The sequence below is a fragment of the Tachyglossus aculeatus genome, chromosome 9 (genome assembly GCF_015852505.1).
Source record: "Tachyglossus aculeatus isolate mTacAcu1 chromosome 9, mTacAcu1.pri, whole genome shotgun sequence".
Lineage (NCBI taxonomy): Eukaryota > Metazoa > Chordata > Mammalia > Monotremata > Tachyglossidae > Tachyglossus > Tachyglossus aculeatus.
The window spans coordinates 48,869,994-49,431,507 of NC_052074.1; the positions used below are offsets into that span (position 1 = coordinate 48,869,994).

General features: G+C 41.9%; 6 protein-coding genes across 14 annotated transcripts; 2 read left to right on the plus strand and 4 right to left on the minus strand.

The window, feature by feature from the left end:
* The first annotated feature begins 14,679 nt into the window (after positions 1–14,679).
* TBR1 (T-box brain transcription factor 1) lies at positions 14,680–24,916 on the plus strand. The gene is made up of 6 exons (XM_038751922.1): positions 14,680–15,371; positions 15,970–16,124; positions 16,493–16,614; positions 17,231–17,389; positions 18,512–18,573; positions 23,838–24,916. Exons 1-6 carry the CDS (start codon positions 14,680–14,682, stop codon positions 24,826–24,828), a joined length of 2,181 nt encoding a protein of 726 aa, XP_038607850.1. The 3' UTR covers positions 24,829–24,916.
* Positions 24,917–106,562: 81,646 nt separating this feature from the next.
* SLC4A10 (solute carrier family 4 member 10) lies at positions 106,563–329,765 on the plus strand. Of its 5 annotated transcripts, none has more exons than XM_038750973.1 (28): positions 106,690–106,735; positions 164,309–164,463; positions 196,937–197,018; positions 214,958–215,104; positions 231,517–231,655; positions 240,866–241,026; positions 249,106–249,294; positions 261,379–261,470; positions 262,831–262,920; positions 266,321–266,478; positions 271,292–271,379; positions 272,241–272,387; positions 274,001–274,101; positions 277,843–278,017; positions 278,749–278,882; positions 279,590–279,835; positions 292,584–292,689; positions 297,135–297,296; positions 298,249–298,362; positions 301,767–301,928; positions 307,397–307,648; positions 308,554–308,622; positions 311,507–311,680; positions 313,871–313,993; positions 321,347–321,414; positions 323,663–323,779; positions 324,661–324,699; positions 327,579–329,765. In XM_038750973.1, exons 2-27 carry the CDS (start codon positions 164,431–164,433, stop codon positions 324,671–324,673), a joined length of 3,342 nt encoding a protein of 1,113 aa, XP_038606901.1. In that variant the 5' UTR covers positions 106,690–106,735; positions 164,309–164,430; the 3' UTR covers positions 324,674–324,699; positions 327,579–329,765. The 5 variants fall into 5 exon arrangements, with proteins under 5 accessions (XP_038606900.1, XP_038606901.1, XP_038606902.1 ...); XM_038750974.1 differs by having other exon boundaries at positions 106,696–106,735; positions 164,312–164,463; XM_038750972.1 differs by lacking the exon at positions 164,309–164,463 and having other exon boundaries at positions 106,563–106,735.
* A 3,660-nt stretch (positions 329,766–333,425) lies between these two features.
* DPP4 (dipeptidyl peptidase 4) lies at positions 333,426–401,937 on the minus strand. Of its 2 annotated transcripts, none has more exons than XM_038751637.1 (26): positions 401,882–401,937; positions 399,120–399,207; positions 379,491–379,586; positions 378,239–378,330; positions 378,066–378,146; positions 377,700–377,752; positions 377,529–377,601; positions 374,274–374,394; positions 371,964–372,124; positions 370,825–370,925; positions 368,675–368,810; positions 367,223–367,267; positions 364,720–364,833; positions 364,298–364,359; positions 363,639–363,692; positions 363,268–363,389; positions 362,524–362,571; positions 361,855–361,953; positions 355,859–355,928; positions 353,277–353,471; positions 350,212–350,266; positions 349,319–349,418; positions 346,667–346,731; positions 336,091–336,163; positions 335,752–335,825; positions 333,426–334,190 (listed from the first exon to the last, which is right to left on the minus strand). In XM_038751637.1, the coding sequence occupies exons 1-26, from the start codon at positions 401,885–401,887 to the stop codon at positions 334,071–334,073; spliced, it is 2,304 nt and encodes a 767-aa protein (XP_038607565.1). In that variant the 5' UTR covers positions 401,888–401,937; the 3' UTR covers positions 333,426–334,070. The 2 variants fall into 2 exon arrangements, with proteins under 2 accessions (XP_038607565.1, XP_038607566.1); XM_038751638.1 differs by having other exon boundaries at positions 334,097–334,597.
* An 18,784-nt stretch (positions 401,938–420,721) lies between these two features.
* Positions 420,722–433,894, minus strand: GCG (glucagon). Its single transcript, XM_038751651.1, has 6 exons — positions 433,816–433,894; positions 429,450–429,550; positions 427,898–428,059; positions 425,091–425,228; positions 422,631–422,774; positions 420,722–421,196 (listed from the first exon to the last, which is right to left on the minus strand). The coding sequence occupies exons 2-6, from the start codon at positions 429,539–429,541 to the stop codon at positions 421,190–421,192; spliced, it is 543 nt and encodes a 180-aa protein (XP_038607579.1). The 5' UTR covers positions 429,542–429,550; positions 433,816–433,894; the 3' UTR covers positions 420,722–421,189.
* A 7,951-nt stretch (positions 433,895–441,845) lies between these two features.
* Positions 441,846–501,455, minus strand: LOC119932399 (fibroblast activation protein alpha). 2 transcript variants are annotated; one of them, XM_038751552.1, is made up of 25 exons: positions 501,365–501,455; positions 491,289–491,384; positions 489,225–489,319; positions 489,055–489,129; positions 485,109–485,161; positions 484,543–484,615; positions 483,743–483,863; positions 481,470–481,624; positions 480,055–480,158; positions 478,438–478,573; positions 476,723–476,767; positions 471,168–471,272; positions 470,994–471,064; positions 470,578–470,631; positions 468,522–468,646; positions 466,478–466,525; positions 460,458–460,556; positions 459,946–460,015; positions 458,314–458,508; positions 451,163–451,217; positions 446,453–446,552; positions 445,587–445,651; positions 444,919–444,991; positions 444,561–444,634; positions 441,846–442,244 (listed from the first exon to the last, which is right to left on the minus strand). In XM_038751552.1, the coding sequence occupies exons 1-25, from the start codon at positions 501,453–501,455 to the stop codon at positions 442,140–442,142; spliced, it is 2,283 nt and encodes a 760-aa protein (XP_038607480.1). In that variant the 3' UTR covers positions 441,846–442,139. The 2 variants fall into 2 exon arrangements, with proteins under 2 accessions (XP_038607480.1, XP_038607481.1); XM_038751553.1 differs by lacking the exon at positions 489,055–489,129.
* A 10,341-nt stretch (positions 501,456–511,796) lies between these two features.
* On the minus strand, positions 511,797–560,647 carry IFIH1 (interferon induced with helicase C domain 1). Of its 3 annotated transcripts, none has more exons than XM_038751411.1 (16): positions 560,059–560,647; positions 544,355–544,526; positions 543,275–543,433; positions 532,405–532,488; positions 524,624–524,844; positions 523,624–523,828; positions 521,909–522,126; positions 521,341–521,457; positions 519,571–519,694; positions 518,304–518,534; positions 517,787–518,049; positions 516,596–516,745; positions 515,847–516,008; positions 514,205–514,395; positions 513,110–513,200; positions 511,797–513,003 (listed from the first exon to the last, which is right to left on the minus strand). In XM_038751411.1, exons 1-16 carry the CDS (start codon positions 560,509–560,511, stop codon positions 512,824–512,826), a joined length of 3,021 nt encoding a protein of 1,006 aa, XP_038607339.1. In that variant the 5' UTR covers positions 560,512–560,647; the 3' UTR covers positions 511,797–512,823. The 3 variants fall into 3 exon arrangements, with proteins under 3 accessions (XP_038607339.1, XP_038607337.1, XP_038607336.1); XM_038751409.1 differs by having other exon boundaries at positions 543,275–543,436; XM_038751408.1 differs by having other exon boundaries at positions 543,275–543,439.
* Between the last annotated feature and the right edge of the window lie 867 nt (positions 560,648–561,514).

Below are 561,514 nucleotides of genomic sequence, written 5' to 3' on the forward strand. Positions count from 1 at the left end.
GGAAAACAATTGGCATTAACCTAGCTCTTCCTAGATAGGGTGGCTTTCTGGAAAGATTCTTCAAAACATTGATAAAAGGCCAAAGATAATTTCCCCACCACCTCAATGTTGTCACAGGAGAAACGGTAATGTTTCATGAGGTACCACTGCCAAAGAAACTGCTGGGCAGAAAAAAAGACAACCAACCAACAATTTTGATTAGAACGATGTCAAGACTGGCAAAGGGTGATTTATCTGCCTACCTAGAGAAAGTTAAGGAAAAGCTACTCTGTGAAACTATAGCCTTCCTTTAAAGGAAAGTCATGGGGGAAAGGAGAAGAGGACATTTCAAGTCAGAGACAACCTTCGCTAATCAATCAATCAATCGTATTTATTGAGCGCTTACTGTGTGCAGAGCACTGTACTAAACGCTTGGGAAGTACAAGTTGGCAACATATAGAGACAGTCCCTACCCAACAGTGGGCTCACAGTCTAGAAGGGGGAGACAGAACAAAAGCAAACATACTAACAAAATAAAATAAATAGAATAGATATGTACAAGTAAAATAAATAGAGTAATAAATATGTACAAACATGGCTGAAATGCATGAGTTTTTCACCAGCAATTGGGAAAAAACATATTATTCAAGTAAGGTGCCAAGATGCAGCTCTCGAGATAGAGGGTAGGGACAAGTGGGTTTGTGGCCCTAAGAGCTCCTTAGCAGACTTATCCCTCACCCCCATTCGGTAGAAATCTGGAAGTGTGAACAAAAGAAGGGATAGCCACTCCCTCAAAAGTTTTCTGTGTTTCTCTTGGCCGGGTGAAAGTTTTCTACCTAAAGCTGGCGAGTGCTATGGTTAGGCCCTTGATGCCCTCCATTCTAGTGCAGAATTAGGTTTTCTACCTTTGAATGGGAAAAAGGCCGGGACCGTTTCACGCCCGGCGGTTTGACCACTGCTCTTGCTCCTCCTCCAGTCAGTGAAATGTCTCCTAAGTGGGCTAGCGACTCGGGCCACCGCTCCATTTCGCCCAGTCAGGGTTGGAGCAGATCTGCCGACCGCTGCCAATGGCCCTGGCGTGTGGCAGGGCCCAGGGCTCCTCCCCTCCACTGACCCCCGGCCTCCAGCTTGCTCGCCACACCGGGAGCCAGAGGGAATCGGTGGCATGTGAAGGCCTACAAGAAGGCGAGTCCAGGCCTTCTGTTGCCCCTGAAGACAACTGCTGTTTGCAACGGCGGTCCAGCGAGTAAAGATGTATCTCCGCCTTGCCGGGTAGTGCTCCTGCGACTTTATTCATCACACAGCACAGTAAGCACCCTCAGGCATGGGACCATTAGGGGGTCTGGTAGCCGGCCCCGTCCCCTTCCCAGGGCACCGATGAAGCACCGGCCCTTCTCAAAGTCTCGCAAATCCGGCCCAGAGTTGTCATTTAGGGGTCCCCACCCTTCTCCCTGCCCAACCAACGTGGCCCTCCTAAACTCTGGGGGGCCATCTTAGTTGGAGAGTGGGGGCTTCAACCATTTGCCTGAGGAAAAAAGCCCCCCAAACCCCACCTTCCCCTCTTGTTCTTTGGGACACCGGTGCAGTCTAGGCTGCCCTACACACCTGTGCCCCCATGCTTGGAGCGGGGCTGGGTGTAAGCACGGGGCTAACAGGTGCAGCAATCAATATCAATCGTATTTATTGAGCACTTACTGTGTGCAGAGCACTGTAGTAAGCGCTTGGGAAGTACAAGTTGGCAACATATAGAGACAGTCCCTACCCAACAGTGGGCTCATAGTCTAAAAGGACTGTGCAGCAGGGATATTGCGAGTCTGTTACCTCCTCCAGTAAAACTTCAGTCCTGCCCCAGGCAACGCTGGGCCCCAAGGCCGGCGACTGGGCTCTGAGGGTACCGGCTTGGCCCTAAAAATAAATGATGGCATTTGTTAATTGCTTACTATATGCGAAGCACTGTTCTAAGCGCTGGGGGGAATACAAGGTGATCAGGTTGTCCCATGTGGGATTCACAGTCTTAATCCCCATTTTACAGATGGGGTAACAGGCTCAGAGAAGTTAAGTGACTCGCCCAAAGTCACACAACTGACAAGTGGTGGAGTCAGTATTAGAACCCATGACCTCTGACTCCCACGCCCGGGATTTTCCCACTGAGCCACGCTGCTTCTCAAGCCCTAAAGGATACAGGCTGGCTCCTAAGGATATCAACTGGGTTGAAAATCTCCAGTGGCTGCCTATAAACCTTCGTATCAAACAAAAACTCCTCACTGTTGGTTTCAAAGCTCTCCATCATCTTGCCCCCTCCTACCTCACCTCCCTTCTCTCCTTCTCCAGCCCAGCCCTCACACTCTGCTCCTCTGGGGCTGCTAACGTTTTCACTGGGCCTCGTTCTCACCTGTCTCGCCGTCGACACCTGGCCCACGTTCTACCCCTGGCCTGAAACGCCCTCCCTCCTCAAATCCTCCAATCACTCTCCCCTGCTTCAAAGCCTTAGTGAAGGCTCACCTCCTCCAAGAAGCCTTCCCAGACTTAGCCCCCCTTTTCCTCAGCTCCTCCTCCCTTCCACGTTACCTCGACTCTCTCCCTTTGCTCCTCCCCCATTCCCTGCCCCACAGCACTTATGTATATATGTATATATCTATAATTCTATTTATATAGATGCCTGTTTACTTGTTTAGATGTGTATATATCTATAATTCTATGTATTTATATTGATGCCGGTTTACTTGTTTTGATGTCTGTCTCTCCCTTCTAGACTGTAAACCCCGTGTGGGCGGGGACTGTCTCACTTTGTTGCTAAATTGTACTTTCCAAGTGCTTAGTACAGCGCTCTGCACACAGTAAGCGATCAGTAAACACGATTGAATGAATGAGTGAGTGAGTGCAAGTCGGGGTCCTATCCGGAGCTGTTTGGTGAGCCGGTGCTCGGCCAGATGGAGAAAGATAATAATAATAATTATAGTATCTGTTGAACTCGTACTGTGTCCAAGCACTGGGGTAGATACAAAGTACTCAGGTTGACCCACGTGGGGCTCACAGTCTTAATCCACATTTTACAGACGAGGTAACTGAGGCCCAGAGAAGTGAAGTAACTTGCCCAAGGTCACCCAGCGGACAGTTGGCGGAGGCACGATTAGAACCCACGTCCTCTGACTCCCAAGCCCGTGCTCTTGCCACGAGGCCATGCTCCTACCCAACTCGTCTTCCTCCTTCATCTCCTCTTCCTCCTTCATCTCCTCTTCCTTCCCTCCCTGCCAACTGGAGAAATGTTTCCACTTTGCACGATCAAGTTAGGCCCCACACAGGAGCACAGTTTGTGCGGGCAGGCTGGTGTGGGGTGGGGGGAGTCTCATAAGCTCTCATGGGGGGAGGCCTGGGGCCTCAGCGAACGGCCCTGCCCTGGCTCTGGCCCCTCTCTGCTAGCCTTCTCACTTAGAACAGGGTTTAGCACATAGTAAGCGATTAACAGTGTGGCTTAGTGCAAAGAGCCCGGGCTTGGGAGTCAGAGGTCATGGGTTTGAATCCCACTCCGCCACTTGTCTGCTATGCCACCTTGGGCAAGCCACTTAACTTCTCGGTGCCTCAATTCCCTCATCTGTAAAATGGGGATTAAGACTGTGAGCCCCCATGTGGGACAACATGATTACCTTGTATCTACCCCAGCGCTTAGAACAGTGCTTGGCACATAGCAAGTGCTTAACAAATACCACCATATTATTTTTATTATTGTTGTTATTATTATTCTCACTCTACCTCGAGCTCATCTATCTTGCCCCCGACCTCTCTCCCACATCCTCCCTCTGACCCGGAATGCCCCCTCTCCTCATATCAGACAGATCATTACTCTTCCCTACTTCAAAGCCTTATTGAAGGCACATCTCCTCCAAGAAGCCTTCCCTGACTAAGCCCTCTTCTCCTCCTACTCCTTTCCGCATCGCCCTGACTTGCTCCCTTCATTCATCCACCCTCCCATCCCCACAAGCACATACGTATATGTCTGTAATTTAATTATTTCTGTCTACTAATGTCTGTCTACCCACTCTAGATTGCGAGCTGGTTGTGGGAAGGGAATGTGTCTGTAGTTGTATTCTTTGACGCCCTGAGAAGCAGCGTAGCTTAGTGGAAAGAGCATGGGCTTTGGGAGTCACAGGACGTGGGTTCTAATCCCAGCTCCGCCTTTTGCCTGTTGTGTGCAAGCCACTTAATTTCTCTGTGCCTGTTAACCTCATCTGTAACATGGGGATCTATCAATCAATCGATCAATCGTATTTATTGAGTGCTTACTGTGTGCAGAGCACTGTACTAAGTGCTTGGGAAGTACAAGTTGGCAACATATAGAGACAGTCCCTACCCAACAGTGGGCTCACAGTCTAGAAACTGGATTAAGGATTAAGGATCCTTAAGGATTAAGGATTAAGACTGTGAGCCCCACGTGGGATTACCTTGTAGCTATCCCAGCATTTAGAATCAATCGATCAATCATATTTATTGAGCGCTTACTGTGTGCAGAGCACTGTACTAAGCGCTTGGGAAGTACAAGTTGGCAACATATAGAGACGGTCCCTACCCAACAGTGGGCTCACAGTCTAGAAGGGGGAGACAGAGAACAAAACCAAACATATTAACAAAATAAAATAAATAGAATAGATATGTACAAGTAAAATAAATAAAGAGTAATAAATATGTACAAACATATTTACATATATACAGACTGTGAGCCCACTCTTTTAGACTGTGAGCCCACTGTTGGGTAGGGACTGTCTCTATATGTTGCCAACTTGTACTTCCCAAGCGCTTAGTACAGTGCTCTGCACACAGTAAGCGCTCAATAAATACGATTGATGATGATATACAGGTGCTGTGGGGAAGGGAAGGAGGTAAGATGGGGGGATGGAGAGGGGGACGAGGGGGAGAGGAAGGAAGGGGCTCAATCTGGGAAGGCCTCGTGGAGGAGGTGAGCTCTCAGTAGGGCCTTGAAGGGAGGAAGAGAGCGCAGAGGGAGGGCATTCCAGGACCGGGGGATGACGTGGGCCGGGGGCCGATGGCGGGACAGGCACTGCTTGGCACATAGTAAGCGTTTAACAAATCCCGTAATCATTATTAATTATTATTACAGTGCTTTGCACACAATAAGCGCTTAATAAATACGGTTGAATGAATGAATGAATGGGAGGTTGCGGTGCCCGGGGGTGGCGGCGCTGGTGTGTCCGGAGGTGGGGTATCTAATGTGCCCGGGGGTGGGACCTGGGGTGGGACCGGGGGTGCTGGTGTGACTGGGGATGGAGGCGCTGGTGTAACTGGGGATGGAGGAGCTGCTGTGCCCAGGGGTGACGGTGCTGGTGTACCCGGGGGTGGGGCTTCTGGTGTAACCAGGGGCGGGAGCTTTTGTGTGCCCGGGGATGGGGTCTCTGATGTAACCAAGGGCAGGGCTTCGGGTGTAACCAGGGGCGGGGCCCCGGTGTGCCCGGGGATGGGGCATCTGGTGTCATTCATTCATTCATTCTATCGTATTTATTGAGCGCTTACTTTGTGCAGAGCACTGTCCTAAGCGCTTGGAAACTGGGTAACAGGTAGAGACAGTCCCTACCCAACAACGGGCTAATATTTAATGCGGCTTAATCAATCAAATCCTGGAAGATTGGCAATCAAATTTAAAAAATGCTATGTTACCAGCACCCCAAATGGTAAGACTGGAATCAGTCGATTGAATCCTATTAAAAACAAATAAAATCAAGTTTCAGACAAATGGCATTTCCAACAACGTAAAAAGCTACCTCTCTCGGTTTTAGTCCAAAGCCTGATTATGGTCTCTTAATCTATCCCTTTCTCTTTAGAGTTAATCCACAACTGGGATCAGGGGTGGAAGGCTATGGTGTGCCCAGTGGTGGGGCTTCTGGTGTTACCAGGGGCCTTGGGCTCTGGTGTAACCAAAGGCAGGGCTTCGGGTGTAACTAGGGGCGGGGCCCCGGTGTGCCCGGGGATGGGGCATCTGGTGTCATTCATTCATTCATTCTATCGTATTTATTGAGCGCTTACTTTGTGCAGAGCACTGTCCTAAGCGCTTGGAAACTGGGTAACAGATAGAGACAGTCCCTACCCAACAACGGGCTAATATGTAATGAGGCGTAATCAATCAAATCCTGGAAGATTGGCAATCAAATTTAAAAAATGCTATATTACCAGCACCCCAAATGGTAAGACTGGAATCAGTCAATTGAATCTTATTAAAAACAAATAAAATCAAGTTTCAGACAAATGGCATTTCCAACAACGTAAAAAGCTACCTCTCTCGGTTTTAGTACAAAGCCTGATTATAGTCTCTTAATCTATCCCTTTCTCTTTAGAGTTAATCCATAACTGGGATCAGGGGCGGAAGGCTATGGTGTGCCCAGTGGTGGGGCTCCTGGTGTTACCAGGGGCCTTGGGCTCTGGTGTAACCAAGGGCAGGGCTTCGGGTGTAACTAGGGGCGGGGCCCCGGTGTGCCCGGGGATGGGGCATCTGGTGTAATTCATTCATTCATTCTATCGTATTTATTGAGCGCTTACTTTGTGCAGAGCACTGTCCTAAGCGCTTGGAAACTGGGTAACAGATAGAGACAGTCCTACCCAACAACGGGCTAATATGTAATGAGGCGTAATCAATCAAATCCTGGAAGATTGGCAATCAAATTTAAAAAATGCTATATTACCAGCACCCCAAATGGTAAGACTGGAATCAGTCAATTGAATCCTATTAAAAACAAATAAAATCAAGTTTCAAACAAATGGCATTTCCAACAACGTAAAAAGCTACCTCTCTCGGTTTTAGTACAAAGCCTGATTATAGTCTCTTAATCTATCCCTTTCTCTTTAGAGTTAATCCGCAACTGGGATCAGGCTATGGTGTGCCCAGTGGTGGGGCTTCTGGTGTTACCAGGGGCCTTGGGCTCTGGTGTAACCAAGGGCAGGGCTTCGGGTGTAACTAGGGGCGGGGCCCCGGTGTGCCCGGGGATGGGGCATCTGGTGTAATTCATTCATTCATTCTATCGTATTTATTGAGCGCTTACTTTGTGCAGAGCACTGTCCTAAGCGCTTGGAAACTGGGTAACAGATAGAGACAGTCCTACCCAACAACGGGCTAATATGTAATGAGGCGTAATCAATCAAATCCTGGAAGATTGGCAATCAAATTTAAAAAATGCTATATTACCAGCACCCCAAATGGTAAGACTGGAATCAGTCAATTGAATCCTATTAAAAACAAATAAAATCAAGTTTCAGACAAATGGCATTTCCAACAACGTAAAAAGCTACCTCTCTCGGTTTTAGTACAAAGCCTGATTATAGTCTCTTAATCTATCCCTTTCTCTTTAGAGTTAATCCATAACTGGGATCAGGGGCGGAAGGCTATGGTGTGCCCAGTGGTGGGGCTTCTGGTGTTACCAGGGGCCTTGGGCTCTGGTGTAACCAAAGGCAGGGCTTCGGGTGTAACTAGGGGCGGGGCCCCGGTGTGCCCGGGGATGGGGCATCTGGTGTCATTCATTCATTCATTCTATCGTATTTATTGGGCGCTTACTTTGTGCAGAGCACTGTCCTAAGCGCTTGGAAACTGGGTAACAGATAGAGACAGTCCCTACCCAACAACGGGCTAATATTTAATGCGGCTTAATCAATCAAATCCTGGAAGATTGGCAATCAAATTTAAAAAATGCCATATTACCAGCACCCCAAATGGTAAGACTGGAATCGGTCAATTGAATCCTATTAAAAACAAATAAAATCAAGTTTCAGACAAATGGCATTTCCAACAACGTAAAAAGCTACCTCTCTCGGTTTTAGTACAAAGCCTGATTATAGTCTCTTAATCTATCCCTTTCTCTTTAGAGTTAATCCATAACTGGGATCAGGGGCGGAAGGCTATGGTGTGCCCAGTGGTGGGGCTTCTGGTGTTACCAGGGGCCTTGGGCTCTGGTGTAACCAAAGGCAGGGCTTCGGGTGTAACTAGGGGCAGGGCCCCGGTGTGCCCGGGGATGGGGCATCTGGTGTCATTCATTCATTCATTCTATCGTATTTATTGAGCGCTTACTTTGTGCAGAGCACTGTCCTAAGCGCTTGGAAACTGGGTAACAGATAGAGACAGTCCCCACCCAACAACGGGCTAATATTTAATGAGGCTTAATCAATCAAATCCTGGAAGATTGGCAATCAAATTTAAAAAATGCTGTATTACCAAGACTGGAATCAGTCAATTGAATCCTATTAAAAACAAATAAAATCAAGTTTCAGACAAATGGCATTTCCAACAACGTAAAAAGCTACCTCTCTCGGTTTTAGTACAAAGCCTGATTATAGTCTCCTAATCTATCCCTTTCTCTTTCGAGTTAATCCACAACTGGGATCAGGCTCTGGTGTGCCCAGTGGTGGGGCTTCTGGTGTTACCAGGGGCCGGGGGTTCTGGTGTACCAGGGGCGGGGGCTGTGGTGTTCCCCGGGGGTGACCGGCGGTGGGGACACCGGGACTCGTCAGAGGTGAAGGGGGCAGAGATGGGCGCAGAGGCCGGGCCTGGCTGGGCCAACCTCAGGCCCCCTGCCCCGCGCCGGGCAAAGAACAGCACCAGGTGAAGCAGCCCATTCTGGCAACCTTCCGCCCATCCTACTTGCCCAGTCACAGTGAGGAGAAGAGGTGTGTCCAGCCGGCCTGAAACACCAGGGGGATTGTCATTCAATCGTATTTATTGAGCGCTTACTGTGTGCAGAGCACTGTACCGAGCGCTTGGGAAGTACAAGTCGGCAACACCTAGAGACGGCTCAGTGGAAAGAGGCCGGGCTTGGGAGTCAGAGGTCAGGGGCTCAAACCCCGGCTCCGCCGCTTGTCAGCTGTGTGACTTTGCGCAAGTCACTTAGCTTCTCTGTGCCTCAGTTACCTCATCTGTAAAATGGGGATGAAGACTGTGAGCCCCCCGTGGGACAACCTGATCACCTTGTAACCTCCCCAGCGCTTAGAACAGTGCCTTGCACATAGTAAGCGCTTAATAAATGCCATTATTATTGTTGTTATTATTATTATTATTCTCTGTGCCTCAGTTACCTCATCTGTAAAATGGGGATTAAGACTGTGAACCCCCCATGGGACAACCTGATCACCTTGTAACCTCCCCAGCGCTTAGAACAGTACCTTGCACATAGTAAGCGCTTAATAAATGCCGTCATTATTATTATTATTATTCTCTGTGCCTCAGTTACCTCATCTGTAAAATGGGGATTAAGACTGTGAACCCCCCATGGGACAACCTGATCACTTTGTAACCTCCCCAGCGCTTAGAACAGTGCCTTGCACATAGTAAGCGCTTAATAAATGCCGTCATTATTATTATTATTATTATTCTCTGTGCCTCAGTTACCTCATCTGTAAAATGGGGGTTAAGACTGTGAGCCCCCCATGGGACAGCCTGATCACCTTGTAACCTCCCCAGCGCTTAGAACAGTGCTTTACACGTAGTAAGAGCTTAATAAATGCTATTATTATTATTATTATTATTCTCTGTGCCTCAGTTACCTCATCTGTAAAATGGGGATTAAGACTGTGAGCCCCCCATGGGACAACCTGATCACCTTGTAACCTCCCCAGCGCTTAGAACAGTGCCTTGCACGTAGTAAGCGCTTAATAAATGCCATTATTATTATTATTCTCTGTGCCTCAGTTACCTCATCTGTAAAATGGAGATTAAGACTGTGAACCCCCCATGGGACAACCTGATCACCTTGTAACCTCCCCAGCGCTTAGAACAGTGCCTTGCACATAGTAAGCGCTTAATAAATGCCGTCATTATTATTATTATTATTATTCTCTGTGCCTCAGTTACCTCATCTGTAAAATGGGGGTTAAGACTGTGAGCCCCCCATGGGACAGCCTGATCACCTTGTAACCTCCCCAGCGCTTAGAACAGTGTTTTGCACGTAGTAAGCACTTAATAAATGTCATTATTATTATTATTATTATTATTATTCTCTGGGCCTCAGTTACCTCATCTGTAAAATGGGGATTAAGACTGTGAGCCCCCCATGGACAACGTGATCACCTTGTAACCTCCCCAGCGCTTAGAACAGTGCTTTGCACGTAGTAAGTGCTTAATAAATGCCATTATTATTTATTATTATTATTCTCTGTGCCTCAGTTACCTCATCTGTAAAATGGGGATTAAGACTGTGAGCCCCCCATGGGACAACCTGATCACCTTGTAACCTCCCCAGCGCTTAGAACAGTGCTTTGCACGTAGTAAGCGCTTAATAAATGCCATTATTATTATTATTATTTTCTCTGTGCCTCAGTTACCTCATCTGTAAAATGGGGATTAAGACTGTGAGCCCCCCATGGGACAACCTGATCACCTTGTAACCTCCCCAGCGCTTAGAACAGTGCTTTGCACGTAGTAAGTGCTTAATAAATGCCATTATTATTTATTATTATTATTCTCTGTGCCTCAGTTACCTCATCTGTAAAATGGGGATTAAGACTGTGAGCCCCCCCATGGGACAACCTGATCACCTTGTAACCTCCCCAGCGCTTAGAACAGTGCTTTGCACGTAGTAAGTGCTTAATAAATGCCATTATTATTTATTATTATTATTCTCTGTGCCTCAGTTACCTCATCTGTAAAATGGGGATTAAGACTGTGAGCCCCCCATGGGACAACCTGATCACCTTGTAACCTCCCCAGCGCTTAGAACAGTGCCTTGCACGTAGTAAGCGCTTAATAAATGCCATTATTATTATTATTCTCTGTGCCTCAGTTACCTCATCTGTAAAATGGAGATTAAGACTGTGAACCCCCCATGGGACAACCTGATCACCTTGTAACCTCCCCAGCGCTTAGAACAGTGCCTTGCACATAGTAAGCGCTTAATAAATGCCGTCATTATTATTATTATTATTATTCTCTGTGCCTCAGTTACCTCATCTGTAAAATGGGGGTTAAGACTGTGAGCCCCCCATGGGACAGCCTGATCACCTTCTAACCTCCCCAGCGCTTAGAACAGTGCTTTGCACGTAGTAAGCACTTAATAAATGTCATTATTATTATTATTATTATTATTATTCTCTGGGCCTCAGTTACCTCATCTGTAAAATGGGGATTAAGACTGTGAGCCCCCCATGGACAACGTGATCACCTTGTAACCTCCCCAGCGCTTAGAACAGTGCTTTGCACGTAGTAAGTGCTTAATAAATGCCATTATTATTTATTATTATTATTCTCTGTGCCTCAGTTACCTCATCTGTAAAATGGGGATTAAGACTGTGAGCCCCCCATGGGACAACCTGATCACCTTGTAACCTCCCCAGCGCTTAGAACAGTGCTTTGCACGTAGTAAGCGCTTAATAAATGCCATTATTATTTATTATTATTATTCTCTGTGCCTCAGTTACCTCATCTGTAAAATGGGGATTAAGACTGTGAGCCCCCCCATGGGACAACCTGATCACCTTGTAACCTCCCCAGCGCTTAGAACAGTGCTTTGCACGTAGTAAGCGCTTAATAAATGCTATTATTATTATTATTATTCTCTGTGCCTCAGTTACCTCATCTGTAAAATGGGGGTTAAGACTGTGAGCCCCCCATGGGACAGCCTGATCACCTTGTAACCTCCCCAGCGCTTAGAACAGTGCTTTGCACGTAGTAAGCGCTTAATAAATGCTATTATTATTATTATTATTCTCTGTGCCTCAGTTACCTCATCTGTAAAATGGGGATTAAGACTGTGAGCCCCCCATGGGACAACCTGATCACCTTGTAGCCTCCCCAGCGCTTAGAACAGTGCTTTGCACGTAGTAAGCGCTTAATAAATGCCATTATTATTATTATTATTTTCCCTGTGCATCAGTTACGTCATCTGTAAAATGGGGATTAAGACTGTGAGCCCCCCATGGGACAACCTGATCACCTTGTAACCTCCCCAGCGCTTAGAACAGTGCCTTGCACATAGTAAGCGCTTAATAAATGCCGTCATTATTATTATTATTATTATTCTCTGTGCCTCAGTTACCTCATCTGTAAAATGGAGATTAAGACTGTGAACCCCCCATGGGACAACCTGATCACCTTGTAACCTCCCCAGCGCTTAGAACAGTGTTTTGCACGTAGTAAGCGCTTAATAAATGCCATTATTATTATTATTATTATTATTCCCTGAGAATCGGAGTCTCTTGGACTTCGTGCCGACTGTCTGGGCCAAGAACATCCTCGTTCGGGGAGTGGGGGGAATAAAGTCGGGACTTGGAGGTGAGCCATGTGGGTTCATTTATTCCCTCGCGGTTTGGCATTACCCCCTTGGACTGAGAAGCAGCGTGGCTTAGTTGATAGAGCACAAGCCTGGGAGTCGGAAGGTCATGGGTTCTAATCCCACTCTGCCACTTGTCTGCCCTAGGACCTTGACCAAGTCCCTTTACTTCTCTGTGCCTCAGTTACCTCATCTGTAAACTAGAGATTGAAACTGTGAGTCCAACGTGAAGCTGTGTCCAACCCGGTTGGCTTGTGTCCGCCCCAGCGTTCAGTACAGTGCCCGGCACACAGCCTCAGTTGCCTCATCTGTAAAATGGGGATGGAGACCGTGAGTCCAAAGCTGGACGGGGACCGTGTCCAACCCAATTTGCTTGTATCCGTCCCAGCGCTTAGTACAGAAGCAGCATGAGCCAGTGGAAGGAGCACGGGCTTGGGAGTCAGAGGTCATGGGTTCTAGTCCCGGCTCGGCCATTGCTGTGTGACACTGGGCAAGTCCCTTCATTTCTTTGAGCCGCCACTTATCAGCTGTGTGACTTTGGGGAAATAACTTCTCTGTGCCTCAGTTACCTCATCTGTAAAATGGGAATTAAGACTGTGAGCCCCACGTGGGACAACCTAATCATCTTGTATCTTCCCCCAAGCGCTTAGAACAGTGCTTCGCACATAGTAAAGGCTTAACAAATGTCATTATTATTATTATTATTATTGTTACAGTGCCTGGCACACGGTGAGTGCTTAACAAGTACCATACATTATTATCATTCTCTGTGCCTCAGTTACCCCGTCTGTCAAATGGAGATTAAGACTGTGAGCCCCACGTGGGACAACCTGATTACCTTGTAACTATCCCAGTGCTTAGAACGGTGTTTGGCACCCAGTGAGCGCTTTACAAATACCATAATTCAAATTATTATTCAGGATCCCTCCCGCTCCGTGCTCGGTGATGATGATGACATTTGTTAAGCTCCTACTCTGTGCAAAGCACTGTCTCCCAACCCCCGGCCAAGGTGTGCGGCAGGACCAACCCATTCCCGCGGGGCCCGGGATCCCGCCGGCGGAGGGAAGGAAGCGCAGGCAGACTGGAGCGGATAGATGCTCCAGATAATCTGCATCCAGGCGCACAGATTAAATATTTATTTACTAAAGAAGCCATAGACATCACTGCCGGTGCATTAAGACCCTGGAGCCCAACAGCCTATGATTATTTCCAAACTTTCCAAGGAGATGCTATATTGTCACGGTGAGTGGCTTCTACATAGAGAAGCAGCGTGGCTCAGTGGAAAGAGCCTGGGCTTTGGAGTCAGAGGTCATGGGTTCAAATCCCGGCTCTGCCGATTGTCAGCTGTGTGACTTGGGGCAAGTCACTTCACTTCTCTGGGCCTCAGTTACCTCATCTGTAAAATGGGGATTAAGACTGTGAGCCCCCCGTGGGGCAACCTGATCACCTTGTAACCTCCCCAGCGCTTAGAACAGTGCTTTGCACATGGTAAGCGCTTAATAAATGCTATCATTATTATTATTATTATTATTACCAGGAGACAAAACCTTCCCGAGGTGGGTGGGTTACTCTGCCTTTTTCCCCTCCCTCTTCTTCTCCTCTCCCCGCCCCCGGCCCTCACAACACTCGAGCCCCAGTCCTACCACCCGCCATGTGGAATGGTGATTTTTCGAGGGGAGAGAGGCGAGCAGGGGGGTGGGATCCATTCATAAGGGACTCGCCCAGGTAATGCGCGTTTTTGTATTAACTGGAAAAGACACATTCTGGAACTTTTTCCGGGTTAGACGAGGCCACCGGCTCGTGGTTTTGTGTGTGCTTTGCACCTTGCGATCGTTACATTCAACTGAATATTTGGCTCATTCAGAACCGAAGTCTCCCGACATCGAATCCCCTCCCCCGTACTCTCCCCGGAAAAGGCGAGGGGGTGGGGAGAGTTTAGAAAAATGTTTAGTAAATTGCACATCTTTTGCCTTTTCCTCTAGCAGTGGCCACAAAAGCTTAAAGGTGACACAACAACGATCACGCAGACCCAACACATCCTCTCTCGCCCCCCCCCCCCGCCTTCCATAACCCACAATAAAATCATCTCCTCCAATTTGCCATGGTCGGCGCGACCAGGAGCCAGGTGATTATCCTAATTAATGTCTATCTAATTAAATTACTGTCAGCAGTTAACCAATGGCAGGAGCCGTTTCATCCGCTCCACCAGGAGCAAGATCAAAAGTGAGCCTTTTCTGATTGCTGCATAGTGTCAATTGGCCAATCTCTTCTCCCTGGGAAAAAAAAAAAAGTAAATCAAACCTTTGAGAAGCATTTGCTGGTTGAAGTGCTTTCCGTCTAGTGAGGGGGGTCTGTGGATTTTCTAGTTTATGATCTATATAGCACTTTAAAAGCCAGGGCCGGGGGGTGGGGGTGGGGGGGGGGGGGCGATTATTCTGGTTCTAGAGCTATGCAGTTAGAGCACTGTCTCTCTCCCTCTATCATGCTGTCCAAGAAATTTCTCAATGTAAGCAGCAGCTACCCACATTCGGGCGGATCCGAGCTTGTCTTGCACGACCATCCCATTATCTCGACCGCTGACAACCTGGAGAGGAGTTCACCTTTGAAAAAACTCGCCAGGGGGATGACGAATCAGTCCGATGCGGACAATTTCGCCGACTCCAAGGACTCACCAGGGGACGTCCAGAGAAGTAAACTCTCTCCCGTCTTGGACGGGGTCTCCGAGCTTCGTCACAGTTTCGATGGATCTGCAGCAGATCGCTATCTGCTGTCTCAGTCCAGCCAGCCCCAGTCGGCCGCCACTGCTCCCGGCGCTATGTTCCCGTACCCGGGCCAGCACGGACCGGCTCACCCTGCCTTCTCCATCGGCAGCCCCGGCCGCTACATGGCCCACCACCCCGTCATCGCCAATGGAGCCTACAACAGCCTCCTGTCCAATTCTTCGCCTCAAGGCTACCCCGCGGCGGGCTACCCTTACCCCCAGCAGTACGGCCACTCCTACCAAAGCGCGCCTTTCTACCAGTTCTCCTCCAGCCAGTCCGGGCTGGTGCCCGGCAAGGCTCAGGTCTACCTGTGCAACAGGCCGCTCTGGCTGAAATTTCACCGCCATCAGACCGAGATGATCATCACCAAACAGGGAAGGTAAAAAAAAAAAAAAAAAAGAAGCAAAGGAAAGGCTCCTCCGCCGCCGTTCCTCTCCCGCTGCGGCTCCGGGGGATGGCGGGGTGGCCGTGCCAAGGGGCATCTCCCTCCCCAAGGCTCCCGGGGAGGCAGGGATGGCTCTGGGGAGGAGGCCGGGCCCGGGGCAGGGATGCACCGGCCCGAGGGGACCCCGGGATGGAGAACGGGTGAGCCCACTGTTGGACTGTCTCTATATGTTGCCAATTTGTACTTCCCAAGCGCTTAGTACGGTGCTCTGCACCCAGGAAGCGCTCAATAAATACGATTGATGATGATGATGAAGGGGCACGGGTACCGGGGGCTTGGAGATGGGAGAGGCCCGTCCTCCGACCCTCCCACCGCCCAGCCGGCCTCGCCCCAACGGGCCGCAGAGGGTAGATTTCCTCGCAGGCGACCCTCGCCTTCCCCGAGGACCGGGCACCCTCCCTGCCCCGTTGGCAAGGCCACTTCCAGCCCCGGGCTTTGGGTACCGAATCGTTCGCATTAACGGTCTTTCCCACATTTTCTCTCCCTCTCTTGGTGTTTTGTTTTTCGTTTTTTGTTTTTTCAATCTCAATAGGCGCATGTTTCCTTTTTTAAGTTTTAACATTTCTGGTCTCGATCCCACGGCTCATTACAATATTTTTGTGGATGTAATTTTGGCGGATCCCAATCACTGGAGATTTCAAGGCGGCAAATGGGTTCCTTGCGGCAAAGCGGACACCAATGTACAAGGCAAGTTCTTCCAATTAACACTTTTTCTGACACTTGCTTAGGTGAGAATGATTAATTAAAGCCTTTGTGGACGGGCTCGGGCGACTTTTAAAACGAGACTCGGCCAATGGATCTTAAAAAGAAAAGGAGAGAAGGGGGGAAAAGGGGGACAGAGAGAGGGGAGGGAAGAAGGGTGGGTGGGTTGGGCAGATGCTGTTTTCATCTTCCCCAGAAAAGCGTCGCCTGCAAAGCCCTGTCGCCTCTAATGGGATTCACTGAAGCCAGGTGTGTGTGTGTGCGCGTGTGTGTGTGTGTGTGTGTGTGCACAAGTGCGCGCGAAAACAGTGGCACCGCGTACAATGTGAGCAGTTACATATTTGTTTCTCCAGGAAACCGGGTTTACATGCACCCCGATTCCCCCAATACCGGGGCTCACTGGATGCGCCAGGAAATCTCTTTTGGAAAATTAAAACTTACAAACAACAAAGGAGCGTCAAACAACAACGGGCAGGTCAGTGGAACGCACACACCCACACCCATCCACCCGCTCACACGCATCAGGCCCTCCCCCCCGCAGACCACGAGAAACACCAACACCGCACCACCACCCGAGGCTCAGACATAGGGGTTTTTTCTCTTCCTTGAACATGTCCTTGAAAATCTTTTTAACTATTCAATTCGAATCTGCCAAAAAATGAAATCCAAACAAAACGGATTGATCCTCTTTCCTGCCTTCCCCGGCTTCTAGTTTCCCTTCCCTGGTCCTGCCCTCTCCGCTCCCAGCTTTCCCAGTGTCATGTTAACGGATCGATGTCTCGTTTCGGAAAGAGCCTGGAGTGATTTGCAGGTTGGGCCGATCTTTGACCCTCCTCCACAGGGGCGAGAGAGGTAGTCGTGGCCTGAGGAATGGTCTGGGGGTCCGGGGCGCCTTTTCCAAAACGTGATCGAGGCCGATGCCTTTTGACAGCTGTGAGACGGCCAGGTCTTCATCCTCAGTCACCAGCCTGGCATGGAGAAGCAGGCCCCTCCAAATCGCTCCCTCCCCGCCAGGCTGGGACACGACAGAGAGCCACGCATCGTGTTTTTAACTTGCTGCTCGGTCTCTCCCCCTTTTCTCCGCCCGACAGATGGTGGTTTTGCAGTCTTTGCACAAGTACCAGCCCCGCTTGCATGTGGTCGAAGTGAACGAGGACGGCACCGAGGATACCAACCAGCCAGGCAGAGTTCAGACTTTCACCTTCCCCGAGACCCAGTTCATTGCGGTCACCGCCTACCAAAACACCGATGTAAAAAGGGGGCTTGTTCGTTTCGCTCGCGGCAAGCATCACCCCCGGTCCGGTCACCAGCGGCGATAGCCCCCACCCCCCCGCCTGTAGACTTAAAAGTCGAGGCCGGATCTGCACACTCCTTGTGCACCCTCCAAAAAAAATGCAGTCAGGAGGGAATCGCTTCTGACTCCGGCTACCAGCACCTTTTGGTGGTCTCCGGGATTCCTGGGGGCTTTGCATTTTGGAGGTCAGAATTTGGTGCGAAAACTGAGACTGTCTGCTTCCCTCAGTTCTTCATCTTCCCTTTGCAATTCGAGCAGATTTCTCCCAGCCTATTTTTTCCCCATGGCCGAGTGCTGGCGTTATCGCAGAATATCAAAACGCTTCACTTTTGAAGCTAAATTTTTCCCAGGGGTTCGGGATTGATGACTGAAATGAACAAATATCAACATTCTTGAAGGCCTAAAGAACATCGACATTTACATTGTTCAAAACGATTATATAGATATTTATAATATATAAATAGGCCACTAACGGTTACGTTGTCCCGGGAATGAATTCCAGTAGCATTTGATCAATTCTAGCATTTTTTAAAACAAGCTTGCACAAAGCTGGTAATCGCTGCTGTTGTCTGTGTTGGGGGTGATGGTGCTTTAAAATTAGAGTAAAAATTACATACACATGAAACCTGTGTTTATCGTATATCAGCGGGTGTTCTGGTTGTGTAGCTGCTACATTAAACTCAAAGCAAGTGTAAAAATGCTGCGTTTAAACATTTGAAAGAATCAGGATTTAGCTTTCAACTCAATTTCACTGCACATAATTTTCACGGAATATATGATCTTGTGTCCAAAAAGCACCTGTAAAAATGCATTTAATTACTCGAAAAGATATAGAACGGCCCAATAGCCTTTCTTTTTTTATTTCATTTTACAAACGTTGTTTCTTATTAATAATCGAGGCTTCCTCCTACCTTCCCTTCTTACAGGCACCTCCAATTTTTTAACGGGAGGAAATTGTGCAGCTAATTAGTTTGGCACTAAAGAGCCGGTGCAGTGTGCGCAACCTATGAATTCTCAAACCTGCATCCTGCCGGTATGTGAGGGAAAAATTACATTGATTTTTTTTTCTTTCTCCCAGATTACCCAACTGAAAATAGATCACAACCCCTTCGCCAAAGGCTTTCGGGACAACTATGACACGTAAGTAAATCTGCTTCTCGGGGCGCGCCTGATCGCGTGGCCTTCACCTGAATTGCCCCTAGGGTTGGCCTTTCCTGAGCCGTGGCGAATTTAAATTTTCGCGGACGCGGTTGGACTGTAGGATTTTCCCACCCTTTCTGGTGCTCTGCGTTCCCCTCCCACCTCCAGTCTCTCTGTTTTTGGTCCCCCTCCTGTCGGTTGGGTTTCTTCGTGTGGTTCCAGGCAGGGGTAGGCCAAGTGTTTGAACTGGCAAAGGATGGCTCTTGTCTGAATCGGAAAGCTGTTCGGCATTGCGACCGGAATGGCTGGTTGGTTGGAGGGAGATAGCGGCGCTCTGGGTGTGCAGAAGTCCTGGGCTTTGGATGGCTGCAGATGCTCCTCTCAGATTGTCTCCGAAGCCCTGTCCGCGATTCTGCCTGAAACTGCATGGTGCCTTGGCAGTTGTGATTGTCAACTTGGCGTCGAAGGCTTTTATTTATCCATTTCTAAGTTTCCTGCAATAACATTTCCTGGGTGCACATGTAGAGTGGGCTAGATCAAAGCATGCGTCGTCTGAAAGAGGGCCCAGGGGCGGGCAGACCTGTGGACCACCGTCCGTCTCAGATCTGAGGAGATGACTGAATTGGCCACGGACTGTAGATGGAAGGTGGTGGAAGGGCACCATTTCCTCCGTCTTCATCGTCCCGGCTGGACCTCTTACATGTTGTGCTGTCTCTCCCTTCCCCAAACCCTCCTGGCTCATTTTTGCCCCCCTTTTCCCCTTCCTCTGGGAGAATCGGGTGTGGCAGCGGAATCCTTCCCTAGGAATATCCTCCAGGCTGAAGGACCGAGCGCCCTTTCTTCGAGCTTCTTAGGTGGAAAAGCTAGTTGTGGATTTCCAAGGAGTGTGGGGATTCCCGCGATTTGGTTTTTCCGGCCAAGTGTTCGTTGTGCGGGGAACTCGGATGCCCGGGATCGGGCCGTGTGGCCTCTCCCTGCTTAGGCACGAAAACCCAAAATCCAAGAGAAAACAGACAAGTAGGAAGCCGTTTCCCATCCTCCCTCCCGTAGGCCGGGAAGCCGCCGTGCCCTCCTCTTGGATCCAGACAGGCGGAGGGAAGCGGGGAGGTACTGCCCTGGTAGCAGGCCCGGCCCCCGGGCAAGAGAGCAGTCCAGACCACCCGATTTCCAGCTAGGGAAGGACGCCGGAATGGGAGGACAGCGGAGCTACGACCCCCGGCCCAGCCGCAGTGTGCCCGAAACGGGGAAGGGGCAGGGACAGCTCTGAGACCCCTTGGGGGCTCGGCCTTCGCGTTAGGACCCCAGAGAAAAAGGCCTCGTTTGGTAAACGGGAGCCCAATTCCCAAGGGAGTCCTGATCTGGGGGCGCTGTAACCTTATATGTTGCCGATTTGTACTTCCCAAGCGCTTAGTACAGTGCAGTGCACACAGTAAGCGCTCAATAAACACGATTAAATGAACGGAGGAGAGACAGGTGCTGCTTACTGACCCCCGGTTCCCCTCCCGCCCCTCCTCGTCCACTATTCGAAACGCGGGAACTGACTGTGGTCAGGCAGACTGAGTAAATGTAGTGTCCCTGGGAGTTGGGCTGAGTGTACAGTCGCTGGGAGTGGAGTTGGAGAACAGGCATTAGAGACTGGAGTGGGCAGTACAGTCTCTGGGAATGGAAAGAGGGTACAGTCTGGGAACAGTGTACAGTCAGCGGGAGCGGAGTCACTAGGAATGGAGTGAGAATACAGTCACTGGGAGTGGAGAGAGTGTGAAGTCTCCGGGAACAGAGTGAGTTTATAGTCACTAGGAATGGAGAGGGTGTGAAGTCTTTGGGAACAGAGTGTATAGTCACTGGGAGTGGAATCACTAGCAATGGAGTCAGTGCACAACCTCTGGGGGTGAGAGTGAGCGTGCGGCCCCTGGGAGCGGAGTCTACGATGATGTGAGTCTACAGCTAATAATGGGAGTAGAATTACTGTACAGTCACTGGGAGTTGAATGAAAGAACAGGCATTGGAGAGCGGAATGGGAATACAACCTCTGGGATTGTACAGAGTGAGTGTACAGTTTCTGGGAATGACGTGTGTGGACAGTCTCTGTGAATAGAGTGAATGTATAGTTTCTGGAAATGAAGTGAATGTACAGTTTCTGGGAATGAGATGTGCATATAGTCTCTAGGTGAGTGTACGGTCACTGGAATTGTAGACAATAGAGTGTAGGCAGTGTAGACTGTAAGCTCATTGTGGGTTCATTATGGGCAGGAAATGTTTCTGCTAATTCTGTTGTACTTTCCCACGTGCTTTTAACAGTGCTCTGCACATAGTAAGTGCTGAGTAAATACCATTGATTGATTGATTAAATGGAGTGAATGTACAGCCTTTGAGAATGGAGTGAGTGTACAGTCATTGGAAACAGAGTTTTTGGGATTGGAGTGAGTGTACAGTCTCTGGGAATGGAGAGAGTGTGCAGTTACTGAGAGCAGAGTTACTGGGAGAGGAGTGAGTAGTCATTGGGATTGTATTGAATGTACAGCCATTGGGAATGGAACGAGGAATGTACAGTCGTTGAGAATGAAGTGAGTGCAATTTCGGCATACAGACTGAGCATACTGAGAGCTGAATGAGTGTACAGTCACTGGAAGAGGAGTGAGTGTCATTTCTGGGAGCAGACTGAGTGTTCAGTTTCTGAGAGTGGAGTGAGTATACAATCATTGGGCTCTCAGTGAAAATACAGGCATTGGGGAGCAAAGTTTAAAGTACAGCAACACTTCCACTGTCGTCTTCTTCCAACTCGGCTCAATCTGCAGACCCGATTTCACAAAGAGTAGGCCTGCAATATTTCTGTACCACCCCATCCCCCCCAATCCAGATTTCAACTCTGGGCACATTTTCCAACACCACCAAACAGAAACCCCTTAAAAACTGTCTCTCTCCAACAACCCTCCCTGTTGAGATATTCATTCCTCACTGCTCTTGATTGCCGTGAATTTGAGGGCCAGGTCTGACCCTAAAAGTCGAGGTTTTAACTCTGGGAACTCTGTCATAGAAAGAGGTCCCCCTCCAGACTTCTTGCACCACCAGCTTCAAGTTCAGCTGATATTCGGGTGGGAGGTAGAGAGAAGGGCTGTGGCTTTTGCTCAGCCCCCTCGTAGAGGGTGGATGGATGTCATTTCAGGGATACTGTTGGTACATATACAGAAGAGGAAGGATTAATGGAGGTGTATAGGCATGCATGTGCTCCCTTGATTTATCATTTCCGCCAATCACATCCCCAAAATGATCTCTTTGACATCCTGGGCCTTGCCCCCTCCTGTTGCAAACTCCTGCCGATTGTAGAGGCAGGGGAAGAAGGTGTATCAGGTCCAGACCCAAAAAGCCTGGCAGTCCCAAGGTATTTGGACTGGGGGGTGGGTGGGGGGAGAATCCCTGGGCCTCAAGTTTTTGAGAGGCAAAGATTCAAGTCTTTAACTGCATGAGGTGTAACGTAGGATGAAGGCTGATGGGCATGTTTCCTGACAGTGGCACAACTTGTCCTCCTTGGAGGAGCCATGGGCTCTATGGCTATTAGGGCTAGTGGCAGTAGGAACAAGAAAGAAAGAGCAGGAGAGACTAGGTGCCCCAGCAGCCTCATAATCAATTCCACCTGCAGTGTTTCCCCAGGTTCTGGAGGATATATAGCCTCTCCCAGCACTGGAACGAATGAACACCCACACAAACCTTCTTCCCCTTCCTCCCCATCCTCCCCCTCCCCGCCTTGGAGATTTTTCACACTTGATCTTGAACCAGGAAGGCAGAGACTTCCCTGAGGCACACAGTTAATGGAGGGAATTTACATGGCAGTGCTGGAAAGAGTGGGGAGATGACAGAAAAAAAAATTAGGCCTTTTCCAAAAATGAGGCCTTCAGTGCTAAGCACCTCATGACCCAACCTGCCTTTGTGTATATGCACACTTATATACTTGTAGGGAAGGGTATGTTTTTCCTCAGACGCATATACTGTCCTGTTTTATCTTGTGGAAGCGTGTGCATAGATATCTGGGGCAGCAGGCGGGACCACGAACCAGCCATTCACTGCTGCATGTGGGTGTCTGGTGTCCCGAGGGAGGGACGGCGGGGGGTGAGGGGGGGCGGGGGACGGGACGGGGGTCAATGGTGCTTGGGTATACCCTGTGTGCACTGGGGGCTGGTGTGAGTGTGTTCATTCATTCATTCAATCGTATTTATTGAGCGCTTACTGTGTGCAGAGCGCTGTACTAAGCGCTTGGAAAGTACAAGTTGGCAACACATAGAGATGGTCCCTACCCAACAACAGGCTCACAGTCTAGAAGGGGGAACAGTCTAGAAGGAGGAGTGTGTGTGTGTGTGTGTGTAGAGGCCGGTTTTGCTGAGGAACCTTCCCTCCCAGGGTGGGTTGATTTTGGGGGGAGGGGGATGTGTGTGTGTGTGTGTGTAGTCCGGTTTTGCTGAGGAACCTTACCTCCCAAGGTGGGTTGATTTGGGGGGGGGGGGGCGGGTAGTGGTGATGTGTGTGTGTGTGTGTAGGCCTGTTTTGCTGAGGAACCTTCCCTCCCAGGGTGGGTTGATTTTTGGGGGGCGGGTAGTGGTGGTGTGTGTGTAGGCCGGTTTTGCTGAGGAACCTTCCCTCCCAGGGTGGGTTGATTTTTGGGGGACGGGTAGTGGTGGTGGGGTGTGCGTGTGTGTGTGTGTGTGTGTGTGTGTGTGTGTGTAGGCCGGTTTTGCTGAGGAACCTTCCCTCCCAGGGTGGGTTGATTTTTGGGGGGGCGGGTAGTGGTGGTGTGTGTGTAGGCCGGTTTTGCTGAGGAACCTTCCCTCCCAGGGTGGGTTGATTTTTGGGGGACGGGTAGTGGTGGTGGGGTGTGCGTGTGTGTGTGTGTGTGTGTGTGTGTGTGTGTGTGTGTGTGTGTAGGCCGGTTTTGCTGAGGAACCTTCCCTCCCAGGGTGGGTTGATTTTGGGGGGGGGCGGGTAGTGGTGGTGTGTGTGTAGGCCGGTTTTGCTGAGGAACCTTCCCTCCCAGGGTGGGTTGATTTTTGGGGGACGGGTAGTGGTGGGGGGGTGTGCGTGTGTGTGTGTGTGTGTGTGTGTGTGTGTGTGTAGGCCGGTTTTGCTGAGGAACCTTCCCTCCCAGGGTGGGTCGATTTTGGGGGGGGCGGGTAGTGGTGATGTGTGAGAGTGAGTGTGTGTGTGCGTGTGTGTGTGTGTGTGTGTGTGGCTTCCGACGGCGGCCCCCCCCGCCCCCCGCCCGCTTGTCTCGGCAGGATCTACACGGGCTGCGACATGGACCGGCTGACCCCGTCGCCCAACGACAGCCCGCGTTCGCAGATCGTTCCGGGCGCCCGCTACGCCATGGCCGGCTCCTTCCTGCAGGACCAGTTCGTCAGCAACTACGCCAAGGCGCGGTTCCACCCGGGCGCCGGCGCGGGGCCGGGCCCGGGCGGCGACCGCAGCGTCCCGCACACCAACGGGCTGCTGTCGCCGCAGCAGCAGGCGGCGGCGGCGGCGGCGGCGGCGGCGGCGGCGGGCGAGGAGCCCGGCGGCCCGGCGCCGCAGCGCTGGTTCGTCGCCCCGGCCAACAACCGGCTGGACTTCGCGGCCGCCGCCTCGGCCTACGACACGGCCACCGACTTCGCGGGCAACGCGGCCACGCTGCTGTCCTACGCGGCGGCCGGCGTCAAGGCCCTGCCGCTGCAGGCGGCCGGCTGCACCGCCAGGCCGCTCGGATACTACGCGGCCGCCGACCCGTCGGGCTGGGGGGCCCGCAGCCCCCCGCAGTACTGCGCCGCCAAGCCCGGCTCCGTGCTGTCCTGCTGGCCCAGCAGCGCCCGCATGGCCAGCGCCGGCGGGGCGGGAGCAACGGCGGCGGCGGCAGCGGGAGCGGGTGCAAGCGGAGGAGGGGCCGGAGGAGGGGCCGGAGGAGGAGGAGGAGGAGGGAGCCACGGCCACCCCTACCTGGGCGAGGAGGCCGAGAGCCTGGCCGCCCCCGAGCGCTCCCCGCTGCCCGGCCCCGACGACTCCAAGCCCAAGGACCTGTCCGACTCCAGCTGGATCGAGACCCCCTCGTCCATCAAGTCCATCGACTCCACCGACTCTGGGATTTACGAGCAGGCCAAGCGCCGGCGGATCTCGCCCTCGGACACGCCCGTGTCCGAGAGCTCCTCCCCCCTGAAGAGCGAGGGCTTGGCCCAGAGGGACTGCGACAAGACCTGCGCCAAGGACATAGGCTACTACGGCTTCTACTCGCACAGCTAGGCTCGCTGACCAGGCCGCCCAAGCCCTCCCGGCCCCCAGACCACCTATAAATACTCCTCCTCCTCCTCCTCCTCTCCCTCCCCTTCCCCTTCCCCTTCCCACGCTCCCCCCCCCTTCGTCCCTCTCCCTCCCCATCCTTCTTATTTGGTTCCTCGTCCTCTCACGACCTCTCTCCCCGGTCCCACCATCACCACCTCCCGTGAATAAACGCAGACAGGTCTCCGGATGTGTTTTTAACCTTTTGCACAGCAATCTCTGCAGTTAGCGCACTGATCTTCAGCTTCAGCCGTACGTTTTTATTTTATTTCCCTCCCCGGTAAAGAGTTTCCTCCCTAGGTGAATCTCTCCCATCTCTCTCTACTTTCCAGTCTCCGCTCTATCACTTTATATCTCTATTCCCGCTCTCTCTCTCCCCTCCATCCCTTTAGACTGTGAGCCCACTGTTGGGTAGGCACTGTCTCTATGTGTTGCCAATTTGTATTTCCCAAGCGCTTAGTACAGTGCTCTGCACGTAGTGAGCGCTCAATAAATACGATTGATGATGATCCCTTCTGACTCTCCCACTCGCTTCTTTCCGACTCTGACTTTTCTCTCCTTGTCACTCACACTCCTTCTCCTCTCCTCCCTCCTCTGTGAATCGTAATGAAATCCGTCACTTTCAGGAGATCTGGCCAGTCCTTAGTCCTGCCAGTCAAGGGCCGAGCAGAGCAGCAATTCCGATCCGATTTCCAGTCCCGTTTCTCTACCCTCCCCCTTGCCCTCAACCTCGACCCCCTCCCTCCCCCCCTCGGATAAGTAGGATGTCGACTCTCGAAACTGGGACCATTCAGCGCTTCCTTCCTTATCCATGAATGGATGGATGGATGGTAGGGATGTTAATAATGTTAGTGGAACAAAGCCTGTGAAATGCCTGTACATAGTGTTAATTTATTGTAACGAATGGGTAGTTTTTATTCTTATCGTGAAGACACAAAACCAGTTCCTGCTTAACTTTCTCAGTTCTTTTTCCCGAGAAACGGTTAACTATAACTTAAGAGGCTCCGGAAATGTGAAATGGCCAATAGCTCTATAGCAGTGAGTAATGGGTTTCTCACTTCTCTGCAATCCCTCGCATGGAATAATTACTCTGTGCCCTAGGTGCACACACAGCTAAGGCGACCCTACCCAAGCTCCCGGAAAGAATAGAAATCTGTTTTTATAGGGAAGTCGATTAAGTGGCACGACGCCTCCAAAAAAGCGAAGTTAACTGAATTTGAGGTTTTTTTTTTAATTTTTCTAAATCGAATATCTCGATATCAGCAATATTATTTTGCCTTATTTGTTTTTCCCAAAGTGCCAAATCCATTACTGGTCTGTGCAGGTGCCAAATATGCTGACAAACTGTTTCCAAATTTCTTTTCCGTCCCTCCCCCTTTATATGCTGTAAATCTTTGTAATGAATAATCTACAAACGATATAGATGATTGAATCGTTGGTAACTATAGTGTAGTCCAGTGAAGATGAATTGTGTGAGTTGTATATTTTACTGCATTTTAGTTTTGATAATGCCTTTTTCCCCCTCATGTAGAAAACAGCTGAAATCTGACTTCCTTGAGAAAACACTAGCATTGGTGAGAGTAAAACTATTCCCCCACCGCCCCCCCCCTTAAGTCTTGTTAAATTCGATAAGGAGCATAAAATCCCCCTCCCCCCTGGAAGTAGATTAGTAGGATTTCGAATGTTGTGTAGAAAAACTATACAATAACTTTTTTTGTATTTTAAATTACAACGTGAAATATGCATCAGACACAATATTCAATCTAGATTCCAGTCGAAGGTTGCGGGGGGGGGGCGGGGGGAGGGGACCGCGGGTGTGTGGCGGGGGAGGTTCCTTATAGAAATTCAGGGTCTCAACGTGTGTATATTTTTTGGCTCTTCTGTAAAGCTAATGTTGTGATTTTTATATTTGTTCTGTTTTGTCTGTGAACTGAATAATTTATACAAGTACACGCTCCATTGAAAAATGTTTTGTTTTTGCTCGTTTGTATCGTCTGTGTAAAACAAGTTAAATAAATCTGGTAAAACGTTAATATGGTGTTTCAAAGCAGTCTTCGGTTTAGAAAGAAATTAATTACACCAGGTGATCAGTTTGAAGCACTGGGGGCAAGCGGAGGTGGGAGTTTAGGTGGGAGGGTGGCGAGGGAGAATAGCATTCGTTTTTAGACACGCGGGCAGCTTTGTAAAAAAAAAAAATGACCCTGTAACAAATACCAATTATGATTCCCTTGCATTTCCCTTAGTCCATCTTTCTCGCAATTACTTTGTTTCTTATAGGTCAGATCTCATTGTGCTGCTCTGTCTGTTTTTCTTCAGGCTAGTGTATATACGGTTCCCCACCTTATCGAACAGACCATCTGTGAACTCGGGGGAAAAAATAACGGGGGCAGCAACAGGAAAGAGGCATACAAGGAAGATTTGACTTTAGGTTGTTTTTTTGTTTTGTTTTAATTCACAGAGCCGAGGTATCGGGGCAGAAGGGTAGATTTAAATGCATGCTGAGGGGAGACTGAGGCCGAAGCTGTAGGCAGTGGACAGGAACCCCAGTCTCTCGAACCTGGGGCCTTCGAGGTAAGAGTCACGGGCCACGCCAACCTAGAAACGCCCTTCTTCGATTTCCTTCAGGCCGTTGGCTTTCCCGTAAAGCAGCCCGAGAAACCGAGTCCTGGGATCTGAACGCGGGGCTTGCGGACCGTTTTCTAAGGCAGCGGGACCAAGTGAACGGGGCCCGAGAGCACCGACCTCTTCCCTAGGGTTGCCTGCCGGGCGGCCAGCCCGCTCGCTGGGCCGCCCTTCTCGCACCCTCGCACTCCAAGCCTTCTGGTGGTAGGGAAGATGTCCCGGGAAACAAGTCTGGAGATGGTAACAGCCGTCTCTCCTCGGCCCTCTGTCCAAACTAGGGGACCGAAGTCTCACTCTTTTCCCCGCAATTTTTCTCTCTTCCTCTGCCCCACTCTCTTTTTCTTCCTCTCTCTCTTCCTCTTCCCCATCTTCCTCTTCATCTCTCTTTTCCTCCCTCTCCCTCCCCCAGTTTTCTTCCTCTCCCTCTTCCCTACTCTTCCTCTCCCCATCTTCCTCTTCATCTCTCTTTTCCTCCCTCTCCCTCCCCCAGTTTTCTTCCTCTCTCCCTCTTCCCTACTCTTCCTCTCCCTTTCTCTCTCCCTCCCTCTCTCTCTTCCTCTCCCACTCCCTCCTCCCTCTCTTCCTCTTTCCCCACTCTCCCTCCCCCTTCTTCCTCCCTCTCTCACCAAGGTGTTTCTTGGACGGAAAAGAAATCTCAGGCAAGGAAGTTTTTTTCTTTCGAGCTCTCGAATACAAACCCCTCCACGTTTCCGATACCATGTTTAGCAATGGATGAAAGGTTTTCTCCCTCCTTGACGCTCCCGCTTTCCCCCTTAAGTCTCACAGATGCCAAGAGGACTCACACACGACAGACTAAGACGAAGGCAGGAGCCCAGCGTTGAGAACCGGTTTTCCTGCTCCGGACAGTATTTCTGGTGGCCACTAGGCGGCCCCTCGTGGAGTTGTGTTTTGTCTGACACGTAGAGCTGCTGGTACTGTTACAGGGACTGATTGTTTCTTTGTGTCCCCCTCCTCCCCCACCCCCCCCAAAACCCTTAAATATAAGCAAGAAGACAAAAAAAAAACAACAACAAATGACTTGTGACTGTGCTTTCCTCCCCCACGCCCCCACCCCTGTCCGTGGGATGGCACGGTGAGCTCCCACGCGTTTGCATGACCTTAACTCCGTTTTCTGTCTTCAAGCCTGCAAGGTGGATTTCGAGGCTCCACGTGCGGCCGTAAGTAACCAAACGGTACGCGAGGCGGGTGGCCACCCGACCCGGCCCAGTGAGGCTTTGTCCTGAGTGTGTCGCCCAGTGTGCTTGGCGCTCCGGACGTCTTGCAAGCACGTTTAGTGGCCCCTTCACCCACAAGAGGCGAAGTCACCAGGGCCTGAGCGGGCGAGGCTCTCAGAACCAGGGGTGGAGTAGTTTGCAGACAGGCACGAAGCTCCTGATTCGGATAGACGAGCTTTTCTGAGATTAGAAAGCATTGATTAAAAAAAAAAATTAGGGAGGTCGTTTCACTTGCAGCTCCACCACCATCTGCTGTGTGGACTGAGTCAGCGTGAGGTAAATTTGCAGCTACTTGCTCTTCTCTCGGCAGTATGGTTTTTCCTTTCCTTCAAGGGAATGATCATTTCTCAAAGCTTCCAGGAAGTGTTCGGTGTCTGGTGAAGTGACACTGTCAATGTGTCTGAAAAGCTGCCGCTGTGGAGAAGGAGCCTGGAGTTGGGAAGGAGGGGGTGCGCTACCCCAGGTTTGCTTCCCCACTTTTTCACGTGGGGAATAATCGTGCCAGGGGGGGCAAGGGATGGATAGCTCTCACCTCGTAAACGACGGACGAGGCTGGGCCCAGTACCTGGACTTGGGGGCATGGAGAATTCCTACGACGGAGTTGGTTTTCGGGTGGTTGGCAACGCGCGCAATCTCTCGTCCCTACAGGCCGTAGTCCAGTTGGGAGCACCGAGTGCAACGAGGGAGTAGGAGGACAGGGGTCCCAGAAGCAGCACCCTGGAATGATTCGACGCACAAAGCTCATTTTGGGTAGGGTCGGACACTAACGCGTCACCCTGAGGATTTATTCCCCTCCTGCAATTAATTCCCTGCCCTGGGAATGCTTCTGCTAGAAGGGCATAATAATGATGGCATTTGTTAATGCCATCTTTTAGACTGTGAGCCCACTGTTGGGTAGGGACTGTCTCTATGTGTTGCCTATGTGTACTTCCCAAGCGCTTAGTACAGTGCTCTGCACATAGTAAGCGCTCAATAAATACGATTTATTGATTGTTAAGTGCTTACTATGTGCAAAGCACTGTTCTGAGCGCTGCGGAGGATACAAGGTGATCAGTTTGTCCCACGTGGGGCTCACAGTCTTAATACAGATGAGGCCCAGAGAAGTTAAGTGACTTGCCCAAGGTCACACAGCTGACAATTGGCGGAGTCGGGATTTGAACCCATGACCTCTGACTCTCAAGCCCGGGCTCTTTCCATTGAGCCACGCTGCCTCTCTAATGAGACCTCCTCCCATCCTCTCTCCCCCCCTACCAGACACTACCCCCCTCCTGGAGGAGGGGCAACTACTTCCAGCTCCGGAGACGAGGCCGGACCGGGCCTGGGCTGGCAGGCCCACCCCTCGGGCAGCGCTTCCGACACGGGGTCAAGTTGCTGTCGGTTTTAGGAGTCGCCCCGTGCCCAGGGCACAACCCTCTGCCCCGGGCAAGGGAAGAGGGACAAGAGGTGGTCACCTGCACCGGCCATCCTGAGTCCCAGCAAGGACGGGGGGCGGGAAGGGACTTGAGTGAGCTGGAGGCCCCCGGCCAACAGAAGAGATAGTAATGATGACATTTATTAAGCGCTTACTATGCGCAAAGCACTGTTCTAAGCGCTGGGGGGGATACAAGGTGGCCTGGTTGTCCCACAGTGGGGCTCACAGGCTGAATCCCCATTTTACAGATGAGGTAACTGAGGCACAGAGAAGGGAAGTGATTTGCCCAAAGTCACACAGCTGACAGTCGGCGGAGCCGGGATTTGAACCCATGACCTCTGACTCCAAAGCCCGTGGTCTTTCCACTGAGCCACGTTAGGAGGCTTTTCCAGGGACGGCCGTTTGGGGTCTTGATTTTCCCGGAATATTTAAAAGGAAGCGAAGTGGAGGATGGGCCTCCTTCCCTTCCCCACAGCACCTGTATATATGTATATATGTTTGTACATATTTTTTACTCTATTTATTTATTTATTTTATTTGTACATATCTATTCTATTTATTTTATTTTGTTAGTATGTTTGGTTTTGTTCTCTGTCTCCCCCTTTTAGACTGTGAGCCCACTGTTGGGTAGGGACTGTCTCTATATGTTGCCAATTTGTACTTCCCAAGCGCTTAGTACAGTGCTCTGCACACAGTAAGCGCTCAATAAATACGATTGATGATGATGATGATGATGGGCTGCCACGGACCCACCCAAAGCATCGTGTTCAAAATACCTCCGGCCTCGCCCACTACGCAGAGGCGATCTACATTTAAAGGACGAGGTGAATGGAGACTCGGAACCAAAGCTGTTGGGAACAAGAGGACAATTTAAATAGAATCGGGCCGGGCCTCTAAAGGCGTTTGCCTCGTGTGTCCAATCAATCAATCAATCAATCAAGCAATCAATCGTATTTATTGAGCGCTTACTGTGTGCAGAGCACTGTACTAAGCGCTTGGGAAGTACAAGTTGGCAACATATAGAGACAGTCCCTACCCAACAGTGGGCTCACAGTCTAAAAGTGTCCAGCGACGGACACAGGGGAGTCCTATATAAGACCGGTAGTGACCCCCCAACTCTCCCTTAGTTCTGTCTGTACGGACTGGGGGCGAGGTGCGATGCCTTCCGAGAAGCGTGTGTACCTCGCAACTTGAGGCCTAGGATGCAGAACTCAGTGAGGTTGACGACCCAGGTAGTAGTCACTCCTATTGTGGGAAAGCAAAAGAACAGCCGGGAAAATGAGTCTGCCTCCCCCCACCCCCCCCCCCAAAAAAAATCATTCTTAATCCAACATTTTAAATTAGTTCCCTAAAAGCTTCCCCTAACCCGGCTCCCGATACTTAACAAATCAGGTTGTCATTATCGGCCAAATAGCTGCGAACGTGCATCTCGTATTAGACGTAACCGTAACCTGAGCGATGTTCAGCCTTTAAAAGCAGATTTGGGGGGTGAACTTTTCACCACCAGTCCGACAGGTCAAAAAGAGTAAGAAGAATTTGGGGTAACAGTCCCTCCCCACCGCCTCAAGCCCGAATTCACGGTACTAGAGCCTGCTTTTATTATGGTTGAAGTTGCAGTTCGGAAAGAGAGACGTTCCTCTTAGAGAATCCGGCTTTTTTTGTTTTTGTTTTGTTTTGTTTTGGTCAGCACAGCGGGAATTCCCGAGATCTCACACTTAGACGCCGCCTGGAAGCCACAGCTTCAAACTCGGGGGGATCGTTCTTCTTTTCCCAAGAGACCCACCCGTTAGGTAAGGTTTTTGTTTATGGCTCTATGGAGGTTAGTTTTTAGCGCTTTCGGGACTCCGTGCGTTGGTTCGTGACTTCCATCTTCAGCTTGTTTGTTAGGTTGCTACATATTTTCAAATATATTCACTTTGCCCTATGGTTTTCACAGTGAAGCAAACCCGATGCGGTACAAATCGTTGTCTCGTCTGTGCTGATTGTATCTGCTTTGCTTGTATTCGACACCCACGGTATGGTTTTCAGCAGTGTATGTGGCATGGCATGAAGGATTTGTTGTGAATAGTTGTGTTAAAGCGTTGGTTTTCAGTAGTCCTGCAAGCAATGGTTTGAGAGCGCTCTCCCCCCCGCCTTTTCTTTCATTTCTCCCTCCTATAATTTCACAATTCAGTACTGTGCAGGGAGCTAGGCATTTTCAAGAGATTCCTTATCAATATTTACTTTAATAAACCTCACCTGAATCATGATTAATGCTCCCATCCACATGATAGAGATATCCCAGCTGGTAGTTATCGTAGCCTGCTCCTTTTAGTTATTTGACTTTTTACTCTTGTCCTCGCAAATGTGATTTGCTATTTTTAACCTCTCATTTTATTTGTCTTGAGTTCCAGCTCACTGTTATGCTCATGTGCTAGGGAAGTGGATGGGTCTGCATTGCGCGGAAGAGGAGAGGCGTGGATGGGAAGATATGGGGAGGAGAGCAGAAGTGGGAGGTCAGAGTTTAAAACTACCCCACCCTACCCTATCTGACGCTCACAAATAGTGGGGCAAGAGGGATAAAAACGTGTAATTGATCAAAGGAAAGAGTGTAACAACATTCCAGTTGTTTCATTGTATTTACCTAAAGGTAAATTATATCAATCCCTATGGAAAAACTAGGGCCACACTAAAGCGGGAAGTGTCTCCTAAATTCCAGCCTGCTGGTATTTTGAGTACGTGTAACAACTTGGACCATAGGTATCTTCTTCCTTCTATAATTCAGATTTGGCCTTTGTTATGACTTACCAATGTGAAAGGAAAGGACTTTTAAAAATCTTTTAAAGTTTAAAAAAAAGCAGAATTTTTTTTTTTTTTGGGGGGGGGCTTAATTTGCCTCTATCTTAAAAGAGCAAATTTAGCAGAGCACATGTTCCTCTGTTTATTCCAAGTGTGGCCCAGTTGAGAAATACAGCCGTTACAAACCATTGGACTACTGTATCACACCCCAGGAGTGCTGAATTGCTTTCAAGGTGATGTGAATTCCTCCTGGATGGCACATTGGAGGAACATATATGACCGGATGAATAGACAGACATAGATGAATTGCTTTCATTTCAATGATTTTTCCATGTTGTATGTGTATAGTTCTTGAATGTGCGAACTATGGCTACTACGTTTGAGAATCCCAAATGCATACCCATCTACGCTCAGTGTGCAGCCAACCGACTTCCCTGAAATAAACACTCTGTTTTTAGATCTGGGTTTTTCGTTCTTTAACAGAGGCTTCTTCCCCATAACTAGCACTGCTACTTTGTAATATTGCATCTAAGATGTGCAGTTGTCAAAGCCCAACTTTCTCCAGCTGTGAATTGTGATTGTGTTGTAGGGTTTTTAGAAATGTGATCTTTTTTGGTCTTTTTTTTTTTTTGGAAGGCATGAAGTTTTAATTATATTATTTCATTAGTTTTCTGAGTTTACTTTCAAAAACCAAGTAAGACTGGCTGGACCAAGACTTGAGTGTAGGCCAGCAAAGCGTGATATTGTTTTTTTGTTTTTAATCTCTGCTTTTCTGGTTAACCTGAGTTGATCAGACCATTCAATGAAGATAATCTAATTGGAATAAACCATAGGACAAGATTTTCTTCATTTTATTTTTTGGTGGGGTGAGTACATAGAATTTTGAGGTATGATCAAGGCCTATGGAAACTTACTTCTGCACTATCATCTTACAAAAGATCTATTTTATACTTTTGATTTTTCCAGTGATGTTTACTAATAGTTTGTTCTGTGATTCCTTTCTTTTCAAGAACCAAAATCACTTTATAGATATAGTTTTATTATCAATCAGTGATATTTCTCGAGGGTTTATTGTACTGCATTAATGGTATTTGTTAAATGCTTATTATGTGCCAAGTGTTTGGGAGAGTACAATACAACAGAGTTGGTAGGCACTTTCCTGCCCACAAGGAGCTTATTGTCTGCCACAGTAAAAATAAATGAAAAAAAAAAAACTGCTTCAGGAATGCTTCTTTCCTTACATCTGTTTTCAACATTTCTCTTGCTCTTATTCTTAGTTTGGGAACTCTTAGGGGACCAGGGACTGTGTCTAATTTATTTTATTTTGTTAATAGGTTTTGTTTTGTTGTCTGTCTCCCCCTTCTAGACTGTGAGCCCGCTGTTGGGTAGGGACCGTCTGTATATGTTGCCAACTTGTACTTCCCAAGCGCTTAGTACAGTGCTCTGCACACAGTAAGTGCTCAATAAATACGATTGAATGAATGAATGAATAATTTTTACCCATACATTTTTTCCCCAGTACTCAATACAGTGCTTTGCACATGTAACTGCTCAATGAAAACTACTACTACTACTACTACCACTACTACTACTAGGAGTCCCTTTTCCTCTGTCCTGAATCCACAGGAACCTCTCTTTCTCACTTCTTTTTCTCCTTTTCTACTCTACAGTCTTCTCCAGAATCTCTTTCTATTTCTTTTCTCTAGACTCTCTCCACCCATCCAACAGTCTTTTTCCTTGTCTTCTAATGTCCAAATTTTTGTCCGAAACTTGAATGTTCAAAACTCTCTTGTGCTGCTTCTCATGATTATTTTTTCCCCCCGATGGCCGCTCTTATTTAAATAGTCTAGCAGGGCAGGTTATCGTGGGGTGGCAAGTGGGTGTGGCCAAGAAATCCAGAGGGCAGATTAGGTAATTCTTTTTTACTTCTGATGTCTGAAACTGCCTTGGTTGGCCTCAACCAACCTCTTGGGGTCCAGAGCCAGAGAGAAGAACAAAGTTAGAATGAATTTACGATGAGTTACCATTCCCTGGAGCAATCTGCCCGCCCCACTATGCCTCAGCTGTTTGGTTTAGTTTGTAAGCCCACTGAGAAGAGACTGGGTCTTTCTTTTAGGGGGTGTGAAGAATGTAATTTGTACCCAATCCATGTTGGAATGTAAAAATATAAAAATGGTAAACACATCATCTTGCCAAAAATGCCCTTGAATAGACCAAGTTAGAGGAACCTTAGCGAAGCAGCCTAGTGGAAAGAGCCTGGGCCCAGGAGTCAGAGAGCATGGGTTCTAATACTGACTCTGCCATTTGTCTGCTGTGTGACCTTGGGCAAGTTACTTACCTTTTCTGTGCCTTAGTTACCTCTTCTGCAAAATAAGGATTAAGACTGTGAACCGTAGGTGGGCTAGGGACAGGGATTATCTTGTATCTACGCCAGCATGGAGTACACTGCCTGGCACATAGTAAGTGCTTAACAAATACAAAAGCCTTTATAGTTTATATCGCTGGGTGACTCCAAGAAACCTGACAACTGGGTGTCAGACCCTGCACTGACTATGTATTCAGTTTAAGATCGGGGTCTTTTGGATTTTACACTGACTGGGCCTGGGTTGGACTATATTCCACAGAAAAGCTGGGAGAAATTCTGTTGGCCTGGCAACCAGAGCAACCTCAAGGCATCTGTCTACACCCCAGTTTCCTCTTGTTTCCCCATCTTTTTTTTTCTTCCATCCAAAAAAGGAACATTTGCATTTTTTAATACATTCTAAGTCACTTACCACTTAGGTCTCTGTTCTGGCACAGGGAGCTAGCAGAGAGGAAATCTTTTGGTCCTCTAAAGAGAAGGTAATTCAGTCCGGGTTTGGCACCTGATTATTTTAATGAGCACTCCACTCCCAGTTCACCCTGATCTCAGTTTAGATTTCTAGAAGCGCTGAGAACAGCATCTAGATTTAGGGGCTGGGGGTTGGAAATGTTCATTTGGCAAATCCTTTCCACTGTGGTCTGAGAGAGCCTGGGTAGGTTGCCCTTTGCAGAGAGACAGGTTTCTTCTTGTTCAGGATGTGGCCTGATTAGAGACCGTCATTTTAGACATTTGATATAAATATTTTTCAATTATATCAAGTCTACTGATTTACTGCAAAAGATTCAACCATCTGTTGTGCTCTGGTGTCCAGAGATCATGGCAGAATGGTGCCGTGCTTATCATTGGAAATAATAAAATATGTACTTTCTGAGTAGATTTTTTTCTTTGGATTTTCAATTTGCTTGCCATGGTTTATCTTCTGACAATACCTATCAGAATGGGGAGCCCATGTTGGCCATGACCTGTGAGGAGTTCTGTATTCTTCCTCCAGGTTTAGAAGAAGCATTTGTACTTTCCCTTTGGCTTATCGGGTTTAAACATGGTGATTAGCACTGATTTTGGAAACTCGACAACCATCCATAAGGTGCCGTTATCTGGAGAGACTGGAATTGGAAGGTCATCTGTAAGAACTGCCTACTTGACATCTGATTGCTTTACAAGTGAATAAGTGCCAAGGGACTATAAAATAGTCCTTGCTCGTGAAATAAGTACAGCACAGGGACACTGCACAATATTGCCAGCTGTACATTTCAGCTCTTCCTGGAGAATTCTTCTGGATAGGGCAGGCAGCAAAATCCCTCTTTGTCCTCCTCCAAAGGCTGAGTTTAAACAGTTTACGTACACAGATAGCTTCACAGCTCATGGCAGCCACTCAAGTCATTCAGCTTCTAAATGGTTGCATCTTTTGAGTCATAATGTGAGCATCACCCAGGGAGCTGAGTCATATATTAATCTACATAATAGAGGAATTGTATTCAGGAAAGCAAATCGGGATTTAGGACTCTGGGTTTGATTCTCCCCTACTACACTGGAAACTCGTCCAGGGCAGAGAACAATGTCTAATTTATTATTTGTAACTTCCCAAGTGCAGAGTACATGATTCTGCAGTAAGTGGGGGACCAGGAAAGGTAGATGATGAAAACGATGGTGATGAAATGATCCACGGAAGAACTATGTACTGGCACTGTTTTTTAAATAAGAATCTCATAAAAAGATAGAGTTAATGGATTAGGCCAGATTCGCAGCCCGCTGAAGATGTTTTAGAGTATTTCTTATTGCTAAATATTAATAAGTTGCATACTAAAGAGAGTTTGCCTCATTCTACATTCTGTACAGTGCACATACAACTGTAGACTGTAGATGTAGATGTTAAGTTTAATAAATGTTAAATATTGCCCTTAACAATAATGATGCCAGTTGAAAATGACATTAATGGTGTTTAATTGTACTTTATTCATTCCAGAAAAGCCAGTTCTAGGTACGAGGGAAATATTCTTTCAAAATATGTGTTAATAAATCAATTGTATTTCTTGAGTGCTGACTATGTGCAGAGCACTGTACTAAGCTCTTGGGAGAATATAACATAACAGTAGCAGAAAAACATTCCCTGCCCGTAGAGAGCTTATAGTCTAGTGGAGAAGCTTACAGGACAAATCGATCAGAAATATCTTGAGAATCAATGGTTTTAAAAATGAAAATTTTTATGAGTTCAAAGGAAAAGTTCCATTAAATATATTTTAGTTTAAGGCATTGTGAAAACAAGTTAGGGCTTTTGTTGGCAACAAATCCATTTTTTCCCTTTCTAATATTACCAAAATTTGCAAAAGCAGGAAACTAGGAAGAAGAAAGGGAAAACCATTGAAAGCAAATCCTTTTGTATCACAGATTTGCTTTTTTTTTAACCTTGCAATATGTTGCCTCTGCTTTGGAGCAAAGTAGTTATTTATGTTCAAGAGAATATGAAATCCCATAACCAAGGCTCATTATAGGTTGCACCTAAATTTACAAGTGTTCTCAGGTTGAAAGACGGCAAAGGGGGTAGATAGAAAATGTAAAATGAAGTTTTGTAGCTTTTTACTGAGACATGTATTCTGAAACTAGGCTAGATTATCTGATACAGATAGGTTTTTCAGAATGAAGAAGAGTCGAGATTTTAATTTGAAAGATTTGACTGGTTTGTTTTGTGGACTGAGAGTTTCCAGAAACTGCATAGAATTCTTAAGACACTTGATTATTGAGGAATTAACCATCCGTCTATCCAGTCTGTGAAACCTTCAGGCCCTGTGCTTCTTCTGGTCCAACCCCTGACATGTCTTTGGGCTGATTCATTGCACCTTAGTTTGTCCACCAGAGGGAGGGAGGTAGAAATAAAAAGATGAAATGAAAATCCAACATTTTTTTTCATTGTAAATCAATTTACCAAATAGTTAAGTGGTGCTGATTGGGTATGAGGAATAGAGTTAGGGAAGAAGAGGTTGAAATTAGGGCTTAAAAATGATGTGTTTAGCCTATTGTTGCATTTCATTTCTCTAGTCCCTATTCCAAGGACAGTACGGAGTTTTCTTAACCTAGTTTGTTTTATGAAGAAGTATTGTATTGACAGTGATAGGTCCCAGAAATAGTAGAGAAAAAAAGTAGCAGGATAGACTGGTGGGATTTTTACTAACACAGTAACAATTTCCTATATTGCTTACCCGAAACTTTGCTTTGCTAAGGACAGGAATAGATAAGTTTTTGCAGTCCATATTTAATTGTATTGTTAAGGAAAGCCAGTGGAGGAAACTGTCACAAAGATCATTTTTTGCCCAGTTCCCTAATTAATCCAAATCCGGAGCATCTATCTCTAGAAACTACATCCAGCTCTGCTCCCTCATTATTTCTATCCTCAGTGTGCATTATATATTCTTGTTGGTCAAGCATCGGTCTTTTCCAGCCATGTGCACATAAGCATAGGATCAGATAGGATCTTATTGGCAGTAGTGTAATCTTGGGAAATAGCTCACTCATTCTACCTCTCTGTCAAGCACTTAGCACAGTGCTCTGCACACAGGAAGCGCTCAATAAATATGATTGAATGAATGAATGAATTTGTGTTCATATACCTGTTAGATGCTTCTAGACTGTGAGCCCCCTGTTGGGTAGGGACCATCTCTATATGTTGCCAACTTGTACTTCCCAAGCACTTAGTACAGTGCTCTGCACACAGTAAGCGCTCAATAAATATAATTGAATGAATGAATGAATGCTCATAGGCCAATGTCATTTGTGCTCTTTATGTCTTCATTTGAGTTTGTCTGTTTGTGTCAGGACTATACCAAGGCAACCCTCACCTGTGGCTTGAATTTTGTTTCAGTGAGCAGCCACCTAACAGCCGACCCAGTGGGGCGGCAGAAATAATGACTTCTACAGCTTCCCTGTGTACGAGCCCCTTTCTCCCACTTCCATTCTTTGTAGATTACGGTAGAGCCTTTGAGGGAGGCATAAAATTATTGACAAATTGAGTAATTGATATAAATGATTGAATATACAGTTGAATATGTAAGTGCTAGAGATGGCTGACGGTTCTATGTGACTTGGGGTTCCTGGATATTAATCAGGGAATGCTTTTGGGAGGACGGGGGCTTAAGGAGGGCTTTGAATATTGGGAAGGCTGTGATCATTCTGGTAGTTACTGAAATGTCAACTGCTGAATAGGGAAAAAACAGAGAAAAACACACTTCATAAAACAAAGGACGATAAAGAACTAGATGCCAGAGCAAGTAAAGTGGGTCATATAGCCTGTTCACTAACTCACTGCCATACAGGGGTAGAGTCTGCAGCAGGGTCTTGGTGACTTGAGAATTTCTTTTTCTTAGAGAACATTCCACTCAGCTGATGGCATTTATCCAAACAAATCCAGACAGTTCTGAGCCCAGAAAGAAGGAAGCTGGTACCGTTAGCCAAGCTTGACATTTTTAATTCAGTGCTTCTGTTGAGGCTGGATGCAGTAAACCAATCCATCAGTCAATTTAGTGAATGCGTACTGGGCACAGAGCACTTTACCTAGTGCTTGGGGGAGTACAGTACTGTAGACACAAAGGATACCACCCTTGCCTTCAAGGATTTGATAATGTAATGGGCAGGGGGGGAAGACACAAAATTATTTACGGATAAGAGAAAAAGAGAAAAAAAATATGGACAAAAATTTAAAGTACATAAATCATTATGTCCGAAAGTGCTGTGGGTTCTGGTGGGTGTATAAAGCGCTGAGGTGGTAGGAGGATACGACTAGGTGAGATTTCTCGGGGCACGCCTTCTGGGGTAATGGAGGCAGAGCTCAAATAATAATTTTTCAATGCTCAACCAACCCAAGAAAATAGAGCAAGACCTGGAGAACACAGAAAAGAAAGAGGCAAGTCTGGAGGCTGAGGAGTGGACACATGGGGAAAAGGAGGCAAAAAAGAATGAACAAATAAGGGGAAGATTATTTACAACATCATTTACAAATGAACTTCTGCTCTTTTGGCACTAACATCCTAGGTAACGTTTTAACTGGCCCACCTCCCTGCCCTCCCTGCAATAGGTTCTGTGCTTTTTGTGGGGAGGAGTTAAATCAAGGTGCATGTTTACTTTTGAGCATAAAGTGTTCCATGGATGGCCTCTAAATTCCTTTTCCAGGTCTAATAAGCACAACCACCACTACATGAATGCTTTATATCCAGGCAAGAAGTGTCCCAAAATCACAGCATAAATATTTTGTATCGTGTACGAGCAATGTAGAATTTCAGGGGTTGAGAATTGGGCTTATTGCTGTGGAATATTTTGGGGACTCTGACACATTCTGACAAGAAGGAATAGGAACATACTGTTTCCTTGCTTCTATACTCTGCCTTGGCATTAGGGGGAACGATGTCCTTGCTGCATGTGAGCATACTAACCCAGAGGACCAGAGGTCATGGCATTCATTCATTCAGTCATATTTATTGAGCACTTACTGCATGGCAGGGAGTGCTGCTATGTGAAATCCCCCCTTTTTCCTTCTTCCACCTCCTTTGGGATTGTGGCCCTGAACAGAGGTGCAGTGTTAGTGCCTTGCAGGTGGCAGATTGGGTTTATTGAGCTGTGTTGTATTGAATGTAGGTGTGCTCCCTCCCCAATTACTCGACATGGTAAATATTTTATGTTAGGTTTTTAGCGGTGCAGCAAGTATCAGGGAGCTGCTGGAGGAAAATGGCTTCTTTTTGGGAATGCTTGCAATATTTTCTTTCTCTTTGTCTCAGAAATCTTTCTGGCACTAACTTGTGCTAACCTCTGCCTTCTGTTGGGCTTCTCTGAAGTAATCATTTATGTCTATTTTTGAACATTCGGCTTGTTTCAGAATAGTGGGTGGATGGAGAAAACTGCAGGGACCCAGCCAATGGCCAACCTGGGTTGGATGACCAAGCCAATAGCTTCTTCAGTTCTCAACTGCAGGTTGGGAAAACACTGACCATTCTAATAACTTTTTCACTGAAGAAAATATTTATAAAATGTCAATAAACTATTACATGAACAAGTAATACGATATGGAATTATTTTTACACCATTTCTACAGAGCGCAAGATCTTAATCCAAACTTGGTATATTCTTGATAACAATTTACATGTTTATTTTGCCATCTGGTAAAATTTGTAAATTCATTCATTCAGTCATATTTATTGAGCACTTACTGTGTGCAGAACACTGTACAAAGTGTTTGGGAAGTACAAGTTGGCAACGTACAGAGACGGTCCCTACCCAACAAGAGGCTCACATGATATTTTTAAGAAGTACATTTCAAAATCACTTAAGCAACTTTGTCCTGGATAATATATATATATATTTTTACAAAAACCTTCAGTTCATGTTTCCCCACTCCTCAAGAAAACTCCAGTGGTTGCCCATCCACTTCCACATTAAACAGAAACGTCTTACCTTCGATTTTAAAGCACTCAATCACCTTGCACTCTCCTACTTCATCTGCTACTCTCTCCTACTATGTCCCAACCTTCTCGCTTACGTTCCTCTAATGCCAATCTCCTCACGGTACCTAAATCTCGTCTATCTCGCTGCTGATCTCACACCCACCTCCTGCCTCTGGCCTGGAACGCCCTCCCTTTTCATATCTGACAGACAATTACTCTCCCCACCTTCAAAGCCTTATTGAAGGCACATCTCCTCCAAGAGGCCTTCCCTGACTAAGCCCTCATTTCCACTTTTCTCACTCTCTGCTGAGTCACCCTAACTTGCTCTCTTTATTCACCCCCATCCCACAGCACTTTTAAAAATAGTAATAATAATAATAATAATGCTTGTTAAGTGCTTATTATGTGCCAAGCACTGTTCTAAGTGCTGGGCTAGATTCAAGTTAACCATGTTGGACACAGTTCCTGACCCACATGGGGCTCACACTCTTATCCCCATTTTACAGATGAGGGAAGTGAAGTGACTAGTCCAAGGTAACACAGCAGACATGCGATGGAGCTGAGATTAGAACAATGTCCTTCTGACTCCCAGGCCTGGGTTCTATTCACTAATCCATGTACATATCCATAATTTATTTATTTATATTAATGTCTATATCCCCCTCTAGACTATAAGCTCGTGGGGGCAGGGACTGTGTCTGTTATATTGTTGTGTTGTACTCCCTCAAGCGCATAGAACAATGCTCTGCACACAGTAAGCACCCAATAAGTATGATTGATTAGTATATGTCCTACCTTATATATCGCCAGGAAGGAATTTAAACAATTCTAAAAGAGCTGAATCCAGCAAAAATCCAAAGAACTTGCACATGCTCCTACTAATATTATAGAAATAATAATGCATAGTTTAATGCCCAACTGAGAGATTAGAGTGCTTGCTGAATTGTGCCAGACACGCTGTTAGAAGTGATGCAGAAAAGTCAGATTTATTTCCAAAAGCTACTGCTTGTCTATAAAATCAGGTTTTCCAGTAGCTCAGTAGGGCAACTAGGTAGCAGCAGTGAAGTATAGTTTCATAAATTTGGTGTAATGGCAACACATAAAGAAGCAGCGTGGCTCCTTGGAAAGAGCACAGGCTTTGGAGTCAGAGGTCATGGGTTCAAATCCCTACTCTGCTAATTGTCAGCTGTGTGACTTTGGGCAAGTCACTTAACTTCTCTCTGTGCCTCAATTTCCTCATCTGTAAAATGGGGATTATGTTGCCAATTTGTACTTCCCAAGCACTTAATACAGTGCTCTGCACACAGTAAGCGCTCAATAAATACAATTGATGATGATGATTAAGACTATGAGCCCCCCATGGGACAACCTGATCACCTTGTAACCTCCCCAGCACTTAGAACAGCACTTATTACTCTATTTATTTATTTATTTATTTTACCTGTACATATCTATTCTATTTATTTTATTTTGTTAGTATGTTTGGTTTTGTTCTCTGTCTCCCCCTTTTAGACTGTGAGCCCACTGTTGGGTAGGGACTGTCTCTATATGTTGCCAACCTGTACTTCCCCAACGCTTAGTACAGTGCTCTGCACACAGTAAGCACTCAATAAATATGATTGATTGATTGCTTTGCACATAGTAAGTGCTTAATAAATGCTATTATTATTATTATTATTAATTCCAAGGGATTTGAGTTTGCTATCTCTTGTGCCTAAATATCTCTTATGAAAAGGCGTGTAGTCTTGTGGATAGAATACAGGCCTGAAAGTCAGAAGGACCTGGGTTCTAATCCTGATTCCGCCACTTGTCTGCTGTGTGACCTTGGGCAAGTCACTTAACTTCTCTGTACCTCAGTTACCTCATCTGTAAAATGGGGATTAAGACTGTGAGCCCTCTGTGGGGCATGGGCTGTGATTATTTTATATCTGCCCCAGTGCTAAGTACAGTGCCTGGCACATGTTAACTACTTAAAACATACCACAAATAAGGGAAGATTATTATACAATGTGTTACAATGAACCTCAAGTGGATTGCATTTATCATAGTCTTTAACAGCATCATGTCTCTTTGGCCTTCTTTCCATCTCTGCTTATTGGTCTCACTAGTCTCAAAGGAACTACAAAACAGAGAAGAGTCTACCATGTTTTCTGGCCTTAAATTCACTCTTTTTCTTTTATTTGGGAACAATATAGAAACCTATTCTAGGTACAAAGAGTTCACCTGTATATGAATCACCAACTGCCCAATGCATAATTAAAGAGATTTGGTAAATAGATTTTAACAATAGCCAAATAATTCTTTACAGTAATATTTCTTTGTATTAATCTGTAGTAAAAAATAAACAAACCACCATGCAATTACAGATTCAGTAACTAGAGTAGTAGATCCTATGTTGTGAAGCAATTGCCTATTATTCCATTTTTATAGCCTCTAAATTTTATGGAATAAAATGATTTTGAACTCCCCAATTAAATGCTAATGATCAAATGTGGGAAGCAGTATGCCCTACGGGAAAAAAAAGCTGCCTGGGAGTCAGAAGACCTGGTTTCTAACATGGCCCTGCTAACTGCTTGCTGTGTGACCTTGGGCAATTCAATTAACTTCTCTGGGCCTCAGTTTCCTCAAGTGCAAAATGGGGATTAAATGCCACTTTTCCCCATGTGGGTCAGGGACTCTGTCCAACCTGATTAACTTGTATCTACCCCAGTGCCTGGCAAAGTAAGTGCTTAGCAAGTGCCATTAAAAAAAGTCATCTCAATATAAGCATATCTTGAATTTGTCTAGCATTTTTATTTCTTGCAAAGATGATTTCATGTCAGTCATCTGATCACAACTTTGTATCATCCTTATGAGGTAAGGAGAGAAAGGTATTCCATTCTGCATGTCATGAAACTGTGGCACAGCACAGAGAGGTTAAGCAATTTGTCTGAGGTCACACAGCTGTCCAGTGGCAGAGCTGACACAGAAGCCAGCACTTAGAACAGTGGTTGGCACATAGTAAGCACTTAACAAATACACTTAACAAATACCATCATCATCATCTCCTGACTCCCATTCCCTTTCCTTTAGACTCACTGTCTTTCTACAAGCTATAAAAATAGAAAATTCAAAATAACTCTGGGAAAGTGTTGAAGTTATGTATGACACATAGGTTACCAAAGGTGTTCTCTTTTTCTGGAAGTCAGATTAAATTTGGATGAATTCGTTTCTATAAATGGCTAATTTAGAATGTTTTTCATAATCAGAAAGTTGTAAAAACACAAAACGTATTTTACAACAGTAGTAGTAAATTTACTTCATGCTTTCACATAGACCCCATACTTGGCTTTTGAAGGCCAAGTCCAGTTAAAATTAGTCCCTTTAAGGGAACTCTGTTAAATTCTGTGATCTGTCTGCTGCCCCCATTAGACTGACTGTAATCTCATTGTGGACAGGGAACATGTCTATCAACTCTGTTGTATTTTACTTTCCCAAGTGCTTAATACAGTAAATGCTTAACAAATGCCATGATTGATTGATTGAGCTTTAGATTGTAGCCACTCACAGACTCTTAGTTTTGCTGTCAGTTGATGGTTAGTTGTACTGTGGCACCTGATATGCTAAGCAGGCTATCTACAGTGAAGGCTGAGTAAGAAACAGACAAATAGGTATCCACTGAGAGACAGGAAGAATGGGACCATTTCCTTTTTTTTTTGTTTGCTTTTTATGGTATTTGTTAAGCACTTACTATGTGCCAGGCTCTGCACTAAGCTCTGGGGTAGATACAAGCTAATCAGATTGGACACAGTCCAGGTCCCACATGGGCTCACAGTCTTAACCCCCATTTTACAGAGAAGTTAAGTGACTTTCCCAAGGTCACATAGTAGACAGGTGGAGAGCTGGGACTAGAACTCAGGTCCTTTTGACTCCCAGGCATGCTTTATCCAATAAGCTTCACAGCTTCTCAATCATCTATCAATTTATGCCAATCATCTTTCTTCCAAGCAACAAATGAGAAACCCAGCAGATGGAACAAAGGTGAGACTCTTAGAAAGCAGGAAGAGAAACTTAGATTTTTGTTTCCAGGAGTCTGAATATTTGAAATCAATGTATTTGAGCATTTTCTGTGTGCAGAGCACTGTACTAAGCACTTGGGAAAGTACAATACAAAGTCGATGGGATCCCTGCCCCCAAGGAGCTTATGATATACAGGGGCACTCAAACTGAAACTCTTCTCTAAATCAGAAAAGCACACGCACTTCTGGATTCTCTCACTTGTCGCTCATTTTTCTAAATTTACAGATCAGGAAACAATGCTGACTTCGACAGTTCATCCCACTATTAAACCATTTTTTAATAAGACAGCACATTCTTTTTGAACAGTTCAGTAACTAATAACTAGCTCTTGATTATCTTCAGGCCGTGAGCTCTGGCTTTTAGATTAGGTGCTATGTGAAACTTGCAGGGATAAATCGATTCCTTTCTTTTAAAGAGCTTACATTCAGAAGAGCCATAGCGGATCAAATACTTTTAATTAACGCAAATGAAAGAGGCACCCAGCACCTACCTATGAGTTTAGAGAGTGTTTTGCTGTGTGTTTCACACAGCTGTGTGTTTCAGGCTGTTTCACAGAACCTGTTCAAATTGGCTCCTGAGGAATTAAGCACTTTTGAGACAGGCCTTATAAGTTCAGTTATACAATGCATTGAGTTACTAGATCTCAGTTAAAATTTTAATTGGCAAAAGGATTGGATAAGGAGTTCTCAGCTCTAAAGTTTTTTTAATTTCACTGAACCTCTCTTTCTCCCCATATAAAATAGGGACAGTAATTCAATGCAGTCTCTCCACTTGCTAGGGATTTTGTGAAGATAAACGTTGATGTTTATTAATGGGGTACAGTTGAGTGCATTTTTAATAAAACTCTGGGAGATATCTAGATAAAATGATCTGGAGTAGTATTAAAGTGCTGTCTAAAAAGGAACAGTTAATATCTGCTAAATATCCATGGGAAAATCGAATTTTCTTAAATCATGCCTGTGTCTTTCTCCCTAGGATTTTAAACAGAGACTGAATTTACCTATATAGAGGACCCTGTAAAAAACACTTTTCCCCTCCCCGTGTCCAGGAGAAAGTTATCGAAAAGGCGATTTCGGGGACTCTGGAAGTTGGCAGTCAGCTGGAGAGGCGGCTCTCTAGACTGAGTGTGGAGTCACTCTGACCTAGTGTAGGTTGATGTGGAGCCGAGGCATACTGTTTCTTCTATCAGGGGAAAAAATCACCATCACAACTGGCAAATGTTTTCACTTCTGTGTATGGAAAGCACCAAGGGTAAACTGACAGGAAAATTAAAATGTTCTGCTTCTGTTGAGGAAATCCCCTCCCCCCTCACTATCCTCCACCTTCACAATGTGCTGAATTTTAAATTCTAAGTGTCTTTTGAGCCAGAAAATATAGATGTGAGAGATTGGGTACTAGTGTAGATGGGGGTTTAGCCTCTGCAGGCTAGAGCTCGTGTACTGCCTGAGGAGAGAAAGGGGCACTGAAGTTGTTGTTTTCATCCCCGTCCTCGTTTGTCCGTGTCACCAAACTACCATGTAATTTGGAGCTTTTGCCAGTGCTGGCTCAAGAGAGGCCATTCGAGACACTAATAGATGCATTTTCCTCATGAATACACTCTTGGATCACACTTAGAACTCCTATTAGCAGCAATGAGAGTTAAACTTGTAAATCCCCCATGCATTGATGGGAGAACAGACCTTTTAGTTTTCTTAGCCATCTTCCAGTTATTTGGCACTTTCCCCATCCCTTGTGAGTTCTTAAACATTTTCATTAAAGGCTTTTCTATTTTCCATTTTACTTCATTCAGTTTGGGTTGTAATTCACATTGGCCTGATGCCTTGGCAGTACTGAATGATCTAATTGCCTCACTATCTATCTAGTCTGGCCTAATCATAGAGCCTTTCAACTTTCAATTCAGGCTTCCAGCAATATCAAACTCTTGGGTCACAAACTTCCCACTCAGGTCCTTTCATGTTTTAAGTTGCTTACTCATACAGTATTTTATAGATTATGTTAAAGAAACCCTAGGCAATTTATCTGCATTTCCCCCTTTCTTTCTCTGCAGTCTGTTCAGAAAATTAGGGCAGCACTGCACACTCTTATCTGTAGAGAGATAATTTTCATCATACCAGAGGATCCAGGAGCCTGAGTCCTCCTTGTGTCCTCATTAATCTGGGATTTCTACAGACAGGACAGTCAAGCGTGGAGGTGGTGCCATAACATTCTTCCCTGGCATCTGCGATTCCAGTCTAAACCTCTGTCACCCCCATCTCCTAGGCCTCCCACTCTCCTCTTGTCCGCCCCTGATGGCACTCACACCCATTGAGCCCAGGTTGCTCATGAGATGAGGGCAGGGGTCGAGAGCCCAAGACTGGGAGCCTGATAAACTTCAAATCAAGGCATTGCTCCAATTCTCCATCTAGGTCTTCTGAATTGCCCAGCTGGACCTTCATAATTCTGCAGTAATTGCTGCGGAGGGACTGATTTTTGGGAGGATTTTCCCACTCTCTAACTAGGATATGTGAAAAATATTGTAGATATTCCAGGGAAGAAATTTTATTTGTGCTCTGGCTCTGCTTACCTGGGCAGGGTCTTATATACATACTCAAAACTGTTTCATATGGAGGTTGTGAAATAACTTGGGGAAACCCAGGATTAGCAATTCAAAATGAAGGAGCCCTTTAAGGTGTCTTTTCACCTTCTTCAGGTTGTATTGGACTTTTGAGTTTTTTACATGTAAAAATGCTGCCATTGCTTTCCGTTTTAAGGCTTTAAAGTAGTAGTAGTAATGGTTTTCTTGAGCACCTACTGAGTGCAATGCACTAAATTGTACAACAGAAAGAAAAGATAAATTTCCTGCCCACAAAGAATTTATGCCGTAATGGGTTTTTAAAGCATTTTACAAATACAAGTGAAATAATGTGAATCACTCACGACAAGGTTAACTTCCATTCAAGGGCCTCATAGTCCCAGGAATTTGATTGGCCTGATAGGCTGAAATAATCCAACCTAGTCCCAGCCGACTTTTAAAGTACTGAAAAACATTTAGATATTGCTTATAAATGGCAGTTATATATTGGTCATAAGGTTCAGTGAGCAACATACTCTATGCAGTTAGCATCAGTTTTAAACCCTGTGTATTATTAGTAATTGCACAAGACTATGTAAAATGGACTGAATCACATTTTTGTAGAACACGTTTTAACAAAAATAATTGGTTTGCTTTCTCCTCTCTCTTGCATTTAAGGTCTCATAACACAAGTGAACTTCTTCGCTCCTTACAAATACTATGAAAACTTAATTATGATGATCTGTTGAGTAAGTGTAATATTCTTTCACAGTTAATGATTTTTAGACATCGTGTCCGCATATTGGACCTAACCTTTCTCAAAAGCAGATGAGCACTCATTACATGACCTCTCCTGCTTTCATCAGCTGGTTGCTTCAGTAAGAATGCAGAATTTTCTGATTCTTCTATTCTTCCTTCAACAATAAAATGCTTACACTTTTTGGATATTTTAATTAAGTGTAAGTAGGAGCTGAGAAAATAAAATAAATATATTATTGTGGATTTAGGAGCGTGAGACCATTTTCCTCTTTATTATGTAAGATTCATTCTGAGTTCTAATTTTAAAGAGGAATTCACACTTACCTTAGTCAGCAAGATAAGAATATTCTTTGAGGCACAAAGAGTCCTGTTTCTGCACCTGTGCTCTTGAGTGAAACAGTAGTTTCCCATAGGGAAAACAGCCTTTTTCCCTATAGCCTTTCTCCCATAATCCTCTCCTGGTGCATTTTTTTACACCAACGTTTACAGTAGGTATATGAGAAACACCCAAATTCAGTGGTGCATAAAGAAGACCAGAATAAGATTTCTCAACAGGGCCACTTTGTTGAGTTAGCAGTAGTAGTAATAATAATAATAATATAATAACAATGATAATATTTGTTAAGTGCTTACTATGTGCCAAATCCTGTACTGAGCACTGGAATCGATACAAGATAATTAAATCAATCAATAATATTTATTGAGCATAACTATGTGTAGAACACTGTACTAAGTGCTTGGGAGTGCACAGTACAACAGAATTAGCAGACACATTCCCTGCCCATAATGAATTTACAATCTAGAGGGGGAATTAGGCTCACAGCACAAGGGGGAGGGTGAACAGGTATCACCCCCATTTTACAGATGAGGAAAATGAGGCCCAGAGAAGTTAACTGACTTGTCCAAGGTCACTCAGCAGGCAAGTGGCAGAACCGGGATTTAGAACCTAGGTCCTCTGACCATGCTCTTTCCACTAGGCCACAGTGCTTCCTGTGGAAAAGATCTGTAGGGTACAAGGTATCTTCAAATACAACTTTTAGTAATAATAATTATGGTATTTGTTAAGCGTTTACTTCGTGCCAGGCACTGTATTAAGCATGGAAACATCTACCCAGTCTTCCAGGCTTGGTTTCTCAGGATTGTCCGGACTTTTCTCTGTCCTTATGCTCTTATAAAGGACAAATTAAGTTTTGGCAGCTAGGTCATTTGCAGTTACCTTGTGGTCCATGCTCCCCAAAGGACTGCAGATGGACTATTAACGTAATATAACTTGAGGGCATTTACTAGATTTGTCTGGGTTTTAAGGGCTCTTAAGGATTTGAAAACACCTGGACTTCCAAGTGTGGTACTTGGATCACATGCCTATAAGTAGACTTCCCACCTTCTTTGGCATTGCCACCACTAGTTTTCACCTGAAGTAGCCCCCTTCTTATCCAGGCTCTTCTTCACATATCCTCCTCCAAGCTGTACACTCCCACTCATACACGAAATACCAGAGCCCAGTTGTCTTTCTGGTGTAATGGAGAGCAGCAGCTGCACCAGAGTAGCTGACTGAAGAAAACAGCCCTCATGTGCCTCAAAACTGGAGACCCTGAGCAGTCATTCTTATCATCTGCTCCTGGGCTGTGGCTATTTCTCTCTGGGCCCACTGGTGTTATCTGCCCCTGTTGGCTTTCATCTTAGCTGTGCCCTATATGCTGTGAAATCTACCTGCAGGTTCATGAGTCCTGGATGATAATCTGCTTTAGCCATGAAGCAACCTTAACCTCTGCTTTCTCCCCTAGCCTTCTCTAGTCTCATGTTTTTGGCTTTATATGTAAAGTTAAGAAGGGAATGGCATGGACCAACATCTCTTTTTTAATGGTATTTGTCAAGTGCTTACTATGAGTGGGACACTATGCTAAGTGCTGAGACCCAAGGAAAATTTGTTCATTCATTCATTCGATAGTATTTATTAAGTGCTTACTGTGTGCAGAGCACTGTACTAAGCACTTGGGAAGTACAAGTTGGCAACACATAGAGACGGTCCCTACCCAACAGCGGGCTCACAGTCTAGAAGGGGGAGACAGACAACAAAACAAAACATATTAACAAAATAAAATAAATAGAATAAATATGTACAAGTAAAATAAATAGAGTAATAAATACGTACAAACATATATACATATATACAGGTGCTGTGGAGAGGGTAAGGAGGCAAGGCGGGGGGGATAGGGAGGGGGAGGAAGGGGAGAGGAAGGAGGGGGCTCATTCTGGGAAGGCCTCCTGGAGGAGGTGAGCTCTCAGTAGGGCTTTGAAGGGAGGAAGAGAACTAGCTTGGCGGCTGTGCGGAGGGAGGGCATTCCAGGCTAGGGGGATGACATGGGCTGGGGGTCGATGGCAGGACAGGTGAGAACGAGGCCCAGTGAGGAGATTAGCAGCAGAGGAGCAGAGAGTGCGGGCTAGGCTGTAGAAGGAGAGAAGGGAGGTGAGGTAGGAGGGGGCGAGGTGACGGAGAGCCTTGAAGCTGAGGGTGAGGAGTTTTTGACCACTGTTGAGATTTCCAATGTGTAATAGGTCAGGCAGATTTTCTTCTTGTGAGATTCCAGTCAGGGCAGTCTTCTGGGAGTGGCATGTAAGAGATTCAGTAAGCATATTTGATGTCTGAAGCTGGTAAGACTGGGAACAGGATGAAAATGGAATTCAGCTAATGGTAGTTCATCTCCTTTTTTGTTGAGAAGGTTGGTTTTCTTCGCTCATTCAAAGCTGTTTCAATACTTACTTTTCTCAGGAATTCTATTGTGATTAGATAGTTTTGGGGAAAGCCCACTTCCTCTCCTAGTCATCAACCAATGTATGTGATGAGTGTCTACAGCATGCAGGGCACTGAACTGAGTGCTTGACAGAGCACAACAGAAACAAAAGATAATGCTCATGTTTTCAATCTAATGGAGGTGGTGAGCAGACCACCTGCTCAATTGTTTAGAAATGGAGGGAGCCAGAGGAAGGACAAGGATTTAACAAGTAGTAGCATGAACATGTCAGGATGAAATGCTGAAAAATAATAAAATATACAGTTGATTGTGCATATGAATAGATGAACACAAGTGTAAGTAGACTAGACTGTAAACTCTTGTGGGCAGGAAATGCATGTACCAATCTGTCAAACTGTACTCTCCCAAGTGTTTAGTACAGTGCTATGCACACAGGCTCTCAATCAATACAATTGATTGGTTATTAAAGGGAAGCTGCTGGGTTGACACAATTTGAGGTGTTGTAAATTAGCTGGGGAAGGTTTCAATCAATCATATTTATTTAATGCTTACACTGTGAAGTGGTACTAAGCACTTGGTTTCTTGGAGGAGAAAGAATTTTAAGACATGGGAGAGGGGAGAGAGTTCCAGACAACATGAACAACAAGGAGCCAGAGGCAGGAGAGTTTAGTTCAAGGTAAAATTATAGGGTAAGTTTGGGAAGAACAGAGTGCAAATTGGTGAGTAGAAGGTGAAGAGAGCCGATAGGGGATGGAGAGGGCCTCTACGTCATTGGTAAAGAGTGTCTGCTTTGTGTAGAGGGAAGTGGGTGGATATTGGAAGACTTTAAGGAGGAGAAAGATGTATGCTGAACAATGTATAGAAAGATGACCTGGGTTGAAAAGTGAAGTGTGGAGTGGAGGTAGGGAGACAAGCAATTAGGTTGCTACAGTAGCCTAGTCGGGATGTGATGAATACTAGACCAGGGTGACGTTATTTTGGGACAGAGAGGAAAGGATGGATATGGGAAATCTATTACAGGATTTAGTGATAGAAACAAGAGAGCGAGAAGTCATGGATAATACTAAGATAGTGGACTTCTTGAACGGCGAGGATGGTGGTATTATTGGCAGTAGTCATTGAAAAGCAATTGCTCCTTCTCTTCAAAACTCCCAATTCCTCACAGTAATATCACTCTTATATTTACCTAATCCTCTTGAGAAGAATCTAAAGCTCCTTTCCTGTAATGTTTGCTCTCATGGCATCCTTGTGAGATATTAACCCCATGTGACTGATGGGAAATTGAATCACAAAGAGATTGTCACTTGGGCAAGGTTACACATAGGCAGAATCACTGGGTCCTGTGCTCTGTCCATGAGACTGCAGGAAAATAGATATGTCCTGTCACTTCAAGATTTAAGCTTCTCAAAAGGCAGGGACTATAGCTTAGGTACTGTTGGAACATTCCAAACACAGTGTGGGTAGTCAATAAACATAAAACAAGGATTGCAAGCAAGTATGATCTTAGGAAAATCATAGGAGAAGATAAAAAATGCAGAAGTAAAAGAAAGAGGAATGAACACAGGGATGTGAAGATGTGTCATAGCTGGGTTTGATAAGCCTGGAAGCAATGGGTGTATTGAAAATTCTATTTCTTAATTTGAAGTCCAGAGGTGCAAAATTTGCCTTTTCAGTGCAACCCCGCTGGTAGCTCGAGAAAGAAAGGCTCCAACATCAGGAGGATGAAGTGAAAGGCCACAAACCCTGACTGGAAGAAGCTATCCAAAAATTATGGTGTGTGCACTGAAATGATCATTTCCTCCCTGAAAATTGTGACGTTAGGGTAGCTTGTGTGGGAGGTGTAAGGGTTACCGAGAGAATTAGGTGTAAGAATGACAAGGTAGAGTGGGAGGATAGCATTTAGGGCAGATGGTAATGTAAAACATTATGGCTGGATGGAAAGAATATTTTGAAGCTAGTTTAAAAAGGCCATTGCAAAGCTGCAGAAAAATGGGTGAGGATTTTTTAAATCTGCCTACTACTATGAAAGAGAAAGGATATTATGATTTTTATTTTTAGGATATTCCCAAAACTGAACCAAGTGAATTTTTGCACTTGTTAATGAAGGTTATGGATGGCAATAATAATAATAATAATAATAATAATAATAATAATGAATAATTATGGTATTAGTAAAGCACTTACTATGTGCCATGCCCTATTCTAAATGCTGGGGTAGATAAAGGTAATCAAGCTGGACATAGTACCTATCCCACTTGGGGTTAACAGTCCTAATCCCCATTTTACAGATGAGATAATGAGGCACAGAGAAGTTGAGACTTGCCCAAGGTCACACAGCACAAGTTGAGGGATCAGGAATTGACATCGCCCGCAACCTTGGTGTCATCCTCGATTCTGCTCTGCCTTTCACCCCTCACATCCAATCCGTCACCAAAAACTGCTGGTCTCACCTCTGCAACATTGCCAAGATCCGCCCTTTCCTCTCCATCCAAACCGCTACCCTGCTGGTTCAATCTCTCATACTATCCCGCCTGGATTACTGCATCGGCCTCCTCGCTGATCTCCCATCCTCCTGTCTCTCCCCACTTCAATCTATACTTCATGCTGCTGCCCGTGTCATCTCTGTGCAGAAACGCTCTGGGCATGTTACTCCCCTCCTCAAAAATCTCCAGTGGCTGCCAGTCAACCTACGCATCAGGCAAAAACTCCTCACCCTCGGCTTCAAGGTTCTCCATCACCTCGCCCCCTCCTACCTCACCTCCCTTCTTTCCTTCTACAGCCCAGCCCGCACCCTCCACTCCTCTGCTGCTAACCTCCTCACTGGGCCTCGTTCTCGCCTGTCCTGCCTGTCCCGCCGTCGACCTCCGGACCACGTCCTGCCCCTGGCCTGGAATGCCCTCCCTCCGCACATCCGCCAAGCTAGCTCACTTCCTCCCTTCAAAGCCCTACTGAGAGCTCACCTCCTCAAGGAGACCTTCCCAGACTGAGCCCCCTCCTTCCTCTTCCTCTCCCCATCCCCCCGCCCTACCTCCTTCCCCTCCCCACAGCGCCTGTATATGTATTTGTACAGATTTATTACTCTATTTTACTTGTACATATTTACTATTCTATTTATTTTATTTTGTTAATATATTTTGTTTTGCTGTCTGTCTCCCCTTTCTAGACTGTAAGCCCATTGTTGGGTAGGTATCATCTCTGTATGTTGCCAACTTGTACTTCCCAAGCGCTTAGTACAGTGCTCTGCACACAGTAAGTGCTCAATAAATATGATTGAATGAATGAATGAATCTCCTCCAAAAGGCCTTCCCAGACTAAGCCCCACTTTTCCTCATCTCACACTCCCTTCCGCATTAGCCTGACTCACTCCCTTTGCTCTCTCCCCCCATCCCCACCCTCAGCACTTATGTATATATCTGTAATTTTTTTTGTTTATGTTGATGTCTGTCTCTCCCCTTCTAAACTGTGAGCTCTGCTGTGGGCAGGGATTGTCCTTCTTTATTACTGTATTGTACTTTCCCAAGGCATTAAGGTGCTTTGCACACAGTAAGCGTTCAATAAATACTAAGGAATGAATGAATAAACCCATGTTCTCTAACACCCAAGCCCGTGCTCTTGCCATTAGGTCATGCTGCTTTTCATTTGAGAGTGGCACTGGTTGAAGTGCCTAGGCCTGATATTGGTAGAGTTATGAACTGGATAAACATCTCGAACATTGGCTTCCCTTTCTTCTGGTAAGAGCCACTGGCGAGATCTGTTATCTGAATAAGCATTTAGCCCAGTGCTCTGCACACAGTAAGCATTCAATAAGTGCCATTGATTGAAAAGAATGGAGTGGTAGTGTTGTCTAGTGGAAAGAGCATGGGACCGGGAGTCAGGAGGTCCAGGCCCCAGTCCTGCCTCTGCTACTTGTCTGCTGTGTGAACTTGGGCAAGTCACTTAACTTCTCTGCCTCAGTTTTCTCAGCTGTAAAATAGGGATGACATTTCTTTTTTCCTCCCTTTTAGACCGTAAGTCCTGTGTGGAACAGGGACTGTATCTAATGTGATTAACATGTTCTACCCCAGCATTTGGCACATAATAAGCACCTAATGTTACGGGAGAAACTCGCATCCCGTCAAAGGGGAAGGGTTAGGTGTCTCCTTAACTGAGGGTGTAGTACCCAAGGTGTAGGAATGAATGAGACTCAGGATAGATGTCAGATAGAACCGAAAAAGTAGGAAAGTGGCTGCCTGCCCTTTCACCCCGGAGGTGTACCAGTGACAACAGCCCCAATCCCATCTCCCGCTGCAGCTTTTATTGCCGCTTCAAACAATCAGACTCACAGGGAATGTAACAGTTTAACAGAAACGTCCTGTTTGCTTGTTTACTCCTTTCGCTTGAGCAGGAACTCCTAATAAGATGTCTTGTCTTATTAACAGGAACTTCTTGCTCAGTACTGATAAGGTGTAGTCCTTGGTCAAAATGGAGTCACTCAGGCTAAGTGTAAGCCCTCCTCGATTACAGAATATTCCGCAAGGCCGGAGCCTATTCCTCAACAATTAATATAGTCACTATTAATGAAGCGGGGGTGTGGGGGTGGGTAGAGGCGTTGGGGGGCAGGCTGATGATATTTCAGAAGTTTTGTGAAACAAAACTTTTCTTGCAATGAATAGTTCTTTGCCCAGGAGCTAGCACTATATACTTTCTTACTATCTCAATATTAAAGAATTAGCATTAACCTGGATATGTAACTGCACATAGCATTCAGTTTGTGGATCAAGTTAACCATGGTTCTAATGATAAAATAAGAGAAACAGCGATGATCATTAAGTATAGACTCTAGCAAAATATTTTTCCTCTCTTTAAACCTATGCTCCAGTCAATCAATTATATTTATTGAGCACTTACTGTGTGTGAAACACTGTACTAAGAGCTTGGGAGAATACAATATAAGAGAGTTGGTAGACTGCCCAAAAGGAGCTTTTTATACACACATTTTCTCTGTCTTTCTCTTTCTCTCTCTCTCTCTCTCTCTGTCTCTCCTCCTCCCCACTTAACTGATGGTTGTGATTGAAGATGTTTCTTCTGATATTGTTTGAGGGCACGGATGTAACCAAAATAGCCACTGTTCACCTGACAATCCTGTCTAACCTGTACATTAAAGTTCATTCTTTCCTTTACTGGGAGACATAGCTGGGTTGCATCATTTGCGATTGTTCTCCCCTGCATTGCTTAGGTTATTTTTTACCCTTCGTGCATAGTCCCCCTCAACGCCTCACCTACTGCCAGAATGCATGAGCAGTGCCCTCTGTTTTCTAGCTGCCATATTTCAGCTCCACAGTGTCCCATTTAGTTCGTAGTCAGCAAGTGTGATTAGGGCAAAGTGATGCCCTAACTTGGAGGCGTGCTGAGCAGGTGAAAATATGAATCGAAAGGAAATGAAGTGACCTGTTAAGAAACGGGCAAACCTGTCTCAATCAGCAGTGGAAATCAATTGGGTGAAAATGGGATAACTGCTGAACTGTAATTGCCTCCTTCATTTAAGCCTGGCCCTCTCCTTCAGCTCCTCCTCTGCATCCCACTTTCCCACATTGCTCTGGAACCAGGGACGTCTCCCTGTTTTCTCCCAATTGCTTTCTGACCCCTGAACATTCCCAAACACTTCGGTGTCTTGTCCCCAAAACAGTCATTAGTTGCTTAAATGTAAACAAGCCCTACCCTCCCTTTCTCACCCTCATTCTCTCATGCCTGCCATAGCCATGTTCCCCACCAACCAAAGACCCCAAAGGGAAGGGGGAAGGAGACAAGGGATGGGAGTAATCTCTGCCAGTCCAAGGCAGGAGAAAGTAATGTTTGGGGTTCCCAGCCCAGTTTGAACCAAGGCAAGCAGAATTTTACTATGCTGTGCTACAAACAGCATTGCAAAACTGTGATCCGATACAACTGGTGGCCCACCTGGCTCCAGCGTGAAATGTGAGATTGATGATTTTTGGCATTCAAGTAGATAGCTCAGGGGTTTTAGGGAAACAGGAAAAGAAAGTCTTGATCTTGAGCCTAGTATCACATCATTGAAAGGAGGTGGAGTATCAAAACCCATCCCATTGTGTAGGTGGCATGGGATTACAGTTGTGAACGAGCTTGGGTTATAAACAGGAATTGGCCATGGGGTAGTTGATGGCAATCTAGATGCCAAGGAGGCTGGCATGGATTTTGAAGTACTAGCAGTGTAGTGTATATGATCAGTGTTTCAGAGTCCAGTCTGGGCTTACACATGAATCAAGCTAATAATCATTTCATGTCTTTCTGCAGGGATGGCCACATGGTTATGTATGGCTACAACCTTAGTGAAAGAGAAGCCGCATGGCATAATGAATAGAGCATGAATTTGGGAGTCAGAAGGACCTGGGGCCTAATCCCTGCTCTGCCACTTGTCTGCTGTGTGACCTTAACTTCTCTGTGCCTCATTTCCCTCATCTGTAAAATGGGGATTAATACTGTGAGCCAATCTTGTATCTATCCCAGTGCTCAGTCCAGTGCTTGGCACATAGTAAGCACTTAGCAAACACCATTAAAAATACGTATTTACTTTGATCAAAAGAATACAGTTAAGAATTTAAACAATATTTTCGGGGTTTTGTTCTCTAATTCCTTAGTGTGCCAAATTCATAAGCAAAGTTAGAGTCAAAAAACTCCAAAACAGTTGAGTGGTCCTTTTTTTCCCGCTACTCCCAAATGGAGTTAGTTAAATCATTCACTTCATATATGCTCGTGATCATTCCTGTTCCCAGATTTATGCAGTGGCATCATTGCAGTTCCAAGCACTTTGACAGCTGTAGTGTTTTAGTACAAAACTACTCCCTACCCCAGAGTTTCTGTAGATTTCAAAGGGAGATCCCTATGCATGAGGTTTAAACTGAAGGTGTTGGGCCTGAAATTAGCAGGGTTGAGAAATATAGATGTCATGTTGTTTACTTGAATAAGGCCCACATTTCATGTTCTGTAAAAATAAGCAACGCTGGTTTAAGAAGGGAGCCTGTCTGCTGCAGTGTAACATCTGTGAACAAATTATTATTAGCAATGCTAATCCAAGAATTAAGCATTGATCTGATACCTGAATCATCACATTAAGCCATTCCAAATGCCAGCATTCAGAGCACTGTAAAAGACCATGAAGATTTTTTATTAAATTGAAAAATGGAACCTAGAGATGCAATATTTTATTTTGAAGCTAGTCTATTTAACCACAAGTAGCCCAGTTATAAATGCAAATGTAAAAAAAGTGCCATTGTGTGTCTAATTTGCAGTTCTTCTTTCCTATAAACAAAAATAGACACACATAAATAGTAGTTGGTATGAAAACAAAAATCTAGGTGGATGCACCAACATAATTAGAAAAGGGTAAACTGTAGGAAGACTTTTCAGGTAAATTGAACTTTACCAGAAAAGTGACTAAAGTTTTGTTTAAAAATGGAACCTTTTACTGAATGTAGTCACATTCCTTAGTGTCAGTAGATAGGCCTGGGACTAGGATTTTATACGAGACAAACCTGTTTCCAGCAGGTCTGTCCCCTGTACAGTTTGGATGTTTTTGTGTCTGTTTTTAAATTTTTTGCCAGGGGCCATATTTGCTACAGCTCCTTCCGCTGAGTTCCATTTGAGATCTGGAGCAAGTGGTGGGTTTAGGGATCCTCCTGGAGAAATGCTCTGGATAGTGGGAAATCTGCCCGCTTACTCGAAATGGCAACCGTAATGTCACCATGTTACACAGCTTGCCCAGGATAATAGCTTAGTACAGTGCACCTAAGTGCTCCATAAATATGATTGAATGAATGATGTGAAGGGTGTCTCCTTGTCTGGTATATAGGAGGTTATCAGGGTCCATCCTGATGTAGAACCTGGTGGCTAGTAATAAAGGCTCGAAATTCACAATCCTCTTAGTAGCAGGGTTGGAGATGGGAGAGCTCAGAGGACCAGGCTTCATGGACCTGCTAATCCCTTGCTTGCTCTTGGGGTAAATGGAGATCTAGAGTCAGTCGGATTCCTTTCACTCATCCAGATTCCCTGTCTCACAGACTGATCTCAAAAATAGCTTGTACATGGAAACCATCTTCTCACTGAAGTATGTGGAGTAGAGTGTCTTCCCTAGTGGAGATTGTAATTTGTAATTACAAATTGGATTTGTAATGGGCCCCTTAGTTATGATGGAAAAATTTAGGTGGTGGGTGTGAATCATGATTTGTTTGGGAGATGGTAAGGTATTACATCATTAAGAGCCACAGTTTTTACTGCCTTGCTTTAGTCTTATAACAAACCTATTTAATTATTGTATTTCTGTGTGTCCATTGATTGGGGAAGAGTGACCATCTCTAATTCCCAACTGTATTCTTTCCCAGAGTTTAGTACAGTGCTCTGCATCCAGTAAACACTTAATAAATACAATTGCCACTGCTTATGTGTTTATCAGATCAGATGCACATTGTTGTGCTCCTTTTGGATTCACATTCTCTCCCTGGTCAGAAATCTAACCCGTAAGCTTCTTGTGGCTACCAATTCTGTTATATTGGACTCTACATAGAACATCCCTCTGCACACAGTAAACACTCAATAAATACGATGATTGATTTTTCAAGGTCACAGACAATAGAATCTAAAAATACACTTTACTATGAGCCAAATCGTTTAGATTGCTAAAGAAAAGGGTCATGTCCCTCAAGCTCTTGCCAGAAATCTCCACATGAAAGTCCTGGATTGTCCTTATTTTGTCCCATATTATCTTATCCACTTAAACTTTCCCATCACAGTCTACCACGCTATTGTCTCTCCCATCTCTGAAGCCCATAGCCCTGGCATTATCACCAAGTCCTACCTGTTTTTTCCTCCACCACATTTCTTGGACCTAAATCCCTTCCTCTCCATTCAAGTCACCACAAGCCTTCTGGTCCAGGCACTTTCACATAATAATAATAATAATAATGGCATTTGTTAAGCGCTTACTATGTGCAAAGCACTGTTCTAAGCACTGGGGGGGGATACAAGGTGATCAGGTTGTCCCACATGGGGCTCACAGTTTTAATCCCCATTTTCCAGATGAGGTAACTGAGGCCCAGAGAAGATAAGTGACTTGTCCAAAGTCACACAGCTGACAAGTGGCGGAGCCGGGACTAGAACCCATGACCTCTGGCTCCCAAGCCCGTGCTCTTTCCACTGAGCCATGCTGCTTCACAGCTTGATATTGCATCAGCCTGCTAGCTGATCTCCCTGCTTCCAGCTTCTTCTCTTTCCAATCTGTACTTCACTGTGCTGCCCAGATCCTTATTCTAAAATCCTGTTCTCAACACCTCCCGCCTCTCCTGAAAAACTTTCAGTGGCTATCCATCTCTTGGTATCCAAGGGCTGGACACACATAAAAAAGTGAACACATATATGAACACAAAAGCACACACATGCACTCAGAGACAAATGACAGAAAACAGTTACAAAAGAATACAATGGCAGAGGAAGAGAAGTGCTGAGAGAACACCAGGAGAAAAGTGAAGAGAATAAGAGAATACTGAAGAAGAGGATGAGCAATACATCATCTGTTTAGTGAAGAGGTGGCATATATTTGGAAGGCCTCTACATTGCAACAGTGAATCTCCCAACTTGGCATATTTTGTTAATATTTCCTCATTTATTTGATGTGGTTCCAAATGCAGTAATTCATTGAATGGTTATTATATTTGAAAAATCGTCAGTGTGGTTGGTCCAGAGGAAAGAAAACTGTTCTTGGAATCAGAAGATGTGGGTTCTTGTCCCAGTTCTGCCCGAAGCTGGCTAACGTGGACAGAGACTGCATATGTGATCTGCAGTGTGCTGTAAACTACCCTACCTGTCCACTTATTCATTATTCTCCATTCCCTAGTGGGATATATGATTGATAGGGTAGGGACAATGCAAGTAATAATAATAAATAATGATGGCATTTATTAAGTGCTTACTATGTACCAAGCACTGCTCTAAGTGCTGAGGTAGATACAAGGTAATGAGGTTGTCCCACATGAGACTCAGTCTTAATTCCCACTTTACAGATGAGGTAACTGAGGCACAGAGAAGTTAAGTGACTTGCCCAAAGTCACACAGCTGATGAAGTGGCAGAGCTGGGATTAGAACCCGTGACCTCTGACTCCCAAGCCCGTGCTCCTCTTTCCACTAAGCCGCGCTGCTTCACAAAACCCTATCAATCAATGGTATTTATTTAGGGTTTTCTGTGTGCAGAGCACTGTACTGAGCACTTGGGTAAGTACAATAAATACAACAGAGATGGCAGATGCAATGCTTGCCCACAAGGAGCTTACAGTACAGCACTGTAATCAATTCTTGTGTCCTGGAGTTTCAGGATCAAGATACATCTGTCATTCCTGATAAGAGACTCCGTTATCATAATCGGGAAGTGCTTTGTGTATCTTGTGAGGCAACTGCCCTCCAAAAGGATTGTGGGAAAACATTTTAAGCACATCCTGTCACACCCTTTCCCCCTTATTCAGGAAGTCGTTTTTGACTTCCCCACTGGTGAATTAATATTCATAAAGATTCATAATATTCATAAATATTCATAAATTCGGAGAAGCAGTGTGGCTCAGTGGAAAGAGCCCGGGCTTTGGAGTCAGAGGTCATGGGTTCAAATTCCAGCTCTGCCAATTGCCAGCTGTGTGATTTTGGGCAAGTCACTTCACTTCTCTGGGCCTCAGTTCCCTCGTCTGGAAAATGGGGATGAAGACTGTGAGCCCCCTGTGGGACAACCTGATCACCTTGTAACCTCCCCAGTGCTTAGAACAGTGCTTTGCACATAGTACGTGCTTAATAAATGCCATTATTATTATTATTATTATTATAAAATATTCTGCATCAAACGTTCTATGCAGCTGGTATTGAAATTTGGGTGCCATTCAAATTAACTCATAAATATTGTGGACATATTAAAAATAGAACAAACATTCAATCTGCTTTGTCACCTGTAGAAATGTTTCTGTCCCTGAGTCAGATTCTTTAACATTGAGCATTTAATGCTTTTCAGTGCACAGCACTGCTCTCCTCTTGATGTCAGTTCCCAGGCCGACAGACCTCCTTTGCCAACATTTTTCTGCCCGAGCTGCAGGGAAATGTCAAGGGAGAGAAGGGGAGAGAGGAGAAGTTATACCAACAAATAAACTAACTGGAAGCTTTTATAACAGCATCATACAGCTGTGGGAAAGCCGTGTCTTGCTTCTGGAACCTGACTCAGAACTGCCAAGATAGGACCTGCATCTGGCTGGCTATGTTCACGATGGGCTGAGGAAGATATAGGGAGATAGACTGGTTACATCTGGCACCATGGAAGGAGGAGCTGAGACTTCTCTGAGCTTGTTGGAACCACTGGAGGAACTCAGAATAGATCTTCAGTCAGCTGGTGGAGACCTGGAAAATTTTCTTGGTCTCAGGAACTTATTTCATGAGAAGTTTCAATTATACCAAGGGAAAAAAACTGGTGACTACCGGAAAGCACAAGATCTCAATTGCAGTAGCCCCTGAGTGGGAAGAACTTGGCTTAAGATCATGTTTATTCTGGACTGGGGAGGGGCTCCAGAGGGAATCAGATGGGGGTAGTTGAGGTAATGATAAGGACAGATTAGACTGTCAAATAGGGAAAGTTGGTAGATGTGGAAAAAGGCAAATACTAAATACACAAATGCTTGTACCATGTGACCAGAAATATAAAAAAACAACCCAAATTGGTGAAGAGAAGGCTTGGTAGTTAGTGAGGGCCTTGACTTAACTGGCATGGGTAGAAAAGCAATGGGATGCAGTAGTTTCTGTGTATTAGCTCAATAGCCATGATTAAGGTGGATATGAGATAATCAGTTTGGACACAGTTTCTGTCCCACATGGGGCTTACAGTCCATTCATTCATTCAATTGTATTTATTGAGCACTTACTGTGTGCAGAGCACTGTACTAAGCGCTTGGGAAGTACAAGTTGGCAACATACCGAGACAGTTCCTACCCAACAACGGGCTGGGATGGGTGATCAAATGGAACAGAAATAATATGAGGTCTCAGTGGTTAAGAAAGAGGAGTTCCATAAAATCCCCTTGGGTAGAAATTCCAATTTAAACTAAAATATCGCAATAGGACTGTTCTATACACCATCTGACCAGGAAAAGGAAAGTGATCAGGAAATGCTAGATGAGACTGCGAAAGTGGCAAAACTAGAGTAGCTGTAAAAACTAGGCCAGTTGCTAACTCATATTCTTTCCCTTTCTATCCCTTCCAATCATAACAAGATAATAATAATCAAAAACCATATGGATGTGATAAGCAAGCCAGGAAGAAAAGTTATTGAACCCAGTACAGTTTCTGGCACATCCATCATTGCTATAATTTGTCTAGTTACCATGCTTGTTATAAAAAACAGGCAGTACCACGAAAGAGCTGACACTTAATGAGCACTGTGAGCCGTGAACCCTGTCCCTCTAACATATGAATCTTTCATCCCCTGGCCATAGATCAATTTCCGTACTAGAATACGTGCCATAGTCTCCTAGTTTACAAGGAGAAATTTGTCAACAAGCCTTCATTATCTTATCTTGGAATTAATAGAGCTTAGAGGAGTTTCAGAAGATCATCTCTGACCAGCCCTTTGGCTCTCAGACAGGGGAATGACTAAACCAACCATCCAGGATATAGGATTGCATCCTATCTTTTTCTAATTGTGCCAGGATGTTAGAGCACCCACAGACTGCAAACCCACCGAAAGAGGACACAACCAGGATCCAGACGTAAAGTAGAAGATGGTGTGAGACCTGGAAGTGACCTTCTTAGCTTTTTTTCCCTTGGTTACTTTGAGAACCTTTACAGAATTACCAGCTAAAGGTTTAGGGATGAACTATTCTACCATTCTAAAATCACATTCTAAAAGCGCTTTGGGGTCGGGACCTGTAAAAATTCCAATAAATCCCAGATTGTGTCTACTTTTCTTTACACCCTCCCAAGTGCTTAGTACAGGGTTCTGCACACAGTAAAGGCTCCTAAATACCATTTATTAATTGAAGTCCGAAGGCAGAAATCCAGATCATCAGTTTTGCTTTCAAACAAATGGAATCTTGGGGCTGGAAGGGATTTTGAGATGTCATGTAGTCCATTTTCCTGCCTTCAGCCAGGACCACCCAGAGAGATGAGAAGGCCCCTTTAGAAGATTTCCTAAATTCCCTCTAATGTTAACAAACCTCTGTCAGAAAAGTCTTTCTTATGCTTAATCTAATTCCTCATCTGGTGTTTTAAAACCATTTACAGTGTCCTTGGTGAAGATGGAGAAAACCTGTCAACTTGATCTTTTTCATAACCCTTAAATGCTTAACAGGTAATTCTTAAATCTCCTCTTTGTCTTTTCCAAAAGCAAGACTTTGTATTTCTCCTGTGCAAAATTAAAATTGCATGCCACCTTTAACAAAACCAGGTTATTGTCCCTTAGGATCCTTGGCTAGGAATTTCCCTTCCTTCACTCTTTCATACCATGCTGATTGCCAGCTGGCTCTGTGCCCCTCATCTCAGAGGTGGCTTCATTCCCTGGTTGGTGCGCCATTTGTGAAGCTCTTTATGAGTCTCGGGCCTGAATGGGGCTGTAATAAGAAGAGACAATTCCCACAGATTAGGAACGTGAGACTCTGACAGTAGTTTAAGAACAAAATGCAAATGTCTTTTAAAAACTCCATGCCTGGTCTTTGTGAAGATAATACTGATTTCATCCTTAAGCATGTTCATTGATGATGGGGTTTGTTTTGCAAATGAGAGCTAACTATTATTTCAAAATTTAACCCAGAAGAACTGTGTCTGTTTATCTAGAGCAATAAGTGAAGTCAAATGATACTGTGAAGTTTATCCAGAAAAAGAGAACTGCCAAGAGCATATTGGAAGTCTGCCCTCTGGTGGACCAAGATCAACTGTAACCGTCCTAAAACTGAACACCATTCAGCATTTTCAGAATATGGCATGTGGCATTTCTGAAAAGCATTAGTCTGAGTTTTTCAGTATAGACTTTTTTTAAAAAGAAGCCCATGCATATTCCAATCACTCCCACACCAGGGTGCAATTTTTCCCAGCCTAGAATAGCCTCACGGACAAAACTCTCCCTCTCGCTTTCTGCCATGCATTAAGATTTGGGCCCTTATTTTTAAAATGCTTACTGCTTGTTACATGTTTGTTCCTGGATGCTCCAACCTCCAGCCCCCCCCCCCCCCCACCCCCCACAATCCAAACCTTCCCACAGTCAGACGGTACATATGTTCACTGGGGCTCTGCTTTTCAACCGAGTGTTTAGTGATCTGGTCTATTAAACAGTGAGCATAGTCTCACTGGAGCTGGATTAAGCCCAAAATGAGATCTACAGAAGACATCACAGCTTCCAGTCTACTGGCTTCCCTTTTTAGCCCTTTCCGGCTAACCGGGGGCACATTTCCCAGGCCCTTCTTCCCGTGCCCTGAGTCTGACATCCCAGGGAGTCTCGTGGGCTCTTTCCTGACTAAAGTCCTGCAAATCGGTATTCAGTCCTGTGGCCAAAAACAGAGCATCATTATGAAGGGTGAAACAGCCAACTGGGGCATTCTAGATAATTGATTTTTTCCCGCATTATTTATTCAATGTATGTTTTATTATATTTATTTGTTTGGCTCATGATTTAGGAGACAACATATACAATTGTGTCCTCTTTATGACATAAATGAGGTTTCTCAAGAAAGTACAGTATCCATTCTTAAATTCTCACCTACAGTACACAGGTATTTATCCAGGAGCATAGGTTATGAATCTGTTACTACCAGAAAAGTACACATAGGAAGCAAAAGTTTGGATAATGAGTTTCTGCGTCTGCGATGTCCAACTACCAGGGTTTCTATTGTACTGAACTATTAATAGCTCCCATACTGGATCTGCTGTCCTCTGAAGTGCTTGTCATGTGAAGATCTCTAAGCACTTTATATTATATGTCTAGCTGACTTTTGTACCTGGAAAAAAATTCCAGTGATGGTGAAATTCATCCATGGGTGTATGTGACTGAAAAGGCTGGTGCAGGATCCACAGACATGATGGCTCTTGGTGTGCGTTCACATGCACACACACACAAACACACACACACACACCCCTATTCACTCTCTCTCTCTCTCTCTCTCTCTCTCTTTCTCTCTCTCTCTCGGTGGGCCGCCATATAAGTTGTTTGCAGTCCCCGAAACCATTTTTGTTTCTGCCTCCTCATCTCATGAGACTTACAAAAGTCTCTCCTCAGAAAGTGGCTCCTGTCCTGATTGCAGTGTGCCATGCTGGTTTGTCCCTGGCATTGGTTCCTAGTTTTCACCTGAGATGCAGCATTTTCCAGGACTTCATTTTACCATATTCTCAAAGTGTTTCCTCTGACCTCATAAATGCTTGCTAATTCCAGGGCCAAAGGTGCTATGTATGGATTCCTTTTGGACGAAGCATGGTCTAGGGGGAAGAGTACAGGAATGGGAGGCAGGACATCTGCCACTAGCCTCTTGCGGGATTTTAAACATGTGAATGTCTTTGTTTCCTCACCTGCAAAATGAAGATCATAGCCAGTCAGTGGTATTGAGCACTTATTGTGTGCAGAGCATTGTAAGCGCTTGGGAGAATACATTCATCCTGGGGTCATCAAAGTCTCAGGGGGTCTTAAAAACCAGTGCATGTGTTCTTCAAGTTAATTGAGCCCTCGAAAGTGATTTGGTGGTTAATATTTGCTCCCTCTAAGTGGTCTGTGGTACAACTCACCTCTTCCATTCAGCATGCTCTCTTGCAGAATCACCAGATTCTAAAGGATCAAAAGATTTTTTATAAGAACTAGTTGCCATTTGGCCCAATTTGACAAGCCAGATGAAGAGCAAGAGTCCACTACTTATCATATAGGACAAAGGGAGAGGTTCACCAAAGCTTTGGGCTCTGAAATATAATGGATTCCTGAGCATATACCTGGAGTATCTCCTCAGCTTTTCTCACTTTGTAGTCTGGCTCCACCTTACAGCAGTGCTATAGCCCTTGAGTTTAGAACCAGATGTTAAAGGAAATGTCCTGCCTGTTGAAAAGCTCTACTTCTTCTATTGTGCTCGCCCAAATGTTTAGTACAGAGTTTACTGCACAGAGTAAATGCTCAATAAATAACATTGATTGACAGAAAGCCAGATCAGAACAGCTTTGGATCTTCTGGCAGGAGAAATGAATGCTGAACTCAAACTAAGTCACAGCTGTTTTTTAAGAACTAGAAAAACAATTTTTCAAGCAAATAGGGACCAAATATAGTTTCTGGATTTTCAATTATCCAAGCAAACTTAGTTTGGTAAACAGACAGATGTATGTGTGCCCAATGTCACTTGGTGGTTTGAGCTACAAAGCCCATGGGATATAGGAATTCTTTTTCTTCAAATAGGGAAGCAGCATACAGCCATGCCATTTAACATTATTGGCTGCTTTTCCAGGAGAGAAATTGAAAGAAAAAAAAGCTATTCCAGGTGATGGTCGAGGGTTGCCTACTGCCACAGCTGGGTGATAAAGCCTGAAGCTGAACAGTATAATAAATATCTCATTTTCAGAGGAGACATTCCAAGCAGGGAGAAACTGTATATTTAAGTGTAGGTTATCAGCACCAGCCTGAATTTATATCATCTTGTACATTAACTTTCTGAATTTTTTTAAAAGAACACCACAGGTGGCTGAATTATAAGCCATAACAATCGATTGTCTTGCAGTAGAAATTCACAGCAATATTGTGTTCCACCGAGTTGGGGGCTTTGAGAGAGAAGAGTGATACAGGCAGTCCTGGTGAAGGAAGTGTTCCCCTGGGCCGTGGGCTTCTTTCACCTGTTGAATCACATGGATAAGTTTTCCATGGCTGGAGTGCTGGATTAGGTTCTCTCATGGACCTTTTCCAATCCCACCTGGGCCCATTGTGAGTGCCCCAGAAATAAAGACAAGGATGAGCAGGATGGATGGGTTCTTTTCAGGCCTCACCCTTGACTGCGACCTGCACAGGACCCATTCTGCAGGCAGCGGCAGCCAGGCTTGAAACAATGAACGCCCCCCCCTCATCGGATCACAAGCAGTTGATCCCCAGACATGTTTATTGATGGCACCATCAAAGGAAAACAGCAGACTGACATACAATACAAAGAAACTTGGCAGACTTTATAGTGGCAGTTCAGTTTTGGCATTTATATCGGTAAAAACAGATTACACGGCTCAGTGTAGCTCAAACCTTATTTAATCTTGCAAAACGTCTGATTTGATCAGTTGGTATTTCACAGAGAGCAACACCTCTCTCCATCTCCAGGAACTCCCTTTAGACAGTTTACTATGGTTTAGTGCATGCTGTTTGCTCTGCACCGGAGAGCAGAGCAACAAAATGCCAAGTGTAGGCCTAGACACTGGCAGTCCATTGGCAGTGCACACAAGGGCCCTTTCCCCCTGTGTTTTATGGCTGTTTCAGAGACTTCAGGATCACAATGGCAATTGGAGACAGCATGGGGTACACTCAGAAGACCTTCAGTTGGTCACAGAGGTCCTGGTTTGGGCTGAATCCCAGTTTATAAACTCTCGTGAGGCTGGTGGGGTGGGTCCATGCCCATAATGGACATTAGAAGATGTTTTCTTTTTTTAATGGCATATGTTGGGTGCTTACTATGTGCCAGGCACGGTACTAAACACTGGGGTCGATATAATTGGGTTAGACACAGTCACTATCCCACATGGGGCTCACATTCTTAATCCCTATTTTGCAGATGAAGTAACTGAGGCACAGAGAAGTGAAGTGACTTGTCCAAGGCCACACAGCCAACAAGGTGGTGGCAGCAGCAGCCATGATAGTTAAGTAAGGTAAATCCCTCCTGCCCTTCAATCAGTCAGTCATATTTGTTGATTGCTTACTGTGTGCATAGCACTGTACTAAGCACTTAGGAGAGTTTCTTCTCTTCCCTTTGCCCTTTCCCCCACCTCTCTTTAGAGACCCTGCCTCCATCCTGATTAATGAAAGCAGAAAGGTGACTACCTTGTTTTGACACCCCTTTCCCTTCAGGACGCTTGGTGATGGGATCCCACTGTTGGGTAGGGACTGCCTCTATATGTTGCCAACTTGTACTTCCCAAGCGCTTAGTACAGTGCTCTGCACACAGTAAGCGCTCAATAAATATGATTGATGATGATGATGATACTTCTCAAGCGCTTAGTACAGTGCTCTGCACACAGTAAGTGCTCAATAAATATGATTGATTGATCCAGGGAGGGAGTCTTTAAACCAGGGGTCAGGCCAGGCCATGATTTCCTTTGGGGAACTTGGGGACCCAAAATGAGTAATTATAATAATGGTGGTATTTGTTAAGCGCTTAGTAAAATGCTCTGCACACAGCAAGCGCTCAATAAATACGATTGATTGATTTGTTAAGGGCTTACTATGTGCCAAGCACTGTCCTAAGTGCTGGGGGTAGATACAAGATCATCAGGTCCCATGTGGGGCTTAGAGTCTAAGTAAAATGGAGAACATGTATTGAATCCCCATTTTGTAGATGAGAGAACTGAGGTACAGAGAAGATAAGTGACTTGCCCAAGGTCACACAGCAGGTAAGCCGCAGAGCCGGGATTAGAGTCCATCCAGATCCTCTGACTCCCAGGGCTGTGCTCTTTCCAAAAGGCCATGCTGGTTTGTCAATTGCTTACGGTGTGTCTGCTACACTGGTCTAAGCACTGAAGCAGTCTTTGGACTCCTTCTAAGGGAGTGTAGGGTAACTTTGGAGGTGTGAGTGGTTTTGTCTTGCCAACTAATTTCACTGGCCAGATATTTTGGGCCCTTATGGCATTCTGGTCCAGAGCTGTGGCTAGACTGAATAGGGATCAGGACGGAGAGCTGATTTAATCTATCCTGGGCTGTGTTTTTAACTCAGCTTTCCTGACTGACATTCTACTCAAGAAGTTCTTCCCTTTCGAGTTCCAGGCAGTTGTTTGATTGTGTTTAACTGTAATTAGCAGTGACACCTACTGGCTCAGGAAATTCATTACAGGCTGCTAATACATATTAATAGCCACTAACACATTCAATGTTAATCAAATATGTGGTACAAAAATTTAAGTCCACTTGGCAAAGTAATATATAGTATTTGAAGTGTTGTTGGTTCTGCAGCAGCTGTCATTCTGCACCAATCCATTTCGTTATATAGTAAACAGGTGGCACACACATATTGTTTTTACTACATAACATTTTTCATTTTGCTAAGTCCTGCCGAAATAAATAGGACATTTGTGTTGTTGATTTCAGTGGGACACTCTGTGTGGCTAAAAAAAATATGTGATGAGTCTGTAGGGAGAGACTTTAAAGTAAGGTAGTGGAGCCAATGCTGGCTTCCTTCTGGGTAGCTGGATGCTAATCCTTCAGTAGGAATAATCTGTCTGTAGTGCTGGTAGAGAGTACTGACTGTGTGTAGAGCACTGTCCTATGCACTTGGGAGAAATGATAGAGTTAATAGTTATGATCCCTGCTAGCAAAGAGTTTACCAGCACAAATTAGTGAGGTGATCCCATTAAACTGATGACAGACTCAGGGCTGCCATGTCCTCAAATAACCCACTATGGTTAGGTATTGCATATGGTGTTCAAGACTGTCAACGGTTGAGAGGTTTCTTGATGGAGGACTGTGTGTTCCACAGCACAATCTGGGTCGAGAGCTTTCTGAATTTTTATGCCTTTGTGGCTTTTGATTTGACCTTATTGTTTTGGGATAATAATTTGCATTTAGTATTTCTGCTGAAGGGAATGCTTGGCGTCTGCCTGAAGTGGTGAATACATGATTTTCGGCTTAGCTTGTGGGGTTTGGAAAGCAGTGTGGCATAGGAACTTGGCTAGCTAGCCATGCTACAGAGATGGGCAGGTGGAGAAATACCAAACCAGTAGGGGGGTGACAGAATATGGGCGGACAATTATGGTAAAATATGGAAATCAACTAGTCTGACTTGCTTATTGGCATTTTAAATGTCCAAACATAACGCTGATTAAAAATATCTTTAGCAGGAATAAAGAAAGGGGAAGTCTAATAGCCATTTAAACAAAAAAATCAGTACAGTACCTCAAGAGCGAGCCCACCTTAGTTTAGGAGTATTCTATCCCTGAACACGTTAATAGTGAGATGAGGTGTTCCTCATCGAAACGCTTCCTAGGATCGGTAGAGGAGATGGGCCCTGTGGGCCTGCACACCTCAGTCCTCTAACATTAACTTATTCAGTTTATCTTGATATTTATCTCAGTGCTGACCCCTTGCCCACACCCTCCCTCCTGTGTGGAACTCCCTCCTCCTTTATATATGACAGATCACCACCTTCCCCACCTTCAAAGCCTTACTAAAATCACATCTCCAAGAGGCCTTCCCTGACTGAACCCTCATTTCTCCTATTCTCTCTCCCTTCTGCGTCGCCTATGCCCTTGGATCTGTACCCTTTTAGCACTTGATATTCACCCCACCTTCAGCCCCACAGCACTTATGTACATATCTGTAATTTATTTGAATGTCCCACTCTAGACTAAGCTTCTTGTGGGAAGGGAATGTGTCTACCAACTCTATTGTATTGTACTCTTCCAAATACTTAGTTCAGTGCTCTGCACAGAGTGAGTGCTCAACAAATACGATTGATTGATTGATTGAAATGGAAATCCAGTTGGTATGAACTGGTAAGAAGGATCTGCCCCAAAATAGGGAGAGATATACTGGAGGAGAAAAGGACTGTCATTCAGTTGAGAGGTCCTGGTGGGAATGTCCTTGACAAGGAATCTAGAAGCGGGTGCTCTGGATTGATAGTAGGCATGAGAATGGAGGAACTCCAGGCTGGGGATGGGAAGTCATAGCTGGAATTCGAACTGGAGCTTGACTCAGGTGAGGTAATGGTCTATGATTGGGATGCACTGAGCCCCTAAGCAAAACTATTTATATCTTGGGCAGGTGTTGATTATTATTATTATTATTATTATTATTAGGTATTTATTCTAGGAAAAGTCTGATGTAGAGAAGGCTACTCTTAAGGTATAAGTGTTAGAGCAGATTGGGAGTCATGGTGTTGGCTGAGGATCCCAAGGATTTTTTTCTTGGGACAGAGATCCCTATGGGTGGCTGCAGAGTTAGGGGAGGAAGATGTGTGTTGGGGGCGGGTGTAGAGAGAGGGAAGAGAAGAGAGATTGTTCCTAGGGCAGAAGGGCCCTCTGAAGGGACTCTGAAGGGAGATTCTCCTAGGAATGCAGGTTATGATTTGCCTTAAGGAGATGCGATGCTCTTTTGGTTCAAAGATGGTAGGATACTGGGTAGGAAAGAGTAGTGCACTAGAGTGTCTGCATGTCAGTGAAGAAAAGTCAGGGAAGGGCTGAAGGGTGTTTGTGGGGTGTGTGTGTGTGGGGGGGTGGAAGGTGGGGGCAGCTATAAGGGGGAGTCTGGCAAGGGATCTCTGAGTTAATTACAAGGGTTTGGAGTTACGGAGGGAGGTGAGGGGAGGTAAGTTCTCTAGTAGGCACACAACTTCATGATGCTGTGTGGAATTAACTTTATAAATCTCATGGAATGCGCCACCGAGTCTGAATTTATAAGAAAGCCCCTCTGGTCTATTTGTCAGATTGACAGTTTGCTTTTTCTCCAGTGTGATCAAAGCACAGTTAAAAAAACCTCTAAAGATGAGATTTCAGAATTATAATACTAAAGCAAAGGATTCACAGGAGAGAACAAGAGGAAAATGACCTTGGACAAGTCACATAACTTCTCTGTGTCTTAGTTCCCTCTTCTATAAGATGGGGATCAAAAGCACAGAGTTTTGCACATAGTAAGCATTTAAATATGATTACTGTTATTATTAGAGCTCATAGTTCGTTGTTCCTTCAGATAGCTGACTGAATGTGAGGCCAACAGTATGCTGGGCAGCATCCTGAAGGGAATTGAAATCCAATCCAAAAACCTGGGTTCTCCAAATTTAAACTATCGAATACTACATGCCGTTCTGTTCCCCGTATCTTTGGAAGGACCTAAAAGAGCTGGAAAAGGGACAGAGAAAGGCAGTTCAAAATCATCAAGGGACAGGGCAGCTTCTGAACAAAGATAGACTGAAAAAATTAGGATTCTTCATTCTGAGATGGATTGTTTTCATTTGTACCCACCCTCAGCATTTGTTTATATATTCAGCTATACTTTAGATTATTTATTCTGCCTCCATTATTTGTGAATATTTTTATGACTGAGAAGCAGCGTGGCTCAGTGCAAAGAGAACGGGCTTTGGAGTCAGAGGTCCTGGGTTCAAATACCGGCTCTGCCAATTGTCAGCCGTGTGACTGTGGGCAGGTCACTTAACTTTTCTGTGCCTCAGTTCCCTCATCTGTAAAATGGGGATTAAGACTGTGAGCCCCATGTGGGACAACCTGATCACCTTGTAACCTCCCCAGCGCTTAGAACAGTGCTTTGCACATAGTAAGCGCTTAATAAATGCCATTATTATTATGACTGTCTTCCCTGCTAGTGTATAAGCTCATTTTGGGCAGGGAATGTTTTCCATACTTCTGTTTTACTTTTCCAAATGCTTAGTACAGTGCATTGAGCCCTGTGGGTACTCAATAAATACTGCAATAAGGCTGAAAGGAACCTAATTGAAATCATGAAGGAAGTGGTGTTGTTATTCACCAAATCCTGCCACATCACAATGAAAGGGGACCTATTAAAGCTTTAAACTGGTAGGTTTGACTAAGAAGAGATAATAAATCTCTTTATACTAAGTGGTAAACTCATGGAGTTTGTTATCACAGGACTTGTTGGAAACCAAATATACTAGTGGGGTCAAAAGGGATTTGTATGAATTCATGAGTTATAAGAGAAAAAGTTAAGGGTGGTGGAGGGGAAAGTCTGACTCAAGGTAAAGGCTCAAGGGTTTAGATAGATTCATGGATGATGATATGTTTGTGAAATGTTACTAGGGGGAAAAATTTGAGATGTTAGTGGGAACCTTTCTAACCAAGCAGGACAACTACAGATCAGAGATGGGATAAGGTCTGGGTGGACAATTGGCTTCACTCACAGGACACTGATTATGTTCTTAAATAGCAAGGAAATCAGTGATTGAGAATGTGTGGAGATCAGAAAATAGTGAAACCAAACTGAAGGCAGAAGGTGATAAGGCCAAACCCTGAAGGATACTGCAGCCTTATGAATAGATTTTCAGGGTGTTTTGTGGCTTTTCTGAGGCCACTCTTCCAGGGGATGGTGATTTGCCCATAGCATCAATCAATCATGTAACCAATCAATCAGTAATATTTACTGAGCAGTTATTGTATGTAGGGCATTGTTTTAAGTGCTTGGAGGAGTACAAAATGATTAGTACACTGGATTTCTGCTCAAAGAACTTTACTTTCCAGGCCTTTTTTGTTTCAGAGTCCAGCACATCCGGGACCATTAATGCTTTGTGGATACTCCTTGGTGGCGGCGATCCGATGCGTGGGAGTCCTAAATTCAGCAGCTTCACATTTTTAACGATGCTTTAAAATTTTGCTTTATGCTCAGGCAAAGGCATTTTGCTTCTTCGTTCAAAAATTGCCAAAAAGATTTGGCTTATCTAAAAAGGCTGTATGGTTAATCTAAGGAAGATGCAGGCCAGAAAGCTCAGTTAATTACTTATATGATAATATTTAGTTAGAAATTATCCTATAACTTTATGCAAAAAACAAGAAAATTGATCAAGGCCATCCAACAGATGGCCAGGACATTAGAAGCACTCTTCAACCAATTCCTCCTCGTCCTCGTCCTCCCTCTCTCCCACTCCATAGGCTATCCCTGGTTTGTTGAGTGTATTAAGCAGTGTATAAGTGTATTAACTGTCAGCTGTATTAAACAGAGAGGCAGCGTGGCTCAGTGGAAAGAGCACATGCTTGGGAGTCAAAGGTCATGGGTTTTAATCCTGACTCCACCACATGTCTGCTGTGTGACCTTGGGCAAGTCACTTAACTTCTCTGTGCCTCAGCTACCTCATCTGTAAAATGGGGATTAAGACTGTGAGCCCCACGTGGGACAACCTGATCACCTTGTATCCCCCAGGTGCTTAGAACAGTGCTTTGCACATTGTAAGCTCTTAACAAATGCCATCGTTATTATTATTAAGCAAGTCACAACATATCTGTGCTTCAGCTTTTCCATCATGTATTTCATAGTTATTTTCCCAAACTTTTGAGTGCTTATTGTGTGTAGAGCACTGTTAGTATTACGATCCCTGCCCTTAAGGTTCTTACAATTTAGAATGACAATATTTGTTGCCTTCCTCCTTTGCAAAGCTCTCAGGCAGGAGTAACTCATATGACGCTTTGCATTCTTGGAATGAAAAGAAATAATTATTTATTTTCCCAGAAATTTTCAATGGGGGTCCAAATACCAATGAGCCTAATTCAAGGCTCTGTTATGGCAAGTTTGGGAAGAGGGACTAAGAATTATTAGAGAGGGGAAGACTCCAGCAAGAAGCAACAGTAGCGGCAGCAGTGACAAAAACAGATAGAAGAGTGTGTCTTATTCAGGGATCCAATGCTACATATGGGAATAATTTCCTGTTCTTATCTGTTCTGGCTGCTGCTGCTCTCTGTGCCACCAGAATCATGACTTGGCTCAGATGACAATTTCAGTATGACTGCGTATAAGTGTGTGTGTAAGCATGTGTGTGTGTGTGACAGGAGCTGGGTGTATTAAGTGGGGGAGGCTTGTGAGGGTAAGGATTGTAGGGTGCAGTTTCTAAAAATGTTTGAAAAGTCCCATTCTCTCTCTCTATATGTATACAAAATTTGATTCGTTCATGGTCTTCTGTAGTCACCCTGAAATGCACAGCTTTCTTATGTATTTGGGAAGGCAACACTGGCTGAAGCAGGCACATGACTGTGGCAGTGGTTGTAGCTGCTCCTTCCCCGTCTATGACTGGGCTTCCCAAGATACTCACCTCCTTCAGGCATCTGGCCTCTAGCAGAGCTGCAGGAGAGCAGAAACAAATCAAGGCTTTGCTTGTATACTCCTGGAGGGCAGAGAACTTTATATATCTAAGCAAAGCACTTAGAAACTTTGCTTAGGTGCTTATCTTAGGTACTGTTATTATTACTCTATTTATTTATTTATTTTACTTGTATATTATCATCAATCGTATTTATTGAGCGCTTACTGTGTGCAGAGCACTGTATATTACTCTATTTATTTATTTATTTATTTATTTATTTTACTTGTACATATCTATTCTATTTATTTTATTTTGTTAATATGTTTGGTTTTGTTCTCTGTCTCCCCCTTCTAGACTGTGAGCCCACTGTTGGGTAGGGACTGTCTCTATATGCTGCCAACTTGTACTTCCCAAGCGCTTAGTACAGTGCTCTGCACACAGTAAGCGCTCAATAAATACGATTGATTGATTGATTGATTTAAACTCACTGTGGGCAGGAAACATGTCTACCAATTCTTATGTGTGGCTTAGTAGAAAGAGCTTGGGCTTGAGAGTCAGAAGATGTGGGTTCTAATCCCGGCTCTGCCACTTGTCTGCTGTGTGAGTTTGGGCAAGCCACTTAACTTCTTTGTGCTTCAGTTACTTCATCTGTAAAATGGGTATTAAAACTGTGAGCCCCATGTGGGACAACCTGATTACCCTGTACCCCAGCGTTTAGAACAGTGCTTGGAACATAGTAAGAACTTAACAAATACCACAATAATAATAATTATTATTCTCTCTCAAGTGCTTAGTACAGTTGGTGAACACATTCACTGCCATGTCTTTAAGTACCACCTCTATGCAGATGATTCACAAACCTACATCTCCAGCCTTTATCTCTTTCCCTCTCTGTAGTCTCACATTTCCTCCTGCTTTCATGACATCTCTACTTGGATGTCCCAACAACACCTCAAACATAATATGTCCAAAACAGAACTCCTTATCTTCCTACCCTAACCCTGCCCTTCCCCTGCTTTTCCTGTCACTGTAGACAGCACCACCATTCTTCCTGTCTTGTAAACCTGTAACCTTGGTATTATCTTTATCTCATCTCATGCAACCCAAATATTCAGTCCATCACTAAATCCTGTAGGTTCAACCTTCACAGCATTGTTAAAATCTGCCCTTTCCTCTCCATTCAATCTGCTACCATGTTAATCCAAGCATTTATCTTATCCCACCTTGACTGTCAGCTTCCTTGCTGACCTCCCTGCCTCTCTCCACTCCAGTCCATACTTCTCTCTGCTGCCCAGATCACTTTTCTACATTCAGTCCATATTTCCCTACTCCTCAAGAGTCTCCAGTGGTTGCCCATCCACCTCTGTATCAAATAAAAAACCCTCACTATAGGCTTTAAAGCCCTCAATCACCTTGCCTGCTCCCACCTCACCTCGCTACTCGCCTACTACATACAACCCAACTCACTTCGCTGCTCTAATGCCAGCCTACTCTCTGTAACTTGATAATAATGATGGCATTTATTAAGTGCTTATTATGTGCAAAGCACTGTTCTAAGCACTGGGGAGGTTACAGGGTGATCAGGTTGTCCCACGGGGGGCTCACAGTCTTAATCTGTAATCTTAATCCTTCTAGACTGTGAGCCCAGTGTTGGGTAGGGACCATCTCTATATGTTGCCTACTTGTACTTCCCAAGCGCTTAGTACAGTGCTCTGCACACAGTAAGCGCTCAATAAATATGATTGAATGAATGAATGAATGAATCCCCATTTTACAGATGAGGTCACTGAGGCCCAGAGAAGTTAAGTGACTTGCCCAAAGTCACACAGCTGACAAGTGGCGGAGCTGAGTTTTGAACCGATGACCTCTGACTCCAAAGCCCCTGCTGTTTCCACTGAGCCACGCTGCTTCTACATCTTGTCTATCTCACCACTAACTTCTTAACCATGCCCTGCCTCTGGCCTGGAATGCCTTCTCTTTTCATATCTGACAGACAATTACTCTTCCCACCTTCAAAGCTTTTCTGAAGGCACTTCTCCAAAAGGCCTTCCCTGACTAAGCCCCCCTTTCCTCTTTTCCCACTCCCTTCTGCATCACCCTGATTTGCTTCCTTTATTCACCCCTTAGTCATCGCTACTGCACTTATGTACATATATTTGGAAAGTATTTATTTATATTAATGCCTGTCTCCCCCTCTATACTGTAAGTTTGCGGTGGGGAATGTGTCTATCAACTCTGTTGTACTCTCCAAAGCATTTAGTTCAGGGCTCTGCACACAGTAAGTGCTCAATAAATACAATTGACTCTATAGGTGCTCAGTAGAGACCACTGATGATGACACCAACTCTTTTGCACTCAATTAACATTGATTGATTGATTGATTAATTTATAATGAAAGCATCGCTACTACTGCAGGCCCCACGGTGTGTATTGGAGCTGTTGGGCCCTGCCTGTTGGTTTTAGCTTCACTGGCTCTGATGGATCCTGTGGTGATGATGGCAGAAGTGGTGGAGAAGCCAGCCACATCAGTTTCTATTCTTATCTGGTCCTACTCTTGCTGCTTCTTTATGAGTGAGAACGTCACCTTGGGTGAGTGTCTATCTCTCCCTCTCCTGCCTGAACCAGTCCCCGATTCCCTAATCCCAGAAAAAGCCAGGCAGTTCTGGTAGTTATTATGTATCACACGTCTCTGCCACTCTCTCTCTCTCTATATATATACATCTCCTTCAGAACTGTGTTTGCTGTGAGTAAGCCTGGCCACCCCCCTATCCTTAGCTGCATTCCAGACTTACCTTTCCCAGTATGGTCTTCAGTGGGTGGGGGGAGGAGGTGTGTGAGTTTTGTGTGGGGGGGAGCTGCTCACTTAAACATTCAAGTTACCATTAGAAATGTCTAAATGGAACAGATGCACAAGTGCAGCTTGGGATGAAGGTATTGTCGATTCAAATCTGTTCTCACAGCCTTCACCAGTTGGGCGAAAAAATTCAGTAGAAATGGGCTCTTTCTAATTCTCATTTCCCAGTCCCTTCCCCATTTTACAGCTACCCCAGCCCAATTCTCAACAGAGGTTTGAGATGTCCAGAAGAACTTAATTTTACGGAGGTTTAAGTAACTTTAGAAAATTCCAGGCAATTGTGAGCACAAACCACTTTTGTAGATCAGATAGCTTTTGTACTACTGTTTGCAACATTTATTTTTCACCATTTTCTTATTTACTTACCAGATCCAAAAACCTGTAATAGGTCCCTCTATAGTAAATTCCATTTGAGGAATTCCAAAAATGTCCATGACAAAACCGACTGCCTCAACCCTACCCTAAATATGTATATCCAAGTGATATGGACCTCATTATTGTATTGTTACAATTTATAAATGCCTGTATACAATCACATTATATTTTTATGCTGTTTAAATCTTTTATTTAAAGACAGCTGGTGTGTTTGGCTCCATGGACAAAATATGACAGTGCTGAAAAATAGTGCTAGCGATTCCCAAGAGTTTTTCGTTCATATTATAAGATGCTGTTTATATTAAGAGTGGGAGTGTGGTGCCAGAGCCCTGGCTTGGGACAGCCCCATCCTTTTGGCTCAGACTTAGGAAGATCACACCCGCTCCATGGCTCCTTAAGGCAGGATGGATACGTGTCCTGGGCAACCTCTTGCAAAGCTATTGAAGAATAGCCGTAGAGTGGGGACGAAGAGATTTGTCAACAGATAGTTAATAGGGGTGACTGAGGCTGTGGGATTCTTACCTAGCACAAAATGCGCCTGCTGCTATTGCTTTAGGAATCTATTCTTTCTATTTCATTAGTCCCTCATATTTGCGAGTCTGTACTAGCCAGCACAACAATAAGTATTTTTTATGTAACCATCCACATGAATGACAACTGGAAAATTCCACATCTTTACTGCTTAAAAACTTTAGGCATTAGATTATCAATCAATGACATTTATTGAGCACTTCCTGTGTGCAGAGCACTGAGTTGGATTTCAGTTTATTTAGAAAAATGATTGTAATTCCAAACTGTTTTTGTAATGTCAGTGTCAGAAGCATACTAGAAAACCATAACAGAGGGAAGCTGGTTTCAGCTTGTGCGTACTGTCCTCTGCTGGCTGGGATATGCTAGCTGGGTTCAGATGTTTTTGGAACACCTCTGCTATCTGAGCTAGCAAGTCGACTCATTTGGCTTGCCATTTGAGAGGCTTTCTCTGGTTGCGGCCACTTGGTAGCCATTGCCGTGTTTTTGGGCGGGATTATTGTTTTCCTGAGAATTTGAATAGGCAAGATGACAATCTCAGGGAGTGAAAACTCACCTAGGAGGGAGGCCTGCTGGGCAAGACCACGGTGGGCCCCGTGCACTCCAACACCAGTGACAGAGGCAGTTGCCTGATCTTTCAACTACTCCTTTCCTTCCACCCCCGACCCAGTTCTGCTATCACCTGTCCTTCTCGACTGTGAGCCCACTGTTGGGTAGGGACTGTCTCTATATGTTGCCAACTTGTACTTCCCAAGCGCTTAGTACAGTGCTCTGCACACAGTAAGCGCTCAATAAATACGATTGATTGATTGATTGATTGACTGTTGTCTCTCTGGCTGGACACACAACCGCTCACTGTTTCGACTGATTGGGAGTTGAGTGGCTGGGCTTTTTTGGTAGGAGGGTTTCTGGGGGGAAATTATACCCACCAACAATTCCTGCCGTTGTTGAACTTACAATCTAATGGGAGAGACAAACAGAAGCAATGTACAAGTATTGGGAGTGGTGAGGGGACGAACAATATAGCAGGAAAGTAGAACAACTGTATCAGGATGGAATTACCAAATAACTAATTGAGTCTACAAACAAATATACGAAGGGCTGAGGAGAGAAGTTAAATACATACGTGCTTAAGTAGCACTTGGGTTGTGAATTACTAGGGGAAGGCTTTCTGAAAGAAACGTGATTTAGGATGGCTTTGAAGGTGGGAGAGCTGTGGTCAGAAGATTCGGGGTGGAGGAAGTCCAGGCCAGGGGAACATCATAAGCAGGGTGTAGAAGGCGGGAGAATCAAGAATGAGGTTCAGTTAGAATATAAGTTTGTAAGCTTCTCCAAGAGTTTGCTACCTAATTGGAGAAAGGTAGGCTTAAATTCTTTACAAATAGTGGGAACTGGGAGAAAAACAACATAACAGGTAGTCAAACACATATGTCACGAGATAGGTGGATAAATGATTTACTATTCATGTACCTAAAACACAAATTTATGTCATCGGGAAAGAGAGATGGGGAAGGAAAAATTAGATCTAACCTTAAAATGTTGTGTTTTTGTAGCTCTAGCAAAACCATTTATCCCTTCCCCTTCAGTGTTTTCTACTTTTTTATAGCCCCCTTTTCCAATGGGGTTTTGGTGGAGCAACTGTTAGTGTTTAGATTTAGGTAAATCCAGTGCATTTCCTGTCTTGATTTTTGTTTTAAAAGTTTTGTTTTGAATGTACAAATGGAAAATTGTAATTTTTCTGTCACAGTGTAAGTTCAGGCTGGATTTTTGGCAGTATTTATTCACAAAGCACTCTATGAATTTTGTCCCTTCCCCCCTTTATACTTGTGAAAAGCATAAGTTGTGTCTGAACTTCATGTTTCTGGCAGCTATCCTAAACATTTGAAGGGAGGTGTTTACACACTCAAAATAATAAGAAGGGAAAAAAAAATCACTCAGTGAAAAATTTCAGCTCTGTCCTTTCCATGGTGGAGCCCAAAGATGATTTCAGATAATCTCACTCTCTGCTTTTATCTGACCAATCTCCTGGCTAGATTCTCACCGTCCTTTTGATTTCTCCTTCCTGTCTCCTCCTTATTTTTTTTCCCTTTTTCCTTTTTCATGATTCACCAAGTAGTTCCTTTTCCTTGTCAAAGGGTTAGGTTTCTCCTGGCATGAGTTTGGAAACAGGGTTTATACCGTCCCAATGCTGGGCTTTTTTTTCCACACCAGTGTAGGTTTCTGCAGTCTCCTCTCAGTTTCGGTTAGTATTTAACCAACACTGTTGGCCTCAAACCCAGACCTAGTTGGGGCCATAAACCACGGGGCTGAAATTGGCTGTCAGTCCTCTGTCCTAATTAGAATCATGACCAGATTGGAAGCTCCGTTTCCATTCTGTCTTTGTCTATGAGAATTAGTGGAGTAGGCGGGCAGCAGACGCGTAATAAGATGCACCTGAAATATGGAGGAATTGTCTAGAAGCTGAAAAATGGCTTTTCCTCTATGCTTATTAGGTCCATTGCTTGAATCTTCCGTTTAACAAGCTTAGTTGCTTGGTTGAATAACTGCAGTTATGTTGTTTGATCACGGAGTGGCACTAAAACCCAGTTCACTGACGCCCTGTTCAGGATTATGGTTCTTCCCTACTAAAGAAAGCTCCTACTAGGAAGGGTCTTGTGGTTTTGTTTTGTTTTCCTTTTGAAAATTGCAAAGAGGATTGTTAAAAGGGATTTTGTGGGGAAAAAATATATTCTTCTTTCTCCCACTTGGGTGAATTCATTCTGTGGTAGGAAAGTTCTTGCATCAGAGTTAAATGGTTGGGCATGAACAGGGAGCAATATACAAATTGCTGCCTAATCTATCCCTGAAGAAGGACGGACGACAACTGAGGCAGATAGAAAGCAAACCTTTACACAGATTCCCAAGAACCTTTGGTTTTTCAAAATAATAATAATAATAATAATAATGGTATTTGTTAAGCGCTTACTATGTGCAAAGCACTGTTCTAAGTGCTGGGGGGATACAAGGTGATCAGTTGTTCCACGGGGGCTCGCAGTCTTCATCCCCATTTACAGATGAGGGAACTGAGGCACAGAGAAGTTAAGTGACTTGCCCAAAGTCACATAGCTGACAATTGGCAGAGCCGGGATTTGAACCCATGACCTCTGACTCCAAAGCCCGGACTCTTTCCACTGAGCCACGCTGCTTCTCACAGTGCCAAGCCTCGAGTAGGGGGATTATTTCGTCCAATAACTACTCCTGCCCCTGCCCCGTCCCCTTTGTCCCCCACCCAGAGCAGGGATTGATCCAAATTCCACGACAGCTCCGCTCCCTCCACAGATCACCTCGCTGCAGTTAAGATATTCTAGGGCCCCGAGTTGCCAGGCAGACCCGAATGAGTTGTCCCCGCTACACCAGTCCTGGGCCCTTCTCCCCGCCGTGATGCTCCTGAGCCCCGGCAGGCCTTGGGGCCGCGTGATTTCATTGTTTTCCCACACCCCTTCAATCCTGAGTGTTCTTCATCTTTAAGTTGCTCCCATAGTCAAACTAAGGAGTAGAGTTAATAATAATAATAATATGGTTCTTGTTAAGTGTTCCAAGCATTGTTCTAAGCACTGGGATAGATACAGTTTCGTCAGGCCGTCCCACGTGAGGCTCACACTCTTAATCCCCATTTTACAGTTGAGGGAACTGAGGCCCAGAGAAGTGAAATGACTTGTCCAAGGTCACATGGCAGGCAAGTGGCAGAGTCGGGATTACAACCCAGGTCCTTCTCACTCCCAGGCCTGTGCTCTTTCTACTAGGACATGCTATGTGCATAATTTTTGTACCTCCAATAGTTGACCACGTTGGCATTAGGAGAGTCAGTGAAGGTCATTTTGCAAGGGCTTTCTAGCCAAACGTGATGGAAGCTTTGCTATTCCTCTTAGGGATACTATGAATACTCTAACTTTTAGGTGTGTACCTGTAATGAACTTTTCTGATTTTTTTGAGGATTTCTCACTTTTCACTTAATGCGGATCTGTTGCAAAGCTCTCCTCCTTGTGACCACATGAATTCTGTAATCTGTTTGTAAGGTTTGCAGAAATATGTACCCTTCTTTCTGAGATCAGGACTAAATCCTTTAGAGAATAAGAAACACCATTATTGAGTCAAATCAATGGTCCATTTAGCCCAGAATTCTATCTGGTACAGTGGGAACAGGATATTTGATGGAATGGTGTGATAGTTTTGCTTTGTAATGTCTTTTCTAGTGATTAAGGCTGTTAAGGCCTCCTAATATCCTGATCCTTACCGCCTACCTTCCTTTTCATTACTTTCTCTCCACTAATCCACCTCGGAGCTCTTCATCCATTAATTTCTCCAGGGTCCTCTATTGTATGTTATAGTAACATTTTGGTAAAGAAGAGAATACATTTTAACTACTCATAGCTAATTCCTGATTACGAAGAGTAAGCGAAAGCAGGTCATTCGTATATTTTAATGTTGTTCAGGATTTTATATGTGTCAGTCTTTTATGTAAATTAGATTGTAAATTACAGCATTTGAGTTAACCTGTCATATTTCTCTTCACTGTTGGCATTCAGTATGGGGCCAACGATTTTGTTCCGAAGGATTTTCTATACTATACTCCATTTTGTCACCCTCACCCCAACTCGTTATATTAGGTTTTTCTCTCTCACAGCACATTGTGAGATATATAGGTACACTATTGTCATAAAACCAATTTAGCCCAGTCCTTACTGAATCTCCCAGGAGACCTGTGGTCATTAGATTATTTTGACCTATTTAATATTTAAATCTTGTTAAGAAACCCAGGCTGCAGTCACATTTAACATTCACATGAGCTGCCTAATTGGCTAACTGTTGTCAAAATGTCCTACTCCCAGTTATCAGAGGAAATATGAAGCACAGCTTAGTGATCACTGAACCATTTCCTGAAGTAAAGCAACTCTTTGTAGAATAAAGTAAGTTTCAATTCAGGATTAGCAAAGAAAATTTTTTTTCCATTTAAAACCCAAATGTCTCTGTTTTCCTTTACAAGCTTACTCATGACTACAGTAAAGAGAGCTAGGGATAGGAGTACTTAACATGTACATATATGTACATATACATACGAATATACATAATTTTTATACTATTTAGATGCTATCTTACATTCAGTTAATTCTTTCAGCTGTTTCACCCTGATATGGTTGTACTACTTCCTTCTTATGCTTGTCCTTCAGTATCTAGCACCCTTAATATGCTAGATGAATCTTTATTGATCACCTTTGGAGTTCTCAGTACTGTACTGTGCACTTGGGAGAGCATAACAGTAGCATGACAAATGTTTTCTAGCTTCAAGCTCACCATCTGATAGAAGGGGAGAGGACATACAGAAAAAAATTATTTACAAATAATGAAAGCCAAAATGATCGAGTGTTTTAAAGCTGATGGTAAGGAGTGTCTGATGGCACCTGGCACCTTCATAGTCATCATCATTATGAAACAATCAATCAATAAAGGGCTGGATTATGTGGTTAGGAACACACAAAAGCAGAAGACAGGACCCTTGCCTTTCAGAAGCTTATCCTCAGGTGGAAGAGATAGGCAGACCAAAACTGCAGGCATAGAATAGACAAAAGAAAGCAGCATTGATATAAATGATAAAAATGAATGTAGGCAATTAAATAAAATCAATACAAAAATAGACAGATGGAATGACTTGACCAGGAAGGTGGGGAGTCATTAGAGGAGATGATTTTTAGGAGTAAGGGGATGTAGTTTGGCAGATTTCGTTGGATTTTAAGAGCAGGTGAGAAATCTCCTCTTGAGAGACAGCTGGGAAGGAGGAGTATGGAAGTGCAAGCAGGAAAGCACTGAGGAGGAGAGTGTGACCCTGGGGAAAATTTGCATCTGATGGCCTCCTCTTGCCAACAAAATAGTTAGCTAGGTCATTGGTATTTTTGAGGGAGGAGATAGCAACACAGAGGGCCTCAGAAAGGCGTTAGAGGTCTGAATAGCCAGTGTGGGGGGCTTTGGGCTGGGAGTCAATAAGGAGGATTCAATAATGTAGCTGAGCATTGGACAGAATTATTGCAAGAGGAGATAAAGGATATAGGTTAGCCTGGTTTCTGGATTTCTGTACAACATGGTTGCATGACTATAAGAGTGGAGAAAGTGGATCATGGAAACGTCCATGGCTGGGAGTTAGTAGGGTGAGAGTGACAGAGGTATACACTGGCATGGGAAAATGAGGTGGTTTTGATTCACTTTGTACTGGGAAAATGAGGTGGTTTTGATTCACTTTGTACTGATTTTTCTCAGAAGAGAGAATTTAATAATAACAATAATAATAATAATAATAATGGTATTTGTTAAGCACTTGCTTAATGCCAAGCACTGAGCTTCATTCAATAATCAGGTCAGACACAGTCCCGCCTCAGACTTACAGTCTAAGTCGGGGGGTGAACAGGTATTTAATCTCCATTTTTTCTGATGAGGAAATGGACTCAGAGTGATTAAATTACTTTCTCAGTCATACAGCAAGTAGTAAAGCTGAAATTAGAACGCAGACCTTATGACTCTCAGTCCTGGGCCCTTTCCACTGTAGGCCACCCTGCTTCTTCTATTGATGCAACCAACTTGATAAGACAATCTCCCCCAAAGGGACTTTGGCTGCTTATTTTTGTTGAAGATGATAGTGTCTTATGTTAAAATGACATATTTACATACCTATCTTTAAACTTTGTTGCTTCCCCCTACCTGTATATTTTCTTAGTGTCTGTCACCCTCACTAGATTGTAAACTTTCTTGAGGGCAGGGACTTGTCAATTATCTCTATTGTACTGGAGAGGTAAAGTGCTTAGCACAGAGTAAGTTCTCAGTAAGTACTATTGAGGGATTGATTATGATGATTAAGTGGAGGAAGACAATTAAATGCCTAAAAATTAATGTGTGTGTAAATTTAAATATGTTTTAGAGTTGTCTCATAAGTCCATAGGATAAGCAGAAATAAATATTACTTATTTGAACTGCTAAAAATTTAGGGTCCTCTGAGCTCAAAGTTGATTGGGCCATTTCTCTAGATGGTGTTACATATGCTTTTTAAAGAATATTTTTACTAACTCACCTGATTTTCATCAAATTATTTGTCCCAGAGGGACCTGCCTGAATAATATTGAAGATGTCCAGACCTGGAGGCTTAGACGAGCAGGGGAATGCAGTCTGATTAGAATTTAAATGAAGAAAGTGGTTGTAAGTCATTCAAACATTTAATTTTTGACACATTGCAGAAATACGCCATGCAGATATGTGGGCAGAATTTGGCCTTTAATACTGAAAATGGAAATCAAGTGTTGCCCTTAGAGGTAAAAACAGTTCTATTTCCTTTTGGCTTAGAATCAAGAAATCTGCTTCCCTACTTATTAAGAATAGGGGTGTTGATTTTGAGCAATCTGGAGGATGATAAACAATTTGTTGCTGAGCAGTTACAGCTGCAGGTGGGAAATGAAGTGTTTAAAATGGACTATCCACAAAAAGACAGAAATTTTGTGTGGCAGAATCATCAAAGGTTGTGCTTTTTTGCTGCAGGATGCTTTGTGAAGCACCTTTTTCCTCTTAATTTCCACTGGGAGGCTTCTCTAAGTTCTGATTTGAAAAGACAGCCAAAGACAGGTGTCAGCATTGTCCCTTATTTTGAACCCCAGTTCCCAGAAGATCACCACGGCCCCCGGACTCCATCAGGTAAGGTCTGTGTTGTGGGGGTGATAGGACAGACGTCTTCATCCCACCCCAATCCAGTGAAGCGATGTCTCCTACTCCCTCAGCCTCCCTTGTTTTCTGAACAGTGAAAACATGTCCTGACAGCAATCAACGTGTAAGCTTGTCTTTAAATTTAGGAAACTAATGCTATCTTTGAGTGGTTTGTAAGCAGGCCTGGCATACTTAATCAATCAGTGGTACTTATTGGGCACTTACTGTGTGCAGAGCACTGTACTAAGCACTTGGAAGAGTACTCATAATAATAATGGCATTTATTAAGCACTTACTATGTGCAAAGCACTGTTCTAAGAGCTGGGGAGGTTACAAGGTGATCAGGTTGTCCCAGGGGGGATTCACAGTCTTAATCCCCATTTTACAGATGAGGCATGGAGAAGTTAAGTGACTTGCCCAAAGTCACACAGCTGACAATTGGCAGAGCTGGGATTTGAACCCAAGACCTCTGACTCCAAAGCCCGTGCTCTTTCCACTGAGCCACTCTGCTTCTCTACAATACAGTACAAGAGAGCTGATAGATATTTTCCCTGCCCAAAAGGAGCTTACAGTCTAGAGGGGGATACAGATAGTAATATAAATACATAAATTATTAATTAATTCATTCATTCAATCGTATTTATTGAGCGCTTACTGTGTGCAGAGCACTGTACTAAGCACTTGGGAAGTACAAGTTGAATATTACCTAAGTGCTGTGGGGCTGAAGGTGGGATGAATATTCAGTGCTTAAAGGGTACAGATCCAAATTTGGGAGCATACTGACACCTGGTTAATTCCTAATCTCTTTTTATATCCTTCCTGTTCAGCACAGTAGTTCAGCCCACCCCGCTAATTTCCCTTGGGTTGCCCCCAACAGGTCTCCTCATCTCTGAGGTCTATCCTTATTTCACAACATGCTGACAGGATTCAATAATGCTAGTAAAGTACTTGAGCTTCTTGGAGTTGAGGTTGAAGGCAAAGCATTGGTTTAGTTTAGAATTGCAAAGGCAAGAATTCTGGCAAAACGAACAGCCAGTTCTGAACACTTGCAATCAATTCAGAACTCGAACTCGGTGTTTGACCTAAGTCTCTTCACTTACTCCTACCCCCGCTCCCTACCTCCAGACCCTGAAAGTTTCAGAAGGACAAATAAAATGAATACCAAGAGGTTCGAGTGACAGTGTCTGTGTCCAATTCCCACCGGTGTGCTCTTTCCAGGTGCTTAGAACAGTGCTTTGCACATAGTAAGTGCTTAAAAATTACCATTACAGCTGGCATCACTTCCAAATTGTAAAGGAATGAGAGGAGTAAGAAGGAAAATATCTTTCTTTAAATATGTTATTCATATCAATGAGACTTTAAGATGCTTATTATTTAGGACGACCTCTTCATTCCGTTTACACTGTAAATAACCTTAGGTCAAATGTATTAGTAATGACCTAAGTAATTGACGGTTGTTTACTGACAAACATAGTATTGAGATTTCTATTGTCAGTTATAAGGGCCTTTACCTAGTGTATCATTGTGCTAATGGCCATTTGTGAATAGACTTGGTAAATCAATAGGTTTCTGTAGGGGAGAAGCAGTGGTGGAAAAGGAGCTAAAATATCTCTTCAGTGGCACCTGGGTTTGTTTTCACGTGGCCTAAGTTTCTGCGTGCTTCCTAGTGATTAGCACACCTGCCGTTTTGACATACAGTTCAGTGAGGCCAGGCCAGGAGTGGAGACATAGGGAAAGGGTGAATGGAGACTTTCATACCCAGAAATAATATTTAAATCTGTGTTTCTTTGAGTGGATGAGGCCGCAGAAAGACCTGAGATGATACCTTGAGTTTTGAACTTAAGGTAAGATTCTTGGATTCTGAAAAGAAGGCTTTTGTGAGTGGCATTCTCCCAGCCCATAAGACCTGGCTCTCCTGCTTGTAACAGGGGCCTGGAATCTCCCCCTGTTTTCAGTACCTAGTTGCATCTTTCTAGAGAGGGTGTAGGGATGGAGAAAATTTGAAATTTAAAAAGTGATCAATTTTGCAGTTGCCTAGCAGCTTGTCGAAAGTTTGTTCAGAAGGAACCTCTGGCTGAACGGAATATTTCGGGAATATTTTGGATTATCTGTGCTTTTCCTTTTGTCCATTATCACAGAGAGTCTAGAGTGCCTGCTGGCTATTGATACAATTAGTTAGTGCCGGTGTTTACGTTAGAGATAAGGAAGACTCTAAACCCTGGCCAGTTATTGCCGATAAAATTGTCTGAAGATCTTGTGAAGGAAAAATAAAAAGGAGATTGTTATAGGGCTGCATACTACATGTATTTATCTGTATTCTTTAGGCAATTGATTTAAGCAGCGGAGCTTTGTGGAAGAGCCCAGGCTTGGGACTCAGAGGTCATGGGTTTTAATCCCAGCTCCGCCACTTGTCAGCTGTGCGACTTTGGGCAAGTCACTTAATTTCTCCATGCCTCAGTTACCTCATCTGTAAAATGGGGATTAAGACTGTAAGCCCCACGTGGGACAACCCGATTACCTTGTATCTACCCCAAGGCTTAGAACAGTGTGTGGCACATAGTAAATGCTTTACAAATACCATTATTATTATTATCTACCCCACCCCCATCACAGTAGGTGAAGCCATTATTTGTTGGATTCCATGAAGTAGTTTCGTTAGAGTTGTATACTTATTTTGAATGAGCTATTTAAAATCAGGAAGGTTGAATTTAAGAATTTCTAGGGTGTAGGAATTCAATTGAGGGATGGTAACACTGAAACAGAACTATAGTTGAAAATTGCAATTCATCCTTATGACTATTAATCATTTCCAAATAGGGAAGATTCCTAGTATAGTTTAGTTCTGAAAGACCAGAAATATGGTCAGTGTGGAAACTTTGCCCAAGTGTTCTGTAGGGGAAATGAGAGGAGAAATAATGATTGTGGTACTTTTTAAGCACTTACTATGTGCCAAGCACTGGGATAGATACAAGTTAATCAGGTTGGACATAGTCCCTGTCCCACATGGGGCTCACACTCCTAATCCCCATTTTACAGATGAGATAATTGAGATCCAGAGAAGTGACTTGTCCAAGGTCACATAGCAGACATGAAGCAGCTTGGCATTGTGGATACAGCATGGACCTGGGATTCATAAGGTCCTGGGTTCTAATCCTGTTTCTGCCACATGTCTGCTTTGTGACCTTGGGCATTTCACTTCTCTGTGCCTCAGTTACCTCCGCTGTAAAATGGGGCTTAGGACTGTGAGCCCCATGTGGGATCGATTTGCTTGTATCCACCCCACCACTTAGTAGAGTGCTTGGCACACAGTAAGCGCTTAAAAAATACCACAGTTATTATTATTATTATTATTGTTGTTGCGGCACAGCATAGAGAGTAAAGTGAAAAGTCTCTAGCGTTTTCCATATTGGGCTCACTAATATATCATTGCCCATATATACATACAAAAATAGATGTCCTTTATTGTCTGTAAAGGACTCCTGAAAGTGAGATTTCTAGCCATGCAAATGGTGTGACTGGGTGATGGACAATCTATTCCACACTCAGTACATGTAAAAGCTGTTCTTCACTGCACTCATTTGCCATTGTTTTGAAATTTTTCTCTTGATTTAAATCTTCTGAAAGTCTCAGTGGACCATCCTCCTACTGATATCCTTGTGCCAGGCTGGTCAGCCTTCTGCTCTAGTTTTCTCATGGTATCCTATTTAACACATTGTCCGAGATTGCTTAACTAGGCCTTTAAAACATTCTGCTTTTCCTACTTATGTATACTGTGTTTACAGTTTGCATGCCCTTATTATAGGCATTTTTTTTTTCTTGTTAGGCAATGAGCTTTATCAAACCATCTTAGCAGTTTTCTAAGAGTTCTGGGCAATTAGTCTTTGGATGAAAATACTTGAAATTCTTAGCTATGCTAGTTTTGTGCATGAATTTTTAAAAGGAAGTTTATTTTCTACTAATTTTGAATAACATGTAATTCTGTTTAGTCCCAGGAATAAGATTGCTTGCAGATAGGGAAACTATTAATCTTTGTCACAAGGGAGGAACTTTATACCATTACCAGCACCCGTATAAAGTCTGAATAGTTCTACAAAATGTTTTAAACAGCCCATGACTGGTACTTTACTGTCTATTATTACAGTAAGCACTCATTAAATACAATTGAATGAATGAAACAGTAGACAGACATTTCCTGCCCACAACGAGCTGACATTTTAGAGGGGGAAATAGACAATAATAGAAATAACTAAATTACAGATATGTACATAAGTGCTGTGAGGTTGGGAGTGGGGATGAATAAAGAGATCAAGTCAGGGTGATGCAGAAGGGAGTGGGAGAAGAGGAAAGGAAGGCTTATTCAGGGAAGGCCTCTTGGAGGAGATGTGCCTCCATTAAGGCTTTGAAGCGGGGAAGAGTGATTGTCTGTCGGACATTGCTGCTAAGTGTGCTGTGACAAGCTTTGACAAATTGCCATTCTCTACCTGGTATGGCCATCAGCTGAGATGTAATTGGTGTGTATCTTTATTTCTCTTGATGGCTTCTTCAGTGTCAAATTTAGCTACCCTGAATGGAGCTCTTTGAATACTTAGTATTTTCTGAAAAAAAATTCTGATTATACCTCTGGCATCCTAATATTCAATTCACAGGTTGAGGCAGAATTGGAAATGCAGAACGGTTGGAGTTACTGGTTGATTTGGAAATGGTCTCTGTTCAAAATACGGGATTAATGTGAACTTTGTTTTCCTCTTCAGAGACAGACTGACCGGGATGGTAAACAGCCTTTTACATATGTAGTTGTGCTTAGTATGTAGTAGTGTTTAGTCAGAAGAGACCTTTTCTATGTAGGAATGGTTCCTTTAACTAGATTTCATCCAGAGACTCCTTTACAAACCTGCCTCTGTTGCCTCTAGCCTTCTATCATTGTCTGTCTGTCTCCTCCCTTTCTCCCCTCACAAATATGGCCATTGATTTCCTAGGAAAGTTTAAAAACATTGCTCTTTCTGCCTATTTCTCTAGTCCTTCTGACTAGACAGAGGGTAAATAGAGGCCTTTGGCCAATTCTAGCCATTCCTAGCAAGGAAATGACATTACACCCTGCATCCCGCTTGGGACTTCCTCCCCTGTGGCATCTAGCAGACCACTATTCTCCTCATCTTCATAGTACTATTTTAAAAAAGCCCTATTGGGAAGCAGCATAGCCTATTGAAAAGAGCACGGGCCTGGGAGTAGGAGAACCTGGGTTCAAATCCTGGATCCATCTTTTGTCTGCCGTGTGACCTTGTACAAGTCACTTCTCTTCTCATGGTATAGTGAATAGAGCATGCGTCTGGGAGTCAGAAGGTCATGGGTTCTAATCCTGACTCCACAACTTGTCTTCTGTGTGACTTGGGCAAGTCAGTTCACTTCTCTAAGTCTCAGTTACCTCATCTATAAATGGGGATTGAGACTGTGAACCCCACATGGGACAGGAACTGTGTCCAATGTGATTTGCTTGTATCCACCCCAGCTTTTAAAACAGTACCTGGCAGATAGTAAGTGCTCAACAAATACCACAATTATTATTTATTAATTAATCTGTGCCTCAGTTTACTGATCTGTAACATGGGGATTAATAGTGAGCCCAATATGGAACATCAATTGCATCTAACCTGATTGGCCTGAATCTACCCCAGAACTCGGACACATACTGTCACACAGTAAGCACTTAACAAATACAATTTAAAAAAAATTACATCTACCCCAGGAAGCCTTCCATGATTTCTCACCCCCACCCTACTTCCTTCCTTAAGTACTCACCCCACTGTGGCCCTTAATAGCATTTATGTACAGATCTTTAGACTGGTTCCTTTCCCTGTCTGTCTCTCTCTCTCTCACCCCGCCTCACATATTCCTGATGGTTTGTATAACAATAATGGCATTTATTAAGCGCTTACTATGTGCAAAGCATTGTTCTAAGCGCTGGGGAGTTTACAAGGTGATCAGGTTGTCCCATGGGGGGCTCACAGTTTTAATCCCCATTTTCCAGATGAGGTAACTGAGGCCCAGAGAAGTGAAGTGACTTGCCCAAAGGCACACAGCTGACAATTGGCAGAGTTGGGATTTGAACCCATGACCTCTGACTCCAAAGCCCGGGCTCTTTCCACTGAGCCACGTAACTTCCTAAGCACTTAGTACAGTCCTTTACAAAGAGTAAATGCTCAGGAATTAGAATTGCTTTATTTTTATTTTATTAAATGATATGTGTAGGTGGTTAATGGTGGGGAATGAGTGGGTTTTGAGGGTGCCTGTGTTCTTTTTTGCAAAGCTTGAAGCAATTGAAATCAATCAATCAATGGTATTTATTGAGCACTTGTGTGCAGAGCACCATACTAAGTGCTTAGAAGAGTACAATGCAACAGAGTTGGTAGGCCCAGTTCCCTGTCCCAAGGTGTTCACAGTCTTCTCTAGGGAACTGATATCCAGCACAGATTGTCCACATTTGTTTTACGTAACAAAGTGATGCAGATTAAAGTGGTCACCTTTAATCATTAGATAAAACAAGGACTATGGGAACAGTATGACACAGTGGTGCTTGTAGCTAGATTATAGGAATATGATATAGCTATTGCCAGCATATCAGCAGATCCTAGTTTATGGAATAGAGGGAAATTTAAGTAGGGAAGCAGGATTGCCTGGTGGATGGAAGATGGGCCTAGAAGTAGGTCCTTTTGACTCTCAGGCCCATGCTCTATCCATTAGGCCATGCTACTTCTCAAAATTGAAAGCACAAATTAGCCACTTGACCTCAGACTTAATTTTAGGCTTAACTGAATTGAACTTGAGTTTAATTCACTGTACTCCCTGACTCTGAGATTTGTGTGACCTTCCTATTTCTGGGAAATTCACCAGGGCTGAGTTGTTCCTGACGTAGTTCCGTAAAGCAGCATTAACCCATAGTGCTCCAGCACTGTTGAATGTCAGCTCAAGGAAGAAAATAAATGTGTGGCCATCCCTTCAGAAACACTCTGCTTTTTTTCCAGAGACTAAAAAACACAAGTGTTGCAAAGCCTCTAGTAGTAAGTGTTCAATGCTATGTTGATTTTGATGGGGAGAGGGGTCAGTGAGCTGAAGGTCAGCACCTTTTTTCAGTGTTATTTGTAAAGCACTTACTAAGCACTGGGGTAAATATAAGATAATTAGGTTGGACACTGTCCCTGACCCGCATGGGACTCACAGTCCTAATCCCCATTTTACAGATGAGGTAACTGAGGCACAGAGAAATTAAGTGATTTGCCCAATGTCACATAGTGGACAAGTGGTGGAGCTGGGATTAGAACCCAGGTCCTCTAATGCCCTGGCATGTGCTCTTTCCATGTTTCTCACTGTTCTTATTGTTGTTCCTGTTGGGTGTCTTCAGTCTCCTCTACCAGATCATTTCTCTTTGGGCTGGAGTGCTTGACAGAGGGGAGGGGGGAGGGAAGAGAGATTTAATGAGAGTTGAGGATTGGATGGAGCAAATGGGTGCTGCAGACCATGATGAGAGTTGGTACTCTAGCAGCACTGCTGCAGCTTTTAGTCCCAGAAATAATATGTCCTCCACCCCCAACCCCATCGACAGGGTAAGTGCTAATGTACTACTGCTGTTGGCTTGCTGGAAAGAGCACAGCCCTGGGAATTATGAGACCCCAGGTTCTAGAATCATCTCTCTGCAAAATGCCTACTGGGGCTATGTTACCACTGGTGAAGGTCTCTGACCAGAGAACCACCTGGGACAGTCTGTGAAGCAGACAGGCCTGTCGGAAATCCTGAAAAATTTGTGGTGCAAATGGGCAGTTACGCCTGCAGTGTGTACCAAGATGCACGTCTGCCAGCAATTATGGCACCATGGCATAGAGTTGGCACTTTTCTATGTACACTTTTGTCAAAAGTGGGTCTTACACAAGAAATCTTTTCTTACCCCTTGCAGTGTGCTGCTTCCCCCCACTACTTTTGTTGCCACAAAGACTGCAGGGGGAAACGAGACTGGCAGGAAGGAGAGAGCACTATAAAAACCACTATCTCTGTAATCAGTTTCTCTGCACAAGACTTCAGTCCTGAAGTCTCAGACCTGAGTTCTGTCCATTCTGCCGGGTGACTCCATCATCAGGTGTGGTGTGAAACATGGAGATGCTGGGTCCTACCCATAAGTGCCAGAGCTGTGCCCTGCCACAAATTAAGAACTAATTGCTAGTTTAAATGAAGAAGTAGTGGATAGGGGAAAAGAAACATCGATCTGTTTGGGTACAATGAAATCTCCTGAAAGAATCCAAGACTGGGGAACCTAAGAAACCAAAGAAATCGGGGATGCTTATGAACCGCAGCATACGCTTGGTAAGGTAATGATCATTCCTTAATGGTGTACATTTTTGGAAAGAAGAGCCTTGTGGAATAGAATCCAGGCATCTCTGGTGTCATTAATTGTATTATTGAGCTCCTGTGTGTTGCAGTCTAAAGGGAGAGAGGCGGATACCAACCAGTGGGAGTAAATAGTGATGAGTAATCATTAGTAGTCCATAATTATATCATTAAGGATGTCACAACCATTACCTGGGTGCCCAGAGGAAGTCATTCATTTTCTCAAAACTGACTACTTCTACTCAGCGAGGTGTGTTGACTTGGTTTAGGTATGTATTGGTTTGGAAACATGGGTGATGAGAGGCGCTGTTGAGGTTCAATAGGTGGAGCTCTTTCCTTCTAAGTCTTCTACACAGTGCTCCTAGCATGGGGCTATATACTAGTTTCTGGGTGGAAGGTGGTGTATTTCATTTGAGTTCCTAAACCAAGACCCTTTCAGCTCCTGCTGAAAGTTCTTACAGTTAGGAACTCCCACTTTTGAGCCCTATATGGTACAGGGACAGTGTCCAACCTGATTATCTTGTATCTACCCCCAGTGCTTAGGACAATTCTTGGCTTATAGTAAACACTTAGCAAATACCATCATTACTGTTTCAGGAGTAGTTGAGTGGCAAATTTGGAGTGCTGGTCAGATCGCAGCCCTTGAGTTGCACTTGGTCCATATTCACAGTCCCATGCACTGTATTGTGATATGCATGAGTAATTTATTTTACACGTGCTGGGTGTGACCTAGCATTTAATATTTTTTCCTCATTGTTTGAAGGTCAAAAAAAGCAAAGGAATTTTTTAATCTCCCCTCCTCTCAACCCCCTCTGGATACAGAGAAACAATTGCATACGTGTGTCTAGCACTGGGAGACCTGAGTACTATAATGCATATGTATAATGTATACCACAGTCATTTAATAATGGCACAATAATAATGATATTTGTTAAGCACTTTATGGGAAGCACTATGCAAAGCATTGGGGTAGATTGAAGATACCCTCATCCCACATGGGGCTCCCAGTCTGTGTAGGAGGGAGAACAGGTATTGAATCCCCATTTTACAGGTGAAGGAACAGAGGCACAGTACCCTTCAAGAACCTGAAAGTCACCCCACTTTCAGCCCACACCACTTATCTACATATATGAAATTAATTTTAATGTCTGTTTCCCTGCTATGGGCAGGGATCGTGTCTACCAGCTATTTGTATTGTACTATCCCAAGTGCTGACTGCAGTGCTTAGTAGTCAATAAACACCGTTGTTGAGATGAGGACTGCAATAGCAAAGTGGCATAGATAGAGAATATTTATTCCCTTTTGTCTGTCTACTTCTCATAATAATAGTATTTGGTGAGGCCTATGTGGCAAGCACTGTCCTAAACATGTAGATAGAGACAGAAGTAATCAGGTCCCACATGGGATTCACAGTTTAAGTGGGAGGGAAAACAGCTATTGAATCTCCATTTTGAAGATGAGGGAACTGAGGCATGGAGAAGTGAAGTGACTTGCCCAAGGTCACACAGTGTGTATGTGGCAGAGATTAGAACCGAGGTCCTCTGACTCTGTCTAATTTTTTTTCACTAGGTCACACGCACTTTCTCTCACTGTCTCTCTCTTGCTCCAGTTTTTCCCTTTCCTTCTCATCTCCCCACCAGGGCCTCTCTTATTTTATATGTTCTGGAACTTCCAAAGCCTTAATGTGGCTCTGGAGATGGTCTGAATCAAGGCAGGCTCATTGCTGGGGAAAACTTAAAAATCTGTGGGGAAAATGCTTAAATTGGAATATTCACTCATGGATAAGAATCTGTGCAATGCCAGGCACATGGTAGGTTTTAATAAAAGGCAAAATAGCAGCCAGATGCGTTGATACTGCCAACTCTGATGTATACCATGAGAGGCTTAGTAAAGTGTGATGTGCTGTGTGAGAATCAGATAAAAAGAAATGAGGGGTGGTCCAGCCGATGAAAGAAATTTAAGTGCCCGTGCCTGCAAATGAGCCAGATTTCTCATGGTACTGCAGCTGCTATCCATGTCATTTTTCAGGAAGAAACAGGATCATACAGTCACCACTCCTTGTCAGGATGTTCTGGATTAACCTGAAGCAAACCTCATAAGAAGTTTATGTTCTCTAGATTGTTCTGTCAATGTTTTGATAATTCTTTTCTAATTATACTAATCGTGGAATCTTACTGCCTGAAAAAAGTAGTCCCCTCCTGGAGATCTAAAATGGGTTAGTGTTATTGTAATCAGTGGCTGTATCGTGGGAAAGAAATCAACAGCAGGTTGAAAAATTAACTGCTATTACTCTCTGAGCTTTTGTGTTCTATCATGTTGAATGCCCAATGGTAGCTGCTGCCTGGCACATTGCAGGCAGCTCTAGGCTTACTCTCTACCTATGTTGGTAGCCCCTCTGGACTCCAGGGATTTCTCTGTTAGCTTTCAAGGGGGCAATAGAATAGGAGAACAAAATTTTGAGGTGGTAAAGCACCATTTTTTTTCCCCCTTACTTGACTGGACAAACTGATATAAGGTTCCTGGGGTGGTCTCAGAGTCCTGCTTCCAAAAATGTTAATATCTCCTGCAGGGTGCAACTCCTGCTAAGGATAAAGTGCCCCTAAGCCTAGGTTTGGTGCATATTTGGGCAGTTTCTGGGAAATTATTTTCAAAAACTTTGCCCAGCTTGGACACCTTGGGGCTCCAGTCAAACCTGTTGCTAAGAACCGTGGCACGGAAAATGAGTAAGAGATCTTAATGTGCCCATTTGCACACAAACTGGCAGGGGACTGCAGAATTCTAAGGCCAAGTGGCATCACTGACTATAGGTATGGACTGCAGAATAGAGCTGCAGAGTATTGGGCATTGATGGAGGCAATTATTTCCAAAAAACATATGTTTTGTTAATATTAACTAATTATCTGTTTTCTTCTGCATTACAAAGACTTGCCATTATTTCTACCATATTTTCTGCCACTGGCAATCCATTAATTAGAAAACTATTTACTTAATTGGAGAGGGATTTGAAGATGTTAGTTTTTGTGGTTTCCAGCTGGGTTTTCAAGGTCATTCAGAATCCATTGGCTCTCCTATTAACTTTACAACCTTAATTGATAAAAAAAACAAGTCTCTTCTGGTTCTGGTTTATCATTCAAATAAAAATGTTTGTTCCCTCTACACTCATTCCATTTCTTTGGACTGACCAAACTTCCCCTTTTTCCTTGTCACATAAAGCCCATTTGAACTCTTTCCCCTTCTTCCACCCTGACTCACTTTCTCCATTAATCAATCAGTAATTATTCAAGTGTATACATTCTTCGAGGCTAGAGAGGAATCAAGTTCCAGTGACTTACTGGGTGTCATTTTCTCTGAGACAGCTTCTCATTTGACTGCTGATAGCCAAATCATTCATTCATTCAATCAATGGTATTTATTGGGTGCTTACTGTGTGCAGAGCACTGTACTAAGTGCTTGGAAAGTATAATTTGGCAACAGAGAGAGACACTCCCTACCCAACAACAGGCTCAATCCAGTCATATGGTAGGTAAACAAAGGGCTTTAGGTGAAATGACTTAATGGTTTGACTAGATTAGAGTTTCATTTATGGCATAGTCACTTTCTGGAAAAGGAAAATAGTTTTTCTAAGTGTGAAATTGCACACACTGAAAACTTTTAGAATGGTAGTAAAATAAGCATAAACAGTATATACAGTGCAGTCAGGTCAACAGTCAAACACTCATGTCTTAGGGTAAGTGCTTTGAAGGGGAAGTAAGTACATATGTTGATGCCTTTTAAGAATGGAGAATGAGGTGAATAATTCTGGAAACCAGTGGTTTGTAAGCTGGTGAAGAAATAGTGATTAATAAAGGCTTCTGAATATATGTGTTTTTCTCTTTGAATTCTTCCTGATCTCTTCTGACAGCTTGTCTAGCTGAGAGGATAAATCAAACAGCAAATTCTGATAGCTCTATTTTGCCTTTGTAAATATGAATACCAGCACGCATGTCCATGACAATATGAAAACTATTTCCTTAATGGAATGCTTCAAGTCTAGGCAACTAAAATGAAAAAAGTAAGGATTTGGGGACCATGGCAACAAGTTAGTCATTCCTGATGAGTGCATTTTGATTACAGGAATAGAGATGTACTGGTGATCCCTTAATGGTAGTGCTAATTAAGGCTAAAGACTGTTAAATGATGAAGCAATAATTTAAAGCATGATTATCTTATTTGTATAATAAGTAAAGGAAATTTTGATTTATAGAAGGAGGCATGAAAATATCTTGAATTTAATCTTATAAAGTGAGGCAAAAAAGGTTGAAAAAAACATCATTAAGATTTGGTCAGCTGGTAACCATGCTTACCATTAGTAATAAAATATTCTTATTTCTAAAGGCATTTGTACTATGCTATTCATATGCTTGTTGATGGCCAGCAATGTGCTGAGCACTGTACTGAATATAGATTTAGTTGTCTTCCATCTAGCTAACTTATATGTTGAAGGTGAAGGTACATATTAACATCTTAAAGTAACTGTCTAATAGATGCATTTTTGGAAGATAATAATAATTGTAGTATTTAAGTGCTTAATTTGTGCCAAGCAGTGGGTTGGTACAAGATTATTAGGTAGAACAGTCCCTGTCTGACATAGGGTTCACAGTCATAGTAAGAGTGAGAACAGGTATTGAACCCCCATTTTACAGATGGGGAAACTGAGGCATTGAGAAGTTAAGCGATTTGTCCAAGGTCACAGCAGACAGATGGTGGAGCAGGTATTAGAACCCAAGTCCTTTGACACCCAGGCCTGTATTCTATCCACTAGGCCATGCTGCTTCCCAGAAAATATTAATTATGGGACTCATGAATGTGCAACAATGTAGCTTTTTGGTACAATAAGTAGTCTCTCTGAAGCACGCTCCTGGATCAAGTCTAGCTTCTCCCTATTTACCCAAAAAGAGAGGAGGCAATATTGATACAGGAAAAAATTTTGAGTCGATGGCAGGTATCTAGGACTGGCAAGAGAATTTTCCTAGAAGAGCTGTGTGGGAGACCGCCTAAGCCATTTTGGTTTAACATTTGGGCTGGACTCTCCAGTAGTCCCAAATACTATCTTCAACAACAGCTGAAGCTTGAAAGGCATACTCGCCTAGATAAAGACTCTGTCTTTGTGAAGTTAGCCACCCACTGAACAACAACAACAAAAACTACCCTGGATCAAGGAGACTTCCCATTTGTGGAGGTAGGAGAGGTGCCAGGGTGCCAGAGGGAGTGAGGAAGTGGGAAACACATTGAAGCTGAAGGCAGCCAGGATACAGTTCTTCAGGAAGAACAGCAGGAAGAGGCACACCAGGGTGGCAGTGCCCCTTCCCTGCTGTGTGTTAGTAGTCATGGGTAGCCAGATAGGAAAGTGACTTCCTCTCGGGGGGCACTCCCTGCTGGAGTCCTCCGCGTGACTAGTGCACTTTCTTTTTTTTATCTTTCAAGTTCCAGTTTTCACTCAGCGGGGCTGAGCGTAACATCAGGAGCACCTTTGAATACAAAGGGCAGTTCAATGTCAGGCTGGGGTCCCAGGACCATGCAGTTCCCGAGAGCCAGTGCAGGGCAAGGATGGGATGGGAAGCCAAGCCAGAACAGATCACCCTGGTCCTCCACACTCCTACCTAGAATCTGTCAATCAAGTCCTCTATCAGCAGGATCTGGCTTTTATTTATTTATTTATTTATTTATTTTTAAAGGATTTTGGCTAATGGGACCTGGATAACCAGTTATATGAACTGGCAACTGCTATTCTTTCACTTACACCCTCTTTGGCTGGTATTCAGCAGCTTAACTGCTCCAGGTTTGACCTGGAAAGAACTCGAGGGAAAGGGCTTTTTCAGTGAAAGATTTGAGGCTATGGAACTTTCTGTCCCTGAAACTCAGGCAAAGCCCTGGATGTGAGAAGTTCAGATAAGGATATGAGGCCTTTGGTGCCCTCAAGCCCTTGATTTTTCCCGAATTGATAGTGGCTCAGTTTGTTCCAGGGTCAAGCATTTAGCAGTCTGGAATTGAAGATAGGGGTCTTCTCCATCGCCACGTTCTGTTTTCCCTTCTCTTCTTCCTTCCTTACTCAACTCGTATTTGTGTTGAAATGGCAGTTTTGGCAAGGGACCTAGGCTTTGCAGTAATAGGAGCTGTTGGAATAACTTGATTAAAATCGACTTAAAAATATTAAGCCTTTATTTTCCTTCTTGTGTTTTTAAATCAGCGAATAAGATTTTTCACAATATATTTAAAGAAATCCACATATCCATGTTGAAGAGAGAAGCTGAAGGATTGGTAATAGAGTTACCAACAATGTCATTTTGACCCAGACTCTGGGTCATGTCATACATCAGGGCTTACTTCTCTTACCCTCCTATTTTCTCCTCTCTGTGGTCTTGAGCATTTGGGCTATAGTGTTGGCCACCCCATTTGTTAATAGGAAAGAGTCAGAATCTTCAGTGAAATCTTGAATTTACTGTGGCAAGTGCCATCGTTTAGTGAACAAGAAGCCAGGGAAAGATTGATTTATTGGTGGTGAGTTTTTAACCAAACTCAGACAAGGTCAATTGATTGTAAAATCCTTGGAGAGGGACACTGCTATCTAAATTCTTTGTGTTTTGCTCTACATAGTGATAGTAACTGAAAACCAATGTGAAGAACAGAGTCTGGAGAAGATGCACTGAATGTTTGAAAATAATAAAAGAACAGGAAGGAGAGTTGGCTCTCTCTTCCCATATGTAGAGGGGTTTAGGTCCCGGCTTCAACTGTGGGTTGGGGAACTGAGAATGGAGAGTCCCTGGTAGAACCTGCAGCCCCACGGTAGTTCTATACTAGACTTGCTACTGAGGGGAAGAAGTGGAAGGAATAGTGCCCCTGATACCCCTACTCATTTTCTGCACATGAATTAGCTGTAATGCTATTTCAGCCCAGCATGATCTGAGCTATCTTTCTATGGTAGGGCTTTGACATCATGCAAGGAAACAAGATTATGTTGGAAACATCAGAAAGGCATGCTGAGTTTATATAGTATGACGTATTAGGCAGCCTACTTGAACTGCCTCAGTTCATAGGAAGTAAACAAAATAGGCATATTATAAGGTTTTTAATAATAATAATAATGACGGCATTTGTTAAGCGCTTACTATTTGCTAAGCACTGTTCTAAGTGCAGGGGGAAACGGTAATAATAATAATAGTGATGATGGTATTCGTTGAGTGCTTACTATGTGCAAAACACTGTTCTAAGCACTGGGGGGATACAAGGTGATCAGGTTGTCCCACGTGGGGCTCACAATCTTAATCCCCATTTGGCTGTCCCACATGGGGCTCACAGTCTTAATCCCCATTTTACAGATGAGGTAACTGAGGCTCAGAGAAGTTAAGTGACTTGCCCAAAGTCACACAGCTGACAATTGGCAGAGCCGGCATTTGAACCCATGGCCTCTCACTCCAAGGCCCGGGCTATTTCCACTGAGCCATGCTGCTTCTGCATGGGTTCAGGTTGTGTGCTAATTTAGCATGATGTCACTGAAGAGCGTCAGCTACATGGACCTGCACCAGTTCCATTAACGACAAACTCAAGCTGCATTTGGTGGCATTCCCATGTTAGGTGGTAGATTATCACATTTGCTGATAATAGTAATCAAAATTCAGATATTTGTTAGGCACTAATTATATGCCAAGCACTGTACTAAGCACTGGTGTAGACATAAGATAATCAGGTCGTTCAGTCTGAGGAAGAGGAAGAACAGGCATTGAATCTCCATTTTGCAGTTGAGGTAACTGAGGCACAGAGAAGGTAACACAGCAGGTACGTGGTAGAGCTGGGATTCGAACCCCAGTTCCTTCGACTTTCAGGTCGATGCCCTTTTCATGAGGCCATGCTGATGCCATTTACAATGTACTTTCACCATTTTTAAAAATGGTCAGGGCATGAAGGAGCTGATGGAAGAAAGAGTCTTACAGGCTCACCTCTCCTGACCTGTTAGCATGCCCCATCCAGAACAGACTGTCATTACCTGCTGGAAGTCACTTAGGAGTAGTGTGAGAGTGTCCATGATTTGCCTGCCCACAGTCCATTTAGCCCAGTTGTTAATCTGGCTTGTTCACTGTCTAAATGGGGGGGGGGGTAGTAGAGCACTTGAAGAAATAGGCACTATTCCGAAACATAATAATCCTCAAGTATGAGACCCTTCAAAATAACAGGGGCTCTGCCTCTCTTATTCATTCTGTGCTCTCCAACCCCCATCTCTAGGACACTGAGGGACTTGCCCTGCCTCAGTAGGAATATCTATACTTGGTCAGACCTCACTACCATTTGGGGGCATCATGTCATTGAGGAACCGAAACACAGCCCACTCTCTAGCCTGTGACCCTGTGGCATGACAGAAGACTTTTCCCACTCCTGCAGGAGTGCTCAGCCACCTATTTTAACAAAGCAACCTACCTTAGTTCCAAGTGGCAGTGAATGGACAGTCTCTATGTCAGTCAGTCAGTGGCATTTGAGTGCTTACTGTGAGCAGAGCCTTATGCTAAGCGCTTGACCAAGTGCATAGTTGACACAGAGGGGAGGGTGAATAGGGAAAATAAAGGGCTTAGTCTGGGAAGGCTTCTTAGAGATGTGATTTTAGGAGGATTTTGAAGTTGGTGAGAGTGGTGGACTGTCAGATATGAAGAGGAGGGAGCTCCAGGCCCCAGGGAGAATGTGAGCAAGGGGTCAATATGGCAACCTCTGCTTGCTCCCACCCTTGTGTGGTCTGAGCGCGGCTGTATTGAGTTGCTGTGACCTAAATAGGCCAGCTCTGTTAACTGTTCCAGATCTCTAACAAATTTTAGAAAAATGTGCCACCACACAAACATCAGCTGTTCACACTCTCCATGACACCCCACCCTCCCCTCAAATGGAATTCTTGCCCTATCTCCTTTCCCTATATGGGTCATTTTGAAACTTACTTCCCCTATTTATTTGGACTTTAAGTCAAAGAATGCGCTTAAGCACCAGGTATTACGAAGGTGGACTATGTCAAAGTGCTTAGGAACTATGGTGTTAGGTGCTATAGAAACACACATATCTAGCTCAGCGGTGCCAGTTTTTCACTTTGAGGGCAGGGGTGAAAGTGGGTGGGACTTTTAGGGGGAAGCAAGTGGGATGGGGCCTGGGCATGGCAGGCTGGTTTCCAAGACCTAATGGGTCAGAAAGACTGGATTCTGGGTCTCCCCAGCCTTGCTCCGAAGCACTCAGGTCTTGTAAACAATGGCTTCAGCCCATTAGCTGGGAATCCAGGGTTGGGATGGGGCGAGGAAGTATGGGCCCCTATCATCCCCAAGGAGTTGATGCTTGTGTCTGGTTTATATAGGATGTAATAATGGGCTCACTTATGTGTGCTTTTAGCATTTGCACTAGAGAGATTTTAGAAAAGCACCTTCAAACTAAGAAATGTTAACCTTTCTGCCCACATTTAATAGAGGAGGTGGGTCAGGACTGCCTGCAGCCTGGGTTACTTGGCTCAAAAGGACAATCTAATAACTGACCAGGATCAGCAACCGTAGTCCAATAAGGCAATCGTGAGTTTACCTGGGCTGTATCTTGAAGGTCCTACTTGTAGAATGGGAAGCTTGAGGTAGTTCCTTGGTCCTTGTTTTCTCTGTTTTGGGCTTTGTATTGAGGCTGGCTTCATTTACCTGAGAGGCAGGGAGGAAGGATGGGAATTTCAGAGCCTTATCCCAGCCCCTAGCACAGGGTGTACATTGTAAATCAATTGGGGCTAGATGGTTTTATGCCCAGCCCATCCGCCCAGTGCCCACAGGTTTACCTTACTGGGCAGGTGTGGGCAGTGATAAAGAGCTGGGGTATCTCCCTCCCTGGAGGGCCCAGAGCTGCAAGCATTCCGTGTGCAATCCAGCCAGCAGCCTGAGTGAGTAGAAGCCATGTGACTGTGGTGAGTGCAATCGCCTCCTGCTTCAGAGCTACCTGATCCGAATACTAAGCAGAGCTGGAGCTGGGCTTGAGTGGAAGGCACAGAAGCCGCTGCGGAGCCCCTGCCCGTTCCAGAAGCGTTTCAAACCATGGAGATTAAAGACCAAGGAGCACAAATGGAGCCTCTGCTGCCCACGGTAAGAGACCGGCTGCTGTCAGGCTGATTAACCCCGTTGGCCGCAAAACCTGCCAGGCGAGCGGTCTGCTAGCCAGGTGCGGTGTGTGCACTATGAGGAAATGGGGGGGAGGTGGAGGGGGAGAGGGGGAAAAGGGGAGGGGGAGACCTGCTCCATGGCATATGGTCGTGGGTCGCCTCCCATCTCGGGGTGACTGAAATGAACAAGCAAAGCATAGGGATGCTTTCTCTCTCTCCCTCCCTTCTCAATATGGATGCATAACGGTAAAATGTCTCATGTTTCCCAGCTGATTGAAGACACCGGGTTTGGGTTAAAGCAGCAGGGATAGCTGTGTGTGTGTGTGTCTCTCTCTCTCTCTCTTCTCCCTCCTTCCCTCTCCTGTGATCCTGTCTCTTAGTTTTTCTGTCTGGACATCCATCCTTTCTAAGGTGGGCGCTGATGGCAGCAGCCGGTCCATCAGCATCCCCCGTCCCCATCCCTGGCATCCTCCTGGGCGGGCGAGGGCGGCCTTGGCAGGTGTGCAGGTGGGATCACCGGGCCAGGGACAAAGAGGGGACGCATCCCTGGGCTGCCCCCTGGGAGACAGCTCGCCCACTCGCCCAAATTGGTCGCCCGCCGCTGTGGATCCAAGCAAACGCAGCCCAGCCAGTCCTGCCCCCTCCCCCACCTCAGTCCCGACGCCTGAACCTCCTCCCATGTGGCTGGGCTTGCAGTTATGGGGTCGCCCGCCGCTCGCCCCCTGTTCCCACAGGGCCTTCAGCCACATGACTCCTCTTCTCCCCACCCACCCCTTGACTCCTAGGATTCCCAGCCTCTGTGGTCAGTGCACTAATGTGTGTGTGGAGGGGGGTTGGCTGGAGAGAGATCAGTCCCAAAGCCACCCTGGGCCCCCCCTGCCTTTTCCCACCTCCTCTTTGGCCCCAAAGCCCACCCACTTCCTTGGGGGACGCTTCATCTGGAAAGGGAACCAGGGAGATACCGCGAATCTCTTCCCACCTAGGGGAGGATAATAAGAATAACGGTATTTGTTAAGCGCTTACCATGTGCAAAGCACTGTTCTAAGCGCTGGGGAGATACAAGGTTGTCCCACGTGGGGCTCACAATCTTAATCCCCATTTTACAGATGAGGTAACTGAGGCACGGAGAAGTTAAGTGATTTGCCTAAGGTAACATAGCTGATAAATGGCGGAGCTGGGATTAGAAATCACGACCTCTGACTCCCAAGCCCGTGCTCTTTCCACTGAGCCACACTGCTTCTATAAACAGGGGTCTCCATATATCCTGCTCCATGTCCACCCTGGGCCAGTGTGGAATGGGCTTGTGGTGGAAGCGCTTAGTACAGTGCTCTGCACATGGTAAGTGCTCGATAAATGATTGAATGGATTTAACCTAACTAGAGACCTAACCTCTTTCTCACACCCACCACCAACTGCCCACCTCTGATGGGGGAAAAAGTCACTCCCACTTTCCCAGAGCCTGAGATGTTGAGAGGGTGGTGCCTGGGCAGTGGTGTTAGGTCGCCTGAGCAGTGGTGATCTTAAAAGAAAGTATCTGGGTTAGGTGTGGGGGGAGGAACGGTGGCAGTACTGTCCACACACAGCCTTACCTGGCAAAGCCAAACCTTCTCTAAAACTCACTTACCCAGTTTAGGGTACCGCTGGTGGCACGTCTGGTGTCTCATGTTTGCCAAAACAGTGGATACTGCAGCATCCTCTCAATAGGATTCAGGGGCTTGAAGAATAATAATAATGGCATTTAAGTGCTTACAACGTGCCAAGCTCTGTACTAAGCACTGCGGTAGATAGAAGTTAATCAGGTCAGTCACAGTCCCTATCCCACAGGGTGCTCACCAAATAGGAAGCACAACAGGTACAGAACCCCCATTTTACAGATTAAACTGAGGTTCAGAGAAATTGTGACTTGCCCAAGGTCACACAGACAAGAGCTGGGATTAGAACCTAGGACCTCTGACTCCCAGGCTTTATGTGCTTTCCATGAGGCCACAGTACTTTCCATATGCAGTTTATTGCCCACATGATTGTGTGGTGTCGTTCTTCACCGCCTCTCTGTTCTCTCATAATAATAATAATGATGGCATTTATAAAGCACTTACTATGTGCAAAGCACTGTTCTAAGCGCTGGGGAGATTACAAGGTGATCAGGTTGTCCCACGGGGGGCTCACAGTCTTCATCCCCATTTTACAGATGAGGTAACTGAGGCACAGAGAAGTTAAGTGACTTGCCCAAAGCATCCATCTTCTGGGCCCAAGGAAGGCCCAGATGAGAAGGTCTGGGTTCCTGTCCCTTGATGCGAGTCTGGCCCAGCTCTAGGTCCATGTGAGACTCCAGAGTGGATATTCTCAGTGTGGGCATCCAGATATCGCTCAGGATTTTGTATTGCCCTTCTCTGCCAGAGTGAGCTGGTCTTAAAGGTAGCAGGACTGTGGGGAAGGGGGTAGAACCTAAAACCCCCTGACTTGACCCTTGGGTCTTTTCTCCCAATGTGATTACATGAACTAGGAATCAGTCATGTCTCTTGGACCAGAAGCAGAAAGGAATCCAGAGCAGACATGTCTTGACCAATTCACCCAACCCTTTTGACCATTTTGAGTAGAGTTTGCCAGCCATACGGTGCGATCTAGATCAGCTTTGAAAGAGGCTTTAAAAGACACCTATCTCAGAACCACTTGTGGACAGTGACCATCCTTACCAGCATTGTATTGTACTTTCCCAAGTGCTTAGTACAGTGTACTGCACACAAGTGCTCAATCAATTCCATTGATGATGAAAACTTTTTCTCTCAAGTAGGCTGGTAAAAATTTAGTTGGGGAAAATCATGATTTAATTTATGTCCCGGTGAATTTCAATTAGTCAAGAAGGCACCTGGCACCTGAATTTGCATTTGACATTATATTTGTACACACCACACACCCACACCCCCTTTCTTTTAAAAGACAAACTTGATGATAGTGTTTGGCTATCTGCCCTTTTAAAGCATAAGGTGTTTTTCTTACACTTTTTTGGAGGATTTTTTTTTAGATCTTCGTTATTAACTCCATTTGGAGGTAATTCCTTTCTTGTCATTTTCAACAGTCTTTACAGCAGTAATGTCACTTCTAGACAAGATTGCCTCATCAGTAAGACCAGTCAGGGTTTCTTTACACTTCTTTCTCTGCATCCAACTCCTATCCCCTCAAACCTGTCAAACCATGTCTTTTCCCCTACCCCCTCAAAATATGCACCATCTATCTCAATACCCACCTTCCTGGGCTTGCCATCCTATTAAACATTAGTGATAAAGGTGGCTATCTGACTATGAATTTATTTAATTGCCTGTTTTCAATTTCATCATTGTATCTATGCCCTATTTTTGCAGTTCCTACCTGCTTCTCTACCCTGTTCAACTGTAAGCTTCTTAAGGAGTATAAACTTGTCCCTCTAGATTAACAGCTTGTTTTGGGCAGGGAATGTGTCTACAAACTCTGTTGAATTTTACTCTCCCAAGTGAATAGGACAGTACTCTGCTCACAGTAAGTGCTTTATAAATAACATTGATTGACAGAAACTGTCATTAGCTTCTACTGAATGTTTCCAGGCATTTAGTAATGTGCCCATCATAGTTGATGCTGTTCTGGTGATGATGATCCCTCACCTTCTGGTTGGTGGAATAATAATAATTAAATAATAATTGTTTCATGAGTGTGAAAGCATTATGGAAATCTACAGGTGAGATCTTTCAATCATGCTTTGAAGAGTGGTGTCCTAAACACTTTGGAGAGTACAAGAGTTTGGAGAGAAGCAGCATGGTCTAGTGGCTAGAGCATGGGCCTGGGAATCAGAGGGACTTAGGTTCTAATCCAGTCTCTTTGTCTTGCCTGCTGGGTGACCTTGGGCAAGTCACTTCACTTCTTTGCCTCAATTACCTTATCTGTAAAATGGGGATTAGTACTGTGAGCCTCCTGTGGGACATGGACTGTGTCCAACTTGATTACCTTGTTTACCCCAGAAAAAAGAACAGTGCCTGGCACATAGTAAGTGCTTAACAAATACCATAAAAAATTAGCTGACATGCACCCTGCCCTCAAGGATCTTTGCAATGTTGGGGGAAACAGTCACTAAAATAATCATTCAATCAACCGTATTAAGCGCTAACTGTTTGCAGGGCATTATACTAAGCACTTGGAAGGAGAGTACAACACAACAGTATAATAGACACATTCCTTGCCCATAGCAAGCTTACATAATGCTTTCACTTTCAATCGTATTTATTGAGTGCTTACTGTGTGCAGAGTACTGTACTAAGCGCTTGGGAAGTACAAGTTGGCAACATATAGAGACGGTCCCTACCCAACAGCGGGTTCACAGTCTAGAAGGGGGAGAGAGACAACAAAACAAAACGTATTAACAAAATAAAATAAATAGAATAAATATGTACAAATAAAATAAATAGAGTAATACATACAAACATATATACATATATACAGGTGCTGTGGGGAGGGGAAGGAGGTAAAGCGGGGGGGATGGGGAGAGGAAGGAGGGGGCTCAGTCTGGGAAGGCCTCCTGGAGGAGGTGAGCTCTCAGTAGGGCTTTGAAGGGAGGAAGAAAGCTAGCTTGGCAGATGTGCGGAGGGAGGGCATTCCAGGCCAGGGGGATGACATGGGCCGGGGGTCGACGGCGGGACGGGCGAGAACGAGGCACGGTGAGGAGATTAGCGGCAGAGGAGCGGAGGGTGCGGGCTGGGCTGTAGAAGGAGAGAAGGGAGGTGAGGTAGGAGGGGGCAAGGTGATGGAGAGCCTTGAAGCTGAGGGTGAGGAGTTTTTGCCTGATGCATAGGTTGATTGGTAGCCACTGGAGATTTTTGAGGAATTATACATAATTATACAAGGAGGCAGCTATAGAGTAAAAAGATATATACATAAGCAATATGTATGAGTATACAAGTGTTATCATGGAGGTGCTGAAATGTTAGCTGGGGTAAGGGGGTGTACACAGTGTGGAGGTGAAAGATGAACCTAGATAGCCTCCCAGAGGACATGAGATTGCAAAAAGAACTTGAGGATGAGGAGCACAGTAGTCTTTTGGCAGTGAAAAGGGAGGAAGTGCCAGGTAGTAGCAAAGGGTGCCAGCAGGAGTGCAAGAATGAGGCTTAGTGAGTAGGTTGACTCGAGAGGAACAGAGTGTATTCAATGCAGGACGTTCCACCTGATCTTGTCATAAGTGAAAGAAACCAGCCTGAGGGGTTAGGCCTGGCCCACCTACTACATCCATCGTCCATTTTCAAAACTCACCTTCTCCTGTACTTCAACCCTAGGTGAACCTGGGCAGAAAACAAGGTTTAACTCCACATTTCCTCCTTCCTGCAAACTGGTTCTGAGGATGGGCAACTGAGAACAGATTTGGTTGCCCTAAAGCAGCTATTCAGAGCAAATTAAACCCAAGTGGTCTTTGGAAGGCCAAATAATTCGACACCCAAATCTACATCTCTGCCCCTGCTCTCTCCCCCTCCCTCCAGGCTTGCATCTCCTCCTGCCTTCAGGACATCTCCATCTAGATGTCTGCCTGCCACCTAAAGCTCAACATGTCCAAGACTGAACTCCTTGTCTTCCCTCCCAAACCCTGCCCTCTCCCTGACTTTCCTATCACTGTTACGGCACTACCATCCTTCCCGTCTCACAAGCCCGCAACCTTGGTGTCATTCTCGACTCCGCTCTCTCGTTCACCCCTCACATCCAAGCCATCACCAAACCTGCCGGTCTCAGCTCCGCAACATTGCCAAGATCTGCCCTTTCCTCTCCATCCAAACCACTACCCTGCTCTTTCAAGCTCTCATCCTATCCCATCTGGACTACTGTATCAGCCTCCTCTCCGATCTCCCATCCTCTTGTCTCTCCCCACTTCAATCCATACTTCACGCCGCTGCCCAGATTGTCTTTGTCCAGAAACTCTCTGGGCATGTTACTCCCCTCCTCAAAAATCTCCAGTGGCTACCAGTCAACCTACACATCAGGCAGAAACTCCTCACTCTCGGCTTCAAGGCCCTCCATCACCTCGCCCCCTCCTACTTCACCTCCCTTCTCTCCTTTTACAGCCCAGCCTGCACCCTCCACTCCTCTGCTGCTAATCTCCTCACCGTACCTCGTTCTCGCCTGTCCCACCGTCGATCCCCGAACCACGTCCTCGCCCTGGCCTGGAATGCCCTCCCACCCAACATCCGCCAAGCTAGCTCTCTTCCTCCCTTCAAGGCCCTGCTGAGAGCTCACCTCCTCCAGGAGGCCTTCCCAGACTGAGCCCCTTCCTTCCTCTCCCCCTCGTCCCCCTCTCCATCCCCCCCATCTTACCTCCTTCCCTTCCCCACAGCACCTGTATATATGTATATATGTGTGTACATATTTATTACTCTATTTTACTTGTACATATCTATTCTATTTATTTTATTTTGTTAATATGTTTGGTTTTGTTCTCTGTTCCTTCTAGACTGTGAGCCCACTGTTGGATAGGGACTGTCTCTATATGTTGCCAACTTGTACTTCCCAAGCGCTTAGTACAGTGCTCTGCACACAGTAAGCGCTCAATAAATATGATTGATTGTACATCCCAAGCGCTTAGTACAGTGCTCTGCACACAGTAAGTGCTCAATAAATACGATTGATTGATTGATTGACTTAGATTTCCATATTTTGGATACATAATCAGGAGGGCTAATTCTCTGGAGAAGACACTAATGTTAGGAAAAGTCCAAGGAAAACGTGGAAGAGGCGGACCAGCAGCTAGATGGATAGAGACCATAACAACGGTAACAGAAGAACCATTAGAAAGGTTGCGGATTATGGCAGAGGACAGGATGTTCTGGAGAGAGCATATCCATGGAGTCGCTATGAATCAGAAGTGACTTGATGGCACATAATAAGAATAATAATAATAATAGAGAACAGTGTGTCTAAGTAGAAAGAGCTCGGGCTTGGGAGGCAGGTCATGGGTTCAAATCCCAGCTCTACCAGTTGTCAGCTGTGTGACTTTGGGCAAGTCACTTAACTTCTCTGTGCCTCATTTACCTCACCTGTAAAATGGGGGTTAAGACTGTGAGCCCCCCGTTGGATAACCTGATCACCTTGTATCCTCCCCAGCACTTAGAACAGTGCTTTGCACATAGTAAGTGCTTAACAAATGTCATCTAAATTTAAGATGTAACACTTGATGTAAAGTCCAAGCTTGTGTATGAACACATAGAGAAACACTTGGAGCCATTAGAGTGGTTGGAGTCAAGTGGGCTTCAGTTAGTGTGTGCAGTGCATTTGGGATAATTTTGGCACATAAAACTCAAAAATGTCAAAGCAATAGAAACAAGCATACAGTGATCTTATTTCTCTCCTCATAGATTTTGCATATTAATTGGCTCACAGCCCTCATGTCTACATGTCTACTCCCTCTCTGTGTTGGATCTTGGATCTATACTGTTTAAGCTCTTGCTATTCACCTCACCCTCAGCCCCATAAATTACATATCTGTAACTTATTTTAATGTCTGTCTTGCCCTCTAAACTGTTAGCTCCTCTTGGACTAGGAAAATGTCTATCAACTGTGTTGTATTCACCCAAATGCTTAGTATAGTGTTCTGCTCCCAGTTACTGCTCAATAAATACCATGGATTGATTGGGTTAATTTTATAGGAGGTGAGTACTTTATTGAAAAACTCTTGAACAAGTAGATACAAAATAAGAGATCTCACATTCTGACCTGAGAGCCAGAAGGTCATGGGTTCTAATCCTAGCTCTGCATCAAGTGTGCTTTGTGACCTTGGGCCAGTCACTTCATTTCTCTGGGCCTCAGTTAAGTCAACTGTAAAATGGGAATTAAGACTGTGAGCCCTTTGTAGGACGGGGACTGTGTCCCACCTGTGACTACTTTGTATCTACCCCAGTGCTTAGAATGCTGCTTGGCACATAATAATAATAATAATCATCATCATCATCATCAATCGTATTTATTGAGTGCTTACTATGTGCAGAGCACTGTACTAAGCGCTTGGGAAGTACAAATTGGCAACATATAGAGACAGTCCCTACCCAACAGTGGGCTCACAGTCTAAAAAGTTCAAGCACAATAATAATGGCATTTATTAAGTGCTTACTATGTGCCAAGGACTGTAACCTTGTATCTACCCCAGTGCTTATAACAGTGCTTGGCACATAGTGAGTGCTTAACAAGTACTATTATTATTAATAATCTGTCTTTGGTATTCAAGCGCTTACTATTGTGTCAAGCACTGCTCTAAATACTGTAGCACTATTCTAAACCGTAATCACAGTTAATGAATATTTAATGAATGCCACATCTAATAATGTGCCCAGCACTGTGTTAAATGCATGGGTACAGTTCAATCAATCAGTCGTATTTATTGAGCGCTTACTGTGTGCAGAGCACTGTACTAAGCGCTTGGGAAGTACAAGTTGGCAACATATAGAGACAGTCCCTACCCAACAGTGGGCTCACAGTCTAAAGAGTTCAAGCCCAATATCAGACATAGTTCCTGTCCTACATGGAGCTGTCATAATCCACATGAAAAAACATGTGTGTAGTGGGAAATTCAAGATTAGTATATAGTAGTATAAGCCATAAAGTTAGGAATGTTAGGTATGCATTTAAAAATCCTGATCTAAAAACTTAAATATACAGTAAATTCAATTACTATTCATGGAGAGCTTGCAGGGTAACTCTGCCCTGTATTAGGTGATGTATTTTTTTTAAGACATCCTTGCTGCAAAATCCCTTCTCCTTTTTATACCGGGGAAGTGTTGATTCTAAATTTGTTGGTCCCAGTCACCTCCATGGCAACAGACAGTGATGTGTCTGAGTGCAGGAACTACATGATTTAAGGAGTGAGAAGCTTAAAACAGCCAAAAAGTTACTTGCAAAAAGTTAATGTTTACCTTGGGTATTAAGTTTGTCTGGGTATCTCACTGGAGAAACTTTCTTAAGAGCCGATTACTGGTGCTTAGAAATTAGATCAGTGCTAGCTGACAGTGGATACTCCTGTGGCCTAGATTTGGGGTCTAGTAATAATAATTGTCATATTTGTTAAGGCTTACTATGTGCCAGGCACTGTAGTAAGCTCTGGGAGTAGGGGGGTGGGAAACAAGCAAATCAGGTTGTATACGGTCCCTGTCCTGCATGGCGCTCACAGTCTTAATCTCCATTTTGCAGTTGAGGTAACTGAGGCCTATTGAAGTGATTTATCCAAGGTCATACAGCCGACAAGTGGAAGAACTGGGATTAGAACCCAGGTTCTCTGAGTCCCGGGCCCAGGCTCTTTCCACTAGGTCATGTTAGGTCACCTGCACCCCCCACCCACCACAAGAATAAATGGAAAAGAAAGAGTCAGTCCAGAAGAGAGCTTTTTTTCCCCCAAGCTCATCTTTCCCACTATGGCTTATTCCAAGATCAAATTGTACCTGGGGCTGGACTGGTGTCTGCATTGTGGGCCAGTCCCCCGGGGAGGGGGCTGAGGAGTGGGAAAGTGAGAAAAAATTCACAGGCTAGCATAGCCTGCATTAAAACTGGTTCCTCTGTAGCAATGGGGGAAGAACGTGGTAATGGTAGACTAGGCTTGTGTCCCCAGTTGGGGTCCATCTTCACCCTTATTTCTTCCTTACTCACTCCCACTCTTTTTAAAATGTCTCTTCTCCTTCCTGTCCTCTCTGCACTCATATATCCTTTCCCCTCATTTCCCTATTATTCTGTGGGCCCCTCTCAACCACCACTACTTTTTTTTTTTTAACCATCGTTTACTGTGGCCGACTGTGACCACTCATTACAACCTGCTGCTTCTGGGAACCCTCACATCCTCGGAGACTGGCCCTTGGTGGAAAGCGGAACTAGGCAAGAAGGGAGGGAGACACAGAGGAACAAGGGGAATAGGTTTGGAGATGTTGGTCGTGTTGGAAGCAGTGGGTATGTGGTTGCCGAAGGGAAATGGAGAAAAAAATAAAAATTCATATGTGGGAAGAGGGGAGGACAATTTTAAAGAGAGGTGGAGTAGAAATTGATAGAAGAGGAGGTGTGAGGCTTACGTGGTCACCAGCTGGGTATACCATGTAGGACATGACAAGTTTATTTCTGGTAAAGTAGAAGTTGCCCATGTTGTCATGAGGCATTCATCCTGAGGATGTGCTGAAAGATCTTTTCTGGCACAATTTTCCTTAGTCCTTTTTCCAGCAAATGAAGACTTGTGATTCCAGGAATAGGTTGAGACACCCATTGGTAATTTGGAGGAGTGAGGACTATTTAATCGATCAGTTGGTGGTATTTCTTGAGCAATGTACTAAGCACTTGGGAGAGTCCAATACAACAGAGTTGGTAGGCACATTACCTGCCCACAAGGAGTTTACAGTGTAGAGGGTGGAGGAATTACAGTTTAAAGGGGGCAGCCATACAAATTAGTAAGGAGCCAAAGACTCATAATTTCAAAAATGAACCAAAAAAGAGCAAGTAATAATTAATAATAAGGAAATACCACCCCCAGGGCTAGTATTTATTACTTCTCTAAACCTGTTACCAGTACTGGCCTGGTATTTTTTTTCTTACAAAAATGTCTTAGAACTGTGGACCAAGCCTGGCTGTGAAATGATTGTGATGCCAAGATTTCTTAATAACGTTGGTTCCCATGTATCAGAGTTGGGGGTTTCTGAACCCTGTTTGGGGGCTGTGGAGGCCACTTTTAGAACAACAACAAAAACCCTAAACTTTCTTCTTTGGTCTTCCCTATTGACTGCCCTGCACAGTTTTTGTTGTATCTCAGACATCAACTTCTTCATTTCCAGGGAGTTGGAAAGGTAATCATTGTATTCTTAAAGGAGAAAAAACAAACAGCTTATTCCCAACTGTTCAGGTCTGTGAGGGGGAAAAAGTAAGGAAGTCCAGTTCTGAAGAAACTCTGATGTCTGGTAAAGTTTTAGCAGGCCTGGCATTTCAGCATCCCCGAAACTGAATCTGAAGGGAAATCAGGGAAGGTACATGGAGGGAAGAGAAATATTTTATTGGTGTAGTCACTATAGAAAAAATGGCACTAAAGTGCTATTTCTTCATTTAGTCAAATAAATAAGCTTTCTCTTCCCATTTCCTTTCCGTTCATTTTCCTCTCTCCCCCAAATGACAGCCTGTAGGCTTGATGAATATTGAGTGCAGCGGCAGAAGAAATAATAGTCTGCTTGGAAATGTTCAGTCACTTATTTCGACTTGAAAACTTCCCAATCCGTCATTATAGCCTCTATTTTTGTGTTGCTCTATTCTCACAAATTATGATCCCTAGAAGAAATCTAACACAGGCATAAAAACCCCTCAATTAGTAGGGTAGTCAGCACCTCAGTAATCATTTGGGTTCTAGTTGAAAATAAGAAAATAAATTATTTGAACAATGGACAGCTGACTAGGCAAAAATGTCATTGGGTCCCCAGAATCACTGACTGTCCACTTGTCCTGAATTAACTTCATTTCCTGCAGGGGTCTTGGGGTGCAGTTTGAGGAAGGGCTTTATTAAATGCTCAGAGCCACTTGTTTTTGAATGCCACCTCATTTTCCATCACCCCCCCACCCCACTCAGTGTATATAGGGTGCCACTTGGACTCAGGAAAGAAAAACTTTAAGAAATTTGAGGGGCCAAGTGCCATTTATTATGGAGCTTTGCAGTTGTGAACTACTAGCCCTTTTGAAGTTCTAGAAACAATTTCCAAGTTTATTAACAACAACTATTAACTTATACTCTTCCAAGCATGTGGGCAGTGCTCTGCACACACCATACCATTGACTGATTAAGCCCCAGTACCCTTGGAAAGACCTAGGAGTTCCTTAAGCCTCTTCGAATGGCTATCTGCGTCTCCCCATGAAGGGGCTTCTCAAAGTCAGTGAGAAACTTGAAGTCATGCAGTGTAAACGGGAGCTCAGCTTCAGCTTATCTGTCAATAAGCAAGAATTCAGACTGCTGGGGTTTGTGGTCAGTCTGTGAAGGTTTAACTGAATAGGCTGCTGTGTGATCAGAAGTCTATCCTGCACTTAAATAAAAACGGGCTACTATTCGTAGGGAAAGGTGGATGCAGTTTTTTTCCTCCTCTTTGGGCTGTAAGATCCTTTTAGTACAGCTATTCCCCACCTAAAGCCATCCCATGTTGCTGAATTCAGTTGATTGGTTTTATGGTGTTTCCCAGCATTCCCTAGCCAGAGCACTTTGCTTGAAAACTGCAGATGTGTTCCATCGTCAAATTAATGGGCCATTACAAAACAGTAATTCTAAACCAGGCCCTTGTAGGGAGGCATGACAAGTCTAGTGATAAGAGCACTCTTCCTAGCCTGCTGCTTGACTTTTGATTTCTCATTATAAGGAAGTAACCTATTCTCGGTTTTGAATGTGATTGTAACTTCACTGAAAGTGATGCTAGCGCTATTGTACTCTACCAATAGCTTAATATCTTTCATTAGAAGAATGCTCTGCACAGAATATTCATTAATTCATTCAATCATATTTATTGAGCATTTACTGTGTGCAGAGCACTGTACTAAGCGCTTAGAAAGTACAGTTCAGCAACAGAGACAATCCCTGACCAACAACAGGCACAAAACAAACAGGCATCAATAAATAGGTATGTGCATATAATTAATAAAATAAACAGAATAGTAAATCTTTACATATATACACAAGTGTTGTGGGGCGAGAAGGGGGATAGAGTGGAGGGAGCAGTGCAATGGGGAGGAGGGGCAGAGGAAAAGGGGGGCTTAGTCTGGGAGGCCTCCTGGAGGAGGTGAGCTTTCAGTAGGGCTTTGAAGTGGGGAATTGTGCTAGTTGGGTGGATGTGAGGAGGGAGGGCATTCCAGGCCAGAGGTAGGACATGGGCCAGGGGTCGACAGCAGGACAAGCGAGAACGAGGCTCAGTGAGAAGGTTAGCACCAGAGGAGCGGAGTATGTGCGCTGCCCTGGGAAGGTGAGAAGGGAGGTGAGGTAGCAGGGGCAAGGTGATAAGAGCTTTGAAGCCAATAGTGAGGAGTTTTTGCTTGATACAGAGGTTGATAGGCAACCACTGGAGATTTTTGAGGTGGGGAGTGACATGCCCAGAGTGTTTCTCAATAAGTACCTTTGATACAGCATCTTTGTTTGCTATTTCAAAAATGCGGCCATAGAAACTTGCAGTACTTGTCCATTACCTACCGGGGAATGTTTATCCTGTACCTTCAACTCATCTGTCTCATCTAGCTCATTGCTTTTCCATTCCTATCCAAGTGATCACCACTGTCCCACCTTCAGAATCTTCCTAAAATCACATCTCCTCCAAGAAGCCTTCCCTGAATAAACCCTCATTTCCCCAATTTGCTGTCCATTCTGCATTGCCTAAGCACTGATATCTGTGCCCCCTAAGCCATTTGATATTCACCTCTTCCTCAGTCCTGCAGCACTTATGTATATTAATTTACACTCTACCATTTTTTTCTATCTGTATATTTATTTTACGGTCTCCACCTCTAAACTGTAATCTCCTCATGGGCACTATTATGTCTACCAACTCTATCATTTTGTACTCTCCCAGCATTTAATACAGTGCTCTGAAATGGAGTGCTTAATAAATACCAGACTGATGTCTAGTACAGAATGTTGACTCCATTAATTGTGCTATCTGGGTCTCCCCTGGCAGGTAAGGGCAAGTTGGTTTAAAAGCGTGGAAAAACTCAAGAAATAAAAGACAAAATTCTACAGTTTTGAAGCTTATATGTTAGGTTATGTTGTTTGCCATTCAGCTCTTTTTTTCAGAAGTATTTGGAGGTTAATGTTCATGAAAAATTTCCAGAATATGAAGAAAGCATGACAGATGCCAAGTCATCTTATGATAGGTGACAACACCTCCTTGTATCTTCCCCAGTGCTTAGAACAGTGCTTGGCACATAGTAAGTGCCTAACAAATACCATTATTATTATTATTGATGTTCTAGATTAATATACTTGAAAATCAATATTTAGTGGGTTACAAATTATGTCTGTATGTATAATAGCAAGAAGTTCTGTTTCATAATTTCACACATCTACCCCTAATCTCTAAGGCTACTATTGTCTCTTTCAAAATAGTAATAATTAAAAAAATTAAACAATGAAAAACAAGTTACTGGAACATCAAATAGGATTGAAATCAGTAAAGAAAAAAGGATTTAAAGAGGGAAATCGCCCTTTCTTTCCAAATGGGGGTTGATCTTGCCAGCCCCATTTGTCATTTAGTCTGCATACCTCAAATCAGAGCTCAGCTTTTCTTCCTGCAATATTTAGGCTGAGGCACAGACTGTTCCCCAAGGCTAATTGTTTTTAGATTGTTGCAGGTAGCGGAGTTGATTAGTACTGGGCTTAATGTTAATGTTCCTTTGTTCTAAATATTGGGGAATGCTAACCTATTCAAGTTTCTAAATTTTCAGTGGAACTTCTGAGTAATTAACTTGTCCCTGGGGCTAGTATAGGTGTGAAAGATAAGAGGCTAGGGCAAGTCTACTCCAATCTTGAAATCTGGAGCTTTTAATGAGCTAGCACAACTAGCTGGTCTGAACTTGGTTAAGGGGAGCCGAGCTACGATGAATCCTCTTCTTTCTCTTCCTCCTTACCATTCTTATTAAGGTAAGAGTGGCGTTGGCTCCCAGATCTTTGCTCAGCACCAAATTCTTTCAGTACCGTTGGGAGTGGGTGATGACTGCTCCACAAAAAAGGAAGGAGAGAGGGAGAGCTGCAGAGTGACCAGGCTCTGGATCATGACTAGTTGGAAAGGCTACTGTGCTGGAGTCAATAATCTTGGCCTTCTCTGAAGTGGCAAGTGACCTGGAAGTAAGTTGTGTCTTCCAGGCTCTATTCAGTTAGGTATGGAAAAATAGGAGCACTTCCATCAGATTCAAAATGCATCTGGTTGCCGGAGTCTATTTTATGGGGAGTTTTGTCAATCTTCATTAACCTTAGAGATCTAGGTGGTTTCCAGTAAATATTCAAGATAGGATAGTAATCTGCAATATTTTTACAGAACTTGAGGATTTTGATTAAAATATATTGAGAGAAGCCACAGATGGCACTCAGGAAGACTGGATGCCTCTTTGCCGACCTGGATGTTATAGTTTTACACTGGGCTACATATGTGATGTAGGTAATATGGCATAAGAATAGCATTATAAGGAGAGCAAAGGGGTTTTTGTGCGAATCCTCAGAACCTAGAGTATCTCAGTGGGATGACCCCTCTCCTTGCTTTAGAGCCACTGTGTTCCAACCTCAGAGCCCTAAAAACACAGTCCCCTCTTTCATTCAATTGTATTTATTGAGTGCTTCCTGTATGCAGAGCACTTGGGAGAGTACAATGCAACAGTAATCAGACACATCCTCTGCCCACAACAAGCTTACAATCAAGAGGGAGAGACAGACATAAATAAATAAATTACAGATGGATACATAAGTGTCTCTTCTGGGCCATGGGATTTGGTGATAGGAACTGAGATAAAGGGAACCTGGGTATTCAAAAATCCTGGACATAAAGATGTCTGGGACCATATCAGTACTGGACAGGGAACAGATGAACTGAAATCTAGACTGTCCTTTTAGGTTCCTTTTAGTGACCTATACATCATTTAAAACCGCATTAGTGATGGGCTAGTTATAACTCCTTATATTTATGTGCTAGGCTAATTCAGTATACTTTTAAAGTCTACTACAACATAGAGCTATTCAACTGAGTTTACTTCTCCAGTTCCACCCTCCTCTTACCCCCTCTTCAAGTCTCCCATCCTTCCCAGCAGTATCTCTAGAGGAGATCTTCTGTCTCTTCTTAAAATCTACCCCCTCCACTGAAGCCACCAACTCCATCCCTTTGCACTTTATGGAAACACTTGCCCCCTCCTTTCTTCTCTCCCTGATTTCCATCTTCAACTGCTCACTCTCCAAAAGCTTTTCCACTGCTTTCAAACATGCTCATGTATCCCCTATCCTGAAAATCAGCCTCCCTTGACCCCGTGGCACCCTCTCCAGTTGTCACCCGATCTCCCTCCTACCTTTCCTTTCCAAAACTCCTCAGGTCAGTTTTTTATACCCATTGTTTCCTCTTGCTGCCTTTCAATTCTCTATGTGACCCCTTGAAATCTTGCTTCTGCCACTCCACTCCATGAATACTGCCCTTTTCAAAGTCATTAATTACCTCCTCCTTTCAAATCCATGGCCTCTATGCCATACCAATTCTCCTAGACTTCTCAGCTGCTTTTGACACTGTAGACCACCCCCTTCTCCTGGAAATGTTCTCCAACCTTGGCATCACTGTCCTCTCTTGAATTTTTTTTATTACTGGCTGCTCATTCTCAGTCTTTCGTGGGCTGCTTCTCTGCCTCCCAACCCCTAACTGTGGTAGTCCCTCAAGGCTCAGTTCTGGGTCTCCTCCTATTCTCAATATTAACTCCCTTGGAGAACTCCTTCATTCCTGTAGCAGTTCAGTCAATTACCATCTCTATCTGGATTATTCCCAAATGTCTGCTCTTCTACAGTCTTTCATTTCTTCTTGCTTTCAGGATATCTCTATTTGGAAATCTTGCTGACCTCTCCAATTTAGCTTTTTCAAAACAGAACTCCTTGTCTTCTCACCCAAACCCTGTTCTTCTCCTGACTTACCTATTATACACAACCCCTCCATCCTCCCTGTCTCACAAGCCTGTAACCATGGCAATATCCTCATCTCATCTCTCTCGTTCAACTAGCATATTCAGTCTGTCACCAAATCCTGTAAATTCTCCTCACAACATCCCTAGAATCCACCCCTTCGTCTATGTCCAAACTGCTACCACACTAGTCCAGGTATTTATCTTGCACCACTGTGACTACTGGCTAAGTCTTCTCACTGACCTCCTTGCCTCCTGTTTCTCTCATCACTACTCCATTCTTTCCTCTGCTCCATAGATTATTTTTCTAAAAATAATTCAGTCCACATTTCCCCACTTCTCAAAAAAACCTCCATTGGTTTCTCATCCATCTCTGTATCAATGAGAAACTCTTTACCATTTGCTTTCGAGAACTCAATCAGCTCTCCCTCTTTTTACCTAACCTCGCTGATCTCTTACTATAACCCAACCTGCACACTCTACTCCTGTAACGCTAACCTACTCACTGTACCTCTTGCCTACATCTTCATTCTGGCCTGGAACTCCCTCCCCTCCAAATCCAACAGCCCATCTCTCTCCCCACCTTGAAAGCCTCTCTGAAATTACATTCCTCTAAGAGGTCTTCCCTGACTAAGCCCATATTTATTATTATTAGTAATAATAATGTTAGTAATGCTTATGGTATTTATTCTGGACTAAGCCCTTATTTAATAATAATATAATAATTGTGGTATTAAGTGCTTGCTTTGTGCCAAGCCCTATACTAAACTCAGCGGGGCTGAGGGGTGGTACAAGCAAATCAGATTATGTCTCCCAACTCTATTGTACTTTTCCAAGCTCTTATTATAGTGCTATGCACACAGTAAGGGTTCAATAAATGCCACTGATTGATGATAATATAAAATGTGAACCTGAATGCACTGGGGAGGCACAGATTACATCCCACCATCTCAGGGGTGATGAATTTGGCTGGGAAGCTTGTGGAAACTCTGGCATCTTTTTTCCAATTAACTCGATTTTTTTTTTTCTTTGTGGACCAGTTTCTTCTCAGTTTATCAATAACATTAAGCACTTATAAAGGTGTGAAGTGGCAGTGTAAATGGAAGAAAATGTGAATAGTGACTCAAATATCATCCCTGGCTTCCGGTCTGGAAATGGACCCAAAGGGAAAAAATAACAGATTAAAATCAACAATTTAAAATCTACAGGGATTTTCTCCAGAGGATAGTGACTCTGGGATTTAAATCTACAGGGATTTTCTCCAGAGGATAGTGACTCTGGGGGGCAATCCCTGAAAATTAGCTTCAAATTTAGAAACAAACTATGAGAAGTTGTACTTACTTATCCCCAAATTTGCTATCATACAGTACTGTTGGCATGAGGATCACTTGGGAGAAGAGACCATCTGAAGTCCAGAAGATGCCACTGATTTTAGCACTTCAAAGAGTTCTCTATTGCACTCTCCAGATCAGGGGAATAAAAGAACTGACTGAAGCATATGTTTATTTAGAACAAAGATCCTTCATTTGATGCCCCATTAAGGATCATATTTATTGAGCCCTTGCTATGTGCAGAACACTGTACTAAGTGCTTGGGAGAGTATAGTACAACAGAATTAGCACCCACATTCTCTGACCATAATGAGCTTGTGGTCTAGAGGGGGAGACTGACATTAATAAGAATAAGCCATTTATTAATGTGTAATATAAAGATGTGTACCTAAGTGCTTTGGGGTTGAGGTGGGGCAAATAATGGCTCAAGGTTACAGATTGAAAGGCATAGGAGAAAGGAGAGTGAGCCGGGAAAAGAGGGCTTAATTGGGGAAGACCTCTTAGAGGAGGTGTGACCTTAGTAATTCATTCAGTTGTATTTATTGAGCACCTACTGTGTGCAGAGCACTGTACTAAGCGCTTGGAAGTACAATTCAGCAACAGATAGAGGCAATCCCTACCCAACAACGGGCTCACAGTCTAGAAGAGGGAGACAGACAACAAAACAAGTGGACAGGCATCAATAGCATCAAAACAGATAAATGGAATTATAGATGTATACGCATCATAAAATAAATAGAATAATAAGTAGGTACAAATATACACAAGTGCTGTAATGATTTGAAGGTGGAGAAAGTGGTGGAGTGGAGTCATAATGGAAGCCCAGCAACAGGACTCCCCCCACATTTAGGAAATTAATTTGATCCATAAAGTGATTGAAGTTTGTTTTTTTACACTTTCATTTAATTTATTGAAGCTGCAATACCCAAGGTCAAGTATTAGTACCTGGGTGCACTTTTCCGTGGCTCCAATTCATTAAAGGAAATAACTGAAAAATTTGCAAGCTAAATTGTTTTAATCCCTGCCCTGGGCAGGAAGAATTCTCTGGCATTCTCTTATCAATTCTCACCAGTAGTTTCAGTATGAAGGGCAAATAGAAATAAGCGATAAGGATGTGTAGCAGGACAATATAGATGCAAAGTACCTAAGAATTAGGCAACCCATTTTCAAATAAGGCAGTGGCATATGAAGTACTTCATGGTGCATACTTTTGTTACTCTGTATTACTAGTAACTTTAGCCACTTCGGGAATTCATTTCAGTGTGTTTATCTTCACCAATCCTGTCATTTCCGCAGCATGGCCTAGTGGAAAGAGCACAGGCCAGGGAGCCAGAGGATTTGAGTTCTAATTCTACCTCTGCCACTTGCCTGCTGTGTAACAATGGGCAAATCACTTACCTTCTCCGTACCTCAGTTTCTTCATCTGTAAAATTATACCTCTCATTCCTCCCCTTTAGACTATGAGCCCAGTATGGAACTGGGACAGTGCCTGACCTGATTATCTTGGATCTACTTCAGTAATAATAATAATAATAATAATGATGGCATTTATTAAGCGCTTACTATGTGCAAAGCACTGTTCTAAGCGCTGGGGAGGTTACAAGGTGATCAGGTTGTCCCACGGGGGGCTCACAGTCTTAATCCCCATTTTACAGATGAGGTAACTGAGGCCCAGAGAAGTTAAGTGACTTACCCAAAGTCACACAGCTGACAATTGGCAGAGTCGGGATTTGAACCCATGACCTCTGACTCCAAAGTCTGGGCTCTTTCCACTGAGCCACTCTGCTTCTCTTAGTACTTAGTATAGTATTTAGTACAATGCTTGGCACATAGTAAGAGCTTAATAAATACCACTATGGAACTGGGACAGTGTCTGACCTGATTATCTTGGGTCTACCTCAGTACTTAGTACAATGCTTGGCACATAGTAAGAGCTTAATGAATACCACAATTATTATATCAAGAAAGATACAATAAGAAGGCCAGTGTGAGCCCAACAATAACTCAGGTCACATGTTGGAATACCCTTGCGAATACATTAAATTTTATTTTTACCCATCAACAGCACTTATGAATACATGTATATTTAGTTATTTTTTGTTTTTTTTCTAATATTTCATGTTGGCATATTTGCTCAATTACCTGTATCTGATTCTTTCCTTTCCTGCTGTTCCAGCTCTTTGAAAATTTCATATGTGTAACTACCCCACTCAATTATAAGAGTCTCTAGGAAGGACACTTGTTTTTGCTCGTACTTTCCCAAAGGATTAGCACAATGCATTGCAATCAGGTGCTCAGTAAGTAGCATTACTATTATTCTATTGTTGGTCAATGACAAAGGATATTGGCACAAAAAGTAACAGTGTTGGGCCCAGTCCGTAAATGATCTATTATCTTAAAAGATCTCTTCATTTTCTCCCAGGAAGAGATGGATCTTTTCCTCATAACAGTAATGACAATGGTTTTTTTAAGTGCTTAGTATGTGCCAAGCACTATACTAAGCATAATCGGGCCAGACATAGTCCCTGTGTGAATAGGGCTCACAGTCTAAAATAGGAGGGAACACTGATATTGAAACTCCATTTTACATATGAGGAAACTGAGTCACAAAGAAGTTAAGTGACTTGCCTAAGGTCACCCAGCAGGTAAGTGTTGATTTTGTCAAGTTTGGATCCCTAAGTATAGGGCTACTGTGTGGAATATGCCATTTTTCACTAAATACGAACTTACAAGTGGTATAGGAAGAAATCATGTATGTAATTTAAGCAGAGAAAGGTTGGAGACTTGTACATACATGCACAACTCTATCATTAAGCACTTAGTACAGTGCTCTGCACACAGTAAGCGCTCAGTAAATACAATTGAATGAATTAGGCTTCTGTGCAATGAGACCAATCTGGGTAAGAAACAAAAAGTTCTAAATTTTGTGTTGAATTCCAGGCTGCTCTGCAAATAGGCTGTTTTGCAAATAAAAATTTGGGATTTGCCCAGTGACAAAAGTATGATTAAGAATGAAGAAAAACAGGTGGACAGCAGACTCACATCTTGCAGGAGTCAATCTAATTTGTTGTACTCATCTCTATTACAGTGTTTAGACTCATTAAAACATGAGGCCTTCCTAGACTGAGCCCCCTCCTTCCTCTCCCCCTCCCCATCCCCCCCCACCCTACCTCCTTCCCCTCCCCACAGCACCTGTATATATGTTTGTACAGATTTATTACTCTATTTTACTTGTACAAATTTACTATTCTATTTATTTTATTTTGTTAATTTGTTAATATGTTTTGTTTTATTGTCTGTCTCCCCCTTCTAGACTGTGAGGCCATTGTTGGGTAGGGACCGTCTCTATATGTTGCCAACTTGTACTTCCCAAGCACTTAGTACAGTGCTCTGCGCACATCAAGCACTCAGCAAATACGATTGAATGAATGAGTGAATCGCTGATGTGTTCCACAGCTACTTAAAATCTGATCGTGAAATACTCTTATTATAAATGAATATACCTTTTTGATACTGTAAATCCAGACTTTGAGCAAAACATTAACGGTAATAAAGCCTGTGAACAGTACTCTGGAAATATAAGAGTGTTGGCATTCTCTTGCTGTGCTTCAGAGAAAACCAGTCTTTCTAAACAAGCTTGGGATTGGAAACTTAAACCGTGATAGAAATAGGTTTTGTCTTTCCCTTGCCTATCCGAAGGAGCTACAATACAGCATGTACTGAATTCTTCCTGGTGCTATCCCAATATCCTTCCCTTCTAATATACTTTGCTAATGTAGGAAGCTCTTATCCTTCACGTCCCTCAAGGAGCATTGATTCTAAAATGGACAAAGATCAGATGAAGAATTGGGACTCAAATGACTGCTATAGGCTTCTTTCTTGGGAACTGAGAGCTGCATTTCCTGCTTGTGAAAAATGAGAGTGGTTTGGCAAGTGAGGGTCCATTTCCCAGCCAGTCAAGTGGTATTCCAACCCTTTCCTGCACTCCCTCTGTGGGCACTCTGACAAAGTATACTGGAGGAGTACACAAAATATACACACAGCCTATAATAGAGGCTAGCATGTAACATCAAACCTGGACAATAAACCATAATTCAGTATCATCAGCTAACATTTAGCAAGTGCTGTAATGGGTGTGGCATTGTTTTTAACACAGTATTTTAGTTTTAAATGGACAATGTCCCTGCCCTCTGAAAAACCTCCTGCCCTAAGCAGCTCAAAAAGTAGGTCTAAACTCACCAAAATGCTCATTTTGAACTTGAGTCTGTGGCTTAAGTTTTTTTCTCTCTTCAAGTGACTTTCACATTTGAGAGGGAACATAATGACCAGGGTACCAGAGGCTTCCTGCAATTTCCAGATGCAATGGGATATGGAGACCCCGGGGCTCCCCAGAGCCTGTGGCTTTTTAGCCTCTGTTCGTTATTGAATGTTTGAACCCTGCCCCTTTCTCTACAGAACTCATTCACTGAAAAATTCAAATAATCCCAACAACCCAAACAGTTACAACAATAGTGTTTTGAACTGTGCACAGTAAGTAGGTCAGTCCCAACCAATGGTTTGGCACTGCACTCTGTCAGTAGACCTTCCCAGTGCTTAGAATAGTGCTTGACACATGGTAAATGTTTAATAAATACCATTTAAAAAAAATAGACCCAAAAGGGTTTGGACCACGCCAGGCTGGGTTTTTGAGAACACAATTCTTGGAGAGGTTTGGACTGGTGCACAGAGTTCGTGACCTCCAGGGACTTGGATGCCATAGTCTGACTTCTGCTGCTGAGTCTGTGCACTGGAGAGATGAGATTTTAAGGTAATCAAAGTCCAAACCATGATATACCTCAGAGACTAGAGCAGCACTGGTAAATAGCAGAAGGGAGGTGACTGAGGGAAACTAAGGTTGAGACCTTCAACTCTGTCTTCCAAAAGGATGTCAGATTTGCCAGCTCAATCAATTTAATCATTTCAGATCAGTCAATTTAATCATTTCATACAAGATTTTCATCAAGGAAGCTGTTCACATTTAAGTGTGAGTGCAGCGGAAGAAGGCTAGACGTATAGTTGAAGGTCGAATATAATATTAAGTATCTGAGAAATGTAAGGATTTCCACAGCCCCCTTTCTAGTCAATCTTGATAAACAAGTTCTTCTCTGGATGGGTAAGCAGCTTTACCTGGGCCAAAATACAGAATCTGAAGCTTGAGATTTGAGCTTTTTTTTGCTCATTTTTCTTTTTCTACTTTGAGGGGTTGTGAGAAGAATTGCGAATCTTAGGAACCATTTGACTGAAGAAAATAGGCTGCCGATACCTCTGGGACCAGACAATATTATTCATATTTTTTGCAAGTTTCCTGACAACCATGAACAGCAGAAGTGGCCCATCTGCATGATCTGGTAAACTTTCAGGCTAGGGTATTGCTTCGTGACCTCTCACAACTTTGTTTTCCCCCTTACTTGGCCTGTTCTTTCTAGGCTAGGGTTGGAACTGAGCAGAAGCACTGCACTGTGGCCACTCTTTGACAGTCACTCTCCCAACACGGAATGCTGCATAAAACAATTAGTGGCCCGTTCCTGTGAAAACATGTCAGTCTGGTGGTCATTTATAAAGTTATCATCGGGGGTGCCGAGTGTAATGCTGGCAACATGCCTGAAATGCAGTGTAGTCCTGAGCAATTTTAACAGTAAATGTTAGGGAAATCATTTTAGGCATTTCATTTTTTGCAGGTAGTAAATCACATCCCGGAGACGGGGGTAAATCATTCAATTCATTCAATAATATTTATTAAGTGATGACTGTAGAGAGCACTCTACTAAGCACTTGGGAAAGTACAATACAGCAATAAAGAGAGACAATCCCTGACCACAATGAGCTCAGTTAGTGTGTGCACACTATGGTGTTTGGGGTATCATCAGAGTAAGGGACTCACACTCACACACAAGCACACACCCACACATATGTTTGAGGAGATAGCGTATGCACACTATGGTTTCCGGGGCATTGCCAGAATAAGGGAAAATCTCAATCTTACTCTCTCACACTCACTCACCTTACTGCTGTATGACCACCATGGTCTTTGAATTCCTTCTCTAGGATTGCAGTCTACCAGAGTGAGATGCTTATGGTTTCCAGGGGTTTTCAGGAAGCATTTACTATCCAGTGTGGTTCCAACTGTGCCACAGCCTACCTCTTACCCAGTTATTTGTTAAGCGCTTAGTACAGTGCTCTGCACACAGTAAGTGCTCAATAAATATGATTGATTATTTCTCAGGCCTTGGACAGATCAGATGGAAACAATTTGAGGGAAGGTTTGAATATGATTGGAAAGAATCTTAATCTCGTCTGTGCCATTCTTCAGAGGAGTGTGTGCCAAGTTAATTCTATTTATATTTCATGTTAGGATCATCCTGCCCAGTTTTTAAACTATTGCAGTGAATGTGAATCCGTGGTTCTCATTTAAGCTACTCAATAGGAAAAGAGTGAGAATTATTAGCACTTGAATGAATAGACATATGTGCCTAGAGTTTGCAGAGGCTTAAATAATAGGTTGCTTGTTTTGGTCTTGTTTTATTTTTTCACATTTGGGAGGATTGGCTGTGTGTATGCTTTGAGACTTACTGCTTTTTAATAGTTTTAATGGAAATTACTGACAGTTTATTCCTTTCAATAGAGTTACTTTTTGTGTATGTTTGTGATTTGAAAATTCTAAGAAACAGGATTATGTTTCCTCTATTTTAAATATGGTATCTGGAAATGTTTCTACTATCAGTGCTTCAAATTTGTATTTTTATTATGACTGTGATGTTACTCTTCATTAAATCTCTTCACCTAAATATCCATTATGAAAAGTAAAAAAACCCACCAATTATCCTCTGAAGCTGCCTCTAGGACACACTCAAAGGCTGGAGCTGTTATAACAAAAAGAGTTAACATTTTTGATGCAGGCTGTTTCTTCACTATAATAGAGTTGGTAGACATGCTCCAACCTGCCCACATGGAGGGAAGCTCTCCTTGTCTACTGTAACTCACTCTGGTACTGTACTTTCCCAAGCACTTAGTACAATACTGTGCACACAGTAAGTGCTCGAATATCATTGATTGATTGATTTGAGTATTCATGCACCCAACTAGTCATTTATTATTTATCGTTTATTAGGAGCACCAACTGGGATAAGATGAGAAGTAGAGTGGTCTAAGGGAAAGCCAGCCACTGATCTGGGAATGAGGGGTCAGAGTATTCTGTCCCAGTATTGCTATTGACTCGCCGAGTCTCCTTAGACAAAACACTTGCCTGCATAGTGGCTTTGTATTCCCATCTGTAAAAATGGGGATAGAAATGCCAGATATAATGTCTATAAAATGAGATAATACCTCCTCTTTTCTCCCTCTTTCCTACCCTCCTGCCCTCCCTAGAATATTGAAGAAGGATAATTCCATATAAGTCAACGTGATATTACTGACCAGGCTACAATCTCCAGGAGTTTGTGCTCCAGAAGTACAGACCTATGGTTCACTCATGTAAAATGAATTCTTTTATCTTTTGCTTTTGGTTATTGGGTTGTGTAGTTTCCTTGCTCTTCTCCCCTGTTACTATCCCGTCATCAGAAGAGAGTTGTAATGATTAATTTAGCCCAATGATACATACCCATCCAGCAGAGTTAAGCAGATTTGCTGTACTGGTGTAGGCTAGGTAATCAACCAGTGGCATTTATTATAGGAGAAGCAGCATGGCTCAGTGGAAAGAGCATGGGCTTGGGAGTCAGAGGTCATGGGTTCAAATCCCAGCTCCACCGCTTGTCAGCTGTGTGACTTTGGGCAAGTCACTTAACTTCTCTGTGCCTCAGTTCCCTCATCTGTAAAATGGGGATTAAGATTGTGAGCCCCACATGGGACAATCTGATCACTTTGTATCCTGCCCAGCACTTAGAACACTGCTGTGCACATAGTAAGCGCTTAACAAATACCAAAATTATTATTATTATTATTATTATTTATTGAGTGTTTACTGTGTGCAACGCACTGTACTAAGCCTTGGGAGAGTACAGTGGAATTCTTAGACACAATCCCTATCCACAAGAAACTTAGTCGTGTGGGTGAGGAAAACATTCAATTACAGACAGAGGAAGCAACAGAGTATAAGGCTGTGGACATAAGTGCTGTAGGGGTTGGGATAGGGTCAGTTTCAGCATGCTTAGAAGATATGAAGCCGAGAGCCTAGACAATGCAGAAGGGAGGGAGAATAGGGCAGGAAGATGAGAGGTTTGTCGGGAAAGGCTTCCTGGAGGAATTATGAATTTAGTAGGGCTTTGAAGATGGGGAGAGTGAAGGTTTGATGGATATGAAGGAGAAAGTTTCAGGCAGGAGAGAGGGCCTGGGCAAGGTGTCTAAAAGGGGTACTTTGGATGTGAAGGTTTGCTTTTGGAAAGGTGGGGGTTTAAGGACAATGCCCAGTGACTCACATTTCCAGGCTCCCGGGTTGACGCCTGCCATGAGGCTGGGTTGACAGTGGAAAGAACTCTGCTTGGAAAGTTTTTTATTCTCTTTAGAGGGAATTTTGGCCCCTGAAAGCTCAGTAAATTTCCTTTCCCACCAAGCAAAATGACCATAGAACACAAAGAAGCAGTGAGAGAAAATTTGAAAATTTCAAAATTTGGAAAATTGCAATCCAAGATCTTCAGTGTGATCTTTAGATTGCATTTTCAAAATTCAGAAGTGCTCAGCCTTCCTTTCTAGGCTAGTTTGGTTTCCTTGGAATTTAAGATGATTTACCTAGAGGACAAAGAAATTCTGAGGTTTTTAGAAAAAAAAATAGTTCACAATGTTTACTGACTATCAAATAGCTTTGAAAACAATATTTTGGGGAGCTTTGTATCAATCCAAAACACTCACATTGCATTTAGCTCTCTCTGGGCTTTAAACTCACTGTGAGCAGAGAACATATCTACTAACTCTTGTATTGAATTCTCCCAAGGGTTAGTACAGTGCTCTGCACACAGTAAGCACTCAATAAGTACCATTGATTGATTGATCAGGCAAATTTGTTTTTAAAAGCCCAAGATGAAGCTCTGTAAATCTTCAGTACTTTGTAAAGAGTTGGAGGTATTGCAACTGGGTTAACCAATTATAAATACAATTAATGATTTCAAATATCAAACTGTGGACATAACAATAGGTTGTGCTTGGAAAGACTTCCACTCCAATTAGGATGTTTTCATGCAATCTATTAGTTGCTTCTAACACATACTCAGTATTCTTGACAAAGGTAGATTCCATAAAACTTGAAGAACAAAGGACTATAAAGGAAACACAGAGTAGTTATATCAGTAGAGCTATTCTGATTTCTGAGAGACCCAGGTACCAGTGCTTATTTTTATTCCTAGTTAAATTTCCTCTGTTTTATTATATTCTAAGATACAAAGCTCTATACATTCTCCTATCAATTGTCCTGATTCATTGCAACATATAAGGAGAGTAATTGCTTTCAACTGTAGTTATGTTGTTTATATCCAAAGTTGAAACTGACTTTATTATTTTTACGAAAATTATGGCTCCAAGTTGCTGAGGTTCTTTTTAAAATTAAATTTTCCAAAGAAATTCACCATTCATAACATCAAAACTGTAATACAAAAAAGGATCATTTGTCATGAAGCTAAAACCTGGTTGAAGTAAAGCACAACTGTTGGGGTTAGCATTCTTTTGAATACCTTTGGGATCCTAGGGGTTTTGGAAGTCTGATCCCAGTCCTTCCTTTCTTCTTCTGTACCTGCTTTTTAGGTGCAGGTCTCCTTTTGAAGATAAGGCTCCCATTTTTAGCAAAGATAACTTGGTTTATGTGGAGGTAAAAGAGAGACACTGAAGACCAAGGTTCTATATATTTATCTCCATGTCCTTTAATGGCTTTTTGAATATCTGACCACTAAATAGATAAAATTGAGTATGTCACATTAATTTTTCTCTTGAAATATTTGGCAGATACTGAGGTTGGTATTGAAGGAATAGCAAAACTTCATTGTACCATCTGTTATCCAACCCTCTTGATTTAAGTGCTTCTGACTCAAAACTTTGTTTTCTCTTCAATGATCTGCTCTTAACGAAGGTGCTGGCAGGCTTCTGCTAAGTGAGACAGGATAAAATGTAGCTCCAGCTCTATGTAAACAGCTACTCTCAGTTTTGGGGAAAAAAATAATAAAGAATACGATGAATGACCTAGTGGGATCCAAGATGAAGAGCTGAGATATCCAAGTGAGTTCCTGAGTTTCTTAGGTACTGACAAAATGTCTGCCCCAAGCCATCATAGACTCCAGTCCTGCCAGTTCAGATACTTTTTGCTTCATTTTGTATGGGATTTGAAGAACTATAGGCTGCCTATGACCTGTAAGTCTCTCAGGGAGTGACACCTTTTACTCTGTATCCCCTCAGATGAGGAGGGGATGGAAGTGAAAAGGGAATAGAAAAGGATACACGAAAGTGATAATGGTTTCTCAGGGATTTTCCTCCCATAACTTCCATCCCCAGGAAAAACAATTTCTACTTTTCAGAGAAATCACTGTAAGCCATAGCCTCCCCTCAGCTCTCTCATTTCTGCATATAGCGATGACCGAGAACAATTGGTGATCTGGGGATTTTGAATCTTTATACCCTCTGATTGGAAGTCAGTTGAGCTATCCGCAGTGGAGGATGATGCTGACATGAAGTTGAAGACCATAGTTGCAAAGTGTGGATGTGTCCCACCATGTGGATGGTCAGGCTCTCTCTGTTATTGCTCTGCTCCTAGGAATTTGGGTCTTCACTGGAAAGTTTCAGTCAAAAGTTCTGTTTTACCCGCAATTCCAAATGGAGAAAGCTGATGCCTCGTTAATGAGGGTGGGATGCAAAGATGATTCCGTCAGTTAGGAAGACATTTGACACTAGCTCCAGCCTGGGCCATGACCACTGCTACACACATCTTCTCTTATATGCCAGCCTCAGGGAAATTCAGAGTTGCAGCAAGCCAGTGGTGGGAAATGATGCCTGAACTTCAGAACATCAATAATGTATGATGATGGCGTTTGTTAAGTCTTACTATGTGCCAGGCACTGTACTAAGCACTGGGGAGGAGACAATTCGAGTTGAACACAGTCCCTCACCCACATGGAACTCACAGTCTCAATCCCCATTTTACAGATGAGGCAACTGAGGCACAGAGAAGTGAAGTAAGTTGCCCAAGGTCACACAGCAGACAAGTAGTAGAGCTGGGATTCAGAAAGCAGTCTGGAAAAGTTCCATCTAGACCTACAGCATTGCCTCCACATGTCAACCCAGAATTGCCACAAACAAAAACCGTATTTTCTAGTACCCCTGGGTTGGAATAAAAATGAGCTGAGAATTGCAATGGACATTTAGGAGGGGATAATCTCTGCTCGGATTCTCTTGAGTTTTTAAAAACCACTTGCTATTCACCTGCTATAGGCACAATTTATGTTTAAGGGGCCTAGCTGTATGGCCCTTCTGCTTAGTTAGTTTCCCGGGGCATGGCAAGCTTACTCTGTAATGTTATCCATTCCAGAGACTCAGACAGCAGTTTAGAAGGAATCAACAGAAAGGTACTGAAATTAAAACAAAACACTCCGAAGTTGTTTTTACAAGTTTAAATTATTCAGCATGGATGTAGAGGAAATATTTGGATACTGTGAAGTGGAAAGCTTCAGGTTGAATAATCCATTTCTCACTCTTTATTTCCAAGTAGGTGGAAATCTGCAAAATCTCATGCTTCAAATGTGTATATTCCAATAATGCAAATGGAAATTGTGTGCTGAATTTCAGGGAAGAATTTCACTCCCATTTTAATTCACGTAGGAGGGAGATTGTATGTTTTAAGAACATTACTGAAGATGTTGAACCTTGTCAGTTTGCACCTTGGGAAAGTAAATCAGTCATTTGAACATCTTTTTATAGCCTTTATCATGCAACACCTTATACAATGCTACACTTGAGAAAATTGTTTGTTTTGCTTTCCTTGCTACTGTGATGTGAAAACATTTCACATTCATTGGAGTCTTTTCCCTTCACTATTTATGATGTGCATTTTCTCATAAATTACCTGTGCATTTGGATGAACAAGTATTTGCTTAGCACAATAGCAACATTTAATACTTCACAGATCTTCCTTTTCATAGCTTCTCTCTCCCTTGATTTCTTCATCTGTAAAATGGAGATAGGATAGCTCCTCTCTTTGCCTTTTAGACTGTGAGCACCATGTGGGACAGGTACTGGGTCCAATCTGATAGAGAAGTATCATGGCCTAGTGGCAAGAGCACGGGCTTGGGAGTCAAAGGTCATGGGTTCTAATCTCAGCTCCGCCACTTGTCTGCTGCATGACCTTGGGCAAGTCACTTAACTTCTCTGGGCCTCAGTAACCTCATCTGTAAAATGGGGATTGAGACTGTGAGCCCTATGTAGGATAGGGACTGTATCCAACCCTATTTGCTTGTATCCACCCCAGTGCTTAGTATGGTGCCTGGCACATAGTAACTACTTAACAAATACTATTATTATTATTATTATTTTGTATGGGGATTAGGCATGTAGTAGTAATAGTTGTCCTTTATTTTGAAGATGCTGTCAGTGGTGACAGTGCTTCCATGAATATGGGTATCTTTGAGAGACATTCTCCTGTGTGCCCTGGACACTTTGTCTATGAAAATTTCAGAGTGCACTTGTTTTAGCACCTTGCCATTTGAGTGACTGTTCCTCAGACACCAATGATGGACATGTGCATGAGTTATTTTTGCAGTAGAGTTGATCATTTCCCCTGGGTGATCCACACTCTCATCCTGTCCCTTTGTGCTCCACAGCACAGATTTTGAGATAGCTGGTAGAGAAGATGGATGCAGTCTGTGGTCACAGAACAAAATATCTTTGAGACCTCCAAACAGGAGCTATCACCCAATCAATATATAAGCCGTTGCTTGAATAGGATATTTGGAATGACTCAGTAAAAGTTGGGTGGGAGTTCCCTCAAAGCCCAGTTGACTTCAGTAATGAGTGTTCTAAAGAATCCGCACATTTTAGGAACTTCAGAACTATCTTGAGCTAGATTCAGTGTTTCTGTGGAATGCTGAAGGGAGTGAATATTGTGTCTGACCCATGGAGATTGGTTAATTAGGTTTGTTGAGATTTTCAGGAACTTAAAACCAGAGGCTTTACTGTGCAACATGCTCAGCACTCATTGAGAGATGGCGCAGAGCAAAGCTTACTCTACCCCTCCACCCTCCCAGCCCCTGCCATTAGGAAGCACAGGAACTAGTTTATCTCTGTCAAAGCACACACCAGGCACTCAAATGCCAACAAGAAGAACAATTCCTGTGCTAAGCAAAGGTAAGTAGAAGTAGGAGTGGTCATTAAACATCTGCCCTCTCCCTCCCACTCTGGCCTCACCAATGTGATTGAAGAATGTTTCCCTTTCTCTCCATCCCTTTTCTCCCACTTCTGCCCAACTCCCCAAATGATAGCCTGGAAGTTGACATTCATAAGGGTAGAAAGCCTAAGAAGTCTAGGAACATTCATTAATACAGGCCATTACCAGGATTGTTTTGTTCAAAGCTGAACTATTTATTTGATTTTTCTAATTAAAGATAAATCAAATCAGTTGCATGTGTTTTGGAGAGGAATGACAAGTTTAAATGCTGTTTCGTGTTCATAAAAGTTATGATTCATCAGTCGTGCACAGACTCTTACTTAATGACTAACTTGTTTCTTCGCAGGCAAAGGAATTGATGTAATTTACTGGGAATATTTTGTTGAATACATTTACATTACATAAAGCGTGTTAGCTAAATTAATACTTCTGGATGAAATAAGCTATGTTTTGTTCTAAAATATTGAGTCTGCAAAAGTTTAAAGGCAGAATAACTTTATTTTAAATTATATAGCAAATTTTTATAGCACAAAATGACCAAACTGATAGAAAAGGTTTATTTAGCCTATGAGTTGAGATCTACTTATATATGAAAGCATGTGCAGAAAAAAGGTTATGGTAGTGTCAGGCTATCAAATTGATATTTTTATGGCTCCCAAGATATAGCATCACACTTGAGGATTCTGTGAAATCTGCTCGATTTCTTATCCTTGTGCACACATTGTACAATTTTTTTAAAAAATGGCCCCCACTGTGAGGTTGCATTAGCTTCCTGCAGGGCTCTGTGTGGTTCTTGATTGTTGCCTGTTTCAATCTTTATGGACACTGGTCTATCTGCTTCTGTTAAATCCTAGTTGTCCATAGCTATGCTGCATCATTTGATATTTTTCTCCATAGTCTCCTTAAAATGTTTTTTTCTGTCTTCCTTTTTAATTGTTACCACTTCAGCTCACAGTACAGCAGCTGTTTGGGTATTCCATTGGCATCCATTCTCCTCGCATCTCCTGTCCAGCGGAATTGGGATGTACCGAGCATCACAGCTGGTGAACTGACTGTATTTCAGTTCCTCATTGTTTGCGTTCTTGTCTTGCCATTTCATGTTTAGTGTAAAATGTAAATGGAACTTGTTTAGAAGTAAGATTTGGAACCTGTGGTAAGCGCTGGTCTCATAGCCACCAAAAGGGTAGGGCTCAAGGATTGCTCTCAGAGCTTTAGTATGCTCTGAAAGTTAACATGACCATAGGCATTAATTCCATGGGAGGAAAGAAGACAAATCATGCCTTTGGTTACCCCTCTCTCCACCCTTCCCACCCAACCCCATTTCTGAATGTTAGTAATCATTCCACCCCATAGATTTTTGGACACACTGGGTAGCCGTAGCACCAGCCACTGGAGGAAATAAATATATGGAAGAGATTCATAGCAGCCCCTAGCCAGGCTCTTGCTGGCAGGTCAGAGCTAGGCTCAATGTTCCATTTTCTGCAAAGACCATAGTTGGGCCAAAGTCACAACTGGACCCAGGTTTTTTTCTTGGCCCTGGTCCAAAGTAGGATTTCCATCTCCCTGAAAATCTGGGTTTGCTCTCATGTTGGAAGTACAGCAGGATATTTTGCTCTCCATCACCTCGCCCTCTCCTACCTCACCTCCCTTCTTTCCTTCCACAGCCCAGCCCGCACCCTCTGCTCCTCTGCCTCTAACCTCCTCACTGTGCCTCGTTCTCGCCTGTCCCGCCGTCGACCCCCAGCTCACCATGCCCTCCCTCCGCAAATCCACCGAGCTAGCTCTCTTCTCCCTTCAAAGCCCTACTGAGAGCTCACCTCCTCCAGAAGGCCTTCCCAGACTGAGCCCCCTCCTTCCTCTCCCCCGCTTCCCCCTCCCCATCCCCCCGCCTTACCTCCTTCCCCCACCACAGCACCTGTATCTATGTATATATGTTTGTACATGTTTATTACTCTATTTTACTTGTATATATTTATTCTATTTATTTTATTCTGTTAATATGTTTGGTTTTGTTGTCTGTCTCCCCCTTCTAGACTGTGAACCTGCTGTTGGGTAGGGACCGTCTCTGTATGTTGCCAACTTGTACTTCCCAAGCATTTAGTACAGTGCTCTGCACACAGTAAGTGCTCAATAAATACAATTGAATGAATGTAGGGTGAAAGGGGTTTTTACCTGTGCCCCATACTGTGGGAAATGATGGCAGACAAGAACTTGGCAAGAAAGCTCCCCTCCCTGCTGTGGTCCCAACTGGGGCTGGGGGTTTGGTTGCTCCCAGCTGGCTGTGAGACTGGATGAAGGACTTCTCTTCCATCCTCCAACTCCCCTTACTGGCTTCAGGCTGGGGACTTTGGCTCCAGCTGGAGTCAGGGTGGTGGTGGGGGGGGGGGGGGGCAGGAAGTGGAATGGGGACTTTTCCTGCTTTCACCTGGCCATGGGATGAGATGGGGTATTGCTTGGATTTCCAACCAATGAAATAGTCATTTAAGTATCATTCTGTTGATCATTTTATGTTCAAAATATCCTTTCCTTATTCATAAATAGAAGATTATGCAGGTGATTTCTAGCTGATGTTTAAGCCAGTCACCGAACTGGAGTAGGCTTTTGCTATTTACCTGTCCAAATCCATTGGGCCCAATCACATTTTCCATGTTTTCATAACTCTGCTTCCTCATTTAATTCTCCCACAGTTTGTCAAATATTGACATTGCTGCCATGTGTCTCCTTAGACCCTCTAAGAATTTAACTCCTCAAGTTATTGTTCTTTGGTGAGGGGACAGATGCCCTGATAATAATAGATGACACTTGTTTTTAGAAGGAGGCTTAAATTCAGAAGATGACTGTATATGAGTGCTTAATGTTTCTGGCCCAGCTTGGAAAACATGAAATAAGTGACCGTCTAATTGTGAATTGTAAGTTCATGTGTATCTGACACCTCTTTCTGTGAGCTCTCCTCCATCAGGAAATGTTGTTTCCACTCAGTGCTGAAATATTGACCCATATCTGGCTGACCTACGGGTTACAATGCCATTCTCCTTATAGTTGCTATTCACCCATCCAGATAGCAGCAAATTCTAATTAGGGCTAATCCAACATCAAGGTGGTCCAAGCAGTTCTCCGGTTTCTTCAGACGCCTGGGCCATGCACTACCTTCCTTGGGACTCAGTATGACTCGTCCCTTCCTCCAGAAAGATTGATGAAGATGGAGGAGTTACTAATGTAGATCTGGCTAATGAAAGAGTTTTCACTTTAGCTTGCTTATGATTTGGTAAACACATTCAACCACAAAAATTAAACCTGCCTGGATAACGATTGGCCAAGATTTGGAGTTAAAGATGACAGATTTCATCAAATTATGCTCCAATTAACTTGCCTTTCCAAGCTGAAACAGGCTCCTACTTCCTAGGGAGGCTCAAGTGTGTACTCTAATAAGGTGTCAGAGAAGTATTGAATAGTGGGTTTGGTCATTTCTGAAACACTGACTCCATTTATTTGGAGACTCCTTAAAATGAAAATCAAATGAGAACTCTTCAGGAAGTTAAGGAAAGATATGCCTTCAGATGAATGCATTTTAAAAATTAGAACACAAGGATCAATATATTATTCAGGGGAATAACACAGGTATTAAATTCTACCAAATGTTTCATTTAGAAATCATGTAACATTTCTCTGCCCTAAGACATTCTCCTGACATAATTTCCCCCTTATTCCTTGCCTCTCTCAGGCTGCATCCACAAGACATATAAATATCAACCCCATCATTTAAGAGGGCGGTGTTCATTCACCTCAACCCAAATATCCAGGGCTCATACACCTGTAACAGTAAGTAATGATATTTACTGAGTGCTCACAGAATGCAGTAATGCACTGTGCTGAACTCTTAGGAAAGATCAAAAAGTGCAAGACATACTCCCTGCAAATGTGCACCATATGTTTTATTTATTTTTTGAAAGTTCTCTCTATGTTTCCAGTCATTTACAGACCAGTTGCAATTTCAGTTTAGAATTACAGTTCCAGTATTTGTGATGCAGGCTCTTCTTGAAGGTTGCAGTAGGAGGTTTCGATCCCTAAATCTTTAAGCAATTATAATAGAAATGTTATCTTAGAATCTTCTCAGTTCAAGAACCTGGGTAGGTTTTGAATATAATGCCTGATAAAAGTGAGACTAGTTCTAAAATAAGATGATTTTGGAGGATTCCTTTTATATGGACAACCTTTGAAATATATGACAAGGCTATATTCCTGATAAATGGCTGGCTTTTCAAATAAAGGACCAGTGATGCATAGAGGAATCTGATGTTCTGTCAGATGCATTAATGCTTTGGATTAGGTAGCAGGATTACAAGCCCTTCTGTGCAAAAGATAGCAGACCAGCTAAGGGAGAAACACATTCTGATTCTGAAAATAGGTCAGCTATTATTAGACCACAAAGCACAAACAAAGATTTTAGATATTTCTCATCTAAAACAATTCCTTTGTGTTTTATTTTTCTATCTTGCTATTTAAATGCCAAAGTTGCAAGTATAAAATATTTGAGATTGAGATAGGTTTTTGTCATTAGTACTCGCTGACCACTCTCTGTGAGCAGAACACTAAAATACAGAAGGCTATATTTTAAAGTACTTCAAACATTTCATTTTTTAAGTGCCCTAGTCTGAAAGGTGAGGGTGAAAAGCAAATGGGAGTCCACCACGCTCAGTGTGTGCCTTTAGGGTCCCTGTCAGCTGGAAGTTAGAGATGCACTTTAGTGGTGATCTTCCTCTTCATCTTTCTCCAACTCTGTTATCCTCCTGTCACTCTGAATAAAGCCATTTAAGCAGCTGTGTGTAAGTCCTGGAGGGGGACAGGGATGTAGTTAAGTGTTACAGGCAGCTGGGACACTGGATTGGGCACTCCTGCTAAAAGCTCAGGGAGCACTGTATTTTTCTGCTCTGGTTTTGATTGCCTACTCCTCCTCCTGTCCACGTTTTTGCTTCCACTGATAGTATTTCAGTCCCCTCTGAACTTCACTGTATTTCAACATTTGGAAAACAAGACGAGGAGATGAGTGAACTGGTAAGAAGCAACCTCCTAACATGTTGAACAAATAAGCTCAAGGAGTCAGAGAATAGGACAAAGAGAAAATGAGACTTCCCATATCCCCAAGACTCTCTTCTAGAGTAAGACATTTTCAGGGTGCTACATTTAATAATAATAATGATAATAATGATGGTATTTGTTAAGCGCTTAATATGTGTGAAGCACTGTTCTAAGTGCTGGGGGGATGCAAGGTGATTAGATTTTCCCACATGGGGCTCAAAGTCTTAATCCCCATTTTGCAGATGAGGTAACAGGCACAGAGAAATTGTGACTTGCCCAAAGTCACACAGCAGACAAGTGGCGGAGTGAGGATTAGAACCCATGATCTCTGACTCCCAAGCCCGTCTCTTTCCACTGAGCCAGGCTGCTTCTAAATCCTCTCAAAATTAGTGTGTACACTTGGGGGTGCTCAATAAATCCTTGTTGATTAACTGGCACATTCTATGGCATTCTCTATAGCATTCAATACCTGCCACAGTTATCTGTGGTACAAATTTAGGCAGGCACTTTAAAAGCATAATCAGTTCACAACTAAAGCAGGGATTTGAGAAAATCAGTTGGTGGGGATTATTGAGCATCTTCTGGATGCACTTGGGAAAATACAACAAAAGCCAAAGATACCATCCCTGCCCTAAAAGAGCTGAGAATTTAATGGAAGTAGTTGTAGTAGTGAAATGAAGCATATTAGTGTCTGTTTCCCCCTCTAGACTGCAAGCTCATTATGGACAGGGAACGTGCCTGCAAATTCTGTTGTATTGTACCCTTCCAAGCACTTAGTACAGTGCTTTGCATGTAGTAAGTGCTCAATAAATATGGTACTCTCTACTAGGTGCTGTGGAAGGGCAGGATTATGGAGTGACTGGGTAAAGGGACTATCTAGGAAAGATAGTAAGAAACATAGGCATGGGTAGAAGGTATCAAGTGTGGTTAATAGCAAAAGAGGCACAGAAATTACAGGGTCTTTTTCTGGGAAGAAATATGAAAATGAGAAGGGGGACCAGTAACAAAGCAGGGTGCAGGGAGACCCAGAAAGGTAGATGAGAAAAAGCTAATGAAGGGAAATACACAATTGGTCATTACTGGAGAAGTTGTGTTCTCAGGCAGTCTCTGGGAAAAGGGGTTAAAATCTGGGAATAAAGCGTTTTGGAAAAGAAAAATAAGTGACAAAGAGCCTGAACACAGGAATCCCCCAGGCTTGTTTTTATTTGCTTGAGAACAAAGGTTGCAGCTGCCATCAATGAAGCCCAGGGCTATCTTGATGACTGAACACATTTCCCATTCCATACTCTTCCATGCACCCGCTCTATATCTCAGTATCCACCTTTGACTTTTCATTTTTTCCTTCCTGCAATGCTCCCTTCTGGTTCATGACAGAATTTTAATTTACTTCTTTGTATTTTTGTGGAGTGTGTCTACCAACTGTTGTACTTTACCAAGTGCTTAGTACAATGTGCTATTGTTTGATTATACTTTCTGAGGAATGTGTATCATGAGCTGAAAGCTTAGCAGAGGGTGAATATCCTGAATAGCAGAAGTAGTATGGCTCAGTGGAAAGAGCCCGGGCTTTGGAGTCAAAGGTCATAGGTTCAAATCTTTGCTCCACCAGTTGTCAGCTGTGTGACTTTGGGCTAGTCACCTTTTTTTTTTGATGACAGTTATTAACCGCTTACTATGTGCAAAGCACTGTTCTAAGCTCTGGGGGGGTTACAAGGTGATCAGGTTGTCCCATGGGGGGCTCACAGTCTTAATCCCCATTTTACGGATGAGGTAACTGAGGCCCAGTTAAGTTAAGTGACTTGCCCAAACTCACACAGCTGACAATTGGCGGAGCCGGGATTTGAACCCATAACCTCTGATTCCAAAGCCCGTGCTTTTTCCACTGAGCCATGCTGCTTCTCTAACTTCTTTCACTTAACTTCTCTGTGCCTGTTACCTCATCTGTAAAATGGGGATTAAGACTGTGAGCCCCCTGTGGGACCATCTGATCACCTTGTAACCTCCCCAGCGCTTAGAACAGTGCTTTGCACAGAGTAAGCACTCTATAAATGCCATCATTATTATTCACCGGCTAGACTGTAAGCTCATTATGGGCAGAAGCTGTGTTTACCAACTCTGGTGTACTCTCCCAAGTACTTAGAACAATGCTCTGCACACAGTAAGCGCTCAATAAATACCCTTGATGGTGGACCATTTTTCTTAAATTCTGTTTCTTGTATTCATTTTGAAATTAGTGGTCAATAAATACTGACCACTATTGGTCAGTAAATAAATAGTATTTCTATTTCTGCATGGGACTCTCTTTAATTTGGCTACACAAATTGATTAGGACTTCCAGTTCTCCATTGCTAGCTTTGCCCACCTCAGCAGAACTTCATAGCCTCATTTATTAAAAGCCTTTCTTGGGAAGATGGCAATTGGGAAGGTTTCAGATGTGATAATCCAGTGGTTTTGATAGGTTCCTTCTTATCACCTTTAAAACAAAAAAAGTCATTAGAAACAATAACAGCCAAGCCATTTATACTTGCTTGAGACACACTGATAAAAATACACTGCTAGTGTGTTATACACAAATGCCAAATACATTTAACAAAGACGTCTGGTGGTGACTCAACTTGATTCTAAAATGTCTATTTTATTAATTTGTAAATTGTTCAGTTTGGATTAACCTTTCTGAGTCATAATTAAAAGAAAGCTTCAAGCTCCCAGGAGACCATGTGATCCTAGGGAAAGGGAAGAGGGGGCAAATGAAGAGGGAAATCCTCAAGGAGTGACAGAGATTTCATAATAATGGTAATTATTATTATGGTATTTCAGTCCCTACTGTGTATCGAGCATTGTTCTAAGTACTGGGATGCATACAGGTTTATCCGGTGAGACACAGCCCCTTTACCACATGGAGCTTACAGTATAAGTAGGAAGGAGAATAGGTATTGGATCACCATTTTATAGATGAGGAAATTGAGGTACAGAGAAGTTAAATGACTTAGTCAAGGTCACCCAGCAGGCACCAGTCAGGCAGAGCCAGGATTAGAACCCAGGTCCTCTGACTCCGCAGCCCATACTCATTCCACTAGGCCCCACTGCTCAGTGGGAGAGCTTCCGAATTCCATTCACTTAAGTTTTTGGAGGATGGAACTTCAATCTAGCCATCTTCCCTTAGGTATCGAGCCTGATATTGCAGTCACTTTCTGTCTCTAAATGTAATTAGAGAAAGTCATTTTAATCAATGACTCAGAAAACCCTTATAAACCTGCCTTTTAGCTTATTTTTGTATTTAGAATGATCCTAACGTCTTGAGGCCTCTGACGCAAGAACAAAATGTTAAGTCAAAATTGAAATTGAATACAGTGACTGAATATCACTTTTAAATTAAGCAAAAGGGTTGAAAAATATTAGATTAAGAAACAAAGTGTTAGGTCATGTACCAGTGACTAACAAGGTAGGGGTCTATCATCTTGAAAGAGGTAAGTAGTTACAAAAATTAAAATCCTTCATAATAATAATAATAATAACAATAATGGCATTTGTTAAGTGCTTACTATGTGCAAAGCACTGTTCTAAGCTCTGGGGAGGATACAAGGTGATCGAGTTGTCCCTCGTGGGGCTCACAGTCTTAATCTCCATTTTACAGATGAGGTAACTGAGGCACAGATAAGTGATGTGACGCCTAAAGTAGACTGGCATAATTGGGAGCAGTTTGGCTAATTTTTGAGTGGTGAATAGAGAAGTGATAAGGAACCTGAATTTCCCAGCTGTTGAATGTGGGGCTTAGTTATGCCCTAAATTTGAAGGTGTATCACTAAAAAAATGAAGTAGAAAGGTCTGAAAAATCCTAAACATTTAAAGATAGATGAAGATGGAAAGATAGAGATTATCTCTAGGCCTCCTGTGGTTAGAATAGCAACATTCACCTTTTTTTTTCCTGCTTGATTCTAATAGTAAATGCAGTACTGGAAGTCAGAACTCACCTCTGATATATACATATAGCTTAGAATGGGGCAGGGACAAGGGCAGTGGCATCTCTGCCCAAGTAAGGCTAGGCTGTATCTGCATCCCTCTCATTTATTTTACCTGACACCTTGGGCTGAATGCTCAGTGGTCATCTTCAATGCCTGTTGATTACTCACTCTCACTGTCCTTCCGACAGAGCAAGTAGGAAGAGAATTATTAGAAACTTCTTTACTTTCAGTAGTGAATGTATTAAGTTCCTGGGTAACACTAGGGTCGTCCTTGGTGAACCCTATGTTAATGAAAACTTGCATTACCATACACATGCCATGATTGACACCATAAGCATACATATGCGAACAACCATTTCTTCTGACATCTCTGAATCATTCTATCCAGGTGGATGCCCAGTGTCAGCAGAGCATTCCCTAATTCCTCAACAGTTTCTAGCCAAAACGTATAGCGAAAACACACGCGGTTGTGAAGTTGACTGTGTTTGTGAGGATTGGTGCTGCTTCTAAAATGACATTAACCTGGTGAAGCCAGACTGTAATGCCGTATTGACGATTGTTCAGTAAGAGCAAATGGGAATGGCGGAGATGATGGCTAAAAACCACCACTCACATGATGATATTGTTATCTGGGATATCTGCAACTCTTAGCCAGGAACAGCAGGCAAATCTCTTGTATCTTAATAATGGACAAAAGCCCATTGTTGGTCTATTTGGCAAATACTTTTTTTTCAGCTGCTTACTATTGATGTATAATTGAATTTAAACCGGGATTATTTTTGTAAGGCCTCAGGAAGATCTCAGGGCACCCGCTACCACCTGGGACTTTTAAGATTGGTTTTCAAATATTAAGCCTAAGTTTTTCTCCCTGTGGCTTATTCCATTATTTTCAATTTGCTCATCTGTTCTTCTTGTTCATTTTTAACAGTGTTAGACTAAGAATGAAGTTTGAGAAGTTCCATGACAGATCCTCATTTATCAGAATGAGTGAGAATGAGTGCACATTCTCTGTCAAGATTTAGAAGATAAAACTGAGCCGATGTTTTATCTTCTGTCAAAATGCGAAACCTAGGTGATAAGCCTATTTTTGAGTATAAGTAAACTCTTTGTTGGGTAATCACTCCACGCTTAGCTCCAGTTCCTTTTCTGAGAGACCTAGAAATTTGTCCATAGCCTTAATGGAGTTTTTATTAGGTTTATTTTATATCACTAAAGCAGGGTCTCCTATGTAAGATGTGATTGCCATTTTACTGGTCTGTGCAGGAATCAGTCACCTAGCAACTCTCAAAACTATAAAAAATAATTTTTCCACCTTTTTCCCCTTTTCTCATTCAAACACCTTTCCAAATAGATTTAATGGTCAGCAGCAAGATTTGGATATTTTTGTTGTTGTCTTACAATGGTTGCTCTATTCTTTCCCCCACTGAAGGAGTGTGGCTGTTTAAATTTCCAGGCTACGTTTTTGAGGAGGAAGATACCTCTTTTTAATGCTAATTGTCATCCTATAATGCTTTGCTGATTCTGAAAATAGGCTCCCATTCTCCTCGAAGGAAATTCAAAGAAAGCAAGGTCTCATCTTTTGCACTAAGAATGGATTGTTTTGGTAAATGAATAAAATTGTTTCATTAGTAATTTTTATAAACATATGTTTAGTTATGCCATATCTTGAAAGTGCTTTGATGTCCTAAGCTTCAAATGGGAATGCGTCTCTTGGTTCTGTTGGGTTTTTCCAAGCTTATAAAACTGTGTATTTCCCCAACTGGGTACTCATTAAATACCATTACTACTTATGCTGTCCCATAAGAAGCAGCATGACTCAGTGGAAACAGCCCGTGCTTGGAAGTCAGAGGTCATGGGTTCTAATCCCGGATCCACCACATATCTGCTGTGTGACCTTGGTCAAGTCACTTACCTTCTCTGAGCCTCAGTTACCTCATCTGTAAAATGGGGATGAAGACTGTGAGCCCCATGTGGGACAACCTGATCACCTTGTATCCCCCCCCAGTGCTTAGAATAGTGCCTGGCATATAGTAAGTGCTTAACAAATGCTATTATTATTATTATTAATATTATTATTATAAGATGGGATTACGTTCTTGATGGTCCCTACATTGGGGAAAATGTGGGACATGGACTATGTCCAACCTGATTAGCTTGTATATACCCAACAGTTTGTACAGTGCCTGGTATATAATAAGCGCTTAACAAATATCATTTAAAAAAATAATGGTTCCTTTCTCTGAAAGGGAACAATTAATGTCCTGTTTTCCAGTTCTTTAATCATTGTTGTCCTGCCTGTGCTCACTTTTAAGACTTTTTTTCATTCTTAAGGGAATAGTTTTTATGCTTAATTTTTCTTAATGTTGTTGTTTGAGACACTCAACCTTTCAAAACATTTTTGCATCCTTTTAGTGACTTATCTTTTTCCCATCTATTGATCCAAAATAACTAATTTCTTTATGCATTGTTTGCAAAGACAAATACCGAATGGTTCTCTAGCATTTAAAAATTGTAATTTATTATCATTATTTTGCATTCACAATCGGGCTTTTTCTCCAAGGACCTCAAGGCATTTTTCAAATCCTGCCAGTAATTCTCCCAACTAGGAAAGAATCCTTCCTGCCCACTGAGTTGGGGAGAATGCATTTCAAACAATAATAAGAAACACACAAACAAATCTTTCTCCACCTCAAAATCACCCAACAACTTCAAAGGGACAGACTTCAGAGGGAATCACTGTACTCTACAAAATCCTTCAACATCCCCTCCTTCCAGTTGTGTCTGTAGGTGAGTGCACAGGCCCTTGGGGAAAATGATTTTCTAGTGAACAGGATTTCAACCCTAGCCGATTGGGTTGAAGTGACCCCGGCCCTTAAACAGCAGTTGTGGGATGCTGACTCCAGCCTTCAGTGGGATTCATCTGCGACCTGCTCAGAAGCCTGATTAGAGAGGGAGAGATGCATGAGCCAGTCAGTCTTGAGGCCAATAGGCCAGTCTGCCTTCCAGAGCCCCGGAGCAGCTAGAGCCCCTGCTCCCAGGTCTTCTGCCAGGTTCTGTGGAGGGGCTGAGGGGAGAAAAACCTCAGGTTCAGCCTTGAAAAGTCAGTTATATTTATTACACTGTACTAAGTGCTTGGGAGAGTACAACAATGTAACAGACACATTCTCTGCTCATAATGAACTTCCAGTTTAGAGGGGGGAGACGGACTTGAAACCAGACCCTGAGACCAGCATGCAACACACATATTAGGCCAGTAAGTGACAAAAATGATGAGGTCATCAGGATGCAATTATTGTGACGGTGCCCCATTTTAGCAGAACTTGTCCAAGCTTAGAGCTGTTCCCAGGGTTGCCCTGACTCCGCAACTTGTTTGAGCCTCTGGCCCAGAGATCCGTGGGATTCCTGTCTTATCTCATTCTCACTGGGCTGGAGATTGAGCTGGAGATCCTTGGTTTTGAGCCTTGAGATTGAGCCTTGGTTTTACCTCACCCCTTCCCAGCCTCTGTGCAGCATCTGGTCTTGTTGGCATGGCCTGGCTGTCACGGTGGAGGCTTCCCCCCTTTTCCTCCTATGCCCTCCTATTCAAGAATAAGTCGATTTTTCCTTTTGCCCTTGTTGGAAATGTGCTCAGGAAGGTCTGGCCATTCACACCCCTATGTTTCATCCCTTCAGGGAACTAAATCTATTCTTACATTTCTGGAATTAAATTTCACAAAGAAGAAAGCACTTGTAAAATCAATTTGCAAAGAAGGGAGAGCTTCAGAGAGCAGGAGTTTGGAACCAGAAATTTCTCTTCTGCTTATTGTGTGTATTATGCTTACACCTGCTCTGCTCAGGATGTTCTGAGAATACAATTCCCACTTGCACTGGTGTAGTCACCCAGGTAATTGCTTCCCATCAGTTTTACTCATTCTGTGTTCTGCCACCAGCTAGATTTTGAGCTGTGATACTGCATTGTGGTTATGTTTTTGTGTCCCTCATAATTCCCATATTGCTGTCTAACATTCCCATTTAGGGTACTTTAATATGGCCTTGACATGGTTTTAATTATTTTAGGAAAGAAGCAACAACAGAAGGGAGAAAACACTAGTAATAAATTTCATTCTAGTGTGGAAAAGCAGGGTTGGGGTGGGGAGGGAAGATGGTGGAAATCCCCCTCTGGGGCGTGATTTTAATGTGTTTTAGAGGCATACAGGAGTGATAATCCAAATATGCTTTATCTGCACATTTCTGTTCATTGGCTTCTGATAACTCTAAAAAGGAACATGCTAGAGGCATATAATTGTATTTACATCTTAATGTTTAGTAATGGTTAATTTGGTGAAACTGTCTTTTTCATAAGAAACGGGGATGAGTGATTGTTGCATTTTGCACAGATGTTTTTTCTGTCACTGAGAAACATTCCTCGTCTACTCAGAAACAAAACTGCTGGATGGGGGAAGAACATAGTCATGGCGAGCAATTGCTTCTGGGTTTGTCTTTATTGAGCCCATTGAAGGAGCAAATTGCTTAGAAGTTGTTTTTTTTTTATCATAACTGTGGTCTAGCCTCTGGATAGAGGGGCACTGGGAGCCAGAAGCTCTTGAGTTCTCGTCCTCGTGAGCCTCACATGACAGCCCATTTGTGACTTTGGAGTGACGTGCGAGTCACTGTGCCTCTGGTGGGATGGTTGCTCTAATGGACACGACGCAAAGCAGAACGTAATGTTTATAGAGCACTGTGAGACTATTGGAGTAGAGGCACCAGCTGGGCATTGAAATCATAGTATCTAAACAACCCTTCTGGTTAGCAAATGCACCTAAGCAATTTTGAAGTTCTGAAGGAAATAGTCGGGGAGAATTTTTAAAAGGTGCTAAGGGATAAATGTCTCATTTTGTTTTTTCCATTTTCCTTTAATTCTCTGTCTAATTGGTCAAATGTGTCTTATACCAGTGGAGGAAATGATCAGATGTTGAGAAATGACTAGATGATAGTCCTCTGCTGCCTTCCATCCCACCACCGAGGGCCCTGCTCCCAACGTACTCTGTGAGTACAGAACTGGGGTTAAAAGTTGCTGCCATGCACTCTAGGAATCCTCCATCACTGTTGAGACAGGCCAATTTTGTGTGTGTGTTTTTTTTTCTTTTGATCACTCCTGATGTATCTGTCTCCAGTCCCTTCTCCCCATTTAGACTCTTAGATTGTGAACCCCTCCTTCCCCGATAAGGGACAGGGACCATATGTAATCCCCACCTGTGAATTCTCTCCCAGTGCTTATTACAGGGTCCTGCACATTGTAAGCACTTAATAAATACTATTACTACTAATACCATGAGAGAAAACAAGGTTTTACATTTTCATCCAGAGATTGACAGTCAAAGGAATGCTTAGTTCAAATTCATTTAGTTCTTTTTCAAATGTTTTTTGTTAAGCATTTACTATATAAAAGGCACTGTTATTAAGTGTGGAGATAGATAAAAGCTAATCAGGTTGGACCTAGTCTGTGTCCCACCTGGGGCTCGGAGTCTTATTCCCCATTTTGCAGATTATGTAACTGAGGCACAGAGAAGAGAAGTGACTTCTCCAAGGTCACACAGCAGACAAGTGGTAGAGCTGGGGTTAGAAACCAGGCCCTTCTGGCTCCCAGGTTTGTGCTCTATCCACCAGGCCATGCTGCTGCTTATGGTCATGCCGGTTTTCTAGAGGAGAAATAAGTGGCTTGTGCCCAGGTATACCTAGCTCTGTCCCAAATTGCATTTATGCAGTGGCTTCTGTACCCTTTCCCTTTCCAAGGGGCTGTCTTCCCGCAGCTGGATCTGCTGCTGTTCTCTCCCCCCCAGTTCCCCCAAAAACTCTAGCTCTCTGGACCCAACCCTCTGGTCACTGGCTCCCCCATTCTCTTTCTCATTGGTTTTTCTCCTCCTTCCTTTTCCCACTTTGCCCTCACCCCTGCACCATTTGCAATTCCTAGGGTGTGCACTGCCACCCCACAATTTTGCTCCTGACCCACAGTGGTCCAGGCCTCCTGCCTATTGCTGTCTGGGAGCCAGTGCTGGACTTAGATACAAGTGGTGGTATAAAATATAGCTTAGGGCATCCCATTATGAGGGGCCTCTAAGAAAAAAACAACTCAATATGACAAGCTTCTCTGAATATGAATAATTTCCATGACCAAGTTGCATGAATGTAAATTTTATCTTCCAAAATATAGTATTTTTTTTTTTTAGAATAATCAAAATTTTAAAAATAACGTGTTAGGATGTTAGAGGTACCAGAGTTTAGGGCCCTCAAGAGGTCAAAAGCTGACCCAGAGTGGTCAGTCAGTGGTGCTCTGAGTCCATTGTTAGTTCAGTTTACCTGATGCCAGAGTAGTCATTTCTTGCATGAATGCCCTTCATCTTAAAGGAACTGAAAGGTGTAGTACAGAAGCATTAACAAAGCAAAAGAACACACACAATATTGAACTAATCTTAGATGTTGGGAATATTCAACAACGCACCTTTCCGGAAGCTTTAATTTCCTTTGGGAGGTTGATTTGACTCAATACTGATTCATTATGCAGTAGTTATTTTTAAGAACCGAGACATTTGCTCTTGTCGTGAGATTGCAGTCACCTTGAGGGCAAGGAGAGTAGTGTGTGCATTCTCTTTCTTTCTCTCTCTCTCTCTCTCTCTCTCTCTCTCTCTCTCTCTCTCTCTCTTCCAAGTGCCTAATACACTGCTCTCTAAGATGCTCAAAAAGATGCAAGTTAGCTTCTTGAACATACTTCCATTTCATGTGTCGTTTATATAACAATTTTAAAAAAATGTTTCCCAGTGAACATATATTCCTTTCTCCCAACCCCTCCACCCTCTACCCATATGTTTTTGGTGATTTAGGCAAATTCCGAAACCTGAAGCTAGTCTTAAAATCCAGACTTTCCTTACGTATGCCTTTACTTTGTGTATTTTATTTTTATCTTAATATAACATTGGTGTAATAAACAAATCAATTTCTGAAAACCCTATCTGACTTCAACTTAATTTAAAACTTGTTGTATATATCTAGTTTCTGTGAGAGGATTTGTAGAACTGTAGACTATTAGGAAAGCAGCATGGTCTAATGGAAAGAGCATGGGCCTGAGAGTTTAGGAACCTGGGATCTCAACTGGCTCTGCTACTTGTCTATTATGTTACCTTGGGCAAGTCACTTAACTTCTCTGCACCTCAGTTGCCTCACCTATAAGTGACTGGCCCACGGTCACACAGCAGACAAGTGACAGATCCGGGATTAGAACCCAGGTCCTCTGATTCCCATGCCTCTTTCCACTAGGCTTTGCTGCTTCTCATGGCTCTAGGTAGGTAGCCAGTCAAGGGCTATACTCCTGGTCTTCCTTGTTTTGCATTAATTTCCTGAAATATTGAGCAATTAACCCAATATAATATTTCTGGAAAATATAGAGTATCTTTGCAAAGTAGGGAACATCTACCCACAGGCATCCAGGGAAGAGAAATGAAACACTGAAGAAAATTGAATTGTAAATTCTTGTCACTATTATATTAACTTCTAAGACCTGCACATATTGCAGTTATTAAGCAATATGTGAATTGAAAAAACTATTTAATACTTCAATAGGTCAAGGAGGACCTAATTCATTAAGAGTTTGACAGAAAGAAGGAGTCATTCATCCACATAATAATAATGATGATGATGGCATTTAAGTGCTTACTAGGTGCCAAGCACTGTTCTAAGCGCTGGGGGCACATACATACAAGGTAATCAGGTTGTCCCACATGGGGCTCACAGTCTTAATCCCCATTTTACAGATAAGGGAACTGAGGCCCAGAGAAGTTAAGTGACTTGCCCAAAGTCACACAGCTGACAAGTGGTGGAGCCGGGATTAGAACCCTTAACCTCTGACTCCCAAGCCCGTGCTCTTTCCACTGAGCCTTGCTGCTTCTCTGATGGAGAGAAGCACATCTTCAGAGATGGGTCTCTCTTTGTTAGAAGAAAGGCTTTCTGCATGCACACTTTAAAATATCCGAAATATTGGTTGATTATTGCAGAAGGTGTGTTTATAGCCTTGGATAAGGATATGAGATCACTTCAGATCAGTGGCCATTCACTTAAGACTATCAGAATAGAAACGCAGATTTAACTGAATTTTTGGCACTCGTGTACATGCATATATGCTTTTATTCATTCAAATTTTTTCTGTTCATAAATCCAGGATCTTGTGTGCAGTACCGTAGAGGTTGTCTTTGAAAAGCTGATTCTTGTAAGCTTAGTTCATTGAAATTAGAAGCAGTCACTAAAAACAGTTAGGCACTCTCAACTATTTCCCAGTAATTTAGACCTGTAAATCAGGTGTCACTCATTGGGTGCTGGCAGTGCTCAGTGTGGGTGGAAGTAAAAACAATATTTTTTATTCATACATCATCTGCAGTGCAACATTTCTTGTCAGAATCAAAATTAATATGTAGGTTTCCTCTGACAGCACATTGTAGTTGAGAAGAATTTATGGCTTTGAAATGATGCTTTCTTTGTTAGGGTGCTAGTTCCTTTGGAATGAGTTTCTTTTTGTCACCTGGGGTAATTTTTCCGACACGTAATACATGTGATGTTTTTTCCTGCATTTGAAATAATCAGCTTTTCCCCGGACTCATTAAGCATAAAATTGCAGCCAAGGTATTAGCACAATGCAAGGTATTAACATTGCCCAATCTCGACTAAATACCAAATTCCTTTTGTCTATTACCTAATTAACATACTTTAATGAGTTCACCTAGTTTAATGAACACCTCATGTAAAACTCAGCAATTTCTACCTCCAAGATAAATTTGACACCTGATCTAACATCTGACTAGATACTATGAATAATTCATGATGATAGCAGTTATCCATGAAAGTAATACAATGCTTGAGAGATTTTTTTTAGAAAGAGTTTTTTTATAGGTTGCGTGTTAACATTCTTGAGTAGAATAGAAATCTTTTGAGAAATCTATTGAGATTTAGTGCTTAATAGCTTACAAGAAACAATGTAATTTATATAAATATACGGTGTTATGTAAAGAGTGGGGAAAAAAGGTGAACTGTTAAATACTAAACCTTACTGCTTGGTTTCCTTAAATAGTCCCCCTACTTTGGCAATATGTATGTTGGAATGAATGGCAAAATCTATTTTAAGGTGGTTGACAAGATTATTTTTTTAAAACCATAAAACATAACTTTTTTTAACAAGAAGGTGGACAAGAGGATATTTGAATCAGACATCTTGATAATTATTCTGTAGTGTCTGAATGACAGATGTACACAAACCTGAATGAATGAAACCTGGGTGGCAATTATTACTATTATTATTATTATTATTATTTTGGTATTTATGAAGTAGATGCAAGGTAAACAGGTAGGACACAACCCCCATCCCACGTAGGGCTCACCATTTAAGTAGAAAATAGAGCAGATACTGAATCCCCATTTTACAGATGAGGAAAGAGGCTCAGAGATGTTAAGTGACTTGTCTAAGGTCACACAGCAGGCAAGTAGCAGATTTGGGATTAGATCTCAGGTCCTCAGACTCTTAGGCCCATGCACTTTCCATAAATCCACTTTGCCCCTCAAAGACAAATTATAATTCATTTCTACCCTTCGTGATGGCAGTCGTAGGAACCTCACATCTTGGGACATCTTTGTGACTGCAGTCATGGGAATGCCATATCTTGTGTCTTCTCCTCACACAGTAGCCTTACCATGAATATTCCCTGGGGATTGCAGACTCTCCATTGCAGAGTCTTCAGACCCACCTTGTAGATGTGATAGGTAGTGAACCACAGTCTCCAGCAATGTGAGTTAAAATTGGAGTTATGGGAAAGTTCTGCAGTGCATTGACTGGCCCGCTATGCAGCAATCGGGAGAGGGCTTCTGGTCCTTGAGCAGAGGCTTTGCGATGATTCAGGTACAAGGGGCTGGCTCGAAATCAGACAAAACCATTAGTGCAACAAGGATCTGTCCTTAAACACAAACCATGTGACAGGACTTGTGAGCCACCCACAGTCTTTTTAACCTCACGGTTATACATGGGTAGGATCTCAATATCAGGGGCTTCATCTTTGAAAATGGTGTTAGATATGCACACATTTCCTTCTCGTTGGCTTTCTGGTCCTGGCACCTTAGAAATTTTTACAAGCCCCTAGAAAATCTAGGAAATGGGATCTCCATGTTTTTAGAATTTTTTATCTTTACTGCTCTACTCCAAAAGGGCACGTGGGCCTCAAACTATAACATGAATGTTTCAAGACTTATGGCTGCATTAGATATTACAGCCACTTGTGGCTATTCAGCTAAAACAGAGAGCTTTATGATAAGGCTACAGGGGTAAAGTTTAGCTCTCCTTGCTAGGAACACCAGTGACTGCCAGACTTAAGGTCAGTTGATGATTTGGCAATCAGGCTTATGGTAAGGAATGCCCAATTACTATTGGTTTTTGAAGAAAAAGGAGATAGGAAAGCAAAAATCATTTTCCTCCAAGAAGATCCTCATGAAGCTGGGAAGGGACAAAGTTCTTAACAGCTCTTCTTTCTCAGTGTAGTCTTGGGAATGTAATCTGGTGGTGACCCCTTAGGTGTTGTGGAAATGTAAGAGAAGCAGAATGAGTCTTGTTTTCCCAAGTTCAAGAATTTCATTCCATCTAAGATGACTTCATCTGGGAATGACTTATTTTTGATTGTCAAACTTAGAACAAAATTACCGGGGGCTGACTTTGTGCATAGACACTGAGTCTCTGATGTATTTTTAAAAAATTATAATTGTCACATACAGCTCTTTCTCTGCACTTAGTTATCTCTGTGTTTCACAGGAGACTTGATTTACATAGTGCAAGAAAGGCTTTCTGCACCTTTCAACTTGTTTCCTGGAAGTCTAAAGTGCTGTCTTTTCCATTATAAATCAAACATTGTGTTTTGTTAAACATTTTCCATATGACAAAATTGTTCCCTTTATTCTGAAAGCTTACTTTTCCTCCCTGAGTGCCAGTTAATGATATTTTTGTATTTCTGCTTTATGTGGATAGCTTCAGTTGGCATGTAGGATAATTCACTTCTATCCTTTCAAATGATATACAGAAGTGGGCAGCCTAGTTGAGTTTTAAACTGGAAAACCTAATTTGTTGCTTTTCACTTGTCAAATGCACCATCTGACATTTTTGGGTAGGGGCATCATGTGCTTATCATCGTCTTGAAAGCATCCCTGTAGACTATGGGCTCCCAAAGGGCCAGGGACCAGTTGTGTTTCCCATTTAAAGGGAATGCGTCTGTCCTCTTGTCTTGCACTCTTCCAAGTGCTTAGCACAGTGCCCTGTGCACAGTAAGTGCTCAATAAATATGATTAATTTTTTCCATGCTTAGTGCACTGTAAAGTACTCAATAATAAATACCATTGAATGAAGGATAGAAGACCTCCAATGATGGACATTTCTTACTCGGGAAACACTGCTTGGTAGATTCAAATGGATCTTTTTGATTATGTAGCCCCTTTTAGGGAAAGCAAAAGCAAAATGGATTTTGGATTGTCCCTTTTCTAGCCTACACAAGTTAAGTTTTGAATTGGAGGGTTTTCCCGAGTATTTCTAAAGGACTTTTTTAAACAAAAATTTTGAACAAAACTGCTTGATACCCACACTTCGGCATGACAAATAATTGTGTATGCTGAGAAGGACTGGCTGATTCGATGACGTTTAGTAGTCCTTTAATAATGCTTACATTGTGCAAGAAACATAATTAGGCACTGGGGACAATGCATGGACATCTATTTAGACACAGTCTCTGCCCACAGGGGGCTCACAGCTGAGAAGAGTAAAGGGGAGGACAAACAACTCTGGAAAATTCAACATTTAACTTGATTCAGAATGGAATATTCACAAACACTGGTAGTTAGGACAACTGCGTTCTAATCCCAGCGCTGCAATTTGCCTGCTGTGTAATCTTAGCCACATCATTTAATGCCCCGGGCCTCAGTTTCCTCATCTGTAAAATGAGGATAAAAGATCTGGTTTTCCCTTCCCTCAAGGTGATGAATAGGGAGGGGAGGAGGCTACTGAGGACCATAGAATCCTGATTATGAGGGAACTTTTTGCAGTTCATCAGCTGAGGGTCAGATTTTCCTCAGGTGTTTTCCTGAGTTGTAGGATGTGGATCTGGTATTGAATTCATCTTAGTTGCATGATTTGATTTAATCCTCATCTGTCAGGACTTCCCAGTGCTATGCAAGTATTTTTTAAAATTATGCTTAAAGATGTCTCTCAATCCCAGAACTATGGAAGTATTTTATTTTTATTTTAAAGATGACTTTCAATTTTGAAATGGGTAGGAGAATATAGGATTGTCTCCATTTCCCTGAAGCAAAATAGAAGTCCGTAATACAAATGCAACTTTGGCATGGTCCTGGATGCCGCCTCTCTTTCACTTCCCCTATTTGGTCCATTGCTAAATCATCCTGCTGGTGTATCCTCTGCAGCATCTCCAGGATCTTCTCCTTCCTCTCTATCCAAATGACGTGGCATCAGTCTTCTTGTTGTTCTTGCCTCCGGTCTCTCTCCCTCCAGTTCATATTTCACTCTATGGGCTGGATCATTTTTCTAAAATGTTATTCTGCTCATCTTCCCCCACACCCTGACAACTTCCAATTCCACCCATTCAAGCAGAAACTTTAAGAGATTTGGTTTAGCTCTCTCCCTCTTATTTATTCCATTCTTTTCTCCCAGTACAGCTCACCTTGCCCCCTTATTCCTCCCAAGCTAACTTACCATGCCGTCTTTTCTTTCCTGCCTATTCAAGTACTTCTCTCTCTTACTTTTTTATGGCATTCATTAAGCGCTTACTATGTGCAAAGCACTGTTCTAAGTGCTGGGGGGATACAAGGTGATCAGTTTGTCCCACGTTGGAGCTCACAGTCTTAATCCCTATTTTACAGATGAGGTAACTGAGGCACAGAGAAGTTAAGTGACCTGCCCAAGGTCACAAAGCAGACATGGTGGAGTCAGGATTCGAACCCATGACCTCTGACTCCAAAGCCCGTGCTCTTTCCACTGAGCCACGCTGCTTCTCTAACTTACTGATAAATTATTTCAGGGTCTGTCTCCCCCTGTTATATTGTAAACTCCTTGAGGGCAAGGATCATGTCTTGTATTTTCCCAAGTGCTTTAATACAGTGCTCTGCACGTTCTGTGTGATGAATTGTGAGGTGAGGCAGTGCCAAGCATACATTGGTCTCAGTTTCACCTTTGGGCCATTCATTGGCCATGTATCTTTTTATATGTCTTCCTTCTCGGGGCTAATGGTAGTGGGAATAAGTTTGAGAAGAGGTAACAAACACTGCCTGCATCTTGGGCCCTGCCATTGCTGTGGAGAAAAGTGGAAGAGGCTTTTCCCATGAGCTCTGGCAGCTTCATGAGCTGCCGCCCACTGCTCCTTCTGCATCCCCAATCTTTGGGGCCCTGTGAACTATTTGAACACTTCAAGGAGAGTTCTGTAGCCTGCATCCTGAAAAGCTGAGGTCCTGGAGCTACTGCAGATCAGGGGATTCTTGAGAACTGGGTGAGGAATAGAGGTAGGGTCAACCCTGGATGTAGAAGAAAGAATACCTCTACCCCTTCAACAGACCTTTCTTGCCACCTTGGGCTTACCCCCCTCTCTCTTCACCCAGCTATTTGGAATCCCTAGGTCTTGCAGTGGTGCCAGGACCTGTAGTGTCTCAGGCTGGGCTTCTCATTTAATTTGATTCAAAGTGAATGATACGGAAATGACTGACATTTTTCATTAGTGCTTTGAGCATAGGGAAGGAGTTTCCTTTAACCTCTCTTGTGGTGAATGCACTGAATCGCACTTGGAATATGAAGCATTGTTTTATAGGAAATTTTGCCATTTTAGTATTTTTGACCTTTTGAACAACCCCAGGTCCTTTTTTTACAGTCCGGTGTGATAGTGGCTTTTCCCTTAAATGAAGTTGATAGAGAATAAGGAGGATAAGCAAATCTTTCCCTTAATCAGAGACAGCCATTTTCCAGGATATTTGATGTTGCTGTTGACCTTCCTTATTTTCTCTGTTGTGTATAGCTTATTACCTTTCTGAAGGACAAAACATCAAATATATTGTGGAATATGATTTAGCTTTCCAGATACAGCTTTCAGTTCATCATGCACATTTGTTATGAAGTAATTCATAATCACCAAGGAAAAATGGATCACAATCTGGATAACCCAATAACCCAAAACATTGATAAAAAAATCTGTCAAAATAAAGTATCAGTTGCAAAAGCAAGTTTTGCGTGGGTGTCCATCCGTCCGACTGTCCCATCTTTCCCCTTCCAAAGACTGAGTAATTAGGGCTGAAGCCAGAGATGAAATAAGGCAGTTAGTGGTCTTGGGATCAGTACTCGGGAGTATTAGTTCTTCTTCTGCTGCCATTATCTCCCTAGGAAAGTGGTTTAATAATCTACCCCCTTTCAGTTTTGCGGGTATGTTGTAGGATAAATTGGTTGTGTTCTGTAAGCACTCATTGAGTCAATCAGTGGTATTGAGCACTTTCCATGTGCAAAGAACTGTACAAAATGTTTGGGAGAGTACAATTTCAGTAGAGTTCTGAGGCTCAATTCATCCACTTTTTTGTCAGTGAAAATGAATTGGTGAATTGGTTTGGATGAATCAAATATAATAATGATCACAGTATTTGTTAGCCTTTTCTGTACTGTTTAGGGTTTAGACAAGATATTCAAGTAGGATACAGTCCCTGTTCCACATGTAGCTCGCAATCTAAAACTAAAACAGATGTAGAAAAGTACTCTCTAAAAATGTTTCAACCTTCAGAAAGTGATCTTGCATGGTCACAAACTGAATTAGCTGTGATCTTTGAAAATCTTTCTCTGATTTAAGAAGGAAATAATTCTGAAAGAATCCTAAACAAGTTAAAATCTTAACCTTGAAATTTCCAAAAACACAGTTCCTTACTTTTGGCCGAACTCCTGCATTAGAGGGAGGTTCTTACTCTTTTCCTCTGAGTTGCCAGTTTTGAGAGGACTTTTAGGAGAAGCTTCTCATTTAGTTATTCAGTTAAACCTATTCTGATTAAGAGTAGGGGGTCATTTTAAGGTGGAAAACTCTAAAGGTTTGATTTGGTGAACTCATCTTCTCAGTGTGTAGCTAGGGCAAATCTTTGGTGGATTCTTTTTAAGAATACTTTCTTTGGAGTGTCCCACAGAGCAATAGCCAGAGTCTGCATATTGTCTTAACACTAATTAACAATAATTATGTTATTTAAGTGCTTTCTATGTGTTAAACACTGCATTAAGTGCCGGGGTAGGTAAAGAATAATCAGTTTGGACACAGTACCTGTCCCAAATGGAGCTCACAGGCTCGATCTTCATCCCCATTTTACAGATGAGATAACTGAGGCACAGAAAAGTTAAATGACTTGCCCAAGGTCACTCAACAGACAAGTGGCAGAACAGAGATTAGGACCTCTTGCTCTCAGGCCTGGGATGTTTCCACAAGGCCATCCTGCATCTTGATATGAATTTGTTCCCCCTTTCCTGTGTCACACTGACCTTGAGATATTTGGGCTTCATGGGTTCCTCCAGATATTTGCATCTGTTCCTCTGCATGTGCAAAATATTATGGACAGGGAACATGTCTGCTAATTCTCTTGTACTATACTCTTCCAAGAGCTTAATACAGTGCTCTGCTCATATAAGTGCTCAATAAATACCGTTGATTGATTAGCCCTGTAGCTGAAGGAGGGGGAACTTTGAGACTGTCAACCGAGATCTGGCAAAATTCGTAAGGCTCATTATTAAGGGCCACAAACCTGTTCTCTCTTGCTCTGTGGATTGATCAAAGCCTTCAGGCCATTTTAAACATTTCGTGACATTTTGAATAACTTTCCACTATTGAGCTTTTGTTGAGTTTAGAAAACTATACCACTAAAGTTGACATACATTTGCCTTCATTAGAAATGGCTAATGAGGATGATTAACACAAGAGAAAACAGATATTTCATTTAAAAATTGGATTTTCACAACTGGGGGACAATCATTAAGAATTTTTAAAAATAGTTACAAAGTGATGGGTACCCTGGCCTTGACATGTGTTGCTCTCATTTTCTTTGTGTCTGAATCTTTGAAAAAGACCTCCCTGCAACCTGGCCTTTGAATAAGGCAAAAAGACTGCCTTGAATTGTTATACCTTTTATAAAGAATCTAAGATTTGTAGTTAGGAAGTATTAAACTTCACTGAGACGTAACGTATCTGAGACTGTATTGCTTAAGTTTTCTCCCCTCATATCCAACTTTCTCTAAGTAAAACTGTCTTGGGTGTGACTATCTTTTACAATAAGAAAACTGCTTCAAAATAATATGAATTAGAAGTAAATTACTCTTCATCAAGTGCAGGATAAAGAATTCTGCCCAATGGATACCAATGCTTAGCATGGTGTCAGAGAAGCAGCCTGAAGCATGGGCCTGTGTGTCAGAAGGTCATGGGTTCTAATACTGGCTCCAACTCATGTCTGCTGTGTGACTTTGGGCAAGTCACATTACTTCTCTGTGCTTCAGTGGTCTCATCTGTAAAATGGAGATTGAGACTGTGAGCCCCATGTAGGACAGGGACTGTATCTAACCTGATTTGCTTATATTCTCCCCAGTACTTAGTACAGTGCCTGGCACACAGTAAGAGCTTAACAAATACCGCAATTATCATTATTATTAGTAGTAGTAATAATAATAAAACCTCTCCAGGACCATATTTTAAATAAGACCATGGATGCCTTCGTAATTCTAGTAATGAAAGTCACTGACTGATTCATTAGTTTTGAAGCAGAAAGGATTATATTAAAAGAAAAACCAGAGGTCTGTAATATGAAAATTGTCTCCTCCCAAAGGATTAGGAGGTAGAAATCTGTGCTCTGTTTTAGTGTCCAGTTTTGAAAATCATGAGTCTACTATGCATGGATCTGACTGATATCTCTGGACCCAAAAGTGACTGTCGGGTTCAAGGAGACTGTTTCCTATTTCCAAGTAGCTGGGTCTAAGTGCTCTGGATCACTAACCTTTACTGTCATCGAGGCTCCATTTGAGTGAGCGTGACCATTACCTAGTAACCCACGTCATCTCCCAAGGGCACCATCGGCGAGCTGTTGCAGTGCAGTGTACCCTTTACCTATAGTACCTATCATTTCAGCAGGTGTGTACCAAGCTGCGTGGGACTTAACCCAGTGGGTTCCAACTAATAATTGGGCACCAGTGAGAGCAGCTGCCTCTGCTGGGAGTTGAAAGAGTGTCTGCAGCATTCTCAGTGTTCCTATGGAAGGCCAGTCGACAGCCATGCACACAGTGGTATGTTCTTTAAGTATGAAAAAGTTTAGGTCCTTCTGTTTTGGCAGGGACCGGCAATTTAAAAGACCATTGCATTTTAATGAAACCATGAAAATTTGTAAAGCCACATAATTATCTTGTAGGAAATTTTTGAATAGAGTCCCACTCTGTATTTTGCTGTAGAATCCAACTTCTCAGCAGGCTGAGATTTAGAAGGTTGCACAGGATGAATTGATTTCATGAAGAAAAGGCTCTATGTTGTACATCATAATGACCTCTATTTAGCTGTCATCTAGGCTTAAGCCTTAGAAAATTCACGGCACTTCATTTTTCCAGGTTGCAGAGTTCATGAAGAAGTGTGACTTTTGCCTTCTCACTCAATCAGCCGTATCCATGGAGTGCTTACTGTGTGCCAAGCACTGTGCTAAATGTTTGGGGAAGTACAGTATAACAGAGTCAGTGGACATGTTCCCCACCCATAAGGAGTTTACAGTCTAGAGTCTTCTCATCAAAAGGATACACATTCTACCTCAAATGATGAACATAGGATTTGCTATTAGTAAAAAATAATTTGGGAAAGAAGTCATACAATCAGGGCAGAAGAATTATCCCATCAGATTGAACCCTGTGGATGCAACAAACTGTCATGCAGAAAGCTGCTATTCCCACAGTGCTTCTCCAAGAAAAGATTTGTATTGAAGGAAAAAGGAAATAGGTTAATGACCAAAACGTCTAATGGGTGGGGGATAAAAGGGTTGGATGCATGTCATGGTTTCTTGTTATTTTCCCTGAAAGCCATCATCTTTCAGATTCTTGTTTGGGATATGGTCTCTGTAAGCAGTCTTGCTTGATATGATTTGCTGGTTTACATAATTCATTTAACCTGGTTTAAAATTTTTCTTAAACCCAAATGAAAACTTAAATGATAACCATCAGTGGTATGTACTGAGTGCTTACTCTGTGCAGAGCACTATGCTAAGCACTTGAGAGGATCCCTGACCACAAGGAATGTACAATCCAGAGAGGGAGACATGCATTAAAGTATTACAGAACGGGGAAATGCAAAATGTGAGGTTATGTGCATAAAAGCTGTGGAGCTGAGTGTGGGGGTGACTGTCAAGTGCTTAAGGGGTACAGATCTAATTGCAGCTCCCCCTCCCTTCCCCATCACCTTGACTCACTCCCTTTGCTTTTCACCCCCTTCCCACCTCAAAGCACTTATGTATATATGAATATATTTGTAATTCTATTTATATTGATGCCTGTTTACTTATTTGATGTCTGTGTCCCCATCCCTAGACTGTAAGCCCAGTGTGGGCAGGGATTGTCTCTCTCTATTCCTGAATTGTACTTTCCAAGTGCTTAGTATAGTGCCCTGCACATAGGCACTCAATAAATAAGATTGAATGAATGAATGAAAGGCAACACAGAGGGGAGGACAGATAGGGGAAATGAGGGCTTAATCAGGGGAGAAATAGAGGCCACTAGTAAACAATGAGGAAAATAAACAATTCAATTTTCTTTTGAAATTGAATCAGTAGTATTTATTTGAGTATTTATTTGTTCTGTGTTCAGAACATCATAATCATGATGGTATTTGTTAAGCACTTACTATGTGCCAAGCACTGTTCTAAGTGCTGGGGGGGATACAAGGTAATCAGGTTGTTCCCTGTGGGGCTCACAGTCTTCATCCCCGTTTTACAGATGAGGTCACTGAGGCATAGAGAGGTGAAGCGACTTGCCCAAAGTCACACAGCTGGCAAGTGGCAGAGCTGGGATTAGAACCCATGACCTCTGACTCCCAAGTCTGGGCTCTTGCCACTAAACCACACCACTTATGCAGTGCTTGGGAAAGTAGACAAGAAGAAGACAGGATCCTGTCATCAAGGAGCTTACCATCTAGTGGGAGAGACAGTCACTAAAATAATTTACTAATAGAAGGAAGAAGTGTTTATATAGTAGAGGAGCTAAAGGGATGTATGCAAAAGAGCAAAACGTCTGAGAGCATAGGGAAGATAGATCTAGGGAGAATAAAAATGTTTTGTCACCACTTTTTGGGGCAGTCAAATAATGTTTCTGTTGATGGAAATGCTTCAGAAGAGACGGGTTATTTCAGCAATCGTAGCTGTTCAGTATGGAATGATTTGGTTTTAAACTATTCAGTAGCTTGCAAATGAGGTCGCTGTAAGCTACTGGTAAAATTTCAATGGTCTGTATAATTCTTCATTGTGAAAACCCGAATGTGAAATTGAAATTAAGCAGAAGTATTTGTGGATGCTGTATGTCATATGATGGCATGGCCTAGTGGAAAGACCATGGGTTTAGGAGTCAGAGGATGTGGGTTCTAATCCCGGTTCTGCCACGTGTCTGCTGTGTGACCTTGGGCAAGCCACTTAACTTCTCTGTGCTTCAGTTCACCTGTGAAATGGGGATTAATCCTACTCCCTCCTACTTAGACTGTGAGTCCTGTGGGACAGGGACCATGTCCAACCTGATTAACTTGTATCAACCCCAGTGCTTAGAATAGTGCTTGGTACATAGTAAGCGTTTAACAAGCAGCAAAATTATTATTACTAAATATTATTACAACTATCCTTCCTTTTTTCTAAAAGTAATAACTGCAAGACACCTGAAACATTCAGTGAGGTGGAGGCAATATATTTAATTAGGATTGGAAACCTCTTTTTCTCTCCACAGTGGCTGTCTTGGCAATTGTGGTCACAGTTTGCTCTGGATCTCATTTTAGAACCTACCCTACTTTCAGATGTTTGCCTTACTCTCACACAACTTACTCTACTTTCATCAACATCGGTCCTTTTTAAGAATCGATCAATATTAGTGGCTTTTAATATCCAGTTTCCGGGTTCCCTGCAGTCGGCTTGCCTCTTGTTATCCTGCAAGATCTGAGTGCCTACCTCCCTTCAGAGGTTGGAATTAAGAGGAAAGATCAGCTCCAGCCCTGGTGGAGGTTGATAGGTAGGCATGGTTTAGCAAAAACACTTGGCCACGGGCTTGATAGAGGCTGCTCTTCTATATTGTTCTTAATCTGCTTTTGCATCCCCAGCACAACAAAGACACTTTAATCTCACTTTCTGAAAAGGTTTTTTTTATGGTACTTACTGTGTGTTAAACGCTGTTTTAAGCATAAAAGTTAATTAGGTCAGGCACAGTCCCTGTCCTTATGGGGACAGGGGACACTCTAAGTAGGAGGGAGAACAGCTGTTTAATCCCCATTTTACCATTGAGGAAACTAAGGCACAGAGAAGTGACTTGCCCAAGGTCACAGAGCAAGCAATTGACAGAACTGGGATTAGAACCCAGGTCCTCTGACTCCCAGGCCTATTCACTTTCCACTGGGCCACACTGCTTCTTTATAATATTAATAATAATGATAATGAAATCATGGCGTTTAAGTGCTTACTATGTGTCAAACACTATACTATGCACTGGGATAGATACAGGATCATCAGATGCCATGTGAGGCTCACAGTCTAAGTAAGAGGGAGAACAGGTATTGAATTCCCATTTTGCACATGAGGGAACTGAGACACAGAGAAGTAAAGTGACTTGCCTAAGGTCACACAGGGGAAAAGTGTTGGAGCCAGAATTAGAATCACCTCTGGGTCTGTTTACTGGCCCGTTGACTACCATGTTGGAAATCAGTCAATCAATAGAGAAGCACTGGGGCATAGAGAGGTGAAGCGACTTGCCCAAAGTCAGACAGCTGGCAAGTGGCAGAGCCAGGATTAGAACCCACGACCTCTGACTCCCAAGTCCGGGATCTTGCCACTAAGCCACACCACTTATGCAGTGTTTGGGAAAGTAGACAAGAAGAAGACAGGATCCTGTCATCAAGGAGTTTACCATCTAATGGGAGGAAGCAGAATGTAGTGAAAAGGACTTGGGCGTGGCAGTCAGAGGACCTGGATTCTAATCCCCGCTCTGTTAATTTCTTACCTTGTGACTTTGGTCCAGTCACTTAATTTCCCTGTGCCTCAGTTTCCTCAATTCTAAAATGGGGATTAAATCATTTTCCTGCCTCCTATTTAGGCTGTGAGTCCCACATGGGACAGGGACTGGGTCCAACCTGGTGACCTCGTATCTACCCCAGAGCTTAGAACAGTGCTTGACAAATAGTAACTGCTTAACAGATACTGTTTAATAACAAGGTATTTGAGTGTTTGCAATGTGTAGCAAACTGCACTAAGCACTTGGGAAAAATACGATATAGGACAATTGGTAGACATGATCCCTGCCTATTAAGAGCTTACAGTCTATATGCCTTTTTCAGGGCACTTACTCTAGTTTAGGGAACTGAAAGAGTTAATGTGCTTGGAGTGTCTGAGTGGATGTGGGGATCATTTTTTATGAGTGCTTTCCTTGTGGGGTCCCTGGGCCACATCTGGAAGGAAGAGGGCCTTGTTACCTAGATCCTCTTTCTGAGAGTTTTTTTTTTATTTTGGCTTTACTTCCTACCTGACAGATGGTGCAATTACCTGGCAGCACCTGTGGCAGTTCCTCATGTCCTTCAGGGGAGGAATTGGGGGAAGCCTGTACTTAACTGAAGAGGAAATTAGGGAAGTGCAACTTTGAACAGTTGGGCAACGCAGAGAAGGTGTTTGGCTTCAGTGATGAAGTATGCCCTTTAAAGTGGAGAATAAGGGTTAGGCTACCTTCTGGGACTGCTACGACATACCTGCTAATGATTATGTTTTCCTCTGTTGTCCCTCTGTTCTCCTATTTGGCCACTGTATTGACATGCCACCTCGGCCCTGGTGACCCTTTGTCCCCCTCTAAATTGAGGGCAGGGAACATATCTACCACCTCTGTAATACCGTACTCTCCCAAGTGCTGCAAACGGTAAGTCCTCAATAAATACGATTGAGTGGGGACAGAGCCAGCCCAGACAGGCCTTTTTCTCCATTTTAGGTACTTGGTAGAGACTGTGACAACTAAATTGCTGGTCAGAAAATGTGGTAGTGCTTTAGCAAATAGGAGCAACTTAGCCATGTCCACATCAAGCCTCCTTTCTAAACAGGTATCTGACATTCTTCGTTTCAGGGATTTACAAGACTGGGGTTTGGCTTTTTTGTACAGTTTTGTCTAGGCAGACACCTTGGCTATCAAGAGGTCCCACTGTAGCTGGTTGCATAGTCTCCCTCTTTATCTCCATCTTCCCTGACCTTTTCTTCTCTGGCCTGGCTGCGGCTGGGATGAAATTAATCCAGGCAGAGACAGGGAGGAAAGTGCCAACATAAAGGTAGGGGTGCATTTGTGCTACAAGCAGAGCTGAAGGGTTGACCAAGAGAAAATGCCCCAGAACCACAATTTGGACTACTTATACCTGCATTTCTAAACTTTGGAGAAAGGACTCGAGATGCAACAAGGCATTGTGCTCTACCACTGTGTCATTCCCAAGCCAGAGATTAGAGCTCCTGGGCAAGGCTTTGAAAGATATATATATTTCCTGTTATAATACATATAATAATCTTTTGAGATCTACTGCCTTTGAGTATTTACACTTCTGAACCATAACATTAGGTATACAGGATTGTGTGAGGCACACTTGTCACTGACTCAGATACAGTAATGTTATGTTTGTCTGCCTTTGTTTTGGCCTCTTGAAATCCTGTAAAACTGGAGAATCTAGCTCAGTGCAGCAACGTCCAGCATCTCCCTTATCAATGTAAAGCAACCTTTTGAATTTCAGAGCCTGTGGACTAGTTTCAGCGTTCATGCAGCGCCTACCTAGGTGACCAATAGTTATGGTAACCTTGCTGTCATTTTATCGGAGAGACTTTACTGTGGTCCATTTGAGTAGCAAGCAGTAGATCATGTTTTTCAGTACAATGACATTAAATGGGATTGATTTTCAAATAAAAATGGTCCCCTGGGCACTCGTAGATAATTAAAACATGTTCCATTATGATATTAAAACAAAAAAAGTTTAAAATCATGCCAGGAAAGGAAACCAGCAGCCACACAGCCTTAGTGTTCATCTGTCATGTTAGCCGAGCCTAAAAAATAAAATTCTGAAAGCAAAGGTCAACACATTTAACTTCTGTCAAATCAGGATGGGAAGAAAGTTCTAGAGCTTGTACGCCCGTGGGACTGGAATGTGTTTCCACATAGCCAAATTGGTTAAGGCAAACTAGTCAAGCTAGTTGTTTCCTCTGCAGTGCAATTTTTTTAATGGTACTTGTTAAATGCTTAATACGTGCCAGGCACTGTACTAAGCGCTGGGTAGGTACAAACTACTCAGGTTGGACAAGGTCAGTGTCCCATGGGGCTCACAGTCTTAATCCCCATTTTGCAGATGAGGTAACTGAGGCACAGAGAAGTTATGTGACTTGCCCAAGGTCACACAGCAGGTCAGTGGCGAACCTGAGATTAGAACCCAGGTCCTTCTGAGTCCCAGGCACAGGCTGTATCCATTAGGCAGCACCTTCTTTAATCAGGTGAGTACATCAGAGTTCCCCATGGAAACTACTTCAGACAGCCTCCTGGAAAGTGTATGGGCCTGGGAATCAGAAGACCTGAGTTCTAATTCCGGTTTTCCACTTGTCTGCTGTGTCACCTTGGGCAAGTCACTTTACTTCTCTGTGTCTTTACCTCTCCGTAAAATGGAGAGTAAGCCTGGAAGCCCCATGTGGGACATGGACTGTGTCCAACCTGAGTAGCTTGTACCTAGCTTAGCCCTTAGTAGTGCCTGGCATTCATTCATTCAATCGTATTTATTGAGTGTTTACTCTGTTCAGAGCACTGTACTAAGTGCTTGGGAAGTACAAGCTGGCACATAGTGAGCACTTAACAAATACCATAAAATAAGCAGTACTCCTAAATTAGAGACTGTCAAAAAAGTTTGGTGACCTTCCAATCCTTCCTCACTCCAAAGGCTGGTAGGGCTACAAAGAAGTGCAAACACAGAAAAGGAAAGAGGGACCCCATACACTCTAGCTGTTTTTTCAGAAGTCATGTCCTTCTTGCAGACTAGGACATTTCCAGAGACCTGAAGAGCAAGTGGGTGTCTGTGCTTCAAGTGGGTGCCCTCAAATCGGTCAGAGTTTTTGAAATACCCTTACCTTCACCACCTTCGACAAACAGCTTGTGTATTTGTCATTAGGGTCACCATTTGGGGGCATTCATTACTCTTTTGTCCACCACAAGGAGTTAGCTTCTAGTCAGGGATATATAGTGGGAACTACATTTCCCAGAATTGTCTAGGAATGAGAATGAATCAAGACAGGCTGAACGTTTTATACTTAGGAGAGGGAGCCCTGCATTTTCCCTGCATTGCTGTTAATGCTGTGCTGATGTGTGAAAGTCTTGCCCATGTGCTGTTGTACACTCAGAATATTGTCTATCTAAAGGCCTTTGCTCTTAAGGTTATAATAGTGTGTTTCTTGAAGATGATACCTAGAGGCTTGTAGTCATTTGAATCTGGCCTAGCTAATATGTTTCTTAGTTCAAGTGTATTTAGGAGCATCTACTAAAAAGTTCTGTACCAAAAATTTGGGAGAGTACAATAGATTTGTAGACATGTTCCTTGCCCTCAGAAAGTTTGCAATCTAGTGGGAGAGATAGGTATGAAAATGTTACATATAGGAAGAAGGATAGGGGGCTTCCACATGAGTTAGATTTTAACTGCTGAGATATAATGAAAATAATACTTGTGTTAAGCACTCCCTATGCCAAACGCTGCATTAAGCTCTGGGATAGAGACAAAACATTCAGGTTTGACACTGTTTCTGTCCCACAGTCTTAGGGGAGGGTGAACAGGTATTTAATCCCCAATTTACAAGTTCAGAACCTGAGTCATAAAGAAGTTAATGCCCAGAGCCATGCATCAGGCAAGGGGCAGAGCCAGGGTTAGAGCCCAGATCCTCTCTAGCATGTTCATATAAGATATGTATGTTAGTGTGATGGGAGGTTGAGAATATTTGAATTATTATATGGTGCAGAAGTTATAAAATTGCAGTTTGTGGGGATATAAGGTAGGGAAATTAGAAATTAATTGGGGAAGGCCTCTTGGATAATAAGTGGTTTCAGAAGGACTTTGAAGATGAGGAGAGCTGGGGACTGTCAGATATAAAGAGAAAAGCAGTCACAGACAGACAGCACTTGAGCAATAATTTATCAGTGAGAGATAAGAATGAGGCACATTGAGTATATTTGTTTTTGAAGAGCAATAATAATAATAATACCTGTCATATTTAAGCACTTACTATGTGCCAAGCACTGTTCTAAGTGCTGGAGTAGATACAAGGTAATCAGGCAGCACACATGGCAGTCCCAGTCTTAATCCCCATTATATAGATGAGGTAACTAAGGCACAGAGAAGTTAAGTGACTTAACCAAAGTCACACAGCAGACGTGGCAGATCTGGGATGAAAATCCATGTCCTGTGACTCCCAAGCCTAGGCTCTTTTCACTAGGCCACTGAGTATGTTATGTAGTGGAAGAAGATGAGTAAGTAAGAAGGAAAGAACTATTTTTGTGCCTTAAAGCCATTGGCCAATAGTTTATGCTTGATATGGTCAGGAATAGGCAAATGTTTGAGGCATTTGAGGAATAGGAAGCCATGTGCCATTTGGATAAGAAGGAAGGGGTCGATTATGGAAATTCTGTGGTGGAAAAATGGACAGGATTTGGAGATGGGTTGAATTTGGCGGCTGAAAGAGAGGAATTAAAGAATTACTCCCTCTACCTTAGCTCCCTTTTCCTTCTGTGTCTATGCATTTGGATCTGTGACCTTTGGACATTTGATATTTGTTTCCCCCTTCCCTCCCCCCAACTATCTATAAATTATTTTATTTATATTAATATCTGTCTCTCCCCCTAGACTGTAAGCTCGTTGTGGGCAAGGAATGTGTCTACCAATTCTGTTCTGTTGTACTCTCCCAATTGTTTAATAGAGTGCTCAGCACATAGTACTCAATAAATACCTTTGATTGATGATGATGGTTACTTCCAATGTTGCAGGTTTCAAAGATGGTGATGCTGTCAACTTTGATGGCAAAGTTAGGTGGAGGAGAACATTTGGAAGGGAAGATGAGTCCAGTTTTGGACAAATTGATCTTGAAGTGCCTGCAGGATATCCAAGTAGGCAGGAGAAAATGTGAGATTGCAGAGGAGAGAGGTAGATCATTTAATACTTGAGGAATGCAAAGTGCTTTGTGATGTGAGCCCATCTTCTAGACTGTGAGCCCATTGTTGGGTAGGGACTGTCTCTATATGTTGCCAACTTGTACTTCCCAAGCGCTTAGTACAGTGCTCTGCACACAGTAAGTGCTCAATAAATACAATTGATTGATTGATAATGACTTTTTCTCATTTCATGGGGATTTTGCTATAGGCTGCTATTATAAACTTTATAGGTGAGGAAGAAGGTCCACAACTCCTGAGTTCAGGATTTCATTTTTTTTATGGTATTAAGCGCTCACTATATTCCAGGCATTGTATTAAGTGCTGGCTATAAGCTATTCAAGTTGGACACAGTCTATGTCTCTCATGGGGCTCAGTGTTAATTCCCATTTTACAGATGAGGAACCTGAGGCACAGAGGAGTTAAGTGGCTTGCCCACGGTCACTTAAATTATGTAAACTTTTTTTGTTTGCTGGACTGAAAGAAGTACTTGCAGAACAGTGATATTGGATGTCTGTGTCCAAAAACTAATCTCTGGAGACTGGAACAATTTTTTGCTTGAAAATTTTCCGAAACCAAAAAGCTAAGGCCTACTTTATTAATATGACCCCAAAGATCCCAGATGACTCTGAGAAATAAGAAATAGTGTATCCAAGAACAATAAATTAAAAAAAACTCCACATGCCTGCTCTGTGTTCATAGCCAAACTTCTCTTTGTCTCTTTTGCCTGTTTATGAAAATGAACCTCCTGTCACATTTTGGTCTGAACAACCTCCTTCTCTACTCTTGTTCTGCAGAAAATCATACAATTTTACAATTTAACTGTTCTGGGAAGAAAAAGTTATCGTAGGATAGGGTATACTATCAGTATTGCTCAGGAAATATTTTTAGGTAGAGGCCTCGATAACTTTGTATATTCAATTATTAATTCAACTAGTCCTGTTATTGGTCTAATGGAAAGAACATTGGTCAGGGAATCATAAGGCCTGGGTTCTGCTCTCAGTTTTGTCTGCCGATGCTGGGCCATCAGTGGTGAAATCTGTTGACTGAAGAATCAAGCAAAGTTTTCTGCAATCTAGACACACTCAGTAGGAATCCTGGAAAATAGTGGGCTCAACATGGGCAAAGTCCACAGTGGCTACCAAAGTCACCATCGGCCAGGCTATGGTCAAGGTGAGCAGTATCAGCACTGGGCTGTGATCACCTCAGCCATCAACGAGCTGTACGTGTAAAGAACCTAAGTGTTTTCTTTGCAGTGTGCTGTATTCATACCTGTCTATTCTCTAACTGCACTTAGTACCCCAGTGGGAACATGATAGACAAGAGAGAGTTCAAGTGGTACTTCTCCCCTCTTAGACTTTGAGCTCCATGAGGGACAGGGACAGTGTCCAGTCTCGTTGTCTTGGATCTGCCCCATTGCTTAGTTACAGTACTTGGCACATAGTAAGCCTGTAACAAATTCCATTATCATTTCATTTTCATTATGGTACAGACCATACATAGGTACACATTTAGATTGTGAGCCCCTCGATGGGTCGTGGTCTTCCAGACTGTGAGCCCGTTGTTGGGTAGGGACTGTCTCTATATGTTGCCAACTTGTACTTCCTAAGCACTCAGTACAGTGCTCTGCACACAGTAAGTGCTCAATAAATATGATTGAATGAATGAATGGTTTAATTCTCATCTGTACCCTTTCCCAAGGCTTAGTTCAATGCTCTGCACACTGTGAGTGCTTAATGAATGTCATTACTACTACAGGATACAGATACAGAATATCTACATCATTGCCATTTAGTAGAATTTACCCAGAAACAGATTCGTGGTTAAGAACACTGTACTAAACCTGTATATGTGGAAAGGGAAGAGAACAGGAGGGCTGGAGGTTGAGGGATTGATAGATTTTTTTTTTTCCTTTTTTGTGGTATTTGTTAAGCCTCTACTATGTGCCAAGCACTACATTGTGTTGGGATAGGCACAAGATAATCAGGTTGGACACAGTCCTGCCCAATATGGGGTTCACTCTCTGGAAGGGGAGAGAGATTTTCTGTAGGCAGAAGTGACAGCCTTACATTGTCAAATGACATTTGAGAAATTTTGCCAGAGAGAGGTAAAACTTTGTGCTTTTCTTTGTTGAGAAAGGCATCTCATTGTAGTAATCAATTAAAATTATTCTAGTTTATGCAGATTTTTTGTCCCATTCATCACTGTCCTAATGTGCTCTTCTGCTATCTAATTTTGCATAGCATACTTTCAATATTAAGCAGTCATAACACAATGGAATTTCTATTTGTAACTACTACTTGTTTAGCAGAAGCTAAGTAATTTTCTTTTTGACAGGGGTGATATTTAATTTCCAAAATAAACCAAATGGGATGCTGGCCCAGTCATTGATGAGTGTTGAGTTCATATTTGAAGGTGGAAGTCCATAGCCCCTTTAGTGTTTGATGCTACAGACAGTGGCATCTCACAGAAAGAGGTGTCACCGAACATGGGAGGGCTTTCCAGGCCTGGGACAGGATGTGGGCAAGAGATCATTGGCGAGATAGATGAGATCAAGGTACAGTGAGTAGGTTGGCACTAGAGAAGTGAATAGTTTGTTATAATGGTGTAGTTCAAATTTTTATTTCAATAGCTTTATGGTGAGGTATATTGTTAATGGTCACAAAGCCAACTAGCTTGAGTATTCAGGATACGAAAAAGGATGCAGCCCATATGTAAGTTTTAAATCTGGTGTTTGCAGATCTGATAAAGTTATACTGTCTAGTTATTAAATGAAACTTCAAGTTGTCTCTGGTCCATTTTTTGATGTTTAACTCAGACATGAAAATACTTAAACCACAGGGATTATGATGAAGATGAGGCACTGTTGTTTTTAATATAAGATCAACATTGAAGCTTCACTGTTATGTGTTTCTAATTATTAAACTGCCCTATTTTAGCTTTGGGGTGGAAAGACTTGAGTTGTTGAAAACACTTTAGGTGCCATTAGCTTATCATAAAAATATACATAAAAATATAGTTAAATAGTTCTTTTGGTGTCTGTTCTCAAATTTGTTGATGAAATCATAGTTTAGGCAATGTAAGTTGGGTTTTGTGCTTTGAAATAGATGAAGGCATCACTTTAAAGTCCAACAAGGTTATAATGGGGGTCATCAATGGTAAACAATGTGAATTTAAATGTCTTCATAACAAAGGAAATTAGATATATTTTTAAAAATAATGAACTGGAAAGACATTGAAATGCTTTTGTGATTACATAGGTTCCAAGGATGATAGTAATGACTCGTGAGTTTGGATATGTGCATGATGTGTGTGATTTAGGTTAAGTTTCCTTTAAATCACAGAGTTGATGTTCCCTGTTAAATCACCCTTCTGAAGCTTCCTTATGCAGTGAAAAAAACCGTGATAATCTGGAATTTACATTTCATTCCATCCTGGTCTCTTGCAGTGTAAATTTTAGTTGCACAAGCTAAACCTTATTATATACATATATATATATATATATATATATATATATATATATATATATATATTTTAACTGACCAGGATTAAACTCACTCAGTGATGGCAAGCTTAGCTTCATAGTAATTCAAGTGGAAAAACTGAAGGATGTGGCTGGCTCTCTGTTTGGATGATGCAGAATTGCTTAAAGCAGTAAAGCTTACTGTTTTCAGACAGCACTAGCAGCATCAGCAATACAACTGTGTCAGCCTCCCTGAATACTGGATGTTTGTAATATCACAAGGGCAACGCTACACCACATTTAAGATTTCCTATCTTTATTTGTTAATGGCTTCAAGCAGAAACTGATGGACGGATGTGCTGTTGGTGCTTTCTTTACTAGCCCCGAAGATGCTGAAAGATAGATGTCTGTGATGTTCTTTTGTAAGGCAGGAAATGCAATCTTTGGGGGGTTCTGGAAATAAAAAGGTCATGCATTCTGGAACGAGTGAACCATTCCAGGCTCTAAGTAATCAGGTATGACCTCATGGTTTATACTGGTATTATTCTAACGTAGGTTTTGTCTTTTCAGTTAAAATGTGTTATCCAGTGTAATTGTTTATGGTTGGACTTGCTATGGGATTTTCAGGAAAGAGTATTTACAGTAACTGACACATAAATAGAGCATTATATATTTTGGAAATGTTTGTTTTCAGGTTGCATGGGAGGAAAACAGAATTTTTCTATATGAATTTAAATGCAGGCTTTAGAGACTACATGGATTTTTCCAGATAAACCTAGCTACAGCCAGGCTGCAGCTTTAATTTAGAATGAAATGGCAATGAAAATCGATCAAGCTGAAAAAGATATGTTATAAAGGACTGTTTTATATGCAGAGATGTACTGCAGAGACTCATCTAATCATCTTGGTCATTTTGAGGGGGGTTTCATTTTATGGAGATTACAAAAGTAAAGATTCAAGCCCAGTAACCAAAGTTTGATAAGCTGATGTCCTCCTTTCATTAGCGTCTAGTTTGTGTTAAAATCCTCAAATATAGCTTGTAATAACCAAGTGGTTTTAACAGTTTTATATTCTGAAAGTGTAATTCTATAACATAGGTTTCTATCCATCATCACACCCATTGAAGCATCGTAGCTATGGGCATCTGTCAATGTAGAGACTTGCTAGGGCAGTATTTTTAGACAGAGATTATGGATCCTGTTTTCAAAACAAGAAGGTTTGTGGCATTATTGCATTTTTAATTCTTAAGAGTCTGTAATTATTGAATGTGATATGCTGGGTACATGTATTAAAATAGAAAATACAGATGTCCCCAAAAAGGCATTATTCATTATGTCAATTAAAAATGACTTGAAACTATGTGATTTACTTTTAAATAATTTTTTACCTGTATTGCTTGAAACCGTTCTAAACATCTCATTAGCAACCTATCTTTGTGGGGTCATATTTGAATAAGATGGTATACATGCGTTGAGACTTAAATAATGAAAATAGTACATTTTTATTGCCCTTAAGTATTGCACGTAATTACAGTCTGATTCTTATAATTGTCAGAATTGAATACCATTGATTAAAACTTTCCTGATCAAGAAAAATAGAATGGGCACTATCCGAGCAAAATGTTTTTCACATCAGGGTAAAGATCTGCCTTGTTTTATTTGCATTATGGTTTTATTATGATTTGTACTTCTGGATTGAAAATACATTTGGATTTATTTTTGTGAATGGCCAGAGTAGAAATCTGAAGCACTTGTGGTATAGTATAGTGAAATTATTCAGGTTAAGAAGGTTATTTTGTCATTTTTAATTAAAACACATTGAAAAAAATTCTACTCATTGATTTTGGATATAAATTATAGATTGCTCAGTCTACTTATCCAGCTTACATTCTTATTAATAGGGAAGATTGCCATATTCTTAAGCTTGATTAGTTTTGGAGTGATTTGAATATACCTTTCAGTTGCTATAAACCTGTTAATCTGTTAGAGTTTATTTGCAGTATTTTGGAGTATTAGTCACTATGAGTACATTCTGTTTCTTGGCATTGCTCCGAAATTCCTGCAAGTATTGGTTTTCTGGTATATTGATATATTTTCAGAGTATTTGTGACCTTCTCAGGAATACCACATCATCCAAGGTTCCCTGTTATTTTTTCCAACAGTAATTACACAAGGGATACAGCAATAATTTTGTAAGGTGGAAAGGAAAATTTATGATAAGTCCTTCATTTGCTTTATGAATATGAGGTAAGGCCTGTGCCATGTCCTTTGTAAGCATTATTATAGTGAATTGCTAAAGTAAAGGACAGCAGTAGGTAGACATTTAAAAATTATTGTTCATCTTGCCTCATCTGATGTAAAGTGACTATGACCTTTTTAAATACTGAAACCTGAATAAAACATTACCAGAATAATAGTCTGTTTTGGTTTTAATGGCCGCTTCAGTGGATATTGCGTAGTATACTGTCAGATTGTAATTATATTATAGTCATGTACCCGGTGATAGTCCGTGGCAAATACTGGACTGGATCTCATCTTAGGAAGTAACAGTGCTATTGATCTTGGCAAATGCTCTTATTTTGGGTTCAAAGTTCAACATGGAGTCAGGAAAATATGCCTAAAAACAGATGTTCAGGTTTAGGAATAGTAGCATATAATTTCATCCATCTTTTTTCCAGTGAAAATGAATTGGAAAATGATTTTGCTATTTAAGTGCCTACTCTGTGCCACGCTCTGTACTAAATGCTGGGGTGGATACAAGCTAATCAGGTTGGTCCCTGACAGTCCCTGTCCCACGTAGGGAAAGCATCCCTTAGTTTGGATGGAGAATTGCACACAGGCTATCTCAACTGTTCCCATGGAGGGTTTTGGATTTTAAAGAGACAATGGTTAGACAAAATTATTACAATTCTTAAAAATAAATTCCCCATTCAATTTAGCATTAGACCAAAAGATTTGGTTAAATCTGAAAGGCTACCATGCCCTTGGAAAGTAATTGGTCCTCTTTGTCCAGCTACTGATGCCTTCCAGTATCAGATGTATTGTCACTAGGATGTTGGAATAGTGGAAAAGTCTGGTGGAAACTTTGAGGGTTAATAAAAAGAAAAATTAAGTTACCTATTTACAGAAATATCTTAAGCTTTGATTATGATTTCATCTTTACAGCTATTTTTGTTTTGAAAGACTCCTAAACATTAAAAACACTTCTGTATTAGTGTCTGCATCTTCAGCCATGGTGTGTTGCATAAGGGCTTAGTTCCCAAGTGGAGGGAGAGAAAACCAAAATGCCTAGAGTAGATTATAATCCATCTCTTTATAGATATCAACTAAGAATATTAATTGAGAACACACTGGGTGCAGAGCATGTTCAAGATTATGTATAGCACTGTAGTAACACAAATGTAATTCCTAGAATCATAATATGCCCCTAATCCTATGGTCCTTTCAAGCCCTTATATCAATAAATTTTTTGGACGTAACATTCAACTCATATGCTAGTAAGGCACTGGTGTGCGCCTTGCAATTTAGGCAGAAATACTGGCAAATACATTAACATTTTTACGGTTAATCACTATACTCAAGAAATGATGAGCATGACAATTCTTGAAGTTTCATAGAAATGGGAAAGGTCAAAAGAGAGTAAACAAACTGGTCAGAGGGGACTGTGAGGTGGAGAAGATACCAAATGAGAACAGTCTATAAAGCTTCAGACTCTAATCTGGAAAAAGAAAGACTAAGTGGATTGTGAACAAAATAAAAAAAAAAAAACCCAAAGGGCATAGGCTGCATCTATATGGAGTTATTTTCCATATTCCACACCTTTTTAGTACAATCCTCAAACACTTATTACAATGTTCTGCACACAGGAGCTCACTAAATACAGTTCATTGATCTGAAAAGATATGCCCTAAAGCTAGAATGTGGTAGGTTCAGAAAAATAATGATAGACCCTACATCTGAAATGGCAAATATATAAAATTTGTGCCCCTTTTCCTCAGCTCCCCCCAACCATCTCCCTGACTTGCTCCCTTTGCTCTACTGCCCTCGCTGCCCCACGGCACTTATGTATACATACATACATGAGAAGCAGCGTGGCTCAGTGGAAAGAGCGTGGGCTTTGGAGAAGAGTAGAGCATGCCATGTAGGTCATTGGCTCAAACGTCGGCCCCACCACTTGTCAGCTGTGTGACTTTGGGCAAGTCACTTAACTTCTCTGGGCCTCAGTTCCCTCATCTATAAAATAGGAATTAAAACTGTGAGCCCCACGTGGGACAACTAGATCGCCTTGTAACCTCCCCAGCACTTAGAACAGTGCTTTGCACATAATAAGCACTTAATAAATGCCATTATTATTATTATCTATAATTCTATTTTCATCAATGCCTGTTTACTTTTGTTGAATATATATATAATTCTATTTATTTATCTCGATGCTATTGATGCCTGTTTACTTGTTTTGATGTCTGTCTCCTTCTAGACTGTAAGCCTGTTGTGGGCAGGGATTGTCTCTATTGCTGAATTGTACTTTCCAAGTGCTTAGTAAAGTGCTCTGCACACAGTAAGCACTCAATAAATACGATTGATTGAATGAATGAATGAATGAACATCAAATGCTAAGATGGTCCCTGAACTACTGGGGTTTTTCAAAGAAGGTTATGTTTCCAATCACTTAATGATGCTTATTGAGAGTCTACTGTCAACTAACTACCCCATGTGGATCTGGTATTCTTTTGGAGGGGACTTAGAGGAGTTAAATTGAGCACAATAGTAGGATTTATTGATACCAGATAAAAGTATCTTTTAACTCAATCAGTTGAGAATTTATATCTCAGTCTTCCCAAAAAAACTCTGGTACAAGAAGCCTTCCATTGACTCTGATCTCAGTTGGGCCTGATTCAATTTGATTGTATTTATTCAATTGCATTTATTGAGCATTTACTGTTTACTAAGCACTTGGGAGTGTACAATATAACAATAAACATATGATGAAATACAATGCTAGTAATATTATTTGTTACTTATGTGCCAAGCACTGTGCTAAGCATTAGGTTAGAAACAATGCACTCAAATCAGACATAAAGCCTAGCCCAACAGGGGAAGGGAGAATGGATATTTTATCACCATTTTACGGATGTGGAAACTGAGATATAAAGAACTTAAGTGCCTTGTGCTAGGTCACATAGCAGGCAAGTGGCAGAGCTGGAATTAGAATCCAGGTCTCTTGGCTACCAGTCTTGGCTTTTTCCAGTAGGCCAATCTCTTTCCCTAAATTCTCTGGAAATCTAGGAATAAGTTTTTTGGGTTTTTGTTTTTGTGCGGGAGGGGTGGGGGAGAAAACATATTGAGAGAATGAAAATGATTAAAACATACTAGTTGCTATTTTTCCCACCTAGCCCTCTGCAAAAAGTTTGTTTTACCAACCAAAAGGCCTCAGGCAATAAATATCCTATTTTTCTTAGCCTCCTTCAATAATTGAAGCTTTCTCGCTTACACCTCCACCGGATCTTTCTCTTATTTCAGCTAGAGTTTCTTATGGAAACTTCATTTTGGAAAATAGAAATTAAATGAAATCTGATCACTTAACTCTTGGATTACTATTGAGAGTTTACATAATTACAAGCCATATCCAGGTGGGGAATCAGAAGAGACAGTCTAATCAGATTTGAGAGGGCTCCCCTCAAGAAATGGAAAGCGGGGAGGTGAGAAGGAAGAAGAGATTGATGGGAAGGAAGAGGGAAATGATATAGAGCAAAGTTATTTCATTGTCTAAACTTTTTACCCTTGGGATAAATGAAAGAATAATGAGCAGTGAAGTATCAGATGTGCCTTTTGTGAAATTATAGGTAGAACAGTACTTCCTGCAGAAAAATTCAGTTAGTTTGCCTGGTAGAGATACTGCATCAATTTCTAACAAAGTGTACTTTCTTGTCAGCTGTTGCTGGCATGTGTTGCATGATTAGGCATTATAGTTCCCATTGTCTAATGTTCAATTTTGTTTTGGTATTTCATTAATTTAATTTAGCTGTCAGCTTTGTTTGCCTGTGCAATTCAACCATTGATTTCAATAGGATTTAATAGAATGAAGAAATGGGGAATTCTACTTGTAGAAGCAGATTGGAACACTTGTTGGCCTTATGCGAGAGTAGTAGAATCCTTATTAATGTAGTGGGTTATGTTTGCTATCTCTGTGTCAACAGTGAGTGGTATTTTGGGTCCTTTAATCAGTAGTTTTCAAGTCTTGGTCCAGATCCTTGTCATTCCTCCTTGATCTCCATACTTGTTTTCTGATCACAAAGGCCCCTAAAATGACAGGCATCATCCGACTTCCCTGACCAATGCCCTGACCAGGGGACTAAGCTTGTAAGAAGCTCTTTGTAGACTTCCTTTGGGAGGAACAGTCACATTTTTTACAAGTGAGCATCTGCTGGGGTGTCACTGGAAACATGGCTCCCAGGAGACATTTAAGATTTATAAATTGGGAGGAAAAACATGACCTACAGAGACCTTTTCTCTGAAGGAGAAAAGGGGATGATTGAGGATGCAGGTGTGTATGGAACATAATCTACCTGGCTGTATAAAATTACAGTCCCTTCCAGAGATTCCAGAACACCCTGAGGTATAATCAGATATGATGCCCTGGGGCTATAGTTTGGCAGTAGGGACTTCAGAGACCCAGAGATGCCTGATGCTGGATCCTGTAAGACTCCCGGGCCTATGAGGGCCCATGCAAGTTCAGATGGCACTGTGGACAGGCTGATTCTTTCCATTCCAGGTGAATGAGAAAGGACCCTTATCTAGTCCCTATGCTGAGACCTTGTTGACTTTAGAGTAATCTCACTACAGTCAGGGAATTTGTCTACCAACTCTGTTACATTGTTTTCACTCCAGTGCTTAGTACATTACTGTATTCCCAGTAAGGGCTCAATAAATAAAATGGATTGATTTATAATTAAATTACAGTTTTTGTGTAACATTGTATTTCTTTCTGCAATAGTTGGTGAGCTTATGTGTTAGTGAAATTAAGAGGCTCTGTTGTTATGGTTGCCAAAATTTCACAGGCTTTAGGTTGTCGCCTTGAGTTGATGGGTAAGTTTGGTCTAAGCACAAATTCTGGCAGCACTTCAAACAACTTGCCCGGGGCTCAGGATGTCCCCGTGCCTTTCCAAGGAGCCCCTCAGACTAATAGTAGGCTCTCTCAATACCCGTGCAGACCTCATTGGCCTTATGTACTGGGGTGGTCTCTTGAGACTTCAAGGAGTTGAAGATGGCAGCTTTCCTTAGCCATAAGACACGTTGAGAGTTCTTCATCTTTGGCCATGTGTCCCAGTGAGTGAAACCATTTAAGAGCTCTATAGTGAGGAGTTAACTAGAGTGTTATCCCACATTACATGAGAATCATATCCCTACCACATGTCTCCCCATAAAGCTAGGTCCTTCAGGCAGAGTAGGCAAGATCTCTAATATAGTCTACCATTGTACCCCTTTCCCTTTCAGTAGGTGTTGTTTTGCTAATTTTTACCCCCTAACCCTTTCCAAATAGCCATTTTTCCTTGCTAATCTGCAAAAAGATTTTTGTTGGTGTGGCAGTTTTGATCACTGAGCACATATTTCCCTAGATCATTATCATCATAGATATTTTGTACATTCTTTCTGGAACTAAACATTTATACTATTTTTAAGGAAGAAAAGACCCTGGTGAGCCCTTTATATGTTCTCCCACAATTCTGAGGCCAGTTGAGGTCTTCAGACACCTTGGTTATTGGAGCACCACAAACTCAGTCATCAAGGAATTTGTGCTCACTCCTAAATTCTTGCCCTGCTGGCTTTGTACTAAGTGCTTAGCCATCACTGACTTAAGTGGGAGGTCAAGAGTGTATGGTGGTTGAGCCTGCATTGGTGAAGTGATGTAATACCAAAGCTTTCAAAGCCTCACTGGGTCATAAAGTGCTGTAATCAGTCTTGCTTAGATTGTTAAATCTTCTGTGAGGCAATTTTGAAAACTTGGAGTTTAAAATCAGGGCACTCCTACCCCTAAATCATGTTCATGGGCTCCTAAACCCAATGTCCTTAAGCTGTAGAAGAAGATGGTAGGAAGCAAAATAATTTGAAGCTCTGCAGAAAAAGCAGTCTAGAGAATCTAGGGAAGCAGTGTGGCCTAGAGGATAAAGCCTGGGCCTGGGCTTAGGACCCAGGGGACCTGGATTCTAATCCCAACTCTGCCACTTGCCTGCTGTGTGACCTTGGAAAAATCATTTAATTTTTCTGTGCTTCAATTTCCTCAACTACAAAATGGGGATTTAATACCAGATTTCTTTCCTACTAAGACTGTGTGCCCCATCTGAGACAGGGACTATATCTGGCCTAATTGACTTCTTTCTTTCCCAGTTCTCAGAACAGCGCTTGACACTTAGTAAACACTTAACAAATACCATTAAAAATATGCAGAGGCCTGTGGAGAATTAAAATGTAAATATTCTTTTTTTAAAATGGTAGTTAAGTGCTTACTCTGTGCTTGGCGCTGTATTAAGCACTGGGGTAGATACAATTCATTCAGATTGGACACAGTCCATGACCCACACAGTTTTAGTCCTCATTTTACAGATGAGGTAACTGAGAAACAGAGAAGTGAAGTGTCTTGCCCAAACTCTACAGCAGGCAAGTGCTGGAGCTGGCACTAGAACTCAGGTCCTTTTGACTCTGAGGCCTGAGCATTGTCCACTAGGCCATGCTGCTTCTCAACATCATTAAATCTTGACAGTTTTAACATGGCCTACCAAATATTTGGAACTTTTAAAGCCTTAGAAGGTATCTATTCTGTCTCCTGCCTAATTGTCATTGAACCACAGAGTAGATTGCTCATGTGCACACCTTACAGTTATCGAGGTGAAGAGGGTAAAGCAGCAATTTGTTATTCATATAAGGTTGAACAGAAATAATCTGCTGCCAAAACAGTCTTTGGGGTTAAGCCAGTTTTCAACCCAACAATGTTTTTTTTATTGTGACCCAGCATGGTCTTTTAGGACAGGTTTATGCTGCATGCTCCCTTGTGTTGGCATCTTGATTAATCTATGGTTCTTGACTGGGAGGTGATGTCTCGGTGGGGATGGAAGAGAAGGTAACAATTCTGCACTCTCCAGCCTTCACTTCTGCTACCTGGACAAAGGGAGATTTCCTTGAGGCCTCCCAGAGTGGCAGTGAAGGGAGCAGAGGCAAATGAAGGTGAAAAAGCCTGGAACGCCAGTTTGCAACCTGGGTGAAATGCTAGAGTGAACTTTCCCAAGTGTGTTTGGTAGAGAAGCAGTGTGTTCGAATGGAAAGAGCGTGGGCCTGGGGAGTCCGACAACCTGGATTCTAATCCTGGACCTATCGCTTGCCTGCTATGACCGACCATAGGCAAGTCATTTAACTATTCTATGCCTCAGTTTCCTCATTTGTAAATGGGGATTCAGTACCTAGTCTCCCTCTTACTTAGAATGTGAGTCCTGGATGGAACAGTGACTGTTTGACCTGATCAACCTGCATCTAGCCCAGGGCTTAGTACAATGCTTGTCAAATACCACGGTCATTTTTCCTGGAGCATTTAGAAGTTTGTGTGTTCCTAAAAGAAAATTGCATTTTCAAAGACCTAACACTGCCAGCCCTAAAATGATGCTGTGTCACGGTACCCCAAATAGAAATATGGACAAAGTGGAAATTTCATCTGGAACAACCAGTTGATATAATTTCACTTACTAATGTAGGCTAGTTGGGTGCTGGTTGAAATAAAGCCCTGGAGATGAACCACAATTCAGAAGCCTGAGTGGCGTGGCCTGAAAGATTTTTTTGTCACAACTTCACCTGAGGAAAAGTGGAGATGTCTTTCTTGTGAACAAACTCCTTGCAGCCTGGGTCCTGAATCTTTCCAGTCTGGAACGGTATTCATTCATTCAATTGTATTTATTGAGCGCTTGCTGTGTGCAGAGCACTGTACTAAGCGCTTGGAAAGTACAAGTTGGGACCACATAGAGACGGTCCCTACCCAACAATGGGCTCACAGTAGAGAAGGGGGAGACAGACAACAAAACAGGTACCAGTGGAGACGTCATCCAAATTTGCTCTTGATGTTATTTTCATAGACTGTAAGCTCCTTGTACTGAGGGATTCATTCATTAAATTGTATTTATTGAATGCTTACTGTGTGCGCTGTACTCCTTGCACTTACTTGAGTGCTCTGCCTATAGTAAGTGCTCAATGTATACCATTGATTGATACAAAGGATGTCACTCCCCAATTCTTACTAGTTTAGTTTTTATTCTTAAATTTGTAAAAAAAATGACACATTTGCTTTGCATAATTAAATGAACCCGGTAGTCAGTAGCCACTTTCCAAGATTGATACCTTAGAAATGAAGGCAGCCAATACTAATGAGAGCACATATGGAGGGAGAAAGTGTGAATTTTTTACCTGGCAACTTTAGATAAATTGTATTTTAAATGCATTAATTCACATGCACAAAATCAAGTTAAGAAATCCCATATTTTAAATATTTAATGGATGAGGTGGATGCATTTAGTGTTAAATAAGTGAAGAGAAATTTAGAATTAAGGTTCTCTTACTCTTGCATAAATCGCACATGTAAAATATAATACAATTTCAAATCATACTTGCAAATTGTGAAAGCTTGCTCGGTATGTTAATTACCTTGCTATGGAAAGCTTAGTCTCTATTTGGAATGATGAGCATACATTTTGAATATTAACAGTATATCAAAATGTTTTTCATTTAATTTCTTTGGTTTTTTTCATCTTCAAATGAAGGGAAATTAGGTTGGGTACAACAAATCACAAAATGAAAACCCTGCACATAGCCATCTGTTCATGAAGTGAAATAATTTCAAAATATTAGCACAGAATTTTTCATTGATCTATATGTCTGAAATTTTCTGTCATGATTACAGGTGTATTTAGCACTTAGAAATGTTCAAAATTCCTTGGTTTTTTATTTCAATAACTTACATTAATCAAAACTGAAGGCTGCCCATTTCCTTAATAGAGTGAAAATTTTTATCTGGCTTCATTTTAATCAAATATAGCTCTCCATTCTCCTATAAGACAAAATTGGGAAATATTTGTCCCCAGATCAACTGAGATAAAGACCTCAGTCAAGTGTGGAAGGAAGTGAGAAAAAACATCAGCCTAAAAACTTTTCAGTTTTATGAATAAGTGAAATTGTATTACTTGGTGGGAGTTTGTATATTTTTCAGTCTTCAACTTGGAAGATTGTAGCTTAAATGATACCAGCAGCATACAATTAAAACAATAAAAGTGTGTGTTTAGGCCATATTTTACCACATTTTGGGCTGTTTTGAAAGGCCCATTTGGTCATGAATTCTCTTGATTTTTTTTGTAACAGTATCTGCTTCATTGATTTAGCTGTATGCCAATTGTGGAATGTCACCACAAATGCCCTTCTTTCAAAGAAAATGGTAAGGATTGAAGATATTTTAATGTCATAATTGCAGCTAGTTGAAAACTTGATTCATGTGATTTGAATTCCTGTGATGAGAAAGAGATGATTACACTCCTCCCTGGTAGGACAAACTCCAGACTGTAAAATAGAATATTTCCTCCAGTTTATCCAGGTGGTTGGGTTAAGTGCTGTGAGTGATGAACTCTTTTAAGGTGTCTGTTTTTGTGGCTGGTGGCTAATAGTTGAGTCTGAAAATAAAACTGAATATTTTATGTGGTGGGAAATTATTTTCTGTATGAAACCCTAGATTTGCAGCACCCATCATATAACCACATAGTGTCTAATAATAAATTACAAAACATTTGGGATGGAATGATTCAGAAATGTTTGTATAATTTTGAAGATTTCTAACACCAGAAGTGCAGGCCCGTGTTCGGTGAGTAACTTGTTTGTTTTAGACTGTGCTAGCTCAAGGACACTTCAAAGGGCAGAGCTGAGCACGGCAGCCATAAGTGTTTTCTCTGTTCCTGCTGTGTGATGCCTATCTTAAAAGAAAAAAGCAGCTTTTTGGTCCTTTTATTCTAGTCATCTTGCAAGCATCTAGGAAATATGTAGCAAATTCTGGTGTTTCTCATGTCAGTTATTGTAGTTTTCTATTTCTTAGTTCTGATTTATGTAAATTCAAAATCGAATGTAAAATACATTTACCATAATGAACAGAACTCAAGCAAGATAAAATGATCCTTGCATATGAAAAGGTTGGGATTACATTGATACTGAGCTTTATATTTTTGTTCCAGATTTGATGAGAGGAGGGCTGGAATATGCATAATCAGTTGGAGTTATAGAAAGGGTGATCTTCCCACCCAATCCGTGCTCCTTAATAAACCCTGGTTGCCAGCAAAAACCAACAGGGGAGAATGTGTTAGAGGCTTGAAGGTGCATGCAGTTGCTTCAGAGCTACCTGATTTTCTCATATACAAAAATTACACTAACTGAATAAATATGTTGTTCATTTTGGTAGGTTAATTAGGTGTTAGAGCAAGAATGTTTTTATGCAGCACCCTCTGCCATTAATGCTTACTGGAATTCAACACTGTAAAGCTTCATCATGGCAGAAGGCTGAGATCCAGATGGCATTTTGAGACTTAGGGTGCTTGATCATTTAGAAAAGCAAAAAAAAAAAAAAAAAAAAGAAAAAAGGAAAAAAAATCTTATGGAGTGAAACCATATTATTTTAATGATTATTTTGTTTAGGAAACAGCAGGGGGCTTCTCTGCATAATTTGTAATGACAAATTTTGCCCTTTGTACCAGAAAGATTGGGTAAAATAGGGAAGACTTGTATGGTGAAATAAATATCAATAAAAATGGTGATAAACTTGACATTCTCTTTGATCATAAGTCAAGTTGAATGGACAGTACTAAATTTAGGAAAGGTTTAGGGGATGCAGACTTAAAGTGAACATTAATTTGAAGCAGTTCCAAACCCAAAGTGCCTGGCAATTGCTCTTTTCCAAGTGGGTCCTTATTTAAATTGATCAGACTAAGAATTGAATGTCTATTTCTGGCAAGCAGGAAATTAATGGGAAAGGCTTGCAAAGGCCAAAATATAGGGAGTGAGTTTATCTTGTGGGCAGAGAAGGTGCAAGTATTATGATGAAGGGGAAAGGGATGTTTGTTCTTTTTGTGTGTAATGCTAAGGTGTAAAGTATAGAAACACTAGTTCACAGGCTTACATTTGGAGAAACTCCATTTCAAAACTATCTTCCTTACCTTATAAAAATTTAGTTTTGCAAAATGGCATGTTTTATTTACCTTAGAACCCAAAACAACAACAAAAAAATGTTTGTAGTACCTTAACATTTGTGAGCATTTTCATATGTACAGGAACAAACTAAAAGTGAGGGAGGATACCATAATGGGAAAATGCTAGGTTATTTTAGAAAAATAAGCCATTTTTATTATATGTATATATACCACAATCTCATAATCTTTGCCAAAAAGAATGGGAATAATGGCTCTTGTTGCATGCTACTAGTTTACATAACTGAATAGTCAGTTTTATTCTGGAAATCCTAAAAAGGACTGTGGCCTCATACTTCTATTCTCCACTTCCAACCTCTCGTTGCTTCCTGCACCATTTACTGACGGGAGAAGCAGTGTGGCGTAATAGAAAAAGTATGGGCCTAGGATTCAGAGGACCTGGGTTCTAATCCCAGCTTCACTACATGTTTGCTCTGTGACCTTGAGCAGGTCACCTAACTTCTCCATGCCTCAGTTTCCTCATCTGTGAAAAGGGGATTAAGACTGTGAGCCTCATGTGGGACATGAACTGTGTCCAACCTGATTAGCTTTTATCTACTGCAGTGCTTAGAATAATACCTGGCACATTGTAAGCATTTAATACTTACCACAAAACAAACTGTTGGGATCATGAAAAGGGTACTTCATGGGCACAGGAAAGAGCACTGTATCTCCTCTATATCTCTCCAAATGGTAGAGAAGCCCAGGGTTAGAATATCAGACTTAAGGTGTCCACAAAATTCTGCTTGTGCTTTGAGAAATTACCTACAGCCTACTGTCTGCCCTATTCTCACCCCACCTCTCACCTTCTTCCTCAGCTCCCACCCTCCCAGACTCTTACTTTATATGTATAAACAATTTATATGCTTTTATTTGTTCAGCTACTTCATCTGGACATCTATGCTAGATGTTATTTCCTTGTTCTTTCTCCTGCACCTACTATTTGTAAATAATTTATGCTTGCCTTTATCCCTAATATATTGTAAGATCCTTGAAAGCAGAGAACAAGTATCTCTCTTCTGGTGCGTAGTATGGTGCACGGATTCATTCAGTGTCATTGATTATCTGTATTTCTGACTTTTAAAGTGTCCTGTGAGCACTTTGACTATTAACAAGTACTATATCATGAACCAGAGACTTATTTCTTATGTAGGTTTTAAGGTGTCTGCAAGAGAGAGCTCTCTGATTCAAAATACCAAAGGTGCTTTGATCACACATATATACCCTTTGTTTTGGGGAGGTAGGTTAATTGTGTTTTCTCTTTAGATTTTACAGGTTCCTATAAAAACAAAGCAAAAGCCTTTTCACGTACTGATTCGGTGATATAGTAATTCTAGGAGTTAGGTAATGTGACCATCCACTTTCCCTTGTGATGGAAGATATGATAGAGAAAGCAGTTTGCTATTTGTGGTGGTTTAACTCCCACTTGTAAAATGGAAGGATTTAAATGAACTGGCTTCCAAAAGTTGTAGGAATTCCATCATGTAGAGATGAGGGCAAGGAGTAATCCATTTACCCCTCACCCCTTCCCCCAACACACCCCAAAAATTGAGCTGGATCATGTGGGTTACCCAATTTTGCTATTGTTCTGGGCTGAACAATCATTTCGCACTGTCCAGAAGTTCGATTTCAGTGAAGCTAAAATTGTGGCTGGGGCAGCATGGGCACCCAGTGCTCTTTCAATTTGGCTATTCCCCCCCCGCCCCCCCTCCGCTAACACACATAGACCATCTCCATGCAATTATTCTTGGACTGTTTGTGAGTATATTTATGTGAGTTGTGGGTATATGTGGTGAGAGAAATCTGTGGGGATTGTCAACTATATAGATAGGGCTGGAGAAATGGGGGGATAAGAGGAAAGGAGCAATGAGAGAATCAGAAAGGGGAAAGGACTGGGAAGAGGAAGATATACCAGGTCGTGATGGGTCAAAAGGAAGGCAGAGACATCCGAAGAGGTGGAACATTTTTGAACATCCCATGACTGTTTCCACTCTTCTCAGCTGTAGCATACCAATTCCTCGCAATAACCTTTCCTCACCAAATTCTGTCCATGGTACTGAATTCCAGGGCAAGAAAGACTTTCTTTGTCTGGCAGGAAGTTTTCTTTCAAAGGCTGATTTGAAACCCTGTTCTCTATCCTGAAAACCTTTTATTGTACATCCTTCCCTTACAATGTGTAAGCTTTAAGATGGCAGTAGCCTAGCCCAGTGGATATAGCTGAGTGATTGCTGGGGAATTCTTTCTCACCCCCTCTGCTCACCCCCTATTCATCGCTCTTTCCTTTCCTTATAAAATGAAGAAAACACCTCCTCCACTTTCCCAGGGCTTACTTTATTTGCAGGGTATTCCCAGACTGAGCCAGAGAAGCTCCAGGAAGTCAAGGTTTCAATCCTGCCTTATCCTTGTTATTACTTCTAATTTCCATGGCAACAGTCTTAAGAAGCTTGGCTGTTGATTCCAAAATGGTATTATTGGACTATTCTAGCTAGGGAGGCAGCATGTATTAGAATCCAAAATTCTTTCTCTATGAGATGGAAATTGGACACACTCTGAATAGTCCCAAAGTAGGATCCACATTCGCCATCCCAAGGAAGTCAAGATTTCAAAAACTCCAGCCAGAACCAGTTGAGAGTTGTCGGAGGGCTTCAGTGATCATGGACAAACCAGATTCCAAAACAATAATGATCAAAGTCGGGATTTGATCAGTACCCTAAATTGAAAAGAATAGCCTTAGGCATAAATACATAAGGGCAAGAGGAAGCTAGTGATTTGATAAGAATTGGAGTACTGATAACTGGGGAACTCTTGTTGGAGGAGGGCTTCGAGGTTAATGTGGTTTGTTAGAGCAGGAAGCTGGAGTGAACAGTTCTGGACACCAACTGTATCCCCTCCAGAAATTTCCCTACTGACTTAGAATAAGTGCCCTAACCATTATCCTCTTATTTGATTGCTTTTTATTCAACTCAAGTCTCCACTAGATTGCCCTATAAATTGATCAAAAGTTCAGCTTGTTTAGTTTGTTTAGTTCTGGCATATTTCTTATTGGCTCTGGTTTAGGGTTTTTTTTATTTACAATGTTAACACTCAACAGTTCTTGCCTTCTGTCCTCACTACCCCTACTCTTTCTTCAAGGCCCTTTATCAGTGACATTTACTGAGCACCTGCCATGTGAGAGGCCATGGGAACCTACAGCAAAATTAAAGATACGATCACTGTCCTAAAAGAGATTACAGTCAATAGGAACACATAAATTGAGGACTTTCCAATATACCATTATAAAGGCTGACAAACACTATAAAAGAAGTGAATGATAAGATTGGCAAATAAATACAGGCTGGCAAGGTGGAATAGGATGGCAAACGGGAAAGATGGGAGGTGTGGGACACTACCAACTACCCCGTGTTACCTGTGGACAGTGTTTTAGGGTGTCCTACAGAGCCTAGATCTTTTTATGTAGTATTAATGGTATATATTGAGTACCTACTATGTGCTAAGCCCTACCAATAATTCAAGATAACAGATCAGACATGGTCCTTGCCCCACAAGGGGTTCTAATCTAAACAGAGAAAGGCAGGCAGATAGAACAGGAGAATGAACCACCAAGAGAGGCAATAAATTACAAATGCAACAGACCTAGACAACAAACAATGTAATGCTAAACGGGAAAGCATCATAGGAAGGAGCAGTGGTCAGGCTTCTGCCAGTCCAGGCAACAGTGTGAAACTACAGCAGCCTCCCCACCATGCCAATGTTTGTATGACAGTCTGATTGTTCTTGCCCGAAGCTGGAAAGTGCTCTGGGCCCCAGGGGACCCCCAGGGAGACCCCAGTGGACACCAGAATACTGATGGCATGGAGATTTTAGGTCGCATGCAGTCAGCTGGTGCCACCCCTCCCTTCCCAGGGTAGGTGGAGCTTCTGAACTGTGATGGACAGCAGAAGCTGGCGCAAAACCAATCAAAATGTTAACAAAGGGGCTGCACCCTAATTCCATCCTCCAGAAACAATCTGTCACATACAATACTCATACCTCATGCTAGGGCTGAATCTATTTTTCTGAGAAGCTGAGAGGAAGAAAACGTGGTCACGACCTATAAGCAAATGTGATTTTAATCTGGAAGGCAGGAGAAAATTTATTAGGACTCAAGTGAAATAAGTGATCGCAGGCCCTTGGAATTGGAACAGAAAGCCATTGTTTCAAAACGTAAAACATTCTTTCCTTTCATTCACCCTTTCCCCTTTGAAGTTGCAGGGCAGGCCTGCTGTGGTGGAGGCTCAGTGTCATGGTTGTCTGAGCTGACCTTTGGCTGCCTGGCCAACAGCACACCTTGGAAACCTGGCTGCACCCATCAGGAGACCCACGTCAACAGGGAATTAATTTACTCTGTAAAGCTATCAAGATGAAACCCCACAGGGTTTTTTTTTTAAGCTGGTGGTGGAGAGTCTCCTTCAGGATGTGCTTTTTCCAGATCAGAAACTGGGGAAGGCTGGACTAGAACACAGACATGGGAGTCAGAAGTCTTGGGTTCTAATCCTGGCTCCACCACTTGTCCGCTGTGTGACTTTGGACAAGTCACTTCACTTCTCTGTGCCTCAGTTACCTCATCTGTAAAATGGATTGAGATTGTGAGCCCCATGTGGGATAGGGACTGTGTCCAACTCAATTTGCTTATATCCACCCTGGTGCTTAGTACGTTGCCTGGCACATAGTAAGCACTTAATTATTAGTATTATTATTTAGGCTATTGTACAGTTTTCTGGGGTCTTAGGAAATCTTATAAAGTGTAATTAATGAGAAAAACCATTCTCCACCCTAATTCTGTATAGAATTTGGAGTATAGAATTCAATTCTGCAGCACCTCTCATCTCCTCTGCTCTACCTCCATCTCCACTCCGTAGTAAATATGAGCTGAGTATACATGGGTTCCCAAATTCATGAAAAACTTGAAAATATATAACATTTTTGATTTGCCCAAAAATATACTGCCATATTTCACAGGACTACACCCATGTTTAAGATTTATTGGCACCATTTCATTAGAGGACAGAAGGGGAAATCAATCAAACTATCAATCAATGATATTTATTGAGTCCTTTCTGTGTGCATAGCACTGTGCAAAGCTGTTGGTAGAGTTCCATGTAACAGAGTGGACATGTTCCCGGGCCACAAGGAGCTCACAGTGTAGAGCTGTGAACTCTAAAATCATATCAGAAGCACCTGATGTGTTTCTCCTTTACCTAGTTCTCTGTCACAAAAGGAATAAAATGTAGGGGCTTGAAGGGTTTTTGGCTTGCTTCATGTGCAAACCATATTCTAGCCAGAGCTGTGGGTTAGTTCCAGACCAGTCCAGGATCTGCTTCTCCAAGGGTTGTTTCTGGAAAGAAGGAAGGATGGCAGCTTCTCAGTCTACAGGTCTTAGTACTGGGAAGGAAGTTTGGGGCCTCTCCTCTCAATTTGTAGTGGATTGAAATAAAAGGCTAAAAGATAGTTTAGAAGCATCTATTTGCTACTCTGCTTCCTTTTCCCTCTGGAATAGAGCCCTGCAAGGATGTTATGTTTGCCTGTGGACAGGCACCCAGGTCAGGGTGGACTATGGACTAGGCCTTTCCCTCCCCATTTTGGGCCCCCTCAAGCTGGGCACAGTTGGAAAAAGAACTGTGGTTCTCAGTCATGGAAGTTGGGTTGTTGCTGTGCTTGTCCAGAAGTCCTTTGTTCCTGCTGGAATTTCAAGTCTCAGGAGACTTCAAGGAATAATAACTAACACACAGTGCTCTGTGCTTGCACAGCTCTGTCCATCCTACATGACTTGGTCCCTTCTGGGATTACACCTCACCCTCACGGTTGTGTCAGGAAAAGATTTAGCCTTTTGGCCAATTTAGAGTTGGTCTCTGTGATTATGCAGTGGAGGAATCCTGGCTCACTCAGTCTCGAATTCAAGTGGATCTTCCTCAACCCCGCATTGCCCAGGTTCTTTGATGATTTTTACATGCTCGAGGCTTTACCAAGTGCTCCTTGAAGGGCACCTTGAGGAGCAATCTTTGACCTCAATGAGCTTATATAATAAAGCAGGTCAGTACTCATCATGGAAGTTCATAGAGCCAAGGTAGACTGCTATGTTGCATTTCTTGTACTCATTTGGAATTGCATAGTTTGAAGGACAGTGGTAAGAAATACAAGCCACTTAATACTAATTGCTTTCTTGATATTAATTTTTTTTCCATATCTTATAGGCACTAGTATACTCAAACCTTGCTATAGTATTAGCAATGTTTTTTTGTCTCGTAATTCAAAATATCTTATGGATGGGAATTTTTCAAAAATAAAAATATATTCAAATAAATTACCAGAAAAATGGAATAAAAATGGGCTCCTACTCTTCCTGTTGTGCTTTACATTTCTTTCACAATGAAGAGCTTTAATACAAAAGGAATTTAATTTCTCCACATCTAAAGTTATCTATGGTGAAGGGCAGCATTGTCCACATCACCATAGTTGTATTGAGATCAGCTTTGCTGGAATCTTTGATTAACCTGGGAGATTTATTTTGAAGAAAGATGAGGATTCCTGCCGCAATCACAAATTTCTTTTTGAAATAGGTTTCTCATTTAGTGCCTACTTTTCTGTTCATTTTGCAGAGAAATGATGAAGAGGCAGTGGTGGATCGAGGTGGAACTCGCTCAATTCTCAAGACACATTTCGAAAAGGAGGATTTGGAAGGTAAGGACATTTTCTTCAACGGGTTACTAGTCTTTCCAAACAGTGGGTTTAGAACAGTAAAGGGATAAACTCCATTGAGAATATGGGTCACCTTAATGACCCAGTTTCTTTGAATGATATGATGGAAACTGTAGGGCAGCATAGCAGTTAGGGAAGGGGTGATTATCTTTCAGCACAGCATTGGGTAATGTTTCAGATCAATTAATCAGTAGTATTTGTTGAATACTTACTCTGCATAGAGCGCTGTACTAAGTACTTGGGAGAGTACAAAAGAGTGAGTAGATACAATCCTTTCCCTCAAGACTAAGTCTCTAGACTGTATGCTCATTATGAGCAGAGAATGTGTCTGCTAAGTCTGTTTTCTTGTACTCTCCCAAGCACTTAATACAGTGCTCTGCACATAGTAAGCACTCAGTAAATACCATTGATTGATTGATTAATCGAGGAGTTTACAGTCTAGCTGAGGAAATAGACATTAAAATAAATCACAGGTAAGAGAAACAACTGAATATAAGGATATGCACAAAATAGAACTCTAAGCAGTGATGGATCCTTATGTATTTTAGGGCTGCTATGCCTACAGATCGCTCTCTGGTATTTTCCGTCTTGCTTGTGTGTGGAAGTAGAAATACTATTCAGCATCAAGACCAGTGAACAATTTTGGAAATCTCATCAACTGCAGCTGAGGTCAAATATATGTGGGATCAAGTCTACCAACTCTTTTGTATTATACTTTCTCAAGCACTTGGTAGTGCTCTGCATACAGTAAGCCCTCAATAAATACCATTGATAGACTGTTGTATCCCGTGATGTGTAAGAATGTCCCTCAAATTCACGGGTAGAACATTCTAGGGAGAGAAACAGGAAGGTTAAAAATTTCAGAAACATTTCAGTTGTGTGTATATGTATGTCCACAGGCAAAGATTAAATCTCTCTTTCCCCTTTCCCCACGTCCCATCTTCTGGGAAGCTGTCTAGTACTGGAATTAAATGGGAAGTTTTCACACCCTTCTAAAGGTAGTCAGATGGTTCCAGGGTCTCTTGAAAAGAGGTGGGTGGCATCTCCCTTTATCCTTCCCTATTTCAAATGTTACCAATGCAGTCTCAGAGGCTGTTTTGGCCATCCAAATATAGAAGGTCACAGAGGTTACGAAGGCTAGGGAAAGATTTCCATGCTAGCTAGTGGAAAGCACTTCCTTTCAAAGTGATTGCTGCCTAGGTTTCTGCTTTTGCCAATTCACTGGGAAATTCGCTCCATCTCTCTGCTCCCTTTCTTTCCCTTATCTCAGTCCTTCTAGTTTTCTGGCCCTTGACTTCTCTGTCTTCCCCTCCCAGTACCTGCCTTCCCTTTTTGATTCTGTTGTTTAATATGAGGCATTCTAAGAGCTCCAGGGCTGCTGAGGAGATCAATCAGAGACTTGGTTGTTCCTGCCACATCTGCCCCTTCTGCTTCCGCTGCCTTTTGGGACTGCAAAGCCAGGGGACTGGGGCTGGACCGAGGTGGGATTGGGGAAAAAGCAGGTATAGATGAGGAGAAGTGGGGAGAAAGGCTGTAGGAGGAGAAAGGCAGAATGAGGTGGAGGGGAGAGGGATGCCAAAGGAAGCTTACTATCCATTTGCACATCCCCTCCTCAGGCCACCCTGGAAGGGGAGATGCCAGCCTTATATACCTCAACAGGAAAAAGCCTTGTGGGCAACTTCTGGGGTTCCTGGCAGAGCGAACCTCACTGTGCTAGTGAATAACTGGAAGAATAACCTCTTCACTTGCCTTCTCTCCCACACACCCACTCCCCACAAATCTCTCCTCTTCTCCCACAGAGACCTCTGACCTTTTGACTACTTCTAATTTTTTAAAGTCGTCATGCCACATTTGGTCTCCCAACCCAAACTACCTACGCTTGGTGCCCAAATTGATTCCCTCAAAACCATCCTCTCCACTCAACTCAACTCTCTTGCTCCCCTGTCCCTCTACTGATCTCGGTTACCTCATCTGTAGAATGGGGATTAAGAATGTGAGCCCCACATGGGACAACCTGGTCACCTTGTATCCCCCGCACCCAGTGCTTAGAACAGTGCTTTGCACATAGTAAGTGTTTAACAAATACCACTGTTATTATTATTATACCGTTAACATGCCACCCTGGATCATATCTACAGTATCACCATCATCATCACTAGTATTTATTGAGTGCTTATTGTGTGCACTGTACTAAGTACTTGGGAAAGTGTAATACAATAGAGTTGGTAGACACATTCCCTACTCACAACAGAGAAGCAGCATGGCCTTGTGGAAAGGGCAAGGGCCTGAATTCTAAGCCCATCTTTACGAACTTCTTGCTGTGTAATCTTGGGCGAGTCCAGCCCCAGTATAATAATAATAGTAATAAAAATATGATAATTGTATAATGACAGTAGTGTTTATTAAGTGCTTACTATGTGCCAGGCTCTGTACTAAACTCTGGGGTAGATTCAAGCGAATTGGGTTGGATACAGTCTCTCTCCAATTTGGGGCTCCTTCTCTGTAGTCTTGCAGTTTTTTTCTGCTTAAACTGTTCAACAGGCTGTTTGATAATCTGCAGTTGTTTCCTCTCTGTTGCTACACCGTTTGAGGTTTAACCACTTGATTCTTAAAATTGTTTCTTTTGTATCCAGTGTTTGTTTCCCCATTAGAGATCACAAAAAAGCTATTGTGTAGGCTATTGTGGCTTGTGGTTATTCACCCCCATCATGTGTCCTGCCTGGAATGAGCACTGAACTGCTTCTCTGGTGCTTTGGCTGAATTTTAGGACTTTGTCATTTATGTATCTGTCTTGCATTTTAATGTCAATTACAGCACATAGGAGATGTTGATGGAGATGGAAATGTCCAAGAATGTGATGCAGTAATCCCAGTTCTCATTGCCACATGGACAGCTCAGCACTTTAATTGCTTTAGAGATTTTGTGCCACTTCAACACCGTCTGTCAGTTTCCTAAAGGATATATTAAGTTTTTCAGCCTTTAACCTCTTTGTCTATTTTTAAATGCTAAAAAGCGTGTGACTCAGGGGACAAAATTCAGTGACAGCATTCAACTTTGTGTCTTCTATGGAAATCCTTCATTGCATGTAGAATTTGCTAGGTTCTGGCTTCTACATAACTTGAGCCATCTTCAGCTAATTTATCAATCCTTAGTGCTTAGAACAGTTATCATAACCCCCATATGACTGATTTTTGATGACGCTCTTAGCCTGTTGGGTAGAAAGTTTCCCAGAGAATCATAATTTAATGCTGACTAAGTTCTTGGTGGTGAGGCTTCAAAGAATAGATTGAACAACACAAATTCTAGTATCCAGTCCTGCTATATGTCACTGGTGTTGGAGATACGATCTAATGAGGTTCTTCCTTTTCAGATCTGATAAAGTTTTCACAGGGCATTCAAACTTTTTCAGTAGTTGCCAGCCTGGTCTAAGGCCTGTGGTCAATGCCATGAGAAACTTCTTAAGGTTCTCTGCACTTCTGATTCCAGCATGGAGCAAGGATTATTTCTACTGAGCCCTGAAGTTGCATTCCTGCCTTAGACTATAGATTCGTTATGGGCAGGGAACATGCTTACTAATTGTATTCTCACAACGCTTAGTACAGTGCACACAGTAAGTGCTCAATAAATACCGATAATGATGATGATTGTGATTTTGGGAGCATGTGATGTGAAGATTTCTCCATTGCCAGCCGTGGAGAGCAGTGGGATCCCATAATAGATTCTGCAGTCAGTTCTTGTACCCTTCTTCTTGATGGTAGTAGTGATGCATCTGTGCGATCATGGGGCATTTACTCAGTATTTCCTGTGATGATGAAGAGCCTGGGTAGGTATCTGAGCAGAGCTCTCTCCCTCTGTTTGGAAGTTACTATCTTGGCAGGTAGTCTATCCAATCCTGGAGCTTTGCCATTCTTCAAGGCTGTAACTGTGATGGTGATTTCATTAAATGCTGAAACGAAAGCCATTCTTGACATGTTGACAGACTAATTAGTCTTTTCCATTCAAGATGATTCTCTTTGAAAGTGTGTTAGGAGATAGTTGAAATGTTGTGCACAGGATTCCTGCTAGTCTGCGATGAGGGTGGAATCGTCTACACTCCTCGGTGGCTTTGTTGCTGTGTGATAGGTTCACTTACACCCTTCAAGAGTGCACAGAAATAAATCCTTATTTAGTTTTGAGTCACGTCATCTTCAATTACATCAACCTTCATACTCCTTCAATTGTTGCATGCTCCTTAGCTAATTCTACATTTTGCAGCATAGGTGTAGAATAACCCTTTTGTAAGGGTTGGGAGCATCTGCAAGGTGTTCAACCTATGTTGTTTATTTTGCTGCAAATATTCTCTGACCTCATAATCATCTTGGGGAAGCAGCATAGCCTAATGGAAAGAGTATGGGCTTGGGAGTCAGGCAACCTGGGTTCTAATTTCAGATGTGGTACTTGCCTGTTGTCTGACCTTGGCAAGTCACTTAACATCTCCTTGTCTCAGTCTTCTCATCTCACATGGGACAGGGACTCTGTCCAACCTGAATATTTTCTCTCTATCCCAGTGTGTGGTACAGTGCTTGGCACACAGTAAGCACCTAAAAAATAATGCCATTATTAGTGTTCTCATCTCATAAAACCAGTCCTGGGAATTTCAGCTGGCAGGGCTCAAGTTCTTTAGCACTCTTTTATAAAAAAAAAAAAAGATAAAAATCTTGTAGCCCAACCCAGTTGTTGGTCACCCTGGTAGAGGCTGGGGTAGGTACAAGTTACACACAGAGTGCACAGTCCAAGTAGTAGGGTAAACAGGTATCCCCATTTTAAAGGTGAGGAAACCAAGGCATAGAGAAGTTAAGTGACTTGCCTAAGGTCACACAGCAAGCAATTGGCAGAGCTGGGATTAGAACCCAGGTCATTTCGACTCCCAGGCCTGTACTGTCTCCACTGGGCCATGCCACTTTCTCAGATTGCTCCTCCTGCTGCTTCTACTGCTTCTTCTTCTGATATTCAGATACTTGAAGGTTTGGGTGCCACTTGTAACTAGAAAAACCTTGGATTTTTCAGTGACAGTCAATCCATATCCTAATTTGGGCCCTTGTAGTAGCAGTAGAAGCAAAGAAGCGGTGTGGCCTAGTGGATGAAAGCACAGGCCTTGGTAGAGGACCTGGATTCTAACTCCTGGCTCCACTACATGTCTGCTATGTGACCTTGGGAAAGTCACTTAACTTCTCTGTGCTTCAATTACCTCATCTGTAAAATGGGGATTAAGATTGTGAGTGCCATGTAGGACATGGATTGTGTCTAATCTGATGAGCATGTGTCTACCCCAGTGCTTAGTATAGTGCCAGGCACATAGGAAGCACTTAAATAGCATTAGGAAAAAAAAAAAGTAATGTGAGCATCCTTATCTCACTTTCTGAGACTACATTTAGCAAGGTATCACTAAACTCTGGGCACATTCGAGAAGCCTTTTTTGGTAAGCAAAATCATGGCAATTGCGAACTGTTCTTTTGCAGAAGTAGGTCATTCTGTTTAGCTTGTAATTTATATAGAGTATGATAGCATATTATTATTATTAAAGCAAAATATATATCAGTTTTCTAGTATATTGATCTACAATATTATTTTGAGGACATGGTGTTATAACAAGTACTTAATGGTGATCCAAATCTTCATTTTCCTCAAAGCAGAGGTATTTTTTCAGTTTTTAACACTGAAAATACGATTCTAATTTTCTTTGGAATAAATGTCAAATTCTGACTGCTAGCCTTGGATGAATTTTCTAGCTCAGTGTGAACTTTTCCCTGCATCTGTGGCCTTTTGTTCTGTGAATTTCTTGTTTTTGATGGTTCTAACAAATAATTTAAGAGGTGTTTGCACACAAACTCTATTAACAATTCTTCTCACGCAAAACCCAGTGGCTCAAGTTTGCATTTCCTTGTAACACGTCTTCAGCAGACACTTCTGGAACATAAATAAGCTGAAATGCTAATTTAAGATGTCATATTTGTTTTGGAGCTTGTAACTCTTGTATCCCTATTGAAGCCTGGTAGAAGACAAGTATGAGAGGGTTTGGGTAAAGGGTCCTGAGATCCAAGCAGAAATATTGGCTGTAAGAGAACTTACAATTTAAAGCTTTGGAAGCAATTATGGTCATGATGTGAATGGGCCCCGCCTCACAGTCCCTCCATTGTAGAGCACTGCCAGAGCTTTAGAATAATATTTTGGATAAAAGTTAGAGTTATAAAGCCAACTGTTTAGGTTTCCAAGAAGAAAAATGATCCCACAGTGTAGCAGGCCCCTTGGACTCAGAACTCTCTTGATGATTTGGGATATAGACTGTTAAATTTTTGGTGGCAGTAAATCAGAAACAGAATGATCTTTGTTCATATTTTTTATTGATTTTATTAGTTTGGGTACAAGCCTCTCCCCAAGAAGACAGTAAAAGGGATGGCCCCTGATGTGTAGAAATGTACAACTGAAAGTGGAAATTGGTCAAAGATGATTTCAAATTTTAGGAGAGGGGCGTTTACATATCAGTCAATAGTATCTGTGCAGAGCACTGTACTGAGCGCCTGAGAAAATACAAGAGAGTGAATGGACACATTCCTATGCTCAAACAGTTTATGATCTAGTGGAGGAGACCAGCACTGAAATAAACTGCAGAGACTATATATAACATATATACTTCAGTGCACTGGGGGTAGGGAGTCCGGTGAGAACATAAGTGCTTGGAAGGGACAGACTAAAGTGCTTGTGTGACTCTGTAAAAGAGTGGAGGGGATAGGATGGGGAGGTGAGAGATTAGTCTTGGGGGTTTCCTGGAGGAAATGTTATTTTAGTAAGGTTTTGAAGATGGGGAAGTGGGAGTGAGTCGCTAAGCCAGAGGGAAAGCTTGAACAGGAGCTCAGTGGTGAAAGAAATGGGAGCAAAAGCACAGCGACTAGGTTGGGATTAGAGGAGTGAAGTGTGCTGGCTGGATTGTAATGGGAGAGGAGCGAGGAGAAGTAGTGGATAGAGAACTGATGAAGTGCCTTGAAACATATAGTTTTTGCAAGGCTTAGGGTTGATTTAAAAGATGTATGTGAACTTGCACACCTGAGAGCCAGATGAATCATTTGAAATCATCTCAGCTTCCCAAAAAGTCAGGTTGGCTGCAGGTAAAGGATGGCATTTCCACGTGCTGCTCATTTTAATGAGCCTCTTCAGGAGCACAGTTAATTCAGCAGTCACCAAAGTATGGGTAAGCTTCTTTCAATTCACTATGAATTCTAATGAATGATCTAAAACATACATTTTTCTTAATTACATAACAAGCTAGAGTTGCACTATTTACAATTCAAAAAACAAGGCAGTAATTATATAGTAACTTGATTTTATATAATTTTCAATTAGATGCATATTGTATAATGAGTACTTGGCACTTATTTAATTGCATTTACTGGGTATTTTTCAAAGTGAATGCAATAGGGAAGCAGCGTGGCGTAGTGGATAGAGGACGGACCTATTAGAAGGTCATGGGTTCTAATTTCGGCTCTGCCACTTGTGTTCTGTGTGGCCTTGGGCAAGTCACTTCACTTCTGTATGCCTCAGTTACCTGATCTGTAAAATGGGGATTGATACTGTAAGCCCTATGTGGGACAAGGATTGTATCCAACCCGATTTGCTTGTATTTACCCTAGCATTTAATATAGTGCCTGGCACATAATAAGTGCTTAACAAATACCATTATTATTATTATTTTAAATAAGCCCTCATACCGTGGTGTCATATGTAAGCATGAGTCTGGCTCCATTTTATCTTTTAGAGTAAAATTTTAATATAGAAAAACATCACTGAGTTAAGTCTTGGCTTGGAAGCCATTAGGTCAGGAAAAGATCATTTTGACCAATTTAGAGTAATCCCCATTTGCATTACTGTGATAATCATGATGATGAGCTATGTAACCTCCTAGGGGGTCCAAGAAATTTAATTTACTGGGGTGGGAAAAGCCCATTTGTATCTCTGAATAACAGATAGTTCAAAAACTTGTCTGATCTCTGCTATTTGTCTTCTGTGTGACCTTGGGCAAGTCACTTAATTTCTCTTGGCCTCAGTTAACTCAGCTATAAAAATAATAATAACGATGGTATTTGTTAAGTGCTTCGTATGTGTCAAGCAAAAATAGGGATTAAGACTGTGTGCCCCATATGAGACAGGGCCTTTGTCCACCCTGATTAGCTTGTATGTACCCCAGCATTTAGTACAGTGTAGTATGTATGTATGGTATGGTATATAGTAAGTACTTAACAAATACTATTAAAAAAAAAGAGGACAGAAATCATATCTTATGTTTCTTCAGTATGTTCCCAGGTGTTAAAATGTTTTTACACTCAGTAAACACTGTTGTTGAAACAGTAGTAGCAATAATGATAATAAAAAATGCAACAGTAATCTAAGATTATGCATTTCCACTAAGACCCCACAGAAAGATCAAATAAGCTTATTAGTAGTACTGTAATTCTTGCTTCTTGATTTAGAGTTCATTTACTTTAAAGATTCTTAATATTTCTTGGCTTATAGAGACAGTGCTTGACTAAAGCATTTTGTTAGTTGCCAGATTATGAAGATTCCAATTTCAAATAGAACAATACCAACCTCCCATTTATTTTAAGAATCTAAGTTGTATTTTGGAGCATAATATAGCATCAAATTTATTTATATTAATGTGTGTCTCTCTCGAGTATGAGCTCATTGTGGGCAGGGAATGTGTCTGTTTATTTTTATATTGTACTCTCCCAAGTGCTTTGTACAGTGCTTTGCAAACAGTAAGCGCTCAATAAATATAAATGAATCAAATAGAAAAGACTCTCCCTGACCTCTAAAAATTATAGTCTAGAGCTAATAGTCCCTAAATATAGTTTTGATTTGCATTTATTTTTTTGATGGAGTCCATTTTGGGTAGAAGAATAAAAATTTGAGTTAATCTCATCTAGTGTGCAGTTCCTTCATTTTCTGTCCCTGGTCATCATGAGGTCATCATGAGGTATTGATTGGGAAGTGAATATGTATAGTCTAACAGCTCAGTTCCATTCCCTCATAGAGCATGTTTTCTTTCCCTTTTACATTTCCTTCCTTCATTTATGACTAATTCAGTTTCTGTATTTCAAATGCCTTTTCTGGTTGGGAACAACAGTTTTTCTCTGTGTTCTACTTTGTTGGTTCATTTTCATAGAATTTAAAGCTGCTGACACATTGTCTTCCTCACGTATAGGACAGTTCCATATGGCACTTGGTCCAGTTTTGACTGCTAGCGGAGTCAACTAATTACATAGGATTCCCTTGAAATTACACTTTCTGCCTGCCAAACACTTTGAATCCTTGGGCCATGTGTGCCAACGGTTGGAGTTCGGGAGCAATAATGTTTCCCTGCCTCGCTCTCAAGAACTCTCCTGAATCTGTTCAGTTTGTCATGCCTCTGTAGGATTTTGTCTCTGCTGCGACTCCATCCATTTTAATAATGACTGTACATCTTCCCAGTTATGCCAGTAACAGCCAAAATCATATCCAGGTCATAGGTTTGTAACTCCTTAAACAGAGAAGAAAATTTAATTTGAGAATAGGAAATTACCTTCTTTTTTTTCCCCTTTTGATGGCCTGGGCTTTGACAATCCACATCCATTTATCTCAAGAGAGAGTGTAGATCCTTTCTTGTGGTTTTATTTTTTGGGAGGCTTTTTAGGGTCAGCATCAATTTCTGAAATTGAGGTTTGCAATGTCCCTGTGAAGGGAAAAATCTGTTAATGCTCTGTATAACTTTATTGCTTATTGAAATGTCTTCCCTGAGATCTTTGCCTTTATTTTGATTGGGGCTACAGTGGTAGATTGAACATGCAATTTAGTTTGAACTGCAGTTTTGAAAGCCTAGAACTGAAAGATGGATTACTCTTCTTTACCCACTTTATGTAGTCAGGCAGTGAGAGCCAGGGTGTCCTAGTGGAAGAGCAAGGGACTGGGAATCAAGAGGCCTGGGTTCTAGTGTGGCTTGTGGGCAATCCACCTGACTTCTCTAGGCCCCACTTTACTCATCTGTTAAATGGGGACAAGGTCCTTGTTCTCCTTCCCTCTTGGATTGTCCCATGTAGGACAGATACTATGTCTAACTTGATTATCTTGTGTTTATCCCACTATTTAGCAGAGTGCTTAGATATACAGTAAGTGCTTAATCAATACCATTATATTATTATTTTAGAGCTGGAGAAGAATCCTACTTCCACCCAATGTGTACCTACCTATCGGGGTTGAAAAAAATGCAGCTATACAATGCATTTTAAAAACTTGAAGCAGAGTTATAGTATAGTGTTTTAAAAGGAATTCCCTCATTACATTAGATGTAATCCTATAAAAATTAAAAAGGGGGAATTTTATAACAAGGGAAATGATTTCTTTAATCCTTAAGTATTTTGCTTGAAAAATGTTTAATACTTTGAAGACAGACCACAAGTGGCCAAAGCCTCTTATTTTTTCAGTGCATAGGTTTAGATTAACAGTATACTTTTGTTTTGCATTTCTCAGACATCTATGACCTGATTAAGTATGTTCATTTTTTTAATTATGCAGTCTAATAGTGTATTTGTAGCATTGTGAAGGTGACATTGCAAAGGAGATCAACTTAGTCTACTTTTTGATTAAATCATTATAAATGTCTTTCACTTACTAATCTTTTCCCCAGAGATAGCCTACTTTAAAACACAGCTGTTTCTCCCCCAGCCCCCCAGACTGCATGCTTTATGTGGGCTGTCCAGGCCAGTACCTCCAACTAGATTAATAATAATAATAATTAATAATAATTATAGTATTTGGTAAGTGCTTACTATGTGCCAAGCACTATTCTGAGTTCTGGGGTAGATACAAGGTAATCAGGTTATCCCACATGGGGCTCACAGTCTTAATTCCCATTTTACAGTTGAGCTAACAAGCACAGAGCAGTTAAGTGACTTTCCCAAGGTCACACAGCAGACAGGTGGTGGAGCCAGTGGAAAGAGTATGTACTTGGGAGTCAGAGGTCATGGGTTCTAATCCTGGCTCTGCCACTTGTCAGCTGTGTGACTTTGGACAAGTCACTTAATTTCTCTGTGTCTCAGTTCCCTCATCTGTAAAATGGGAATTAAGACTGTGAGCCCCACGTGGGACAATCTGATCACCTTGTATCCTCCCCAGCGCTTAGAACAGTGCTTTGCACATAGTATGCATTTAACAAATGCCATAATTATTATTATTAGAACCCACATCCTCTGATTCCCAAGCCCATGCTCTTGCCACTAGGCCATGCGATTCCCATCACACCCCTAGAAGGGCTGTGGCAGAGTTCCACTTATTGAAAGATCCCTGGGAAAGTCGCCATCCTCAATAATCAAACTGAGAACCCACTGGGTCCGTGGCCCTGAAATAAGATCTAAGGCGATATGAAGACAGCCCTGGTGGACTGTGCCGGTTGCTAAAAAAAAGTAGGTTTCTGGGGCTTTCGTCTCCTTTGCAACCTCTCCCAATTTTTGTGGTTACCATATCTCCTTACGGCAAGTAATAATGGGAAAAAAGATATCAAGTATTTACTATGCTGTGTGTGTGTGTTGATCATAAATGGCTTCTGCGCATGGGGGAAAAAAAAACCCGCCATATGTGCACTTTGTAATGTGCTGGACCCTGTCACTCATTGCACTCCAAGCTCCAGTGGGGACAGTAATAATATAATAATGATTGCGGTTTTAGTAAGCACTTACCATGTAACAAGGCCCATGCTAAGAGATGGGGTAAGTGCAGCACATGCAGATCAGACTCAGTTCCTCAGTCTAAAGGGGAGGGAGGACAGGTATTAAATCCCCACTTTACAGATGAAGAAATTGAGGCAGAGAGAAGGTAGATGACTTGCTCAACATCACACAGCTGGCCAGTGGTTGAACCAGGACTAGACCCTGGGTCTCCTGACTTCCAGTCCAATGCTCTTTCCACTGGGCGAGGCTGAGAATCGCTGGCTGGGATAATGCAGTATAAACCACTAGCACTGTGATCAATTGCTCCTTGAACTTCAGGACTAAAGCTCATCTGTTGTACCAAGTGCTGGAACAGAAAGAAGATTAACAGATCATATGCACATGGAGCTCACAATCTAAAAGGGAGGGAGATTATGTATTTTGTCACCATTTTGCTGATGAGGAAAATGAGGCCCAGAGAGGTTGACTTCCCCAAGATCAAGCAACAGAGCTGGGATTGGAGCCCGAGCCGCCTGGTTTTTAGTCTCAGTGCTCATTCTATTAAGTGACTCTGCCCCTAGAAAGTGGATACTGTTTCCTAGGTTTTACTTTTATTTTATTTTTAGTGAACGGTACATTCCCAGCTGTTGGATGGCCATAGACAGAAGCTCTCATTTGATTCAGAGGACAGTGGCGAACCACTAGAAGCGTGCCAGTAGTGGTGTGGCCAAATGGCTAAAGTGGAAGATGACTTTAGCTATAGTGTGTGGGTAGTTTTCGTAGGGGGGGTTAGTAGAAGTAGAGGATTTATTTTGTCTGTGTCTCCCACTACATTGTAAATTCCTTGAGGGCAGGGATCATGTCTACTAATTGTAGCGTACTCTCTGCACAGAGTAAGTGCTTAATAAATACTATTGATTGAAGTTGGAACATCAGCAAGAAAGGGTCACAGAAGGTCAAGTAGGAAATGACTGAGGACTAGCAAGGGGTTTGACATGGAAAGCAGAGAGAAGTGAATGATGTGGTTAGTGTTGCGAAAAAGGAAGCTGCTAGACTTGGCAAATGATTTGAGGTGGGAGGGGGTACAGGAATGTTTCCAGACATCATACATTCCTTGTGCTTTGTCTTGGCAGACAGGTAGCAGCATAGTACTGCTCTTGGGATTTAGGAGGAATAGTTAAAGAATTCTGTCTTAATATTGACTTTAAGGGGGCCACAGTGTATGTGTGGCCTAATGGATAGAGCAAGGGCCTGGGAGTTAGAGGGTCTTGAATTCTAATCCTAACTCCGCTACTTGTCTGCTGTGTGACCTTGGACAAGTAACTTAATTTCTCTGTGCCTCAATTCCCTCATCTGTAAAGTGGGGATTAAGACTGTGAGACCTATCTGGGTCAGGGTCTGAGTCCAACCTGATTATCTTGTAGCTACCCCAGCACTTAGTGCCTGGCATATAGTAAGTGCTTAACAAATACCGCTATTATTATTATCCAATTATAAATGTTGCAAAGAGAAAGAGGGATATAGAATTGGAGGGAGGAGGAAGGATTGGGAGTGGAAAAGTCTCTGGTTGATTGTTGCCAAGCCACAATTGGGCAAAGCAGATCATGTGCAGACTTTCTGCTTTCTTTGAGATATCATTTATAGTTTTTTTTTTAGTTCTTTTCCACCCTTTTCAGTGTGATGGGCTTTCTCTCTGTGTTTTCTCTCTCTTCTTACTCTGCACTTCACATTCCAGCTTATTCCTCTGAAACCCTTAATCTTCCTTTCGCTTCCAAATTATCTAGTAATTTATCCATAATTATGTGTGCAGTAACTCCAAGCTTCTAAATATTCCCTTCGTAGATGCTTCACACTCATACTGTTTCCTTTGGCAAGTTTTTGGTTCTCTTTCCTACCAACTTTCGCTGTGGATCTCCACTTTCTCCTTCCTTCCAGAAATTTCACTCCCTCCAGTTTTCACATTCCCTGTTTGCCCAGCACTTATTTCTAATGTTAGGAAAAAAGCCTCTCCTTGTAAAGCTGATTTGAGATTGGGTAAGGAAAAAGCCATCCATCATGCAGAGGATTTTCTCAGTTTGATTCTTGGTACTTGTTTCCTGACCTGTTTCTGTGGCACAGAAATTGCTTGTTTTTTGTCAAAGCTGTAGGTCTGTTCAGCCTCCATAATTAAATAATTGAAATCTCTTCTGGGAACTTTTCACAGAAAAAGAAACTGGTAGGATTCCTTGGCCTCTTTGATACTCATAGTTCTGCAGGAAGCAATGAGATATTGCTGTAGTTTTCCTGCCTTTACCTATGTCTCTAGGCATGTTTAAAACACGGTGGATGTCACTGAGATGAAACTGAATTTAATAACTTTGAAAACAGCAATTTTCAATTTTCTGTAATATGATAATTCTGTTGATATGTTTTGTTGCCTGTCTCCCCCGTCTTGACTGTGAGCCCGCTGTTGGGTAGGGACCATCTCTATATGTTGCCAACTTGTACTTCCCAAGCACTTAGTACAGTGCTCTGCACACAGTAAGTGCTCAATAAATATGATTGAATGAATGAATAGAATTATAGCTATATACATATCATTAGTAATATAAATAGAGTGATAAATATGTACAAATATACACAAGTGCTGTAGGGAGGGGAAGGGGGTAGGGTGGGGGGGATGAGGAGAGGAGGAGGAGAGGAAAAAAAGGGGTGGCTCAGTCTGGGAAGGCCTCCTGGAAGAGGTGAGCTCTCAGTAGAGCTTTGAAAGGAGGAAGAGAGCTACTTTGGCAGATGTGTGGAGGGAGGAAATTCCAGGCCAGAGGTAGGACGTGGTCCAAGAGTCGACGGCGGGACAGGTGAGAACGAGGCATGGTGAGGAGGTTAGCGGCAGAGGAGCGGAGTATGTGGGCTGGCCTGTAGAAGGAGAGAAGGGAGGTGAGATAGGAAGGGGCGAGGTGATGGAGAGCTTTGAAGCCGAGAGTGACGAGTTTTTGCTTTATTCGAAGGTTGATAGGCAACCACTGGAGATTTTTGAGGAGGGGAGTGACACGCCACAAGCATTTCTGTAGGTTATGGTATTGCTTAGGGAAAACCTGTGAATAAAGAATAATTTTTTTTTTTAATGAAGTTGACTATTATACCTCCCAAATAGCATCTTCTAGAATAGTAGAGTAACAAAAACCAAAATTACAGCAGTATTAGCTACCCCTTCTTTCTTCAGCTTGTTTGTTTCTGCCTCTGCAGAGAGATCCTTTCAGCCTTGAAGTCCTTTGATGAATTATGACAAATGATGCCTTGCTGGGTCTTCTGCTCATGCTGGAGTTTCCGGGGGATTGAAGATTGCATGCTTATGTGCCTTAATATACTTGACCTTTTCACATGATTGACACAGCTAAATGGCTACAGCCAAGCAGTAATTATGCACCAACTGAGTTATTTTCATTTCAGGGAGTGGAATCTTGAGAGACACTAACAGCCCCCTTCCCACACCCAACCCCCTGAAGGTAACTAAAATGAAGTGGGAAGTTTTGTTTTTTTTTAAGAATGTCATTAAGGTTTTTCTTCCCTTCCATGTTTTGTCTCTCTTAATGCATTCTTTAAATAGTGCAGTATCATCAGAGCCACCCTGGGAGACGTTTACTCTGCTGCTTTCCTGTTCTGGGATTAAAATGTTTGGAAACCATAGGGCCCGCTGAGCAATAAACTATTTCACAGAGCTCAAGGTCCAAGAAATAGGATTATTAACAGAGTTCATGACCAAAGAGACGTGGCATTTTAATGAAACCCTGCTTTGCTTCAAAAGGGTAACCACATTTGGTCAAAATAACCATCAGAAGTAATTATTGAGCGCCTACTCAATAAGGAGCTTGGACGAATAGTAGTGACTTCTATATGCCCAGCACTGTCCTAAATACTGGAGTAGTACAGAACAATCAGTGCACAGTTCCAGCCCCACGTGGGGCTCACAATCTGAAAGGAAGGGAACATGGGTATTTTATCCCCATTTTACAGATGAGGAAAATCTAACTACGAATGAGGAAACTGAGATAGAGAAGTTTAAGTGACTTGCCCAAGTTTACACAGAAGGCAAATGACTGAGCTGGGTCTTGAACCCAAGTCTCCTGACTCCCAGTTCTCTGCTATATCCACTGGGTCACAAGAGAATAGCAGAAGCCAAAGATATGGTCTCTACCTCAGCAAGGTTTACTGTCTAAAGTGAGGGATAAGTGGATATAAATTGTTTATAAATAGAGGGAGCAGGAGGAAAAGCAAGGATATAACAGGTGGTAGCATGAGAATTTGAGGATGAAATAGCTGAGTAAATGATTGACTATATAGTTGATTATCCATATGTGAAAAGAATGGAGATAAATGCCAAGCAACTACATTTGTTTATGTTTCAATTACTTAAGAGTTTCTAGGTATTCCACTGACTGACAAACTCTTTCTGGTTCACCTAGACCTTTTCGTGGGCCAGATTTGCCTCTCTTTCTGTCACTTCCTCAATCCCAGTTCACAGGGTTTTGGAAGACGACCCTGGCATAAGGTTACAAGTTTGAGATCAATGGCCACAGTGAGATGGCCTTCTGGGCATATTTCGGTGTTGGGAATTTCTGCACAATCATCTTGGGAGGTACAAACCTTTTGAAAAAGTGATATTAGCATCAAACACACACACACCTACTTTTGTAACAATATGTTCAAGCTGGAACATTCTGTTTCCTATAGCCTAAGGATATTTCTTTTTACATTCTTATGAAATTTTATTCCACTGTGGGTAAACTGAGTGGGGAAAGTGAATATCTGAGAATTTGTAAGTATCCAGTAAATTTTCCAAAAGCGTCGTTCAGAATGAAAGACAACTTTAGGTTTGGAGACATCTCTTTGGGCTAAGTGGAACAGATCATCTTCTCCTACGTTCTGAATTCCAGACCTTTGCACATTTTTGACCTCACCCAAAAGCCGGTCCTTCAAGATTCTGTCCACTTCTTGATAACCTTCAGAGGACCAGCATCGGCTTTGGGGATTGATGGAGCCCACTGGGGTGTTGGGACACGGCTGCTGGTCTCAGAAACACCGCAGGCAACAGGGCTGAGTGAGCGTAGCAAATAGGTACTCCTCACATCCCCATCCCAGTTCTTAGAGATTCTAAATGGGGGAAAGGATATGGGTCACACAGTCTATGCCTAACTGGTCACTTTCTGGCCAGACTGGCCCGAGACCCAGCAATTTACCTGAACCTTGCAGAGCTCTGCCCAGGAAGTAGCCATGGTGACTTTCATCTGTCTTGGGAGGCTGATGATCAGCAGTTGCTACTGAAGCATCCCGAGGGGCAAAGAGTAGTTCATACTCCTCAGTGAAACACTGGAAATAATATACTGGATTAGCACCGAGGGGAAAAAAAAGATTGATTTTAATCACTGGGTTTTTTTGCTATGTGTACTGTAAAGTTTTGTCTGCAAAACAAATATTCTGAGTTTTAAAAATCATTGTCTGACTTTCACTTTTTCTGGTAAAAAAATGAAGAGGATTCATTATAAAGAATGACTTGCATGTCAGTATAATAATTGGAAGTGGAAGGGGTCATATTTATTAAGCAACTACTATGCTTAATTGTACTAACCTCTAGTAACAGGTACACGAATAAAAGTTAGATGAGGTCACTGGCCCTTCAGCAGCCAAGACTTGGAAAGTAAATTCGAAGTACAATTCATTCTTTCTGGTGATAACCACTAGTGGCAATATTCAGTAATATTGTAATATTCAGTAGAAAAAAAATCTTGTTTTCACTCCAGATTCTCAAGGTATAGGCAGAATATTAAGCGCAAGGCTAAATTTAGCAGAATCCGTGACAAGCCCAACACCTCAGTTCATTATCAATCCAGACATCAATCCTTCCTCCTAATTGGTGAAAGACCTCCTGTTCTCCCTAGCCTTGAGTGCTCTGAGCAGTGCAGGGCAGTCAATGCTCTTCTTCCCAATCTGAAGCAGTAGCAATTACTGTTATTTATAAGATCCTTAGCTGTTGGATGGCATGGTTTTCTTAGATTACTCTGCATTGGAGAGAGGGGATTTGTGGATTCTGGGATTTGCCAGTTAATAGGAGCCTACATACTAGTGACATCCACGGAAAGTTTACATTGCATGAATGGAATTCTAATATGCTCGCTTTAGGACCCTGCTGTGGAGTTTGGGCATTTATTTTCCCAATGAAACATTTCCTCACAGGTCACCGCACCCTGTTCATTGGTGTCCATGTTCCACTTGGAGGAAGAAAAAGTCACCGACGCCACAGGCACCGTGGACATAAACACAGAAAACGAGATCGAGAGCGAGATTCTGGATTAGAGGATGGAAGGGAATCACCTTCATTTGGTGAGTGTTTTGTTTTTTTCAATTTCTTTTCTTTTTTTTCCTCTATATCTTTTAGTCATCTGGTTTTCTCAAAATGTCTAGTAGCAGTGGGGATGGTGAAGGCTGTGTTTCCAGAAGTGGAATGGTTCCCCGTGAGTGTAGAGAAAACAGGTCCCAGTGTTTGGGAGTTCCCATTTGGCAGCCATGAATCTTCATTAGATTGGCCTTGGAGGTGGGATTTGGATGAAATTGTGTGGCAGGCATGAAGATTTGTGCTTGAACTCTCGGTGAGTCACATAAATGAGTTGCTGTAAGCCTTAATTTCAAAATAGAGGAAGAACGGATTTTTCTCAAATTCTCACGACAGTTATGATGTCATGTCTTTGGAGGCATGCAAGTAATACCTTCTCAAATAGCTCAAATTTAATTAAAGCTAGCAAGGGTTAATGATGTAATGGGGGTATTAAACTGGAAGAAACCTCACAAGATGCTTAGTCAGAAGTGGTGACAGGCCTGATGACATCCTGTTTTAAAAAATGGTTTTATGTAGTTTTATCTATGCTTTTTGGTTTTGAGCATAGAAACTACTGGATGATTTGGTTAGGAGGAAGAGGAGAATTTAAATTTTGACTAGGTCTGGCACTCGGGAAGAGAAGGTTTTCCAGGAAGTAGACTTTCAGTAGGTGCTTTTTGAAAGAGAAAATGGAGGAGAAAATGCAGTCATGACTTGGGAGTTTAATGAAGATTCTAAGAAATAATTGTCTTGAATTGGTCTAAGAGTGAAGAGGAGGTGAGCCAGAATGGAACAAGTGTTTCTAACAGTGGAGTGGCCTGAGTCTTACTATCCCTTTGCAAAGGCTGAGGGCAGCATGGTTCAGGGATTCTTGGGTGCAAGTGTGTCATTACACATCCAAAGAAAGTTAAACTGAATGTTTAGCTTCCTGTAGGAATTTGACAGCCTAGTTCAGCATTTCCTTTTGTTCCCAAAGCAAAAAGATGAACTGGGATAAAACAAGGGGCTCTGGCCACATAGTTCAAACATGGTAAAACAGGATTTTTACTATGAGACTGTTGTCCCTTAGTGAGGGACTTCTAAAGGAAAAAGCATAAAGGCACGCTAGAATGTAGGAAAAACTAAGTGTGCATTCCTTTTAGTGCCTCATAATTGTTTTTATGGTATTTGTTAAGCACTTACTACGTGCCAGGCACTGTACTAAGCACTAGTGTAGATACAAGCTAATCAGGTTGTACACAGTCTCTGTCTGGCATAGGACTCACATTTTACAGATGAGGTAGCTGAGGCACAAAGAAGTGAAGTAATTTGCCCAAGGCCACACAGCAGCTACGTGGCAGACCCGGGATTAGAACACAGGTCCTTTGGACTCCCAGGGCCTTGCTATATCCACTAGACCATGCTGCCTCTCTACATTTGAATGATGTCAAATGTTCAATGAAATACCAGGAAACTGTTACTTGTTGGCTGTTAGTGGTACATATTTATTTGAATTATTTTTTGAAGTTTTATCAAGATGTGCCAAGCCACATGAAGGCAGGGTAATTTTGTTCCTCTATCAGAGAAGATAATAGTGTGTACACAATGCAACAGCATTTGGTTGGAAAAGATTCATATTTTGGAAATACAATCTTGGTTGTAACAAATATAACTGAAATAATGGAAGAGTGTAGGGAAGTCTTGTTACAGCGAAGTTCAAAGGGATATTTTTAGTTCTTTGGGGAAATGTAAGTGCCATGTAATTTTAGGTTGCATGGTAGTCATTACAAGACACTTAATTTTAGACTGAATTGTAAATTAGCCATGTGGAAATCTTTGCTAGGATACAAAATAACAAAGAATACAAACATCTTGAATGGTGAATTGAATGGATGATTTGCAAGGGGTTGGGAAAAGGTAAAAGTAAAAAGGAGTAAAATATCCTCCCCATCTTCAGATAATTAAGGTGATGACATGGAGAATTTATTTTAAACACAAAACCTCTATTGCAGATTGGGGGAAAATTGTTGAGGAGCATCTTCTGATAAGCTATCTCTTTCTGTGATAAAGGGGCCAGAAATATCTGCTTGAGACATATCTACTCCCCTGAAACAGGTGAAATGATGCTGCAACTCAAATGTTGGGGGAGAAAGTGAGAAATCAGATCATCCAGTAGTTGCATTTCGATTATTTTTTTCACCAGTCTTTTCCTTTTATTTTAAATTCACCAGCTCTGTTTCTTACTCCCCTTTTCCATACATTGAAGTATGTTATAAGAATATATTAGTGTAAAATTAGATTCAGTGCATTGATTTCCTTTGAGGATGGGAAGCAGCTTGCCCTAGAGGAATAAAGTATGGGACTGGAAGTCAGAGCACTTATTATGTGCCAGGCACTGGACTAAGTGCTGAGGTAGATACAAGCTAATCAGGTTGGACACAGTCCTTGTCCCACATGGGGCTCACAATCTTAATCCCTGTTTATCAGATGAGGTAGCCAAGGCACAGAGAAGTTAAGGGACTTACCCAAGGTCACAGAGCAGTGAAGTGGAGAGGCTGGGATTCGAACCTAGGTCCTTCTGACTCCCAGACTCATGATATATGCACTAGGTCATGCTGCTCCCATGCCTCTGGTAGTCATGTTTCCTGCCCACAAGAAGCTCACAGTACAGAGCGGGGAAACTTACATGAAAATACATTACTGACAGGAGAAATTGGAGAGTATAAGAGTATGTACATAAGTGTGGTGGAACTGGGGTGGGGTCAATATCACGTGCTGAAGCGGTACAGATCCAGGTGCATTGGCAGTTCAGGAAGGAGGATGAATGGGAGAAATGGAGGCCTAATCAGGAAAGGTCTCTTGGAAGAGATGAGATTTTAGGAGGGCTTTGAAAGTGGGAAGAGAGGTGGTTTGTGAAATATGATGGGGGGAGTAAGTTCCAGCCCAGAGGGTGGATGTGGGCAAGTAGTTGGCAGCAAGGCAGACGAGATTGAACTATAGTGGGTAGGCTGGTGTTAGAAGAGTGAAGTGTGTGGGTTGTGATGTAGTAGGAAATCATCTAGGTAAGGTGATTTATTGCCTTAAAGCCAATGGTAAGGAGTTTTTGTTGGATGTGGAGATGTATGGGCAACCACTGAAGATTTTTGAGGGGTGGGGAGATGTAGATTGAATTTTTTAGAAAAGTGATTTGGGCAGTGGAACAAAGTATGGACTGAATAAGGGAGCGAGAGGAGATAGGAAGATCAGAGAGGAGGCTGATGTGATAGTGAAGGTGGGATATGATAAGGACTTGGAGCTGCATGGTAACCATTTAGATGGAGAGGAAGGGGCAGGTTCTAGAGATGAAGGTAGAATTGGCATTATTTTGGGACAGATTGAATATACAGCTTGAAAGAATGAGTAGAGACTAATGCCAAGGTTACGGGCATGTGAGATGGGGATGATGAATGGTATGTCTTCAGTAATGGCAAAGTCTGTGGGAAGAATGGGGTTTGGGTGGGAAGATGAAGAATCCTATTTTAGACACGTTAAGTTAGTGGTGTCAGTGGGACATCCAAATAGAGATGCCCTAAAAGCAGGTGGGGATGCAAGACTGCAGAGAAAGAGAAGCCAGGGCTGGAGAAATAGATTTGGTAATTATCAGAGTAGAGGTGGTAGTTGAAACCACGGAGTGAATGAATTACCCAAGGATGTGGGTGTAGATGGTGAATAGAAGGGGACCTAGAACGTATCTGATTGGATGTTGAAATCATGTTCAAAAAAAGAATCAAAGCTGAGAAAACAATATTCTGGGCTAAAGTGTACCAGTGGTCAGTTATAGTGGAGTACTGAGTGTTGATACTTAGCTCTTATCTCTCCATTCATTCATTCAATCAATCATTCAATAATCATATAATGCTCTGAGTGTATGCAATATATGCTATTTTAAGGTATACACTCTTGAACAGACATATAATCCTATGGGTCCTGTTGAAAACTCTTCAACATTTCCAGGACTGAAGAGATGCCAGTCAAATCTCTTCGGAATTTGTAGCTAAAACCATTCAGATGGCATAATAAGGAAAAGCCTACAATGGATAGAAGGGCCAGAGGTAGGGAAGCAATTAACTCTGTAGAGTTTAAAGATGTCAAGCTACCAAGCCATCGGGGTATGCTCCTACCTGCAAGAGGCTTGTCTCCTATCCCATGGGCAGGAATTTGATTCAAACAAAAAAAAATTGTATAGTCCTCCTCCTGTGCTTCTTGCCCTCTTGTCATGCTTGCCCTGGTACTATGCTTTGAGGCATTTTGCCAGGATTAAACTTCACACCCACTGCTGCTGACACCAGATGATATACCCCTGACTTACTGGCATATGAATACATGAATATTCACATGGCAGGACCAGATTTCCATTGACGAAGTTCCTGTGCACAGTCAGCTCATTAACATTGGAGGAATGCTCCTAGTAGGCCAAGCTTCCAGGTGGCACATGTGAAGATGAAATGAGAGAGTACCTAAGCAGCTGCTAAATAGTGACATGAAAGGGGAATGCCCATGCAGGGAGGGGAGAATACATACTTTGGACACATAATGAAGCTCATTCTCTAACAAAATAGCAGTGGACTGCCGGGGACCACTGCAGCAGACAGACACAAGTCAGCTCAGCAGCTATCAGAAATGTCGCCCTTGAGCAAAGTTTTCGCAGACACTGGGATACAAGACTTGGGCTCCTAAACAGAGACAGGACATATGTAGGGCCAAAGAGTAAAGAACAATAAAAATCGAATTTTAGGTGTGCCTGATGTAGAAGGGACTGTTGGCTGTGCAACAGGCCTTATGAAAATTGCCTGCACGGGGAGCACTGTTGGCATCAGTGACCTGCCAAGAGTACACTGTTTAGTGCTAGTTCTCAACACAGTTCGCCCAACTTTGGGCCCACCCTCATCTGCAAATAAAATCTCTGTACTCGGACCAGCGGGCAACTTCGTTGCTGATCGACACACCGATTGGGCTGGGTAAAGTGCAGACCTAGGCTCTAGAGCAGAATGGTGTGTTAGTGGCCGTCCTGCCATGCTGGCACTGGGAGAGGGAAGGGGGAAAGACAGGAGGGGAGGTGGGCAGTGCCATCTCCAGACCTACTGTGCAACCATCTTAGCTCATAGGCTGTAGGTTTCAGAGGACTCACTGGTGAGCATATGACTCCAATGCCTCTGAATTTCCTGTATCTACTAGAGTCTTCACTGGCCACCCTAGTGGGAGTCATCCTCTCCCCCTCATCGCCCTCTCCATCCCCCTCATCTTACCTCCTTCCCTTCCCCACAGCACCTGTATATATGTATATACGTTTGTACATATTTATTACTCTATTTTACTTGTACATATCTATTCTATTTATTTTATTTTGTTAGTATATTTGGTTTTGTTCTCTGTCTCCCCCTTTTAGACTGTGAGCCCGCTGTTGGGTAGGGACTGTCTCTATATGTTGCCAACTTGTACTTCCCAAGCGCTTAGTACAGTGCTCTGCACACAGTAAGCGCTCAATAAATACGATTGATTGATTGTTTGATTGATCCTCCATGAAGAGAAAACAAAATCCATTCCACCTCCAGGAACTCCACCAGGAGAAGGGACTTCATGAACTTCCAGTGTGAAATAATGGCAGTTCCTATGTAAGTCACTCATAAGTGGAGTGGAGACTCGATGTATTTAATGCTTTCAAATAATTTCCAATGCCATTGAAAGCCACCAGGTCATTTCTGCAAAATAGGTATTATCCTACTCTTCTTTTTAAAATTATGAATTGCCTCAATTTTGGCAAATAAAAAAAATAAGCATTCTAGATGGTCTTCAAAAACGTTCTCCCTGTTTTTCTTAAATATGATTTTGATTACAATTTGCATTGGATTTTTCTTGTGAATTGAATTCTGTTGTCCTGTTTGGGCTGCCAAATTTTCATTCCTTCCCTTCATTCCAGTATTGAAAGGTTACTGAGGAATCCCTTTTTATGCAATGGCTAGAAAGTGGAATTTTTGTTAAATTGAAAAAAACTTGATAATACAGTCGCATACACTGATCATATGATTTTATAGTGATGGGCGACGAAAAATATAAAGGGAAGAGGAGCAGTATGATGGTCCCTATTTTACCATTGAAGTTACCTAGCTGAAACGGTTTCCCGTTTTTTGCTCAGTAAGGAGGAATGTTATATGTACATAGGGGAAAAAAAGCCTTCCTCCATTTTCAGAAGCAATTTCATCATTTCGTAAAATTTCACATACTGTAAACCCACTGGTTCTTTTATGTGAATGCAACAGCAGCTTTCAGCGTGCCCCTTAAAATGAAATTAGATATAAAAGATTTGGGCCCAAATAGAATATGAAAGCTAAACTCCGAAGGAACTAAGAGCTAGTCAATCATTTTGGCTCATTGCCAGCAACTGCAAATTAATGCTGGGAAAGTGGAGAACTCATTTCCCTTGATATGTACTGGTTTCACTTAGCTTTTTGGAAACATAGATCGGCACCATTAATAGGCCTTAAAGTTTGTCATGGGTTGCAAAGTGATTGGTTTATTTAAATGCCATTTTAAAAATTTTTGTGGTGCTTGTTAACTGTTTATTAAGATGTCAAATACTGTACTAAGTACTGGGGTATATACAAGATAATAATCAGACTCAACACTTTCACTGTCCCACATGAGACTCACAGTGGGAGGGAGTGGGACTTGATCCTCATTTTAAAGGTAAGGGAAGTGAGGCACAGTGAAAGAAAATGACTTGCCCAAGGTCACACAGCAGGTAGGTGACAGAATCAGGATTAGAACCCAGGTCCTCTGACTTCCAGCCCCATGCTCTTTTCATAGGACATGCTGCTTCTCTTCTGGACCATTAAACAGTGCAGTAAATGAAGGTATCATTTAATAAGCTATCAAGATAATTGAGAGAAAATCCCCATTACAATGAATATGTTTTGTTTACATGGAATTTACTAAAGAATCCCAAAGAATTCCTCTTGTACGTTTAATTAGAATGAAAAGTGATTAGTAGGTAATTTTTTCCACTGCTTACACTGGCCAGATCTTGAGCATTGAGGTTGAATTAAGTTATAGGAGGAAACAAAAAAAAAAAAGGAGCGCAAAACTGGATATCAAAAGATGTAGCACAATTGAAAGAGGGTGAAAAGCAAATCTGATACTGAGGGAGTGCACTTATTTCTATGGAAGCAACTGATTACTGAAGCAAAGGAGGAGCTCAACTGCGCAGATTGGGAGAAGATTATCTGTGGGATTCCCCAGATTGCATAAATTTGATAAGGGCTTTACTTTCAAATAAAAATGATCACTTCTCTAATAGCAATAGTAATGGCATTTATTAAATACCTCCTGAGTACAACACAGTATACTGAAAACACAGCAGAAGCAAAAGGCATCTTCCCTACCCACAAGGAGCTTCTGTGGTTTACCAAAATTATTTGCATTTCGTGGATAGATAGATGAAAATATTTGTTTTTTGGCTCTGCACCTAGCCAAATATGTCAAATATTTGAGAATTGTAGCTTTAACATACTACATTTTTTAGGGTTTTCTCAGTGCAGTTTTTTCATTTGCTTACTTCAGTGGAATGAACTGCATAGAAAAAGGAAGGGATAAATATATCTTTTCTGTTCATCTTGCTGTCCTTCACTTGCATCCTTGTACATGATCTGGCAGAGAAATTAACATTTTTTGAAGTGCAGATAATTTAAAAATTCTTGCAAGTTCAGTGAAATAGAACTAGATTCTGAATTGATTTGAATAGTTTAGTCTTGATGAAAGCAACTCAATGAAAAGTGAACAGAAATGGAGGAAAAATAAGCTCTAAAATGAAGCCAAATGCAGACTGGGGAAAGGAAATATGAGAATCCTTGTTGAAAGAGAGAGAGAGAGTGTGTGTGTGTGTGTGTGTGTGTGTGTGAGAGAGAGAGAGAGAGAGAGAGAGAGAGATCCTTTATATTCAGACACCATTGATAGTGAAGCTCACCTATGAGTGGATGTATGGCTAAAAAGGTCAGTGTGGGATCGATCTACATTCATTCATTCAATCGTATTTATTGAGCGCTTACTGTGTGCAGAGCACTGTACTAAGCGCTTGGGAAGTACAAGTTGGCAACATATAGAGACGGTCCCTATCCAACAGTGGGCTTACAGTCTAGAAATCTACAGTCCTGGTCACATTGCATACACAAAACAACTTGTCCCTTGTTTTGTTGTACCTTGTTGAATGACCAATAGGAGTCTTACAGGCACATGGAGAAAATCAAGGCCATACTGTAATTGGATTGCTCAGTCCCTAACGCCTCTAAAGCTGAAGATCAATTTCCATCCTCTTGGGCCCCATTCATTCATTCAATCGTATTTATTGAGTGTTTACTGCATGCAGAGCACTGTACTAAGCGCTTGGGAAGTACAAGTCGGCAACAGATAGAGACGGTCCCTACGGGCCCCAGCCTGGGGCCACAGTGCAGTTGCTTTTCTTCTACTCTGGTTGGAGTGTCTCCACTACAAATAACTTCGATCTTAAATGAGGGAAGATTTTCCACGGTTCTGAAATTTATTAATATTTTTTTGACTGCTCGCACACAAAAGCATCCTTCTTACTCTATTTTATTTTTGAACTCTATTTTATTTTTGAACTCACTCACTGTGATTTGTTCTTCATTGTACAATACATTTTGGTGTGTAATACACTTAAGAAATCAGATTGCCTGCTCCCATCCTACAAAATAGTTGAGATGAACAAGGTAAACAAGGCAGACAAAAGAAGTTTTTGTGCCTTCATTTCAATTGGCTGCCTACATGGCTCCCCAGTTAAATCCCAATGACTTGAAGAACATGTTCACTTCCTCCTTCAATTCATTTTAACAAAGGTCATCGCTGAAAAAACAATAATCTCTTGAATACTGATTCCAAGGCTAATAGTTGAAAAATCTGTCTCCCTTGTCTTCTGGGTCTTTAAAACTATGTCTTTGGTTTGAATTCATTCTCTTCATGATCCCGTTTTATCTAAACCTCTGTATATCTCTTTTAAGTTTGGGAGATATTTAAAGCATTTTATTTCCATATCAGTAATAACAAGTTTATTTTCCCAAACTGATGAAATTAAATGAACAAATTGACACCAGGTGAGTTCTTTGGAGATGAGATAGTCATCAGTTCGATTGAATATCAAGTTTACCTTCATCCCTAAATATGCTCATTTTTTTCTGCATTAGTATGAAATAGGGCAAATAAGCCACTAAATGATTTGCTGAGACATAGTTTGTCGGTTTGAGAAGTGTAAACTCTCTTACTGCATTTGAAAAAAATGTAGTCTACTGATCTAGTGAAGCCAGACCCTGAACGGTTGTACCTGGCCATATGTCACATCCAAACTTGTTTTTTTTTTTATCTACGATCAGGCTGTCCAAATATATAATAGAGGATATTGAGAAGGAGAATTGATTTGACTGAGTTGTCTGTCAGTTGTGTCTTTATGTATATGGGGGACATCAATTACAAACCATGTCATGGCTTCCATTTTATGCAGATCATATAAATAATATTTCACTTATACATTTTGAAGATTGCTTAAAACCGTGTACAAATTGTGAGGTTTGTCTTGTATTCCTAAACTGTAAGCTCGTTGTGGGCAAGGAATATTCATTCATTCAGTCGTATTTATTGAGCGCTTACCGTGTGCAGCACACTGTACTAAGTTCTTGGAAAGTACAGTTCAGCAAAAGAGAGAGCCAATCCCTACCTACCAACGGGCTCAAAGTCTAGAAGGGAGGAGACAGACCACAAAACAGAACAAAACAAAAGGACAGGCATCAGTAGCGTCACTATAAAGAGATGGACTGAATCCTCGCACACACACATGCGCACACACGCACACACACACACACATGTGGGGAGAGCAGGGCTCTGAGCAGGCGGGAGATGGGGTGGCACCCAGAGGGCCCAAGGCCGCCACATGCAAGGCCCGGGGCTAAAGCAATCACGGTGATCACATGGACAGCCCGGGGTTGTCATTGCAGTGATCCTGTGCTCAACACACCATGATCACATACTCAGCACAGGGCTATCACATGGTGAACACATGGTCGGCATGCTGTGGTCATGTGCACGTCATGGGGCCATCACACCATGATCATGTGTGTGACAGGGGGCTATCATGCTGTGATCACATGCACAGACCAGGCTATCTGTGGTGATCATGTGTGCGGCACAGGGCTATCACGCGGTGATCATGTGCATGGCATGGGGCTGTCACACGGTGATCAATCAATCAATCGTATTTATTGAGCACTTACTGTGTGCAGAGCACTGTATTAAGCACTTGGGAAGTACAAGTGGGCAACATATAGAGACGGTCCCTACCCAAGAGTGGGCTCACAGTCTAGAAGGGGGAGACAGAGAACAAAACCAAACATATTAAAAAAATAAAATAAATAGAATAGATATGTACAAGTAAAATAAATAGAGTAATATTTAGGCGATCACATACACCGTATTGTATTGTCTGCTGCATTGTTATATTGTACTCTCCCAAGTGCTTATTGCAGTGCTATGCACACAGGAAGTGCCTGGTAATTAATTAATTAATTGCATTTAAAAGGAAGCAATTCCTGGAATTTATAGGTGCCATATTTCTGTACATTTTGTGCATTTTTCACCTTTTGCTTTTTCTACTGTTAGGTGTTTGGAAAATAAAAATAACCTCAGAACATTCTCTCCCGCCACCCCCCCCCCCCCCCAACTTCTAGTTTCCATCTCAAAAACATGATTTTCACATTTCCAGTGCTGCAAAATGAATCTTATACCTGGGGAGGAAAGATTCTAGGTCAGAAATTAGCAGACTATTTGGCTTCTGGATTCAGGAGGCTAAAGAGCAGTAATCTTGTTCCCCTCTACAATTGATCACAAACAACTGTTTGTTCATCAACTATTTACATTTTGCTTTTCAGAAGGCAAATAATGCACTGCCATAAAGTGCCATTTTCATGTGATTCTCTTGGCAATCAGTCTCACGTGCACAAGTTAGGTATTCTAACTATCTCTTCCTCTCTACTGAAAAGCCTTTCTTTGGTATAATTCTGAACACCAGTGGAAGAGTTTCTTTGAAAAAATGGTTCATTTTGCAGATATGTACACATTTCTCACTTACTAGTAGCTATTTCTACAAATCTTTTTCCTTCTGCTGATTGCAGTGTTCTCAGTACTGAATGTTCTGGGTGTTGGAAACTGAACAGTTTTTTGCTGAAGTGTACACGATTGAGCTAAAAATCATATCACTTCACATGTCTCATGAATCATTGTAATTGCCTGCTTTGTTTCCAATACACTGGTTGGTCCTGGAATAATTGCTTTTTTGTAAGAATTAAATATTCTCTTTGACTCTCTTCTAATTTGCTTTTCAGAAGCATAGCTATTCTTAATTTCATTGAATTCAAAAGTGTTTTAAGGGCTTATGATTTTTTTCAGTCAGTGAGTGGTGTTTCTGGAGAGCTTATTGTAAGCAGAGCACTATACTAAGGACTTGGAAAAGCACAGTGCTGCCAAAGGGGATGATGGAGATAGTGTGGCTATTGGTAGATAAGCGCTTAGTACAGTGACTGACTGACTGAATGAATGAGTGAATGGTAGGAGTTGGAGAATTTTATTGCATGGCCTGCATTTCCTCCACCTCCCCTCCCACCCCTTCAACCCTACACATACACTGAACACTAATGTAAAATGTGCTTTCATTAAAGGTGCTCACTACCAGTGCTCTCACTTGTTGACTCTGTTCACCAGCTATTCCCCTGTTTGCACTCTTCGTTCCTCCAGAATACACCTCCGGCATTTACCTTGCGCTCATCCTGCCTGCCTTCATCCTTTGCTCATGTGGTTCCCTGGGGCCCAGAAATCCTTCCTCCCCAAACCCTCCAGACCTCAGTCCTCCTTTAAATCCTCCTGAATCCTGTTCATTTAGTCGATTTTATTGAGCTTACTGTCTGCAGAGCACTGTACGGAGTGCTTGTGAGAGTACAATATAACAATAAATGGACACATTACCTGCTCACAACGAGATACAATCTCCCAACAAGCTATTTGTACTCAAATCTTATCAATCCATCATAAATAAATGTATATTATTTATTCATTCATCAATTCATTCAATCGTATTTATTGAGCACTTACTGTGTGCAGGGCACTGTACTAAAGCACTTGGGAAGTACAAGTTGGCAACATATAGAGACGGTCCCTACCCAACAGCGGGCTCACAGTCTAGAAGGGGGAGACAGACAACAAAACAAAACATGTTAACAAAATAAAATAAATAGAATAGTAAATATGTACAAGTAAAATAGAGTAATAAATCTGTACAAACATATATTCAGGTGCTGTGGGGAGGGGAAGGAGGTAGGGCTGGGGGGATGGGGAGAGGGAGAGGAATGGGGAGAGGAAATAAAGCGTATTTACTAATGCCTAGCCTCCATACTTCTGTGTGTGCGTGTGTGTGTGTGTGTGTGTGTGTGTGTGTTTATACATATGTATATATACTCATATATTTGATTGTACATTCAATTTTATTTTTTTGGCTTTCCTTGTTTGTGAATATTTCTGTGTCTGTGTCTCCCATTAGTGAGGGGATATGTCTTGTACGACTATTGTACTTCTCAAGTGCTAAGTGTAGCGCATTTAGTCGACACAATAAATGCCATTATCATTACTACTTCTAACCACCTTTTGCAGGTTCTGTTATGCTTTTTGTTTCATGAGCTGAGACATCCCTTCTTATAAGAATTGTGCAGTGTGGGCCAGGGAATCTGGTATGAAATCCATTTGGATTGCCATAGGGTTCAGTCTCAGAGGACAGAGGATGGCAGGGGTAGAATGTATTGATGCTCCTAGATAATAATGGATTTTTAAAATCTCAGCCTGCATGAGATTAACATTATTAACACACAGGTGGCATCCCACTGCTGTTTCACAAGCCACTGATGTCCTCCCTGATGGAGAAGTTCCAAGGTAAGATGGTAGAGCATGGGCCAACCTTAATTCACCTCACGGTTCCTTTTTGCAGCCCAGCCCAAGACTCATCAGAGCTCTGCCTTGGGGATAGGTGCCATCCAAAGCAGATTAAATTAGCGTGACCTCTGATCTGTAAGACTTCGTAGCCTGACAACACTGAAGCAGGCTGATATTTGCAGGATATACAGTCAGGTGCCCAAGTGTTTATTCATGTACCGCATGAATAAATCCGTGAATGAAAAACACTGTCGTTAGGCACAAGCCCAAAAAATGGCTGTATATTGACAGAGGTGAATGAAGGGGGAGTCATAGAAGGGATTAAGGAAGGATTGACAGAATGAGATGGTGTTGGAGGTAGGAAGTTCAGGGACTTGTACAAGGTCCTAAAAGACCTGTCCAAAGGTGGGGAAAGGTTAAATGCAAACCTCAATGGGAAGTGTAAAGTGAAATTATCAACAGTTGGTAGAAGAGGAAGCTGAGAGAATTTATTGGGAGGGGCATCTACCCCCAGAGGAAGTCAAAAAGATTTATTTTACCTTTGGGAAATGGCAACAGTTATTAGTTCTATTGGCTTAGGCTCAAAGAAAGAATGCAGTGTGCCTTTAGGGATTTACTGTTTATGTCCTTCAGGATGATGTCTAGGAACTAGCTTTCTGCTAGCTAATTTCTGCTAACATTCCCTCTTTTTTAATACTCTAAAGGTTGTCATCTTGGTTCGCATGTGCGTGCATGCACTGCAAACCACAGGCACTTTATTCCTTGTTCTTGGTTGGGTTTAGGCTATTCACTCACATTTGTCACTGTGTATTTCTTTGGGGATACTTATGATACAGGCAGCATTAAATTTTCTAGAGCAACTTAGAATGTGAACATTTTAGGATCGATTGTAAACTAATTGTGCATCCCAGAAAGCTAAAATTTGGACTTTAGCTGTTCAGTATGATTTAGGTTCCTTGTATGAACTTCAGTAAGTCATGTTTAAAATTCTTCCCACCTGTTTAGCTACTCCTGTGGGAAGATGGATTGAAAGAGCTAGATAGCATGGTTGTCAGTCCCAAGAGTTCATGACAAATCTGCAACTCCGAGAATCTGTGGCAGCTTCTTCAAATAAAAAAAACAACCAAACAACTCACCATTTACTACGAGCAAAGCACCATACTAGGCACTTGGGTAGATTGGATTTAGCCCCACCAGGAGCTCGAGTCTAAATAGAAGGGAATAAACTTATTCTTTGCCACATCACTTTGCTTAACCTTCCTCTCCAGATTACTCTTTCTCCCAGTTCAGCACTCTGCACACAGTGAGTGCTTAATACAACGATTAAGTGCTGGGTTAGATTCAAGATAATCAGGTCCGGTACAGTCTCTATCCCGCATGGGACTCACAGTTTTAGGGGCAAGGGAGAACATGTACCAGAGAGGCAGTGTGGCTCAGTGGTAAGAGCATGGGCTTTGGAGTCAGAGGTCATGGGTTCAAATCCCAGCTCTGCCAATTGTCAGCTGTGTGACTTTGGGCAAGTCACTTAACTTCTCTGGGCCTCAGTTACCTCATCTGTAAAATGCGGATTAAGATTGTGAGCCCCACGTGGGACAACCTGATCACCTTGTATTCCCCCAGTGCTTAGAACAGTGCTTTGCACATAGTAAGCGCTTAACAAATACCATCATTATTCTTATTCTTATTATTATGTATCTAATCCTGATTTTACAGATGGAAACTGAGGCTCAGAGAAATTAGGTGACTTGCCCAAGGTCTCCTGACTCACAGGCCTAAGTTCTTTTCACTAGGCAACACCACTTCTCTCCAAGCCACATTGACCTTTTTCATAATAGCCCTTGATGAGAGCCTTATAGTCACTCAACCCCAGACCCACAGCACTTAGATACATATCCTATACTCTGCTATTTCCCCTACATGCAGTTTTAGTGCCTGTAACCCCCTGTAGTCTGTAAACTCCTTGTGGGCAGGGAATACATGTTATGTTGTAGTCTCCCAAGTGCTTAGTACAGTGCTCTGCACACAGAGCACGATTGATTGATGTCACCAAATCTATTGTTTTGTACTTTACAAGGACTTAGTAGTGTTCTGCACCCAGTTAGTGCTCAACAGATATCACTGATTTATTAATTATACCTGTCTATTACCCCCAAGTACTTTTCTGCTCTTTTTGTGTCTAGCCATACTGTATTGTGGGGTTTAATTTGAGTCCTTAAAATCTTTATTAATAATAATAATAATGATGGTATCTGTTAAGTGCTTACTATGTGCTAAGCACTGTTCTAAGCACTGGGGGAGATACAAGGTAAACAGCTTGTCCCACGTGGGGCTTACAGTCTTAATCCCCATTTTACAGATGAGGTAACTGGGGCACAGAGAAGTTAAGTGACTTGCCCAAAGTCACACAGCTGACAAGTGGCAGAGGTGGAATTAGAACCCATGACCTCTGACTCCCAAGCCCTTGCTCTTTCCATTGAGCCATGTTTATTGCTACTGGATTTCATGTTATTTTATAGGGAAATTTCCAATTTATCAAAGGCTATGAATTTTATGCCCATCTTTGAAAATGTTGACAAAAGTCCAATTTACTAGCATCTGCAGCTTCAGTGAGCACGTTCCTAATTCCTTTAGCTCGGTTACCAGTACAGAAAGGAAATAGAACCAGTTCCAGGCCCCAAGTCTTTCATGGAATCACATCTCCTCCTGGAGGCCTTCTCCAATTTAATCTCTCATCTCCACATTTTTCTATCCCATCTGCCACTTCAGCCCTTTGGTGCCCCTCAAGCACTTCCGTACTCACACCCTCTGTACGACTGATGCATATATATGGCTTACTGTCTGAACAAACCCTCATTATGGCCCTTTAAAAACCCTTTTCTTCAGTTCTGTGAAGAAATGAATTTTGATGAGAGCCTTATAGTCACTCAGCCCCAGACCCACAGCACTTAGATACATATCCTATACTCTGCTATTTCCCCTACATGCAGTTCATTTTAGTGCCTGGAACCCCCTCTAGTCTGTAAACTCCTTGTGGGCAGGGAATACATGTTATGCTGTAGTCTCCATTAACCATTTGGGAAATAACTGGGTCTTGGTGCCTGTTCCCCACCCATTGGGATGTAAGCAGTGTACACGTGGTTGGATCTCCCAGATCCTGTCTGGTGGAGTCCGGGGGGAGCTGATGGCCTAATTTCCGCCCTATAAAATCCACAAAGCTTAACGAGAGAGTGAAGCGGATAATTGCATTGTGGTGCACATGACTGTCATTTGACCCTTTGCCTTCCTGAGCTGACTTTGCAAACATGACTTGTTTTCTTAGTCTGTCTCTTCCCCTGGAGGAAACACCTGTTCCTGCCTCTGCGTAGATCCAGCTGCACTTGACAACCCAGAAGCTGGGATAATATCTCTTCGTGTCTCTGGTTTTCTGCAGACACCCCTTCCCAGCGGGTTCAGTTTATTCTCGGAACGGAGGATGATGATGAGGAGCACATTCCTCATGACCTTTTCACGGAACTGGATGAAATTTGCTGGCGTGAAGGTGAGGATGCTGAGTGGCGAGAGACAGCCAGGTGAGGATTTTTCGTGGATTATGCTTCGAGTAATCGATTGTAATTCAAAGTCAGGAAAAGGTTGCTACGGGGCTCAAATAGCAAGCATCATATCAATACCCAGGCATTGCTAGCCTAATGTTCCTTCATATCTGACTGAGTTTCAAAGGGCAAAATTAGAGGGGAAAAAAACCCCAGGGTGGCATCAGTAGCAGTTAAAATTTCAAATTGTGTACAGTTAACCTGCTAAAATGAAGCTAAATTGAATGCTACTTTTTTGGGTTTCTTTTTGCTTTCAATTCTCCTGGCAGTTAGGTCAGCTGTTGGGCCAGGCTGGTGCTGCCATGTTAGCAACCTGACACTGGGAATTGGTGGAAAACGAGCCAGAGTTTCCCTGGGCTTCTTGGGACCACTGGTAGAGTTGTTTCACAGCAGTCACACACAGCTCCTGAGCATTATTGCCGTCTCCATGGTACATTTTGGAAGACCATTGCGGTATTATGGGTTGAATATTAGCCTGCAAGACAAGACAAACTTAAGACTTTGTGTCCATACTGAGCTTTTGCCTTGTTGTGTTACATAAGCTAGGTAAGAAAAACTTCAGGAACTCCAGTTAACTCTCCTTTAAACTCTGATTGTATAGGATTGTCCCCCAGGGATGCTGTACGAAAGAATGAAAATAAAATTTGCAGTGTAAAATATTTTGAAAATAAAAGTGCTTAATAGGAAAATGCCTTTCGGCAGTAGGCTTAAATGTTCACTTAAGCTAAAATAACTTATTTTAAAATGTGGGAGGTATTCAGTTAACAAAGGAGTGGGCTCTTTCAAGAGGAGTCTACTCATCCCCTCTATGTTTTTTTCAAAGCATCTAAAGACATTTTAGGCAGCAGCCTTCCCAATTAATATTTCTATACAAAAATAACGAGTTAAATGCTGGTAAGGCTGTGCCATGTAGGATAATTAATTCTCACTGGTTCAGGTGAATGATGATATAGTTTGTGGATTAACCTAGCTCTTGCCTTCACTTCTCAGTCCTGTGATGGCTTGTCATTAGGCCATTAGTACTTTTTTCCAGAGGTAGAGCAGGGAAGGAAAGGACTTGAAATCCAGAACTCTGAGTATTGTTACTTGTCACAAGTTCTGGCAAGTGGCATGTTGTTGAAGAGGTTGAAACTCTCATCTGAAATGGATTTGGAGATAATTAGTGAATTTAACTTATCCATGCTATTTATCCACATTACCATTTAGATCTGAGAACTGACTGACTGCAGCAGTGTTTAGTTAATTTATCTTCATTCGGTTTTTGTTTATCTGGTTCAGTCTGGAGGAAGCCCAAGTTCATGGGTCGGCAGTGCTAATGGGGAGTGCCAATCACCCTAAACCAAATCTTTAAGTCCAGTGGTTGACATTTTCAAAAACTGAAACAAATTTGCTGACAGCCACCAGTCTTGTAAAGTCTCATTAAGAACTTGAGTCAAGGTTTGTTTTAAGTAGAGTGAGTTGCTTAGGGTTGGGACTAAGGTTTGAGTTGGAGCAATGGGTAAAAGAAAGGAGTACATGACAGGGGTACTAATTGCCTAATTGGGCTATGGATATGCCTGGGCACCCCTATCTGATCTTCCTCAGGTGTTGACTTTTGACCCGCTATTTAGCCTTGTCCTGTAAACTGGTCCCGGCAGATGGGATCTGAATCCTTCGAATTATCTACTGGTCATATGATACAGTCTAACAGTAGGCAATTTCCATGATTAAAATAGCATTTTTGCTCCAGTTTAACAGATAGAGTGGGTAGGGAACTCATGGCTAGGGCAAGGGCTAAAATAAGATGTTTGGTTTTGCTGAGGACTGGTCTATATTAGAAGCTGAGTACTGGTTGATTTGTTAATGACAAATTAGGTATTTGCTTTTGATACCTTGTTATATGACCACCTCTCCCCCAAGCTGGGAAGGTTTCCTGCAACTCCCCTGGCCTCCTAGACTGCTTAAGTTTGGGATTGGTCCAGACAATTAAGGAACTCCACAGGAGATTCTTAGAAAGGACCAACCCTGGCCTAAGGTAATTATGTTGAACTGGACTGTTTTCAGGCTAGAGACAGCAGCTGTTTATTTTTGGATCCAGGTTGGACCTGATTGTTCAGCTTCTAACATATCGGCTTTTTGTGAACATAGACAGTCACACAGATTTGGATATATAAGACATGTTTTGATATCTCCCTGAGTGCTCTGAAGCTGCTACCAAGGATTTTGTGCATTTGCGACCCATTATGTGTTGGGAGACTGTGCTTTCCTGGAAGTGAGAAGCATCATAGCTTAGTGGATAGAGCATGGGACTAAGAGTCAGAAAGACCCAGGTGTCTATCACATGTCTGCTATGTGACTCACCTTGGTTACTTAATTTGTAAAATGGGAATTTAGACTGTGAGCCCTATGTGGAACAGGGATTTTATCCAACCTGATTATCTTGTATCTACTGTGATCATTAAATTGTATTTATTGAGTGCTTGCTGTGTGCAGAACACGGTACTAAGAGATTGGGAGAGTATAGTACAACAAGAAACGGACACATTCCCTGCCCACAGCACTTACAGTCTAGAGGGAGGGAGGCAGACATCAATACAAATAAAGTTACAACTATGTACATAAGTGCTGTAGGGCTGGGAAGGGGGAAGAGCAAAGGGAGCAAGTTAGGGCAATGCAGAAGGGAGTGGGAGATGAGGAAAGGTGGGGCTTACTCTGGGAAGGCCTTTTGGAGGAGATGTGCCTTCAACAAGGCTTTGAGGGGGGAGAGCGCAGTTGTCTGTCATATTTGAGGAGGGAAGACATTCCAGGTGAGAGGCAGGATGTGGGCCAGAGGTAGGCATCGAGATAGGCAAGATCGAGAAACAGTGAGAAGGTTGGCATTAGAGGAATGAAGTGTGTGGGCTGAGTTGTAGAGGAGAGAAGTGAGGTGAGGTAGGAGGGGGAGCAAAGAACAGTGCTTGGCACAGTAAGAGCTTGACAAGTATCATAATAATTATAATAACTAGTGAAGTTAGACTTGCCCATATGTCAAGCTAGTTTCAATCTGGGACCTATGTTTTTGCTTCTGTAAGATTATCAGTCTTGGCCTCAAAAATCATCTGCAGAATTTCTTAATAAAGCATGTAATCTTATAAAGTACAGCGCTCTGCACACAGAAAGTGCTCAATAAATACGATTGAATGAATGAATGAATGAATAAAGTGTATTATATATGTTTATACACATTCATGTTTGTGTTTTGCCTGTTGACATAGATTCAAACTTTAGTATAGTGGCAGAAAAATTTCAATTTTAATCAAGCTAGAGTTTTTATTAATCAAAGTTATTACTTTGAGTGTTAGCTGCTGGAATGTGTTTCCATTTAACATACTTTGCACTGTGATTATCTCATCTTTGTGGAGCAGAAAAATTAAGTGGTAGGAAAGAAATCCTTTGATTCTAGTGTGAGCCCATATAGGTGCTTCTGGAAACCCAAATTCTTCCTGGGATTCCTAAACAGCACTTGGGCCTTGAGGGTGGGAGACGGCGTCGGTTTCACGAGATGCTGGGGAATCTTTTGTGGAAGGTTGGGCTGGGAAGCAGTGGGTCAACAGTGACTATAGCAGCAAGATCCATTGATTTGGAGCTATAGATTAACAAAAGTCACAAAAATGGATTGGAGTAGAGGTGGGTGTGGGGAGGCAGGGAGTCAAGTACAAGAACAGGGGCCTAGAAACCCTGTGGAACATGGAGGCCTGCACTAGAAAAAGTAGGGTGGGGCTATTTCCCTGGTGACTTTGCTGTTGCTTTGAGAAGTGATGTCTGCCTCACTGATGATGGACCCCATGGGGAAGCGAAAATCCTGATGCCATGAAGAATGTGGGCAGGAAGGTCATCCATGGCACCTCAGGCTCCTTTCTCAATGTTCCTATATGGAGCTGAAAGTGATTTGGCATTCTTCATTAGCATTGCTGTCCGTGGTCTTGGAGCTTAGTCAACTTGAAAATTTAGTGGCCTTTTTGGCTTTAACTTTATTGAGGTTTTGGAGCATGTTCTGAAAGCATTTTCCTCCAATCTGAACTCTGTGCAGCAAGAGCAATAGGAAATTAAACATTTGTGTAAAGCTCCTAGAGGGCAGGAGCCATAACTGCTGTAGTTTCCCAAGCTCTCAGTACAGTGAGGTGATAGTGTGTATTTTGAAAGCTTTCTTTTTTGTGAATGGTGTCTCGATAGCTTGTGGTAACCTTTGGAGACACATAAGACAAGCCTGTGACTTGATGTCCTGAGTGTTGCCATGATAAATAAAGAATACTAACAGCAATCAATATCCATGTGCTGTGTGTATTGACCTGCTATAAATGGGCCATGTCCCGTGTCAGAATTCCTTTAATGACTGTGTATTCTGAACCAAGTGCCTTTCCATAGAATACAGGGTAATTAAATATTCCAGCCTTAACACTTTTTCTCTCAGGATTGTAATGATGGCTTGAACTTTGGGTCAGGACTCTTTTTCTCACTTAATGCCAAATTTTAAAGCCTGATTGAATGTCATCCCTCCACCCACTGACCTGGATTTTTCCTCTAATTAATCTTTCCCTACAGTAGGGATGATAATTGAGAAGACCGCTCTCCTTAATGAATTCCCTTGGTCTATAGAAGTGTTATTCCCTCTATAGTCTGGATCGTATTTGAAAATGACCAGAGATGCATAAGGTATCCTCTCCCAGTAGAGCAATCTGGGGCTGAATAACCTGAATTAATCAGGATCAGACCGTATTATCGAGTTGAAACTTGGTTTATGAATCCTTTAGCAATATGATGAGAGCCAGGATTCAGAAAAACTGCCGCGTCCCACCACTCCCCCAGCATCCCAGCCATTCCCCTGACCTTGTTTCTGGGTACAAGAAGAGGAAAAGGGCTTTCTGGTATCTAACGTCTTGGCCCCAGAACTGTCCTCAGTGAATGGTACGAGAGAGTGACTGTCCCAAGCCTGGTGTCTTAGAGGGTATGAGGTTTGATATAGTGGTGTCCCAATCATTTCTTCACCCTCACCCATAATACTAAGGGAGTTCCACACAGCTAGGTCCCATGGGCCTCTGGGAACAATCCCGAGGCATCCCTATTATTTGACTTTGACATTTTCAGAGTGTAAAATGTCCAATCCCTTCATTCCCACCAGTACCTTATCACCTGCTGTCCTTTACTTGAAGCTAGAAAACAACATACATCTCTCCCCAGGAGCTGGGCTAAAATATAGCTAACTGCTCTTTCAAGAAGAAGAGTAGTTTATTTTGTGTATTGGGCGGTTTTAAATAACAATAATCTTTTGGGTTGGGATTAGTGGTCTATCCTTCTGTCCGCTCTTACTCTGAGAGAACACGGCAGACTATTGCTTACCCTGGCTGAAGAAGGAACTAAAATAAACTCAATATAAATGCTAATGAGTTATTTGAAAAAAAATCAATTCACTAAATTTTGTTTTATTTTACTTATTACTCTTTGTCCTAGCAACGTATTGGGCAATAGAATTCAGAAGTAGCCATCTGAGACATTGTCATGCTTCTCTACAACGTTCACTCTAATCTGGTCTATTTGGCTGCTTTTTGCTAGCTGAAACCTGATACAAATGGGTATTAAAGAATATCTAGTGTGACTGGGCTTCTTGCCCTCATGGGACCAACAGGCGTTGTGTTAAGTGGGTCCATCACCTGCCAGAAGGTGGGAGAAAAGGCAAGTGTCTCAAACTTGATCACAGCCGAAGTGGTACTGAGAATTCCAGGGAGTTGGCAGAAGCAGGAAGAAAGCAGAAGTGGCAGGAGGAAGCATGTAAGCAGGTGAGTGCAGGGGCTACTGACTCCCTCGAGGTCCATCTGCTGTGGCCCAACTCTGCTAGCCCTGAAGATGGGCTGCCTATTGGCACCCTTTAGAGCAACCAAAAGGGAGCTCCTGGAAATATATCCCCAAACCACTTCGGCTCAACTCTTTCCCAGGTTTCACCATGCCCATGTTGGCGTATGGTTGACCATGGGGAAATGTACTGGGGGGTAGTCCGTCACTCCTGCCACTATGTCTCCTGCTTTATCTTCCCCTCCTCTCCCCTTCTTAGTTTTTTTAATATGAAAATGAGAAAATATAGTCAATTTAAGCCTGCCACAATTAACCCTTTGGACATGGTGGTCTGGCTGTAAGTTCCTGGAGAGGCAATACCAAGCAGAACAAATTTACAGGCTCCCAAGCAATAATGATGGGAAGCGAGATGTGGCTAGAACATTTTTTCTGGTAATCTTTTCCTGTCTTATTCAATGGAACTCCTCTGACCAGCCTCACTTCTGGAGCCTTTGTAAATTCTTGTACAAGCCATAGGAGATTCAGTGAGCAATCTGATGTTCCTCTAGGCCAAATGGTAACAGATATTGCAGGAGTATGGGTGATTTCAGAAGGAATATCTCTAGGAGGAGGAAACAGCTAAGATAAGTTACAGAACTGAGCAACATGAAGAGAATTAAAATGCTTCAGGCACTACTGTTTCACACTCTTGAGCTGTGCTACTAGAGCAGTTCTGGTGGATTTTTAACTGCGGCTATCCTGGATAAACCCATCCGGGTATTTCTCTAGGATTATTTCTTGTAGTTGTTGGTCATGACAGAAGCCACCATTTTCTCTGTTAAACAGTCCACATGGAAGGAAAGAGGATTGTTTTTATCAAGATATTGTGTCTGCAATTTCTACCATATCTTGAATAATTTAAAAATAAATAGTTCCTGCCAATTAAAATTTAAACAGTAAATTAGATTGTGAAGCTAATGTTGTCATTTGGAGATATGAGAAGTATTTGTTAAAACCAGCTGTTCCCTATGCAAAAACCCTCCACAAAAAACCCTTAAAACAAGCCATATGACATGACAAATGAATCCAACAATAATAACTGAGTCTCTTTTGTAAACATCATTTAATGTATTAATAGATTAGTGTACAAACATCCTATCACCATGCTAATGACTGGAAATCTGCTTGACTTCTAGTGGCTACTCTTTAAGTATACTTTACTCAAGTGTGGTGATGAGGCAAAGAGGGTAGCAGTTTAGACCTGTGATATGCAGTTGTGTAGAAAAGGAAAGCTATCAAAACATTCATTCATTCAATCAATCGTATTTATTGAGCACTTACTGTGTGCAGCGCACTGTACTAAGTGCTTGGGAAGTACAAGTCGGCAACATATAGAGATGGTTCCTACCCAACAATGGGCTCACAGTCTAGAAGGGGGAGACAGACAACAAAACAAAACATGTAGACAGGTGTCAAAATCATCAGAACAAATAGAATTAAAGCTGTATGCACATCATTAACAAAATAAATAGGATAGTAAATATGGACAAGTAAAATAGAGTAATAAATCTGTACAAATATATACAGGTGCTGGAGGGAGGCGAAAGAGGTAGTGTGGGGGGGATAGAGAGGAGGAGAGGAAAAAGGGGGTTCAGTCTGGGAAGGCCTCCTGGAGGAGGTGAGCTCTCATTAGGGCTTTGAAGGGAGGAAGAGAGCTAGTTTGGTGGATGTGTGGAGGGAGGGTATTCCAGACCAGGGGAAGGACGTGGGTCAGGGGTCGACGGCAGGACAGGCGAGAACAAGGCACAGTGAAGAGGTGAGAGGCAGAGGATCGGAGGGTGCGGGCTGGGCTGTAGAAGGAGAGAAGGGAGGTGAGGTAGGATGGGGTGAGGTGATGGAGAGCCTTGAAGCCGAGTGAGGAGTTTTTGCTTGATTCTTAGGTTGACAGGCAGCCACTGGAGATTTTTGGGGAGGGGAGTAACATGCCCCGAGAGTTTCTGTACAAAGATCATCCAGGTAGCAGAGTGAGGTATAGACTGAAGTGGGGAGAGACAGGAAAACAAGTTGATTCATGCCATGAAGGCCTTTAATATTCAAGGGAAATACAAAACTCTCTGCCAGTGGTAGATAAAGTACAAAATATAGATTGAGAATGAGTGAACTTCCATAAATTCTGCATTGTGGTGTAGTTTAGCTCAGAATTCCAATTTCTTGTTTGGTTTTTCAGCCCTACTGCTTCTTTGCCTAAACAGGATTAAATAAGAGATTATTAATGAAAGGTTGAGCTGAGGTAAAGCACTAAGATGCTTGGAAAGAGGTAAACAAATAAACAGCCAAAATTGAGCAAGTGGGAGAAGGTGAAACACCCTTTTTCCTTTCGAAGAAACTGTGTTAATTTTGTGGGTGGGTTTGAGGGAATATTGGTGGGGTTACTTTAATGTTCCAGTACCCATTCTGTGCCATTCACTCCTCAGATAATGTCACTCAGCTAGTACTACCATATCAGTTTTTTGAACCATTGGTCAGACCATGTATTTTAAGGCGGAGATTATAAGAATCTTTTTATGGTATTTAAACATTTACTATGTGTTGCTATGTGTCAAACACTGTTCTAAGTGCTGGGGTAGATACAAGTTAATTAGGTTGGACACTGTTCTTGTATCACATGGTGCTCACAGTCTAGCACTTAGAACAGTGCTTTGCACATAGTAAGCACTTAATAAATGCCATCATTATTATAAGTAAGAAGAAGAACAGGAAAAATGAGACACAGAGAAGTTAAGCGACTTGCCCAAGGTCACACAGAAAGCTATCAGCAAAACTAGGATTAGAAGCCAGGTCCTCTGACTGTCAGGCCCATGCTCCCATTACTGGGCCATGCTGCTTCCATGCTGCTTTATTTTAGGGTGCAAATCTCATAACCGGTGTTTTGTTCATCCAGTTCTTTCAAGAGGGTTCATGCTCTTTGAGGCCCCTTCCAATCCAGTTACTCTGTGATCCACCACATTTCAACCACAGTGACACTGAAGCCAGGTCCTCTCCATTACTCTGCCCTAGGCATCATCTTTCCAGGTATTACAAATACAGTACTCTGCAACACTAGCTTTTCATCAAAATCTAATTCCAGTACTTGTACCAACAGAATAGAAAGGTTATTTTACATGATTATATGTTTTGTGAAGTTGTTTCAAACCCCAACCTCAAGCCAGGCACTACCTCTGGATCTCCAAGGTTGAAGCAAGATCAGTTTTTATCAAATGCCAAAGTACCAAATTCTGTAAGACTACTGATAGGCTTTTGGCTTGGGAATGACATGAAAATACTTAAAACCTCACCACTGTGTTCTTCTGAGCGAACTATGATTTTTTTTCTTCACTGAGTTCAGCTAATCTGCTGTTTGTTTAGGTGGTTGAAGTTTGAAGAAGATGTGGAGGATGGCGGAGAAAGGTGGAGCAAGCCATATGTGGCTACTCTTTCTTTGCACAGCTTGTTTGAGCTGAGAAGTTGCATCCTGAATGGAACAGTTTTGCTGGACATGAGAGCTAACACCTTAGAGGAAATTGCAGGTAAATTGCTCTTTTTCATTAGAAATACAAAATAAATATGCATGCTATCTTCCTCATCAGTAAAAACAACTGTATGCCCTGTTTTTTCTTTTCCTAGGAACTTGTTTTTCTTGTGTACAAGCCTTTTGTATTTTTTTAATGGGAGTGGTCTTCAATATAGAATTTTTAGGTGATTCTGATTTATGGGCAAGAGTTAATAATCATATATTCCAGTTACAACTATAGCTGGCATTCGTGTTTTGTAACATAAATCAAATGGTATTTCTTTCACCTCAATTGTATGCACACAGAATCACACACACACGTATTTAGCTGTCCGTTTGCTGTCAAAATTGTGCTACAGATGGTGAAATTATATCCACATGCATGGGTTTGGAATAAAAGATGTTCCATCCCAGGGAAGTACATTTCTTGCTTTGCTGAGACTAGTTTTCAACGAGTCATTTTCACCCAGCCGATCTTTCGTAGTGTCTCCCTGCCATACCCAGATCTTTGTGGTTTTCTGCAAGACGATATCTTGGAGAAGTTCCAATTTACTCTTCCTGATAGCACTTATAGCTGGAGCTCCTGGTTCTGGATATGTAACTGATAAATTGTTTTGCGACACTCTTCAGGCTTCTTTGTCCTCCGAGATCATGACACTGAGCCATCTTAAGGTTTGGTTGCACTTTTTATACATATATTGCAATGTTAACTCAAATTTGGAATGCTTGAGCAGATGGGAAAGTATAAATAGCTGGCCAGGAATAGATCTGTTTAATAGTACAAAGTATAGAGTAATGTACTGGGGGAAATGCAAACTGTTTAGTGGAAGGAGCATGAAACTGTGAATCAGGAGGCCCAGGTTCTAGTTTCAGCTCTACATTGGCCTGCTGAGAGACCTCTAGCAAATCACTTAGCTTCTTAAGCCTCAGTTTACTCAGCAGTAGAAAAGGGCAAGATCCTGCTCACCCACCTCTTAGATTGGGAGCTCTGTGTGGGACAGGGACTGGTCCAACCTGAATATCGTGTCCACTTCATTGCTTAGCACCCATTTTTTTCTCCCATAGGCAGTACTCATTAAGTACAGGGAGTTCTCATATAATGCAAGGCTTGTCTTCTTGGGAAACCTTGTGTCACACTGCAGTACTCATCTCTTTCGATGATATATGTCCAGGAGTGGCTTCTTCAATAACGAGGTCTGCTGAGTCCAATCAGAAGCCCTACTCATGTTATCCTTCAAACATATATCATAAAAATGCATTTAATCAGAATGGAGTGTATCATCTCTATAAAATGACTTTATGTGAGAGTATGTCAGAAAGATTCTAGAAGTCATCATTGGAAACAAAAGCAGCTGTTTGTAGAAGTACGTAGCTTCATGTGTGTGTGTCTGTGTCTGTCACTGGCTGAAAAATGAGTCTGAATCTTAGAACTCACCAGAGGCATTCATGGTTCCATAGTCTTCTCAATATAATTAATGCACATAAGTGCGACAGTTAGCTAGTGCTCATTAAGCCCCAAAATGTTAGGTTCCAACAGTGGCCATCACGACTTGACATTGAGTCATTTCGCTGGTTTGGGTGCTACCTTGTAATGCAATCGTTGGATGACTAACAGAGTTGGGAGCATATAAGGTCACTAGAACAAAAGCCTGCATTTTAGGCGGGCACCTAAATTATAAAACTCTGGATTGGTTTTGTAGATAGATACAGATAGATATAAATACTATCTTTTTAGGGCTGAGCTCCCTGCCTATTGTACAGCTGAAGGTAAGAATGTTTAAAAATTCTGAAGATGCCAAATGAAACAGTGTCTAATTTCAGGGGAAAAAGCATTGGATCAGATATGGAAATGTTGAGTTTAACCTAATTATAAGGCCTTCATAAAGAGTGCATTAGATTGAAAGAATAATAATCGCAGTGCTTGTAGAACACTGTAATTTTGTAGGGAAGCACAATAGGGTAGCTGAAATTTGTTCCAGTGGCCTTATATGCTCCAAACTCTGTTAGTCATCCAACAGATTGCGTTACAAGGTAGCACCCGAACCAGCTAAAAGACTCAATGTCAGGTTGTGGTGGCCACTTTTTGAACCTAACATATTGGTGTTTAATGAGCACCTGCTATCTGTCGGACATATGTGCGTTGATTTATCTTTATTGAGAAGAATATGGAACCATAAATGCCTCTATGGTAAGTTCTAAGATTCAGACCCATATTTCAGCCAGTGACAGAAGGATATGAGAACATCTGTGAAGAGTGTTTATTTTGATATTCATCGTATTGGTTAGTACTGTCGCTAAGCTTTTCCCTTCTCATGCCTCACTTTCCTTCGATTATCAAATTATTTCCTCTCTTCGATGCAAGGGAATTGATTATCTTCTCTTAGGTGCTTTATTCGAAGGTGGCCAGTAAACATCCATGATTGTTGTTACTGAAACAAAAGCAGTTAGGTCCTCTAATCTGTCTTTACAGATCAAAGCCTCAATTTCCCAATATGCCTAGACACTCTTTCCTGCACTTCTAATTAGGCAGCCTCCTTTTGGTGTAGAAGCACTTCACATTGAACATGACCTTGTCAGGGAGAGGAAATCAGTAGGATGCAGTCCAAAAAAACGCTAGCATTTTCTGTGTAATGTCACACTGATGGTTAATGTAGCGAGAGATTGGGTCCATTTAATCAAAAATGCTCTCCAGAATTGAAATGAAAGGTTTGAGTTATTCTCCCCTTCCTCCCACCCTCTGGCTAATTTGCTTCTACTCCCTGACCCTCCCAATCCCCGCCAGTAGTTGTATCTAATTTAAACTTTTTTTTAACCCATGTGACTGACGTCATCTGATTGTTTTCATCTTTATTGCTATTCTTAGCATCTGCAAATGTATGATTTCTGGTCATTAATATGTGATTTTCTCCCTCTTCCTGATGATTAATGAAAATGTCAAATCAAATTTTACCTGGTATTTTCTTCTCCACAGCTATGTAGAGCCCATTTTTGGTCATCACCTTCCTTTGTTTCTAGTTTTCAGGGAGTTTTCAATCAATAGGACAGTGTTCCTATCCAAGCAGAAGCAAATTGATTTTGCAAATAGAATGTTTTATGTTTGCCTTCCTTTTTTATGCACATTATTATGGTAACTAGGCAAATCTCAAACACTTGGAGCAAATCTAAACATTTAACATCTGTGATCTTTTCCCCCTGTCATCTGGTCTCTGTGATACAGCTGAAATGTTAAAGCCCCTCACATGGAAAATAGGATATAGCAACAAAATGACTTTCACCTGAAACCATGTCTGAAGCTGGGCAGTTAGGCAGAATCCCAGGGTCATTGTTCTGGATGGATCCAGGGTAGCCCTGGGTGGGGTTTGTCCCAGGTGGGCATTAGGGTTTGGTTTAGTTCAGGACTCTTGAATTCTCTATTTGTTCATGATGCCGGTTACTGACCTCGCGGGCTGGACCAGAGAGTGAGAGTGGATAACTATGCAAAACCACCACTGACAGTGACCATCTATCACTAAGATATCTCCTTACCCCTCTACATAATCCTTCTTAAACAAGGCAGCTCTGAAAACTGGTCAGTCAATCAATGGTATTTACTGAGTGCTTACTGTGTGCAGATCATTGTACAAAGCACTTGGAAGAGTATAATGCAGAGTACTCTGTTGTATTCTCAGATCTCAGAGTCTATGGGGGAGACGGAGATTAAAATAAATTATGGATATGTACATAAGTGCTGTGGGGCTGAGGGTGGGGTGAATGTCAGTCAGGTGCTTAGGGGGTACAGATCCAAGTGCAAGGGTGACTCCAAAGGGAGAGGGGCTAATGTTTCACCTCAACCAACAGAGAAGAAGAGAAGCAGCATTACCTAGTGTAAAGAGCATGAGCTTGGGAGTAAAGAGGACCTGGGTTCTAATCCTGGCTCTGACAGTTGCCTGCTGTGTGACCTTGAGCAAGTCACTTAACTTCTCTTGGGCCCAGTTGCCTCACCTGTAAAATGGGGATTCAATACATGTCCTTCCTCCTAATTGGACTGTGAACTCCAAGTGGTATCGCGACTGTATTCCATCTGATTGACTTGTATCTATCCCAGTGCTTAGAATGGTGCTTGGCACATAGTAAGAGTTTATTAAGTACCAATACTGTGTCACCAGCAGTGACACGAGAAAGCCTGGTGCCCATAGCGATACATTCCAGGAATTTATCCAAACCTTTCTTGAAATTCTTAATATTTTGGGCTTGGAATTTCCTCTGGTAATGAATTCCATATGTCAACACCGGTTGTGTGAAAATGTGCTTCCTTTTGTTGTGAACCTACTGCCTTACAGCCTGTTATGACTACACTGCTCCAATTGGTTCTCTAGTTGCCTGTGGAAAAGCGTGTGTGTGTGTGGGGGCTCTTTATAGGAATTGAATTACATGTATGCACATTTTGATCTTGGCATGTGCTGTCTCCAGATAGTAAATTGGAGAGTAACCAGGGCAACTAAAGCTTCTTATAAAAATAATACTTTATTGTTATAATTTATTTTAACATCTGTTGCTCCCTTTAGACTGTAAGCTCCTGGTGGGAAGAGAACATGCCTACCAACCCAGTTGTCCTGAACTCTCCCAAGTGCTTAGTACAGTGCCGTGCCCACAGTAAACACTCAGTAAATACCATTGTTTGAAGTAATAGCATTTATTAAGCACACTCTGTGCTAAGCACTGTGCTAAGCTGGTTTAGATAAGATAATGATAATAATGATGGCATTTGTTAAGCACTTACTATGTGCAGAGCACTGTTCTAAGCGCCGGGGTGGGGGGGATACAAGGTGATCAAGTTGTCCTATGAGGGGCTCACAGTCTCAATCCACATTTTACAGATGAGGTAACTGAGGCTCAGAGAAGTTAAGTGACTTGCCCAAGGTCACACAGCAGACCTGGCAGAGCCAGAATTCGAACCCATGACCTCTCACTCCAAAGCCCGGGCTCTTTACACTGAGCCACAAGACAGTCAGATCAAACAGAGGCCCTGTCCCATATGGGGCTCACAGTTGAAGAAGGAAAACTAGTATTTACTCTCCATTTTACGGATGAAGAAATGTAGACAGAGGAATTAAACAGCAGGCAAATGGCAGTGCCTGAATGGAACCCGGCCTCTTGATTTCTAGCCCTGTACTTTTTCCACTAGGCCACACTGGTTCCATTTTCTGTTTGCCCTCCAACTGTCTAATTCAGTTCTTTGTACCTATCAGGCATTTCATAATTACTGTTGATGTAGATAAATTCCAGGAATATCGTTTTGAGGAGGAATATATACTGAGACTGTGAGCCCCACATGGACAGGGACTGTGTCCAACCCGATTTGCTTGAATCAACCCCAGCACTTAGTACATTGCCTGGCACACAAACACTTAACAAATACCATTATTATTATTATTATTATTATTATTATTATTATTATTATTATTATCCAGATATTTTTGCTCTGGTCAATGAAAGCCTATCACTCTGGTAGTGTTTTATCTGATGACCAGCAGCGGGAATCTTGCCTGGGATAGTGAAACATTGTAATGCTATGAAAGGAGGGGGAAAGAGGGACTTTGGATTGGATTTTTTTTAAAACCTTCAATCCCATCCAGGAAATGGGAATCTTTTAAAGTGGATATGATTCCTACTGAGTTAACAGCTGTGACTACTTGCATCATAGTAATGCCTTGTTTTTTGGCAGAGGGCTTTTATTTTTCCAAAATGCTTTCACATCAGTGATCTCATCTTAATCACACAGCATCCCTTTGAGATAGAGAAGCAGGTATTATCATCTCCATTTTTCAGATCAGTAAACTGAGGCACAATAAAATGACTTCCCCAAAGTCATCCAGCAGACAGATCTGAGACTAATGCCATGTTCTTTCTGCTGGATCTATTTGCTGAAGAGAGGATGCCCGAAGGTATTGTCCTAGAAAGCATTTAGAGAAAAGTGTAAACCAGTTCTTTGACTATTTGATTTCCTGATAACCCCCTTCTAAGTAAGCATAAAAATTAAATAGGCCTCCACATTCCCTGGTTTCCAGTCTCTGATTGGCTTGGAGATGATGCTTAGCTGAAATTAACCAAGAAGACTTGATACGATAGGAGTAGGTGGAAGAATTGAAAATGTCAAAGCAACCGTGGCAGCAGCGAAGCCTGAAGCTTTGCTTCTTACCCTCTGCTTGCTGCAACTTGGGAACAATGCTTTGGTGAGTGTGTGTGTGTAGCTGAGTGACCATGTCTTCCCACTTAAGATGAAGCATACATTATTTTGTTCACTAAAACTGATGTAATACAACCAGGGTTAAAAAAAAAAGATGCAAGTATGTTTTTTGGACAGCTTTGGTGCGAGTACCAGCTTTGATGCCAATTTGTACTTCCCAAGCGCTTAGTACAGTGCTCTGCACATAGTAAGCGCTCAATAAATACGATTGATTGATTGATTGATTGAGTACAGAGGGTATTTATTTAGATATAAAATCAGGTCTGGAAGCAGGGCTAGAACAGAAGGGGCAGGGATGATTATTGGCATGGATTATAAACTCCTTGACGATAAGGATCGGGATTTTTACTCCTTTTGTATATTCTCTAGGACCAAATGTGGTAATCTGGCCAAGGTAGGTATTCAGTAGGCATTGAGAAGCAGCATGGCCTAGTGGCAATAGCATGGGCTTGAGAGTCAGAGGACATGAGTTCTAATCCTGGCTCTGCCACTTGTCTGCTCTGTGACCTTGGGCTAGTCGCTTAACTTATCTGTGCCTGTTACCTCATCTGTAAAATGGGGATTAAGACTGTGAGCCCCATGTGGGACAACTTGATTACCTTTTATCCACCCCGATGCTTAGAGCAGTGCTTGGCACATAGTAAGTGCTTAAGAGATACCATAATTATTAATTATTATCTTTCAGTAAACATTGGAGGGTAAAAGCGTGTTAGTGTAAATGTTGCTGAATATTTGGAGGAAGGCTGTCCAACCTAAATTGTTCACATGTCCTTTACTCTTGGCATACAAAAAATATTAATTAAAGGAGAATTGCCAGTCAGTGAGACACAAATATTAATCATACGTTCTGGTGTCTAAGGGACAACACCTTCAGATTTCTAGCACGTGGAGGTCTTTACCATGACACTGATTCTGGCATTGGGAAGCTCAGCATATATATCAGTGTGGCCCTCATGGACTCCCATCTGGTATTTTATGAGAGTGCCAGGGCTGTTGCTCATTTCCGGGAGCCCTGAATGGTCTTGGGTTACCTATTGCATTCCCTCCTCCTCCTCAGATTGCCTCAGGAGCCTGCCAGTCTCGCTTCATCTATTCACTCAATCATATTTACTGAGCACTACTGTGTGCAGAGCACTGTACTAAGCTCTTGGAAAGTACAATACGGCAATAAAGAGAGGCAATCACTTGCCTTCCTGGGCATCCATTCAATCAATCATTCATATTTACTGAGCACTTACTGTGGCCAGAGCATTGTACCAAGTGCTTGGGAGATTACAGTATAATAGAGTTGGTCGACTAATCATTCTCTGCTACACTAGCAGACACAGGAGTCTGAGACAGCAGCCCTGGTTCCAGGTGCATCATGAGCAGAGAAACAGGCACCATACTACAGAACTTATAGCTGGGAGACAGTGCCCACTTATGAAGGGAAGAACCTGGCCCCATCCCCAGCAACATGCCTAAAAACATCACAGAAGGAATAAGCTTCCTTGGTGCTACCAAGAGATAAATGAGTTATTTATGTGATGTCAAGATAAAACTATGAAAAAAAAGCCACTGGTCTAAGAAAAGAACATTTTATAGACCTTGTCAAAAACCAAAATTTTAATGTCGACAAAAATCTATTGCAGAAAAACTGCACTGGAGTTAGGGCAACAGTTAAGTGGGAACCAGTGGAGGGATAGAATTCAGTGATTGTTTTGTTCGACTCCAGGTTGGTGGTGATTTAATATTAGATATTTGGTGCTGTTTCTTAACTGACTTTGATGACTGATGATTTGCTTTAATTGCCAATACCCTCTGTTGGCTAAAGGATGGGCTAATGTCCTAAGCTAAATTTCTTAGAGCGATGTTGTCTTTGCTTTGTAGATATGATTCTTGATCAACAAGTGAGCTCAGGACAGCTCAGTGAAGATGTCCGTCACAGGGTACATGAGGCTTTACTGAAGCAACATCACCATCAGAACCAGAAAAAACTCAGCAACAGGATCCCAATCGTTCGTTCCTTTGCAGATATTGGCAAGAAGCAGTCAGAACCAAATTCCATGGACAAAAATGGTAAGAGTCTCTTCACTCTATTTCAGTCTAGGCAAAAATTTCTCAAGGAATTTTTAATTGTTTCAGTAATGTGGATGGGGTGTTTTCACTGGTCTGCAGATTGTGCTGACCATGAGAATTTGAACCCAGACACTAGGCTACAGAGAACAAAATCTTGAATACAGTCGAAGGAGTTTTCCAGGTTCCCAGCTAACCTTTTATGATTCAATACAAATGTACTTCATGTCTAACAAATTCTTATTTATTGAGGACCTGTAGAAAAGAGCATGAGTTTCAAAGATCCCTAGTGGCACATTGGCTGGAGTGCCTTGGAAGAAGGGGTCTTATTAATCCCCATCTCCAATACAGGCTCCTCTTGGCTCCATTTCTACCACCTCCGGTGTTGTTTCCCCTGTAGTCCCACACTACCTCACTAAATGAAGGTGTTCTCAGGGCAAAGATTAGCACTATCAATGTCAGAGTCACAAGCTTTGCTCGGTACACTGACTCATGGGGGAAGAGGAAAGGTGTGGAACCAAGATCTGGACATTTTCAACAAAGGGAAGAGATGCTCTCTCCTTTGTGTGTGCTTGGGATCCTTGATTGCCACCTTCTGCCCCCTTCTCCCCAACTAATGAAATCTGGATTCGATTTGTGCCAATCCTTTTGATTCCCTGTTGAGCAGTGTGCAGATTTTATTTATAAAGTACTTGGGAAATAGGACACTAGTTTGGAACCTTGTTGGTGGATTCTTTCCATGCCTAGTCCTGTTCTTTATACTGAAAGGTGATGTTGTTGAATGTGAGGCTGAAAAGACCAGTGCATGTCATACACAAATTTTTCTCCATATATATTCCATCATGCAGCTAACAGCCAAGTGCCCTGTATGCTGAGCCTATGGCTATTGCAGCTTGGACAGGGCCAATACCCTGCTACTTTCACTTCAGCAGTCAGTTCTGTCATAATTGCAGAGGTTGAATCCCCAAACAAGTTCGCATTCCTGAAAATTTATATTGGATTCACACTGTGTCCAACACTGTGCCCACACACTAAACTGTTTCTTTTGACACAGCATCATGTTGTATCCAGACAGGTCACTTTATGAAAGAACGATCCTTAATTCTACAGTAAAATTCTATTCAAAAGATGCTAAGAAAACATGCATGATAGCAGAACTGGCTGTATTTAAGTACCATTCTTTCTGTCAGGCTGCAGCATGCCTTCATGACTTTCTTTGGTTCTTTGTTCATTTTTGCAACTACCTACTCAATTCACTCCTCAGCAGGTACTTAAGGATGCTACCTCCATTCACCATCCTACAACCTTTCCAGCAATGCTAAGAGTCATCCTGTTTGACACGGATTCCTTTACTATGGCTTGTTATTAACTATAGTAGTAGAACTAGAGCCTGGTGGGTGAGTGTGGGTGGGCATAATTTTCCAAGAGATTTTTTCCTTTTACTTAAGTCAGTTGGTGTGTTCAATCAGACTCCTAAATTCAGCAACATACTAAAGCAAATTTCCTGTGTGTCTGCAAGACAGTGAAGTGATTCAGTGCCTTGCCATTGGATGGATTGCAAAGATATCAGACAGGCCTGTGCCATGTTCTCTAATCTGTTGCCATTGCTATCTTTCAAACTGCCCAAGTTGTAGTATCCACAAATATTCAGAAGAGATTTTTATGGGTTTCCCTTGGATATTCACCATCCTCAAAAGCTCCTTTGATAGAACTGGAGGCATTTTCAGCATACAGATACAGATATGTAGATATAATAATAATAATTATTATTATTATTATGATGGTGGTATTTATGTGCTGTGTACCAAGCACCATACTAAGCACTGGGGGGATGCAAGCAAATTTGGTTGGACACAGCCCCTGTTCCACATGGGGCTCATCATCTTAACCCCCATTTTACAGATGAGGTAACTGAGGCCCAGAGAAATGAAGTGACTTGTCCAAGGTCACACAGCATACAAGGGGCAGAGCTGGCATTAGAACCCAGTTCCTCCTGACTCTCTGGCCATTCTCTACCCACTAGGCCAAGCTGGTTCACTAGAGTGGCATTTAAATTTTACTCTCAGAAATAATAATAATAGTAATAATAATTTTGGTATTTGTTAAGCTCTTACTATGTACCAAGCACTGTTCTAAGTGCTGGGTAGATTAATCAGATTGTCCCACACAGGGCTCATAGTCTTAATCCCCGTTTTCCAGATGAGGTAACTGAGGCACAGAGAAGTTAAGTGACTTGCCCAGTCACACAGCTGATAAGTGGCAGAGCCGGGATTAGAACCTACGACCTCTGACTCCCAAGCCCATGCTCTTTCCACTGAGCCATGCTGCTTCTCTGTTTTTCTAAAGATAGGTACCCATTGATCCACTGTCAATCAGTATATTTGAGTGCTTACTGTGTACAGAGCACTGAACTAAGCATTTGGGAAAGTATAATACAACAGAGTTGGGAGACATAATCCCTGCCCCCAAAGATTTTATAGTCTACAGGGGAAAATACACATTAACATAGATTAGGGATAGGGGAAATAGTCAAGTACAAGAACATTTACATAATGCGGGGCTGGAGTGAGAATCAAAGGTCAGAGTTGATGCAGAGGGTTGGGTAAATAGGGGAAATAAAGAGCTTAGTCTGGGAAGGTCTCTTGGAGAAGATGTGATTTTAGGAGTTTTGAAAGTGGGGCAAGTAGTGGTCAGTTGCATATGAAAGGAGAGGAGTTCCTGGCCAGAGAGACAAGGTGGGCGAGGGGTCAGTGGTGGAATAGATGAGATCTAGGTACAGAGTAGGTTAGTGTTAGAGGAGGAGCAGAGTGTATGGGTTGGATTGTAGTAGGAGATACTCAGCAAGGTTAGGTAGGAGGGAGAGAGCTGATTGAATGCCTTAAAACCACTGTTGCTGATGTGGATGGGCAACCAGTGGAGGTTTCTGAGAAGTGGGGAGATATGTACTGAATTTTTTTTTTCAGAAAAATGATCCACTACCTACATAGGACTCTGCTTTATCATACCGAGTGATTTCACTATTATGTATGTGAAATTTATATTTTCCCCAGGAAAATATCACTAATTATAGAATAAAGGCACTCTAAAGGCATTCTAAAGGCCTGTTGTTAGGTCTTCCAATTCCCTGCTGATTAAAACCCTGACTACTATTTATTATTTTTAGTACATTTATTATTACTACTAATTACTACTACTAATTACTACTACTAATATTATTATTCAAAATGTATTATTTTTGATCAATACTCTGTATAAGAAAGCAAGTGGTTGCTTACAGCCTTACAGTGGTAGTATTATCATTAGCCTTACTTGTGATAGTATTATAGATAGTGCCTGAGTTTGGAGAGATGGATTTTGTTTTTAGTAATTTAGGAGCAGTTAGAGAAATATGACTGTTCCAGTGAGTAAAGTCATCATCATCATCATCAATCGTATTTATTGAGCGCTTACTATGTGCAGAGCACTGTACTAAGCGCTTGGGAAGTACAAATTGGCAACATAAGTCACTTCTTTCTCTCTAGCCTCAAACTAATAACATTTAAAAAATCTGCTAAACCTTGTTCTAAGTCACTTTTTCCATAGATATTGTCGTTCCTTCCATTCAAGTTATTGGGTGAACAGATCTCATTTTCCCTTTTGAGACCTTCCTTTGTCCACACCCACTGGCATGCCAACACGTCCAAGCAATGGAAGCTGTTCTCCTTCCATTTCTCAAGAGATGGCTAAAAGAGAGGCAAGTAAGAATGTAAGCAAGTGCCCTGATGGCTCAAACTAATGGTCCAATGAACCTAGTGTCCTGTCCCCAGTCCTGACTTCCCTCCTTCTCTTCCTCCTTCTTTCCACCCACTTGCACCCCTGGGCCTGGCCCTGGTCCAGCAGCGGAATGCCAGAAACTGGGGTTTGAGCTCTATCCTTCTGTAACAGCCTCCTGCTTGGCTCCAGACTTTTGGACTGGTCTCTCAGAATGGTTGTAGTTGGAACCACAAGCTTTCTAGTTTACTTGGTGTTTATATCCGTTTAGCGATGTGTGAGATTTTTGTCAATCCAAACTCAAAATCCATTTGCTTTATGTTTTGTACAATTTTCCTTTGTTTTCGGCACATTCTCTACAGGGCTAAGATGTCAGAGTGCTATGGATTTAGCATGCATTTTAAATGCTACCATGCTGTGTTTAACTTTCACTTTTCATTAAGCATCAAAACTGTGAGAATTAGATGCCTGATTCTGATGTTCCAATAAAAAGTGACAGTTACATTTGGCATAATAACAGCAAAAAATGATGCAAAAATAATATCGACTTTGACATTGGGGGCTCTGGAAAGGATATTGGGGAAAGGTGCCCAAAACAAATTTATAAAGACTATCTGAAGAATGCCTTACAACCAAGATCATTTCCTGAAACAGAATAAGTCTTTGCCCTTTTTGAGGGCTTCTTTTAATCAACAACCTGTAAAGAAAGTGTACATTTAAGAGTACTGAAAAATCTAATTGTTTTGCTCCTTAAAAGATGTGGAGTTTGGATTGTAAATATTTCAAATCTCTTTGAAATGATTTTCCCCTTTGCTTATGCCCAAAGAACTTCACTATCACCATATCCTTTCTGCATCCCTACTTTCCCCTGCTTCTCCGTTCCCGAAAAATAACTTAGTTCTCTTCTTGCCTCCTTCAGGATGTCTTCTCCCTCTCTTCTCTCCTCTGAGTTCTCAGGTCTAACATTTAATTATTTGGCTTCTCTTATGTATCAGAAAGTTTGCCCAGGGCCCGCAAGTCCATGATGTAAACAGCATAACAATCCAAATCAACTCTATCATTTGTTTTATCTATTTAGAGCTATAGAAAGTCATTTTAGGTTTAAATGTAAGCACTTTTCCTGGGTTTGTAAATTCACTTCCTACATTATGAGAATTTGGTCATTAAAAGCCTTCTCTTCGAATGGCACTGTCTTGCGGTTGACAAAATATGGACATTGTTAAAAGATTTAAACAGGTGATCAGAATCTCTGTGTGCCTGAAAAATGAAGCTCTTTTGACTGGTGATAATGTTTTCTATACATTTAATAAAACTCCATATGACTAGGCCATGTCTTCAGTAGGAGCCGTTGAACAAGTGAAGCCCAGTTTATTCAGAGGATTTATCATCTGTTCTCTAAGGTTAGGTAGATATAGAGGCTTTCATTCTGTAATCACAAGGCTGGATCATAATCAAGAGGAATAATTTAGCAGTATGACGTTGAATGAACTGTTCCTTGAATTATGTTAATATTTTCAGTCTTACTAATTTTTCTCAAGGTTTATTACTTACATCCTTTTCATATTATTGGAATAAAGTCTGCATAGTAGGCATTTCCCCCTGATACTTAGTCTTTCTTTCTCCATGTTTCCTGTTTCCATGAGTAAATGTATAGTACACATGTATATAACGTTGTCATTCATCTTTATATTTCTTTATTTTGCTCTGTCTTGTGTCTGTCTCTAACAGGCTCATCTCATCTCTGTACCTCCCTCATCTCCTACCTTTTGGGTTCTCTAAATGCTCGTTGAAGGTTACTGAGGTAGTGTAACAACCTATCCTGCTTGGGCTCCAGGTTTATTCTAATGCACATCCATGTCTTCATCCCAGTTTCCTTCTTGTGTACAATTACGGCAAGGGAGCAAACAGTAGAGACGTCTCACTGGGCAATTTTTCATTCCCTCTGGTGGTCAGTATTCAGCGAAACAGACACTAGAAAACAATGTGTTTCACACTTGATCCAGTTCAGAAAATAATTTCTTTGGAAAGTTGATTCTATGTTTACAGCATCTTTAAAATGGCATTCCATTTTTTTTGCACAATTGTGATGACTGATAGAGTCTGACTGAATATTGCAGAACTGGATCAGCTATTTTCCTTTCCTGATTGGAATAATAAGTATCAACAACTACTAGTGTGCTTTTTTATCACTATGTGATTGTTATTTGTTGTGCATAATTAAACATGAAACTAACAAATATTCCAACCTCAGATTATCCTTGTAGCCAGTGCAGATCTGAATAATGATTCTGAATTCGGAAAATGGCAGAAACATAACACTAGTAACTACCACTATCAGGACTATGCCAGTTATATTTGGGTGCATGTGTGGCAAAGCTGAGGTTATCAGATATTTGCAAATAGATGGGGTACCCCTGCTTTGGGGATATATGCCACTTGAAAGGCCTTAGGTTGGTTCTACTAGGGCTCTGCTTTGGAAGAGGATGGCTTTTGACCTGGTAGTAGCACAACAGAAAAGCTCATTGTTGGGAGGGAATGTATCTGTACATTGTTAAATTGTATTCTTCCAAGCATATACTGTAGTGCTCTGCACACAGTAAGTGCTCAATAAATATAATTGACTGACAAATAGTCTTCCCTTAGACTGTTCATGGGAATTTCCTTTATGACCAGGGACATCAATCAATCAATCAAATTTACTGAATGTGTAATGTGTGCAGAGCACTGAACTAAGTGCTTGGGAGAGTACAACAGAATTGGTAGACATGTACCTTAACCACAGCAAGCTTGCAGTTTAGTGGGGTCTCTAGAAACATGTCTCTGACCGTACTAGGAACACACCTCTGACTGTACCATAAATGCCCAGGAATAGTCCTGAAGGACTGGCCAGTGGCTGGGTGGCAGCAGTTACCTTCACAGTCTGTCACTGTCCAGCTTGGTTGGGGGCATTGATTGTGGCCAGTGTGGTGGCAAGTAGCTGGCCCTGACCACAGCAGAGCTGGTTCTTCCAAGCCAGGGAGGGGCCAGTTGTTCTGGAGCTGGTTAACAAGGATGTTGGTCGAAGAAAAAGAAGAAGAAGCCAGGTGGTAGAGAAGGATGGTGGAAGAGAAAGGCTCTGTAAGGAGGCTCTCTGTCTCCCTTCTTCTCTCTGCATCGCCTCTCTCTCTGTGTCTTCTCTCGGTGTCTTTTTCTTCTTGCTATCCCTCTTCTTTACCCTTACCATCTCTTCCTCTGCTTGTCTGCTTTTCCCTCCCTCTCTCTCTCTCTCTCTCTCTCTCTCTCTCTCTCTCTCTCTCTCTCACACACACACACACACACACACACACACACACACACACACACACATCTCCTTTATTGTGTCTCCATAACTTCCTCTACCCTTACTCTTCATCCCTGCCTTCCTTCACTCTCAAGTGTGTTTTCCCTCTTTGTTCCTTCTTATTTCTTTTTGGCCACCTATACTGGAGACCAGACTCTCATCCTGCTCGACCTCAGGGCAGTGTAGTCACCTTAGGCATGACCCATCCTGTACTCCTCCTCCTCCTGACTGCTGTGTTTATATTCTTATGTAGCAGTTGGGCATAGCCATAGCTTAGTAGTTGGGCAACAATCAATCAATATCAATCGTATTTATTGAGCGCTTACCGTGTGCAGAGCACTGTACTAAGCACTTGGGAAGTACAAGTTGGCAACATATAGAGACAGTCCCTACCCAACAGTGGGCTCACAGTCGAGAAGGGGCAACAGAATTTCCTGGGTTGAGATGGGTAATTTTCACAGCTTTTTCCACACAGCCCTTATTCCTGGCATATCTCTGAAAGAGGTGTATTTGAAAAAAGCATCATTGCTAATGTACATGTTTTGGTCTTCCACCATGACACTCCTATCCTTCACTCAAAAACACACACACACACACACACACACACACACACACACACACACACACACCCCACCCCCCTTTTAGAAATAAAAAAGAACTGGTTTTGGACATCATTTTTAAGTTCTATAAAGATCTTAATACTATTCTTTACACACGCTTTCATTTAACAAATATAATTATTTTACTCTAACTTTCTATCCTTAAAGCATGTACCTGTACTAAGAATAGCAAATATCTCTATGCTTTGCCAGACTCAGATTTTGTGGGGATGCAGTTATCATTAGAAGGATATTAAGATACTCATCTGGATATTATTGTGAAAAGAAATAAAATGAAATAAAAATAGGCCATATATGTAATTACCACAATAGTGCTCTGTATGCTCACTCTGCAGAAGTATATATTTACTTGGATATGCCCTAATCACAGAAATGAAGACTAAAAAGACTCAGATGTCATTTAACCCATATCCTGTATCTAAGCCATGTTGAATGCATCAATCCCATGTTTAGTTGTCCATAAGAAAGGATTGGTAAAAGTCTTTCTGTTTATATCCAGCGTTTAACAATGATTACCTCCAAAATGTTTGTACTCCTGCAGTCAAATTATTATTTCTGGAAATTTTAGACAGAGATGATATGTCTAAATGAGATCCATATACTACAAAAATAACTAAAATATTTAATTCCATATTTATGTATTTAAAACAATATTCATTTTCTAGGAGTGTACGCATAGTACAGCTAATAGAGTTCTGAATAGTTTGAGCTATTCTTCAAAGTTAATACTTTTCTGTTATGCATGAGATTGTTATGCATTCAAAACAGACTTAAAAGAGATTAGTTTCAAGACAATGTTTCCAGATAATTTGATATCACAGAAATAACAGCTTCTAGAATGGAATGGGTTGCCTTTTCTTCCCTATCCAAAATGAACTTGCAGCTGAATATTCAGAACACCCAATTTTTTTCATAAAAAAAGATAAATGATGTGAAACTGGTGATTGAAGACATTTGTTAGTGGCAAAAATGCATAAAGATTTCCCTTTTAAAATTACAGTGATAATTTTGAAATTGATGAATTGAATGGCTGCTAATGAACAGCTCATAGTCATAGTAGCACGCTTGCAGCTAGAAATGGGAGAATGAGAACCGTTTTTACATTTTAAGTTTGAGAAATCATCTAATGGGCTCTAGCTATTTTTCTAATGCATTAAAAAATTGACCATAATCTTTATGACACATTTTAGGGAGAAATGCTTTTAAGCATTTTTCTGTCCTCTCAAGAAGACCAATTCTTTCTAGTTCTTTGAAAGCAAAAGCTCTAGTAATTGTTCTGAGGAAAACAAGGGGTAAAAAAACAGGGCATTTTGAAGATTCAGTACTGACACAAACTTTTAAAAATATTCCCTACCATTAAGGGACAATATTTTCGTGAACAGTATGGACACAGTACCATAACGGTAGCGGACCATAGTAATTTTGATCTCCATGGAATGATTGTGTTTTGGAGATAGATTGACAAAAGTTAAGATGCTTGCTGGGAAGAGAGTCTTGGAGTTAGTGTATGGGGCATAGTACACTGAAGAGAAACATATAGAAGACTCTTTATTTCATTTCAGTTTTGCAGTTTTTAAAATCTTTTCTTCCATTTTTCCTTTCCTTTTATTCCTTCCTTGTCAGTTCCCTTGCCTGTGTACACTTGACTAACATTTATTTATTTTTGCTGAATATTTTAAAAGCAGAATAATTTCTCTGTCCAATCTTTCCCAGGCAGCAATTGCTATGGTTTGAATCAAATGTTTCATCTTAACATTTTTAATGCCCATTTTGCAGATGGGAAAATTGAGATCCAGAACTATCAGTGACTTTCCTAAACTGTCTTGTGAACTATGTAAAGTGTGAATCAAAACTCAGGTCTTTTGATATTTTTCCCAAAACGCTCTTTGCAGAAAACTTGGTTGTCTCCAGACCCCCAGCCTTTCCCTTCCCCAACTCATACATAGGATGCGCTATGCCAGGCGCTTTGTCTTGGACAGTTATAAGAAGGGGCAAGGCACTTCACTAAACTGTTCCATTCCTCTGAAAGTCTCTTTGGGGAAAAAAAATGTATCAGGGCCATTTTTGATTAGAGGCCTCTCAATCTTTTGATTTCTGGCGACTCTCTGAAACTGGTGCTACACCTTCAAGATTTCAAAGAGGGTGAGGCTGAGTACATGAATTTTGTTGAGTGTTCCGTAATGCATGCCACCATTTTCTGTAATGATTTTTAAAAAGTCCCTGAGGCATATGAGCACACAGTGTGAAATTATAGGAGAGGGTTATCCACATATAGTTCTGATTAGAACACTGGGAATTCCCTCTTTATATATAGAGTGATATGGGACATTTTAGTGCTGTTATGCATTCACATAGAATCTATACATTTGCATTTGGGACCTCATTGGTCTTTATTTTGCAATTCAATAAATTAGTGTGCTTCTAGAAGAAATCTGATGGATAAAAATCAAACCATTGCTCAGTCAATATTTAATGATAACAAAACAATGATGCCATTGATGGCATTTTACCATTTTATTCAGCCAGTGTGTCCTCAGTGTAAAGATTTACTGGCATGCTGTAGGCATTTTATACATATCAAATGGAAATAAGCAAACTGCAGCTGCAGTTCCTCTATAACCTTCTCAAAAGCATTAGTAATTCCATTATTTGGTTCTTTCTTTGGCCTTTAAGATTTTAATTGATTTACCTTTACCAATAGTCTCAAAGCTGTCTCATATTTGAAGAGTTCTTATCCTAGCAAGTGGTTAAGTTGAAAGGCTTATCAATGACCATTCCATACTGGGTGGCTATAAAAATGATCCTCTGCAGTGCTGTGCTAATTAAGCAGCAGCAACTTTCATTAACTTCTGATGTGTTTCTTGATCTTTCCAAGTTCACAAATCCTTCATTCACCTTCCTCAATAGTCTCTTTAAGGCATCTGCTATGACTCATTATTTGACATTAGGCTTCACTGGGGAAGCAGTATGGTATAGTGGACAGAGAACTGGCCTGGTAGAAAGTCATGGGTTCTAATCCCAGCTCTGCCACTTGTCTGCTTTGCAATCTTGGATAAGTCACTTCACTTCTCTGTCCTCAGTTGCCTCATCTGTAAAATGGAGATTGAGATTCTGAGCTCCACATGGAACAGGGACTGTGTCTAATTTAATTTACTAATATCCACCCCAGCACTTAGTACAGTGCCTGGAATATAGTAAGCACTTAACCAATACCATAATTATTATTATTACTATTATTATTATATGAATGAAGTCAAAGTGGGCATGAGTGACATGATGTGAAACTTCCAACAAACCCCAAGGAGTTGGCTTATGTTAATTCTGAATTCTCCACTTTCTGGAATTTGATGATTTTTCAAGGAGCTCTATTAACCAAAAGCAATTAGATACAGCCTTTCCATGCCTCATTTCTGGCTCTAATCCTGAGTTCACAACGTTCATTCATGAGGCTGACCATTATTAAGCAAAGGTTCAAGCAACAGTATTAGCCCCTCTTTAATAACACTAGTGATCACTCATCTCTCCAGTAATGTTAATAGAATATCAGAACAATCTAGGTGATTCATTGATCTGTATATTTCTATTCAGTGTCTTCCTGCCTATGAGGAATTATTATTAAATCAGTTATTTTAAGTCAATTAAATTATTAATTAAATCAGTCATTATGCCTGACTTAATGAGCAATTGAATATGACCCAACAGAAGACCATATTTAATGATCAATATATTAGTTCACTTCACTATTTGTAGAGGGGTTTCTTGATGAAACTCAGTTCTAAAGTGGACACAAAATACCAGGGTCAAAGGAAATCTTCCTTCCTGTGTTTAGGAGAAGGAAATGTTCTGGGAACTTTTTGCAAAGTCAATTTTCACCCTTTATTTCTTTAGGACTTTAAAATTTTCATTCTTCCCTGTATTAGCTTGTTTGATTTTTAACCCAATAAACAGATTCCTCTCATATATTCTTTGCTATTCATTATTTTTGAATTGATTTTAGGTGTTACATTCTTGAATGCTCCAACCTGAGTTTAGCTGTCCAGTTGATTAACACACTGTATTTTAAAGTATTCTTAAAGGATTTTTTCCCCAAGTATTCCTTTTTAAAGGAAATAAGTTTTTACTTGATTTTGACTTTGAGAAGGCTGGTTACTCATTTCAAGTCAAGATGATCAGAATTTGTGGTCTGAAAATTTTCAAGTACATTCTCCCATATCTAACGGCAACTTTATCGAGAGGTCTGTTGATCTGGAAGTGACCGTTTCATGCTTCTGTAGGGCATATAAGTTCTGCATATAACATACATCATAATATAGTTTAACTATAGACTGTATCTCACTGAATTCCTTTAGAATCATGTAAGTAATTGTTAGTGTTCTGTAATAACAATCATTTTTTTAGCAGGTCAGATCGTTTCCCCCCAGTCTGCTCCAGCTTGTGTTGAAAATAAAAATGATGTGAGCAGAGAAAACAGTACTGTTGATTTTAGTAAGGTAAGTTGTCTTTTTTCTGATCCAGGTAAGTCTTCTGATTGTATTACTAGAGATAGCAAGTTAATGTTTTGAAGAAGTTCATGAGTTTGAACAATTTTTTTTGCATGCACAATTTTTTGTTTCCTGGCCAACATTTGATGTTTGGTTGATAAAGTGTTAGCATTTGACTGCACATATGACGTTTGGCTTATTCAAAAATTGGCAATGTAAATTTTATGTCCAAATGTTGATGTCATGTTTCAGCCACTTGGTAAATGTGTCCCAATATGTGAAAAGGCTAATTTGTTGTTTGACTTCATTCTATGAAGGATGGTTTTTTCTCCAGCGTGTTTGAAAATAAAGTTGGAAAACACCCAATGCACCCAGAAAGTATTGCTAACAAAATATCAGACTCCCACAGAATTGATCTGAGTACAGTAACACTACTTGCACATAATGTAAGTAGTAGCATGGCCTAGTGGAAAGAGTACAGGCCTGGGGAGGCAGGGAACCTGGGTTCTAATCCTGGATCTGCCATTTGCCTGCTGTGTGACTGTGGGCAAGTCACTTACCTTGTCAATAACTCAGTTTCCTCATCTGTCAGATGAGGATTCAGTACCTGTGTTCCCTTTGCCTTAAACTCTGAGTCCCATGTAGGACAGGGATTGATTATCTTATATCTACCCCAGCACTCAGTATAGTGCTTGGTACATAGTAAACACTTACCAAATACTATTATCACTATTATGAGTGGTAGTAGTAGTACTTAGAACAGTGCTTTGCACATAGTAAGCACTTAACAAATACCCTCATTATTATTAGTACTGCGTGTGCAGCAAAAGGCTGACCAAGTAGTAATAGTTGGCAGTTGGAGAATGCGCAAACTCAAAATACCAGTGACATCTGCGCTGTTGGGGTTCAGTGGAATTTGGCAAAATGATATTGCTTAAAGTGTGCTTGACTGTGCCATGGCACAGTAAACTTGGAAATTAACAGTGAAGCCAGCAAGGCCTACCACACTGGTACGAGTAGAGATGCCCACCCTTGCCATCTTTGGGCAGATTGCCAAGGCAGTGAGTGGTTGAAATGGTGAACAGTTGCTCCGGTAAGTAAATAATGAAATAAGGAAATTACCACTAGTTGATTGACTCCATGTAGGAGACTAAGGGGCAAAGAGGTACAGGAAATTGCGTGACTCAAGAATCTGGAAAAGCTGTAGCAGGACGGTAAGAGCAACTCCTTGATTTTTGCTATGGAAATTGACACCAACTAGGCTCGCTGATCCTGCCCTAGGTAGATATGTGCATGCTCCTTCTTGTACTGGGCTGAATTTCAGCCACAGCATTTCATACCAGCTGAAGTCTGTTAATTGTGCGTGCAGGGACTGGGAGGCCAGCAAAAAGGGCATAATAGTCCATGTGGGATGAAACAAAAGCATGAAAAAGGACCTTCACACCATCCAGAGAGAGAGGTGAGGGTATACTGCCTGTGTTTCTTCAGTGATTGTAAGCAAACTTCACTGCCTAGAGAATTATGATTCAAATATGAGTCTGGCAGCGGTGTTCCATCCATTTCTGTAGTGAGAGAAAGCCTTCTGTTCATTTCAAGGCCTGTCATCTTCATCCGCTCATGTGTTTAAATGAAACTATTGTTCCAGACATATGTTGGCGTTGATGAAATCCTTTGGTTTTGAATCAAACAGCAATATATGAGAGAGCAGTAGCAACCCAAGAAGCAACTTACATTTAAATTTGATCTGTGTAACCAGGCCATGTCTAATTGTTTTCAAAAACAATGCGGAGAGCACAATGCCCTCTTACTATACTTTTCTGAGTTGGTGCTTTTGAATTTGGGTTCTCCAAATGACTGGATTTAAGATTGTAGGCAGCATTTGAATGATATCTTAAAACTGTTTTCTGATGAAAGCATTTACATTGAAAAAAAAAGCCAGCAAATTGGAAAACGTAATTACCTTCTGCTGAACAGTTACACTTAATGTGAGTCCTAGTATTTGGAGGAACAAAAGCAAAGCTGAAAAAGTTATTATTTTAGTCAAGACATGTCAGAGTGGGTTTGGTCCACTAATCCCTTCTCTGCACCTGTTATTCTATGTTTCTTCAGCTATCAAATAAGGCAATAAGCAGTCAGTTATCTGATGGAGATATGTTAATTATATGATAAAAACCCCTCAAAAGCATCCACAAGCAGAATGACACAAATATGAATTCTGCCCTCTAAGAGTACATTTTCCTCACTCTCCAAACCATTTCAGTTACCTTTTTATTTGCTTCATTAGGTAAGTTGGGCTGTTTTGTCTCCTATGCTTGTAAATTTTGAGACTACACTGTGTATAACTTCAAACTATGAAAAGCATAGAAGGTCTTTAATGCAGCATTTCACATCATTCACAGATGAACAAAGCTTCAAGTCCTTAATAGAAAGTACATTTGGACTGAAATGTTTGAAAAATGATCATCATTGTAGATTCAACCTAGATTCATGACATATGTTGCCATCTTTTATGCCAACCTTTGTCTTGAATGAGGTCTTGATGATGCCTATTTTCTAGAATCAGTTCATTGTAATTATGTCAGGAGACAGGGGATGCATGTGTTGTATTCTGGAGGTCTTTCCCTGCCAACAGCATGATTCCATCTGTATTTTTCTTTGAAGATAGTTTTGTATTTTCTGTGGAGTCCCAGAGATCCAGAATGTTAACTTATAGCATTACATTTTGAAACTTAAATTTTTATTAATTTCCACCACTCTTCTAAAATGTAGCTTTTTCTGGGAGGCAATGTTTTAGTTATGGCATAGTTGACACAGGAAAAGGAGAGTTGGCTCCTTACTCCAGTCATTACTGATACTTTTGGTTTTGTAATTATGCAAAGAAGCAGAGTTTAAATCGATCCATTTCAACAAGAAGGTATTTCTTTCTAAGGACCATGTTACATGCTTCTGAGCTTTCATCAGTTAGGGACCTCATGCAGTGCTCTGCAAAAAGGTTACTTTCTGGTCTTTTGACTATAACTGGACGGAGGCTGTATTAAATGGTCTGAACTCTTTGTCCCTTACTAAATATCCTTGATTAAACTGAGTTACTCCTTTAATTAAAATAAATGAGAACAATCTCTTCCTGAGAGACCCACCAATTTGGAAAATTTCAGGTAATAGGAGAAAGGCTTTTAAGATTTCCAACATGACTCATACTTCTTCAAAGCCTATCTGAGTCTTTTTTGGCTTCCACTGTACACTAGACCAATGATTTGAAGGAAAGTTGACAACCAGTCCAAGATCTCTCTTCTCTTGAGTCAGAGCAACTCAGAGCATGTCGCCATGTGGTTTTAATTTGGATTATTTTCCCCAAAATTTTAGATATTTTTCTTGTTATCAAGTTAGTTATTTTTGGAATTCATTGTGTCAATTACGTATTTCTCTTTCCAAATACTTTTGTCCTGGTGAAAGATGTTTGGGTTCATTTAAAACAGAACGTTGAGTTCCAGGATATATTCATAATTTTCCCCCAGAATTATCGATAAACCTCATTTTTTTATTTTTACAAAATGTATACCTGCCCTCGTTGAGATTTTTCAAATAAACAATAAGGGAATACCTGCCTTGGTAATTTCATGGCATCTGACCATCTCAGTGCTGTGTTCTAATATGCTAAACAGTTTTCCAAAATCACTGTACCTGCACAACTTCCCTGGGCTTGTAAATGCTGTGGAGATTCCCCATGTCTCCCCATCGTTTCTGGGTTTTACCACTTGTTTTCTTTTCCCCATCACACAAGTTTAGGGAATAGAATATTTTCCTCTTTGTTGCAGTACTATGCATAATTCACCTACAAATATGAATTTCCAGGAAATTCCAGCAAAAATGCACTTGAGAGGATCAGCGGAATATATTAAATTCCCAAAACACCCCTTTAGGCTGGATTTCCCTCAGGCCTGCTGCCTGAGTCTCATAGTCCCTTGTTTCTTTTGAAGTTTTGGGAACTTCTTTTGCTCTTCAATCACTAGTAATTCTTCTCAGTGAAGTTTTGCTCATCATTTATTTTTCCTTGGACTCTGCAGCCATTTTAGCCTGCATTTGAATATTATCCTAATCATGGGGTAAATCTAATGCGTGGTCTCTTGACCTATATCTGGCCCAGAGACTGTGGTCCCCGAGTATTCCTGTGGTCTTCTAAGCTTTATTTTCTTCCATCTATTTATTTCTCTTCCAAATCATCCACATCAGTACTGAGTCAAATGGAGGGCAGGAGGAGAAGGACAGATGAAAGAGGACAGGATTGAAGAGAAGTTCTCCTCCCCTCCTTGGAGCAGAATTACTTTGCTCTTCTGGCCTTTGTTTTTCATCCTCAGCAAGGAGAGAAATAGGAATCTGAGCTCTTTAAATTATTGGTTGGCACATTACTAGGTGAACAAGTATCCGTATTCATCTTTTCTGGAGGAAGCATATAACAGAATGCAGCCTGTCAGGTTAGTTTGTGCTCATGATCATGTACCATAAACCCTACTGCAAAAATCAAAGTGAAATGTGTACTAATTTACAGTGGAAGTACCTACAATGAAGGGAAGGATTCCTATTCAGATAGTTCAATGTATAGACAAATGCTGAAGATCCCTAAAACATTTCATTGTGATTCATTTTTTAAATCTCAAATGAATAGAGAACTTATGAAAATTGGATATTTCATTTTTCAGAAATAGTTTCACTGTCATTGAGTAAAGAAAGGACTCCTGGTTGTGGTGGAGGCAAAGAGGTTTGGGTGTGTGTGTGTGTGTGTGTGTGTGTGTGTGTGTGTGTGTTTAATAAAATGAGCTCCTCCTTTGAATACATCTTAGTTTCAATTTTCTCATCATCAGGTTGATCTCCATTTCATGAAAAAGATCCCCCCTGGCGCTGAAGCTTCCAACATCCTTGTCGGCGAGCTGGAATTCTTGGACCGGGCAGTCGTGGCATTTGTTCGCTTGTCTCCTGCAGTGTTGCTTACTGGGCTGGCTGAAGTGCCAATTCCAACAAGGTGCATTTCCCCACGGAGTCTTTCCTGACTCTTTCTCCCTGCTGCCCTGCTTGGTTCAGGAGGCCATATCGGGTTGGGATGGGACCCACTCTTAACCTTTGCTCAGTTAGAAATAAGACTTTGATCCTGGCAAACTTCGCTTTTCTTCTCACCACTCTGTTGCATACTGGAGAAATCCCCAATGTCGAGGGTTACCAGAATCAGACTGTGCCTTTGGGTGTCCTTGCCCGTGCTTCCCTTGTGGCTTTCTGGTACCAGGGGCTCCTAGTTATCCACAGAGCTGCAGGCCTGGACCAGACTGGGCTTAGTGGCTCCTGCTAAGCCTACTTAGATGACAAGCCCATTGTTGGGCAGGGATTGTCTCTGTTGCTGAATTGTACTTTCCAAGCCCTTAGTACAGTGCTATGCACACAGTAAGCACTCAATAAGTGCAAATGAATGAATTAAATCAGAAAAAGTCCCAGGCTAACTCTAGGAAGAAAGGACCTCAAGAAGCTGGATCAATTTTGAAGCCCCCTGGAGGTATGCGAGGAGCTCCTGTTGAACCATGATCAATAGTTCATCAGTCATATCGTGTAAAAAGCACTGTACTAAGTGCTTGGGAGAGCAAACACAACAGTATAACAGACTCATTTCTGAGCACTTACTATGTGCAGAGTGCTATACTAAGTGGTTGGGAGAGTACAATACAAAAGAGTAACAAGGCCCCTGGATGTGTGAGCCAACAGACCCTAGTGACTGAGAGGTATATTTTAGCTTTGCATTCCTTCAATCAATCATATTTATTGAGCCTATCTTTCCCTTTTCTCCTGGGTTACTTTTCCAGAACTTTTCAATGCCTCTTGACTCAGAAGAAGAGTGCCAGGACAGAGTAAAGTTCTCAGAAACTCTAAGACTTAAAGGGAAGCTGGGGGTTAAAAAAAGGGAAGCTGATAATGAACTGATAATTTTTTTTCCTTTCACCAACATTTTGTCATTTATTGCCCAAAATGGAGAGGTGATATAGATTTGAGGCCAGAAAAGATTGTTTTAGGGGTTCAACATTTCTAAAAAAAAATTTCTAAAAACTAAATTTGCGCTAACCCTTTTCTGGTTCCCTGAAGGTGTTGATAAATAGCTAAATGTCAGAAGCAATGATATTATGAGGGAGACACATTGAAAGTTCACTCTTTTGGGTTTTATAACCATTGTGGCAAGTGAAGATGAGCTTTTCACATGGTGTTAAGATATGCCTTTACAATGAGAAAAATGAGACATTGGGCATCATATTGCTGACAGTCAGTCAAGGGATGAAACATGTTTTTGTTGATATAATCAATCATATTGAGCACTTGCTGTGTGCAGAGCTCTGTACTTGATATTGCATCAAAACAACTGGCTGACGGAGCCTGCTATGGCTTTCTATGAGGAAGACAGTCCCTACAGGTATCCTGAAAAGAGCTAGCTACCGTGGGCAATACTGCAGTGGTTTCTAAACTAACCGCATGCTGGCCTATGGCACACATTGCTACTATTCTGGAGGTCACTTTGGCTGTAAATCAACCCTGTACTTTTTTTAAAAAAAAAAAACCCAACAAACCCTTCTTACTAGGCAAGTCCCAGTATGCTTCGCCCCTGCCCATCCACTTGCTTGGTGCATGCCATATCCTGGAGGGAATATGACTAGCAGGGATGAAAGCGGTGAGGCACAAACCAGTAGTACTATAATCAATTCCTCTCTGCGGGTTTTTGGTCTTGACTTAGCAGGACCAAGGCTCACCCCCACTGATTCCCAATGAGAAACTGAACTCAAATCCTCACTTTGAAACTGTGTTCAGGTTATGGCCCCATCTCACATTGACCTAGGAATGTGTGGAGAGAACAGTAGAAGAAATAACGTTTTAGGGTTCTCATGTGAAGAGAGATTAAATCTACTACATTAGGTAGAAAGAGAGACAATGAAAGGAGACTCGTTAAATAAAAAAAGCCATTCAGGGTTCCTAATTACCTTTTCTCAGAAGGACAAAAGTGCTCAGAGTGAAAGTAAAAGGATCATGTATTAAAAATGTCAGTAAATTGATTTTCGGGACTATATAAATAACCTATAGAATTGGAGGACTGCAGAATGCCACGAGATGCAGAAGTCAGTAAAGTTCTAATAAGAATTATATTTCTATTAAGCAGAAAAGCATCTGACTCTTTAAAACTTCCCTCATTGTGTACATGTAAAGGGCAACCCACTTACTACATCTCATAATTTAGCTGCAACCTTGCTAAAAAACATCTCAACTCAAACCTTTTAAAACGGTGAATATTATATACTTGGTGTAAACATGCAGAGCAGTTATCTTTTCTTCTTGAATAATGTCAGAGGTGAAATTATCGAGCATTTTGCTACGATTTTAGAAGTCATTAATCCTTGGGCCTGACAGTTTTTATCAGAAAAATAAACTCATGGGATAATATTACAGAAAGAGAAGCATTCCAGTTCACTTCCATCTGGAGACCAGTATTTAGCATTGTCAGAAACAGAACTCCACAGCCTCCTTACCAGGTCTCTCTTCCTAATTCCAGTAGCAGTTCAGGAGCGGCTATGACTGCGATGCAAAATTGAGTGGAAAACAGCCGAGTAGCCTTGTAACTAGTGGAGAAAATGGTTTCCCATATCTGCTCTTTTGCTAGTCAATAAAGCACTTGCATTCATCTAATGCATTGCATTAGAGAAGCAGCATGGCTCAGTGGCAAGAGCTGGGCTTGGGAGCCAGAGGTCATGGTTCTAATCCTGACTCTGCCACTCGTCCACTGTGTGACCTGGGGCAAGTCACTTCACTTCTCTATGCCTCAGTTCCCTCATCTGTAAAAATGGGCATTAAGACTGTGAGCCCCATGTGGGACAATCTGATTACCTTGTATCCCCCCTAGTGCTTAGAACAGTGCTTTGCACATAGTAAGCACTTAACAAATACCATTATTATTATTACTACTCATCCCAGTTTCTGGGAGCCATGTGGACAACTGAACATTTCAGGCTGCCTGTTGCACAGAACACCTGAACAGCACCTTAGTGGTGGTGGTAGCAGTAGTATATAGTTAGACTATCCAAGACTGGTCTGCCACTTTGGCAGGCCAGGAGATCCCATCTTCCAGGGTGGGGGCAGGTTAGGACCTGGGTTCTAATCCTGGCTCCGCCACTTGTCTGCTTTGTGACCTCGGGAAAATCACTTCACTTTTCTGTGCCTCAGTTCCCTCATTTGTAAAATGGAGGATTAAGACTGGGAGCCCTGTTGGAGGAGAGGGACTGTGTCCAACCCTATTATCTTGTGTCTACCCCAGCACTTAGAACAGTGCTTAACAAATACCACAGTTATGCTTAACAAATATCACAGTTATTATAGGAGCAGCATGGCCTAGTGGATAGAGCACGTGCCTGAAAGCCAGAAGGTCATGGATTCTAATCCTGGCTCCCCCACTTGTCTTGCGTGTGACCTTGGGCAAGTCCTTTCACTTCTCTGTGCATCAGTTACCTCATTTGTAAGATGGGGATTGAGACTGGGATCCCCATGTAGGACAGGGGCTATGTCCCAGCCAATTTGTTTGTATCCATCCTGGCACTTAGTACAGTGCCTGGACATAGTAAGCATTTTATAAATACCATCATCATTGTCTTTGTGGGCAAGGAATGTATCTACCAACTGTTGTACTCTCCAACGAGCTCAATAAATATCATTGATGATGATGATATGGTTGTCTTAGACACCTATTTAGTGCTGAAAACTGTACTAAATAATGGGAGAAAATATATATATGGGTGAGTATTAGAAACAGACCCTGGCTCTCCAGAGGCTCACAATTTAATAATAATGTTGGGCAGGGCTTTGGCAAAAGACACAGTAGAAAGATGAAACAGTACAAATATAAAACAAAATTAAAGACAAGTTCATATTATATCCTCAGTGAATGTTTTGGTATTGATCTTTAACTGCTGTCATGCTTCTAAGCTTTAGGAAAAGGAAATTTCTCAAGCATCAGTCATCTCTTCCCTACCCCTCAGAAAATACTGTGCATTCTTAACAGAGCAGCAAAATGCCATGCTCTGTGGAGTAGATATCTCATCTTGGGATATGTTAAATCTTTTGACAGTTATAGAGCTTTCACTAAGGAAGAACGGCACAAATTGTATATTTTTTTCCTCATCATACCATGTTAGGTGTTTGCCTTGTCACCCAGTCCAGTTCTGAGCTTGACAGACAGTATTTTTAGTGGTCATAATAGTATAGTTTAGAAGTATAGGTTGTGAAAGTCTCATTATCTTTTAAAGATTTACTTTGTTTTTCTCCTGATTCTGATATGTGTAAAAATGGCCACCTGAACTATTTTTTCTTCTTTTGGCAGAGGAATCAGTCAGATTAACGGTTCGCCAATTTGATCTGTCAACAAATCCATTAGCTTCCAAATTGACAGACTTCCTTGAACATCTATTTGGGGTTTTTATTGGGAAGTTCACTTTCTTCTCTTGTTCCATGGCAAATATTTCTCTGAATCACCTCACAGTCCCATATTGCCACTTTTCTAAGCATCTGCCATACTGGTTCTTTCCTTTCAGAAGAACGTCTCCACTTCCAGCATCTTCCTGGATGTCCATTCTGTAGAAAATGTTAAATTAGATAGTTTAATGTTTTGTCAGCCAAATAAAAGTCTCTGAAGAATACTTAAAGTTCTTGTTCAAACAAGAGTGTAAAAGGAAAGTTGGACAGCCAGCACCTCTAAAGTGTGATTCTGAATTAATTTCATTTTATGATTCCCTTTTTTAAACTTTTATTTTTGTCTCTTATAGATTTTTGTTTATTCTTCTGGGACCACTGGGAAAGGGTCAGCAATACCATGAGATTGGCAGGTCGATTGCAACACTAATGACAGATGAGGTATTTATTTGTATTTACTAGGTATTTTTTCATGTTTTACATTGGCTGTTTGTGAGGGCTGAAATATCCATTCCCATCATTTCCCTGGAAACATCTAGCTTCTCTCCAAGCAAATCCAAATAGGAAGGGGGACCATCTTGTCAAGAATGATCGAGTCTCACGATTATTGGCTTTACCAGTTGTCAACCAATCCTGAGTATTTCTCTCAACTGCAGCACTAGAAATGATCTCTTTTTATAAGGGAAACTTTGTATATTGGTATGTTGACATATTTCTAATATTAAAGGAATCAAACACGGGTGATTTGGAGGAATGGATGAGACTAGTACCAGACATTTAAAAATACAGATCTAGCCATCATTTACAGGGGCACCTGGATCTGTATTTTTAAATGTCTGGTACTAGTCTCATCCATTCCTCCAAACCACCCATGTCTGATTCCTTTTTGGTACTTCAGAAGTTTCTCGTTAATATTAGAAATATGTCAACATACCAAGGGGTATGACCCAAGGGGGGTCAGAAAGGGAACCCAGTTTCCAAGACTTTGTGTGAGTTGGTGAAGGTGAGGTGGTGGCAGTTCACCCAAAACCTGCCACTCCACCCATCTCCATAGGCCTTCCCCCAACCTTGGACACTTTTTGACTCCCATAAACCTTGGAAAGCTTGACTTCTCTTAGCCAATCCTCACTTCCTGGAATCACAGAAACCATTATCAATTAGCAGCTTCCTTTTTCCTGAAAACTGGTGAGCAAAGAGTGTCAGATAGAAGCCCCAGAAAATAAACATACCACATATTATTGGATTTTTTTTACAGTGCTGTGTGAGGTGTGAAATGAAGTTTTCCTTGTCTTTTTACTTCAGGTATTCCACGACGTGGCTTACAAAGCTAAAGATCGCAATGATTTGGTTTCAGGAATAGATGAGTTCCTTGATCAGGTCACCGTCCTTCCTCCAGGAGAATGGGATCCTACCATCCGAATAGAGCCACCCAAAAACGTGCCTTCTCAGGTGTGTATGTTCCTAGTGGAGTCTGAGCTGCCGTATTTCCGTAAGCCTAAATACCATAAGCCCTCACGAAGTCTCCAGACTGCTTCAGGGCAGTGCCATGGCCCCTAAACCTGAAAGAAAGTAGTGCTGGGAGCAGGAATCCTGAGACATTCCCCTAATCTGGGTGATTCCAGTAAACTGAAATGGTCTTTCACTTGTGGATTTCAGTCCAATCAATCATTGGTGGTGATTGAGCACTTTGTTTGGAGAGCACTGTCCTAAGACTATAGTACAATAGAGTTGGTAGGCATGATCCTTGCCCTCAATAAACTTGCAATCTAATAGGGGAGATGGATGCTAAATTACAGATAGGAGGAGTGGCCAATTCAGAAATAATTGTACGGTCCCTGTGCTGTCTCTTAAACATCTGTTTACCTTTCAATATCTGGTCATCATTTTGTGGTTCTATAATTGAGCAGTAGTATCAGCTCGGTAAAAGCTCTGCCTGATTATGTTTACGACAGTTATTAACTTTTTGATATGTAGTGACTCAAATTGTCAGTTTGTGGAGAGTATGTAAAAGGATGACTTGCTTAGGTTATGTTCTTTGCAGTTTTATCCAATGAAAAAAAATCTAAATTCTGAAATAAAAAAGGAGCATTCAATTGAAATTCAGTTAATTCCTGATTCATTGAGAGGAATTCTGAAGATTTTGTTGGTGTACTACAATCTTGTAATACAGAATAATTTTTTACTTGAATTTGGGAAGCATCTTTTGTTTGAGAGGAAGGGCAGGGAAGGTGGTGAGAGAGGAGTATTTTTCTTGCCGTTATAGCTGTTGACCTCTGGAGAACTCGGAACAGAAATAACTGTTGAATTCAGGGCCTTCAGAGTGTTATTGGAAAATGAGTATTTTGAAGAGAAGTTTTGATTTTCCTGAATGGGGTGAGGAAATCGAATAGAAAGGCGATTCCCTGAGTTTTTATTTGGCTTTGAGATCTTCAAATCCCAGAATAAGTACTGAATAAGTTTGTGATTTGGGCCTGTTTTCTAAAACTCTTGGAAAATGAGAGATTGAATTAGCCAGTATGGAAGAATAAAAGGCCCAGAAGTCAAAGTTGTAAATCTGCTGCTTTCTCTAATTACTTAGGCTGACATGCTAAATAGAGTCCTTCAAAACCCAGGGTGGGGTTTGTGTAGGGTGGGGTTTGTGTAGGATGGGGAGTGAGAGTGTGAGCACCTTAACCTTCCCCAAAATTTCCTTGGGTTTCTCTGAAAAATAAATTTCTACAGCAATTGACCTTCAATCTCAAATTGTCCCATTAACCAAACTCCTGCTAGGGCTTCAGTACTTGTGTAACGTGATAACAATATGTTCTTTCAACAAAACTTGCATAGATGGTTTGCATTTCCACTTTTCTTACCCTCCAACACCACTTCTAGTAATTAAATATAAATTTCTGTGTTTAATTTCAGTTGGTTGGTGACTATGAACTTGATTTTGTTGCCAACTCCATTCTGGAATGGGACATAAGCCAAATTAAAAAATGCTAATTTTTGCCCCGTTCTGAAGAAATTGCCCTAGGAGTTGGGGTGAGCAGAGGCTGAACTGCTGTGTTCTGGTCTTCCTCTAGGAAAAGCGGAAGGTCCCTGCAGTGCCCAATGGAACTGCAGCCCATGGGGAAGCGGAGCCTCATGGCGGACACAGTGGACCTGAATTACAGCGGACTGGAAGGTAGGGGCAAGCACTGCTGAGAGATTACTTCAGTCTACCTGTGGGAGTAATTGCTATATTAAGAACTAAATTTTCTGTGCGTGTCATGCACTTCGATCAGTGTGACAATATTGGAGATTAGCAGTCCCCAGTACAAAGACAGTTGCCCGTTCTTAACCTCACTCAGCTTTCAAGATGCTGGGCAAAATTCTCTAAAAGTTCTTAGGATGAAAGCAGAATCAACAGGGCCTAATTTGTGCAGCTTGCTGGGGCTCAGTCTCAGGAACTGCTCCAGAGCTGTGGCACATTTTAGTCCTGAAGACCTGCTGCCCAAAGTCTGTGGCAGGTTGGATACCTTGGAACTCATGAGTAGCGTGAGAGGGAAGGAAGATGGAATTATCTGAGCTTTTCTGCTCTTCAAATGCCCCCTTCCTCCTTCCTCTGCATCTGAAGGAAATTCATTGGTCCCAGCATAAATGAAGAACTGGAAGAGTCAGGGGACAGGAAAGAGCTTTGCTTTGCCGGACCTAATTGGATGTCTGAATCACTGAACCTTCCCTCCAAATATATTATCAACCCGGAACGTTCAGGTGGGAGAAAATGCAGTGAATGGAAACTCAGCCTTTCACTCTTTGGCAGAGCTTTACTTTTTAGGACAAGAGAAATAATGGAAAAACAGAGCAAGGGACCTGGGGAGGGGGGTATAAGTGATGGTATTTTGGATTTTTCAGGCTGTAGTTTGAAAGGGCTTTATTTTTTTTTCAGTTGTACACATCTGCAGAGATGAAAGCTATTTATTCTCTTAAATGTCTTATTGTGCTTTTTGACAGCTTGTCTCTGAGCAGTATGTGAGTGAAAAAATAGGACTCTTTGGGTAGGCATTCCTTAAGGAGTGTGTGTGTTTCTCTGAAATCTCCGACAATTTCTACCTAACAGCATTGAGTTTAGTCTATTTTTTCTGGTTTTTCATTACAGAGGTGGTGTCTTTGAACTTGTTCTTTGAAGCCATGAACATTATTTTTTCTTCCCACTGAAACCATTGTTACTCAGAGTTTCAATCCTTTCCTTTTAGCTTTGCCACTGCTCTGCTGCCACGCCATCCTCCACCCCTACTGTATTTATTTTGAGGGGATTTTGAGCAGGGCTTGTTCAGATCTGGGTCTGGGGGGATGGACTGAAGTTCTCCTTTTCCTTACTGCTTCCTGAATCCTGAATCTGGTATCTTCACTTCTCCAGAGTTCTTCCACAGTTTCTGTTGCTGACATGGCTTGAAGTTTCCATAACTCATCTCTCTACCGGAGTTGCTGATGCACACCTTGGGGCTGCTCTTGCACTGTTCCCTGTAATGACATCCTACTTCTAGAATTAGTGTTCTGTACTGCTAAAATTACATCAGCTAAAATTACTATACACAGTAATATATAGGCTAGTTCACACTAATGGATGATTTAATAAATAGTTAAGTAGAAAGCACTTTGCAAATGTAAAGTGTTGTAGAAATTGTACATAACTACTAATGATTGGTAAATCGATCACGTTGGGAGAATACAGCACATTAATAAGTCATTAAGTACCAACAAAAGTCAAAGGTCTCAATGCAGGGGGGTGGGATATGTTTTTATTTCTTTGAGTACCATGAACTCCCTATAGGCTTGAGATTTGAAGTTTCATTCAACAGCTTTCCTTCAATTAAAATAATTCTAATTTTAAAAATTCTTTCCTCCCCGCAACAGAAGCCTTTCTAAATTAACTGATCCAAAGTCATTCTCACCTCTGCTTCTAGGACTGTGGATGTTAAAAAAAAAAAGTTAAAAAATTTTAGCAACTTAGAATGTGTATTTTATCAGGACTTAACAGAACTCATTACTCAAAATGTCTCTGGTTCAGAATGGAAAAGCCACCATTTTCAAGTGGGCTCTTAAGCTGTTGGAAGACCTTTCCCATGACTAAATCACAGACAAGGCAGGAGCATTATGATTCAGTGAACAAGTGTTCAGTATATCACAATGTAATTGTACTTTAGTGTTGGTACAATTCCTACCTCAGAGTGTGATGCTAATCATAGGTTTACTCATTGTAGCACAACACCATTATTCCAACAAGAACAGGTTGCTTTCACGAGAAACAAGGGTCAGAGAACAGCTGATATGGAAACCAGAAAGGTCCATTCTTGGTAGCACCTCAAAATAAGAAGTGACTTCATAGAAAATTCATTCAATCATACGTTCGCTTGAGCCCCTTCCTTCCTCTCCCCCTCGTCCCCCCTCCATCCCCCGCATCTTACCTCCTTCCCTTCCCCGCAGCACCTGTATATATGTATATATGTTTGTACATATTTATTACTCTATTTATTTATTTTACTTGTACCTATCTGTTCTATTTATTTTATTTTGTTAGCATGTTTGGTTTTGTTCTCTGTCTCCCCCTTCTAGACTGTGAGCCCACTGTTGGGTAGGGACTGTCTCTATATGTTGCCAGCTTGTACGTCCCAAGCGCCTAGTACAGTGCTCTGCACACAGTAAGTGCTCAATAAATATGATTGATTGATTGATTGATTGATTCGCCCATTTTATCTTCCCAGGGCCTACCAGGGCCCATTGAACATGATCAAAAGTGCTTAAGAACCAGTATGTTCTGCACAGTCAGAAAGGTGGCCCACTGAATCACACTGGGTATGCTCAATTGTAGCTTTCCTTGAGTCAGAATTGACTTTTAGATTGAATACCAGGGGACTTCTCAGGCCCAAGTGAAACCCAAACAAACATTTGAGCTCAGAAACTATGCCTCTGTGGGGTCAGAGTGATCTAAGAGGCAGGAGCAATAAATGTTTGGGGAGGAGCCAGTCTAGACTAGGCCCAATAAGGCAATTGCACCAGATTCTATGCCTTAGGTCTCCACCTTTCCAGTGAGCAAGACTCCTTGAAGCTGCTGTTGCACCGATGACTGCAACTGGGTAGACAGGGGCAGTTGAGGGTGAGCGTTTCCTCCCAGGACTGCCACCTCAGGTGACAACTCTGCAAAGTTCCCCACGCTTGGAAGGATGGAGCCCCCTTAAGCACAGAGACTAGGACTGTCCAAAGTGATGCCAGACAGGGAGGTAGGGTGGGAGTGTTAGGGCTGTTACTAAAAGGCTGGATTTTTCCTCTGAATTGTACAAAACTCTGACAGGGCTCTGCAGCAAGTTAGAAAGTCCAGACCACAGTGCGGGGCCTATATCATGGCTTCTAGTCTGGGGTAGCATCCCATGAGGGCCATTCTTCTGTTGGCTTCAGGGGCCATGATCCAGCTCTGCCCCTTGTTCTCCATAGTGGAGACCATGTGTATCTCCCCCTCCCTCAGTGGGGGCAGTTTCTTTGGAGATAGTGGAGACAACTTGGGGAGTGCAGTAGGGAGACAGGAGGAGAAAGTAGTGGGTGATACTGGGGGAATGGCATAGATTGTTGGAAAATTTTATGTAGGTCAGAAAATAACCTCATCAATAAGAGGCTTTAAGACCTAGCTGAAGGAACTTGGGCTTTCTTGTTTCTAGCAGAATTTGCTAGGGATTGAGGAAATCAAGATCTGAAAGGCTGTATTTGAGCTCCATAACATATAAAATGAGTACCAATCAGTTGATCTATAATAAAACACGGCAAATTAATGGTTCTCGCTTGTACAGATGGAAAAGTTATTCTCTGGCTTGGAAGCAAAGCATGATAAATATTTTGATTGGGGACTTCTTATATTTGGGTCTCACTTCTGTGTTTTCTCTGTCTCTTTCAGGATTTTTGGGGGACTTATTTTAGATATCAAAAGAAAAGCACCATACTTCTGGAGTGACTTTAGAGATGCTTTGAGCCTGCAGTGCTTAGCATCTTTTCTGTTTCTCTATTGTGCTTGTATGTCTCCTGTCATTACCTTCGGAGGACTGCTGGGAGAAGCCACGGAAGGACGTATAGTATGTGTGTTGTACTTCTGCACATTTTAAAAATACGGTCACTTTGTGAGGTCCACGAACTTTAGGTTTCCTTTGTGGCCTGGCCAGTCAACCAGTCAAGCCTTGGTGCTTATCAAGTGCTTACTGTGTGAAGAGCACTGCACCAAGTGCTAGAGAGGGCACAGTAGAGTAAGCAGACAAGGAACTTCCCCCAAGGAACTTACAGTCTAGCTAGCGGTCATGGATTCTGCTTGCAAATTCCCAGTTTTAACAGTTGAAGAGAAAGAATGACAGAGTGTTTACAATTAGAAACCTGTGGAGCTTCAGTCAACATACAAGGCTTTCTCCTGCTTCCATTCTTAGCCCTCTCCTTGGCCCTCTATGAAGGCTTGGTCACCCTGCTTCAACCCCCACCCAGGATGGCTTTAAACTTGCAGGGGGCAAGTAGGTAGTAAGCCTGTGGTGCCCAGGGAGAGAGGGAGTGTGTGATAGTGATTTGTCCCTACTGTCTTCTTCTGAAATTTAGCCCTGTCTGCCAATCTTGATATCATTCGATCAACCAATGATATTCATTGAGTGCTGCTTACATGCAGACCATTTTACTAAGCATTTGGTAGAGTACAACAGAATTAGTGGACGTGTTTCCTGCCCATAGCAAGTTGTAAAAGAGATCTTATTCACTTAGGATTTGCTTGTAACTGTGATGTCTTCCCTTCAACTTACGAAATGTAATTATTTGGATTTCCACATAGAGTGCAATCGAATCTTTATTTGGAGCTTCAATGACTGGGATAGCCTATTCTCTCTTTGGTGGACAACCTCTGACAATACTTGGAAGCACAGGACCAGTTTTGGTATTTGAAAAGATATTATTCAAGTTTTGCAAGTAAGTGGATGTGAGTTTGATTTTTACCCAAAGTTTCATTTACAGTGCATTCCCAGGAGCATTTTTCACAGAAGCCATGTGGCCTTGAGGAAAGAGCAGGGCCCCGGAGTCCGAGGGTCTACATTCCAATTCTGGCTCTTCCACTTGCCTGCTGTGTGACCTTGGGCAAGATGCTTAACTTATCTGTGCTTCAGTTTCCTCATCTAATAAGTGGGACTAATATACCTGTTCTCCCTCCTACTTAGACTATAAGCTTCATGTATCGGACCTGATTGTCTTGTTTCTACCCCAACACCTAGTACAATGTTTGGCACACAGTAAGCATTTAAAATACCTTTATCATTATTTTTACACAGTCATCAGCTCCCATTTCCTTTTTGGTCCACAGACTTGAAAAAATAAAATGGGTAAAAGATGAAATCAGGTTTGAGGAATATGCCTGCAGTCTTTTGGGAAACTTTAACTCAGCAAACTATAGCATCTTCAAAAAGTGCTCAAGATGGCCATCCAAGTGTTGCTGATGACCATTCTCTGGAAATACTCCAACCAAAGAAGCCTGGGTCTAATTGTAAGCTCATTATGGGCAGAGAACGTGTCTGCTAATTCTGCTGTATTGTACTCCTCCAGGTGCTTAGTTCAGTGCTCCACACATAATAAGCACTCAGTAAATACTATTGGTGATTGTTTTTTCCTTCTCTATCCCCTAGAGATTATGGATTGTCGTATCTGTCTCTGAGAGCTAGCATCGGCCTCTGGACGGCAACTCTGTGCATCATTCTTGTGGCCACAGATGCTAGTTCCCTAGTCTGCTATATAACCCGGTTTACTGAAGAAGCTTTTGCTTCTCTAATCTGCATCATTTTCATCTACGAGGCCCTGGAGAAGCTGTTCCATCTCAGTGAATCTTATCCAATCAACATGCATAACAATTTGGAACTACTGACCCATTACTCGTAAGTCTGATTTCTTCTGTTAACTGGGGATTTTCTTTGGATAAATTCTATTTGACTATATGAAACGTGCAGAAAAGGAAAAGTGCTTTGACATTAGTGATTCATTGCCCAACTTGAAACCTATAGTGTACAGAATAACAAGATCATATTAAAGATTTTGAAATTCTGTTGCTAAATGTTGCATGAAATAACTTAGCTATAAACTGTTTTGAAAAAATTCTATTCATACCTTTAGGTCCACCTGATTTTAAAGGAATTGATTGTTTTGGTTTAAAACCAGCAAATAACAGTTCTGGGCTGTTTGGCTAATGGTAATGTCATTACAGGGTATTATTGCCAGTGCACCACTGCAAATCAAAGATTTAAAAATAAAATCGTTTTGTGAGAAATTCAAGCTACTGATTCTCCATGGAGCCAGGTAGAAAAGTGATCTTTGTCACATCAAAATGTATTCAGTGCCTCGGAAAGCTGCACTGGGTTTAAAGGGTAGGTTTAGCCCCTGTTAGATTATTTTTTTCTCTCCATCGGAGTGGAAAGAATTGAAGAAGGTTATGATGATCAGAGATCGGGGGAAAGGATAGAACTAAGTATTCCCTGTTCATCCACCGGTGTGTACAGGAAATTCTTTTCTTGTTTATATAGTGTATTATTTCTGATTTGCAGTGAGTGGAGAGAAGCAGCTGTAGATTTACTTGGGCATAGGTCATTGAAAAACTTGTATGGTAAGAGCCATGCTTCCATTTTGCCTATCAAGATGGAACTCAGAAGAATGTGAATAATCCTGATCATAATGCTTCAAATTTATTCAACCATTTCCATCAGTTGAACTTCAAGCATCTGAGACATGGAGGTCACCTAGTCTCCAAACATTGCAAAGTGCCAGTATAAATACCTAGGCCCCTAATAGGGATATGTAACTAAACTATGTAGTAGTTATAGTATTTATTGAGCACCCACTGAGTGCCACGCACTCAACTAAAATACTTGACCCTAAAAATATTTTAATCATTAGCAGAAGTTTGCAATAAAACTTAGGCTGTCTGTCTCTTGAGCCATCAGATGAGGCTGGCATTCTTTGTAACACTGTACCATGTGGGGACTCAAAAGTAATTAGTTTTCTTTAATTGATACAAGTAAAAATGATAGGAAAGGCAGAGGAAAATTAAGCCCATAATATAGGACATGAATTTTTATGCCATAGTCGTTCATTCAGTCAATTATATTTGAGTGCTTACTGTGTGCAGAGCATTGTAGTACAGTTCAGCAATAGAGAGAGACAATCCCTGCCCACACCAGGCTTGATAGACATGTTCCCTGCTCACAAGGAGCTTACAGTGTGGTGGGGGGGTGATAGACGTTAAAAATGAATTATGGTTATGTACTTAAGTGCTGTGGGGTTGAGGGTGGGATGAATATCAAGTGCTTCAAGGATACAAATCCAAGAGCAAGGGTGACATAGAAGGGAGAGGGAGGTTCTTGTGGAGTGGGAAAATACAGACTGAATGGTTGCATTCCCTAAATTTATCACCATTTGGCCTGAGACTTCTGCAGAGTAACTCCCTAGATATGGAAAAGGGACTTGAATAAATAATGACAAATTTAATGAAGCTGATCTTACTTCTTAGTCAATACTGAAGCACTAAAGCCCTGTGGAATAGTGGTATAGACCTAGGGGGAAGCGGTTGTCAACTAAGCCTCAGCAGTTTGCCTCCTTGAACCTAACTCTGAAAGGGAGGTGAGACAGTGTTCACGATCACAGAAATCTGCTCCAGCTAACCAACAGTTTACCAAGAATCAACTCAGTTGCTGCTAAAGCCCCCAGCAGCCTCCAAAACCTAAATATATATTTTGCCATTGTTTCTTTTAATTTTGGAATGTTTGCTTTCACCTAGGATGACTTATGGATTTCCAGGCAGTTCACATTTACAGAATAAACTTCCTTTGCTGGCTAGAGTAAGGCTGTCTTTACAGTGAGTGCCTCCTCCTTTGGGGCATGGCTTCCCTGAAGAGTAGAGTTAGCTCATAGACGGACCAGCGTCCAAAGTCCAGGCAGAGTACAGATGGCTGAGTGCACAAGGAGAGCAAGAGCAATGAGTCAGTGCAAATCTATTTTCTAATGCAAACTTGTTAGATTTCTTTTTTTTAAGAACAAAGACCTTGTCCCTCCTGGAAACCTGATAATCTGTTTTAGACATTGCTGAATTTTTCGGGCTGAGTCTTGTTGAGCAATCTGACTCCATTAAAGCCTAGAGGAAAAAGTTCCATTATGCCAGTTAGAAATCCTAAAATTGTCCTGCCTTCATGTTTCATGAGTCAGTTTTCTATATTTCTCCTGTACTTGGTCCTTCTGAAAGAAGGTGCTTGGAGGCTCTGGAAATCTTTCACAGATGAGAATTTCAAGGTATCCCCTCCCTCCACTACAGTTTAATTATAACCATTTCCAGGAGTATTCTTTTAATAAAGCCAGCATAGAGCTCCTTAAAAATGCATTGCTCAAATGGTTGAAAATGATTCATTATTCATTAAATAATCTATTGTATGCAGAGGACAATATTAGATGTTTTGAAAATAATTATATGGTATAAAAGTGAAGTGCTCACTCTGCTGTAGAATCCACATTCCCCTCTGCACACTGAGTGCCTAATGTGGGCCAGGGTATTGCTGTCTTCTGGTTTATCTGCTTGTTCTCTCTTCTGGTTGCTAAGGAGAATCCATCTCCATATTTACTTTGTGCTTATGGGCTGAGAGAGACTTGTATGAGCTCTATTTTCTCTAGTACTTCTTTCTTTCCCGGTGAACATACGGTGCTGCATATCTTAAGGTACTTGGATTCAATCAAACTGGCCATTTGTTTCTTTTAAGAGCATTAGGATCAGAACATACTGCCCACAGGTGCCTCCCACAGTTTGGACTTTTCTTAAACCTGCAGGCCTGGTACTTATCTGACTGAGAAGCCTGAGGCTACTTTAAGTTTATAAAATTGGTGCTGCAAAGCAGTAGGCCTTTGCAGGATTAGGCATGGGAGAGAGAGGAGGGATCCATCTGGGAACACATTTACGAAAGTAATATGATCTTGTGTATTGCTTGTACCAACAAGCTCATACACTGGACCTGTGCCTGATTTAATTCTGTTTCCCTAGCTCATCCCTACTTTGGACTTGTTCCTTACCCATACAAAGGACCTGCTTTAGGTAGGACCACCCTGCCATTATTCAGTTTTGTTTCTAAGATTTATAGTATGAGACAGAGAAAGGGATGGTTTTCATTCATTTATTCAATTGTATTTATTGAGCACTTCCTGTGTGCAGAGCACTGTACTAAGTGCTTGGGAAGTACAAATAGGAAACATATAGAGACGTTCCCTACCCAACAACGACATAGTCTAGAAGGGGGAGGCAGATAACAAAACAAGTAGATAGGTGTCAATACCATCAGAATAAATAGAATTATAGCTATGCACACATCATTAATAAAATAGAGTAATAAATATGTACAAATATACACAAATTCTGTGGGGAGGGGAAAGGGGGTAGGGCAGAGAGAGGGAGCTGCTTCTCAAGGTTTCAATTCTGGATAACACACTTGCCAGTTGTGTGACCTTGGACAAGTCATTTAACATCTCTGTGCTTCATTCAGGACTATTTATTGAGTGCTTACTGTGTGCAGAGCACTGTACGGGGCACTTAAGTTTCCTCGTCTATAAGCCCTGAGTGAGAACAGTGGCTCTATCCAATTTGATTATCTTGTATCTTCCCTAGCACTTAGTACAGTGCTTAGCATTAGCATAGTATATGCTCAACAAATACTATTATTATTATTATTATTGTTGAAGTACCTGCAAAGTTCATAGTAATATACCTGGGCTACCTGGATTTTTTTTATTGTCTCCAGCATAGTGCATTTTTCAAGGATTTCTGTTTGTCTGGCCTTACTTCTGGCGAAATTAGCGATGCTGTCTTCTGGATGGTGTTCACAGGTTGGGTGGTATTTGTGTTCGTACTTCCATTATGGGCAAGTGAAGCTTTGTTGAGGTCATTCACTTGCCTATTGGTCTACAGGGCGAATTTTGGGTGGTTTGGGAGGCCTTCAATCCAGTTATTCCAGAAGAGTTTCTCCGGTTTGGGGGTGCCCCAGTCATTACCTTTTGAGGGCATCCTGCCTTTGAGGTAATTGTTAGAATGGTGGCCTGGGTTCCTCTGAAGTTAATGCTGTGCTCTTTATCCTGAATGTCCTGTCCCAGACTGATGCTATAATCTGGTTTCCTTTTTTGTTTGTGTTCTTACTGTTGGAAAATATGTATTTTTTGTGAAATGAAGGGGTCTCACCGAGTTGTAACTGAGAGCTTCTTCCTGGACTTTTACCAAGCCCAGAAATCCACCCACAATACACCTGTGAGCCCACCAGGCAGGATTGAACTACAAGTTATCCTGCAGTGCACATCAAAACCGTGGTCCCACGGGGATGCTGCATTGAGCTAAAGCGTTTTCAGCTGGAATTAGCAGTGAACACACCACTTGTGAGCACCAGCTTCAAGACAGAATCCCAGCTTGTTGCGAATAGAATTGAACAGAGACAGGCATACAGTAATGTATGTGCATAAGCATATACACATACCTGTAGACGTGTGTGTGTGTTAAAGATGTAGTTATCCTACAGATTTGCAGATGAATGTTGATGGTTTTTTATGCTATTTAAGCACATACTATGTGCCATGCACTGTACTAAGCACTGGTGAGAAGCAGCGTGGCTCAGTGGAAACAGTCCAGGCTTCGGAGTCCGAGGTCATGGGTTCAAATCCCAGCTCTGCCAACTGTCAGCTGTGTGACTTTGGGCAAGTCACTTCACATCTCTGTGCCTCAGTTACCTCATCTGCAAAATGGGGGTTAAGACTGTGAGCCCCCCGTGGGACAACCTGATCACCTTGTAACCTCCTCAGTGCTTAGAACAGTGCTTTGCACATAGGAAGTTCTTAATAAATGCCATTATCATTATTATTATTATACAAGCCAATCAAGTTAGACACAGTCTGTCTCATACGGGGCTCACATTCTTAATCCCCATTTTACAGATAATAATAATGATAGCATTTATTAAGCACTTACTATGTGCAAAGCGCTGTTCTAAGCACTGGGGAGGTTACAAGGTGATCAGGTTGTCCCACGGGGAGCTCACACCCTTAATCCCCATTTTACAGATGAGGTAACTGAGGCAGAGAAATGAAGTGATTTAGCCAAACTCACACAGCTGACAATTGGTGGAGCCAGAATTTGAACCCATGACCTCTGACTCCAAAGCCTGTGCTCTTTCCACTGAGTAACGCTGCTTCTCAGTAGTGACTCAGCCATGCTTTATTGAGCGCTTACTGTATGCAGAGCACTGTACTAAGCGCTTGGGGATGAGAACCCGTGATCTCTGACTCCCAAGCCCGGGCGCTTTCCACTAAGCTACGCTGCTTCTCAGTAGTGATTCTGGCACGCCATGCAGTGCCCACCAAACCCGACGGCTTTTATTGGACAAGGGTCCCCTCTAGGGGGGCAGCATGAGCAACCAATAATAATAATAATAATGATGATGATATTTGTTAAGCGCTTACTATGTGCAAAGCACTGTTCTAAGCGCTGGGGAAGATACAAGCTGATCAGATTGTCCCACATGGGGCTCACAGTCTTAATCCCCATTTTACAGATGAGGTAACTGAGGCACAGAGAAGTTAAGTGACTTGCCCAAAGTCACACAGCTGACAATTGGCGGATCCGGGATTTGAACCCATGACCTCTGACTCCCAAGCTCGTGCTCTTTCCATTAAGTCATGCTGCTTCCCGGCATCTAGGTGTCAGTGTTATTGAACCATTTTCTTGCACAGAGGACCCATGAAATGGGCTGATTTGTTGCCGATCTGTACTTTCCAAGTGCTTAGTACAGTGCTTTGCACACAGTAAGCACTCAATAAATACGAATGAATGAATGAAAATGTAATATGGCAACTTTTCTGAGCCCTTGCCAATCACGATGTGCATCACATCCTGAAAGACCAGTTTGGTGCAAGAGGACAGGTGGAGGGAGTTGGTGGTGGGGTGGGAGGTGACCTCCTATGTATGTGCTCGTGGGGGTGAAGACTCAAGTGGAATGGTAATGCAGTAGGTGAGACAATAAGCGGGGAAGCGAGAGATTAGCTAAGGGAAGGCTTCCTTGAGGAGATGTGATTTTTTTAAGGCTTGCAAGATGGTTAGATAGTGGTCTTTGAAGGGGGAGGGAATTCCAGAGAGGAATAGGAGTGGAGCACAAGCAAGAGGTTGACAGTGAGAGAGAGAGAGGCACCATCTGCAAAAACTTTTCAAAATGTCTTTTCTTGTAGAAGTATGGCAAAACCCAAAAGCAAATACAAACCTGATTTGGAAACAGTGAGAGTGATAAACTGTATGGGTGAATTAATCAGAATCTGGAGGTTTGAATTCTACAGAATTTATGCTCTATACACAAAATATATTCCCTGAGGATGAAAGATGAAATCCTCCATCACTGTTTGATTTTGATCATCTCATTAAGAAAAGAGATTACAAGAAATGGGGAAAGGGAAGCCAGGTTTAGTCACAGGAGTGACACAAGGATCTTTAAGGATTTTTTTTTCCAAAGAAGAGTAGTGAGTTTACTTTTAGAAGTGAAGAGGAACAGGCAGTGGATAAAATTCATAAATCAGCGGGCGAGCAGACCTGATTCAGCCATTATGCATGGGACAAGACAAAATTGCTTTGTGGATATGCTTAAAGCTTCTTGTAATAATAGTAATAATGATGATGGCATTTGTTAAGCGCTTACTATGTGCAAAGCACTGTTCTAAGCGCTGGGGGGGATACAAGGTGATCAGGTTGTCCTAGTGGGGCTCAGAGTCTTAGTCCCCGTTTGACAGACGAGGGAACTGAGGCCCAGAGAAGTGAAGTGACTTGCCCAAGGTCACACAGCTGACAAGTAGCAGAGCCAGGATCGGAACCCACAACCTCTGACTCCTGAGCCCGGACTCTTGCCACTAAGCCACGCTGCTTCCCACGCTGCTTGTAGTAGTCCTAGGAAAAGGAATAACACTGTAATTCATAATGATTACAGAAAACTTAGGTTCAGGATAAAATGAACTCTATCAACTTCTTCTGAGGCCCAAACAGCCTTTGAAATGTGATGCACGTTTTTAAAGGGAAGCATCCAGAGCATGAGTAGAGCTGCACAAACCACTGTCACTATAATCAGTTCCTCTGCATAGGTTCTCGGTTCTGAAATCTCAGTACTAAAACACATCTGGCATTCTTGATGGGAGAGTATCGTTATCTCAAAGAAATTAGCTATGCAGGGTGAGTATTTTCATAGTTTAGTCAGTGCTCCTGCATAAAACCTTTACTTGGTTTGGTTTTGAGGTCCACATGATACTCTAAGTATGTCTTGTTTTTGTGACCTTTTCCCCACTAATTAGTGTTTATTTGTTGTCATGGTAATTCCCTCCTCCCATTTACCACTCTAGCTACCATCCATTTCCAAGGACAGTTTTATTAGAATTCTCTGTACCCCATTGTGATTTATTAAAATGAGGACTTTGAATTAGGCCAGACTCATGTGATCCCCTCTATATAGAGATACATAGGCTCGGATTTTCTAGTTTCATGCATGAAAATGAAGGGCAAAATACTACAGAAATAGCATGTGTTAATGTAAGGACAGCCATTTAGTCGTCTTACCCTTGGTATCCTTTATTAAAGTCTTAACTGCTAATATTGCCCCAAGCAAATATTATTAATATCTTAATTCTTGGACAATTGCACAAGTGCCTTTTTGGCATGGTGATGAATCTTTATGATTTCCCTTGACACTGTAATGTGTACTTTATTTCACAGGCTTCCTGCCTTGCTTGGTCTTGATTTCAATTTAAAATGAGTAGAACTTTCTAATTTCTAATGATTCAAGGGGCTAAATATACCATGAAAACATGTTAATCTTTTTAATGCAAGGTAAAAGTGATTTAATGTCATATAGTATGAGAGTTCACATTGAACTTCCGAAATATGCCATCTATTAAAGTTTAGGTAAATGCAAGACTTGAAAGATTGAAGACAGACAGTCTTATTTAGGGAATTCCTATTCATATGGAAACATTAGGCTTGGGTGTGTGAATTGCAGAGTGGAGGGTGTTGTACTGGATTAAATCTCCACCAAAGTTCTTTTGTACTCTTTGCAGTAATAATAATAATAGCGGAATTTATTAAACGCTTACTATGTGGCAAACACTGTTATAAGCCCTGGGGAAGTATATACATAATAATCAGATCAGACTCTGTCCCTTTCCCTCATAGGATTTGCAGTCTAGGAGGGAGAGAGAACAAGTATTTAATCCCCAAATGAGAGAACTGTAAATGAGAAAATACAGGCAGAGAGTTTGGGTGTTGGGTATTCTTGCTAGAAAATCCTAAAATCCTTAATCGTAAAGAGTTGTGCAATTACAGACATTTTCAAATGTAGAGCTTTTTTTTTTTCCTGTTAGAACTCCTAGACCTCAGGACAGCCAAAACCTAAAACTAAGAAAAGATCAGTGGAGGGGAGAAGTTTTTTTTAAGGCACTTGCTCCCTTCACCACCATTCATTCAATCGTATTTATTGAGCGCTTACTGTGTGCAGAGCACTGTACTAAGCGCTTGAGAGCTCTTCAGCTCTTTTCTTCTAAACCAACTATACTAGGCATTTTACCGATCTCCCCAACCCCCCTCTGCCTTCCAATCTTTATGGTTTCCTAGTTTAGCCCAAAACCCAAATCTGACCACTCCTATTACCTTTTTAATAAGAATAGAAACCTAAATGGAGCTCCAGATCTATGACCTTCTTTTCCCAATTATATTCCCATCCCTCTACTTTTTTATGATATTTGTTAAGGGCTGATTATGTGCCAGGCACTGTACTAAGTGTTGAGGTATATACAAGATAATTGGGTTGGACATGGTCCCTGTCCCATCCATATTGGGCTCACAGTCTTAATCCCCATTTTGCATGTGAAGTAACTGAGGCCCAGAGAAGTTAAGTGACTTGCTCAAAGTCACACAGGAGACAGTACAGAGCTGGGATTAGAACTCAGGTCCTCTGATTCCTAGGCCCATGCTCTTTCCACTAGGCCATGTTGCTTCTCAAGAATGGAAACAGTGGCCCAGATAGAATGCCCTTTTGCTATTGAAAGGAAGAAGGAGTAATCTTCCATAAAGATGGCTCATGCCAACCCATCCCTCTGTTTCTAAAGCTTCCTCTGGACCAGGATGTGTAGGGGAGGAGGGAGAGGGACATTTGTCTACAGTTCACAAGCTCGTCATCTGTAAAAGGGCGGGTGTCTTCGACACTATCAGGCTCACATTAACACTGAAATACCATGTGATTGAATTAATTTCAAACATGGCTGAAGTTTGTCACCTTGATTACATGTTACTTGATTCCTCTCCCCCTTGTCCCCCTTTCCATCCCCCCATCTTACCTCCTTCCCTTCCCCACAGCACCTGTATATATGTATATATGTTTGTACATATTTATTACTCTATTTATTTTCTTTGTACATATCTATTCTATTTATTTTATTTTGTTAGTATGTTTGGTTTTGTTCTCTGTCTCCCCCTTTTAGACTCTGTGAGCCCACTGTTGGGTAGGGACTGTCTCTATATGTTGCCAATTTGTACTTCCCAAGCACTTAGTACAGTGCTCTGCACATAGTAAGCGCTCAATAAATACGATTGATGATGATGTTGCACGGCCCATATCTTGCTGCAGGTTTTAAAGGGACTTGCTTTCATCAGGAAAGAGGTTTGAAAATAAGCCAACCACCAATTGTCCACCTTCAAGAGGAATTGCTGAAATTAGCCATGATGGCAAACAAGTAACCCAAATGGAAAAAAGTGTTCTAGTCATCATTCTATTTAATAAATACTATCACTAGTTTTACTAAAACTCCCACTCTGATGGACTGAGATCAGTGAGAATGGGCAAAACTCCAGCTGTTCTATCACATTATCTCTTCCAGGAAAGTACATAAGCAATCAGCTCTGGTACGATAGCAGAGCTTGTCCATTATGTCTTTAAGTAAAAGCAGTTTCTCCCAAATGGAGACATTTAATTACAATACTTATCAAATCACCATGAAACCATTAGTGTAACTTAGAGGTTGTTAAGGTGCTGTCTGAGCTCTGGCAGTAAAGAGCAGTGGAGTGTAATGTTAGGCAAATATGGCATTTAAAGGCATAAAATATCCCCCACTACATGGTTGTCAGCAGTAGGGGTTTCACTTTAGTTTTTCCATTTACTCACTTGACAGACATTGAGTGCACAGCTACTCCAGGGCTGAAATTTTTCATTGCACTCTTTTTGAACATTTCATGGTAAAGATGAGCTGTTCCTTACCAGTCAGCCTTAACAAATGCTTTATCATAAATTGTGCTCAAAGCAAAGTTCAGGATGAAGTTAACACTAAAACACCCTCATGTATTCCCTCCCATTCCAACCCAATGTTGTATATTTTAGGACAGAGTGCTGTGGCATTGAGGGAAGGCAGTGAAGAAGACCTTTGTCATATTTTCTGATTGCTCCAGCTTAGCATGTCTTCTATTAGGAGCTCAGGATGCTAACTGAAATGGACAATAACCTTTCCTTGAGTCCTTGTGGACACATACAGCCTTCTAAACTGTAAGCTTCTTATGGGCAGGGAACATGTCTACTAATTCTGTTTTTAATGGTACTCTCCCGATCACTTAGTACAGTGTTCTGCATACAGTAAGTGTTCAATAAATACGATTGATTGTTTTCTTGATTTGGGAAAAACTCAGTTTATAGCTTTTTGTCAAAATCCTTTGGCAGAAAGACCCCATAGAGTCATCTTCAGTGAGCTGTTTGTCATCCCCGGAAGCCCAGAAAAATCAATCAATCACTGGTTTTATTGAGCACTTATTGAGAGAAGGGCATTCATTCATTCATTCAATCGTATTTATTGAGCACTTACTGTGTGCAGAGCACTGTATTAAGCGCTTGGGAAGTACAAGTTGGCAACATGTAGAGACGGTCCCTACCCAACAGCGGGCTCACAGTCTAGCCTGCTTTATCATGGCATGGGTTCTAATTCCAGTTCTGCCAATTGCCTGCTGTATGACCTTGGGCAAGTCACTTCACTTCTCTGTGTCTCAGTTCCCTCATCTGTAAAATGGGGATTAAGACTATGAGCCCACTGTGGGACAGGGACTGTGTCCAACCTGATTAGCTTATATAAACCCCAGTACTTAGTACAGAATTTGGCATATAACAAGCACTTAACAAAAAACAAATGCTTAAGTGGGCAGATCACTGTACTAGTACTTGGAAGAATACAATACAAAGGAGTAGGCATAGATGGTCCTTGCCCAAAAATATCTTACATACAAAGGGGAACATAGATTAAAATAGATTACAGATGGATGTGTACATAAGTGCTGTGGGGCTGGGGAAGGGAGAATATCAAAATCCTTAAGGGGAATAAAAGATGCAGAAGGGAAGGCTTACATAGCTTAAGGGTTGCTCATCTGTAAAAAAAGGAAGTCAATAGCAGTACGAGGACCATGCATTTCAATAACTTGTCATCCTTACTAGCTAGATTGTAGGCTGACCAAATAAAGCCATTTGGAATTCTGTCCATTTTTCATAACCTTTTGAAACAGAGGGTGAGGGTATATGACATTTCTCGTGGTTGTCAAGCATGTAATGATGCAGGGGAGACTTGGACTAGCAGCTGATGGGTAGCAGCTTGGCTTAGTGGAAAGAGCATGGGCTTGGGAGTAAGAGGATGGGGGTTCTAATCCCAGCTCCACCACTTGTCTGACAAGCAAGCCACTTAACTTCTCTGTGCCAGTTACCTCATCTGTAAAATGGGGATTAAGATTCTGAGCCCCACGTGGGACAACCTGATTACTTTGTATTATGACATAACAGTGCTTGGCACATAATAAGCGCTTAACAAATACCATCATTATTATAAAGAAGGAGAAGCAGCACAAAACTGCATGGCTTTAGGTACTCATGGTCTGGACTCACCTTCAGTCTTCAAGCATGACCAGCCCATTGAGTCTTGTTGGCCCTGGGCAACAAAAAGAGCTGTGTCAGACCAGGTGCTTGACCCTGCCCTCTGCTTCCTCTCTCCCCATTTTGGGGGTCTGTGGGCTAAAGAGGGGTTTTAGGGTGGCAGTAGTGCTGGCATGCATGCATGCATGAATGAATGCACCACGTTTTTGTAACAGAGCCCCCTCCAATCTCTCTGCCACATGTGTATAACCCAGGGCATTGACATTCCCACACTGAAAGGATACATATGTGGATGTGGGAACTAGAAGTCCAGGAGGTCACAAGGACAACTAACTGTGCACAGGTCAAAGCACTCCCAAACCTGACCTTCCTCCAACAAGTGGGCCTGGGATCAGGCTGGGCCTGGTGCTGACAGGCCACAACTTGGTCAGAGTCAGGCTAGACGTGATCCCAACAGGTCACAGATTTGGTCTGGGCCAGTCAGGGTCAAGGCAGGGGGTGACAATCATGGGTTTCTGGCCTTACAGGCTTCTAAGGACTGTGGGGGTCATCTGTTGGTGATGTGCCAGTGCTTAGAACAGTGCTTGGCACACAGTAAAGCTTAACAAATGCCATCATGATTATTATCTTGGACACATTTTAGACTGATTATTACAATATATAAGTGAAAAAAGACATTGTTTTGCCTTTTCAGATGTAACTGTGTGGAACCCCACAATCCTAGCAATAATACCTTGAAGGCTTGGAGTGACCACAATATCTCGGCTTCTGACATAACATGGGAAAACTTAACTCTGTCAGTAAGTGAAAAACTGAAAGATGAACGAGTGCATGAATTTTATCTCCTTGGGTCTATTATAATGCAAAAACCATCACTCTGTCATGCATGTCATAAGATAACTGTTAAAAGAATTTCAGGAGTCACCTGTTTGGCTTCATGAGTCTCTGTGTAAAGAACTCTGAGATAAACCGTACCATTTAGTTGCTAATATGGAAAGCTGGAGGCAGCCCTTGGTGAATTGCTCGGAAATGAAATTTCCCTACAAACAACAGGGGTATCTGACTGAGATTGTCAGAACACATTAAATGACAACATTGGATTTGACCTAAATTCTATCAGATGGTAAAACCAAAGCTGCCATTTGTGGAAATAATCTATAAACTTTCATTTATACCACAAAACACTCCTCCAGTTGTTCATGTTACGTCGTTGGGGAGGGGTGATTTGCTAGCCTCTCAACTGAACCACAGAAGACTGGTTTTCAGCATTCTTATAAGCCATTTCTGGACAGTAGCTAGTTGGGGATTTTGATTTTCAATAATGGCAGCATGGTGTTTACTTGCTTCGGTGAAATATTAGGGGAGGTGAAGAGCAGGAGAACACACTCTTAGAGATTAAATGGGTGAGAAGTTAAAGTCTCCCTGTCTAGTGGATAGAGCACAGGCTTGGGAGTCAGAAGGATCTGGATTCTAATCCCAGCTCTGCCACTTGTCTGCTCTGTGATCTTGGGTAGGTCATTTAACTGTGCCACAGTTTACCTAATCTGTAAAATGGTGATTAAGACTGAGCCCAATGAGGGATGTCATGGACTGTGTCCAACCCAATTACCTCGTATCTACCCCAGTATGTAGAGCAGTGTCTTGCATCTAGTAAGCACTTAAATGCCACAGTTATTACTGGAAGACTTTGCAGCCCAGCACTGAGAGTGAGACTGGGCTGACCTATCAGTTCCTTGGGCATCCAATGTGCTCAGGGTTTACTGCCGGCTCAGTTTATGACATTTTGGGATGCTGCCGATTATTTTAAACCTCACTTCCCTCTGTCCTGAAAGCTGTTCCGCTTTCTCCTTCTCTGCTTCCCAACAGTCTGGCTGAGGGTATGTGCATTTGGTGCCAACCTCATTTTTGTTTTTGAAGCCAGGGACGTGTATGCCCAAGGCCCTGTTCCCACCTGCTGCTGTGATAATAACAATAATGATTGGGGTATTTAAGTGCTTACTCTGCATCAAGCACTGCACTAAGTGCTGGGATAGAAGCCGGATAATCAGATCAGAGAGAGCCCCTGCCTCCTTCAGGATTGGTGCTTTGGCTTTAATTGAGGGGCTGCTCGGGCTTGACAGCAGTAAAGCCCTCAGACTGTATCTTAAATCGCAGGGCTGCCTCAACCCAGCCGGCAACTGGAACCACTTGTGGGAGAGAGACCTGTCGTGCTGCTTCCTGCACTGAGGGAAGATTAATTCACAACTAGGCTGCAGGAGACAGCAAGGAGCCACCTGAGTCTTTCTAGTCCGTCCCTAGTTCGTGGAACAGCAGCCAACTTGGCCACCGTAGAGCCAGACACATTCTGCCTGTATTTCACACCCACTGGGCTGTTGCTTCCAGGAAGCCTTAGCCGTGCCAGTAATAAAAGATGACAGAGAAGCAACAGGACCCAGTGGAAAGACCGTGGGCCTTGGAGTCAGAGGGCCTGGGTTCTAATCCCATCTCTGTCACTTGGCTGCTGTGGGACCTTGGGCAAGTCACTTAACTTCTCTGGGCCTCATTTTCCTCTTCTGTGAAAATGGGGTTTAAATAGTTGTCCTCTCTCCCTCTTAAACTGTGAGTCCCACGTGGACCAGGAATTATGTCCACTCTGTTTATAATGAATCAACCCCAGTGCTTAGTAATGTGCTTGACACCTAGTAAGCACTTAACAAAAGCCATTATTATTATTATTATTATATTATGGTTAGGGCAGGCACACCCTCTTCCAGTGTTTGCTGCTAGGACTCGTTCCTATCACCTGCAACCAGGACTGGAAAGGTCACTTAACTTCTCTGTGACTCAGTTCTCTCATCCGCAAAATGAGGATTCAGTGCGTGTTCTCCCGCTTGCTTAGACTTTGAGCCCCATGTGAGTCCCGATTATCTTGGATCTACCCCCAGTGGTTATTACAGTGCTTGGCGCATAGTAAGAGCTTAAAAAATTATGCAGTTATTGTGATTACCACCACCAACTCGACTGCAGCCTCCCAAGTGCTTAGTACAGTTCTCAGGACTAGAAGGATGAGGGCCAGGAGAGAACACATCTCCCAGCTCCATCCAGTCTGTAAACTCCCATCCTGAGAGAGAAGCACTGGAACCAGTTGAGTACTGGAACCAATTGAGCACTGGGCTGGGAGAAGGCTACTGTTTCCCAGTGCTGGGCTGACCCTTTTGGGTCATTCAGTGGGGTTTGTAGCCTGGCTGCACTTTTGGTTAAACCTCAGGACTAACTGCCTCTGTGTTGCAACAACTCCTTTAGCATGAATCAATCAGTCAGTCCATTAATGGTATTTATTGAGCACCTAGGACCTTCTGACTCCCAGCCCCACGCTCTATCCACTAGGCTTGTCCTGTTCTTTCACAAACTTTGCTGATCATTAATGACGTTTAGCTTTCGATTCAAAACAGTGAGTTTGATTTGGGTAGCCAGCCGATAATTTTGGTGCGGCCACCAATGTAATAAATCAAAATAATTGATACTCTCAATGAAATGATTATCAGGTATTACATTTTTAGTTTTTAGCCTAATTTTAAATTGAGGCAGCTGTGCTAGGGCTAACAGCACCGTGATCTCTGAGATCATTTTAGTGGTTCCTCCATTGCAGGTTTGAGACTAGTTCTGCTCACGGTTCCCTACTTCCATCTAAATTGCTAAATTTGGACCAAGAGCCTAATTGGGTTCACATTTTATGTCAGAAAAGACAGTTGTCCTTAAATTGTTCATTCCTTAATTTTTAACAAAAGTACAATTAGTTAAAATATTGCTGAAGATCCTGCCACTGAAGCAAAATGGGAAAAAAACAAAAACCGAAAAGGACATTGATTTTTCCACGCAGTGTAATGGTTCAACAATTTTGTGGAGTATGCTGCCACCTTGTGGTGCCGACATTAGCTAGACAAACATTGTGTAGTCCCAGAAATCCTACAAAGAGAAAGCAAAGATCACCATCATGTTGCCATTTGCCCGTATTAGTACAACAAAATTGTTCTAGATATCCCTTCTCTCACTTTTCCAGTGTCAGTCAAAGTGCTTCAAGCTACTATTTCATATCTATCCTATTTATTTTATTTTGTTAGTATGTTTGGTTTTGTTCTCTGTCTCCCCCTTTTAGACTGTGAGCCCACTGTTGGGTAGGGACTGTCTCTATATGTTGCCAATTTGTACTTCCCAAGCGCTTAGTACAGTGCTCTGCACATAGTAAGCGCTCAATAAATACGATTGATGATGATGATGATGATTTTTGAGATTTTCAACCCAAAATAATCCTTCTCATTGCTTTATTTCCACGAACTTTTTCAAGAACTTCAGCCTCAATTTTCCTTTTCTTCCTGCTAGACAGTACTCTGAGCACAAGCTGGCTTATTCTTCTTTCTTTCTGTTTGCACGTCTTCTCATACTCATGAATATTCATATGCTGCTGTCATACTGCCTTATAGGTGTGAGAGAGGTGTATCCTCGAATGACTTCTCAAATCAATCAGTGCTCTCTTGAGCACTTTAATGAGTGCTAAAGCACTGTCCTAAGCACCTGGGAGTGTTCAACAGAATCAATCAATCAATCGTATTTATTGAGCGCTTACTGTGTGCAGAGCACTGTACTAAGCGCTTGGGAAGTACAAGTTGGCAACATATAGAGACAGTCCCTACCCAACAGTGGGCTCACAGTCTAGAAGGGGGAGACAGAGAACGAAACCAAACATACTAACAAAATAAAATAAATAGAATAGATATGTGCAAGTAAAATAAATAAATAAATAAATAACAGAAGCAAAAACTCCTGTCCTCAAGAAGCATATAATCTGATGTTTACCTGGGTTTAATAATAATTGTGGTCTCTGTTACGCGCTAAACATGTGCCAACCACTGTAGAAGCGCTGGGATAGATAAAAGATGAGTCGGACACAGTCCTTGTCCCTCGTTGGGCTCAGTACTGATTCCATTTTGTTCATCTTGTTTCAACTCCCAGAAGGGAATATAGAACCCAATGATAAACCCAGAAGATTGCTGCAAGGCCACTGATTCCTCCTGGCTTCATTTTTTGCGCCCATTAGAAAATAGCTTTTCTTCATCTCGTTCTGAGCACTAATACTAAGATTCATAAGGCATTTTGATATTTGTACCAAGAAGCATTTGCCATAAGAATCCTTATCAAGATATGTTGGGCGTAGGCGTTGATGAGAGGTGCTTCAATTCCCTGTGTGTTTTTACGTTCCCTTTGGCAGGATTGCAAGTTATTGCATGGCGAGTACATTGGCAGAGCCTGTGGGCATCACGGCCCATATGTCCCAGACGTTCTGTTTTGGTCCGTGATCCTGTTCTTCTCTACGGTGACACTCTCATCCATGCTGAAGCAGTTCAAGACTAGCCGATATTTCCCAACAAAGGTAGCCGGGCCACGTTTCATTACAAAATGTAGACATTCAATGAACACTGGAGCTGTATATCTCGGTGCTATCCAAGGAAGAATAGTTGAGCTCAGCATTGGAGCGAGTTGCCCCCACCAGAGCCGTGAGTAGAAGCAGGGATTGTACCCGGGGACGTTGGATCGCTGGGACATTGCACTCCCATCAGAGCTGTCATCTTCTAGGATCCCACTTGAACATCCCTCCCACCAAAAAAGGTTGCTACCAGCATCACCCTAGATTAATACTAAGGATTGAGCTAGAATTAGTCTTTCTGTAGCCTGTATAGGCTTTTTATATTCATAGCAAAGGACAATTTTTGAGTGTACAAAATGCAGTCAGGATTGGGGGTCCCACATTAACCTTTTCAGGCCCTCAAGTCCCCAGGGGTTAATGACACTTGTTAACAGTGGTGTTGACATGTCAGAAAGTTAGTTTAGTTTAGGAGACAAAGGTTGGACTATGGTAATTTTATAATAATTTTAAGATAATATCCCTGAGCAGCTATAATGTCAAGGGGAAACCCTGGCACTGCAGATAGGCCTGATTCCAATGTCCACAATCCTTTTTTGACGTACATATTTGGAAGCTTAAATGTGTAAATAACCATCATTGCAGCTATGCTCCAACAGCTGCTAATTGTCTAAATATTTGATCCTGCGAACTCTGGACACGTGTATCGGCCTGTGTCTTTGGGAAAACTCTGCATTCAGGTTTGGCCACAACAGGATTTTGGAATGTAACATTCTCACACATTTGCTCCACTTTTCATCACCCTGTATGTATTGAATTGAGCCCTTATCATTGTAACTCTGTGGCACTGAGCCATAAGGAAGATTAATTCTGTGAGCCAGGAATATTGATTGCCCTTTCTTTGTGTGGCTACATTTTTTAAATTCTCTGTACCAAATAATGTATTGTTTAATATTTATAGGTGCGGTCTATAGTGAGTGACTTTGCTGTCTTTCTTACCATTCTGTCCATGGTTCTAATTGACTATGCCATTGGGATTCCATCTCCAAAGCTGCAAGTTCCAAGTGTTTTCAAGGTAAGTAATCCTATAGTGTTTATTAAATGCTTAATAGGTGCTAAGTGTTTAGGTAGATACTAAGTGCTGTACTAAGAACACAGTCACAGTCTGTCTTGATGTTTGAATTGTCTATCTGAGATACTTTATCTCACTGCTCTCTTGCACGATTAAAAAAAAACTTAATCATGGGGTTGCCAATTTACAAGCCTATCAAAAATTGGCTGCTGGTTGCCTCTTTAATTAAATTTCTAAAAATTTTCTAATCATGGACATCTTGGACCTCCGTGTAGAAGCACCTCCTTATCAACAGTTCTTCTGTGCCCATGGACTAATGTTTGTTTCCTTAAGGCAAGAAAACCTGCTTGCTTTCCTCTGCACGCCCACTCTTTCCTTTCACTGCCTGAGCCTTTGCTTGTGCCATTTCCCCCCACCCTGGAGTGACCTTCTACCTCCTTAACTCTGAGTCATATGGTGCCCATTGCAGTTCAGAACACTGCTCAAGAATCCTCTGTGAAGCCTTACCTTTAGTCAACTCTTCACAGTTGATGTTGTTCAAGTTTCGTCCATTGAGTCAGTATATGAGTACCCATCATGTACAGAACAGTGTGCTGGCCCACTGGAGGACTGAAAATGTGAAAATATCGCATGACCTCTTCAACGCTGTCCACCACCTGACCCCGTCATACTATCTGCTCCCCTCTGCTATTCCTCATGTTGCTGTCTTCATTCCTTACCAGCCAATCTTTTATTTCACGTTTGACTCTCCTGCCTATGTCCCCATGTTCATGATGTTCACTCCAGCTGAGAACCTCTTCCTTTTTCACATCAGACACACCACGACTCTTCTCACATTCAAACCCCTCCTTAATTCCCACCTCCTACAACAAGCTTTCTCGGATTCATTTCCCTATGCACTGAGCCATCTTATCATTTCAACCAACTCTTGCAATCACAAAATTATTTACACCTCCCTTAGTACTCCTGTATCTATGCCCGCTTTCTTTTTGACCTCTCTAGTTGTAAATATTTTCCCTTTTGCCTACCTTGTTAGAACATAAGGTCCTTGTGTGCAGGAAAATTTCCTTTTTTATTTTGTACTTCCCAAGCACCGAGTCCAGTTCACCACACTAAATGGGTATTCAATAAATTACTCAATTCTAATAAGGAATCTAGAATTTTCACAAATATAGAACATTCAAGAAAATGAAGTTATACAGTAGTGTTCCAGAAAGCTAAATAAAGATGATTAGTTCTGGGACAAGACATATTAATATACAATTCATTAAAGTAAACAAAGACTTGGAGTGACAGTGGTGATTGGAAGGCCCAGTAAGGGGAGAATTAACCTGGGAAGGACTCAGAGAGAAAGTGAATCTGGGAAAGGGAGAAAAAAGGACAACCAAAATGATCAGGATGATTGCGCAGATTCCAAATGAGAATAATGTGAAAAGATTGGGCTCTCTCAGTCTTAAAAGACAAAGGGGAAGGGAGTGTTATTTGAAGTATACCAAACTACAAAGTTTGCAGCAAAGGGAAGAAGAAATGAAGGTTTACCAAATTGAACGGCATTAGGGTGAGGGGCCAACAATCGAAGCTTGAAGATAGTAGGTGCAGAATGAATTGGTTTCATGCAGCAGGTGGGAAGTATATGGAAGTTTTTTCCACAGAAAAGGCAGGAAATCTCAAAGCTTCAAGAAAGTAAAGAAAATCTCAAATGTTACAGAAATTCATAGATGATAGTTGCATGGTAGAGAAAAAGATAAGTTTTTACGGATGGTAGTTTGAGAAGGGTTTCGATAGATTCATAGGTCCATGAATCAATCAATCAATCAATCGCATTTATTGAGCGCTTACTGTGTGCAGAGCACTGTACTAAGTGCTTGGGGAGTACAAGTCGGCAACACATAGAGACAGTACCTACCCAACAGCGGGCTCACAGTCTAGAAGGGGGAAGAGGTTATCAGGTTATATGTTGCCAACTTGTACTTCCCAAGCGCTTAGTACAGTGCTCTGCACACAGTAAGCGCTCAATAAATACGATTGATGATGATGATGATGATGAGAGAGAAAAGGTTGGTATCGCAGATAATAATAATAATAATAATGACATTTATTAAGTGCTTACTATGTGAAAAGCTCTGTTCTAAGCACTGGGAAGGTTACAAGGTGATCAGGTTGTCCCATGGGAAGCTCACGGTCTTAATCCCCATTTTACAGATGAGGTAACTGAGGCCCAGAGAAGTGAAGTGATTTGCCCAAAGTCACACAGCTGACAATGGGTGGAGCCGGCATTTGAACCCATGACCTCTGACCCCAAAGCCTGTGCTCTTTCCACTGAGCCACGCTGAATTTTTTAAGCGCTTACTATATTCCTAGGCACTGTACTGAGTGCTGGGGTGGATACAAGCAAATCAAGTTAGACACAGTCTCATTTGGTGCTCACAGTCTCAAGCCCCATTTTACACATTAGGTAACTGAGGCACAGAGAAGTAAAGTGATCTGCCTAAGGTCACACAGCAGACAAGTGGTAGAGCCAGCATTAGAACCTCATCTGTCAAATGGGGTTGAAAACTGTGAGCCCCACGTGGGACAACCTGATTTCCTTGTATCCCCCCCCAGCGCTTAGAACAGTGCTTGGCACATAGTAAGCCCTTAACAAATATCATCATTAGTATTATTATTATTATGACCTTCTGACTCCCAAGCTCATGCTCTATCTGCTACGTCGTGCTGCTCCTCTATACATTCACGACCGTAAGGATAGATATATACAGTGTGGCACATAGTAAGTGCTTAACAAATACTATAATTATTATTATATCAGTGAGAGCAATCATGTCATTGTTCCTTCAAAAATTCTTAATTTTCACTGTCAGAGATTGAATTCTTGACTAGATGGTCTATTATTCTGGTCCCAGTATGGCATTTCTTAGGTTCTCATGGTTAGGGGAGATCTCGAAGAGCAGTTTTTATAGGGCATTTCTTTATGATCTCTGTTTTCTCCACTTATTTATTTTAATAATTTTGTTCACCCTGCTAGACTGCAAGGCTTTTAAGGGCAGGGAATTTTGGCTTCCACTTTCTTACATAATTTCCACACTCCTCTGCAACCATGAACTACCAATAAATGATGTTGACTGCCACCTAGAAGAATAATTATCCCGCTGCATGATATTAGAAAACAAAATGTGGGGCTGGAAGGGATCTTTTTGGGTCTTTTTAAATTAATCAGTGTCACAAAGCAAACACACACCATTTTTATGAAAAAGGTAAACTAAATGAGCTGAATGGCTTACAGGTCAGTGTGTATGAGGAATAGTATAGTGATTTATGCTCACTGGGTACTAAAGAAAGTGTTTAATACCATTTACAGGCAGCTTTCTCCCCAGTGACTAACCCTGTTTGCTCTTCCATTCGTGTAGCCTACCAGAGATGACCGTGGATGGTTTGTTACCCCTTTGGGTCCAAATCCTTGGTGGACTGTAATAGCTGCTATAATTCCAGCTTTGCTTTGTACTATTCTCATCTTTATGGACCAACAGATCACAGCTGTTATTATCAACAGGAAAGAACACAAACTAAAGGTATGCCTCCCCCCTGCATTCTAATTTTGTCATAATCCAAGCATTATTGCTCCTTAGACCGCTTAGAGGGATCGACTCAGAAAGCATCATTTTCCCATCAGCTGCGACCTGTCCCGATGATTGGGAGACTAGGTTTGATAGTTGGAGTATAATTTCTGAATCCTTTAAGCAGAAATGTACTGTTTCACTGAGTTATTAGCACTTGACTTCAGGTAAAAAAAAAAAAAATTGACTTCTAGGAAAAAGCTTACTAAAGCCAATTTCAAAATACTTAATGTCTTCAAGATGGATTTGGAGCCACTTTCTCTAGTAAAAAGAATGGAATTATAGAATTTTGCAGAGTAATCTTGAATCTTTAAGCTTGAGTCTTTTAGCACATATCTGTTTGAGTTGTGGTAAAATAGCCTTTTTTCCCTATAGTCATGTACCACATCCTGTACAAGCAAAGTAAAGCCCAACAGCAGTTCATCTGAAGCATGTATATATTTTTCCTAATGTTAAACATTTCAGCAATTTTTTTGATAAAACCGAGGGCAATTTCCTGATTACGATCCTAAATATAATCCTGCAACAGTGAAAACTCAAAATTTTTCAGCTGATATGCAATTAATTACAAGGTTCTTTGTATAAAAGCTATAGTTTCCACTTACACATGGTAAGCGGCAATCAATAAAAGTGAGTATATTAAGACAAAATTAACACAATCCTGGTAAAAACAGAGCAAGCACTAACTTGTTTTTGTTCCTGCAATCTGGCCAGATTCCAGTTATATTTACATAGCTACCCTGGATATCTAGATGCATTTTTTCTGTGCTTTCAAAGTAATTGAAATCTTGTCATGTACTTTATGATATTCCGTATTTGTGCTGGGGAGAAAAAAGGAGAATTTTTGGCTGAACCATTTGATGTGCAGCAGTTGGGGCATTAGCAGAGAGAGCTAGACATTAGTGCTAAATGACACTCTTTAGATGTGGGAAAGTGTTTACGTGAGGTCAGGGGGTGATTAGGAGTGGAGACGTTGGACCCCATGCCTGCTGGTCTCTGAGCACCCTCCTGTGGAGATAAAGATTTATAAGACCTATTTTCTTTTTGCTTTTACTCCCATGAATGGTTCCCGACTTATCGTGCCAGGTTAATTTTTAGGCAGAAGCAAACGAGAATAGAGGCTTCAATGAAAATTTCATTTTGTCAGCCCTCAAAACATCTGGATTGAGATCTTGAAAATGAGGGCTCAAACTGCAAATCAGTAATGAGACCCATATCCAAACAATTTTCATTGCTTCCTATTTCAGCCTTATGTCTGTCTTCCCTCCTTACTTAGACTGTGAGCCCCATGTGGGACAGGGGCTATGTCCCACATGAATATCTTGTGTCTACCTCAGTGTTTAGCACAGTGCTTGGCACGTAGTAAGCCCTTAACAAACACCACAATTGTTACTATTATTTTGCCCAATAGCATCTCATTCTTCCATCTAGGGAATTTGTTCCAAACTAGCCTGAAAGACTGACAGGCATAGGTTGTCTTCATCCAGAAAGCTGGGTTTTTCTCTCCCTCACTCAAAATTCACATGCCCCACTCATTATTTCTGCCTTTCCCCCAGTTTTGGACTGTGCACTTAACCTCGGCTTCACTGAATCACCACTCTCCCCTCTTTCGAAACCCTCTTAAAAAGGCACTAATCCCCCGATTAACACATCCTCTTTCTGGCCATTTCATCCCATTGGCACTATTTATCCATTTATTTGTTATGGATTCATGTATTCACCTGAAGCTGTACTTTACTTGATTATGGCCTATTTGCCAATTTATGTCTGTAGTCATCATTTGATTGTCGAGGACAGGGAACACACCTTAGTTCTTTTTTTGTGTGTTTCCCAAGTGCCCAGTCACAGCTCCTGCACACAGAGGTCCTCAACAAATCTTGTAGATGCCAATAAACCTGAGACCTCCTAATGTGCACCCTGATTGGAATATGAGTTTGCCTGATTGGCAGGCACTGGGGGTGCTGGTTGCTTCGCTTACACTCACGTGCTGCTGCCTGAGGCCATTTGCAGTGGCCAGGGAATGAGGAGCCCTGCCTGGGATGGAGGAGCAACAGATCTGAAAAACAGTCTGTCATTCAGACAGATCTGCAGCATCAGGGTTCTCTAGCGGGTTCTGTTGTCCGACTTGGGTATGTGCTTCCAAAATCATCAATTTTTTTCTGAATGGGGCAGATTCTATTCATGTTATCTAGGTGCTGAACATTAAACTTGTCCTATACAGAATCAGGGCAAAAAAGGAAATTTTTTTCAAAGGGAAAATTGCAAAAGAAAGTACTCTGTCCCATCACATAGTTGTTCTTCCTAAGCGCTTAGTACAGTGCTCTGCACGCAGTAAGCACTCAATAAATACGATTGAATGAATGAATGAACATAGCCATCATTTCACCTTACTGCTTTGCAAGACCTGCTTTGCAAGACCTGCTAGGCCACCCTGTAGTTCCTTGCAAGTCTGTTCATTAAATAACAGAGCCTTCTGCACACAGTAAGTGCTCAATAAATATGATTGAATGAATGAATGAATGAACTGGTATTTATTGAGGGCCTATTCTTTGCAGAGCACTGTATTAGGTGCTGGGGAGAGTATGATTCAGTAGAGTTCCTACCCACAAGAAAGCAACATAGCCTAATGGAAGGGAGTCAGAAGACCTGGGTTGTAATTCTGGCTCTGCCAATTGCTTGCTGTGTGACCTTGGGAAACTCACTTAACTTCTCTGTGCCTCCGTTCTCTTCTCCCTTCTACTAGAACTGTGAGTCACATGCAGGACAGGGACTTTGTCCAACTTTAACTTGTATCTACCCCGACACTTAGAATGGTGTTTGACACAGAGTAAGCGCTTAACAAATACCATTTTAAAAAGGGGGCTTGGAATCTAGTAGCGTACAGCACTAATTAAGGGACACTGAAGAAAGAGCCTTCCTATTCACTATTTCTTTCTCTCTCTCTCTCTCTCTCTCTCTCTCTCTCTCTCTCTCTCTCTCTCTCTCTCTCTCTCTCTCTCTCCACCTTCTGCCTTTGCAGTAGTGCTGTTTTTCTCCTCTGTTGTTGTTTCCATGAGGATGGGACCTATATACCTCTTCCTCCTTAGAGCGGGAGTGCCCGGGGTTGTTGATAAAGCCTCGCTGAATTGCTCTAGGAGGATTTCTCCTTGGATGCGTGCAGATGGAACAAGGACAGATAGATCACCTTTGAGGAAAGCCTGGTCACAGTCCAATCTCAGGCTTTTCTCCATGTATGGGCAGACAGTTAAGGCTTCTTCTGCCACAGATTTAATCAACAACAAAACCATCCCAGATCACTCTAGCAAACACATGCATTTGAAACATTGCCCTGGCACTACATTCCCTTGATGATTATGGCATTTGATAGGTTCTTTTTTGCCCTCTCTGTCAGCCTGGTTCTTCATGTCAATCTCTAGTCTTTCATGTGGTGTACTTGACAGATGCAGGAAATTGCTGCCAAGCTTTGGAATGAATTTTTTCAGCAGTGGCATCTGGGTATCAGATGGTTCTTCTGGCTGGCCTCTTGTCTTGCTGCATGTTGGTTTGAGTGGGGTCTGGTGTAGCATCACCTGTTGCTAAGCTCCCTTTTCCTTCCATATGTCCATTTCCTCTGATTCATGTGTGGATAGGAGAAGCCGCTCTCTGGCCTTTCCTGTGTTTGACAATAAATTCCACAGCAATGTATCAGAAGGACCAGAGGTCTCTCTTATGCTTGAGAAGACCAATATTTGCCTTTAACTGGCAATCCATAAGCTACTATTTTGTCACCAAGTCCAGGCCTGTAAGGCATGCCTTAAATGAAAGGCAAGGGAAAAAGGATTTTGAGTTTGGATGAATTGCTGGAGTGGTTCATTTCCTTTCTTGTGTTTCAAATCCAATGTTCTCATCAGTGCAAAATAGTTGGATGAAATTCTGTTTTAATAGGTTCTTTGTGTGCTTTCATTTGAGAAAGTCAGACATCTAATTTGAGAAAGAAAATCATTTTTTCCTCAAAGAACTGCCTTGATGGTTTTTAACAATAGTGCCCCCCACCCCCTTCCCATCTAGTTTGAATCAGAAAAGACTCTAATGTGCTTTTGATCCATTAGACTTAGTTCTTCAATGGCAGGACCTCCAGACCCTTAATGCCAAGAAACGCTTGGGGCTCAGTAAGTACTGCCGGCTGGCTGTCGACAAGCAGGATCTATTCACCAACACAAGGAGAGTATGCCTTTAGGCTGTCGAGTCAAACTGGGCACAGTTGGCAAATGCAGTCAAGCTCCCCAAATGCCACTTGGAATTCCTATTCATGACAAAAATGGAAACCGGCATATTAGCAGGTTCGGGGGGTTTATGGTTTAACATCAAAGCAGATCCTTCTTATCACTGGCTATACTTTAGACCAGGAAAGAGGTGCAGGTTGACATTCCTTCAACAGAAAGGCATTTGGGAAAGTCAAGCCTTGGGCTCCCTGTATCCTGCCACCTGCAAGTGGCTCTTAAAGTCATCATGGCAACAGACGTTCCCAGTAGAGCTGCGTCTGCGTCGAGTGCCCCGAAACTACAGATAAAATCTCTCTAATCGTGCTTGCTCCTTTTCAGCTGATCCATATCAAACTCGCGACTTGACTGTTGCTCTGAACAAGATGGATCCCTTTTCCCTTTTTATTTTGACATTTTATTTCATGAGTTTACTGCTGGTGAAAGGTGTTAGAGGGCCATACCTGAATCCCAATTTATAGACCCATCTGAGGCGACAACATGCAGCTTTCTCTCACAGCCCTTGCCATGTCCTCAGGGTCTTGATGGTCTTTTTCCCAGCCTTGTATCACTTTGCCCTTCAGCTCTCAGTACCAACGGCGGTGAACTTCCAAGAATGTTGGGGCAGAAGGCAAGGCTTTCAATTCCCAGGGCATGAAGTGATCTTATGATGATGTGGTTCAGGGATTGCATACTGTAGCTGCCCATGACTAATGTTGATGATGGCACAAATGCTATAATAACCTGGGTTCTGACAACAAAGGACAACATTTCCAGACACTCAGCCTGGAACATATTTGTAATGGGAAGAATGCCCTTTGGAAAGGTATGAGCTTTTGTTATTGATCCTCACCTCAAATCATGGCACCTCTCTAAGTACAAAATGACCCCTAACTATGTCATATGTTGCCTACAAGCCTGATACCTAGGTGTGACTTAAGGGAACTTTAGTCCAATCCCTGCAAAGTAGTTAAAGTTAGTCACAGATCGTGAGCCCCTTGAGGGACAGTGTCCGTGGCTAATGCCCACCACCTTTCTAACTCTTTCCCAGTGCTTAGTACAGAGCTCTGCGCACAGCAGGCACTTAATAAATGCTTTTACCAGTCACCTGGTTGCCCTGCTAATGGTTTTGCTGTATATATTTCACATATCCCATGCACGTTTGTTTTTCTCCCTTGCAAACAGAAAGGATGCGGGTACCATCTGGACCTGCTCATGGTGGCGGTCATGCTAGGTGTGTGTTCCATTATGGGACTCCCGTGGTTTGTCGCGGCTACTGTCCTGTCCATCACTCACGTGAACAGCCTGAAGCTGGAATCAGAATGCTCTGCTCCTGGAGAACAACCCAAATTTCTTGGCATACGGGAGCAAAGGGTGACCGGGCTCATGATTTTTGTCCTTATGGGCTCATCTGTCTTTATGACCAGCGTTCTCAAGGTAAATTATATTTTCTTTTCTGGTTGCAAAGACATTCTGTGTCATAGAATTATAGTATTTGTTTTTAAGGAGCAGAGACTATGTTGTTTTGCACTTTCTTAATTATTTCCTGGTAGGTAAGTCAAACCAATAAGATGTGTTTTCTTCCTTAAACAACTTCCTTCATATGCTTCAATAATATATTCCTTTTTATTTAAGCTATTGCTCCTGATCCACATCCATAGCATGTATGCTTAATTTAGAAAAGTGGGATAGATTTTATAATTACATGTGCAACCAATTTGCTTTCAATCTAATGTCAAAACTTTGATCAATATATTGATGAAAGGGAGTGTCTGGGTTTTTGATGGCCATTGTTGATTTCTTTTTGTTTAAAAAAAAATGAAGGTTCCTGAATTCTCTGCAGGTTCTGGTTCAAATGAAATTAAATGTCTATTTTCTTCTCAGCAGGCAGACATAATTCCAATTAGCATTATTGAGCCTGATACGGAAACTATCGGATGAGCAGAGACTTGTCTGTGGTCAAGTTTTTAAAGTGTTATTTTAAAGGCCCTGTCACCGTATTTCATAGGAATTTTCAGTGCCTGCATTCATTTATTTCACTTTAAAGAGGGATCTACTTTATACTGTGATTTTGAAGCCTAATTCTCATAGCAGATTTTTAAATTGTACCTTCTTTAGCTGACTATAGTATGAATAGTTTAATCGTAATTGAGCTACTTGGCCCAGGTTTGTAAATCCATCTCTCAGAATATTTTTCTATTGAACCCATATCTTTCCGAATCCAGGTGAAGCATAATTTTCATTCTGCCTTTTCTTACATTGTGTTAGAATTGGAAAATATGAAAAACATGTGAAAATGGAGGATTTGTTAGTCTGATCTGTTTTTTTTTCTGTTCATACAGTTTATCCCTATGCCAGTACTTTATGGGGTGTTTCTTTATATGGGTGCATCATCGCTAAAGGGAATTCAGGTAAATTACCTTTTATGAGAAGCATATATGGGAGTGGTTGCTTCTAGATACTCTTCAGGGTAAATTATGTTGGTGATGGGAAGCTTAGTTTATGAAATAATATCACCAGTAGAAATATCTTTTAGATGAAACATCAGAGTGCATCCCCCAACTGGTTAAAAGAGAGGCATGTACTGATGGAGAAGTGGCAGTGCAAAGCCAGCTTAATTACACATTGATGTTAGGTAAGAAGCCAGCATTTTCTTTTCTTTGTAAAACTAGGTCCTCTGCACCTGTGTTACCTTGTAGGGGAAGAGGAAGGGAAACTCTCCTCAACTAATGGTGAGGAAAAGCTGCTGGAGCTTTGTAAGAAGACAGCACTGCCTAAACTGTAAATGCTGAAAGTAGGGTAAATTTTCAGGAAAGTAGGGAATTGGAAATTGGGGAGACACAAAAGTAAGGGAGATTAACACACCTCCTCATCTCCTTTCCCAATCATTCACTGGGAAAGTGCAAACAACAACTAAGGAGGGCCCTTCTAGAATTAGAGAAGTTGGAAAGGCCTCAAGGTAATCTGGTCCAGCCCCCTTGCCTCCAGATGAATAATTAAACCATCAAGATCTCCAAGAACGGAGATTCCACAGCCTTCCTTGAGGATGACAAAATAACTGGAAAAGCCATTGTTGGATTAGACCAATTGAGAGCTGCTTTCATTTCAAAAAAATATTAGCTCATAAAGTACAGAAGGGGACATTACGGTCCTTGGCACATAACTGACTGTTACAACTGATCAAAAGTTTTTAGGTTTTCCTTGTGGGGTAATTTAGATCGTAAAACTTCCTAATGGAATCTGTCTGTTCAGTCATGGGTTTATTGATAGGGTGATAGTTGAGAAATATCCCGGCTCTGCCACTTGTATGCTCTGTGACCTTAGGCAAGTCACTTTACTTCTCTGTGCCTCAGTTACCTCATTTGTAAAGTGAGGGGTTGAGACTGTGAGCTCCACATGGAATAGGGACTGTGTCCAACCCGATTTGCTGGTATCTACCCCAGCGCTTAGTACAGTGCTGACTGGTTAGGCAAGCCAATGCCCAAAGATGAGTGCATAGACAGGTTTTGTTTGTTTCATGTTTTGCCTTTGGCAAAAATTCTACTGGTATTAATTTCAATTCCAAGTGAAAAGGATTTAATATTAGGCCCCAGGCTCCCAGAAATACAGCAACAGAAGTTTAAGAAACAAAGGAAGATCATTCATTTTGATAGGTTTCACCATTTTTTTTTCTTGATTCTATTCCAGTGATTGTGAGCCCACTAGGTTTAGAATAAAATGGAAAATATTAGGTGTTACAGTATGGATTTTCCTGATAGCAAATGAAAGTCTTCATTCAGACTCCTTTGGGGAGCATCTAGTGTGCTTCAACTAACAGTGGATATAATTCAGAACAGGGTTTTGCAGAGAGGCTCCAGAGGAAATGGAAGTGAAGTCACCTCTCCTCAGAAATTTTGATATCAACATTTTTGGAGAACGAAATTAAGAAAAAATCATAGGTGCAAAATATAAATGTAAATTAGAATTTTAAAAAAATCACTGTTACTGTGTTACTGCCAGTGCTGAATATCACTGTTCCCTAGATGTAATGCTACGTTTATCTTGCCAGCCTTTTAGGCAGGCTTCTTTCTCTGAAAGGTGTCAGAAACTTGCTTTGTTCCCTAAAAATACCTACCTCCTGCAATCAGATAGGCGGATAATCACTTCTTATTTACTCCAACACTTTCAAAATCCAATAGAAGTGAAGTGGACCATTTAAATTATAATAATTCCAACACCCCTTCAGATATATAGTATAGTTACTCTAATGACTAGAGCAAAGGAATTTTTTTTTCTAGGAAAATCAACTTTATAAGAAAGGAGGATGTATACACGGGAGCAGTCATTCAATATGGTATTTATCAAGTGCTTACTGTATGTAGAGCACTGTTACTAAAGCAACTAAGCACTCAGGAGAGTACAGTAGATTAGTAGACCTGATCCCTCCTTTCAAGGAGATTACATTCTTGTGATCAAGTGAGAATCCAAGAAGCCTTCCCTGATTAAGCCTTCTTTTCACCTGCTCCCTTCCCTGCCACACTGTCTATGCACTTGGATCTCTGACCTTTGGGTATTTGGTATTCGACCCACCCTAAACCCCACAGCACTTACGTATATACCTATAAATTATTTATTATAACTCCTAATAATAATTATTATCATTATTATGGTATTTTTTAGCACCTACTATGTGCCAAACACTATTCTAAGCACTGGAGTAGATACAAAATAATCAGGCTGTCCCACATGGGGCTCACAGTCTTAATCCCCATTTTACAGATGAGGTAACTCAGGCACAGAGAAGTTAAGTGACTTGCCCAAAGTCACACAGCTGAAAAGCAGTGAAGCTGGGATGTCTGGCTCCCCATCTAGACTGTCACCTCGTTATGGGCAGGGAACATGTCTACCAACTCCACTGTATTTTACCCGCCCACCCCCAAGTACTCTCCTTTTGACTGTGAACTCGTCATGGGCAGGAATGTGTCTATTTGTTATATTGTACTCTCCCAAGTGCTTAGTACAATGCTTTGCACGCAGTAAGCACTCAATAAATACAATTGAATGAATGCTTAGTGCAGTGCTCTGCTCACAGTAAGTGCTCAATAAATACCATTGATGATGATGATTTGTTTTTCTCTCCCTACACTGTTCTTATAGACTCCATTTTCCTAGACCCAGGGGTGATTTTACTGTGCTTCTAAGGTGTGAAAATTTTGTGGGTTTGGAACTGCACCCTGAAAGCTTTTTGCTATTGTATTGCTTTCATTTTTCACTCTTCTTAAAACAAACAAACAAACATTTGATTTTCTTTCACAGCTCTTTGACAGACTAAAGCTTTTCTGGATGCCAGCAAAACATCAGCCCGACTTTATATACCTTCGGCATGTACCACTTCGAAAAGTCCATCTCTTCACCATTATTCAGATAAGCTGCCTTGGTCTCCTGTGGATAATCAAAGTTTCCAGAGCCGCTATTGTCTTTCCCATGATGGTAGGGAAACATTCTTTCTTCCATCTAGGGGCTGTCTTCTGTCACCTATTCTGATGCAACCTTAATTATCCATGGCTGATTTTACCAACTGGGGGAATTTTCCAGCTCTTTGCCCCTCTTCTACCTCCCTTTTGGTCATGGTAGTTGTCAATAACATATCCTCAAGAGAGTATGCTGGCATAATAATAGAGGGAATTCAAATTGGCCAATATGTGTACTTATGAACACCTGCAGTAAGAGTTTTAGTTGTATCAGTCAGTGGTACTTTCTGAACGCTTACTGCGTGTAAGGCACTGTATTAAGCACTTGAGAGAGTATAATACAAAAAGCTGGTAGACATGATCCCTGCCCACAAAGAACTTGCAATCTAGTAGGAAAGACAGATATTGAAATAAATTACAGCTACTGAAATAAATTGTGTACTTACGTGCTGTGAGGCTGGGGGAGGGATGAATATCAAAGTGCTTAAAGGTATACAGACCTAAGTGCAAAGAAAATGCAGAAGGGAGAAATCAAATGTAATAATATTGAACAGGTGCCTACTTTGTGCAGTACACTGTGTCAAGGACAGGGGAAAAAATACACATGTGAAAATTAGATAAAGTCTTTGGTCCCCCAAGGTATTTTTCACTGTTCCTCACCAAGTGCCTGTTTAGTGCTAAAGATCTGAGCCCCCTGCATCATCTGATTCATCCCTCTCTCACCTCTAGGATAGAGCACCCTGCGCTTACTTCCAGCTCTTCTGCTGCTCTGTATTGCTCTGCCTTCAATCAGTCAGTCTGAACTATTTACTGAAGCACCAACTGAGTGCAGAACACTATTCCAAGTGCCTGGGCGAGTAGACTAGCATTAGAAGACATGATCCTCAAGAATCTCACAGTCCAACTGGGGAAAGCCTAGGCTTAGTCTCCAAATAGAAGCACAATCACTGCAATAACTTGGGGTTCAGAGGAGAGATGAGGCCAGGAAATAACAATGGCCTTGGCATCCTCCCCACCTCACTTATCAGTCAGTGATATTTATTGAACAATTACTGTGCGCAGAGCACTGCACTAGGTGCTTGGGAAACTACACTACAGTAGAGCTGACAGACACAGTCCCAGCCCAAAAGGAGCTTACAGTCTTATTTGCACTGACCAGAACCTCAGCCACTCTGTCTAAGCTGCCCTGCCAGGAGGTGAGGGGAAAAAGGGGGCAAAACCTCCCACCAGCCCCCTTGATCCGTCACCCCCTTTCCTCGACCCCCACCCACCACCTCTTTTTCCTGTGGAATGGTGGCCCTTGTTAAGCTAATAGAAGTCTGACAATGTCTCAGCATGAGAGAGGCAGTGAAGCCAGAGAAATTCCCATTGCCTCTGCTGCAACCCAATGAGAAAAAAGAGGGATGGAGAGACAGAAGAAGGGAAGGAGGAGGGAGGGGGATAAATGATAAATTGGATGTCTGGGATGTCCAGAGGAGTGATCTGTGTTCAATCAACACTGCACTGCACTGCAACACTGCAGGGAAGATACAGCACTGTAACATCACTTAGTTTTTAGGTAAATTGAGTCACTGACTGAAGTTTTAAGCCTAAAGTTGGTGACTTGTACAGTGAGACCACAGTCATTTTACTTGGAGTTTTTAAAACATTTTCTCCGGAGACCATTATTCTTAAGTAACTGTTCAACTGGTTAAATTTATTATTTCATTTTTCTAAAGAGACATCATTGCCAGATCAGAGTCTGTAACCCTCCCTGCCCCCACCATTCTTGGCCCCCTCTGTCCTTGTCTGAGGTTTTTGGCGTATTAGCACAGATGAATATTCGTTGATTCTCATACTAATTCTATGTAATGCTAGAGTAAACCTTTCATAATAGTAATGAGAGGTTGGTAATTTACCAAAGCTGTAATTATTGTCACACAAAAAAACATGAATTTTTAGAAGGCTTTTCCCCCCAGTAAAAATTAGCTCCTCCACAATGAGGTCTACAAGGTATATCCCCAAATCTTGCTTTTGCTCTCGACAGCCTCAACCTTTAAGCAAGCTAGTATTCCATGCGGAACGTGCTGGCTCTGGATATATGTTGTTGCTATATATGTAGACCTCAACCAAAATAAAGTCCTGAATCTAATTTGACATGGTGCTAGTAAACAAGTCTGCTTCCAGCTACTTTTGCTAGCTTCACTATCTTTAAAACTGACTCCCGCAGGTGTTAGCCCTGGTGTTCGTAAGAAAACTGATGGATTTATTCTTTACCAAACGGGAATTGAGTTGGCTGGATGATTTGATGCCTGAGAGCAAGAAAAAGAAACTGGAAGATGCTGAAAAAGAGGTAGGTTAGGGGGAAGCCCCATTTTTCTTTTCAAATGCTAATCTCCTAATTAGTGATGAAATCCTGCCCACAAAGATTTCTACCTCAGGCAGTGGCCATGTTAACCCTGAGAGCTTGGATAGATACAGCATCTGCTTATGTGGATGCCTAATTGCTACATTTTACCTTATTCCTTATTCTACCTTAGTCCTCTCAAATGATTGGGTGCAGTGAAACATTTGAAATCTGAAAATGGGAAGTTAGCAGAAAAGATATGAGCTAATGTCCTGCCCTAAGGTGGATTAGGAGAGCCAACCTAGCCTAGTAGAAAGGACACTAGAGAGTCAGGAGGCCTTGCTTTGCCACTTGTTTGCTTTTGTGGCCTTAGGAAAGTCATCTAACTTCCCTTTGCCTCAGTTCCCTCATCTGTATGATGGGGATGAAACTCGTTTTGGGCAGAGAATGTCACTGTTTATTGTTGAACCGTACTTTCCCAAGCGCTTAGTTCAGTGCTCTGCACACAGTAAGTGCTCAATAAATATGATTGAATGAATGAATGAAATAGCTGTTCTCCCTCCCTTTTAGACGGAGTCCCATTTGGGGCAGAGACTGTGTCCAATTTGCTTATTTTGTCTATGTCTCAGTGCTTAGCATATAAGAACTTGACAAATACCATTATTAGAACTATTTCTGCATCTTAGAAGCAAAGGAACATCAAAGGACATGAATTGCTCCTCAGAGACCTTGAGTAGAATAGCAGGTAACATTTTGCAGACCTCAGAAGTTGAGGACTCTTTCCAAAGTGGAGAAGCGTTACCTGAAGCCTGTTCTGCTTTTAGTGAGGAAAGAGGCTAGGAGACTAGGAGACTTTTCTCAGGAGTTTTGGTGCATAGATCCACCCCATCCCGTTGTATGAGTTAAAGATAACATCATTTGTCATCACACCCACACTTCATCATGGTTATTGTCTCCTGAAGTGGTTGTTTATAGGGGTTTTGTCATTTCTGAGATGTTTGAGCTACTACTAAACTCTTTAACTGTCAAAAACTAGGAAGCCTGAAAATGGCAAAAATTAACCAGTAATCAAACTTCTGACAAATTGATGAATCACGTACATTTTGAAGTAGAAACAATCTGTATGATAATAGACATGGATTTAATATTTGGAAGAAAATATTTGGCTAAAAGACCGTAAATGTACCCCGTTCACTCCCCTGCCCAGGCAGATTCCACTCTGGCCATCCTTACATAGTGCCGGAGGACTCTACCAGAGTAGTTAGTACCACTCACATGATCCCTCCTCGCATTTTTCCTCTCTTAGATCTCAAAATCTTGTTTTTATCCCCGAGTTTAGCACATAATAAGCACTTAATAAATGCCATTATTGTTTTTGTTATTAGGAGAGGGTTGATACGGCTAGCAGCAGTGGCCTGCTGGGGTGACACTCCAGTGCTTTCATTCAGCTCTTTGCCTAGTGCTTGGCCAAAGCAGAAGCTTATCAAATTCTTCAATAATCATTATTATTTTATTAATAATAACTCATACTCTTTCTGAGCCAAAAAATAACAGTGGTCAGGAAGGTCTGAAAGGTGTGCAATAGGGGGTCTCTTCAGATTTGTTCATTTAAATTCTGACACCCCCAACTATAGGGTTTTATCATTATCAGGGAGATACAATGAGTATTATGTTGAATCCTTTGACTGAGAATTGTAAAAATTAAGATTCTCTGTCGGGAAACTTAACCTGAGATTCCTTTTAAGGGATTAATTTAGTTATACAATTCTCCTCTCCAGATAGTTATTTAAGAAAAGCAAATAGTAATGAAAGATTAAATTTTCGCAAAATAGGGTCCAGGATTAAATGAATCCCAAAATTTAATTCAAATAATAATACAAAGTCACACCTACCTTGAGTCACACCTAACATTTGCTCCCAATCCAACTTTCTGGTTGACTGCACTTTGGAAGTGGCTTTTTAATTGGGTTTCATACTACAAAAATTCTTGCATAATCAGAATCTACTAATGCCTAATGTACTTGCTCCCTGAGTAGAAATTGAGCACCTTTGGAAGCTGCACAAATTATTTCAGACCTTGAAGTGTGCTATTCAAAACACTAAAGCAGTCATAAAAAGAGTCCTATTTTTCTTATTCTCTGGTTCTGAAATAGGAGGTAAGGGGTTATCTCAATCACTATCCACACAGAACCACTCTGGAGGTTATTCCCCTTTTTCCCTGGCTTCCTTTCAAACTCTGCTCCATGACTAATTGGGCACCACCCCCTTGAAAGTTATCCCCATTCTACTACTTCACAAAACCTTCCTAGTGAAGAAGTTTTCGCTACTCTTCTCTCCTATCATGTACAGTTTCTGTCACACAAAAGGACTCTCACTGAAACTTGTCTCTAGCAGAAACATCCCTTCAAGATTATTCAGTTGTGTTAGTTGTGTAAACCTTTTGTTGTGGTGCTGTTTTGTTTGCAGGGCCTCAAGCTCTGTGTCCTTTCGTTGGTGGATAACCAACTACTGCACCTCATAAAGTCAAATGCCCAATCTTATAGTTTGATCGTGGTGGTGACTGATTTTATGACCAAACGACACTTGGCCAGAGGATCTGGTCTGTTTTCTGATGGAGGAAAAAATTACCGATTTGGCTTTGCCTATCATATTTGGAGTTTTCAATCCAAATTATAGCTATGTCACACTAGGAGCAACCTGGGGCTGTTGGACAAATCGCATCAAGGCTGTGGGTGTTACCAAAAAATCAGAGCCCCACTATAGGAAACCATTCCATCCAACAAACCACTTGGGGAGTTCAAGCACTTAGTGCAGTGCTAAATGCTTAGTACAGTTTAACTTGTCTCTACCCCAGCTCTTAGAACAGTTTCTTACCTATATTGAGTGCTTAACAATTACCATAATCATTATTATTGTTACTACGGTGCTCGGCGCACAGTAAGCATGCAATAAATGCCATTAATTGATATACGCAAGAACGTATGCATAGAAACCCCATGAATGAAGACTAGCTGGTGACCCTGCACTGAAATGTTTTGCCAAAAAAACCTGAACAAGATGCTGTAGCAATGCTTTTGACATGCAGAGGAGAAAAATTGGGCAAAAATATTTGCTGGTGCTAAGAGTGTGAAATACTTCTATCATTTGCTTATCTTCAACCTGGCAAAAAGATTATGGAATTTTTGTTTCTCATAAGCTTATTGAATGATGCAGAGTTTAAGTAGCCCAATGAGCACAGTTTTTCTGACTTTCCTTTGTGCCCAAACCCAATATTATTGCACGGAGGTAGATCCACTCTCCAAGACAAGAAGTGCATTTCTAGACTAGCTAGAACTAATGGGGCAACTTCAAAAGCAGTCCTGCAGGATGGTTCAACCACAGACTGGTCCCTGGGACTTGAATTTCAAATGAGCTCACCTCTTCTCCCTTCGATGTATTTCAAACCATGCCCTTAATCATGCTGGGGTTTCCTGCCTGTGGCCCACTTCTGCTTCCGTAGCATGGAGAAAACATAAGTTTGACCTTAAAATTCAGTAACGAGCTCAGCAGAATAAATAGCTACACAGGCCAGTGCAAGGTCGCAGAGCTTCTGTTTCAAATTTTCATTTGCTTCATACATATGCATACACATATGGTTCAATCTTTGGAAAGAAAGGATTCAAATCAGGGTAGAAACGAATATTGGAACCCTGAAATTTTGCACATTTCTCTGTGGGTCTGGAGACTGAATAGGCAAATCTGAGAGTATCTGAATGCTCTGAGAGCCAACCTCACTAGGTGAATATTTTCAAAGTCCTAGAATACAATGAAAGGAATGACTGCTTATTCCTAAAGCATTAGATTAGGGTACAATTTTGGATCAGCCATTTTAGATAAGTCTCATCTGCTTCCTCTATTTCCTGGAGCTTAAGATTTCGAAAAGTTATTAAATCCCATCTTCTCAATTAGAGGGCAAGTGAGCATTGTATGGTTACTTTGCAAGTCAAGGTGTTTGGGGGCTGAAAGGGGTCCCTAAGAGATCTCCAAGTCCAACTCTGGCAGGGTACATCCACTCATTCCCCAAGGCAAGAGGGAGATTCCCCCAAATTTGGGGTTGATTTTGCCTCTGTGGCAGTTTGGCACTTTTATTTGACTTTGGGCAGGTTTTTAATCTGTAGTCTGTTACTCCTCTTCCTGATCATAATCATCAACAGCATTAATTGAGCATAAATTCTGCATTTGTATATATATAAAGTGTAAAGCTGTCCATCTAATGCTTCTACTGGTCGACTTTATCAAAGGATGCATTAGTGGCCATCCAGTGCACACATAAAGATCACCCTGTGCCTGAAGCTGTTTTCACCTTTGTCTCTTTGTCTCCAGTCCTCTTGTAGGTTCAGCTCAAAAACAGTTGTTTCTTTCTTGATTGCAGCATGCCTGCTGGCTTGCCTGCTGCCATTGTCCCCTACTTTTCATTTGAGATTCAGCAGTGTCCGAGGCTTTGTTTTACAGTACTCTTAAAATGTTTCCCTGTTTTTCAGTTTTCCAATTTCAGCTCACCATATAGCAGCAGTTTGGGTACCCAAATGTCATCCATTCTCTTCATGCCTCCCACATAATTTAGCTCTGTTGAGGTGGGCATAGGTTCAGTGCTAGGAGACTGATTTCATTTCAGGACTTCACTTTTGTGATCCTCTCTTTCCACTTGATGTTGACAATGGCTCATAGTAATGCTGATGAAAAAAACTGCTCAAGGAGCCAGGTGTGGCATTTATGCAGAGGTCCAAGTCTCACCACCATAGATAAGGCTGGACATTTTTTCCTGGATTTCCCAGGGAAATAAGGTTTGTAAAGTCTCTTTATGCTTTGGCCCTCATTTTCCCCCAACCCCAGATGTGTGAGGTACATTGTCTGCATCCATACACTGTACTGGCCCCTGTAGCCATTCAATAGCAATTATTTATGGGTTCAGATATGCAAAGCTCTCAGAGGTTCTTGGATGGAAGGAGTCACCAACCCCCCAGTGACGTTGTTTCTTCCAAGTGGAGTAAACTGGGTGGTGAATGTCATGTGGGGCTCTTCACAAGAAGCTTGAGATTCTTTGCCTCCTTGTTGAGTTTCCTGAGAGACGCAGCATGCAGTCCCTAGACTCTGGGAGGCCCACCCAGCTTCCTTCTGGCACTAGAAGCGGCGGCTGCTCTGCCTCCTTCCCTTCAGAAAAGCATGACTTGGAGAAGCTATCTTTAGAGGTGACGAGTTTTTGTTAGGATGGAATTATGACTTGTATAAAGCCCACGCATGCTAGCAAGCTATAAAGTGCAAAATAATTATTGGAAGTCATTTGAGAGAAAAGTGGAAAATCATCTTAGGGGAAAAATGGGATTTGGGGCAAAAAGCTCTGGTGTTAGCCTTTGTGGTCATGTTGTCTTCCCTGATCCTTGTCTCTGTCCAGTTTACAGCATCTGATCTTTTTTCCTCAGTAGGAAGCAGAACATGCTATATATAATGTTTGTCTTACGTAAAACGACCTTAACGAGAATTGTCATTTCAAATGCAGAAGAGTATTATTTGAATGGGTTAATATTGGCCTTAAATTTTTAGGGGGTGATGGATTTTCCAGGATAAGGGTTTTTTTTAAATCTCTAGTTTCATCTTTTTATGTGATCCTTCCTAGTGGTGAGACGGGAGCCAGTGATGTGGTTGAGTTGGGAGTCTGCCTCTTGCCACGAGTCTGCGACAGAGGGGGCCAGTGGGGAGGTGGGTCCCATTTAGGAATCAAAAGGTCTTCCCTGCCACCTACCCCCACTAGAGGTGGGGAACTTGTGGTCAGGGAACTTCTCACTTCTTTGTTGTGAACTTTCTGAAGTACTTAGTACAATAAATTACATCCAGTTGTCGTTCAATAAATGCTACGACCCCGATTAGGAGTCAGAGAACTAGACCTGGTGGTATTTCTTGGGGGTTTGAGTGCCCCTGTGGCACTCATTCACATCCAGGCCCACCTCCACCGTGGTCCCATTCTGAAACTCCAGCTTTCACACTGAGCCTTAGTGCCAAGTGTTTCATTAATTTATTCAATTATATTTATTGAGCACTTACTGTGTGCAGAGCACTGTACTAAGCTCTTGGGAAGTACAAGTTGGCAACATATAGAGACGGTCCCTACCCAACAACGGGCTCACAGTCTAGAAGGGGGAGACAGACAACAAAACCAAACATGTAGACAGGTGTCAAAATCGTCAGAACAAATAGAATTAAAGCTACATTCACATCATTAACAAAATAAATGTTTGCTGACGTCCTTGCTGCTGACATGTGTGCTCCGCTCCCTCGGAATGTCTGTCTCCTCTGCAATTTCAGCTGCACGCTCCTCGAACAAGATTTATCTCCTCTAGCCCAGACAGGATTTATAGGGAAAGTAAATTCCTCCTCCCCCTCCCCAATCCTTCCATCAGATTTTGGCCTTTGCGAGCCCTCGGGTCTCCGTCTTTAGTGTTACAGTGTCGACGCTGTCCAGACGTGCTGCCTGCCAGGACTCACTCCTGCAGGTTGCCCAGTGAAGTATCTCCTTCCTAATATGCCTCCCCTCATTCCCACACTCCAGGAGAGTGTGTTAGTAAATGAGTTCCAGGTCAGGCTTCTCAGACATTCTCATTTTGGCTGCAGGTAGAATTTCCTGATTCCAGTTGCCATTACACCATTCAAAAAGGAAGCTGAGAGAGGTTGTATTTGGCAAAGAGATGGAAGATTCAAAAGACAGTGGACACCTGGGTGTATAGCATGAAACAAAATAGCCTCATTTGTGACCCAAGAAGATTATGCCTCATAGAAATGACCCTTTTGCCCCATCGAAAGGAGATTAACCATGTAATTCAAAGGAAAAAATAATGAGGTGAAATGATGTAGCCAGAAGGGACACCCCAGACACGGCTGCAGTTAAGCCGTTCTTGACAGAAACCATTCTCTCTAGTACACAAAAACCATTAGAGACAACTGCCACCAAGCAATACATTTCAGGAGCATAAACCAAACTAGCTTTTAGTACATCAGTTATTGATCACCAGTAATAACAGTTTTCTCCTCCAAATTGGGTTAAGATGTTAAAATGCTGTCATAAATGAAGTGCCGCTGTTTTGTCCTAATTTGAAGGAGATTGCTTTTCACAATTGAATTGGTTTGTTGCGCACTACTGTCATTAATTACTGGTGTTTGGGGTTACTGATGCTTCATGGAATCCACCTTTGACCACTGAGAAAGCACAAAAACAAGGTGGCATCTCTGAGGTTAATGAGATAATGAAACATTAACCTGGATCTCTTCTGTAAAGAAAAATGGATAACTAGCAAGTTGGCTTTTCTTACTTTGAATTTTATTTTCAAGGAAGAACAAAGTATGTTAGCAATGGAAGACGAAGGCACAGTCCAGCTCCCACTAGAAGGCCATTACAGGTAAAATGTATTGCATTTTAGTTTGATTTAAATCACACAATTATGTATCAGTAGTAGAAATGAAAAAAGTTCATTGTTGCATTGTGAAATAGCTGCAATTAGCCTATGCAACACTGCCTCACCTCTGAAGGAAGTTAGAGCAGTGATAGTGATAATCTAGAGAATTAACTCCAGGCATTTTTAAACTTACTGTCCACCAGTGAGGACCTGGTTTCTAATCATGGCTTTCTCAATTCCCTGCTGTGTAACCTTGGGCAAGTCACTTAACTTTTCTCCACCTCAGTTTCCTCATTTGTAAAATGGGGATTCAATACCTGTCCTTTCTCCTACTTAGACTGTGAGCCTCATGTGGGACAATGACTATGTCCAACAGGATTAACTTGTATCTACCCCAGGGCTTAGAACTGCTTGGTACATAGTAATTGCTTAACAAAAAAATTATTATTATTATTGATAATAATAATAATAATATGGCCAGTTTTAGCACTTCTGGACTACTCCTGACCACAGTAGGTGCTCAAATCTGATTGATTGGCTGATTGATTCTATGGGGATTTGTCCACAGCAAGCAAAACTCGTTTCCCAAGTAGAAGGAGTCTCTCATCCACACTAGCTCAGGAATCACATAAGGAACTCTACTGGAATATTGTGAGAAATTGTGTAGAGGGGAAGATCCCCTCAGGCATTAGGGGTGGCGGTAAAGCTGGTTGTCTCCAGGCTGAGAGAATATTTACATTGACTTGGGATCATGTTGACAGGGATCAGAGTTTTCTACATTTTGAAAGTCAAAGCCATGGACTTCTTTGCAGAGATGATCTACCCAAGTTACAGTAGCAAATGCCCTCCGCCCCACCCCAACCCAACACCCCCTCAGGAGAAGAGAAACACCTCTTGTGTTGTCAGTTACCCAGAGTCCAGGATCCTTGATTTTAAATAAACTCTCCTCCACTTAGGAATGGCAAAAGGATTTGGAGGGAATTGGCCTTTCCTATTTAAAACATCTTGGGCTTTAATATGTGCTTTGATACACATAGTTGATACAACAGCCGGGTTAGAAAATGGGCTTAGGCTGTGGCTTCTGACAGACTGGCAGCTGATTGGGGCTATCCGAGTTGGAAATTGCCACTGCAGTAATCCTGAGACCATTTCAGGAGGATCCTCTGTGACAAGCTTGGTTCTTTTCCCTGCTCTGCCACTTGTTGGCTGTGTGACCTTGGGCAAGTCACTTAAATTTTCTGTGCCTCAGTTATCTCAACTGTAAAATGGGGATTAATACTGTGAGCCCCATATGGGACAAGGGCTGTGTCCAACCTGATTAGCTTGTATCTGCTCCAGTGCTTAGTACTAGTGCCTGGCACATAGTAAGTACTTAACAAGTATCCCCCACCAAAAAAACCCCCCAAAAGCAGTGTGCATTCTCTTGTCCAAAGGGCTGGCTTCTGATCCCCAAGGCATCATCGAGGCGGGCAACCATCTGGAAGAGCTGGCTGGGACTTGTATCCAGATCTCCTGACTCCCTGCTCCAGGCTCTTCCCTTGGAACAAGCTGCCTTTCCTTGGGATTATTATTGGGGAAGGAACTCTCACAGGATTTTGACCTTCGCCAATGAAAGATGCTGTGTGCAGAGAGTTGCCCAGAGAGTTTGAGCTCATCCCTTTGGGCAAGGGAAAATAGGTTCCTTAGACCCTTGTCTTAAAAACTGGCTCTTAGAAGAATCTCAAACATTTAACTGTGTCTTACCATCCCCCTATTTATCACTACCTTGTGGTGTGGAAACGGTAAAAAATCTCATCCCCGAAGATTATGGCCTCTGGTGTGGGAAAGACTTGAATCTGTAGGGTCCTCCAACTATTGAGGTGGATTCTATTCTCCAGAGTTCTAAGCTGAACAATCAATCAATGTTTTTTGTTGAACACTTACTGTGTGCAAAGCACTGTACTAAGCACTTCGGAGAGTAAAATAAAAGTTATTGGCCACAAGTGCTGCCCTTAAGGAGCTTAAAACCTAGTGGCAAATGACTATTCACATTTTTAAAAGGCAGAATAATCTTTTTAAAATGCAATCAGATTAAAATTTCAGTTAGAAGTGGTGCTCAGTTTGAAACTGAAAGATGTCTATAATTCTCAAACACTTCTGTTTTGAAGAACTGCAGCTGTTAAAGGGGTTGTGTATCCCATATATTGTTGGACAGTAACTGCTTTTAGGTGCTGAACCATCACTGGTTGCGTTTGTGTTGACTCCTGTCTAGAGATGATCCATCGGTGATCAATATTTCTGATGAAATGTCCAAAACGGCTGTGTGGAGGAACCTGCTGATCCCATCTGAGAATGCCAAGGAGAAGGAGTCAAGCTTTCCTTCGAAAAGGTTTTAATTTTTTAGTAATAGAAATGCTGCCCGGTGTATTACAGTGGTAGGCCCAACTCAAGTACTTGAAGTTGTTCAGGAAAGGGGAAAATAGTAGTTAAGAGAACTGCAGACTTCAAACTCATCTTATTCGGTGAAATCCTTTTTAATCTGGCAGCTGAACTTTTAAATTTCTATGAAACCACATTTATTTCCAGGGGAATTCCCACTCTTCCTCTGATTCCCTTTTCAGAATAGGTGCCCCCTCTATGAAAAGCCCCTTTTATTACATGGGGGCCTTAAATGCACCCTCAAAGCAAGAAATTGCTGTTCCCCTTTGTGACTCTGAAAGGTCACGGCTCCAAAACCTCTTTGGCCAGATGTCTCCCAGGCCCCTGTTCCTTTCCCTTCAGACTGTTTGCTGCACCCTTTTATCTTGTCCTTCACCCACTTCCTTGTCTGCCCTTAAAGGGGTCCCCAGGAAATTTCCAGCCCTCCGGGCACCCTTTAGAGGACCCTGTTTTGAGGGATACATGCTCCTGCTAGAGGGCAAGAAAGCAGGTAATGCTATGTGAGCACGCTCATCCCTCTTGCTCTCCACCTGTATGTGTGGAGAGCACATTTTACCCTCAGGATTCTAGTGGAGGTGAGCTTTCCTGGTGCAACCTGCTCAGTATTCGTCATTCACAAATTAAACAGACAGAGTTCCTCTTCTTGCTTGCTAATAATCTGAAACACAAACGATAACCACGGGCCACAGCGATATTTACTCAGGCTCGTAAATGCTCAAGTGATTTAGAAAAGGATATGCAGTGTTCACTGTAGCAACTCTGTTCCTCTCTTCCTATATGTTTTAAATTAACCTTTTCTACTTCATTGTTTCATATTGCATTTGTCATAAGCTCCCCTTCCTAATCACTATAGAAGCTGATTCCCCAAAGGTAAGACCCATTCCCTCCCTGCTATTCCTTGATTGCGTCTCCCTGTTCAGTGGTTTCTCCTAGAAACCTGCTCAACCCATCTCCTATGTGTAAATTTTGGGGTGGCAAAAGGCAAGGAAACTCTGTGCTTCCAAACTAAGCAATGGATTTAACTCTGCACAACAAAGAATGTTCTGGACAGATATTTAACAAAGTTTTGGTAGACCAAGAAACATTTTTTCCTTAATGCCATGTGTGAAGCCAGCACGTTAAGACTCAGAAATTGCCATTTTTGGGGGGTACCAGTCTGATGTCCTATTGTTATTTTGGAATATCCAGACTTGCTTTGGTTAAGTGCCACAGTGCATCAAAACCACAGGCTCAGTTTAGCATTGTGGGAAAGGTTTGAAAAGATGGGAATGAGGAAAAATTGCAGTGGTTCTTGAATTTTGTCCCCCCAAAATAGCATGCTGGGCTGCTGCTTCCATGTCTCTCACCCTGAACTGCATAAGTAATTAGATTCTGGAAGAATCAACTGTCCAACGGCTCACGGGCGGACATGCTGTTTCCTTTTTGGTTCTTTTGGACCCCATGAGCAAAACAGTTCCTCCAATTGCACATGGTTTCTCCAAATGGCTTTCTGGTGCTTAGCCAGGACACCTTCCATTGCATTTTTCCTTGGCTCTGGTAGACAGGCCTTTTTATCAAAGCCATGCTTTTTCTGGGACTGAATAGGATTGGCAGTGTTTATTGACAGGGTAAGCTCTGAAGCTCCCCTGATTATGTGGCGACCCCAAAATGTACCACAGTAAATACCAAGGCATTCTCAAAGCGGGAAACTGCCCAGAGAGTGAGGCCCTGTAGCTTTCTGTCTTGCATCCTCAGTTAGACAGTCCATTAGCAGGCCGACCCCTGACTGAGAAAATGATGGAATAAAACATATAACACTGTCCCGGTGAAGTGGGAATTTACTTTCATTTTTCTTGCTTGAGCAGATTCTGGAGCTAAAGATAAAGGTATTAATAAGTCCATTTTGTTAAGACTTTAGTATATGCCACACATTGTGCTAAGTGCTGGGATAGATACGATTGAATGAATGAATGGATAGAAGATAATCAGGTCCGTCACAGCCCCTGCAGCACATGAGGTTCACAGTCTAAGGAGGGAGGAGAGATACTGAATCCCACTTTTACAGATGAGGAAATTCCAGCAAAGAGACATTAAATGACTTGCCCAAGGTCACATAGAAGATAAGTGGTAGAGCTGGGATTAGGACCCAGGTGTCCTGCCTCCTTTAGGAATTAAAGGCAAGTGGCTCAACTCCCAGACTGGTTTCTCAAGAGCAGGGTCTCTGATCGTGCCTCTTGAAGACTGGGTCTTCCTAAAAAAGTAGACTTAGAAGGTAGGCCCTTGTCTGGACCGAGGCTCAGCTCATCGCTGCTCTGTGTCCTGAGTGCCTAGGAGCCAGACGAGGCCTAGTTATTGCCAAAGGGCCTGTCTCTCATCCAGGAAATGAATTGAAACTGGTTAAAATCAAACCTGAAGAGTTCAGAAATGTGGAACGGAATCTCCTCTTCACCTCAGAAGATCCTCTTGTTCCTTTTCATGGTAAGTCATCCTGCTCTGACCCGTTCATAGGTGGGCAGTCTGTTCATTCCTCTGTGGGCAGAGGAATATGGCAATCCAAAGAGCCCTGGGGCTTCTCTGGAGTTCTACAAGAGTTAGCCAGGTGTCATGGGTAAGAGAAGCTCCAGCAATTCTGACCCGAAGGTGTTGGCTGATGGTGGTGTTATCTGAGAAGAGTTGTTTCTCACTTGAGTTCAAGAAACAAACCAAATTAATGCATCTCAGAGTTAGTCTAATGACACCAGTGATCAGCTGCCAAGAGACCACCAGAGGAGGCATCAATAATCATTTCTAGCAGAGATGAGTCCCTTAAAAGTTGATATCTTTTTCACCCATGAACCACGGACCCGGTTTTGAGGGCTGAGACCAGAGCTGGGAATGTACTACTGTGGTGAGCTCTGGACTGGCCAACAACTGACCTGGAATTGGTAATGTTGGTGAAAATATTTCATTAACATGAAATAATCCCATGTGTGCAAGCTAACAGTCCAAATGTAGTCTCTATTTAAATCTCCCTGACAGTCTTCTCATGTATTACCGAAACACTCCAGAACAGGAAGCATATCTTTGAACACTCTTATATTCTCCCAAGAGCTTAGTACAGTGCTCTGCAGACAATACATGGGAAGAGAGGGAGTGAAAAGCAATAGGTTCCATTGAGTATCAGCAAATTAGGTAACCATTCAGCCCATTCCCCATTTCGGAGATTGAGAGAAAGTCTCTAGTTGTCCTGGGGTGAAGTATTTGGCTCTGTTCGAAGCAGGGACTGGACCAGAGGTGGCCACCATTTTCCAGGGTGATGGAGGGGTCTCCTAAAGGGACCAAAGTCAGCCTCCTCCTAAATCTCCTTTCTGGATAGAACTGAGGGAATGGTGCTCTGTCCCCAAAGAACTACCCACTGAGATGCCTTACTTGTGTCCTTTGAGAAACTGATGCATTAAAATGGTAAGATGACTAGTGTTTTATATATGCTGACTAACAGTCTCATTGGCCAAATTGATGACATTTATTCTTGCATGCTTTCAGAACCTATCTGAAAACTTCCTACTACTCATGTTTGCCTTTCTTTGAACTTCTGGCTGGAAATTCTGTCGTAGGCTTTTCTTTGGTGGTTGTTGCTTATGCATTTGTGCCATTCCGCATGAAAAAGTAATGGCCAGAGTGGGGTTTCAGGTGTACGCTTTCTTTGTAAGCAAGTGGAATGTCACAGGCGGTGACCTCGTAGGAGGAGTAAAAGGCATCTTTTTTTCTTTCTTTCTTTCTTTCTTCCTTAGCACTGAAAGCAGGAAAGAGAAGAAAGCTGACTCAGGGAGAGGTGTTGACAGGGAGACTTGTCTATGACTTGTGCTCCAGTTTATTTTTACAAACCCATAAGAAGAAGAGTGCCACAATTATTAAAAAAAAACTGCTTCGATTGTGTATTGTAAATTCTGTCTCTCAACCCTAACTCATGCATCCATACTGTAAGTAGCGCATTGCTCGTTTCATTTCCGTGTCCAAACTGTTAAGCAGTGAGAGAACCTTGTGAACATCTCTGGTAGGTAAATGCAAGAATCTGTGTTCTTTGCCGAGTGTTAGCCATTTGTGAACACTGAATTAATGTCATCATTTTAATATGAACAGTTGTTCTCCTAGAGGGATAACTCATGTTAGTTTGTATTTTACTACTTTTCTGGCTTGATAATGCCTGGTAATTTCATTCAAAAGAAATTTGAAAGGGAGCAGCCCTAATTCTTTTTAATTTTTGTAGTTTAGCTTTAATGGCTTGTTTCAAAAGACCCAAATCAAAAAGGTTAGTTTGGAAAATGTTTTTAAAGTAATTCTATTTGTGCAGTTATCCTTGATTAAATACAAGACATTTACTATTTAAAATTTGTACACAACTGAAGCTTAAAGTCATTAAAAAAGGAACCTTTTCACAACTTGTATGAAAGAATCACAGCCAATGATACAAAATATTCCTAATGTATTTGCTTAAAATACAAGTTGTGATTACATGGTCTAATACTGTACTTTATGGAATACTTTAGAGATTCCTAGGTCAATGAATTCATCATTTTATAACACTTTTTGGGGTTTTTTAGCTATACACCTTTATCAGAAATATGCTTTTAAGTTTCTCTCTCCCTCTCACTGTTTTCTATTTGTGAAGTTATCCTTGATTTAATACAAGACATCACTTACACATTCTTGAATGTCACACGGAGAATCATTGTACATTAAATTGCACACCCATATTGTTCAGCCACTAACGATTACTCACTGCTTAATGCTGGTTCCAAATCACAAACTATTGTTAACCTTCCAGGTGTTCAATTATATATTTGTTTTCAAAGCTCTTTATGTTGTTCCATTAAATGCATGCTACGGAAAAATAGAATTCAAAATTGCAAACTTCAGATAGTGTTCAAGGAGATTACAGGTAGGGACCCAGAACACAACCAGGTAACTGAATCTTTACTAAACTTATTATACAAGAGGAGAATATTAGTATCAATTTAGAAGCATTATTTGAAAGGACCACTATTTTTATTTCATTTTTAAGGACTTCGAAGTAAATAAAGACTCAATCTTGTAACTGTGTTGATATTTTTGGATCCTAGGGATGGCCATGTTCCGCAGTCTTGTAATATTTCAAATATTCAACTTCCAGGACTTTAAAAGTCCACAGATTTTACCAGTAGATGAAACACCTCTCCATAGGACAATTTTTATTTCATAATCTTTGTCTAGAACCTGGGGAAAAAATATTTTCTCCAAGACTGCATTAACCTTATCACTGAGGAAAAGAATTTTCAGACCCTCTACTGTCAACAGAGTCAATATTCTAAATTCTTTTGTCCCTACAGAATTATCCAAGAACACTGTAGGGGTCATTTTTATGGCTATTATATATAAAGAATGCAAAAAAGGATATACATTTAATAAGTGTGTATTTATAAATGTGGGGAGGGAGGGGAACCCTAGAGCCATTTCAGTTCCTAATGTTTTATTTTGTGTATTTACCGATACACTGGAATATTCTAAGTGTCTTATGATTTAGGGTAGAAGCACCATCCAGTCCATTCCCCAAAACAGCCTCCTGGTGTTTTATGTTCATCATTTTTCTGTTTAATAAATGATCCTAGTGAATTAGATGTTTCACATGATCATCTAGTCAAATATTTAGGAATCGTCGTATCCGACAGCATTCTGTATTTCTGCGTATTTTTTTTTACAGTCACTCTGTTCTTGTGTGAATTTTAATGCTATCCCTATGTTAATCCCAACATTTTGAAATCACACAAAATATAATGTAGATGTAGTGTTAAATATTCACTTCTAATTTCATATTCCTGGTCAAAATTACTGAATTTCTTGGATGTAATTTATTACAAAGTTTAAGTAATGTGTACATGTGAATAGGATATTGTGTTTTTCACAACTAAGAAATGTTACGTGGAAATAAATATTTATCCTAACTAATTTCCTTTCATATTTGTATATTGTGATGCAAACATTTTGTCTTTTTCTGGTGCATGTTAGTGCTTATGGTGGAGATTAGAGTGCCTCAAACTGAATCTTTCCTGAAGTTTAGACTTATTTCAAGGCGATTCAAAGGATTCTGGTTCTGGGCCAGGCTACATTTCAGGGTCAGCGGTACAGTTTACGCAAGTGGTCAAAAACCCTCCCCTCCAGGATTCAGGGTTACAGGGATAAGGAAAGGAAGGTGTGGACCCTGTCTCTGGATATTGATCGATCATCCCCTGCAGCACCATGAACACCTTCTAGGTCCCAGTAAGTACACTTTTTCTTTCTGAGTGGAGGCCCATTGATGTATCCTCGTTGCTGGCTGTCCATCCTAGTCACAAAGGTAGCCAGTTAACCTCAATACAGTTTTTTTTAAAAAAGATATTTAAATGTTTACTATGTGCCAGGCACTGTACTAAGTGCTGGAATAGATGCAGGCTAATCAAGTTGGACACAGTCCCGGTCTCACTTGGGGCTCACAGTCTCAATCTCCATTTTACAGGTTCCTGAGGCACGGAGAAGTTAAGTGATTTGTCTATGGTCGCACAGCAGACCAGTGGCAGAGCTGTGATTAGAACCCAGACCCGGGCTCTATCCACTAGCCCCTCCTATGACAATATAGACTGCTGCAAGCTATTCATCAGCATCATTCTAGCAATGATGTTAATTTCCATTTGGGGTCTAATGTGAATATAAGATCATATTTGCCTCCCCATTAGAGTTATTATTTCTCCAGGCAACATACCCAGTGCTTTATCTCCCTCCTGGCCTTGACACTCTCACTCCATCACTATCTCACTGTATCCAATTGACTGCCGCTCACTTTGACAGCCTGTGTGCATTGGGTTTTCCCAGTGTGGCCATGTGGGCAGGATCGTGGTTCAAAGACTGCCTAGTAGACTCTAGAGATGAGTCAAATGTCTCCCTCACCCCTTTATCCTGCTCTTTGAAATTTAACTAATTGATGGGGGAAAGTACAACAAATCCTGTCTTCGTTGGGCCAGACTCCCACGGAAAAAAATTCAGTGTGCTTAAGTCAATTTTCTCTTACGGGCAAACTATTTTTATAAAGATTTGAAAGATGGCTCCAGGGATGCTCCATTTCCCGTAGATGAAGCAGCCAAGAAAAACCCTACAAGGTATGTTTCCTCTGCCCACACTGTAAAGCAGAAATGTTAGAGGATTTCCATCTTCGTTATGGAATGGCCAGAAGACAAGAATGAACTAGGCCCCATTAATTAGGCAGCAGAAAGTGCTGGCACAGTTATAAGGGTTTAAGTAGCAGTTTTTCTATGTATAAATATGCTGCTAGCAGAGTACTAAATGTCAGTGGTGAGTCAGCTGGCTGTTAAAGACATCTCACTAGGATGAAGAACACAAGAAGAAATGCAGTCACATCAAAACATCCTGCTTTATGAAACCTCCGGGTCCATTTCAAAAGCCTGATAGTTAATGAAGCCCAAGCCTCCTACCGAGCTTCCTATTCCAAACTTCCCCCTCTCTCTTGGTCAGCTCAAGGGTTTTCGTTTGTTGTGAAATTTCGTAGGCCCTGACATGTTACGTTGCAGCTTGGACTGGAAAAGTGGATACCCCTAAGGGAGAAGGTGGTGTGAAGGCACAGACTGTTGGCAGACCAACTGCCCTGCATTTTCTTACCAGTGACTTGTGTGTTAGTCCCAGCCTAATATTCCTCCTAAATTTTTTCTTTGGTCCTTACTCACAGGTTGGTGCTTTTTGGGGCGAGGACCCACATTCCGAAGTAAGGAGTTTGGCTTGCGTGTGACTTGTTAGAGAGCTACTGACCATTAATAGTGGATCTGTATGTTAAGAAAGGCCTCCCCATGTTCACATTAGCCCATACTCACCAGTTAGGACCAGTTAATTGGTGGGGGGGGTGGGTTGTTAATGATGATAATAATATAGTATTTAAGTGCTTACTGTGTACTAAGTACTGTACTTAAGTGCTTGGGTAGATACAGGTATGCAGATCAGATATAGTCCCTGTCCCACACAGGGTGCACAGTTTAAGTAGGAGGGAGATGAGGTTTTGCATCCTCATTTTACAGATGAAGAAACTGAGGCCCAAACAAGTTAAGTGACTCACCCAAGGTCCCACTGCAGCCAAGGGACAGAGCTGGGATTAGAACCTAGGTCCTCCGCCTCCCAGACTTGTGCTCTTTGCACTAGACCATGCTGTTTCTAGACTGGGAGCCCACTGCTGGGTAGGGACCGTTTCTATATGTTGCCAACTTGTACTTCCAAGCGCTTAATACAGTGCTCTGCACACAGTAAGCACTCAGTAAATACGATTGAATGGATGTTCCTGTTGAAGTGGAATGGATTAGACATAGTATTAAGACTGATTTCATGGTGGGGATAGCTCCCTGACCCACAATTGCCCACTGAGAGGTTCAATCCACAATGTCTTTGTATTTAAGATTAGTCCACCTATTCTTTACCCTGGATTTGCCTTTCCCTCAGAGGTCTGTTTCCTGGTACTTTATTGCTTTCTGCCATTTGAAGTGTTATTTTGAACTAGACTAACACTTGAGAAACTGCTCTTTCCCCCTCTTTCTTGGACAAGGGTCTACTTTGGCTCAGTGTCAAAGGTAACTAACAAACAAGCCTTACCCTGATGTAAGGTCATTCCCTCAAGTACCAACCCCTTATTTCACAACAGGAATTCCAGAGTGGTGATTTTAAGCAAAGTACTGCCACTCATTTTATTTGACCACCTTTCTGATTTCTTGGTTTGCCTCAAAGGTAGCTAGAAATCTGCTGAAAACTACAAAAGCAATCGAAGGACAAACCTTCCCCCCCAGACTCTGGTTGTGATGGTACCCTGGGGCCCGGACCAAGTAAGTGAAATATACGATCTCTTACCTCTAGATCCTGTCTGGGCACAGTCCTCCCCAAAACACAGATTGATTCCTATTATCTTCTGGCATCCAAGAGGTGTGAGAATCTCAGAAGTTGCATATATGAGGAAATGATCACTTGCTAATTTCTCCTTTGCTTTTCATTACATGGTTATGATTAGGAAGCAGGAATTTGGGATGTTTGGATTGAAAAAATCCCTAGGAGATGTTTTACATCCTCTCAGGCAGGGGAATTACTGTGATGGCCAAGAGAGCATTACTGGTGCCTGTAATAGATTAGAACTTAGCACATGTGGTCCAGGGGGTAGTGGACATTCCAGGACAAGCTGAAGAGCCAAGAGGAGCGGGGGCTTTTACATGAGTCATTCTGTCCCTATTCTCAATTTGGCCAAACATGGGAAGTGAGTTAGTGACATTTTCCTGGGTGGCATTTCCATTTCTAGGTTCTTGCTGACATTAGTCATAACTAATTAGGTGGGAACTGTTACAGTCTGAATAACAGAGGCCAAATTTACACTAACACAGTGAAATGGAAAGTTGAGAAAAATCTAAATAAATTCAATTTACCATACTTCAGGCAATGGCTATTTATTTTTAGATCTAAAATATCCCAATTCTTCATTGAATGGACCCTTACCTAAGCATCAGGCTTGTAAAAGGCAAAGTTAACATATTATGAGATTCTGAAATAAGAAAGCATTATTTAATACCACAAACTCTTTTATTGTAGATTTGGCATTTTTTTTTCAAATTTCCAAAGCTTTTCATCTTTTTACAAAGAAGTCAGGGAAATCTAACAGGGCAAATAAGAAAGCCCTGTGGGTAAAAGTGGCCATGTGCCACTGTGGCTTGTTTGATTAAAAATGGGTAATTAGCTCATAACCACTGGAAAATTGTGGAAACATAGATGAAACACTAGAGACTACAAACACTTCATATTGCTCAAAGTGACTGCAAAGTGTTCAACTAAGATTGACCAGAGAAAGTAAAAAAAAAAAAAATGAATCTAACATAACTTTTTAAATTGGGACAGAATGGCTACAAGAATAATTTATGGCCATAAAACAATTAGCACTACCACCTTTACTGGCACAGACAATGATCTGTCCAGCACTAGCAATTGGATGCTTGCCCTATTTTTTTTTTCTTAAAAAAAGCCCTTTTCCGTGGTGATTTCTGTGACTACTTAGCACCTACAAGAGCACTAAGGTGCCCTTTGTTATTGGCATTCTTTTCTTTGTTCATTCAATCGTATTTATTGAGAGCTTACTGTGTGCAGAGCACTGTACTAAACGCTTGGGAAGTACAAGTTCTTTATATGTATTTTCATCCTGTCAGAAGCCAATTACTTTGGTCACTTAAATAATAAATTGGTGCTCAGTTTGGCACTTGTACCTGTGAGCAGGCTGTAGGCTCAGTTGGAAGTGAAAGCAGCCAGGGGCAGGGAGTGCCACCTTCTTCCAGCTTAGATGCCTTCTGCTGCTGCCTTTCTCCATCCTTTGAATCAAGATCAGATAGTCACAAAAACATTACACCACTAATTCTGATTTCTTTTGGTTTCAGTACATTACACAGCCGTGATTTGGATGCTAAATAAAACCAGAAAATAATGCATTATTTTGAGTGTATTCTAATGGCTTTGGCAAGATGGATTCCCACTCCCAGTAGGTGTGGGATTCAGGAATCTAAACCATCTTTTAATTTCTTGGGTGGTTACCTTCCGAAGTTATAGACATCTTGCCCCTTAGACTAATGGAAAAATGGCTTTTGTGACAGTTTAAGAAGCACAGTGTAGAAATAACTCAAGGGCTAAGAGAGAAGCACTGTTTTATGAAATGGTTCATGTGGGTATAGATGTGCTGGTGCGCTGTCCCATCGATGCCATGATCTTTGTCAGTGTACCACTGGCAAAAAAAAAAAAAAAAGGAAAGCATAGCCATTAATACACACCCTGTACTACTAAACATCCTCTCACTCAAACTTAAAAATTAATCTCAGAACCACACTCCTTATTTCTTCCCATCCAGCTTGAGGGAGCAGTTGTGACTTTTCCTAGAGCTGGCCCCGAAATGACCAAATGAATTTTTACATGAAATGAAGCATAATTAGATCTGCATATTTGTGCCATGGAGGTGATGTCTCCTTTCTGGGTGCTGGGCTATTTTCTTGTAAGCATTTTAGTTTACTTTTTAAATTTTCAGCTTGGTGGAAAATGCCCACCATACCAACCTGATAAAATATTATTTGCTTAAATAATGTAAAAATGCTGCTTTCAGCAATGGAAGAGGGACAGTTACCGATACATAGTGCTTGATGGAATATTTTATGTTTCACAAAATCCTCAGAATGTTGCAAAAATTAAAGAAAATACCACTTATTCCTAATATGTATGCTAATAATTCAAATTGTATATTATAATACAAAGCATTTGATGGGCATCTAGATCAAAGGAAAGATGTTAACAAGGGGTGGAAAAAAGATAGACACGTCTGGCTCAAATATGCAACAGACCTGAATGAATATGCAGAGAGAAACTCATTCATTCTCTCACTCACTATATACATGTACATTACATCAATTTTTTTAAATATGGAAAAGCCTAGTGCTGACAACACACAAACCCTCTATTTACAAACCGAATAATGGTGACTCTTGTTGTTTAACACAACACGGCACTCCTACCAAACTGAAAAGTGACAACTCACTCTGTCCATGGAGGTTTGAAGAGGAAACCAAGAGGCAGCTAAGTAATTACATACATTCCATATAAAACACACGAGGGTACCCTCCAAATAATCCTGAGTAGCTGCACTGCAGAGTCTGGGTAATTGTGCTGACCCACTGCTTCACAGATTCCTTTCTGTGCAACTAATTTGGCTTCACTGCAGGTCAGCTTTAGGTCGACGCAGACTAGCTACCCCTCTCAGTCCCTCTGCCCTGGGAATGGGTAAGGACAGCCTGCAGAATATGTGGGAAGAGGCTTGGCCTTTTTTAGAGAAAATACACATCACCTTTTTTTTCCCCCAAGTACAATTATAGCAAATGCCCCAAACCCTACCATAGCCTGGAAATCCACCTCCGCATCCACTAGTGCTTTAGAGATCTGCGCTGCTTGCTGAAAATGAACATTATCTGGAAAAGAAGAGACAAAAAGAAGCAAGTGCTTTTGTCCACCTCTCAAAGCAAAAAATGGGGAATTTGCAAAAATCACACGGGGAACGGTTTGCAGTTGTAGGATTCGACAATCCCATTTACCAGAAGACAAGTGAGTTGTGGAAAGCAACACTGTTTTATTGAAGTAAATGTAACAGTCTTGCCCCCTCATGCATTTGTTTTGTCAGTAGTGAAATTGCAAACCTGTCTGTGATACTAAAAAGTCTAATTAACTGAAACTCACCATCTGCTGTTCCATGAATAAGGAGGTATTCAACTCGTTTAAAATTTTCAGCTCTGCTCATGACTGTTGATTTCTGGAATTGGAAAAAAGAATGTCATTATTCAAAAAAGGATCTGCCATAAACTGATTTTCCACTTCAGTTTACAAAATAAAATGTTTTCAGCTGGGGCCCCTTTTGATACAAAATAGAGCAAGCCAACATTCAAGCAAGTTCCATCTCAATGCATGGCAAGGCACACAGCACGCTTTCTGTCCAGGAAGCATGGACACTAAAATGTGTAAAGCCATGGATTTTCAGCACAGGGTGTAGTAGGCACCTGTCACCAAGTCCCTGCATGCACAGCCCCTCGAGTACTAGCTCCAGGGTAGGGACACATTCACCGGTGTACTTTATTGGTACCGGGCAGAGTAACATATTAGCACTATATGTACCATGAGCATATGCTGCTGTTCAGCCAAAAAAAAAAAAAGTATTGCCATGGCAACTGTGCATCACATGGTACCATACATGCTACATTTCAAAGAGCCTGTACATCGCTTTTTCCACAACTCAACCTACTCTGCAATATGTCACGTGAACTTTGGTCCATATTGCTGTCCTCAGAGTGAAAAGCAAATATTACTTATTTTGGAAACAGATGTTTAAAACTTGAGGAAATGCAATGGCTGGGAAGAGAAATATACTAGGGGAAAGAAGGGAGCAGGAGAAAATGCCAAAAAAAAAAGAGTGAGATGCCATTAAAGAGCACTGTCCCTTAGGAAGAAAAATGGTTCATTTTAACATAAGCAGAAACGTGCAACTAAGTTTCAGTTCAGCTGGGACCTGGCTTGAAGGGTGTGTTATCTCAGCTGGTCAAGTTCAGGTGGTCTAGACTAGAGAACAGAGGTCTTTGAGATTATTATAGGCTATAAAGGATTACAGTACACTCTCTGCTGCTGTTCAGATAGGGGCTTAATTTTCCCCAGGCCTCAATGGATGTCAGCCTCAAAAATCTACCCGGGGAATGGCTGGCCACAGTAACTGAGAATAAGTTCCAGATAGCAATTCTACAGAATTCTGGTTGAAAAGCAACTTGTCAGGGTCAATGCCTCACTAGTGATATATCTTACGAATGGATTCGGACCCACCACAGTGTGATGGCTGTATTAGAGGATGCAGAATACAAGAACCCTCTGTGTTATACTCCTTAATTCTAGGTTGGAAGGTGCCTCTAGATGTTGCATACTTTAGGTTCTTGCCTCAAGGCAGACTTTGCAACACAAATCAGACCACTTGTCTCATGCTGTAGTTCTTGTAAAGTCCTCGGCAACGGAGTCCCGGAACTGTTCCCATCTCCCACAATGGTCAGCATCTTCCTATTGAAAATTGCTTCGTCTCAAAAATAAATCACAGAAATCTAGTGTGGGTTAAACTACTCTTAGGGAAATTAACTCTTGATTAGCCAATTTCAACCATCCAGTTTAACCAGCTCTATTGAGTCACAGATAGCCATCTTGGATTACATCACAGGTAAACCTAATGTTACCTTTTGTTTCCTTGGATTTCCTTCATTTGAAATCCGTCACTGACTAATGCAAAACATAAGGAGTCACCTCTAGGGTAGACCAGATAAACTGCTTCAAAAACACCCGAGCCGATCATGCTGAAGCTACATATTTAATTTCCTCAGTTTAAACACAATCATCACTATTAAAAAAGCCAATCTTTGGTCTTAGAATGGACAGCGAGGCATACTAGTTTTGGCCTTACCCCCAGAATCCCCAGCACACTCCCTCATGGTGTCCAGTAAAGTGAGAGCTTCCGGTGACCGGGGCTTCGTTAGGGCATTGGCGTTCCCAGAGTTCCCAAAGCCGCTCTGGCCAAACCAGTCTTCTGGACTTCCAGTTGATAACTTCCAGACCTGACCCAAATGCTGCCCTGCCTTCAGCAACCACAACCGTGACCAAGGTGGGCTCGGCTCTCACCACGCCCTGACCACAAATGGGTGATTCACTTGCCTGTCTTGTCACAGCAATATGATGTAGAAAGAGAGATTTGATCTCTCTAATAAATGACACACTTAGCCCAAAGCTCCTGGATAATGCTGGAGAAGGAAGTGAGAGAAGATGGGAAAGAAATGACAAACATTGGTCCTTGGCAGAAGAGTCCCCGATCAATTCACACCCTTCAACTTAATATAGATTTCATCCCGGAGCTGGGGTAGATTTGGTGATAGCTTCAGGAGGTATAGTTCTGCTGGGAGGACAGGGGTGGCACTAAAAGGGGTGCAAGTGTGAGTGTGTGAGAGAGATGGATAGATGAGTAGTGCTGGAAGAAGTGGAAAGAACACCACCTGCATAAAGTGCATGACAGATAGTGTGGCCTAGAAGCAAGAGCACAGGACTGGGAGTCAGGAGACCTGGCTCTGCCATTTGCCTTTTGCGTGACCTGGGGCAAGTCACATCGTCTCTGGGCCTCAGTCTCCTCAAATGTAAAATGGGGATTAAACCCTATTCCCTCCTAGTTAGACTTTGAGCCCCATTTAGCCAGGGACTGTTTGCACCTGATTTTCTTGTACCTACTCCAAGTCTTTGAACAGTATTTGTACATAATAAGCACCTGACAAAAACCTTAAGTATTATAAACAGCTATTGAAGCTTTAAGGTCTGTTGTTCTCTGGGGGCCTCATCCCCTTCCCCTCCTCTCTTGGAATCAGCCTCAGGAGCCCTAAACTGGGGACAACTCAGTTGGAAGCCAACTCCTAATCCAAGTGTCTTCTCGAGTGCCTTGAAGAAGCAGCTTGACCTACTGGATAGAGGATGGATGTTGGAGTCAGAAGGACATGAGTTCTAATCCTAGCTCAGCCACCTGTCTATGTGACTTTGGGCAAGTCACTTCACTGGGCCTCAGTTACCTCATCTGTAAAATGGGGATTAATACTGAGAACCCCACGTGAGTCATAGACTGTGTTCAACCTGATGAGCTTGAATCTACCGCAGCACTTAGTACAGTGCCTAGCACACAATAAGCACTTAAATACCTTAAAAAAGTGCTACCTGGAGGGCACTGCTGTCAGGTGGAAGCTTCCCCTGGCTTGTCCATTCTCCTCTTGAGTAGAGAGCAGGACTCAACTGGGAGGCTCACAGGCTTAATGTCAGATCACTGGGGCTTCAGCCCGATCACCCAACTCCCACCTTCCCTTTCTGTCACAGTAAAAGAGGCAGTAAAAGCCGGTCGCTGCAAACACATACAGGCCCTGGGCAAAGAGAGTGCACCCCGATGGCTCCAAATGCAATGATCATAGTGGGCAATATCAACACCCAAAACAGTGAACATAAAACCTGATAAACTACTGGGGTTTGGAACGACACCATTTCTGGGTTAAAAAAAAAAATAGAATGCATGCAGGCTGAAAAGAGACAATTTTTTATAAACAAGTAAAACCCTGAGCCGGAGATAAATGTTGTGATGTACACACTGTAGCTGTGATGAACTAGACATGGTGAGAAATGCAACATACTGAGAAAAAGATGAAAACTGTGATAAAAGTGTCATGATGCAAATTGTTTTACATTAACAATATTACACTACAAAGAAAGACAAATATTCTAATGCAGAAGGGACAGATGAAACAAAAGGGTTCAGCCTGGTGACAAAGTAAACTTTCCATTAGAAACAGTGGGTTTTGACTGGTTCAGTGGTGGGAGCTGAGGGAGAGAAGGGAAAGTGTACGGGGCAGAAACAGAAAGAGGATGGTATCAAAGCGCTTCTCTCTAGCCACAGTTAAAACAAAGCCCAACTCCCCACACTGACCTCTTCCTCTCAAGGGGTTTTTGGCCATTAGGTCAGCCTGGGTTTTTCATCTGCTTTGTTCAATACCAACTCCAAGGATCTGTCCCCTAAGCTTAGTGGAGAGGATCATATTAATCCATTATCATATTAATCCAATAGATACGTTATCTAAGTGGGAAAGGCAACACTCAGGGCAAGTGTGATGCCTCAAAAAAGCAGATTCCAAGTCCTCACAGAGGGCGGGGGAAGATTCTGGTCAAAGAATAGCCCCAAACTCCGTAGGCTGAACTGAGGTCCAGATACCTATATTTGTCATATCTAGGGCAACTGGGAAAAAATTAGCATTTCCCAAACAAAAGAAGCCAAGTTTGGGGTTAAAAGATCATCATTAATGAATTGGTGTCTCTGGCATGAAGAGACTGATGCTGGTACCAGGTTCAGAAGGCAACTCCAGGGGAGCACTGGTGCCAGTGGCAGCCTGGCAGAGATGAATGGGAACACACTGGTCCAGAGGCAATACCAATTCAACAGCATTCCCTCTGTGGAACTTTTCCGAAAACTTGAGAACCACCTGGAGCTGCCTGTTGGATCGTGCTAGTTCATCAGCTACCTTCCCAAGGAACTCTTGATCGATCAAATTGTGCCCGAGCTGGGGGGCAGGGAGCCCCTGCCCGCTCAGGCACCAGGTTGCCCCCTTCTCCTCAGTCCTCCCTGCGGACCTTAGGAGGCCCACTTTGGCCACTGTCTTCTTGATTCTGGCTACTCTGCCAAGTAAATAAAGTCACCCTCTCTATTCTGTCCAAAAGAGCACAACGGTCTGGAACTTATTATCAGGGCATTTCAAGAGGGCCATGGAATGTTTTTCTCAGGGCAGGCAGCCTCTTTCACTGGTTACTGACATTTCACACCCAGAATCAACCCGGAGTTTAGCATGAAAACAGATAACCAGGAGCCACCCTGAGAGGCCACCTCAGTTTACAGGTACAGCTGACACAACAAAAGTGACAGCGGGGAATGTTTCAGAATAAATAGTTTCACTCTCCAGTATGGGAAGGCTCTCTTGTTTATGCAAATTACTGGGGGCCTCAGAAAATTTGCTCTTCCAAACCAATTCTGCGGGGTTGGGGGGGGAGGGGAGGGGGGATTCAACCCCAGGCCTCACTGAGCATAACTGGCTTCTTTAAAGATCACACAGCAGTCAACATTTCATCAGCACTCAACAAACAAGTTAGGGTTTGGCTCAAATCTGAAGGTCTCTCTCCCTTTGGCATATTCTGGGATAATAGAACAAATGTCAAATCAGTACAAGATGGCATATTTACAAAATTGCACCCTGTTTTGCATAACCTAACGATGCAGCAGTTCTTAAGGATTGAACATTTCAAATCTGCTAGCAGAAGGTTGCCAAATCTATGACTGTTGCAAACACTTGCCAAAAGCCTATCAAATTCGGAGTGAATTACAAAATAAATCTTCACCCAGAAGGGGCTCCTTTCACTTGTAGCAGAGAACAGCCAGGCTGCCCTGGGCTCAGGGCTCAGATGCTGCTCTCATGTTTCTGTTCAGATTTCAGCCCCCTCCTACTCCCCCACTACAGTGTTAGGCCCCAAAGTCCAGGGGCTCTAGTCCAGTCCTTGCCTTCTAGACACATGGCTCTTTCTACTCCAGGCTTATTCTGGAATGGGCTTCCTCCTGTCTGACCAGCTCTCTGGAAACCCAAATCTACCTGCTCTCAGCTGACTCTCGGCTCTTCCAAACTTTGCGTCATCCCGTCTTCCTGTTGCTAATGAAGTCACCCTCTCTGGGCAGAGGCACCCGTCCTTTGGAGCTGCCGTCACAGGATCCGAGACTGACTTGGCCTTTTCAATAGGCAGAATGTATGAAGCTCAAAACGGACCACACCTCTTCTGTTTACTGCCTTCCAGGTTGGTGGTCTGTGAAGTAGCATGGCCTAGTGGAAAGAACACTCGCCTGGGAGTCAGTGAATCTGGGTTCCACCACTTATCTGCTGTGTGATCTTGGGCAAGTCAGTTCACTTCTCTGTGCCTCAGTTCCCACATCCGCAAAATGGGGATTCAATGCCTGTTCTCTCTCCTACTTAGACTGTGAGTCCCTTGGGGGACCTACCTCAGAGTTTAGTACAATGCTTGGCACACAGTAAGCTCTTAAAAAAATACCACAGTTATTCAGGTTGTTTCCCAGCCTTCCCAAACTAGGCTGCATTGCTGGGAGTTACAATTCGGAGGATTCCTGTTTATTTCAACTGCCAGGGAGTGGCACCCCTCTTACTGCACTTCAAAATGGCCAGCTGCAGACCTGGCTTCACCTTGAGGCAACATTTCAACAACAATGAAATCAGATCAACAACAAGGTTCTGAAATGGAGCTCATCTCCACACTTAATGGCAAGTATTCTAGCTCTTCTGTGCCCACCTGCTTTTTCTCTTTTGCTACTCACAACCTCACTCCAGGCAAGGGTGTGACAGGGCCTCTAAACTTCTTTCCCTAAAGATGTCCAAAGTAAAGTGGTGCTCCTAACTCAAAGTGATCACACAAGACAGAGTCTCCAAAGGCTGCGCTTCACTGCCCAGTATAGGCTGCCTTGGAGATTGGGCAACAACTTCTCTCCCAAATGCCTCATCTGAAGGCTGCCAACTGCCAACGCTGGGAGAGCACCAGAATATGTACAAGCCTCCCAAAGGGGTCCAACCCTGGCAAAGTTGCCCATGGAGACATAAAGAGGAAGTGGAAATTGGCGCTGGTCTACGGTCCCCTTAAAGACACTGAAGACAATTTCCCTAACTTTTCCTCTTCAGGAATGCAAGAGGGAGGGGGCTCGTGAGAGTTAGAGAAGGAGAGTGCATGTGGAAAAAGAAGAAGGGCAAGAGTGTCCAAAAGGCCAGGTGGGGTTGTGGGAGGCCAAGCCCTCCCCTATGTATTCTTGCCAGCCACCTTAGCACAGACTCACTAAAGCAGCACAGAATCATCCCAGCACCTGCAGTTCACCAACAGGGCCGATTTGGTTTTCAGAGTTTTCATCCTCAGAACAAACTACTCACTACAGTGGAAGCGACAATCCCATCCATAAAATCCCCCACTTTAGGCTTGCCTCGCTATCACCCTCCCGAATAACTCCTCCGAGTAACACATTGGGAACCTTTCGCTCCCGGGTACTGGCAGTTTTAACATTGCCAGCAGTGGATATTGTGCCAAGAAAAGCCGACTCCTGGCGGGAAAGGATTAAACAGTCCTCTGGTGCCATCTGTGCAGTGAAGGGAGAGATGACTTTATGCACCCAGTGTACTCATGTGACCATTTGCAGCAAGAAAGCAACTTCTATTTTCATAACTAATGCAGCAATCACGCAAGAAGCGGAAGCTGCCCAGCCCAAGGGAAGTCTCTAGGAAGAGCCTGGAAGGGAAGGCCAGGGAAGTGGCTGATGAGAACTAATGAAAAACAGTAATTTGTGAAGTATTCTCCCCAAGTGCTAGGGTAGATGCAATAAAGCCGATCAGGCACAGTTCCTGTCCTACATGGAGTTCACGGTCTAAGGGGGAGGGAGAGAACAGTACGAAGGAACTGAGGCACAGAGATAGTAAGTGATTTTCCCAGGGTCACACAGCAGGCAAATGGCATTGTCAGGACTTCCTTTCACCACACTGATCCCACCAGACAGAATCAAGAAAGAAAATCCCGCTCTGGAAACCTATAGTCTAGGTTAAGGAATTGAGAGAAACAGGCTGGTTCTCACGTGATTCCCCAGGAATAACCGTAAAGTCTGTTTCACCTCAGTGGAGATATTTCAGAGTCCTTGGGTGCACACCAAGGAGAGACCTATCTGTTAGAAGCCTATTTTCATGACCCTCCCTAATCCATACATTTCTTCAATTCAAGATTCTTCCTTGTCACAGTCAGTTCAATATTTTTATTCAAACACAGTACTGCATTTGCAAAACCCTGGGAGTAATCAGCAGGGTTAAGTAGCAACCTCAATTCCTTTCTCATCGTACAGCAGGGTGTATTTCAAACCGAATTTCTAAGTGAATGAGAACACAAAGGAATCTCATGCTCAGGCGAGGTCCAGGGAGCTTAAAGGGTCATTCTTCTTGAAATAAGGAAAACCCTAGGTCAAATATGCTTTTGCATCCATAACAACTCTTACTATCACTATCCGTAAGTTGTTCAGAAACAATCACTACTTATGTAAGCAAATACCAAGAACATACTTAGGAACAATTCTACACTTACCTTATAAAGCAGAAGAACTATCTTCCACTTTTCACTTTGCTTTGAACCTCCTGCTTCAGTAGTCATAGAAAGGATGGGGAAATGTACATAAGATTAACATGATGAGGTTTATGCCTTTTCCATGTGGCATGGGTGGAGAAAATGAACATGTAAAAATGCTTGTTTTCAATGGCTTTCCTGAGAATAGCTTTGAGGAGAATATGAATAATTTGACATGCTTGGGTTCAGAACTTCAAGAATTGGTCCGGAGCAAAGCAGCTCTCAATCAATCTATAGCATCCATAGAGGTAAATTCTAGCTGCCATTCTAATCCTGGCTGCCTGGGCTTGCTTGAGCCAAGACTGAATATCGGAAATGGAAAGGGGGACACAATGCATTCACCTCCTGTTCAGGAGGTGCCACCCAATACTTTGTGGCCTCAAGTGCACTGGGGTCCATGGTTCATTAGACCACAGATGGGGTGTGAGCAGTCACTGATGTTCTGAGGCTCACACTCTTCTCCTCTTCTCAAAGCCCCCCTTTCTCAACGGCTGCTCCTGGAACTACTAAACACTGCATCACAAACAACCTGGGATAGGAGTGTATATGTGAGGCATACAGGCAGGAAAATGTCTAAATATGTTTGCGTATGCATAAAGTGGAAATGACGGCACCATAATCTACTCAAAAATGATCTAACCCTCTTAATTCCTTCAAAAAAAAAATCAAAATTCCAGCACAGGTGATAACTCTGATTTTGGTGTGTGCCGCTATACTCTGTCAAGGTCTAGCCATGGAAATGCCATCCCTTCCCTATTTCAGACTCTATGGCCCATCTGCAGAGCCACCTGCCAGTCGGTTTCTCACCATCAGGCTGCTGGCCGAAATGCCACCACCAGCCTGCCGGAGACCCTGGTAGCCACATGGCATGACGACACCTGCCCATATCTTCCCTTGACTATTGCAGACAGATAAACCTGCCTCTTTGTTTCCTCCTTCAGCCAAACGTCCATGAAAATTTAACTAACTGCAGATGTCAATTCCAAGGTACTGTCAAAAAACACTGAATGGTATGTCACAAATATCTCAAGCCTTAAGTCTTATTAGTATATTTCTGCATTACAAGGTGAGACATCAGTGCCAACTCCATGGGGGAGATAAGAGCCTTTGCCAATGGGTTTCTATATGTGGAGGTGAAGCAGCATGTCCTAGTGGAAAGTGCACGGCCCTGGGAGTCAGAAGGTCATGGATTCTATTCCTGGCTCTGCTACTTTTCTTAATTTGTGACAAAAGTGAATACTCTAAGGAGCAATGGCCCAAGAGAGCAGTAGTTCAATTAAATGGTACTGTGGTGGCCATACACCAAATATGGATAGGGACTGTCAAGAAAATGGTCAGCTCCGAATCCAGGGCTGGCCACCCTGATCAGTGGCACTGCCAGGTCAGATAATTCAATCGGGAGGAAGGAGGGCACCCAGAAAGTCCCCACATCCAACAGGAAATCAACTCAACCATATTCCATGAGGAAACTTGGGGGGAGGGGGCACAGTGACTAGAAAATGGACAACATGCCTGGAACACAAATACAAAAGAATGAGGTATGAAGTCTAGACATTATTTTCAGGCTTATACCTGGCCTGAGTAGGAACAGAAGTTTGGGTAATTAGGAACAGTGTGGCCTAGTGGGAAGAGCACAGGACAGAGAATCAGAAGACCTACATTCTTAACCAAATTCCCCCGCCCCCCCCGCCCACTTGCCTGTTGTGTGACCTTGGACACACAATGTCCAAGCTTATAAGAAGCAGCGTGGCTCAGTGGAAAGAGCCTGGGCTTTGGAGTCAGAGGTCAGGGGTTCAAATCCCAGCTCTGCCAACTGTCAGCTGTGTGACTTTGGGCAAGTCACTTAACTTCTCTGGGCCTCAGTTACCTCATCTGTAAAATGGGGATTTAGATTGTGAGCCCCCCGTGGGACAACCTGATCACCCTGTAACCTCCCCAGCGCTTAGAACAGTGCTTTGCACATAGTAAGCGCTTAATAAATGCCATCATCATCATCATCGGACAAGTAATTTAATGTCTCTGTGCCTCAGTTTCCTCATCTGTATAAATGGGAAATAAATACCCGTTCTCCGTTTTTGGCTTAGCATACTGCTGGGCACATAATAAGTGATTAAAATATTTTTATTAATGGAGAGGGTTCATGTCCCTGACATGTTTTAGTCCACCAAGAATACCATCCCTAACTCTCACTCAGATTGGCAGAGATGAATTGTAAATCTGAATCTTGGGGATCTTATGACCTTCCTGGAAGAGGAGCAAAAGAGGAGGCAGAAATAAGCAAGAACACATGAACGAAGTAAACCTGAGAGAGCCAATTAGCATGAATTTAGAGGCATGGGTGGGTGGATGGTGAAAAGAATGTATATAAATAAAGAAATATGTTCTTGCATCAACATATAACGAGCACCACTCACTAAAGATCTACTGCCTTGCCTGGAAGACCTCACACCTATATTTAATGAGACACTTGTAGAAAAGCTTATTGGAATTACAGACAGAAAGATGAAATATTTGTTACCTCATAATGCTCAAGATTATCCTCTTTTGTTGGAAGACCCATGTAGCGTTCTGTGTATATAGAATCTGTGATTTAAAATACACAAAACAATTTAAACACTAAAGGTCATTTCCTACCAACAAACTCACTTTACGCATACAGTTTCACATTTCCACTAATACAAATTTTTGTTACTTGCAGGTATTAGCATGGCCTAGTGGATAAAAGCATGGGACTGGAAGTCATAAGGTTATGGGTTCTAATCCCAGTTCTGCCACTTGTCTGCTGTGTGACCTTGTGCAAGTCACTTAATTTTTCTGTGCCTCAGTTCCCTCATCTGTAAAATGGGAATTAAGACTATGAATCCCATGTGAGACAGGGACTGTTTCTAACGCAATTATCTTGTATCTACCCCAGTGCTTAGAACAGTGCCTGGTACATAGTAAACACTTAACAGATACCATTATTATTACCTGTGTATTAGTAAAATCCCTGTTTGCTTTTCTGAAAGGATCTTTGGAAATGTTATCAGTGTCTCCTGGCAATGGGTATACACTTATTTGGGATGTTTTGTTATCTATTTATCCTCTAATGCTAACCTACTCACTGTACCTCCATCTCCTCTATCTTGCTGTCAACCTCTCGCCCACATCCTGCCTCTGGTCTGGAATGCCTTCCCTTTTCATATCTGATAAACAATTACTCTCCCCACCTTCAAAGCCTTATTAAAGGCATATCTCTTCCAAGAAACCTTTCCTAAGCCCTCATTTGCTCTTTTCCCACTCCCTTCTGCATCACCGTGACTTGTTGCCAACTTGTACTTCCCAAGCGCTTAGTACTGTGCTCTGCACACAGTAAGCGCTCAATAAATACGATTGATTGATTGCTCCCTTTATTCACCACCCCCACCTTAAGCCCCACCTATCGTAATTTATTTATTTATATTAATGTATTTCCCCCCTTCTAGACTGTAAGCTCATTGTGGGCAGAGAATCTATCTGTGATACTGTTTTGTTGTACACTCCCAAGCACTACTACAGTGACCTGCACACAGTAAGCACTCAAATATAACTGATCTATTTTCAACATCTTTTGAAAAACCCTGCAAGTTGTCTATTATGAGTACAATCATTCTTGAAATCTTTCCTGATAGACCATTTTAAAAAAATATCAGACTTCCATAAAATTAAGAAAGGTCTGTCCAAATTCTTTTCTTCAGGAATTTTTCCTTTTCTTCGGGAAATAAATGTCCATTACACACATACACATAAAAATTTATCAGCTGAAGGCTTTAGATCAGGTCTGTTGATGCGTTTAGGGATTGTTTTACAGTTTCCTCATCTGTAAAATGGGGATTAAAATCTACTCCCTGCTACTTCGCCGAGATGCTCAAGTGGTCAGGGACTGTGTTCAACCTGGGCATCTTGTATCTACCCCAACACTTGGGGTAGTGTTTGGCACACAGTATAAGCATTTAATGAGTACCAAAATTATCATAATTATCATAATCTTACCTCCTTCCCTTCCCCACAGCACCTGTATATATGTTTGTACATATTTATTACTCTATTTATTTTACTTGTACATATCTATTCTATTTATTTTATTTTGTTAATATGTTTGGTTTTGTTCTCTGTCTCCCCCTTCTAGACTGTGAGCCCACTGTTGGGTAAGGACTGTCTCTACATGTTGCCAACTTGTACTTCCCAAGCACTTAGTATAGTGCTCTGCACACTGTAAGCTCTCAATAAAGACGATTGATTGATTGATCATAATTATTGGGATGAGGGGGAGAACATTGTGAGGGAATGCATTTGTACACACTAGTTGAGTCTGCAGAGATTGAGCCTGTTTGCTGGGGGATTTTCTTGGATCTCCAGGTCTGACTCTAACCTGTCTGGGGAAAATCTATTGCTCAGTGTCAACACAGTGCTCAACTTGGCAGAGGATGGATATAATAATAACTACAGCATTTGTTAAGTGCTTACTTTGTGCCAGGCACTGTACTAAATGCTGGATCCCTCTGGAGCCAGGTACCAGTGATGCTGCTTCTGAGTCTGTCCAGTCAAATCTAGACATCCAGTCACTTTCACATTTTAATTCTCCAGGAACACTAGCATTTTTAAGTTATCCTCAAAAAGGAAAACCAAAACAGTAAGCAGGTTTCGTGGTTCATTCAAGCCTTGTAAATTCTCCTTGATTCCTGAGAAGAGTCTCAACAGGGATCTATAGAAAAATGCATTATCCATTATTGAATCTAAGCTGAAATAGCTGCTTTCTATCATTTATAATGAAGTTAATCCAGAAAATAAAGCAGTTAAGTCTAGGAAGGAAAAATAACTTTGGAAGCAGCCCAATTTGGAATACCCAGATTCCGGTAGTGTTCTTTAAGACCTGCTTGGCAGAACAAAACCAGTAGTTCTTCTTACACCTCCTTCTTGAAAATAGGAAATTGCCTTTTCTCTCTCTGTGAAATTCAGGGTTATGGTATGAACTATCCAAGTATCATACTCAGAGGAAAAATCATGATCACGGGTGATCATCTGCTACCATATTTCACTTCTGAATCAGCTTGGTCCCAACATGTACAATGCACTGGTGGTTGGGGGTAATTTTGTCACCGGCACTTTCGGGGTGACCTCAGCAGTCTGGACCCATGCAGCGGACACCTACCGTAGTACTCCCAGCGAGATACAGGAGCTACAGCAATTCCACATTTGAACACATCACTCCCAGCTCCAAGCACCATCGAGGTGACATATCCTCCATATGACTGAAGACGAGTGGTGCAGTTATTTTCATGGAAAGAAAAGAATGAGGACATCAACTCTGGAGAGAACATGTACATGCTTTCCCTATCTAGCCACTGCCCATCAATGGTAATTTAGAACATGGCAAGCATTAAAAGTGCGTGAAATTGCCCATTAGAAAGGGAAGGACACTCTATCCTTCTTCCTTACAGAGGACACTTCTTGTTGAGAAAGGATAGTATGGGGAAGCTGGGCAGGATACCTGGGCTCCGCCTAAGCTTGTTCGGTGTCCAGGAGCAAACGAGGTTAAACTCAGTTTTTAATTTCATCAGTGCTGACCCAAAAGAGTGGTATGAAGAACAGCTAAGTAATGGCTGCAATTTAGGCAATATGGTTCTTCTGGGTATAAGTAATTCTGATTGCATTACTCAACAGGAAAAAAAATCTTATCTTCCACGCTTAGATTTAAAGTTGCCCACAGTTAAGAAATGGATATTTAGGTCATAAATAACCCACAGGATTTCCCCTCACATCGCATTTTAAAATACATTAGTGAAACTGTAATGCTTTGGGTAGGCTCTTATCAAAATGCCTTCAACCATACTTGCTGTCAACTACTTCACTTTACTAGGAACCTACTCTCTTCCAAAAGAAATGGGATTTGGGGAGTCTGTAAAGAAATTGTTTATTATTGTCTAACAGAGGGCATCACAGGTACATCTTTCTCCTAGGGCAGAATGCCTTCTACTGTTTTCCCTCAAAGAGGTGGCTATCATTCTTCATCATAAACTGATCATCAGACAGACAACTACTCACCCAGCCCCATATAGCTATGCGTTTCTTATCAACAAATCCCATTTTTGAAAATTGCCTAAAAACATGGAAAAAAAGGATTGCCTGAATTAGTGATACATAAATCATTTGAATGAGACTTGAGACTAATAAGCTATACAAATTCTCATTCTTTTCCTTCATTCCCCTGTAGGTTGGTTTATGAGGCCCATAGGAATAAATGAAAACAGAATCTGCAAGTGTTTCCTACTTTCAGGAACAAAATGAGCACCTGAGCTTAATTTATTTTAAACTTATAACCATAGCTTGTTTCCAGGTGTCCATGAGCAAGTGTTTTCACCTTTTTGTGCCTTCCATACTATACCCAGTGCTCTCCTTGCCTGTATGTTTGGGTGAATGTATAAGTGTGTGAGAGAGATTCACAGAAAACAAATCCTGGCAGTTTTTTTTCACAGCTTTACATAAAGATTTACAGCCCAGATGCACTTTTCTTTATATAATAGAATTTAAATCTATCCAGATGCTTTTCCATTCTAAAGAGGTCCCCCCGCACATAAAGAACTCTAGGGGCAAAGATTACACATGGGGATAATCATGTGTAATATGTAATCATGTATATAATACTCAAATATGTAAATATTCATCTATATATCTCTATAGATGACTACATACAGGTAGAGATATATAGACAAACAGAAGCTAAACACCGTTCATCTAAATACCATTCCGTAGGTGCTGGTTGTCTATTAGCTGAGCAGAATTGAAGAAGCCAGGTGTTTCCCTTTGGTGCCCAGCTCAACTTTTGCTAAAGCCTTTTACAGTGTCTTTGGAAAGAAGAAGAGGGGATGCGACTAATAGGAACCTGCTTTAAGAGTATTCTGAGTAATAGAGCGGATACATTTGCAATTTTACTTTTGGAATTTATTTAGGTTTCTTTAATATCTTAAAATGTTTATTTTGGAGCCACAAATCTATGTACTGGAATAAATGAAATCTGAATGTATTGGAAGACTCCTTTGATGCCAGTTTCCCAGGCCCCCTATTTTGAGATGAATACTTGAAAAAAAGAAAATGGCACAGCTTTCTTTGTTTCCACTAAATTTTCTTCCCTCAACTATACAAACAGTACATAAAAACTTAGAAAAAGCAGCAAAGAGAAGCAGCGTGGCTCAATGGAAAGAGCATGGGCTTGGGAGTCGGAGGTCATGGGTTCAAATCTCAGCTCTGCCAATTGTCAGCCATGTGACTCTGAGCAAGTCACTTCACTTCTCTGTGCCTCAGTTCCCCTATCTGTAAAATGGGGATTAAGACTGTGGGCCCCACATGGGACAAACTGATCACCTTGTATCCTCCCCAGTGCTTACAACAGTGTTTTGCACATAGTAAGTGCTTAACAAATGCCATCATTATTATTAGAATCTAAGGGCTGGGAGTCATATCAGGCCACCTAGGGCAACCTCAGCTTTCAGGCAGGATCACACAGAGTCATCCCAGCCACGTGAGAACCCATCCTAATTCTCGTGTTCCCCTCAACATCCATCCCACTGCATAAAGACCGTACCTGAGCCTTGGTTGACAAATCAGAAGAGGACAGAGAGAAGCTGTTACTCAACAGAAGGAAACCTTCTCCTGCTTATCATGATAGCAATTCTCCCCTTAGCCTAAAATCAATATTTATTTTGCACTCATATTTATTGAGCACTGTGTACAGAGTACTGTACTAAGCGCTTGGGAGTGAACACTATAACAATATAACAGAGTTGGTAGAAAAAGACGGAATTCCTGTTCTATAGTATGGTAATTCTGTTATTCTCTTTCTGGGGTAGGTGACAGGGAGGGAGTGAACAGTGATGTAGAAAAACCAATCAACATTGTATACTGAGTACCTACTTTGTGCAGAGAACTATACTAAGCACTTGGATAGTATGTTAGAATTGGTTGATATGATCCCCTTGAGTTACAGTTATCAATTCATTAAAACAATTTAGGAAACCTCCCCCCTTGACTCCATCAGAAAGCTCCTGTGCTTTAATGTCTTCCCCTGCTCGCAGACGACTGCTCATCCGATTTTCTGATATTTACCAAAGCACAGTGCTTATAGTAAGCACTTAAGACCATTCTTCTTTTTACTCTAAATCCTTCTCCCCTCTAACCTCTCCCTAACCAGTTTTGGTTCTGACTATGATTGTAAGACCCCTGTAATTGGATGCCCTGCTGGCATTTGGATCTAAAACTCTTTTCCTTACTGCTCATCTTCACCATGACCATAGGCAGCAGCAGGATCCTGTGTCTTCCTACCATGTATAATGTATAGACATGATATATATACATACAATTAAGTACATATGTGTGTGTATCTACCTATATCAGAGTTGGTATATATACACACACACACACACACACACACAATCTATCTATATATAACATGCCTCTCAATCCTGTCTATCAGTTTTCAAGTATACACAGCTTGTTCTCTGAAACACTGCTCATTCCTCTTTCCACGACGCATATCTGAACTACTGTGTGCCTTTCTTGTCAAGCTGGTCAAGCATGGCCTAGTGGAAAGTGCATGGGCTTGGGAGTCAGAGGACCTGGGTTCTAATCTCTGCTCTGCCAGTTGCCTGCTGTGTGACCTTAGGCAAGTCACTTAACTTCTCTGTGCCTCAGTTTCCTCAACTGTAAAATGGGAATGCAATATCTGTTCTCCCTCCTAGTTAGACTGTGAGCCCCTTGTAGGACCTGATTATCTTGTATCTACCCCAGCACTTAGTACAGTGTTTGACACATAGTAAGTGCTAAATACCATAATAAAAAAAAGAAATAAAAAATGTCTACCAATGCCGCTGTATTGTATTCTCCCAAATGGTTAGCACGGTGCTTTGCAGAGTACATGCTCAATAAATCCTACTGATAGTAATGTATCTCTTAAGCCCACTCCTCCCAGCCAATCTCCAGGCAGAAGGTGGCTCTGAATCGGAGGACTTGGAGGTAGTGAATTATAAAATGATGCTTGGATTTCATAAATTGAAAGTCAATGAAGAAAAACCAAAAACATTACATTTCTTTAGACTGTCATCCCATGTACTCACCTGGCTGCTTCAATCTGATCATCTACTTCATATGTTCCCAGTCTTCGATTTATGGCATGCATGATCGTATCTCCTTGGTAGCCACTGCCTCTGCCATCAAAGCTAGCTACTATAATGTGTTCTGAGCTCGCAAGAGAGGTAGCCCAGTTAAGTTTGTAGGTAGCATCTGCTTTTTGGCTGCAAGGCCCTGCATACCTGTGAGAAAATCCAAACCATTAGTTGTTTTAGTCTTGCCTTAAGCTGGTAATGAGGGGTTTTGACCCTGGCGTCAGCAGTCCTAAGCCAAATTGGACAGTCAGTGTCCACACGGCAGGTCTGGCAGATTCTCACAATGCTAGACAATGGGAAGAGCTTCCAAAGGTGGGGCATCTAAGGACTGGTGACATCATGATGTGCGTCATCCCTGCTGGGTGATGATAGAGACAATGCTACTCAACCTAACTCACATATTAAGCTGAGTGAGTGTCCTTAGGGGCTGGGATTGTTTAGGACACCTGATTAGGCTCAATCCAAGAGGAAAAGACCTACGGAGCAGATTCTGGCTTCACATCCTGCCTCTGCCCCCCCAATTCACACACCTTAGGGCAGGTGTGAATTTAATTTGCTGCATTCTCACTAACTTGAGGCCTTCAGCAGTGAAGCAGGGAGTCCAGCTGCTCTCTCTGCACCAGGAAGTCATGGACATAAGAGCTGTAGGAGAGGGAGATTCTTGCAGATCCTTTCCCAGCACAGGAAGATCGTTAAAAGCAATGTGGTCTAGCGGAAGTCAGAAGACCTGGGCTCTAATCCTGGCTCCGTCACTTGCCTACTGTGTGGCTTTGGGCAAGTCACTTAACTTCTCTGCGCCTCAGTTTTCTCATCTATAAAATGGGGTTCACTGAGAGCCTCCTGGGGCACATGGTCTGATCTGATTACTACAGTGCTGATGATACGTAGTTAAGTGCTCGACAAATACAATTATTATTATTATTAGGAGTTTGGGTTGTCCCCAGCTGGATGCCCTGCAGGCCGCTTTATGCCCCAGAAGGAGGGCATTGCACAGCTAGGGTAGCCACACCTTCTCATTCCTCTCTGTCTGAAGCATTCAGATCATTCTAATTTCCAAATGGTTTCAGGAATAAACAAATGTAGTGCCTAGACATAACCATTAAAATGAGAATTAAAAAAAAACAAGCAATGAAAGACACTATTCTCTAACAAGAGTGAGAGATGAGTTGTACAGAAATATACAGTGGTAAAAATAATGAACCCAGCTGGCAGAGGAAGTGCAATTGATTTGCTTCTTCAGGAAGTCTGGGACTATGCCTTGCATCTACTGGACAATGGATACGGACACGGAAAGTGTCTATTTATTGTATTGTACTCTCCTAAATGCTTCATATACTGCTCTGCACACAGTAAGTGCTTAATAAATATGACTGACTGAATGAATGACGCCTATTTAAAATCAGGAGAGCACCGAAGATGGGATTCAAAAATTCTAAACAAATAGAAAATGTCAGAATGTTTTAGTGCCTCTTAGAGCATTTGTGAAACGGATTTCACTCTGGGTAGACTCTTTTGGATTCTCTTCTGCAGTTGTCACTTGGGTGCATGCATGCTATTCACACCCAATATGTAACAAATGCAGAATGACACCCAGCATACTCTAATTACCAACATCTCCATTCTGTGATAGTTTGCACCCAGGACTCAGTTATATATGTGACTCACAACTGTAGAACAGAGCTTATTATGACATGTTAATTCAGGAACACAAGAATTGACCCTAATTCCTGGGCAGAAATCAAGGTAGATTCAGTGAAAATAATGAACTATCAAAGAGTTAAAAAATTTCAATTTGCCTTCTTCTTTCATGTTTTTCTTTTTGATTATAGTTAAAGCCTGAATTTTGGTGGGGTATTTCAGGTAGGCAGATGTTTTTGATCTTCAATCATAGAAATGTAATGCAATGAAAGATGAATCTAAAGAGAAGGATGGAGACACATTTTTGAAAGAAAAAGTCAAAGGTGATTTCAACTCCCATAAGAGAGTTATTGTCACTATACTTTTTACTGGCTTGTAAAGGTGGGGCAGAGAGAGAGATGGGCTTGGGGAGGAGGGGTGAGAAAGAAAGGGGTGAGACAGGAGACAGAATTAGGACCAGTTAGCTGATTACTGGAGATACCGCAAACACACTCTGGAGTCTACTGGGAAGAGGAGAAAACATTATTTGGAAGACACAGGTTAGGATTTGTGGAAATAGAGCCCACTTTATTGTTTCTGAAGACTGAGCATGTTTACTCTTGCTCCTGCAGGCTGAAGCAGGGGGAAGCTCTAAAGTTTCTCCTGAAACTTTGGTTTGCCAGAATAGAGGGGTTTGTTTGCTCGCTCTGCACTGAGGCAAACTGAGCCCCAGCTTATACATGCATACAGTCTTCTAGACTGTGAGCCCGCTGTTGGGTAGGGACCGTCTCTATATGTTGCCAACTTGTACTTCCCAAGCGCTTAGTACAGTGCTCTGCACACAGTAAGTGCTCAATAAATACGATTGAATGAATGAATATTTGTTGCCCAATTACTTCAACCCCCTGAATACTTACACATCAATCAGTAGAGGATATTCCTTGGATTTATCAAAGTGTGGAGGTAATATCATCTGGTACCAAAACTCTAAATACAAAAAGAAATTGAACAGAAAGTTGAGACAGAATTTCCACGTAGTTTGTCTGTTTTCAGCTTCCTCCCTCCAATCTACACAACAAAGTGTATTATTTTAACCTCATCTCTCCTCTTCTCTGAACCCAGTGAAAAAGCCACAGTCCTCCTTTTGGGCACAACCCTTATCATCATCATCAACATCAATGGAATTATCCAGCACTATGCGCAGAGCACTGTACGAAGTGCTTGGGAAAGCACAATACAACAGAGTTGGTAGAAACGTTCCCTCCCCACACCAAGCTTATAACTCATCATGGTCATTGAAATTTTCCTCTCATTAAATTCCCCTCTGCTTTCATTCTGGACCTAAAGTTTTCTTAAGGGCCACACATCTCTTGGATTATTTGATAATTCCCAGCTGGTTTGTGTGTACACGTGCATGCTAGTCAGTTGGTTTCAACTTGGATTTTGTTATGTTTTGTGAGAGTTTTCTGTCTTCTATTTTATAGTATGGAGACTGCCACACTCAATGGTGGTTTCTGAATCATGTTCAGGGCAAAGCAGTGTCTCCTGCAGAAAGAGGACTTCGCAATATTCCACTTCCACGGAACCAGCTCCCCCTTCCAGTTGTCTTGCCATGCAGGCTGAAGGCTATGTGGGCATTGGTTGGAGTATATGAAGAAACCAAACCATCACCACTACTGCAAAAACAAACCAAGATCACATCCTGATGATAACAGGCCATTTTTTCTTCTCTTTCCAAACCTTAAGTCATATGGAACAGAGCAACTAAAGAGACCAGTTCTAGTGTTCTAGACTGTAAGCCCTGTGTGAGCAGGGATTGTCTCTCTTTATTGATGAATTGCACTTTCCAAGAGCTCAGTGCAGTGCCCTGCACACAGTAAGTGCTCAATACAATTGAATGAATGAAGTGTTCTGCCCAGTAAGCACTCAATAAATACCACTGATTGATTGAGCCACTTGACAGAACCCTTGTAATCAATGATATTTAATGAGTGATTACTGTATGCAGACCGCTGCACTAAACTCTTGGGAGAGTACAATATAACTGAGTTGATAGATATGCTCCCTGTCCATAATAAGCTTACAGTCTAAAGACGTAAGTACTGTTAGTATTTATTGAGCACTACACTGTATTAAGTGCTTGTCCTACTTAGGAATATGATGCTCACCCAATGGAGCAAATGTCTAGAAAATGTGTCCTTCTACATTTTTGTGAATACACAGACTTCAGTCACCCTAACAAACGTTAATGAGATTCATTGCCAGCAGGATCTTTTAACACAATGGACAGATATTCACATATGCTTCTTCAGATTTAAAATGCTCTTCTTTTCAAAGTACCTTCACATACATAGTTTCATTTTACAATATCCCTTTGAAAGAAGGATAGACAGGAAGAAATTATTAACCTATTCTATAGATGATGGGAGTCTCCCACCAAAACGACAGATGTGTCTCGAGCTTCTCATTTCTAATCGATCAATGGTATTCACTGAGCTGCATGTGGAGGACAAGGCATCAGTTAATCCACTTAATCAATGGAAGAGCTGAACTTAAACTAATAAGATTACATTTTTCAAGTCCACAGACTGCGTCCTCTGCCCTCTGAAATCTCCATTATGTTTTCAACTCAATAAATGCTCTCCAATTATCCCCCATTAATAATATATCAAATCAGTTTTATTAGACAGTTCAATAAATGCTGTCTGATATCCCCCTCAATAATATATCAAATTAGTTTCATTAAATAACTCAATAAAGGCGGTCTGATCATCCCTCAATAATGTAGCAAATTAGTTTGATTAGTACTGGGAATAAAACTAGTCAAGTATGGGTCTAACATTTTTGAAGTAGTAAAAACATAGTAAGACATTCAGGAAATATTAAAATAATAAAGTGATTATTGAAACAAACAGTGCCTTATATTAAAGTGCCTTTTAAATAATAATAATAATAATAATAATGTATTCGTTAAGTGCTTATTATGTGTCAACCACTTTTCTAAGCAATGGACTAGATACAAGTTAATTAGGTCAGGCACAGTCCCTGTACCACATGGGGCTTCCAATCAAAGCCAGAGGGAGATCAGGTACTGAAAGCCCACTTTACAGATGAGGAAACTGAGGCACCAAGAAGTAGCATGGCCTAGTGAACAGAGATTAGACCTGGGAGTCAGAGGACCTGGGTTCTTAATCCCAGGCCGCCCACTTGCCTGCTTTGTGATCTTGGGCTAGCCACTTAACTTCTCTGTGCCTCAGTTACCTCATCTGTAAAATAGGGATTAAGACTGTGAGCCCCATGGGGGCCAGGGATTGTGTGCAACTCAACTAAACTAGTATCTACCCCAGAGCTTAGTACAGTGCCTGGCACAGAGTAAGCGCGTAACAAAAATGCCACTATCATAATTATTATTACCTACCTCAGTGCTTAGTATAGTCCTGGCACATACTAAGCACTTAAATACCATTAAAAAAAAGTTAAGTGACTTGCCCAAGGTCACACAGCAGGCAACTAACTGGCAGAGCCAGGATTAAAACCCAAGTCTTCTGATTTACCAAGCCCGTGTTTTTTCCTTAAGGCCACGTTGTTTCCCTAAAAATTTTAGAATGTCTAAAGCTGTATTTCTATAACTCCACTCTTTGGCATCCAAGTTAAAATAACAATTTTGTTTGTGGCTTATGTTCTGAGTTTTCCTCCAAAATGTTTTCCTTTCTTGAAACTGTTTAGGATATTTAGTTGGCCCCAACTCTGATTTAATTTTGACTTAGTGCCATCCATTCCCATTACTTGTTGCCATTATTTACCACACCCCAGGTCCCACCTCTAACTTTCTAATCTTTTTAAATACTTTTGTCACTTTCCTTCTCTTTTTCCATCCCTACAATGAGCTACAGGGATTTCACAGCCACATGAATTTTCCCAGCAATCTTTCCATTGCCTGCTTCTTTTCACTCCTCAACTCCACCAACCTCCTGCTCCACCCCATCTCATCCACTCACCAACTTGGCCACATGCTCTCATAATTTCTACTTGCTATACAATTTCTATAACCACTAGTCTCCCCACTTTCAAAACCCTCTAAAAATCACATTTCCTCCAAGAACCTTCCCAGATTAAGATTTATTCCCCCTATCTGCCCTCCCCTCTGCATCAACTATGAACTTGGCACTTTGAATCTTACTCCAGCCTTATGATATTTAGATAAATATCTTTATGCTCTACTAGTTCCTCTATATCTTATCTATTTTGATTTATGTCTCTCCCAGTAGACTAAACTCCTTGGCAGGGATCGTATCTACCAACTCTGTTGTACTGTACTCTCCCAAGTGCCTAGTACAGTGCTCTAGATACAGTGAACACTCAGTAAATACCACTGATTGATTAATTTAGAAACTATATATAGCATTTTCTGGGCTAGGGATTCAAGTTGAGTAATTTTTAAGAAGAGTTGAACCATGAATAATTTGTAATGCTGGGCAACTCACAACCTCTCTGGACCTAACTTGGATGTCTTCTGGATGTTTAAATATTGAACAGATTGTCCGTTAGTCTCTAAGTTCCTTGAAGGCAGGGTTCATGTCAATTCTATCCCAATCAATCCTTGGTACTTAAGCACCTACTGTACATGGAGCACTGTAAATGCACTTGGGAAAGTACAATACAATAGAGTTGGTAGACATAATCCTGGCCTAAAGGAGTTTACAATCTTGTGATCTTTTGAAAGTGCACAGGAAATACTATTGATTGATTAGTCTTCCTTTCTCTGAACCGATATGGTATTCTCCAGAGGGAATTTGTTTGCTCTTATTGGAAATATTCTGAACTCTTTGTAAAAGAAGGGCTCTTTCTACATCCTTGTTCTATGTGGTGACTTCCAATTTAAGTTTATTTATATCTGTAGACAATTTTCCTTCCTTTTTCACTTTGATAATTATTTTTGATGGAAGAGAAGGGCAGGATAGACCCTATTTTTATCTGCTTAGTCTTTCTCTGGCTTTACATTTGTCTCAAAATTTGCTGGTATACAATAGCAAACATCTATCCTTAGTTCCTCTAAATCTGCCCTGAATTAAATAGTAGTCATTAAAGTCTCTGCCACTTCCATTTAAGACTGACTTTAGCCTTTTGTCACGAGACTTCTCTGGAGAGAGCTTTTGATTAACCTATTACTGCAAAACAATTAAAACCAGACTCTTCCCTATTAAACACAAAAAGATAACCATAGCAAAGGAAATAGGTTCTCAAATTCACACCTGTCTCTTCGAAGACTGAACTTGCAGAATTTCTAACCACTTAACCTCAAATCGGGAAAAAAAATGCTGAGCTAAGATTTTCAGTTTCTTACAGCTACAGCAGTATATGTCAAGATCCAATTAAGTAAAATAGCACTTTTTTTTTTCCCTGGGACTATTAGAAAGCAGAAAAGTTAAAAGGCTATTGTACTTAGCCTGAAAATAAAAGTGTTTCTTGAAAAGACATCCTTTTCAATAAGTTCTCCCCCTCCTAACTTCCGGATTTCTTATTACCACCCTGCCTGCACACTTCACTCATTTAAAGCCAACCTAGTCTTTGTACCTTGATCTCACTGCTAATCCCTTGTCCATGTCCTCCCTCTGGCTTGGAATTCCCTCATATCTGACAGATCACCACTCTTCCCACCGTTAAAACCCCCTAAAAATCCTAACTCCAAGGGGGCTTTCCTGACTAAGCCTTCATTTCCCTACCTTCTGTTTTGACTACACACTTGGATCTGTACCTCTTTAAGCACTTGATATTCATGCCACCATCAGTTCCACAGAACATAAGTACTTATCCTTATACTCTGCCATTTCCCCTATTTTTAAATCATTTTAATGTCTGTCTTCCCCTCTAGACTTTTAGCTCATTATCAGCAGCGATCACGTCTACCAACTCGAAGGTGCTGTACTGTGCCAAGCACTTAGTACGTGCGCTGCCACAATAAGTGCTCAGTAAATTGATTGACATGATATTCATGCTATGTTTCAAGTTACACTGGAAGAAAAAAAAATCCAAACTATGATGACAAAGTGTGTATAAAAGCAGCAGCGTGGTCAAATGGAAAGAGGCCAGGCTTGGGAATCAGAAGAACTGGGCTCTAATCCTGGCTCCCCACTTGTTTCCTGTGGGACTTTGGGCAAGTTACATAACTTCTTTGGACCTAAGTTTTCTCCTCTGTAAAGTGAGGATTAAGTCTGTGAGCCCCATGTGGTCCCCCTTCTAGACTGTGAGCCCACTGTTGGGTAGGAACCATCTCTATACGTTGCCGACTTGTACTTCCCAAGCACTTAGTACAGTGCTCTGCACACAGTAAGTGCTCAATAAATACGATTGAATGAATGACACGGACTGGGTTCAACCTGATTAGTTTGTATCTACTATGGAGCTTAGAACAGTCCCTGGCACACAGTAATCACTTAACAAATAACATTAAAAAAATAGAAATGATCCTGAACAGCACCTACCAGTAATATAAAGAACAAGAATGTGTACATTGCAACAAATGTTTCATCTAGCCCCAAATTCTCTCAAGTTATCTGCTAATTGCATTCTATGTGCCAGGCACTGTACTAAGGGCTGGGGTAGATACAAGATAATTGGGGTGGATACAATCCCTGTCCCACATAAAGCTTGCAGTCTTAATCCCCATTTTACAGAAGAGGTAATTGAGGCACAAATATGTTAAGTGACTCGCCCAAGGTCACATAACAGACAAGTGTCACAGTTGGGATTAGAACCCAGGTCTTCTGACTCTCCAGCCCATCCTCTTTGCACTAGGCCATGCTATTTGTCAATATAATAAAGATTAAATACAATATACTTATAAAATTATTCATATTTTGCATGAAAAAATCATTTTCCATGAGAAAAGGTGATTAGTTTTTGTTTAACTTACTGGTGTTATTCAATGTAATGTAGTCAAGTATTTTGGAAGGCATCTGAACATCCTTCAGCATATTATACAGTTCCGTGTTGTTCTCCAAGATTCTGAGTTCTAAATAAGATACACAAGAAGAGTTCTTTTCAGTCTGGCTCAGGTATTATTATGTCACAGAATAATAAAATCGTGCTATGTTGCCTGCTTAACTGGGCTGTACCACTCACACATTGGTTTATAACCTATTTGAATCACATTTAGGAGACTAGACTAAGACTAAAACCAGACTAAGCCCCCTTTTCCCAAACTAAGCCACCTTTTCCTCATCTCCCACTCCCTTCTGCATCACCCTGACTTGCTCCCACTGCTCTCCCCCATCCCTGCCCCACAGCACTTACGTATCTATCTGCAATTTTATTTATTTATATTGATGTCTGTTTACTTTGTATTGATGTCTGTTTCCCCGCCTCTAGACTGTGGGCTCGTTGTGGGCTGAGACTGTACTTTTCCAAGTGCTTAGTATAGTGCTCTGCACCAGGAAGCACTCAATAGATATGACTGAATGAATAAATTAGGCTGCAAGAGAAATTCATACATGCATACAAATCCAATCTCCAATAGCAGTCAGTCACACTTACACATACTAGCTCTAATTCAAAAGTAAATGATGGACTGAAGAGCCAATACCTTTATCATCTATGCTGCTGTGCAGGGTATAAAGAGGTAAGCCTGGACCTGTTAATACAATGAAATTCAGTTTTTACGTGATTGATTTCACTGTTCTAAAATATCAACAATAATAATGATGGTATTTGTTAAGCACTTACTATGTGCCAGACACTGGTACAATATAACCAGATCAGACACAGTCCCAGTCCCAAACGGGGTTCACACTCTGAGAAGGCAGGAGAAGAGGTTGTTAATCCCCATTTTCAGATGAGGAAGCTGAGGTGCAGAGAAGTTAAGTGATCTACCCAAGGTCACTCAGACCAGTAGTAGTGCCTGGATTAGAATCCAGGTCCTTTGACTCTGAGGCCTGTGTACTTTCCAACTGAGCAACACACTGCTTCTCAATCAGGGTAGTAAACATCATTTCCCTAGTTAGCTCGGGAAGCCTTGTGGGTGAGAGGTTTCAAGAGCTCTTGAAATTATAGAAAAGAAGGAAGAGCTGGGTTGGGAACAAACATATAATTACCCATCTAATAAAAAGGCATTCCTGGGATAGCAAGCAGCCAAAACTGCACAGGGTTGAGAGAGGGGTGAACAGCTATAATGGATGATCTCTAGTTGATCCCAATGGAATGGAGGAGTCTGTTTTAAGGACTAGGAAGAGGTGTGGAAATCAGAGAGTCTGGGGTACATTGGCCAGGACCTTGAAGTTAATTCTAATTAGTTTTCTAATTTAACACAATTTGTTCAGTTTAAACTCACCTGAGCAAGTCAGCTGATAATATTTAGCATCCTTGCTAAATGATGCAAAATAATACTGACATCTGTTAGAATCCAGTTCGCAGCTAAGGCACTGCCTATTACTTGGTTTGCTAAATTGGATTCTGTGAAAAATAAATCATGGAAATTTTTATTTCAAAAACAAATCCATTTTCTATGGCAAAGATTCTGAATGAATATATTTTTTTTTGTAACAAAACATTAATTACACTGATTATATGCAGAGCCATAAGAAAACAGAGGTTCTTCCAATGAGCAATACTAGCTTAATAAATGCTTAAGTGAAGAATAAAATCAAGAACAGCTAATCCACTGAAAGGACAATGATGATCATCTCAATATGCATCTCTTACTTATATAGATTTCTTCCTCCTGGCATCCCCTTATATTCATTACTGATGAAGTACCTGAAAATAGAACACATTTAAAATATTTAACTGAATCAGCTGACACTATTATTTTAAAGCAGATGAAATTGTTCTTAACAATAGTGCATGAATGTGATGTAGTAATGAATGGTTGTTAATAGGCGCCCTCTGGGTTTGGTGCAATGTACTAGGTATTTGGGAAATGCAGAATACCAAATAGACACATTCTCTGCTTACAAGGGATCTTACATTTTAACAGGTGTGACAAAAAAAACTAGAGTGGTCAAAATAAATGAATTGAGCAGGATGTGATAAAGATAAGGAAAGTGTACATTATTAAACTGATACTGAGTTGGCAGAGGAATCAGCCAATTTTACCAATAATTCAAAGAATCCTTTTAGGATTTGTTTTCAGTTCTGGGATTTGAGATATGCCAGCTCTTACTTGAACTGATTTAACCCAGCTGAAAAGAATTTGGTATCCACCCAATCAATGTACTACTAATCTCAACACATCCCACTCATACGTCATCACAATTACATCCTGTTAATTGACAAAGCACAAATTACAAAATGACTGAACAAAGAAGACAACTGAACAAATGTGAACAACTCAGTCACTAAATAATCAGAAAAACACTTACATGTGGTCATTGGTTAGGGCTTCTATTCCAATCACTTCCCAAGTTCCTGTTGTAATCGCTTCCTATCAAAAAAACCCAACATTTTAAAAATGTGAACAACTTGGGCAAGGCCTATACAAAGTACATTATAAGTTAAGCTAATTCATTCAGTTGTATCTGAGCGTTTACTGTGTGAAAAGCACCATACTATGCACTTGAGAGAGTACAAGATAACAATAAGCAGACGTATTCCCTCCCCACAACGACCTTAGTCTAGATATTTGGGCAATTCAAGAATCTGCTGCCACTGAGGAACAAACTGGAGACTTTTGATGTGAAATCACACTACCCAGATAATGGATCAAGTCTGCACTTCACTTTACCACAGATCTCATGTTGTCCATGAGCAATGCCAATCTGCTAAATTATGTAAGTATGCTTACCACGCTTTGATTGTTGACATAAAAGCGATGAATGTGTTTGTAGCCTTCCGTGTTGCTGACAATTTTGTAGAAACTTTTACCATCAGATGTAAAATAAGGCGTTGAAGGCCCAAACTAGAAAAAGCAAAAAAAAAAAAAAAAAAAAATGAAGATGAAAAATTCCATCCAACCCAGATGGAATCCTAGCCACAGCTACAGGAAGCATGTGTTCTCCAGGGTGTCCCTTAGTGCCCAATTGCATGAAATGAGGTTGGAGGTGGATGATCTGCTTAAGTGTGCAATCTGATCCTACGGAATGATTTTACCAAACCTCTAGAGATAAGCGCAAAGCAAATACCTACCAATTTTAGCATTTAACTGTCTGTGTGCAGAGCACTGTTCTAAGCACAAAGTTGGACAAATTTTTCACTAGAATTGAAGAGCTACAACCACTCAACAGAATAAGCTTTTTCTCCTACAGCCTTCTACCATGACTAATCATATTATATCTTGTTCATCTTATATTATGTGGTTATGATTTAAAATATTTTGAGACAATAGTGAAGTAATGCTTATCTCTGCAGATATAACCCTTAAAGGAATTTAAGGTAACTTTTCCGGAAGTTATGGAATGAATCCTAATTTATTAAAAATAATAATAATGGCATTTATTAAGTGCTTACTATGTGCAAAGCACTGTTCTAAGCACTGGGGAGGTTGCAAGGTGATCAGGTTGTCCCACAGGAGGCTAACATTATTTAGATTATTATTATTTACATTATTTAGATTATTGTAAACCTATGGGAAAATACCTTTCAGTATAACCACATTTTCAGGGAAAATCATCTGGTGGGGGTTCACCTAGAGGTAATATGATTGAAGATAACCTTTTTTGCAGTTTTCTTACAATCACAGTAAAAATAGGCATTCTTTAATTGACCAGATGTAAGTGTTTTTAATTGTATTTGCAAGGCCCATTTTGTACATCACAAATTAAGACTTCAAAAATGTCAGATACTTAGAATCAAGAAGTGCCTAGATAAAACACCACAAAAGCCCCTGATTTTTGGCCAAAAAAAATGGTGCCTTGTTTAATTTAGGGATTGCTTTCTGTTACGCTTTGAAAAAACCCCACAAAAACCAAGTTTGATTTCCATAAGCAATTTGACAGCAGGTAAGAGATCTCATTTTTAACAGCTTCTTATTGCTATTCCCCTGCCCCCCACCCTCACTCCACATTACCTATTCTGGGGAAGAAAACACAAATATTTACTCTTCTGTTTAAACGGAAATTAGTGATAAAAAGTGAATTAATTTATGGAGAATACTGGATGTGAAATACAATTGGTGTTCTCATTCTGGATCTCCGAAACACATTTCTCTCTCTAGACCTGTGTTCCCAAGCCTTTTCCTTTTAGTCAATTTCCCTATTTCCCCTGGATGGAGTTGTGCCTAGTAGCAATGTGTGAAAAGTGACATCTGTCTGGTTAAATGTAGGAAGGAAAAAACATATTTTTTTTAAGAGCATCATGAGGAATGCAGCATGTCTCTTGCCACAGAGGAAACCACTTTCTGTACTGGCAAATTCTCTCCTCCACCCAGCTAGAAGCAATAGGAAACTTGGTTAGAGAATTTCACACAGCTAAATCCAGGAAGAAAATAGCTAGGAGCTCCTGGGGAGACTCGCTTTTACGCCTTTGACTCAGGGAATAGGAAGTCTACTGAGATAATACTGGGGATGTTATGTCATTCATGGCTCACCTAAATTTTGGCCTAAATGTCCGATGAAAGAAAGCTGTCACCAAATTGTTTGGATGTCATTACTCTCCCTTCATGAATATTGACACAATGGATTCCGAATTTTAAAAAAAATTCTGAGGCTTTGTGGTGTTATCCCTCTGGGAGGGCTTGGAAGAGCTTCCTCAACTCAGTGAAAAGTGATTGGATGTTGGCTGAGATTCACCTTGTTTTTATGTATGTAGGCTGAATTTCCAGATGCACATTAAAGTGTGAAACAAGATGTGCTCTGTTTCTTCCAAAGTGTTTTACAGATCTTAGTTGTGTCTTACTACTGTCTGGTCCTAGGTGGGCTCAGTCATCCTCAGGTGTTTGGCTTGCAATGATGACTGCTTTGCTAAACTCTCTGGGTTTAAAAGATTAAACTGAAAATCACGAGTCACCTATGTAGAAGATGTGGAAACCTGGAAGTTATTTGGCTCTTGGCTTTGCTGTTACTCAATAATAACCTCATTTTGCCTGGGGTTTATGTCTGATACAATTACTTTTTCCATTCTATACTTTCTTCCTTTCCTTCTGCTTTTTTTCTCCCCTTAGCCCATCACCATCCCTCATCTTCATTTTCAACATTATCACACTAAATTCCGCAAATTGAAAGTTGCCTACAAAACACTCAATAAGTCCTACTACAGAAATTGCTTTTTAAGCCTAATATAGGGGTACAAATCTTTCTTCATGTCTGGGTACCAATGAACACCACAGGGTGGTACTGCATTCAAACACTTACTCTGCCAATCCATCCAGTTGTGCTTGTTTCGACATGCTGCTGATCCTAGGGAGAAGGAAAAAAAATTCAAAATAAAAATCCCTCTGATTCCCAAACAAAAATAGAGAACTGAGTTCATCACCTATGACAGCTCCTCAAGGCCATGTTACTCTTCTGATTCTAAGCAAGGAGAGGCTTATAGGGAAATAGAAATGAAACTACATCCATTTACTTTTAAGCTCATTACCACTATGATTCCTACATCTTTTCTGCTGTTTCTCTGTGTAAACAATCAGGATGTTTTCCACAGTTCCATACTATGCTTATCTCCAGTGAGTCTCTGTTTTCAAGCTCTTCATTAATAACCAGTCATCTGTCATTTTCAGTTTCCTCTCTTTGAGAACGTAAGGATTACTATCTCCACTTAATGGAACGGGATGTTGAAAGCCCACTAGATCTCAAAATTTGCAAGATGCCACAGTAAGATCTATGAATTAGATTTCAGGCCATGGAATGCCCGTGTTCGCATGGTAAAGCCATACAATAAGATGAAAGTCTTTTCCTACTCATTTGTAGGAATATTTCATGAATTCAAAATTTCTTCTGAAACTAAACCAGTATTCACAAACATTATTGCAATATCGGCCTGTTGACTTGAGAAAACTAAGGCACAAAAGGCACAAAAGTTCCTATAGTTTGTCTGGCAGAAAGCTCAGACTTCTGGTTTCCAATGTGTTCTGTCTAAAACTTTGTTTAGAAACTGTACCCTTGCAGTCAAGATTTCACCTGCACAGCTGCAGCAGAACCCAAGTTTGCCAGAACACATTTGGATAGTGCACAATAACAGAATTTACAGACTTGGCAATGTGCATCTGCCTGGCTATAGCATATTCAAGAGAAAATTGTGTCATATGAATGGTGAATAATAATACTGTCATATTATACAGTGCTTTTTACAAACATAGCACCGTACTAAGTATTGGGCTAGACACAAGATAGACAGGTCCGACACAGTCCCTGAACCACATGGGTTCACAGTCAAAGTAGGAAAGAGAACAGACATCAGGCACCGGGCAGGTTTTCTTTAAAGTACGATTCTGCAAGCACAAAATCCTCACATTACGAGAAAACTGGGTGTATCTGCCATTGATCTCCAGAGTTCACACTTCCAGTCCTTAGGCCGCTCCTCGACTGCTCCCAGCAAAAGTACAAACTCTGAAGAGTTGGTTGTAGTGGAAGCATCCAGAATTTTCTTCTCACTTGCTCGGGTTGTTGCTGCTCCAGAGTTATCTCCTCCTCTGGGATCTCGGCAAGAGGTAGCTCGAAAGCAGCAGGATGGAATGCTGCTTCCACTGCCCAAATCACCTTTGACCTTCTGCTTGTACCCCTATTTGAACACTTCTGCTAGCTAGGCTAACAAAGACCTGCCCAAATTGAATGCTTAGGAAGACTATATTATCTTTGTGATCTTACCACTGGGCAGCTCCAGCGCGACTCAGGCCTCCTATAATTACAGATAGTCATGACTGAGTAATTTTGAATTCTTCGGAGCCACTGAATGGCAACTGTTTCATTATTCACCCAGGTCACTTCACTTAGGTAGTGATCGCTGTAAATGATAAAAGGACAAGTTAGCTTGTGTGCAATTGGACACTTTATTTCTGACAAATGAAGAAAATTTGATTGCATTAGTTCATTTGATGCTAGCTCATTTGATGTCAAATTATATTTCTCAGAGGTTTTAAAAATGCAATATTCTTGGAAAAGATAGAGTAAGTCTAGAAAGAAGCAGCATGGTCTAGTGGAAAGAGCATGGGCCTGGGCATCAGAGAACCTGTGCTCTAATCCCAATTCCTCCATTTGTCTGCTCTATGACCTTGGGCAAGTCACAACTTCTCTGTGCTTCAGTTTCTTCATGTGCAAAATGGGGATTCAATTCCTGTTCTTCCTCTTATTTAGACTGTGAGCCCCATGTGGTACCTGATTAATTTACATATACCCCAGGGCTTAATACAGTGCTTACCACATCATTAAGGTGTGTGTCCATTTTTTAAAAAAAATCATAAATATTGAGTCATCATAGGAGCAGTGCTCTGTGAAGACACAAGCAAGCATTCTGGCCTTTCTGTACCTTGAAAGCATCATTAAGGTCACATTTCCCAGAGGCCTTCCCTGATTACACCCTCTTTTCGCCAGCTTGTTCTCCCTCTGTACCATCTAAAACCTGTTTTCTAGACTATAAGCCCATTGTGGGCAGGAATTGTCTCTATTTATTGTTGTATTGTTCTTTCCAAGTGGGTAGTACAGTGATCTGCACACAGTAAGCGCTCAATAAATCTGACAATGAAATCTGATTGAATGACTATGCACTTGGATCTGTTACCTTAGGACATTTGATATTCAACCCACACCCCAACCCCACAGCACTTATATATGCATCTTTAAATTATATATTATAAATTACTTATTTATTCATTTTAAATTAAATTACTTATTTATATTAATGTCTGCCTCCCCCTCCAGCCTGAAAGCTTGTTATGGGCGGGGAATGTGTCGGCTACTTCTGCTCTCCCAAGTTATTAGTACAGGGCTCTGCACATAGTAAGTGCTCAATAAATATCATTGATTGATTGATTAATAATAATAATAATGATGGTATTTACTAAGCACTTACTACGTGCAAAACACTGTTCTAAGCGCTGGAATTGATTTCCCTACTGGTAGCAGGAAAAGAGACTTTTTTTTTCTTCTTCATACTTCCTTCTTCATTCAGCACCAATTGGCCATTTTTAAAACTTTGGATTTGAACAGGCCAGGGTCAAGTCACGCTAAGGATAGATAGGGACTGGTCAGGTTAGATTGAGTCCTAAAAACTGGAGATCCCTTTCATGAATCCATCTGCTGCCATCCACAAGCAAAGAGTAAAAAGGGAGAAGGGACACTGGTCCTCACTAGACACCCCACCTCTTTGGGGGCAATGGTGTCATGTGTGCCCAGTGATGATTATGTCAACTGGAGTCTCTCCTCATCCAGCAGCAATATATGCATCGGAATATTAGCCCCCACTGAAAAGGCAGGTGTGTGGGATGAGAGGAATATAATAATAATGGGATTTATTAAGCGCTTACTATGTGCAAAGCACTGTTCTGAGCGCTGGGGAGGTTGCAAGGTGATCAGCTTGTCCCACGGGGGGCTCACAGTCTTATCCCCATTTTACAGATGAGGTAACAGGCACAGAGAAGTTAAGTGGCTTGCCCAAAGTCACAGAGCTAACAAGCAGCAGAGCCAGGATTTAAACCCATGACCCCTGACTCCAAAGCCCGTGCTCTTTCCACTGAGCCATGCTGCTTCTCACAGCATGACAGCAATTGGCACCTTATGGCCTTTTCTCCCTTTCCACCATTCTGGGGGCTTTGTGTTCAGTGTTCAGGATGGAGAAATTGAACTACAAGCCTTAGTCCATGACTGAAAGCGAGCTGTCCATTCCTGCATTCAGGACCGTCACCAATTCTTTCCCTTTCCCCACTCAGCTGTAGATAAATAGGCATGAGCAACCATTTTGCCTTTAGCTTCTGAAAGTTCCTCGTGGTCTTTCGTCAGCTTCTATTACTGCCTCTTCTTACCTTGTACTTATGGACAATGGTGGAGGAATCTCTACTGAAGTCATATTGGTGGATTCTGTGTTAATGATAAATAATTTCACAGTAGGATTTCGAGCTCCCGCCTAGAAGAAAAGCACACATAACCACAAAAAGCATTTTCATCTTCCTTTTTCTACTTACGGTAATCAAAAATGCAGCTTTCAAAATCATTGATATTTTCCATATTGCCTTTTGATTTTCCTTCTATTGGCCCTCCCTCAATAGTGTCTCTCTCAACACAGGTGGTAATCTTATTGAGAACAACTATGACGATAATGATATAGGTGAGACCATTTTGAGAGTTTATAAGAATTCCAAAATTGTCCAATTGGAATGGCTCCCTTTATATTCAACAGATAAATAGCCATCCACTCTAAAGATTCCCACTATTCGATCATACTTGTTCTAGTTTTATTTCTAGAGTTTCCCAGCCTTCTCGGGAGACGGCATTGTGATTTTGGGTGGGGGAAGGCACTGGAAAAGATTGGGTGACTGTGCCAAGGTCTCCCAGATCGAGGCTTCATGTAATTAGGTCTGCTACCGAATTCCCAGACCCTTTTGCTCTGATAGTCAACTCTGTCTTTATTCCTTGCCTTCACTTTATTAAATGCCTAGAACACAGGAACGCAGAAGTTGCAAGATAAAAGCGTCTTCAAGTAACCTCCTTAAAAGGTTACTATATTCCCCCCAAGATCCTTGGATTTTTGATAGTTGGTTACAGATACAAAATCCAAGGTAGCTCAATTTTGATTGGCACCCCTTCCATTAATCTCTTTAGCATTTTGGCACGACTGGATTGCATTCTTTCCTCACCCCTAGAATTCAGGTCCATTCTAACTGATATTTGCCCATTTTCTCCTACCACTCTCCAAAACATTTTCTCATCTTTCTCTGCCTGTCATGCCTCAAAGTTTTTGGAGACATTACAAAACCTTAAATCACACTCTTTCCTGGGATAATAAAAATACTTTAAAATTGCCAGATGCTGTTGACTTCAGCAAGAGTAATCACAGCAAGCTGTTGAAGAAAGACTGACAATATTTTCATTAGCAGGAATGGATTAAATGAAACCATTCTCTTTAACTAAATCACTGAAGTGCTTTAGGGAATAAAATACAGACCTTTGGATATGGAAGCTTAACTGTCTCTGGGTACTGGAGTGATTCTTGTGAATAGAAGGAATATTCCATGACAGGAACTTCTGAATCATTAAATTGGGCATATGCTAGAAAATTGCCATTTGGAGACCACCACAGAGCAGAGTGGGCACTAAAGACTTCCTCTGAAAAAGACAAATTCTTCTGTTAGAAGCTGTATCTGCTAAATTGGCGTGGACATCCAAAATATTGTTCTCATTATCTTAAGTAATTACCCTGAGTTCACTAATGAACCACTACTGTGTTTTTGCTGGGCTCCCACTACCGGAATAAATGAAGTAATATACTAGTATACCTATTCATGGATAAAATTCACATTCAGGAACTCTAATAGGCCCATCTCACAGTAAATTTGATCTCCTACACTCTTATGCAATATAGACACACATATATATATATAGCCTAGATACATTGTATTGTACCCTATTGCTTTGTGTGAAGATACCTAGATCAATCAATCAATCGTATTTATTGAGCGTTTACTGTGTGGAGAGCACTGTACTAAGCACTTATCAGTCAATGCTATTGATAGAGCACCTACAGCAAGTAAATTAGAAACAAGCTGCTTAGGAATGCACAACAGAAGCAAAAATGAACACAGGTATTTACAACTTTTAAATTAATTTGAGTTAACTCTACTGACCTCTCCCCAAGCACTTAGATAGTGTTCTACATACATAAGGTGCTCAATAAATACGATTGATTGATATGGTATCTTTGGATTAAGACATACACCATGACCATGAAGAGTTTACAGTAGCAAATAATACCAGGAAAGAAACACCTTCAGTTAAAATTTACAATAAATTTAGGTTACTGTAGAATATAAAAATCAGTTATGAATGGATGATTACCTTTGACAAAAGTAAAAATAAGCCAACCTCAGAGGCAATTGGAAATGATCTCAAATGACTTTCACTTCTGCATCTGCAAATCCACTCATGGGGATTTTACCTGGAATGTTCTCTCCCAATTTTTAAAAAATTCAGATGTGCCTTCTTTGGAAACTGACCCACCTAAGTCCCAATTCATCTGTGCACAAAACCCCCAAAATATTGTTCTTCAAAGCTGCTGAATGCTCAAAAAAATAACTTTCTACAGCAGTCCTTCCAATCTTTCTTTCCCCCTTAGAAACAGGAGATCATGTAATTCGCAAGAGTCACAGGACTCCTGAGGACAAGAATTTACTGGGCGCCCTCAAAAGCAAAGCACTGTACAGCAGGCCCTTTGGGGACATTGAAAACCTTAATTTAGACATTTCTCACTCAGTGGTGCTGGGCCCTCGCCATGGCAGTGGCCTCCCTCTTCTGCGATGTCCTGCAGGCTCAGCCCGTTCTGCTCTTTAAACTCACCACTGATTTGCAGGGGGACGCGGGCCCCCACAAGGTCAATCTGGGGGTGGGAGCCCAGCCCAACCCACACACTCGGCTCCTCTGCCACCGCTCACTTCCTCAACGGGCCTCGTTCTAACCTGTCCCACCGTCAACACCTGGCTCATGTCCTACCAAAGGCCTGGGATGCCCTCCCTCCTCATGTCCACCAAACTAGCTCTCTTCCCCTCTTCAAAGACCTACTGAGAGCTCACCTCTTCCAGGAGGCCTTCCCAGACTGATCCCACCTTTTCCTCTGCTCCTCCTCCCCTCCCCATTGTCCCTACTTCTTCACTCTGCTCTACACCCTTCTCCGCCCCACAGCACTTGTGTATATTTGTTATTTACTATTCTGTTTATTTTATTAATGATGTGTATGTACCTATAATTCTGTTTATCTATTTTGATGTTATTGTTTTGTTGTCTGTCTCCCCCTTCTACACCGTGAGCCCGTTGTTGGGTGGGGATTGTCTCCATCTGTTACCGAATTGTACTTTCCAAGAGCTTAGTATAGTGCTGTGCACACAGTAAGCGCTCAATAAATACGATTGAATGAATGAATTAGAGGCTGTTTCAGATCACACTGGATATGTGGATTTGTACAGTCTCCTGTCTCCTGGGAAGCTGCTTGTATAACCAGCACCTGTGGGGGTCAAGGTTCCTTCTCTTGTAACTAGGCCTTGGCCAGGATCAAATAACTTCTAACATAGGAAGTGTGTGTTCAAGACAAAATTAAAAGTTTCTTTTGTGAATCCTAAAATGGATTCCAGACCTTCTTTGTCATTCACGCAGTTCTTCGTCCCAATGGCATGCATTCCTCCACATTTCAATATGCAGGCAATAATAATAATGCCAATAACAACAGTGAAACATGTTCTGATTTCAAAATCTTCTAAATCGCTACCTTCATACACCCAGTCAGCTACTCCATTAGATATGACGTTCTCTTCTCCATTGTTAGTGATATTAACCATATCCGAAAATGGTGTCTCTTTGACATAAACATCATTTTTCCAAACAAATGCCTACAACGATGATAAAGACATGAATTAACAACAGTGTAACACAACAGTGGCACAAGGGCATAGAATTCAACAATCTTGGATTCTGATGTGCTCCAGCCCAGTCCCAGATCCTGCTGTGTGACTTCAGAAAGCCACTTAATCTTTCTGGGCCTATAAATAAAATGGGGATACGATCCCTGCTCTCCCTTCATCTTTAATTGTGAATTCCACGTGGGACAGAGACTACGTACAAGGTGATTATCTTGTATCTTACCCCAGGCACAGAGTAAGTGCTTATTGAAGCATAAAAAAATTAGAAAGGCTGACCTGAGTGAAAATCTGGGTGTGGTCAAGTCATGGAAAACAACGTATCAATATATTCTATACCAGGCCCTGTGCCAAGGGTCGGTGCACCCAGGGTATTTGACTTGGCACACTTACTTAACTTGGCACACTAACAGGAGTTCAGAGGTTGCTCAGAGGAGTGGCTGAAAGATGCTCCCTGAACTCTGTCACTTTCATAAACAACATAAACAATTATGGACGGCCCCTGACAAGGTCTATATTTAAATCATCATCACCTGTATTTATTGAATATGTGTATATATGGTTGTACATATTTATTACTCTATTTATTTATTTTACTTGTACATATCTATCCTATTTATTTTATTTTGTTAGTATGTTTGGTTTTGTTCTCTGTCTCCCACTTTTAGACTGTGAGCCCACTGTTGGGTAGGGACTCTCTCTATATGTTGCCAATTTGTACTTCCCAAGTGCTTAGTACAGTGCTCTGCACATAGTAAGCGCTCAATAAATACGATTGATGATGATGATGATTGAATGCTTCCTGTGTACACAGCACTGTACCAGATACTGAGAGAGTACAATAGAGCAGAGTTGGTAGACACGTTCCCCGTCCACGACGACAAGCTTATAGCCCAGAGGGATGGGTCCTGAATTGGAAATATAACTTTACAGCCCCCAGCACTGCATTTCTTCAAGTATACTATGGGGTCTACTGCTGCATTTTGTTATCACTACTTCCCAACTGGGCAAATGTAGGGGAGGAGGAACACTCCCAGGAGTGACTACCCCCGCCCACCCCTATCAATCAATGCTATTTATTGAGTGCTTAGTGTGTTCAGACCACTGAATTAAGCATACATTAGAGGTGGTAGACACTATCTTTGCTTAAAAGGAGTTTACTTTCTAGAGGCGGGGACTGCCATTAAAGTAAATTATAGATAGGAGAAATAAAAAATTGTAAGGTTATGTACATATAAAATCGTTGTGGGACTGGTGATGGGGAGAATGAACAAAGTGCTTAAGGCATACGGATCCCAGTGCCTAGGCAATGCAAAGGGGACGATGAGTAGAGAAATGAGTGCTTAGTTGGGGAAGCCTCTTGGAGGAGATGTGAATTTAGAAGGGCTTTGAAGGTGGGGAGAGTGGTGAAAGGGGCTTTGAAGGGGACTGTCAGCTATCCCCTAATATGGTACCACATGTCCTGGGAAGAGTTAATAGATATTTGTTGACTGGCCATAAATCAGGTCCAGTTGAAGGCTCATTGGTTCTTCCAAGGCCATTAGGGCACCATTTAGTAATCTACAATCTAAGGTGCAATTAAGAGGGGGGGAAAGATGAGGAAGATAAAAATCAGTAACAGTCCACCCTACAATTGCCTTCTTCCATACCCCTCATCAAAACTCCCTGGCAGGGTGGAGTTCTGAGCTCAGATGGGTCAGGCAGGGCTGTTACCTCAGAGGCAAAAGAGAAAGAAGCACGAAAAGAATTGCCACTGGTTCTGTTTCCGAGTGCCAATCACCAGCGCTTCAACACCTCTAATCTGAGGCCCTTCTCTCTAACCAGACCGCAACCAAGGTGGGAGGGGGATTCCTGCTGTCCTTTGGCCTAGGTCCAAGCTTACAGAGAGTCTTCAGGGGTGGATTCCCTAGTCTGGCAAGGGTCCAGGAGCCCTGACAACTGTCATGGAAGAGTCTCTGGGTCTGCATCCTACAGCCAGAGACCAGGAATTGTTAGTACCATGGAACACTTTGGGATTTGTCCTGCAGGAGCAATAGTAGGCATGGTAGCCCAGAAAGCTTGGCACTGGGCTGGAGATCAGGGCCAAGCCAACCTCTGGGCCTCCAAGTATATGCTGGGCCAAAGATCCATCCCTGGGAGCCTTCCCTAATCCTTGGAGCCAGGCCATGGGCCTAGAGGCTGTTCCCCTCACCCAGAACCTCGTGTTGACACTGAGGAAGAAGGTGAGTCGGTCTGGATCTGGGTTCCTTCCAGGATGTCCGAACCCCCACCAGCTCTTTTACTGCTCAGAGACAAGCTAATAATAGGAGAAAGTACCCTAGGAGGGATGGGCAAGAAAGGGGCGCCAAGCTGGCACTAACATGCTTGCTGATCACTGCCTTCCTCATTCAGCCCTCCTGATACAGTGGTGATTACAGCTCTCAGCCCAGGACTGAATGGATGTCATTCAATCTGTTGCCAATAATTAAATCAATGGTATTTACTATGTTCAGAGAACTGAACTAAGCACTTGAGACATTACAATTCAGTTGAGAGAGGCAATCCCTACCGTGAAGGAACTCATACAGACTGGGAAATACCCTGATGGCAGACAACTCAGAAAAATGCTGGGTGATAGGGAGAAAATGCATAGAGAACCTGCAACAAGGATAACCTGTCCCTGGATGATCATGGATATCCTTCAGTAGACTTCAGAGTTCCTAGTCAAACTACCTTCCATACACACCTGGGTTCCATTTACTGTTTATCTTCTCTCATGGCTGTTAAGTGGCTTCTCCCTAAAATTCGGCCTGGGACTCAGAGGACCTGGGCTTTTAGCCAGCCTCTGCCACTTACCTGCTGTGTAACCTTGGGCAAGTCACTTAACTTCTCTGTGCCTCAGTTTCCTCATCTGTAAAAATGGGGATCCAATACCTGCTACTTACAATATGAGCCCCATGTAGGACCTAATGATCTTGTAACCACCCAGTGCTTAGAATTGTGCTTGGCATATAGTAAGTGCTTAACAAATACCACAATTTTTTTTTAAGCCTCACGGACAAATGCAAAAAGGTTCTTCCACAGCTGCACTTCACCCTTAAGGAAGTTGAACATTTGCATTCACTAACCAATTTATGACCAACCGGAGACCAGGTGATGTACTGAATATCATTGGGAAGGCTTGTTTCAGCAACCAGCTTCCTAGAATCCAAGGAAAAATAGCCAAAAAGTTATCAGGCAAGCTTTCCCTACGCATCTTAGTATTCACCCATATCGTGTTTTATGTAAGAAACACTGACCTCGCTGTCACATTATATATCTTGTAGGAAGCTATGTATGAATGCCTCCATTGCTGAAAAAGACAGAATAATTTTCATAATAATGAAAGAACGACTCTTCAAGACAACCCACCTCACATCCTTTGAAGTGTGGAGGCACTTCGGGCAATACATTTTTAGGCATCTCCTGTTGGCATTTTAAATGAGTGAATAAGAGGGGATAAGCTTAATCAATAGGATTTAGGTCTAACAATCCCTACATTTGGTTTCCTTTATGTTAATAGGAAATTTGCTATCATGCAAGTGATATCTATTAATTTAATATGGGGGGAAAGTAAAGCAATCAACATTTATTGAGAACTCTGTGCTCAAAAATCATTTTGTTACCTTCACATAATTGTATTGAAGAAGAACAAACAGTTGGTCAGCAGATACAAAATACCTGTATGTGGAATTCTCAACCTCATCCTGCCAAAGTAGAAAAGGAAAAAAAAAATGAACTGATGCTAAAAAAATTTGGAAAAAGGAATATTTTCTAAAAATATCACAGTTAAACGTACAAAGGTACTATTTCCCAAAATTATTGAGCTGCTTCCATTTTCAGCGTTGACCAGCAAGACATTATTTTCTTTCAAGTAGAGATATTCATGATCTAAAAGAACAAAATGGAAGTTAATTGGCGACTTCAGCCTATTAGAAAACACTCAACTAACAAATTAACAGCAAAGATTCAATAAGTGATATATCATTGTTAATATACTTCCTAGAGAAACGAGAATGTTGTAAAAATGGAAAACAATGAAGTGGACAATATATTTTATATTAGTCCAGATTTTCAATCATTCACTGTGTGCAGAGCACTGTACTCATCCCTTGGGAGAGTACAATACAGCTTATAAACAGAAACGCTCCATGCTTACAATGAGATTTTCAAAAATGTATTCTGGAAAGATATTGCCTATCATCTTAATTATACTCTACTACTGTTCTTCGTTACTGTCAAGACACAGAAGATAGCCTGGACAAGAGAAAATTTTGAGAAAGTTTTGCTGAAAGGAGTTCAGGTAAGTAGGCTTTATTATATTGCATTCAATTTTCTAATTCTGTATCATCATTTCTGTACTTTTCTATTGGGGGTAATACAGCATTCCCTTATATATCAAATTTCTGATGTGCTGAATTCTACATGTTTTCACTATGAGTTTTGGATAAAATGTTGGAACATTCATTCATTAGCACAATTCCATTGGGTTACACCATACCAGGGTAACGGGACTGTCTGAGCTCGTGGAATGCATGTGTCCTTCTAATACAGGGCTATGCAAGAGCACAACCATCATATTATAGGAGAACAAGGTGTATCTGCAACTCAGAAAATCTCTTTCTTCAAGTTAACTCACAGACCTAGACAAGGAATCATAGATAACCCCGTTTCAGAGATAGAAGGCTCAAAGACTAAGCTATTGCTACAGTGAGTCAGGGTCAGGTTTACAGAACATTAGTTAAACGACAATCTGCTGCTTTTACCAAAATCACTGCCAAAGTCACCAACTTGTGACTTTTCTTGCAACTGAAAAGACAGTTGAATTCAACTATCGGTAAATCTACTACTCTAAGTAATATCACCAGTTACAGAAATTGAAAAACAATCTGAACAGATTTTGTAATCTATATTCTTAAAACCATAAGTGACACTGTTTTATTCATTATTTTCTTATACCCCTCATTTGTCTCTTCATAGTTAAATGACTGTAGATATGAAAATATCAAATCCTCGAGGCAAGTGAAAGTAAAAAAAGAAATAAAAATTACCAGAAACCCATTTTAAGGAGCAGTATTTGGTTCTATAAGTATTTTTTAAATAATCATTCAGACTGTAGGGTCCGCGAGTATCGGCTGCGGCTTCATCTGTTGGTTGAAAAGAGAATAATGTGAGTATGGCAGCAATACTCCATACATACATTTTAATGTTATGAGATGCTTCCCCATTAAACAATTGTAGAAGCTTAAGATATATATTTATAGTACCTTGAACATTACCAGTTTCTTTATGGCATTAACAAATGTCCCAAAACATTGCAAGCCCGATGGGGAAGGTGACAGAAAGAGTTGTACAGTACATTTTCTGTGGTGGCCTTTTCAGAACTTGAGTCTGGAAGTGAGGTCCAAGGACCCTTCTCTGTCAATCAGTGGTCTGTCTCCCCCTTCTAGACTGTGAGCCCGTTGTTGGGTAGGCACCATCTCTATATGTTGCCGACTTGTACTTCCCAAGCGCTTAGTACAGTGTTCTGCACACAGTTAGCGCTCAATAAATACGATTGAATGAATGGCATTTGCTAAATGCTTATTGTGTGCATAGCACTGGATTAAGCACTTGGGACAGTACAATATGAGCTGCTAGATATGTTCCCTGTCCAAAAGGAGCTTACACTCTAGAGGGAGAGAAAGACATTGAAATCAATTATGAATATATACATAATTGTTGTGAGGGTGGGGTGGATATCAAGTGCTTAAAGAGTACAGATCAAAGTGCACAGATGACGCAGAAGGGAAAGGGAGAAGGGAAAATTAGGCCTCTTGGGGGAGATGTGATTTTCATAAGGCTTTGAAGGTCAGGGAAGTGGTGGTCTGGTGCATATGAAATGGGAAGGAATTCCATGTCAGAAGGAAGACTTGGGCAAGTGGTTAGCGACAAGATGGACGAGACTGAGGTACAGTGAGTAGGCTGGTTTTAGAGGAGTGAACCGTGTGGGCTGGGTTATAGTATGAAATCAACAAGGTAAGGTAGGAGGGGACAAGCTGACTGCTTTAAAACTGATGGTAAGGAGTTTCTATTTGATGCAGAAGTGGATGGGTAACCATTGGAGAGTCTTGTGTAGGAAGACATGGACTGAACAGCATTTTAGAAAATGATCTGGGTAGCAGAGTGAAGTATAAACTCAGGTGGGGGGAGACAAGAGACAGGAAGGTCAGCAAGGAGGCTGATGCAGTAGGCAAGGTGGGAAGTGATACATGTTAGGGTCAGTGTCACCATCACCCGAATGACTTTTGTAGTCCCCTGTAAAGATTCTTATATTATACTTCCTCATTTCATTAATGTTGTGATGTTATGCTTTGCCACTTGTCTGCTGTGTGACATTGGGCAAGCCACTTAACTTCTCTGTGCCTCAGTTACCTCATCTGAAAAATGGGGATTAAGACTGTCAGCCCCACGTGGGACAACCTCATTACCTTATGTCTACCCCCAGTGCTTAGAACAGTGCTTGGCACATAGTAAGCGCTTAAGAAACACCATCATTATTTCTTCTACACTGTGAGCCCCTTGTGGGCAGGAATTGTCTCTGTTGCTGAATTGTACTTCCCAAGTGCTTGGTACAGTGCTCTGCACACAATAAGTGCTCAATAAATACGATTGAATTACTTCCACAAATATTAAACAGCTTAATGATGCTTAATGTAACAGTATATAGCCCATAAAGAAATTGCAAATTTATCCAGAGGTGGGGCATGGAAAGTACTTGCATTGATATAACAGCAGTTTGAATGGAGCTGAAGGACCAGATTTTAAGGATGTGGTGAAGGTAGGATGTGGTGAAGGTAGAACCAATAGGATTTCATGACAGATTGAATATGTGTTGAATGAGATGAGTCTCCCAAGTTTGAAAGACAGGGAGAATAGTGTTAGTGTCTACAGTGAATGACAGGAGGAGAACAGGGTTTGGGAAGATGAGGAGTTCTGTTTTAGGCATGTTAAGTTTGAGGTATCAGTGGGATATCTAAGTAGAGATAACTTGAAGGCAGAAGGAAATGCACGATAGCACAGGAGAGAGGTGAGGACTGGAAAGGTAGATTTGGGAATCATCTGGTAGTTGAAGCTGTAGGAGTGAATAAGTTCTCCAAGGGAGTGGGTGTAGATGCAAAATAGAAGGGAAGCCAAAGCTGAGCATCCAGAGGAGAAGGCAGAGTTAGAGGGTGGAAGGCAGAAAAGGAGTGACCTGGGGGATGAGGAGAACCAGAAGAGGGCAGTTTCAGTGAAGCCAATGGTCAATCATACTTATTGAGTGCTCACTTCATGCAAAGCACTGTACTACATGCTTTGGAGAGTAAAATACAACAGAATTAGCAGACACATTCCCTGCCCACAATGAGCATACAAGCCTAGAGGGAGCTGGCCCAGTGTTGAAAGCAGCTAAGAGTTCTAGGAGGATTAGGATAGAATAGAGGTCACTGGATTCAGTAAGAAGGTCATTGGTGACGGTTCCTGGGGAGTGAAGAAGGTGGAAGCCAGATTGAAGGTGGGGGCGGGAGTGTCAAAGAGAGAATTGGAGGGGATGAAGTAGAGGCAGGGGATGTAGACAACTGCTCAAGGAGTTTGGAAAGCAATAGTAGAAGTGACACAGGGTGACAACTGGAGGGATCTATGGGGTCAAGTGAGGGGCTTTTTAGGATTGGGGACATATGAGCATGCTTGAAAGCAGTGAGGAAGCAGTTGTTAGAAATGGAATGTTTGACGGTGGCAGTTAAGGAGGGAAAGAGGGAGGGAGGGGGCAAGTGTCTTGCCAATAAGCTCATAGCCTTGGTGTCCTCTTTGACTCTTCTGTATTTTCGCCTTCCACATTAAGTCTCTCTCAATCCTGCTGCTTTTTCCTCCAGGCTATTCCCTGAACCTTTCCTCCACCTTTATGGCCACCATCGTGGTCCAAAACATTTTCACCTCACAGCTGCTTTATCACCAATAGTATTTATTGAGCGCTTACTGTGTGCAGAACACTGTACTAAGCGCTTTATAGCACCAGCCTTCTCACTGTCCCATTACCAACAGTTTCCAGGCTCCTCTCTTCAGTCCATATCTTGGCTGCCCAGATTATCCTCCTCAAACACTGTCACACCACTCTCTTCCTCAAAAACCTCCAATGGCTACCCATTTCCTTCCACATCAAACAGAAACCCCTAACCACCAGTTTCAAGGTGACTCATCACCTGTCTTATCTTTTCCTCATCCTCCCCTCTACTTCAACTCATGTTCTTTGCTCTTCCCAGTTAACCTTCTAATTGCTCTGTTATCAATTTTTATGACTCCTCAAGTCCTTCTACCTGAATACAACTCCTTCTATCCTTGATGCCCCTGATACTTTGCCCCCACCCACATTCAAAACCCTCATAAAAGACCACTTTGGTCTCAGTAACTCTAGTCTCTCTGGTCATCATCAGCCACCTATAGCTTGTGCATATACCTGTTTATCCTTTTGTTTTTATTAGTTGCTTTTAATTAGTTCACAATGCTCCCCAGTGTCTGGTGTAGCCACACGGGGGGGATAAGGACTGTGTCTGACTTGATTACCTTGTATCTACTCCAACACTTAGGACAGTGTTTGTCACACCTCTAAGCTGCCTTCACACTGTGGACCACCCCCTTCTCCTCAACACCCTATCCAACCTTGGCTTCACAGACTCCATCCTCTCCTGGTTCTCCTCTTATCTCTCTGGCCATTCATTCTTATTCTCCTTTGCGGGCTCCTCCTCCCCCTCCCATCCCATCTCTGCCCCTGCTCTCTCTCCCTCCCTTCAGGCTTGGGTCTCCTCCTGCCTTCAGGACATCTCCATCTGGATGTCTGCCCGCCATCTAAAACTCAATATGTCCAAGACTGAACTCCTTATCTTCCCTCCCAAACCTTGCCCTCTCCCTGACTTTCCCATCACTGTAGATGGCACTACCATCCTTCCTGTCTCAAAAGCCTGCAACCTTGGTGACTCTGCCCTCTCATTCACCCCTCACATCCAATCTGTCACCAAAACCTGCTGGTCTCACCTCCGCAACATCACCAAGATCCACCCATTCCTCTCCATCCAAACCGCTACCTTGCTGGTTCAATCTCTCATCCTATCCCGACTGGATTACTGCATCGGTCTCCTCTCTGATCTCCCATCCTCCTGTCTCTCCCGACTTCAGTCTATACTTCACGCTGCTGCCCGGATCATCTATGTGCAGAAACGTTCTGGGCATGTTACTCCCCTCCTCAAAAATCACCAGTGACTACCAGTCAACCTACGCATCAAGCAAAAACTCCTCACTCTCGGCTTCAAGGCTCTCCACCACCTCGCCCCCTCCTACCTCACCTCCCTTTTCTCCTCTCCTTCTACAGCCCAGTCCGCACCCTCTGCTCCTCTGCCGCTAACCTCCTCACTGTGCCTCGTTCTCGCCTGTCCCACCGTCTACCCCTGGCCCACATCCTCCCCCTGGCCTGGAATGCCCTCCCTCTGCACATCCGCCAAGCTAGCTCTCTTCCTCCCTTCAAAGTCCTACTGAGAGCTCACTTCCTCCAGGAGGCCTTCCCAGACTGAGCCCCCTTTTTCCTCTCCCCCTCCCTATCTCCCCATCCTACCTCCTTCCCCTTCCCACAGCACCTATATGTTCGTACAGAATTATTACTCTATTTTACTTGTACATATTTACTATTCTATTTATTTTGTCAATGATGTGCATCTAGCTTTTCTTCTATTTATTCTGATGACTTGACACCTGACCACATGTTTTGTTGTCTGTCTCCCCCTTCTAGACTGTGAGCCTGCTGTTGGGTAGGGACCGTCTCTATATGTTGCCAACTTGTACTTCCCAAGCACTTAGTACAGTGCTCTGCACACAGTAAGCGCTCAATAAATACGATTGAATGAATGAATGAATACAGTAAGTCCTTAAATGTCACAGTTATTACTGATTAAAGCACTGCTAGCCATGTTTGCAGATCTGACTAAAACTGACTGATGCCTGACCAACCATCCTTGCCCCACATGTGACTGCTGGAGGTACAGAAATGATCATTTTGTGATTCTCATGTGTTTACCCCCTCTGTCATTCAAAATGGCCCACTGTGTCTGCTCAGAAAAATTGTACACCAGTACGCACTTGACTACTAAAGTTTTCTTCAGTCAGTGTATAATATATATATATATATATATATATATATATATATATACAGCAAATTGCATATATACATATAATATAGATGTATATATAAAGTATAGCAAGTTATGCCCCAAAAGAATGACATCCCTCCTAAGTCTGTGGACATAAGGATGGACGATGGATGGTGAGGCAGGGGGTTTTAGGCAAAGCTGTCACCAACTCTACCGAAAGCCGGTCGTTAGCTAGTAAACCCTAGCTTCAACAGCTGCTCCTGAATGTATTTCAGTGGGCACAGACTTCCAATCTTCCCAAAGTCAGTGACTGCCTCTGAATAAGCTTGGAGTTCTTTCTTGCATGGAATTTTGTAGAAAGTAGTTGTTCTGTGCCCCAATCTATTTGGGGAATACATAATATTAGGCATTAAGCCAGCAATGTACCATGACTAAGCTGTCCGGTAGTTTTTGCCTATGTGTATTTTATTTTAATGTCTGTCTCCTCCTGCAGACTGTTGGTCCCCTGTAGGCACGGAACATTTCTACCACCTCTTTTGTATTGTACTTTGTCAAGTGCTTTGTACAATGTTCTGCACACAGTAGAAGAGCAGCATGGCCTAGTGGATAGAGCACAGGCCTATGAGTCAGAAGGACCTAGGTTCTAATTGCACCTCCACCACCTCTCCGCTGTGTGACCTTGGGTAAATCACTTAACTTCTCTGGACCTCTGTTGCCTCATCTGTAAAACGAGGATTAAGACTGAGCCCCAGTGGGATAGGAACTGTGTCCATCCTGATTACATTTATCTATATACTTAACTGAATAATTGAATTATGATAAATGGTGAATTATGATAGCTAACTTGACAGATATTAATAGTTACTATAAGATGAATATTGATTTTGTATAAAATTCCCCACATTAGTGCTAAATTAGCCAGTGATTATGCCAAAATGCTCCACAACACATTCTTATAGCATGTCTTCTAACCACTCTGCTTGTGTTGGCAGCAATTCACCACCCCTTTTTCAATTGCCTACCCACCTTGCTCTCATCCATCCTGTACTAGACATAAAGACACTGCTTGTCTATTTGTTCCGGTCAAGGAGACTAACTGGCTGAAAATAGACTGTGTGAGGAAACTGGATAAGTGGCTTCTTTTTTGGAATAGAATTTGCTAGCAGTAGCTGGAATGCCTAGGCCACTCAGACATATATGAAGGGGAAGGCATTAAACATTCCAAGTTGTATTGTAAGATGGTTGTAACCTGGAGGCTGCCTGAATATTTGTGTATTTATTCATCTATTTTTCCAAAAAGTCTTACAACTGTTCCACTAACAAAATCCAACTATGTCTATTTTCCCCATTAAACTGTAACCCCTTGAGAGTTCCTTTTGCCTTTGATACAATGCTCTGAACACTGTTGATGCTACATACTATGATTTTTGATAAATGTTATACACATGAAGTAAACACTCTTAAGATATATTTTAAGCTAGATACTATTATTACGGTATCTGTTACACACTATTTGGCAAGCACTAAGTGCTGAGGTAGATACAAGATAATCAGGTAAAACAGTCCATGTCCGACAAGGGGCTCACAGTCTTAATCTCCATTGTATGTATGAGGTAACAGGCACAGAAGTTACTTGTCCAAGGTCACACAGCAAATAAGTGTCAGAGACAGATCTAGAACCCAGATCCTTCTGACGTCCAGGCCTCTGCTCTATTCATTAGGCAGTATTGCTGCTCCTGAGATTCAGAAATGGTGCAGAATACTAAATGGTCCTCAGGTCAGATGCAGCATGTGGAAGTTTGTGTGTCACAGATCGAGCTCCAGCTGTGTTATCACTGAATGTCCAGCAGCTTGGCTGACCGTTCAGTATCAGGGCCCGTGGTGCGGACCAGACCAGGAATGATCTTGGCTCACTCATCCATCCATTCCTTAAACTTCTGGTTCGAGGTTCAGGGATGGTGGCAGAGCTGTCAAGGATAAGGAGGAGCTGGTGCTGTGGTGTTCCAAGAATCACACAGTCACTCACAGCCTGAAATCAGATCCCAGAGCCTTCTCTCTACACTCTGGGAAAATAAACTGCATTTGCAAAAAAAAAATAAAATAAAATAAATAAATAAAGGGAAAGACAGAAAAGTAATAGGTCTGAAATCTTCTGAGATTTGATCCTGCTTAATACAAATCCTGCATTCCAGCTACTCTAAGAAACACTGTGGAGAAGCCCAAAGCCTCATCTGCAAAAAAATAATTAGTAGAAAAGAACATCTGACTCATTAAGAAGTTGCTAACTCCTTCCTAGAATCTCACAGAGAGCATCAAAGCCAAACAAACTATGAATCAGAAATTTTTCATTCAACTGGAACCATAATTCTTGTATGTTAGAAGGATAGGCACAAGGAACATCATGAGACAGCTCTATCAGGTTCCCAGTAGCAATTTCTGATTGTTCTGGCAACTCAAAATGTGTCAGAGCAACATGACCTGTCCCTCAAGGAAAGGAAGTTCAATCTGGGAACTGACCTCTTTACTTCTCTTTATATTGCCTCATGTCTAAATGGGCAATTTGAGAACAGGATAAGGAATCAGCATCATGGTCTCAATAGAACAAAGAAGGGTAAAATACAAAGCTTGGGAAGCAGTGTGGCTCAGTGGAAAGAGCACGGGCTTGGGAGTCAGGGGTCATGGGTTCAAATCCCAACTCCGCCGCTTGTCAAGCTGTGTGACTTTGGGCAAGTCACTTCACTTCTCTGTGTCTCGGTTACCTCATCTGTAAAATGGGGATTAAGATTGTGAGCCCCACATGGGACAACCTGATCACCTTGTATCCTCCCCAGTGCTTAGAACAGTGCTTTGCACATAGTAAGCACTTAAATACCAAAAATTATTATTACTATTATTATAAAAATAGCCAATTCACAAACCTTCTAGCTTCAATGGTTTTTAAATGGTTCTTATATTTGGAGATATCTTTTTCTTCCCACTTTATTGAAGAGTTAGTGTCACTCAGACACACCCAGTCTGCCTAGCACTGTATTTAGGCATAGGTCTGACAAGTTGTAAATCCTGCAGGTGAAAATAAACAGAGTACTTCACTTACCCGTTTTGAAGGGACGGATATTAAGGCATGAAGAAGTGATTAATTAATAACTCAAGAGCCTATCGGGGCCATTTCTTAAACCAGTAATAGTCAAACTGCCTATCTGCATAAAATGTAATCTTAGGTTCAAGGCCAGACACTGCTGACAATGAAATACAGTCAAAGACAGGCGCATCACATGAACATCCTACATATTTGCACCTTGTGTCCACAGAAACACAGGAATGCACCTTTGCTGTTGAAGAACATCTGCCAGACAGCAAAGAAGGAGCGTGGTCTAGTGGATAGAGCAAGGGCCTGGGAATCAGAAGGACCTGGGGTCTAGTTCCGACTCCACCACTTGTCTGCTGTGTGACCTTGGTCAAGTCACAACTTCTCTGTGCCTCAGTTATCTCATCTACAAAATGGGGATTCAGTACCTGTTCTCTCTTACTCAGACCGTGAGTCCCATTTGGAACCTAATTATCAATCAATCGTATTTATTGAGCGCTTACTGTGTGCAAAGCACACAGTTATGTGCGAAGTTGTGTGCCAAGCACACAATTATTAGTAGTAATTATCGTGACTCTACCCCAGCAGTGGTTGGTAAATAGTAAGTGCTTACATTATTAAATGGTTCAAGAAGACCACAGAACCTCCCTTGACTTCAGAGCTGCCCCATCGGCCTAGAGTTGAGGGTTGTGGCCAGGGAAGCGGCAGCCAAGGCAGACTTCCTAGCCCAATCCAGAGTGGCCTCTAGAGCCAACTGTGCTCTGAGGAGGTGGGATGGAACTCACGACACTCTGGAGAACTGGCTAACATCGCAATGATGTTGAGTCCATTCCAAACTCCAGCTAACTCTGGCAGGAGGGGCCCACTTTTCCCTGCAGCTCCACTGGCTGGGCCTAGCCCCGGACAGTAAAACTCTGCTAAGATCAACTCAGGGAGGTGGCACTTTGGCCTGGGCCAAGCCTCCTGAACCTAGACATCCCAAATTAGCCCCAGTCTAAACACAGCCAGGAAGCCAGGTCAGTCCAGGAACTATTCCCACCGTTTTGGAAAGAGAAGGGAGATCAGGAGACTGTCTCTCCATGAGGTGATGGTCAAATGGAACACAACCAAATTTAGCACAGCTGGGAAGGAGTGGATCCTGAGGCAGGAAGATGGGGTGGAAAGGCCTGGATTCTTACCACCGCCCCATGACAAACTGAATCCCTTTGGCCACGTTATTTCATGTGCTTGTGTCTTGGTTTGCAAATAATCCCTATCTCTACCAACCTTAAAAGGAATTTGTGAGGACAAGTGAGGAAATCCTTTGGAAGAAAACGTGCTGGGTGACATTTCTTGAAAATTTTTCAGCAGTGGCATGACCTATAAGTACAGGGTCAGCCTATGAAAGAAACCTAGCTTCTGGGCCCAGCTGTACTGCATTGTACCCAGGACACACAATAAATACCGTTACCCACTGACAGCTGGGTAGCTTTGGGAAAGTCACTTCCAACTCTGAGAGAATGAGCAGGAATCTGCACCCTATTCAATGCAGAGGAATATATTCCAAGATCAATGAATTATGGCAGGTAAAGCACCTTGAGATCTCAAAGACATTAAAATAAATCAATTTAAAGCTGTTGTAATAATAAAAATGATCAACTTTCTTACAAGTCTGGGAAATCAGGCATAATATGCCTAAGACTGCTGAGTGCCGAGTACTATTTTAAGCTCTTGGTCGGTTATGATATTTTTAAGTACTTCCTGCATAGAGCACTATGCTACAGTATAATTAGAGCATTATACCATGCTTTGGAAGAGTAACAGGAAGCAACGTGGCCTAGCGGAAAAAGCACCTGCCTGGAAGTCGGAAGCCCTGGGTTCTAATGCCAGCTCTCCTATGTGCCAGCTGTGTTACTTGGGCAAGTCCCTTAACTTCTCTGTGCCTCAGTTCCCTCACCTGCAAAATGGGGATTCATTACCTGTTCTCCCTCCTACTTAAGACTGAGGGTCCCACATGGGACCTGATTAACATGTTCTACCCAGTGCTTAGTACAGTGCTTTGCCACATAATAAGCATTCAACAAATGCCACAATTATTATTAGTAGTAAATTAGAGGTAAAGACGCTGTCCCTGTCCTCAAAGAGAAGCAGCATGGTCTAGTGAAAAGAGCATGGACTTGGATGTCAGAAGACCTGAATCCTAATTCCGGCTCCTCCATTGGCCTGCTTTGTGACCTTGGGCGAGTTACTTAAGTTCTCTGTGCCTCAGTTTCCTTATCTGTATAAACTGGGGATTCAATATGTGTTCTCTCTCCTACTTAGACTATGAACCCCATCTGGGAAAGGGATTGTGTCTGACCTGATTACCTTGTTTCTACTCCAGTGCTTGGCACATATTGAGCACTTAAGTACCACAGTTCTTACTATTCTTATTTCCAATAAATGTCCCATTCGACACCCATTAGACACACGCCATGAGAATGGAAATTTCATCAATCCTTCACTATTTTAGACAAATTGCACTCTATATTCTTCAGTAAAACGTTCAGTGTACTAAAAACAAACGGAGCGCAGAGGTTTTTGGATTTTCATTTTGCAATAAGGTTTGCGGCTCTATTCAAGTCACTTCCCTTTTTGTCAAGCACTTTCTTCAACCCTGCAGTGGGTGCGGTGGGGGAAGGGGTGACTGATCTCCTTACTACAAAACATTGCTCAAGGAAAGAGCACTACCACCTTAGCTTTACAGAGCACCCTTTCAAATCACAAAGGGAAATATTAAAACATGACCTTGGCCGACTTAGTAAGTGTTCAAACAGTATTATCCTTATTCTAATATCCATACAAATGTCTGCAGAGGAATTCTGTGTACTTAACCGTCCTATTTTGAAATCACTGCTGCTGATGGTGGTGAGATTCTAACCATGTGTGCGGGTGTGAAGGAGAAGGCTGATGCGTGACCAACACTCCTTCCCCCACACTGTCTCCCTGTAAAGCTCAATTCTGGCTGCACAAACAGGTCCATCTCTCATGGGTCTGTTTCTGTTTTAGAGCTGCCCTTCTGTATCCCGGTCTTTGTGAAGTAGCATCCCCAAGCTTGGTGAACTGGAAAGGGGCACACAAATACAAGCGGGGAAGGAAGGAAGAATGGCAAGTAGCGTGGCCTAGTGGAAAAGCTACAGACCTGTTACCTGCTTGCTGTGTGACCTTGGACAAGTCACTTAACTTCTCTATGCCTCAGTATCCTCATCTGCAAAATGAGGTTTCAATACCTGTTTTCCCTCCTACTTTGACTGTGAGCCCCACAGGGGATAAGGGCTGTGTCCGGCCTGGTTATCTTCTGTTTACCCCAGTGCTTGGCACACAGTAAAAGCTTAATACTGCTATTTTTAAGAAATAGTGAAATCCAGGGTCAAACAATGCAACATAGCAAGGGTCTACTAGGACAGAATTGAAGCAGATAGATAAATTTTGCAGATAGAAATCTGGAGACCAAGAACTACATAGTCTCAACTAGGGAATCTGGGAAGTTTTGTGCCTATACAACAATCCTCCATTAGACCACTTTTTTCAGGGCTCTCAGAGTTATCAAATTTTAATGTCAGAATTAATCCGCACCCTTTCACTTTGAACACTCTCTCACTTTGAAACAACACTCCAAAGATTACCTTGGCTTAAACAATTAGGTCTCCTTTATTGACATCTAGTTTGCAGAGATAATGGCAAATCTGTTTACACAAGGTGTCTTTAGGTAGAATAAGATGGGAAAAATAACACCGAGATGGAATGTTGCCACCTCCATCCTTTCACCCAACCCATCATAAATTCCGCAAAGAATTTACCTGATTCTACCAGTCTCATAGGCAAATCTGGACTACGAACCATCTGTTAGTAATTTTTTTATGGTATTTAAGCACTTACTATGTGCCAGGCACTGTATTAAGTGCTGGGTTGATATAGGGTAATCAGATTGGACATAGTCCCTGTACCACATGGGGATTAAGACAGTAAGCCCCATTTTACAGATGGGGCAACTGAGGCACAGAGAATTGAAGTGACTTGCCCAAGGTCACACAGACAAGTGGGGGAACCAGGATTAGAACCCAGGTCCTTCTGACACCCAGGCCGGGACTCTATCTACTAGGACTTGCTGTCTCAATTCTTAGATGAGTTAACAGATCCTGGGACCCAATAGTTTGATTCTGGATTTGCTATTTACTGTGGGCTCCTGGAGCAAGTCACTCTCTGACCCTAGGTTTCTCCCCTTATAAACTCTATCAGTAGAGTATGGATAGTGCCACCAACCCCTACTTAGAGGATGAATGAAATAATGAACATGAAAGAGCTTTGGGTTCATTGGAGAATGGTGCCAAATTAATTCAAATTTTGGGTGACCCCAAAAGGGTTTCAAAGTTATTGGTTCCAGGTTGTGGAGAGGTGGTTAAGCTGCTCCCCTTCTTCCAGGACAGAGACCCCAGAGTTACTGTTCCAGGGTCAGTTTGGTCCCAAAATTTGCAAAAGAATTTAAAACAGCATGGAGATGAGAATATTTGAAAGAGTGAATGAGTTCAGAGAGTTAAAACAAAGGTTTTAAGGTTATACTTTCAGGTACTGAATTAAGGCCAAGTGTTCTGTCCCTATAAGATTAAAATAAATTGCCATCATTTTCAGTTGTCTTTGAGAGTCTGTGTGAAATCACAGTGGGTCAGATCAATGGCTCAACCAGACCAGCATTCTGTCCCTTTATAAAGGCAACGATGCTTGAAGGAGCAGAGTAAGGACTGCAGCCTTCTTCAACATCCTCAGGAATAAGAATGCTTCCTAACTTTTCCTTCTAAATAACTCTCATAGATTTTAGTCCAGGAATCTTGCTGAATCCTTCTGGAGTCTATCGATATTGTCCTGCTACCCAACGTCCTATGATAATGTAATCAATTTCTCAGGCTTATCTTTTCCAGTCTACAAATTGAAAACTTTTACTTCCTCCTTTTGGTAATAAAAGATCCATCTTGTACCCTCAGTGGGGTGCAATAAATACTTATTAATAATGAATGAGTCTAAGGTTCTGCACAAAACATTTCCCTGTTTTATTAGCTACAGAGCAGACATTTCAAATGGCTTTGCCAAACTTTTTACAGACTATATACTAACTCCTCTTGGCTACTTAAAAGCAAACTGAAAACTAGTAAATGGTGATGTCTAACCTCTACTGCTCAAAGAAAATCCACCACAATGGACTATAGAAGTAGCGTGGCTCAGTGGAAAGAGCACGGGCTTTGGAGTCAGAGGTCATGGGCTCAAATCCTGGCGTGCTGATTGTCAGCTGTGTGACTTTGGTCAAGTCACTTAACTTCTCTGTGCCTCAGTTACCTCATCTGTAAAATGGGGATTAAGACTGTGAGCCCCCTGTGGGACAACCTGATCACCTTGTAACCTCCCCAGTGCTTAGAACAGTGCTTTGCACATAGTAAGTGCTTAATAAATGCCATCATTATTATTATAGAACTGGCTTTAAAACTATGGCTTGATTTTCCATCTCTACCACTTATGAACTTATTTATACGCTCCTCAGAACTTAGGCATATAGGTGTACTATGGTTTGACTGTAGTACTTGGAAATACCTTTAAGTTTATAGGTAGCTTCTTCATTCCATAGTTCCCAAGCACCTAGAATAGTGCACTGTACCAACTGGGCGTTACTCAAACTGAGGCTCTTGGTTTTGCTTTTTTGTTTGTACTTCTATAGCATTGAAATGGATGAACAACAAGAAAACTCCCTCTCCCTTCTGCATCTATGCACTTGGATCAATGACCTTTGGACACCTGCTATTCTCCCCACTGCAGTTATGTAGATACATAAAAATTTTGTATTCTATTATAAATTATATATATTCTATTATAATATACATACATATTATAATATTTATTATATATTATCAGTCTGGAAATGAGGTTCACTAGGTGAAGAACTAGGTACCGCTGGGGCTCAGCTTGGACCAGATTTATCCCCAAATTTTTCAACAGATCAGGCTTCTGTGTGACAGAGGGAAAGAGGGAATATTGGGCATGATGTTGGGGTGAGTGATGAAGAATCCTCTGGGTGTTTGGGGGCTAGAGGATATAATGCATTTGGGGAATGAACCAAAACAAGATAAGTTGGAATTCAAAGGGCAGGATATAGCTTTAGGGAAGGAATCCTGCTTCTACAGATGATTGGAATCTAACTAGTAACACAATCCATGAACACATCAGAGATGAAAGATCAAAGCATGTTGCGGGGAGGACAAAAGCTGATAGAGAACTTGGGGCAAAAGTGATCTAAACTGTCTCTGCCTCATGGGATGGGAATGGAGAAGCACTCAGGGAACCCAGGAAACACTAACACAATTGTGTATTGTAAATATGAAATACATCTCCAGTACTTAGACGTGGAGTGCGACAAAGTGAAGATCCATTAAACCCAGGGCAATCAATCTGTGAGCAAGGAGGCAGAGGAAGACTGGACCATAGCCCACCTGGAACCTGATTTAGCAAGCATAAAAGTCAGCAGCCCCAAACACTAAACATTGGGATAGACTATCAAAGAGGACAGGGGAGTCTCCATTTCTGGAGACCTTGAAAGAAAGCACACACCCATCTATAACTGGATGATTCAGTCATTCACCTGCCTGGAGCAAGACCAGATGACCTCTTGAGGTCATGACTTTTATCTTTCTGTTCAATCGACCCTGCCTCCACACCTTCTTCCTTGATCTTTAAGAAAGGGAATAGTTATTAACTGCAGGTACACTAACCAGCTATACTGAGTTATGCAAATCTTTCTCAAGAACCTGAGAAATTAACTTTCAGAAAGGACTTATACAACTGCCATGTATTTTTGAGCTTTTAGTACACTTATTCCAGCAAACCCAAGACCATCTTTTCTTCTACGCTTTCTGTGATCCTTGTTTCACCTTCCTCTTCATACATTTAACAATTCATAACACTCTTTTTGGTAGGGTCTGTATTTGCCACCTTATTTCATCTGAAAATCCTTTCTCTCAGCATATTATTTATAGTAATTTCTTGTTTAAAATGAAACTATACATACCTGTCTTTTCTCAAGATTGATCATAAAAATATCCTACATGTAAAAGTCAGAAATGTCTATTAAGAAGCTACATACTTTCTCCCAATTCTCAGTAGTGGTTAACTCTCTATTATAGTTTTGTAGAAAGAAGAAAATCTTCCCTAGAAACTATCTCCAGCAGAAGAAATCCATTCCCTCTTTGCACTAAATATTCTACTAAAATTTCAAAAGAAAAGGCCTTTCTACTAAAATTTTAAAAGGAAAGGCCTTTTAACAAAGACTATTTTATTCTTGAGAAAAATTTCAATTTAAAATTGATGAATAAACCTAGCGGTGTTCTTAGAGAGCTCAGAGTAGACAGGGGGCATCCTCTCTTTGTTGGTGAAAACAGAAGTGAATTAGAAATTGAGCAACTGAGAATAACAGAAGATAAAAGTAGAGTTGTGGGAATGAAGAAAATGCTTCGCTGCTGTGCTAAAGACCTGCATCCCACCAGCTCTCCACCTGGGGCCAGAAAAATTTGATGGGTCAGCTAGGAGGAGATCTCTACTTCAATAAACCAATTAAAAAAAAACAAAAAAAAACCCCACGCAAAACCCTCTTTTCTCCAGATTGCTAAACTAGCAGAAATTTGATATGAGGAATGATTAAAGAACTGGATGTTACAGAAGAATGCCTCAAACCTAATGAGAAAAGCCATTTCTGCTAATATGCAAATCTCGGTGAGCTTCTTCCCCACCTCTCATTCCCTTCCTCACCCCTCCAAAAAATACTGCTCCTGGAACTGCTTCTTGTGTGGCTCCTAGTGAGTCAGGTACAGAGAGCCAAGACATGTAGAATAAATTCAGTGATTTTAGGAGAACAGAATTTGAAGAGGTGCCTTTTGTCAACTACAAGATAAATAATACTTAATTTGGAAAACAAACAGACTATGTCAAACAAAATATGTCTTTTTAAAAAGGGAAACAGAATGAATCAAAAACCAACTGGACCAAAGGGGAAGTGAGAGGCTTTTGCTACAAACACTGAACTAAGGAAGCTTCTGTAAATTATGAATAAGCCTCTATGCATGCATACTACTAAGTGTCAGGGAAAATTGTTGGAATCAATAGAGAATGCCACAGGTTACACCCATCAAAAACAGATGAAAGGGCTTCTTGGAACCAGATACAATATAAAAAAGTATTTTTAATCAAGTGTCCAGATTGTCCAGACACTCTACAAATTAGTTCAAGAAACAAATTCTACAAAGGAGACGGGAACAAAACCATGCTGCTGAGAATTTAGTTTTGGCCCAGTATGCTGGAATATTCTCTCTCTCACTTGCTCTCCTTTCCTGCTTCTGAAAGTACATATTGCCAGTCCTACATCCCTCCGCCCCCACCCCCGCACACACAGAGTTGGCACATGTTCGATTGTTTCTTATTCTTAGCCCGCCTCAGAACATATTTCTTAGATTATCATTGATAAACTTTTTTTCTACTATGCTATTTTTAAACCTGGAATCAACCCTGAAATTTGTCTAGAGATAACTTTTGTCCATCATAATAATGACTTGTCCAATGGTCCTAATCTGGACGGTCCCAACAGGGCATTATCCAGTCTGACCCTTGAAAGAAGTCGCTGCCAACCCCTTTCCCACATCCTCCCCCTAGCCTGGAACTCCCTCCCCTTCCTTAAACCCTCAAACCACCACTCTCACCACCTTCAAAACATTATTAAGATCATATCTTCTCCAAGACGTCTTCTCAAATAAGCCCTTTTTTCCCTGGCTCGCTTTCTTTTTTGCATCTGTGACCTTTTGGGCATTTGATATTTGCCTCACCCAACCGCACAGCACTTATGTAGGTATTTTAAAAATTACTATAAATTATTTATAACATCCATCTCCCCCTCTAGACTATAAACTCGTTATGGGCAGGGAACTTGTCTTAATTCTGTTGTATTGTACTCTTCCAAGTGCTTAGTACAGTGCTCTGCACGTCTGCTGTGTGACCTTGGGCAAGTCACTTAACTTCTCTGAGCCTCAGTTACCTCATCTGTAAAATGGGGATTGACTGTGAGCCCCACGTGGGACAAGCTGATCACCTTGTATCCCCCAGCGCTTAGAACAGTGCTTTGCACATAGTAAGTGCTTAACAAATGCCATTATTATTATTATTATTATTATTATAAAAGCAGCATGGCCTGATGGAAATAACACATGCCTGGGAATCAAAGCCCCACGTGGGACAACCTGATCACCTTGTAACTTCCCCAGCGCTTAGAACAGTGTTTTGCACATAGTAAGTGCTTAATAAATGCCATTATTATTATTATGGGTTCTGAATTCTGGCTCTACCACTTGTCTGCTGCGTGACCTTGGGCAAGTCATTTCATTTCTCTGTGCTTGTTACCTCATCTGTAAAATGGGACTGAGACTGTGAGCCCCACGTGGGACAGGGACTGTGTCCAACTCGATTTGCTTGTCTCCACCCCAGCCTGGCCCATAGTAGGCACTTAATGAATACCATCACCATTATTATTACTATGACTACCACTGATTGATGCCAATGGTTAATTGGTTTGCTTTAAGTGAGAGCCAAGGGGTGCGCAACTTAAAAACACTCTTCTCCTTCCGTCATTTCTCAAAGTTCTACTACAGGACTTTGTATACAATACAAATACAATCCTGCAAGCAAATGTTAGTGGGCAATGGCTTATCCCAAAATACCATCTGTGCTTTTTGCCCCCTCCTCCCCGCCGCACCCCCAAGGCAGAATTGAGGGTCTGAAGGGATGGGGTGAGGGTTTCAGGGAACAACTCAATCAATCAATCGCATTTATTGAGCGCTTACTGTGTGCAGAGCACTGTACTAAGCACTTGGGAAGTACAAGTTGGCAACTCGGTCCCTAGCCCTCCCCAACTTTCCCCTTCAATCCTTCATGCCCTCCCCAAAGCCCCGTAGGGTACCACCCATATCACCCAGGTGCCGAAGGCCACTGCTGCGGGACCTACAATTTTCTGAACTCTTCTAGTGTAATGCATTTTCTCTCTCCGGTTTGTATGCATTCCTTGCCTCTTAAATTTCATGAATACCTACCTGAAACAATGTTTTTAGGGAGTAAAAAAACAAGAACAGGAGAGAGAGACACACACACACACACACATGCCACCAAAAAACACTCGACCAGAGTTCAAAAGTCTGTTGCCAATAATACTGCTGACTCCAAATTCTGTTGAGCATTGTAAAATGAGGGCTGCACGAATGACTGGTCAGACGCAATTGCTTACAGATACTTTAAAAAAAAAAAAAAAGTGGAACCATCCCTGAACCGAAACCACTGGGGCTTCTTTTAAGAGTCTTTTTTCCCCACCACATATTTCGTAATCTTTCTGGATACTTTCCTGAGAATTGGAACCCTTAGGCTATAATATCTATCTCTATATAGATTCACTCATTCATTCGTATTTATTGAGCGCTTACTGTGTGCAGAGCACTGTACTAAGCGCTTGGGAAGTACAAGTTGGCAACATATAGATGCATACTAATTCCTCAATCTATAATCGATGGACTGTAGCGCTTAGAACAGTGCTTGGCACATAGTAAGTGCTTAACAAATCATCATTATTATAACTGTACGCTCTTTTCCTGCAAATTTAAAGACCCGCAGCTTTTCCCTCAGCTACTACAGATGCGGTGAGGGTTTTCTGCAGCGTGGCTCCGTGGAAAGAGCCCGGGCTTTGGAGTCCGAGGTCATGGGTTCGAATTCCAGCTCCGCCACATGCCTGCTGTGTGACCTTGGGCAAGTCACTTAACTTCTCTAAGCCTCGGTTACCTCATCTGTAAAACGGGGATTTAGACTGTGATCCCCCTGTGGGACAACCTGATTACCTTGTAACCTCCCCAGTGCTTAGAACAGTGCTTGGCACATAGTAAGCGCTTCGAAGCAGCGTGGCTCAGTGGAAAGAGCCCGGGCTTTGGAGTCAGAGGTCGTGGGTTCGAATCCTGGCTCCGCCACACGTCTGCTGTGTGACCTTGGGCAAGTCACTTAACTTCTCTGAGCCTCGGTTACCTCATCTGTAAAACGGGGATTAAGACTGTGAGCCCCCTGTGGGACAACCTGATTACCTTGTGACCTCCCCAGGGCTTAGAACAGTGCTTGGCACATAGTAAGCGCTTAATAAATCCCATCATCATCATTCTGCCCGGCCCATGCCAGGGGCCTGCAGAAATACCGTCCTGCCAGGCACATCCGAAGAGGATTCGACCGCTTCGGGGAACTTTTGAAGCTGCCAGGGGCAACCTCCAAGCTCCCTGCTCCTCCTTTTAGCAAGAGGATGCCAGGGAAAGACAGCTCATCCTCCTCCCGCCCTCCAGGGCCCTTCCGTGGAAAACCCAGCGCCTCCGACTTACTTTTCTTGGACAGCAGGACGGCTGGCACCGTTATGATGGTGACGACGGCGGCTGTCCCGAGCAGGCCCAACAACACCTTGCCCACCGTCTGGGTACCAACAAGGAGGCAGTGAGGACGGGACACCTGGGATCCCGCTGCAGGGGGATCGGGGCCGAAGGAAAACACGATTGAGGGGGACAGGAGTCTGGCTCTCTTTATCTGAACGGCCGCAGCCAGGGCGGCTCATTTAATTCACTCATTCAGTCATATTTATTGAGCGCTTACTGTGTGCAGAACACTGGACTAAGCGCTTGGGAAGTACAAGTGGCCAACGTATAGAGACGGTTCCTACCCAAAAACGGGCTCACAGGCTAGAAGGGGGAGGCAGACAACAAAACAAAACAGGTGGACAGGTGTCAAAATAGTCAGGATAATAATAATAATAATGGTATTTATTAAGCGCTTACTATGTGCACTGTTCTAAGCGCTGGGGAGGTTACAGGGTGATCAGGTTGTCCCACGGGGGGCTCACAGTCTTAATCCTCATCATGGTATTTGGTAAGCGCTTACTATGTGCACTGTTCTAAGCGCTGGGGAGGTTGCAAGGTGATCAAGTTGTCCCACAGGGGGCTCACAGTCTTAATCCTCGTAATGGTATTTGGTAAGCGCTTACTATGTGCACTGTTCTAAGCGCTGGGGAGGTTACGGGGTGATCAAGTTGTCCCACGGGGGGCTCACAGTCTTAATCCTCATAATGGTATTTGGTAAGCGCTTACTATGTGCACTGTTCTAAGCGCTGGGGAGATTACGGGGTGATCAAGTTGTCCCACGGGGGGCTCACAGTCTTAATCCTCATAATGGTATTTGGTAAGCGCTTACTATGTGCACTGTTCTAAGCGCTGGGGAGGTTGCAAGGTGATCAAGTTGTCCCACAGGGGCTCACAGTCTTAATCCCCATAATGGTATTTGGTAAGCGCTTACTATGTGCACTGTTCTAAGCGCTGGGGAGGTTACGGGGTGATCAAGTTGTCCCACGGGGGGCTCACAGTCTTAATCCTCATAATAGTATTTGGTAAGCGCTTACTACGTGCACTGTTCTAAGCGCTGGGGAGGTTACAGGGTGATCAGGTTGTCCCACGGGGGGCTCACAGTCTTAATCCTCATAATGGTATTTGGTAAGCGCTTACTATGTGCACTGTTCTAAGCGCTGGGGAGGTTACGGGGTGATCAAGTTGTCCCACGGGGGGCTCACAGTCTTAATCCTCATAATGGTATTTGGTAAGCGCTTACCATGTGCACTGTTCTAAGCGCTGGGGAGGTTACGGGGTGATCAAGTTGTCCCACGGGGGGCTCACAGTCTTAATCCTCATAATGGTATTTGGTAAGCGCTTACCATGTGCACTGTTCTAAGCGCTGGGGAGGTTACAGGGTGATCAAGTTGTCCCACGGGGGGCTCACAGTCTTAATCCTCATAATGGTATTTGGTAAGCGCTTACTATGTGCACTGTTCTAAGCGCTGGGGAGGTTACGGGGTGATCAAGTTGTCCCACGGGGGTCTCACAGTCTTAATCCTCATAATGGTATTTGGTAAGCGCTTACCATGTGCACTGTTCTAAGCGCTGGGGAGGTTACAGGGTGATCAAGTTGTCCCACGGGGGGCTCACAGTCTTAATCCTCATAATGGTATTTGGTAAGCGCTTACCATGTGCACTGTTCTAAGCGCTGGGGAGGTTACAGGGTGATCAAGTTGTCCCACGGGGGGCTCACAGTCTTAATCCTCATAATGGTATTTGGTAAGCGCTTACTATGTGCACTGTTCTAAGCGCTGGGGAGGTTACGGGGTGATCAAGTTGTCCCACGGGGGGCTCACAGTCTTAATCCTCATAATGGTATTTGGTAAGCGCTTACTATGTTCATTCATTCTTTCAATCGTATTTATTGAGCGCTTACTGCATGCGGAGCACTGTACTAAGCGCTTGGGAAGTACAAATTAGCAACATACGAAACGGTCCTTACCCAACAGCGGGCTCACAGTCTATGTGCCAAACACTGTCCTAAGCGCCGCGGTAGATTCAAGGTAAGCAGGCTGTCCCACGTGGGGCTCCCAGTCTTCATCCCCATTTTACAGAGGAGGGAACTGAGGCCCAGAGAAGTCAAGTGACTTGCCCTAGGTCACCCAGCAGACAGGGGGCGGAGCGGGATGAGAACTCACGACCTCCGACTCCCAAATCCGGGCTCCTTCCACTACGCCACGCTGCTTCTGTTCTACCGTAATAATAATAATAATAATAATAATAATAATAATAATAATAATGATGGCATTTGTTAAGCGCTTACTATGTGCAGAGCACTGTTCTAAGCGCTGGGGGGGGGTTTACAAGGTGATCAAGTTGTCCCACGTGGGGCTCCCAGTCTCCATCCCCATTTTACAGAGGAGGTCACTGAGGCTCAGAGAAGTGAAGTGACTTGCCCAAGGTCACACAGCAGCCGTGGCGGGGTCGGGATTCGAACCCACGACCTCTGACTCCAAAGCCCGGGCTCTTTCCACTGGGCCACGCTACTCTCCCAGGCGCTTAGTACAGCGCTCCGCACGGTGTGAGCGCTCAATAAAAGCTACCGGTGATGATAATAATGAGAACGAAGGCATTTATTAAGCGCTTACGAGGTGCGAAGCGCTGGGCACTTATTGAGCGCTTACTATGTACTGAGCACCGGATTAAGCTTGGGGTCTTGGGGGGGCGGAGGCGGGGGGGGGGGCGGCCCGGGGAGGCTTCGTACTGACCTTCATGGTGCGGAGCAGGAGCGGGAGGTGGTGGCACCTGCGGGCGCTGCCCCCCCCCAACCCCACCCCACCCTCCCCGTGGCGACCGGACCGGGGCCCTCCCACCTTGGCGGCCCCACTTAAACGGGAGGGAGCGGGGGCGGGGGCGGGGGCGGCCACGTGCGGCCGGGGGCGGGGCGGACGGACGGGGCGGACGGCCAATGGGAGGGGCGGACGGCCGGGGACGCCCAATGGGAGGGGCGGACGGCCGGGGGGGGCGGGACGGACAGCCGATGGGCGGGGCGGACAGTCCGGGGGGCGGGACAGGCGGACGATGGGCGGGGCGGACCGCCGGGGAGGTGGGGCGGACAGCCAATTGGAAGGGCGGACAGACAGGGGGGCGGGGCGGACAGCCAAGGGGCGGAGCGGACAGCCAATGGGCGGGGCAGACAGCCTGGGGGGCGGGACAGACAGCCAGTGGGCGGGGCAGATACCCGAGGGGGCTGGACAGACAGCCAGTGGGCGGGGCAGACAGCCGAGGGGGGGGGCGGGCCAACCGCCAATGGGCGAGGCAGACACGGGGGAGTGGGACAGACAGCCAGTGGGCGGGGCAGACAGCCTGGGGGGGCGGGACAGAAAGCCCATGGGCGGGGCAGACAGCCTGGGGGGCGGGACAGATAGCCAATGGGCGGGGCAGACAGCCTGGGGGGCGGGACAGACAGCCAATGGGCGGGGCAGACAGCCTGGGGGGGGGGGCAGACAGCCAATGGGCGGGGCAGACACCCGGGGGGCTGGACAGACAGCCAATGGGCGGGGCAGACAGACGGGGGGGGCGGGACAGACAGCCAATGGGCGGGGCAGACAGACGGGGGGGCGGGACAGACAGCCAATGGGCGGGGCAGACAGCGGGGGGGCGGGCAAACAGCCAATGGGCGGGGCAGACAGCGAGGGGGCGGGCAAACAGCCAATGGGCGGGGCAGACAGCCGGGGAGAGGGGCAGACAGCCAATGGGCGAGGCAGATACCCTGGGGGGGCGGGACAGACAGCCAATGGGCGGGGCAGACACCCGGGGGGGGCGGGGCATATAGCCAATGGGCGGGGCAGACACCCGGTGGGGGGGGCGGGGAAGATAACCAATGAGCGGGGCAGACACCCCGGGGGACAGGGAAGACAACCAATGAGCGGGGCAGACACCCGGGGGGACGGGGAAGACAACCAATGGGAGGGGCAGACCCCCGGGGGGTGGGATCGACTGAATAATAATGATAACTATAATAATAATAATAATTATTATTATTATTATTAAGCGCTTACCATGTGCAAAGCACTGTTCTAAGCACTGGGGAGGTTATAAGGTGATAAGATTGTCCCACGTGGGGCTCACAGTCTTAATCCCCATTTTAAGGATGAGGGAACTGAGGCACAGAGAAGTGAAGTGACTTGCCCAAAGTCACACAGCTGACAATTGGCAGAGCCGGGATTTGAACCCATGACCTCTGACTCCAAAGCCCATGCTCTTTCCACAGAGCCATGCTGCTTCTCAATAACAATAACTGGTGCATTTATTAAGCGCTTTCTAGGTGCCAGGCACTGTTCTAAACTGTTCTAAACTTCTAGACTGTGAGCCCGCTGTTGGGCAGGGACTGTCTCTATGTGTTGCCGACTTGTACTTCCCAAGGGCTTAGTACAGTGCTCTGCACACAGTAAGCGCTCAATAAATACGATTGATTGATTGATCGATTCTAAGTGCCGGGATGGGTACGAGATAATCGAGACGGACGCAATCCTTGTCCCACATGGGGCTCGCAGTCTCATTCCCCATTTTACAGATGAGGGAACGGAAGCCCAGAGAAGTTAAGTGACTCACCCAAGGTCACACGGCAGACAAGTGGCAGAGGCAGGATTAGAACCCAGGTCCTTCTGACTCCCAGGCCTGGGCTCTATCCACTAGGCCATGCGGAGGAGAATGGGGAGGGAAGGGCCTTGCCCAGGTAGCCCGGTGACTTTGGCCCTCACGTATGGCAGTGGAACAGTGTTCTGCACGAGAAAGTGCTCAATAAATACCACTGGTTAATGATGGAAGCTTTGAATCTTCCTTCAAGGCCCTCCTGAGAGCTCACCTCCTCCAGGAGGCCTTCCCAGATTGAGCCCCTTCTTTCCTCTCCCCCTCGTCCCCCTCTCCATCCCCCCGCCTTACCGCCTTCCCCTCCCCACAGCACCTGTATATATGTATATATGGTTGTACATATTTATTACTCTGTTTATTTATTTATTTATTTATTTTACTTGTACATTTCTATCCTACTTATTTTATTTTGTTGGTATGTTTGGTTCTGTTCTCTGTCTCCCCCTTTTAGACTGTGAGCCCACTATCGGGTAGGGACTGTCTCTATGTGATGCCAATTTGTACTTCCCAAGCGCTTAGTACAGTGCTCTGCACATAGTAAGCGCTCAATAAATACGATTGATTGATTGATTGATTGATTGATATAAAGATGCTTTTCTGCCAGGGAGAGTTTAAAGTGGGAGAGGGCATCCCTGAAGAGGAAGGGAGAGAGGCTCCATAATAATTGTACTATTTATTAAGCTCTCACTATGTGCCAGGCACTCTACTAAGCACTGGGGTAGACCCAAGTTAATCACATCAGACATTCATTCATTCAATCGTATTTATTGAGCGCTTACTGTGTACTGAGCACTGTACTAAGTGCTTGGAAAGTACAATTCAGACACATTCTCGGTCCCATGGGACACACCAGGGGCTGGAAAGCAAGTCATTTCCTTGGTGTGGAATAGAAGGAGAGAAGGGGGACCTGTGCCGAGCTCCTTGAGGGAACAGCAAGCGTGGCACAGTTGCTGCCACTTACTGTCTTGAGATGTAAACCATTTTGCTCCCAAGAACGGTTCCACAGCTTCAGGCCATAACCCAGGCCGATCCTCCTCTAAGTTCAGACATTTCAGAAGGAGCTGGCCAGCTACAAGGTCCTTTGGGAATTCAGGAAGAAAACCGTTCTTCAATATCAATCAGTGGTATTTATTGGGCAGTTACTGTGAGTGGAGCACGGTATTAAGTGCTGGGGAAAGTACAATTCAGTAGAGGTGGTAGATACCTTCCTGCGATACAAACTTAGAAATTGACAGAAACATTTGTACCTTTGGCTGTAGGAGCAGTTTAAAGGCTAGGATAGGCTGTTCTAATCACATTTCCTTTCCCCATTGTTGCTGTGACCAAGAAATGCTACATGTTTGTGCGTAATCATTATTAAACCCAATTATTCCAACCAGGATTTATTGTGTTTAAGTGGGAAAATGGCACAGAACTCATTAACATAGATTATAAAATAGGGGAGAAGGTGAGCCAAAGCCTTCTGGAAGGGGGGGTTTCTTGCTGAAACCCCAAAGATATTTTGCCTTTGGAAAGCTCAACTCCAAAGTCAAGGTGGTGATTATGGGAATCTGAGGGTGCCTTCTGGGATCTGAGAGGTAGACTCCAGATCATCATCATCATCAATCGTATTTATTGAGCGCTTACTGTGTGCAGATCACTGTACTAAGCGCTTGGGAAGTACAAGTTGGCAACATATAGAGAAAGTCCCTACCCAACAGTGGGCTCACAGTCTAAAAGGGGGAGACAGAGAGCAAAACCAAACATACCAAGAAAATAAAAAAAATAGAATAGATGACTGCTCCTGTCTCAGGATGGGAAAAACTTGTTGGACTTTTGGACACTGGGAGTGACCCCAGTTGCCCAAGAGTTCTTTCTCCAGTGGACTTTGGGAGAATGCTGACTGGACCTCAAAATGTCAAGCTACCCTGCTTTATGGCAGCCTAGGTTCCCTTTGAGATTCCACCCAGACCCTCTCAGTTCCTTTTTTCTCTCTCTCTCTCGTTTCAAATCCTGGTTACTTCTGACCGGGCCACTGGATCTACAGTAAATCAAGTGCCACTAATGAACGTGCCCGAGACTCAATGTAACAGCTGAATCAGGTTGGCTCAGATCCCGTAGCTTTTCCGGGCTCATGGCTGGAAAGTCAGCAGTTAGCCCAGAGAATCAAAGGAGGGAAGTGAGGGCAGATAGCAGCAGAGAAGGAAACTCTGGAGCAAGAACACAGGCAAGCAGGGGAATGGGTGTGTGCCTCAGCTGAATATGTGCTGAGGGCAGGTCAAGAGGAACAAAGTCGGGAACATTCCACCTGCCCTTTTTCCTCTGCCTCGTTTCCCCTGAAGAAACAGACCAGCAACATGCTGGTGTTTTGAGCACTTGGAGCACTGGGCTAGAGTTGTGCTTTGATTCGTTCCGTTCATTCATTCAGTAGCATTTATTGAGCTCACTCTGAGTGTAAAGCACTGCCACAAGTGCCTGGGAGCGAACAATACAACAACAAACTGACACATTCCCTGCCCACAGGGAGCTTTTCTGCCCTGGCCTCAAGTTGCTGTATCCTTCCAGCTTTCTGGCCCACCCAACTGTGCCATCTTCTGCTGGTGAGCCCAAGCCTCATTCAGGACCACACTCAATCAATAAATCAATCACATTAATTGAGAGGCGACTGTGAGCAGAACAGAGTTGGTAGAACCATTTTCTGTCCACAACAAGTTTACGGTAAGATAAGTGGGTGGCTTTTAGACTGTGAGCCCACTGTTGGGTAGGGACTGTCTCTATATGTTGCCAACTTGTAATAATAATAATAATAATAATAATGTTGGTATTTGTTAAGCGCTTACTATGTGCCAAGCGCCGTTCTAAGCACTGGGGTAGATACAAGGTAATCAGGTTGTCCCACGTGGGGCTCACAGTCTTCATCCTCATATTTACAGATGAGGGAACTGAGGCCCAGAGAAGTGAAGTGACTTGCCCAAAGTCACACAGCTGACAAGTGGCAGAGCTGGGATTTGAACCCAAGACCACTGACTCCAAACCCCGGGCTCTTTCCACTGAGCCACGCTGCTCTCCCCAAGCTCTTAGTACAGTGCTCTGCACACAGTAAGTGCTCAATAAATACGATTGATTGATTGATTGATTGGATGCAGAGTCTGACTTGCCCTTGCTGGGTCTGCCCAGAGCCACAGGCTTGGGTGTCACTGTGACTTCAGTCTCCTAGGTCAGGTCACTGAGAGGCTTCGGTCAAGTATTTAGGGATTGGGATCTCTTAAAGGAGCACACAGCCTGCTTTCCAAGCCCACCTCTATCTCTTTGCCCCTGGGTTACCTCATGGTAGCAATTCTTGCAGTCCAGTAGGCCCGGGGCAGGGGGATCATCATCATCGTCATCAATCTTATTTATTGAGCGCTTACTATGTGCAGAGCACTGTACTAAGCACTTGGGAAGTACAAATTGGCAACATATAGAGACAGTCCCTACCCAACAGTGGGCTCACAGTCTAAAAGGGGGAGACAGAGAACAAAACCAAACATACTAACAAAATAAAATCAATAGAATAGATATGTACAAATAAATTAAATAAATAAATAGAGTAAAAAAATATGTACAAACATATATACATATATACAGGGATGAGGAAAACAGTTTGGAGACATCCATATTACAGGGCAGAGTTGTTGATCTGGCTATTCCCCCTCCTAGACTGTGAGCCGGTTGCTGGGTAGGGACCGTCTCTTTATGTCACCGATTTGTACTTCCCAAGCGCTTAGTACATTGCTCTGCACACAGTAAGCACAAAATAAATATGACTGACTGACTGAATGAATGAATAAAGACCCATCTCCCAGTATACAAGGTTTGAAGTTAAAAGTTTTTGATCAACCCCAAAATATCACAGTCATTTTCTAAATACTGGAGAAGCAGTGTGGCTCAGTGGAAAGAGCATGGGCTTGGGAGTCAGAGAGGTCACGGTTCTTATTCCGGCTCCGCCACTTATCAGCTGCGTGACTTTGGGGAAATAACTTCTCTGTGCCTCAGTTACCTCATCTGTAAAATGGGGATTAAGACTGTGAGCCCCACGTGGGACAACCTGATCACCTTGTATCCCCCCCCAGCACTTAGAACAGCGCTTTGTAACTAGTAAGCGCTTAACAAATAGCATTATTATTATTATCACAACAGAATTTGTCCCTTGCCCTCCCCACATGCCCCACCCCTCTGTGCCTCAGTTACCTCATCTGTAAAATGGGTATTAAGACTGTGAGTCCCACGTGGGACAACCTGATCACCTTGTATCCCCCCAGCGCTTAGAACAGACTTTGTACCTAGTAAGCACTTAACAAATAGCATTATTATTATTATCACAACAGAATTTGTCCCTTGTTCTCCCCACATGCCCCACCCCTCCACTGGGCATGACTGATCCATTAAGGACCATGTGAGTTCAGCAGAAACAGCCTGGCCTAGTGGAAAGAGCAAAGGATAGGAGGTCAGAAGCACTGGGTTCTAATCCCTGCTCTGCCACTTGGCTGCTGTGTGACCTTGGACCAGTCATTTAAATACTTTGTGACTCAGGTCCCTTATCTGTAAAATGATGATTCAATGCCTATTCTTCCTCCTACTTATACTGTGGGCCCTGATTATCTTATATTTACCTTTCAGACAGCCTTTTCACAACCTTTTAGACTGTGAGCCCACTGTTGGGTAGGGACTGTCTCTATATGTTGCCAACTTGTACTTCCCAAGCGCTTAGTACAGTGCTCTGCACACAATCAGCGCTCAATAAATACGATTGATGATATTTATCCTAACCCCGAGGACAGCACTTGGCTCGGAGCAAGTACTTAGGAAAAACCACAGTTAATATTATTGTTTTTCCAGGGAGCACTATCAATCAATCAATAGTATTTATTGGGTAATTGGGGTATCCAGAGAACTGTACTAAGTGCTTGGGGGTTCTAATCCCTGCTCTGCTGTGGGACCTTGGGCAAGTCACTTCACATCTCTATTCCTCAGTTGTCTCATCTGCAAAATGGGGATCAGGACGGTGAGCCCCTGGTGGGACAGGAACTGTGTCCAATCCAATTTGCTTATATTCACTCCAGCACATAGCACAGTGCCTGGCACAAAGTAGAAGCAGCGTGGCTTAGTGGAAAGAGCCTGGGCTTGGAAGTCGGAGGTCGTGGGTGCAGATCCCGGCTCTGTCTCTTGTCAGCTGTGTGACTGTGACTTTGGGCAAGTCACTTAACTTCTCTGGGCCTCAGTTACCACATCTGTAAAATGGGGACTAAGACTGGGAGCCCCACGTGGGACAACCTGATTATCTTGTATCTACCCCAGCACTTAGATCAGTGCTTGGCACATAGTAAGCACCTAACTAATACCGTCACTATTATTATTATAGAATGCGCTTAACAGATACCATTATTATTATTATAATACATGAGTGGTTAGATACGATCCCTGTCCTCAGGAGCTTATAGTCTACAGACTGTCCACTTTTCGAACGTATTTTTTTCCAGGAGCCCAAGTTGTTTTCAGGCAAGAGCTAACTGAAATCAAATGAATTTGCAAGTGTTGAGAGATGTCTACCCTGAATTGGTGACAGGGTCACACAAGCTAAGACAATGATCTAGGAGGTGCTTAGCTCACTGGGAGGGCTTTTCTATTCTTTTAATTGGTACCCATTGCTGATCTGCCACAGGGTATGATGAGAAGGCATCCCTGTTTTTCCCAGGATTCGTTTATATTTTAATATTTTCTTCATGTGTCACCCAAAATCCTTCTAGAATGGCAATATGTTGCCTTTTTTTTTCCATTTTGTAAATCTGGCCATCCTCATTTAAGTAGGAGTACCACTGACCTCACAGAATGAAATTCAGCTTCCTTCTGCTTGCTTCCAGATAGCAAATTGCGGTGTCTAGTGTCAGCCTGTCTTCTAATGGTTTTAACGTTTGCATAATGAAATGCTACTAGAAAAACAAAGAAAAAAGCTTCCAGGAAAGCCTACCCTCTACCCAAGGACTAATATGTATCTGGGTACCTAAATTATAAATACATTACCATATGTGAACTATTTGTAGGTTTGAGTACATAGTCTCCTTAATTTTGAACACAATTAGGTGAAAATTTACATACAAATGAAGTCCATTTCAATAGGTTAAAATACTCTAATTAAATCAAGTTGCATGCATCGAATAGTGACTTAAATATATTGAGACCAATGGTATTTTAAGTTAAATGTCAGTGACCAGAGCTCATACTGTAGATTACTCAAATAGATGAACAATTTAGAGTTTCAGTCACTATCTTCGTTCTGAAAATAGATTTTTATTACTTTTATCACACAGTTATCTTTTGAAGAATGCTTTATAATTGGAGAACTAGTGATCTGTGGTAGCTTCTTCGATGTCTACATTTATTTGCATTCAGCTGCATAGCTTTTCGTCTTTTCTCCTTGAACCAGAAAACAAGGAGCAGTGTGGCCCAGTGGGAAGAGCAAGGACCTGATTTCTAATCACAGCACCATGACAAGTCTGCTGAGTGACCTTGGACAAGTCCCTTAACTTCTCATTGACTCAGTTCCCTCATTTGAGTTCCACATGGGACATAGACTGCGTCCAACCTGATTAATTTGTATCTACCAGCCCTCAGTACAGTGCCCGGCACATGGTAAGCGGTTAAGCACTTAACAGATACCATTAAAAAAAGCAAACACATAACACATAATGAATGGAGGTTCATATCGTATTTAAAAACAAGTGGGCTACCATACGGCATTTGAATGCTGAGAGAAAATCTTCAGAGAAATGACTGATAATTTGAAGAACACTTTCACATTCAGGATTATCCCAGTGAAAATGAGAACCTCGAAACAAATGGAGAAATTTGTTAAAGTAGTCAAATTCCATGACATTGATCGCTCCAAGACAAATCGTCTTTGCTTGGCGAGTTATGGATGATCATGGCCAAGTGTCTGAATGTTGATGGTTTGGCTTCTAAACAAAACTGAATCCTGCGAACAAAGTTCATGAATTGTTTCTGGGTTTTCTGCATAACTTAGTAGCAGTCCCAAAGGCATATGTACCATTGCCCTGGCAGACATATATAAACGAGTACAGTATAACACCTCAATCCTTCACGCTTGGCAAGTTAATGTGGATGTTCATTTTTATAGCAGCTAACTTATTAGCTGTGGATTACGATGTCACTTTGCGCATTACATTTCCAAGCATAACAAGTGTGAGCTTCCAGACATGTGAAATGAAATATCAGCTTGCAGAAGCTGGTCTTGAAGGCATCAGAGAGTAAAGATAAAGGCTCTATCGAGCAGTTAATGGAGTCTGGAGGCTGCCAATTCCCTGATTGACAGATCTCTGTATGGCAAGTCTTGAGGGATTGGGTACTTAAATCTTAATTACAAAAAAGTGTTACAGAATGATATACACCAATCGGCAAAGCTGGAAAGCTTGTGTGAAGAATTCTTCAAATATTCACTTGCATAGCACAGAGGTGAATGGCATCTATTCAGATAGGAGGTACAACTTTGAAAATGCGTAAAGGAAGTATGGATTTCAGCTCTAAAATACATATAGTAGCACAGAAATTAACTTGAATGTTACTCTGCCAATCCTCTCCCTTCTTGGAAAAACAAGAAAATCTTTTTTTCAATTTTAAGGAATGACTTTGCTATTATTTAGGGTCTGTTAATCTTAAAACATTAGGGGTCTGATTCTCACACCCCCACACCCTTCTACAGGGAGGAAGAGAAAGCTCTCTCAAATCCGTGGATAGGAATAACAATAATAATAATAATGATAATAATAATAATAATAGTATTTGTTAAGCACTTTCTATGTGCCAGGCACTGTTCTAAGCACTGGGGTAGGTACAATATAATCGGGCGGGACACAGTTCCTGTCCCACATAGGGCTCACGGTCTTAATCCCCATTTTACAGATGCAGTAAGTGAGGCACAGAGAAGTTAAGTAACTCACCCAAGGTCACACAGCCAAGTCGGGGAGCCGGAATTAGAACCCACGGCTTTCTGACTCCCGGGCCTGTGCTTTATCCACTAATTGACAATTAATGCTGACCATTTGTGCAGCGCTCTCTTGTCCCTTTGGGTTTGTCCAAGAAGGTGATGATCCCTTTCAAGTGTTATCATACCTAGTAGTAATAGTAATAGCATTTATTCAACACCCACTGTATTAAGTGCTTGGGAAGTACAAAGTAGGCAAGTGACTATTTCCTGCTCACAAGGAGCTCAAAAAAGGGGAAACAGACATAAAATTATTTACCAACAGAAATCAAAATAAATAATTGAATGAACAATAGTAACAGTATGGTATTTGTTCAGCACTTACTATGGACTAAAGCCTGGGGTAGATACGAGATAATTAGGTTGGCGACCATCCCCGTTCTGCTTGGGGTTCAAGGTCTAAGTAGGGGGTCTAACTAACAGCTATCGAATCCCCATTTTACAGATGAGGAAACTGAGGCACACAGAAGTTAAGTGGCTAGCCCATAGTCACTCCGCAGATGGCCAGTGCTCTCTCAACTGGGCCACACTGCTTCTCATTTGAGTAAACTGAATAAATAATAATTATGGTATTTGTTAAGTGCTTACTATGTACCGGGCACTATAAATGTATATATGTAAGTGCCAGGAGTGGGTAAAAATTGATATTTGCTATCTTTTGAAGACCTCTGATCCCAGCATCACTCTCCCCTGTAGATACCCAGTAAGGACCTGTATCACCGGGTACACCCAGTCAATATGCTTAGGGAATAAGAAACAGGCAATGAGAAGCAGCATAGCCTAGAAGATAGAGCATGGGCCTGAGAGTTCATTTATTCACTCATTCATTCAATCGTATTTATTGAGCACTTACTGTTCGCAAAGCACTGTACTAAGCACTTGGGAGAGAATGCTATAACAATTAACAGGCACATTTTCTGCCCACAGTGAGTGAGTCAGAAGGACCTGGCCTCTAATCCTGGCTCTGCTGGGTGGCCTTGAGCAAGTCAGCTAACTTCTCTGTGCTTCAATGATCTCAACTGTAAAATGAGGATTCTCTCCTATGAATTGACGCCTTATCGTGGCAGGAGAGTTTGCATACGCTAATAAAACTTGGAGCTATGCTATATAGAGCTACCCATAATGGACAGGTCTAAGCCAAAGTATCAGACAAAGTCAATAGTCAATTCACCTGTGCTGGGAGGCAGCAGCATGGGAAAGAGTCAAAGGCAGGTGATCAAGTGATCAAAACATTGATCAAAGACAGCGGCAGAGATTCAAGCTTTCACTGCATGGAAGAAGGCAGTGGTAAACCACTTTAGTATCTTTACCAAGAACACTCTATGCACACACATTCCAGAAGGACTTAATGGAAGAAGATGGGATGTTCTGGTGAGGATGTGTCCGTAGAATTGCTACGGGTTGGAAACGACTCTACGCCTTTTGAAGAAGAAGGAAATGGGGATTAAAGCCGTGAGCCCCATGTGGGGCATGGACTGTGTCCCATCTGACTTGCTTGTATCAACCCCAAAGATTAGAACAGGGTCTGGCACATAGTAAGCACTTAACAAATATCATTTTTTAAAAAAGGTAAATAGAGTCAGGCAGGTAGGAAATAGAATAAAGTCACTTGAGTGGTCAGAGTCCTACCCCGCCCTCTGAAGAACCCACATTTCCTCTTTCTCAGGTCCGAGGAATGAAGGTGTACAAGCATTAACTCTTTGCACTCTTTACCCTCAGAGAGTAAAGTTCAGTCCTGAAATCCTGATTCTCCCAGGGACGTTTAACCTTTCTGGGGGCCTATAAAACTTGGGAAGATTCCCACCTGGCTAAAACAATTAAAGTGTAATCCAGCCTAGAGCCAGAAGAGACTAATTAGGGGCAAAGTCCCTTCCAATATTAAGATCTTTTGATTTTCCTTCACCACTCTTTCTCTGATTTCAGCAGAAGCGGAAGATATTTCACACTGAGGAAACAGAGGCTTTGAACAAAGTGTAGTATTAGGAAGTTAAACAACATGGTCTAGGTGTTGTCTTAAGAGAGAGAAAGAGGGGTTCTAAAAGCATGATGCCAGCGACTCTGAATCCGCTGATGAGGAAATGGTCACGTTAGGTGTACAGCTTGCTGGTCAAGGCCATTGTTTTCCCACTAACCCAGAAAATCCATTTAGAAGCTGCACTGTTAAAATTTGTCCCTGTGCCAACCTGAACATGTTTGTCAGCGATGTGCCATCCTGTTAATCTTGAAAAATCTGTGAATGCCTAAAAATTTAAATTAATAATTCAAAAATACTGTGGCAAGGGCACAATACGAGGAAATGAATTTAGGAAAAATTATACAATTTGAATGTTCCAATATTAGGTATATAGTTGAACAATGAGGCTTTGAGGAGTTTATTTAACATTTGTTGACCTAGCCAGAGTGACTATCCAGAACGATGTGATTAAAAAAAAAATTTAAATCTCCATTGTCTGTGTTCACTGTATAAATGAGGTCAGTTGTGCTTAAATATGCATTATCTCATCCTTCCTGTTTCTTTCTTCTCTTTCTGGTCTCTTTTCTCCCTCAACTGGTCATTTAGCACATAACAGTAACTGTCACCAAAGAAATAGAGAGAAGTAAAAATGAGACAATTACCTTGAGTTTGAAAGTTGGAATCTTTTGGGAAGAGGGGTGAAAGGCTCCTCGATTTCAGGTTTTGTCCCATCTCATTTATTTGCTAAAAATAATTTAATTTGGGCAGAAGAGCTTAACAGGTACAACTGGGGAGAAACACTTCGGCATTGCCAAAATTGAAATATTAAGGGTGAGGGTGAGTTCAATTCTCAATTATTCAGTAATGCAGGTTTAATAAAACAAAAACACCTTGCAAAGTTTTGGGAGGTATCTGAACATGACTGAGTAATTCTTTTCAGGCTGAAGTGTTATCTGAAGTGTAAAGTTTCAGGGACCACATCAACCAACTCTGTCATATTGTATTCTCCTAAGCTCTGCCAATGGTAAGTCTCAATAAATCTGATTGATTGATCATTAAATTATTGTTCTGTTCATTTCTAAGATCTGCTAGGTATTACAAAACTTTATATGCCTTGTCAGATTTCGGCACATTGCACCCCTTCTCTTATTCTTCACTTAAATTACCCTTTTCTGGGCATCTGTCAAAAGCTGACAAGTTTTAAATTATTCTGCCCAAGGAAGACTATATTCTCATGCCCATCACCCAATTAACCTGATATTTCAGAAGGACGTACTATACAGATTCATTTAACCTAAATTATTTTGAGAAAAATAAGTCTTTAGTAAAGAAGAGGTTGTATGTACTCTCTTGTACTCACCCAAGTGCTTTGACTAGTGCTCTGCACAGAGGAAACACTCACTAAATAACACTGATTGATTGAATAAAAAGCAAAGAGCATTTGTCGTCCTGCTGTTGACCGTTGACATTTAATGAGCCTGTACTATATATTTTTCACCTCTCCATTTAAGAGGTGCCAGAACGGTGAAGTATGCCCACTTTCCCTTCCACCAAGATGGTGGTAGTTGAAAGAGGGAAGAGTTGTTACTTCTCCAAAATTGTTGAGAGGCACAGGAATCTGGTGTAAATAATGGAAGGGAGTGTTGTGATGCTTACGTGAAAGGGGAGGGGAAAGAAATGCAGAGATCACTGCTTCCATGCCCAGAGTTCACCTCCTGCCTTGTAAGCTTCTTTTAGAGGGTTTAACCTAGTTTTCATTTACCCCTACCTTGTTAACAAAAGCACACTCAGTTCTATCATAACATGTGTTAATTAAGCAATAAAGTATGTCTATCTGGATGGAATGTCATCCACTATCAGAAGAAGAAGGCTATGTGCGCATGGTGTTAGAATTATGGACTACATATATATATTACATGATTTCCTTCATGCAGGTGTGTCAGAAATATAACCGCTGCATTCAGGACAACTGAGTGTATTTATTGAGCACCTTCTACATTCAAGGAACTGAGTGACCTCTATTAATTCATCCTCAGAATGGACTGGATTAAAATGGTAAGGAAATTTAGGGGTGCTTTCGCTTCTTTCTATGATTGTGTGATTTAGATATTGATTCTTTTCAGGATTCTGTGTTATTAGATCTATTTTCATTCTTTTCCAAAAGTCATCATCATCGTCATCATCAATGTCATTGATTGAGCACGTCCTTTGTGCAGAGCACTATACTAAGCGCTTGGGAGAGTACAATACAACAGAGTTGGTAGACCCACGCCCTGCCCACATTGAGCTCACAGTCTAAAAATCAAACCCAAAGTGCTTACTGAGAGATATTACGCAGCAAAAGTCATTTAGCATATTCCCACTTTGTTCTTCTTACATGTACCAAACATTGTATTAATCTGTTTTAAAGTTTCCTTAATGAGCAATGCAGTGTTTCACAGTTCAAATAATCATCACCCAGAAACACTGTATTTTTGAAGGGCTCCCATGCAAAAGACACTGGGTGCTATACCAAGTAAATGAAAATCAACATGATTCCTGTTTACATACTAAAACAATGTTAATGTGGATTAGACATAATGAGGCAGAACCAACCATATGCAAATGTAAAACAGGCAGCTACAAGATGTTAGAGTACAAAAGTAAGCTGAAATCAAATATTTACATTTGTATAAGGTGTTTGTGATGTCTTAAGTTGTGTAGCCTGCAAATATATAGCAGGGGCCAGGGAATGAGTAGTGTGGGTGGCTCCTCATTAATCGTTTGCCGAAGAAGATTCTAAAGGGAGGAAGGTCTCATATCAACTGTCTTTCAGAGCTGTATAAAATAAACTGTTCATATAGTCTGTTGAGGAAGACCAGGAAGAGGAAGAACTTCATCAATAGATAACTGTTGGTAATAATAATGATAATAATTGGGGTAATTTGTTAAGTGCTTACTATGTGCCAAGTGCTGGGAATAGATACAATACAATCAGATCAAAAATCCCTGTCCCACACAGGGCTCACAGTCAAAGAGGGAGGGAGAGCAGGTACTTCAATCAATTATATTTACTGAGTGTTTATTGTGTGCAGAACACTGTACTAAGCACTTGAAAGAGTACAGTGGAGATGGTAGACATGTTCCCTGCTTGAGGAAACCAAGGCCAGAGAAGTTAAGAGACTTGCCCAAAGTCACATAGCAGGGAAGGGGAAGAACCAAGATTAGAATTTGGACCTCCCAATCCTGTGACCTTTCCACTAAAGCACTCTGATTTTAAACTAAGAAGACACCCAACATAGTTAAAGTGGTAGAAAAAAACAACCCACATGAGCAGCAGTACTTAGATAGCAATGGCCTTGAGAAGAAGGGACAATCAGATTTTCCTGTTCTATGTTTATTTTTATTGTTTTCCTAAGAAATAATTCTTTTTTAATGTTATTTTGCTTGATTCTCTACCACACAGAATATTCTGGGTCATTGTACTTTACATGATTGCTTGTAAAAAGTCAATACAATGAAGAATTCAGAAAATATGGGGAGAAACTTTGGAAAGTTTGTTTTTTCATTCAATTCGCTTTTTTGTTATACTGGGCTCATGGCATGGAAAGGGAGAGGAAAGGGAGAGGTAGTGGAGAATATTTGAAAATTCTTGGCAGCAGAAACAAGAAAGGAAATACTGTATGAAATGTACTCTTCAGTGAGTCCAAATGGTTGTTTTCCAAGTGAATCGGTACTTTTGAGAGTTGCATAGTGTACAGAGTGATTGCTTTGGAAAATTTGCAGAGACAAAAAACATGAATTGTAGGCCAGGAAATAATTTTCCTGCAACTTCCTCATGCTGCCCCTCTTCCCCTGCCCTGCCCCACCCAAGAACCTCATGATAAAAATCCTTATCTAGAAATGGGTTCCACAGAATTTCATTCTGTAATTATGCAAGAAAATGGATTCACCCAAATCACCTAATTGCATAATTGGAAAGATTGGCTCTGAAACTAGATGAAGAAACACATAACAATACAAGTTTTAGCAAGTTCCTTATATATTGGCAAATGGTAAAAGAATGTAAGATTCATGCCTGTTAAATTTATGTTCTGCATAAACTGTGTCTACAAATGTTTCAATAATAACAGATTAAGATGTGGATGATTTTAAGGTAAATGGGCACAAGATGTCTGCAAAGTTTATGTCTATTTATCAAGCTGAAACTGAAATCCTACTTATTTCATCATATTTCAGGTTTGAAGAATATTTTGTCATCTCTTGGGTTGAGTCCATGTCCAGTCTTCCAACTGAGCAAAAATAGATTTATGCTAATAATATGCAATATAATGATGTCATTTGTTCATCCAACTTAAATAGCTAGCCATAGTGAACTCAAACAACCTTATGACAAACTATAATTTCTAGCTTCAGAGTAAACAAAAAAAAAAGGTCAAAAGCTGAAACAAGTGAAAAGAACATTTTGAGTGAAACCATACTGGTTAGAGACTCATGAATAAAAGAATGGGGAATTTGAGTCATAATGGAATGCTGAAGGAGTTTCTTTCTCTCTCCAACTGTATTTTTGTCTCACTCTATATCTATATCTATGTCTCACTCTCTCTTTTTCTATCTGAAGCTTCGAGGTCAGAATGCTCACTGTATGCCTCAGGTAATGTTATGTTTTGTAGCTGTGTCTCAAGGCTTGAAAAGATTGTTTCTTGGCCAGCTATACTTCAAACAGGAAAACTAAGTGAAACCTCCCAGTAATTAAGAGTCGTGTGAAACTGGATGCTGCTTTTGTGGTCTCTGGTCTGGCTTGCTCTAAGCCTTCCTGTTTATCAATGTTGTCTGATGAAGCCTGGGAAGAAATGTGGCCTAGTGGAAAGAGCTTGAGCCTGGGGTTCAATAGACCTGGGTTCCAATTCTGGTTCCTCTAATTTACCTGCTGTGTGACCTTGGGCAAATCACTTAATTTCCCTGTGCCTCAGTTCCCTCAACTGCAAAGTGAAGATTTTAATACCTGTTTTCCCTCCTCCTTAGACTATGAGCCTGGTGTGGGAGCTGATGATCTTTTAACTTCTCCAGTATTTGGTGTTTAACAGAGTGAGTGCTCAAAAAATACTTTACTACGTATTATTATGGAGTCTCCTGTTGAGAACAACAGATGAGCCTCTGTAAGAATAGTACTTATCTGCTATGTGACCTTGGGCAAGTCACTTCACTTCTCTGTGCCTCAGTTCCCTCATCTGAAAAATGAGGATTGAGACTGTGAACCCCATGTGGGATGGGGATTGCTTGTATTCACCCCAGTGCTTAGTACAGTGTCTGGCACATAGTAAGTACTTAACAAAAACCATGATTATTAATGTCTAGTAATGATATCTGTTAAGTTCATATAGTGTGCTAAGCACTGTAGTAAGCACTGGAATAGATACAACATAATCAGGTAGGACAAAGTCCCTGTTCCTCTTGGGACTCGCAGACTAAGGGAGAGGGAGAACAGGTATTTCATCCCCATTTTACAGATGAGGAAACTGAGCCATGGAGAGTGAAGTGACTGGCCCAAGTTCACATGGCAGGCAAGTGGCAGAATTGAGATTAGAATCCAGGTCCCCTGATTTTCAGGTCCAGACACTTGACAAACAAATGGCCACCAACAGGTAAGGGTTTCCCGTCTGTCTCAAACTTGTTTGGGGGAAATGGATTCTAGAAAAGTGGTTTGTTTTTCAAGAAAGGATTCTCAGAATAAAGGACAGACATGATTAATTCTGAACAGCTAAAGTGAAAAGCTTGGAGGTGTGGGAATAGTCAATATTAGTTTTTTTTTTAATTGGATTTACAGTCATTTTGAGAATTCTTATTTTCTCTGTCTTCTCTGCAGAACTTTTGCTACAGCAGAGTTAACTGAACTCAATCCCATACTGAACAGACCTGCGGTGAGGTCCTGCCATGGACTTCTGTGACCAGTGGGATCAAACATTCAAGTCTTGGGATGACTCCTCTGCTTCATTTGCTCCTCTCTTTCCTTGTTTTATGGTTTTTAATAATAATGATGATGATGATGACGATGGTATTTGTTAAGCGCCTACTCTGTGCCAAGCAGTGTTCTAAGCGCTGGGGTAGATACAAGGTAATCAGGTTGTCCCACATGGGGCTCAGTCTCAATCCCCATTTTATAGATGAGGTAACTGAGGCATAGTGAGGTTAAGTGACTTGCCCAAAGTCAAACAGCTGACAAGTGGCAGAGCTGGGATTAGAACTCACGACCTCTGACTCCCAAACCCGCGCTCTTTATACTAAACCAAGCTGCTCCTCCTACTTTTCCCACCTACTACAAGGAAACACATGGGAAATACTCAAGTGTGATTGTGTAGTGGCACTGTGGGTTACTGCCTTACTTTCCACCTATTCCACCCCCATTGAAGGTTCTTGCTTTAACTGATCATTTCACAGGTATTTTTCTGCAGTCAGAGATCTGCTGAACATCCTTTGAGAGCCCTTGAAAGAGGCATTAGATTCACTAATTTGAAGGTTGGAATGAATAACCTTACTGGTTATAATGTAATTCCCGTAAGGAAGAGAAATCAGTACCCATGTCTTTGGTATTCAATTAGGACCAGTGCTAAATATTTGTATAATCACTTTTATAATAAGGTTTATTATAGAAAGCCATGGTGGTGTTTTTATCTAATTTGGAACAAAAATGCTCCATTGTCCGCTTTTTGGTGTACTTTGATCAGGCTCATTTGGGCCTTTTTAAGCTGGTTCTTTTACAGAAAGCTCTTCTTACTCCAAGAAGATGATTGCAGGAACCCTGATTTTAATATCTAAATTTAAAAATGTTTCTTCCACTCGAATCCAAATGTTCAAGCTGGGCAAGTGACTCATTTAATTAAGTCTGAAAGAAAAGACAACTTGACCCTTATGACCTAGGAGTATATTAAGGGAGGATTTTTTTTGGAAATGCATCTGTTAGAAGGGGAAGTGGAGGGATGTTGAGTTAAAGAAGACAATAGAAAGGAAGCTTGAAAAAATTTATTTAAGGCTACTGTTTGTTATCCTGAAAGCAGAGCATTTTTATGACAAAAGTTTCAAGGAGGATTTTTTTTTTAAACTCACCATTGTGGTATCCTATTACTCTTACTACTAATGCAGATATTTGGTGATTGGAATCATTTATATGTACAAATTGATTTCATAGAAAAATAATTTCATTGCTAAATGTAAACAGATTGTTTTCCTAAATAAATGGAAAATATGAAGATCTGGCACTTTCGTATTTTGAAAACTGTTACTTTAGTTGTCCTTTGACAATTGTTTATTCCAGAGATAATCCTTTGGCTACACAACACTAGAGAAAGTCATTTCTTGGCATGCAAAGCAATATGGCTTTAGGATACACTCCTTAAATTTACAGAACACAAATTTTCATACATCCCAAGTAGCCAGCAGGTGATTGATTGGAGATGATCTCGAATAATTATACATTTATTTCCTAGAAAACAAAAAAAAGTTTCAGAACAGTTACCATTCTCAGAGAATTTACTCAAACTACTTTGAAAAAAACTTTGATGATTTAATGTCATTTACCTTACAAGCACCTCAATTTTGCCAATTTGAATTATCTTGGAATAAGAAGATAATTCTATCTAAAGGTAATACTATTTAGAGGCTGGTGTCCAAATGAGATCAAAAGTGTCCTATGGCTGTATTAAAAACTGGCAAAATCTAATGAAATTAATCGTTTTTTACAGCTTCTAACAATGTAGGGTTTTTTTTTTTCTGAAGTCTCCTTATAACTTCTAAATACACAAAAGTTGAAGTAGACTTGGGTTCATTTTTAAAAAATCAATATATGAAATCATTTTCAATATAATGTAAAAATGGAAAATTCAATATAACATGATTAAAAAGCCCTGAATTTCTTTAGAAAAAACTCTAAAATGAAATAGTTTAAAAATTTTCCCATTTATTCCTTTTTTTATGGTATTTGTTAAGTACTAACTATGTGTCAAACACTGTTCTAAGAACTGGGGTAAGATACATATTAATTAGGTCAGATGAAGTCTGTCCAGCATGGGACTCACAGTCGAAGGAGGGAGAACACGTGTTGAATCTTTATTTTACAGTTGAGGAAACTGAAGTACAGAGAAGTTAAGTGACTTTCCCAAGATCACAAAGCAAGCAAGTGGCAGAGCCGGGATTAGAACCCAGGTTCTCTGACTCTCAGGCCCGGGCTCTTTTCACTAGGGTCAAGCTGCTTCTTTTCATTTTCCCATTTTTCAAGTTACTAAGTCTAAACCCTGGAATTAACTTTGCAAATTTAGAACATAAAATACTCCATTACTAGAGCAGACCAACGGTCCACGTAGCACAGTCGTCCATCTCCAACAGTGGCAATAGGCTGCTCGGAGGAGCCATGTGATGGCTGCATCCTTGACATTTATTTATACTTTGTGATGGGCCAGTTAACATCCCTAGCTTTTCCCACTTCATCCTTAACTTCTACCTCCTACATGACCTCTTCATGAAGTTAGCCAAACTCCTCTTGGATTCATCAATGTTTGGCCTGTACAGCCTCCTTTGGTGATAAATTCCATGTGCTTACCACCTGCCTGCAAAGAAGTCTTTCCTTTTTTTTGTTTTGATTTATCACCTTTACTGCTGTGTTGAATGGACCACTAACTCTTTCAGACTACTAGGGGACTGTTTAGGCCAGGTGGCAATGTGCTAAGTGGCCTTTGAGCGCTATGAAAGAGTTCATGCTCTTCCCAAACTGCCCATTGTATCCTGAGAATTAACAGTAGCATGGGTATAACTGATCTCATCATTTAAACGCTACGGTAAAATAATTTTTAAAAAGCCTCCTAGATGTTAAAAACAAGTCATTATGGAAACTACTGTGCAAAATTCTGTAAGTTACAATTACCTCTCCTCATCTTTGGACTGAAGCAGCCAATTTAAAAAATCCTTGGTAGCGAGCTGATCCAGAACACCACTTAGCTCATGGGAGAATGTGCCATCGGCATGTCTTCGCCAAAGCTCTTCACTCGCTGCCGCTACCTCTCTTGAGCTACAAAGGGAAAAATATTGAAAGAAGTCTAGTGATTCTTTTAATTTTTTGGTAATTGAATATCTTATAAGAGGGAGAGCACAAGAGCTCTGGTAAGCACCCAGAGAATGATCAACACTCTTGGCCCTTTCTTTTTGAGCCCAATTAATGTAAGAATTAATATCAATGTTAATAGTTCATATTAATGTCAGTACCTCTCCACTGGAGAATTTTAATAATAAGAATAATTAGTCATCATAATAATTGTGGTATTTGTTCAGCATTTACTACGTGCCAAGCACTGGGGTAGATAAAAGATCATCAGGTTCCATTCATAGAACAGGTATTGAATCTCCATTTTACAGATGAGGAAACTGAGGCACAGAGAAGTTAAGTGACTTGCCCAAAGTCACACAGCTGACAAGTGGTGGAGCCGGGATTAGAACTCACGACCTCTGACTCCCAAGCCCGCGCTCTTTCCACTAAGCCATGCTGCTTCTCAATTCTAGAATAAGCAGTGGAAAAATGAAGAAAATTATTTTCCTGTGAAACTGAATTCAAGATTTAATTTGAATTCCAAATAACATAAGGTGTCAGGGGGGCCTGGAAGACCTAAGTTCTTTCATGATTCAGGATGGCAAAGCATAGCCCAAAATGGTGAGAAAACTCAAATAAGAAAATAATAATGATAATAATGGCATTTGTTAAGTACTTACTATGTGCCAAGCACTGTTCTAAGCACTGGGTGGGGGAGATCCAAGATAATGAGGTTGTCCCACATGGGGCTCACAGTCTTAATCCCCATTTTACAGATGAGGTAACTGAGGCCCAGAGAAGTTAAGTGACTTGCCCAAAGTCACACAGCAGACAAGTGGCAGAGTTGGGATTAGAACCCATGACCTCTAACTCCCAAGCCCATGCTCTTTCCACTGAGCCACGCTACTCAGTAGGTGAAGGGTAACAAACAATAAACATTAACGATACTTTTGGGAACTGTTAATGTATCTTTGAACTATTCACAGAGTTCAACCCATTTTTATAGGAGTCTATGTGCTAGAATAACAATCAAATTTCTCTTCATATTTCTGGGAATGTTGCTTTCTCTGTTCCAATTGCTCCATCAGGTCTTATCATTCTAATTATTTTATGCTCTGAAAATGACCTCTTGATCACTGAGGCTTTTATAAAATTTATTTCAGTATTTTCAAATCAATCAGTCAATCAATTATTGAGCACTTACTATGTGCAGAGCTCCGTACTTAGCTTGGTAGACAACAATACAGCAGAGTAGGTAGATATGTTCCCTACCCACAACAATCTTGCAGTCTAATAACATCAAGACCAGGATGTGTTAATGAGGGCAACATCCCCAACATTATTCCTCCAAGCAGTGTTTTGCTGCTACTTTTGGATGCACTATTAGTACGGCATTTCCTTTGCTTTAATAAACAACCCCAATCCCTAGGATCATATGAGTGACCTTCACTTATGTAACAGCACCAGATCTGAAAATGGTGAAAGGACTGAAATTACAGAAACTCCACTTCAGATACTTCCCTTCAAAAATTCAGATTTCCACATTGTTGTTCTCTTTTCTTATTCCTAGTATTTGGTAATAACAGGGCAAGGGAGTGATCAGTCTCTCTGACAAGATTACCAACTTGATTAACTAACGCTTTCCATCTGTTACATCCTCTGAATAGCAGTTATTTTTCTGGAGCAAAGTTCTGGGAAAGATACTTTATCATCCACAACCCTAAATGGATAACTCACATTATTATCTTATTTGTCGCCAGCTGAGAACTTTAATTCTAACCTATTGTTCCTTTCCACTGGCAGCAACATCAGAAAACTAGGCAAGAAGAACATTCAGAATTAAATCCTTCCAGCTCTTTTTTTCAACAACCAGCGTATTTGTTTAGCCAATGTTATTATTTCACTCTCATGGAAGGAAATGTTTTGTGAGAATGACCTTACCAATTAATTACTCTTAGAAGCTATCACAAAAGTAGAATGCATTTTATTATTTAAAAGAGGTAGCATGACAAGCTTCTGAATAGTATCTTCGAGCAGATTTATACCCTTAAAAATGAACAATTCTAACCTACCGAATGAGCTAGGGAGTGAGCCCGTTGTTGGGTAGGGACTGTCTCTATATGTTGCCGACTTGTACTTCCCAAACGCTTAGTACAGTGCTCTGCACGCAGTAAGCGCTCAATAAATACAATTGAATGAATGAATGAATGTCATTAAATAGAATGGAAACCGATGAACATATCCTACAGAATTATTGAAACAGAAAGCATAAAAGTACTGGATAAGAATTTATAGACTCACGTTCTTCTTTCTTGTCCTTTCAGTAGCCAATCAATGAATTCATTGGTTGCTTTTTCTTCCAAGTAACGGCTGAAATAATCGGTGTAAACCCCATCAAAGTGTCTTGCAAATTTATCATGGCGTTTGTTAATTGGAGTGCTAAGGTAAGTACAGATATTAAATTAGGATGTCTGCTTGTAGCCTAGAAAATGAGACTTTCCTGTCCTGGCCAGGAGATGATTCAATTCAATGCTACTCCAAGATAAGCTGCCACAGTAGCTATGATACATAACATACCTTTGAAGAGTCTGGCTACGAATTCAGAATTGGTTAGTTTCCTTTAGAATTGTTGGTGATACCAGAAAATCTTGTGCATAGAGGCACGGGAACTGTCATGCCACCAAAAGGAGACATTCCTCTTTTTTTGATGGCATTTTATTAAGCGCTAACTATGTGCAAAGCACTATTTTAAGCGCTGGGGAGGTTACAAGGCAATCAGATTGCCCCCGGGGAGGCTCACAGTCTTACTCCCCATTTTACAGATGAGGTAACTGAGGCACAGAGAAGTTAAGTGACTTGCCCAAAGTCGCACAGCTGACAATTGGCTTATTCCCCAGGCTCCTGCAGTTTGGGGAGGTACTCTCTACAAGTAGCTGTTTTGGTTTTATGTCTGTGGTTTCAGGCTGCTGAACACTTGGGATTGGACCCAGCAGTCAAAATTAAGCTGGGAGCAATAATTTGTCTTCCAGAACCCGAAGACTTGGGACAATTTTAAGAGAGTCAGGATCCTTCTGTGGTTTGGGGTTCTTTTTTTTTAGGGGATGGGGTGGCGGTCCTGGACCCCAGATCCAATCTCAGCCAGCCTAAATTGGTCAATAGTTGAAACACTTCCTAGATTATCTCCCAGTGGGTGATCCCGGGATCCTGGATTCCTCTGGGCTTTGTGGAGTTCTGGAGCATCCAAATAAACCAAGAACCTACAGATCCCTCTTGAGTAACAGAACTGAAAACCTTCAGGGATTGCCAAATATAGAACAGCTGTGAGCTAGAGATGGCCCCTTCCCCTCACCAGTCACTGCTTGGAAGAGTACAGTATAACAATAAACAGACATATTCCCTGCCCACAGCGAGCTTACAGTCTAGAGGGGGAGACAGACATTAATATAAATAAGTAAGGTCACCTAGAGAGTGTCTACTGTTTCTTGAAGTCTCCTAATGATTCTGGACCAGTGATTCTGCACTGACTGCACCATTTCACTGGCACTGGATTCAACTCTGAGAAGCAGTGTGGCTCAGGGGAAAGGGCCTGGGCTTTGGAGCCAGAGGTCATGAGTTCAAATCCCATCTCTTCCAATTGTCATCTGTGTGACTTTGGGCAAGTCACTTCACTTCTCTGTGCCTCAGTTACCTCATCCGTAAAATGGGGGTGAAGACTGTGAGCCCCCCGTGGGACAACCTGATCACCTTGTAACCTCCCCAGTGCTTAGTAAGTGCATAATAAATGCCATCATCATCAACACTGGGAGGAAGTGTGATATCAAAGGATTTTCAAGCTCTTCCAAAAACACGACTTTAATCTGTAAAGTCACCTCCTTGATAAAGGATATTCATTTTTTTTTTTCTGACTCTGAATGCCCTAAATTGATCGTAGATTTTATCCCAACAAACTCTGGGAGCCCAGTTCGAGTAGGGAGCTCACAATGACTCTTGCATGTGTTCCAAAGTGGTCAGAATGGCATCATTTTTCATTTCTGTGGCTTAAGAGGGACATCAAGTGGCCAAATGCAGCACTAAGCCTAAATTCATGCTCTGGATTTTTCAGTTTGCCGCAGCAACGCGCTCCCGGGATACTGAACCAAGTGAACACAGTGAGTTTTCATTTTGGCTCATTTCCCCACCAGACCATTTTCTCATGTGGATCTCTGATTAAAGATTCCAAACTCCAATCTCTAGTCTTCAGGTCCGTCATTATTAATCCAATATCTTTCTCAGTCTTTATACTTTATGAATTCATTCAATCGTACTTATTGAGCACTTACTGTGTGCACAGCACTGTACTAAGCGCTTGGGAAGTACAAGTTGGCAACATATAGATATAATGATGGCATTTGTTAAGCGCTTACAATGCGCAAAGCACTATTCTAAGCGCTGGGGAGGATACAAGGTGATCAGGTTGTCCCACGGGGGGCTCACAGTCTTAATCCCCATTTTACAGATGAGGTAACTGAGGCACAGAGAAGTTAAGGGACTTGCTCAAGGTCACAAAGTTGACGATTGGTGGAGCTGGGATTTGAACCCATGACCTCTGACTCTCAAGCCCGTGCTCTTTCCATTGAGCCACACTGCTTCTATTTATTTATTTATTTTAGTTGTGCATATTTATTCTATCTATTTTATTTTGTTAATATGTTTTGTTTTGTTCTCTGTCTCCCCCTTCTAGACTGTGAGCCCACTGTTGGGTAGGGACCGTCTCTATATGTTGCCAACTTGTACTTCCCAAGCGCTTAGTACAGTGCTCTGCACACAGTAAGTGCTCAATAAATACGATTGAATGAATGAATGTACAGGATTCATGTAAGGTACATGAATCATTTCTCAATGTTGAACACCTGGATGAACATTTTGCAGCTTCAGAAGGCAAGTCATTCTGAATGGCTACCATCTGGACATTTGGAAATGCTCTTATATTTTGAGCTTGCTGATATCACTTCAAGGTGCATCATGACAAAAGTAGATACTCTACGAATGAAAGTGAGATTTTGCGTTGTTGAGCACATACAAAGACTGCCTTTCTGTACAAACATTTCCTAGCCTCTTGTTCTCCTTACTTGGCTCTTTTAGAATTCATCAACCATTGCACAAACTGTTGCGCTCGAATGGTATCCAAAAGCTTGCTGTAGTCACTGGTGAAAGTGCCCTGTGAATGACGTTTCATTTGATTCTTCTGATTCATGTCGTCTAGTGGTTCCATCTGGGAAGCTGTAAGTGATCTGTGAAGTATCAAATAATCAATTTTTTTTAACACAAATCTCTTTAAGTTTGCACAGCCTTGAGGCACTTCACCAGGGGTAAGCCATATGAGAAGCAGTGTGGCCTAGTTGGAAAGAGCTCAGACCTGGGAGTTAGAGGACCTGGGTTCTAATCCTCGCTATGCCACTTTAAAAAAAAATACGGGATTTGTTAAGCCTTTACTACGTGTCAAGCACTGCTCTAAGTGCTAGCATACATACAAGTTAATTAGGTTGGACATAGTCCCTGTCTCATGTGGATCTCACAGTCTAAGTAGGAGGGACCACTGAGGCACAGAGAAGTTGAGTGACTTGCCCAAGGTCACACAGCAAGCAGTGACAGAGCCAAGATGAAAACCCAGGTTCCCTGACATCCAGGCCTGTGCTCTTTCCACTAGGCCATGCTGTTGTCTGTTGTGGTGATCTTGGATAAGTCACTTAACTTCTCTGTGCCTCAGTTCCCTCATCTGCTTTTAGACTGTGAGCCCACTGTTGGGTAGGGACTGTCTCTATATGTTGCCAATTTGTACTTCCCAAGCGCTTAGTACAGTGCTCTGCACACAGTAAGCGCTCAATAAATATGATTGATGATGATGATTACCTGTTCTCCCTCCTATTTAGACTGTGAGCCCCTAGTACAGTGTTCTGCACACAGTAAGCGCTCAATAAATACAGTTGAATAAATGAATGGAAATGCAGTACCTGTACTCCCTCCTACTTAGACTGTGAGTCCCATGTGGGTGTGCTTAGTACAATGCTTAGCACATAGTAAGCGCTTAACAAATACCACAGCTCTTATCATAAACTACCATTTGATTAGCCTGGTTACTTCCATATTCATAAAGTTTGGGAGATATGTGTGCACTTGACTACTGACTCCCATTAAGACCTATATCTGAACTGTTCTGAACTGAATCAATAACCTTATTTCAACCAAGATTTCAAAGAGTGTCTTCACAGCTTCCTATTTCGTTACCTGGGAATACAGGACAAATCAAAGATTCACAGATTGTAGATTCCAGATACCCATTTTTCTTTTAATGCAATCAAACCCATTCACATTCCAGCTACATAATTATAAAATAGCCCAATAAGTCCAGTTATTGTGAAGTACACATGGGTTAGTTCATAAAACTCAAATGGCTAGAAGTTACTATATCATTTATTATGCACCTTAATCCCTGATCCAATAAACTGCCTAATGAATCTTGTGGATACATTGAAGCCCACTGCTATCAAAATGATCATTTAAGCGCATGACTTTGCAGAACAACGGTGACCTCTGAACCACACCTAGTCTTTGCACTGATCTCAGGTTGTATTAGCCGTATGTCTGAAGACAGGGCAATTTCAGAGTTTAATGGTTTATTACCTGGCTTTCTCTTCTGTGTCTTGAAGGGAACGTTGCCAGCTGCCTTGAGCTAGCATCACGAACAATCCAGCCACGAAGTAAAAGCTTTTCATTTTCACTGCCTGGAAGAACAGAAGGAAGAAAGGCGGGTTACTGCCCTAGAAATAAGATTTTAGGAGGGCTCAGATGTGATAACCAGACAATTCGTTTGCCACTGTTTTCTGGGAATGGTGTGTTCAGGTGAGAGGTGGGTAGGTGAAAGCGGAACTCCTCCTGGTGGGTTTATAAATTGATGGTGATATATAAGGACTTCTTTCAAACCCAGGGAAAGTCTGAGGTGGCAATGTGACGGGGAGCAGGAAGGAACCTCCAGAAAAACGATATTCACTTTGCAAAAACACCTCGGAAGGCTGCTTTTTGCCCCATCCTTGTTTGTCACTCCATTTGGATAACTAAATGTCTAGATCAAGGTTCCCTGAGCAATAATTGTAGGAGTGAATCCTACGCAAATATATGAAAATGCAAATCCAGGCAACCTCTGCCCAGGAGGACTGGGGGTCAGGAGACCTGGGTTCTAATCCTGACTGCCACCTGCCTGTTGTGTGACTTTGGGCAAGTTCCTTTACTTCTTTGGGATTCAGTCTCCTCATACACAAATTGTTCTCCACTTCTCCTTAAATTGGGATCCCTATGTGAGTCTGATATGATTGCATCAGCCTCAGTGTTTAGTACACTGCTTGGCATATAGTAGGCACTTAACAGATGTTTCATTATAGTAATGATAATAATAATAATTGTGAGCTCTTGTTATGTGTTAGATGCTAGGGTAAGTATTATAATGTTATCATGGCCCCTCCATATTTATTTCAGATAATAAATGTAAATGTGAATTGACTCCTCAAACCATTCCCAATAAGGAAATAATCTCTCTCTGCTTTCAAATTAGGCCTCTCTAGTTTTCTGAAAACATTGGTTTCTCTGAAAATGGATGATTCTGTGAAATCTGGAAAGATGAATGGAAGTTGAAGTCTGAAAAGCCCATTTTCACGGAGTTTCAGGATGGGTAAATGGATTGTCGTGATCTGACATGGATTCATTCTTTAGGAGAACCTTTATTTCAGGGACACAACCAGTTTTTCTCCAAAAGGAAACTCCTCTCAGTTTAAAAGTGTGGAAAACTTTACCCCAGCCATTCAAACATTAATTAGGGTGACAAGCAGGGAAAGCTGGGTGCTGCTTTGCAGATGTCAGTAGAAACACAATCCTTTCTGTGGATGTGATACTAACATTCAGCAGTTTGGAAAGGTGCACGGGAATAACCATCACAGCTGCTAATTCATTAGGGACCACACCCTCCTAAAAGAGACTCGCTTCTTGGTGTCTGGCCAGGGCTTAAAGCAGAAAAAGTTTACTTTAAAAACATCGTGGTTAGAGGAGAGCTGGTGAGGACTGATTCAGCACCAGACAGAGACGCTTAGCCATCGAGAAGGAACTTTCTGTTGATTCTGGTCGAAAACATCCCAGTTCATTTTATCACTCCTTAACGGGCAGTCCCACATTTCCAAGATATGACTTGGGACCTTCCTTTGGGAAAGCACCCAACCACATTCATGTTCGAGCCTCAGTTTATTGAATTTTGTTCAGTGACTACTCAAAGGTACAGTCTCTTTCTGTTAAATTCTACACACTGGATTATAGGAGTTTTCCACCAGCCCAATAAGACTAGAAGAGATTATCTCGGCTCCATTCCCTACAGTTAAATAGGACATTCGAGCACATTATTGGTCATGAAATTGAAGCACCCAGGTTCAATTTTAAAATATCTAATGAAGATGATATACCACATATGGCTAGCCCGAATGGCATCCTATCCATAATGCTATCCTTAACTATCAGTCAGGCTTTCAATTACCGTAATAGCTCTTCATTTCCAAGGATTTACATTATCCTGCATTTCAACCATCTTAGGCAGCCTCAGGCTAAAACTTGGCATACCAGCTGTCAGTTCAGATGTATTATTCATTTATATTTTAAATAGTGTAACTTGGTCTAGACTTTGTAATTGTAAAGCGGCCAACAGATTTGAGGCATTTTAGGGTTGTTTGACCTGTTCTAAATTAAAAGAAAAATTCATTTTAAAGACAAGAGTAATTTGCAATGAGAACTTGTGCTTCTGCAACTTAAACAATCTTCAACAAAGATAACTCTGTTAAAAAGCAAATCAACGCTGATTTCAGAAAGCTTTGAAACCACCGTGCTTTACTATTAATTGCAGGACTGACTTCAGTCATTATAGACCTGCTGCCTTAGTTTTGTAGTCAGAGACTCTTCCTGATCCCAAAGAATGTTAAGGTCAAAGGTCAGCAAGGGAAATAGACTGTTATATTTCCTATGGCATCACTGACATCGAAAGTCTATTTCATCTATCAACTTCTCTGCCATTCTTCAAACCAAGCATGTTCTGTAGGTTTCTTTCAAAGGTAATCCAGTCATTTACGTGAATTTAAATAAAAAATCTGATCATATATACCCAGATGACTTAGATATGTACTTTTAGCAAAAGACCCTTAGTTAGAAATATCAAATTTATTTATATATCAATATTTACATCATGACAAGCAAAGTTGGTCCCCCTTGTTTCAGAATAAGCAGTAATTTAAATATTTTCCCGTTTTGAATTTTTTTAAAAAATTCAGCTGTGCTCAGGAGAAAAGGCAATATGAGCTCGATTTTCTTTTAACTAGCTGGTGAGTTTCGATTTGATAATCAGGCTAAAATATCTATTTGTTGATAAGAGCTATAAAAATTAAAGTGATTTACTCACTCTTAGATCTATTAGCAGTAGCAATAGTATCTGTTAAGTCCCTACTATGTGTGATGCACTATACTAAGCCTTGGGGAAAAATGCAAGTTTGAGAATTAATGATTTATTTGTAACCACAATAAATGTTTCTGAATACAATGACTTGTAGAGTGCTTGAGTGTATCTTAGGTAGGACCTATAATACCAACTTGATTTTAAATAGTTCCTTTCACCAGCAATCACAAAGTGACTTACAAATTTTTCTCAACCTATCAGTAGTCCCTGTAAAGTATGCAAAGAGCATGGGAATTAAAGCATCTCTGAAATAATAATAATAATAATTATTATTATTATTTTGGTATTTGTTAAGCGTTTATGATGTGCAAAGTGCTGTTCTAAGCGCTGGGGAGGATACAAGGTGATCAGATTGTCCCATGTGGGGCTCACAATCTTAATCCCTATTTTGCAGATGAGGTAACTGAGGCACAGAGAAGGTAAGTGACTTGCCCAAAGTCACACAGCTGACAAGCGACAAAGCCGGGCTTTGAACCCATGACCTCTGACTCCTAAGCCCGTGCTCTTTCCACTGAGCCACGCTGCTTCTCTATGGGGCATGGATGGGGAGAAAGAAAAACCAAGAATCAGGGGAAAATAATCATAAAATATTTTAAATCCATATTCAATTTTTCCAGTCAGCATGAAAACAGCCCATTTTTTCCTGATGGGGAAGCATTTGGAAACACTGGCCCTGACTAGTTGCCACTCACTGGGTGATCACATCCCCTTAATTTTGTCCCCGGTTGCTTATCATTTTTATGAAGTTCACTGCATTGACAAAGAAACCACTGGCCATATTTTTTCACAATTTGACCCAGGATTTCAAGCTAACACCTTAGCCCAGGGATGGTTCAGAATTGCACGTGGGAATCGAGCTGTTTTGGAAATTCAAGAGCATATTCTATTACAGTCAGGGAAGCCAAATGAAGGGTTGGTGCACTAGTTTTACTGAGACACCAAAGGGAGCCAGAACCAGCGGGCATCCCCTCAGGGCAGCCCACAGGAAGAACATTTTTCGTAGAAAATGACAAAGAGCTGCTCTGAAGAGATCTGATTGATTGATGGGATTTTGTCAGGGAACAGAAGATATGAAAAATGATGGTAAATCTGACAGTCCATGTCTTCAACGGTCACATTTCCAACGTCCCGTAAAAGAAGCTTTGTTCAGAGCATAAGGGCATTCAGTACTTAATCTTAGGGAAACCTTTTCCTTCAAGCAACTTTAGCATTTAGTCCTCGCTATAACATTTCAATTATTTCTGCACCACATTTCCCTCACATTTATTTCTGTTTCGCCTCTTTGAATTCTCTTAAAAGACTTACTTCATGGTGATTGCATTGAAGTGGATTTGAATTTAATTAGATCTGCTTTTTTTTACTATCCAGTCTACATTTCATCACTAATAATATAAAAGACCGAAGAACAAACTTACGTTTTCTTGTCTTGCCATAGAAGTACAGTATAACTCTCGACTGAGGGGGAAAAAATGGTTGAGTTAATTTACAAGCATCCAGCAGGAATCTTACCTTCTGCCAATATGAAGTGAATTCAGCAGGTGGGGAAAAGTAGGTACTTTCTTCTGGAACTTTACAAAGTGTTCCGTGTCCTGTGTACTTCTGCCTCGATCGGATGGCTTTTATAGACTGTTAGCTCTGTTTATCTTTGAAGACATTACGCTGACAATATAAATTTCTCATCTGTAAATAATGGGCTTATTTTCAAACGATTTCACTCACCCACTCATTCTGCTCATCTATACTCTGTGCTTAAATTGGGTAGAATCTCAGATCTGGTTTGTTTATTAATTATTTAAGACTGTAGTAACTTTTAGCAGGGAATGGAGAAAAGGAGTTGTCTGGGTCAGAGGGAGAAAGACCTGTAGCTTTAAAAAATTAATTATTTTTTGATCTGTAAATTAGATAAAGTGAGGTTTTCATTAGCATGTGTACAAAATTCACTGCTGGATTATGTTACATCATTGTGATTTAAGGGGAGGGTGTTGAATATCTTTTGAAGTGACTGAAATTTGCCTTTCTGTACTATAGATCAAAGATGATTTCTGACTTGATAAACAAATACCACGCAGTTTTCAGGATTACAGAATACGGTGAAGAATGAAAGAAGAAGAAAAGAGTGGCTTTCATTTCTTTTGTCCCACCAGTACTTTCATTCATCCCTATTAGATCTAGAGGAGGGATGGGTATTTATTTGGGCTTGAGGGCCAATTGAGGAGTTTTCAAAACTCTTCTGGGACCCACACTCCACCTGACTATCCCACAAAAACAAGGTGAGGGGGAAGTTGAGACTCAAGTAACTGAACTTCCATCTGCCATAGAGCCTATCTGTTCCTGATTTGGCAGGCTCTGCTCCATTGGCCATCTCATATCCTTCCAAAATTTACTTGTATGCAACATATCAATCAATGGTATTCATTCATTCATTGTCATATTTATTGATTACTTATAGTGTGCAGAGTACTGTATTAAATGCTTGGGAGAGCACAATACAACAATCAACAGTCGCACTTCCTGCCCACAATGAGCTTACAGTCTAGAGTGGGTGAGACAGACACCAATTCAAGTAAATAAAATTACAGGTATGTACATAAGTACTGTGGGGTTGGGAGGGGGGAAGAGGAAAAGGGAGCAAGTCAGGATGACGCAGATGGGAGTGGGAGATGAGGAAAAGTGGGGCTTAGTGGATAGAGCACAGGCCTGGGAATCTGAAGATCTGGGTTCTAATTCCAACTCCACCACAGACATGTGTGTGACCTTGGGCAAGTAATTTAACTTCTATGTGCCTCAGTTCCTTCATCTGTAAAATGGGGATTGAGAGTGTGAGCCCCATGTGGGACAGGGACTGTCCAACCTGATTAAGTTGTATCTGTCTCAGTGCTTAGAAAAGTGCTTGGCAAATAGTAAGCACTTAACCAGTACCAGTATGATAAGAATAATGATTATATATATGTGATCAAGGACGTATATGATATAAACATCAATGATAGATACATATCATTGACATGTGTTGCTCTATTCTTTTTCCACCTTCTGTAGCTAAAAAGAGTAATCCAATATGACATTACATTTATCTAACCTTTCATTCTGAAAGTCTTTTTTTCTAAGTGAGCAAAGTAATTTAATCTAATCCTGGTTAGAACTTCACATCTTCAGAGCTTCTTTCTAAAATGAACTTCAGCCGTTAGCACATTTAAGGTTTGAAATCCACCAAACCAAAACTAATGCAGAAAATTCAAAAGGAAGTCCCACAGTCACAATAATGCTTTGCCCTTGGTGAATTGGCAAATGCATGCTCCTGATTTTCCCCTGATCGTTGTGACTCTGCAAGTGCTTGGCAGATGTTGATTTTGCTAATATCAATGAAAAAGTAAGGAAGTTTGTCATGACGTAATAGTGTATTGAGAAAAATTATAGAATGGAAAGTACCCAAAGGAGTCAGCTGGTCTTTTCTCCTCTTTTTTGGAGGACACTGCAAAGTGCGAGCAGTGTGACCTAGCAAAAAGTACATAGGCTTGGGAGTCAAGGATCAGGATTCTCATCCTGGGCTCTGCTACTTGCCTGTTTTGTGAACTTGGGCAAGTCATTTGACTTCTTTATGCCATTGCTTCCTGTGAAATGGGGATTCATGATCTGTTTTCCCCCTCCTTCCACTCCCTTCTGCATCACCCTGACTTCCTCCCTTTATTCATCCCCAGCCCGGCCCCACAACTTTTATGTACGCATCTGTAATTTTGGAATCTGTAATTTCTGTCATTTTATTTTTTCATATTAATATCTGTCTCCCCCTCTAGACTGTAAGCTCATTGTGGGCAGGACCTGTATCTGTTATATTGTAAGAGTGTATTCTCCCATGTGCTTAGTACAGTGCTCTGCACACAGTAAGTGCTCAAAAAAACCCAATTGACCAACTGACTCTTATTTGACTGAGAGCCCCATGTAGGGCAGGAACTGTGTCATGCCTGATTATCTTGTATCTACCCCAGGTCTTAGAAGAGTGCTTGACACATAATAAGTCCATAACAGATACCATGATTATAATAATAATAATAATGGCATTTATTAAGCACTTATTACGTGCAAAGCACTGTTCTAAGTGCTGGAGAGGTTACAAGGTGATCAGGTTGTCCCACGGGGGCTCACAGTCTTAATCCCCATTTTTACAGATGAGGTGACTGAGGCACAGAGAAGTGAAGTGACTTGCCCAAAGTCACACAGCTGACAATTGGTGGAGCCAGGATTTGAACCCATGACCTCTGACTCCAAAGCCCATGCTCTTTCCACTGAGCCACGCTGCTTCTCATTATTATGATCATTTTAGTTAAGTACTTAACAAACACCACAAATATTTATTATTATTATTATCAGGTAGGACTGCACCTAATCCGTCAGAAGCAGAGAAATAAACTGGTTATCCCAGGCAGCACGGAGACCCCAACTTCCATAGCCTATAATGCATACCAGCAGAGAGTCTAGTGACCCCCAAAAGTCAGTCAGCTCTTCAAATGACATGGCCAGTTCCATCTTATTGCAGTTGAAGTCCATGCTCATTGTTCTGCTGTCACTAGAACTGGACTTTATTTCTTAATCACCTTTTGCCCAATGTCTCCTCTACTTTATGATGCTGGGAATCGTTATAATAATAATAATTGTATTTGTTAAGCGCTTACTATGTTGCAGGCACTATTTTAAGCATTGGGGTAGGTACAAGCAAATTGGGTTGGACACAGTCCCTGCCCCACATGGTGCTCACAGTCTTAATCTTCATGTTATAGGTGACGGAACTGAGGCCCAGAGAAGTTGTGACTTGTCCAAGGTCACACAGCTGACAGGTGGTGGAGGCGGGATTAGAACCCAGGTCTTCTGACTCCTGGGCCCATGCTCTTTCCACTAGGCCACACTGCTCCTCATTTTACCAATATGCTCTCCGGGGCACAAGTCGGGCAAGTGCCATCTTCACCTTCTTCTTCCTTTGTCTCTATGGTCAGGGAAATCTAGCTGTGGCACAGAGTCTCACATTTGTTAGAGAAGCAGTGTGGCTCAGTGGAAAGAGCCCGGACTTTGGAGTCAGAGGTCATGGGTTCGAATCCCGCTTCACCACATGTCTGCTGTGTGATCTTGGGCAAGTCACTTAACTTCTCTGGGCTTCAGTGACCTCATCTGTAAAATGGGGATTAAGACTGTGAGCCCCACGTGGGACAACCTGATCACCCTGTATCCTCCCCAGTGCTTAGAACAGTGCTTTGCGCGTAGTAAGCGCTTAACAAATGCCAATTATTATTATTATTATTATTATTATTATTTGTTGCTTGAAGCCTGCTTAGCTAAAGTTACCTGAGTTTTTAAGTGGGTCAAGATGACTTTTCTAGAAAGTGAAGGGAGGACAGTGCAAAAGGAAGGTTGGATATACCCTCCGGGATAATAATCCTGCTCTTCCCTGACCCATCAGGGACCAATATCCTTTCTGGTGAAGCATAGCCCCTCTATCCATGCAATCTCCCTCTGGGTACAATCAATCAATCAATCAATCAATCGTATTTATTGAGTGCTTACTGTGTGCAGAGCACTGTACTAAGTGCTTGGGAAGTACAAGTTGGCAACATATAGAGACAGTCCCTACCCAACAGTGGGCTCACAGTCTAAAAGGGGGAGACAGAGAACAAAACCAAACATACTAACAAAATAAAATAAATAGAACTTTAAGGTCTACGTTAATCTGCTCTCTGCTCATTGGAATGTAGCCCAGTGGAAAGAGAACGGGTCTGGGAATCGGAGGCTACCAAAGGTATTTTTCTGGGAACCAGACATTAGCCTAAGACGGCAGCACACACACCCTATGCACTCATATCCCCCTGGATTATATATTTATTCCTCTTAGGCTTTCCAAGGATTCCCATCCATCAGTTCAAGGAATCTTTTGTCATCCCACTTCACCTTTCACAGTCTGCGAATGACTCCATGGGCTGGAGTTTTCAGAACACTTTTATTGGGTATACTTAAAATATCTGCTCAGAAACTGCAAATTGAAAGTGCTCCTCCTCCACTTTGCAAAATTGCACCATAATTGAAGCATTGTTCTTGGTAGACTCTTTTCCGAATACCATATAATCACCATTTTAATTAGCCCTAATTCATTTTACATTCGCTTGTTTTACTGTTAACTTTCCCAGAATTATAATTTTTTACCATTAGAACATCTGATTTTTAATTACATTACCATCAAGAAGCTCATTAAAGTCACATAATTGGCAACATTTCCAAAAAAACCTTAGCTGGGTTTAATATATTTTAAAGAGTTCCTGTCAAAGTATAATTTAACCATTACAAACAGCTTGGCAACAACATTTGCATAAAGATCTGTCAGGTTCTGAAAAATGCTCAAATATTGGGAGAATCAGATTCGTTCCTAACATTTCCTACAAATGCTACATATCAAAATGTTCTCTCTCACTTGATAACCTACTAGGCTCAGTCGATGATCCTCAGGGTGATCTCAGTTTGTTCATTTATTCAATCAGATTTATTGTTTACTCAGTGCTAAACACTGTACCAAGTGCTTGGAAGAGTACAACAATAAACAGACACATTCCCTGCCCACAGCAACCTTACAGGGTAGAGGTCCCTTCCACCATAATTCCCTCTTTCTTGTCTGCCGAGTGCTTGTTACTCTACATGTTAACTCTTCCCACTCCTCTGACCCTGGACTCCTTCCCCTCAGCATTTTCCTAGGCAAAAGCACTGTTTGTTCTAGTGAAAGTCTAGTGAAAGTTCTAGTCCGAGAGTCGGAGGACCTGGGTTCTAATTACAGCTCCATTTGCTGTGGTGTGACCTTGAGCAAGTCACTTCACTTCTCTGTGCTTTAGTTATCTCACCTGTAAAGTGGAGATTAAATCCTCCTCCCTTCAATTTAGCCTGGGAGCTCCATGTAGGACAGGGACTGTGCCCAAACTGATTATCTAGTACCTATCCCAGTGCTCAGAACAGTGCCTGGCATATAGTAAATGCTTAACAAATATCGTTAAAAAACAAATTTAAAAACTGACCCTGGTCTCTCTTGTATTTAGGACATTTTAATTATGAAAAAATGTGGCATTTGGTCACCTCTTGAAAGCCACCTCAAGCCATCACATCTCCTCCTTGCAGTCACTCCAAAACAGCTCAGGATCTGAGAACGGGTGGGATTCTTTCTTTTTCGGTTTTCAACTAATTTTTAGAGAAGCAGCATGGCCTACTGGTAAGAACCCAGGCATGTGAATCAGAGGACCTGGGTTCTAATCATTGTTCTGTACTTGTCTGCTGTGTGACCACGGTCAGGTCATTTCACTTCTGTGTGCCTCAGCTTCCTCAGCTATAAATAAGGGCTTAAACACCAGGTCTTCCCCTTACTTAGACTGTGAGCCCCACGTGAAACAGGAACTGTGTCCGATCTGACTATCTTGCGTCTACCTCAGTGCTTAGTACAATCAGGGTTTAACAAATACCTTAATTAATTTTCATATTTGAGCCACCTGAAAATGGCTTCATTAAGACATCATGTGACAACAAGGGAACTACGTGCCAGGAAATACAAAAAATGTGTGGTTATTGCCTCCTGTTTAATTTGAATCCCATGTGGGACAAGGACTGAGTCATACCCGATTAATTATTTCTGCCCCAGCACTTAGTACAGTGCTTGACACACAGTAAGCACTTAAAAATACCACAATGTATTATTATTATTGGGTTGGTGTGGTCACAGTCTCATTTTCAATCCAATGAAATGGGAATTGGAAACCAAGTTACTAGTACTTTTTGTTACAATTCATGTTTGTTGACCTTAAGAATGGTAAATTGGGCTAGACTGTAAACTTGCTGTGGGCAGGGAAGTATCTGCAAATTAATAATAATAAGAATAATGGTATTTGTTAAGTGCTTACTAGGAGTCGGGCACTGTTCTAAGTGCTGGGGTGGTTACAAGCAAATCAGGTTGGACACAGTTCCTGTTCCATGTGGGGCTCACAGTCTCACTCCCCATTTTACAGATGAGGTAACTGGGGCCCAGAGAAGTGAAGTGACTTACCCAAGGTCACACAGTAGACAAAAGGTGGGGCTGGGATTAGAACCCATGACCTTCTAACTCCCGGGCCCGTGCTCTATCCACTGAGCCAGCTGCGTCTGGCTCTTAGTACAGTGCTCTACACACAGTAAGTGCTTAATAAATATAATTGATTGACTGTGGAATGACTTCATACATTATTCATATTAATGTCTGTCTCCCCTTCTAAACTGTAAGCTTGTTGTGGGCAGGGAATGTGACTACCAACTCTCTTATACTGTACTCTCCTAAGTGCTTAGTACAGTGCTCTGCACGCAGTAAGTGTTCAAAGAATACAAATCAGTTGTACCAATGTGGTACAGGGACTGTGTCCAACCTGATTATTTTGTATCTAGCCCCAAGATAGATTATAGTGTCTGGCACATAATAAGCACTTAAAAAGTACCATTTAAATAAACAAAATAAAACATGGTGCATAATTCAAATTGAGGATTTTTGGTGATACTGTGGAAACAACTTCTGAAAGAGAGATGATACAGTTTCCAGGCCCCTGAGAGTCACATACTTTATGTAGCCTGCACTTCAGGAGGTCTCCACAAACCCAAGCACAAACTGTTTATTTCATACTACAGCCTCCCCCTATTCTATTCATTCTATTCCTCCCCCTCCCTATCCCTCCCGCCTTACCTCCTTCTTCCCCTCCCCACAGCACCAGTATATATGTATATATGTTTGTATGAATTTATTACTCTATTTTTTTATTTGTACATATTTATTCTATTTATTTTATTTTGTTAATATGTTTGGTTTTGTTCTCTGTCTCCCCCTTCTAGACTGTGAGCCCACTGTTGGGTAGGGACTGTCTCTATATGTTGCCAACTTGCACTTCCCAAGCGCTTAGTTCAGTGCTCTGCACACGGTAAGCACTCAATAAATACGATTGAATGAATGAATGGCCAACCTTCTAAACTACCTGTGCAACGAATAGTACAAATGAAAATTTCTTTCATAGACAGAACTTGGAACCTTACTATCATTTAGACTGTGAGCCCACTGTTGGGTAGGGACTGTCTCTATATGTTGCCAACTTGTACTTTCCAAGCGCTTAGTTCAGTGCTCTGCACACGGTAAGCACTCAATAAATACGATTGAATGAATGAATGGCCAACCTTCTAAACTACCTTTGCAACGAATAGTACAAATGAAAATTTCTTTCATAGACAGAACTTGGAACCTTACTATCATTTAGACTGTGAGCCCACTGTTGGGTAGGGACTGTCTCTATATGTTGCCAACTTGTACTTTCCAAGCGCTTAGTACAGTGCTCTGCACACAGTAAGCGCTCAATAAATACGATTGATTGATTTAGAATGGCCAAGTATTTAGCATTTTAATCTTTCAACTTCATTTTTATTTTCCAGCAAACAGGCACTCAATCTCTCATCCAAGACCAAACACAGAGGCCCATGATCGCCAAACGCCCTTGCATGAAGGGTAGGTAGCTGTCCATCGTATTTGAAGAAGGAGATTCTGATGAAGTGATGTTCATCTGTGGGTACATACATGACTGAAAATGTCATTACAGGAAACAGTTTTGGCATAGTTGATTGACCACACTGGGCATAAACAAATCTGGGTCTTAGTGTGCCAACCAAAGGTATATGTAAACAATGCCATCTTAGTCTCTAATCAGCCTTAAGAATATATTTCATTTTTGCAGCTATTCACCACTGAGTTTTGGAAACCAACAAACCCAGTTTCCAGGAGTTTAGGACACTGGAAACGGTCTGCTTCCTCAACCCTATTTGTCCGTCAAGGAAAAGCATTGTTTCAAGAAGTGGGTCATGTGAATATAAAGGTGATTCGTCGAAAGGCCAGAAATCCCATGGTTCTGGTCAGAGTACCACTGAAACAAGAGAAAACAATCACAATTTAAGGCTGTAATTTTATCTAATCCACAATGAAGGAATAGAAACTTGGTCATATTCTGGGGAAGCATTTTGTTTAACGAAACAAAAATATCTTTAAAATGCTCGAGTTCAAATTATATTTTTGCAGATTGCAGAGGGAAAGAGCATTGAACTGGGAGTCAGGATACCAGGGTTCCAGTCCTGGTTCTTCCATCTACCTGCTGTGTGACCTTGGGCAAGTCCTTGGGCAAGTTACTTCTCAGGGCCCCATTTTCTTCCTCTGTAGAATGGGGATAAAATTCCCGTTTGCTCTCCCTTTTAGACCATGAGCCCCATGTGAGACAGGGACTGTGTTCACCGTGGTTATCTTGGTTTACCCCAGCACTTAGCACAGTGCTTAACACACAGAAACATGTAATAAGTGACCATCATTATTATTACAGTCACTTTTTAAACACAATTGTTCACATTCTTTTCAAAAGTACTTGAATAACATCTAGTTCTTCCCAGTTGCTGAAATGTTAAACTAATAAAATTGACAATCACTGTGGTGAATCCTGACACTTTTAAAAAACATTTCGGGGGAATACTTTCTCATAGCTGAAGATGGTATCTCCATCAATCGATCACTCAGTCACCAGTATTTATTGTTGAGGGTCTGTTGTGTGCAGAGCACTGTACTAAGTGCTTGGGAGAGTGCAATAGAATCAGTAGAAGTAATCCCTGCCTTTAAGGAGCTTACAGTTTACTGAATGTTTTGAAGGAAAGATGCCTCCCAACAGGGGCAGTTATTTAGGGCTGGTCTTGCAAGTACCAAGGACAAAACTGCCATTGGACTGTCTAGTCAGTCACACATCCACCTCCTCAGTTGGGGAATTGAGTCAACCAGCCGCCACCCTAGCCAAGGTGTTCAGGATTGAGGGATCTTTCGTCCCCACAGTGGATAGCTTTCCTGGGTCAGCATCCCCCGGCTCTGCACATTTCCTCCGAGGTGCTAATTCAGTGATACCAGAGTCCACAAAGGCATCATATTATTCCAAGAAAGCTCCGGAATTTCTAGAATTAGCACTTGGCAAAGGAGAAGAAAGATCCTTCTAGCAGGCACACTCACTGATGGGAAGCAGCCTGGATTGGTAGCACAAGGACCAATTTATACTCTTGTGAGCACGATCTATATGGGCGATCGGGGTGACCACCCTCATGATCCTATGAAGTCGGTGCCAAGTCAACACCATCGAAGCCAGCACCCTCAACACTGAAGCTGCACTATATCGTTATTATACTAGATTTCCCATCAGACCTAATTCTGGCCCCCTCCCGTTTGAAGAGGTAGATCAGGTTGTTTGTTTCCATTCCTACAAGACCAGATTGCACTAGAGCTAAAGTGTGTTGCTGTTAGGGTTTCTCTTGAGAATAGGGTATATGGGGAGGGGATGAAACTAGACAGGCTGGCTCATGAGATGAGGAGGCATTTTTTTGGAGCTCAAGCCCATCAGTAGGATCTTTCTGCAGACTGCCTCTTTCAGTGGAGTCCAGAAACATAGTTAATAATAATGGTATTTGTTAAGTGCTTACTGTGTGCCAGGCAAGTGTATTGAACACTGGGGTGGATACAAGCAAATTGGGTTGGACCTAGTACCTGTCCCACGTGGGGCTTATAGTCTAAGCCCCCATTTTACAGATGAATTAACTGAGGCACAGAGAAGTGAAGTGACTTGCCCAAGGCTGCACAGCAGACAAGTGGCAAAGTTGGGATTAGAACCCTTGACCTTCTGACTCCCAGGGACATGCTCTATCAACTATGCCATGCTGCTTCTCCAAGTTCTTCCCAATCCCTCCTCCCACCCCTCTCAATTTAACCTGGGCGGATTCTTCTAACCTGGGCTTAGAAGATTGAAGTATCAGTCAGAATGACTTTCGCTTCATCCTTTTTTTTTTGATGGCATTTGTTAAGTACTTACTGTGTGCTAGACACTCTACTAAGCACAGGGGTAGATACAAGCTAATCAGGTTGGATACAGTCCAGGTCCCACATGGGGCTCACAGCCTTAATCCTCACTTTACAGATGAAGTCACTGAGGCCCAGAAAAGTTAAGTGACTTACCCAAGTCACACAGCAGACAAGTGGTGGAGCTTGGATTAGAACCCAGGTACTCTCATTCTCAGGCCTGTGGTTTATCCACTAGGCCCTGCTGCTTCCTTACAGCCCCCTGCCCTGTTCACTTTGAGGTTATTCTGAGGTCTTTTCATCAGCAGAAGGTTTGAGGGAAGAGGAGGGGAAAGCCTAGTATCAGCATTAGGAAATTATGTACCATTGCCTGGAAATCCACTTGTGCGTTAACCAGCGCTTTAGCAATCTGTGCTGAGTTCTGAAAGTGCACGTTATCTGTTTAGAAAAAAAAAGAAAGATGGTTAAAGTGCCTATTAAAACCTGGTAAATATCAGAAAGCAGAAAGTGACAATGCTGTGTGCCTGGAAATGAACACTAACAATTATCTAGTCATACGGTTGACATTGTCAGCAGTGAGCAAGCATCGCTTGTATATGGAAACATCCTCGACACCTATGTGCTGACCCTGTGCGGAGATATAGGAAGATGCTTAAATGTTTCTCAAACAGAGTGCTGCTGGCTCAGGATTTTTATGTGTAAGAGTCTTTCTTAAACCTCACCATCTGCTGTGCCATGGATCAGGAGATAGTCTACATTTCTGAAATTCCCTGCTCTTGCCATAACAGTTGAATTCTGGAAGAGAGAGAATATTCACAGTTTAGGATTTGTAATTCATATTACCCTACCCAGGTAAAGATGATCAACTCAATAAGGAATTATTAATTGTGCGACTAGGAAATTCTTGGTAGCGGGTTGTAACAGGTTTTGGGGACTGTACACTCGTGGGCAGGCAATGTCACTACCAACTCTGTGGAATTATACACTCCCAGGTGCTTACCACAGTGCTCTTCACACAATGAGCACTCACTAAATATCAGTGAATGACTGATTGATTGATTTAAGCCCCATTTTGAGGAGAGGACAGTAATCCGGACCTAAAAGATTTGTTCTAAGCATCTCATTCTTCCTCTGAGCAGCCTCTCTCTGGAACTGCCCTATCTGTTCTCCCCTGTCTCCGCAGGTTTCCTGTTCCCCCTGACAGCAGGAATCCAGATAGTCAGGTAACTTCCTTGTTTCTGTTTTGTTTCTGATTCTCTCTGGTCTCTGAAAACTACACGCATATTTGTGAATTGGCGGAGTGTTTTTAACCTTTCTGTAAATCTGAAATAAGGAGGCCCCTTTATAAAAATACGCTAAAAGTGAAATTAATGAAATGTAAAATTCTTACTTTATAGTGCTCCAGATTATCTGACACTGTTGGAAGTCCCATGAACCGTTCTGTATAGATTGATGCTGTAATGTTAAAAGAAATATCAGTATGTTTAAATTCAGTTTTTGTTTCTCAGTGGAGCTCATCATTTTCTCTATTACACTTGTCTCATTCAATTCTGTTACATCTGTGGACTTTTTTTTAATCTGCTGTAATTATCCCAACATCATCAGAGCTATAGTGAGGGAATTTTTATTTTTGATGTTGCCCAAGTAAGTTGCCTCTCTTCTGTAATTTGCCAATCGATTACATTTATTGCAAGAGTCGGGGGAAAAGAGAAATGCTTTAATAAGCCTGCTACAGAGAGAGCAGCTCACATAGGGTTTTCAAACACAAAGCCATTTATTGGTTCTGGGTGAGGGGGCCAAACATTGAACTGGGGGCGGGGGGAGGTTGTCTTTCCGACATGCGTGGGCGTCTGTGTTTAAGGCAACTGTCATTAAAAATGACAAAATGTCTCTGCTTTGACCTTAAATCATTCATTCATTCATTCATTCAATCGTATTTATTGAGCACTTACTGTGAGCAGAGCACTGTACTAAGTGCTTGGGAACTACAAGTTGGCAACATATAGAGACGGTCCCTACCCAACAATGGGCTCAGGTCTCAGAGAAACTAAGAACAGTTTATGAGTGACATTTGCCCCAGGATCACACAGTTGCCTATAAAACTGCAAAAATAGCTGTAATTTATCCAACACATCCATTCGACGATCCTTGAAATCCGGTTTCAATTCTTGAACGCGTATTTTCATACAGCTTCATATGTGGGTTATCTAAATGTTAAATGATATCCAAGACCTCGTGGATGACATGTTTCCATACCATAATACTCCCAGCTGGAGACTGGAGCAACTGCCATCCCACACTTGAATAGGCCAGTTCCAGATCCAAGGACTAGCGAAGATACGTAGCCACCATAGGACTAGAGAGAAGTTCACAGATAGTCAAAAGCAGTCTGTGTAGGCTCCATTTCACTCTCCGAAAGACAAATAACAAAATGTTTAGTTCTCAGCATTCTAGCAATCCAAATACTTACTTGAGCCTGCTCCAACATATGAACCAATGAATAGAATAAACTCCTGTTCTTTTACTGATCCAGTTCAACAACCTCATTAAGGATTTCTCTTCAACTCAAAAGGTCTCACGTTCTGGGAAGGTGGAAATGGTTGTAAACACCTTCCTCTACCCCTAAAGTGGTTACCCTATTTGCACCATGATCTGCTGCCTGGGAAATAAAATACTAACTGAGAAAGAACTGAAACTCTTTTTAAATAAAGGGAAGAAATAAATGTCAAAAAGAAAGACAGAATGAATGAAATATTCTGAGTTTGAAAATCAGTTTTCAAGTGACAACATTCTACCTATTTCAAGCTTTCACTTGAAATGTAAAAACAATATGCTCTTATTAGTAGTCTAAAAACAGCTATCTCTGGATATGAAGCTTCATTCTTGACTTTCACTTCTGTCACATGTAGAGGGAACCTGGATTACTGTGCCAGGTGCCCTATTGAAAATTCATTATTGTTTTGGATTTCCTTTTAGAATCATGTGTCTACAACTCCCTCTCTGAAAAAGGCAAAAGAGAAAAATTTGCACAGATAGAAGAACTGGAAGGGGCTTTGAGAAATCATTTGGTCCAAACCCTTGCCTAAAGGCGTATGAATAAATAATTCAGGACAGGTGTTGTCCTTGTCTTGTGTAGAATGCCGGTCAGGTTGGAAACTCCACATCTTCCCTTAGAAGTCATTCCAGTTTGAGAAGGGACAAGTAATTTAGCATCCTGATAGTTAAGAAGGTCTTCTTGGGAAGGAGAACTCTTTCCTGTTCTAATTAGAGGCCATTTCCTTTTGTTCCACCCTCAGTGGAGAACAAATCTCCTGTAAAAAACCTTTCAGAGGCTTGAAAAGAATTATCAAGATATCTCTCAGCTCTATCTTCTCTCAGCCAAAGGCAGTTTCAGTTTCTTTCACATTTCATTCAATCGTATTTATTGAGCACTTACAGTGTGCAGAACACTGTACTAAGTGCTTGGAAAGTACAATTCGAATTTCTTCCTTAAACCCATTTTGCCACTCTGTATCCATTTTATTCCCATTTCCCTAGAACATGATAGGTTGTCTAGATCTTCTTTAAAGTGGGATCACTGAAACATGACACAGAACTAGAAAATGATCCAGTTGTTGAGGAATATACTAGAAGGATTCCTTCGTGATTTTTGTTTGTCAGGCACTTGTATAACATGCCAGTATAATGTTGTTTTTTTATTTCAGCATAGCACTCAGTTTCTCATTAACGTAGCATCCAGGGTTTTTCTCCTGTCCTTATGAAAACCCCAACTTGTATTTATATTGTTTGTTTGCATCCCTAAGCACTGCTTTGCATTTGCCCCCCTTGAATTGCATCCTGTTTCTAAAGGATCATATTTCTGGTCTGACTGTCAATTCTATTTCTACTTTCCAAGGGGTTAATGACCATTCAATTTAGAATCATTAGCAAATGTAATGTTAATATTCCAGGTTCTTTCATCCATTTCATCAATAAGGATATTGAGTTCCAGGGCCAAAGTCAATGGAAATGGCCTTGATAGGAAACATCCTAGGCACACTTAAAAACTGGGCTGGTCATTTTGGATGGAAATGTTCTAAGATTATGACTCTCCAAGTTCCAAAATTGACAGCAAAATAAACTGAGAAGACTTCCCGAATCTACTATGTGCTTGCATTTTGACCTTAGACGAGTCATTTAGACTGTGAGCCTGTTGTTGGTTAGGGACCGTCTCTATATGTTGCCAACTTGTACTTCCCAAGCGCTTAGTACAGTGCTCTGCACGCAGTAAGCGCTCAATAAATACAAATGAATGAATTTAGCTTCTCTGTGCCTCGAACTCCCCATCTGTAGAATGGGAATGAAATACTTGCTCTCCCTCCTACTTAGGCTGTGAGATCCATGCGGGACAGGGACTGTGATTATTTCATACCTATCTCAGTGCTTAGTACAAAGCTTGGCACATAGTAAGCACTTAAATACTATAGTTCTTAATTATGATTTTGAAGGAGAACCAAGAACTGAATCAGAGGAAAAAGGCTAACAATGTTTCCTGTGAATCTCAAACAGTTCTTATTGGATTTGTGCAGAAAAATGAAGAGCTAACTTCTCATGGTTTGCAGTGCAAGAGAAGTACTGAATGAGTACTGCCAGCAACAGAAAGCACCCAGCTCACCTTTCTAACTGTTCTTGGCTTAAACCCCCCATGTTTTTATTTTGATTTTTATAAGCTGCAGTTATGGGTTTCTGATTCTTGGAAATCAGGCTCAAGACTAATGCAGTTTCTTATTATGTGAATGAATCCAACTTGAATATGTTAACACCAACTTTGTGTTGCTTCTTTAGTCCTTTGATTTAACTAGGACCCCCGAAAATAAGACCAAAAGGCAATTTTAGTTTTGGGTTGTTTCTACCTAGAATATGAGTATTAAGTGAACTGCATTCATTCCATCAATCAATTCCTGTGTGCTTCCTGTGTGCATCTATGCTCTCTGCCCTCGAGGAACCTTCAATTCAAATCTCTAGACTGTAAGTCTATAAGCTCGTTATGGGCAGGAAACATATCTCTACTAATTCTGTCTGCTGAATCTGTTGTAGTGCTTAGAACAGTGCTTGGCACATACATAGTAAGCACTTAATACCTTTATTATTATTATTGTAATTGTACTCTCCCAAGCACTTAGTACAGTGCTCTGCTCATAGGGAGCACTCAATAAATACCACTGATTGATAAGTAGGCTCTTCGTCTACTGGTCCTGAGGAGTGGAGGTGGTAAGCGAATGGGCCTAGGGAGAAGATCTTGATCCGTTGCTGTTTCCTCTGTGCCTCTCGTTTAATCAATCAATCAATCATATTTACTGAGTGCTTACTGTGTGCAGAGCACTGTACTAAGCGCTTGGGAAGTACAAGATGGCAACATATAGAGACAGTCCCTACCCAACAGTGGGCTCACAGTCTAAAAGGGGGAGACAGAGAACAAAACCAAACATACTAACAAAATAAAATATATAGAATAGATATGTACAAGTAAAATAAATCAATCAATAAATAGAGTAATAAATATATACAGACATATATACATATATCGTTTACTAAGGGAGCTGTGGAATTTTCACCAAAGGGAGCTTGGCTTCCCCTGAGAGCTGCCTAATTCTGCAGTGGAGGATACTCAACCTGTCTCTGGGATGGAATTATAGAGACTGAATTGGGTAACCTAGGCAGCAGCCCTGTTCATAGCTATGAATGTAGAAGTGTTCACTCTGACCCTCTGGGAAGTTCCCCTTCTTTGTCAGCCATGAATTCAGACCTGCACCTTCCCAGAAAGAAGGGGTGAATACCCTGAGAACAGAGGAATAAAGGGGTGAAGAGAGTGACTTTTAATCCAATTCTGGCCTCTAGTCTGACAGAAACCCAATGAAAGGAAATATTTCTTTAAAAACCGGTGAAAATACAATTGGGGATTTGTGATTATTTATCTTGATTATTTTAACACAAATAGAGTAGGAAAGCTCATATTGAAACATTTCGCTTGATAGCACACATTTGCCCAGGAATTTTACATTTCACTCTTTGAAGAAAAAATATATATCCTGAAATAATTATTTTACCCTTATCATGTCACTTTTCAGTCAATATGAATCCTGTTAATTCCACATCTCACAAAATGGCTTTACTTCACTGTATCATTGTACATGCCTCTCACAGAAAAGAGAGACAAGAAAAATAAACCAAGCAAATGACAAGACTGAAAAAAAATCGTCAATAAGTGGATGTGGTCAATTGAGAAGTGTGTACTTCAAATTCTTTATGGAGGATAGGCTATCATTCATATTCAGTTTAGCACCAATTTGAAGAACAATATTTCAGTATTTTTAAACACCCACCTTTGACCAACAACTGGGTCATTCTTATTAATAAATATTTTATTCCATTTATCCTTACTTTCCCTGACCAAAGAAACAAGAAATGGAACTCTATTTAATCCTCAACTCGAAGAATAATTTGGAAACAGGCATAGTAAGAGTTTACTATCCAAGGAAAACACAAAACAACCAGAAGAGGTTGGATCTTAGATTTAGTGAGTTTGTGCATCCAAGGATGCCAGAGATTCAGCAGAGCAGTCAAGTCTTTAAGTACTGCACACAATATGTTCGTTTTTTCAGATTTGGTACTTCTTGGTTTTACCTACAGAGTCAGTTGTGGTATCCGAGTAACTATTTTTCTGCAGTTTTTGCCAACACCGGAGGAACAGGGAGTCATTAAAATGAAAGACAAATAAAAAGAGTTTTCAAGCTTTAAAGACTAAAATAACTTGATCTTCTGAATCAGTTATTACTGTATTCCTAATAGTGTTATTCAGTGATTTAAAATATTACTTTTCATTTGCACAATGATAGAGACAACATTGAAACAACCATATGGAACACGTTGGAAAGTAATCATTGTAACATTGAACAGCAAGTATGGAAACAACAACAAAAAACTTACCCAGCCCCATATGGCTATTCTCTTTTCATCAATGAAACCCATTTCTATAAACTTTCTAAAGCAAAGGAAAAAAGTGTTTAAATACATGTACATAACTGCAGTGATTTCAAAATGATGATTAATTAAAACTAGCTCTATTCTGTCTCTCCTGAACATAAATAGTATGTATCGAATGCCTTCTGTGTCCAACCTATTCTTCTAGCCAGTCAATCATGTTTATTGAGCGCTTACTGTGTGCAGAGCACTGGCAACTCTTCAAGGACTTTGTAATCCAATGGGGGATGTATAGGGCTCTTGAATTACACTGATAAGATTTCTTGTCAATGGGTATTTTCTTAAAGGAATGGTGCATAAAAGATGACTTCCTTAAAAGTTCAACAGAAAATGGGACAGGTTAAAACAGTGTTTGTAGAAAATAGCTATAAGAAAACAGCTGCAGGCACTCTTAAGCAAAGCTCTCAGGAAAAAAACCAGGACAAAGTGAAGTGGAGTGTTGAATGATTAGCAGGTGGATTAGGGCCTTATAGAAAGGTAAACCAGAGAGCTGGATGATCATACTCATGAAATATAGTAGATTTTAGGTGCTTGAGAAATATCTTATTAATTTTTCACAAAATTCCAATTTGCTGGCTAATCAATTAATTTTTTTTTTAACTTTGGATCTGGACCTGACCTAGAGAATCCTGTTCTTTAATGACCTTTAAAGGGATGACTGAGTTACAGTCTAAAGTGGGTTTCTTTACATTTGTTTCTGAAGAAATGACACAAAAATGCAATCTTAAGGAAGCCCTTATAAAAAAATTCAATATAAATGATAGAAAAAACACCCAAAAGGCACTTAGACCACAAAGACAGAGATATAAACATCATGCAGGGAACTATGAAATGTAATGTATGACTAGAATCACACAAGGATAATCTGGGAAGGTTTCATGGAAGAAATTAGTTTTTAGTTCAATTTGAAGGTGAGAAGTTATTTTATTTTTGAAACAAGGTTTTTATCAAAAAGTCAAAATGGGTTTTCGCTCCAATTTGAAAATGTGTGTAAATAATTTTACAAATCTTTGGTTTGAATATCCCAGGCAGAAGTACTTTAAAACTAGCTTCTTTTAGAGTTTGTTGCAGACATTCAGCCTAGAAATGACAAAGTCCAGGATGAAGGTGGCAAAGCTATTGGGTAAAGGCACAATTTGCATGAAGGAAACATGTGGAAAACCCATTGCGATCTGAGATTCCAAGAGCAATTAGAAAATCAAAGAGAATGTAAAAGCAGAGAGCTTTTTATTTTTTATGGTATTTGTGAAGTACTTACTATGAGCCAAGGCCCTGTTTTAAGAGCCGGGGTAGATATAAGCTAATCAGGTTGGACACAGTTCATGTCCCATGGGGGGCTTACAGTCTTAATCCTCATTTTACAGATGAGATAACTGATGCCCAGAGAAGTTAAACGACTTGCCCAAGGTCATACAGCAGACAAGTGAGGGAGCCAGGATAAGAACCCAAGTGATTCTCACTCCTGGCCTGTTCTGTATCCACTAGGCCACAGTGCTTTTCTAATGCAATTAATAGTATTTATTCAGCAACCACTGGGAGCAGAACACTGTTCTAAATGTTTGAGAGAGTAAAATTGAATTAGAAGACATGATCCCTGCCTACAAGGAGTCTATAATCTAGCGGGTAGTGGGTATTCCAGCAGGCCAAGCCAATACTGCTCTAAGTGAACTGGGAAATGGATGCACTACAAATTAGTAAATTTGAGATAATTCCAGCATTCCTTCGCAGATTTTCACAACAGATTAATGAGGAAAATAGTAGGTATTCATGGTCAAAAAGATCACTTTTCCTCTTTGTATAGCTGATTGGCACTCTGGCACAATAAAAAGTGATTTATGACTTTTATAATCACTCAGAAGCTGGGGATGATCGCACTTTAGGAAAAACAAACAAATGAAACATGGAAGCAGGAAATCCTTAATGGCTCCCTTCCCATGAGACACATTAAGAAGGATAACAGATTCAGGCAGGATATGATAATGTAATAGTTAACAGAAAATGAAAAAGCCACAACACATGCTGAGGCAAAAACAAGTTAAAGGGCTACTGCATAATCAAGGCTGCACACATTGAAGAACTTGCAGAAGACAGACACATCAGCTATTTTGTGATTATCTTTGAAAAAAGGCAGGGAATTTGAAAAGGAGAAAAGAGGTTTCACCTCACTGTTGGCTCCCAGTAAGCTCAGCACTTTCACAACAATCTCGATAATAAGGTCACCAGTGGTCTCCTCCTTGCTAAATCCAATGGCCTCTACATCATCCTAATCTTTTTCAGTCATTCAGCTGCCTTCTACCCCTTCTCCTATGAACATCATTCAACCTTGGTTTCCCTGACACTGTCCTCTCCTAGTTCGCTTCCTAACTCCATGGCTGATCATTCTCAGTCTCTCCCCTACCTCCTATCCCCTAATCGTGGGAGTCCCTTCAGACTCAATTCTGAGTCCCCTCGTATTCTCCATTATACCTACTTCCTTGGAGATCTTATTCATTCCAATGTCCTCAACTACCATCTCTGTGCAGATGGTTCCCACATCTACATCTCCAACCCTGATCTTTCTCATCCTCTGCAGTCTTGAATTTCCTCCTGCTTTCAGGGCATCTCTACTTGGATGTCTCACCAACAATCGATTTGTAGTAGTAAATCAGAACACAAAAATAAGAATGCTTAAAAATTTCAACCTGTGACAGTAGGGACTCAGCTAAAACAAGTCAGTTTTTAGCTCTTTCCATCCTGGGAGGGGTCCTATTGAATTACTAGTGAACCTGAGATTTCAAAACAGTTACTGAATTTAGAGGAGAGATTTTCTTTGAAAGTATTCTGCTTCTTCAGCAGGATGAAAAGGCTACCCTTAGGCAACCTAAATGTAGAGGTCTGAGAAAGAGGATGTGGTTGGTTCTTCACATCCAAATTTTCCCCCTTAAATTTGGGATTCTGTGTTGTTCTGCGGGCCTATCTGATCCTAGTCTGTAGCCTAGTACCTCGTTCTTCCAGTTTTAGTTTCTTTAGCTGAATGTGTCCATCCCATTATATGAGGTATAAGATTTATGGAATAATTACGTTTGATTTGAAAATAGCATTAATCTGGATATTTTGAGATTTATAAATCACAAAGTAAAATTCCATTTGCTCGTATTATTATAACACATTAAGTCTCCAGCTATGAATGAACAACAGTCATAAGTACTCTTGCATAGTGACTGAGTTCTTCTGAACAAACAGTAATTTCTGGTTCAGGCAAAGATGGGGACAATGACGACATTTAGGAAGGAGGAATGAATTTGAAAAGAAAAGAAATTGACTTTTAAAACTCTTGCTCCTGTCCCCGAGCACCCATTCTCACACTGTAAAATAACATCAATGCCATTACTCTCTCAGATCGTAGGTCAACCAACCCAATGTTCTGTCTCTCACAGTGACAACAGGACACCATCTTAAAGTTTAGGGATAGATCTTCTAACATCCTTAATGTTTCCCCTATACAGCTCTCTAGTAACCTTAAAATATTTCCAAATCCCTCTTAAATGTGCCCAGCTCTTCTACCTGCACAATTCCAGTAAATAAATGCTTCATTTTGTTTGTTTTGACTTTTCACTTTCAAGCATTAACGGGGTGTGGGACAGCAGGCTCTTATCCTGGTGTCAGGAAATTTGTTAAGCCACAATACCCTGCCCTCTCCCTGACTTTTCCGTCACTGTAGATGGCACTACCATCCTTCCTGCCTCACAAGCCTGCAACCTTGGTGTCATCCTCAACTCTGCTCTCTCGCTCACCCCTCAGATCCAATCCATCACCGAAACCTGCCAGTCTCACCAAAACCTGCTGGTCTCACCTCCACAACAACGCCAAGATCTGCCCTTTCCTCTCCACCCAAACCGCTACCTTGCTGGTTCAATCTCTCATCCTAACCCGACTGGATTACTGCATCGGCCTCCTCTCTGATCTCGTATCCTCCTGTCTCTCTCCACTTCAGTCTATACTTCACTCTGCTGCCCGGATCATCTCTGTGCGGAAATACTCTGGGCATGTTACTCCCTTCCTCAAAAATCTCCAATGGCTGCCTGTCAATGTACAAATCAAGCAAAACCCCCTCACTCTTAGTTTCAAGGCTCTCCATCACCTCGCCCCCTCCTACCTCACCTCCCTTCTCTCCTTCTACAGCCCAGCCCACATCCTCCGCTCCTCTGCCGCTAACCTCCTCACTGTACTTGTTCTCGCCTGTCCCGCTGTCGACCCCCGGCCCACATCCTTCCCCTGGTATGGAATGCTCTCCCTCCATGCATCCGCCAAGCTAGCTCTCTTCCTCCCTTCAAAGCCCTACTGAGAGCTCACCTCCTCCAGGAGGCTTTCTCAGACTGAGCCCCCTTTTTCCTCTCCTCCTCCCCATCCCCCCCCAACCTCCTTCCCCTCCCCACAGCACTTGCATATATTTGTACAGATTTATTACTCTATATATTTTGCTTGTAAGTGTTTACTATTCTATTTATTTTGTTAATGATGTGCATATAGCTTTAATTCTATTTGTTCTGACAATTTTGACACCTCTCTACATGTTTTGTTTTGTTGTCTGTCTCCCCCTTCTAGACTGTGAGCCCATTGTTGGGTAGGGACTGTGTCTATATGTTGCCGACTTGTACTTCCAAAGCACTTAGTACAGTGCTCTGCACACAGTAAGCACTCAATAAATACGATCGAATGAATGAATGAATTCCATGTTTCTCTAGCCATCACCCTTCTATCTCATGGAATAAAACCCTGTGCCATTATAGGCTGCTTCTTTTATAATGATGAGTCCGAACTCTCTAGTATCCCTTCCTGAGGAAGTTTCTCCATTTCTTGGATTGGTTCGATTGCCTTCCTTGAACTTTCCAGCTCTATTATGTCCTTCCCTAAATTCAGTAACAGAAGCTCACCCAGTAATCCAGGTGGATCATGTTTTCATGTAGTGGCAACACTCATCCTTTGACTGTCTAACCCTCCCTGATGAGGCCAAATATATATCAATCAATGGTATTTACTGAGCACTTACTGTACACAGAGCATTTACTTACCGCTTGGGAAAATACAACACACCAGAGTTGGTACATATGTTCCCTGCCCCCAGGGGACTAATGATTGAGAAGAATAGTCAATGATGATGTTAAAATATCTTTTGAGAGGTGCTGTTAATCCAGTCCATCATCATGGAGTTAAAATTTGCATTATTTTTCTCTACATCCATTATATTGTACTTATTCACATTGAACTAATCTGACAATTTGCTGTCTTACTTTCTCAGCATTTTGAGGTCTTCTTCAGTCTGTCCCAACTTTCATGACATTTTTTCACCTGGAAAAGCTTAACATCATCTCCAAACTTGAAAATTTCACTGTGCATTCCCTCTTCCAGATCATTAGTGAGGATATTAATCAAAAGCAGTTGTAGCACTAATCCTTGAAGGAGCTCACTCTTTATACTTGATTTATATTTCATCTTGAAAGAGTCCATTTATTCCTATCCTTTGTTTCCTATCTTTCTGCCAGTTTTCCACTGATGACAGAATGTTCCAATCCCATCATTTTCAAGAGCCTCGGTAATAGAACCTTGTCAAAGGCTTTTTGAACATCTAAATAGATTATGTCTACAGGGATCCCTCTACTACAGGTTTCAAAGAATGCCAGTTTATTAGTGAAGCTTGATTTCCTCCTAGAGAAACCATGTTAGCATTTCCCTATTAATTTGTGCTTTTCTATGTGTTCACTGATCCTAAACATAATTACTGAATCTACCAGTTTGCCAAGCCTAGAAGTGAGGCTTACAGTTTTCAGGGATGTGAGATGGCAAGATTCTAAATCGCGCTTCACCAGCCCAGTAAAAACTACTTCATTAAAATAAAGACGAGGTCGAGGCATGATGTTTTGGAAATCCTTCTTGGAAATCTGGCCAGTGCTAGATTCTAATAAACTGTTGTTGGCAAAAAATAATGTGACTATTTCTAAGACTGTGGTCTGGATGGAGTCTTGGTGGTGATGTTGCTGTTGTTTTGGTGCTTTTATGGTTGTCAGGAAAATCGAAATAGGAAAATTGTGGTCCAGAAGGAAAATCATGCCATGTGGCCTTGAGAAACAGCATGGTCTTGTGCAAAGAGCAAGGGCTTGGGAGTCAGAAGACGTGGGTTTTATTCCGTTCATTCATTCCATTCAATCGTATTTATTGAGCACTACTGTGTGCAGAGCACTGTACTATGTAATGGCATTTATTAAGCACCTACTATGTGCAGAGCACTGTTCTAGGCACTGGACACTGTTCTAAGCACTGGGCACTGTTCTAAACACTTGGGAGAGTACAATATAAGAATAACAAGGGACCTTCCCATCCCACAATAAGTTTATAGTCTAGAGGGGGAGACAGATACTAATATAAGTAAATAAATTACAGATATGTACATAAGTGCTGTGGGATTGGGAGGGGGAATGAATTCAGGGAGCAAGTCAGCATGATGCAGAAGGGAGTGGGAGAAGTGGAAAGGAGGCCTTAGTCAGTGAAGGCCTCTTGGAGGAGATGTGCCTTCAAAAAGGCTTTGAAGGTGGGGAGAGTAATTGTCTGTCTGATATGAGGAAGGAGAGCATTCCCAGCCAGAGGCAGGTTGTGGGTAAGAGGTCGGTGGCGAGATAGACTTGACCGAGTTACAGTGAGGAGGTTAGCATTTAGGACAGAAGTGTGTGGGCTGAGTTGTAGTAGGAGAACAGTGAGATGAGGTAGGAGGGGGCAAGTTTATTGAGTGCTTTAAAGAGTTCTAATCTCAGCTGCACGACACATTTGCTGTGTGACTTTGGGTAAGTCACAACTTCTCTTTGCCTCAGTTCCTTAATTCCCATATCCGCAAAATGGGGATTCAATATTTTATCTTCCTTCCTATTTAGACTATAAGCCCCATGTGGGACCTCATTATCTTGTAGCCTACTCCAGGGCTTAGTATAGTGTGCACTTAATAACTACTACAGTTATTTAGATGGAAGTGAAAAATAAAGGAAAAAATAAATCATCAGTTTACAACAGCATCTACCAACCTACTAATCAACTACCACCGGCCCACTGGGCCCGTGCAAGGCACTCACCTAACAGCCGAAATTTGGTCTTCGATTTCATAAACTCCCAGCCTTCGATAGACAGCATGCATCATCTCATCTCCCTGGAAAGCTGTTCCTCGACCATCCACCAAGGCGATAATGATGCCCTCTTTACTTGCAAGATAGGAAATCCAACTAATGGCAAATATGGATCTCACGCTTTGACTGCAGGGACCGCCGTACCTAAAGAAAAGGGTAGACTTTCTGATTCATTTGCCCTGGCTCAGCTTTCTATCACTGGGCAATATTTTGTGGACAATATCTATAGTTCTTCTCCCCAGATACTAACAATGCCCCAGATACTAACTTTGGGTAAAAGTGAAATAGTAAAAATAGAAATATAAGCCAAGGTAAATTGAGGAAACATCTTTCTCTGGCCAGAGAGTAAAGAAGAGGAAAGACTGGGAATGATGTGGAGGCAAATATCCTTCACAGTTGTGGGGTGATAATAATAATAATAATAATGATGGTATTTGTTAAGTGCTTACTATGTGCAAAGCACTGTTCTAAGCACTGGGGAGGTTACAAGGAGATCAGGTTGTCCCACGGGGGGCTCACAGTCTTAATCCCATTTTACAGATGAGGTAACTGAGGAATGCAGAAGTTAAGTGACTTGCCCAAAGTCACACAGCTGACAGTTGGCGGAGCTGGGATTTGAACCCATGGCCTCTGACTCCAAAGCCCGTGCTCTTTACACTGAGCCACGCTGCTTCTCCAAGTCCCAAAAATGGCCAGTTACCCAAATGGTGGTTAGTAAAACCTTTAAACGTGGTGAAATTAATAAGGCTTCTGGCAAAAAAACTCCCCAAAACTATAAGTCTGCTAACTATAGCGCTGTTCGAGTTAAAAACCATCTTAATGGCACCAGTATATTCCTGCAACTGCTTTAAATTCACTGTTGCCATAAATTCATAGCTGTGTCCCCCAAATCTGGATCACAGTGCGCTTCATTCTGTTATTATATGTATGGATACAGTTCAAGAGGATTCATTGTAATCTTAAAACAGGTTACAGTACGTTCCCTGTGTACTGGTTCAGTATCACTGAGAAGAGCAATGTGATCATAGGGCCTGGGTAAATAGGTGAAAAACAAGAAGTAGCTTTGACTAACTCTATATGGAGGTAGTCAAAATGGTTTATAGAATATTAAAGGAAGATACTCAGAACTGTGTTTGTAAATACCTTCCTGCTCCAGTGCTCTCTGGGGGGTGAAAAGGGGAGCTGCCCCTAAACTATGCTTGGTAGGAGTGGTAAATAATAACTGTGGAATTGATTAAGTGATACTATTTGCCAAGCATTGTACTAAGTTCTGGGGTAGATACAAGATAATCAGGTCCCACATGGGGCTCAAAGTTTAAGTACGAGGAAAAACAGGGTAAAAACCCTGGCACACTCCGCCATACAGCTGCATATTGTGCATTGCTACCATATTATCAAGCATCAGCCTATTTCCCAAATCCATTCTTTATTGTCTTGGTGTGTGCAGGAAAATTGCCTGCTATTGTAACGCAGAAGTGATGTAAACTGCTCACGAGAAATTTATCCATTTTACCTGAAAAAGTATTTAAACAATTTTTTCCATTATAAAATTTACAGATAATAATAATAAATACTTCGTACACCTGGATAAGGAGAGGATACTTCTTAGATTTGTCAAACTGAGGAGGGAGAATCAACTTGTGCCACAATGCTAAAAAAAAAAAAAAAGATTGTTTGTTAATTCTGGATTATAATTAGCATTTATTTCTGATTATGATCCATGTCTTTGGAGCAAAAGCTTACAAAAATGAACTCTAATGAGTTGGGAAACTACATTTCAAATATGTTACTTAATCATTTTGCTGTTCAATTTTTAATGCAAAAATAAATTCCATTTAGGTCCAATGAATAAAGGTGTTTATAAATCTAGAATTTGGAAAATCTATTAAAAAATCGATCTCAAAAAACTGGAGTAGTACCAGAGTTCTATGTCAATTTAATCCTTAAAAACATTAGGGATGATTAGAGAAGATGTACAGAAGAACATCACTAAAATAATACTTCGGTAAAAATACGAGATCTGTGCATCTTAAATTTATACGTATCAGTTATAAGCAAGGAAAATATGCAGAGATGTATACTTAGAGTCTTACTAATTCCATCCACTTCAAATCTATCAATTTCCTCTTTAGGCAGTTGAATGTTTTCCAAAGCCACTTCTAATTCTTTGTTTTCTTCCAGAATTTTAATTTCTTTAAAAAAAAAGAAAAGAAAAACAAATTTCTATTGTTAACATATTTGCCTAAACTCTTTGGTACTAAACTATTGTCTCTCCTTACATCTTGGCTCTGAATGAAATTGATTAAAAGACCTGCTGAATAATGAGACCAGTGTAACTAAATGCCTCTGATTTCCATCCTTCAATGCCGCAAAAAATCATGCTTCAGAAAAGAAATGTCATGTCCCAGTCACTGCCCATCTGTCCCAATCTGCTCCATCAGGCAACTTTTTCATTTATGCAAATTATTAACCATTAGAAAGAAAAGGACAAGGAGTAGGATTTCTTCATTAAAGTCTGACAACCCTTAGTATCTTCTTCCACGTGGTCCAGGTATGAAATGGTGAGCCACGTGTGGCTTGCCTGGTCATTGTGGGAGTCTGTGATAGCCTTGAGGTGACCCCATACTCTACCTCTGAACCCCTTTTCCTGAAGTGACACCAGCGTGTGCAGAAAGGTCACAGGAAATTCACTGAAGGAGAATTAGTGCCAAAAAGGTAAGGCAGCAAAGAAGCTGAGGATCAGACTTTGGGACCAGGGTGTAGCTATTGAGGTTTAATCAAATCTCCTTTGCATTGTGAGTTCCATGAGTGACAGGGACTGGGTCCAACCTGATTTTCATGTGTCTATGCCAGAACTTAGAACAGTGCTTGGCACATAGTAAGCATTTAACAAGTACCATAATTATAAAAATCCTGTTTTCTCTCTCTCTAGGTTGTTGGAAGCGAGAGGTTGGTCTGTGTCAGTGGATGTGTGGCAATTGGCTGGGTTCCTCCTACTGCACTCTTCAGTAAGGAAGCCGTATCCTACCACAGTTTGTGCACTCTGCAAAGACCCAAACTGGCTAGTCAGGTAGGGGAATTTATGAATGACGAGAAATACAGATTCACTTTCTTTTAAGAAATGGTCCTCTTTTGAAAATTTTGCTCCAGTGTAGTTATCAGAATCAGCATTATGAGCCTACTTTTCCACAGCGTTGGGATAGGAAAAGAGTTCAAGCTTGTATATGTTCATACTATGCAACTCCAATAATTAGCTCCTTTAGGCCAAGGCATTATGGGGGGTAACACCTAGCCCATGGCCATTATTGATAATCACCCTTTAAAACTGCATTTTTGTGTGGGTTACTTTAAGGGCATAGGGGACTCGGAGCTCCATTTTGATGGATTATCTATTTTTTAGTAATTTTCCTCAGTTTCAGGAAAATGCATCAGACATGGTGGCATCCACCTTTCCTTTCCTTCCAGTACCGCTTGCCATGCAGGAACACAAGCCGCCTTTGTGTCTTAATATGATTTAACATAACTAAGGAACTGATTCTTTGCCTTTGTGGAATGACACTTTGTGGCTAGTTATCCCAACAGTTTTTCAGCTGAATATAGACATTTTTTATTCAGCGACTCCATTTGCCCATAGCCTTTAGTTTTTGGAAAACTTTCACCTGTAGAAACATTTAAGGAAAAGAGAGACTGTTTTCTAGCTTTTCTTTGAAGTCTGAATTAAAAAAAAAAACCTTGACTCTAAGACCCTACACCTCAGTCTCAGTTGAGTAGGTGACCTCAAATTCTTGCCCCTGTAGATTGTATTTTAATCTTTGTTCTTTGGCCTAGTTGTTTGTTTGAACCCAGCACTCTACTCTGTGCACAACGTTTCTTTAAATGTGCTCTCTCAATGACTATTTTTTAAGAAACAAAAGATCACACACCATTCATTCATTCATTCAATCGTATTTATTGAGCACTTACTGTGTGCAGAGCACTGCACTAAGCGCTGGGGAAGTACAAGTTGGCAACATATAGAGACGGTCTCTACCCAAAAACGGGCTCACAGTCTAGAAGGGGGAGACAGACAACTTTGGGCACCACTTATAGTAGGTATCTGGAAGCATCTTATTTTCCATTCCAATTGAGATAATTTTCTAGTTTTTGTCTTTGAAACTGAGAGATTGGATTCCACCAGGGGTGTTGAAAAGTTCTTGAATGGAATTTTCTAGCAGAAAACATCTTTCTTTGCCCAAATCAATGCTTATGGAGAAAGCGCCATGCAAACAGAAGAAAGAACTATCTTTGGAGACATGCACAATTAGTACCATCTTTGAGTCCCTGTCCAGGTATTCTGACCAATCATGGGGCCTGAATAGCATGCAATCACACAGCCAAAACAAGTGACTTTCAGCTGAACCTGAAATATCTGGATCAATTGGCCATTCCCGTTTGGTTCTGAGTGAAAAGGAAATTGGACATAGCTGGGCCATCAATAGTCATGTGCATTAAATATTTTTTTTCTGACAATGAACTTGCTATGTGCTATATGGACTCAGCCATGGAATTCAATAATTTTATGTATTTTCCTAGATAAATTGGAGTACAAAATGGGTTGCAAGCAAGAGGAAGAACAGGGCCTTCTGAACCTGACTGTTGTGCTAACAAGGACAGTTCAGACTTTAGGATTTCAAGATCTTTAGACTAATAGACGTTATTGGATGACACAACAGTACTTCTACACAAAGAATTTAAATTACTTATAAGAGATGGAAATTTACCCAAGGGAAGATTATCCTGGGGTTTTTTAAAATCTTTTTTTTTTTAATTTTCTCTGGAGAATGAAGAACTAAAAAGCATTTGTAAATACCCCTTCTTGCCAAACCACTTTCACTATATCCCTATTTACATGGGTTTAAAACTTTGGGGTAGAATAGTCTTCCCAGTTTTTTTGCCATAGTCAATTGTATCTTGCAAGAATTAACACAAAAATCCATGCAGCTGTGTTTTTAAGTTTGCAATCTTTCATTTGGAAAACTAAATTTGAGAGGAGTTCATGGTTAAATTGAAAATAGCTAACTTCATTTTGAGATAAAATTGAAGGAAAAAACACATCAAATTTCTCTCATTCACACACATATTACATTTGTTACTCGATAGTGAATTTAAGGTAGGCCGGAAGGAGCATGGCCTAGTGGAAAGAGCATGGGCCTTTCCATGTCTTTTTGTCATGTCAGACTGACTCCATGTCAGAGTCAGAGGATCTGGTTTCTAATCCGGCTCCACTACCCGTCTGCTGTATGTGACCTTGGGTAGATCGCTTAACTTCTCTATGCCTCAGTTACCTCATCTGTAAAATGGGGATTGAAACTGTGAGACACACATGGGACAGGGACTGTATCCAACCTGATCATCTTGTATCTACCACAGTGCTTAGTACAGTTCCTGGCCCATAGTATATGATTAGCAAATACTATTTAAAAAGAGGGGGCAAGAATTCACGATTCTAGCGAATGATCCTGGGGGATCAGAGCTGCCTCTCACAGGGAAGGGAACAGTATGCAAACAATGATTCTAGAGTATTGACGATATTCCTGACAGCTTTGGCCTCAAAATAAAAAAAACAACAAGCAAATTCATGCATTTATCCTGTAACCTAACCTCTTTGTGCATGTGATATCTTTAATCACTGGTTGGGCATTAAATGCCTCAGTATGTGCAATATGGTTTAGCTGATAAAACCATAAAAACCATAACTGAGGCAATGACCAGCATTTTTAGTTTAAACCTTAACCTTGTCAGGCAGGCAATGGTGTTTATTCACCAGAAGCCACAGCAATAAGTGCGGGGGACTGGTGTTTAAAAAGGAAGTAGAAAACACAACGCCACATTAAAGTAGGTTTTTGCATTTATCAACAAAAGAGGAAAATATCTAAAACAAACATGGCAAATGGTGCTGTGTTGATTTGTCTCTTCTTGTTAATATGAGTCAATCAGCTCTTCCCTTACCCCTCTACTCCTAACTCACCCATAAGGGAAGAGTGGGGGTAAGTAAAACTGGGGCTAGGGCCAGATTTACACAGGTTGGAGGCGGGAGAATGAGGAGAGGGGGAGAGAGGGTGGAATAGGCTGTGACATAGCAAATACTGAGTAGCCAGTTCCTATGAGTTATTCTAGCAGTGCAACTCTTAAAGAGGACAAGGCCAGGATACGACAGTTGGGCCAGAAAATCTATCTGCTTATACTTTCTGGTTTATTCATTCAGTTGCATTTATTGAGCACTTACTGTGTGCAGAGCAGAGCACTGTACTAAGCAGTTGGGAAGTACAAACTGGCAACAAATAGAGACGGTCCCTACCCAACAACGGGCTCACAGTCTAGAAGGGGGAGACTCTGGTTACCTGAGGCTTTGTCCTGTGACCACATCTAATGGCAGCAAGCGATTCAGCAGCCTTGAAAGTTGTTTGAGGTCAGGGAACACGTCTCCCAACACCATTGCACTGTTCTCTTCCCAGTTCTTAGTACAGTGCTCTGCACAGAGTAAGTGCTCAATAAATACCAATCATTGATTGATTATTCAGCATATAAATAATAATAATTGTGGTATTTGTCAAGAACTTACTATGTGTTAAATACTATACAAAGTGCTAGGGTAGATACAAGATCATCAGGCCCTACATGGGGCTCACAGTCTAAGTAGAAGGGAGCACAGGTATTAAATCCCCATTTTGCAGCTGAGGAAACTGAAGCACGGAGAAGTTAAGTGACTTGCCCAAGGTCACACACAGCAGTAAGGTGGCAGAGCTGGCATTAGAACCAAAATCCACTGATTCCCAGGCCTATGCTCTTTCTATTAGGCCACACGGCTTCTTAGTATTGCTTTAGGAGGCAGCTCCCTCTAGACTGAAAGGAACAGGAGCATGTTTACCAACTCTATTGTATTGTACTCTCCCAATCACTTAGTACAGTGTTCTGCGCAAAGTGAGCACTCAATATATATGATTGATTGGTTGATTGATCTTTCTCTTGAGGGTTCATTATTACACTCCCTTTCTCCGGTAGGGTAAGTTTAGTCACATCCTTCTGGAAACTAAAGGGAGATTCAAGCTGATTTCATATCTTATCTTTAGTCGAGTGAGGAGTTTATCACATCGCGGGTCTGGTCAAGTCAAAAACCATTGGTCCAGTCAAGACATATTAGAGCCAGGATTTAAGTGGACATGGAACCTGGGAGAAGCAGGATATCTGCTGAGCCCTAACCATAGTGAGGGGGATTCTGCTTCACCCCCAGGTTGCCAATTTTTGGTGGTTCACAAGGAACTCTTGTAAGGCCCAGAAATAAGAAGTCCCAGGGAACATGATTAAAGGAATATAACTTCTATATCGACAAGTGGTTCCTCCTTAAGTCCTCTTCTTTCTCAATCAATCAATCAAGTAATCATACTTATTGACTGCTTACTGGGTTCAGAGCACTGTATTAAGCTCTTGGGAGAGTACAACATAACAGAGTTGGTAGACACATTCCCTGCCCACAGTGAGCTGACAATCTTCTCTCCTTCCCAACTTCCTTCTCCTCACCCTTCCACTTTGGAAGTGGGAATTCAGCAGAAGTGCTATGCCTAATGGGCCCCCACTTGCCTGATAAAGCCTTGGAGGCCAAGTGGTGAGGACAGAGGAAGCTCCTTGGAAGCAAGATTCATCTTATATTTTTCTTCAGTTCTACTTAACCAAGTGTTTAATAATTAGGAAGTGTTCAGTAAATATCATCACTACTGCTACTGAAATTGAACTGAGCTACTGAGTCTAAGGAACAGGGGTTACAGTTACTACATGGAAATTGTGGCCTTGGTTGGCAAAATTTTCCCTAGACAGTTACTGGAAGTGGAACTAGAGCAGGGAGTGATTATCCTCTTTGGTACAATAGACTATAGCCTCACAGCAAACAAAAATGGAGAAATTCAAGTTTCCCATTCTGATTCCCAGATAGAAAACAGAAGTGGCAGCTTTAGCGGCCAATCATTTTGAATGATTTTTGTCTTGCTAGTGTCAAAATGGGCTTCTTCAGTATTAGATTACAAATTTGTTCATTGCATTTAAGGAATGAAAAATGTACAGTAATGTATAAAATAAATACCTTGGTCATTATGGCCATCATGAAGAGTCGAAATAGGAATTCCCGGGCCTGTTACAGAATTAAAACAATTGTTTAGCTTCAGTTTGAATACATCTTTCTCTTATATTGCATTTGACTGCTCAGCTAGAAACATAAACCCTGTTTACATTAGAATCAGAGCCTCATCCAAGGACAATAGCTGAGAGAAAGTTGGTTGTGCACTTTTCTAAAAGTGCCAGCTCTCTGCAAATAAAATAACATCCCACTGAAAGTTAAGGAGCCGTTACATAAATTGACCCAAGAAGTAACCGTAACAAATGGGCTTGGGGGAAGGTGTCATATCTCACTGACTAAGCTGGCTGGTTTTAATGCAGTGAGGTTAATAACAAATATTCCTCGCAACAATGCCTTGGATAAGTTTTCATTCTGGCCCACTTGGTTTTCTGCTTAGGTGGTTAAAAGTTGTGGTAAGATCTCATCATCTACGTTAAAAGAAAAAATAGTTCCATCAGAGATCTGAGTTCAGAATTGAACTCCTTTCTATCCCAAATCACTTCAAACTTTACATTCTGGTAGTACATAGGAGACTTTGCAATCCATCAGTCAAACAATCAACAATCATTAATATTTATTGTCTACTGTGTGCGGAGCACTGCACTAAGCACTTGTGATTCAAAATGTCTCTATAAGGGTGTAGTGCTTTATTGGAGGTTTTTAAACTTTTAAATAATGAAAATAATATGCCATACAATTAAATCGCATATTACAATGACAGAAGTCCCTCACCAAATCACGTCTACATAACTAACCACTAGGTTTGTATGTTTTTGTTTGTGATCCTTTCTGGTTGCTTTGGGATAACAGTGTGGACTAATGGGAAGAACATGAACCTGGGATCTTAATAATGATAAGGATGGTGTTTGTTAAACACTAATTACGTGCCAAGCATTGTACTAAGTGCTGCACTTAAAGATTTGTCTTCTAGTCCCAGCTGTGCCACTGTAATATTAGACAATAGGCTACTAAATCTAGGATAGTTGCTTCCTCATATATAAAATGAGAATAAATACTTGCTTTTCCCTACCTCACAGGGATATTATGAAGGTAAAATGAAGTTTATCTATAATTGAATATCCATTTACTATGTCTTCTCATAAAGACACATGACAATATTCTCTTCTAACAGGATGTCTGGAAAGAGGTTCAAAAACTTCTATAAAACCTGACTCAAAACCCAATTACCTTATCAGGAAGCTCTTTCTTCTGTGACAGAGCCTAACAAATTTAAATTGCATCAGAGGCTAATGGTGATGTAGATGATGGTGATGATGATGATGATGCCACCATGAGAAGCAGCATGGTCTGGTTCTAATCCCAACTCCATCACTTGACTACTGTGTGGCCACTTAACTTCTCTGTGCCTCAGTTTCCTTGTCTGAAAAATGGGGATTCAACACCTATTCTCCCTTCTAATTAGAAATGAGCCCCAAGAGGTACAAGGACTATGCCCTACCTGATTATCGTCTTTTTTTAACCCTAGTGCTTAGTAGAGGGCTTGGCACACAGTAAGCACTTAACAATACTACGATGATTGTTATTATTACTAGGTATGGCAGAGGAAGCCCAGTCCTGAAACTTCAGGACTGAGAATCAGCAAGGAGGAATTGATTATTTTTCTAGCTGATTGTTCAGTTCCACTCACGTGCTGGCATTCTCACCAGTTAAGACGTGGGCTTAGTAGATTGCAAAATGCATGTACAGCCTTTGCCCACATCCCGCCTCCGCCCCTTGTCAGCTGTGTGACTTTGGGCAAGTCACTTCACTTCTCTGTGGCTCAGTTGTCTCATCTGTAAAATGGGGATTGAGACTGTGAGCTCACGTGGGACAACCTGATGACCTTGTATCTACCCCAGCGCTTACAATAGAGCTCAGCACATAGTAAGCACTTAACAAATACCATAATTATTATTTGCCAACTACAGGGAAAACCGGGACTGGAACCCAGGCATTTGGATTCCCAAAGCAGTAATCATTTTTACCAACTTACATCCCCAGCTACACATACCATAACAGATTAGTGCATAATACTGAGCAGAGTTGCTGAAACTTGCTGTGTAATATTGGCATCTTTCCTTCCTCAGATGACAACTGATGCATTTCTTCTTTGCAGGATTTCCTCCAATACTAATTCTAGAAGGAAATGGAAACAATGAAGTCAAGTTTTTGGATGATACTTACCAAACTATACTACACAATGTGATTTGAAACATCTAGTTTACTTACCAGGACAATATCTATTCCAGCACAAGCATGGGCTTCCAGAGAACGATTTGGGCTAATCATTCAAAATGTCTTTATTGTGCTTATAGTTCTTGTTCCTGCTCTCCACAAATGGTGATTCTAAACATCTGGCAGTCTCAAGTGTTTTATTTTTGAGGGAAGCTAAACATTCAGATTAAGGAAGCTAAAAAAATAGATGGGAAATGGTATCTTTGGATGAGGATATTTAAATCATCATCATCAATAGTATTTATTGAGCACTTACTGTGTCCAGAGCACTGTACTAAGCACTTGGGAAAGCACAATACTTCAGAGGTGGAATCATCATCAATGGAATTTATTGGGCTTTTACTGTGTGCAGAGCACTGTACTAAGCATTTGAGAGAGTACGTGATAACCTTGTATCTACCCCAGTGCTTACAATAGAGCTCGGCACATAGTAAGCGCTTAATAAATATCATCATTATTATTTGCCAACTACAGGCAAAACCGGGACTGGAACCCAGGCGTTTGGATTCCCAAAGTAGTAATCATTCTCCCTTACCAATTTACATCCGCAGCTACACATACCATAACAGATTAGTGCATAATAGTGAGCGCGTTGCTGAAACTTGCTGTGTAATACTACTAGAACAGTGGTAGTAGAGACATTCCCCGCCCACAACAAGCTTACAGTCTGCATAGGACTACTGTTATTTAAGAGAATAATAATGATGGCATTTATTAAGCGCTTACTATGGGCAAAGCACTGTTCTAAGCACTGGGGAGGTAGTGTAAATGAATTAATGTTCATAATGAGATGATCAAGGCAGATTATATCCTGGTTGAACAAGAGAACTTTCCCGATTTAATGTGAATAAAATGCAAAGATAAAACAATGCTATTTTGACTAAGTTATTTTTTTAAATCATTCATTCAGTTGTATTTATTAAGCGCTTACTGTGTGGAGAACACTGTATTAAGTGTATCTTTTAGACTGTGAGCCCACTGTTGGGTAGGGACTGTCTCTATATGTTGCCAATTTGTACTTCCCAAGCGCTTAGTACAGTGCTCTGCACATAGTAAGCGCTCAATAAATACAATTGATGATGATGATGATTAAGCACTTACCTTATCCAGTAGCACTTTAGGACAATGTCAATGTTGTAAGGGTTCTTGGGGTTCCTAGCCGGCTAGGGGAACAGGCAAGATAGTTAAGCTGCCAGTATCTTTGGTGGTAGAAATTCTATTTGCCTGCCAAGATTGAATCTTTAGGATTTTATCATTTAGAATTTTTCCCTATTGGGCCTTTCCTACTAACATCTTAAGATTGTTAGAATTTGCACCGATTTTTAAGGTTCCAAAAAGGGCTATGAATCAGAATCTCTTTTTCCCTACTACATGACTCAGTTGAAGGAATTTTTTAGTTGTGAGAGGTTTTTTTGGCTTTGGAAATGGGGTGGGGTTTGAAAGCCCTAGCTTTTATGTTTTAGGAAAGCTCTGAACAGTAAGTAAGCACTTAACATATACCATAATTATTATAATTATCAATTAACATTTTAACATACACAAATAGTTACAATGACAATATATTTGGGGCTATCTCAAGGTGAAAATCACTCCCCCAACCAGAACTTCTTGGTATGAGCTTTGAAAAATCAACATTTTGAGCTAGCTACAATTCTCTGGAATTGTTATGCTGAAAAAGTATAACACAGCTGCTCTATAGGGCTTTCTTCTGTTTTGTGTATTAATATGCATTGTTTCAGAAAGTATTTACTAGCATTTATACGTACTCTAATTTAGAATTTATTCAAAGGTTTATAAATACAAATAATGAAGACATTTTGCAAAAATCTTACTTGTAAATATTCCTTCTCCCAGGGAAGTCTTCAAATTCATTGCTAGAATAAAACCTACAAATTTAGTCAGATATTATTAAATAGTCACTGATTGCAAATTTCAATACTAATAATTGAAATATAATTTTCCTTATATTGCTCTATTTTTAACTAACTGATTCAGTCTCAATAACCAATGGAGAAGGCATTGTTTTCACTAGAACCCCTCCTAGAAATATTTCCAGAGTCAAGATGAACAGACATCCTGACAATGAACATCTCATCATGAAATGCCAAAGTTGTATAGACCAATCTGTACAAGAGAGAAAACTAACTATAAAGCTGATAATGAAAACAGACAGTGCTATATCAATCTCAATATTTCATAGCAAAAAAGTAAAGGGAAGTAGCATACCGGGGCTGTAAAGAATACTTACAGTGAATCTTGAGTTACTTTGAATATGCTTATGGCCTCCCACTGCCCACTTGTAATTTGTATTGCATTTTCCTAAAAAAAAAAAAAAGACATAAAATAGAGTCTTTTCATTTTCATTGTTCAGTTAAGACAAATTAGGTATTTTCTTGTAGGGTTAATTGACAGAAGAACATACCACTGTGTCATTGATATAATGAATATGCTTGTAACCGTCCTTATCACTAAATATTTTGTAGTACGAAGTTGTGTCAAACGTGAAAACTGGTGCTGAAACGAAAAACTGAAACAAAGGAGCAGAAACTGTGGTTAAAACAGATTTGGAAAGGTACTGGGGACAGAATCTGGCATATTCAGTGCACAGAACTCTTCCTCAATGAAGTTGACATTTTCAGTAACCAGAATCCTTCATTTTCCCCTCTTAAGTCCTCAGAGAAAACATTAGCGATTCTGTTCCTCATTGCCAGGTTCACTTTTCTACTGGTTCCAGCTGACTTTCATTTGCAACTGCATGTCTGTTGGGAAGCTGACATTTGAATTGTTTCTCTTTACTTCCTGTGTTCCTATGGTTTGGATGTGAATCAAAAGAACAGTAATGTGAAATAGCTGTTTGGACTAGCTCTGGCTCATTCTACTACTTTCGACACAGATTCATTTTCCATTTCATCCTTGGCCCCTCTGGAAAAATGTGTCAGCAATGGTGCAAGGAAATTCCAAAGGACATTTTGACACGCTAAAGTTTCAGGGACAGTTGGGTCCCACAGGGGCCCGGCCCAGGCCCAATTCCCGAAGGACAGAGGCGTGTAAGGAGAGTCCCAGATTTCTCTTTCAGCTGCTAGAAATGCAATGCCCTCTGCACCCTGCTTCTGCAGAACTTGGAATAAAGGGAGGTAAATTATATATTTTACATAATCTATCTAAATGTCTGTCTCACTGTCTAGACTGTAAGCTCATGTGGGCAGGGAATATATCTACCAACTCTGTTGTTCTCTCCCAAGCTCTTAATAAGGTGCTCTGCATTTAGTAAGAGCTCGATAAATACCATTGCTTGATGGATTGATTTGAGCAGGAGGGTATGAAGAAAACACTAATACCCCCTTTGTCCTTTCCTTCTGTGAAAATTCATATTATTTTCTCAGTGGAAGGTGGCAAAGAGTGCAAAGTACAGCTTTACTCTTCATCACCTTGGGTAATGGCAACAGACCCAGGGTATTGAAAATCAAACACTTGTAAACTTCTCTTTGGCTATTATGATTTTCAACACTCTCCCCAACAAAACCATCACCGCACCTACTTATAAATGGTGCCTTTCTCTGATTTGAAGTGGGTTTAATTTTCCCTGGTGAAAATGTTAATGAAAGAGCAAAAATGCAGGACTACAGCAAGAAAAGCAAAAATGGGGATGGTCCACTAACAAGGTCTTGAAAAATCAAAGTTGACTGCACATTCAAATGTGCAAGATATTTATCTGCAGGAAAGGGGCCCGAGATCAGTTTATTACACAAGCATCACCAAAACTGTTTTAATACAATTACAGTGACTTTCAGATCCAGAAAACCTATTTGCCAGGTCTTGATGGTGACTAAATGTAAACCTCATTAGCTCTATTTTGAGAAAGATTGCTAATACCTTCCACTAATCATCTGGTGTAGTTTCCCTACTTCTCATGATTTTGACACATAAATGTATAATTCATAAAAGGAAAGCAAAATCAAATAAAAAACAAGTCCACCACCATATTGGAAGCCTGCCCTTAATATTTTTAAGTTGGGTATTTTCATACTAAATATAAATTTACCCACAAAATCCAGAACCAAGGGAAGCAGGATACTTAATCCTTTGCAGACCTAAGGGTATCATCAGCGGGAAATAAATTTTCTGGTCAGGTCATTCTTCAACATCAAAATGACGTCATTATGGTTCCCCCAAGACTTGGAAATTCCTTACTAGGAAACTCATTCCAACCAGAAGTATCACTACAATTCCTTGTCTTATAGGAAAGCCTTCAAGTTGCCTTAATTTCCAAAGAGAGAGCAACGACTGATTTGCTGAAGAGCGAATAGGACACTTGGGCCTTGAAACACTTCAATACATTTGATGAAAAAGGCAAAACTGAGGACATCCTCTAGCACCTGCAGTGAGTCATTTTCCAAAAAGATGAAAATGTTCTTTTCTAACTCCAAAGAGCTGAAAGAGAAAAACGAGAGGGGCAGATAGTTGCTGAAAAATAAGGCCAGGGAAACAGGAAGAATATTTTCACTAAGCAAAGATTGACTTATCTTTCTTTCTTTCTTCAGTGCACTCATCTAAGTCAACAGTGCTTTAGCAGTCACGGTAACTCAGGTGAAGTAAAGAGAGTGTGAAATATTTCCGAGTTCATATTGTCAGAGTGAGTCCATAATGCATTCTGCCTTAAGTGCTACTTCGCAATGATTCACACCTGTGCCTTAGATAAACACATGAACAGGAGTTCACCCTATTCTAATGATGATGCAGCTCCTCCAGTGGGTTTATTTGTCACGGTCAGTTTTCTCCATAAATTGCCCATCTGAATGTGAAAGGTCATGGCCTTAGTGTTATTTGCAATCTCAAGTGTTTACAGTTGCCCAGCTAATGACCACAGTGGACCCAGTTGAAAAAACAATATAGGGGACCTGAACTCCTATTTGACTGTGACAGAAGGTCTCATTAATCAAAAGTACAGGCCTTCGACCATGGGCTAGAAAGTCCATGGGCTCTGCCTGTGGCGCCAATGCAAGGGAGGACTTTACTGGTGTTACTTAAAATGGGTTCAAGAATGATTCAGGGGTAGAGACTAGAGGTGATCAGATCAAGTGAGTGCCCAAGTCGGTGGGTGGGTAAGGTATGGGGAGCAAGAGATCAGTGGAACTGAGGAGTGAAAGAAAGTGGATGATGGAAGAGTCTTTGAAGACATCCAAATGAATATTGAAGTCCCTTGTAGGGATGGAGAAAGCACAAACAATTGTGAGAAAGGGATCAAAATCGATACTGTAAGCTCATCTTGGACAGGGAACGTGTCTGACTACTCTGTTGTATCGTGTTGTATTGCACAGAGTAAGTGCTCAATAAAATACCACTGATGATGAAAATAGTTCAGAAGATTGCAGAAGAGGCCTACTAGGGGACTAGTAACTGGAGTGGGTGGTAGAGGTGAATGACATGGGCTTCAAAGGTAGGGAAAGAGAGGGATGGGGAGGGGAAGTCGTGCAAAAGTGGCTCTGCGAAGCAAGAATGAAGCCAACTCCTATCCCTTCCCCGGTGAGTTTTGGAGAGTGGGAGAAGAGGAGCATCAGGGGAAACAGTGTCACCTGGGTGGAGCCAGGTTTCAGTAATGGCGAGGAGCAGCAGTGAGGTCAGGAACAGGTCAAGGATGAAGGGAAACTTTCCCATGATGGAGCAGGTGTTCCACAGGCTGCACTTGTCTGAGGCTGTGGTGGTAGTGTGGGCAGAGGGAACAGTGTGAAGGCGAGGAAGGGGTTGGATGATTGGAAGAAGGTCACTGACAGGGGCTGGTGTGTGTTGCGGGGGGAGATGATGGGTGGCACTGGGAAAGGAGGACAGGGATGGGGAGAGGCAGGGGTAGGATGACATGAGGGGTGGGGAGCAGTTGGATGGGAATGAGCTGAGGGGGGCTGATATGTAGGGAGGGGAATGGTGGGGGGATCCTGGGCGAGAGGGGCTGGGATGAGGCAACTTGTAGCAAGCAGGTTACTCCAAGAGTAGGGACCTAGCAGCTCCCAGTTGGGGGGATCCCCAGAGTGAATGGGTGATCACTAACAGGTTGTTAGCTGCTAATGGGTGAATTTTAATACTTCATTAGCGGCTGGATTGATAAGCAGAGTCCTGTTTGTCCTGTGCTTTCCCAGGTTTCTGGGGTTTTTTTAATGCAATTTGTTAGGCATTTACTTTGTGCCAGACACTGTATTAAGCACTGGGGTAGATACAAACTAGTCAGGTTGGACACAGTCCATGTTCCACAAGGGGCTCACAGTCCCTCATTTTACAGTCATTTTACAGATGAGGTAACCAAGGCACGGAGAAGTGAAATGACTCATCCAAGGTCACACAGCAGAGAAGTGGCAGAGCTGGGATTAAAACCAGGTCCTTCTGACTCCCGGGCCCAAGCTCTATCCATTAGGCCGAAACGCTTCTACCTCTTTGGCTGTCTCGGGATCCTGGTGTGAGAGGTGTGTGTGGGAAGTAGAGGAAGATCAGTGTTCCTTTATCCTGATGTAGTCCCAGGTCCCCAGGGAAATGGGTTAGCACCCTTTCCCTCTGGAATGGTGCCAGGTCTCAGAAGGGGGCCAGCAATCCTCCCCTTGGCTTGCTTCCAGCCCCCTGGCTTGGATAGAATGGAATTCACTGTACAGGGGTAGATCCCATTCAGCCCTTTCCTTTATCAATCAATCAATCAATCAATCGTATTTATTGAGCGCTTACTATGTGCAGAGCACTGTGCTAAGCGCTTGGGAAGTACAAATTGGCATCACATAGAGACAGTCCCTACCCAACAGTGGGCTCACAGTCTAAAAGGGGGAGAAATATATGCTGTATATATGCTATATGCTTTATATGCTGCCTTAGAAGAGCCTGTACGTTTGTTCTTAAAACTAAAGGCTTTGCTTGGATCATGCTTTCTGAAATCCATCTAAAAAGCCACTTATTAATCTTCAGGTTTATTTAAACTAAGAATTTTCCATCAGTCTTCTTGAAGGTTGAAAGCACACTATGACAAGAACTGTGTGTTTGTTTTTCAGTTCCACAAAGGAGAGTTTTCAAGGGAAGGGGACAATAGTGATTCTTCTTCCCAACCTCGTTGCTTGCATTTTGTGGGTCTTAAAGCAGTGTGGCTTAGTGGAAAGAGCCCAGACTTGGGAGTCAGAGGTCGTGGGTTCTAATTCCGCTTCAGCCACGTGACTCTGGGCAAGTCACTTAACTTCTCTGGGCCTCATTTCCCTCATCTGTTAAATGAGGATGAAGTCTGTGAGCTGTTCGTGGGACTCCCTGATTACCTTACATCTACCCCAGCACTAAGAACAGTGCTTTGCACATAATAAGCGCTTAACAAATGCCATCATCATTATTATTATTCAAGTTCTTGTACTTTTCGCGGGTCTCCATTCTTGATATTGAGTCTAGCGACTGAATTCCCCATTTTCCAAATTATGATTTTACCCTCAGCCCTTTAGGAAGCAAGATACATCTTATCCAGCCAGCCTGGAGAAAGCCTGAATCTCTTTGATCACAATTCCATCAATGTATCATTGATGCCTGGGAACAGCACCTGTCTATTCAGATAAAGTGTAGAATTGGGTGGGGGCTGTGAACAGCAGGAATGCAGTCAGTTCCACCCATGATGGCTCCTTCCTGATTCCAAGCCAGCAGCAGTCAGTAACCGTCCCCCACCCAAACCGCTGTTCTCAGTGTTGCAATGGAGAAGGAGGTTGCTAACTGCAGCTGCGATCATCTCTGGGGTGTGGGAGCCACCCCAGCCCCAAACTGCTGATTCAGAGGGACCACCTCGCAGGCCATATTTTGTTCTATGGCCTTACCACTTCCTGCTCTGAGCCCTGAGGGATAGAGCATAAGAGTCAGCAGGGTCACTGTGGTTAAAATGGTTCTTGTTTGGTCAGGTTTCAGCTTATCCTTTGATAACTAAATTTCTGTCAAATTTCTTGAGCATAAAGGAAAAAAATGATAACAAAACCATACTCCACCGGCCCATCCTGTTCGGCTTTCTTCTATGTGTTCCTGGGTCTGTATAAGAAAAAAACACAGCAAGGAAATAGAAGGTAAAATAATTCTCAGTCCTGTTGCCTGCTTTCTGAACCTCTCCTCTCATGATTTCTCTTCTTTCTCTGGACTTATGGGCTCTGCTTCATTACCTTCTCATGCAGAATATTGCCTGTATTATTTCACTGCTCTCTGTGAAACTTTGTTCCATAATGAGCACTTCATCCATTACCGCTCCACTAGCTGTTTTCTGGCTCTCAAAAAATCTATTTCGCTTTTGTGACTGCCACTTCCCTTGCCATCCATTTTTTTGGTCTCTAAACAGGCACAATAAATAGCAGCGTGAGAAGCAGCATGGCCTAGTGGGTAGAGCACGGGCCTGAAAGCAGAAGACTTGGGTCAAGAGCCGGATTCGAACCCCAGCTCCACAATTTCCCTGCTGTGAGACCTTGGGCAATTCACCTAACTTATTTGTGTCTCAGTTTCCTCATCTGTAAAATGGGGACCGTGAGCCCATGTGGGATAGGGACTGTGTCCTACATGATTATCTTCTATCTACCATGGTGCTTAGTACAGTGCTTGGCACATAGTAAGTGCTTAACAGGTACCACAACTATTATTACTATTATTAATAATAATAAAAACATTTTTGAGCTCAAACTTCATTCAGAGCAGGGTACTAATGCTAGGGAAGTATAAAAGGTTTAGAAGACATGATCCCTAGACTGAAATAATAGAGTATAAAAGACACGTGCATAAGTGTTTCCAGACGCTGTGGTAATTTAAAGGTGACACAGAAGGGCTGAAGTGGCAAAAAAATGGAGAGATTACAGATTACTCAGGAAAGGCCTTCTGGAGGAATGCTAAGTGCTTGTCACACAGTAAATATTTAAATAAATACTATTAATTGATTGGATAAAATAGCCTGAAGGGTCTGGCTGGCCTTCCACAGCTAATATCCTTCGGGTTTTAAGTCATAATATCATTGAATTCTAGACCCGGGAGAGACTCACAAATGGTCATCTGACCTAGCCCCTTGTTTCTAGGTGAATGGCTAAAATCTAGACTGTAAACTTTTTGTGGGCAGGGAATGTGTCTGTTCATTGTTGTACTCTCCTAAGTGCTAAGTACAGTGCTCTGCACACAGTAAGCAGTCCAATAAATACGTTTGACTGATATCGAGGACAGGTGGTATCTTATTTTATAAATCTCCAGCTATTCTCTCTTCAACATCTTCTCCCCATTTCTTCTGTTTTTCCTCTAGTGACAAATGTTAATGCATCTCCTTTCCCTGTTCTGTCACTATCATCCCACCTCTCCTGCAGGCCCTGCATCGTCCTTTCCTTAACATCTGGCTCACCTTTCTATTCACAGAGGACTACTTAGACGATGTACCCCATGTGGGATAGGGACTGTATCCCATCTCCAAATACTGCATCTACCCTAGAGCTTTGTATAATGCTTGGCATATAGTAAGCACTTAACAAATACTGCAAGTATTATTATTATTATTGTTATTAGAAACAAGAGCCAGCCCCTGCCCTCAAAAATCTGATATAGTGGACCTGTGAGCAGGACTACTTCCTTTGCAGGGCTCTACAACCAGGGCACATAAGGACCAATATCAACTAAAAGCAGCATTTTATATCCTAAATTCATCCTATTAAATATGCTCAACTTTTCATTTTACTTACCTTTGGGCAATCCCATGTCTGAGAGTTTTCTTTGAAGTCACAGATGGATAACACAGAGACATTCTGGATTCTTTTCAGCCACTGTAAACATATTCGTTCATCAGTTATCCAGGTGAGCCAACTAAAGTAATAGTCACTGTAAACAAAATGAACGTAACAATCAGTAACATAAGGGTACATATATATGGGTATATTAATAAGGGTATGGGCTAATAATGATGACCCTATGTTCATTAGGAGAAGGGAGAGAGTGGTTTGAAAGTTAACAGGGAAGGTTAACTGCTGAAGGTGGATTATTAATTCTTCTGCATATGAAATTGTAATGGAATCTCTCCTACATCTTTGGGAAAACTCAGAATGGATAATAATAATAATAATAATAATAATAATAATAATAAATGTGGTATTTATTAGGTGCTTACTATGTGCCCGGCACTGTACTAAGCAATGGGATAGATACAAGGTAATTGAGTTGGACGCAGTCCCGGTCCCACATAAGGCTCACAGTCCTAATCCCCATTTTACAGATGAAGTAACTGATGCACAGAGAAGTGAAGTGACTTGCCCAAGGCCACACAGCAGACAAGTGGTGGAGTCAGGATTAGAACTCTTGACTTTCTGACACCCAGGCCTGTGCTCTATCCACTGACCTATGCTGCTTCTCACAATGAATCTCTGTTAAGAATCTTGTTAGAGGAAAGTTATGGTTGTGCAAAGAAGAATGAAGACTTATGCTGATCGTTTACATCTTTATAGCAATTATGTCTTACACTAAATCATGTCCACAGACTGGGGACTTTAAAGAAATCAGGGCAAACCAAAAAGAAAGTAGCTTTGGGCAAAGAAGTTAATTACATCACCACCCTCCTCTCCCCTCGCAGTGCTCTGATATTGGTGCCTTTTATCGAGGGTAGCATCTTTTTTTGGTAATATTTAGGTATGAAATAGACAAATAATCTCTGAGTCAAAGTGGCAAATAATCCAACCATAACCCATAAACAGGTTTTTCTTTTCAAATTTTCCTTCATCTAACTCACCTTTACCAAATTATTATGGGTTATGGTTCTGTTGTTATTGCTCTGAGTTGTTATTGGCTTTGAGTTGGTTCCCAGATGAGAGCTGATTTGCAGGGAGTAGGATCCCTTTTGAGACAAGAAGCAGAGAAGGAACCTTGTTTTGGGAACCCAATTCTACACTTTATCTGAATAGACAGGGGCTGTTCCCAGGTATCAATGATACATTGATGGAATTGTGATCAAAGAGATTCAGGCTTTCTCCAGGCTGGCTGGACAAGATGTATCTTGCTTCCTAAAGGGCTGAGGGTAAAGATATAATTTGGAAAATGGGAAAATGACAAGAAAACTTCAGGAAATTAAAACGAATTCTGTTCTTTTATTCCTACAAAAATGCATTTGAAGTTCCAACAAATAAGGTTGCTAAATATTCAGCCTAGTCATTTGGTTACAATATTTGTTAAACACTATCTGTGGAAAGCACTGAACTAGATGCTTTGGGGGAGTTACACAAATGGAAACAATTCACAGTCCATTCTTTAGGTGGATAAGCAAAAATAATTGTCCTGTAAACGAAGATAAGAAGAATCTAATGAACCCCTACCTTGATGCTATCATTGCAGGAACTGGCACTTCTCTAGGAACTGCATATTCAGAATGTGTAGTATCTATAATAAACACCTTAACAGTAGGATTTTTAGCCCCGGCCTGTCAAGAAAATGAATTACTAGTTATCAAAATATTTTGATAGGCAAATATTGCTAAACATCATATCCTGCTGGGCTATTTTTAACATAAGTACAGCACCTGACTTTAATGGGTATTTGGTGCCTATTACACCCAAAACACTGAGGCATATTGTTTCAGGAACAGAAGCCACAGATAGTAGTTGTGGATGATTCATTCAGAGTCTCTTTCCAAATGGGAAACATTTCAGATGGAAAAGCAAATCTCAATTTGGGAAAAAAGAAACTCCTTTCTCTGATTTCCATGGCAGATTCGTTGTCCACTCCGCCTCTGAACATTTCATACTGAGCTTGACTCTACCTGGGATAAAATGGCATGGGAGATCTTATGATTTCTTATGGCTTGTTGCAAGCTGTTTTTATCCAGGTAGGACCGGGGGAAAATGAACTGGAGTCTTGGCCAGAGGCATGAAAGAGGTGTGTTGTCAGCCTGCTACTTCATGGGGGGAAAGCTACATACATTGCATTGAAGAATCTTTGAAAGTTATGCAGACTAAAATCAGTAACAAGAATAATCGTGACTTGATGTCAATCCAGTAGCTATTTCCAGCTCTTAATCCAGTGGAAAACTGTGGTTTTCAAGCCACTCTCATAACTCCAAATTTGAAGATTTGGGGAGCTTAGATTTTTTTTTCTCTTTTCAACAGCAGTGCACCCAGGGTATAGGCCACTATGGCTGCAAGTGAACGTCTACCAGAGAGGAGATTAAAGCAATGAGAAAAAGAATGATTGGAGTGGACACTAATGTCCGGGTAGCTATTTAGTAGTAACGTCTTCTTGCGTGTTTCAGGGAGAAATCTATTTCTGTCTCCAGTTCACATTCAAAGTGAGTACGAATAGAATGTTTTCCAGATTTAGAGTTTAAACTAGCTAGAGTCTTGGAGAAGATATCCTGGCCATAAACATTTTACAAGCTTTGAAAGCCACAGTGGATGGAATTACTGAGAAATCCTAACTGTTTTAATTAGGAAGTCTCAGTAATTCCATCCATGTGATTTTCAAAGTTAGGAGTTCCCAGTAATTCCATCCATATGGTTTGAAAAGTTCCTACGGTATTTATCATCAGGGTATCTCATCCAGGAAATTCAGGTGTTCAAAACAACAGCTGAAAACTCCAGATAATATAATTATACCTCAGAGTACATTTGCCCTCCCACATTGCAGGATAGGATTTTTTTTTTACCACTATGATAATCTCACTTAGCTTTCTGTTCATTTTAATGACCTTTTACATCAGGGGAATAAAAGCATCTGTTAAAAATGAACGGCATACCTTTGGGTAGGGAATATTGATTGTTCTAGGGTACTGCTCATCTCCGTAGTAGGAATAGGCAATAACTGGTATATCTGTATCATTAAATTCTGCATAAGCTAAAAATTTTCCATTGGGAGACCACCACAGAGCATATTTTGTTGCCAGCATTTCCTCTAAAACACAAAAAACCAAATATTAATAAATACTATCACTTATATTAGAAAGCACCAGTTATTTTCAAAGAGCTGCTTGCTTATTGAAAATATTCATTGCACATTTAATGAATCAGTAGTATTTACTGAGTGCTTACTGCATGTAGAGCACTGTACTAAGCTCTAGGAAGGGCACAATGCAACATAGTTGGTAGATATGTTCCCTGCCCACAAACGGATTGAATTGAGGAACTATAAACTATGAAAACAACAGATATGGTAGTTTTGATCAATTCTCTAACCATCTTGGTAGATCTGGATTAAAAAACAAACTCCTCTCCCTGTGATTCCAGGAAGTTCATGATCAATTTAAATTCAGGTGGTAATGGGGGTTTCACAGATGAGGGGTAATGTTAATAATACTAATAGTAATAATAATAATTGCGGTACTATGTGTCAAGCGCTGTACTAAGTTCTGGGGTAGATATAAGATCATCAGGCCCATATGGGGCTCACAATCTAAGTAGGAGGGAGAACAGGTATTGAATCCCCAGTTTGCAGATGAGGGAACTGAGGCACAGAGAAGTGAAATGACTTGTCCAAGGTCACACAGCAGGCACATGGCAGAGCTGGGATTAGAACCCATATCCTCTGATTCCCAGACCCATGCTCTCTCCACTAGGACATGCTGCTGTTCAAGTTTTCCTCTAGGTTTCAATAAAGCTTTCGAATCTGTCCGATATGCCCCCATCTGCCCCAGAGAAGCAGCATGGCTCAGTGGAAAGAGCACAGGATGTGGAGTCAGAGGTCATGGGTTCAAATCCCTGCTCTGCCAACTGTCAGCTGTGTGACTTTGGGCAAGTCACTTCACTTCTCTGTGCCTCAGTACCCTCATCTCTAAAATGGGGATGAAGACTGTGAGCCCCCCATGGGACAACCTGATAACCTTGTAACCTCCCCAGCACTTAGAGCAGTGCTTTGCACATAGTAAGTGCTTAATAAATGCCATTATTATTATATGACCACTTAATTGACAAGCTGGGAAAGAATGGTCTCCACCATATTATAGGTAGATGGAGGCACCACATGTGTCCAGGTTTTTTGTGTATGGGTAGTTCCATTGTGTCTCTGTCATCCTCTTTTCCTGTATGTGTTTGTGTGTGTGTGTTTGTGTGTCTGTACAACTGTCTATCTGTCTTTGTATGTCTCTCTGCCTTTATCCTTTAATCCTTCTGGAGGCTTCACCATAAAGAGCTCAGTCTTTGATCCCTTTTGAGTTCCAAAGAAATATGGTTACCGAATGCATCTAACATACAGCTGGTTTGAGAGTTGCCCTCAAAAGGAAATCATTAAAAACTCATGGCCAGATGAGAAGCGGCATGGCTCAGTGGAAAGAGCCCAGGCTTTGGAGTCAGAGGTCACGGGTTCAAATCCCGGCTCCGTCAATTGTCAGCTGTGTGACTTTGGGCAAGTCACTTCACTTCTCTGTACCTCAATGACCTCATCTGTAAAATGGGGATGAAGTCTGTGAGCCCCCCATGGGACAACCTGATCACCTTGTAACCTCCCCAGTGCTTAGAACAGTGCTTTGCACATAATAAGTGCTTAATAAATGCCATCATTATTATTATTATTATTAAATGAGGACATGAATCAAGTGTTGTCTCACGTGGATTAGCCCTGGTATGGGGCCATTTGATGTCTTTATTGATGACCTCGTGGAGGCATTGAGTGCACATTGCTAAAACTGGAGGGGTGGCTATCACTTTCTATAATTCTATTTATTTATACTGATGCTACTGATGTTTGTTTACTTGTACCTGTTTTGTTTTGTTTTGTTGTCTGTCTTCCCACTTCTAGACTGTGAGCCCATTGTTGGGTAGGGATTGTCTCTATTTGTTGCTGAATTGTACTTTCCAAGCGCTTAGTACAGTGTTCTACACATAATAAGTGTTCAATAAATATGATTGAATGAATGAATGAATGAACGCATGAATAGAGTTCAGTGTAATTTACAGAAATAAATTAAAAGACCCAATGAAAACAAGATAAAATTCTACAGAATATAGAACCATAAGAGGATGAATAGAAAGGAAGAGTGAAGAAAGAAAGGGTAAAGAGTAAAAAAATGAAATTTACCTTCATAGACCCAGTCAGGAATTCCATTAAATATTTGATTTTCTATTCCAGTATTTGTTATCTGGATAGGTGGATCTCCTGGTCTTTCTTTCAGATATATGTTATTTTGATAAACATAGGCCTGGAAATGATGTAGCATATTTTAACAGGCTGTATAATTTTAGAAAAAAAATACAATATTTTACAATAATTTTTATCTACATCATCATTATTTATTTGTTGTCACAGCACTGTTCTAGACCCTTTCTTAGAGAGAAGAAGATACTTTCAAAATTTTGCCATTTTCAAAATTCCATTTAGCACAATATAATAAGGTAAGTTTTTTGCCAAAATGTGGAAACTCAGTAGTTCATTAGAGATTATTATATATGTATATTTTTATGTGTACATTAATGTATTATGTGTATAAACCATATGAAAGATGTTGCCTCTAAATATCAGTGACCTATCTTCATGATGGTTGAAATTCATAATAGACATCTAAATCTCCTGGTACTCTGAGGTCTGTCTGGAAAACTTGTTGCAAACTGCATTTTGACAGATTTGTAGTATAATCTCATTTAAACTGGAGACAAAACTAAAGATTTAAATATGCTTTGTAATGGAATCCAGCATAAATCTTTATTTGAGATTGTACAAAATCTTCAAGTGGTTTATCTTTTGTCAAAACTAGTCATTTTAGAATATTAAATTAAAAACACATGGTTTATTGTGAAGAAAATCTCAGTAAACATTCAAAAGTAAAATAGTGCTGCTTAATTTTTATTTTAAAATGTCATATTCTAGATAAAAAAACTCACCATTTTGTTTTCCACAGGTGACCAGCATATATACTGAATTCGACGAGGAAGCTCGTTTTCTCTTACAAAGTCTCTAAAGAGAAAATAGAAATTAGAAGATTTTTGTTCTGTGTAATATAAAAAGAATATCTTTATAAACATATTCATTCCAAAAGAAAACTGAACTGGAAATAAAACGGTCATTTAGTAGACCAAAATTCATGCCTAAATCGCCTGGAACAGTTAATGTGACTATGACAATATCTAACTCACACTTATGTAAGTAGTTACTGTATTGTTGCTACCTGAATTATGCAGAACTTTAGAAAAATGGAGTCACTTCAAAACTTCTATTTAACCAGCTGACCATATAAAATAATTTGATTCTTTGAGCTAGTTGGTACATTGGGTAGTTAGTTTCTCATTGCAATTGATCAAGATCTTTTGGCTTAGCACAGAAAAGGTGGGAAATTTAGACCAGTAGCAGGATAATGCAATTCTGATCTCCAGACAGAATTTCTAATGGAGACGAGGATCGTAACTTGAAAACTTGGTTTTAAGGGTCATGAATAAAAGCTAAAACTTACCTATTTCCAAGGTCATAAATGTGATATGTTGCTGTGTAAGAGTATCTCCAAAGCTGTAAGATTGAATAAAGAAGCAAAGCCAATTGATTCTTACAGGGCCTGAATTACAAATGGAATACTTTTTTGATTAAATGCAAAGCCAGTGCTACCCAGAAGACACTTAGGAGCTGCCATTTCCCCAGGTCAGGGGCTGGCCACCCAGCACTTTCCACTGCAGCAAGTTGAGGACAACTGAAATTGCAACAGGCCCCTTGACAACAGGTCCTTCCAGCTCTCTCCACTGCAGCAGGGTAAAGACCAAACGACAGCATGTCTCCTGAATTCTTAGGACACTGGAGTTGGGGTAGTTGTAATCATGACTGTTGTGACTGTTGGACAGGACTTCTTGTGTGTTGACTGTATCTTATGGCTATAATTCTTATCCTTGTCTTTTCATTTTTTTTATATCGCATCACCTTTCCTGTAGTATCCATTGTCAATCCTCCTCACATTATTCTAAGATTCTGAATCCCTTGATATTGAGGGTCATGTCTATTTTTCACCTAGGTACTTTTTTCCAACTTTTGGTATAGTGATACGCACCCCGTAGAAGTTTAATAAGATCTACTACTACTATTTGGTCAGTTCTGCAATAACATTTTTTCCCCTATAACCTCTGGATAGAACACAATGGTAGAAGAAGCTTGGCCTAGTCGGTAGAGCAGGGGCTCTGGGAATCAAAAGGTCCTGGATTCTAATCCTTGCTCTGTCACTTGTCTGCTATATAATAATAATGATGGTATTTGTTAAGCTCTTACTACGTGCAAAGCACTGTTCTATGACCTAGGATGTCACTTAACTTAATAATGATGGTATTTGTTAAGCACTTACTATGTGCAAAGCACTGCTCTATGACCTAGGATAAGTCACTTAACTTCTCTGTGCTTCAGTTACCTCATCTGTTACCTCATCATTAAAATGGGAATTAAAACTGTGAAGCTGATGTGGGACAAGGACTGTGTCCAACCTTATTAGCTTGTATCTGCCGCCCCGGAGCTTAGTACAGTGCTTGGCACACAGTAAGCTCTTAATACCATTCAAAAAACATAACACATCATGTGTCTGTTTGGGTAAAATGTGATTGCGATGCTGGAAAAAATGTCTGTGTGCTTCAGTCACGGGATGAATAATGAAATGCAAGTCTTTCTTATTGCAGAGTTTGCCAGGAACACAACTCCACATCATAGGGGCCAGCACTTAGTACAGTGCTTTGCACAGAGTAAGCACTCAATAAATACAATTGATTGATGGGAGACCAGCTGTTCTTAGGAATTATCTGGATAATTGAGGACTAAAATGTACATGAACTTTGGTACCCAGATATTTCATGACATAGAAATGAATTTACACTGAATATTAAATAATCCAGGTCAAAGTGTGTCTATTACCCTCACTTTTCAGATCATGTCCATGTTAGGCCCTGCCTTGGCAATGAGTTATTTAGATATTTTTTGTATGGCATTTGTTAAGTGCCAGACACTGTACTTAGCACTGGGGTAGTTCAGGTTGGACAGAGTTTATGTCTCCCATGGGGCACACAGTCTTAAATCCTCATTTTACAGATCATCATCATCATTAATCGTATTTATTGAGCACTTACTGTGTGCAGAGCACTTTACTAAGTGCTTGGGAAGTACAAGTTGGCAACATATAGAGATAGTCCCTACCCAACAGTGGGCTCACAGTCTAAAAGATGAGGTCACTGAGACATAGAGAAGTTAAGTGACTTGCCCAAGGTCACAAAGCAAACAAAAGGTGGAGCTGGAATTAGAACCCAGGTCCTTCCATTAGGTCATGCTGCTTTTCAAAAATTCTCTCTAATTAAAAAGGCTCCAAAATCCTTCCCCATTGGAAATAACATCTCAAATAATTTAATTCAGATTACTTACATGAAAGTGCTTTGGAAAAGCAGGATCACTATAAAAATGTGAAATATTTTTACTATGTTATTTCTAACCTCTAGATAACACCTATTCTGTCCCTAATTGCACTGAACAGTTATTTTACTCTGCCAGGAAAGTCAGTTGGATACCTCATTGTATTAACTTTAATATGATGCCCCATAGCATAAAAGGAGTCTTCTGAAATAAAGGTTTAGGCTTCAGATTCATATATGTTCTAGGCAAATTTAAGATTTCTAGACAATCCCATGATATTTATTATGCAATTCATTCCCACTGAAAAGAATGCTATTGTTATAGTTTGTTATAGTTATTGCTATGGGAAGCAGTACACGATGCCACAATTTGGCATATGTATCAGGACTTGCTATGTGATATTACTCAACTGGTGTTCAAATTTTGGAAAAGAGCTCCTCCAAGTTCTCAAACTCCCTTCTGTTTGGTTGCTGGCTTCACTCAGACCAGTGAGTCACCGTCCATCTGGGAAATCAAGTAGCTAGCTTTCAGTGGAAGGAAGATCAATGGATGCTGCACTCTATATTAAGCACACATATGGTGTGCAGGATTTTTTTAAGGCTGACCTTCCCCGTATCCTCTTGAAGCGTTTCCTCTGCTCCCACCTCCCGACTACTCACTTTTCATTCATTCAATCTTATTTATGGAGCGCTTACTGTGTGCCCATCACTGGAAAGTACAATTCAGGAGTAAAGAAAGACAATACCTGCCCACACAGGGCTTACTTTTGAGGGGGCTCACCATTCAGCAGCTATTTGGGTATTTATTCTTCAAAAATGCCCTACTTAGCAAATCTCTGTTGAGGTGAGATAGATTAGGTGGACTTCATCCGAGGTTCACGTTACGGTCCTAGTTTGCTCTTGGATACTGATTATGTTATGTAGGTAATACTGAAGGAACTGCTTCAGAAGGTGGGTTTGGTGTCTGGAGATCACAACCAGAAAGACTGGACAACAGCATATAGCTCAGGACACCTTCAATTTGGCCTGAAGATTGTTGTTGTCAAACTAGTCTGGCATGTTCCCTAAAGAAACTCTAGTCTTCTTGCTTCAGTTTCCTAAATCCCCATTATTCATATATTCAGACACTTTGCTTCCTAAATTGCATACATTTATGATGGTATTCGATCCCAAGTCACCAATGAACATCTCTGGTTTCACCAGTGCAATCTTATACAGTAGTAGAAATAATAATAGTAGTTTGGGGTATTCGTTAAGTGTGTGCTATATGCTAAGCACTGAACTAAGCCCTGGGGTAGATGCAAGATAATCAGGTCCCACATGGGGCTCACAGTCTAAGTAGGAGGCAGAACAGGTATTGAATCCCCATTTTTCCAGATGAGGTAACAGAGGCACAGAGAAGTTAAGTGACTTGCCTAAGGTCACACAGCAAACAAGTGGCAGAATTTAGATTAGAACCCAGGTCCTCTGATTCCCAAGCCTGTACTCTTTCCACTAGGCCAAGCTGCTTCTCTCTTCAGATTCCTTGCTAAATGGTTGCACCAGCCTGTAAGCTTGTTGTGGGCAGGGAATGTCACTGTTTATTGTTGTACTGTACTTTACCAAGCACTTGATACAGTGCTCTGCACACAGTAAGTGCTCAATAAACAGAACTGAATGAATGAATGAACTGACTACAAAGTGGTTCATAATAATTCGCATAACATTTAGAGTATCTGCCATTTTTCAGCGCTTAGAACAGTGCTTCAGCACTTACAACAGTGCTTTGCACATAGTAAGTGCTTAATAAATGCCATTGTTATTATTATTATTATTTTTCATGGCTCTGAATGCAGTACTGACTTCCTGAGTTAATTGGAACAAGATAAATAATTTAATGATGTTTATTGAATGTCTACTGTGGTGCAGAGCACTGTAATAAGTGTGTGGAAGGCAAGACCACATGTTTGCCTAGAGGAGGATGATTCTCTATGCTGTATGTCAAACAACAGACAGGTAAGTACTTAGCTCATTTAAACAAAAATAAAATACCTTTGAATAATCACTTTCTAGAAATACAAATTGCCGATCTGGTGATAAGGCATAACTTGATGCATTCACGTGTTTCTGAAATCACAAAGAGTTTGATTAGAATTTGGTACGTGCAAATAGGTTTGAGTACTTCCAGTAACTATTAAATAACAGGACCAGTAGATATATACCATGGTGATGTTACTCAAGAGAATGGATGCTTCTCCTGTTTCAACATTGTAAAGTATGACATTATCATCCAAAGATTGATGGAGATATTCATGTCCTTTAAATAAAAAGAAAAAGACTTTAGAATACAATCCAACTGACCATAATCTCCCTTATTAATACATATTTTTAGATAGAAAATTTTCTCTGTCTCTAAATTCTACAATGCAAACTCTTCATTTTTCTCAACCTCTCAGCCTATTCTTCTTCATTCTTTTTTCTCTAGCTAGAAGCCATTTCCTTCCTTTTTTTTTACCTCAAGCTTTATAGATACCAAAGGCTCAGGACTAAATTTAATGTGAGGAAGAAATATTATCCTATTTATTTATTTAATGTGTAGGACACTTTTTATAGGCCTAAGAGATCTAGTAAAGTTTTTTGAAAGGTGGGCAACCTTTGGAACTTAATTTCTTGACCACATATGAACATGGCCATATGTATTTGGAATTAGAAATTTTATTCAATAATTTTAATCATATAAACCCTCAGGATAAGTTGTAACTCAACTGGCTAAAAGTTCTGAGATTTAAGTACCAAAATGGGACCTGTAGATACTGCCAAGAGCAATTTCATAAGCCTTTGTATTAGGAAGAGATAATCAAAGACATCCAAAGCCTCACTCAGAATGCACGTTGCATATTACAGTTCTTTGACTATGGATTCTCAAAAAAAGGCATAGAAATGGATATTTGGTTGTTGGGAACTGTGGTCATATTACTAAGTCATTTGTACACTATTCAGCTATTTTGTATTATACAATAAATTTGTTTCCGGACTTAGGCACCCATGTATATTCGTGAATAACAGTGTACTTTCATATTCAGACTTGGCTTTCCAAACTTTTCAACCCTGAACTTTACTTACATATATTCCCAGAGCCTGCAGAAATAATGTCAATATGCATGATCTTGTATGATGATTTAGCTCCAACTGTGACTCAAAAACTAATCCTTTGAATTTTTGGGTAGCAGGCAAAAGACTCAGGCCTAAACTCAGCTTATTTTTCTGTGGTGTCAAATCACGGTATGAAATATTCAAGTGTTTGTTTCAGAGTCTTTTAGGGGGATAATTAAATGCTTTTATTGGTAGATCTGTTCCCTTATTTTTTAACTAACTCAAGTTCTTTGGACTTTTTTTTTCCGCCAAAACATCCTGAATGCATTTCAGAATCACTTTCACAAAGTCCGGCAACATAGGGCTTCTCTTCTAATCTCTGTAGTGATGTAGGCCAGTTTAAAGGGCAACTTTCATCATACATTTTGTCTTTGGGATTAAACAAGTATTAGAACATGTTCAGCACTTATGTACATATCTGTAATATATTTCTAGTAATGTCTGTCTCGCCCCCTAGACTGTAAGCTTGTTGTGGGCAGGGAATGCTTAGTACAGTGCTCTGCACACAGTAAGCACTCAATAAATACAACTGACACTGATTGACTGGCAGTCCTATTACAACCCAACCCACACACTTTGCTGCTCTCACTGTTTCTTCCCTTCTAAACTGTAAGCTCGTTGTGGGTAGGGAATATGTCTGCTTATGGTTATATTATGCTCTCCCAAGCACTTAGTACAGTGCTCTGCACAAAGTAAGTGCTCATTAAATATGATTGACTCATTAACTCTACTGTGGTTCCAAACAATTTCCTGAGACCTTCGTAGACCAAGAAGCTACATGGGTGTGGGGAAGGGAAAAAGCATTTTGAATTTTGGTTGTTCCTACTCCACTTAGAGTTTCAGCCAGAGCAAGGATGAATGCATCTCAGGAGCTCCATTCTCCCATGTGCAGCAAGTCACTTGTTGTATAACTAAATAAGAATATAACAACATTAGCAATGCCTACTTAGACAAATGCATTTGTTCAGCTTGGAGCACTCTCTTTGACAGAGTAATCAAAGGACGCATAGAAGAATACTGTGCCCTCTTTGCATTCAAAACACATGTTAAGGACCTAACATTGCATATCTTTTCCTTTTGGGTCAAAAACCCATAAGAATACCCGTTCAAAAATGGAAAACATTTGAACTTGCCTGAAATCCAACCTGGAAAAAATGTTTTGTAATAAAAAGTTCCATTCAAAATGTCCTTTAATGTGAGTGCTCTTGTATTTCCTTCTGAGTTTTGAGCTTTACAAAAAGAAAAACATGAACAAACAGCATTAACATATAAATTAATTAAGATAACTAAATAATAATTATATTTCAAACATTTCCTTGGCTTTTCTTTTAATAATAATAATAATGTCATTTATTAAGCACTTACTATGTGCAAAGCACCGTTCTAAGCGCTGGGGAGGTTACAAGGTGATCAGGTTGTCCCACATGGGGCTCACAGTCTTAATCCCTATTTTACAGATGAGGTAACTGAGGCACAGGGAAGTGAAGTGACTTGCCCAAAGTCACACAGCTGACAAGTGGTGGAGCTGGGATTTGAACCCATGACCTCTGACTCCAAAGCCTGTGCTCTTTCCACTGAGCCACGCTGCTTTTGGGTCAATCAATCTCTCTCTCTCTCTCTCTCTCTCTCTCTCTCTCTCTCTCTCTCTCTCTCTCTCTCTCTCTCTCTCTCTCTCTCTCTCTCTCTCTCTCTCTCTCTCTCTCTCTCTCTCTCTCTCTCTCTCTCTCTCTCTCTCTCTCCCTCTCCCTCTCCCTCTCCCTCTCCCTCTCCCTCTCCCTCTCCCTCTCCCTCTTCCCCCCTTTTCATCTCTCCTACTTCCTAATCCTAACCTTAATCCTAAAACTCCCCCTTTCTCCACCCCCTTCCTCTTCCTTTTGTATTGTACTAATAGCAATCCAAATGGTGAATTTATAATACTAATAATGATAGCATTTATTAAGCACTTACTATGTGCAAAGCACTGTTCTAAGCGCTAAACATTTACAGCAGTGCATATCATATCAATCCTCAAAATAAGTCCCCAGAAGTAAGTTAATTAGTATAACTTGATAACATCAAGAGATTTTCATAAATTAAAAGTGAAACAGGAAAGAATATTTACACACTTCTACAGATCAGCGAGGTGATCCATTTCTCTTAGAACTTCCCAATGCACAATTTTACTATGGAGACTCTGCTGAAACCATCAACCACAATGAAATAAATCTGTCTCAAGTTCTTCAAGACAATCCAATTCAATCAATCATATTTTATGTCTTATGGGTTGGAAATATCTCAGCCCAATTAAGAATCTGACAAGAATCAGGCTAACTGAATGAAGACCCTCTGTTTCTAGATAGTAGGCTTTCAATAACTTTGGACTGTGGAAAAGGAAGCAGCTTTGCCAGCTTTTTTTTTTCTTTTCTAGCCATAAAATCAGCCTTTTTCTTCCATCTCATTTCTGACCTGTTGGATCAAAATTTGGCTATGTTCTCCATCATCCTCTCCCAGGTTCTTAATAGCAAGTTCTGCACACAGTAGGTACTTAATAAATACTACTGATTAATTGAATGATTGGATAAGTGAATGACTGGTTGATTTACTTCAGTATTTTTCAAAATAGGGTCCTGTGGCCCCTGGAAATCAAGTAAAGATTTCAGAGAGACTAAAATCATATCTGAAATGTTATAATTTTAAAATTGGTGAATAAAAGTATTTAAATAATTCGCACATATACACACTGCTTTCACTGCTAGGGTGTCTTCTTTGGGAACTGTTGGTCTGTGGAGGTGGGAATGACATAAGGCAAGCATTAGAGGGTGTATGTATGTGTGTGGTGTGCTCATGCGTAAAGCCGCGTTGTTCAGAAAAACAACAAGGCAGCTGCTGAAAGTCAAATCTTCTGTACATTCACTTTAAATGCCATAATATTGACACTAATGGTCAATGATTTTCCAAAAAAATCACCTTTTCATATGCTGAGATCTTTTTCAGGTATAAAAATTCATCAATAAATTTGAAGTCTTGAAAATATGCTAAATATAAAGGCAATCCTTAAATTACTAAATGCTTTTCGACGTGAGCATTTTCTGTAAGAGCTCTTTTATTTAACTAGTGTTGAATACCAAATAGATAACAATTCCATATACCACATTCCACCCATAATAAACCATTCGTTTGAAACCAGCTCAGAATGCATAGATTTTACCTTTTCCATTCTTCTGAGATCTCTCAAGAATCCCTTGTAATTGGCTGCAAGATTAATTACAGGAACATCAAGGATAATTGGGAGTCAAAATGATTTGCCTTTCAAGATACATTTAAAGGTTTCTATTTAAAAAAGCCTGACCTGAATCTTTATTAGGTATACAAAATGATTTTGTGCAACATTCCTTAATTTCAAAGTATTTTTACACCCTACTTCCTTTAATTGCAATCTGCTTCATTGAGCAATCCATGATGACAATTAATTTTTACTCTATGCATCATACAAGTCTGTTCATGTCCATATGAAGTGGAAAATGTAGATAAATATCCAGTAGGCAAATTAGCTTATTCTTATTTGGATACTTTTTTTAAAATTCCATTGAATGGAGAATTTTGCATCTACCTGGAATGTGGCAATGATTTGCACAATACTAATGAATTCTCTGATGGCTTGGCATTATATAAAACAGTTTAATAAATTGTGGGATGAGAAACACCACATATGATGAAAATTTAAAATTCATGATCGGGCATTATTGAGAATATAAAGGTTAAAGGTTAAGATTAAGAAAGTGATATTGGGGGAGTAATAATACTAATAATGATGGTATTTGTTAAGTGTTTACTATGTGCCAAGCACTGTTGTAAGCACTGAGGTAGATACAAGGTAATCATGTTGTCCCACATGGGGCTCACACTCTTAATCCCCATTTTATAGCTGAGGTAACTGAGGCACAGATAAATTAAGTGAATTGCCCAAAGTTACACAGCTGGTAAGTGGTGGAGCTGGGATTAGAACCCATGACTTTTGACTTCCAAGCTTGTGCTTTTTCCACTAGGCTACACTGCTTCTCTAGTAATGTTTAATTGCAGAAAAGTTTAAAATTGTCTTTTCATTTCCCTTTTCCACTCTGGTGATGATTTTTGGATTTTTTTATTGTGTTCTGAGCTTTTCATATGAAAATGTTCAAGTTGATCAAAATATCATTCATTATTTCTGCAATTTTTGACTGTGAGAATTATTAAAAAATATCAAGAACAAGAGGAATTAACTTTAAAGACCTTTAGGATAATGTTACTAGTTTATAACCAGCTTAATATGTGCCATGACATAAATATGTATCACCAACAGATACCCATTTTTATTTATTTTGACAGCTCTTTGTTGCATTAATTTGAACAAAGGACACGTCAACAATCAAGCTGACACGTATAGTCTAGAGGAAGCCACGTTTCTTTTAGGAAGAACAAAAGTGTGTCCTATATTTCCATCTTGAAGTCAAGAATAAGTTTACTTTTCACAGGTTATGAAAGGATGGATGTGATTGAAAAATCATTGGTAGAATGCTTAACTTCAAAAAAAAAAAAGCCAGAGAGAAGAACAGAAATTCAGGTTCACAACAATAATCCATCAATCATATCAATTGTATTTATTGAGCACTTACTGTGTACAGTGCCCAGTACTAAACTCTTGGAAGAGTACAATATAACAGAGTTGGTAAACACATTTCCTGCTCACAACGACCTTACTGAAATTATTGTTACAGTCTGTAACAAAAAGCTTATGCTAGCTACTGATCAGGTGTCTATTATGGATGCCTGGCTTCAGAAAGTGTTTTACTTTGGAAATGCAGTGGCTGTTTCTGCTGGTCAAACTGGCAGATAGGGACTGTCTACTCATATTGTACTCTCCCAAGTGCTTTGTACGTTCAGTGCTCTGCACACAATAAGTGCTCAATAAATATGATTGACTGACTCCCTGTAATATGGCTGTGATTATAGTAGACTTTTCATCAGGAAACCCGAGGATTCTTGGATCCTGACCAACTGATATTTTAGAAATCCTTGAACTCAATTTCTGGATTCTAAATGACATTCCTCTTCCACCAGTCACTCCTGTCCGCTGGTGAGTCCCCTGCCCACAAGAACTAGGGTGGAACTCAGCAGCCGGAGCTCCAGTGGAGGGAAGTTAGGTGCCAAAAATTAAAAAAGGACACATAAGCATCCAGTTTCATATCAGTACCAGGCAGGGCACAAGCTAGACGCAATCAATCAATCAATCGTATTTATTGAGCGCTTACTATGTGCAGAGCACTGTACTAAGCGCTTGGGAAGTACAAATTGGCAACATATAGAGACAGTCCCTACCCAACAGTGGGCTCACAGTCTAAAAACAAGAATGTTTGGTGGTGTAATCCAGAAAAATGACCGGCTTAGGGTTATTAAGAAACACATGGAGGCATCATGGCCTAGCAAAAAAATGGAACTGGGAGAGAAGAATCCAGGGTCCTAGTCCCCTTCCTACATGGAGCTCACAGTCTAAGGACCTCCTTTTTATAAGTAAGGAACCTGAGTCAAAGAGAAGTAAAGTCACTTCCCAAGGCCACACAGAAGTTAAGTAGGGGAAATGATACTAGAACCATCCTGTGAAAAAACCCACAGGGGAAATGATACTAGAACCATCCTGTGAAAAAACCCATTGATAATTAGGAGGCAATTTTTTGTGCTTAAATATCCAGATTTAGAAAATTACTTCTCTGCCGAAGGAGTTCTGATCTCAGCAATGAATTCACTTGCATTATAATTTTGTGCTAAACCAGAGAATACAATTTCTAATGTAGATATAATGTCTTTTTTACAAGAGTTCCATCTCTATCTTTACTAATAGCTTTCTGCTGCTGAATTACAGCCTTTTAATTGTGCTGAAATTATATACGTGGCATTGACATTTTTCATTCTCCCAATTTGCAATTGCTACACATTAATTTTAAAGGCACAGCCTTGTCTTATGCATACACATCTGACATTCTTATGTTTTCACGTAATTCCGACTAGTGTCTTTATATACAATTTGTTGGCCCATCTCTTGCATGTTTGCTCAAAAGCTACTTAAACACTTTAATTAACTGTGTTTTAATGAATTGTGTTTTCCTGCTTTTTATGTGAGTGAAAAAGCAAAAATGACTTCAATTATGATGCAGTTTACATAAAAACTATGATTCACTAACAAGTTATGAGCCCTTGTTCCTATCTTTTCATAAAATTTAATATTTATCTTATTTTGGATTCTGTTTAAGTTCTGTTAGATCATTATTCAAGGCATGATGATCAAAGAGAAGGGATGGTGGAACAGATCTTGACTTTAGCAAAGTTTTTGTTTATCAAAACATTGGTATCATATGGTTTAGGCCACAAAATTTTTTGGGGGTGTCCAGGCAGTGGCTATCAATGGGTTAGTACATACATTTGGGAGTACATAAAAAATCAGTTCTTATTCCAGTGTTACTTGTATGCTATGTATGGCATCTGTATGATAAAGTAGAGCTTGTTCATTACATTTACAGCTGGCACATTTCTAAAGTAAAAATGTTAATATGGGATCAGAGAGGGAAATCATTTATAATTTTATATTCAAAAACTTTCTTATTCATTTTCCAAATAAAATTATTCAAGGATTCCAGGGAATTCACCATTTCAGGAATATTTGCTCCTTATACTGAGCCTGTAGTTCAAGCGTCATTTTAACTTTATTTGTATCGTAATTTTTCTACTTATGACTTCAACCTCCAACATCTAATAAGTTCATGAAGATTTCTTGCCAAAGGAATCTTTGCTTACAGACAATTTTGACTAAGTAATAGCACACTCCACTCAGAAAATCAGAGAAAGGTAAACCTACACCATGTTGGGAGACTTGGACTCTTATAATAATATGGGGTTGGCAAAACTCAAAATAAATTTGCCAAGTTACATTTCCTTTATAGCCCACATGTATTTTATGAGAAATAGAAACTGCAAATTTGATTTATTTTCACTCAATTATAGGACTGCTTTATAACCCATCAACTTTCCAAGACCATCAACTTTTCAGATCTTCTTTCTCCTTTCTGAACAATAAAAAGTTGTATCCTGCCAAAGGCAAAGAAGCCTAAACCTCTTAAGATGCTCTTTAAAGTTTGATTCGCAATTCAGACACCTTGAAAACTGCATACATTTTAAACTTGAAAGACCTGTTCTCTCATCTTCTCTGTAAATGATCACTATTTACATCCAACCTCTTCAACCCTACATTAGCTTTAATTATTATTTATGGAATTCCAAAGGCCTAGTCACCCAAATTATGATAATAACAAAAACAATGATAATGATATCATATCTCCTCCAAGAGGCCTTCCCTGATTAAACCTTCTTTTCCCCGGTTCACTCTCCCTTCTGCATCATCTATGCACTTGGATCTGTGACCATTGGACATTTAGTATTTATCCCAACCCCAATCCCACAGCATTGAAGTATTTATCTTTAAACTATATGTTATAAATTACTTATTTAATCATGTTAATGTCTGTCTCCTCCTCTAGACTGTAAACTTGTTATGGGCAGGGAATGTGTCTGCTAATTGTATTGTAGTCTCCCAAGCGCTTCATACAGTGCTCTACACATAGTAAGCGCTCAATAAATATCATTGATCATTATTATTATTATTATTAGTAGTAATAATAATAATGATCAATGATATTTATTAGTAGTAATAATAATACTAATACTTGTTAAGAGCTACAGGCCAAGCACTGTGCAAAGTGCTGGGGTAGATACAAGATAATCAAGTCCCACAAGGGGCTCACAGTCAAAGTAGGGGAGAGAGCAGTTATTGAATGCCCATTTTGTAGATGAGGGAACTGAAGCACAGAGAAGTTAAATGACTTGCCCAAGGTAGCACAGCAGGAAAGTGGCAGAGCTGGGATAAGAGAACAGATCCTCTGACACCCAGGGTTATGCTCTTCCCACTAGACCAGGCTACTTTCAATCTTCCTGTGAACAAACACACCTTGGATATTCACAACTGATTGAGACTGTTTGGGGCTTTTTTAAATGTACTATAAAAATGGATTATAGAAAATATTATTTAAGCAAATAAGCATCTAACTCAAACTGGTTAATCTTCTGAAAAAGCTCTTTAAAATTTGTCTCACTTTATGCCTCAGGACGAACATTTTTTAGCTTCTAATTTAAAATGTTCGGTGGAATGTAAATGTCTTGGTGTTATCCTAAGAATTTGACAATCATTTCCCCGGGGTATCAGCTCTACTTAGAGAATTGTGATTAACAATAGGACTTTGTATGTTAGCTGTCATGCAAATCTAGGAGAGAATATTAATGACAGACAGTGTTAGTGAAATGTTACATCCTTCCTAACATAGCTTGACAATCAACATGGCCACTGCCAAGCTCAGGGGCAGAAGGGAGGCTTCCTATGAGTTACTATTCAACACAATGCAGAGTTACTTCCTTATGAAACTTTTTTAGATAGCACTATACAGGGTTTTACATTTTGGTGGAACTTTATCTCCTATATTCTGAAAATGTTTTAATAGGAGAAACTCGTTGATTGCATTTTGTAGTTAGAAGAGGGAACTGAGTCAGTATTGATTCTGGGAAACTGGTGTTTCTTTGCAAAAGCTGTGCCCCATGCCATCTCAAGCTCAATATGTCTAAAACTGAATTCTTCATAATCCCTCCCAATTCTACTTCTCCACCTTAATTTTCCCATCACAGTCAACATCACAACCATTCTCTCTGCCTCTCAAGCAAGCAACCTTTGTGTTATTCTTGACTCTGTTCTCCTTCAACTTTTATATTCAGTCTGTTGTTAAATTCAGTCAGTGTTTCCTCTGCAACCTTCCCCAGACCCATCCCTTCCCCTTCTTCCGATCAGTCTCCATCCTGGTCCGGGAGCTCATCATTTCCCAGTTTGACTACTGAAACAGTTTCCCTGCCTCCATTCTCTCCCCTCTCTAGTATATTCTTCATTTTGCTGCCAGAACCGTTCTGAACAAGGAAGGGCTCTGCTACTAATACTTCATCCCTTTGATAGTCTTTTTTCTTCTGGAAGCCTGGGAAAGTCCTTTAAGATTTATGTCAGGAGACAGTCCTGCTCACGGAGGGGCTTTAGGAACAAAAGAGGTCATTGTCAGCTGATAATTCCAAAATAGTGAGCTACTTATTTGCGTGAGATATTTTCTCCTCTAGTCTGATGATGCAAATTCCCAAGACAACAGGAATCATTCCTTCCACACAAATATCTAGGATATTTTCAACCTGAATCATCTAAACCCACCCAACCCAAATAGTAGTGCAAAGCTTATATTTTCCAAGAAAGAACTATATAGAATTATGAATTCATACTCTTTTCTGGGTTCTTGGCCTCCCTGACATATTTATGGATGTCTACCAACTATATTGTATTGTACTCTTCCAAGCATTTTAGTACAACACTCTGCACATGGTAAGCACTCAATAAGTATCACTGATTGATTTATTTATTGATTACCTAGACACCATTGTTTCCTTTGCCCTCACTAGGTGGTTATCTCCTAGTGCTTGGATTTGCTAACAGTTCAACCTCCAATCTTTGTAAAGAACAACAGGAGCCTGGAGCTAATGGTTTTAAATGAACAATGGCAGTAGAGTTGTTACAGTTCAAGTTTATCTGAACTTTTTCAATCCAAATGAGCCGAAGTCTTGCTCCTTAAAAGCCTAAATATTTCAATCTCACCTACATAAAAAGAGATCAACTTATCTCAGCCACCAAGAGATTCCCCATTGTATGTCCAGAATCTGGCAGACCGTGTCCCCTCCCCTCTTGAAACACACATTCCCACCACTTATCCCTCTTCTGCACAGAGTTTCTCAAGCTGCTTCTCCTTTTCCATCAAGTCCCTGGGAGTCAGAGGGACTTGGGTTTCAATTCTGGCTCCATCACTTGTTCGTTGTGTGACTTTGGATAAGTCTCTTAACTTCCAGCTCTTAGAACAGTGCTTTGCACATAGTAAGCGCTTAACAAATGCCATCATTATTATTCTCTATGCCTCAGTTTGTAAAATGGGGATTAAGATAGTGAGCCCTGTGTGGGACATAGACTGTGTCCAACCTAATTAGCTTGTGTCTACCCCAACACTTAGTACAGTACCTGACACTTAGTAAATGGTTAAAACATACCATTAAAAAATCAAAACAAAACAAAAACCTTACACCCCTCCCTTTCCACAAAGGTACACACAAGCACTCGGTGTTCTCATCCACCTAAGCTCCCGATAATCTGAGATCCTGCCTACACCTCTAATGTAGTTTTTCAACCATTCAGTACAGTGCTCTGCACATAGCAAATGCTCAATAAATACCATTGATCAATTGATTGCTTCAGTGATCCACTGAGCCAGGGGATGAGGGGTTAGATAAAAGGGAGGGGAAAAAGTGCATTGGAAGTTCAGGTTGGCTGTGACTCTGCTCCCTGGATAAAAAGAGTCTCAGGTCCCGAGCTTCCTAGAGAAGGGATGAGAGGGCTGGTGAGGGTATGCATGGACAGAACCAAGAAGAGCAAAGTATATACAGGTGTTTCTTGTTTTTTTTTTAGAAAACACTAATCCTTCCTGAGTTTAGCCTGGATCCACTGGTGGCAGTAGAACAGCCTGTTTGTGCTTGCAGGTTTCTCCATATCCAGGGCATGGGGATCAGACTGGAACTGCTTCTACTGCTCTCCAAATAGGGCAGCTCAGGATCCAGGTGTCAGGAAGACTGCAGGGCAGTGGGAAGAAATGACTCTGCTTTCTCCCCTTCTCTTCAAAAGCACACACTTGAGAGCTGCTAGGTCAGTGGACTACCCCCACTCTGCACAACCCAATTGAAGAACTGCCACTCCTTCACCTTAGCTTTACATCATAGAGAGCACAAGTGATAAAGTAGGAAAAAAACTCTTAAAGGTCATTACTCTTTACCCCTCAAAATAAATGCAGAGGTATTTTTCCTACTTAAAAGAACCTTCTGCATCTGTCTCAGTTGGTGTCTTCATTTCTTCAGGATATCAAGCCAGTCTTACCAATTTTTTTAAGAACCTTGATTGGACAGACAGGCTAAGATTTCATAAATTCCATTTTAGGAGACTTTAGGTCATTTTTGAACAGGGAGAGAAAGGTCACATTTTCCCGGACATTCTGGATAGATAAAAGAAGTGATAAAATAGACTTACCTCTTAATGGACGTAAAACAATGCACACTACTAATAAGGCAAGTAGAACACAGGTGATCACACCAAATATAATTTTTAGCCAGGTCTGCATCAGAGAAAATTAGTTATGTTTACAATGTTGACTAAATAGGAGCAAAGGTAGGTTCTGCTTACAACTTAAATCCTCCCCCTCCCACCTCACAAAGCGCACGGTGATCATCTTTCACGGATCAGACTCTAATTGCTGGAATCCTTCCAACTCGGCAAGTATAAATGTTTCTTACACTACATTTACGATGGTAACACTCTACCCTTTCCCCCCAACCCAGACAAATAAACGTTTATTGAACGGGACCCCGCCATCTAAACAACTGAAAAATCCTCCAAGATGCTGTTCCCTTTCTAAGAGACCCTTACTCCAAGTTTCAGATACAGACCTTCATGTTTCCAGATGTGCTTTTGAAGAAAGGAGAAGTCTCTCTTCAGAGTATGGTTCACTAGATCAGTGTGAGCAGTTGAAAAGAAGCAGTCTGCTTTCACAGTTGGAGGCCGGACCTAAGACAGGGGGTTTTTTTTTCCACGTCCTTTTTTTCAAACCGGGCCAAATTTCAAAGGATTTCTGTAAAATTAGAAACAGATTTTGGAGGCGTTCTTGGCCCTGAAATGAACCGTGGATGGTTCAATAGAGGCTGCAAAACCTCCCTATCCTTGTAAATTGTACCACAACATCTGCATAAGTTGACATATAGTTTTTACAAGTTCAGGTTAATGTTCCATTTTCCTCTAGAAATCACTTGCAGTATATTTTGGCAAGCCTTGAGGTTTAGAATAACCTTCTTTCTATTCCCAACCAAATGAAGAATTAATGAAAAAGTTAAGTATTCCTTCCCATATACAGATGTCCCATGGCCAAGTTTCAGCAGAAGAAGGAAAAGAAGGCTCATCGAGATGGCTGAGAAATTAAACTACCACATTTCACTCAACTTTCGTCTTCTTGGGGGAAGATTACAAGACGCTTGGAGACAAGCTTCTGTTTTTCATATGGCACAATTTCCCCACTTACCACTCCATATGCATTTACAACACTCTTTATAAATCAGGATCAAAAGCAAACATTGGAAATTCAAATTCAGATTTGGTAATCTAATGGTGCTTTAGTTTGTTGACAAAGGGGATTTTTGGAGGTTGGCGTGACTCCGGTTGGAATGAACATGTGGCTGAGGACTCAGATCCGTATGAATAGCTGACCAACAGATCACTTGCCCAGGGGGAGTGGTTGTTGCAAAAGTTGTAATTCCTCTCCTCTGGAAAGGCATCTTCCAAGATGAGTGTTCTAAACAGTGGGGGAGATCGGTTAGTTAAAATCAGACTCTGTATCATACTTTAAATTCTTCTTTCTCTGAGATAAAAAGGGCTTCGAGATAAGAGTTTTGAGAATGAGAGGCCTCAGAGGGGCGAGAAAATCAGGGTGCTCAGTATGCTCATTTCATCCACAAAGTTTCTACTGTTTGCACTGAACCAGGGCTCTGGGTGCCACCAGAGTTTTTCTCCACGGGGAACAAGAGGAAGAAGAAAGTCATGAGGGATTTTCTAACCAGAGATGCAGCTTCATGGACTTGTTGAAGCTGACTCTGTCTACTAGAGAACGTTAGGAAGCCTGGGGCCTCAGGCTATGAAGGGATCTCGGAATAAAACTATTTGCTCACTGCCCTCTCCCAGATGACAGAAGGTAGAGAATTTTTTTCTTCCATGTGACATCTTGAATACCTAGAAATTCCAGGGAAAAAACCACTCGTGTCTTCTTGGCCTCTGGCTCCCGCATTTGGGATCGCTCAAGCCTATTGCCTCAACCTACTGGGACTTATTCAAAGATGATGTGAGTGAGTTTGGTGTTCCACCCTCCTGCAGCTCCAAGCACCCCAAGGATGAGAGAAAGAAAAAATAAGCAGGGGGTTTGGAAAGTTTTGAGCTTGGGTTGAACCAGGCCAGTGACCCCAGAATGGATGTTTTTTGAGGAGAAAGGTGGGGATTTCGACAATATTTGAACTCTTACTGAGAAATTGAACTTGCAGTATTGAGAGGTGATTTTACTGGGGATCAAGTTCACTTGGTAGTAGGGAGTAGCTAAAAGGAAGAGGCCAGGATATTCGAACCATGACTTCACTTGCTGACATTTTCATTTTCAAGGAAATTGTACCATTTTTATAGAAAAGAAAATGCCTTGTTTGACATTATTTCTCAAGGAAGGAAGATTTAGTCTACGAGGAAATACTTAAGGTAGTCCATTATTAGAGACACACTTGAAGAGTTTTAAACCTTTTGAGATATGAAAAGGCCATGTTCAGGGTGTCTCTTACCTGAGTTGTAGTTTCAGAACTGGATCCACAGCCAGAATTCAAGTCAAAAACAAAATCTCCCATGTCGATTCCATCTCAAAATTACGTTTTAAAGCATATCAAATCTCTTGGATCTGTTTGCTCTTAATATTTAAGATATCTACAATTGTTCAACTGAGACACTTAGAGAGTACATCATTCTGAAGGATGCAAGTAGCATATATAAGGGGAAACAGTGCAGTAAAAATCTTTCAAGTTTTTAATTAATACTTAACCTCCAAATAAGTTGCATAATTAGATGGTGATAATTCATTGTCCTTTCATGATGAAAGCAGTTTCTACTTTAATGCAGTTTTATAGCCTCATTCATTTCACTAGCAAACATGGCTCAGAGAAGGAACTTAAGGGAAGAACCGGTGGCTTCAGGACATCTCTTGTAAGGAAATGGCTCCTCTATATTGTTTTGAAACTCAAAGGTTAAAAATCTCCCTAGAAATGGCTCACGAAGAAGGGGATTATCAAATTTATGTCCACCAGCTCTCCTCTTGTCAAACTGGACCTACCGCACACATTGTTTACAGCTTCCTATATTTCAGCAGCGATTATTAGCTTTCATTAGTTAACTTTGATCCCCCTAACAAAATTGACAAAATTTTCTAACCACAATATGGAACTTGGATGTTAAAGCTGAAAGAAGACTTATGGAACTGTTTTATACGTTGCAGAGAAGTTGAAACAGAGGGAACAGAGATTCCTTAAATAGGATTATTTAGCTACGGAGCACTAGCAACCTATATTTATTCCGAGACAGCAGCACGGAATGTCCCAGGGCACAGCAAAAGAGGACGTTTTCATTCTGGGAAGAAAATTAACTGCCAGCTCTGAAAGCTGGATGTGAACACAGGTCTGAATTCTGGGATGACGTACAGCCCGAGACTCAGCAGTATAGGAAACAGCTTCATCGGAATAAGCTTAAAAATAACACGAGCTGCTTGGAAAGTAATCCTTCCACCCACTTGGAAAGATCAGGAGTTTGTTGAAATGCTGTGCCCACTTTTGATTTGCCCCTTTTAGAGACGATACATAAAGATGGGAGAGGAAGGGTTGGAAATAGAGCAAGGAAGAACTCTAGAGGGAGTGTGGAAGGAAATATGGAAAGCTGACGCAGGAGCAGATCTGGACAACTGTTGAAGATCCAGAACCCGCTGGATGCCCACAGAGCACACAAAGTGGGGTAATGTTCATCAGTGTCCACTTCAGAGGACTTAGGAAAACATAAGATTCACTGACGGCCAATCATAAAACTACTTTCAGCACTTGGACAAAAGTGGTTGGGTGGTTCGATTTATCATGCAGGGACATCATATCACCTTTCAAACTGTGCTCTTAGTTTGTTTTTTAAGAGTTTGGAATTAGTAATTGGAGAACTGGCTCCGGCTATTCAATTTTTTCCTAAGACATGAGGATAGATTACCAAGTACTTTGTGAGAATTATCAGAATTGTGGATTAGTAAAGTGAGAAGTAGATCTACTTTAGTTTTGATTTCCTTAGATATTGCATTTGATATGAGATTTTAATCAGAATATGATCCAGTCAATGCTAATTGGGTTCTTGGCTGACCACCCTCTTAGGGGCTGGAAGTAAAATTATATATTGGCATCATTCAGTCAATGGTTCTTATTGAATCCCTACTGTGTGAAGAACGACTTTACTAGTAGCGAGCAGGTCATTAAATCCTAGAAATTCATGAGGAGGTTGTTACAATCATCTCTCAAAGCAACATAAATGAGTATCAGGATCGTAAACCGGTCTTAATGACTGTGTGAGGGCAGGAGAAGGACGATCATTTGAGTCGATCTGCAGGCAGTGACGAACTTCTGGAAACAAACAAGGTGCTGGCAAAATCAGATCATAGGCACCTTGAAAAACAAGAAAGCAAGTGCCCAGGCCTATGGGACAGCAGGGTGTGTCAGATGTGAATCGAATTGAGCACATTCGACATCTGTTAGGAAACAATATATTTTTTTCTCTCTCCTTCCTAGTCTCATTTTTTGGGTTTTCCTAGGAATTTTTTTTGTGTGCGGGTGGTGCAATTCAGATAGCATTTTCTGTGGGAAGATCCCTGTTATTTTCTCTTCTTGATCAGATGGAGAGCAATTGGAGGATGTGGGGCCAGCTTCAGAGGGTTTTGGTAAATGTGGAGGAAACAATACAAACTCTGGAATGAGTGGAACTTCCATGAACCTCCCAATTTTTAGCAATTAATTTGTGAGATTGTTGATACACTTCCTAGATGAAACCACACTGTGCTTGCAGGGCAAGATAATCTGCAGAAAGGAAGACAAGCAGGATGTCTTAGAAGCAAATACTTTAGGACTGAATGAGAGCTGAATAACGTAATTTTAAACTAGTTTTCATTGCAAGATCTGCACTGCAATTTTTGTATTGAATTTCTTAAAGTTACACAACAGCCCCACTTACAACTTGTATTCCTGCCCAAGGTATTCAGGCAAAAAAGTGTGGAAAATGTCTATTATATCAGTTAATTGTTATGGAAACTCATTGATTTTGTTTTCATTGAGGATGTACTGAGGTAAATGAACAGCAGTCCACTGTATCCACATCCCGTTTCGGGAACAAACTTTTACTGTGGTTTGATTCCAGGCAAACATGTGTTCTTTGGTCCTCTAGAGCGTAAGCTTACTATGAGCAGGGAACATGCCTGCTAATTCTGTTGTACTGTCCTCTCCCAAGCACTTAGTACAGTACTCTGCACAAAGCAAGTGCTCAATAAATGCCCTTGATTGATTGATTGAAAAATACAAACCGCTACAATTTAAGAACACATAAAAATCATTCCCCTCTTGATTAATGGCTTCAGGAAAGTGAAATTCAAAGACAATGAAATGAAAAAAGTCTTGATTTCCATTTAATTTATATGATGGTGAACTAAAATAACTGATTTAAGGAATAAATTCAGCACTTTTCTCTGGCTTTCTTTTCACACCAATTTCAACAGCATGATGAGCAGATCCATAATAGGGTATCTTAACTGTGCTATGGATACTCAATAAATATTTCCAGCTGTTTGCTTCAAGGTGACCCAAGGCATTGCACCCCACTGCTTAATTGGAATGACATTCACAATGACAAGGTCTGGGCTCTTTTAACAATAGAGTTCCTTTGGAAACACCAGTTCACACTTCTGTAGCAGTCAACATCTCAGAGAAGATTTCCAGGCAAAGAATATATGGCATCGATGGGCTTCCAACCGAAACAACAGGACATCAAAAAGATGCCATCTTACCTATATATGTAACATGAAAAAAGTGCAGGCCAAGAACCACGGATTGATGGAGGCAGGCAAGAGCAATGGAGAATCACTTCAAGTTCTTTCATTTTTCCTTATGAGTTACAGTAGCAATTTTTTTATATTTTTCTTTTTGACATTCTGATTCAAGTTATCGTTCATCACTTTTTGAAGTAAGATACTCATGCACGGATGGTACCACACTCAGTTTTACTAATCATCATTTTCTCTGCATCATTTCTTCATGAACAAAGTGTCAGTAACCACCGCCCGCCCCACAAACGCCTCCATAGTCAATTGCCTCGGGGGTGGATGATGCGTAGTGGCAAAGGCAAGATACAACTTTATAGCTTTTATACTGAAGGGTAAAGTACTCAAGTCTAGGACAGTTAGCTGCAAAGGACCCAAACAAAAAAGATTTACTTTTTAAATTGTCCATCTTTCATTTTATAATGTATTAACAGTACTACAGCCACCTCTATATGGGACAGAAATGGTAATAACAAAAGTCTCCCATCGAAAACCACGGATCAGTCTCCAGTCAAGCAATCAATGGTATTTATCGAGCGCTTACTGTGTATAGAGCATTGTACTAAGCACTTGGAAGTACAATATAACAGAGTTGTGAGACATGTTCCCTGCACACAATGAGCTGAGAGTCTGGAGGGTTAGACAGGCAATAGTATAAATCAATAAATTATGGATATGTACGTAAGTGCTGTGGGGCTGAGGGAGGGATGAATAATAGGTGCAAATCCAAGTAAAATGGCTCTATCCACTATGCCAGTTGTCCAGCCAGTCGGAATTCTTCTGAATAGAGCCCAACACCATAGTCGTTATCTTCCATTTCTAAAAATTATTCATCTTTAAGAGAGCTTGGACCAATGACTTGTATCTCTGTTACTTAGAATTTGTCATTTTTCTAGTCATTACATTGAGCCAGGTGGTGTCCAGGCAACACAAGACTTGTCCATGCAACTAGCCTTTCTTGGAGCAGAAAAAGCTGACCCAGTTACCTCATTAGTCTCTAAAAGACCATTTCAGCTGAACCCCTCCTTTTGCTGTTTGGCACATATCAGTTTATACAAGATATTTTGATGAGATGTACCACCAGAATGACCTGGAATCATCTTTCAAAAGCTATTGCCCCTGTCCATATGCACCAAAACAAACAGGACTAACTCATTTCACTCAGCAAGCCAGGCTAATTTCTGCAATGCCAGGGATGTTTGTCTTGGAGGATATCCTAGGGATGATGATGCGTCTGAGGACTGAAGCACAGTGAGAGACCAGGGGGAGTTTTGTGGTTCCCTTAAAATCCCTTTTTAACTCTCCTTTATACATGGAAAAAATGCAGCTCACCTTCTTTGTGATCTATTAGTAAATACCCAAATCTCTTTTGAGGTGGTCCAATTCTGGACTTCTTTATGGGTAATTGCTTGGCTCCCTGAATTTGAAATGTGTATTTATTTTGGGGGCTGTACGGCAATTCACTATTAGAAATGATGACTGTATCTTCTTCCCTCCCTGACCACCTTCTTCTACTGCTCACTCAAACATGTCCATGGCTTCCTGCAGTTATCACCCCATCACCCTACCTTTCTTTTCTAAACTCGTGAGATTTTTACACCATCTCCTTTTCCTTGCTTTCAGTTTTCTCCTTGACCCCCTGCAATCTGACTTCTGCCCCATCCACTCCAAGAAAACTGCCCTAAGGTCGCCAATGACCTCCTTGTCATATTCAACGAACTTTATACTCCCTCCAAATCCTTAGACCTCTCAAGTGCCTTCAGTACTGTGGACCACTCCCTTCTCCTGGAAACACTGTCTATCCTTGGCTTCACTAACACCCCCTCTCCTGGTTTTCCTCCTATCTGGCTGCCCCCTCTCAATCTCTTTCATGGACTCCTCCTCTGCCTCCATTTCCCATACTATGGGATCCCTTCAAGGCTCAGGTTTGGGTCCCTTCCATCCTCCATCTATACGTACCCCCTTAGAAAATAATTCACTCCCACAGCTTCAACTACCATCTCTGTGCAGATGATTCCCAAATCTACCTCTCCAGCTCCGATTTCTTTCCTTCTGCAATTCCATATTTCATCCAAGGCCCTACTGAGAGCTTAAGGCCCTACTGAGAGCTCACCTACTCCAGGAGGCCTTCCCAGACTGAGCCCCTTCCTTCCTCTCCCCCTCGTCCCCCTCTCCATCCCCCCATCTTACCTCCTTCCCTTCCCCACAGCACCTGTATATATGTACATATGTTTGTACATATTTGTTACTCTATTTATTTATTTATTTTACTTGTACATATCTATTCTATTTATTTTATTTTGTTGGTATGTTTGCTTTTGTTCTCTGTCTCCCCCTTTTAGACTGTGAGCCCACTGTTGGGTAGGGACTGCCTCTATATGTTGCCAACTTGTACTTCCCAAGCACTTAGTACAGTGCTCTGTACACAGTTAGCGCTCAGTAAATACGATTGATGACGATTGATGATGTTCCTGCTTCAGGACACCTCTTTTTGGATGTTCCAACACCACAAACTTCACAGAGAACTCATCTTTCCACCAAAGCCCAAGCCCTGTCTCCGAGATGCAGCATGGCTTAGTGGAAAGAGCCCAGTCTTGGGAGTTTGAGGGTGTGGGTTCTAATCCTGGCTCTGCCACTTGTCTGCTGTGTGACTTTGGTAACCTCTCTGTGCCTCAGTTACCTCATCTGTAAAATGAGGATTAAGACTGTGAGCCCCATGTGGAACAACCTGATAACCTTGTCTCTATTCCAGTGCTTAGAACAGTGCTTGGCACATAGTAAGCACTTAACAAATACCATCATTACTATTATTCCCCCTGATTTTCCCATACTGCAAGGCAACTACAATCCTTAGTACTTTATAAGCCCTAAACTTTGACATTATCTCCAGTTCATTGCTCTCATTCAATCTGCATGTTCAGTAGGTCACCAAGTTTTGCCAGTTCTTCCTTTATAAAATATCTCCAGTCTGCAACCAAACTCCTAACATATTAGTCCAAGCACTACTGCAACAACTACTGCATCAGCCTCCTCACTGAATTCCCCACCTCCAGTCTCTTTCCTCTCCTCACTTTACTGCTGCCCAATTCATTTTTCTAAAATACTCTCTCAGTTTGTCTCGCTACTTCTCAAAAACCCCCTGTGGTTATCCATCTACCCCTGCATCAAACAGAAACTCTTTACCATTGGCAATGATGCATTCAATCAGCTCTCCGCTTCCTACCTAAATTCGCTAATCTCCCACTACAATCAATCAATCGTATTTATTGAGCGCTTATTGTGTGCAGAGCACTGTACTAAGCGCTTGGGAAGTACAAGTTGGCAACATATAGAGAGACAGTCCCTACCCAACAATGGGCTCACAGTCTAAAAGACTAAAAGTCTAAAAGACTAAAAGCTTACAACTCAGCTCACACACTCTGCTCCTCTAACGTCAACCTGTTCTCTGTATCTCAATATCATCTGTCCTGCCGACTTCCCCTTGCTCATGTTCTCCCTCTAGCCTGGCACTTTCTCCTTTTTCACATCCAGCAGCCCACCACTCTCCTCATCTTCAAAACCATCCTAAAATCACAACTCATCCAAAAGCCCTTCCTATTTCTCATTTGCTCTTCCTTCTGCATTGCCTATGCAATTGTGTCTGTACCCCCTAAGCACTTTGATTCTCTCCTCATCCCAGCCTCCATCACTCTTTATCAATCAATCAATCAATCGTATTTATTGAGCGCTTACTATGTGCAGAGCACTGTACTAAGCGCTTGGGAAGTACAAATTGGCATCACATAGAGACAGTCCCTACCCGACAGTGGGCTCACAGTCTAAAAGGGGGAGACAGAGAACAGAACCAAACATACCAACAAAATAAAATAAGTAGGATAGAAATGTACAAGTAAAATAAATAAATAAATAAATAAACAGAGTAATAAATATGTACAACCATAACTCTTTACCATAACTCTTTACCATAACCATAACCATAACTCTTTACCATTTTGATTCTCACCCATCCCATCCCCACAGCACTTGTGTACATATTCTTACATTCTGCTGCATCCTCTAACTGTAATTTATCTCAATGTCAGTCTTTCCCACTAGACAGTAATCAGGTCTACCATATCTATTGTATAATACTCTCCCAAGCACTTAGTACAATGCTGCACACATAGTAAGCACAAATAAATACCACTGATCGATTACAATGGAGGTTGGTATGTCAACTGTGTAGTCTCCAAAGATGCTAGAAAATTGGAACATACTGAACAATAACAACAAAATGCTATTTGTACCAGGCTTTTATTATAAAATTTATCCTACAGTTTCCAAACAGCTATTCAGATTTCAAATCACATATAAGGCTTTGCAGTATTTGTCACATAAATCTTTACACTGTTGTATTGAAAGAATTACAGAAAAAGATGATAGTTGTGACAGTCTCAAAGACATGCTACAGTAGAACATCCAACTATTTTCTGTTGTACAATTTCCAATAGCTTATTTGAAGCCAGGCATAATTGAGTTGCCATCATCAGGAATTTCTTGAGGAATTTGGAAAATTATGTTAGTGTCCTTTTTCTCATCCACTCCAAATAATGCAACTGATCTAGCATGGTACCTTCAAGTAAGTCTTGTCATACGATGATATCTAAATATATGTAATAGCTATAATTCTATTTATTTATATTGACACTATTGATGCCCATCTACTTGTTTTGTTCTGTTGTCTGTCTCCTCCCTCCTAGACTGTGAGCCCGCTGTTGGGTAGGGAAATGTCTCTATTTGTTGCCGAACTGTACTTTCCAAGAATTTAGTACAGTTCTCTGTACACAGTAAACGCTCAATAAATATGGTTGAATGAATGAATGGTAACATAATTCAGAAATCAAAAATCGATATTAATACATATTGTTATCCTCATTTCCTGAGCATTTAGATGCTGAGCCATTAGTTTGTACAACAATGTCCTCTTCAAACTGTTCGGCCTGTCCTTTGATGAATTTATTGCTTATTAGCTTGCCTCTACTTCAAGCCATCAACGATTGTACTTGGTAGTGGTTCTTATAAAACATTTGCTGGAAGAAGGGAAAGTTGAAAGTAAAACTAAAAACAGGGGTGGAGATGGCAAGGCCTAGTAGAAGGAGTTCAGGCCCATATTCTAGTCCTAGTTCTGCCACTGATCTGCTGTGCAACCTTGGGCAAGTGCCTTAACCCTTCTGGGCCCCAATTTCCTAATCTGAGTGGATAGAAAAATAGATTGTTAGTCCCATGTGGGACCAAGCTGATAATTTTACAAAGTGCATTGTAAGTACTTAATACCATAATTACAAAATTATATTATTTTTGGATATTCTGCATGGAATACTGCTGTCTCCCCATTACATAGATGTTTAGAGGTTGGATCAAATGATCTTCTATTTAAGATCACACACCCAGAAGGATGATGCAAAGCTTGAGTCAATCACAACAATTAGGTTAAGTGAGGCAAGCATTCCTCTACTGCTTTTTAATGTTTGACCCACTGCTTTTCCCCTCTTCACAAGGAGGGAGACAAAGTGCTAAAGATATGGCAGGGTGGAAACTCCCTCATTAATAGCCGATATGGAGGTTTTATCTGAAAACCCCCTCTTTCTAAGCAGAAACACATCTTCATAACAAAAGTAAACACAGAGATGAAACAGAGTTGATTTTGTTCTCATATAACGGATACTGTCATTAGTGTCCGCTTATTCACTGCTAAAATATCCATTTGCCATTGTGGAACCCTGCCTTAAGAGTAGAGCTCGAAGTTCTAAAAAAACATTAAATGTTAATCTTCATCACTAAACATACAATAATCTGAATAGTTAAGCTTCGGGAATGTGATAGGTAGTTCACTCCATCGTTTATATATCTTCTTTTCAGAATTATTTGTGAAAGTCACCACAAAATGTTTGATATTGAGACAAGGGAAATCTAAACTTTTGTGCACCATCATTGTTCCCCAGGACTGCAAAACAGAAAAACAACAACAAAAACCACACGTTATATTTCTGTTCTTCAAATTTCAGCACTAAACTGATATTTGTTAACTAAAAGGAACATAGAATTCTTACCTGACCACATTTGCAGATAATTTCACCATTTATTTGATAATCTGCAAGTTTCTGTTGCAGTACTTTGTTACTTCTTGTAGTGTAAAGTTGCCTGAAGTTAAAAACACCCAGAAATCAGATCCAGTTGCATTTTCTAAACCAAATTTGCTACTAAATGGAAGAATTCCATGTCATTCATCCCTTTCTGAAATCACTGCCACCAATCACTACTTTCCAAGCCCAAACTCCATTTTAGTCAAGTTTCTGGGTTTCTGGTTTCTGGGTCTGCCATCATGGTTCTTCCTGACATCTGCCCTGGTTCCACCTGCACTGATTTAACTAGACCAATCTTCCCCGTTTCCGATTTATGTCACAGGTCAAATCCCGATTCTTCTGGGAAGTTTTGCCCGAATTTAAGATAGTTTCATAAATTTTAAACCACTGTTTTTTAGTCTTTGAACATTCTCACACCAGGTGTGCTGTTTACTCTATACTTTGTAGGGATTTAGATTCAGGGAGAGCAGGTATATTCATTAATACTTGATCTGCCCCTTTTTTTTTTAATTCTCCTCAGGGGAAAGTATGCTCTCCCCAGGATTCATGCTGCCAGTTCCACACACAGGCATGACCTGTGCTCATATTTTCTGTGCATAAAGGGAAAGCGTTAAGTGCAAGGGGAGGGAGGATGGTGAAATGATACCCAAAGAACACCCACTACAGGGTTCTTAGAATTGGGGGTTCTGGGCTCACCTGGTGGCATTTATTAAATCCTTACTATGTGCAAGGCCTTCGAGGAGATATAAGATGATAACACTGGACCCAGAATTTATAGTCTAGGAGGAAACCGAGTCTCAGAAAAGTTAAGTGACTTACCCAAGGTCACATAGCAGGCAGGGGTCAGAGTGAGGACTAGAACCCACGTTTCCCGAATTCCAGGCCTGTGTTCTTTTCTGTAGGCCCTGCTGGCCTTGAACCTGTGCTAATGGGGATTCACCTCCTGAATACGCTGATACCACCACAGAGACTGAGAAGCTTCGGCCTCACGTGTATTTACTATTTGTAATGGACGTACACCCTTTACAAAACCATCAACATTCAATTCGGGAAAACACTTACTTAAACTCTGGAGTCATATTAACGTGGTGCATATTTTCAATAACTTGAATGTCCTCTCCAGTACAGGCTTGTTTACTACAGTTTCTGCAGCTCAAAGTTATCAACGCTGGGTTTTCCCTGATTTGCTTGGTTAGATTTTTCTTGATTTTCATTTTCTTTTCCATTATACTTTGCATCTGGAACTCCAAAATCTGAAAACAGAAAGAAAAGATTCACAGTGTGATACGTAGGATTCAATTACCTTTAGCCAGCGGGAAAATCAGCACTGACTTGTGTGCCCTGAGCTTAAAAGAAAGGAGGGTGGGTATTATAAAAATGAGGAAAGGGGTCTGAATGATCTTGTTTCGTTTTTACGGAAACCTGTTTTTGAGGAAGAACTGTGACTGCGAAACACTGTAGGAGGGAAGGGTAAAGATGGGTGTGGATGAGATTCGGACATGGTCTCAGGCCTCCAAGAGCTGCCGATCTAAGAATGGTGGGGGAGGGCATTGTCGGTAGACACCCAGAGAAAGATAAAACAAAAATAGAAGACAAGGATGACGATAAGCACGACAGAGCTACAGGTTTTTAGGCTCCTCGTGGCTCAGGCTAACGGCCACACAAGCCACAGCACAGCCACACAGGCTAAAAGTCGAAAGGGTTTATGTTGCTGAGTTGGAGCCTTTCCTGGCCTTCCCGGGGAAGCAACAGAATGAGTTGAAATAACAGTAATAATGGCATTTGTTAAGCGCTTACTATGTGCAAAGCACTGTTCTAAGCACTGGGGGGGATACAAGGTGAGCAGGTTGTCCCACGTGGGGCTCACAGTCTTCATTCCCATTTTACAGATGAGGTAACTGAGGCTCAGAGAAGTTAAGTGACTTGCCCAAGGTCACACAGCAGGCAAGTGGCAGAGCCCGGATTAGAACCCATCACCTCTGACTCCCAAGCCCGGGCTCTTTCCACTGAGCCACGCTGCTTCTCTCAAAAGAGGGAAGACCTGGTGAATATGAAGGGAGTCAATGTATTTGTTTGAAGGCAAAATAAATTTTTTTTAGCCTAATGATTTTCGAAAGGATTTTCGCTTTATGGTTTAGACAGCACAAGAACTGAGTGTAGAAAATGCTCATGGAAGCAATACTGGATTCCTGGAGAACTAGAGTATTTTTCCACAGAGATTTCTTTTGGATCTCTCTCCTTAGTGGGGCAAAAAAAATCACTTTTTCCCTGGGTAATAAATTAAGCAATCAATCAATCAATCAATCAGTGCTATTTATTGTTTTCTGCACGCATAGAACTGCATGTCTCAATCCACAAACCCCCAGCCTATCTTATCAATCGTATTTATTGAGCGCTTACTATGTGCAGAGCACTGTACTAAGCGCTTATCTTGGACCAAACCAGAAAGCCTGAACCCTTAGACCCCCATCTTGATTCCTCTCAGTGGTCCACCATCTTGGGTTATTTGAATCGTGAAATCCCATATAGCCATTTATTCCTTCCCGATATTACTGACCTCACTTTAAATTACCTGATGCTCATGTATGGAGCTAGAGCAAGGCTTCAATGTACTCTGTACCCACATATGCAACGCTACCAAGGGAAGCCCTCAGAAAAGGAAAACAACTTCCTAAAGAAAGAGAGCAACGATCACCAGCAATACCTTCTGAGAATAATCCTGAGGCGTCATGTTCTGAACACGGTTGATGGCTTTATACATCATTTTTTCCCGGTAAACATTAACACTTTCACGTTCAATGACTCCTGACCCACTTTGCGCCACCAGTACGTATGTGCTCTCATCAGCACGAGCTCGTCCTCGGGCCTGTATGTTGGCGATCACAGAGGAAAGAAAAGATGAATGCCTTGGAAACAGGTTCGGCATTAGGTCAGAGATGAATGACTCTGAAAAAATGTATTTTTTCAGATGAACGCTCCCTAATAGCATGCCACCCAAATGCGTTGCCAACTGAGGGTACTGGGCAACTTCTCTGGCAGGAGAAACATACTGTGAGTCAAACAGTAGCAAACAGATCTATTTCCCTTAAACATTCAGGTGTTCTCCCCTCCCTCAGCCCCATAGCATTTTTGTACATGTCCAGATGTAATTTATTTTAATGATCGTCTCCCTCTCTAGTCTGTAAGCTCCTTGTGGTAAGGAATCATCTCTATCTATTCTTTTTGCAATGTACTCTCACATCCAGCGCTTAGAACAGAGCCTGGTAAGTGCTTACCAAATACCATGATAATTATTATTATTCTTCTTAACAGTGGTCCACACAAAGTGCTCAATAAATACCACTGATTGAAAATAAATAATACCGGCTCAGGCATTTATTAAAATAAAAGGAATAAAAAGAAGAACTGAAAAAAATAAATCAGAAGATCATGAACCAAGGTTAACACCCATACCTGGACCATTGCTATTTCATTGGTAACGAGACCGTAGCGGATAACAATATTACATTCTTTTATATCCAGACCTTCTTCAGCCACTGTGGTTGCAATGAGGAGATTTAACTTTCCAGTACGGAACTTATTAATGACTTCTCTTTGTTCATTCTGTGGAAAAATGTCAATAAGTTATTTTTTTGCTGCTAAGCTACAGTTCCTAAACATTTTAGGTGCTCCCTGATGGATAAAAAGATAATAAATTGTTAGTGGTCAGTACAAGCTAAGGGTTAGCTCATACTGGCCAATGGTGCCATCATATTTTGGAATTGAGCAAACAGATGATGGCCAAATTACATTCAATTTTTCATTTGGGGATTTATACATCTTAATGAAATATATCTATCTTCTAATCTGTTGATTGATAGATCATAAAATCCAATGCTCATAAAATAAAATGATGAGAGAGCGTGGGAAAAAAAGGTTTTTGGACAGGAATATTAGAATTCATTTCAAAAATTGTAAACTCTTTTTGTCTGCTATATTAACTTCAGAAAATGGGGAATGATAAAGTCTACAGTGTCTTGGCTCTTTCTGGATACCTCGGAGAAAAGTACAGATTATTTTATTGCTCCGGGAGGCATTCAGGCAAAGAAATTAACAAAACGGAAAAGACAGAAGCCACTGGGTTTTTTTTAAACTACTGGAACACGTCTGCCTATTCTATTTTCTCCCAAGTGCTTAGTACAATGCTGAGTACACAGTAAACTGTTAATATAGTTAATTGATTAAATAATTCAACTGGGAGTTTTTTCACTCTAAATGAAATCAAGATGTTTAAAGTATATTCTTAATTAAAACCAGATACCAAATACCTCAACTCCAACTTTCCCTTCTTCCTCCTATCTGTAATTTATTTTAACATCTTCCTTCCTTACTATATTGTAAAGTCCATGAGGGCAGGGATCATTTCTATTTTCTCTATTGCTCAGTTGGCTGGGGGTAGGGGAGGCTTTTACCCACATTTTCAATTTGAGTCCCATGTAGAACAGGGTGATTAATTTATTCATTTTGCATTTATCCCAGTCGGAAGCAAAATGCTTTGCTTACCACTTCGACTACTTCAAGAATAAGAGTTTAGTCAAGAAATGGCTAGGAGAGTGAAGATAATTATCAAAATATAATAACCAAATGCATTCTGAGAGCTTATACCTGGGTCATGGGTTTAAATTCACTGTTGTGGCCAGCACCAATGAGATAGTAAGCTTTCACTCCTATTTCTGCAAATTTGTCATTTTCAGCGATCCACTGAGAGAGGGCACAAGCACTTTGCCGAGTCTTGGTAAAAATGATTCCTCGGGCTGCCGCTTCATCGGCCTTAGTAAATTCTTCAATTATGGTGTTTCTTAACTTGGTCAGTTTTTCATTTTCATGATCTGGATCTAAGGCCAACTGCTTCAGCTTTTCTTTGTTTTCTAAAGGATGAGCAAAGGAAATCAGTCAAGCACTGCTATTACTTCTGAAGACTCAGAAGCTCAGCACCACACACTGAAGTCAATTCAACTTCCTAATGGATCTAAACTCCAACATAGTGCTTCCGAAATACCACTGTGAAGATTTCCCACTAAGGCAGGCTGACATTAAACTTTATAAGTAGGAAGACCAGTTTGAAATAAATGAGCTACACAAGGCTGAACTGTGATTTGCAATACATGCAACTGAGTCTTACCATAAAATAAATCTATGAGATATTTATCTGTCTTATTCAGAATTAGAGCAGCCTGTCCATCATCATCTTCCTCTTGTGCTGCCATTTTCTTTGCTTTTTCATCCTTATAGAAGTTTTTAAGATGGTTGTACGCATCAATCATTCGGATGGTGTCGTTAATTTGCAGGGCCTCATTGTACTTTCTCAAATGCTCTGCACATACACGCTCTGTACGGTTTTCTTCTTTTGCAGCTAAAGGGAAAAAAACGTCCATTCAAGCAATATAAGTACTGGTGGAAACAGATCTTAATGTTGGTAAGCTGGATCATGAATTCTTCAGGGGAAGGGATTGTGTCTACCAACTTAGTACAGTACTTTGCACACATTAATCACCGTAAGTACTATTAAGTAGTTGATGAAGTTTAAAATGTCGTGGCACAGACTCCATCCAGTGTCCTTAAAATCCTAGCTGTCCCCAAAATCTGCCTCCCACTGCTTTAATCAATTGTAGACTCACAAGCTATGACTCTACTTGAACTCTTTCTTTTTCTTTCTTTCTTTCTTTCTTTCTTTCTTTCTTTCTTTCTTTCTTTTTCTTTCTTTCTTTCTTTCTCTTTCTTTCTTTCTTTTTCTTCCTTTCTTTCTTCTTTCTTTCTTTCTTTCCTTCCTTCCTTCCTTTTTCTTTCTTTCTTTCTTTCTCTTTCTTTTCTTTCTTTCTTTTTTCTTTTCTTTCTTTCTTTCTTTTTCTTTCTTTCTTTCTCATTCTTTCTTTCTCTCTCTTTCACTCTCTCTCTCTCTGTTTTTCTTTCTTTCTTTCTTTCTTTCTCTCTCTCTCTCTCTGTCTTTCTTTCTTCCTTCCTTCCTTTCTTTCTCTCTCTCTTTCTCTTTCTTTCTTTCTTTCTTTCTTCCTTCCTTTCTTTCTCTCTCTCTCTGTCTTTCTTTCTTTCTTTCTTCCTTCCTTCCTTCCTTTCTTTTTCTTTCTTCCTTTCTTTCTTTCTTCCTTCCTTTCTCTCTTTCTCTCTCTCTCTCTTTCTGTCTGTCTTTCTTTCTGTCTTTCTTTCTTTCTCTCTCTCTCGCTACCCTTCTGCATCTCTCTTTCTCTTGCCTCCACTGTGTGGCAGGCACTGCCCTCTCTACCTTTCACTCACGGCCATATAAGAGGAATATATGGGGAGATCTGCCCTGGTGTCTGCTTTTTCATAAGGTGCTAGGCCCTGAATACAGCCCACTCCACCAATCTTCTGGCCTCGCTTTGCCACCCAGCCAAAAAGAAGTTGGCAACAATTACCTTTTTTTTCCATCTGAACGACCCATTGTTCGTATTGCTGGCCGCCAAGATCAGATGTTGGATAAAGTCGGCAATAGTTTTGAATATCTGCCATAATATCAATAAGCTTCTTTTTAAAAGGATCCTAAAAGTAAAAATACAGCCATATTAGGCATTTAATCCTCTTGGATCATGCAGTGTCTCAACTAATTCAGCTAAAAAATACTTGAGGTTGTTTTTTTTTTTAAGTGTGTGCATCTCTGACAACCCAGCCATTAACACATATGTTCATGAATGTGTATGCCCAATTTATTCATTCAATCATATTTATTGAGCACTTACAGTGTGCAGAGCACTGCGCTGAGCTCTTGGGAGAGTACAATACAACAATGAACAGACACATTCCCTATCCACAACTAGCTTACAGTCTAGATGGGGGGAGACAGACATTAACACAAATATAAATAAATAAATAAATAAATATTTATCCCTTCTCCAAACCCAAGGTAGAATTAAGTCCAGAGGTTTTGGTAAAAGGGACAGTTAGTAGTGCAAGGCATGGTGGCAAATAGATCTGGGAAAGAATCTAGGGCATTTTTAAATAAATGCCACACTTGTGGCAAGTCCACAGTTGACAAGCATGGAAATGTCTCTATTTGGAAATGCTGAACAACAGTATTTCTTCCTAACTTTCATTCATTCATTCAATCGTATTTACTGAGTGCTTACTGTGTGCAGAGCAGTGTACTAAGCACTTGGGAAGTACAAATTGGCAACATATAGAGATGGTCCCTACCCAACAACGGGCTCATAGTCTAGAAAGGGTTTAAAACTAATTGGAATATAAGGTTGGCCTAGTGGACTCAGAAGGACCTGGGTTCTAATCCCACCTCTGCTACTTCTCTGCTGTGTGACCTTGGACAAGTCACTTCACTCCTCTAGGCCTCAGTTCCCTAATCTGTAAAATTGGGGATTAAGACTATGAGCCCTAAGTAGGACAGGGACTGTGTCCAACCCAATTTGCTTGTGTCCATGCCAGCGCTTAACACAGTGACTGACACATAGTAAGTTCTTAACAAATATCACAATTAGTATTGGGGTTTTTTCTTAACAAATATCACAACTATTATTGGGTGTTTTTAGGCTTTCTGGTTTTTTTTTTAGAATCCTGGAGTTGTTTCACCCAGACAGATTCCTGGTCCAAGGGTTTGGTAAAGTGGGCAGTGGAGGGTGGGGTGGTGGATTAAAGGGCCTGGGAAGAGGAAAGATTTGGGCGAAACAGGGAAGTTGGATAAGTTTATTTCTTCAAGGCAGAGGCTAACTCAGTGGACTCCACCTATATGGGTCACACCCATCAGCCCAACCAATCCAGCCTGGCCTCAACAAAGTTTCGCCAAGGTCCTAGCACCAGCCCAATTTCTGGCTCAGTGTTCACAAAGGCCGCGGTGCCTGGTCAGGAGAAAGAAAGCCAGTCGAGTGCATGACCTAATGTATGAGTTGGCCGTGAGGACGTACGGTTGCTTAGAATCTTGAATTTCAGCTCACACCTTAAATCAATCAATCAATTGTATTTACTGACCACTTACTATGTGCAGAGCACTGTACTAATCTCTTGGAGCCAAAACAAATTTAACAAGCAAATTGCTGCATGGGAAAGCAGCTGTTTTTCACGCTTTATCTGCTAATATTTTTGAATAGTATAATTCACTTGATTAAGGTCAAACAGCCTCTGTAAACAATTAAAAAAATTTCTTTTCATGAACGCATGGATATAAGATTTTCAACACATACATATCTGGTGTCATCTGCAATCACTATCTTCTTGCACGGATCCTTCACCTGAGATTTTAAAAGGGCATCATTTTCCTTAACTGTCTTAATTGTAAATGCATCAAGGTTGGCACATATCTGGAATGGAGAAGAGACACACTTTTTATTCATTTATCCTATTACAGTACCTAAAAATAAATCAATTTATTGTACACTTCTTAAAATAGCAACAATGAACATTAATTTCTTGTTGCTTGGGGTATCTCAGAGATTTCCTAAGCATGACTTTTAAGAGTAACTGCTGGAAATGAATAACATTTTTCATTCTTACTATGAAAATTTGCGGCTGATATATAGGTGCTATGGGAATCATGTACAATCCCATTTTTGACAGATAAAACTGAGGAGGAGACAGTTGGCGACTTGCCTACAGAAAGTTTAAATGAAAAAGTTTGATGCAAAATTAGGGAAAGCAGTGCCCCACTATAGGCAGCTCTGGACCATATGATGTTTAAATACAACAAATTAGGCACTGGATGCAGCATGGTTACATTTTAAAAATCCCCAGCCAAGAAGGATGGTGACTTACTCTTAAAATATGCTCTTCAGCTTTTGCTTGCTTCTTTGCCTTTCCCACCCCGGGCGAGGCTGTCAGTCCTAGGATTTGAGGCTGAGGAACCACAGGTTGATTTTCTTTCATCAGCTTCTTATTTTTCATCTTTTGTGTCAAATAGCGGGTCATTATATTGTTGTAGACACCTTCTTTTTGGGTGTGATGACATTCATCAATGATGATGAGGGAAAAATCTTGAAAAAGAAGCCAAATTACACAGGTTATTTCTTTCCCTGGTCGTTTCCAAGAGCTAATGCTATTAAACTTTCATTATTAAAAAAACACTAAGTTATTTAGAGCCTGTACTCTAATAATGGTCTTTAAGTGTTTGGAAGGAAGCAGCATGGCTCAGTAGAAAGAGCCCGGGCTTGGGAGTCAGAGGTCACGGGTTCTAATCCCAGCTCCGCCACTTATCAGCTGTGTGACTTTGGGCAACTCACTTAATTTCTCTGTACCTCAGTTACCTCATCGGGAAAATGGGGATTAAGACTATGAGCCCCATGTGGGACAACCTGATCACCTTGTATCTCTCTGTATCACCTTGTATCTTGTTTTTCTTAGAACAGTGCTTGGCTTATGGTAAGCTCTTAACAAATACCAAAAAAAAAAAGTTTCACTTGTAGTGAATGTAAGTAGATATTTCTTCCACTTAGGGCATGCAGCCGCAGGTTCTTTGTGGAGTATCACCTGAATGAGTAAATTCTAAGGCAGATGGCAAAGGAGGGGCTGGTTGGCTACTTCAAATGCTAACAATCCTGCCAGTGGAATAGCACATTTTAGACACCTTTTCCTTTTCAAATTACAGATTCTGTTCTCTGCAGACAGTGAGGCAGATTTAACAAAATGGACACCAGCTGGAGAGGTGAAAGCCGACTCTTCAATACCCACTTTCTGCCAGTTCTTCTCAAAAAGTGAGTTGGAAAACTATACATTTCATTGTCTACTTGCTTATTATTAAGTGGAAGGAGATGAAGAGCCTCACCTACTTTCAAACTCACCTTTCAAATTTACCTACTTTCCCTTGACTTGACTTGGCTTAGCATTATGCTTGCTCCCTAAGGACGTCAATGAATGTATCCTGACTAAGGAAAAGAAGAGGGGGATAGAGGCCCCCCAGAATTCTAAAACATGGAGATGGCATAACCCAAATGCTTGAAGGTTTATGAATTTCACAGCAGTCTTCAATCTTCACTCAAGAATGACAAACATGTAGAAGAAGTATAGCCTAGTGGATAGAGCACAGACAGGCATAGATATCAGGAGACTTGGGTTCTGATCCCAGCTCAATCACTTGCCCGCTGGGTGACTTTGGGCATGTCATTTAGCTTCTCTTACATCTCAGTTTCTTTGACTGTAAAATGAAGATTAAAATACCCCTTCTCTCTAACCCACAAGTCGTGAGCTCTTGCATCTTCCATTTACCCTAGCGGTTGGCAGATCAATCAATCAATCAATCAATCGTATTTATTGAGCGCTTACTGTGTGCAGAGCACTGTACTAAGCGCTTGGGAAGTACAAGTTGGCAACATATAGAGACAGTCCCTACCCAACAGTGGGCTCACAGTCTAAAAGGGGGAGACAGAGAACAAAACCAAACATACTAACAAAATAAAATAAATAGATGCATGATATATAGTAAGTGCTTAAACACTACAAGTGTTATTATCATAATCTTTTAGCAAACCACTTGCCTGATAATTGGACACTTTCATCTTCCCCTGAGTTCAGAAGGGAATTCTCCAGGATCTGAGCTGTACTGATGATGACATCATGAGATCTGACCACTTCTGGAAAGGAGATTTTCAGCTGAGAATCCCCACTTAACCTGATGACGCGATACCATCTTTTCAAGAATGGCTCGAACTCTTTACGGAAGTGTTGTTCCACGAGTGGGACCTAATGCAGCCCAGGAAAATTAGAAAAAGGGGAAAAGAACCCAACACACAGTTAAGTCTGACATTCAGTTTGGCCCATGTAAAGAGGTTTACATTCTGCTCAGCTTTGGACAGTACTTATGCCCCAACAGGACCCTAACTCACTCATTCACCAGCTAATCAGAGAACTGGTGTGACTAGAACAGTGGGAACCTTAACCGGTGAAGTCTTTTTCGGGGCACTTTAGCCTTGACAGGCAAGTTTCCTTCACAGGAAGGAACCAGACAATGCAGAGGCAACTGGACACACCTCTCTACATACACCTAGTGCCTTCTGAGATCTCCTCAGTGATGCTCCCTGCTAAATATCACGGACAGAAAGTATGCAGGGCAGACGGGGAAGCTATGAAAAACAGAGACTACGCATCTGATGTAACGCTTTCAAGGTACCACGCCCAGTGGCACATCCCTAACCACAGACACATATACAAGGAAGGACACTGTTACTTATGTTCCCACAAGCATTAAAGACAAAATACTTCATTACATTGGCTAATGGTCTGAACTTACTACAGCATCGCTTATGTTTTTAGACTTTGAGCCCACTGTTGGGTAGGGACTGTCTCTATATGTTGCCAACTTGTACTTCCCAAGCGCTTAGTACAGTGCTCTGCACACAGTAAGCGCTCAATAAATACAATTGATTGATTGATTGATTCTGAGGTAAACTGCATGAGGCCTAAAAGAAAGGTGGCTTAGATATGCCTGATGAATGTACTAAAAATGAAACTCCTTGCTGGAATGTGAAATCAGATTACCTTATTCACAAGAACTATAACTTTTCCAGGCTCTGATGCTTTCTTCTTTTTATCCAAGTGATCTTTGGCAATATAAACGGCCACCCTGGTTTTCCCACTGCCTGTAGGGAGGCAGATGATAATGTTCTTCCCTTCCAGCGCTAGCTTAGCCACTTCCATCTGGTAAGACCTGAGCGTTAGCTCCGGCTCAGGCGATCCTCTCTCCTTTACACTCTCTGGGTCTAAAGGGGATAAACGAAAACACAAAAGTTAAAGGACGGGAGGTTCTCACAAAGGTTCCTTAGGATGCGTTTTCCAACCCCTTAGTATCTCAGGAGTCCTCTGCTCAGTGTGCCGCTGCAGACTGCCAAAGAGTGCAGTGGGTTCAAAGCAGCCCCGGGATGTGAAGTACCGATGATGAAGGATGGGGAATGAGTCAATGCAGGATCACATTCAATGGGACGTACATAGCCAAATATAACTGCTGGGAAATGTGTGGGTTGGGGATAATGGTTGATTTATATAAAAATCTGCATTTCTAGAATTATCTGCTTCTTTTTCTGGCACCAGAGTTTTATCCCAGAGCTCGGGAGACGGATGGATAGTGTGAACCTGTATATTGTCTTCTTCTCCCAGCTTGCTCGCCTGGGAAGACATCTGTTCTGCTTCCCTAATGCACTGCTGGTTTGAACAGGAAGGCCAAGGTTTTGATTCCTTGCTTGAGGCCTATTTTCTCCCCCTGTAAATGGACACCAAATGCCTCTGCACCTTCAAAACTCTCCTTCTCCCCCATTGACAAGGTTTCCCAGCTGTGGTAATGCTTCAAACTGGAGGAGGGAGGGGAAGACAATGGGAGGAGGGAGGGGAAGACAATTCTTCCCACCCATTTGCTTTGGAATCAGCTGGCCTTCGTAGGTTGATGGAACTCTTTTTTTTCCCCATATCCTGAACCCTTAACAATTTGCAGTTCAGCTTTTAAAAATCACTTACTTTTATTCCTCAGAAATTATTCTGAGAGACCACAGGTGGAATAGTTTTCTAAATCCTAACCCCAAATAAAACAAGAAAGAGTATTTTTCAAGATCACCAAAGGTTTAACATACTGAAGGTTATTTTCTCTAATTTCAAAAAACTTTCCTATAGAGCCAATCAAATACTTAGAGTAGAAATACGTCAGAAAGAAAAGGCATATAGAGTTTTAAAATTGTTAATGTCTACCTAAGCTGTGAAATAAATACTGGAAAAACTTTCAAATCACTTTCCATTTGGCATAGAATGGAATAAAGATAATATTCCACCAGGAAAAAAACAGTTCCAGCTGCCTAAAATCACGAAGAAGGAAAAATCAAAACCCTCATCAGTATTACATTACACATGAAAGAAATATCCTTTTTATACTATCAACAATTCTGTTACATAACACCAAATCAACACACAATCTCATTAACCTTAAAAAATGTTGATGATGCCATTTCAAAGAGGGTTGTTAACTTGTTTTGAGAGTATTTTTGAATAGGTAGGAAAATTCATACCAATGTTTAGTAATAGTCATCTATTAAAGAAGCACAGGATGTTTGCTTTCTGTATGGATGAGTACAGAAAGATACGTTATACTTAAGCTAACACTGGATGGATGATTCACTTCATTTTAGCATCATCAAATCCACAGGTTTAGCCTATCAGATTTTAATGCGCTGAATTTCCATTTTTTCCTCCCCAACTATCCTCCCCTCTCTGACGTTTTCAGCAATCAGATCAAGCAGGTAGTTAAGCACACAACACATACGGTTATTCGCAGCGGGGTATAAAAGTGTGAAAAGTTTGATTATGTAAAGGGCAAGTCAAAACAGCCAAGTCCATTACTGGACACTACTCAGACACCGATCCAAAATCTAACTCAGACCGTGCATCTCCGTGGGACAAGCTGGGTCCTAATCCCGGCTCTGCCACTTGTCTGCTGTGTGACCCGGGGCACGTCACTTTACTTCTCTGTGCCTCAATTACCTCATCTGTAAAATGGGGGGTTCAGACTGTGAGCCTCATGCGGGACATAGACCTGAGAGTTTCCAACCTAAATTAAAATGGTGGTTTTCAGGCCAATTCACTCTTCAGTGCCAGTCTTCCTCCAGCCCCCAGCCTGCTAAAATCCCTGCCCCGTTTTCACCCCCACACTCCAAATGAAAAGTCAGCACCTTTGACAAGAGGAATTTACTACCAGTCTCTTTTACCGCAATTCAGTCCCAGAAGACTAAAAATGATAGGTTAAGCTCATGGAGACGGTACTGTTCTGATGTGCGTTTGTAGCCTCATGTAGGCCTCCAAATTGGTTGTTGAATGGGTGCTTACAGCCTCGACATTCCTCTCTCACCCCTCACTGCTAGGATCCCACAACTCTGGGGACTGCACTGCAGCTGCTCAGGGCAGCAGAAGGAGAAGCGACGGGAGAAAAGATGGGGAAAACTCAGCCGCATGTGCCAAGTCTTCTGAGGTGGCCGGGGCGTGCGGCAGATGAGAGAGAGGTCTGTCATGAGATCAACAGCGGTGTTTTTTGCCATGATACCAAGCAAAATGTGCTTTGTGTTCCACTGCCCTGTGCAAATTCAAGGAAATGATTTTTTTTTAAATCAAAATATTATTTTCAATAAACATTCCTGTCTTTGCAGACATTTCCAGGGAGACCATCCGAGAATCAAAAGTTTGGACTGACGTTTATACAGCACACAAGGAAGTAAGAGGTGTTAAATATTATTTCACTGATTTAAGATGGTTATAACCGATTATTCTTTTAATTAACTACCCCCCTTCAGGAAAGTATCCACTAATGACAATTGGTCATTCGAATAAAGCCTGGAGGGCTGAGGGAACTTAACCTCCTCCTCGGTGGGTACTGGGTCATGGAACAAAAGAATCATTTCTTTTTAAATTCCATAGTTTATAAATGACTAATTGAAATCAAATATGCTTTAAATAATTGCATGCTATTGGAACAGCACCATGTGTGGCAAATGTCAGCCTTAAGTGGATTTTGACAGCTGAGTTATTCTTGAAAAGGTCTGTCACTGCATTTGTTAGAAACCCAGAAAGCATAACTCTACCTCCCACAACAATCTACTGTGTGCAAAGCACTGGTACTAAATGTTGGAAAAAAATGCCAGGTGAGGATTAGACACAGTCCTTGGACCCCGAGTCTCAGAATCAAGGAATAAAAGAAGGAGAGCTGGATGGTGTCAGGCACTTAAGGAAAGACTAAACAATAAAAACACAAAAACATCCTAAGAGAGAAGGGAAGTGATCAATATGATAAGAGCACTAGGGTACTGTGGCTAGAGGAGCAGGATTTCCAACTCTTCAAGATTCAGTTCAACAGTGACTATTGTTCACTGTTCACTGTTCAGTCAATTCCCCCCCCCCCCATCTTACCTCTATCCCTTCCCCACAGCACCTGCATATATGTATATATATTTGTACATATGTATTACTCTATTTATTTATTTATTTTACTTTTACATATCTGTTCTATTTATTTTATTTTGTTAGTATGTTTGGTTTTGTTCTCTGTCTCCCCTTTATAGACTGTGAGCCCACTGTTGGGTAGGGACTGTCTCTATACGTTGCCACCTTGTACTTCCCAAACGCTTAGTACAGTGCTCTGCACACAGTAAGCGCTCAATAAATATGATTGATTGATTGATTGATTGATTGAACAGTGACAATAGTCACAGGTCTAATGGTTGGGGAGCTGTCACCTTCCCAGGCTGAATCAGGGACTGATAAGAACTTCTAAAGAGGGTGGAAAGTCTGGGCAATTTCTATCCTGGGTTTCAGGCCTCAGTGGTCCCACAAAGAAGGGACCCACCAGTGGCAAGGGCATTATTTATTATATTGAATAATCAGAGAAAAACATAAGATTCTAGTATGTGGTGGGTTCTTTTTTTAAGTATTTTTTTAAGCACCTACTATGTTCCGGGTACTGCTCTAAGCACTGGGCTACATACAAGATGATCAAGTTGGACACAGTCCATGTCCCACCTGGGGCTCACAGTCTTAATCCCTATTTTACAGATGAGAGGTAACGGAGGCACAGAGAAGTTAGGTGATTTGCCCAAGGGCACACAGCAGAAAAGTGGCAGAGCCAGGACTAGAAACCGGGTACTTGACTCCTAGGCCCGTGCTCTATCCACTAGGCCATGCTACTTTTCATTATTATTACTTATTACCTACAAAAGGAAAATATTCAATATTTTAAAAAAACTTCCATCTTTATGAGCAACTGAGTAACTTAGTAAATGGGAAAAGTCAAAATATTCTCCATAGGCTTGATAGGACTACATAGTAAGCGCTTAATAAATGCCATTATTATTATTATTATTACTTGAATGTACCAAACAAAATGTCACTGACTGCGTATGCCATATTGCTTGACTTTCGACCCAACCGCCTCAAGCCTCACATTTTCATTTCCTTTATTCAGGAGGTTGAATCACTGAAAGATACCTTTTTATTCAAAGCCCAGATCAGATGGGGTGTGCCCCCCATCTATACTACTCGGTACCATCCTCCTCGAGAGGGTGGGGAAGGATTCAGAATGAAGAACTAAAACAACTTTCAGGGTTATCACAGACTTTTATGGCCAAGCAGCTTCTCGATATTCAGGCTACCCAAGAGTGTCTGGAGCAAACAAGCAAGCTCATAAGGGTGGCAAAGTCGGGCTAGATTAAAAGATATTATCCGCAGTAACTGTGTTGTAAACACAGTTGCTACACTTGTGATCCAAGATCATTCACAAGGGGAGGCCATATATCACCAAGATTATCTTGGATTACATTTAAAGAAATGCAAGATATAGTGACCAAATCTAGTCATTTCTATTGTCTATCATTCTTGAGAGGACATAAACAATCCCATCTCCTCCACGACACTCCTGGTGAGCAGCCTGAAATGCTACTGGAAGAGGAACTATCAGAAATAATATTTTTTAAGCATACAGCATGTGACACACAAATAAATTACGGGGATTACTGTCTCAGGCCCAATCCCAGCTCACAAAGGACTCATACTCTAAAGAAGAGCCACAAAGAAACAGAGAGAGGGGGGCGGTGGGGAGGCAATAATATATACATTTATAATATAAATTATGCTACTGGAAGAGGAACTATCAGAAATAATATTTTTTAAGCATACAGCATGTGACACACAAATAAATTACAGGAATTACTGTCTCAGGCCCAATCCCAGCTCACAAAGGACTCATACCCTAAAGGAGAGCCACACAGAAACAAAGAGAGGGGGGGTGGGGAGGCAATAATGTATACATTTATAATATAAAATGACCTCATGAAATAATTTAGTTATGATTATCCTGAGTCACGTTGGAACGTCGAGCAGAAAAGCTGACAATGTGGTAAGCAGCTGCTGTTGCAATGTGACTTGGAGAAAACAAGTCTTCCCTCCCTTTTCCTGTGTGCTGCAACAGCCCTGTCCTGTACATCTCTATCAATGCAGTTTACGATCGCCTATTCCCCATCGTTTGGAGGCAGATGACCCGGGGCAAAAGGAAAGTTGGGTAAAATTGTTTTACGTCTACTCTTTAATTATTGAGTTACAGCATCGTTATACCGGGAGGGACTTGGAGAAAAATCAGGTAGTCCTTCCCTCTGCTGCTAAGGTCAGTGAAAAATCAACCCATCGCAGACAAATGACTGCCAAATCTTTTCTTAAGTTTGCCACTGATTCTACTTCTACCCTGGTAATGCTTTCCCACTGTTTAGGTGGGGGCAGCATGGTCTAGTGGAAAGAGTCTATGAGTCAAGAAATGTGTTCTAGCCCTGGCTCTGGCCTCAGCCCACTATGTGACCTTGTCACTTAACCTCTATGAGTCTCAGTTTCTTCATCTATAAAACAGAAATGATAATTCCTATTTAACAGGGTGGTGTGACGATAAAATGCGCCAACTGATGGGAAAACACTTCTGAAAAAAATAAAAACACTATAAACAAAACAAACGTATTATTATCACTCCTGCATCCAACAATTTCTACCTTATGTCTAATTAAAATCTCACAACCTATAATTTCACCTGGTCTCATTTTATTTGACTCTCAATGGATTTGAAGAATCAGTCAATCCACCAATCGTATTAATTGAGCGTTTACTGTGTGCAGGTACTGTACTAAGTGCTTGGGAGAGTACAAACAACAAAATAACAGACACATTCCCTGCCCATCATGAGTTTATCATCTTGTGGAAGAAAATAACTAGTCAGCACTGTCGGAAGCAAATATTCATGTAGTTCGAGTCAGCAACTGAATGCTCCTACAGGAAACCAGCCAAATTATTTTAACCTTTCCGCAAAGGACGTTTTCATGCCTTAATCATTTCTGTCATTCTAGCTTATCTAAATCATTTTTAAATTATAGTAACCAAAACCGGATGCAATACTCTAAATCCGGGCCTGACCAGTACAGAGTGTAGCAGAAGGATTACTTGCCAACTTCTGAATGTCAAACTCCTATAAATACATCTCCATACTAGGCTGGCATCTTAAATAATGACATAACACTCCTGATTCATATTCATGGCTATTAAACCATATCCCTCTTGTATAAAAGAAAAGCTGAGCTTAACTGGCATTAACCTCAGGAAATTGACAGTGGGTTCTTTTCACTTTTAACCAATACTGTCATGAGGCTCTGTACTATCTACCCAAGAAAAGGTATAGAATCTCCTTCAAGATGGTTGGTTAGGTATGGTCTTGCTCAGAGGCAGGAGCATGGGTTGGGTGACAAATTAAATTCATTCTCACCCCTAGTTTAATGACTTCGGATTTGCACGGCAGCACCAAATGCATGTTTCCTTTCTATCCGTTCCTCTACCATAAAAGTAGGAATATAGCAATGTGTTTTCAACGGATTCATTTTCCTTCTAAAGCTGCGACTTGACTGGCCTCATAGTCTTAGAATCGCAAGACTTACCACTAGTCTCCACCCACAGTTATTTCTTTAGGTTTTTCCCTCTTTTTCCCATTACATTCCTTTCCCAGCCCACTTCCAAGAAATAGAAGTCCCTCTATTTTCCCAAATATTTCCTGGCACATCTACAGTTGGGGCAATTATTTTAGATCTGTTACAATCTGTAAACAATATAGTTTATAATGGTTAAACTACTATTCAGTTTTGATTGATTAAAATATGCTGGGGGCATTATTTGTAATAATAACAATAATGATGATGATGATAACGATAATAATAATAATGGTATTTGTAAGTGTTCACTGTGTGTCTAGCATTGCACATAACACTGGGGTAGGAAGAAGATAATCTACTCAGATATAGTCCCTGTCCCACATGGGGCTCAAAGCCTAAGTAGGAAGGAGAACATGTATTTATTTAACCTCCCCCATTTTACAGATAAGACAACTACGGCACAGAAAATTTAAAAGACTTACGGTCACACAACAGGCCTGTGGTTTTTCCATTATGCCACGGCATGTCTAATAATATCCTAGAATTAATCCAAAGTCATTTGTTTAATTGCAATGGATAAAATAGCCAGCACAAACCTATGCAGGGTGGAATGTGTCAGGCCCAAAGGGGAGGTCTTGAGTTGTAAATGGAAGCATTTGATTCTGAAAGACCTTTAATGGGTTAACCAGCAAGAAAATTAGATGTTAAATTCTAGAACCACAGCCTAGAGAAAAAGCAAGCTTATCTGCACAAGTTCATTAAAAGTAACCCAATTTTCTCACTACTGTATATCTTTTCTTACTTAATATTTTCAAGAATTATGCAACAACTACATGGTACCTGAATCACTGCCCATGGTGTCATTATGTCCAAGGCTTTCATCTAGGCAGCTGATACTCCCTTCTGCCAAACTTGTGTCCGATGCTGCAAAGGAAACATTTAAAAATATTTCTGAGTAAAAATGTATTTTAGCTGCACACCTCTTCAGCACACAATACAAGCAAACAGTTCAAAGACAGAGACGAGAGCCTGCCTACAGCTAAATTAAGAAAGGGAAGGTAAGAATCTCTGGTAACCAACTTGTACTTCCCAAGCGCTTAGTACAGTGCTCTGAACAAAGTAAGCGCACAATAAATACGATTGAATGAATGAATGGTTAAAAAAAAGGGATTTTCCATTGATAAACAGCTGTCCAGCGGGAAGCCAACATTCCCCATTTACAGAGAAATGGAACTACTCTACCCGCATCCCAGATTCTTCCAGGCTGAGGTGTAGAATGAGAAAGGCCTCTCCTATGGCAAACATGAACAGATAACCTGGTGCTGCCTTATTTTTCAAGTTAATACAATATTTATTCTTCCTCCTTGCCTAGTATTTTCCACAAGAAGTTCTTTTTTTCCCCTGAAACAAGCTATAAATGCAGAGAGAGTAATTCTCTAGTTGATATTAAAGCACAAGTAACAGAAAGGTGGAACCAGGTATTCCTAAGTTTATCTTTCAACCACTGCCTCAAAATTGAGTTGGAAGATCTTTGAGTGTAAACCTAAGAATGACTATTCCCTTTTATAATAATAATAATAATAATAATAATAATGGCATTTATTAAGCGCTTACTATGTGCAAAGCACTGTTCTAAGCGCTGGGGGGGATACAAGGTCATGAGGTTGTCCCACGTGGGGCTCACAGTCTTCATCCCCATTTTACAGATGAGGGAACTGAGACCCAGAGAAGTGAAGTGACTTGCCCAAAGTCACACGGCTGACACGTGGCGGAGCCGGGATTTGAACCCATGACCTCTGACTCCAAAGCCCGGGCTCTTTTCCACTGAGCCACGCTGCTTCTCAGTGTGCTTCCTTCAGCCTGGGGATTAAATATTCCTCTACTCTGAAAAGGGTTATTTTACCCAAAAAAGGTCTTTTTACAGTAGCCAATATTTGCAGAACACTAAAGATTTAAACATAACACACATTTCCTAATTCCAAATTCTCATGATTCTAAAGGGAAATGCATAAAAACATTCTAGTCTGCTTTTAGTTCTTTTAAATCCCTTGCACAATTTTAAAGGAAAAAAAGTTTACATTTTTAGGGAGTCTTATTGTCTACTGTCTTTGAAGGGTGTCAATTTCTTTACTGAGATCTTGGGCTTATTTAACTGTTCACATGTCAAACAGCAAATGATTAGTAAAAACTGCACGAAATGTTAACGAAAGCCATAACAACGGAGAAGCAGCTTGCCCTGGTGGAAAGAGCACGGAAAAGGGGGTCAAAGAACCTGGTTTCTAATACCACCTCTGATGCTTGTCTGCTGTGTGTGACCTTGGGCAAGTCATTTCACTTCTCTTTGCCTCAGTTACCTCATCTGTAAAATGGGGATTAAGATGGTGAGCCCTATGAGGGATAGGGACTGGATCCATCTTAAACTACGTTGTTATCTACCCCAATGCTTAGAACAGCGCCTGGCACATAGTAAGAGATTAGCAAACACCATAAAAAAAAATCCCATTTGTAGTAATCAAGTTTGAGTGTCTAAATACTTTTTTCATAAATTATGAACATAACCTCACTTCCAAATTCATACTTTTAAGAATGAGATAGAGAAGTTTTTAATAACCTAAAAACATACATTAATAAGTCACATTGGATAGACTGCTCTTTTTTTTACAGGTAAAGGGGAAATGAAAGACTGCTGAGTTAAAATTCTAGGGTTTGTAATGAGACAGAAAACAGACGTAACCCCCAAATACACCTAGTATTTATTCTAGCTTTTTTCAGAAAGCAGTTGACATGTCCTCAGATTCTTTCAAGATACTCTCCTGCTTGTATCACCTGAGTGTGCCGTGAGCCAAAGTAGTAGTACTTATCGGGTCTTAAAGGATTTTAGGATACGTAGGCAGACTCAGTAAGGGCAAACATTGGAGTTCCACTTTTCTGAAAAATCCCATTAATCCAGAAATGTGCAGGGCTCCTATGTCTCCCCCATCCCGACACTCTACCATTCTGGATTAGCTGAATTTTCCTGCTGTTTATTTAGAGTTTTAGGAAGCTTGACAATGCTGTCAACAACATCAGAGCATAACTGAATCAGAAATATGACAGGGATTCTAGAAATTCTATTCTCTGATATGAAACTGACACTATCACTGCTGACAGGTCCATCTTTTAAATGTATGCACAAGCCACCATAATTATTTTAAATTTCCCCTGTGAATAAGAAAAATGAAAGCATGAATTTGAATGCTACCATTCAAAGGGATAACAACTTTAAATTAAACATAGATTTACGCAGCTAAATGTCCTTCCATCTTCATATTTGCATAACCTACGAGTTTTTCACTACCTTTTTTTGAAGGAATTCTTATGCCTGCAATACGACTACTATTACTACTAAAAATAATAATTGTGATCATTGTTAGATGCTCATTGTATGCAAAGCACTGTACTAAGCACGGAGGTGGCTGTGAGCTCGTTGCTGGGTAGGGACCATCTCTATATGTTGCTGACTTGTACTTCCCAAGCGCTTAGTACAGTGCTCTGCACGCATTAAGTGCTCAATAAATACGACTTAATGAACGAATGAATGGATGAGACTTTCAGTTTGGACCCAATCCCTGTCCCAAATGGGGCTCACAGTCTAAAGAAGAGGGACAACAGGCTTTGGACTTCAGTTTTCGGGTGAAGAACCTCAGGCACGGGGAAGTTTAGTGACTTGCTGTCACTTCCAGGCCCATTTACTTTGAATTTGAATTTTGTCCAGCCACAGAAATAGAAAGCAGGTAGGGAAAAGGAAATTATCTTGAGGCTTTTTGCGCTGAGCTTTACTGACAAAATAGAACTGTCGAGGTTTCCCATATGTGCTATCTCCTGCATGCTTCTAAAAATACTTAGGAGGAATAAAAAACTACCTCATGTCCTGCCTGATTTCAGGTGGGTAGGATGGTCTAGGACAAACACTGCTACTGGAATACTGGTCTCTTAGATTAATCAACTGATCGATAGTATTTATTGATAGCTTAATCTGCACATAACACTACACTTAAGCATTTGAGAATCTGAGCATTAGTAGGCATAATCCCTGCCTTCAACGGATTTACAATCTATCACAGTTTTCCTCATCTGAACAATGGGAATGATAGACGCATTCTCCCACTATCTTCATTCAGCGCCCATTGTGGGACAGGGGCTGTGCCTGATCTGATTATCGTGTATCTACCTGATTCCTTACCACAGTGTTTGGCACAGAGTAACTGTTACACCAATTCCATAACTGACAAACCTGAAGCCAGCATTTATTTGGTTCATCTATGGCTGACACCTGACTTTTAAAAATAACATTTGTTTCAACACATTTGTAAGGAGCCTATAAGCATATATATCAGTTCTATATATGCTATATCACATATCTTGTCTTAGAGAAGCAGCGTGGCTCAGTGGAAAGAGCACGGGCTTTGGAGTCAGAGGTTATGGGTTCAAATCCCGGCTCCGCCAACTGTCAGCTGTGTGACTTTGGGCAAGTCACTTAACTTCTCTGTGCCTCAGTTACCTCATCTGTAAAATGGGGTTAAAACTGTGAGCCCCCCATGGGACAACCTGATCATCTTGTAACCTCCCCAGTGCTTAGAACAGTGCTTTGCACATAGTAAGCGCTTAACAAATACCATCATTATTATTATCTTTTAGACTGTGAGCCCACTGTTGGGTAGGGACTGTCTCTATATGTTGCCAACTTGTACTTCCCAAGCGCTTAGTACAGTGCTCTGCACACAGTACGCGTTCAATAAATACGATTGATTGATTGACTGATTGATCAGTTGACACTAAGTAAATACCATTGATTGATTGATTATGTAACTGAAAATGAGTCATAACTCTCTCTTAATGGAGATTAAGCTGTGGCCATGTCACTTCAGGAAAAGTGCATTAAAATTTTCTATTGGAAAAATCCATTTTGACAGGGCAAACGTGCGGGAAAGAACATGGTTTTGGAAGTTACAAACCACTGGAGAATCCAAGCCTTCTGAGGATCCCTGAGATTCTTATGCTAAACTTACAGATGGGTAGTAGTTCAGGATTTTCCATTCCCCAGACCTACTACCATCTTGAAATATTTCCAATATTTCCCAGAATATGAGTGGAACGGAGCATCAGATGGGTTTAGACTAAATGGCCTTAACTACTTACAGTATTTATTCAATCTGCTGCACAGATTATTTTTCTAAAAAGTATGTTCAGTCCATGTCTCCTCACTCCTCAAGAACCTCTAATGGCTGCCCATCCTCCTCCGCATCAAACAGAAACTTATTACCATCACCTGAAAGCACTCAATCAGCTCGCCCCATTCTACTTTACCTCGCTAATCTACTACAGCCCGATTGCACACTTTGCTCCTCTAGGACCAGTTTACTCACTGTGCTCTGATCTCGTCTATCTCGTCACCAACCCATTTTCCATTTCCTCCCCCTAGCCTGGAACTCCTTCCCCCTCCATTTATGCCGGACACCACTCTCCCCACCTTCAAATTATTTTTACTATCACATTTCCTCCAAATGGCCTCCTCCGATTAAGCCCTCTTTTCCCCGGCTCCGTCTTTTTTCTGCTTCATCTAGGCACTTAGGTCTGTGACCTTTGGACATTTGATATCCAGTCCACCCTCAACCCCACAGCACTTACGTATATATCTTTAAATTACCTACTTAAAATTACTTATTGACAATAATGTCTGTCTCCCCCTCTAGACTGTAAGCTCATCGTGGGCAGTAAACATGCCTGCTAACTCTGTTGTATTATACTCTCCCAAGCACTTACGACAATGCACATGCTGCCCCGTTGATATATGCAGGACATGAGGTAGTTTTTTTATTCCAACTAGTACTTTTAGAAGAATGCTGGAGATGTGTGTGGGAGACACAGACGGTTCGATTTTGCCATTAAACCCCAAGGCAAAAAATCTCAGACATTTTCCTTTTCCTTACCTGCTTTCCACTTCTACGGCTGCACAAAAGTCAAATTCAAAGTGCATGGGCTTGGAGTCACAAGTTCTAATCCCAGCTCCTTCACTTACCTGCTGTATGACCATGAGCAAGTCACCCAGTAAGCAATCAATAAATATCACTGACTAAGTGCTATCTTTGTACTACACAATGGAGCAGATACACGAGCACCAGATTGAATACCTGGGGCTCATAATCTTAAGAGAGATAGAGAGGCAGGTATAGCCCCATTTACAGATGAGGAAACTGAAGTTTGGGAGGTTCAGTAACCAAGTCACTGAACAGTTCAGTGGCAGAGCCTGGGTCTCCTGACTTGAGGTCCTCTGGGTCTATCCGTCAGACAGCACTGCCTTTTAACAAATTCAATTTTTATGGCACAAAGAAAAAACTGAGCTTATTAGCTAAATCTCATTCCACAACGTACAAATAGTATACGTGATTATATAGTACAGAGAAGAGGCATTTAGAATTTCAGGGAAATCAGACTTATGTAAAATTGACGGGCATGAATTTCATTTTGAAAATGACTTTCAGAGAATTAAAAAAATCCAATAAGCAATGACATATACTACTTATTTCTGTGTCTGAGAATTCAGAAATGGTTTTAGCTTTAAATACGTAATTTAATGAATGATAAAGAAAATTCACAAAAGGTCCCCAAACAAAACCACACTAGCATTGGAATTATACAAACACAATGAATGCTGAAATCTTCCAACGTTGGTATGATTTATGGACCGAGATTTATTTCAATGAAGAGGGCGCCCTCTCCTGGCCCAGAGTAATATGATTATTTGATTATTTTATGACAAGTACTAAATCTTTCTTCTCAATCTCTTCTAAGAGACATTGAATTACAGTTATTAAATTTACTTTGCCTGCATAGGAAAATCATGTTTTTGAAAATGTCTTTTCTGTGGAGAATTTCTGCATCGTCCGTATGCAAAACTAATAGTAATGGCCAATCTAGAATTAGCTGTATATATGTATTACCTGTACATATGTATATATGTTTGTACATATTTATTACCCTATTTATTTATTTATTTATTTTACCTGTACATATCTATTCTACTTATTTTATTTTGTTAGTATGTTTGGTTTTGTTCTCTGTCTCCCCCTTTTAGACTGTGAGCCCACTGTTGGGTAGGAACTGTCTCTATACGTTGCCAATTTGTACTTCCCAAGCGCTTAGTACAGTGCTCTTGCACATAGTAAGCGCTCAATAAATACGATTGATGATGATGATGATGATGATTAGCAGGAATTCTGCCATTTGGGGAAAGACATGCTACTAGTTCTGTTTCCCCACATAATACGCCACATATCCTGATCCCAGCTCATCTGCATAAAATGACAGAAACGCTTCCAGCTTTGCCATGCCTCTGGCCTCGTCCTTCCACTTTGCCACTGTCCACAGCACCTCAATGTAGTCCAGAGTCCAAGAACTCTGGGGTAGGAATTAAAGGAGAGAAAATAGACACTTGCTAGTGCTCTGAGTGGCATCTGTCAACCAAGACAACTCTGGAGCTGGTATTAAGATACACTCTTAAAGTAAAAATACCTTTCTGCACCAGCTCAAGGTAAAAAACCACCTCCCCCTCTAAAGTGGTTATGGGCAGGAAACGTATCTGCTACTTTCTGTTGCACTGTTCTCTCCTAAATGCTTAGTACAGTGCTCTGCACATAGTAAATGCTTATTAAATACCTTTGATTGATCTAGTTGGCCCTCAAATTTGAAGAAGACACCACTGATGTAGCGATTCATGTACAAGTGGGTGTGTGCACACAAAAAGCCTGTCCCTTACTTTATCGTATGTTTAGGCTCGCAGCACTTGGCACTGTTTTCTCTTTTGCCTTCTTGCCTCTAATTCTTCAGTGAGGATTTTTCTCAAAAAGAGCCACTCCTTTCCTGGTAGCAGTATGCCAGGGGAGTATATAGCCCGTGAAGTTCTATCCCGGATAAGGGAGTAGTTAGGTGAGGTGAGAGGGGGCAAGGTGATTGAGTGCTTTAATAATAATAATAATAATAATAATAGTAATAATGGCATTTATTAAGTGCTTACTATGTGCAAAGCACTGTTCTAAGCGCTGGGGCGGTTACAAGGTGATCAGGTTGTCCCACAGGGAGCTCACAGCCTTAATCCCCATTTTCCAGATGAGACAACTGAGGCACAGAGAAGTTAAGTGACTTGCCCAAAGTCACACGGCTGACAATCGGCCGAGCCGGCATTTGAACCCATGACCTCTGACTCCAATGCTCTTTCCACTGAGCCACGCTGCTTCTCTTTAAAGCTGAGGGTTTGAGTTTCTGTTTGATACAGAAGTGGATGGGCAACCACTGGATGTTTCTGAGAAGTGGGGAAACATTTTTACAGAAAAACGATCCAGGCAGCCGAATGAAGTACGGAGTGGAGTGACGAGAGACAGGAGGCAGGATCGTCAGAAAGGCGGCTGATACCGTAATAATGGCAGGATAGGTTAAGTGTGTGAATTAACGTGGTAGCAATATGGATGGAGAGGAAAGGGAAGATTTTAGTGATGCTGTGAAGGCTGAACTGACAGGATCTAGTGACAGATTGAATCTTTGAGGTTAGGGCTTCTGAGACAGAAGGATGGTCTCTGTCTGTCTACAGGTGCTGTCTACAGTGAAGGGAAAATCAGGGAGAGAAGAGGGTTTGAGTAGGAAGATAAGGAGTTCTGTTTTGGACATATTAAGTCGGGGAAACAGCAGGACAAGTAGAGATGTCTTGAAGGCAAGAGGAAAGGCACGCCTGTAGACAGGGAGAGAGATCAAGGCTGGAGTTGCAGATTTGAGAATCATCCCCTCAGATGTGGTAGTTGAAGCCACGGCAATGAATGAGTCCTCTAGGGGAGTGGATGTAGGCGGAGATTAGAAGGAGAAACAGAATTGATCCCATCGTTAGGGTGCAGGCTGCAGAGGAGGAGCTTGAGAAGTAGACTGAAAATGCGACAGGAGGGGAATCAGGAGAGGATCGTGTCAGTGAAGCCAAAGCTGGATAATGTTTCCGGGAGAAGAGGTGGTCGTCAGCGTTGAAGGCAGCTGAGAGGTAGAAGACGATTAGAATGGAGTAGAGGCCACTGGATTTGGCAAAAAGTTGAAACTATCAGATAAAAGGAGGTCTCGTCCACTGTTTTCAACTACTTGTGTTTTCGCTGCTCCCCCAACCATGGATAAGGGAGAGCTGGATTCAGGAGAATGTCATGCCATGATATGGGCATGTAATTTCTAGACTGTGAGCCCACTGTTGGGTAGGGACCGTCTCTATATGTTGCCAACTTGTACTTCCCAAGTGCTTAGTACAGTGCTCTGCACACAGTAAGCGCTCAATAAATATGATTGAATGAATGAATGAATAATTCATCTACCAAAGGAAATCTGACATCTCCTTTGTAGTCAAAAATGCTGCAGTGTTGCACCCCCATATACAATGACTGCCCACTTACGCCACTTTGGCTAGTGTTTCTAGGGTCTGACTTCTATCACTCTGCCTCCTTATCTTGCTGGCTGGACCACCGTTTTACATAAGACCAGCAACCATCTTTCCTGCAGTTTGTAGATTAACATTTTTGAAACTCAATCCGTACAGGTCCTTAAATAGAACAGGGTGCTTTTTTCTGGCACTGGCCCAGAGCTAAATATAGACCAGTCATGAGAATGATTTTGGTCTACAAGTAGGAAGCTCAAAAAAAGGTGTAAGGACAGATGGGGATTTTTATTACCACAAAGGTCGAGTTTCAAACTCTTCCTACAGAACATGCTCTACTCTTTGCAAAATATATCAGCTCCCTCCCAGAAAACCATTATGTCACCAGATAAACCTAAAGAGGAGACCATATGGGGAAGTATAAAAAAGAAGGTAGTCAAATCTGAAAACAAGCAGGTTTGTACGCTCATTAGTTGGGACTGAATGTTAAAACCATGAAAAAGAGTCTTAATGCAAAGGAATACGTAAATCAAAATACATAAATTCACAGACACTCACACCATACATTCACCCTCAGGGTACAAAAGTGCGCAATTTTTCATCTTGGAAGTTATGTTCTTAAGCTATTCTCTGTGAACAATAGATCTCCACTGTTCCTTTCTAAATGCAAAAGCACCCTCTGCTGGAAAGTCTCCGGTGGTTGTTGGAGTGTTGTCCGGGACAACGGACATCTGATTACAAATTATCTGGGTTTTTTTCTGCCAACCTGGATATACCCAATGGATTTCACATGTAAACCCATTTCTTCATATTTTAGTACTCTAGCTCTTAACCCTAACTTTAATAGTAGACATAAATAATGGGGAGATAGACAGTCGGTTAAAACTAATTCAGAATTTATGAGTTCAGTGATAGCAAAACAAATCAGGAACAACTGAAAATGATTCAGACACAAGAATGTTGTGATGAGTAGTACAGATTACCAGTAAATCATCATCACTGTCGGCATCATCCTCATCATCAATGGGTGCTTACTGTTGGCAGAGCACTGTGCTTGGAAAAGTACAGAGTTGGTTGGTAGACATATCCCTGTCCACAAGGACCTTACAGTGTAGAGGAGGAGACAGACATTAAAAGGCACTTCGGGTATGTGCATAATTTCCGTGGGGCTCAGGGTGGGGTGAACATCAGGGGCTTACTGAGTGCTTACTGTTGGCAGAGCACTGTGCTTGGAAAAGTACAAAGTTGGTTGGTAGACATGTCCCTGTCCACAAGGACCTTACAGTGTAGAGGGGGAGACAGACATTAAAAGGCATTTCGGGTATGTGCATAATTTCCGTGGGGCTCACGGTGGGGTGAACATCAGGCGCTTAAAGAGAATAGATCCAAGTGCACGAGCAACTCAGGAGGGAGAGGGAGTTAGGGAAAGGAGGGCTTAATTGGGAAAAGCCTCGTGGAGGAGATGCAATTTGAATAAGGCTTTGTTGGGGGCAGGAAGAGTGGTGCTCTGTCATACTTAAAGGAGGAGGGAGGTCCAGGCTAGAGGGAGGATGTGGGAAAAAGGTCAGCAGCAAGGTAGATGGTACTGAGGAACAGTGAACATGTTGGTGCGGGAGGATTGAAGCGGGCAGGCTGCGGTGTAGTTGAAAGTTTTGGGAGATAAGATGGGAGGGGGCAAGCTGATTGAGTGCTTTCAAGAGGGTGGTAAGGAGTTTCTGTTTGATGTGGAAGGTGGATTGGAGGTTTATGAGGAGTGGGGAAATGAGAATTGAACTTTTTTTAGATGGACAAATCTGCACATCAATCCCAGACTGGAAACTACGGATAGGGAATGTGACCACTAATTCTGTTGCACTGTACTCTCCCAAGCACTTAGTACAGTGCTCTGCACATAGCAAGTACACAATAAATACCACTGATTGATTGATAAATCAAACAACAGGTGTTTAGCATTAGGATCTGTCTGCCCAGGAAGCTGCGCAGGCTGAATATATGAGTAGGTGCAAATATCACACGGATGAATTTGTGGGCCCGCTATCTACAATGGGAAAATTAGAGTGTGAACTTTTTTACTTCTAAACATTAAGATGAGAAACAGGACAATTAATACAATATTCCTCTCAGCATCGTGCTGCAGCTGTTAGAGATGGAATCCTGGACTAGGACACAATGCTATTTTGTATATTACTTGCCCTAACAGAGATCTACATTTCCTGTACATACAACTAAGACACAGTGAAATTACATATTAGTAATAACAGAGGTGATGAGTACCTGAAGCCAAGGATTCTGAAAAAGATGAGTCCAGCGCATCAATCTCATTGAGCTGATTAGTACTTTCCGACTTCAACTGCTCTGAGAAGGAAGTAAGGGTGAATCCAGTGGTGACTCTGTCCTCTGCCTCTGGTTGTTCTATCCCATTTTCTTTAATCTCTGCTTTTGAACAGAAGGCAAAAAGCATAGAAAGACATCGTAAGAGAAATTGGCTCTAACAAACATTTCACGATTGCAAAACTCCTGACTACCAATCTGGGAAACAAAATTGATATTTCACCTGCGAACTTATTTACACCCATACCCAGCATCCTTACAGATGTGTTTACTCAATTATTTATGACTACTGTATTTGTAAATATTTTCATGTCCGTCTCTCCCATTAGTGTGAAATCCTTGTGGGTAGGGAAGGTAGTGCTTCTCTGCTTAGTATTTCCAAAGAGAAGCATCACGGTCTATCGCAAAGGACACGGGCCCAGGAGTCAGAAGGACCTGGGTTCTAATCCCAGCTCTGCCATTTGTCTGCTGTGTGATCTTGGGCAAGTAGGTCACTTAACTTCTCTGAGCCTCAGTTACCTCATCTGTAAAATGGAGATTAAGATCTCGAGCCCCATGATTAGCTCGTACCTACCCCATGCTTAACACAGTCCCGGCACATAGTAAGCGCTTAACAAGTACCACCAAAAATGAAGACCTCAGGGCAGCAAGTGGGGACTACCGAAATTATTTTAACTAGCAGCATATTTTAAAATGCCCCTACTTCTCTAGATTCCAACGGAGTGGGATTCTGCCTCTCTGAGTTGTTGGGATTTAGGAAAAGATACAGAGGACCATATCATCGAGTAATAAACTGGCTTCTGTGGGCTTTTTCCAATGTGTCTCCTTCCCTAGGAATTTATTCTCCACAGATAAAATCATCAGGGTAACATGCAATGACCTGAAATTGTGTAATAGCTCTCTCCCTTTTAGATTAAACCTTTTTCTCATTTTCATTGATCAGGCATTCTTTCGGGAAGATATTCCTAAAGTCAGTGAGCAAAACAGACACAAATTCCAGGAGTGAAAAAGAGCAATTAATACCTTCACTGCTTTCAAAGCCATTTTTGCCCGTTAAGCTCTCCACAAGCTCTTCATGCTCGGTTTCTCGCAGAATTGTCACAAACAGAGAAAACCAATCTTCCTTCAGCACTATCCTATTCAGCAATTCCCTTGTACCAGATGGATTTCCATGATTCCTGATTGCCTGACACACCTGGTTAAAGAAAAGTATGATTAAAGCATTAAGGCTTCTTCTGAATACAATGAGGTTAGAATGATACAACTGACACAAAATGTCCCTTTTTGTGATGCCAGTGAAGCACATATACAATTACAAAGTTACAATTGACACAAAATGTCCCTTTTTGTGATGACAGTGAAGCACATATACAATTACAAAGTAAGAGACACAGCTGTCCAGACTGTGAGCCCCCATATGGACCAGAGTCTGTGTCCGATCTGATTACCTTGCATCAATCAATCGGGGGTATTCACTGAGCGCTTGTGTGCAAAGCGCTGTACCAAACATTTGGGAGAGTACACTGCAACTCTCCCTGTTCCCTGTCCACGCACTGACTTGCAGCCCATAAGTGCTGTGGCGCTGGGGCTATGAATCCAAATGTCCCATATTAATCAATGAGTGGTATTTAATCAGAGCTTACTACGTGCAGAGCCCCTTTCCAAGCATTTGGGAGACTACAGCACAAAGGATTAGCGGAAACGTTCTCTGCCCGTAGTGAGGAAGAGGTACACATCCAACCACAGAGATGATGCAGAGGGGAGAGGAGTCAAAGAAAAGAAGGCTTAATCATGGGCAAGAGAGGATTTGGGTGGGAAGATAAGGAGTTCTGTTTTGAACATGTTCAGTTTGAAGTATCAGCGGGACATCTCGTCTACCTCACCACCAACCTACGTCCTACCTCTGGCCCGGAACACCCTCCCTCTTCATCTCCAACGGACGATCACCTTCCCCTCCGTCAATGCCTTGTTGAAAACACATCTCCTCCAAGAGGCCTTCCCCAACTACGCCCTCATTTTCACTTTCCCATTCCCTTCTGCTTCACTCTTGCACTTGAATTTGTCCCCTTAGTCTGCACGGGCAGGGGACGTACCTACCAACATTGTTAAATTGTAATCTCCCAAGTGCACAGTACAGTGCTCTGCATACAGTAAGCACTAAATACAATTGCTTGATTGATTGACATCCAAGGAAGAGATGTCTCTCTCCAAGTACTTAGCATTTGGCACATACTATGTCAGTCAATTGCCGCTGACTTTCCTGCCTGGCGTATGTGAAACTGAGAAATTAGTGGTTCGTTAGCAAAAGCTTCAAGCGACCACTACACTCATAACTTAAGGGTCCTCTAGACTGTAAGCTCATTGTGGGTAGGGAATGTGCCTACCAACTCTGTTATATTGTACTCTCCCAAGTACTTAGTGCGGTGCTCTGAACCTAGCAAATGCACAACTACTATGAATGATTGTATTAGTGTAGCCAAGAATGCAAACAAAAGTAGGAATTAAAACATTTAGCCTCCTAAACAAACAAGGAGAGACCTCCAGAAAATAGCAATGTTCCTTATTACATTTCACCTCTTCTAATGAAGAGAAAACAAAATTCTAGTCATTAAGGAGAAATCTTTCTGTTGCGCCAGATCCTCCCACTGCCTGGAACCTTTGGAAGCTGAATTATTATTTCAGACTGTCCACTATTCAGTCTGTGTTGCATCATCAACAAATATTGAATTTTTCTGAGTACCTTCAGGGAAGGTTTCCTATTTTAAATACTGTTCTATAACGTTCGATCGATGCAGAATGGAATCTGCCTAAGGATACAGTGCTCTGCACACAGTAAGCGCTCAATAAATACGATTGAATGAATATATCTTTCCACCTCGCATTTTCACATATAGCCTGCTAGTCTGCTTACAGCAAAGCCCAGAGGTGAAGCTGCTCCTATTTGGTTGCTGTTATCCCGGTATTAAGAACAGGCTGGAAGAAAGGCGCACCCTAAACAGCTATAGGAAGTTGGAGTGTCCTAGAGGTCTCAGGATTAGGGTGTCCCAGGGCTCATATTTACTCCCAGCCTCGATGACCTTCCTGGCCTAAATGTAGATGACAATGCCCTAATAATAATTGGGGCATTTGTTGAGCACCTACTACATAACAAGCACTGTTCTAAACAGTGGAGTAGAGATACAAGATAATCAGGTTCCACATGGGGCTTGCAGCCTAAATAAGAGGGAGGATGGGTATTGAATCCCCAGTTTTGCAGGTGAGGAAAGTTAAGTGAATTGCCCAAGGTCACTCAGCCAGTAAGTGGCAAAACCCAGGTTTCCTGACTTTCAGGCCTACGGTCTTTCCACTTCTACGCCACGACCAAACACTTTGTCTGATTTGTGTGATAGCACAAATGTGTGTACCCTGATTGTGTCAGGGCACATTTCCATGAGCCTACATTCATTAATTCATTCAATCGTATTTACTGAGCGCTTACTTTGTGCACCTGGGAAAATACACTACAATACTAAACAGTGACATTCCCCGCCCAAAACGAGCTTACACTGGCCACACATGGAAAGGGGAAAACATGCACTACCGTACTCCTACTCCTTTGACTATATATTGGAAGTCCTCTCCCACTCAATAGACTATTCTCAGGATACAAAAGGGGTGGGGAAAAGTCAGAAGGACTTTTCTGGTCCAAACGTTGTGCGGATATGAGTACTCATGACCCAATCCAGAAAGAGGACTACATTTCAAGAGCTACATATGCCAGAAATGCTTGTGGGGAAAGAACAGACCTGCCCACGCAACCATGGCACCCACATATAACCCACTATCTCCAACCAATCAATCAGTCAATCGTATTTATTGAGCGCTTACTGTGTGCAGAGCACTGTACTAAGCACTTGGGAAGTACAAATTGGCAACATATAGAGACAGTCCCTACCCAACAGCGGGCTCACAGTCTAAAAGGGGGAGACAGAGAACAAAATCAAACATACTAACAAAATAAAATAAATAGAATAGATATGTACAAGTAAAATAAATAAATAAATAAATAAATAAATAATAAATAAATAAATAAATAAATAAATAAAATATCCACCAATCTGCTTTGCGTTTCCCCACTACAACAGAGTTACTGGAGCTTTTGTGCCGGATGTGTGGATCTGTAGTACAGTGGGAAAAATGATGAGGGCTGGAGGTGGCCCCAAAATTAAGGGGATCCATATAAACCAGTGGCTCTGGCCTTTCAATGGCCCTGCTTTGCTCCACGCTCACGCTGTGACATTAGTGTTGAAATCAACCAATCAATCATATTTATTGAGTGCTTACTATGTGCAGAGCACTGTACTAAGCGCTTGGGAAGTACAAGTTGGCAACATATACAGACAGTCCCTACCCAACAGTGGGCTCACAGTCTAAAAGGGGGAGACAGAGAAAAAAAAAAACCAAACATACTAACAAAATAAAATAAATAGAATAGATATGTACAAGTAAAATAAATAAATAGAGTAATAAATATGTACAAACATATATACATATACACAGGTGCTGTGGGGAAGGGAAGGAAGTAAGATGGGGGGATGGAGAGGGGGACGAGGGGGAGAGGAAGGAAGGGGCTCAGTCTGGGAAGGCCTCCTGGAGGAGGTGAGCTCTCAGCAGGGCCTTGAAAGAAACATTTGTGTCCCTGTTTTAACGTAAGATTCATCAAAAGCGTACCCTCTTTGTTAAAGGAGAACTGACTGCTTTGGGAACCAAGAATAACAGTACACAATTCCCATTATCCACATAAGTCTGGACTGCGAGTCAGTAGACCCGGCTTCTAGTGCCAGTTCTAACCACTCGCTTGCTGTGTGTTTTGGACCCATTTCCTCAGACTGTGAGCCCTGTGTGGGTCAGGAATGGAGTCCCACTCTGATGATCTTTTATCTACCCCAGAACATAGCGAGTGCATAATACCAATGTTATCATTTCAAGAGACAGAAAGGACACGCGCGGTATCTGCCCAAGGGACTTACTCCATTGCAAACTCTAATATCAGCTTTGTTCTGCCCTTTCAAGATCGTTTTTGAATCAGAGAGATATTAAAAATAAATTTAATAACTTTGATAAGATTTCTGTCCCCAGTATCCTCAGGCTTCTTGCTTGGCCTTCCCTGTCTGTTCCTAACTCTCAATTCCTTTTATGGAATTTTCTCATTCCCTCTTGTGTTTGTCATGGCGCTTCTATTATGCCCATTTAGGAAATAACTGATAAGGATGTTAACTCTGATCACATCATCCCCTTCCCTTAATTCAACACATATCCATTTTACACTACCCCATGTTTTAATCAGATTTCAATTCACTTGACAATACTCAGATACAAGCTAATCGGAAAGAATTTCCCTATTAAGAATGTGTGAAGTACTGTGATGAACACTTTATTAAAATTCAGGCACGTTGCGGCTATTTTGATCTAAAAAAGCAATCAGGTTTGTCAGACTTGATTTGCCCGTGCTGAGTCCATGAAGGTTTAAACTCATAATAAAATGACTCTTTACATTTACATTTTTTTTTTCCCCTCTTTTAAACGCACGGAGACCTTGCATCTGTGCAGTTTTAGCTTAAGCAGCATAGCAAGAGTTCTAATGCAAGCTGTTCCACTTTGGAGTATTTTACAGGTCATTAGATAGGATCATTTAGAGGAACAGGGTGTGGGGAAGGGGATTCCAGTCGAATAATGGCTTTTTGCAGCTAGTCCCCTCCCAGCCATCACCTGCACCTTAAATTTCCTGCCTCCTTTCGCCCTTTGGGCTCAGAATGAAGCGTTGGAATCACTACCCCAAGTCAAGAGTACCAACACTAGTCAAGTGTGTGAGAATGATCGTTTTATCATCAAATTAGATGAAGGACAGAGTGCAGGTAAGTAATAATAATAATTATGGTATTTGTCAAGCACTTCCTATGTGCTGTACTAAGTGCTGGGGAGATTACATGCGAACTGGGTTGGACACAGTCCCTGTCCCACATAGGCTGGCTCGCAGTCTCAATCCCCATTTTCCAGATGAAGTAACCGAGGCATAGAAGACTGAGCTCACCGTTGGGTAGGGACTGTCTCTATATGTTGCCAACTTGTACTTCCCAAGCGCTTAGTACAGTGCTCTGCACACAGTAAGCGCTCAATAAATAAGATTGATTGATTGATAAAGTGACTTGCCCAAGTTCACACAGCAGACAAGTGGAGCAGGCAGAGGAGCCGCATGGCCTAGGGGCAAGAAGACGGGCTTGGGAGTCAGAGGTCACAGGTTCTAATTCTGGCTCCACCACTTGTCAATCAATCAATCATATTTATTGAGCGCTTACTGTGTGCAGGGCACTGTACTAAGCACTTGGGAAGTACAAGTTGGCAACATAGAGAGACAGTCCCTACCCAATAGTGGGCTCACAGTCTAAAAGGGGGAGACGGAGAACAAAACCAAACATACTAACAAAATAAAATAAATAGAATAGATATGTACAAGTAAAATAAATAAATAGAGTAATAAATATGTACAAACATATATACATATATACAGGTGCTGTGGGGAAGGGAAGGAGGTAAGATGGGGGGACGGAGAGGGGGACGAGGGGGAGAGGAAGGAAGGGGCTCAGTCTGGGAAGGTCTGCTGTGTGACCTTGGGCAAGTTACTTCACTTCTCGGTGCCTCAGCTACCTCATCTGTAAAATGGGGATTGGATCTGTGAGCCCCATGTGGGACAACCTGATTACCAGCGCTTAGAACAGTGCTTGGCATATAGTGAGCGCTGAACAAGTACCATAAAAAAAGTGGCCGAGCCAGGATTAGAACCCAGGCCTGTGCCCTATCCACCATGCCAGGCTACTAAAACAGTAATAATACTACCCTATGAACAATATCCTATATAATACGACTTCAGCTATATCTCACTGAATGAAGATGAACTGTCAAAAGCAAACCACCACCAGTTATTCCAGATAAAACATGTGGTTTTATGTGCACCATGGAGACCAAGCTGACTAGATGAGTTGCTCAGCATATGTAAATAGTATAGACACTTACTCATGTGTGCAAATAAGCGTATAGATTCATTTGGGGTAGGGAATACATATAGGTATAAATTTGGTATCCATATGTTGTTCTTCAGGCTTTCACCATTAGAAATAGATACTGAAATTTCATTTATGTGGCTCCAGGTTGTTACTGTGATCTACATTTGATTTCGTTTCTCTGATTTTCCTCAGAGTGGTTCCCCGATCAGTAGCCCAGAAGGTCCTACTTTAGGATAAATGGTCTGGGTCTGTTGTCACCCACATTTCTTACCTTGCTACACTGCCCAAGATTGAGCCTTTAAAACTTGTCTTTTTGTTCACGGTACTTACGGCTACCTTTCTGCACTACTTAGGTTGCCTGCTGTCATCCATTCTCCCCACATGCCCATGAAGCCATATGATGGACTTTGGATCTGCCTGCTGGTCACAAGAAACTGAAGCCCGTATGGCTGGGTCAAGTTGGAACCAAATTAAACTCGGTAAATTTTCCAAGGGCTGCGACCCCCAACCCTCTTTTTTAAAAAAAAAAATGGTATTTGTTAAGTGCTTCCTATGTGCCAGGCACTGCATTAAGCACTGGCGGGGGGGGGGACGGACCTGAGATTGTCATGCTGGATACAGATCATGTCCCACATTGGGCCGACAGTCAATACCCATTTTACAGATGAAGTAACTGAGGCGAAGAGAATTTAAGTGACTTCCCCAAAGTCACACAGCTGATAAAAGGTGGAGCACAATTAGAACACAAGTCCTTTTGACTCCCAGGCTTTATCCACTAGGCCACACTGCTTCCTCCAGCTGAGGGCCCACTGGCACATTAAACATCCAGACGAGTGAAGAAAGGGGATATTTGCTTTCAATCATCATCATCATCATCATCATCAATCGTATTTATTGAGCGCTTACTATGTGCAGAGCACTGTACTAAGCGCTTGGGAAGTACAAATTGGCAACAAATAGAGACAGTCCCTACCCGACAGTGGGCTCACAGTCTAAAAGGGGGAGACAGAGAACAAAACCAAACATACTAACAAAATAAAATAAATAGAATAGATATGTACAAATAAAATAAATAAATAAATAAATTATTTCAATGCAATAGTAAACTACTTCCGGATTTTTATCAAGAAAAAATTCTATAAATATAGTACCGGGACGACTGCAGATGGAGAGCTGGGTGTTCTGGAAGAGATGTGTCCCTGGCGTTGCTATGGGTCCGAGACAACGCGACAGCATAAGACAAGCCATGTTATCATGGAATATCCTTGGGCTCTTGGGCAACTACTCAGGGCAACCACACTTTTTTTTAGTAGTTGCCAGAGTCCAGGTCTACTGGGGGCATCAAACTTTGCAAAGCTTAGAAAAATGATTGGAGAGCACTTGAGGCTATTTCCTCCATTACTTCTGAATCTGGCAGGCAACAACGATTAGATCCGCTATGTACGACTAGATTGGGGTCTTGGGAGTTCCTGGGGTAGGTACCGGTCTCCCCAAGCTACTGTATGTCCTCTCCGGAGTGCGAATCACAAATCCACACCCATATTCCCTGATCCTCCGTATTAATGATGACGATGGCATTTGTTAAGCGCTTACTATGTGCCAAGCACTGTTCTAAGTGCTAGGGGGGGATACAAGGTGATCAAGTTGTCCCATGTGGGGCTCACAGTCTTAATCCCCAGATTAAGAGGTAACAGAGGCACAGAGAAGTTAAGTGACTTGCCCCAAGTCACACAGCTGACAAGTGGCGGAGCTGGGATAAGAACCCATGACCTCTGACTATTAAAGCTACCCAAGGGACCCACTTGCTGGGTGCCTGGAAGTCTGCTTCCTAGAGACACCTATCCACTGTTCACGTCGGTATGGACAAATGAGGCTTCTTGCTTCAACGGGGCATCTATAATGCAAGTATATCAACCATGGAGGCAACAGGGCATCTATAATGTAAGTATATCAACCATGGAGGCAACAGGGCACTGTCCCTCGGGAGTAGCAAATCTACTCCAGTATCCATATCCCTAACGTATCAAAATCCAGTCCTTGAGCCTGATAAATAGGGTTGGCTCAACCCAGCAGAAGCCAAGACTGCCTACAATAAGGGATTTAAAATTAACAGATGACCCCATATGCTCGTAAGGATCCTTCCAGATTTATACCACCTGTAAAACTGTCAACGGCAAGCTGTTTGTGGAATACTCTAAGGTCATTACTGCTGCTCTAAAAACAAAGAGATCAATTCTATCCCCGACAACTCCCGAAAATCACAAAGAGGAGTTGCTTCTTCTCGAGCGACCCCAGTTACCAAGTTCCCCGTGAACCTTGGCCATTTGAATGGGATTTTAGGAGTCAGGGGGTCCTTTGGTCTTCCCGTCACCGGTACCCAATGTCACGGTAACTCTTCGGCTCCTTCTCATCGAGCCCCCCGTGCCAGTCCCAGCTGTCCCCCGTCTTGCCAGAAACAAGATCTTGGATGAAATCAGCTGGCTGAAATTCAATCCAGGCAAGACAAAAGTGATGCTGATAGGCAGAAGTATTTAGAGTAAATAATGAGAAGCGCCGCTTCACTGGCAATCGGAAGAGTATACCCACCAAATATAAACAACTTGGTGGTGTTACTGGACTCACTGTTGCTTCTGGACTCCCTGACAGCACCCATGGCTGGAAATGCCATCTTCCATCTCCAGCTGGCTTAAAGGCTGCGTGCTTTCTTCCAAATTAAGATTCTGCCACAGTGATGTACACATTTGTCATATCCAGCTGGACCACTATAACGTGATCTATCCGGTTCTCAGTACGCGGAGCTTCACGAACATTACTAGAGGGAGGAGCCGACTCGTTGGCTTCAATATTAAACCTACCCCGGATTCAAAACCCCGAACACACCGGTTCACTCATCGGTATTTATTAAACACCCACCGTGGGCGGAGAATGGTAGTGGGTGCTGAGGGGGAATGATACGGAAGAAAATAATGGGCATTTACGGATCAATTTTTCATTGTTCTTTTGCCTTGACTGCACGAAGCATCTCCCACTCTCAGTTTTCGGCCGGATTTAAGGTTGATAAGGCGGTCACCTAGAAGGGTTGGTTACTAATCAATCAATCAATCGTATTTATTGAGCGCTTACTGTGTGCAGAGCACTGTAGAAGAGAAAGAATGGAGCTGGCCAACGACAAGCCGTGGGGGGGAAGAGTAGCAGAGGAGTCAAGACAGGTCTCCCAAGCGCTTAGTACAGTGCTCTGCACATAGTAGGTGCTCAATAAATACCATCAATGATGATACTGTCTGCCCGTGGGAATCAATCAGTAGTATCTACTGAGAAGCAGGGTGGCTTAGTGGAAAGAGCCCGGGCTTAGGAGTCAGAGGTCGCGGGTTCTAATCTCGCCTCCGCCACTTGTCAGCTGGGTGACTTTGGGCAAGTCACTGAACTTCTCGGCGACTCAGTCACCTCATCTGTAAAATGGGGATTGAGACTGAGAGCCCTACAAGGGACCACCTGATTATCCTGTATCTACCCCAGCGCTTAGAACTGTGCTTGGCACACGGTAAGCGCTTCACAAATACCAACGTTATTACTATTGAGCACTTGGGGTGTGCACAGCGCTCTACGAAGTGGTTGGGGAAAGTCCACAGAGTTGGTATACACATTCCCTGCCCATGAGAAACTTACAGTCTGGAGGGGTAGAGAGACAGTAATATAAATAAATTATGGATATTGTATGCAAGTGTTGTGGGGCTGAGGGTGGGACGAATATGAAGTGCTCAAAGGGCACAGACCCAAATGCGTGGGTGACACGGATAGGAGACGGAGTCCACGAAAAGAGGGCTTAAATGGGGAAGGCCTCCTGGAGGAGGTGGAGGCGGGACGAGGGGAAGGGAGTCGGAGAAGAGACACATCAAAGGTCTTTATTGAGCGCTTACATGAGCGGAGCACTGTACTAAGAGCTTGGGAGAGTACAATACAACAGGGCTGCCAAACACAGCCTTGCTTGCATCCCTCCCCCCGGCGCTTAGTAGAGTGCCTGGCGCACGGTAAGCGCTCAACTGGAGAAGCAGCGTGGCCCAGTGGAAAGAGCCCGGGCTTGAGAGCCATCGGTCCTGGGTTCTGATCCCGGCTCCGCCACTTATCAGCTCTGTGACTGTGGGCAAGTCACTTCACTTCTCTGTGCCTCAGTGACCTCATCTGTCAAATGGGGGCTGTGAGTCCCACGGGGGACAACCTGATGACCCTGGGAGAAGCAGTGTGGCTTGGGAGTCGGAGGTCATGGGTTCAAACCCCGGCTCCGCCACTTATCAGCTGTGTGACTTTGGGCAAGTCACTTAATTACAATAATAATTATGACGGTATTTGTTAAGCGCTTACTAGGTGCTAAGCACTGTTCTAAGTGCTGGGGAGGTTACAAGGTGATCAGGTTGTCCCATGGGGGGCTCACAGTTTTAGTCCCCATTTTACAGATTAGCTAATTGAGGCCCAGAGAAGTGAAATGACTTGCCCAAAGTCACACAGCTGACAGCTGGTGGAGCCGGGACTTGAACCCATGACCTCTGACTCCAAAGCCCATGCTCTTTCCACTGAGCCATGCTACTTAACTTCCCCGTGCCTCAGTTCCCTCATCCAGAAAATGGGGATTAAGACTGTTAGCCCCCCGTGGGACAACCTGATCACCCTGTAACTTCCCCAGCGCTTAGAACAGTGCTTTGCACATAGTAAGCACTTATTAAATGCCATTATTATTATTATTATTATTACCCCAGCACTTAGAACAGTGCTTTGCACATAGTAAGCGCTTCATAAATGCCATTATTATTTGCACATAGTGAGCGCTTATTAAATGTCATTATTATTATTACCCCAGCGCTTAGAACAGTGCTTTGCACATAGCCAGAGCTTAATAAATGCCGTTATTATTATTTATTTATCGACCGTGCCTCAGTTCCCTCATCCGGAAAATGGGGATTAAGACTGTGAGCCCCCCCGCGGGACAACCTGTTCACCCTGTAACTTCCCCAGCGTTTAGAACAGTGCTTTCACATAGTGAGCGCTTATTAAATGCCATTATTATTATTACCCCAGCACTTAGAACAGTGCTTTCACCTAGTGAGCACTTATTAAATGCCATTGTTATTATTATTACCCCAGCGCTTAGAACAGTGCTTTGCACATAGCCAGAGCTTAATAAATGCCGTTATTATTATTTATTTATCGACCGTGCCTCAGTTCCCTCATCCGGAAAATGGGGATTAAGACTGTGAGCCCCCCCGTGGGACAACCTGATCACCCTGTAACTTCCCCAGCATTTAGAACAGTGCTTTCACATAGTGAGCGCTTATTAAATGCCATTATTATTATTACCCCAGCACTTAGAACAGTGCTTTCACATACTGAGCACTTATTAAATGCCATTGTTATTATTATTACCCCAGCGCTTAGAACAGTGCTTTGCACATAGCCAGAGCTTAATAAATGCCGTTATTATTATTTATTTATCGACCGTGCCTCAGTTCCCTCATCCGGAAAATGGGGATTAAGACTGTGAGCCCCCCCGCGGGACAACCTGATCACCCTGTAACTTCCCCAGCGTTTAGAACAGTGCTTTCACATAGTGAGCGCTTATTAAATGCCGTTATTATTATTATTACCCCAGCACTTAGAACAGTGCTTTCACATAGTGAGCGCTTATTAAATGCCGTTATTATTATTACCCCAGCACTTAGAACAGTGCTTTCACATAGTGAGCACTTATTAAATGCCATTGATATTATTATCACCCCAGCACTTAGAACAATGCTTTGCACATAGCAAGCGCTTAATAAATACCATTATCATTATTTATTTATGGACCGTGGCTATTTGTTTATTTATTTATCTAGTATCTATTTATCTATTTATCCAACCCCCTGGCTCTCAACACTCTCCGCTACTCTCCCATCCTTCCCACCAGCAGTATCCTCAGAGGAACTCTCCTCCCTCCTCTCAAGTGCTACTCCGGCCACCTGTGCTCTGCACACAGTAAGCGCTCCACACACAGTAAGCGCTCAGTAAATACGATTGATTGATTGATTGATTGTGAGCCCCCCCCCCCCCCCCCGTGGGACAACCTGATCACCCTGTAACTTCCCCGGCGCTTAGAACAGTACTTTGCACATAGTGAGTGCTTATTAAATGCCATTATTATTATTATCGTATTTATTGAGCGCTTACTGTGTGCAGAGCACTGTACTAAGCGCTTGGGAAGTCCAAATTGGCAACATAGAGAGACAGTCCCTACCCAACAGTGGGCAATCTCTAATCTCTTCTCTAATCTCCCCAGTGCTTAGAACAGTGCTTTGCACATAGTAAGCGCTTAATAATCAATCAATCAATCGTATTTATTGAGCGCTTACTGTGTGCAGAGCACTGTACTAAGCGCTTGGGAAGTACAAGTTGGCAACGTATAGAGACAGTCCCTACCCAACAGTGGGCAATCTCTAATCTCTTCTCTAATCTCCCCAGTGCTTAGAACAGTGCTTTGCACATAGTAAGCGCTTAATAATCAATCAATTGTATTTATTGAGCACTTACTGTGTGCAGAGCACTGTACTAAGCGCTGGGGAAGTCCAAGTTGGCAACATAGAGAGACAGTCCCTACCCAACAGTGGGCAATCTCTAATCCCTTCTCTAACCTCCCTAGTGCTTAGAACAGTGCTTTGCACATAGTAAGCGCTTAATAATCATATTTATTGAGCGCTTACTGTATGCAGAGCACTGTACTAAGCGCTTGGGAAGTCCAAGTTGGCAACATATAGAGACAGTCCCTATCAATCAATCAATCGTATATATTGAGTGGTTACTGTGTGCAGAGCACTGTACTAAGCGCTTGGGAAGTACAAATTGGCAACATAGAGAGACAGTCCCTACCCAACAGTGGGCTCACGGTCTGAAAGTGTAATCAATGCTGTCATTAACTGAAACTGAAACAGAAACTCCTCACCCTGGGCTTCAAGGCTGTCCATCACCTCGCCCCCTCCTACCTCACCTCCTTTCTCTCCTTCTCCAGCCCAGCCCGCACCCTCCGCACCTCTGCCGCTAATCTCCTCACCGTCCCTCGTTGTTGCCCGTCCCACCATCGACCCCCGGCCCACATCCTCCCCCGGCCCTGGAATGCCCTCCCTCTGCCCATCCGCCAAGCTAGCTCTCTTCCTCCCTCCTGGGCCCTGCTGAGAGCTCACCTCCTCCAGGAGGCCTTCCCAGACTGAGCCCCTTCCTTCCTCTCCCCCTCGTCCCCCTCTCCATCCCCCCACCTTACCTCCTTCCCTTCCCCACAGCACCTGTATATATGTATACATGTTTGCACGGATTTATTACTCTATTTATTTTACTTGTGCATATCTATTCTATTTATTTTATTTTGTTAATATGTTTGGTTTTGTTCTCTGTCTCCCCCTTTTAGACTGTGAGCCCACTGTTGGGTAGGGACTGTCTCTCTATGTCGCCAACCTGTCCTTCCCAAGCGCTTGGTCCAGTGCTCCGCACACAGTAAGCGCTCAATAAATATGATTGATTCATGGATTGATTCTACGACTGTGAGCCCACCGTTGGGTAGGGACGGTCTCTCTATGTTGCCAACCTGTGCTTCCCAAGCGCTTGGTCCAGTGCTCCGCACACAGTAAGCGCTCAATAAATACGATTGATTCATGGATTGATTCTAAGACTGTGAGCCCACCGTTGGGTAGGGACTGTCTCTCTATGTTGCCAACCTGTCCTTCCCAAGCACTTGGTCCAGTGCGCCGCACACAGTAAGCGCTCAATAAATACGATTGATTCGTGGATTGATTCTACGACTGTGAGCCCACTGTTGGGTAGGGACGGTCTATGTTGCCAACCTGTCCTTCCCAAGCGCTTCGTCCAGTGCTCCGCACACAGTAAGCGCTCAATAAATACGATTGATTCATGGATTGATTCTACGACTGTGAGCCCACTGTTGGGTAGGGATGGTCTCTCTATGTTGCCAACCTGTCCTTCCCAAGTGCTTCGTCCAGGGCTCCGCACACAGTAAGCGCTCAATAAATACGATTGATTCATGGATTGATTCTACGACTGTGAGCCCACCGTTGGGTAGGGATGGTCTCTCTATGTTGCCAACCTGTCCTTCCCAAGCGCTTCGTCCAGTGCTCCGCACACAGTAAGTGCTCAATAAATATGACTGATTCATGGATCGATTCTATGACTGTGAGCCCACTGTTGGGTAGGGACGGTCTCTCTATGTCGCCAACCTGTCCTTCCCAAGCGCTTCGTCCAGTGCTCCGCACACAGTAAGAGCTCAATAAATACGATTGATTCATGGATTGATTCTAAGACTGTGAGCCCACTGTTGGGTAGGGACTGTCTCTCTATGTTGCCAACCTGTCCTTCCCAAGCGCTTCGTCCAGTGCTCCGCACACAGTAAGCGCTCAATAAATATGATTGATTCATGGATTGATTCTACGACTGTGGGCCCACTGTTGGGTAGGGACGGTCTCTCTATGTTGCCAACCTGTCCTTCCCAAGCGCTTGGTCCAGTGCTCCGCACACAGTAAGCGCTCAATAAACACGATTGATTCTAAGACTGTGAGCCCACTGTTGGGTAGGGACGGTCTCTCTATGTTGCCAACCTGTCCTTCCCAAGCGCTACACAGTAAGCGCTCAATAAATACGACTGAATCATGGATTGATTCTAAGACTGTGAGCCCACCGTTGGGTAGGGACTGTCTCTCTATGTCGCCAACCTGTCCTTCCCAAGTGCTTCGTCCAGTTCTCCGCACACAGTAAGTGCTCAATAAATACGATTGATTCATGGATTGATTCTACGACTGTGGGCCCACTGTTGGGTAGGGACTGTCTCTCTATGTTGCCAACCTGTCCTTCCCAAGCGCTACACGGTAAGAGCTTAATAAATACGATTGATTCATGGATTGATTCTAAGACTGTGAGCCCACCGTTGGGTAGGGACGGTCTCTCTATGTCGCCAACCTGTCCTTCCCAAGCGCTTGGTCCAGTGCTCCGCACACAGTAAGCGCTCAATAAACACGATTGATTCTAAGACTGTGAGCCCACTGTTGGGTAGGGACTGTCTCTCTAGGTTGCCAACCTGTCCTTCCCAAGCCCTTCGTCCAGTGCTCCGCACACAGTAAGCGCTCAATAAATACGATTGATTCTAAGACTGTGAGCCCACTGTTGGGTAGGGACGGTCTCTCTATGTTGCCAACCTGTCCTTCCCAAGCGCTTCGTCCAGTGCTCCGCACACAGTAAGCGCTCAATAAACACGATTGATTCTAAGACTGTGAGCCCACTGTTGGGTAGGGACTGTCTCTCTATGTCGCCAACCTGTCCTTCCCAAGCGCTTCGTCCAGTGCTCCGCACACAGTAAGCGCTCAATAAGCACGATTGATTCTAAGACTGTGAGCCCACTGTTGGGTAGGGACTGTCTCTCTATGTCGCCAACCTGTCCTTCCCAAGCGCTTCGTCCAGTGCTCCGCACACAGTAAGCGCTCAATAAATATGATTGATTCATGGATTGATTCTAAGACAGTGAGCCCACCGTTGGGTAGGGACGGTCTCTCTATGTCGCCAACCTGTCCTTCCCAAGCGCTTGGTCCAGTGCTCCGCACACAGTAAGCGCTCAATACACACGATTGATTGATCGATTGATTGATTAGTGAAGAAGCGGCCTACCTCAGCTCGGTCTTCGCCGGTGAGGAGCCCCTTCTCCAGGCACCTGTCCAGCACCTGGTCGGGCTGGAGGGTCCGCACCAGCGAGGGCAGGAGGAGGGTGACCAGCTGGCCGTGGGTGTCGTGGGCGGCCTCCTCGGCCGGGGTGGGCAGGTGGCCGCCGTCGGGGTCGACGTAGCGGGCGGCCAGCGGGCAGCCGGCCTCCCGCAGGGCCGTGACGAACTCCCTCTGGTAGCCCGGGGGCCACTGGCCCGTCTCCAGGGTGCTCAGCAGCCGGTCCACGGCCCGCGGCCCCCCGCGGGTGCGGGCGACCCGCTTGATCTCGGCCTTCGCCTCGTCGCTCAGGAAGGTCAGGTAATCCAGCACGCCGTTCACCTCGATGCAGGCCTTCAGCCGCGGCCTGAAGCAGGCGAGCAGGTGGCGGAACGCCTCCTCCGGGGAACAGTCCCTCGCCATGGCCCGATCGATCAACTGCAATCAATCAATAGCAATCAGACTGACCGTGTGCGGGGCACCGCACTGGGCGCTTGCAAAGTCCCAGTTGGCACCCCACGGAGACGGTCCTGACCCGACTGCGGGCTCACCGTCTAGAAGCGGGGGGAGACGGACAACAAAAACCCAATTTATACGCAAAAGAAAATAAACGGCCTTCTTCCAACTTTCGGTTTCAATTCCCGAATCCCCGGGGCGGGATCCTCACGTCAGGCTCGGGGGCGGGCCGCCTCACCCGCAGGGAGGGGCCTCGCTCCTCCCGAGGACCTGCGGCGCTTAGAACGGTGTTTCTGCACATAGTAAGCGATTAATCAGTGCCATCATCATTATTATCACAGTCTTCTAGACTGTGAGCCCAAAGTTGGTTAGGGACGGTCTCTATATGTTGCCAACTTAATAAGTGCCATCATTATTATTACAGTCTTCTAGACTGTGAGCCCGCTGTTGGGTAGGGACTGTCTCTGTATGTTGCCAACTTAATCAGTGCCATCATTATTATTACGGTCTTCTAGACTGTGAGCCCACTGTTGGGGACTGTCTCTGTATGTTGCCAACTTAATCAGTGCCATCATTATTATTACGGTCTTCTAGACTGTGAGCCCACTGTTGGGGACTGTCTCTATATGTTGCCAACTTAATAAGTGCCATCATTATTATTACAGTCTTCTAGACTGTGAGCCCACTGTTGGGGACTGTCTCTATATGTTGCCAACTTAATAAGTGCCATCATTATTATTACGGTCTTCTAGACTGTGAGCCCACTGTTGGGTAGGGACTGTCTCTATATGTTGCCAATTTAATAAGTGCCATCATTATTATCACAGTCTTCTAGACTGTGAGCCCACTGTTGGGTAGGGACTGTCCCTATATGTTGCCAACTTAATCAGTGCCATCATTATTATCACAGTCTTCTAGACTGTGAGCCCACTGTTGGGTAGGGACTGTCCCTATATGTTGCCAACTTAAT

Excerpts from the sequence above, each read along its gene's own strand:
- TBR1 (XM_038751922.1), top strand. The coding sequence starts at position 14,680 with ATGCAGTTAGAGCACTGTCTCTCTCCCTCTATCATGCTGTCCAAGAAA. Across the intron at positions 16,125-16,492 it reads AGCGGACACCAATGTACAAG|GAAACCGGGTTTACATGCAC; the intron begins GCAAGTTCTTCC and ends TTGTTTCTCCAG. Across the intron at positions 16,615-17,230 it reads CGTCAAACAACAACGGGCAG|ATGGTGGTTTTGCAGTCTTT; the intron begins GTCAGTGGAACG and ends TCCGCCCGACAG.
- SLC4A10 (XM_038750969.1), top strand. The coding sequence starts at position 177,484 with ATGCAATCTTTGGGGGGTTCTGGAAATAAAAAGGTCATGCATTCTGGA. Across the intron at positions 278,883-279,589 it reads ATATTATTCAAGTTTTGCAA|AGATTATGGATTGTCGTATC; the intron begins GTAAGTGGATGT and ends TCTATCCCCTAG. Across the intron at positions 313,994-321,346 it reads TGGAAGATGCTGAAAAAGAG|GAAGAACAAAGTATGTTAGC; the intron begins GTAGGTTAGGGG and ends TTTATTTTCAAG.
- DPP4 (XM_038751637.1), bottom strand. Across the intron at positions 374,395-377,528 it reads CTCCGGTTGGTCATAAATTG|GCATTTGTTTGGAAAAATGA; the intron begins GTTAGTGAATGC and ends TCATCGTTGTAG. Across the intron at positions 367,268-368,674 it reads CGCGCTGGAGCTGCCCAGTG|GATCAGCAGCATGTCGAAAC; the intron begins GTAAGATCACAA and ends CCTTCTCCCTAG.
- GCG (XM_038751651.1), bottom strand. The coding sequence starts at position 429,541 with ATGAAAAGCTTTTACTTCGTGGCTGGATTGTTCGTGATGCTAGCTCAA. Across the intron at positions 425,229-427,897 it reads ATGAATTCTAAAAGAGCCAA|CACTCCAATTAACAAACGCC; the intron begins GTAAGGAGAACA and ends TACTTACCTTAG. Across the intron at positions 422,775-425,090 it reads AAAGGACAAGAAAGAAGAAC|CTCAAGAGAGGTAGCGGCAG; the intron begins GTGAGTCTATAA and ends TTCCCTTTGTAG.
- LOC119932399 (XM_038751552.1), bottom strand. The coding sequence starts at position 501,455 with ATGCAGACCTGGCTAAAAATTATATTTGGTGTGATCACCTGTGTTCTA. Across the intron at positions 489,130-489,224 it reads TCTTGAGTAACATCACCATG|AAACACGTGAATGCATCAAG; the intron begins GTATATATCTAC and ends TTGTGATTTCAG. Across the intron at positions 476,768-478,437 it reads AGACATGGGATTGCCCAAAG|ACCCAGGAACACATAGAAGA; the intron begins GTAAGTAAAATG and ends TTTCTTATACAG.
- IFIH1 (XM_038751408.1), bottom strand. The coding sequence starts at position 560,511 with ATGGCGAGGGACTGTTCCCCGGAGGAGGCGTTCCGCCACCTGCTCGCC. Across the intron at positions 518,535-519,570 it reads CGTTCAGATGGAAAAAAAAG|CTGCAAAAGAAGAAAACCGT; the intron begins GTAATTGTTGCC and ends TTTTCCCTTTAG. Across the intron at positions 518,050-518,303 it reads TCTCATAGATTTATTTTATG|AAAACAAAGAAAAGCTGAAG; the intron begins GTAAGACTCAGT and ends CTCATCCTTTAG.